The 537,027-nt window shown below is 42.6% G+C and overlaps 7 protein-coding genes and 1 non-coding gene across 21 annotated transcripts; 3 read left to right on the top strand and 5 right to left on the bottom strand.

The window, feature by feature from the left end:
- Window positions 1-87,438: 87,438 nt before the first annotated feature.
- On the top strand, window positions 87,439-87,523 carry TRNAR-UCU (transfer RNA arginine (anticodon UCU)). The gene is given in 2 exon segments: window positions 87,439-87,475; window positions 87,488-87,523. It is a non-coding gene; the product is annotated as a tRNA-Arg (tRNA).
- A 3,833-nt stretch (window positions 87,524-91,356) lies between these two features.
- On the bottom strand, window positions 91,357-106,063 carry DNTTIP2 (deoxynucleotidyltransferase terminal interacting protein 2). The gene is made up of 7 exons (XM_048862187.2): window positions 105,904-106,063; window positions 101,793-103,594; window positions 99,600-99,735; window positions 98,609-98,704; window positions 97,846-98,010; window positions 96,405-96,514; window positions 91,357-94,633 (listed from the first exon to the last, which is right to left on the bottom strand). Exons 1-7 carry the CDS (start codon window positions 105,964-105,966, stop codon window positions 94,540-94,542), a joined length of 2,466 nt encoding a protein of 821 aa, XP_048718144.1. The 5' UTR covers window positions 105,967-106,063; the 3' UTR covers window positions 91,357-94,539.
- Window positions 106,064-108,109: 2,046 nt separating this feature from the next.
- GCLM (glutamate-cysteine ligase modifier subunit) lies at window positions 108,110-132,987 on the bottom strand. The gene is made up of 7 exons (XM_048862191.2): window positions 132,422-132,987; window positions 126,787-126,852; window positions 124,592-124,676; window positions 121,319-121,375; window positions 118,770-118,972; window positions 116,382-116,496; window positions 108,110-112,029 (listed from the first exon to the last, which is right to left on the bottom strand). Exons 1-7 carry the CDS (start codon window positions 132,545-132,547, stop codon window positions 111,860-111,862), a joined length of 822 nt encoding a protein of 273 aa, XP_048718148.1. The 5' UTR covers window positions 132,548-132,987; the 3' UTR covers window positions 108,110-111,859.
- LOC125641778 (very-long-chain enoyl-CoA reductase) lies at window positions 132,044-181,053 on the top strand. Of its 6 annotated transcripts, none has more exons than XM_075131616.1 (15): window positions 132,044-132,183; window positions 138,368-140,461; window positions 154,351-154,487; window positions 155,898-156,252; window positions 156,809-156,860; window positions 157,249-157,293; window positions 158,849-158,952; window positions 161,148-161,263; window positions 161,381-161,486; window positions 176,255-176,327; window positions 176,420-176,463; window positions 177,872-177,929; window positions 178,773-178,861; window positions 179,599-179,644; window positions 179,751-181,053. In XM_075131616.1, the coding sequence occupies exons 5-15, from the start codon at window positions 156,845-156,847 to the stop codon at window positions 179,876-179,878; spliced, it is 825 nt and encodes a 274-aa protein (XP_074987717.1). In that variant the 5' UTR covers window positions 132,044-132,183; window positions 138,368-140,461; window positions 154,351-154,487; window positions 155,898-156,252; window positions 156,809-156,844; the 3' UTR covers window positions 179,879-181,053. The 6 variants fall into 6 exon arrangements, with proteins under 6 accessions (XP_074987717.1, XP_074987715.1, XP_074987718.1 ...); XM_075131614.1 differs by having other exon boundaries at window positions 155,141-156,252; XM_075131617.1 differs by having other exon boundaries at window positions 154,351-155,392; window positions 156,202-156,252.
- Window positions 181,054-181,283: 230 nt separating this feature from the next.
- On the bottom strand, window positions 181,284-297,672 carry ABCA4 (ATP binding cassette subfamily A member 4). Its single transcript, XM_048862192.2, has 50 exons — window positions 297,411-297,672; window positions 285,251-285,345; window positions 279,709-279,802; window positions 276,007-276,148; window positions 273,083-273,222; window positions 270,116-270,243; window positions 264,752-264,949; window positions 261,841-261,930; window positions 261,186-261,426; window positions 259,226-259,365; window positions 257,985-258,101; window positions 256,912-257,109; window positions 247,347-247,552; window positions 245,501-245,677; window positions 242,798-243,020; window positions 240,758-240,979; window positions 237,741-237,945; window positions 235,321-235,419; window positions 230,966-231,190; window positions 227,763-227,940; window positions 226,754-226,885; window positions 225,828-225,967; window positions 224,810-224,947; window positions 223,554-223,747; window positions 222,602-222,692; window positions 222,071-222,276; window positions 221,597-221,645; window positions 220,226-220,470; window positions 219,655-219,779; window positions 217,803-217,901; window positions 216,416-216,605; window positions 215,782-215,876; window positions 213,839-213,871; window positions 208,161-208,266; window positions 207,971-208,045; window positions 206,541-206,710; window positions 205,482-205,659; window positions 202,289-202,404; window positions 195,464-195,611; window positions 194,278-194,401; window positions 193,194-193,323; window positions 192,135-192,255; window positions 190,882-190,944; window positions 190,663-190,769; window positions 188,408-188,549; window positions 187,637-187,771; window positions 184,829-184,932; window positions 184,642-184,734; window positions 183,470-183,719; window positions 181,284-182,481 (listed from the first exon to the last, which is right to left on the bottom strand). The coding sequence occupies exons 2-50, from the start codon at window positions 285,314-285,316 to the stop codon at window positions 182,371-182,373; spliced, it is 6,999 nt and encodes a 2,332-aa protein (XP_048718149.2). The 5' UTR covers window positions 285,317-285,345; window positions 297,411-297,672; the 3' UTR covers window positions 181,284-182,370.
- A 1,180-nt stretch (window positions 297,673-298,852) lies between these two features.
- On the bottom strand, window positions 298,853-432,869 carry ARHGAP29 (Rho GTPase activating protein 29). Of its 6 annotated transcripts, none has more exons than XM_048862178.2 (24): window positions 431,736-432,869; window positions 388,787-389,132; window positions 337,773-337,916; window positions 326,479-326,575; window positions 326,073-326,145; window positions 321,224-321,290; window positions 320,588-320,725; window positions 320,247-320,311; window positions 319,527-319,637; window positions 319,345-319,425; window positions 318,848-319,036; window positions 318,425-318,562; window positions 316,514-316,704; window positions 313,240-313,406; window positions 312,459-312,587; window positions 312,177-312,275; window positions 310,519-310,682; window positions 310,033-310,221; window positions 309,723-309,860; window positions 307,348-307,580; window positions 305,054-305,360; window positions 304,780-304,888; window positions 304,216-304,335; window positions 298,853-302,909 (listed from the first exon to the last, which is right to left on the bottom strand). In XM_048862178.2, exons 2-24 carry the CDS (start codon window positions 389,046-389,048, stop codon window positions 302,002-302,004), a joined length of 4,119 nt encoding a protein of 1,372 aa, XP_048718135.1. In that variant the 5' UTR covers window positions 389,049-389,132; window positions 431,736-432,869; the 3' UTR covers window positions 298,853-302,001. The 6 variants fall into 6 exon arrangements, with proteins under 6 accessions (XP_048718135.1, XP_048718138.1, XP_048718134.1 ...); XM_048862181.2 differs by lacking the exon at window positions 431,736-432,869 and adding an exon at window positions 392,195-392,352 and having other exon boundaries at window positions 312,459-312,584; XM_048862177.2 differs by lacking the exon at window positions 431,736-432,869 and adding an exon at window positions 392,195-392,351.
- An 11-nt stretch (window positions 432,870-432,880) lies between these two features.
- Window positions 432,881-498,000, top strand: ABCD3 (ATP binding cassette subfamily D member 3). Of its 4 annotated transcripts, none has more exons than XM_048862183.2 (23): window positions 432,881-433,064; window positions 459,363-459,399; window positions 466,670-466,768; window positions 468,554-468,642; window positions 471,859-471,928; window positions 472,958-473,055; window positions 473,279-473,402; window positions 476,551-476,607; window positions 480,621-480,763; window positions 481,134-481,203; window positions 485,475-485,544; window positions 485,677-485,774; window positions 485,869-485,960; window positions 486,699-486,790; window positions 486,883-486,955; window positions 487,652-487,715; window positions 490,445-490,522; window positions 490,630-490,695; window positions 490,804-490,893; window positions 491,573-491,692; window positions 493,037-493,141; window positions 494,557-494,613; window positions 496,161-498,000. In XM_048862183.2, exons 1-23 carry the CDS (start codon window positions 432,952-432,954, stop codon window positions 496,236-496,238), a joined length of 1,983 nt encoding a protein of 660 aa, XP_048718140.1. In that variant the 5' UTR covers window positions 432,881-432,951; the 3' UTR covers window positions 496,239-498,000. The 4 variants fall into 4 exon arrangements, with proteins under 4 accessions (XP_048718140.1, XP_048718142.1, XP_048718139.1 ...); XM_048862182.2 differs by lacking the exon at window positions 432,881-433,064 and adding an exon at window positions 433,379-433,476; XM_048862184.2 differs by lacking the exon at window positions 432,881-433,064 and adding an exon at window positions 433,493-433,527.
- Window positions 498,001-526,629: 28,629 nt separating this feature from the next.
- On the bottom strand, window positions 526,630-536,775 carry F3 (coagulation factor III, tissue factor). Its single transcript, XM_048862175.2, has 6 exons — window positions 536,615-536,775; window positions 534,431-534,545; window positions 529,919-530,103; window positions 529,280-529,461; window positions 528,986-529,145; window positions 526,630-527,603 (listed from the first exon to the last, which is right to left on the bottom strand). The coding sequence occupies exons 1-6, from the start codon at window positions 536,700-536,702 to the stop codon at window positions 527,458-527,460; spliced, it is 876 nt and encodes a 291-aa protein (XP_048718132.1). The 5' UTR covers window positions 536,703-536,775; the 3' UTR covers window positions 526,630-527,457.
- Between the last annotated feature and the right edge of the window lie 252 nt (window positions 536,776-537,027).

The raw sequence follows: 537,027 nt of genomic DNA, 5'->3' as shown, positions 1-537,027 counted from the left end.
TTGGCTCCAGCGTTAAGACTAGTTCCTGGCTAGGGGAGAAAACGGATTCCCCACTTGCTGCCTGTGCACTGTCCTCCTCCTCCTCCTCTTCGTCCTCCAATAACTCATCCTCCTCGCTCCATGCAACTCCCCCCTTGCAGGTGTCCACGGACAATGGTGGGGTAGTGGTGGCATCACCTCCCATAATTGCATGCAGCTCACGGTAGAAGCAGCATGTAAGGGGCTGTGACCCAGAGCATCCGTTCGCCGCTCTGGCTTTTTGGTACGCTGGCCTGAGCTCCTTGATTTTTGAATGACACTGCTCTGTGTCCCTGGAATAGCCTTTTTCTGTCATGGCCCAGGAGACTTTAGCGTACATATTTGCGTTTCTTTTTTTGGAACGTAGTTCTGCCATAACAGATTCATCTCCCCAACATGCAATGAGATCCAGTACCTCCCATTCGGACCATGCTGGAGCTTGTCTGCGAATCCGGAACTGCATGGTCTCTTGTGATGGTGGACTCTGCGTGGTCTCCTGTGATGGCGGACTGTGCTGATGGTCACCTGTGATGGTGGACTGTGCTGATGGTGACCAAACAGGAAATGAAATTCAAAAGTTCCCGGGGCTTTTACTGCTTACCTGGCTAGTGCATTGGAGTTGAGAGTGTTGTCCAGAGCGGTCACAAGGGAGCATTCTGGGATAGCTCCCGGAGGGCAATAACGTTGAATTGCGTCCACAGTACCTGTAACCAAGAACTGTGACCTCAATTTTAGCGCTACTCCACTTGCCGAGGTGGAGTACAGAAATCGGATTAAAGAGCCCTTTAAATCAAAAAAACTGGTTTGGTTGTGTGGACGGAATCAGTTTTATTTCGAATTAACTCAGCTAATTCCGGAATAACTGCATACTGTAGACCAGGCCTAAGGTGCCACAAGGACTCCTCATTGTTTTTTCATAGGAAACAGTACGTCAAATACTTCTGGGAGGCAAAATCAGGAAGCACACAAATGGCAGACATGTTTTTGTATTTAACAACAGAGTTTGCAGAAGTGTGGAAGAATCCTCCATCTGTGCACTTAACCAGACCTTTTTAGAGATGAAAAATCACCATTAAGACATGCCTGTGTATCTTCAATAATACCGAACAACTTCTGAGAGTGTCTGCAAGTTAAAATAACTTCTGTCTTGTACTCCATAGAAAACGCCTGAACAACAAGTTTAGTGCTAATCTGAGTTCTTTTAAAATTCAAATTAAGACAGAGTGGAAAAGTACCTTTTACTTTGCAGTGGTGTAATTTTTGCTGAGAAATGCACATTTATTTAAGAGTGGAAAGTAAAGAAAACACTGATGCCTCAGTGTCTGACTTCAGTACAGTTCAGTGCTGAAAAACAAGAGTTTTCAGTGCAAATGATTAGGCACTCTTGCTCCTAGACACAGCACTTCGTCAAAGACAGACACAAAACAAAAACACTTCATAAAAGGCTGGAGACTAGATAACAGCCATTCGTCCCTATTGTGAAAACAAAATAGTCTGCAGTCATGCTTACCTGACAGAACTGATCTGGTTTACAGTGTTCCCAGAGGTTTTTTTTAACATAATGGACCATCTCTGGGGTAAGTCTTTGGGAGACAACACAGTAACTCAAGCGATGAAATTTGGCCCCACTCTGAAATGAATATTTTAGTTACCAACAATTGTCCATTAACTGAAAAGAGAAATTGAGGGGGAAAATAGCACTCCAAATTGTTTATTTTCCAGAACAATGAACTACTGACATTTTCATTAGAACTTAGCTCAGGAAACTCCAGCACTTCATTACCAAACCAGCCAAGTGATACAGCTTGCAGAGTAATAGAATGATATGTCTAGGTGACATAATATATATGCTGTAATTCAGGAATAAAATTCTTGATTCAAATTCATCCCTGCTATGATTCTATTGAAGCCATTGGAGTTACACTGGGATGAATTTAGCCTTACACATGTGAAGCTTTACAGTCCAAAGAGAAATATTGTGTATAAAAAGAACACAGTATATAAAGACTATTTGCAAACTGTTATGTCATTAAGGGCTTCATTGCCTAGCCTTTATTTTTCATATTTTCCTTATCTCCAAGGCCTCTGCTAACGTTAAATGTTTTATTTTTTAAAATTCTCATCCACATTCTTCAGAAAGGTTTTTGTATTTGTTGATCCTTCATTGGCATTGGAGTTACAGATACAAATATTTTCATTTGTTTGGTACAATTCTTGTGAGTTAAGCCTCCTTTCCTTGTTTTATCTGCTCACTTAAGAGTTTGCCATTTAGGTAGAGTGATGGTTATTTTATTGGATTTTTGGCAGATCTATTGAGTTGGTTGAACTGACATAAAATGTCTATAAACCAGTTCAGTGGGTGGCTGAAAAGCTTAGCAGCACCTTTGGTTATACATTTATTTTCTACTGCGAATAATAACCCATTCACCACTACAGTATCTAAGGAAGGCCACAAGATTCCAGTCTTCACAAGTAAATGCAAGTGGGTTCCACTCAAAACATCTCCTAGTCTCATTGCAATAATCAAGTTTTGTAGTTTCCTGTTATATTCACAATATAGATTACAAAAATTAGATACTGAGTCTATATTTTAATGTCTTGTATACTCTGACTTATGAAAGTTAAACTACTCTACTTGACCTCTTCAGAATTATGTAAGTTTTTCTATAATTGATTTAAAAAAAATCCGAAAAAATTATATGGTTGCATGAGCATACAGTTGTTTTTCAACCCTGACACACAGACTATCAGTTCCCAAACACAGAAGACTAGCATAGGTCAACACAGAATATTTATTAATAGTATCCCTACACATGGGTCTATTCCCAACCATGTCTTTTCATCTCATCTGAAATGAGTGAAAGGCAGGAACATTATCAAAGTAAAATGTTGGCTTCTGTGAAGTCTGTGACAGCCTTTGCCCATGATATTTTATAGTTATTGGGCATACCAAATCATAACTAGACCTTGTTATCTACAGTAATATTTCTCGAAAGATCCTCTTCAATGAACCAGGACTAAATAGTACCATCTTACTGAGTTCTCACTCAGAGGAGAACATTTTGAAGAGTTGCCATACTCGAACAGCCGTGAGCAGAACTTTGGTGCTTAATTGGGAAAGGGACTTGTATCATAATAAAACAAAAAGTATTTTAATTCAATCCTAACAGTTCAGAACAGGGTCCCATATAGAAAAGGAGGGAGGAAAGCGCCTTTGTTATCCATTCTTCCTTTAGACCAAACGCTCCCTGCTCACTTCTTCTTTTCTCATAAGAGTGAAATAATTTATGCAGAACACCGCTTCATCTTGACTTTTTGGTTAAAGTCTTTCCAAATGAGGAAAAGGGATACATCAGCCTTTTGGTAATCATACTGTCTGCTAACATTATGATTTGTTCTTAGGATGAAGACTGAGTGCTAGAAAGTGACACTAATATGGAGACCTGTACTGAAAAAACCAAAATGAGAATGGATTAATCATCCCTATCTTCTCCCCCAAGTATCCCACAAGTAGCTAAACCATCAGCCATTCTTGTTACTGTAATCTTGTGGGCCTCATCACAAAGTTGTATGCTAGGCTGGATCAATATATTCATTTCTCTAAGCCCTGTGATTGGAAAGTAACATTAATCCATTTTCCAAACCTCTAGGAAACATGGCAGATTTCTCACCTCTTTTTCTCTCTGCCTCCTGAAGCAGCAGGATATTGGAAAGGATGTGTGTTCGGTGGATTTGGTTCTCAATTCCCATTTTCCTAAGATCAACTTCTGTCAAGTGTAGTAAGTTCTGTAGCAAACCCCAGAGAAAGAGAACATGGTAGAGAGATATTACTCCAATAGTAAATTAAATTCTCCTTGAGCCACATTGGTGGCCTTCTGTTACTGTGGGCTAAATAACAGCAGGTTTAGGAAAATATTTATACATTATGTGAAGTCCCTTTTCAATGATAATTCCTGTCACTGAAGCAGGAAGGATTTCAAATTGTCATTAAAACTAGTTAAGCATTTTAAAGACATCTGGCTAATTATATGATTATAACAACATATGATGTAGCAGCACTTGGGCCAATGTAACTTTACGTAGGTTAAAGAATGTTTTTCTTAAAAAAAGCCAGTGTTGCAATGAACAAAAATGTGCACTTTTCTCAACACACACTGAATGGTGAAGATTCTTCATATTTAGTTTGGGATCCATGCTGATGGAATTTTTAACAATAAGAAAGGGTTTCTCTACATTTTGAGAAATGGAAAATACCCACAAGCTAAGACTCTTAGAAGAAAAACTACTACTTTCATACTTCTTTCACTTACATTAATGAAGGGAGATACAGTTCAAATTTGATTGGGGGGGACATGAAAAATTATGGACTGTAAAGATTTTGGATAATGAAGAGACTACTTAATGTAATTAACAGCCATCAGGGGACATGACCCTGTTTTGAATGACATGGGTTCTGAATAACTGAGGTTGAACAGTTATCTTCTTCCATCTCCCCAGTCTCTGCAAAATCAGAATTAATTTATCAAAATAGGCTGCTGAATAACTCAGGGAATTATTTATGAAGGTCTAGAATGCTTCGATTTTACATCAACATCTTTAAAAGAGAGAGGGGGAAAATCAGTATTTTAGTTTGGAGAAAATCCTTCAGGTCACATATGTTTCCTTTCCCCTTTGCTATTTTGTCTTTTGTCTGTGGAGCATAACAAGGCAATTCTTTGGAATTTGCTCCACTTTAGTGCTGGCAGGCGGGACTCATAACATTTCAATCTTTTGTGGTATCTTTTATGAAGTTGGGTATCTCAACTCTCGGATCATAAAATAAGATTGCATTGTTACAGTTACTTTAATTGCACCATTAAGACCAACAGCAAAGAATTTATTTTTTCAGTAGAGCCACAAACCAGCAAATCTTCATTCTTTTAAATAAAACCATAGTGCCTGAGAGACACTACTGGATTTAGGGCACCCACTTTTACTCTCTGAACCCTCATTTCAGATGCCAGTAATGAGACAGTTCCATAAAGCTGTAGAAGGAAGACCTCACTATTTTTCATTTGGAAGTGTGAAATCAACTGTGAGTATTTCCCAGATGTTGATGCATTAAATGCATGTCAATAGAAGGGGCAGGACTTTCTGATCATGAAACTGTTATGCTTAGTTTCCCCCTCTCACGTTTACCAAAAGGGGAAAATACCAAAGGTGAAGCCACAGAGAAGTGGGAAAGGTTTTAAAACTAGTGCTAATGCTCGCACAGGATCCCTCACCTCCTTCCACCCTCCCCCGCCCCCAAAAAATCGAAACCAAAAAACTCAGCCTGGCCTTCTGCCTGTCCAGCCTTTGCCAAACATAAAAGAATGGCAAAACAGCTCTAGTTCTAGACAACATACACTGGTGGTAATACAGTGTGGGCTTTTACTGGCAGATTTCTGAAGTAGTGTTAGAGAAATTGTTACGACAGCAAAAAATAATGATACACAGATGCCATGATTGTAGAAGGGAGAATAATCTCCTACCTGAAAGTTTTCCTGCTTTATTCGAGACTCCCACACAACACTTTATGTTCCTCTCTAAGAACCAGTTAAAGTACAGGATTGGGAATCAAGAAACCTATGATCTACCCCCAGCTTTGCCACTTGACCCATACTGTAGCTATGGGCACATTACCTCTCTCTGCCTCAGTTTCCTCATTTGTAAAATGAAAATGATGATACCCTCTGCTGTAAAGATAAAAAGCCCCATGTAAATACTATTATTATTAAAAATACTAACTCTAGATTGTAGATAACATAGGTAATAACTAAGCCATCTGACAACTTAAACCCCAGTTCAGCAAGGTAATTAAGCACATGTCTAGGTAAGCACATGAGTATTCACTTCAGTGGAACATAAATCAGGCACTTTGAATCAGTCTATAGTATTTAGCTCAGAAACTGGGGAAAGAGCATAAAGATGGCAATGAAGTGGAACCTCCAGAAACAGTAAAACAGTAAATGGAAAAGTGACTGGTGGTTCTAACTCTCAGAAAAATCCATTGTATTCAGAGTGGTGCACTAAGCCTATTATTAAGTTTTGAGCAGCAGCTGATTTCTCCCCCAGACAGGCTTTCAGGCCTATTAAACTAAAAGAGTAATTTTGCTGTATGTTTCTTTCAATTTGTTGTCTGCCAACTCAGCCCTCCCAGGGTTCTATATTGGGATCTTTTGTGTTACAAAGCTAGCATGAATCACATAGCAACATGTTTCAACTTACTACTGCATTTTACTGACTGCCTGCTTGGGGACCTAGGTTATCATAGAAAATGAGTATTTTTATTAGCCTTCACAGACTCTAAATTATCTTTGAAATCCGATTATCTTTATTCTGCTTGGATTATCAGATTACCCCCAACACTCTAAATACATTGGTAGATAGGCAGCACAGCTGTGACATGAAAACCACTTTTAATTAAAACCCTATTGTCTGTCTCTGTGTAAAATTTGATTGCGGGGAATGACTGGTGAACAACTGTAATTCATTTACAAATGAATCCACGAATGTTTTCAGTTGATGAAAATACTTTTAACAATAATATTTATTCTATTTATTTTTTGACTTTGTGAGATATAATTGAAATATTTAGTGATAAAAATAACAGTTCAAAGCAATGTACAACTGTTGATAAACTTGTACGCTGAGTGCAGTGCAGAATATTAGCGGTAAAGAATTTTTTTTTTTTCTGGGAGGTGCGGACAAGAGGTTACTCATACATGCCAACAATGCAGACAGAAAACACAGCATGGTAGACAGAAGGGTGATTCTGGTTCTGACTTCCATACATAGGTTTATAGGGGTAGGACTTTCTCAGAATTCCTGCAGAGCTTCTAGAGATGTTGCTGAGATCCCCAAAATTATTGATATGAGGGGCCAGAATTCCTTCTGGTATTGCTGATTCAGTACAGTGGGGAAGAGACACAGCAGAGGTTATCTGTAATTTCAAAAGGCTACCTCCCTCCACTCACTACATGAGTGGAAAGATGTCATAGAAAACTTTTTCTGCACATGCAGCAGGGCAGGATCCCTTTCTAGGACTCAAGAGTACTGGGAGAGAGGGCCTGTAAATTTGCCATCCTGCATACCATGATCCCAAGTGGACGTGGTCTGCCAGCTAGATGAGATGGACGTCCAGTCCTCCAGCCAGCTAACATGTATGCTGTAGTCAACAACACCTGCTAACCTGGTACGCACCTGGCTCCTGTTTAGAGCAGCAACAATGTGTTCCCAACAGAATCTTATGTTGGCTAGCATGATTCCTGTAAAGAATGATGCATCTGTTGGTGTTTCTTTTTCTGGCTCAAATTCCTACAGTGAAGGATTTGGACTGAAGTGTTTAAAATGGGGTTAATAGGTGTATAATAATTATAGTACTTTGCACCGCTACACAGCCCTCTGTATTACATACAATTAATTAATCCTCACAACATTGCTATGTTGTAGGTTTTATACACATTTTACAGATGAATAAACTAAGAGAAACTATGGTTACAATTACACTACTAGCGAGGGGTGTGATTCCCCTGTTTGCACACACACTAGTTCTTCCACTCGCTCTCAATCCCCCTGAAACTAGTGGGTACATACTCAACAAGGCTAAGCCATACCTCTGTTGCTGCTTCCCATGCTACACTGCTATTTCTACTTGCAGTAGCTCACTAAGAGCTAGTGCGCGTATGTGTACGCAAGCAGGGGAGTCACAGCCCAGGCCTGTAGCGAAGATGTAGCCTAAACGACTTGTCCGAGGTGACACAGCGAGTCAGTGATAGAGTGAGGAATGGAGTATAGGAGTCGTGGTTCCCAGTCACCTGCTCGAGTCACTCTATACTCTCCTGCTGTTGTTAAACAGAATCAGACATAAGACTGGAATCAAGTGGGCTACTGCATGATGTCTTTCAAATGTTACTGTTCCTATTTGATATTTATCTACTTTCAAATGGTAACAAATAGCTCTAGTGACCGTTACCAAACTAATATTGATAAATGTGGTTATGGGTGAAAGTGGGCAGATACAGTGTATCGGTAAGAAGCCGGTACTGGCCCATACGCAACCTATCTTAAAGCGCTGCTACCTTCCCCCTCCTCCGGACCACTGACAGGAGGGGGCAAAAGGGGCACCTGCCCCGGGGCTGATGATTTAAAGGGGCCCGGAGCTCTTGGCCGCTGCCGCCGCAACTGCAGCAGTGGCCGGAGCCCCAGACTCTTCTAAATCGCCGCCGGAGCCCCAGGCAGCGGGGGCCAGGCAGTGCGGATGGGCTGGCTGGAGGAGGTTGACCCCCAGCCCCACCCCTTCCACCCGAGACCTCGCTCCTTCCAGGGGCTGGAGCTGGCCCCTTTTTGCTGGTAAGAATTTAATATTACTTTCACCCCTGAATGTGGTTCTTCATCAGTATTGAACTGTATTACTAGTCATGTGTTCTGTATAAAAAAATACATTCATTATCACTAAACTATTCATTAAATTCAAAATTAGATATAAGATAATGCAACTTATTGGTTACAATTTGGAAAGCAAAAGTTATCTACTTGTTCTCATTTTAGTAAATGTGTCCATTAAAGCTAAAGTCTCAGATTGTCTTGGCTAATACTGGATAAGTGGCACTAGAAATAATAAACTACTCATCTTATCTTGCACTCTGGCAAAGTGTCTGTATTTCATGATGAGTTTTATTATACAGAATTACAAAAGGTGTGGGGTTTTGCTTTTCTTTTCATGTTTGCAAGAGATAAAGGGAGAGCATCACCCTTCAGTTTCCTGTGCTTGAGGCTCAGTTGGACAAGTAATTACTACTAGGCATATTGCTTACTACTTATTCCATGAGCAATAGTTAATAGAGCTACTCTTGGTAGTAAGTGTTACTCTTGATAGTTAGTGCTTGCAGAATCAGGCCCTAATGTTCACCTCTCCACAGTAATGTTACTTAAATTTAAAATATAGTTTTATCTTTACTTAATTCATTATGAAAAATGAAATCCCTGCTCATTTTGCCTTCCTGTCAACCATACACATTATCAAAAGTTCTGCTTTCACAGTTATATACAATATATTTTAGCAATAATGGGTAGGCACGAAGGATTACACACCAAACATGTTCAGATCTTAGATTTGATCCTGCAGTGAGATCTGTGTGGACCTTAGTGTATTTACATAAAGTTATACATTCTCCTGAATGGTCCTGTCTAGCCCCTAGCAGAAGTACTGAGAAATAGCTTAAGTCTGGAAACATTCAAATGAACAAAGTAATATTTATCAGGAATATTAAAACAGAAAAGTTCTACATTCTTGGACAATAGACAACTGGACTTTTGGCTAAAATAAAATCAGTCAGGGAACTATACTCTGCATTTGGGATCAGACTCAGTAAGTAAAAAAGCTTTTTCCATCACTAACTTCTGGGCTCTTAAAGCTTCTATAAATCCAGTGAATAAGGGTAAAGAAAGTATTACTTGGGCAACACTTACCTACTCCAATTCCCACCAGAGTTCTGCTATTTTAATGAGATTTCTATGTTAGCATAAAGCTTCAAAGTTCTCATTTTCTAACTGATAACCTATCTAGTCTGAAACTAATTGTACCACTTGAGACTTTCATAGGAATTTTCCTGAAAAAAAGAGAGTTTCTTACCTCTACACCATCGTATTGTTTATCAAAGAGCATGCAATATTCTGGGAGACCCAGCTGGGTTAGCCAGTTAGAAATGGCTAGATGCTTCATAATCTGTTACTCTCCTCACCTCACAATGCCTTTGACTCTGCAGAACAAAACAAACAAAAATGTTTAGCTAATGCTAATAATGCTGAGCATCAGTGGAATTCCAACAGAGCACTTAAAATAGCCCCTTTAACAGCAAATGAGCTCCTCTGATTAACGTGTTATCACCATTAATTCCAAAGATATGAAGAATGATCTGGTCATTGTTTTAGAGCTCCTGTTAATGATGTATTAAGGTTGGTTACGTAAAATTAAGATTGAAGGACAGATCCTCAGCTGGTGTAAATTAAAGTGAATGGAACTATGATAATTTATGCCATCTGAAGATCTGCCCACATGTCTACATGTAATTTGTTGTTTCATTTGTAACCTTGATGTTACTGGGTATGTCAAAGGCTCTGTGTTTCTTTTAGCCTTCTCAGAAGGTGAATGACACACAGGCTTACAATATAATCATATAATCAGCAATAAATGCTCAGTCCTTCTATTTATAGAAGATATTCCTCAATACATTTGTCCAGCAACCATGCCTTAGTTCCTCCTTCATGTTGAATAAATTGAGTGATAAAATGTATGAGAGGAAGACAAGAGTGAATGAGACTGTAATGTGTGTGTGAACATGGAGGAAGTGAATGGGACTGTGTGGTTTGTAGGGGACAAAGAATGAATATGATCCTGTGGTGTGTGTTTGTCAAAGATTTACAGACAACCTGGTCACTGAGTTACAGAGTATCCCATAACTAGGAGATAGAAGCTTCTCCTTTGGCTCCATCAGGATGCTGGCAGCTTTGAATTTGAGCCCTCCTTCAATAAGACCTCCCTGAGCACTTTTTTCACCAATTTCTGTCTTTCTGTTGTTGGGACTCTGTTTTGGTCTCCATCTGCAAGATCTGAGAGCCCACTATTGGGCCCACCTACAATTAATTGATGGATTGGTGTATTAATTAATCTCTTAGACTGCAGTGGCCGATAAGGCGAGGGATGGGGGGGAAAACTTGCCCCGGGGCCACATCCGGCCTTTCAGACATTTTAATCCAGCCCTCAAGCTTCCGCTGGGGAGCGGGGTCCAGGGCTTGCCCTGCTTCGCACGTGCTGTGGCTCCACTTGGCTCCCAGAAGCAGGGGCATGTCCCCCCTCTGATTACTATGCATAGGAGCTGCCAGGGGGCTCCGCACGCTGCCCCCATCCCAAGCACTGCCCCCGCAGCTCCCATTGGCCAAGAACCTCATTTCTAGCCCCACCCTAGAGCCCACACCCCCTCTTGCACCCCAACCCCCAATTTTGTGAGCATTAATGGCCTGCCATACAATTTCCATACCCAGATTCATAGATTCATAGATACTAAGGTCAGAAGGGACCATTATGATCATCTAGTCTGACCTCCTGCACAACGTAGGCCACAGAATTTCACCCACCCACTCCTGCGAAAAACCTCTCACCTATGTCTGAGCTATTGAAGTCCTCAAATCATGGTTTAAAGACTTCAAGGAGCAGAGAATCCTCCAGCAAGTGACCCGTGCCCCATGCTACAGAGGAAGGTGAAAAACCTCCAGGGCCTCTTCCAATCTGCCCTAGAGAAAAATTCCTTCCCGACCCCAAATATGGTGATCAGCTAAACCCTGAGCATATGGGCAAGATTCACCAGCCAGATACTACAGAAAAATTCTTTCCTGGGTAACTCAGATCCCACCCCATCTAATATCCCACCACAGGCCATTGGGCCTATTTACCATGAATATTTAATTACCAAAACCATGTTATCCCATCATACCATATGGCCCTTGGGCCAAAAAGTTTGCCCACCCCTGCGATAAGTGTTGGTCTCCTGAGCAGCAACAGCATCAGGAAGATTACCACCAATATTATTAGAATGAGAGACCTGAGGAGCACACAAGAAACAATTGTAATTTATCACAAGTTCCTTCATTAACGAATCCACTCAGCAGATAAACAATCCTACAACAGCAGATAGAGCGTACAAAATGTTTACCCTATGACAGGCATTACTCACATTTCCTGCTTGGAAACCATGGACTGTCAGTCACTATCTTGCTCATCATCATCACCAGCAACAGCTGTCATCCTAGCATCTCCCATGGCACACAGGCCAAGTTATTCCTCTGATGAGTCACACTGATGCCTATTTGGGGCAGAGTGGGAGGGGGTAAGGGTTCCGGCTGGGGGTGTGGGCTCTGGGGTGGGGCCAGGGATGAGGCTTTGGGGTGCAGGAGGGGGCTCCAAGCTGGGGGGTGGAGCTGAAGGGTTCAGAGTGTGGGAAGGGGCTCCAGCCTGGGGAGGGGTATGGGAGGCCATGAGGGCTTTGGTTGGGGGTGAGGGCTCTGGGGTGAGGCTGGGGATAAAGGGTTTGGGTGCAGGAGGAGGCTCTGGGCTGGGGCCAAGGGGTTGGGAGTGTGGGAAGGGGCTCAGGGCTGGGGCAAGGATTTGGGCTGCGGGAGGGGTGTGGGGTGCAGGCTCTGGGCGGTGCTTACTTCAGGTGGCTCCCGGAAACAGCCGGCATGTGCCTCTAGCTCCTAGGTGCAGGGATGGCCAGGGGGTTCTGCATGCTGCCCCCATCTGCAGGTGCTGCCCCCGTAGCTCCCATTGCCTGTAGTTCCTGGCCAATGAAAGCTGCAGAGCTTGTGCTCGGGGCGGTGCTTGCGGGCAGGGGCAGTGCACGGAGCCCTACTGGCTGCCCCTGCACCTAGGAGCTGGAGAGACATGCTGGCCGCTTCCGGGAGCCGCATGGAGCCAGTCACTGAGGCCAACTGGACTTTTAGCCGCCAGCTGACCAGAGCCAACAGGGTCCCCTTTTGACCGGATATTCCAGTCGAAACTGGATGCCTGGCAATCCTAATTACTGTAACTGTTTCATCTTATAACATAGGGTCACTGATCAGTTAGCTACTCATTTCAGCCTCTGTTTAGGCTTGATGCCTTGTTTTGTTAAGTTAAATATCTTACAGGCCTCAGGTCAGTAGGCCCTGTGTTATAACATTAATTAATATTTATATTTCACTTCTATATCACAAATACACCCAATATCTTTTATCCTTGGCTACACTGGCTCACAAATTATGCCACTCCACTTTACCCATTCTGGATGATTGTGGATGGCAGTAGGGAAAGACCATACTTCACCTTCAAAGAAGGAAGTGTAAGAGCATACCTTCTGTGACGTTATTGACTTGAATGGGGACCGTATAAAACATTGTTGCAACCAAGGTCTGGTAGTGGCACCAAATCTTGTATAAAGGGGGTCAAATAAGGTCTCTAAGACAAGGTTATGGTTTGCTGGTTATGATTATGCTATCTGCATGCATGTATCATTTTTGAATTTAAAGTTGTAAGTATTGGCTCTACACTGCCTGTATTCCAAATTTATGCTATGCTTCTGGATGACACCCCAGACAAGTTGGTGTCAGCTCTGCCTAGCCTGCTTGATGGCCCATTAAGGACCATCAGCTATACAACTGACCCACTGAGAGAAGGCAGATATGCCTTGTGACGCAGCAAAGTATGCAGGGACTTGCCCATGTGACTCCAAACTCCATTTTGCTGTAATTTTCCACAGTAAGAACAAAGAGGTGTTCTTACACCTGGAAAAGACTATAAAAGCTGATGCCTCATCTCCATCTTGTCTTCAATCCTGCTTCATACCTCTGGAGGAACTTTGCTACACTGAAGCTTTGAATCAAGGACTGAAAGACCCATCCCAGCTGTGGATGTACTCCGGAGACTTGATTTGAACCTGCAATCTATTCCATCACTGCTACAAGTCTGAACCAAGAACTTTGCCATTACTGTATGTAATGGATTCCATTTAACCAATTCTAGCTCTCATCTATATCTTTTTCCTTTTATGAATAAACCTTTAGATTTTAGATTCTAAAGGATTGGTAACAGCGTGATTTGTGGGTAAGATCTAACATGTATATTGACCTGGGTCTTGGGCTTGGTCCTTTGGGATCAAGAGAACCCTTTTTCTTTTCCTGGGGTATTGATTTTCATAACCATCTGTCCCCATAACGAGTGCACTGGTGGTGATACAGGGAAACTGGAATTGCTAAGAGAATTGCTTGTGTGACTTGTGGTTAGCCAGTGGAGTAAAACCAAAGTCTTCTCTGTTTGGCTGGTTTGGTTTGCCTTGGTGTGCATAGAAACCCCAGCCTTGGGCTGTAACTGCCCTGCTTTAAGCAATTTGTCCTGAATTGGCACTCTCAGTTGGGTCCCACCAGATCAGCATCATTATACCTTCCCCCACCTGGCAAACATGGAGGCATTCTGTCTGTCTCAACTCTCAGCAGGTAGTCTCCACCTATTATCACTGGTGCAGTGCAACTTGCTGTACCATGGCCTCAGACTGTACAAAGACTGTGGTTTTGAATCTTGTCAGAGGAGACCTAGCTGGTAGTTTGCGGGTAGATGGCCAGTCACATAGTGCTGGCTCTCCTTGTTTCCAGCTGCTCCATTGCATTAAAAAACAAATAGAAATAAATTAAATACTCTCCTAATACCACTGCTCCATGTAACAAACTGCTGTATTTGCCACAGAGTTATGGACTTGTGAACAGGAGGACAGACATCCACAAGGCAATTTCTATTAGAAGGCGGAGCACACAATGAATAAATTTGAAAGCCTCTAATCTAAACCTATGACTTGAAGCCTGAAAGTTTCAGGACTTCTCCAAAATATTTGAGCACCAAGACCAGAAGAAGGACATGTTCATGTTCAAACATGCCACTGTCTTTAAGTCTTAAATATATGTGTTATCTTTTCAAATATTTTTCCTTTTTTGTCCACTGTACAAGAAAAAGAATTTTTACCAGCTCTGCATAAAACCCAGTGGAATTATGATTTTTTAGCAAGACAACACTTATTCTAACCTGCCTGCCTACTCTAAATGCGTCACTTCAAATTGCCCACAGGCTGATGTATTATGGTCAGCAAAGAGCCCTAATTGCTTACTGTCAAACAATGTGATCTGTTCAGTGTTGTTATAATTCTTGGAACATTGTAACAGTGCTGAGGTTATACATTTAACTGCAAAGCCAAAACCACTACCTTCTGAAGAAATGCATGACACAATGCAGGCATTGGGTGCCTTAAAATACAAATATGTCTTATTACCGGAAATGTTTAATAGGAATTTAGGCTAGAAAAACTGCCTTTATTAGCCTGCGGAGGGTCTCAAAACAGACAGTATTTTGGAAGTCACTAAAGGCTTGTCTACACTTACCGGAGGATCGACGCTGCAGCTATTGATGCATCGGAAGTCGATTTAGCAGGCCTTGACCCACTAAATCGACCACTGATCCCTCTCCAGTCGACTCCTGTACTCCACCTGATCAAGAAGAGTAAGAGGAATTGATGGGAGAGCGTCTCCCATCAAAGTCGCGTAGTGTGGACCCCAAGGTAAGTAGATCTAAGCTTTGTCAATTTGAGTTACGCTATTCACGTAACTCAAATTGCATAGCTTAGATTGACTTTTCCCTTTAATGTAGACAAGGCCTAAGAATTTACTCTTGATAGTCACTTTGGAATGGAGCCAAAAGGGCTACATTTCAAGGACATGAATATACCGTTATATTGTGAAAGGTCCCCAACTCAGGGGGAGCCTTTGGACTGCAAGATGATCAGTAGGAAAGATACACTGGTTTCTGGGGAAGAAGGGGAATGGTAAAGAGCAGACAGGTGAGCTTATGAGACTGGTAAGTAGAGCTGGCCAGAAAATGGAAATTGCCTTCCCACAAAATTTTGTACATGGAACGATGCTAATCAATGGGACATGGTATTATCAGGGTATAAAATATATAGGAATAACAGAGTAGGTTGTGCTGGTGGGTGAGTGGCACTATATGTGAAAGAAAGCATAGTAAAAATATAGTAAAAATCTTAAATGAATCAAACTGTACCACAGAATCTCTATGGATAGAAAATTCATGCTTGAATAATAAGAATATAGAAGTAGGAATATACTACTGACCCACTGACCAGGATGGTGATGGTATTGTGAAATGCTCAGGGAAATTAGAGAGGCTATAAAAATAGAAAACTCAATAGTGGCAGGTTTCAGCTATACCCATATTAACTGGGTACAGGTCACCTCAGGATAGGATGCAGAGAAAAGTTTCTATACACCATAAATGACTGCTTTGTGGAGCAGCTAGTCCTGGAACCCACAAGGAGAAAGGCAATTCTCGATTTAGTCCTAAGGGGAGCACAGGATCTGATCCAAGAGGTTAGTATAGCTGAATCACTTGGTAATAGTGACCCTAATATAATTAAACTTAATATCCTTGTGAGAGGGAAAGCACCAAAGAAGCCTACCACAGTAGCATTTAACTTCAAAAAGGGGAACGACACAAAAATGAGGAAGATAGTTAAATGGAAATTAAAAGGTACAGTTATAAAATGGAAATGCTTGCAAGGTGCACAGACACTTTTTAAAAACACCACAATAGAGGCTCAAATTAAATGTATACCCCAAATTAAAAAACATAATAAGGGGACCAAAAAATTCCACCATATCTAAACAAGAAAGAAGTGGTGAGAGACAATAGGGCATCCTTTAAAAACTGGAAGATAAATCTCTTCTGAGGAAAATAGAAAGGATCATAAACTCTGGCAAGTCAAGTTAACAGTATAATAAGGCAGGCCAAAAAAGAAAGAATCTGAAGAACAACTAGCCAAAGACTCAAAAAGTAACAACACATTTTTTTTGTACGTACATCAGAAGCAGGAAACCTGCCAAACAATCAGTAGGACCACTGAATGATCAAGGTGCTAACATAGCATTCAAGGAAGGTAAGGCCATTGCAGAGAAGCTAAATGGAGTCTTTGCATCAGTCTTCATGGAAGAGGATGCAAAGGAGGTTCTCACGCTTGAGCCATTGTTTTAGGTGACAAATCTGAGGAACTGTTCCAGATTGAGGTATCAATAGAGGAGGTTTTGGAACAAACTGATTAAAAATTAAACAGTAATAAGTCACAAGGACCAGATGGTATTCACCCAAGTGTTCTGAAGGAACTCAAATATTAAATTGAAGATCTAAGTGTGGTATGTAACCCATCATTTAAATCAGCTTCTGTACCAGATGACTGGAGGCTAGCTAATGTGACACCAATTTTAAAAAAAGGTTCCAGAGGCAATCCCAGCAGTTACAAGCCAGAAAGCCTAGCTTCAGTACCAGGCAAATGCGTATAGTAAAGAACAGAATTATCAGTCACACAGATGAACACAATATGTTGGGGAAGAGTCAACATGGCTTTTGTAAAGGGAAATCATGCGTGACTAATCTATTAGAATTATTTGAGGGGGTCAACAAACATGTGGACAAGGGTGATCCAGTGGATATAGTGTACTTTGACTTTCACAAAGCCTTTGACAAGGTCTCTCACCGAAGGTTCTTAAGCAAAGCAAGCAGTCATGGGATAAGAGGGAAGGTCCTCTGATGGATCAGTAAGTGGTTAAATGGCAGGATACACAGGGTAGGAATAAATGGTCAGTTTTCAGAATGGAGAAAGGTAAACAGTGGTGTCCCCCAAGGATCTGCACTGTTCAACATATTCCTAACACAAGTCCTGTTCAACATATTCATAAATGATCTGGAAAAAGGGGTAAGCAGTGAGGTGGCAAAATTTGCAGATGATTAAATCATTAGTCAAGATAGTTAAGTCAAGTCCAAATAATTACAAAGCATGTAATGTTCAGCAGCAGTCAAAAAAGCTAGCAATGTTAGGAACCATTAGGAAAGGGATAGATAATAAGACAGTAAATATCAAAATGCCACTATATAAATCCACGGTACGCCCACTGCATACAGATGTGGACGCCCCATCTCAAAAAAGATATGTTAGTATTGGAAAAGGTACAGAGAAAAGCAACAAAAATGATTAAGGGTATAGAAAAGCTTCCAGGTGAGGAGAGATTAAAAAGACTGGGACTGTTCATTTTAGAAACGAAATGACTAAGGGTATGTCTACACTACGAAATTAGGTTGATTTTATAGAAGTCGATTTTTAGAAATCGATTTTATACAGTCCATTGTGTATGTCCCCACTAAGCGCATTAAGTCAGCAGAGTGTGTCCTCAATACCATGACTAGCATCGACGGAGCGGTGCACTGTGGGTAGGTATCCCACAGTTCCTGCAGTCTCCGCTACCCATTGGAATTCTGGGTTAAGCTCCCAATGCCTGCTGGGGCAAAAACATTGTCGAGGGTGGTTTTGGGTACATGTTGTCAGTCGCCCCTCCCTTCCTCCCTCTGTCCCTCCGTGAAAGCAACAGCAGACAATCATTTCACGCCTTTTTTCCTGGGTTACCCATGCAGACACCATACCACGGCAAGCATGGAGCCCGCTCAGCTCACCACTGATGTTGTGAGCACTGTAAACACTTCACACATTATCCTGGAGTATGTGCAGAACCGGGCTAAGAGACGCCAGCACAAGGACGATTGTGATGAGGACATGGACACAGACATTCCTGAAAGCACGAGCTGTGGCAATTGGGACATCATGGTGGCAGTGGGGCTGGTTGATACAGTGGAATGCCGATTCTGGACCGGGCAAACAAGCACAGACTGGTGGGGCCGCATAGTGTTGCAGGTATGGGATGATTCACAGTGGCTGCGAAACTTTTGCATGCGTAAAGCCACTTTCCTTGAACTTTGTGAGGTGCTTTCCCCCGCCCTGAAGCACAGGAATACCAAGATGAGAGCTGCCCTGGCAGTTGAGAAGCGAGTGGTGATAGCCCTGTGGAAGCTTGCAACGCCTGACTGCTACTGGTCAGTCGGGAATCAATTTGGAGTGGGCAAGTTTACTGTGGGGGCTGCTGTGATTCGAGTAGCCAGTGCAATCACTGATGTTCTGCTATCAAGGGTAGTGACTCTGGGAAATGCGCAGGTCATACTGGATGGCTTTGCTGCAGTGGGGCTCCCTAACTGTGGTGGGGGAATAGATAGAACACTTATCCCTATCTTGGCACTGGACCACCTCGCCAACCAGTACGTAAACCACAAGGGGTACTTCTCAATGGTGCTGCAAGCACTGGTGGATCACAAGGGACGTTTCACCGACATCAACATGAGATGGCCGGGAAAGGTGCATGACGCTCGCATCTTTAGGAACTCAGGGCTGTTTGAGCAGTTGCAAGAAGGGACTTACTTCCCAGACCAGAAAATTACCATTGGGGATGTTGAAATACCAATAGTTATCCTTGGGGACCCAGCCTACCCTTTAATGCCATGGCTCATGAAGCCATACACAGACAGCCTGGACAGTAGTAAGGAGCAGTTCAACTATAGGTTGAGCAAGTGCAGAATGGTGGTAGAATGTGCCTTTGGACGTTTAAAAACTTGCTGGTGCTGTTTGCTGACTAGGTTAGACCTCAGCGCAACCAACATTCCCATTGTTATTGCTGCTTGCTGTGTGCTCCATAATATCTGTGAGAGTGAGGGGGAGACGTTTATGGCGGGGTGGGAGGTTGAGGCAAATTGCTTGGTGGCCGATTTTGAGCAGTCAGACACCAGGGCACAGCTAGGCATGCTGTGCATCAGAGAGCGTTTGAAAACCAGTTTCATGACTGGCCAGGCTATGGTGTGACAGCTGTGTGTGTTTCTTCTTGCAGCAAACCCACCCCCTTTGTTGATTTTAATTCCCTGTAAGCCAACCACCTTCCCCCCTTTGATCACAGCTGGCAAAGGAAATAAAGTAACTATTGTTTTGAAACCATGCATTCTTTCTTTATTAATTAAAAAAAAAGGGAGATAACTGACAAGGTAGCCCGGGTGGGGTGGGGGAGGAGGGAAGGACAAGGCCACATGGCTTATTGGTAGCCACACAGAAATCAAAAGCAGCTCCAACAGATGCTTCATCATGTCTGTTTGCTCCCACATTAGCCTCAGCATCGCCTCCTGCCTCTGCTCTTCGCGCTCACTTAATGCTTTCCTGGCCTCTGCCACTGAATGCCTCCATGCATTCAGCTGTGCCCTATCAGTGCAGGAGGACTGCATGAGCTCGGAAAACATGTTATCGCGAGTGCATTTTTTTCACCTTCTAATCTGCGATAACCTCAGGGATGGAGATGATAGGGGGAGCATAGAAACATTTGCGCCTGGGGGGAGATAAAAAGGGAGAGTAAAATTTAAGATGATACATTTCTGAGAACAAAAGGGAGACTCTTTCACAGTAAATCAACCAATTCACAGCAGACAGCACATGAGCTTTAGGTCGCATTTTGCCTTTTATATTGAGCGCCTGCCGGTATGGTAACACATCACACACAGCTGGGCAACAGACCTCAGTTTCCAGGCAGCCATGGTAAGCCTTTTGGTACGTGGGGTTGGCTTCTTCTGCCTTCAGAGTGGTCACATTGGAGCATTCTGGGATAGCTCCCAGAGGCCAATACTGTCGAATTGCATCTGTACTACCCCAAATTCAACCCGGCAAGGTCGATTTTAGCGCTACTCCCCTCGCTAGGGAGGAGTATAGAAGTTGATTTTAAGAGCCCTTTAGGTCGATGGAATGGGGTTGGTTGTGTAGATGCATTCATTTTTAAATTGACCTAACAAGGCTAAATTCAACTTAACCCTGTAGTGTAGACCAGGGCTATGGGGGATATGATAGAGGTCTATAAGATCATGAATGGTCTTACAGGTGAATAAGGAAGTGTCGTTTGTTCTTTTACATAACGCAGGAACCAGGTATCACCAAATTAAATGAATAGGCAGCAAGTTTAAAACAAACAAAAGGAAGTACTTCTTCACACAATGCACAGTCAACCTGTGCAACTCATTGCCAAGGGATGTTTTGAAGGCCAAAAGTATAATGCGGTTAAAAAAAAAGAATTAGATAAGTTAATGGAGGATAGGTCCATCAATGGCTATTACCCAAAATGGTCAGGGATGTAACCCCATGCTCCGCCTGTCCCTAGACTCTGACTGCCAGCAGCTGGGAGTGGACAACAGGGGATGGATCACTTGATGATTCCCTTGATGATTCCCTCTGAAGCACCTGGCATTGGCCACTGTTGGAAGACAGGATAATGGGCTAGATAGACCACTGGTCTGACCCAGTATGGTCGTTCTTATGTTTTCATCCCAAATCAGGACGAAAAGTCAAAAACATGAAAGTTGCCAAGAGCCTTCAAAATTGACAAGGGCATCTGCTGAGCTGCCAGCCAGGCAGAGAGGCTGCAGGTGGAGAGCTGACACTCTGTGTCTCTCCTCCTCCCCCTTGCCTCCAAATCTGGCTACTCCAGTCAGGCTGTAGTGCCCCACATTGAAGGCTCTTGTGATTTTTGCTTTCACCCTGCAGACAGAAAGTGAAATGGACAAGAGCCATTTTATGAAAAGGGCATTTTCCACTGGACAATTATTATGAAGGAAAATTCCCGACCAGTCCAACTAGGAAGCTTAAGAGCAGGCACGTTGGATAAGAGGCATTTTTCTGGTTCATACGCTTTTGTATGTTCAGCCACCTGTTGCTTAATCAGGAAATCTGGTTAACTTAATTTACCAGCTTCTCCCTGGAAAATATAGTTTTAAGACTTTGAATGTACATAGTTAAATGTATTTTACATTTCTTTTTGAATATCTCTAATACTATTCTAATATTTGGTAATAAAACATCTACAAAAATTGGTGCAGATTCATTGTACTTTTCATTCTAGAACAAAGAAAAAAAATCAAATACCAAGAGTGAAAGGAATTCCATGATTTACACAGAGCAAAGAACACTTTAAACAATAAAGTGATAAACAAGGGCTATCTAATCTCACGTGGCCAGCTGCATTTGCTCTGCTATTCACTTACACCAAAGAAAAACTAAGGGCATTCTAATATAGGCTAAATAGGACCTGGTGGCTTTATGACAAGACACCAAAATGCATTGTTTTCAATGTTCTGTATTCATGCCTCTGTGGTTATTTATATAAATTACTTCTGCCTATTGTTAAGTCTTCATTGCATTCTGTGCAGGCTTTTCCCCACTGCTTTGATGAGCCCTTGTTTTTCAGCTAACTGTCTTTCTTCCCATCCTCTTTTTGTCTACTATTTTTGTTGAAGGCAACAACATAAATGTCACACAAAACTGTTTTTGTTTTACCAGTTTTGAGTAACCACAGGGGTGCTACCTGGTTCCCAAAGAATGAGAGGTTCCCCTTTCTTTGTACAGGTTCTGGGGCAGGAGGAGCAGGATTACAAAGTGGCTATAAAGGTGAATGCCTGGTGGGAGGCTGGGCTCTGCAACCACCATAATAGGGATGGGGTTGAACCCCAGGCTGGGGGAGATTTCTGGGTTTTTTTCAGTTAAAGATGACGTGTTTTGATTTCTGATTATTATGATGATCCCTTTGGAAACCTTAGTGAGTACACTTGTGTTCCAGCATCTTACAACATCAAAAATACAGAATACAGATAAACATAATGGGTGAGATTCTGGGAGATGCTGGGCATAGGTGCCCACCAGAAAACCTGCCAGAACTGGGAGCATGGGAAGGAAGTTGGAAGCTCCTATTTGAGCTCCACTGTACTTTGCAGATCTTCCATGCCAAGCACTGCAAAATGACTTGTAGACCATGGCCTACTATGGTTTGAAGGCCTCCATTCTATGTTTGTGTGTGTTCCTTTGGGACAGGGACTGCCCCTTCTTGTGTGTCGGGAAAGCATCTGGCACATTATGGGTGCTACAACAAACTAGGGTTTTGACCAGAATGTCTGGTCGAAAAGGGACCGTGGTGACTCTGGTCAGCACTGCTGGCTGGGCCGTTAAAAGTCTGGTTGGCAGCACAGCAGGGCTAAGGGCAGGCTCTTGTCCAGGGAGGCTCTGAGCACCAGCTCCACAACTCCAATTGGCCGGGAACTGCGACCAATGGGAGCTGTGGCAGGGGGGAGGCTGCGTGCGGGCAAGGGCAGCACGCAAAGCCTCCCTGGCCGCCCCTGCACCTAGGAGCCAGAGGACATGTCGCTGCTTCCGGGAGCTGCCTGACATCAGCAGCACCGTCTGGAGCCCACACCCCGAACTCCCTACCTCAGCCCTGAGCCCCCTCCTGCACCCAAACTCCCTTCCAGAGCCCGCACCTGTACCCCCTCCTGCATCCCAACCTCCTGCCCCAGCCAGCAGCCCCCTCCTGCACCTCAAACCCCTCATCCCTGGCCCCATCCCAGAGCCCACACCCCAAGCTGGAGCCCTCATGCCCCCCCACACACCTCAACCCCCTGCCTCAGCCCGAAGCCCCCTCCCGCACCCTGGACTCCTCATTTCTGGCCCCACCCCGGAGCCCATGCTCCCAGCCGCAGTCCTCACCCCCCCGGGATACCAACCCCATGCCCCAGCCCTGAGCCAGCTTCCCACACCCCACACCTCTCATTCCCCAGCCCCGCTGCAGAGCCCACACCCCCAGTCAGCACCCTCAGCCCTTCCCACACCCCTGCCCCACCCCAGTGAAAATGAGTGAGTGAGCTAGGGTGCAGGAGAGCAAGCGATAGAGGGACGGGGGAATAGAATGAGTGGGGGCGGGGCCTCAGAGAAGGGGCAGGGCAGAGGAGAGGTTTTGGGGCGGGGCAGAGCCTCAGGGCAGGGGCAGGGCAGGAGGGGGGGCAAGGGTGTTTGGTTTTCTGCAATGAGAAAGTTGAAATACCACAAATACAATATAAGTAATACCAAATACATCCTTTCATGCAGTCAGCAGCCAACTCCATGACAAACACTACACCCTCAACTCTTCCTGCTTCTGGATCAATTACCTGCATGTGGGGCAGTGTGTTTGGATGCTGCTAACCAGAATACTGGAGCCTCCATCACTCTGGCTTTGGTGTTCATTTCTGGAGGCAATTTTGTTTAATTCCCAAATCTGCCATATTGGGGTCAGGCTATGCCTGTTAGTCACACACCTGTATTGCAGGTAGGTGCAAATTCATGCTATCTCAGGAGAGCATAGGGAATGCAACTGCACCTGAGCTCTGAATGGCAGGCAGGTCCAAGGGAGGAAAGGCTTCTTGAACCCGCACCCTGCCATGCATACCCACGCACAATCACGACCTGATTTGTTAGTTATATTCAGGAGATGGTAATGAAGAGCCAGCATGGCTTGTGGCATGGAAACTCTGTCTAGAGGTGAGAGCACATGACAGGGACTCGTAACACCTATGTGCTGTTGGCTACCCTAAAACTGATTCAGAACATGATTTTGGGCAAGTGACTTAACTCCTGTATGCCTTGGTTTCCCCATTTGCAAAAAGGGGTTGATATTACGCAGTCACAGGCTACGTTTAGTAAAGTATGTATAATGCTTTGAGATCCTTACATGGAAGGCATCGTAATATTTATCACCATCATTTATGTGATTATAGAGCTTTTCACATTGATGGATTAATAGTGATCTTAGCTGTTAGGCCACTGAATAGCTATCCCATGCTATGTGAAATGAGATTATTGTCAAAAAGTAGTCCTGCTAATTAATGACTCTCTCTGTGGCAGTAATGAGGGAGAGGGTGTTTTCAGAAGGGCACACTAATCAGATAGCTCAGTGGTTTGAGCATTGGCCTGCCAAACCCAGGGTTGTGAGTTCAATCCTTGAGGGGGCCATTTAGGGATCTGGGCCAAAAATTGGGGATTGGTCCTGCTTTGAGCAGGGGGTTGGACTAGATGCCCTCCTGATGTCCCTTCCAACCCTGATATTCTATGACAGAGTTGAAGCCAGTTTATCTTTCACTCTGTGTGCGTGTTACATCACTGTCAGGATAATCTCAGAATAAGGAAGCCCTAGAAAAGTAAAGTAGGTGCTGGCACACAGTCAAATAGTTGGAGTGGGTCTGGAGCTAACCACGGAGCGTGGTGTTTTATAGCGTGCAGCTATCATATCCAGTTTGTTTTATTCTGATGTTTTTATAGGGCCCAGATAATCTGTATCCTTTCTTCCATCCTCCGGCCCCCCGCTCCCAAACAGCAGCAAGACATGATGATATACTGCTGTTTATCTACACTCCAATGACAGGGCAATTGATATTTAATATCAGAGTCCTAGTTCAACCATTTTATGAGCAAGTTTAGAGCAAGTTTAAGCCAATGCAGCTCTTGGGAAATGGACAGTTGTGTGCTGCAAAGAAAACTAGGCATCGACATTCAAAATTAGCAGCTGATGTATTAACGACTATAATTTTATGGACTGCCATGCCTCATCTATTACTCTATGGATGAGAACGGGATCAGGTAGGGGGAGGGCATAATATAACAGGACATAAGCACTACATCATAGGTTAAATCCCGGCCCCAGTGAAGTTATTGCTACACTCCCATTGACCTCCACCAAGGCAGTGTTTTATTCCATGTTTCATAACTAGGGGCCTGTATGCCAAGTCATGTTTCCACATTTTCTTGTCCAGATTTAAAGAGTGTTTTCTTTAATTTCATTCAGTGCCCTTTCCACCTCATCAGGATCAATTTCCAGCGGTTACACTCCACTTCCAACTCACCATTTACCACCATCCAGATAAAAGTTTTATGAAAAATATTTTTGATGGACAACCTTATGTCTAAATTCTATTATAATAATTTATACCAGTTGAACTTTGCTTATCTTCCTGGCTTGCTACCTTCAGTGAGACACAGCTCCTCATCTTAATACTGACTGATACCAAAATTATAGGGAGCTTTTGAGAAGGATCAGTCACTTGATTTCTACTGACTTCAATGAAAGCTGCAGGTGCTCAAAATCTCTGGAAAAAAAAAAAAGGCCATGTCTTTATTCGTCCCATAAAGTACTATGCACACCTCTGCTACTGCACACAAGTGTTAAATAAACACTGACTAAGGGGTCCTTTTTTTTTTTAAGCTGATCACAGTGTATCTGTTTATGCTGAGCTAAATGGTTTAGACAGCATTTTCTTGAGTGAGCCATTGTACTTCTTCAGGCTCAGAAAGCATTATAGAAGTGCAGAAAAATTCTGCAAACTGAGTAAACCTAAAGACATAAACCCTTTTCTTCCTACATGCCTCAGTGGAGTAGTTCATTATAAAGTGCTGTGAACAACAGATTCAAAAACCCTTGACAAAAGCTTAGACTATACAGCAGGGAGATTTTTAGATTCATTTCTAAATAAGGATCACTTCCATGCAACAGAGCATTAGGTTACGATAATTGTCACAAATGATAATTGTCATGGAAAAATAGCTGCAATGAATCCAAACGCCTATATTAGCCCATTTAAAATTTCCACCAACAAAAAAATGGTTGTAATTTTAAAAAACTGGCTACGTTTAACCGAGACAATGAAACCCAAAATGGAAAGAAACCTGGAATATTTGTGGGCCAGGAACTACAGTCATTTAGGTAGAAATTTTTCAACAAATGTTTGTCACAATTCAGGGCAACTGCCCTGTATTTCCCCCTCTATGGTCCAGGAAGGGCACCCATTCTTAGTTTCCTGTCACCTCTTTGGGCAGAGACACGCGTCTCTCTCTCTCTCCCACCTGACCTGAGTTTTTCCAAACTGTACAGTTCCCTGTCTACACGGTGTTGTTCCCAGCAAGGAAGAATGGTTATTAGCAGTTTCTGAAATACTACATGGTCAAACCTGTGCATCCAACACAGTTACTTCCTTAATTTTAATATCATACATGGGTGGGGAGGGGTTCATCAAGCAATAGGAGAAGAGAAAATGAAATATAGGAACAAGTTATTATGGATGATGTTTCACTTCTTGATACTGCATCTGATGTTTCATTTCTGGATACACCAGTATTCGTAATCTTCTAACGGCTCCATAATTTTCGTTCACAGACCCTTGATTTTCATTGCCTTTCCATTTAAGCTGAATCCTTGGCATTTAACAAAATGTTTCCTAAGAGTAATGTTATCATGCTATTAGCTAGCAAAAGTGCACTCAATTTATTATAAAACACATGTTTTATATGACGTTTTTCAGTGACAACTTAGATTAAAAAAAGATTGCACTGACAAAGCTACTAACTATAGGACAATTCTTAAAAGTTAAAGACACACTGATTATGTAAGTACTATAAGTGATGTGAATAAAAGTCATAAGAGTGAAGAGAGAATAAGTACTTTTAGCTCATCTATTTTAACATGACTGTGGGCTGGTGTACCAAAAATAAGATCCTATGTTTTCTTCTCAAACTGATGCAAATATGTAAGATCATTAAGCAGCTGATCATTACATAGTCCATATAATAAAAGGTTTCTTCCTACAGGGATACTAGTTAATTACAATTATTTTTAACACCAAATTAACTTTGTTTCTAACATCTCAGAATTCTTAAACCTTCTAGAACCCTGCCCAATTATATGGAGTTAATTGTCTTCAGGACTGGACAGTTTCCTGAGGTTGTATGTAGAGCATGAGGGAGCAGTAGCAGGAGGAGAAAGGGGATTTTTTACCCTGGGAGGTTCAGGACAGGATTTTTGCCTGGAGTGAGTCCAGACTTTCCTCACTTTAGTATTAAGACTAAGGGCATGTCCATACAAGGACACTCGGGAACGTTAAGATGAATTAACTGAATTAATTTGGTCTACACTTTAAAATTAGATCAACTTAGCTAGTTCATGCAGGGCTGTGAAAAAACTTTGCATCCGGTGTGATGTAGTTAGGACAACCTAACCCCCAGTGTAGATGTGGGTAGGTTGATGAAAGAATTCTTCCATTGACTTAATTACCCTGTCTCGGAGAGGTGGTTTAATACTACATCCATTGATGTAGGAAGCAACACACTACAGTCCTAAAGGTGTGAAGTTAAAGTGCATTAAACCCCTGTGTGGATGCTCTCATTTGGAAGTAAAGTGACCTTAGGCCATGTATATGATACAGGTGCTACACAGAAGGGGTTTTTCCATCACTGTAGGTAATCCACCTCCACAAGCGGTGGTTGCTACATCAATGAAAGAATTCTTCTGTCAACCTAGCCACTTGTACACTGGGGGTTAGGTCAGCATAGCTAAAGCGCTCAGGGGTGAGAGTTTTTACACACCCCTGAGTTACATAGCTATGTTGACCTAACTTTTAAGTATAGGCCAGGCTCTAGTTTGATTTAGTTTAAAGATTAAGCTACAGCAAACTAAATTCACTATACTTCTGAATGAGAGCATCCACACAGGCGTTTAATATGCTTTAACTTCACACCATTAGTTAATTCATGTTAACTTTCCTGAGTGTTCCTGTGTTGGCAAACTCTAAGAGAGGTCTAGAAACACCAAAATTTTGGGCATCCTCCTCTAATCAGTCTCTTCCTCTCAGCACTGCACACTTGATCACTTTGGTGTCACCTTCCTGCATACTCCCAAATGTTCTCGATTTGCCTTTCTTTCAACTCCTTCAGACTTGTATCAACCTAGCTATGCATGTGTGTACACTTCAGTGTGTCTCCCACTGATATAAGTGCCATATTTTAGCACAACATCTTGGACACCTTTGAAGAGCCTGAGCCACAGGCCCTCAGTCTGAGCAGTGAGGACAAGAAGGTGAAGAGGAGGAGGATGGGAGACATGAGACTGGGGGGAGGGGGCAGCGAGTTATATACACTCGTGGTGCCCAGGCTCCAGCAATATTCAGGGCCCGGGGGCCTGGCTCCCCCAGCCCCGCCTGCTGCCCCCCCCGCACCTCCCCCGAATGTCCCCCGGACCCCACTTGCTGCCCCAGCTCACCTCCCCCCGGAGCCTGCAGCTCATGCTGACTCTGCTCTGCCAGCTCCCTGCATCAACTGCTGCTGCAGGGTCCTAGTGCCCCCCATTCACTAATGGCAGTGCAGGCTGCCCTTACCCTGCCCTTCCACCCTAGCCCTGAGCCTCTCCAACGCCCCAAACCCCTCAACCCCAGCCCCAGACAGAGCCCTCATCCCCCCGCATCCTAATCCTCTGCCCCAGCCCTGACCCCCTCCCACACCCCAAACCTCTCATCCCCAGCCCTCACCCCTGCACCCCCTCCTATCCCCAAACTCCCTCCCAGAGCCTGCACCCCCTCCCACTTCCAAACTCCCTCCCAGAGCCTGCATCCCTCACCCCCCCACACCCCACCCCTTACCCCAGCCCAGAGCCTACACCCAGCAACCAAACTCCATCCCAGAGCCTGCACCCCTCACCCCCTCCTGCACCCCCACCCATTGCCCCAGCCCAGACCCTACCCCCAAACTCTGTCCCAGAGCCTGCACCCCTCATCCCCTCCTGCACCCCCACCCCCTGCCCCAGCCTGGAGCCTGCACCCAGCACCCAAACTCCATCCCAGAGCCTGCACCCCAGACCTCCTCCTCCAATCCAAACTCCCTCCCAGAGCCTTAGGCTGGTGGGGGGCAGAGTCTGGGGGGGAGGGGTGGGTTCTGGGCACCACCAAAATTTCTACAACCTGCCACCCCTGAGCAAGCCAGGGCCTGTTTGAGACTCCGTGGCAGTCCAATAAGTCCTGGCACTCAAGCACGGGCAAGCCCAATGCAAGGGAAGGAACCTTGGGTAAGTGAGTAATTGTATTTCCCATTACAGTGATGTACTGATGGTGTCCCAAAATTAAACAGGACACAGCTACTGCCTTTTTCATTAATCTACTCATACAACAAAGAGGTAATGTTATCTGCTTTTCATTCCCCTGTAGAGTTAGGCAAAGGGGGCTATGCAGAGCACTTTGTTTATATACACAGGGATGTCCCTTGAATCCTCCTGAGAGATCTCAATGAAACTTCCATGGAGGTACTCTGCAATCCTCTCCTGAAGGTTTTTAGGGACGGCAGCCTTATTTCTTCCTCAATGATAGGACACTTTCCTACCCCAGCCAGTCAGAACTTTGGCAGGCACCATTGCAGCACACAGGCTAGTGGCACAGAGGCCCGGGCAGCTTCAGGACACCAGCAGCAGCTGTGCTCTCTGTGCCTGTTACCCTCAGGAGTGAGATATCAGCTAAAATCACCACAGCCTGTGGGAAGTGATGCCAGTATGCAGTGCCATTGCCCTATACTCAGTTTCATGTAACCGAGAATTTCCCTTATCCCCTAGTGCACCACATAGGCGGCAACTTCTCCTGGCAGCAGTGGGTGCTTGACTCCCCTGGCCCCACCCCCATTCCCACCCCTTCCCCAAAGTCCCCACTCCAACTCTACCCCCTCCCTGCCCCTATTCAACTCCTTCCTCAAATCCCTGCACCAGCCCCGCCTCTTCCCCCGAGCACCCCGCATTCCCGCTCCTCCCCAGTCCCTCCCACAGATTGTTACGCTGCAAAACAGCTGTTCCATGGCGGCAAGCGCTGGGAGGAGAAGCGGGGACGCGGAGCACTCAGGGGAGGCGGCGGAGTGGAGGCAGAGGTGAGCTGGGGCGGGGAGGCACGGTGGGGAGGTTGTCTGCCGGTGGGTGCAGAGCACCCACCAATTTTTCCCTGTGGGTGCTCCAGCCCCGGGGCACACATGGAATCGGCACCTATGGTGCACCATACTCACTATTGCTAGTGCTCTGAGTGGTGCCGTGAGCAAGCACTCTGAAGAAGAAATGTCAATGAGCATTTCTTGCTTAAAACTTTAGGGGAGTTCTGAATATTAACTTTTACTTTCCATTGTGACTATATGGTGAGAAAACCTGGATTTGTGCTGGAAATGGCCCAACCTGATGATCACTTTAGATAAGCTATTACCAGCAGGACAGTGGGGTGGGAGGAGGTATTGTTTCATATTCTCTGTGTATATATAAAGTCTGCTGCAGTTTCCACAGTACGCATCCGATGAAGTGAGCTGTAGCTCACGAAAGCTCATGCTCAAAGAAATTGGTTAGTCTCTAAGGTGCCACAAGTACTCCTTATATTAACAATGGTACTTCGGTGTTTTTTATCTGCAGCTGCTGCTGCTGTTGTGGCCTCCCCCTCACACATGCATAACACCTGACGCAGATAAGAAGGAGAAAGTAGGGGACTAGGGATGACATGTTCAATAAGATCTTGCAAGGCAGAACTGTATCTTGCCGTGAGCCTGGAGAGTGAACACTGCAGACAGCCTGGAGAAGGAAAGAGCAGACAGCAGAAAAGCCTGGGAGTCCCAGAAGGAACTAGAGAGGGAGCTGCACTAGGACATAATGGGGCTTCTCCAGCAGCAAACACAGATGCTGCAGACTCTTGTGGAGCTACAGGTTCAACAATCACTGGCTTGCCTCCCTTTGCAGTCCATGGAGAACTCCATTTTCTCTTTCTCACATTCACCCCCCCCCCCCAATATTCCATGTGGTATTAGGAACCACATCCTTACCCCTACTTACCAGGGGACATTAAGGACAACCACAGCTTCACATAAAATGACCGGTGAAAGCCATGGTTGCTGTATGTATAGAGAAAATTCGTCCATTTTACTTCTTCCCCTTGTTAAATTCTGTTCCATTAATATATACAATTTTAATGTATTTGCTTTTAAATTGCACAGATTTTTCTTTGCACTATTTGTTACTGAATAAAATTCTATTAGTTGGAAAATAATTCATCTTAATTAGTTCACAACAAATGCTTCAGAATGCCTAGCAGTACTGAAAGCACCTACTTACACGTTACCGTACAGTGTGATAAACTCACAGGATCCGTGATAAACAGTGTAATAATCATAAACGTACAGCAAGTACTGCAAAATAGTGTATTAACAGTATTATATTCAGAGATGTATCCCGAGCACCATCCAATTCCCTAACAGGGCCCAGTACAGGAGGGCCAGGTAATGCACAGTACACTACAATGCATTAATGTGCCTCACTGTTAAAGAGCTCTTTCAAATCTACCCTTAGCTGTATAGCTTGGGGTTAAAAACCTCTTCTAGTAGCCCTTATGTCTGGCAGTTCTAACGCAGCAGATGGCCCTCCACCATCTAAAACTTTTCTCCCTTTGCCTCACAGCTATTATGCAGGACACAACAGGCAACCATAGCCACCAGGAAAGTTTTTTTCACTGAGATCCAATCTTATGAGTAAAAAACACCAGCATCCCTTCATTCTATCAAAAGCACCTTCAAGTGTCATTCTGCACCTGCTGAGCCAGTAGTTGAATCTTTCCGTGGTGCTGCTGTTGAGGTAGCCGATGTATGGCTTCATGAGCCAGGGAAGCAAGGAGTAGGCAGGATCCCCCAGGATCACTACTGGCATTTCAACATTGCCAATGGTATTCCGCTTGTAGCTTTCTGAATAGTCCTGTGTTCTGAAAGATTGAAGCATCTTGCACCTTCACTAACCAGCTAACATGGATGTTGGTGAAGCATCCCCAGTGATCTACCAATGCTTGCATAACCATAGAAAAGTAGCTCTTTCTTTCATGTACTCTGTGGCAAGGTTTTCCAGTGCCAAAATAGGGATTTGGATGCCATCTATTGCTCCAGTTTGGGAACCCCATTGCTGCAAATCCATCCACTATGTCCTGCACATTACAGAGAATCACAGTCTTATGTAGCAGAAAAAGATTAATGCCCTGCACACTTGCATAGCAATGGCCTCTGCACTGCGTTTTCCCCACTCCAAAATGATTTGCCACTGACTGGTAGCAATACGATGTCGCAAGTTTTCACCATTTGTTTCTCCACCATCAGTGCAGCTCTCATTTTGGTGTTCCTGTGCTGGAGGGCTCAGGCTAGCTTGGCACACAAATCAAGGACTGTGGCCTTGTGCACCTGAAAGTTCTGCAGCCACTGCAGGTCATCTCATGGCTGCATTTTGATGTGATCCCCCCAATCAGTGCTCATTTTCTTGGGCCCATAAGCGACGTTCCACCATCTATAGTTGGTCCATGAATTCCAACAACTTTAAGTTAGTTCTCACTATGTCCCACAGCAATCTGTCTTCCACAAAATCATCCTATTCCCTGCTGATTCGGTTCTTCTTATGACTCTGCAAATACTGGAGGATCATGTGTCCTGTGCTTGCAGAGGTGTGCAGGCTCCATGCTCCTGTCAGAGATGGTGGACAGTGAAGAGGGCCACACGTGTCCATGAGATATTTTTTAAAAAGGCATGAAAATTATGGGATATAGATGACATTATGGGATAGAGACAGTTGCACACAGGGAAGTTGACTCCTTGCTCCCACTCATTCCTGTGCTACTCATTTTTGTCCCACCATGCATTGCCAAAGCTTCCCAAGAGACAGTGGCGGGTTACACATTGGGATACTGACTCATAGCGCACAGCACTGTGTATTGACACAAGCAGTCCTGGTGAGTGCAAAGAGTGCCAATGCAAGGAGCCAAGTATGCATATGCACAAGAGATAAAGAAACCACAGTGAGTGTATCCTGATGTAACTTGTGTCAACCAAAGTTTGTAATGCAAACATGGTCTAACACAAGGAAAATAGTAGAGCTGGCCAGAGCACAATTGTTTCTCAACACCTTTTGAGGTTTCAGAGTTTGTTTTCATTCTGCATTGGAACAAAAACCAAACCTTTCAAACAGTTTCACACAACAGAACTGTGCCGAAATGTCCACTTTCAGATTGAAAAGATCAGGTTTTTGATTAGTCTCTCTCTCATTGGAGAGCCCACCTTGCACCTCAGGAACCTTACCATCACAAACTTAATTGAAGATGATACATTTCCATAAAACAGCATTTTTGAGGAAAAATATTTTGTTGAAAACATTCTCATCAGCTTGAGACAATAGACGAGCCAGTTTCCCTTTGTGCTTGGATTACAAACTGCAGGGAAATGTTCAAATCCAAACTATTTTCACTGAATTTAAAAAACATTCATAAAACATTTCTAAAACAATTATTCTTTTAAAACCAAAACATGTACTGACAACCTGGAAAAATTATGAGATTGGCTTAAATGTTTTTGTTTTTTTTTAAATTGGGATTCCCTTTTTTAGTCTTCAGTTAAACCATTAGGGTTCACATCTGTGTTACATTTTCAGGCTTCTCTTTATCCATGAGAGCTAACAACTTACTTAAACAAAAATAAACCTGAAATTTTCATGTAATCCCATGATGCTAGTACTTTAGGTAAAATATTAAATATCATGACATACATATCATCATCATTGGAAAGGGCAAAACACATTAAATGTTGGGCTTAATCCCAAATGACATTAAACACATATCAGTTTGTGTTAGTTCAACTTGTTTGCAGCCTATAACATACTGTAAATTTCCTTTCAAATCTTAGTATTAAATTACTTTAACAATACCACAAATCAGTCACACACAAGCAGTCTGCATAAATACATAGTATGGTCACTGGAAGCAATTACATTTTTTCCATTAGCAAGTTACATGGTTGTTTAAAATTCAATGGGCCTGTTTCTCACTTACACTAAAAGTCTTGACTATACGAGAAAGGGTTTGCTGGTATAAGCTATACTTGAAAACCCTCCCAGTGGAAACACAGTTACACCAGAAAAATAGTTCTTTTGCTGGTATAGCTTACACCACTTCCTCAAACAAAATAAGCTATACCAACAAAAGGACTGACAGACAGTATAACCGAATCCATAGTGGGACTTTTGCTGGCATAATTATGTTGATTAAAGGGGTGATTTTTACACATTCCTAACTGACATAACTATGCTGGCAAAACCACTCCGGCAGAATGCAGAGGCCTTAAAGTGGATGTAAATTATATTTATATACACTCACTTTAAGGTCCCTTTACACTGTCAGACCAGTGTAAAGTGGCCTTGATGTAAATGAGAAACTGGTGGTAAACAGAAAAGGAGGACTTGTGGCACCTGAGAAACAAATTTATTTGAGCATAAGCTTTCGTGAGCTACAGCTCACTTCATCGGATGCAGTCAGCTTCCTTCCTTCAGCAGTGTCATCTTTCAGTGTAGGACTATACCTTCTCAGAATCACATCATGAAAACCTTGCCACTAAATCCTCTGCTGGTGTAAACTGGTATAGATCCATTGTATTCAATAGAGCTATGCCAGTTTACTCCAGCAGAGAATGTAGCCCGCTATCTCATCTGAAACTCCCTTTTGTTACCTCTTTCCACTCATATTTCATATCATCTCTATTCCAGGAGTGATTTCCATGTGAATGAATCCCCTGCATTTATCTGAATAGACTACACTGTTTAACCAGTTGCATCTCCAAGGGCTCCTACTGTCACAGACATTACACATGTTCTTCAGTCTGAACTGAGACAAGTGGTTTTTGTTACAATAGCTCAGATCAGCCTGAGCTAGTACCCTAGCCAGTTTACTAATAGGAATATAGAATATCAAATAATTTACTGAGCCAGCCCATCCATACCTTCATTCACATATTCTAATCCTAATTTAATTTACTTCACAGTTCGTTTGTTCACAGCATTGTTCCAAACTGCCATATCAGGTTTCAGTAGTCAACATTCTGACAATGTTTGGAAGGGCTCATCTATGGAGTGAAAACTCTACAGCCTCTGAAAAGAAATAATTTACATAGCTATTGTGAGCAGACTAGCCTCTAAACTGTCCCTGCAAACTGGAATTTTCAGATCAGTCTGATGAATACCAAAACCTATTCACAAACTGCAAAGAAACATTAGCATCAAGGGTAATTCAACTTGCATGCGTTCATCTGGACAATGGTCTATAATGATAAGATCCTACAAACTGCCACTCAGCATTTAAATACATGCTGAATCAGTAACCTCACTTGCAAATTAAAATTAAAGCTATAATTAATTATAAGTGGATGTCTTAACATCTATTCAAACTCCTGTACCAGAAGAATTCAGTCATAGAGATTATGCTTGTTTGATTTTATACATACATTTCTATTTTCCAAATGTATCCACAAAGTAGTATCACAAACACTTAATTACTCCATCATATGCCAGAAAATGTCTGAGATTTGAGCCTATGGGCTGGAAGCCAATACCTCGTACTAGTAGCATACCAGGACATGGCTACACATGCAGATGTAGAGCGCTTTTAATTAAACCAAATTTTAATTAAATTTGGACAGCACAGTAGGGAAAGCGCTGCAGTCTGTCCACAATGACAGCTGCAAGCGCACTGGTGTGGCCGCATTTGCGGCACTTGCTGCGGCATTGGGAGCGGTGCATTATGGGCAGCTATCCCACAAAGCACCTCTTCCCAATCTGGCACTGTGGCTTGTGGGAAGGGGGCATGGGGTGTGGGGCACTCTGGGTCCTGTCTCAACGCCCCGTGATGCATTGGTTCACATCCCAGCACTTCCTGTGCTTCCGTCCCCTTTTGGCGCCATCTTTCAAAATTTTTTGTACTGTGTGCTCTGTCTTCCCTTTCTGTCTGTGGGAATGGGGCCCGAACTGCTGACGAATATGCTGATGAGTCTCGCCAGCACGTCACATTTGGCAGTCGAGTTACTCCTTAAGATCCAAACTGACAGTGAGGACTCTGACGATATCAACTCAGGAGTGAACCTATAATGCGGGAGGCCCTCTCGACACAGGCTCAAGAGACCGTGTTTGCCATGCCAACCGGACTCTGTCAGTTTACCCAGCTGCCCTTAGGTCTCCATGGGGCCCCTGTGATCTCCCAGAGGCTGATGGATCACCTCCTGAAGCCTCACGCTTCCTACACGGCAACATATATTGATGATGTGGTGGTGATATACAGCTGGTGCTGGGAGGACCATCTCAACGAGGTGGCAGTCATGCTACTGGCCCTCGGGCCTAACTGCCAACCCAAAGAAATGTTGGATTAGGTGGCCAGAGACGACCTACCTGGGATACACTCTGGGCCGAGGACAGGTATGCCCCCTCATAGGAAAGGGGCAGGTCCTTCAAGCCTGTCTCCCACCCACCACAAAGTGACAAGTGCACCAGTTCCTGAGGCTAGGTGGTTACTACTGTCAATTCATCCCCCAGTTCGCCTCCATTGCAGCCCCCCTAACCGAGTTCCTAACCAAAAAGACAACCTGCAGCGCATACACTGGACCACTGAGTGAGAGGAGGCCTTCCAGACCCTCAAGACTCGCCTGTGTGAGGAGTCAGAGCTGTACAGCCCCAACTTCACCCGTTGATTCATCATCCAGACAGATACCTTGAATGTGGGACTTGGGGCTGTCCTCTCCCAAGAGATCAATGGGGAAGAAGTCCCCCATCCTGTATTTCAGCCAGAAACGGTTCCCCCATGAGTGGAATTATTCAGTTATTGAAAAGGAAGCCCTTGCAGTTAAGTGGGCTGTGGACACTTTCTGGTATAATCTCCTGGGCAACTCCTTTTTGCTCATGACCAATCATGCTCCCCTGAAACGGCTAAACACAATGAAAGAAACCAAATGCCAGACTGATGCCCTAGTACCTTACCCTCAGCCATATGGTTGGTGCAGGAGAGTGAACACAGGTAAGGACAATGCAAATGCGTACTTTCTAACACACGTGGGGGAAGGTAAGTCAGCCAGACCCAGGGAATAGGAGCTGGCCGTGTGTGTGTGTGTGTGTGTGTGTGTGTGTGTGGAGAACAGGAAGTATCAGAGGCGGGGCCTCCAGCTCAGTTGAGCCAGAGAAGGAGCGAGACGCCTCTGCCTTGCTGCTAGCCCCTGCACCAGGGACCAACCAGTTCCAATCCCTACCTCTGGAGGAGGACCCAGAGAGAGAGAGAGAGAGAGAAGTTGCTAGGACTGCTGTTGGCTGAATACCCCGAGGAGACAGAGGACCTGTGAGCAACAGAGCCCTACAAACAGATAGGGGTAGGAAGTAGCCCAGGGAAACCAGACATTAGTCTGGGTATGTTGCTGAATCCAGAGTCAACATATTTCAGGAGGATCCCCACTGACTCAGTGGCAGGACAACTTGCCCCAGTAGGGTCTGGGTTGGGACCCAGTGCAGTAGGGTGTGCCCAGGTCCTCCTACACCCTGCTGCCACACCCACCTCTGGGATGGCAGCCTACCCCACTTCAGCCAGGCAGCTTGTCTGTATTTGCCATCTCCCCCACACAGCGCTCTGGCCCACCCGCGACCCCTCCATTCAACTCCCCCCTCTGCCACCCAGCGCCTCCTGCAGGCCAGCTGTTCCGTAGCATGTAGGAGGCACGCGGGGGCGTGGGGGAGGGGAGAAGTGGGGACAGGGCAGGAAGAGGTGGGGCTGAGTACCCCTGGGACAAGGAGGAAGCTGATGCCTGTGCCCTAAATCAATATAGAATGATATACATTTTAAAAGGAAAAAAAAAAGACAGCACTGATATACAGAATACAGGTAAAAATAAACCATGAATATTCAAAACAGACCTTGGGGCAGCCACACTCCCCGTATCTCCATTCAGTATGTGGCAGCAGTTGTAGTGTTCTAAGTGGAAGCTGCCATTTTAATTATACTGAGCCAGGGTCCAGTGTGCTGGTACAAAGACTGAAAATTCATAGGACTGAAAGGAGTTAATTATCAAACTGGAAACCAGAGAGTTCTGAGGTTGTTGTATGTTCTATATTTTTTAATGGTTAAACATGATTAATTAACCAAATTTTTAAAATGTAAAATAGCTGTTTTACAATACTGCAACTGAGATTTTAAATGTTTCAAATGGTGAAGCTGATTTCAGTTCTACTTTGTGTAATCAAATTATTGAGATGATATCTGTCTATTCAATTGCTAAGGTTTCCTTTTCATTACATTTAAGACACTTTACTAATTTTTAATAACTTACTCCTTTTGGAAGTTACATAGCAATCAGAATTTCTTGTCTATTACATCAGAGTTTTGTTTAAAATACTGGTAATTTACATTTCTAATATAGCCTTGTTACAACTGTAAAAATAAAAGGTTTGTTTTGTGATTTCAAGCACAGCCCCTAAGGTAAACAAATCTGTTTATTTAAATAAGGAAATAGAAGGAAAATAGACCTGCAAAAACATTTTAAACTGATCAACCACCTAGATTATAACTGCCCTGCTTATGTACTGAATTTCAAAACAGCAAATAGAACACTGGTGACAGTTCATAGAAATGTCAGCACAAGGGTTTAGATGCACATTTCTTGAGTAGAAGTAATTTAGTTTAACTTTTTATAAACCAAATTAATATTACTGGAAAAGTAATCTCCTTCTTTATGAAATGCAGTGGAGTAGACAAACATTTCTGTTGTAAAGATTCTCGCGGCTGTTTGAAAAGCTGGAGAAGGGCAAAATCTTTTTTGTTAAAGATACCTGCCCATCTAGCTATTGCACAGGGTACGCTGTAGCAGAGTAGAATGGAGAACGTCTTGTTTTTACAGAAGAGCGGACACTCTTAGCTATTTATTGCCTTCTGATTAAAACTGGGTGAAAAAACTCATCTTAAAAATTTCAGAAAAAGAATTTGGGGTTGACTAAAACTATTTATGAATTCATGTAGAGTTCAAATAGATTCCAGTGAATCAAAGAAGTCAAAAGGTTTTGGTAATGTTGAAATGAAATATTTTGTTTCAACTTGAAAAACTGTGTTTAGACTTAGACAAAGGCAAAGAGGACTAGATTCACAAAACAGGAGGTGGTGGTGGTGGCGGCTTCCATATAAGCTTTGTCCAATGTTAGTAGGGCACTCATATGGGAGTGTATGGTTCAGTCCCCCCGCCCCAAAGGAACAGAAGGGATTTAAACTTGGGTCTCCCACATTGAAAGGTAGTGTCATAACCATTGGGCTATGGGACCTTCAGGTATAGGAGCTCTCAATATTGCCTCATGAAGCTAGCCGTTCCACTTTTATAAATTAAATAGTCATTGGAGCAGGGATTTTACCTTGGGTCTCTGTGATGTTCCCCGCTGGTATTATCTGGACCAGTGATCTACTAGGTCACTCCAATCCTTGACTCTGGGAGCCAGCCTTACCCTGCTCTGCTGTGAGAACTCCCGCCCACTCCTGGGCTGTTTACACAGCCTTTGGCATGTAAGCTGCTCCCAGCTACTTGCAACCGAATGACACTAGCCAATATCTCTGGTCCCATATGCAACCCTAGGAACCTCTGTCTTGCAGTGTCCAGTTATGCCCACTGGATGCTGCAAGCTTATAGGAGTTTGTCAATTTAACAAAGAAATTGATATATAACAGGCTTGCTATCCCAAGGGGAGTCTCTGACACTTCAAACCAAATGCACTGCTTCAGGTAGAACAAACAGATTAACTACAAAGATAAATTTTAAGTGATTATAAGTCAAAGCATAACAAATCAGATTTGGTCAAATGAAACAAAATGCATTCTAAGCTGATCTTAACACTTTCAATGCCCTTACAAACTTAGATGCTTCTCACCACTGGCTGGCTGGTTGCTCTTCAGCCAGGCTTTCCCCTTTGATCAGCGCTTCAGTTGCTTGGTGTGGTGTCTGTAGATGTAGGTGGGAGAGAGAGCACGCGAGAGCGAGCATGGCAAATGTCTCTCCCTTTTGTCATGTTCTTTCTTCCCCCTTGGCTTTGCCCCCTTCCCCTTCAGGGCCAGGTGAGCATTAGCTCATCACAGTCCCCAAACTGACCAAAGGAAGGGGGGTGATTCACTTGAGAATCTAACAGATCCTTTTGTTGCTGCCTAGGCTAGCGTCCTTTGTTCCTGTGAGGCTGGGCTGGGTTTGACCCATACATGCCCTGATGAGGTGTGAACTGCCTCTCTGCTCTTGGAGAGTTTTTGCCTGGGCTTATTTTAAGCCTGAAGGCACACTTTCAGCCTCATAACTATATACACATGAAATTATAACAACAATGCTGAGTGCATCATGAGCCTTCCGAAGACAGCCAACATGACAAACCTTGCATTGGATATTACACAATCATTTTATAAGGATGAACATGGGGGTGCAGGGTGTTCCCACAGGGTACTGAATGTTCCAGTCTCCCACAAGAGCGCCCATCCAGGCTGTAGAGTCGCTCTCACTCCATTCCCTGGCAAAAGGACTATCCATTGTCATTATGAATGAAAATGGATAGTCATTGGGCCAGAAAGGTAGTGAGAAGGGGCATGCTTGTCTAAAGGGTGATCCATAAACATGCTCACTACACTACATGCCTTTGAGTGACACAGCTGTGCTGGAAGAAGTATGTAGTGTAGAGCTTGTCTTTTTCCTACAACACTTTTCACTGCAGTAGCTAAGCACTACTGTATAAACACTTGTTACCCATAGCCATTGCTGTTATTGCACAGACACATTTTCAGACAGGGAGATAACAGCTGGAAGGACACAATCCCTCCCCACCACATAAATGAGAACAAAATACTCTGCCAGTATCTCCATTACAGATACACTCCAGTCACCCCTGAAATGGTGGCAAATCTATAGAAAACCTAAGAAAAAGTTAAAGCCATAGTTCTGGGAACATTGCTGAACACTAGTTCCTAAAGCTAGTGAGGCTGTTTTCTTCTGTTGAATTTGTGCATTCTTTGCTGCTCAAAACACTGGAAATAATCAGATACAATGTATTACCTCATTTCTCATGAGAAAGTTTCTTCCAGTTCCTTGTTTAAGAACTCCCTTACCAATAACTAGTGGTGTTCCTTTATTAGATTCTGATCTCTGTGTGTCACCAATCATTTCACTCATCATATAATTGATATTTCATACAAAGCATGCTATGTAAGATGCATGAAAAGTCACGATCTGCTGAAACCCATTGTTCTGGCAAAATATGTACATAGTCATCTATATAGTTGCTACTGAAATATGTTGCAAGTTTGAGAGTCTCCACTGACAACAAAGGAGGTGATCCACTCCCAATAGGGCTTTAAACAACCATCGATCAGCAGGAGAGTTGTAATAAAGGAATTTACAATGCTGTAAGAGGGCTGCGCAAGCATCACACAGTGGTGGATTGCTCAACTCTGTAACACAGCAAAGTCCACCAGGATATGTCAGGGCTAGTCTTTTCCAGGCACATGGACTAAGGATATAATATAGGGGTCAATGGCACCATGCTTTTACTTCTCTCCTCCCTCACCTATGCTGGAATCAACAAGAGTGCTGGGATGACAAAGACTTGAACCGAGGAGACTGGTCCTAGGCTTAATGGGAAAGCATCTGTATGAAGAACAATAAGCAACCTGAAACTTCCAGTGGGGTGAGAAAAACGGCTTGACCCAAATACTGCCTAATCTGATAAGGTTTAAGATTTAGACTGTGCACTTACCTTTTATTTTCTTTGGTAACTATCTCTGACCTTTTGTGCCTACCACTTACAATCACTTAAAATCAATCTTTCTGTAGTTAAATCTGTTTTATATTTTACCTAAAACAGTGTTTTGGTTGAAGTGCTTGGGAAATCTCAGCTCAGTTTACAAAGGCTAGTGTGTGTCCTCTCCACATCGAGGAGGGGTGGACTGGGTAATAAACTTACACTGGTCAGGCATTTGACCAGGGCAAGACGGTATATTCCAGGGGTGCAAGGCTAGAGGCTTGGGAGATTTGCAGGTGACTTTCTGTGTGATTCATGAGTGGCTCAGGGAGCATTCACGCAATTAGCTGCATGTGGGGTTCCATATGCTGTTGTGCTAAGTGATAACAGCACTTACAGGAGTTTTCTGCTTGTCACTAGCAGAGCATTGTGAGAGACAGCCCAGGCTAGAGAATTAAAAAGGTCAGAGTAGTTTTTAAACTAAGGCTTGGGGGAAGCCAACAGGTGCAGAGGAGCACATGGTTCAGACAGAGACATCTCTTAAGGGAGGATTTATTAAAGGAGAGTCCTCTATCCTAGTAGAGGATAGAAGTTGATAAAGTACAGATAGGAACTGAAGAGAAACAGTCAAACCAAAAAGAGTCCCATTCAATTACATTGCATGAAGGCAGACTGCTAAAAATATTGACAAAAAATGTTAACTCCTTGTACACAAATGCAACAAATCCAAATATTGAAATGAGTGAACTTCAGTACCTGATATTAAAGGGGGCTATTGATATGATAGGCATTGCAGAAACTTGGTGGAATGACAACGAATGGCACATGGTATAAGGAAGTCACACAAACACATCATGATGGTGGGGGAATGGCACTGTGTGAGAAAAGCAAGCATAGAGAGTCAAATATAGTAAAAATCTTGAATGAATCAAACAGCACGATAGAACCTTTATGGATATTATTGAATAATAGGAGTACAGTAGTAGGAATATACTCCAGACCACCTGACCAGGATAGTTGACAAGGACTGTAAAAAGCTCAGGAGATGAGAGGCTACCAAAAAAAAAACAAACCAAAAACAAAACAAAAAAAACCCCCACCCAATAATAAATGGGTAATTTCAACTATCCCCATATTGCCTGGGCACATGTCAACTCAGGACAGGATGCAGAGATAAATTTCTAGACACAATTAATGACTGCTTCTTGCAGCAGCTAGTCCTGGTACCCACATGGGGAGAGGCAATTCTTGATTTGGTCTTAAGTGGAGTACAGGATCTGGTCCAAGAGATGACTAAAGCTGAACTGCTTAGTAATAGCCATAATGCAGATAAATGTAACATTCTTGTAGGAGAAAATACCAAAGAAACCCAACCCAGTAACATTTAACTTCAAAAAGGAGGAGTACTATACAAACATGAGGAGGCTAGTTACATGGAAATTAAAAGGAACAGTCACAAGAGTGAAATGCCTGCAAGCTGCATGGAAACATTTTTAAAACACCGTAATAGAGGCACAAACTAGATGTATAACCCCCCCCCCACCCAAAAATAAAACAAAAACCCACCATACCCCCCACAACCACAGAAGACCAAAAAAATGACACCATGGCTAAACAGAGTAAAAGAGGAGGTGAAAGACATTTTAAAAATTGGAAGTCAAATCCTACTGAGGAAAATAGAAATGACCTTAAATTCTGGCAAGTGTAAAAGTAGAATTAGGCAGGCAAAAGGGAATTTGAGGAGCAACTAGCAAGAGACAAAAAAAAAAAGCTGTTAGTTTTTGTAAGTACATCAGAAGCAGGAAACCTGCCAATCTGTGGGGCCACTGAATGATCGAGGTGCTGAAGAAGCCTTCCAGGAAGACAAGGCCGTCACGAAGAGGCTAAATAAATTCTTTGCATTGGTCTTTGCTGCAGGGGATGTGAGGGAAATTCCCACACCTGAGCCATTCTTTTTAGGTGACAAATCTGAGGAACTGTTCCAGATTAAGGTGTCAATATAGAAGGATTTGTTACAAATTCATTAAAAATTAAACAGTAATAAGTCACCAGGACCAGATGGTATTTACCCAAGAGTTCTGAAGGAACTCAAATATGAATTTGTAGAACTAGCAACTGTGGTATGTACATATCACTTAAATCAACCTCCGTCCAAGATGACTGGAGGCTAGCTAACGTGACACAAATTTTTAAAAAAGACTCCAGAAGCAATCCTAACAATTGCAGGCCAGTAAGCCTAACTTCAGTACCAAGCAAATTGGTTGAAACTGTAGTAAAGAACAGAATTATCAGGCATATAGATGAATGATATACTGGGGAAGAATCACACAGCTTTTAAAAAACTAAATTTGTTAGTCTTTAAGGTGCCACAAGTACTCCTTTTCTTTTTAAAAGGGAAATCATGCCTCACCAATCTATTTGAATTATTTGAGGGTGTTAACTAACATGTGGACAAGGATGATAAGACTTCCAGAAAGTCTTTGACAAGGTCCCTCACCAAAGGCTCTTCAGCAAAGTAGGAAGTGATGGGATAAGAGAGAAGGTCCTCTCATGCATCAGTAACTGGCTGAAAGATAGGAAGCAAAGGGTAGCAATAAATGGTCAATTTTCACAGGGGAGAGAGGTAAATAGCAGAATGCCCCAAAAGATCTATACTGGAATCAGTGCTGTTCAACATATTGCCCAGTACACCACAAAAGGTCCATACATTATTCTAGAGAAAATGCCGAGGAGGACTGAGCAGTCTTGGAACCTGAAATTGTCTCTTGAATCTAAACAGTCTGGTTGAAGGTCACGGTTATAACACTGCAGTGTTCAGCTGACCTGCAGATTGTATAGTGAAGTGTTGTTACAGGAGCAGCTACTTGTAGGGCCAAATTCTGTTCTCAAACCCATTGAATTCAATAGAATCATACAGGTGTAACGAGCAGAATTTGGCCCATAATTTTCTAGAAATGGATTCAAGACATGAAGTTTTCATCCAGACTAGAACTTCCCTAGAGTTTAACAGGTTTCATATCCAATGTTTAGTTCAGATCCATCTCTAAGAGTTTCAGCTAACTCCTCTAAACTAATTAAAAGATAAAACAGTCATGTTTACTGAATTGCAAAATACACTTCAGTCAGAAACTATAGTTCTGCTAGATTGGTTTTCCTTGATGCTCGAATCAAATGACATTAAGAGATCAGCACTAATCTGACGACACCACTGCAGCAAATAGAGCAATATGCCCCCCCCCCTTTTTTTTGATTGAAAGATAGAAAAGGCTCCACAACTCAAGTATATTTTCCTTCAATTAAAAAAAAAAACCAAAACACAAAAAAAACCAAGAACCACCCCTTTTATAGGACAGAAAAAGGCCAAATATCTAAAGGGTTCTCAGCCTGGCATCTACTTACAATTCTGTGCACACAATCAATGGCAAGTACAAATTTGAACATGTAAATAGTTGCAGACAGCAATGACCGCATTTAGATGTCTAGCCACCAACAAATCAGGTGGTTAGAAGTCTAAATGTTAGAATTTATGCCTGCAGTAGGCAGTTAGCAAAAAAGGTTATGGACACAAGACTAAAGGTCGTTTAAATTCAGCCAATGCTTTTAACAGGTCAGTTTTTCAGCTGTACCTATGCAGAAGTAAGCACATGGGCATCAGGTATAATAGGCCAGGGAAGGCAACGCCTTCCCTGGTTCTGCCCCTGATCCACTGCTGGACAACTGGGCTGCGGTGGCTCCCCCACTTCCCTGAGACCCCCACCGCCTCCTCCACTCCACATCCAACCCCCAAAGGTCCCTGCTGCTCACTGCACTGCTGGGGCCAGCAACTCGGGGTGGGGGGAAGGGGAGAGGCCTTCAGAGGCAGGAAGAGCTGCAGCACTGGTGCTGCCCTGGTGCTTGGGGGGCGCGGCAGCAACTCGGTCTGGTACTTGGGGGGCTAGCTGGGGCATGCAGCTTGAGCTCCTGTGGTCAAGGGCCCCCCCCCGGGCTTTTCCTTTAAGGGAGGGTTTCGGGGGCTCCAGCATGCAGGGCCTTGGGCTGAAGGGGCAGGACCAGTGGGCTAGCCTCCCTAAAGCTGGGGTTCACCCACCGCCCATGAGTGAGCGCAAATGAGAAGAGGAGCACAAATGCACCCTTGTGTGAACACAGCACACGGATCCTGGGGCTGATTTTGTATTAGAACAGTCCCTAGCATAAATTAGGCCATAGAGCTGATCCATACCACGCTGCCAATGGCTCCCAAAAATTGTTTTGGCAGCTGAGGAAGGCTAGAGTTCAGGCATACCTTCTTTCCCCCTCCCCACCCAAACATAGCCCCCCTATGCTGGGGTCAGGAGGGGGTTGTTCTGGAGCCACTGTGATAACTGTAAACCACTGGAGGATTTTCCAGCACAGAAGACTGACACACAAACTAGCTCCAGAGAATACATCAGCTGGAGACCAGCACAAAGCTGCCCTAACAGACCTAAGAACAAGTACCAACTTTTTCTAAATCTTGTGCAATATTTCTTTAATCACATGGGATTCAAGTTATAAATGCACTGCAGTCACAATCTTTCACAGATGTAAATTGACCATCTCTCTCACCAACCGAAGTTGGTCCAATAAGAGATATTACCTCACCCACCTTGTCTCTCTAAAGCCACCTAGGCAGGTCAGCCCAATACTAGCATTCAGCCTTGCTATGCAAGAAACCTAAGAACAATTTCTGTTCCAAATCATTTGATAATGCGGACAACCCATCACTTCCAATTCAGGAGCTTAGTGAACATGCTTTATCAGCTACTGAGTGGGTCTGATGGGTTCCAAAGATAGTCTGTCTCAGTTCTCCTTGTCAGAAAGGTATGGGAGGAGCCTAAAGTCTTTCAGATGAACAAAAAAAAAAAACAACAACAACAAAAGTCAGAGGGCAAGAAAAATCACATCATAGGGTCTTGCCATAACGTGGTAAATGCACTTGAAACTGAATATGGTTAGTAACTTCTTCCCCAATTATGCTCTTTCCAGCCTAAATACAAATAAATTAGAGGACATCCTGGTACACAGAACCAGTAACCACAGGCACGAACCCTTCTAAAACTAAAGGCTGTGCCTCGTCACACAAAAGAGAAGCAAAAACTGGATGCAGGCTGCTATTGTAGCTAACTGTAAAAGTTTAATCTCACATTTAAAGTCATTCATTGGTGGTAGCAGCCCAGTGGATCATGTAAGAATGTGTTACTCTCTTTCTTGAGTCAGGGCTGGTTTGATACCATAGTGATGAGCACTCAACAAGTCAGAATAACCTCAGGTCACGCATTTAGTAGGCAAGTGAAGGTTGAGAGGAACTACGTTATCCTATTTCCCTGCGAGTGATTATACATTTTGCACTCCAGCACCCCCTAGTATCACCTGATGATCATCATTACATTATAGGGAAAGACTCCACTCTCTCAGTGGTAAGATCAGTGCCAGAGCAAAGTCATGGACATGGAAAGGAAGAACAGGATTCTAAAGCATATACTGGTGCCCCCAATTGGAGAGGCAGTTTTTGGTTCAAAAACATTGGAACCAAAACACACATGGGCTGATAGAACACCAAAGAGAGAGCTCTTGCTATCATAATCAAGACGGGGCAGAGTTCATGTTTGAATAACTCTCTTTGCTTTTAAAGAAGGTGATTTTGAAGTTTGCATATTTTAATATAACAAGGTTGTGTTTCTTTTCACAGATACAGATTTGCTAAAACAACTCAGATTTGCAGATTGCATTAAAACAAAACCCAGACACTTTTCTGTATGTCGTCATATTTATACCTCGCCTAGAAAATGATGCCTATGAGCACAACAAAATTTTCTGAGCGCAGAAACAAGTACAGTCATGTGAAATTTACTCTAAAGCTATGCTCCGGTCAAAGTGGGAAAAGTAGACATTATACTGACTGGACATTACAGCTGCTCCTTTTCAAAACCTTTTTACTGTACTCCGACATTATTGGATCAGACATTTACAAGGAACGTGGACAAGTTTACATCTTTCAAATCTTTTACATGTGTCTGTGTCTATCTGAAACTGATAATTTCATCCTTGCCCTTTGTTAGTAAATTTAAATAGAACCAGATACATAAAGAAAGAACGTTTTCTATAGTCTCTCTAATTTCTTCAAAGGCAACTGAAAAGACTTTTTAAAATAAGATGTATTTTTCCTCTTTTCCTAGTGACTCAGATGGCTGCCCTAATTTGTCAGAAAATTCAGAAGACTGCAAAGAACTACCCTTCATAAAACACATGAGAAAGGGCCTTGCTGCATTAGTGGACTTCCAACGTGTACACTACATGCAAGTTTTATGAAAGAGAAAGACAAAGTAAAAATCTCACTATGGTTATAAAAAATTATAAAGGAAGTAGATAACACTGAACGTTATCTAGTTCCTTGTAGATTTTTACAGCACCTTGTCATATTACTTGTTTAGAGTTTGCTGGACTCAGAACTTTAAAAGCCATGCTGACATGCTGCAGAATAATTGCCCTTGCTAGGCAATCTAATCAAGATTTTAAATTTCCTCTGAGCTGTAAAATCTGCACATAGATAAACAATAGCTCAGGAAAAAACTTGCTATGCCTAACAATTTCTTTATTAAAAGATTATCAATTCCACAAATATAAAGCTGTATTGATTAGAGATTATATATATAATAGTTCTTACCATTCAAGGTGGTTGTCATATTCCACTAATATCCTTAAAACTGCAACAGCATCTTGTCAGAAGACACACCTTGAAAAGTCCTTCTGGCCAATCAGAAAAATCAGACCTGGCTAGGAGACAACAGCGGATGAATCACAGTAGTGATAGTCAAGCCTGGGGGGGCGGGGAAGGAGGGGGGGTTGTTTTCTTTTAAATGAAGGAGAAAGCTCTGTGCCATTTCCCAAAGGAATACAGGGAGCTGTTTCTCAGCTTTTTTGGATTCCTTTCTTTCTAGATGAAACTACATCCCAGCTACATTGACTGTAAGCTGTAATAAATGAAATACAATAGTGCATATTTCTCCATTGTGTGTATTTCTAAGACATTTAGAAATTGGGATAAAAAGTTTTAGAATTAAAATGCCTTTGTCGTGATGTAAGCACTTTTACAAAATAATTAGCTCACAACCCCTCTTCCCTCGATCCAGATCCTCAGTGGAACTACACATATTTACACTAGATAGGGACTGGGTCTCCGCATTTTTAAATTTTGTGACATAAGCCAATAAAGCCAAGAGTCTAATACTCATTCTGCCACTTGCCCTAACTATCCCCGTGCCAATGCATGGATGTTCCCTACACCTACAGGACATTCTCTAGCACTTTGGCTAGTCTGATCTTAAGTGCTCTATTAACTTTGTTTTGCATATTTTTTAAAAATTCTGAAGAGATGACTATGAGAATGGTCACAGTAGGTCCTATTATTGTCTGTTGTGAAGATATGTATGTCCATACAATATATATACACACAATTTTTTAAAACAGATATTGACTGATGCCAGTGACTCCATCAAATCCAACAGGGTCTTATGCATTATTAGGTAAAGTCTTACTACTCCAGAAGTATCATTACAATTTATCATGCATCATCATTATTATTTGTATTATAGTAGCACCTAGGAGCCTCTACCAGGATCGATCTCCCATTGCGTTAGGCTCTTTACAAGCACATAGTAAGAGACAGTTCCTGCCCTGAAAAGGTTAGAATCTAATAAATAGAAAAGACAGATGTACAAAAGATGTAAATATAAATTACAGTGGTTTCTTAAGTTTTTCCATACCCCACGTTACAACAGAAAAAAGGTTCAGGAACCCTTCGCATCTAGTCAGAAAGAAAAGGATGGTGGCAGTGACCCACCTGACACCTATTCAGGAGTCTGACCCTCTGGGGTTCACAGTCCTTAGGCTGAGAGCCCAAGATTTCTGTGATTTAATCACAACACAACCTTTAAAGCTTCTGTCAGGCTCCTCAACTTCAGAGTCTTTCCCTATATCTCAGGCTTTTCTAGGACTCTCCTTCAGGTCCCACATGTTTTTCCTCCAGATCTTCCTCTTTCAGATCCCCTCTCCATATTCCCAGACCTTCTAAACATTGCATCTTCCACCTTCCTTTAACAATTACACTAAGCCACATTATCTCAAGGTTTGGATGCTGTGTGCACGGTCTACTTCATGATATTGCCTCTCACCTTGTCAACCTGTGCCTGCATGTTACATTCCGATTGTTGGGTTTCAGAGTAGCAGCTGTGTTAGTCTGTATCTGCAAAAAGAAAAGGAGTATTTGTGGCATCTTAGAGACTAACAAATTTGAGCATAAGCTTTCGTGAGCTACAGCTCACTTCATCAGATGCATGCAGTGGAAAATCCCACTCTCCTGCTGGTAATAGCCCACCTTACCTGATCACTCTTGTTACAGTGTGTATGGTAACACCCATTGTTTCATGTTCTCTGTGTATATAAATCTCCCCACTGTATTTTCCACTGCATGCATCCGATGAAGCGAGCAGTAGCTCATGAAAGCTTATGCTCAAATAAAATTTGTTAGTCTAAGGTGCCACAAGTCCTCCTTTTCTTTTTATTCTGATTGTTGTAAATCCTGTGCACTAGACAACTAGCCTCTAGGCCTGTTGCTGAAACACAAGGGCGGGGGGGAGGGGGAGAAGAGAGAGGGCATAAGCTTCCCTTAGGCTGTACAGTGCTTATCATCCAAAAGATTTTAGATCCCTCACTATTCAGAGCAGCACTCTGCAGAATATATAGGCAACTAGACCATGCAAAGATAAAACAAATACAATCACCCTTAAGGCTTTAACCCCTTCTTTGAATGATGCATACACTAATTTAAGCACTAATTTAATATCTTTTAAAATGGTGGTATGAAGTTTGAGCATCCTGGATAACTATTCAATGATTATAATGTAAAATGTAATAAGTATAACAATTTTATATATACACCATGAACTGTCAAAAAAAAAAAAACACATAAAAAGTGACTAGCTCCTCTCCAAACTGTACCTTTAAAAAGGTTTAATGTTGTGTATTAGAAATCAGATGCAAGTACCAGCCTCATAAGGTACTATCATTGACATATCACTGTTTTTTGGCCCAGAAGTCCTGCACTGTCACGTCACCCACAAAGTCTGATGATCATGTTGTAGGGATTCCTCTGGGAATTTAGGGTCCTGTCCTGCAAAGGAATCCATATAGGCGGACCCTAACATCTGCTTGGAGTCCCAGTGAAGTCAGTGAGCCTCTACTTGGGTGTCAGTGTTCACCCATGTGGAACCCTTTTTGCAGGATGGGGGTTATGACTGTGTTTGCATTGAGTTTTGGTTTTCAACATAAAATTTATTTTTAAATGTGTTCTGCAACCTAGCCATTGAAAATTGGCAAACAGAAGATCAGCAAATATGCAGGCTTGTTTACAATTGCGTTACTCAATTACTCTACCCCAGGGTGAACTATGGTGCACAGTGAAAAAGGGATCTAGTGTCCTGAATTATTCATAAACTTGCAGGTGCCATACCCTCAAAGTTCCAGCTGGTAATGATCTATTGTTTTGCTCCCGTAATAACTGGTACAATACTGATCAATACAGACTACACAAACTAACAAAGTTCTGACACTGCCTCATTATCTCAGAGCCCATGTTCTTTTATGGGAAACTATATGAACATGCAGCAGTTAATTCTGTCCTTAGGACTAATATCCTTTTGGTTGTTTAATCAACACTCAGTATCTGCCAACATTTTGGCAACAAAAGGACATTATTTCACTGTAGTGCTCTAAATCAGCACTGAATATTCGTAAATTCTAGCATCAGAGCTTGCACTGCACATTCATCACAAAGAAAGAAACCTTTGTTTATGCACCATCCACACAGAAGAGCCTTTGATGTACTGTTTTGAGTTTCTTCATATTGTAACTTCTGCAGAATGATGAACTGCAGTAACTTCAGGGACAGGCTCTACATGCCAGGGACTGTGAGGGTGAATATGGCACAACGCATAGGTGGGGAACAGGTGTTAATCATCTTCTTGCTCAGTGCTCTTCATTGATGGCTCTTCCGGAGAAGAATGGGGTTCCTGGGTGGATTAAAGTAGTGCAGAAGCTTTAAAATGTTATGCTGCTCTGAAAAGAGACTTTAAAAATGGCACTGAGATCTGTGTTTACTTTCCCTCAATGACTTCTGAAGGAAATTTGCTGAGTTTACAAGTAAAAATAAACTTCTTCTAATTGCCAGCCTTGAAAACTCAACTTGGGTCTGAAAGTCAAGCTGTATTGCTTCTGGCTCGTGCACCATGTATCTAGCTACCTAGGTGCTTCTATAGCTTCCATCAATGTAGTAGATGAGAGCTTAATGATGTGTCTAGCCTCTGTTTGCCAGAAGCTGGCAATGGGTGACAGGGAATTGATTACTTGATGATTATCTGTTCATTCCCTTTGAAACACCTGGTACTGGCCACTATCGGAAGACAGGATAATGGGCTAGATGGACCTTTGGTCTGACCAGTATGGCCATTCTTATGTTCTAAGATTCTGCAGGGTATTTTACCTAATCTACATCTGTGAAACCCCTTGGTCTTCAAATTCTGTCTTCAGTTAGGTCTGGGGAAGACAGCTTAGGTTCTGATCCTGTAAATGATATAGAACTCAATCAGGATTTGGATTGGGCCAGACAGTACATGGTGGTTTGGCATAGGGGCAGCATTGTGAAGCTGCTATGGTGTTCTACAAAACTTCAGCTTTCATTTTCTTTTAAAGTAAGTTTCTAGCCATTATGATTGTGAAGAAAACCTCAAAAATGTGAGCTGAATGCAGAAGTGTTTTCAGGAGACAGGAAAGTCTGAAACAAGAGCTCTAAGAAGAGTGAACTGCCCCATTTGTTTCAAAGAGGTGTTAGCGGAGATTCCCCAAGATGATCATTTAAATGTTAACACTGTTAACTATTGCATCCCACATGTAAGAAAGAGGAGGAAGAATCAAATCTATGCAACCTCCCATAAGCAATGCCTCATTCTGGTGTCACTAGTGGGCGACATTTGGGTTATACAGTCACTGCAGTGCAAGTGCACCTGTATTCTCCCTCTGTGGTCCACCAAAAGCACCCAGTTTTAGGCTTCTGTCTGCCAGCTATCACCTCTTTGGCAGAGACACATTTTAAGCAGTTAAAACACCAAAGCACGTTAAGTCAGAAATCAAGTCAGAAACGAGGCACCGTGCATGTGAGGTCACGCTATGTGGAGGATGTCATCTGAGAGCAAAATGGCATCCTCCATGTGGCAAAAGTGCCAGTATGTCATTCTGCTGAAAACCAACCCCACTGCAATGCAGCCCTCAGGGAACTGTGGGAAGGCACTGAAGGACTATCAGCACCCAAGTTAAATAACCAGGGTTACAGCCTGTATCCACACTGCAAAGTGAGCAGGTTAAAGCCCAACTTAAAGTAAAGCCAGGGCTCTAACCCACACCTCCAACCAGATAAGCTAGCCCAGGTTCAGAGCACCTCCAAACCTGAGTTAAAAAGGTTTGTGTGTGGGGATGAGAGGAGCAGGAGAATTAAACCAGTGCTTAATTTGTGCCAGGGTTTGCCAGGGCTGAGCCCCAGAACCTCTAGGCTTGCTGTGTCACTTACAGGGGCACTGGAATCGGGTGGGGGGACAGGTCAGGTGGCCATGGCTGTCCCACTTTTTACCAGCTATAAGGTCAAGCAACGGGTAGAGAGGAGCGAGTGGGGGTGGGGGGAAGGGGCAATGCGAGGGCTCAGGCTCAAGGGGCAGTGCCAAGGTTTGGGCATTTGTGGCCCCTCCACTTGTAGGGTACTTCCTCTACTCCTGGTCAGTTCTGAAAGTAAAAAAATTGCTTGAGCTCCAGCATCTAATTGGTTGAGCCCTGGCACCTCTTTCATTACAAATTAAGCACTGAACTAAACCCTTGGTAAGAGCACAAGTTAATTCTGTAGTGAAGACATACCCTCTCCTCAGTGCAATTTTTAGATCTACTTTTGTTGATGAGACTATTCCATAAAATTAATTCTTTAAGACTTATTTATCTACCAGCTGGTTTGCAGGGAACACTTAAGCTATTTAGATTGTTCCTCTGCTGTGTTTCTATATACAAAACATTAGTTATAACTGCAGTTATAACAGAGTCAGGAAAGAAAAATCCTTTACGTATTTATACAAACAGCTGCAAATTTGCATTTTGCTGACGTTCTGGAGCTATGGCAAGAAAAAAAAAAGACACCCCAGAATACTGATTTTAAAAATACCAACACACACAATTCTCACCACATTAGAGAGCTGTACTTTACTAGACATACCTGAACCGTTCAACATTTATGTCACTCAGCCATCTGCTTGCCTGGTCTTTTAGCCTCTCATTTAGATTTTCACTCCTGCTCTCTGATAACAGAAATCCCTGTTGGTTTACTATGTTATTGTCTATACGCTTTTGGCAAAGAGATTATTTTGTCAGATGTGGAATCAAATTCAAAATAATTAATATTACATAATGTGGATGTATTTACACACATGGAAGGAGGACAACTGGATAAACATACAAAACAATACTGGGCATAGTTTACATAGGTTTCAGTTAGAACTGTATGTGAGCCTAGAGTCTATAGGTTTTAACTTGTTACCACTGAAATTAATAGCAAAACTCCCATCCACATCAATGGGAACTTTGCTATTAATTTCAGTGGTAACAAGCCTGGGCCAATTATTTGCAATTGTATATTCAGCTTTTGAGCTAGAAGGTCTGATCCTGCAAAGGCTGAGTGCCATCAGTTCTCACTGAAATCAACACAGAGGTAAGAGCACTCACGATCTTTTAGGGCTGGGCCCTAAACCAAGGTATTTTCTTTCCAGGCAGGATTCCTTAGAGAACGGTGGTTTATATCTGAGAGGGGAAATAAAGGACTTCCTGATAACACAGTTTTGTCCCAGACCCTACAGTGAAGTCACCAGACCCAGGAAGGGATCCAGCATATGAGATTTATACCATAGGGTGCGAGAAAGCTCTGCAGTGTTGCCTGAGTGACAACAAGTAGTGGATGTGGATGGCTGGAAAAATAGAGCTGAGAAGGAAAAACCCTGGGATTAGGAAAAAGATCTGGCTGGGTTTGTGTGTTCTCCTTGGCTCTTTTTAAGGAAATGTACTATTAGTACAGCAAAGGCTATTGTTAAGGGATGTTTGGACATTTCATTCCTCCCAGCTCTCTGACTTGGAGCTGATGGGAACATTTAAAAACTCAGCATTTTCACATTAATATATATAGTGACAGAACAAGCAGACCACCTTACTAATTCTTCTGGGAATTAAAAATATATATCCGCCTTTTCTCCATGACTAGTAGTTTCGTAGCTACTTAATATTCAGGTCATAGCAGTGACCAGGATTTCCAGCTCAGCATCTGGCTGGCAGCCTCCAAGTCAATTCTATTATAGTGAATTTCCCCTCCTCTCCATCAGAGGGGAGCTCATTGCAAACTACTCCCCAATTTGAGGATCAGAGTCACAACCTCCCAATATGCTTATAGTTACCAACTATCCATTTAGTAAGTCATCTCCAGTTGTCCCACACCCAAAACATTCACAAAGATTTTATCCCACCGTTCCTGAAACATGCCTTTAAAACTCTGTGCTCAACACAGAGACAGTCCCTGCACTGAAGAGTTACAGTCTAAGGGTATGTCTACACTACGAAATTAGGTGGAATTTATAGAAGTCGGTTTTTTAGAAATCGGTTTTATATATTTGAGTGTGTGTGTCCCCACAGAAAATGCTCTAAGTGCATTAAGTGAATTAACTCAGTGGAGTGCTTCCACAGTACCGAAGCAAGCGTCGACTTCCGGAGCGTTGCACTGTGGGTAGCTATCCCACAGTTCCTGCAGTCTCCGCTGCCCATTGGAATTCTGGGTTGAGATCCCAATGCCTGATGGGGCTAAAACATTGTCGCAGGTGGTTCTGGGTACATATCGTCAGGCCCCCGTTCCCTCCCTCCCTCCGTGAAAGCAAGGGCAGACAATCGTTTCGCGCCTTTTTTCTTGAGTTACCTGTGCAGACGCCATACCATGGCAAGCATGGAGCCCGCTCAGCTCACTGTCACCGTATGTCTCCTGGGTGCTGGAAGACGTGGTACTGCATTGCTACACAGTAGCAGCAACCCATTGCCTTGTGGCAGCAGACGGTGCAATAGGACTGGTAGCCGTCATCGTCATGTCCGAGGTGCTCCTGGTCGCCTGTGTGAGGTCGATCAGGAGCGCCTGGGCAGACATGGGCGCAGGGACTAAATTTGGAGTGACTTGATCAGGTCATTCTCTTTAGTCCTGCAGTCAGTCCTATTGAACCAACTTATGGTGAGCAGGCAGGTGATATGGATTGCTAGCAGTCCTATTGCATCATCTTCTGCCGGGCAGACAAGAGATGAGGATGGCTAGCAGTCCTATTGTACCATCTTCTGCCGAGCAGCCCTGAGATGTGGATGGCATGCAGTCCTTCTGCACCGTCTGGGGCCAGCCAAAGATGTAAAAGATAGATGGAGTGGATCAAAACAAGAAATAGACCAAATTTGTTTTGTACTCATTTGCTTCCCCCCCTTCCCCGTCTAGGGGACTCATTCCTCTAGGTCACACTGCAGTCACTCACAGAGAAGGTGCAGTGAGGTAAATCTAGCCATGTATCAATCAGAGGCCAGACTAACCTCCTTGTTCCAATAAGAACAATAACTTAGGTGCACCATTTCTTATTGGAACCCTTCGTGAAGTCCTGCCTGAAATAATCCTTGATGTAAAGCCACCCCCTTTGTTGATTTTAGCTCCCTGAAGCCAACCCTGTAAGCTGTGTCGTCAGCGCCCCTCCCTCCGTCAGAGCAACGGCAGACAATCGTTCCGCGCCTTTTTTCTGTGCGGACGCCATACTAAGGCAAGCATGGAGGCCGCTCAGCTCACTTTGGCAATTAGGAGCACATTAAACACCACACGCATTATCCAGCAGTATATGCAGCACCAGAACCTGGCAGAGCGATACCAGGCGAGGAGGCGACGTCAATGCGGTCACGTGAGTGATCAGGACATGGACACAGATTTCTCTGAAAGCATGGGCCCTGCCAATGCATGCATCATGGTGCTAATGGGGCAGGTTCATGCTGTGGAACGCCGATTCTGGGCTCGGGAAACAAGCACAGACTGGTGGGACCGCATAGTGTTGCGGGTCTGGGACGATTCCCAGTGGCTGCGAAACTTTTGCATGCGTAAGGGCACTTTCATGGAACTTTGTGACTTGCTTTCCCCTGCCCTGAAGCACATGAATACCAAGATGAGAGCAGCCCTCACAGTTGAGAAGCGAGTGGCGATAGCCCTGTGGAAGCTTGCAACGCCAGACAGCTACCGGTCAGTCGGGAATCAATTTGGAATGGGCAAATCTACTGTGGGGGCTGCTGTGATGCAAGTAGCCCACGCAATCAAAGATCTGCTGATATCAAGGGTAGTGACCCTGGGAAATGTGCAGGTCATAGTGGATGGCTTTGCTGCAATGGGATTCCCTAACTGTGGTGGGGCCATAGACAGAAACCATATCCCTATCTTGGCACTGGAGCACCAAGCCGGCGAGAACATAAACCGCAAGGGGTACTTTTCAATAGTGCTGCAAACTCTGGTGGATCACAATGGACGTTTCACCAACATCAACGTGGGATGGCCGCGAAAGGTACATGATGCTCACATCTTCAGGAACTCTGGTCTGTTTCAAAAGCTGCAGGAAGGGACTTTATTCCCAGACCATAAAATAACTGTTGGGGATGTTGAAATGCCTATAGTTATCCTTGGGGACCCAGCCCCTTAATGCCGTGGCTCATGAAGCCATACACAGGCAGCCTGGACAGTAGTCAGGAGCTGTTCAACTACAGGCTGAGCAAGTGCAGAATGGTGGTAGAATGTGCATTTGGATGTTTAAAGGCGCGCTGGCGCAGTTTACTGACTCGCTTAGACCTCAGCGAAACCAATATTCCCACTGTTATTACTGCTTGCTGTGTGCTCCACAATATCTGTGAGAGTAAGCGGGAGACGTTTATGGCGGGGTGGGAGGTTGAGGCAAATCGCCTGGCTGCTGGTTACGCACAGCCAGACACCAGGGCGGTTAGAAGAGCACAGGAGGGCGCACTGCGCATCAGAGAAGCTTTGAAAACCAGTTTCATGACTGGCCAGGCTACAGTGTGAAAGTTCTGTTTGTTTCTCCTTGATGAAACCCCCTGCCCCTTGGTTCACTCTACTTCCCTGTAAGCTAACCACTCTCCCCTCCATCACCGCTTGCAGAGGCTTCACATTCATGCATTCTTTATTCATTCATCACACAAATAGGGGGATGACTACCAAGGTAGCCCAGGAGAGGTAGTGGAGGAGGGAAGGAAAATGCCACACAGCACGTTAAGCACAGCACTTTAAAAGTTTACAACTTTAAAATTTATTGAATGCCAGCCTTCTGTTTTTTGGGCAATCCTCTGTGGTGGAGTGGCTGGTTGGCCAGAGGCCCCCCCACCGCGTTCTTGGGCGTCTGGGTGTGGAGGCTATGGAACTTGGGGAGGAGGGCGGTTGGTTACAGAGGGGCTGCAGTGGCAGTCTGTGCTCCAGCTGCCTTTGCTGCAGCTCAACCATACACTGGAGCATACTGGTTTGATCCTCCAGCAGCCTCAGCATTGAATCCTGCCTCCTCTCATCACGCTGCCGCCACATTTGAGCTTCAGCCCTGTCTTCAGCCCACCACTTACTCTCTTCAGCCCGCCACCTCTCCTCCCGGTCATTTTGTGCTTTCCTGCACTCTGACATTGTCTGCCTCCATGCAGTCCTCTGTGCTCTGTCAGTGTGGGAGGACAGCATGAGCTCAGAAAACATTTCATCACGAGTGCGTTTTTTTTCCCTTTCTAATCTTCACTAGCCTCTGGGAATGAGAAGATCCTGTGATCATTGAAACACATGCAGCTGGTGGAGAAAAAAAAAAAAAAGGGACAGCAGTATTTAAAGAGACACATTTTATAAAACAGTGGCTACAGTCTTTCAGGGTAAACCTTGCTGTTAACATTACATACATAGCACATGTGCTTTCGTTACAAGGTCTCATTTTGCCTCCCCCCACCACGTGGCTACCACCTCAACCCTCCCTCCTCCCCGTGACTAACAGCGGGGAACATTTCTGTTCAGCCGCAGGCAAACAGCCCAGCAGGAACGGGCTCCTCTGAGTGTCCCCTGAAGAAAAGCACCCTATTTCAACCAGGTGACCATGAATGATATCTCACTCTCCTGAGGATAACACAGAGAGATAAAGAACGGATGTTGTTTGAACGCCAGCAAACATACACTGCAATGCTTTGTTCTACAATGATTGCCGAGTACGTGTTACTGGCCTGGAGTGGTAAAGTGTCCTACCATGGAGGACGCAATAAGGCTGCCCTCCCCAGAAACCTTTTGCAAAGGCTTTGGGAGTACATCCAGGAGAGCCGTGAATGCCACCGCAAATTAATCCTTTCACATGCTTGCTTTTAAACCATGTATAGTATTTTAAAAGGTACACTCACCGGAGGTCCTTCTCTGCCTGCCGGGTCCAGGATGCAGCCTTGGGTGGGTTCGGGGTGTACTGGCTCCAGGTCCAGGGTGAAAAACAGTTCCTGGCTGTCGGGAAAACCGGTTTCTCCTCTTGCTTGCTGTGAGCTATCATCTTCTTCTTCGTCCCCAAAACCTGCTTCCGTGTTGCCTCCATCTCCATTGAAGGAGTCAAACAACATGGCTGGGGTAGTGGTGGCTGAACCCCCTAAAATGGCATGCAGCTCATCATAGAAGCGGCATGTTTGGGGCTCTGATCTGGAGCGGCCGTTTGCCTCTCTAGTTTTCTGGTAGGCTTGCCTCAGCTCCTTAAGTTTCACGTGGCACTGCTTCAGGTCCCTGTTATGGCCTCTGTCCTTCATGCCCTGGGAGATTTTGACAAAGGTTTTGGCATTTCGAAAACTGGAACGGAGTTCTGATAGCACGGATTCCTCTCCCCATACAGCGATCAGATCCCGTACCTCCCGTTCAGTCCATGCTGGAGCTCTTTTGTGATTCTGGGACTCCATCATGGTCACCTCTGCTGATGAGCTCTGCATGGTCACCTGCAGCTTGCCACGCTGGCCAAACAGGAAATGAGATTCAAAAGTTCATGGTTCTTTTCCTGTCTACCTGGCCAGTGCATCTGAGTTGAGAGTGCTGTCCAGAGTGGTCACAATGGAGCACTCTGGGATAGCTCCCGGAGGCCAATACCATCAAATTGTGTCCACAGTACCCCAAATTCGACCCGGCAAGGCCAATTTAAGCGCTAATCCACTTGTCAGGGGTGGAGTAAGGAAATAGATTTTAAGAGCCCTTTAAGTCGAAATAAAGGGCTTCATCGTGTGGACAGGTTCAGGTTTACATCGATTTAACGCTGCTAAATTTGACCTAAAGTCCTAGTGTAGACCAGGGCTAAGGCTATGTCTACACTGAGCACCTTACAATGGCCTGGCTGTACCACTACAGCCACGCTGTTGTAAGGTGTGCAGCGTAGCAACTCTTTGTTGTCAAGAGAGAGAGGTCTCCTGACAAAATAAAACCACCCCCAACAAGACGCTCTCCTCCCAATGAAGCCCTGTCCACACCATTGCTTTTCATAGTTAAATCTTGTGTCATTCAGGGAGGTGTTTTCCCCTCACACCCCTGAGGGACAAAAGTGCAGTGTGGACATAGCCCTAAAGATAATCTCAGAGAAGGCAGACACACTAGGACACCCAGAGAAACATAGGCACCAACTCACTGGGTGCTCCAGCCCTGGAGCATTCACAGGGAAAAAATGGTGGGTGCTGAGCACCCACCAACAGCCCCCCATCAGAACCCTCCCCATCCCCCCAGCGGGCCCTGACGATCGGCACCTCATTCTCCCTCCCCACGCCTCCCGCCTGCTGCAATCGGCAGTTTTGCGGCATGCAGAATTCTGGGGCGGGGAGGGGGGGCGGAGAAGAGGAGCGAGGACATGGCATGCTTGGTGGAGGGGGAGGGGGTGGAACAGGGCAGAAGAGGTGGGGCAGACGGTGGGGCCTTGGGGGAAGGAATGGCGTGGGGCCTGGGGCAGAGCCAGGGAATCGAGCACCCCCTGGCACATTGGAAAGTCAGCACTTGTGCAGAGGAAGACATTTGATGAGAATTTTTTTCTTACTCTGTCCCCTGTAATGGGTTTACTCTACTCACTGCTGGATGGCACTATCTGCTGGCAGTTCTGGGGATTACCTCATTCAGGCCAAACCCCCTCCAGCAGATATACCCAGTTAGAGAAAGGCTGCAGAGGAGAAACTTACTTTCAGGAATCACAGCTGTCCTCTCCATGATTCCAGGTCACTATTGTGGTTTCCCCGTCCAGCTGGGGCAGGTGGAGGCGGGGGGAAATGTATCAAGGTTCCTGCTCTCTAGCAGTCCTCTGCTTCACTGCCTGATGGTGCCACTCCTGCAGTGGCTGGCAGGGAAACCAGGCATACTATCTACTCCAGGTTCCAGTTCAGGGACCCTCTACACAGAGCCAAGGTCCATTCTCCGAGCTACTTCTATACATCCTGCCCCTCCCCATTCCTCTGGGTTTGCCAGTCTCTTCCTTCCTTCCCTCCCTCCTCCCAGGCAATAACTTTTGGCAACTCATCTTTGCAGCTTCTAAACACTCCTCCCTCTTACCTGGGAGCGACTGCAGACTCCTTCCCTAGCATCCCTTCTGTTGCTAGCCTCCCGGCTTGTGTAGAAGCCCTGCCTGTCCCTCACAGGTGAGCGTCTCTCTAATTAGCTACCTCCAGCCTCAAACTCCCCTGTTTGCAGCCTAATTAGATGGTTGGGCCCACCTGGGCTAATTCTGCTCTTGTGGGGAGCACACCCTATCACAAACCCTCCCCTTCTCAACTGCAAGTATTCTCCTATTCTAAGTCGTCTACCCCATAGCTCCCACACCTGGGCTCTCAAGTCATTGCTTTCTTGTCTTAGATACACAAATGCAAGAACCCTGGGAAACAAGCAGGGAGAACTGGAAGTCCTGGCACAGTCAAGGAATTATGATGTGATTGGAATAACAGAGACTTGGTGGGATAACTCACATGACTGGAGTACTGTCATGGATGGATATAAACTGTTCAGGAAGGACAGGCAGGGCAGAAAAGGTGGGGGAGTTGCATTGTATGTAAGGGAAGAGTCTGACTGCTCAGAGCTCAAGTATGAAACTGCAGAAAAACCTGAGAGTCTCTGGATTAAGTTTAGAAGCATGATTAACAAGGGTGATGTTGTGGTGGGAGTCTGCTATAAACCACCGGACCAGAGGGATGAGGCGGACAGGCTTTCTTCCAGCAACCCACGGAAGTTACTAGATCACAGGCCCTGGTTCTCATGGGAGACTTCAATCACCCTGATATCTGCTGGGAGAGCAATACAGCGGTGCACAGACAATCCAGGAAGTTTTTGGAAAGGGTAGGGGACAATTTCCTAGTGCAAGTGCTGGAGGAACCAACTAGGGGCAGAGCTCTTCTTGACCTGCTGCTCACAAACTGGGAAGAATTAGTAGGGGAAGCAAAAGTGGATGGGAACCTGGGAGGCAGTGACCATGAGATGGTCGAATTCAGGATCCTGACACAGGGAAGAAAGGAGAACAGCAGAATACAGACCCTGGACTTCAGAAAAATAGACTTTGACTCCCTCAGGGAACTGATTGGCAGGATCCCCTGGGAGAACAACATGAGGGGGCAAGGAGTCCAGGAGAGCTGGCTGTATTTTAAAGAATCCTTATTGAGGTTACAGGGACAAACCATCCCAATGTGTAGAAAGAATAGTAAATATAGCAGGCGACCAGCTTGGCTTAACAGTGAAATTCCTGCTGATCTTAAACACAAAAAAGGAGCTTACAAGAAGTGGAAGATTGGACAAATCACCAGGGAAGAGTATAAAAATATTGCTCGGGCATGCAGGAGTAAAATCAGGAAGGCCAAATCCCACCTGGAGTTGCAGCTAGCAAGAGATGTTAAGAGTAACAAGAACGGTTTCTTCAGGTATGTTAGCAACAAGAAGAAAGTCAAAGAAAGTTTGGGCCCCTTACTGAATGAGGGAGGGACCCTAGTGACAGAGGATGTGGAAAAAGCTAATGTACTCAATGCTTTTTTTGCTTCTGTCTTCACGAACAAGGTCAGCTCCCAGACTACTGCACAGGGCAGCACAGTATGGGGAGGAGGTGACCAGCCCTCTGTGGAGAAAGAAGTGGTTTGGGACTATTTAGAAAAGCTGGACGAGCACAAGTCCATGGGGCCGGATGCGCTGCATCCGAGAGTGCTAAAGGAGTTGGCGGATGTGATTGCAGAGCCATTGGCCATTATCTTTGAAAACTCATGGTGATTGGAGGAAGTCCCAGACGACTGGAAAAAGGCTAATGTAGTGCCCATCTTTAAAAAAAGGAAGAAGGAGGATCCTGGGAACTACAGGCCAGTCAGCCTCACCTCAGTCCCTGGAAAAATCATGGAGCAGGTCCTCAAGAAATCAATTCTGAAGCACTTAGCAGAGAGAAAAGTGATCAGGAACCGTCAGCATGGATTCACCAAGGGCAAGTCATGCCTGACTAATCTAATTGCCTTCTATGACGAGATAACTTGCTCTGTGGATGAAGGGAAAGCAGTGGACGTGTTGTTCCTTGACTTTAGCAAAGCTTTTGACACGGTCTCCCAGAGTATTCTTGCCAGCAAGTTAAAGAAGTATGGGCTGGATGAATGGACTATAAGGTGGATGGAAAGTTGGCTAGATTGTCAGGCTCAATGGGTAGTGATCAATGGCTCCATATCTAGTTGGCAGCCAGTATCAAGTGGAGTGCCCCAAGGGTCGGTCCTCGGGCCGGTTTTGTTCAATATCTTTATAAATGATCTGGAGAATGGTGTGGATTGCACCCTCAGCAAGTTTGCAGATGATACTAAACTGGGAGGAGAGGTAGATATGCTGGAGGGTAGGGATAGGATACAGAGGGACCTAGACAAATTGGAGGATTGGGCCAAAAGAAATCTGATGAGGTTCAACAAGGACAAGTGCAGAGTCTTGCACTTAGGACGGAAGAATCCCATGCACCGCTACAGACGAGGGACCGAATGGCTCGGCAGCAGTTCTGTAGAAAAGGACCTAGGGGTTACAGTGGTCGAGAAGCTGGATATGAGTCAGTGTGCCATTGTTGCCAGAAGGCCAATAGCATTTTGAGATGTATAAGTAGGGGCATTGCCAGCAGATCGAGGGACGTGATCATTCCCCTCTATTCGACATTGGTGAGGCCTCATCTGGAGTACTGTGTCCAGTTTTGGGCCCCACACTACAAGAAGGATGTGGAAAAATTTGAAAGAGTCCAGCGGAGGGCAACAAAAATGATTAGGGGACTGGAACACATGAGGAGAGGCTGAGGGAACTGGGATTGTTTAGTCTGCGGAAGAGAAGAATGAGGGGGAGATTTGATAGCTGCTTTCAACTACCTGAAAGGGGGTTCCAAAGAGGATGGATCTAGACTGTTCTCAGTGGTAGCAGATGGCAGAACAAGGAGTAAGGGTCACAAGTTGCAGTGGAGGAGGTTTAGGTTGGATATTAGGAAAAACTTTTTCACTAGGAGGGTGGTGAAACACTGGAATGCGTTACCTAGGGAGGTGGTGGAATCTTCTTCCTTAGAAGTTTTTAAGGTCAGGTTTGATAAAGCCCTGGCTGGGATGATTTAGTTGGGGATTGGTCACAGTCTCTCTCTGCCCCTCACCTCAGGGCTCTTGTCAGACACAGTCTGTGACTGACCCCTTGTATCACAGGTGACCATCTTGCCTGCATTCGCCACTTGGACTCGATGACCTCCTGAGGTCCCTTCCAACCCTGATATTCTATGATCTCTGACCATGAGCTGCAGCCTTTTCCTGCTCCTGCATAGCACCTCTGAGTTTCTCCCAGGGAAGCTCCAGGGCATGTGCAGCCTCCTGCTAGGCCTGCTCTACAGTTAACAACTTCTCTGTCAGCTGATCCATCCAGTCCTCCAGCACCCTGGCTCCCAGGAGCTGAGTCCCCCCCTGTTTTGTGGTTTTTCCTCTGCGTTAGCCCCTCCCAGGGAGGAAAGTAATTAAAACAGGGACTTTCTCCTCCGCCCCAGCCATAGCACCTTCAGGGCTGGGCCTCTGGCCTACTAGTCCTGGAGTGCCTTTCCCATGCCTGGCCCTTACGACAACTTGTTTCTTTCCTGCAGGATTCTGTACAGCTGCTGACTAGTTACCCGCACCATACAGTCTTGTAAATACACTTGGGTTTCCCACAGTCTCTGCTGGTTCTCCAAAATCTGTCCCCACATAGCATGGACCCACCCCTGTTGCATCTCAGCTCTCCTCTGTGGGAGCAGCAACTCTGGCATCCATCCCCTCTCTCCGTTACGGCCTCTTGCAGCAGGGTTCAACCCCCTCACAGTCTCTCTCTGCTCCTCACCTCAGGGCTCTTGTCAGACACAGTCTGTGACTGACCCCTTGTATCACAGGTGACCATCTTGCCTGCATTTGCCAATTGTGACAGCTTTGCTCTTCTCTGTGCCGGATAGCACCACCTGCTGTCAGTTCTGGGGATTAGCTCAATCCGACTGATACCCCTTCCAGGAGTTACACCCTACCAGTTTCTCCTCTGCATTCCCTCTCTTGCTCTCAGGAGGCACAGCTGTTGTCCTCTTCATGATTCAGCCCTCTCACCAGCTCACTATTGTCGTTTCCCCAACTGGGGGAGCATATCAAAGTTCCTGCTCTCCAGCAGTCTCAGGTAGTCTTCTGCTTCACTGCCTCACAGTGCCACTCCTGCAGCAGCTGGCAGGGAAATCCAAGCCCATCCTCTACTCCAGATTCTGGCTCATGGACCCTCTACACAGCTGCCAAGGTCCATTCCCTGCACCTTGCTGCCTTTCTCTGTGTCACTTCCATACCTCCTCTCCTTCCCCACTCTTCTGGGTTTACCAAGCTCTTTCTTCCTTCCCTCCTAGGGAGTAACTTTAGGTAACTTGTCTCTGACTCTGGAATCTTCTGTTGCCAGCCTCCTGGCTTTTGTAGAAGCTCCACTCACAGGTAAACTTCTCTCTAATTAACTGCCTCCAGCCTAAAGCTCCTGTTTGTAGCCTAATTAGCTGATTGGGCCCACCTAGCCTTGCAGGGCTAACGTTAGGAGCACACCCCCTCTTCCATTTACATTCAGGTGGATGAGACATTTGACCAATGAGAGTTAGTGTTTGTGGGCCGCATGGAAGTTAGTCTTTAGGAGTCATTTGAATAAGCAAAGGAATGTGGGCTGGCATATTGGAAATGAGAATGCATTTAATGCATCTTGTGGCATGGTAGAAAGCACAAAGACAGGACTGGCAGCAGGATGCAAAAGGGACACTGAGACTGGTATTGTTGGTAAAGCAAACGAAGCGAGGGGGAATATAATAAGAAACAAGATCATGGATATGGGCTTGAGCAGAGTTGTGCAGGACCCTCATGGGAAGGATAGGAACTTTGAACTAGTTATGATGGGCAAAGGAGAACCAGTGGAGGGATTCAGAGAGGTGAATGATGTGGTCTGATTTGGCAAGAAAGAACATTTTACCAACTGTGTTTTGAATGGATAAGAGCGGAGGCCAAGGGGAGGATGATACATCCAGGAGGCCAGGGCAGAAGAGGGTGAACTAATGAGGTACAGGATGCATGTTTTATCTGTTAAGATAGAAAAGAAGGGTCAGATTTCTGAAATGTTACCATGAAGGAAGCAACAAGAATTGATAAGGGCCTGATGTGAGGGGAGAAGTCTAAGATGACTCCAAGGTGGGAGCTTGAGTGATGAGAAGTATTACCCACAACAGTGGAGAAAGGTGGAGATAGAGAGGGCACAGGAGAAAAATAAGGAGCTCTGTTTTGGCAGCCAATATTTAGCTAACAGCAGGCCATCTAGGATGAAGTATCAGAGAGCTTGATATGCATGGCTGAACAGAGGAAGACAAATAAGATGTGTCATCACCAAATTATCATTTATTACACAGGAGCACCTGAAGGCCCCAGTCAGGATTGTGCTAGGTGCTGTACAAACACAGAGTAAAAGACAGTTCCTGCCCTAAAGATTTGACCACCTAATCAAAGATCAACTGAAACAGAGATGGTAGCTGAAATTGTTTGGCTCACAGAATTTACAAACTCCACCAGTGGTGTCCCTGGGCCATATCTTTTGGTCTGACAAACCTTCTGGGATTCACAGGTATTGCTTCCCGGTACTTGGACCCATCCTCTGACTGTGTCATCCACCCAGTGGCCAAAGGGGATGAGAAACCAGTTGCAGATGGACGTCATTGCTCCTGGCCCAGGGTTCTGAGCAGGGTTAGATGGCACAGTGGTTAAAATGCTGGTGGCCAGCTTATCCTAGTGTTCCCGTTGCTACTGTCAAGATGAGAGAGTGTGACAATGGGAAGTTTGAAGAAGATTATTAGTGTAGACAAGGTTTTGGCTTTAGAAGCTTGCAGACTCTTCAGGTATTGTCTGCAGTTAGTTAATTCCACAGAGACATCACAAAGCTATCAGAAAGACAAATTTTTGTTGTGAATAACTCCTAAATTTATCACCCTACTTTCTAAAAACACTCCAATAAGAATCTGCATTGAAGACACGAACAAAACAATTTTTAATTTCTAGACTAAGACCCAGATTTAGAGCTCTGCTGTAGCCCTTCTAAGGCACAAATAAGGATGGCAGAATCAATCTAAAGAATTCCCCTATGAGATAGGCATTATCACCTCCATTTTACACATAAGGAAACCCAGGTTAAATGAGTTGCCCATGGCAAGTTAGTGACAGAGTCAAGGTTAGAACCCAAGAGTTCCTGGCACCCAGTCCAGTGCTCACTCAGACCACATTGTTCTCCTTGGACTTGGGCATACTAAGAAAATTTGGATGCATAATCCATCACTGACACATTTCCACCAACTGAGAACTATAGGCTCAAACGTTGCCAGTGTAGACACAGCCTATTTAAAGAACAAACCCTTATGACCTAACACGCATTTTCTGAGCACCAAAAAGTCACAGAAGGATAATTTAGTTAAAAGAATAAACTTCCAATATAAAAAAGGTACATTAAAATGATCCAGTGAAAGAAATAGATGGAAAAGAAGAATGCACACACAGTACTGTGCTAGCAGCTAGTTTAAGAAAACAGTGGAACCCTCTTAAATGAAAGTCTGTAAAAGGGACAGACTACTTAAATTAATATTGTTTCTGCAATTAGATCATGCATTCACCATGCATGTATTACACACACTCAGTAAATCAAATTCAGAACTGGGTGAACTGGCAAAGAACACAAAATTCAATCAGGAATAAAGCTTTTCATCCTTTCAGAATGTGCTTAGCAAGCTCTTTCCAAAAGTAGTGACGCTTACCCCTCCCTTCCACCCAGCAAAGTTCTGAACAGTTTATAGGACTCTCTGACCTCTAACAGTCTTTCAGCCAGCAAGAGAAACTCTCCATACAGTACAACTAGTGCAGAACTTTTCAGGTAATCAATCACATACTCATGTGAAGGTGGCATGAGTCTGGCCTCTCTGCCCTTCATCGGAACAGGTTACACTTAGTGCAGGGTAAAAAAGCTTCGCTCAGGAAAGAAAGGTAACACCAACATTTTAAACTTGGATTTGTTACACAGAGAGAGTTCCAAAGACATGCTTGGCAAGAACCAGCAATATCTCCTTTATTAAAGAGAGCACACACTGCCAACTCTGTTCACTCCGAAAATGAGATGTGCTGGGCCAAATTTTGCTCACATTTATGCCAATATAAATTTGAAGTAACTCCAATGACTTCAGTAGAGTTAGTCCAGATTTATACTGATGCAACGGAAAGCAGAATTTATCCTACTGTTCCCCTATTCCCGCACTGAACCAAATGACCTACCTGCACTCATTGCACTACACCACTATCCTTAAACCCGCACTTGTTTAATATATGCAGACCATTCACAGAGCGCACTGATGAAAGGGAACAAAGAGAATAACTGTATTTAAAAGGCTGGAGAAGGTGAGGATTTCCTTGGTCTGCATTCTCTTTTAAGATTATTGTTGGAATCATGTTCTCATCATTTACACTTAATTATGTGCAAAGATTGTATAACAAGAGGCTGGACTGTCTTTCAACACCTTCATAAACCCAGTTTTAAAGAAATATTATGTATTTTTTCAAATTATTTTCCCAAGTTGTTAAAAACAAATTTCTCCTCATGCCATCAGTCCTTTTCCTTCCTTTGCTTTATAAGTAAACCACTCCCTGGTACAGACATCCCAGTCACCCCAGGAGCAGATTACAAAGGATGACACCACATTGCCATTTTTGCAAAAAATGGCAAAGGAACTGAGTAATGGAGTAGATAAAAGCTGACCCAGCAGAACTGCTTCACTCCACATGATTTGGTGAAATTATATACAGGGATAGGGTCACTTGGTGAACTGCAACTGAGCCATGCATTCTTTAACTTCAACTTTCAGTTAGGTTTGGCCTAAGGAACAGACACAGACAGACACATAAAACAAAATAGTGGGCACCAAGTCAATAATAATTATTATACTTCTGCATAGCAACATTCATTCCAGGATCTCAAAGTGCTTTGCAAACAATTAGCCTTCACAACCATGTGAGAGAGACAAGGTGGGAGAGGTAAATAGCTTTTATTGGACCAACTTCTGTTGATGAAAGAGACAAGTTTTTGAGCTCCACAAAGCTACAACAACACTGCAATTCACACCATGTGACATAGAAAAGTATTAATATCTTCATTTTACAGATGAGGAAACTGAGGCACTGAAGAATTAAGTATCATATCAGAGGCAATACAGCATGTCAGTTGCAGAGCTGGACCTAGAACCCAGGAGTTCAGACTTTAATCACTAGACCGCTGTCTCACAGATACACACATTCTTACTCGGAACCACAGAAAAGGCACTAAAATGTCATCTCAATTGAGACACCATAAGCTCTAACAGAACTCTAAGACAGGCCCTGCTTAAGTATTTTACTGTCTGACAGTAACTTCTGCATTTAAACTTGTGTTACCTCTGAAAACATTTGAGTTGGTCATGTCTAGACTTCAAAATGCCAGAGTATTTTCAATTTAGATGAAAGCCAAGGGTTTGGCAGGTCTACCTCCATACAGACAGTCAAATATTTGAAACTTCAACTCCTCCTTGGGTAGATATATGAAGCCGTTCCCCTTCAGGACTGACTCAGAATCTGAAGTGAACCAAAGCATTATGTCCCAGATCTTTGAGGATCTGGATGAGGTAGAAGTAATATTGATAATCTACTTAATTGCAATGGAAATGACAACACCACAATAAGAGACTGAGTAATGTTCTGCAGAATGCCAAAGAAAACAACCTGAAATTGAACAAGAACAAATGTCTAAGCAGGCTGAATGAGATCAGATATCTAGGATACATATTCAGTAATTATGGAGTTTGACCATATCAAAGAAACATGGAGGCAACTGTACAAATAGATTCCAAAAAAGGAGGCTTTACAGAGATTCAAAGGTATGTGAATATATTTAAAAAATTCATCCCTAATTTGCCACAATTAAATTCTCCCCTCAGAATACTGCTTGAGAACAGGACAAAATGGAACTGGGAAGAGTGGCAAAAGGAACATTTTGAAGAATTAAAGTAGTTATCAAAGCACCCTACTGTAATATTATGAGATTAACAAAGAGACTAAGATCTCAGTCAATGCAAACTCAAATGGATTGGGATCACCCAGTGATTTATGCTTCCAAAGCACTGACTATAACACAGTAGAACTACCCACAGACTGAAAAAAAAAAATGGGAAGAGTTTTGGTTATGAGTAGTTACATGAATATGAACAGAAAAAATGTCAAAGCACAAACAGACTGTTGGAAACTATTGGAGACTATTGTGCACAGTATGGGCCACGCTTCAAAAAAACTATCATGAAATTGCAAAAATACTCATCAAATGTGAAATACAGACCCTATAAGGAGCTTATTATAGTGTACATGATTTCAAGAGTGCCTATAAATAGTGAAAGCAAGGTACTGCTGGAAGCAGAGCTCGAAATATATGACTCAAATACTTTCCACATAGGAAACAGAAATTGATAAGATCAGTTAAAAGTCACTGATCCAACGCACAATAGCACATGTAGGATCTGCCTCAGAACTGTGAACCTCAAACGTTTGCCTAGAATGCCGTCTAACTGACACCCTGCCAGAAGACATGGCTCAAACTGGCACCTAGCCCCTTCAAGCTTCCCGTTACCCTAGAGGACAGCGCTCTGAGAGGTTCTACACATGAACATGGACAGATTTGGCACCAATAGGGAGCTGGCTTGATGTAATTGTTTGGCAAATTGTTAGCTCTTCACGTCTCCAAAATGGATTTGTACATGTAATCAGTGACATTCATAACAAAGGGCTTGAATCCTGAGAAGTGCTGAGCATCTCCTGAAATGGGCTAAGTATCCTCAGCTAAACGATGTCAATGGGAACTGAGGCTGTTCAGACTCTTGCATAATCAAGTTCCAAGTTTTCATCTCTCTGTGACTTAGATGTAAACCACATTGGATCGTGGCTCATCTCTGTTCCCAAAGCCTGACAATGACCCTCAATTGTTCAAAATTTCCCTTTGGCTATCAATATCTCAGACACAACTGCAATGCTTGAGGTGCAGGGATGATGATTTAATTAAGTGGATTTAATTTTCATGTTCTTATGTTACCCAGGTTGCTGTAGAGACTTGTTTCTTTGTTCATATGAGAAGTGAAAGGCTAAAATATAATTTGTATTTATTCCAAAAGATGATCATCTAGGCAACAGGTATGTGAGTAAACATGAGTGAACTTTAAATAATGCCATTCCTCCCCAGTTCCCCTGCTGATCATCAGTTATTTCACGTGACAAAATGAGTAAGGGATCACGGTCAGTGCACAGGTGCCAATAATTCTTCATGCTGCGGGGAAAAAAATGTGCAAGAATAGGCACCATATGTGGCCCTGGTCATGGGAATTCATCCCTGCACCTCATTTAACTTGGTGCAGGACCGAAGCAGAGGCAAAATGGTAGCTCTGCCCCTCCCCTATCTTGGAGTTTGCTGTGGGCTGCTTTAGTCCCAGGTATATGTTAGCACAGCCTCTGGGCTGCCATAACACATGCCCCAGAGACAACTACTCTGATAGGCTACTCTGGCAGCTGGGAATATTTGGGTCAGGAACATCCTGGCCATGCAAACTCCCTCCCTGACATGTCCCAACATTCCCCCTTCCTCTCTCTGCCCCCCTGCAGGATTCTGTTGTGGGAGGTGCAAAGCTATCTATATTGTCTCCATGCATGTTGGGGACTTTGCCTATGTCAAGGGGACCCCCCCCCCCCCGAGCGGCTGTTAGGGTGGCTGTATGTGGCCCCTTTATGCAAGCACAGCCAGTGTAAAGCTACCATAATACATCCGTAAATGTGGTTCTCAATGTATTTAGCATTAACACATTTCTGAGAATTTCTACCACAGCTAGATCTGTGAAAATAAAAAGCAGAGTCTGGTACACTTGTGCTGTCCTGATAATCAGCCAAAGCCACATTCACAGATTCTCAGAGGGGAAAACCTGAGCTATAATTAGATTACCAATCCACACACAGTACCAGAAGAGTAGTGTGGACTTTCTTAAAGGCCGTAATCATCCCACAATTATCTCTGTGGCAGTTAACCCATGAGGGCTCTACAAGCTTCCCCCATCTGGCAGCTTTTACTGTTGCTAAACTGGATGCCAACTCCCTGACAGACTAGCTTGTGTGCCTTGCCAGCAAACTCTTTAGGGTTCTGCCAGACCAAACCTTGCCTAGCAGGTAACAATCAGTGAATTCCAGCTCCTGAGTTCCTCAGAACTGTCTCTCTGCAATGCACAACTCCTATCATGGTCTGCCAACAGAGGTTATTACGTTCACTGCTCCCTTAAAAAGACATCTTACTACCTTAACTGGGATTAGCAAACACGCTGTTTTAATTAAAGCACTAAACTGGTTTACAGTAAAAAGTAAGCCAAGTTTATTAAACAAAAAGATGTAGGCTTAAGTGCTATCAGTTATAAGGAATAGAGATAGAAAGGGCTACAGGCAAACAAAAGTGAAAATACACTTCTATGACTAAGTCTGATTTAACAAACTAGAGTCTCCTGTCCAAAGAAATATTTCTAAATAAGTCTCTTTTCCAGCATGGCTGACCAGACTCTCTGGCCAGGACCCTTCACAGAGCTCAGAGTGCTCTGATCCTTTGTCTTCTTGGGTGAAGGATAATTTAGAGGTTCTCTCCCCCTTTTTAAATAGTCCAATAAACCTTCGAAATGTATTCTGACGGGTATCTCCAGATAATGTTGCTTTTCTCTGCTGGGTGTAGAGGCCATGCTGTCTCATGTAGATTTCAGGCTGGTTTCTTCTCCACTGGTGATTTTTACAATGCAAATGATCTCTTCCTGCAACCACCCATACAAATGAATAGCCCGTTGAATCTGGCCACGCCTGGTTTGAGGTGTTGGCCTCTTTTCTTTGTCTAGAGAAAACCTGGTTATCAACTCCCCCTGACAAGCTTGGTTTAAACACATTTTAGTCATATATTTCCAGCATATCTATAAAATCCTTTGTTGGTTTACTCTACTTACATCATGCAAGAATATTAATGATCAGTGAGTTATTAGTTTTCCAATTATATTTATCCAAAAGATGGACTGTAACATGTTATGACAACTGTGTGCTAGCTGGCACTGGGGAGCTGTTAGGGTCACAGGTTCTCTTTCAGGGGTGATTTTAGATGGTTCCTCATGCCCTCCCATTTCCCAGAGACATGTCCCTTGGGAATTGCTCATGGGGCGCATCCTTAGTGCCTCACACACATCCTGGAGGCAGGTTCTACTCAGCTAACTGACAGACAATCAGATGGTCCTTAAAGGGACAGTGTACCTGAACAGCAAACTCCTGGTTGATAGCCTGAAAAAACAGGAGAGATCAATCAGGCTAAGGATTCTTCCAGCCCCCGAGTGGTGAGGCAGGCAGCAGCTCCTCACCAACAGTGAGACAGGTGATTATGTGCAGAACCCTCAAATGTCCCTGCAGAATCAATTGCACAAGGACCCCACTGAAACTGTCCTTTTAGAAACATTCCCTGCCCCCATCTTGTAGGATCAGAGCACTCCACATCCCCTTATATGATCTAGGGAAAGGCTCTAATCTTCTAGCCACAGGTGTGTGCATTTTTCTTGTAAATTGTTGAGAAGTGCCACATGGCAGCTTGTTCCCTTCTCTCTCTCCTCTGCTGCAACCAAGCAAACAGGTCTCTATAGCTCTGCCACTCCACAACTGAGAAAGAGGGGAAGTAGGAATAGGTAGAAGGACTCCTCAGGAAGTGGCAATCTCATTTATATAAGCTGGCTCTGAGGTAGCTGTCTCAGGCCATGTCTACAAGACAAAGTTAAGTCGACTTCATGTAAGTCGCCATCGAGCCTCGATTTAAGCAAGTTGAGCTTGCAAGTCCACACTACGCTCATTGTGTTGGCAGAGTGCATCCTCACTAGCAGAGTTTACATTGACGCACGAAGCACGGCTTTGTGGGTAACTATCCCAGAGTGCACATAGCTGAGTGGAATTTTGGGTTGGGCTTACAATGCCTTATGTGACCAAAACATTGATGCGGGTGGTTATGGCAACATGGCATTACCGTCCCACGATGCACTTACCTCCCTCCCTCCCTGAAATCAACGGCAAACAAACCAAGCCTTTTTCGTAAGCCTGGGTTATCTGCACGGACACCATAGCACCATAAGCATGGACCCCACTCAGCTGTACACTGTTGTCGTGAGCATTACCAACACCTTGTGCCTTATCCTGTAGTATTTACATAGCCGATACAGAAGCCGCTATGCAGAACAATGTGATGCCACGCAAACAGCCCAGCTGGAAGACATAGAGCAGAGAAATTCACAGTTGCTAGCGACAGTCACGCATCACCTTGACATAGTCGAGTGCTGTTTCTGGGCATGGGAAACAAGCACTGATTGGTGGGACTGCATCATTATGCAGCTATGGGATGATAAGCAGTGGCTGCAGAACTTTCGAAGGCATAAGGCCACTTTCCAGGAACTGTGTGAAGAGCTTTCCCCAGCCCTGAAGCACAGCAATACTAAAACAAGAGCTGCTCTGGCAGCGGAGAAGTGAGTGGTGATAGCTCTGTGGGAGGTTGCAATGCCAGACTGCTACCGGTCAGTGGGGCATCAGTTTGGAGTGGGTAAATCTACTATGGGATCTGTTGTGATCCAAGTTTTCAGGGCCATCAACAGACTTCTGCTAAGAAGGGTAGTGACTTTGGGCAATGTGCAGGACATAGTGGATGGTTTTGCCAGGATGGGGTTTCCTAACTGCGGTGGGGCGATAGACGGAATGCATATCCCTATCTTGGCACCAGACCACCTTGCCAAAGAGTACATAAATCAAAAGGGGTACTTTTCAATGGTGTTGCAAGCACTGGTGGATCACAGGGGCCATTTCACTAACATCCACGTGGGATGGTCAGGAAAGGTGCACGACCTCTGCATCTTTAGAAACACAGGTCTGTTTAGAAAGCTGCAAGCGGGGAATTTCTTTCCAGACTGCAAAATAACTTTTGGTGATATTGAAATGTCAATTGTGATCCTGGGAGACCGAGCCTATCCTTTGGTCCCATGGCTCATGAAGCCATACATAGGCAGCCTGGACAGCAATAAGGACCGGTTCAACCATAGGCTGAGCAAGTGCAGAATGTTGGTGGAATGTGCATTTGGATGTTTAAAAGGTCGCTGGTAGAGTTTCCTTACTAGGTTAGACCTCAGTGAAAGCAATATCTCCATTGTTAGTGGTGCCTGCTGTGTGCTCCACAATATCTGTGAAACAAAGGGAGAAAAGTTTCCGCTGGGGGGGGGGGGGGGTTTGAGGTAGATTGGCTACTCAAAATTGGCTGCCAGGCAGACACCAGGGCAATAAGAAGAGCACAGCGAGGGCCTCTGCATCTCCATGAGGCTTTGAAAACCAGTTTCAACAATGAGACAGAGTAAGGTGACACTTAGCTGTGTTGTTCCTTACCAAACTGTCCCCTCCATTGCATTTTCTCCCCTGTAAACTCCACCCCCACCAACCACCCTGTGTTGAATGAATAAAGAGCCTTTTCTCAATCCGTTCAGTTTGATTGTGCACCCAAACACATAGAGACAGCAAAGAAAAGTAAGATATCAGCCCTTTTGCCCCACGTTAACACTGTGGGGGGAGAAACAAGGACAGTTGGGGGAGGAGGATGTAGAACTGGGCGATGATGGCAGCTGGTTCAGCATAGGCTGCAAAGGGACTCTAGCACACAGCGGCCTTTCTTGAACTTCAACATGTCTGATTGCTCCTTCATAATCCACAGCATCTCTTTCTACATGGCATGTTCTTGTTCTCTGCATACTCTCCTGTCCTCCCTCTCCATGTTCTCAGATAGTGTAATCTTCCATGCTCTGAGCTCCGTCTTGTTACTCTCGGAGGCATGCATTAACTCATTGAACATGTTCTCACGAATCTTCTTTTTCCACCTTCTAATCTGGAAAAGTCTCTGTCCCAGTGTGGAGGATGCACTGACGGGCAAGGTTTCAGCTGCAAGGAATGCAAAGCACAAGGGTAGCACCCACAGTACATACATTGTTTCTGGTGCAAGGTTAATTTTTTTTTTTTTAATAAAAAAACCCACCCCTCAATGCACTTCACTGCAAGCCACAAAGTAATGACAACCGCTGGCTATTCCAAGAGTCTGTTTGCTGCTCCAGCCATGGTGAGTAAGGCCATGAGGCATGGGCGAGAGGTCTTGTGCTGCTGCTTTACAACCTCAGCCTGGTCCAGTCCACACAAGAGATCCACTTCCTGGACACTACAGTGCTAATAAACAATGGCCACATAAACACCACCCTATACCGGAAACCTACTGACCACTATTCCTACCTGCATGCCTCCAGCTTTCACCCTGACCACACCACACGATCCATCGTCTACAGCCAAGCTCTGCGATACAACCGCATTTGCTCCAACCCCTCAGACAGAGACAAACACCTACAAGATCTCTGTCAAGCTTTCTTACAACTACAATACCCACCTGCAGAAGTAAAGAAACAGATTGATAGAGCCAGAAGAGTTCCCAGAAGTTACCTACTACAGGACAGGCCTAACAAAGAAAATAACAGAACGCCACTAGCGGTCACCTTCAGCCCCCAACTAAAACCCCTCCAATGCATTATTAAGGATCTACAACCTATCCTAAAGGATGACCCAACACTCTCACAAGTCTTGGGAGACAGGCCAGTCCTTGCCTACAGACAGCCCCGCAACCTGAAGCAAATACTCACCAACAACCACATACCACACAACAGAACCACTGACCCAGGAACTTATCCTTGCAACAAAGCCCGTTGCCAATTGTGCCCACATATCTATTCAGGGGACACCATCACAGGGCCTAATAACATCAGCCACACTATCAGAGGCTCGTTCACCTGCACATCCACCAATGTGATATATGCCATCATGTGCCAGCAATGCCCCTCTGCCATGTACATTGGTCAAACTGGACAGTCTCTACGTAAAAGAATAAATGGACACAAATCAGATGTCAAGAATTATAACATTCATAAACCAGTCGGAGAACACTTCAATCTCTCTGGTCACGCAATCACAGACATGAAGGTCGCTATCTTAAAACAAAAAAACTTCAAATCCAGACTCCAGCGAGAAACTGCTGAATTGGAATTCATTTGCAAATTGGATACTATTAATTTAGGCTTAAATAGAGACTGGGAGTGGCTAAGTCATTATGCAAGGTAGCCTGTTTCCTCTTGTTTTTTCCTACCCCCCCCCCCAGATGTTCTGGTTTAACTTGGATTTAAACTTGGAGAGTGGTCAGTTTAGATGAGCTATTACCAGCAGGAGAGTGAGTTTGTGTGTGTATGGGGGTGGGAGGGATGTGAGAAAACCTGGATTTATGCAGGAAATAGCCCGACTTGATTATGTAAAGAGTTGTCACTTTGGATGGGCTAGCACCAGCAGGAGAGTGAATTTGTGTGGGGGGGTGGAGGGTGAGAAAACCTGGATTTGTGCTGGAAATGGCCCACCTGATGATCACTTTAGATAAGCTATTACCAGCAGGACAGTGGGGTGGGAGGAGGTATTGTTTCATATTCTCTGTGTATATTAAGTCTGCTGCAGTTTCCACGGTATGCATCTGATGAAGTGAGCTGTAGCTCACGAAAGCTCATGCTCAAATAAATTGGTTAGTCTCTAAGGTGCCACAAGTACTCCTTTTCTTTTTGCGAATACAGACTAACACGGCTGTTACTCTGAAACCTGCTTTTGTGAAGACATCCTTGGAATGGAACTTGAGAAAAGCCCCCTTTCTCCTAGCAACCTGGATGGTGCTTGAGGACAGGCACCAGTGTAAAGATCCCCAAATAGTTTGTTTTTTAACAAAAGTGGCACTGGGCTGGGGGGAAGGGAGACAAACAGGAAGCTGCCACCCCACCCCACCTCACCTCTTCCCCGCCCCCCCACCACCCCGATGCTTGCAATACACAATGATCCCTTCCAATCACAACCATGGCACGTTTGGGAAAGCATGGTTGTATGACCCAGATTTCACCAAACAGGGGGGTAGATTATTTGTTGAATTGTTTGTGGTTTAAGGGCTAGCACTGAAAACTTCCCCCGTTTCCCCTAGGTGTTCCTATGCGATCTCTCTCTCCTGAGGGTAACAGAGGGAGCAAGGAAGCAGATGCTGCAAGCGTCTGGATATAGACCTGGTCCTTATGCTGCAATGCTGTGTGCTGCAATGATGCCAGCAGTTAATACTGGAGTGACACAGGAAAGTGTCCTACCATGGTGGATGAAATAAGGCAGCCTTTCCCAGAAACCTTCTGCAAAGGATTGCAGAGTACCTCTGTGAAAGCTTCCTAGAGATCTCTGTGGAGGATTCCCAGGCCATCCCCATGCACATAAACAGTCTTTTTTGGAGAGCACCCTCTGCGTAGCTGGAGTGGCCACCGATACCCACTACACCTTTTTTGTTCAGATTAAACATAAAAAATATTGCATGTAGCCTCTACAGTTTGATTGGAAATGTGTACTCACCAGAAGTGCTTTCCCTGGCATCAGGCTCCACCGCCAACTGGTCCTGTGAAGGGATGGGCTCCAGGGTTAAAAACTGTTCTTGGATGTCAGGGAGTATGGATCCTCCATTTGCCTGCCTCACATTCTCCTCCTCTCCTTCCTTGTCAATGATGTCCTCCTTGTTGTTGCTCGAGGTCGCCCGGGGCTCCTGGGAGGTATCCATGGAATGCTTTGGGGTAGAGGTGAGGTCGCTGCCGAGAATCGCAAGCAGCTCCTCATAAAAGCAGCATGTCTGTGGGGCACAAACAGAATGACTATTCGCCTCCCTTGTCTTCTGGTATGCTTGCCAAAGCTCCTTTATTTTCATGCAGCACTGCTGTGTGTCCCTGGTGTAGCTCTTCTTATATTGACCTAAGTTTGTAGTGTAGACCAGGCCTATAAGACTGCCTCTCTTTCTTCAGCCTCCCATGGTCTCTTGGGCTCAGCAAGTAGGTTTAAGCTAATATTGCCCCAGGAAACACTTGATCACATCAGGAGCAAGGCATTCTCCTTAAATAATGTGCAGCTCTGCAAATTGCTCCATCTGGATAGCCACTATAGCTCAATCTGCCAGCCTTTCACAGGAGATGCAAGACACATCTCTTTATTCAAGCTGTGATTCTGGCAGACCAGGTGCCAGCTCATGCCAAGGTCTTTAGGCCTCACTGAACATGACAAATGAATAGCTGGAAACCAGACTGTCTCACCTGTGCGTAATATTGTTAAGATATGTAATGGACTTATATCAATGTGTATAGTGTTTAGACTTTATGAAATGCTTGTAAATTACTTCATGCATTAATCTAATTTACAACTTACAACCTCCATATCCCATGTTATATGGTAGTTCTTAAGTGTTGGTTCTAGACCTATAAAATGTTTGTTTTGAAACTAAAGCTCACCAAACAGGAAAAACAGTCACCTAATGCAAAATGCTGGATTCCTACAGAAGGTGTTATCTCCTCCTATTAATCAGGAAGGACTACTGAATCGAAATGGACCATTGTGGAACAAAAACTTTGTTGATTGCTTCTCCCACAGTCCTGAAGAGGGTATGTGCCCAAGCCCTCATTCTGTCACAATTTAAATGCTGGGGGAAGGGAATAAAAATGCCTGTTAAAGAGAACTAGTTATCCATTTGCTGCTTGAACTCTGAGGGGTTGAGGATTTCTAAGCATATGCAAGGAGTCCCCAGCTGTTTTGCCTGCATTAGCCCTAAAGGACATACAGAGTCTGATTACTATACAAGTTTCCATTACCTGTTGAAACCTGACTGAAACTCAATTGTGTGTGTATGCTTACCTGCTTTAACCTTGTAATTAACTCATTTCTTTTTCCTAGTTAATAAACCTTTAGTTAGTTTATTACAGGATTGGCTACAAGTGTTGTCTTTAGCATGAAATCTAAGGTGCAAATTGACCTGGGGTCGGTGACTGGCCCTTTGGGACTGGGAGTAGCCTGAATATTTTGTGATCATTGGTGTAAAGTGACCATCTATCATAGAGTCAAGGTTGCCTGTGTGGCAAGATAGATCGGAATGCTGAAGGGGACTGTCTGTGACTCCATGTTAAGGCTGTTATAGTGTCTGAGGACTTTACACTTGTTGCTTGGTTGATGAAATCTAAGTAGAGAACTCACAACCAGTTTGGGGTTTGTGCCCTGCTTCTTAACAGTCTGCCCTGAGGTTGGTATTTTTGCTCATGAGCCACTCCAGACAGTGTGACACAGGCTGATAAGAATGAATGCTGGAATGCACAGGGTAAACAGTCTCCTTGAGGACTGTAATGGGGTGGCCATCTCCAGACTACCCATTCATGGCATGGGGTGATCCTACAGCATCCTTTGCTCAGTCTTCCTCTGTTCGGGGCTCCTCAGTAACTTCACAGAGGCTCTCTCATACCAATTACACCCTTACTTGGGCTGGTTCCAAAATTAAGTCCTCAGAGTCCAAATCAAAAAGCTTTTACATTCATCCTTCCCCACTCTTAATCAAGCTGCTCATAGGCCTTCCTGCTGGAGACTTCCCTACCTTGGCAGGCCATTCCCAATCCTACCTAGGTGGAGTTTTTTCACCCCTGGTGTCTCAGGGTCCCCTGTAGGAGCCTTCTTGTTCTCTGCACTCTACAGGCACCCTCTAATGTTCTATAGCCCGCTCATCCCGGCTCCAAGACCTTCCATTTCTATACCAGATTGTGTCACGTGACCTCCATTTTCCCCAACTGAGGAGGACAGCTGGCTGCATCACAGCTGAGACCCATTGGCCTCTATAGGGCCAGCCACCCTGTGACAATCAATGTTTGGACCCTGAAGGACATGCCCTATATTTTATTGATGGGAATAGTTATAATGTTGTGCTATTCCTGGCTCTGCCATTCATTCCTTGGCCAAGTCACTTTAACCTCCCAGTGCCTCAGTTTCCCCATCTGTCAAATGGGCACAATGACGCCCAGATTAGTACATTGCTTTAAGATCTACAATTATAAATCCTAAGTAATAAATGTTGTAAAGTATACCCAGATATAATTGTAACAGGCACCTTATAAATGTGTGGATTAAAATAATCTAAAAACAATCAAAAATCATAAATATAATGAAGGTGCTTGATCATTGCTAAGGGTACTTCCCATGGAACATCTCACCTACGTTGACTTCAAATCATAGGACAAAATAGTTATCTGCTGTCACTCACAGGATCTAGGAGTTCATCAGTGGCCTACTGCACCTTTATGACAGTTCAAAGGGACTGTAACGACAGTAGATTTGGCACCAGGAAATTCCTCCTGTGGTACAGAGCCAGCATATCAGCACTACAACATGCATTTTCCCAGCCTCCTCGAAGCTAGAGAAGTGTGGGCATGTCCAGAGCATCCTTCCCTCCATAGGAAGCCAGATGCAAGCAAAGGGCAGTCGTGAGACTGCCTGTGACAGAGGCGTGACTCAAAACTGCGGCGCCTCCAGCTGGTTGTCCTGGGAATTAGCTCTGCATTCTCTTCAGGTGGTGTCTCACTCGCCATCACCTCTGCTCCTGGACCCATGTCACCCCAAGGACTGCGGCGTCCTCTTCAGGACACAGCCCTCTGGATGTGTCACACTCGGTTCTGCCCCCTTCCGTGGCAAGCGCAGTCTACTGTTTAGCCACTTCCCCAGTAGTGAGGAGCTGGGGGGAGGGACCCGGGCCCACCCACTACTCCGGGTCCCAGCCCAGGAACACTATATATAGCAGCCACGTACTGCATCCTCTCCGACTCCTCTGTGGATCTCCCTCAGCCACTTCCCCGCCACTCCAGTACCCTCTTTGCCCTAGCCTCAGGGCCTCAGCCTGCAGCACGGTTATGTCCAGGGTGCTTGCTGCCCTCAGCCTGCAAAGCAACCAGCCTACCTCACTCCTCAAGCACCCAGGAGTGACTTCCTCTGCTATGCCCTGCAGCCCTTCTTATATGAGCCTGCCAGGCCATGATTGGCTGCTCCCTTCATACCCTTTCTAATTGGCTGCCTCTGGCACAGCCTCCCCTAGGGCTGCTTTTAACCCCTTTTCTGCTAGTGTGGGGCAGCTGCCCCAACACACTACCCTAACCTGCATCTGCAGTTGAAGCATCCCCGAGCTAGCTCCAGAATAGGGAAGGCACAAAAGTAACATAAACTCACTTTTTTCACCTTCTTAGCGCAAAGCAGAGCTTCAGTACAGGGATGAATCAGACTCACAAGATCTTATTCTGCAAGCTGCATGTATTGCCCATGAGCTACTGTGATAAGACATCTTATTTCCCATGCAGCAGCACCACCTCCTGCCCAACAAACAGAGACTTTGCACTGGAACTGTAGACAGAACAAAGGAAGAAATTAATTTATTAGAATAATTTGGAATATCCCTTTGGGGTTCTTTTGTTTAACTGTTTTATTAACCAGTAACCTTTACTTATTTTACTTAGTGGAGGAAGGGTATGGGGTCAGTTTGTCAGCTGGTAAATTCCATGTAGTGTGTGATACAATCTCCAGCTTCCCAGATCAGCCCAATAACATGCCACACTTAACATCAGCAAATGTCTTAATGTACCAGGAGGATGACACAACAAATCAGGGAGCTATATGCGTCAAGAGATGCATGCCTTTTAAAATGTATATTTTGGGGATCCTCTGAAAGCCTCTATTCCCTATTGTATCCACCCTCAGAGGAGAACTGAATGTGGCTTTAGGACCTAGGTCCATGGAAAGTCCCTTAAGTCTTCTCCACTTATCTTACCTCCTTAATCACATAGCAGAACTTCTTCAGGGACCTCATCAGCAGCCATCTTATCCTCCTATACCAGGATGTAAACAAACTAATCACATAGAAAATCTGAAAAAAAATAGAAGAGGCTGGTATGAATCTCAGAGGCCTTCATATGTACATATTCAGCATCAGACTTCTCACTGTGAACTCAGGTCTGATTTGTCACTGTCTGACAGCTTGTGCAGTCATTTATTCCTATGCTAAGCGGTGTATAATGATATCAAATCAGAATGGAAGCATTTGAAGAGTCTCTTTAAATACATTAGGAGCAAGAGAAAGATGAAGGAAAGCGTAGGTCCTCTACTTAGCAGGAAAGGAGAACTAATAACAGATGCTATCAAGAAGGCTGAGGTATTTAATGCTTATTTTTGTATCAGTCTTCACTAAAGGGGTTAATGGTGAAAAATAATGGTGACCAGATACTCAATACAATTAATAACTACATGGGGAAAGAACACAAACCAAAATAGGGAAAGAATAGGTAAAAGAATATTTAGATAAGTTAGATATATCCAAGTTGGCAGGGCCTGGTGAAAGCCATCCCAGGGTACTTAAGGAACTAGCTGCAATCTTGGAACCATTAGCAATTATCTTGGAGAACTCAAGGAGGACAGGTGAGGCTCCAGAGGACTAGAAAAGGGCAAACATAGTACCTATCATTAAAGAGGGGAACAAAGAGGACAGGGCAAATTATAGACCAGTCAGCCTAACTTTAATACCTGGAAAGATATTGGAACAAATTATTAAACAATCAATTTGTAAGCACCTAGAGCATAATAGGGTTATAAGGAACAGGGTTACTGGCCTAGTGGATGGGGGGAAACATAGATGTGATATATCTTGACACAATCCCACATGACAAAGGTTTCTAACCATCAGAGGAGTGAAGTTCTGGAACAGCCTTCCAAGGGAAGCAGTGGAGGCAAAAGACATATCTGGCTTCAAGACAAAGTTTGATAAGTTTATGGAGAAGATGCTATAATGGGATAGCCTAATTTTGGCAATTAAGTAATCTTCAACTACTAGTGGTAGATATGCCCAATGGTCTGTGATGAGATGTTAGATGGGGTGGGATCTGAGTTACTATAGAGAATTCTTTCCTGGGTGCCTGGCTGGTGAGTCTTGCCCACATGCTCAGGGTTTAGCTGATTGCCATATTGGGGTCGGGAAGGAATTTCCCCCCAGGGCAGATTGGCAGAGGCCTGGGGGTTTTTCGCCTTCCTCTGCAGCGTGGGGCACAGGTCACTTGCTGGAGGATTTTCTGCACCTTGAATTCTTTAAACCACGATTTGAGGACTTCAATAACTCAGACATAGGTGAGAGGTTTATTGCAGGAGTGGGTGGATGAGATTCTGTGGCCTGCATTGTGCAGGAGGTCAGACTAGACGATCATAATGGTCCCTTCTGACCTTAAAGTCTATGATTCTATGATTCATGTAAGTAATCTAGGGAAATGTGGTCTAGATGAAATTACTATAAGGTAGGTGCACAATTGGTTGAAAGGTTTCAGAGTAACAGCCATGTTAGTCTGTATTCGCAAAAAGAAAAGGAGTACTTGTGGCACCTTAGAGACTAACCAATTTATTTGAGCATGAGCTTTCGTGAGCTACAGCTCACTTCATCGGATGCATACCGTGGAAAAAGACCATATTCAAAGAGTAGCTATCAATGGTTTGCTGTTAAACTAAGAGGACATATCTAGTGGGATCTTAGAGCATGATTACAGATCTTGACCAAAAATCCTGACCTTGTTGAAGTTAAAGGAAGTTTTGCCATGGACTTGGTGCTGGAATTTTACTCCCTCTGTCTTTGAGGACTTGATTTAGCAACAGGCACTCACATCATTTGGAGCAATGCCACAGGTATATTAATCACTCAAGAATTCAATTGTAAGCTACACTTGTTTTCATTTACATTTGGGATAATTCAGTCATGTAATCTGTAGAATTTTCACTCTCTAATTTATCCTGCTTTTGATCTCTCCACCCACACATTTTTTACAGAGTTCAAAAATATCTTCTAATTGGAACAATCTCTCTCTCTCTCTCAGTGACTTGACTCACACACTCATCATTCCAACATCAAACCCAAGCGCTAAGCAATTTACAAACAAAAATAAATACATAAATCCTAGAGAGCTAACAATCTAAGGTCCCCGTCCCATGAAGACTTACGCATGTAATTAACTTTCTACAATGTGAGTGCTCCCACTGACGTCTTTGCAGAACTGGGGCCCAAATGGTAATACTGTAAAGATGAAAAACTCATGGTTAACTGTATTATTTCATTTGGGTATCTAAACTACAAATTCACCTATGAATTGTACACACAAATGCCAAAAAAAATGTGTCTCTCATCCCTGCCCACCTCTTTAGTTTACACTGTTTTTTTTTTACATCTTGTTTTTCAGATTGCAAACTCTTTGAGGATGGATCTGTGTCTTTTACTAGATGTCTGTAAACCATCTAGCACAATGGGGTCTTGACCTGGTTGAAGCCTCTAATTATTAATGTAATAAATAAATAAAATAATTAAGATAAACTACACGTGCAATATTGGGTAGTCATATTTTGATATTTTACTTTACATAGAAATATCTTAGAATTTCATTCTGTTGGTACCTTCAGCAGGTCAAAGAAAATCTTATGTAAGAAATTCGTTCCCCTCTGTGAGATATGTTATGAGCCAGATTTTGCACTATATATTTTGCAAAGCCATTTTATGTTCCTTGTAATCATTCTGAATTGATCCATTATCATAACAGAAAACAAGACCAGCTCTGAAGTAATTTGAAGGAACTTGTACAAAAACAGAACAGATAAATCCAAAAGAAAAGGAGCCTTACAGTGTTGCTCTTTTCTGGGTTTCAAGCTTCACAAGCACCACAATTTGTGTATAAAGGGCCAGTGAGTGGGAATTTATCAGTTCTAAGATTGCCAACATGGCCTGGTAATTAATGCAGAAAAGTTCTACCAAAGCCATATTATCTGCGCAACAGATAATCACATTCTGTTTACCTAAATCCCTGCTGCAATTTCAACTGTACAGATAGTCTTCAGTTCCCATCCTAAATGGTTGCGTAGGATTGCTGTGCATTACATAGTCACAGCTGCCCAGCTGCACCCCAGAGGTGGTTGCACTTCAGAAGCATGTGGAGGAAGTATGTCTAATTTATTTCACATTTGTTTTTCTCAGGTTTGATGCCAGGTGCAAAAGTGTTTCTGTGTCTTCCACATAACTTCAGAGAGCTCAAAGGTTTCAGGAACAACGAGGAGTCCGGTGGCAGCAAAGGTTTCAAGCAGACCCAACAAATTTTTTTGTTTTACCATTGCTGCTATGGCTCCAGAAGTAGAGCCTTCAAGTTTATGTTCCTTCATGTTTATGACAAAGCGAAAGCACTGTCAAGAGAAAGCATTATTAATACTCCTATCAACAAACACAGTGATATAAAACATGCTTCATACATCTAAGACTGATTTTATTTATGGACCTTTATTTAGTGCTCATTGCTATAGTACTTGGATAACAGGACCCAATCCAACAAACGCATATGCATACTTTACTTATGTACATACTTGTAAGATCAGTTCCACAGTATGCTCTAAAAATAATTTCTCAATACTAAAGATCATAAATGATTAATAGTTATTTGTAGTGAATAATAAACACAATCATGTTTAAATGCACAAAAATATTAAACAAAGTAAATGGTTAATGATAGACATAACATTATTACCATGATTTGTTAATGTCTGTACAGAACTTTGAATATGTGCTGTGCTATTACCATTGATTTATTTTGTGTAATAAATAAATAAGCATAAACCTAATTATTTGAAATAAAATATAGAGATTTAATATTATATTCATTAGTATTGATTCAAATATAATTAATCAGCAATAAAATATACTTTAAAATTCTTTTCTAACATAACTCTCCTTTTTAAAAGTTTTTTAACTAAATTTGAGAAGCAGCAGTTTAAGAAAGGCCTGGAGGAGTGAGTGGGGTTGTTTGGGGACATGATTCTTTTCAGGACCTAACCTAATTGGGTTAAGTAAAGAAGGGAGGACCACATCTCTCGCTGTCGACCCATTGCCTTCAATACAGCAGGGTGGCGCGCTTTGTCTATAGGTTGTATGGCTGATGTGCGAAGAGTCCAACAGGTGGCTCCGTGGCGCAATGGATAGCGCATTGGACTTCTAGAGGAGGAAGGGATTCAAAGGTTCCGGGTTCGAGTCCCGGCGGAGTCGCAGTTTTTTTTTTTTTTTTTAAATAATTTTAATTTTACTTCGGGAAACTTTCCCCGCCGCGGCACAGACCGACCGGAGCTTCCCGCGGCTACCCACCGTGGGCCTTGCCTTCAGCCCCCAGCGGCCGGCCTCGGAGCCTCCGTGAGCAGGCGCTCGGGGTAGCGGCTGAGGGGAAGCCGCGCTCGGCCTGCCCCGACGAGCGTGCGAGCGGCACCTTTCCCCCGGCTGCGGGAGGCGACAGAGCGCGGCCGGGGCGGGTCGCTCCCCGGCCACGGACCCCAGGGCTCTGCTCCCCGGGCCCCGCTACGGGCTCGGCGCGACATCTGCGGGCCTCTCCCAGCCGCCAGGGGCGTCTTTGAGCTGGGGAGCGAGTCACCCCCACGGGCCCGCCGCCCGCTCCCGCCTCAGACCCGCGGGACTCGCCGCCCGTCACACCGGGCAGCGCCTGCAACGCCCCCCGCCCCGCTCGGGTACGGGGAGCCCCGGCCCGCCCCAAGCCCAGCGAGGGGGAGCCACCCCGCCTCTGCGCGCGTCGCACGAAGGCGGAACCCAGCGCGGAAGCCGGGCGCCGGGGAGCCCGGGCTGCTGCTTTCTCCGAGCCCCTCTGTGGCACAGGAGTCCCCCCTGGGCGCGCTGCACCGGCGAGCCCGCTGGCTGGCCCCGCTTTGGGCCAGGACCCCCCCGCAAGCAGCCCAAAAAACAGGCGGGACAAGGCCCGCAGCGCAAGGCCCGAGGGACTCCGCTCGGGTCACTCGAGCCTCCGAGCGCCGGCGCCCGATACATTCACCTGGCCCTGGGGTGAAAGCGGGGACGTACACGAGCAGGCTCCAGCTCGCAGGCAGCAGCTCCGTCCTAGACCCAGATTAACACCCATGGGTCTCTGCATTAGCATGAAGCCTCCCGGGAAAGCGTTTATCTCGGGTACAGGCCTGTGTTAACTTAACCCCGCACAATTCTGCTCAAGCCCCTGCTCAGGAAAAATGGGTGGGGGTGTTGTGGACAGCTGGGGTGTGTTTATACGAATAAAAGATCTTGGGTTTTTGTGCTGCTAAAGAGATTGTAGGCGAGGGGTAATAGATTTTCATTCCAATTTTATAATACTAGTACCCATGCTCTATGCAGACAGTCCTCGACTTTACAACCTTCGATTTAAGTACAGGCAGTCTTCGGCCTTACAACACAAGGGGTTGCTGAAAACTGCCTTGTCAGTCGAAACGTTGTAACTCCAAACTGCAACATATGCCATTGCGAGACTGAGCATCAGAAAATCAAAACCAATTGTCAAGTTGAATCTGGGTGTCAATTCTGAAGTGACATGGCATGTATTGCAGTTTCGAGTTACAACGTAATTTTCAAGAACCAAGGGTGTTGTAAGGCCAAGGACTGCCTGTACTTATAACATCTTCAGGCCAAAGTGCTTTCAGACCTTTGCTTGTAACAGCTTCTGTTACACAATAAATGGTAAACAGCAGGTACATCTCATCCTAACATGACCAGTAAGTCTGCAGCAAATAAGTGTCTTTCCTTCTCTGTTTTCAGAGATTCCAAGGCCAGAAGGGACGATTGTAACCATCCAGTTTGAAATCCTGCATAACACAAGCCATAGCACTTCCCCAAAATAAGTCCTAGAGCATATATTTTAGAAAAACATCCCAGCTTGATTCTAAAATTGCATTTACGGAGAATCCACCATATTCCAGTGGTTAATTACTAGCACTGTCAAAAATTTATGCCTGAGGTCCAGCCTGTATTTCTTTAGCTTCAACTTCCAGCCAGAGGTTGCGTTACAGCTTTTTTCAAACAGCCCCTGCTCCCAATTCCTTATCCATGAACTCAAATTATCTTTTTATTCTACACTTTTTAAAAGGATCACAGATTTGTGTGTCTAGTTCATAGAAAAAAAAAAACACTGATCATCTTTCCTCCACCAACACCACTAGAAATGCAACCTTTAACTTTAGAGCTCATTTTCCTACTAGGTGAAATGATAAGGACTTGTAAAAATATACTCTCAACTCCTCAAAACAGCACGTAATTTTCAAAAAAACAATCCTGTAGCTGCAATGTCTTTAGTCTGTAGGTACAATCTATCCTGGTGCATGCAAAATATACAAGTTATTGTTCTCTTTAAAGAAACACCCCTTTGCACTGATCATTTGAGAAAGAGAATAATTTTCCAACAAATTTCTTTAAAAGTAGGTCAAATTCATCCTTGAGGGCACCGCAATGAAGTTAGTGTTGAATTTGGTCTGTTATGTTTGTTACTGTTTTCCTCTAAAAAATATACACATTCAAAAATGAGTCAGAAGTGATTAAAAAAGCATTTCAATCATCTTTAAACCCAACAAGAAAGAGGAAACCCTATTTTAACACCACCACTTAAAAAGCAGCAAAAAATTTCAAATCCTGACTTTTAGTCATGTGCATTAATATAGTCTTTTCTGTCTTGCATAATCTCTCCTACAGCTCCATCTCCTGCCAATTGCTTTAATTATAATCACGTCACTTGTCAGATTTAAAAAAAAAAAATCACTAAGGGTGAAGAAGTGGGCCTAACAAACTTACAATAAAACCCATGCAGCTACTAACAAAATGCAATTAAATACTGGCACAGCATAATCGTCCTCTACCACATAAATGTTGTGGTGACAGGCATTTCTTTCAAAGCAGGAGACATTAATCCAGGCACCATATTCATAGCACTGAATTAATTTTGTCTGACACTCTCCTGTGCACCAGCTGACTTATGCAACTTCAAATCTCTTCTCAGACTTCACATTTTGGTTTTGTTTCCACCATTTATCTCAGCTCTGACACTTACCCATTACCAAAAAAAGGGAAACAGTATGAGAGAGTTTATGGAATCTGTTTTCTATGTAAATGCTTCACTTACCCAACAGATGTATTTCCTTCCCATTGTTTACTGTTTCTCCTCCACCTTGTCCCTATCCTTGTACTCACCATGCTCTAGTGCTATCATTTATGGAATTTTATCTTGGGACCTTTTCTTATACTATTACAAATAATTTATACAATAATGTTGTGAATGTACACAGTATTTTACAAAGCTAGATAAGCTACTCCAAAGAGCTTACAACGTAAATGAGTTCAAGAGGGAATAAGTTGGGTTTTTGAATGAGAAGAAAAGAAGGATTACTTGAAGGGAGTGTGGGAATATAAGGATAAGGAAAGCTCTCCAGGGATAGGGAGCAAGTATGATAGAAGGAACCCAGCTGAGGGTGGAGAAAAGAGCAAAAACACCAAGTCTTTTAGGTGACAAGAAGTTTTAACATGATGCAGTAAGAGACAAAACCAATAGAGGAATTCAAGAAGAAAAGTGACATGGTTGGAGAGGGAAAGCAGAACACAACATTAGGTGCAGAATTTTGGATCAACTGAAAAGCAGAAGGATATAAAAAGCAGGGAGGCCAGAGAGCAGGTTATAGTGATCAAAGAATTATGAACAGCATATGGGCAAAGTCTTTTAACAGAGACAGGGTGGATTAAAGAGAAAGTGACAACTTTGTAAAATATTAGCAACAGGGTTCAAAGAGAATCACATAACATGAAGGACAGAGTGGTGTTCCTTATGGAAAGGAAGAGGAATCAGAAGAAAAGACACATTCCGTTTTGGAAAGATCAAGTTGGTGGTCAGAGAGGCAACTCAAAAAAGAGACTGGAGAGTCAGGGAAAGGTCAAGAAAGTAGTTTGAGAAACCAGCTGCATAAAAGTCGCAGCCTCTTAATTTTGTTCACTACAAGGCATTGTAATGGCACCATATTAATAGTACCAAGTTGATCATGGTACCATTGCTGATATAATGAAACTATTCGTAAATAATCAGATTTTATTATTTGTATTACACTACTGGTTGGGAGCCCTCATCATGGACCAGGACCCCATTGTACTAGGCACTGTACAAATAAAAAACAAAAAGGCAGTCCCTGTCCCAGAGAGCTTAAGACAAGAGACAAAAGATGGATATAGACTGGCAAGGAGTACAAGAAAACAAATCTACTCCTAATATTCAGAGAACATGCAACAGTCTAGGGACACCTAGGCCATCAGCAAGTGCATACTGTATATAGAAAACAACCACATCACCTGCTGCACCAAAAATCACAGGTTTCTACCCCTTGAACTAAAGAGGAATCTCTCTTGGCAATAGTAGAGCTTATGTTTTCAGGCCAGCCTATAGAAAGCAGTATGATTACAAACAGAAATATCTGAGCAGGTCACTCCAGTACAGAACAACAAAGAAACCAGTATATTACATACTGTTTACACACACAAAAATTAAGTTTCTCAAAACACAGTTCTTTTATAAATCTATTTTCTATAGGCTTGTTTTATCTGTGTTGCTTATCAGTGATTTGGCCTCCTGATAGGCTTCCATTTGGCACAATATGTAATAGAGCTAATGTATTCTTTAATTAGAACTCAAGAATGCAGCAATGTGCTCATGTTCTAATTCTAAATTTAAACAGTTTTTAACACTTTCTTAGTATCTTACCTTTTATATCAGTCTTGTATAAATAGTGCAGGCATGATATTATGCCTTGATAATAATGTTAGCATAGTCAATAAGTTAGCTTTTAATTTAAGATACCACATCTTCCTCTTATTTTAAAATGTCACAAAAACTCTTTGCACAGAAAATATATTCTAATTAAAATAATTTTAAAAATAGCTACAAAAATTCTGTATAATTTTATACAAGTTCATATGACCATTGTTCATAATACTCTTAAACACTTCAAAACTTTTCTTATTCCAATTTTGTTCTTTCCTGTTTGTCCAATATTGATATTCTTCTGCCTCCACATATCTTACAGAGCACAAGAGAGCACAGTTCTGGTTGTATTTCCTTGTTCTTGCATTATCGTCAATGATGTATGCACAGGTCTGAGATACAAATACAGGAATGACAATAGTAGAACAGAACTACATCTCAGCCAAGATTTACAGGAGTGATGGGTATCTGTATTTGTATGTCCTGAACCTGACACTTTAACTTAGCAGTTTCAAAATGCGAAAACTTGGTCCTAGCCTGTCTCCAATAGTGACTAATGCTGGGTTGCTTTAGAAAAAACATAAATGCAAGAGAGAGACATGGGAAAATTTCTTCCTAACTTCAGTTGGTGATCAGTGTATGGCTTGAGCCATGGGGGTTGGAAGCTCTTCTAAGGCTATCTTGGTTGCTCAGAGCTGAGGACATTTTCAGACACAAATGTCCAGTCTCTTAATTTTTTTACTACACTATTTAAGTCATATTTCCTTTTGTCAGAAGCTATAAAATAGGACCATGAAGGCCATCTCTACACATTTTACTTTTATCATCTTTTCTCAGTTTTTCTTTCCCTTTCCTCTCCTGGACAGTCCACCCCACACAATCCCACTATTGTTGAATGAAGTACCAGTAATTTCCTACCATCAACTTCTGTTCTACCATTACATTTTCTGTGTTATTCTCTATCCTAACATTAGTAATTAATTTGAACTATATTAGCTGCAACAGAAGTACAAAAATATTGTAGGGGTCATTCAAAAGCTTAAACTTTTACTGAAAATACATGTGATTATGCAAGGTGATGGACTGACAGGCTGGGAAACTGAAGTGCATGGCACCTACAGAATCTGCAGGGGCAGTGCAAGCTTTCCACATCTATGTACCAGTTTCCCTCAATCTTGATTTGGAGGGACTATCACTAGGGTTGAAAAGAGTTCTCTCTCCTCATCCATTCAGTTCTTAGCTTCTCAACTAAAACTGCCAACAAGACTGGAAATTACCATAATACCACTTGTGGTAGTCTGTGTATACTAGAAAACTGACTGACCCCAGGGAGTCATTTCACATTAATGGCTAACCAACAGGCAAGTGGTAAAAATACATAACCCTCAACAAAAAAAACCAGTGGATTTAAAAAAAGTTAGATATGTAGAATCTGGAGGATAATCTACACCATGCTATGTTCAGTCTTCAGATGTGGAAAACTCCACCACCAGAGATCAAGCCGAACGAGAATTACTTTTAAAATAGCATGCAAGAGTCATATCCATGCACAAGTCATTTCTCATTAACCGCTGCTAAAGAATAGCCCAGCAACAACTCTTACTGAGGCAATGGATAAGGAACAACTAACTTAATTAAGCAATGTAACAAGAGAAAGATTAAATGTAAGCTCCTTTCAACAGAAACTGCTTCATAAATTATGTAAATAGGGGCTAGACTCTACAGAGACCAAGAAGTAGGCAAAAGTGATGATGCCTTACGTTTGGCACTATACCTTGAAATCTACATTTTTACCCTTTAAGTTAACATTAAATTAGACCAATATAGTATATGAACATCCACTTAAAGATGACAGATTTCAGGTGGCTTTATCAGAGTTAAAACTCATCTCCATTTGTGGACAATTTATTTTTCCTGTATAACACATAATAGAATGTTATTTTTACCAGGTGTAAGTTTACGGTTTTGAAGCATCATTGCTCAGAATCTGAATCGTTGCTCAATGAGATTTTAAAAAGTCACTGATTACTGTAGGTTGAATACATATGTTTTTATAAACTCCGTCAGTAACTATGAGTCTTTAGTGACAAGTGCCTGCAGGTTTTCTAGTTTCTCACAAAACTAAAAAACCGAGGATTGCAGTTTTTAATAAAGGTTTTTCCATTAAAAAAAAAAAAGGTTGTATTTTAATCCCAGCTCTTTCACGTGACCATTTCTATCTACTATTTATTTGTACAGGTTCTCTGGTTTTTCCTTTTTCTATGAAGAATGAATGATGCTGTCTCTTGCATGTCTATACCAGTCCACAGAACAAAATCCCATTGCATTTCTCAAATCTCATTCTCCCCTGTCAAAATACTACTGCAAAAACAGGGCCAGCCCTGCCCTAACTCAGTCAGTACGACATCTTCAATCTTAAACCAATCACCAAAATGTTCTGTAAACAATTTTATAATTAAAAAACAAAACAAAAAAAGTTTCATCTTGTTATTTTCTCCCAGGCTTATTTGTGAAATTTCTTCTTCTTCCGATTCTTCTTGCCTGTTGCAAGAGCTGCCTTTTCAGTCATGATCTCCTGGTACTTCCTTTTATTGTATCTGAACAACAACAAAAAGTCAATTTACTTTTATTAAATATGTCAAATCAGCAAGTAAAAGATGAGTGTAGCCTACAAAAATCTTAGATACAAAATAAATATTTTGCCGGAGTAAGTTTAGTCTTGTGTTTTCTGTTTCAAACTTCTTTAGTTTGATAAGTGTATCACTAGTAAAGGAGAAATGACACTGGTAATGTTGATGCGATAGTCAAATATTTGCAATCCTTTTTGAAATATTGCTGGTAGAATGATACCACCAAACTTAGGGGAAAAGGACTCCTGCATCACACAACATAAATGAAACATTTTAGTCTTTTTACAGGAAAGCTCCCCTGAGCAAAAAAGCAATAATTAAAGTGAAATGCAAATTGTAAAAACACCCAAGCATTTTTGCATTAGCAGCTCTTACCTGGAGCAATGGATTTTTACAACATGCACACAATTAGACTTCTAACATGTTTTATGGCTTGCTAAATGGCCGTGTATCCGTTAACGATGCCCAGGCTCAGCAAGAGCTGTGATGCCAATATTATTAATGTTGTCAGCAGTTTATGTTGAATGTTATGTTAATATCAGAGCACACTGAGAGGCTAACAGTCAGTCTTATTCTACTGCAGATTTGAGAGAAGACTAAGATTAATATTAAACAATACATACGGAGTGAAGACATGTTTAGCTGTTTTCCCAGGGTAGATTCTCCTGTTCCTGCATCAATTAGCAGCGTGAACAATGCCACCATTTTAGTGCTTGCTGAGGCTGCTGCTTGCCAACAGGAAACTTGACAAACAGTTGTAACACCTAAGTGCTTTATTCAGTTACTTTATTAATTACTCACAAACACTAAAATGGTCAGGATTTGTCAGCAATTCATCTTTAAACATTGCTTTTAATAAATATTTTTGAATTAATCAATGCCTATGAAAGAGTATTGGCTAAAGCTAATCATACTGGTAGGAAATAGCTATGGAAGTTTCCATACCCTACGCTGCCAATACATTTAAAATCCTGACCTGCAATCAACTCCCGGTATCACAACCATGTTTCTCTTGCATGTGCGCACACACCAAAAAATGTGTCATTTATATGAAAAGATGAGAAACTGCAGCAGGGTATCATGTTAACAGACCAATATCCAAAATGGTTTAGGTTGCCAATCCACCCCAAGAATTATAGATGATCAAATATTAACTCATTAAATCATTCTTAAAAAAAAGATATTCAGATAAATTTGATCATCACAAAGGTGCCAAACTGGCAACCCTGTAAACTGAAATCCCATCTATATGCATAGTTACAGCCCAGGTAGCAGCAGAGCAGGCTCACTTTCATTTCCCCATCAACATGCCTGAATCCTATTCTGCAAAAGTCACTTCCAGAAAAGAGGAGCTAGGTCAGGCCCAGTTCAATAGGCTCTGTGGTAAGACTGCCACTTGCATGGACTTCTGTCTCAATTATGGAACTAAACCGAGACCACCAATAGTCCATTAGATAACTGACAATTTTTATATAGTGCATACTGCTTCCAATATACTTATCTAATTCAGTAAAGCATGAATTGATCAACTCCTGCTACTCTGATCTCTGGAATGGAAGTGTCTTGTGGTGGCACTAAGCTGGCTCTAATGAATTACTTCTTACATTTAATAAAAAAATTAAAAAAAAAACCCCAAGTTAACTGAAAGGAAAAAATAAGTTACTCTAATCAAAATTGCAATACATTCCTGGATCATACTGCTAATATTACAGTTATAAAGAAGCTTATTTTTAAATACCTCCTAAACTCAGAATCTGCAAGCAGCTCTTCAACAATGGTTCTCTTCCTTTGTTTCTTGGGGATTCGAGCATGGTAAAAGTCTATTGGAGTGTCAACCACAGTTCCAACCTCGGAAAAGAAAATTTAAAATGAGCCTTCCTGCAACATAGTATCAAGGTTTTTGTTTGTTTTTAATGACAAATCCCAGGTGTTTGAAGAGAAAAATGGGAGGAATCATGAAAAGCTGTAACGCAAAGTGCCAAAAGAAACAAGCAGCGTTTTGTATGCATTATCACCATTTTCCTCTCATGTTTAATCCAAAGAATAGCATGTGAAAACAGTGCAGTTGTGAACATAGGAACTGGTACACCATGATAATCACAACCTAGCTCTCGAAATTTATATAGGATTATATTTTTGGTTACCTGAGGGAGGGGCAATTAAATCTTTCACAGGTCTTGTCCTTTATCACTACAAAGTTTTTGCTCAGCAATTACTATTACCTTTTAACCCAGTACAGGATTTAAGGGCCCTACCATGGAAAATGTTGAGCCCACTTCAACTCCCATTGATTCATGGCTGACACTTCTCTGAGTTCTGATCTTTCACAGCAGTTGGTTTGGTCACCATGGGGACAAGGGAGGCCCATGGAGCATGTATTTCCTAGTGTGGTAAAATGTGTATCTTGATCTTAATTAAATAGAATGCATCCAGATACTATCATGACAGGAAACTTACAATAGCATATAACAATGCTCAGCCTTGAAAGCAAGCCACCAATATTTTGAGAAAAATGAGTATTTGTAAATGTGTGCTGAATATGCCAAATAGCTAGAGGCAAAGAAGGACTAAGAACCTAACTAAAAACATAAAAAACAACTCCAGATTTCCTGCAAGTTCCACCAGTTTCCAATTACTGTCATACCACAAAATACATTAAGCTGCAATAGCTACAGTAACAGGAATTTCAGTGGATCAATGGAGCCAGTCCACAGAAGAGAATCTTGACTAATAAGAGGATTAATTATTAATTATTATTATAGACTTGTAAAAAAAAGACTAATATACTGGAGAAGACCTGCAAAATCTGAAAGGTTAGATACAAATTTATTACCATTGTGTGGCGTGAAAACAGATTTTGAAAACAAAGGGATGTATTTCCATCCTGTGAAATCAGTTCCAAGTCAGCAAGCAAAAAAACAATACAGAACACGGGCATATACAGAAGGACATAGATAAGGCTAAATAGTTGGTTGCAACAAAATCCCACTTGTAGACTGTAATCAAGGTCAAAAATTGTAAGTAAATGGAAAATAACATAATTTCATAGTATGTGCATCTAATTGTAAAAGTGAGTTTGGACAAATGGATGTCTAAAAATAACTAGATAGGAAATAAGCATAACTGTTCTGGACTATAAAAGTAGTAACAGGATCTCTTTATTTTTCCTGGTTCCTCACCTGAAAGTATTTGGGCAGACCATCTCTATCATTCTTCTTGTAAAAATGTTTGGGGTCCATGGAAGCCCTCATCTTCAGAGCCTTTAGATCATTTTTCAATTCATTTGTCATTTCTGGAGCTTTCATACCAAACCAGCCATCACCTGTTGTTTTCTCTCGCTCTGCCTATGACACAATATAAAGAACAATAAAACTGCACTGAAGAGCTTTTGTGGTGAAGAGGAAGGACAAAGCAAAGGGTTGCTACGTTTAAAATAAGACTATATTTCAGAGAACTTTACAGTCTGATTTTACAGATCAGCATTAACCAACCTTAGCAACTGGTGCCTCCCAAGGACCTGATCTATGTTTCCCAAACATTGTAAAGAACAAAACAACAAACTATGTAGACGTCACCAGGTAAGCAAAGATATTCTTATAAAAATATAGGGAAAGAAGATGTCAAGGAAGCCCGAGACCTTTTCAAAACATGCCAATTTAATCAACTCTGCAACTGGAACAAGGATTCTCCTCAGGCCAAGCACTGGGATCAGAATTTGCCCTTTCAGTCTTTGTACTACAGTCTCAACATTTCCAGAAGGCTGAATCTCACATTACTGTTCAATGCTGATATGAATTTGTAGTTCATAAATCAATATACTTAAGAGGGTTATGCATATATGTCACCTCTACATTTTCATATAACAGAGATTAAAAGCAGACTAATTCTGGTTTAGTATGCCAGATGTTACCATTCTGCAACAGTCAGAGGCTATCCACTTACCTTGCGCTGTTTCTTTATCTGATGGATTGACTCCCTGAATGGTGGAACACAGTCCTTTTTTTCAAAATCTGGAGTTATTATACTCTTCTGCAAGAGCTAGATGAGATCATTAAGTTACTGTTTAAATCATGCTGCTGATGAGACTGATCTGAATTGTATTACACATTTGGTTACACAAATAAGATAGCAGAGAAATGATAGGGAATCATAAGCAAGCATCATCTCAATAAAATGGTTGCTAAGTGAGACAAGCTTCCCTGCCCTATGATGGAGGAAATGGGAGTTCTTAATACCAAAGAGAGCACAGGGCTGGCCAGCTACAAAGTGCAGAAGGCTGGCGCTGGAAGAAGTGAGCTAGCAGACCCTTCTGGCAGAGTAAATGAGCCCATTGGGGATGGGATTTTCTAAGAAAATAACTTTGCTGGAAAGCAATGCATGCCTGTCATCCCACTGACAGTCAGCCTAAAACCCCATCCCAAACAGCTATGGAGGGGTCAAAGTCCCTTCAACTCAGCAGTTCTCATATTAAGCATTATGAGCAGACCTAATTTTGCTGTGCTGTTTTGCACCAAGTTTTAGTCCCTGCTGAGGGTGTAACTGAATCAGACTCTCTCATTTACAACTGACAGCATCAGAATTATTATCTAGAACTGCAATGATGCAGTGTAGCAGAAACTCAATTAATGAAATATAATCTCTAGATAAATACCTGGCATGTATTTGAGTGGACTGGACTTCCTCCTATTCTGTAGGATAATCCGCAGTATTTACAATGCACTGAGGGCTCTATATAGACTCTTACATGCCATATAAATTTAATTTCTATCATAAAAACAAATTTAAATAAATGCTTTGGCCATGAAGAATTTCTCTTTCCTCCAAACTCTACTAGCAAGGCTTTTCTTTTTAAATAAATGTCACAATTGGATTAATTTTAGCATCTTTGAATCCCAGACATCTGTGTAAAATTATAATCTTAGATTCACGTTACCTCTTCTTTCTTTTCACCCTTTAATTGTTTTATTGCACTTGAGCCAGCTTTTTGTTTTCCTGCATCAAAGCTAATATATAAGCCTCCAAGACTCTTGATATTTAGACCAGGATCTATGCTGCTTGATAGATGTAAACTGAAAGAGAAATGGCTCGTTAATCATTACAGTAATATTAACAATATTTATAGTGATCTTTAATATAGTGATGTAATATTTATAGTGATCTTCCAGCGTACCCTCTGAAGAAAGACAGGATTGAGAGAAAATCCTTCTTCTCTGTACTCCTGGTGCATATCAAATAGCTGTTATAAGGGGGTTTCTAGATTGCAATGCTCCAAAGAAATGAGATTACACAACTAAAAATGGAAGTGGATAGGTATAGCAAATCATACTGTACTTCCACTTGGTATAAAGCATAACATTTATCAATAAAATTTTGTTGGAGAGAACTACAGGGGAATCACTTCCTCAAAGCCTTCCCTGACTTGGTGGGTACATCCCTATCTTGGACATTCCTATCTATGTTATCAAAATATTCCTTTTCAATGTGTTTTGACTTTCAAAATGAAAAATTCAAGGTCACTGCCTATCTTTTATACATTTTGTAATTTGTTAACAAGGAATCCAAACAGAAGAGCAAGAAGCAACAAGAACTAGTAAAAGCAGAAGAACAAGATGGAGGTAGAAACATATTAGATTCTTGAACACTAGTGCCTGTGTGTTTGCTACCATCAGACATACACTGAGATTTCTAATGCCCTTGCCTGTATTCCTAATAATACTTTGTATTATTAGAAACTAAATTTTGAAAATGTAATACACATTGCACCATTTGTCCCATTACTGCATTCTGGCAATTCAATTAACATTCATAAAATATGTTTGATGGTCAATTTGAGAGGCATGTTTTCTGTTGAAAAGCTTTAATGAAAGCTATAAAATGTTGTTAAGAAAACAATGAACTGTGTATGCAATTAACACAACAAACCCAGGCTAGTCAGTTTCAGCCTAGCCTAAATATGCAAAGTTTGGGTTGCAAATGCTGCAGGGGGATGTGTAAACCAAACAAACATTTTCACTTGAATTATAAAATATTTTAAAAAGTGTTTTACTACTGGGTTTTGTGAAATTTTGGGTGCTTAAATAAACAAAACACCCTAAATTTAGTCAAGTGGCTTTAAAAGTCTCATTATATTTATTAATATCGAACTCAGGGACAGTTAAATCTTTCTACTTAGGGTAAGTGTACCTTTGGGAAAGTATTTGTGATCTACAAATGAAAGCATTGTCTATGCAAAGCAGGGTTTTTTAATATGTGGGAACCAAGGAACAGAAAGGTTCAATGGCAAATTAGTTAGGCTTTGATATGGAACCACCTGAGTTCTAGGCTCAGGTCTGGTGCTTAAGAAGCTTTATTTTAAAGCAATTTTTACAAATGCTTGGAATGATAAAAGGCTGTGATCTGTTTGCACGTGTGGCTACCTTAGCAAGATAGCGAACTATTTCATAAAATGAACTGAAATAGGCAGGGTTCACAAATACCCATTATTAGCTTGGACAGTGCCATGCATTCCTGTACTTCCCTTTCATTTAAGTTTTAAAAACCTTTGTCTTTATTTACCTACCTTAAAGAAAAAACAAGGAATGACGTTTGTTTTTTCAACTTCCCAGTTTTGTACACTTTATTTCAAAAACTACTTAAGATGATTAAATGACAGTGTTTTCAGTACTAAGAACACTGCACTCCATCTAAAGAGCTCTGTAATTCATAGCAATGCTGAAACTATGAATTTTTATGAGATTCAGCCAACAAAAATAGATATTGGAGAGGGTGGGGAGAGCCACTCCTGTGGTGAGGAAAGGTACCACTACAGCTGGAAAGAAAGAGCCTCAGGTGGTGATAAAAAGATTTAAAAAAAACAACTGGTATCAGCTGGATTGAGGGAAACACCACTAATGGGTCCTTAAAGGACAGCCACACTGGTGGAACCTCTGCATGTCACAGACCTGTGTCTGGATGTATACATAACAGAAAGACTTGTTGAACTGTGGAGCTATAATTTCACTTTGGAGTTCAAGCAACTCCAGTTTCACACATTGATTATATCACAAGAACTCTCTCATTAGTATACTAACAATATGCCTGTTAGAATTGTATGTGGCTGCTTAAGTTATCTGTAAAAAACACTTACATATTAGGCTTTTTCTTTTTCAATAAATATGCATGTTCATCCTCATCTATGAACTCCTCCTCATCTTCCAGATCTGAAGACTCATCTCTTTCACTTTCTTCACCCTTGCTTTCTGCATCGCTCCTTCTATCTTCACCCTTGCTTTCTGCATCGCTCCTTCTATCTTCATCCTTGCTTTCTGCATCGCTCCTTCTATCTTCCTGTTCTAGGTAATACTTTTTGTTGCCGTCCAAACCAGGTTCTGTGTCAATTACAAACAGTTCTCCATGTGATGAGTCATTTTCTAAAGATTTGTTCAAGGATGACTTCTGATTTCTGGTCTCTTTACAATACAGATTTTCTCCTACATCACTCACTTCTTCCACATCACTGTTTTCCTTTTCATCACTCTCATCATTGCTCAGGAGCAACACAGCAGATTCCTTTTTATCACATGATCTTTTGGTTACATGTGGGGAGGATTTAGTAACTAGTTCTGCTTGACTTTCACCATTGTCTACATTGATAGACATTTTGCAGTCACCATCACTGTCACCACCAACTGGTGATAGGTATATGCCCTTTTGTGGGCTGCTTGTTGTGCTAGTTGGCTTGTCTGCTACCATTAATTCATCTGCATGGGTGAAAGATCTCTGTGTAGCCTCCCCAATATCTGCTTTTTGCTGTTCTGGAATTATTTTGCTTTTACTTGGGGTTGTCTGCCTTTGGGACTTAAAGGACTCATCAAGGCTCTCATGGTCAGATAGAAAAAGGGAAGCACTTTTCAACTGTGATTCTTTTCCAGTTATGTCTCTCTCCTTTTCTAACATTTCCTCTGAGTTATCTACAATTTCAATCTCCTTTATTGTTTCTTTTTTAGGAGATTCTATGGTACATCTTTTTCCTGTTTCTTTAGGACTGCTGGGTGTTGAATCAATTAAAACTTGTTTTGGGTCATCACTTGGGTTTGTATTGGCAGATTCAGTCTGGCATTGGGTCTTGCAGGGGCTGGGTTGTTTATTACTCTGAGTGATGTATCTATTAGATGAAAGAGAGGAAGCTTGCTCTGTATCAGGATCAGATTTTGTGATACGTTCACAGTCAGATATGTCTACTGGTTGGGATTTAATTCTGTCCTCAGTTAACGTCTCATCTTCCAGCCCAACTTCACTAACTTTTTTCTCAGTTTGTCTAATGGTTTCTGCTTGCGCTTTCATTAGCATACTCCTAGTTATTCTTTTGGTAGTTACAGTTGGCTCCACACAAAGACCCGAGCACCATGACTCTGCATCAGAAACCTCTTCAGCTTGGGCTTCAGAAACTGGATCTGGGTGGAGTTTAGCTTTGCATTTCCTGCTTCTCGTAGTTCTTGTAGCACTAGTTGTACAGACGCCAGATACAGTTGAAGAACATGACTCAGCTTCAGACACATCTTCATCTTGAGATTTACTTAATTCACTTAGAAGAGCTGCCTTGCTAGGCCTATTTTTGGCTGGTGAATCTGGTTGATAAGGAATTGTGATTTGTCTTCTCCTTGTTATCCTTATGAATAAAGGTGTCTCAAGTTCGGACACGGCAGAGTAATTTGATTCTGCTTCATCTCCATCAGCCTGTGGCTCAACACATGATTTTGCTGAATTCACATTTTTGTCTCTATTCTTAGTTGTTTGTGCCTCAGAGGGATCACCCAGGTCTGATTTTGTTTCAGCATCTTCCAATCCCTCATCCTGAGATTCATGAATGATTTCTGGCTGAGAGTTTCCTTTAGTTCTTCTCCTGGACATCTTTGCAGAAACAGGAGTACTAACTTCAGCAGATGCCAGCTACAGAAATAAAAAGATTAACAACAAACAAGACATTTCCACAGAAAAATACACTTTTAAAGGAGTCATATGAGTAATTCTGGCCTCAAATTCACAAGCATTTTGACTTTTAAAATAACTGTCTAGAGAAAGTTAATGTGATGACATACATTTTGCATTATGCAATGTTTAGTACCACAACCTGCAGGTGAAGAAGCTCCATTATTCATCACTCATTTGCCCACTTATTCCTTTTGCAAACTAGCATCACTTTGCCCACATTGCTTCCTCCTGGCAGAATCCTACTTCCTGAGATGTGTGCTGTTGGAGGCCTCATAGATATGCTTTTATGTCCAGCAATTCATTTTCCTGTTGTTGTTTTTTCTGCTTTATACCTCCACACAGTCCTTTATTAAATAAGTCACAATTAACTCTGACAGATTTATGTAACTGGACAGCTGAGAATGGCCTGAGGTCCAGCAATCTCCAGCTGCGAGAACAGCCCTATGGACTGTCCTCTAGAACCACAAGGGTGGTATAAATCACTGTTAGGACACCAGATCCCACACCAACTGGAATTCTATCAGACCCAAGAATCAAGCTATCTTCTGTGCAAGAATAAGCAAAACACACCCCAAAAATACATCAACTAAACAAAATGCTCTGAATCTAGTTCAATCTGGGTTTGGCAGGCTGCCATAAGAAGCCGATTCCAAACATGGAATTCCTTAACTCAGACACCCATCCCTAGCTGCTAACTGTTTAAGCCTAGGAACTGATAGCAGGAGCATCAGAGGGGATTGTAATTCCCACAATAAGGTACAGAGTCAGCCTTTCAAAGAGCTTTGACCCAGACCATTCATGGCTATGAAGATTACCAACACCTTGAACTGGGGTATTAATAAATAAAAGTCAGTACAGAGACTTGGGTTCAAATGTTATGTATTCATTGAAGCTTGTTCCAGGGCAGGCAAATGCATTCTGCAATAGCAGGAACCTTCTGGCAGACAGAATATACTATGTTAAGGAGGCTATACTATCTAGAGTAGTCCTAAACCCTCCTAACACAATGGTATCTATGCAACAATGCTTCAGCAGTCTAGCCTTGCAGTGCCAAAGCATGGATAACCATTGCAAAGTCTGTATCGCATCAAAATACTCAAAACTTCCTGGCTAGCACTGGATGATGAAAGGCACCACAAGCGACTGCTGCTATGTAAAAACTGGTAATGAATCTAACAGAATCCCCCACGCTGCGATTCCTATTTGTCAATACACTGCCATTTTATTCTGAACAGCATCTGTCATACAGAGTGTATCCCAAAAGCCCCCCAATCAGTTAAATAGCCAAAGAGCGAGAAAGCCATTATAGAAAAAAAAGATAAAAGAAATGTAGAAGTGTGTCCAATTATTAAATCTCTCTCACGTTTAGCAAAAAGGAAAGGAGTACTTGTGGCACCTGAGAGACTAACAAATTTATCTGAGCATAAGCTGTAGCTCACAAAAGCTTATGCTCAAATAAATTGGTTAGTCTCTAAGGTGCCACAAGTCCTCCTGTTCTTTTTGTGAATACAGACTAACACGGCTGCTACTCTGAAACCTCTCTTGTTTAGGGAGCCTTTCAACTGTTCCCTGCCATAGTTTAGAGCTACAACTAATACACAGGTTTCAGAGTAGCAGCCGTGTTAGTCTGTATTCGCAGAAAGAAAAGGAGTACTTGTGGCACCTTAGAGACTAACCAATTTATTTGAGCATAAGCTTTCGTGAGCTACAGCTCACTTCATTGGCTGCATACTTCACTTTCAAGCTCATGGCGGCAGGCAATCGAACCGCTGGAGAAGGGGACCAGCCCGCCTCAGCAACGCAGGCGAGCAAGGACCCGCCAGCACCGTCACCTGCAGGAGAACCAAGAGCCGGGACGGGGGGCGGGGACTAACAGCCCGGGCGGCTGCCACCCACCGGGACCACCCAGGCCCCGGTCAATCATTTCTAGCAGGCCCATCACCGGGGTATCTGGGCTGGGGTCACCCGCCGGGAGAGCGGAGTCGGCGGCCAGGCCTAGCACCACTACCCGGCCCTGTGGCACAGCTCGCACCTCGCCAGAGGCCCCCGGGGGCTCCAGGCCGCTCACCCGGGGCTGGGCTGCAACCCCCTTGGGCAGAGCAGGCCCCGCGCTGCAGGGCGAGGGGAGCCGCTCAGCAGCCTAGCCCCGTGCCGGGGGCCCCACACGCTGGGCCGAGCCCTGGGCAGCGCACGCGCCCGGCCCGCGGAGCGCGCAGACCAGCCAGGCCCTGGCAGGGGCTTGCGGGCGCCTCCCGCTTCCTTCCTACCTCTGCCGCAGCCGGGGCAGCGGCCTCGAGCCCGCGCCGCGCTGCTCGCCGCGTGGCCACCATCTTCCCCCGCGTGCCGCAGTGTGCGCAGCACCCCGTCCGCCCGCCCTGCCCTTCCGGCCCGGGCCGCCGGGAAAAGAGCTCCGGCGGGGCACAGCCGCCTCCGCGGCCGGGGCCGGCGAGGAGGGGACACCCGGGGCACGGCCCCGCCTCTGCCGACTACTCGGTGTCATGGCGGGTCCGTCTTCACGGAGCCTGAGGCCGTGCGGGGGCCTTAACCCCCACGGGGGGACTCCTGTTGGCACAGAGCGTCTCAGCCTCCTTCAGCACGGTTCTGGCGCCCCCAGCTGCTGGGAAAAGCCCGAGCAGGGGAGCCGCGACCAGCCAGCGCCTGTGGCTCCGGTTTGCACAGCCGCTCGCCGGATTTTTGGAGTCCAACAGGTGGTTCCTGACGGCTGGGGACTAGGCCCCTGCAGGGTCGACTACGGCCGCTCAGCCCAGTCAACAGCTGTCACAGAATCATAGAATATAAGGGTTGGAAGGGACCTCAGGAGGTCATCTAGTCCAACCCCCTGCTCAAAGCAGGACTGATCCCCAACTAAATCATCCCAGCCAGGGCTTTGTCAAGCCTGACCTTAACAACCTCTGAGGATAGGGAGTCCACCACCTCTCTAAGTAATCCATTCCAGTGTCTCATCACCCTCCTCCTGCGCTAGTTTTTTCTAATATCCAACCTAGACCTCCCCCACTACAATTTGAGACTATTGCTCCTTAGTCTGTCATGTGGTACCACTGAAAACAGCCTAGCTCCATCCTCTTTGGAACACCCTTTAAGTAGTTGAAGGCTGCTATCAAATCGCCCCTCACTCTTCTGCAGACTAAACAAGTCCAGTTCCCTCAGCCTCTCCTTGTAAGTCATGTGCCCCAGTCCCCGATCTTTTTCATTGCCCTCCACTAGACTCTCTCCAATTTGTCCACATCCTTTCTGTAGCAGGGGCCTAAAACTGGATACAATAATCCAGATATGGCCTCACCAGTGCCAAATAGAGGGGAATAACCACTTGCCAACAGATCAAGGCAATGCTCCTACTAATGCAGCCCAATATGCTATTAGCCTTCTTGGCAATAAGGGGACACTGCTGACTCATATCTAGCTTCTCATCCACTGTAATCCCCAGGTCCTTTTCTGCAGAACTGCTACTTAGCCAGTTGGTCCCTAGTCTGTCGTGGTGCATGGGATTCTTTCATGGTAAGTGCAGGACTCTGCACTTGTCCTTGTTGAACTTCATCAGATTTTTTTTGGCCCAATTCATATTATCCAAGTGTCCACGTTATAGCAAGAGCATTGACTTGCAGTACATCTGCACAGCCAGCAGAAACCCCCCACAGCGAGCCTCCGATCCTGCAGGTAGTGCCAGGATCTCGCTAGTGTCTCCTCACTGCACTAGAACACCCGGGGGAACTGAGTGGGGTTCTGCATATCTAGGGCAGATGTCCCCTTATGGTGCACGTAGCCTAGGTACAGTAATCTGCACCTTACAGCATCTTCTCCACTCCTCTAAGCCTGGCACAATAGTTAGACTCCCTTGGGGAGCTGGTTATTCCCCTGCCTTTAGCATTAAATTTAGAAATAACCCTACACATAACCTGAGTTCTATTCTGCGCTCACACATCAATACTCTTGGTCTACAGTGCCACTGACAATTTGGCAGACCAGGTAGCACTGCTGGAAGGAGAAGAGGTTAGCAGTGACTAGATAGGAGTTGCAGGAGGGTGTAGCAGTCAGGCAGAAGAAGTGTACAGGACATGAAGAGCTAGCAAATTACTAGTTCAGAAGTATGGGTTAGGCTTGTGGCAAAAAATTTGTCCCATGCGTTCTCAAGCTCATACTTCAGGGGTTCTCAAACTGGGGACCAGGGCCCCCTCAGGGGATTGTGAGGTTATTACATGGGGGGGGGGGTCGAAAGCTGTCAGCCTCTACCCCAAACCGCACATTTCATCCAGCATTTATAATGGTGTTAAATAGATAAAAACTTTTTTTTAATTTATAAGGGGGGTTTGCACTCAGAGGCTTGCTGTGTGAAAGGGGACACCAATACAAAAGTTTGAGAACCACTCCTCTAGTTAGTATTCTAGTATGCTGACTAATATTTATGACAACTTGTTTGGGAAAGGTCTGGCTAGAAACCAATAACCGACCACTAGAGACTCAAAAAACTAATTTTATTTTAACACATTCAATTAATAGGGTGCATTCAGCACTATAAATATTTTGTTAAAACAAATGCTTTGTTTTGTATTTGCTTCATACATTACAGCTCTAGCTAAACATTTTACCAACAAAAGAAAGCCAACAAGGGAGGATTAAATAAAACCATACAGGATTTAAAAAATTACACATTTTGCCTAGTGACCTAAAATGACTAAGTCACACATTTTTGTTGTATTTTCCAGAAGTAAGGCTGAATTAAGATTCTCCCTTTCACAGTCTATTAGTGAAAAAACTTTAAGCTTTGCTAAATTAGGCAGCTAATAATAGGGGAACAGTTAAGTGACCAGTAAAATTTAATCATAAGCAAGTGTTTCTAAGCTTTTGAGGTGCTAGAAATAGATTTTTTTAGCCAAATTCTGCCCTAACTCGGAAAAGAAAAGAAAAAAAGTATTCCAGGCTACATCCCTGGAACATAGTGCACTACCAGATGAAAGAACAAGTTCAAAGTCTCATTCCTAATGTCCTACTCCTAGGGATCAGCAAGTGAGAGGTGATTCATAGAGGAGATGCTGCCTCTGTCACTCAAAATCAATTCCTAGTCAGTTTAAAAAAGAAAAGGTGGTGCTGATGTGCTACAAAGGAAGTTGTCTTGTACTTTGTTAGATTTGAAGAAACAGCATTTCTCCAAATAGATTTGTCAGGATTTACATAATCTGTATTTTAGAAACAAACATTCAATTTATGAAAGGGAATCTTTACTAAGTGCAATACAGGAACTACATAAAATTAATGAAATCTTGCAATTATCTTTGTCATTATTTGATCACAGGGATAAAACCATGCCCACACCAAGCTGTCTAGTTTCAACATTAAAAAGAAAATTGTACATAATTATGTATTTCATTTATCCTAGTCATTTATTTTATTACACTGAAAAGCTTTTGAGAAAACAATTAGAGGAAAATACAGCACAAGAACAACAATTTAACCTTTAAAACAATTAAAGAGGCTACCCCCCAGGATTCAGTACATAATCAATAGATCTAAACTTGCATAAAGTACACTTTCTGCAAGAAATAAGTTACATACAGTTAAAGGGTGCTTGATTCCCCCTTCCCCCAAACAGTTCATGTAGGCCAATGACCATTGCAGTGATACAACCCTAGAACTCCAACTCCCAAAAAGAAATGAATGAGATGGGGGGAAATGGCACTAACATGGTGTCTTGAGTTTGAAGAATTTGGGACTTGCTGTTACTTGTAAGTGGGATCTAGCATTCAGATTGATGAAGGGCATACATGTTCTAAGTACCTCCTACTCCCCACTAGGTCAATAAATCAAGGCATATCTTGAGTGGTCTGATGTTCACCATACATAATATGTCATTTAATGATGGAAAAGCAGAGTCATTCCTGCTTGCCTCCCAGAGATCTCAATGCAAGCAATAATATAGTGAAATTTAGAATTCATACAAAGCATACACAAAAATGTAAATCTCAAAGAAGGATATACTAATAATACAGTAATTGCAATTTTCTAAATTTTCACTTCTTCAAATCTTAACTTTTGTATTCCTCCTCTGGAAAGGAATTCCCCCAATTGTCTCTCCCCCAATTTTAATTGCTATTTTGGTTAAATACAGTAATCATTCATCAGGTAATGACTTGACAAATCACTGCCTGGTTGTAATACTGCTTGTAGAGCTAACAAATTACCATGCCTATTCCAATTCGTACAAAAGTTATTTTTCTCTCCACAAAAGGTAATTATTAATATGGTTGCCAATTAGGAACTAAACTGCTAGTGCAATCTGTGCACTATTTAACTATTCTTAGCTCAATTGTCTGTTTTGTTTTTAGTCTTGCAGATTTAAACATATACATGTCAAGTAAATGTGAATCCTTGTCAGTCAGACTGTGGTACGCTTTGGACGCAAAGGAGAAATAAAATGATCACAAGTAGATGCTATACATCAGTACCAACCAGTAAGGAACACCCTTGGCACATAAGTTTTAAATAAGGTTCATTTTTTAAATTTAATACACAAATGACCCTCCATGACCAAAATTCACTTTCTTCTGTCAAAAGAAAATGTTTCTAAAATTTTGCCTCTACACTATCAGTGCCCATTCTCCTCCTTGCTCACCCCATATTCATCAAGTAATTGAATAAATCTAGAGTATTTCCTAGATATTTTAGTCACATACCTAAATATTTAAGGACTCAAAAGTTTACTACCAAACAACATTTATCAGTGTACTGAGTTTTTGAAAATAACAAAGACTAACTCAATGGAATGGTTTAAAAAGTATATACACAACTATCTGACCGTGCAGAAAACATTGTGATTTTTCTATGACAAAAATACACAAAAAAGTTACTGTAAATTCATTCCTTTAAACTACAAGCTCAAAGTCTACATAAAACTAAGTTAACAATTACCAGACTACAGCTTGACCCTGCTCCCACTGAAATCAATAGCAAAGCACTTATTGACTTCACTGGACTACAGTGAGCTACAGATAGGAATTGCAGTGAAGAGATCTATACCATCTAAATCACACTAGATAACAAAATGTTTTTGCTGTAGACAGACTGTATTTTTAAAATGCAAAGTTCAGTCTGTGGATATGTTTCAGGTCAGAAAAGAAACTAATAGCCTGTCTTAGATCCAGCATTAGTTTCCTTTAGGTTCAGAAGCCACAGTACTGCACACGTGAAGCTGGCAACACAAGGGAACAAGAACACAGGTTGAATGCTTGTTTGATATTCCGTTCTCTGGATGACACCTGAACGTCAGTTAATTCCCCAGGTAACCCAAAATTAACAGACATTATATCCTTTGTACGTGATTATATAATGTACATCCCATCAACATCTGTTCTGATTTTAGTCACATTCTTAAAGTATCTGTGGCTGTTGACCACCTAGTAAATAGATTAGGACAAAACCAGGAACATTTTGGCTACAGTTTAATTTGTTTTTGACCACGTAATTCCAGATCTTGGTTTAAATACACAATACATTTCCCAATGTAAGACAGAATATGGCATCACTCCTGTCCACATGCTGAACACAGTAAGAGCAATGTGGTACAGAAACAAACAGGATGAGCTAATAGAATTTAAAAAAAAAATTCCAAACATAAAGGCCTTTTGTACCATAATGAAAAGAAAACCAGGTTTTCATTCACATGAATTAAGCAGCTTACTTGCTATACCAATTAATCAGATTCCAATTAGAGAATTTTCCTATGGATAAAAAACAAAGAAACCTACTTAAAAATTACTCAACTGCTCAAATATTACATAGCTACCTAATTAGTAGAAATAAGCACTTCAGAAGAAATTCAGAATGTTAAGTTTCTTTCTTGAAAACAAAAATATATACACATTTCTATATAATTACCTTGATGGCAGCCAAAATATACTTAGTGATAATTTTATATTAGTCATAAAGAAAAATATTTTGAATTTCTTTAGATAATCTCAATTAGAAAACAGTTTAATGAACAAACTATTTCATATATTACTAAACTGGTCTCTATGTTAGGAAAGAAATGTGCAGTACTTCACAATGCTGTCGGAGCACTGTGCCTCTGGACAACCCAGGCCTTACTGTCACCACTTTTGGTCTTCATTATAATTTGAGACGGTTTTCACTTCCGTGCAAAGTTTTTATGCAAAAAAGGTGGTATGTTTCCAAAGCACTAAGACAGCAGGCTGTTGTCAAAATAAAAGTGTATTAAGAGACATTTCTTTTTGCTTGCAAGATATAGCCTTTGGATTTGATAATGCCTCTGGTCTGAACAATGACTGAATACCGGAGAATCCACAAGGGAGTCCATTCATGTGCTCGACTGTTCTGGATACTTTCCTGAAGAGCTTCTTGGAAACTTGCCTCACAAAGCAGTTCTAAAATTAGAAACAGATATTTACATTTTAACCAAACAAAAATGAAATAATTCCTTTAATTGTAATTAGTAAGAGGTGATCTTTGTGTTAAAAATTTGTTAATTATCTCAGTAAGCAATGTGACAGCATACTTCATGTGGTCTCACTCACGCTCTCTCTCACACACACACACCCCCCCCTCTCTGAAGTTTCATGAGGCACAAACTCAAAAGTTAAAGAATTTATAGTATAAGAAAGTTTCAGAACATACTTCTCTCCTGCTCTAAGTAATAAACTGAACTGGCTTTACATAAAGTGTTGATTGGAATGACATTAATAATTGAAACTACCAAATAATTGAAGATACCAAAAATAAGATCAAGGGGTAGCTATATATTTTGTAGGGGAGAGTTAAATGACAGTCTCTTGTTTGACATTGATTTTAGTTTAAAAGGTCTAGATTCATATTTAGAAAAATGTAATGTGTTTGACCAAATCCAGCAAGGTACTGAGCATTCTCAGTTCCCACTGAAGTCACAGTTAAGGGGTCTCAACACCTTGCAGACTGGGCCCTTAATAGTTATAAGTCTAAGGAGAAAAATTTATATCCTGCTCTGTAAATCCTTCCATTATTCTATAATTAAGGCACACTGGCCCTTATTAGCCAGCATAAGATTGTAGGGTAGGAAACAAATCCCACAAACCCCACCCTGCCTCCCCTCTCATGATAGTTATTGGTGTGTATTAATGAATTTTCAATTTGTTTTGGTCTGCAGGTTGCAGTTGGAGTTTCAGAGGATACTGTGGTTCCAGCCAACAATTTCCAACTATGGGTTTCATCCCTGCTAAAAGATTGGTGGACCTGGAAATATGTCATGAGCATCCTGCTGCCTTTTGATGTCATATTCAGTTTGTTGGCATAGGCTCTAAGGACTTATGTGATACTGCTTGTTGACAAATCAGCAGGGTTTTACTTGGTTTAGTAATGTGTCATTTATTTCACAGTATCACAATTCTGGGTGCTAGCTCCTGGCAGCAGGGGTGTTAACTCCTTTTCAGTAGGGTAGATACTGGTTTGGTGACCTTGGTTTAAGCAGGCTAAGCCAAGCCCTAGTACTGTGATGCTTGGAATTTGAGCATCGACAAGGGGAAGGCGGGTAACAGAGAGAGCATTGATGGCATTGCCCATTTTCACTGTTCCTAGGCCAGACTGCCTCAAGAACTTACCCTGTTATGGAATTAATAAATTTGCGGCCTCTTGCCCAAAAATTCGAGATATCTGTATTTGTCCTTACTGGTTCCTGCCATTCACAAATTTGCTTAAATGAAAACATATTTCTTTCAGCAGCAGAGGATGCCCAGGAGCTAAAGCATAGACCAAATGTAGCCCAGGCAGCTATAATTTATCAACTCAGTCTCTGAATAAGAAGATGGGAGATTCCTTAAATAGTGGTGGAAACTATACCCTTTCTCCATTATCCTCCACATGTTGAACTTGCTACCGCTGCATTATATCTGACCTGCACGAAAGCCAAAGCTACTTGCAAAAACAGGTTCCCTTGCAAGGCAACAAAAAAAGAGCTGAAGATTTGGATTTTACAGTTTACATAAGCAATCAAACAAATTCAGAAGCAGAAGTATTAATTTTTAACTAGTAAATAGTAAGAATTAACTAACGAATAGCATCTTATGCTGGGCATCACAACATGGGGAATAGATGGCCAGCCCTCTGTGGAGAAAGAGGTGGTTAGGGACTATTTAGAAAAACTGGACGTGCACAAGTCCATGGGGCCGGATGAGTTGCATCCGAGAGTGCTAAAGGAACTGGCGGCTGTGATTGCAGAGCCATTGGCCATTATCTTTGAAAACTCGTGGCGAACGGGGGAAGTCCCGGATGACTGGAAAAAGGCTAATGTACTGCCAATCTTTAAAAAAGGGAAGAAGGAGGATCCTGGGAACTACAGGCCAGTAAGCCTCACTTCAGTCCCCAGAAAAATCATGGAGCAGGTCCTCAAAGAATCAATCCTGAAGCACTTACATGAGAGGAAACTGATCAGGAACAGTCAGCATGGATTCACCAAGGGAAGGTCATGCCTGACTAATCTAATCGCCTTCTATGATGAGATTACTGGTTCTGTGATGAAGGGAAAGCAGTGGATGTATTGTATCTTGACTTTAGCAAAGCTTTTGACATGGTCTCCCACAGTATTCTTGTCAGCAAGTTAAGGAAGTATGGGCTGGATGAATGCACTATAAGGTGGATGGAAAGTTGGCTAGATTTTCGGGCTCAACAGGTAGTGATCAATAGCTCCATGTCTAGTTGGCAGCCGGTGTCAAGTGGAGTGCCCCAGGGGTCGGTCCTGGGGCCGCTTTTGTTCAATATCTTCATAAATGATCTGGAGGATGGTGTGGATTGCACTCTCAGCAAATTTGTGGATGATACTAAACTGGGAGGAGCGGTAGATACGCTGGAGGGCAGGGATAGGATACAGAGGGACCTAGACAAATTGGAGGATTGGGCCAAAAGAAATCTGATGAGGTTCAATAAGGATAAGTGCAGGGTCCTGCACTTAGGACGGAAGAACCCAATGCACAGCTACAGACTAGGGACCGAATGGCTAGGCAGCAGTTCTGCGGAAAAGGACCTAGGGGTGACAGTGGACGAGAAGCTGGATATGAGCCAGCAGTGTGCCCTTGTTGCCAAGAAGGCCAATGGCATTTTGGGATGTATAAGTAGGGGCATAGCGAGCAGATCGAGGGACGTGATCGTCCCCCTCTATTCGACATTGGTGAGGCCTCATCTGGAGTACTGTGTCCAGTTTTGGGCCCCACACTACAAGAAGGATGTGGAGAAATTGGAGAGAGTCCAGCGAAGGGCAACAAAAATGATTAGGGGTCTGGAACACATGAGTTATGAGGAGAGTTTGAGGGAACTGGGATTGTTTAGTCTGCAGAAGAGAAGAATGAGGGGGGATTTGATAGCTGCTTTCAACTACCTGAGAGGTAGTTCCAGAGAGGATGGTTCTACACTATTCTCAGTGGTGGAAGAGGACAGGACAAGGAGTAATGGTCTCAAGTTGCAGTGGGGGAGGTTTAGGTTGGATATTAGGAAAAACTTTTTCACTAGGAGGGTGGTGAAACACTGGAATGCGTTGCCTAGGGAGGTGGTGGAATCTCCTTCCTTAGAAGTTTTTAAGGTCAGGCTTGACAAAGCCCTGGCTGGGATGATTTAATTGGGTATGGGTCCTGCTTTTGAGCAGGGGGTTGGACTAGATGACCTCCTGAGGTCCCTTCCAACCCTGATATTCTATGATTCTATGATATCCATTGCTCAAAATGTACTGACAGTTGTAAATGGCCAGGCAGTTTTCTGAATTCTCCTACAAAGTCTCATTCACTTCCAAATCAAGCTTCATCCAGGTACAGTATATAGTAATTTAGATCATATTTAATAAGACCTTAAAGTTTCATTCTATTGGACACATTTTTCTTAGCAAGACTCACCAGGTGATTAAACACACAAATAAGAATCCTTACTAGAAAAAAATTGATCTCTACTACACTTTTGCCTACAGCCATTTTAGTTAAATTGAGGAAATGAAACAAAATATCTTGTCCAAGTTCTTTTAGTTTACAGTTCCAGCAATGTATTTGTTTAGATGCTAACAGGGTGAAAGAGATTAGTCCAGATTCAAGAAGAACCAAATTAATATTTTAAGAAGATTATTTTATAACAGCATTCTGAGGAGATGGCACATCAGGACGATTTTGGAACCCAGACGAGAAACTGTGATTCTACTATAATGTAGTAATTATGTCACCATGTCATCACAGATATTAAAAAACACTGTCAAACTTTAAATGACATTACAGGTTAAACAGGGCTCTCTCATCCTCTACATTCAAACATACTATTTCAGATTAACCAGCGGTATGTTGCTATAAAAGCTTTTTCATTGCAAGCTTCTGCGTGAAGCTCTTCCCATGTCTTTCATTGTTCTGAAGGGTACAGAATGACACTTGAGAGACTACATGCTTTGCTGGAATTAATAAACCCTAGATTTTAAACATGGTACAGTACACAATACTTTTAGATAAGGCATCCCTTCCCACTGCTTTATTGTTTTCCGATTACAATATCCCAGAAGTCCTGTTGTAGGATTGCTTTTATTTTTTTTCTTATTAAGGCAAGCACATAAGAACTTGATATAGAAAAGAAATGATATAGCGATATACAACTGAATCCAATGCACAGGGCTTTAAAGGTAAAAAAAGTTTGCACTCAAATTAAGATTATACCCAGTCATGTTCAAAATTACTTTATTCAGAAGGTTTTTGTTAATTTTGTCAAGTAAGTTCAACTACAGCCTTACCTTTTGGATCGTTATGAGTCAACAGCTGGATGTCAAATTGTTTTGCAAATGCTGTGAGGTCAGGTGGCATCACACAACAGGAAGCTAAATTTACCTGGTTACTATTTGGTTTCACCTGAAAGAGAGAGATATCCTTCAGATGGAAAGTCACATTAATATGTTACTTCTACTTTAGACATGTATAAGCATCCTTTACTGTTGAATAAAATCTGCTCTGTATCGTTATTTTGAGCATTTTGACTTGAACCTTGTTTTAAACACCAAAAACTGAACAAAGCCCAAGCCTGATCCTGCAAGATGCTGTTGAGCACACAAGTCCTATTGGCTGTAGTGACTGAACTCATCTCCTTGCAACATAAGGCCCAGAATGATGATGGGGGTCTCACTTCAGTAGGCTGTGCATAATGAATAATGTTTGGTTTCTTGTCTATTGTGGTCAAGAATATCAGCAGCCCTTTGTTTCCAGTAAAACAGGATGCTAGTTCTAAAAGAAAAACACTAGACTACAAATAATGCAATACATAATTAATTTTCATTCTTCCTGTGGATATAAATTTGCAGCTATCCACACATCCAATTAGTGGCCTAATCCAAAACCCACTGAAGTGAAAGGGATTTTTCTCCATTGAATTCAATGACTTTGGATCAGGCTCTCACAAATAAAGAGTACACATATTCATGATGTCAGAACATTACTGGCCAGAGTAAGATTCCCCCCTCCTCCACTTTACTTAAGACAGACAGCAAAAACAGTACAAATCAAGACTCTTATCAGGAGCCATAAGGATCCATAGTTATTAATTTATATCACTTTTACAGAGCTTGGAGGATTCTGAACAAACAAACAGTTTACATACACTAATATTAGTATGATTAGAATGTAATCAGCTCAATAACAAGCAGATGGCACAGATAAATGGAGACTTGCATGATTTGAATGTTATGGAAGGGACATTCAGTCTCTGCGAGAAGGTCAGTTACATTGCACAAAGAACAGTTCCCACTGTTTGATCCGTGTGCAGGAGGACACACAATCTGCCTAGCCTTTACAGATAAGCTTGGTATTCTAATGATATCTTCCTGAAAGGAAAGGAATTGTATCCAAATAGAGGTTAAAAAATGTAAAGATTCAGGTAATATTCCTGGGAGAAATCTGTGCCACTGCACACATGCAGAATTCACGTCCCCTGCAGATTTCTTTACTTCCCCACAGAAAAATGCCCGCTGACAGAAAAGCAAAGGGAAGCTGCAGGAGTGGTCACGTGCCCCTCCCTAGCAGCACGGGCACATCATTTCAAGTTCCTAGAGCAGCCGCCAATAAAGGTAAATCACTGCGGGGGGGGGGGGGGGGGGGGGGGAAGGAAGGGGAGGCGGCTGGGGACGCCCTGTCCAGTGGCTCCTACCGTGCTAGCGGCTCAGCTGCCAGTCTCTCCTGGGCTGGGCAGGATGGGACCTTCCTCTTTCCCTGCAAGGCTGAGTCAGACCGACCCCCAGAAACCTCCCCCGGAGCCAGGAAGCTCCACCCACCCTACCCCCGCTTCCTGTCCCCATCACTCCTCAGCCACAGGGTGAGGGGTCACTGTACAGGGAGCTGCTTCCCCATCTGCCCAACCCCCATGCATCCAGACCACCCTATACCCAGACTCTTCTGCCGAGCCTCACCCCTCCACACCACTGAGCCCCCAGTACCTGAACCCCCACCGCACTGTCTCACCCCTGCATCCAGTGCCTCCCCCCCCCATCACCTCCCGCTGCACCCTACCCCCAATTCCTCCAGAACCCCCCCCCCCCCCCGGACCCTCCCTAAGCCCCACCCCTGCACTCACACCATGCTATCTTGGTGTGCGTGGCCTGGAGGGGCAGGGCCCTGGGGTGTTTCCGGGCCAGGCCTGGCTCATGTGCTGTGTTAGGGTCGGGTGCAGCCTCACCGCTGAGTCCATGTTTGGGGGGTGTGGGGGAGGGGTGGAGAGACTGCTGCAGTGTGATCTCCCACCTCCCTGCTCCCCATTGCCATGCTGGAGCCTCCACATTTATTTATTGACCAATAAAATATGCAGAATTTTAAAATACTGGGTGCAGAATTTTTTTTGGTGCAGAATTGCCTCAGGAGTAAGGTGATTTCTTTTTTAAAAATTGGATTAAAATTGAAGAGTTTTAATTAAAAAATAGCACTATTTACACTTCTAATTTGTAATCAATTACAAAAATCTTCAAAACTCAAATCCTTTGCTTTCCAATATATCTTTGACAAACAGATTAGCGTAATCAGTATCTTAATTTTAAAATGAAAGTCATTTTTCTATTGTTTAACTGGATATGTGGCATACCAAGGAAACAATAGTAAAAACCACGCCTCAGAGTTACTATGGTTGAATAGTCTGTCCTTACCTGTGACCACAGGTACAGTTGCTCTAACAGCGTTTTATCTAGATCAGAGGTACCTATGGCAACAATCTTTTTGTGTTGAACTAAGTTCTCAAGTTCTCCCCAGTAAGGCTGTAAATACTCCAAAGAAAGATTAATTCCATCTTCAATAGGAGGTGGAGCAATGATCACAGAATCTAATTGGGTAACCCCAAGGGCAGAACATGCTGTGGAAAAAAAGAAAAGAAAAAAATCAATCTGAGATAAGATGATAAACAATAAGCATGACAAGATATCTTTCAAAAACTCAGCTTTACGCCACTTTCATTTCTGAATCACCATTTGAGAGTTTCAAAGAATCTTTGTACCCAAGGACAGTAGCTAGATAAAGAAATTCAGTTAAGAATCAAATACAGAGCTGAAAACTGAATTTCAGATACAATCTTGTGGTGAAAAACAACTTCTTGAACAGAGTCTGTAGCTCTCTATTCCTTTTTCGATATTAACATCTTTGATTTTACATCAAGATTGGCTGATTTATATCATCCTCATTAATGGTTGCACTCTTGACCTCTTGTTCTAGTCTATAACCTCCCCCTCCACAGTTGCCCAAGCACTGGTAAAGGACCATGAAGAAACACTGAGAAGGGCTATTCACATGCCACTGTGACTCAGGAGTTAATTGAAAACCAATACTGAACAGAATGGATCTGGACTTAACATGATTGTGATTATAAGTAAGATTGTGGCAAAGTTTGGGACATCATAAAGGTTGTAAAGGTTATCCAAGTTATGAGAGGCTTCTGAGATAAACATGAATGAAATTAAATCAACGTAAACTGGTAGGCCACCCACGCATCTCCCTGAATTATGTGTTAAGTGCATATCTGCAAGCCTTATAAATTACATAGTGAAATGAGGCACAAAGGTAAATCTCATTTTCCTTTTGTTGCTAACAAACTCATGGTCATCTGGCATGCTATCAGCATACGTCTACACTATGAGCTATGGGTGTGATTCTCAGCTCATGTAGACATATTTACGCTAGCTCCCATCGAACACATGCTAAAAATAGTAGTGTAGTAGCATGGGCAGCGGCACGGCTAGCCGTGCCGCGTACAAACCTGCTTGAACCCTGGGGTATGTACTCAGCACATATAGCTTGTGACAATCCTCACTGCTGCCCGTGCTTTGCAGTTACACTACTATTTTGACCATGCTAGCTCAAAGAGAGCTAGCACAAGCATATCTACATGAGTTGGGAATCACACCCCTAACTCAGTGTAGGTGTACCCTCAAAGTGACATCTTTCCACCCTCTGCTGACTTGCCCAAATTAAGATAGATTTGGAAGAGGACATGGTCCAACAGGAAAGGTGTAATTTGAATTAGATTCATTATGTACATTATTCTAGTTTGCTTTGTACATTAGCAGAGCAGAATCTGTCAATAGTCGAAATATAAAAAAACTATATTAAAACTGAAAGTGACTTTGAAATCTCATTTACATAAGTGACTGGAAGGGGGCAACTGACAAGAATATTGTAACGGAAGTAGAATCTCTGTTCTTTACTCAATCCATTTCTGATTTGTAATTTTCATCTATACCTGATCTCTAACCCCTTTAATGCTTTTACAAGCGATTCCAGGATTTTCACACACATTTGTCAAATACATTTTAAGAATCAAAAGACAAGAGAACTAGACATTTTCTGACCCTCAGGAATCCTTCAAACCCAATGAACTTTCAAGGTGGTAAAAAGGTCAGTGTTCTTACTTACTTCCTTTAAGAATTTGTGGTACATGCTTAGCTCCTCTTTGGAGGAACAAAACTTCAGACAGATACTGTCAATATAACACCTATTATTAGCATTACATTAGCTTTTAATAAAATAAATATTTTTAATTTGCTGTTGCAGCATTAATGTTACACTGCTGAAACAAGCATCATATAGAATGTGAGACATCAATACTGCAGTTTCTACAGTGTTCAGAAGCAGGCAGAGAACAAATTAAAATTGGAGAACATTTACTGTTTCAAAAATCACCTCAGCATCAGAAAACAGAACTAATTACACACCTTATGCCAAACAGTTTTGGTTTTTTTAATTAATTTGGTAAAAGAAGACTTTACTCCTACAATTAGATCCACAAAGGTGGGCTCTTGTACCTACCAGAACAAGGGGCTGTGCACACTGATCCAGTTGAAGTTTCGGGATCTAAGAGTCTATATTATATTTAATCCATTACTATGAACTGAACCAACATATAAATTAGACCTTAATTTAGTAATTTTGGCCATTTTGAGAGGCTCACCCTTCCACACCACTGAGCCCCCAGTACCTGAACCCCCACCGCACTGAGTCTCACCCCTACATCCAGTGCCCCCCCCCCCCCCAATCACCTTAAGAGTATTACAATTGGTAGAGAAATTGCAGAATAAATCAAGGCAAATGTAAAATTCCCCTCTTCAGCAGAGGAAGACAACCTAAAACCCAAGTATTACAAATTGAAGAATTTTTGTAACAATCAGAAAGTAGAAAGCGTTGCACACAATTTCAGTTTTGCACTTACCCATATCAACTGCATCTCTGATTGAAGAAGAGTTTGATCCTGCGATGAACAGTTTTGCTGCACACCAAAGAAATGTGAGTTAATAACTAAAACCAGCTCCAGCTGTTAGAGAATATACATTAAAACGCACAGAGCAGTTACAATGCTAGTACATAGCTGGAAATGTATCAATCTTACATTTTGGCAAGAACTAATAAAGAGTACTTAGGACACATGTTAGCTTCTTAAGGAATTGAAAGATGTTTAAAAGTGGTGTTCTAAAAGGTGAAACAGAACTGTAGTTAATATGTTTCTGAGATATCTTCAGAAGTCTCCTAAGACAGGAGGTTACCTAATAAGGGTAGTCTCTTGCACAGGTGAAACAGAGACGTAAGTGTTTTGGTACTTTAAGCAACAATGATAATGACAAGTTTGTTTTTAAAACAGTTAACCTCATAGAACCAACAGACCTCCCTCCCCAACTTACTGAGGCTCAAAATTTAACATCTCTATAGTTTGACCTTCCTCCCCTCAAATTCATCGTATTCCACTGGATAGATCATTATAATAGAATTGTGCCTCCAGTGTTATTCATTAATTACAGGATTTATTAGTTATTTTTTGGACAACCCTAATGTTAAAGGAAAAAGGAGGCAAAGGTTCGCAAAAAAGCATTTAAAATCTGCTTGGGGAAGGTGGAGTAATTAAAAGCTGTACAGAGTATCTAAACATGTTAATGCAGGTCTTTTCAGTGAACAGCAGACAAATTCTGACTCATCTTAAATAAAGATATGAAACTTTGTACTGCTGTCATTTGGCTTATCAGGCACCAAAGGGTAACATTTATGGATATTCTGCTTGTAACAACAGCACATGGGTTCTTTCTATAACTATCTGAAGATTTATCCTTGGACTGCCCATGAGGTTATCAATATAAATATTATGTACACTCACACACTTAAAAAAAAAAGAGATACAGACAGAACCTTGGGTCTAGCGAAGCTAGGAACAGAAGCCTTTATGCCACTGTTATGCTCCCCAACAATCCTCAGAGATGCCAGGAGCCACTTTAGCCCCAGTGCATAGAATCATAGAATATCAGGGTTGGAAGGGACCCCAGAAGGTCATCTAGTCCAACCCCCTGCTCAAAGCAGGACCAATTCCCAGTTAAATCATCCCAGCCAGGGCTCTGTCAAGCCTGACCTTAATGTAATGTAGGGAAGCCTCAAAGCTTCCTTAAGAACTAGCTTATTCAGTTTGAGCACCAATTTAACTAAATCCATTTAGAAACTGATTTAAATAAGTCAATGCAACTCACTGGTGTGGGCTCTCAAACTGGTCTAAGAGTGCCTTACGCTGATTTAGCTTAGTGCTTGTCGACACTACAAAAATTAGGTCAGCTTATTAGGTTGGTGTCCACACTACCCTCCTTCTGCCGGTGGTCTGCATCCTTACCAGGAGCACCTGCACCGACTGAAGTGGGGCATTGTAGGACACTGACAGCTGAGTGTGGGGTTCATAGCTGGAGCACCCACCTACCCTGAGGTAACAGCCAGCGCTGTGACCCTGGCAGAGGTGCAATTTCACAGCATGGTGCCTGCCACAAGTGAAATTTACATTATTGCCAATTTCATGGCTGCCTTAGATCAAAGGAGCAGGAACTCAGAGCTGGAGCCCTGAAATTAACAAGAATGTCAATTTCACTGCTGATAGGCCTCCTGCTTTGAAATTGATCAACCAGGCTGGGCTCACAGTTCAATCTGTCAGTCTGAGGTCAGGATCCAGCTGTGAGTCTGGCACTGGGCTAATAGTTGGAGGAGGGGCAGGTACCAGGCTCAATTTCACAACAAGGGAGCCTAGGAGAAGTGAAATTAATATTATTGCCAATTTCAGGGAACCAGCTGTGAGCCTCTCCCCCCTTGCAAAGTAGAGACAATAGCAGCCATGAACCTGACAAGAATGACAGCAATGTGAGTGACGCAGTCTCTACAGGGACACTGCGTCATCCTAACTACATCCACATAAGTGCTACACCTCTTGCAGAGGTGAAGTTATTATGTCAGTGTAGCAGGCCACTTATTACAGCAGAAGCAGCATTCTAGCATAGACACTGACATAATTAGGTAAACATAAGCTGCCTTATGTCGCCCTAACTCTGCAGGGTAGACCAAGCCTCAGTTCGTTAAAAACTAAGAGTATGTCTACATATAAACCTCTTCAGCTCCTCAGTGAAGAGGTAACTACACCACCTAGGTGGGGAAAGGTGGAGGTTTCCCATCAGAGTAGGTACTCCCCAAGAGGCAGAATTCTCCCATTGACCTAGCACTGTCTGCACTGTATCATTCAGAGGTGTGAATTTTTCACACCCCCTGAGTAACACAGTTATACCAACCTAACTTCCTAGCACAGACCAGGCCCAAGAATTTAGTTCAACTGCTGCTCAAGCTACATGTACACCAGCCCCTTGCTGCAACAGACCCAAAGACTGTTCCAGCTGCTAAGGATTGTTGGAGGAGTTCTATCCCACATACTCTATATCAATTTAGTTACATGAATGCTAATCTCACCAGCCTAAGAATGTTTAGCAGGAAGTTGCACCCATTTAGCTAAATGCATTTCTAAACCAATTTTGTTAAATCAGTACAGTTTGCCCAAGTAGACATGGCCTGGCCTGAGACAGAGAAATCAAATGACTTGTCCAAAGTGAATCAAAAAGATGGGAATGGAACTCCAGTATTTTGAATCTCACTGTATATCTACATGGGGATAAAAACCCCTGGAGCATGGCTGCAGCTGGCCTGGGTCACTCACAGGGCTTGAGCTCAGGGGGCTAAACATTGCTGTGCAGATGTTGGGCAGGAGCCCAAGCTTTGGGATCCTCCATCCTCTCAGAGCCCCAGAGCTTGGGCTCCAGTCCAAGCCTGAACCTCTACACAGCAATTTTTCACACCCAGAACCTAAGCTCCACAAGCCCAAGTCAGCGGACCTGGGCCACTCATTGTTTTTTTTATCCTGTGCAGACGTACTCTCAACCATGCTACTCAGTATGTCCTTTTGCAGATTTTTTTTCCTCTCTCCTCTTTTCCTCCTCTTCCCATCCCCAAAACACCCTTCCCTATTTAATTAAATATTAATGAAGAAACTTAAGTCACAAGCCCTGCTCCCACTGAACAGATCCTGCTGTCAAACCCAAGTGAACAAGCCTGCTAGCCAGAGCAAACTATTTAGTTCTTTTAAGTTCCCTAAATGTAAAGTATATTCTGCAAAGCAAGAGTACATTTTTTCATTCCTTACCTGACACTTTCAATTCTTCCCTTTCTTCAGGATTTATCTTCTCCATTGCTTGATCTACAATACATTCCAGGACATCTGGCATTTCCTGCAGAAAATACATAACATTTAGGAGCAGTTTGTCAATATTAGAGAGTTAATAATCCTCTGAAGAATTCATTAACTGTTACAACAAAAGCCTTATACCAGGATCAAAAAAAAAAAAAAAAAAGCATAAAACACTATAAAGGAAGTAACCTAGTCCTTCCACACTTTAGAGGGGCCCAGCCTACTCCAACGCCAGAGCAGAGAAGGAGCGGGTAACAGGTAAGAGAAAGGCCACATCTACAGTACAGGCACTGCTGCAGCACTGCAGGTGTTCTGTTGTAGCACCTTTATGTAGATATTTTCTGTAGCAACTGAATGGATTTTTTCCAGTGATTTTCAACCTGTACGTAGCCCATGGGCCACTTGCGGCCCAATCAGCACACAGCTGCAGCTCATGCAACGTCCTCAGGGCCATACAGGTAGTATTGGACGCGGCCCACAATGGTAAACAGATTGAGAACCACTACTTTTTTCCATTGCTGTAGGTAATCCCTCTCTCTGAATGGTGGTAGCTAAGTTGACAGAAAAATTCTTCCATCAGCACAGCCACATCTGCCCTGGAGGTTAGGTTGCCATTGCTGGGTCAACCCAACTTAAATGTAGACCAAGCCAGAGTTACATGACCAGGTTTGTCTCTGCCCTCAAATACAGAGGTACTTTTGAGGTTCCAAAAAACTTACTGAAACCTAATATATCAACTACATTTGAAAAAAGGAATAGGGGGATTCATTTTTTTCCCTCCAGTTATACTTCATAACTGAAAGTTTCTCCTTCAGCACAGGATGGATAACGTTCTTTTGGAGAATTTGACAAACTGCTCTCTTTCAAAATGGCTGCTATTTCCCATTGTTCTAAATGGGACTGTATCCAAAGCTGCTCTCAGTTGATGGCCATTTTGATAAAACCATCTCTCTCTCATCATTCTCCACGGGACAGAGTTTCACTGCCTCCGGACAGTACAGGCCACTAACATAAGTACAGCTTGTCTCTACTCTCACTGAGAGTGGGAAATGACAGCTATTTTGAGAGAGAAAGGAACTCTTTGCGAGCTTTGATGAACTAGACAGTTCCATGCCCTAGCCTCTGATGAGACTGACACCTTCAGTTATGAAAAATGACAAAAATATAATTAATCACAAATATTTCTTTTCAATGCAATTCATTGCTCCACATCTACTTGAGAATGGGCAGGAGGAAAAGAAAACTAGGAGTGTGTGCACCAGGAAATGTAGGAAGGTGCAAGACGGTATCATTAGCGAGAAAAGAGATTTTATCCCTAGTTCTATCCGAAACTCAGAGTAATCTTTGTTAAAAAACTGCAGGGAACTTTTTTGTAAATAAAAGTGTATCCTAACATGATTCATGGATCAAAACAAAACATGCAATATCATTTTATCTTTTTTATTTCCAAATTTTAGTAGGTGGGCTCTAATATTGAAATGTGACTATACAAAAAGCCACAGGATCTTCAATATCATCAAGTGGTCAGGATCTTAGTTTCATGTGTTATCTGAAAGTTGGCACCTCAAACGAAAAGTGTCACTTCTGAATCATCAGCAACTCATCCTGTATTATTCTAACATTTCACTTAGAGAGAACTCCCTTACAAACAGTGGCCAGGCCCAACTGTTTAGTCTGCATGACCTCACAAAATAGATCTATAACTCAAACTCCACCATGTTTGCATATGCCGCAATTAATTTTCAAGATGAGCTGTACTATCTGAGATTTGTATGTAATGACAAATCTTGTTTGTTAGCCAGGACTTTATGCTGATTAAGTCTTACTTCTGTAAAACAACATAGATTAAACTATCAAAAGCAATATTTGTCTTTCCAGTAACTTATTTAATTTCACAAGTACTGAACCAAGTTCGTAGAATAGAATATCAGGGTTGGAAGGGACCTCAGAAGGTCATCTAGTCCAACCCCCTGCTCAAAGCAGGACCAATCCCCAATTTTTGCCCCAGTTCCCTAAATGGCCCCCTCAAGGATTGAACTCACAACCCTGGGTTTGGCAGGCCAATGCTCAAACCACTGAGCTATGTTGTGACAAAGGGAAAATATTTGATTAGTTAAATTCTATTTGCAAAGAAACGATAGACCCCTCACCTGGTTTAGATCGAGGCTGATCTTTGAGCTCCATTCATTCAGCGTTTTTTGAATGCAGTCACGTAGCTATAAAACAACATTATATTATTAATTCATATTTAAGAGTTATGCTACAATTGCACAGGCAAAACAGGTTTATATGAAAGTTAGAGGAGCTGATTGAGAGAAAAGGGCCAAGGATGCTATCCACAAAGGCACAGAAAAGATTTTTACTTCAAAGTTCTGTTGGTCGCTTGTACAAGTTAGTTTGGTTCTGCTTACATGTGCTAGTCTCACTCCTCTTTTACCAACCAAGAGTTGGTCAGTAGTGGAGGGTACTGCACTTCATAAACTTTTCAGGTCAGTGCTGCCTTAACCTAAGAGCACTTCTGAAATCTCAGTCTTTCAGCAAAGAAAGAGTATCTTCCTCTAAGACAATAAAAATCTTGTCTAAGGTAACAATTTAATCAGACATTAGAAGAGCACTATATTGCAATGCTGGAATCAGAGCATCAAGATCAGTCATAAACCATTCATTAGGTGTCCATTTCCACACTGGAAGTGTTTTTCCTCTCTTCTAGCATTTACTAACTGCATTTTTTTTTTTTAATACTGCCAGTGCTCCCAGATCATCTGTCACCAAAGAGACTAGAATTAGGATCCTACCTTTCAGTAACACTTTCCCTGAGATCACAGATGCAGCATTAAACTGACTAGGATAGTGATCACACAACTACACGGATCATATTATATCAGAGGTGGGCAAACTATGGCCCGCAGGACCCTCCTGCCCAGCCGGCTATCCCCCAGCCCCTCCCCTGCCGTTCCCCCTCCCCCGCAGCTTCAACTCACCGCGCCGCCAGTTCTGTGCTGGGCGGTGGCATGGCTGGCTCCAGCCGGCCGGCACGGCTGCCTGTCCTGGTGTTCTGGGTGGCGCGGTTGTAGCGTCGCCAGCCACCGGTGCTCCAGGCAGCACGGTAAGGGGGCGGGGGGGGTTGGATAGAGGACAGGGGAGTTCGGGGTGGTGGTCAGGGGTATGGATAGGGGTCGGGGCTGTCAGAGGGTAGGGAACAGGGGGGTTGAATGGGGGCGGGGGTCCCAGGGAGCAGTCAGGGGCAGGGATTATGGGGACGGTCAGGAAGAAGGGGGGGGTTAGATGAGACAGGGGTCGCAGGGGGTCCATAAGGGGAGGGGGGGGCGCGGATAGGGGCCTCCCCTAACCAGACTTCCATACAAAATTTGGAAACCAATGTGGCCCTCAGGCCAAAAACTTTGCCTGCCCCTGTATTATATTATTACTACACATTATTTTATACTGCAGGCTTTGCTTTAGTAAACACATTACTAAACAAGAATGTTCTATGAGGCCAGTTATTCTGTGGAGAGCTGGAAAGACAGTACTTGGACATGTACAGTACATAACTGATTTATAAGCCACTGCCCTATTTTTCTTTTTAGGTTATTTTTAAATCTGTATGGATACTCATACATTTACTATCATCCTATGAACAATTTTCTTGCTGTCTCCAAGGACAACTTACTCGAACACAAAGGGCCCAATCTTACCAACAGTTGCAAGCTTGAGTAGCCAGGCTGTAAGAAAACAGGCCCACATTAGATTTGGATGAATGATGATTTTAAATTGAGTTGGGATATTAGCATGAGCAAGAGGCCTAAAGCATGTGACCAAATAGAAAGCCATCATGAGAAAATTGTGGTGTTAAAACTTATAGTGTGTTAACTTATTTAAGGTTTGGGCTGAAGTAACAGAAATAAAACATGGTTGACTGGGTACCAGGTGCAATAAATTGGTTTCATGTATTATAAACTGCTTCATCTGACCTTAGCAAAGGTCCAATAATTGGCAAGGACTTCACTTGTTGGTTGAAGTGTATAAAAAGCAAACTCTTAAAGGGTTGATTGCTAATACCTGCCAGACCAAGCTGAAGCCAACCAATACGGGTCTAAGAACCCCTGGGCTTAGCCTGTTTGTAAGTAATTTCATTAAATACTTGTAAGTGATGTTACTGTTTGCATGTAGCAAATTGCTTATTATTTAGGCTTTTTTAGGCATGTTTAGAGCAATTGTATAAATACCATTTGTCCTTTGGATTTAATAAAGGAATTTATGGTTAAATCACTGTTGTGGTAATACCCTGCGTAAATAATAATTCTGACACAGGCCCCAAACGTATAAGTGGTTATCCACAAATGTAAAAAATTATTATAAGAGACAAGAATATTTGTGAATGTTAGAGTCTAAAGATTGTTTTATAACCATCTGAAATAGTAAAGAAAGGATAAAAATTCTGCACCAGGTAGACTGCACAAAAGTCTCAAAAGACAGGAATTAATGCCTCTGGGTGATTACAAAAGAAGTGAGGCTGCACTGAGACTGTTCGGGCACAACTCAGGGGGTGTGACCCAGGATCCATTTCCTTCAGGGTGAAGAAAACATACTGCTGCAGGTGTATATTATATATTGCTCGTTGACAACTCTTCCATCTTCTCACATCCGCCAAATAAAATTGGGAATAAGAAAAAACATTTTCTTCGAATAATATAGCGTGTTTGTTTACTTTGGCTATCACTTTTGTAAGTGGGTTCTTTACAGTTGGGCTCCTCAGCTCATAACTTGAGGCTCACGTTTTGTAAAAATCTTGGTCAAATTCTTATCTGAATCAAAAAGCACCTTAGAACATTAAAGTAGCATTGTTAAAATTTAACTTAATTTTCCACACTTTATTTATTGGATTTCAATCAACATTAACAGTCACCGAGAACAGTTAATTCTTATAAACAAAAGTTAAAATATTTTCTCTCTCAGGAATTATTGGTAACCTTTATATTAACCACAGGTTATGTAAAATGTTATTTATAAAAGACAAATCTTGGGCTTAAGTTGGCCCAATACCAATGTTAGTTTACAACTTCAATGAACTGGGTCCCCTTTTTTGGTGTCAGTTCAGCTTTACCTGGGCTTGCATGTTAAAACTAACCTGTGATTTCTTGAGTCTTCCCCTTTCAACCAATATTAATTCCTTATTCTCATCAATCATTCTGTGTTCTTATTTCAGTTCCAGAGTTTCAGACCATATGCATTTTTGCAGTACTGGTATACTTCCCACTTAATACTTATCATACTTTTTAAATATTTTGTTGGCTCATGAAAGGCAGACTAGACTGACAGGCCTGAAGACAAAAGTCCATTTATCCACATACAAGGCACAACCGGGCCAGCAGCTATACCAGAGATCAGCAACCTTTGGCATGTGGCCCACCAGGGTAAGCTTTCTGGTAGGCCAGGCCACTTTGTTTACCTGCCGCATCTGCAGGTTCGGCTGATCGCAATTCCCACTGGCTGCAATTCACTAGCGGTGCAGGTCGAGGGATGTGCTGGCTGCTGCGTCCCACAGCCCACATTGGCCTGGAGCAGCAAACCACAGCCAGTGGGAGCTGCAATCAGCCGAACCTGCGGACGCAGCAGGTAAACAAACCAGCCCAGCCCGCCAGGGAGTTTACCCTGGCAGGCCGTGTGCCAAAGGTTGCTGATTCCCAAGCTATTCAAACTCCCCGCCCCCCCCCCCCCCCCCCATAGCCAATTTCTTTTCTGGAGGAATCACTTCTGAAATGAGAAGATAATGAGCATAGAGATCAAACTCAGTTCTTGAGCTTTCTACTGAGACTAAGCATGCCAGCTGTGATGCAGAAACTTATCCACTAGGAATTGGTCTGAGACCTCAGACTCAATACATATAGGCCACTGAACAGCTGTCATTCAGCAACAACTCAATTAGAGACAGTAACTTTAGAAACAAAATGTTTCATAATCTCATTACCCACATTCCGTGCCAGCCAGGCACCCTTTTCAGCATTTACCTATAAGTCTACTCGTATCTCATCTTAATAGTTATGAAAAATAAAACTGTAGCTCAATTAAGTTGCCAATGTTGCTTTCATATAACTATTCTAAAAATCACAATCCTTGTAGTTACTGAACAATTCTCAAATTGCTAGATAGCTGCTACCACTACTATTTCTTGTGATAATGCTCAGATAATTTTCATGTATTTCATTGCATGGATAAGATCTGAAAGCCATAGCAATATGAACACTACCTCTAAAGCGTGGCACTCCCACAGTAATCTAACGGGATTAGTTTAGTGCCAAATACATACTACCAAAGGTAATAGTCATGGAGAGACAGTCTGAAGTGTGTTCAAAATTTTAACAACTGTCATAAGCTTCTAGTCTTCAAAGAGGACAATGACTGTAATATTAAGAGGCGTCTCAAGACTATAACACACATCAAATTTTCCTAAGAGCTATCACCATCATAATACTGTGCACTATTGCATCTTCTTATAATGTGCATGGCACAAATGGCCCTATTTACTTTATAGCCAAAAATATAAAAAATTAAAAACTACTCCCTATGCGAATTCCAGTATTGTTACTTGAACCCCTTTATGCACATTTTAAAACTCATTAGCACCTTTCCAGAGAACCATGTCTCACTATGGCTCTTATTAGAAAAGTGTTAACACCTTTCTTCCTTGAAACAGATATTAGACCTGGGTACTCTTTGATCCATATCAGTAAAGACCAGAGCTGTAATAGGATTCCATACCACAATCACGAGGCACATCACAGGCAAGACCAGAACACAATGTGGTAGCAAATTTTTTTTTATAGAAGATGGACTGTCATGGAGTCACAGAGTCTGGTCTCCCAGCCTGAAACCAATCTCCTGGGAGTGACCCCTTTTGCATGCCAGACCCCAAGGACCCGCACATTTCCACAATAGCAGGCCCATGGCCTCCAAGGCTGAGCCTTCAGCACCAACACTCCCTGCCTTTCTCTGTAGCTCCCTGTAGTAAATCCTGTCAAGCCAAATTCCTGGGGGAGGCTTGTACTATGCCCCTTAGGGTGCAATGCTCTCAGTGAGAATTTGCAGCATTTATGTACCATAACCTTTAATATCCACAATAGACCAAACTCAAAACTAACTCAGGCAGTTACAGGTCCACTGAGGTTCACCCACTTATTCAAGAGTCTTGGGTCCTTGGTTGGTAAAGAGGAACCAAATCCTTCTAGTTTACTCATGTAAGTACTCCTTCCTCAGTCAACAATTAACTCCTAATGAGGTACAGGGTACTAGTATGAGAAAGGTAGCAGAATTTACCCCACTTTAGGAAACATTAGAGCTGTCCAGAGGGCAACAATTCCTTTCTCCAGCGACGGGTTTAGGTTTCAAAACCTTTGGAACATTTTCACTACATGTCTGTTACCAGCTTGTAACCTAAGCACCTGGGATGGGAGACGCCCAGGTTCCAGTCCCTCCTCCAGCCTCTGCATCAAGCAGAGAAGGGACTTGAACCACCCGAGGCTAGAGCCCTGACTCCCAAGCTACAGAAGGTGAGCCATCCCCCCGCTTCCCCAGAAGTGACAGCTCGCAGCAGCTCTGCCCCAGCAGCTCTGCCCCAGCAGCTCTGCCTAACGGAGAGGGGTGACAGCGGCTTCATACCCCAGTCCCCCCCTCTCCGTGCGGGCGAGGGGGGCATTTCACAGACACTTCCCCACCCAACCGATCCGAGCCCGAGCCCGAGCCCGAGCCTGGCCGGGTGCCTTTAGGCCGGCCGGGGCAGCCCCTCACCTCCTCGCTGGGGGTGGACGGGCACTTCTTGCGCAGCCGGCCCCAGTTGAGCAGGTTGCCCGTCTGCAGGTTGAGGGTGGCCGCGTGGTCCAGGAGAATCCTGGCTCTGCCGCTGTCCGTCCCCATGGGAGCCCGCACTCCGCCCGCCGGTCGCCTTCGCTGGGGTCGGCAGGTTCCCGCGGCTCCTAAGGACTCGGAGCCGGCAGCGGCTGCTTGTGAGGGGGCGCCTGGGGGCTCCGGGCGGCGTCGGGAGGAGCCGGCGGCGTGCGTGCGCTGGCGGGAGCGGGCTGCGATTGCCGCTGCCGGCGGCGGTCTGGGCTCCGGGCTCCGGAGGGCGATGACTAAGGGGAAAAAGTGCTTTGTAACCGCGGCTGGTCACATGGCGCAGGGACAATGGAGCGGGGCGGGGAGCTGGTGATACAGCCGCAGGGGAGGGAGTTCGAGCTGCGGCTGGACTGGAGCCGGGAGGCGGAGTCCGGGCGCGAGGGCAGGCTGGGGCGAGCTGCTCAGGCGCGGCCCTGCTGGCACCAAGAGAGCGGGCGAGAGGCAGAACCAGCCCGCCGCGGGTGGGCCTTTGCCGTTAGTGCGCATGTCCAAAACATCCGAGCATGCGCATCCACGCCATGAAGCTTTTGCCCTCGTCTGGGCTCTTGGGCCACTGTCTAGCCGCGTGGGCCGCGCCCTTTGGCTACAGTCAGTGCGAGGGGGCGGAGCGGTTCCGCCCCGTGGTCTTCCCAGCCGCGCGTGCTAAGGGATTGCTGCTGCAAACTAATGTATTTGTTTAATCGTCATGTTTCTGGATAGACATCTCTATCTGGATGGGTAAAAAACAGGGAGACCATGTTATGCCGTGAACGTTGTTAGATAAAAATTAAATATCCAGTAACTGCATTTCACTGCAGGGATGTCTGCAATTTAGCAGTGGATGAAAAGATCCCTGTAGGCAGGGGTCAGATTGGCTCCCAATGAAGTTATTGGGAGTTTTACCCTTGACTTCAAAGTGAGCAGGAGCAAATCGTAAGAGCCCAGTAGACCTGCAAGGTGCTGAACATTGGGAGAACTCTGCACCTTGCAGGCTCAAGCCCTATGGCCCAACCTTACAATGAGGTACAGTGGTCAACCTGCTGTAAGCATTCTGCAGTCTCTGTAAATGAAAGGTGCTATAAAACTGTAAAATATTTTTGTAAAATTCTACCAAAATCAAACAAATCTTCAATATTAAATAGAAAAGGTAATAACAAAATGTTGTTTAAGTACATCAGAAGCAGGAAGCCTGCTAAACAACAAGTGGGGCCCCTGGATGATCGAGATACAAAAGGAGCACTTAAAAACGATAAAGTCATTGCAGAGAAACTAAATGAATTCTTTGCTTCAGTATTCACAGCTGAGGATGTTAGGGAGATTCCCAAACCTGAGCTGTCTTTTGTAGGTTACAAATCTTAGGAATTGTCACAGATTGAAGTATCACTAGAGGAGGTTTTGGAATTAATTGAGAAACTTAACAGTAACAAGTCACTGGGACCAGATGGCATTCACCCAAGAGTTCTGAAAGAACTCAAATGTGAAATTGCGAAACTATTAACTATGGTTTGTAACCTGTCCTTTAAATCAGCTACAGTACCCAATGACTGGAAGATAGCTAATCTAACACCAATATTTAAGAAGGGCTCTAGAGGTGATCTTGGCAATTACAGACCGGTAAGTCTAACATCAGTACCGGGCAAATTAGTTGAAACAATAGTAAAGAATAAAATTGTCAGACGCATAGAAGAAAATAAATTGTTGCGCAAAAGTCAACATGGTTTCTGTAAACGGAGATCATGTCTTACTAATCTATTAGAGATCTTTGAGGTGGTCAACAAACATGTGGACAAGAGGGATCCAGTGAACATAGTGTCCTTAGATTTCCAGAAAGCCTTTGACAAGGTCCCTCACTAAAGGCTCTTAAGTAAATTAAGTTGTCATGGGATAAGAGGGAAGATCCTTTCATGGACTGAGAACTGGTTAAAAGACAGGGAACAAAGGGTAGGAATAAATGGTAAATTTTCAGAATGGAGAGGGGTAACTAGTGGTGTTCCCCAAGGGTCAGTCCTAGGACCAATCCTATTCAACTTATTCATAAATGATCTTGAGAAAGGGGTAAACAGTGAGGTGGCAAAGTTTGCAGATGATACTAAACTGCTCAAGATAGTTAAGACCAAAGCAGACTGTGAAGAACTTCAAAAAGATCTCACAAAACTAAGTGACTGGGCAACAAAATGGCAAATGAAATTTAATGTGGATAAACATAAAGTAATGCACATTGGAAAAAATAACCCCAACTATACATACAATATGATGGGGGCTAATTTAGCTACAACTAATCAGGAGAAAGATCTTGGAGTCATCGTGGAGAGTTCTCTGAAGACATCCATGCAGCGTGCAGCGGCAGTCAAAAAAGCAAACGGGATGTTAGGAATCATTAAAAAAGGGATAGAGAATAAGACAGAGAAATATCTTATTGCCCTGATATAAATCCATGGTACGCCCACATCTTGAATACTGTGTATAGATGTGGTCCCCTCATCTCAAAAAAGATATACTGGCATTAGAAAAGGTTCAGAAAAGGGCAACTAAAATGATTAGGGGTTTGGAATGGGTCCCATATGAGGAGAGATTAAAGAGGCTAGGACTTTTCAGCTTGGAAAAGAGGAGACTTAGGGGGGATATGCTAGAGGTATATAAAATCATGAGTGGTGTGGAGAAAGTGAATAAGGAAAAGTTATTTACTTGTTCCCATAATATAAGAACTAGGGGCCACCAAATGAAATTAATGAGTAGCAGGTTTAAAACAAATAAAAGAAAGTTCTTCTTCACTCAGCGCACAGTCAACCTGTGGAACTCCTTGCCTGAGGAGGTTATGAAGGCTAGGACTATAACAGGGTTTAAAAGAGAACTGGATAAATTCACGGAGGTTAAGTCCATTAATGGCTATTAGCCAGGATAGGTAAGGAATGGTGTCCCTAGCCTCTGTTTGTCAGAGGGTGGAGATGGATGGCAGGAGAGAGATCACTTGATCATTACCTGTTAGGTTCACTCCCTCTGGGGCACCTGACATTGACCACTGTCAGTAGACAGGATACTGGGCTGGATGGACCTTTGGTCTGACCCAGTATGGCCATTCTTATGTTCCTAAATTCAACAGGCCTGCTCCGTTACACTCAGTATAAAAATCCAGAATAACCTTATTGACTTCAGTGGAAGTACTCCAGATTTAAACCCAGAATTGGGTCCAATTGAACTATATATGATCTAAAGTAGAAGAGGATTCTTCTTTTGTTGTCTGCAGCTGGTACCTGGGAAGGAAACCTGCTCCTATAAGACAAACCTCTAGCAAAAATATATTTTAAATAACCAGCTAAATGAATAAACATAAAAGACAAATGTAAAAGAAAATGTCAGCATCTCAGAAACAGAAATGATAAAATCAGTTGTTATAAAAACAGAATTCCTGATCATCACAATCAACACTAATCTGTTTTTCTCATGTGTGGAATAATAAATCCCCCCCTTTATGTGTACACTAGGGAGGGATATAACTCTTTCTGGTACCTGGAATTTGCTTCAGCAAGCTGATATTTATCACTGTCTGTTGGTCTCCAGTAATGTTTTGTAAAAGACTTGGAATGATTCCAATGGGCTGCAGCTAGAATGGAGGAAAACACAGTTAATGTTGTTAGATGGCTAAACACCTCTTACTGGTGCACCAGATCTGGTTACATCAGTACTTGCTTGTTTCCTGGTGGCCTATAGCCATGATTAAATCACATTATCCTTTCAGGCCTATGATGGCCACCAGAAGAGAGCTTAGTTGCTCATTTACAGTCTGAAGAACAGGAAACTAGTAAAGACACATTACAGATTGAACCAAACCCAGTACAGCCAATTGAAACATAAATTACAAATACTTTTTCTGAATCTACATCACACATTGCTATAACTAGGTAACAATATATCATCCCTTACCCCAAGGGCTTTGTGTCCCAGCACTTGAGATCAGAAGGCTCCGGAATCATCAGTCTATAAGCAATTCTAATGTGGGCAGTTTGACTGTTGCTTTTAGATTTTAGAATCAGGCTTTTCTTTCTTTCTTTCTTTCTTTCTTTCTTTCTTTCTTTCTTTCTTTCTTTCTTTCTTTCTTTCGGTAACTATAATTGAAGGGAACCTTGAGCTACAAATTATAGCTTTGCTATCACCAATAGAATTTTAATTGTGTATGTTTAGTAGGAATTTCCTTCTCTGACCTATGTATTGTGTTAAAGTGGAATTGAATTAATTTGCATAATCTCCCCACATTCCAAAACATTGGGCGTGGACTGTTTCTAATCTAGAAGAACAGTTTAAAATATTTTTATATTCTCTAATATTTTTGATTTGACTATTTTTACAAGTTTGAGTTATATTCTTCTATATACACACATACACAGTGAGTGCAGAAGTAACACTTATCAGGGGAAATGTTAACTAATTTTGAAGTGCAATAATAAAATGATATTTTCTTTTGTCCCAATATAAAAATAGAACATTTAGCCCGGCCAAGACAAAGGACCAAATTCACCTCTGGCTCAAGTGGATGCAACTCCATACATTTCAATGGAGTTGCATCTATTTGCGCGGGCAATTAATTTTGTCCCATAGGTTTTCTTAATCCTTTGCCTTTCTGGTAGAAACCGTTCTTTCTCAGATGAGCTATCCTTTGATATTTTTCTTTATAAAGTTTCCATGCTAAATTCTAGGGTTGCATAGGGTTGTAAATCAATGCAGAATACAGCCCACCTGTCTACTCTAGTGGTAAATATTCAATAATGAAAAGTAACATTCTTTTAATGCATTCCAAATTTACAAAAATTGCATTTATTATTAAAATCTCATTACACCTCAGAGCCAGCTTTGTGATTTCATTAACTAATGTCAGTTAGAAATCAAGATTTTTTTTTCTTGGAATAGTCTTTAATTATTCCACTAAAGTCTAAATTGTCTATTATATAACTGTCAGCAGATAACAGAGAAGTCTCTTCATTGGCCTTCCTGAGATTGATAGCAATGATGTGGTTGAGGATTTGGTTTTGTTAAATCCATTCTCCTCTCAGTATGATATGTTTCAGTACCTGCTGTGAAGTACCAACGCTCACAGAAATAGTTCAGAATATTGCAGTTGATAGAATGTTTTTTTAGACCTGAAAAATTAATATCATTTAATGAGTACTGGTGATAAGAAAAAAAACCTGCTTTTTCTACCAAACTGTCTCTGATGATTTCCACAAAGTCTACACCTCCCCTTCTTTGAGAGAGATAGAAGTAGAGGAGGGGAGGTAGGCTGTGGTGGTTACTGATGTCCCAGAAGCTGTAGCTTCAGAGCAGATATGCGTGAAAAAATCCTTTGGCTAGGCAGGGGAACATGCTGTGGAGGACAACCAGAATCTGGTTTTGTATTCTCCCTGCTGAAGCTGCAGAGCCCCAACCCGTGCAGGGGGAGCAGCTGGGCTTCTGCCATCTCTAGATGCAGGAAACAGAGCACCACTCTTTTCCTTCTACCTGCCACAGGGCTTTTCAACTCGGGGTTGCTACCCTCCTCAGCACATAATGGAAAGTAGTGTAAGGAAAATCTCATGGTACAAATATGGGAGCAACCAGGTTTTGCTTTTGGCTGTTACAGCCCTGATCATGCCAACCTAGATGTTTGCAGAAGCCTGAGCATATTCAGACTGATCTGAGTGCTGTTGTGAGTAATAAAAGTGCTGCTCCTTCTCTCCTGACAAACCCATTACTTGTGGGAAATGCCTAGCATGCTTCTGGGCAATGTACAAATAAACCAAATACAGATTAATGCTAAGAAATCAGGCTTTACTAACCATGTGGTTTACTAACCATTATTTTTAGTCTGACTGTGCCCCTTGCCTTTACCAGGAAGAGAAAAGAAGAGAGAAACCCAGGGAGATTTTGGAGAGATGGGATTGAAACAAAGTCAAAGCACTGCCAGACTGCTGGTGTCTGCCATAAACAGTTCCAGCCATGAGCTCTGCATGCTAAGGGATAAAGAAGTTCAGGAGACCTGGCAATTTCTCAAGGAGACAATATTAAAGGCACAACTTCCAACTGTTGCGATGCAAAGGAAAGAGGAAGAATAGTAAAAGGTAATATGGCTCCAACAGAAGCTCTTTAATGACCTGAAAACGAAAACAGAATCCTACAAAAAGTGGGAATGTGGACAAATGGCTAACGAGGAGTACAAAAAATGACACAAGCATGTAAGGACAAAATCAGAAAGACTAAGGCACAAAATGAATTACACCTAGCAAGGGAAATAAGCAGCAAGAAGAAGAAGGATAGCTCAGTAGTTTGAGCATTGGTCTGCTAAACCCAGTGTTGTGAGTTCAATCCTTGAGGGGGTCATTTAGCGATCTGGGGCAAAAATTGTGGATTAGTCCTGCTTTGAGAAGGGGGTTGGACTAGATGACCTCTTGAGGTCCCGTCCAACTCTGATATTCTGTGTGATCAAGAGGTTCTTTAAATACATTAATAGTAAGAGAAAAACAAAGGAAAGTGTAGGTCTCCTTCTTAGCAGGCAAGTAGAACTAAGAACTTTTTAGTAAAGACTGAAGCAAGATAGGCAACACCTCAGCCTTCTTGATGTCATCAGTTAATAGTGATTAGATACTCAACACAATTAATACTAACAAACAGGGGGAAGCTATTCAAGCCAAAATAGGGAAAGAATGTTAAAGAACATTTAGATAAATTAGATATACTGTATTCAAGTTGGCAGGGCAAAGATGAAATTCATCTTAGAGTATTTAAGAAACTAGCTGAAGCAATCTGGGAACCATTATTAGCAATTTAAGAACTTGTGGAGGACAGATGAGGTCCCAGAGGACTGGAGAAGGGCAAACATAGTACCAATCTTTAAAAAGGGGAACAAAGAGGACCTGGAAAATTATAGACCTATCAGCTTAACTTTGATGCCTGGAAAGATACTAGATCAAATTATTAAACAATTTGTAAGCACTTAGAGGACAACAGGATTACAAAGAATAGCCAGCATGGATTTGTCATGAATAAATCATGCCAAACCAACCTAATTTCCTTTTTTGATACGGTTACTGACCTAGTGATGGGGGGAAGTAGTAGATGTGATATAGTAAGGCTTCTGATACACCCTCATGGGATAGTCTCATAATCAAACTAGGGAACTATGGGCTAGATGAAATTACTATAATGTGGATACACAACTGCTTGAAAAAGAGTAATTATCAATGGTTCACTGTAAAACTGGGAGGATGTATCTCATGAGGTCCCACAGGGGTCAGTTGTGGGTCCAGTATTATTCAATATTCACTGAAGATCTAGATTAGATATTAAGGGGAAAATTCTATCTATAAGGACATTTAAGATCTGGAATAGGCTTCCAAGGGAGGTTGTGGGATCCCCATCACTGGAAGTTTTACACCTCTCAAGGATGGTCTAGGTATATTTGGTCCTACCTCAGCACAGGGGGCTGGATTTGATGACTTCTCCAGATCTCTTCCAGCCTTTCCTTTCTATCGTTATATGCTCTGTATTTGCAGTAGGCATGCGGTGCTGTTCAGCCTGCAGCTCGCAAACAGGAGTCCTGGAAGTGCTCCTAAAGCAGCAGAAGCTGCACCCTGGCTTGCCTGTGGCCGGATCTTCCTTCCCCTTGCGGTGGGGATGGTGAGCTCAGCGCAGCCTGGCTGCAGACAGCACATGGGGACGGGGGAGTGAGTGATGCATGGGACAGGGGCTGGCAGCGCTGCGCTGACCCGCGTGTAGCCCTCGCGGTAGGATTTCTGAACCCAAGGGAAGGAAGGGGAGGGCAGTGGACATCTCCTGATTGGCCGGCGCGCCGGGGACCCGAGTTAAAGTGCAGCAGCGCTAGGAAGAGGAGGAGGCGGCGTCGGCTCAGCTCCCTGCTCCGGCAGCCAGAGCCGGGCACAACGCTCGCAATCAGCACCCAGGATGGGCAGCAGAGTCACTTTCTTTGAGGTGGGTGCCTGGCACCGAGGATCACTCCGGGCAGCGGAGCGGGCGCACGGCTGGCAGCGTAGCGAACTTGGGTGGGGTTCTAAAGAACGGGCAGTGACTGAGGCGCGGAGCCCTGCGCTGCTGGGAGCAGCCCGATCCCTGGAGCTGCACAGCAGGGAGGCTGGAGGCTAAAAGTGGCCGAGGGGTTTCTGCTGCATTCCCAGCAGTGAGCAAGGTGGGCTGCTGACTAGGCTCCTCCCTAGTGTCCCCATCACATCTGCAGGGAAGCTAAAGGCTACCAGCAACTCAGTTTACGGGGATTAACAGAAGCAGTTTTAAGTTGCAGGCTTTTGAAAACAGGGGGAATTTTATTTACTTGACTTTCATCAAATGCGAAGCACAAGGCCAAACCATCTGTGGCTTCCCCTAGGCCACATAGACCCATGGTTCAGAGCCTTAAACCAAAATGACACTAGCTCCCCCTCCCCCCAGAATTGTTATGTTTGTGTCATCCACGTATCTCTTCCAAGACGGCTGTTTTTCCAGTTTTCAGAGTAGCAGCCGTGTTAGTCTGTATCCACAAAAAGAACAGGAGTACTTGTGGCACCTTAGCGACTAACAAATTTATCAGAGCATAAGCTTTCATAGGCTACAGCCCACTTCATTGGATGCATAGAATGGAACATATAGTGTATATATATATATATATACACACACACAAGCTTATGCTCTAATACAATTGTTAGTCTCTAATGTGCCACAAGTACTCCTGTTCTTTTGTTTTTCCAGCAGCCCTCTCTTCCTGGGGCTGATCGCTCCAACTTGGCATTTTTGAGTGGCTATGTGAAGTGTTCAGGCTCAGAGGGCCAGTCACTGGAGAGGAAGAGGATCTCTGTATCCTGTTGTGGCTAGTTTCACACGGTTACTTGTGATTTGGGGAGGCCGTGGATCAGTGGCACTCATCTCTTTTTACAGCCCTTCCTAATCCCCCTGTTATGTTCAGTGTGCTCTGGGTATATATATCCTTGTTGTTTGAAAAAACAGAGGGAGATAAATGTCACTGGCACCGTTCATCTCTAGCTTCTTGGAAGACCCTTGTTAAATGTTGTATGTTGCAATACTGTACATACATAGGAGTCTTTTTTGAAACAGCATGAAAGCTTAAAAGCATATGCATGGAAAATCACTGAACCCCAGCACCTGTTCGTGAGTTTCTTTCATCAAAGGAGATGACTTCTTTATTTGTAAAGGCATTTGCACATTACAGTCATTTGCATACAGTGTCTGCTATGCTTTGGGACATTGCATAAACTATATATAATAATGGTCACTGATTAATAGAGCTGTATTTTCTGGTTCTAAAGGACAGGTGGGAAAAGTTGTTTGAAATGTTCTTGGCCATTTGTAAATGTCATTGGCTATAGATTTTAATGACGTACTTGATTCTTGCCTTAATGTGTATCAAATAAAAAAGTAATTAAGAAAGATTTTAATACATTCAACCTTTTCTGAGTGCATACTAAACACAGCATCACAAAAAGGCCTATCTTACCTTCTGGCATAACTTAAAGAATCTAAATTTAATCAACTACGTTAAGCTCTAATGGAGGGAATGTGTCTATATCTGCTAATTGAAAGTTCTGAAGGCTGGTTCATGTCAAAGCAGAGGGGGTGGAATTTCAAAATAATACTAATTAGCAGCTATCCTTCTAGATAACTGTTTCATTTTTGCAGTCTCTCATTTCAGATTCTCCACCATGAGACTCTCCCATATTAACCTAAAAGTAAATGCAAAAGCCTCTTTAATTAAAAAAAAAAAACCTGTAAAATGCAAAATCATCAATAAAATATCTGCATTTAAAAATTAACGATAGGTTTCAGAGTAGCAGCAGTGTTAGTCTGTATCTGCAAAAAGAAAAGGAGTACTTGTAGCACCTTAGAGACTAACAAATTTATTTGAGCATAAGCTCACGAAAGCTTATGCTCAAATAAATTTGTTAGTCTCTAAGGTGCCACAAGTACTCCTTTTTCTTTTAAAAATTAACAGGGTTTTAAACCCATCTGCAAAACAGCTCCTCCTCCATTTACTCGTCAAATCCTAAGGTCCATGATTCTGTCTTTTACCAAAACTTAGAAAACACTTCCGATATCTCTAGCACCTAAACAGGATGAGCTAGATTATCTCTGATCCTTACATGGGTGAACAAGATAGAGAAGATGCACAGAGCCTTCCTCCTATGGCCCTATCTATCTTGCCCTAAGGAATTTTAAGAAGAAATTCCCATTGGTATTACCAATATTTCTGCTGCATCAATGTTAGTTTCATTAGCCCTAGCATAGACAAGCACCTGGCAACTTCTTGTACTTTTAGCACAGTGTCAGTTATACCTCAGTAGCCCAGACTATAGGGCCAGACACAACTGCAAATTCTGCTAGTTCTCCCTGAGGAACAATCCACTCTATGCTTCACACTTGCCAGTAGAGTAGAGCTGAGCTGGCTGGCTGGCCATGAAGGAGTTGAAGACCATCTTCTTAAGGGGAGGTGCATTCCCTAGGAGATTTGAGAGGCATTAGACCAGATCATCAAGTCTGTCTGAGGTGCACTTCATGCCGGATTCAAGATGTGTGGGTGATGGCACAACAAAGATGGCTTTGCATTCCTCGGGTCTGAGGGCAGCAGCATACGTTGGGCTGCTCTAACTTACTGACAATAGCCCCACAGGGGCTGTTATCCTGTTGAGGCTCATCAGAGTGCAAAGTGCTTCTGCCACAGGCCCTGTATCTTATGTCATCTTACCAAAGAGGACAGTGTAGGTCTGGAATAGCTGGCTTTATGCAAAAGGAATCCTCCATTTACCTGTGTGACAGGGAGCAGTGCAAAAGGACATATTGGAGGCCGAGGACCTGGCCCAATGTAGTTCCCTCAGGCAAAATGCTCCCCAGAGCCCTTTCTGGGTCGGTGCAGTTCTGCATTAGGCTGTGCCTAAAACATTGTCTGGCTCACTAGCAGTTTTGCTGCTAAATGTTAGTGATGTCCGCAATCTTTTCAGAGGAAGTAAGGAATCCTGAACTTAAGTCTAATTAGGTCAGAAAAGAAAGGGAAAAAAATCTAAGTATTTTAAGAGCTCCATTCTGAATCCACTGATATCAGTGGGAGTTTTGCCAATGACTTTAGTGGGCAGAGAGCCTGGCAAATATGTTCTCACCATGTTTGGGGATCATAAATAGTCTGTTTTTGTTTTAAGAAGATTTGTCATTCACGTATAAGCTGACTCTGTAGGTCAAGAGCAGCCATTCTTTTTTCTATTGGCCAACACTACTGCCAGGAAGCTCAACAATTTTTTTGTTCCTTAGACTGGTAGAGATACAGTAAACAACCATTAGGGTCATTTTTGTTGATCACTTACGTTCCCTTCTCACCTATCTTTTGTCGAGAGGCTTTCTATGCAATAATTCCCAGTTTCAACCAGGGCTCACAATGAGGCAGGGAAAGTCATGCAGTGGCATTCTTATAAGCTCTGCCCCACGTGAGTTGCCAAAATGAGATGCTACTGTAGCTTATGCGGATGTATAAGATGATGATTGTTCTGTGAGCTCCACGGGCTACCTCAAGCTTAGTTCCCCTCAAGTGCTGCTTGAATGTGCCCACTGGCTCTGCTAGGCAACTTGGATTTGATTCCTTCTTGAGTGGTGAAAAAAATAGAAGTAGTGAGATTCTTCCAAATGCCACCCTCTCGTGGCACCAAAATGACACAGTAAATTGTGTAGCTCCATGATCTTCCCTCTCTTTTCTTACGTGAGGAATGAAATAGATAACAATGTTGGCATTTAAATCATCACTAGGCATCTGAGCTAATGCCTAAATGAGCTGAACGGGGCAGAGCTCAATAGCTCAGAGCTATCAGGTCTCTCTGCAGACTCAAGTAGATGTCTGGTCTTGGTTCACCTTTTTGAGATTTTCTTCACAACCGTAACAGCTAGATCCTTTTAAAAAAAAAAAAACAACAAAAAACGAAAGCTGAGATTCTGGAGAACTAGATAACAGCTTTAAAGAGGGGCAGGCATGCCACACGACCACCACATACTGGCTCAGTCTGAGCACTACTGGTAGCAGTGAGAAAGGCTGGAGCGAATAACTGCCCATACAGTTCACCCCACTAATTTGATTACACATATGTGGATAAAATCAAAATATTTTAGTATTTACAATTATAATGCTTCTTTGCATAAATTCAAAATGGAGTTATACGTATAGAGAAAAGTATCTAAGTTGTAGGCCAGTATTGTTTTATTATACACTCTGAAACCCTTATTATACTTTGCAATTCTGAAGCATCTTCCACTTGAGAATCACTAAGCACTTTACAAACATTAAAATCACACTCTGAATATTTTTACCTACTATTGTTATTGGCTAAGTTTAGGATTATTGTTACTGAAAGATTTTTTTTTCCATCTTATTTCATGCATTTAACTGACTTGGGACACAGTCAGTTTCACTTCATTTTTTTGGGTATAGTTACAAGGGGACTATACGTTGCCCATGTGCATGTGCGTTAAGGGTCCCGTGGGCGTAGCACCTTTGCCCTTTAACCCCAAGCAGAGAATTTAAAGTGAGGTCCCTGTTCACTAGGAATATAAATAATATTTCTACAATTAATGTAAGGGGGAATTAATTCCTGCACTGTAGCTGTAACACACCCCACACCTGAGGAAATACTCCTAGTGTGTGGAGTCCTCTCTGGCGCGCACACACACAGCCATCATCGCTAGCTGCATATCACCCTCCAGTGGTCAAGGCTTGCTGGGAGAAGGGAGGTTGTGGCCAAGATGTCCCTTTGTCCTGGCTAGCACCAGCTATTGAAATGGTTCACATGGGCCATTGCAGTTGTGGTGGAAATTTGGGCAGCCTTCAGAGCTACTCTAACCTGTGCTGTAGTAGAGTGGCTCCTAGCAGTGCTAGGACAGGGGAGACGCACTGCCTTTCCCTTCATTCTCTGGCTGGACTCAGCACTGGTGTAGGTGTGAAACAGGCCAAAGGGAGGATCCATTCTAGCCTGAATAAATTAATGTAACTCCATAGCTGTTCTGAGACTCATGAGATTACCGGATACAGAAATGTAACCAAGAAGAGAAGTTTAATACTTATCCTAGTAGTGACTATTACAGAGAGGGGAAACTGGTCAGTTCATGAGAGACTTAGGGCTCCTCTCAGTTTCAAACAACTTATGGAGTATTTTGTAAAACATTAGTGGATCAGAAGTAGGCAATTCCAACTATTATTCCAATTATTTATCAAGTTGGACTTTAGTCAGGATTATACTGACAACGCAAATCTAACTGTACCACACATTGAAGAAGCACTTCACAAGAGCATCTCTCTGTACAGAAAATCAAAAACAGTCAAATGAATATGAAAAGCACTGCATGTTCTTTCATCAAATGGCAAAGATTTATTATGCTATGGAAAGTATAGGCACATAAGCTCAGAAATACATCATGCCAGAGAAGTGCATCTATATTTTTTTACTGTAAATGAACAAAGTGAACACTTTTATATTCTGAATAATTTATATTTTTTCCATAGCCTCTGATGTTAGTGTGTTCAGATTTGCTGAGTTCTTTAGAAATTCTTACATAGTCATTGTTGGTTATTTGGTAGAGACATGGCAATTTAAGAAGTGACAGCTTTGCTGAGCTGTGTGGCTTTTAGAACAAATTACATCCTTCAGTTGCTCTACATAGAGATCAGAAGTGTTTTTAAAACAATACCTAATGAAGAGGTTCTTATAAAAAGAGTGCCACTTTGAGAAATAGGCTTCGCATGACATTGCAAAGCACAGCCCACCATGTTACTTGAAGCAGGGCCCCAATTCTGCAGTGAGCTCCATTGCAAGATAGAGGCCTAAGGGTGGGATCCACAAAGGAACTTAGGCATTGCAACACTGCCTAGAAAATCACAGAAACAACACTGCGATCCAGAAAGCCTGAGTTAGGTGCCTAAGGCTCCCTATACAATGAATGGGGAGAGATAGGCACCTTAGGTGGAGATCCACAAAACCCACATGCTAGGTGGGAAGCCGCCTAAATTAGCTTATAGGAGATGCCAACAACAGGGGTGTGTGTAAGCCCTGGCCCTCTATTGGAAATAGGCACCTGAGTCTGGGCTGCATGGAGGCACCTAGCTTTGCTTGTGATCCATGAACTGAGGGAAGATAGCCGCACCCAAGCTAGGTACTTGGCTGCCTAGTTGCATGCAAGACCCAAAACAAAACATCCAGAGAGGGAAAGAGGTAGGGTTGCCAGGTGTCCGGTTTTCAGCCGGAATGCCTGGTTGAAAAGGGACCTGGTGGCTCCAGTCAGCGCTGCTGACTGGGCTGTTAAAAGTCTGTCAGTGGCACAGTGGGGGCCCCGGGCTAAGGCAGGCCCCCTGCCTGTCCTGGCTCTGCACGGCTCCCAGAAGCGGCCTCCAGGGCCCTGCAGCCCTTAGGCGCATGGACAGCCAGGGAGGCTCCGCACACTGCTCCCAGCCCCAGCACTGGCTCCACAGCTTCCATTGGCTAGGAACTATGACCAATGGGAGCTGCGGGGGCAGCACAGCGGGTACGAGGGCAGTGCGCAGAGCCTCCCTGGCCACCCATGTGCCTGGGGGCCGCAGGGACCTGGCGGCTGCTTCTGGGAGCCACCTGAGGTAAGCGCCGCCTGGAGCCTGCACCCTGAACCCCTTTGCAAGCTCTTGCCCCAGCCCTGAGCCACCTCCTGCACCCAAACTCCCTACCAGAGCTCACACCCCCTCCAACACCCCAAACCCCCTCCCACACACCAACCCCCTGCCCCAGCCTGGAGTCCCCTCCCGGACCCAAACTCCTTCCCGGAGCCTGCACCCTGGACCGCACCCCCCCAACACCCTGCCCCAGCCCTGATCCCTCTCCTGCACCCCAAACCTCTCATCCCTGGCCACACCCCGGAGCCCTCTTCCAAACCCCTCATTTACTGATTTCCTCTACTCTCTTTCAATTATAGTAATCTTAGATATTTCTTGTAAATATAGTAGAAAAATGTTCAGCATTCAGTTAACATGTCCCTTTAAGATTCTTAAATTAAATAATCAATAAACAAATTACACTTAATATACCTGTGTTTGGAGTAGAATTATCTGGGGCCTTATCTTGCAAACCTTTACTCATCCTTACATGAAATAATAATCCCATTGATATCAACAGAATTACTTGCATAAGGACTATTTATGTGAGTAAGGGTTTGCAGGATTGGGCCCTTGGTTTTCTGAGCCAGATGTGTTTGTAAATCATCAGTTAGGCAGATTTAGTCATTAGTTCTTGATGAATTCATTGCATTTAGGGAATGTCTTAAGTGAAAGATTTTTCAAACTGAAAATGACTGGATAAAACAGAGATATGGTGTCTCTCTCCAGTGATGCCAAATTATTTAAGTGCCAGGACAGTTTTCCCCATCTCTTCTTGAGGAGGTTTTTTTTGTCTGTTTTCATGGGCCAAGGAGAAGCACACTTAAAGTTTACTGGTGGTGGGGAGGCTGGTTTGTTTAGTTTTTTAAAAAGGAGCTGGACGGTCATTTTCAAAGGTACAAAAAGGTAGCTAGGTGTCCAACTCCCCTTAAAAGTCAATAAGAATTGAGTGCTTAGCTCCCATTTGTGTTCTTGAAAACCTTCACCCTTGATCCACCTATCTCCCTGAAATCCTCTCTTGTATATTCTTCAAGTGTTTTGTCTAATCTAGTCAGGTGATTCCTTATGTTACCCCTGTGGTTATATTAAATAACCAGCATGTTGCTCAGTCCCTTCATTTGCAGATAAAGATGGCTTGAGGATCATGTGCAATTCAGATACAGAAGTGTGTGGTATGATCCTGAGCACCTGCTGTTCCAGATGACTTCAGTAGTAGTTATAGGTGCTTGACACCTCTCAGGATCAGGCCTGGTGTGAGGATCCCTGTTTCTGGGAGGTTTGCAGACATTGCAGGACTTACAGATTTGGGCTCTGACCTCACAGTGTTTGAAATCATGCTGGAACTTACTGTTGTTGCTAACAACATGGTTCTAGCATGATTTCCCTAACTGGTTTGGATAGGGAGCTGTTCTTGAGAACAAATGTTAGCAAAACTTCATCTTGGCTAGGGGTGGATTGAGTTGCGTCTACTACAGAAACAACAAGTGGCACCTTATAGACTAACAGATTTATTTGGGCATAAGCTTTCGTGGGTAAAAAAAACACTTCTTCAGATGGTTTTTTACCCACGAAAGCTTATGCCCAAATAAATCTGTTAGTCTTCCACCGGACTCATTGTTTTGGTATAGGCTAGCTACCCCCTGATACTAGTTTACTCCAGGTGTCCCTTCAGTTTCTGCCGAACTGAAGCTGTCATTTTAACAGCCCTTCAGGCTGTGAAGATAACCCTTTTAATGAGAGCTGGTGTGGTGCTGCCTGCCTAGAGCATTGCTGGAATATTGCAGGTCCTATTACAAAGGTTTCCCTTGCTCTACTGATCTCGACACTGCATGACTCAGAATAAGAATGTTGAGTTTAAATGCCTGGGGCAGGGTTGCTTGGACTGCAAAGAAAATTATGATTCTCTTCTTTTAAGACGGTTCCTTTGTGCATGACAAAGGTAAGGAAGCTGTGCATAAGATATTTGAATGATCTGGGAACACTTAAAGGGACACAACCAATCTAAACCACATGCTGCTGACTGAAAATGTTGTGTTTTTTTTTTTTTATTGTTACAAGCAACACTTAAGATTGCTATTGCTGAAACAGCTGACAGGAAAAAAAAGTTTCCCCTAGTTTCTTTACATTGTGCATTTGACAACACTTTGTGTATAGTCAGTTTCACTGCTTCCCCTTTAACACAGTTAGTCAAGCCATTACCCTGTTTGTGAGAGTCTTGGGAGAGAATCATTTTAAAAACAGGAAAATGTGATTGTAAAGAAACACCACCTGGCAGGAAGCCTCAGTGTTTGAAACTGACTGAATTTCAAGTTCAGCATTCCTTCAAGAAAACAAACATATTTGTTTGTCTATTACTATTATAAATATATGTTTTCAGACATAAAAGTTTCAAAGACTTTTTGGTAGGTAGGAGTTTTGCATGTTGAGCCCTAGGTGACTCCTCTGCACTGAAGTCTAAGCCCAGAAGCAAGAAAATTCTGAGGGGCTCTTTTCCCTTGTATTATATCCATTGTTGCCTTTGTCCCATAAACTTTGCTAAGTAAATGATCTGTGCCTGTCAAAGCTGCTTCAAGCACCTGTCCACATTGCCTCATAAGACCCCTGGGCTAATCCTGCTCCTTAGCAACAGAAAATCACAAAGAACAAGAATCCTAGAGGTTTCAAAGTCCTCTACTGCCATCTTCAGCCCCAAAGATTTTAGACATTATCTTTGCACTGCAGTTGGGAACAGGCCTCCCAGCTAGGGTTGCCAACTTTCGGATTGCAGAAAACTGAACACCCTTGTTCTGCCCCTTCCTGAGGCCACGCCCCTTCCCCATCCCTTCTCCAAGGCTCCACCGCCTCTTCCACTGTTGCTCACTCTCCCCGGCTCTCGCTCATTTTCACTGGGCTGGGTAGGGGTGTGGAAGAGGATGAGGGCTCCAGGGTGGGCCCAGAAATGAGGGGTTTGGTGTGTGGGAGGGGGCTCTAGGCTGGGGCAGTGGGATAGGGAGTGGGTACAGACTCTGGGCTGGGGGTTCAGGCTCTGAAGTGGGGCCAGAAATGAGGGGTTTGGGGCGAGCTCTGGGCTTGGGCATGGGGTTGGCGGACAGGGGGGTGAAGGCTCCAGCTGGGGGTGCAGGCTCTGGTGTGGGGCCGGGGCTGAGGGTTTCAAAGTGCAGGAGGGGGTGCGAGTTCTGGGAGGGAGTTTGGGTGTGAGAGGGGGTTCAGGGCACTGGCTCCAGGCCGCACTTACCTCTCAGAAGTGTCCAGCATTTCCCTCCGGCTCCTCTGAAGAGGCGCGGCTTGTTGCGCTGCCCCCATCTGGAGGCACTGACCCCACAGCTCCCACTGGCCATGGTTCCTGGCCAATGGGAGCTGTGGAGCTGGTGCTTGGGTTGGGAACAGTGCAGAGCCCCTATGGCCGCACCTCTGCCTAGGAGCTGGAGGAAAATGCTGGCCACTTCTAGGAGCCATGCAGAGCCAGGACAGGCAGGGAGCCTGCCTTAGCCCCGCTGACCAGAGCTGCCAGGATCTCTTTTCGACTGGGCATTCTGGTCAAAAACCGGACGCCCGGCAACCCTACTTCCAGCCTGCCCAGGTATACAGGCATGTGCTAGTGGGGCTCGAGCTAAAAATAGCAATATCTAACTACCTTGTCAGTAGGTAAGAACAAAGTTCTCAGATCTGACGCCATTAGGAAAAAAAGAAAAGGTGTTTCCCATAAATCAGCTACTTCACATGCATCCTACAACATACAGAGGCTAGATATATTCTGACATACACACATAGGTCCGACCTGAAGATCAGCTCTGTTAGCTTGAAAGCTTGTCTCTTTCACCAACAGAAGTTGATCCCATAGAAGATATTACTTTACCCACCTTATCTCATCCACACACACAATGCTCGACAGAAAGGGGGGTAATGGGCACTCTGACAGACATTTAACTATAACATTGCAAATCACAGTACTAATACATATAATTACCTTTTGATTTCCGAGAGGTAACTGCTGCCTCTTTGGGGACACATTTATTCCCTCAGGGCCAAGTCCTGGTTCTGTTAAAGTCAAGGACAAAATGGCTGTTGACTTGAGTGGGAATAGCATTTGGCCTTCTGGGTATGAGATAATTCTATTTCATACACCTTCTCTGCAGGTCTGGCCTCAAGAAAAATGGCACCCTGGATGAACTTGTATTTTGGTGCCCCTGGCCCTCAGTGGGCTCCCAGGCTCCCCACCACCCCTTGCACCTCTAACACCAGCATCCCCCTCCTGGACCCATGAGGGGAAATGGAGCTGGATGAATAGAGGAGATGGCATTGCTGCCTACTTTCCCCCTTTGAACGTTGCTGCTCTGTGCACCCTTGGGGTTGGGGGAGTGAAGTCAGAGCTCCCCTCCTCCAGGTCACTTTGCTCTCCCCTTACGCAGCCCAGATGGGGAGAGAGCAGCAACTCCTGGTGCTCGCCTCACAGCACAGACTAGGTGGGGAAAGTGACCTGGATGCATGGAGTGCTTGGTGGTGTTCCTTGATCCTCCCACACCACAGCCCCTTGGGGGGGCATGGAGGAATGTGGGGGGGGGGAGGAGCAGTGTCTGTGTGTCACCACTCCCACCCATGTTCCTCCCCCAGGAGGAAGCAGGTAGAAATCTGGATTTCCCCTCCACCCCCGACCAGCTGGGAGCAGTTTCTGACTCTACACTGGCAGTGCACACCTCTGGACAGCTCACCCCTTCACCATGGTGCCCCTGGGCAGTCGCCCAGGTGGCCCACCCCTAAGGCCGACCCTACTTCTCTGCCTGAATGTTGTTGGGTATGTACAGAATGTGATCACCACATGTCAAAACCCTCATTCAGTGTTTATTCTGTCGTGTGTATGTTATGGAATATGAAACAATATTGAAAATACTGGAGATATCCTTAGTATTGAATAAAAGCAGGCTTACCCTACTCTCATACGCAGACATGCCAATGTGATCAGTGGAGACAGTGAAGTCCAGTGCATGCTGGAACTTTTCAGCATGACTGGGAAGTAGGTACCACAGGGCTACTTTGCCAGTGCAAGTAAATACCCACTGAGTCAGCATTAGCTTTTGTGGCGCCCCTCTTCACTTTCTGAAAGCCCCATGAGGGCTATTTTTAAGGAGGCAGAATAGCTGCACTGGAATTGTGCTGTCAAGGCATTAGTGAGGGCTAGGATCCACTGTGGAGACATAAGGCCTCTGGTACATATCGAGGTATTTTTGTGTCTTGTGGGCTAAACTCCTTCCCATTTCCACAAGGGAGCAAATCCTTCTACCCCACTCCACCCTTCTCAGTGAGAACTACATCTTGGAGTTTGGAGTCTCCTCCTACGCTGGACATTCATTCTCAGACAGAAACTTGTGGCCTTAAGTCAAAGAAGACTTATCTGTACAAATACATGACAAAAGGATCACCAAGGTATTATGGGCTCCGGACCTTTCCTATATTGTCCTGTTAAACACTGACAGTTTGATTCATTCCCAGTGACGTCAAGGAATGAAATCTTGGTCCCACTGAAGTCAACAGTAGTTATGCATCGACTTCAGTGGGGTGATTTCCTGCAATATGACTACTCACAGAGTAAGTTATTACTCTGCATGAGGAAGGTGGCAGAAGTTGGCCCTGATGTTGCAATCTGTTTTTTCCATTATGTACTTTAGGAATGAGTGATAGAAGCAGAATAGACTAAAAGATCTTGGTTTTCCTCTCTCACAGACTGCTGCAAGACAAACTCTACTGACTTCAGTGGAGTTGTTCCTGATTCACATCAGTCTGAAATCAGAATCAGGTCCCGAGTGCAGCTTCACCTGCTTTTCTCACAAATAGCTTAGTATGACCGAGAAATCTCAAGGGAAGGGGGATATACTTACCTCAACTGAAATAAAGGAACTGTTTAGAGAGAGAAATTTGATAACTGAGGATAAAAAAAATTAAGTGATTGAACCTAAGAACAAATCATGTCATGGCCCTAGCTAAATCTAAGGAGCCTCACCTATGTAAGCAGTTTAATAAACAGGCAGGATTAATTTATTTTGTGTTGCTCTTATTCAGGGATAATTTTTCCTAGACTATAAAATAAGCTTTTTTTAAAAAACAAAACGAAAACCAACTGAGTGATTTTAAAAAATCAATACCGTATTTGCTTGTGTTAGTACCCAGCAGGATAAACTGAAATTTGGTGAGGCTATTCCAAATAAAAATGTCAACAAGTATAATTTCTAGGATGTGATGGCATGATCATTGTGTCTTTGAGTATTTTCAGAATGCTTATCACATCATTTTTGAAGATCAGTTGATACAGTTGAGAGCTGTATTAAATGCCCAAGTATGTCAAAAACAAAATATAAAGTCTCTAATTAAAGGGACACAATGATTAAAAACTGTATATCCCAAAAAATGAATGTACATACCTGTTTTATTAACAAAACTCAGCTTGGACAGTGAAACCGAGCAGTTTCCTTTTTGTTGGTAGTTTCAGTTTCTGTTCCCCATGCACAAACACAATGCTGCAAAGTTTGGGATGCAGACACGGCAGGGAGTATTTACAGTCAACCCAATAACTTATTTCATTGAAAGAAATATATACCTTTCCCACAAATATTCCCATTAGTTATAGCTTCTGTATAGAATGTAACTTTGGAGCCTCAAGTGACTGGAAAATAGCCCTTAGAAATATTGTTTAAAGGTTCTCTCTCTAATACTGCAGAGCAAGCCCCTGTAAAAAACATTAGTCATTCTTAATTACAGTCTTGGGAGGGATTTAAAGCCTGGTCTATATTTCAAACTTATACTGAAGGAACCGGTTCTTCAGATTTTGGCAGCTCATTGTGCACAGGTAGAAAAAGAGGATTGTTTAGGGCAAGTGAAGAGAGCAGGCATATACAAAACATTAAATAAGCTATCTCATCACTTCAAAACACTCCTATTATAAAGGTATTGACTATGTTTAGTTAGTATCATATTGAGGGTCTGATATTAATCTCCTCTCTTGGTTAGTTAATACCAAACAATTAAAATTAGATGTTTATTTTAAAACCCTCCAATACTAAGTAATGACAAAGTTCCAGTCATTTGATATGAGAGAGGAGTTCCATTACAAAGTGGGTCAATGAGAACAAACTGAGAAGGCTGCTCTAATGAGACGGGGCTTTGAAATCCCTGGAGACTGCTCCTCTTTTATTTTATTTTTTTCCTAAACTTGCAGTCTTTTCCAAACACTCTGCTCCTGGTGTTGGGACCTGTTTGGCCCAGCTGCCACTCACTGAAACCCCTGTGCCAGGTTGCAATCCCTGGAGCAGGGAGCCAAGCCCAGCCTCGCGGGACGGGAGTCACTGCTGCAAGGTGAGTGTGGGGCAGATTCACCTTCCAACTACCCCCAGGGCACCAGGTTTGCCTAGCCCAGGGATGGGTTAGTACGGCCCTGGACATGGCAACCCATCTAGCACCTTCTCACAACCCACTGGTGAGTCGGGGCCCATTATTTGGGAAACACTGTTTAAAGTATTCTCTTTTCCTATCCCCCTTTCCATACACATTCCCTCACATGGGGCTGGTAGACAATGGGGAATAGACATATACTTTTCATGATGGGATCACCTGGATTAATAACTACCCAGAAGCAAGAGTATGCCTGTATAGCATTGTCACAGCTGCCTAGGGGTTCATGGGTTCTACGCTTTATTTTTATGCTTTAGAATTTATCAGAGAATTCTCTATTTTCTATAGAATGTTTTAAACCAAGCCACTGAATTTTACATCATGGATCTAATTTTCTGATAAGTGTTATGGCGTGGTTAAAAATGATGCAGAAAGGACGACATTCTCTGATAAATGATATATGTGGTTTAAACTAACTTTTGTAGAACCCTGGTGGTTTAACATCTGTCAGTTTTATAGCATTTTTCCATCAGGACAAAATGTGCTGAAATTGCATGTGATACAATGAGTAAACTTAACTTCGACGTCTGATCCTACAAATCTTTATTCACTTGAAGGTTCTGCTCACAGGACTATTCACCTGCAATTACTCCATGGAGACTACCATAGAAGTTTGGGCCTTAAGTTATTTTCAGCACTGACATGACACCATTAAAATAAACAGATATTAATGTTGGGTGCGTCACATGTGGAATTTTAAAGATGAATGTTTTACAATAGCATTCAATGAACAGCAAAGAAGTGTCTAAGAAATCAGAGACACTAAGAGGACATCAGCAAGCTAACTTATCAGAGATTAAAGAAGTCAGGTATATGTTTAACATCAGAATTAAACGAAATAAATGGTGATATTTAAATTCTTTGATGTTGCCCAGGTAAGCAATAGTACATCTGTATTTGTACCTGAAGAGATATATTACAGCGCAAGATCTTTGTTGGTTTCTGTTAGACATGTTAGCTTATTTTAGTTAAACAATTCCAAGTGTACATAAGTAAATAAGTTCTATAATAATAGGTATGTTTCTTTTGACCAAAAGTGTAGTTTTACTCTGAAAGTGACTCTGTGGCATTGGGGAATTGTATGTTTATTATTGCTCAGTGACTTATAGGTCAATGTGCTCTATTTACAAGTAAAAATTATGACTTTTCTGTCTGTGCCAAGCTGTGTCTGACTTTTGCAACAGTAAAAGATTTGGCAGGACAAATTCTTCCCTCAGTTACACCTGTGAAACTTGATGGAAATCTAGCTTGCTATCCCATAGCTATGTTGTCTCTATTTTACTAACAAGTGTTTTGTTTGTTTTTTTTTAAAAGGCAAAATCCTATTTTGGTCAACACAGTAAGCACTTGTGGCTCTGACTACACACAGGGAGAAGATCTGTTTGGTAGGAAGTGCTCTTGCTCCAGAGTACAACTGCACTTAGAGATTTAAAGACCTGCAGTTGGTCCTGATCAAAGCTGCCTCTTGGTTATATCAGAAATAGTTATATTAGCACAGTCAGACGATTGGAAGAAGGTGGTACTTCATCCTTAGCAATGATCATATTTCTAAAGAATGCCCCAAGAGCTGCGAGATTAATCAGTCAGCAAACAGAGTTGTCATTTTGTTCTCTATCAGGTGGAAATCCTTGATTGGAAGACAAAGCAACAGCTGTGCTTTCTGGATAAGGTAAATGATAATATTGTTAAAATGGCAGGTGAAAGTTTTTAATTTTCTGTAAGTAAATGGAGTGCTTGTGAAAGGAGATGGAAAACCCTTCCTCCTCCACTGGAGACAACAGCCTAGGCAGCGGCAGAGCAAACTTGCCCACGTCGCCTTACAAAATCCCTCAACCCCCTTCTGGAAGGACCAGAGCGCAGGGAGCACTTCCAACTTCATTCATATTCAACCTCTCAGCTGAGGGGGTCTACAAGGGTGCCAGTTTAGTACCAGTTGTGAAGTGACCCTAGAGAGATTTCACATAAGCCGCAAAACTATCGTCATGTTGTAATAACTTTGGTCATTATTAACGTGGATGGATTTGCAACATGAGCTAGAGATTAAATGCTCCCTTTTCCTATTACGAGTGGCTTGAGCTGTCCATACTAGAAATAGAATTTTTTGGCCATGTTTCGGAAAGTTAAAGGAATGCTGTCAACTTGAAAAATCACATTTCCACCTGCACATTTTTTTGTACCTACTGATCATCTTCCAATACAAATGAACAGTATTTTTTGTTGCCTAGGTGGAACCATGTGCCACGATTAGTGATATCAGATTGATGTTCCATAAATCATGTAAGTATAATATTTTCAAAGAAACATACTAACGGTACAAATCACATCCGAATATCCAGTACATAAATATTTAAGATAAAATTATATAGTTTGATGGAGCATGTGACACACACACACACACACACTAATGCAAATAATCAGCAACTGAACACTAATGTAGCTGACATTTAAAATAATTTTTCATTAGCTGTCATCTCCTAATTCATGCAGATCTGTGCTTTGATCTGTAACTTGTTGTTGTTTTTTTTAATAACAAACAATAAAACAAGAAGTCATAAAAATCTCCAACCAAAAACTTCTTCTCTCATTCAGTTGCAGTCATTACAACAGTGGATAATCCAAAAGCAAATACTGTGGATAATTTTATGTTTTCTAATTTGTCTTGCAGATCCCAAGTGGTATCCAGCAAGGCAGTCAATAAGACTTGATCCCAGTAAGTACCAGTTGAGCCTAGAGTAATAAGGCTATGAACATAGTGCTTGCATAGAGGGGTGCCACATCTTGCCCTCTCTGCTGGTATTATCTGCTATAAGTGGGAGTTTTGCTGAACTAGTTAACATTATGAAGGACTTTACAAAAAGGAGCCCACACAAGCTGAATTCTTTGAACATTTATTGCTCAGAGTCCCACAGATGGGTCTGGTGGCAGTACCCACTGTTTAGTTAACTTGGGAATTTGCACATTGTTTTAATTTGTTTTCAACTGTTGAGCACTTGTCCTTCAATGGAAGCAGCATATAATCTATATATTACCTGCACCTAACTGCAATGAGATGGACCCCAAAGTGGTGCTCGTCTGTGAAAAGTCTGAAGGGTTATGTGCTAGTGTTGTTAATTCACATTAATTTCGTTTTATCGCAGGTGGACATTACAGTTTTCTCATGTGATAAGATAATGCAAAATGAATTAATGGGAATATAGGATCTACAGACTTAGCTGGTGCCAAATGGCTGATTCAGTTAATTTAGTCACAGGTATTTCTGGTAGAAAACTCTTGTCGCATGGCATTGGTGCACAAGGGAAAGCATAACTGGAGAAAAAATGTTAATTCTCCATAGTTATTCAAATACAATGTAGCACCTTTTCCCCCCTGCTACTAAGCATACAGTTGTTTACACAATCCCTTTAAATGATTATGCTAGTAAAGATTAACGCACTGTGTTGGGATCAGTCCCTGGGAAAATACGTGCTTGAGCGGCTTTGTTTCCTTCCTTTCCTTACGTTATCAGGCCCCATCCAGTGGCTTATGCTGGGAAAGCGGTCACTGGGAAACAACTGGAACTATCGGGATTCCCCTAAATGCAGGCACTTGCCACCAGCCCAAAGCAGGCATGTGTCTCATAGGTCAAACGTCCGAAATGTAAAGATGTCAGTTAAACAAAAGAGCTTGAAAAAGAGTTGAATATAAATTGCATTCTACTATGCAGAGAGGGGGAGATCCTGGTCTGCTCCATACCTCCTGCCTAGGACCAAAACCCTGTGGAACAACCACATATCCATTGGACTGAAGTGGAAGGCCACAAAGAGATTACATAGGGGCACTCTTCAACCTCTTGCATGGATGAGGAATGAGAAGGGGACTGGTTAGTGGGTCCATGATCTATGTAAATTCTCTCTCCCTACAGAGAGAGCAGTTACACACCCCCAGTAGTGTCTACCCGTTTTCTGTAATGGAATATGCTACTGCAAAGCAGGGGATGAGGATTCAATTGATGGTGTGTTGGTTTCAGTGGTCTTCCGTGGGTGCATAGCAAATTCACTCCTATATTTTTTCCTATTGTTTTGTATGCAAATATAAGGAAACAGAAGCACACTGCATTTGTTTTATCAAATGGCACCCTCTTACCTAAGACTCTGGTAGAAGCATGTGTCAGGCCAAAGAATCCCACAGATTGGTCTAAACAGACTAAAGGGTTTCTTTAGGGTTAATATGGTACCAGAGTTTACTTTAATTTCACTGTGATGTGTATAACTACTTCTTCTTCTCAGAAGGAAAATCCTTGAGAGATGAGGAAATCCTGCAGCATCTCCCAGTTGGCACAACCGCTACACTATATTTTAAAGATTTAGGGCCACAAATAGGATGGACTATGGTGAGCTATGCTGCAAGCCTGAGACATTTTAATTAATGCTTCTCCTTAATTAATTCTTGCATCACTTTCTCTCTGCATTTATTTAGAATGTCCATGCGCTGCCTGGTCTGACAGCAGATGTAGACAGTGGAGCTTCATATTCAGTGACTCTAATCTTAAGAAGCATTTAACTAGAGAACCCAAAAAAAGTACATCATGAAATCCTGACAATGCACCCTATGGAAAAGCAGCAGTGATCACCTTGCAACATGGTAGCCTGGCACCCAGGAACTAAGTGACTATGTAACTTCTGTTCCTTGGGCTGTCCGAGATCAGGCTCATCCTGTTGTCCTGGCAATCAATCCTGCAAAGACATATGAGTGACTTTACTCATGTCAGTCAATTTCATTGACTTCAATGGGTCTACTCATGAGAGTAAAGTTACTCACATGCATGTTTACAGTTCAGGTCCTGGGACACTAATGACAGCTGGTCATTTCAGTGGCAGCATGAATTCAGTTTCATTTTGGTGAATAGTTTTGGCTGAATAAACACTGAAAACAAACATTTTGAAACTCGAAGTTTGCTTTGAAACTATCAAAAGGAACCATTTCAACACTGTGTTTTGAATCAACATTTCATTTAGAAACCAAGTGTCGCTTCAAATAGACCTTCACACTCTTTCATTTGACCCAAACAATTTTTTTTTCTTTTTAGTTTTTCATTTCGTCAAGAAAGAACATCACAAAAAATCATTTCTGGTTTGAAACTACCCGAACATTTTTTCAGTTCAGCCACCAAACTGAAAAATCAGTTATTCATTCAGCTTAACATTAACAGAAATTGAAAACATCAAACGTTTTCTGCCCTCCTAATTCAGAGAAAAGTTCCATTGTGGCAGCATTAGGCTGTAGCATTAACTAGGTGGTAAAATAAATGGTGGCTCTGAAATGAGGTGGAAAACTGTCCCTGCACAAAGCCTTCTGTGATTCCACAACACACATATTGTCCTTTAGTTTTAATTTAAATGTCACAGCATGAAGGTAAAGTTAGACAGCAATTTGAAAACATATTTTTAGTTAACATAATTAATATAATCTTATTAATGACAAATAGCAAAGACAAAAGTAATAAACCCCCCCTATAATTTTAAATAATCACTTTTCATTGAGTATAAATCTTCAGATTATCACACTGGAGCCTATGTTAGAAAAAGATGACTACAAAGTAATCCTAAATGCAGTAAGATGATCAGAACAAATAATTACAATATGAGGTTATCAGATCAAGATGCTTTCATATCGATGTACAGTGAAATACCACAGCATATCAAAACATGATAATGTAAATTAAAGCATAGACCCTACCACATGATTGTCCTGTGAAACATCTAGACCCTCCCTCACCCTGCCCTCATTCATCTTATTCAGACATAACCTAAGACAAACTTTAGCTTTAGCAAGTTTAAAGAAAAAATGTCTTCCCATCTACAGTCAATTTAACTTTTGCCAGGAAGACTGCTGATGCAATTACATCATATAATATCACCAATACCTCAACAAATTTTCTGGACATATGAGTAGCTCTAACTATATCAGAAAAAAGTGGTGATTTTTTGTTACATAAGTTCAATACATTTCCCTTATTTCTCCATAATTCAGACATGAACCTACTTTAATTAGTTATGGAAGCAAAAGTAATTATAAAAATTGAGGTCAAGTTAAAGTGATGCTCGTATGAAGTATTTCTATTTTAAACAAAATTGACTCATTAGAAACTAGTTTCTTGCCCCCCACCTTTTTTTTGGAGAAATTCTTTACCAGCATTCTTTTTAACCTACAGTCAAAAAGTAGTTTTATAGGATACCAAGATGAAAAATAAAGGCTAACATTATATAAATATAATTTGCATGCACATTTATCACAACTGTATGTGCTCCCATGTTAATTGCAAATAACTTGTCACCTGTGCATGTAAATACTTAAGTTGGATGCCATTACTGCAAATGCAAGTGCACATTATATGTATGCATTTCTAACAATCTCAGTCTATAATTCCAAATGTTGTCATGCCAAAAAAACCCACAAAAACACACCTCCATTCTGGATTGGTGGAGGAATTTACTAATCACAAAACGAAAACAAAGCACTGCCACTGATCCGCTCTGTCTAATTATTCTCTCTCTCTCTCTCTCTCTCTCTTTTTTTTTGGGGCAGGTATTTTTGACAGAATATGCAGGTCCATTGTTCATCTATTTTCTGTTTTATTTCCGCATGCCTTTTGTCTATGGGCTGGATGACAAGATTACATCAAGCCCACATCCAGTGGTTAAGTAAGTTCTGTTATGAGCCTCAAGCAATATTTTTGTAAGCATCCTATTTTTATTCCAAATTTCTTGCCACACTTGTTTCTGTAGCATTCTTAAATGCTTTTGTCTTGCTATTTCTAGCTTGGCATGTATCTGCCATTCTTTCCACTACATCAAAAGGTTGATTGAAACAATATTTGTTCATCGGTTCTCCCATGGGACTATGCCACTGAGGAATATTATTAAGGTAAATTGTGACAAAAATCTACCCACAGCCCTCCAGTAAATACAATCTGGCCACTCTCTGCACTGCTTCATTAGCACAGTGTTTTGGTGTGGCTTTTGTGGTAATGCACAACAGCTCTGATTATGTAAAGCTGTAATTCTTTTACAAGATCTCACAATAACCTTCCCATTGTAACCTACATGCCACCCTGCCATTATAATTGCTGTCACAGTTTTCCCATTGCTCTTTCAAGATTTAATACCTTCAGTATTCATTCCCTTTTTCGCCCGCTAGGCGCTAGCTCTCTTGGGTGTGAGGATTTCAGAAGCAGTGTTATATTTTAAGGGGGCACAGTCTAGTAGTACGTAGCTAGAGGTTTTCAAAATATTTTTAATCTGTTTTTTGTAATAGTATCATAGAATCACGTCTCTCCTTGACAGTTATAAATTTGGCTTTGCTTCTTGTGTAGCATAAAGCACCATGGCTGTTCTACATTTCCTTCCTGTCCTGAGCACACCTTAGCAACAACTCTGTTCTGGGAGCAGGGGCTCACCTGTGCTCCCTCCGTTGGCTGCCTGTCTGCCTGCATAGTGGTATGAGAGACTGCATGGATATACAGTAACTACAGACTTTTTTTAAAAAAAGAGGCAGCAGAATACTATATTTTAAAATAATATTATATAGAATCTGGAAGATAGCAGATTATGTCGTATCCTAATAGCCCGGTTTTACGATATTTAATATTTTGTGTTTAGACTATTCCTTTAAAATACATCTGCATTTTAAGGGATTGGTAGTCTGACCTGGGAACAAGAAGACTCTAGTTTCATATTTACACCCTACCAATAGTCCTATCTTTGTTATTACCTTACTGATCATCTGACTCCCTGCAGCTGATTAGCATTAGCTTTGTGCTTCCTAAATAGGAAAAGGGTCCTAAATATTCGGCTAGTAGCATGAGCTGGGCACTGGTAGTCACAGTGAATTTTTTTTGCACAGATTTATTTTCATTGCTTTCCTAAGCAGAGATGTGTACAGGTTTCTATCAGGCTAGCAGCTCACTTAGAAATGTCTACTCTGGACAAGTGGTAGCTATTTTACATTAACAACATTAGATGCGTGAAAGCAGGACAATTGTACCTTTAAAGTGAATTCATACAGTGCATTAAATCATCACTTGTCACTGGTGTCTGACACCCCTATTGCACCACTCCAGTCCAAACAAAGTACAGCTGCTAAAATCCTTATCTTTGCCAGTCATTCTGACCAGGGCTTTTGAATCACTTCCCCTTCTCCACCACATCAAGTTCACAATACTTGTCTTCATCCTCAATTTCATACATAACCATGTGTCTCCCTACTTATCTGCACTTGGGCCTGATTCACCTCGCACTTGCTCTGGTGTAATTCTGTTGATTTTAATGGAGTTATTTGTGATGAAAAAATTAATATCGGGTTGTCCCTTAATGAATTTTTTCAAATTTATCAGCACACCAAAAAATTTTTATAAAAATTTTCTGGTCAAATTGAACATTTTCATTTGAGGGTGTTTTTTTTTAAATTAAAATAAAATTTAAATTTCAGAATGAAAAGTCATTTTTAATTGAAAGATTTTGAAAATGTCAAAATCCAACATTTCTAACTTTTTAAAATATATTTAAAAAATATATTTTTGAGTGAAACAATTCAGAAAGTTCAACATGAATTTGCAGTAAGTCTTGGTCAGCCCAAATCTGCATTTCTTGGTGAAAAACATTTCACCGGAACAGTTTTACCAACTCTAATCCCATTATCTTTACCAGCCTCAACATACTTGGTTTTTTTTTTCTCTCACAGCCATATGTGCTTCTTCCATGCCACCACATGTGTGTGGAACATTCTTCCTGGGTTGTAAAGACAGTTCCCCATTTAAATTGGGGGGAAAGGGATCAAGTTGATGTAAGGTCCAGTGGCCCAGACCCTTAAAGGAATTTAGGTATATAACTTCCTTTGAGGATCTGCCTTATTACTTTCACTTTGTGGGAGGAGAAAGGAGTGGGTGTACAGATTTTCAAGGACATTTAATTATATAGGAAATTTGGGCACCAAGAAACCATTTGTGAGATAGCAGGAGCAAAGAAATGTCGGACTCCCTCCCCCCCCCCATTCAAAATGGAGCAATTTTAAACACCTTAGAACTTCCAAACAACTCCGTGTAACTTTCACTAAAATTCCATCACTCCCCTATCATGATGTGTGTGATTTTATATTAGGCCTACTTTTTTTTTATTATTATTCCTAATTAAGAGACAAATTGTTACACTCCATTCTAAAAGGAAAGCCCAGCTCAGCCTTAACTTTGGAGCCATAAATATGGTTTAATAATATATATGTACATATCTTTTTACCTAGTCTGACTACACATTTTTCTCCAGCACTCAAATATAGGTGGTAGAAAAGGCCTCCTATTTTAGATACATCATTGTTCGTATAGGGGCTGTTGCTTGTTTGTCCTCTAGGATAAGTCAATTATCTTAATTTAACGAGAGACAATCAAGTTCCTTGTGAGCATGACTTAAAGGGGATGGGATTGGACATTTCTGAGAGGGAGAAGGGTTTCCATCCATCATATTGGCTGGGAGACCCTTCACCTTTGTTTCACATACATGGCAGTAGGGTCATTTGGGCTCTTTTATTGCTTCATTGTGCTCTCCAGGACCTGGAGGATATGAGCAATTTTTAAGAAAAGATACAGACGTAATTAAAATGGAAACAGACATGTCCTGCCCATGAAGGTTCTACTCATTCCTAGTAGGAATCAAGTAAAAACATTACACGGTATAAACAAAGCTCCTTTTGCTAGCACTCCATATACTCTTGAAAGGTTGTGTTACTTTGTTAGGCCCTGCTAAGCAGTGTCATCTGCTGGGAGTCTGTGTATGAAGAACGAGTTGTATACTGCCAGTTTTGATATGACTGATACTGCTTTCAGCAGTGGCAAATCCCACTTACTTTAGGAGTCTTTCCTTAAAACTGAACTATGTTTTTGTAGTAATTTGTGTACTTTGGTTGTTCACATTAATTACAGCATTTATTGTTGGGATCAGATTCCCAATGTTTAGATGATGCTTTAGAACAGGGTTTCTCAACCTTTTTCTTTCTGAGGCCCCCCCAACATGCTATAAAAACTCCATGGCCCACCCATGCCACAACAACTGATTTTCTGCATATAAAAGCCAGGGCCGGTTTTAGGGGGTGGCAAGCAGGGCAGTTGCCTGGGGCTTCAGCTTCAGTCCCAGCTGGCAGGGCTCAGGGCTTCAGCTTTCTATCCTGGGCCCCAGTGAGTCTCATGCTGGCCCTGCTTGGCAACCCCCATGAAACCTGCTCACAGTCTCCCAGGGGGCCCTGGGCCCCTGGTTGGGAACCACTGCTTTAGAAGGATTTTTTTTCCTGCACTAAAAGCCATAGGCATATACAACTCAGCTCATGGCAAGTCCCAAATTTATGGGAGAGTTTCCTTGTAAGATTCCATTTTAATGGCAGAGACTTTCCCCATAAGTCTGTACCATGCCTGGTGTGTTTTGGGTGATACTGTAATACAGTAATGAACAGCGAGGAAGGATGGTCTTGGGGTTCGGGTGCTGGACTAGTACACAAATATCTGAGTCTGGTTCTGCTGCAGGTTTTCTGAATAACTTTGGGAAAGTCACTTAACCTCTGCACCTGAGTTCCATTATCTGTAACAGAAATAATCATGCTTTCTTTGGCCCACCATTTGTCTGTCTGGCCTGTAAACCTGCAGTAGGGACTGTCTCTTTATGTGTTTGTACAGTGCCTTGCACAATGGGGCTTCACCCTTGACTGAGGCCTCTGGGCTCTACTGTAATATAAACAATTCTAGGAAAAATTATACTGACATTCATCACAAAGCTGTGAAGGCAACCACCACCCTTGGAGCATGTGAGAGTTTACTACCTCTCAAACCATCAGCTAAAAGAACCACGTTGTCAGATATACTACAGTCAGCAAGTCTGGTTTGCAGATGTTAAGATTCTGATTTCAGATACACAACCAGTGGTGAGCTGGAGCAGGTTCACACCGGTTCATGGGAACCGGTTGTTAAATTTAGAAGCCTTTTTAGAACCGGTTGTCCCTTGTGGGACAAGTGGTTCTAAAAGGGCTTCTAAATTTAACAACCGACCAAAGGTGGCGCCTTAGGCGCCGACTCTGTGGGTGGTCCGGGGCTGGAACACCCATGGGGAAAATTTGGTGGAAGCAGAGCCCCCACCAGCAGCTCCCCACTCTGTGCCCGGCCCCAGCTCCCCTCTGCCCCTGAACACACCGGCCCACTCTGCTTCTCCGCCCCGCCCCGCCCCCCAAGCTTCCCGCAAATCAGCTGTCAGCCTGGGAGGGCTGAGAAGCAGGCAGCGGCTTCGCACTCAGGCCCAAGGAGGTGAAGGCGGAGCGGAAGTGAGCTGGGGATGGGGGGCACGAGGAGGGCCGCCCACACTGCAGCAGGTAATCGGGGGGGGGGGAGGGGAACCGCTCCCCGCCCCAGCTCGCCTCCGCCTCCCTGGGCCAGAGCACGAAGCCACCACCTGCTTCTCAGCCCTCACCAGCTTCCTGTGCAAACAGCTGATTCATGGGAAGCCGGCAGGGGGGCCAGAGAAGCAGGGTGGGGCGGGGTGTTCAGGGGAGGAGGCGGAGCGGAGGTGAGGTGAGGTGAGCTGGGGCCAGAAGCAGGGCAGGGAGCTGCCAGTGGGTGCTCTGCACCCACAAAATTTTCCCCATGGGGGCTCCAGCCCCGGAGCACCCACGGAGTTGGTGCCTAAGGCACTACCTTTCAGTGGGGAGAGCAGCCGCTCCCCCCTGCTCCCCCCCAGCTATGCTACCCCGCCCCGAGGGACCTGCCAGATGCTTTCCGGGAGCCACCCCAGGTAAGCACCGCCGGGACTCCCCACCTTGCCCCCCCAGCAGGTCCCTCTGGCTCTTGGGGGGGGATGGGATGGACACCCACTACGGTGGCCCACGAGACACTCCTGCCCGGTTCTGGGGGCAGTCAGGGGACAGGGTTGGATGGGGCAAGGGTCCGGGGGGGGGCACGACCTCCTCGTGGGGTGAGGAGGGAACCAGTTGTTAAGATTTTGGCAACTCATCACTGTACACAACCTCTTTGGGCATTACTGCCAAAAATGCTGTTTCACCATATAGCTGTAGATAATGGCTATCTTGTTTCTCTCTATATATATTTAATAAGCAGAACCCAAGTAACATAACTCTCCTCTATATGAAAATAACTCTTTCTGAAAGACCTGGACTTTCAGCTGGTCATGGATTTGCCTTCCATTGATATCTTGGCAGCCAGAGAAAATCTCATGTAAAGTGTAGGAGTTACCATTCTCATTCTTTTTAAAGAGAGACTTATAGGGTATGTCTACACTACGGAATAAGGTCGAATTTATAGAAGTCGGTTTTTTAGAAATCGGTTTTATAAATTCGAGTGTGTGTGTCCCCACAGAAAATGCTCTAAGTGCATTAAGTGCATTAACTCGGCGGAGCGCTTCCACAGTACCGAGGCAAGCGTCGACTTCCGGAGCGTTGCACTGTGGGTAGCTATCCCACAGTTCCCGCAGTCTCCGCTGCCCATTGGAATTCTGGGTTGAGATCCCAATGCCTGATGGGGCTAAAACATTGTCGCGGGTGGTTCTGGGTACATATCGTCAGCCCCCCGTTCCCTCCCTCCCCCCGTGAAAGCAAGGGCAGACAATCATTTCGCGCCTTTTTTCCTGAGTTACCTGTGCAGATGCCATACCATGGCAAGCATGGAGCCCGCTCAAGTAACCGTCACCCTATGTCTCCTGGGTGCTGGCAGACGCGGTACGGCATTGCTACACAGTAGCAGCAACCCCTTGCCTTGTGGCAGCAGACGGTACAGTACGACTGGTAGCCGTCATCGTCATGTCTGAGGTGCTCCTGGTCGCCTCTGTGAGGTCGATCAGGAGCGCCTGGGCAGACATGGGCACAGGGACTAAATTTGGAGTGACTTGACCAGGTCATTCTCTTTAGTCCTGCAGTCAGTCCTATTGAACCGTCTTATGGTGAGCGGGCAGGCGATACGGACTGCTAGCAGTCGTACTGTACCATCTTCTGCCGAGCAGCCATGAGATGTGGATGGCATGCAGTCCTTCTGCACCGTCTGCTGCCAGCCAAAGATGTAAAAGATAGATGGAGTGGGTCAAAACAAGAAATAGACCAGATTTGTTTTGTACTCATTTGCCTCCTCCCCTGTCTAGGGGACTCATTCCTCTAGGTCACACTGCAGTCACTCACAGAGAAGGTGCAGCGAGGTAAATCTAGCCATGTATCAATCAGAGGCCAGGCTAACCTCCTTGTTCCAATAACAACGATAACTTAGGTGCACCATTTCTTATTGGAACCCTCCGTGCAGTCCTGCCTGAAATACTCCTTGATGTACAGGCACCCCCTTTGTTGATTTTAGCTCCCTGAAGCCAACCCTGTAAGCTGTGTCGTCAGTCGCCCCTCCCTCCGTCAGAGCAACGGCAGACAATCGTTCCGCGCCTTTTTTCTGTGCGGACGCCATACCAAGGCAAGCATGGAGCCCGCTCAGCTCACTTTGGCAATTAGGAGCACATTAACCACCACACGCATTATTCAGCAGTATATGCAGCACCAGAACATGGCAACGCGATACCGGGCGAGGAGGCGACATCAGCGCGGTCCCGTGAGTGATCAGGACATGGACACAGATTTCTCTGAAAGCATGGGCCCTGACAATGCATGCATCATGGTGCTAATGGGGCAGGTTCATGCTGTGGAACGCCGATTCTGGGCTCGGGAAACAAGCACAGACTGGTGGGACCGCATAGTGTTGCAGGTCTGGGACGATTCCCAGTGGCTACGAAACTTTCGCATGCGTAAGGGCACTTTCATGGAACTTTGTGACTTGCTTTCCCCTGCCCTGAAGCGCATGAATACCAAGATGAGAGCAGCCCTCACAGTTGAGAAGCGAGTGGCGATAGCCCTGTGGAAGCTTGCAACGCCAGACAGCTACCGGTCAGTTGGGAATCAATTTGGAGTGGGCAAATCTACTGTGGGGGCTGCTGTGATGCAAGTAGCCCACGCAATCAAAGATCTGCTGATATCAAGGGTAGTGACCCTGGGAAATGTGCAGGTCATAGTGGATGGCTTTGCTGCAATGGGATTCCCTAACTGTGGTGGGGCTATAGATGGAACCCATATCCCTATCTTGGCACCGGAGCACCAAGCCGCCGAGTACATAAACCGCAAGGGGTACTTTTCGATAGTGCTGCAAGCTCTGGTGGATCACAAGGGACGTTTCACCAACATCAACGTGGGATGGCCGGGAAAGGTGCATGATGCTCGCATCTTCAGGAACTCTGGTCTGTTTCAAAAGCTGCAGGAAGGGACTTTATTCCCAGACCAGAAAATAACTGTTGGGGATGTTGAAATGCCTATATGTATCCTTGGGGACCCAGCCTACCCCTTAATGCCATGGCTCATGAAGCCATACACAGGCAGCCTGGACAGTGGTCAGGAGCTGTTCAACTACAGGCTGAGCAAGTGCAGAATGGTGGTAGAATGTGCATTTGGACGTTTAAAGGCGCGCTGGCGCAGTTTACTGACTCGCTTAGACCTCAGCGAAACCAATATTCCCACTGTTATTACTGCTTGCTGTGTGCTCCACAATATCTGTGAGAGTAAGGGGGAGACGTTTATGGCAGGGTGGGAGGTTGAGGCAAATCGCCTGGCTGCTGGTTACGCGCAGCCAGACACCAGGGCGGTTAGAAGAGCACAGGAGGGCGCGGTACGCATCAGAGAAGCTTTGAAAAACAGTTTCATGACTGGCCAGGCTACGGTGTGAAAGTTCTGTTTGTTTCTCCTTGATGAACCCCCCCACCCCTTGGTTCACTCTACTTCCCTGTAAGCTAACCACCCTCCCCTCCTCCCTTTAATCATTGCTTGCAGAGCCAATAAAGTCATTGCTGCTTCACAGTCATGCATTCGTTATTCATTCATCACACAAATAGGGGGATGACTACCAAGGTATCCCAGGAGGGGTGGTGGAGGAGGGAAGGAAAATGCCACACAGCACTTTAAGCACAGCACTTTAAAAGTTTACAACTTTAAAATTTATTGAATGACAGCCTTCTTTTTTTTGGGCAATCCTCTGTGGTGGAGTGGCTGGTTGGCCGGAGGCCCCCCCACCGCGTTCTTGGGCGTCTGGGTGTGGAGGCTATGGAACTTGGGGAGGAGGGCGGTTGGTTACAGAGGGGCTGCAGTGGCAGTCTGTGCTCCAGCTGCCTTTGCTGCAGCTCAACCATACACTGGAGCATACTGGTTTGGTCCTGCAGCAGCCTCAGCATTGAATCCTGCCTCCTCTCATCACGCTGCCGCCACCTTTGAGCTTCAGCCCTGTCTTCAGCCCGCCACTTACTCTCTTCAGCCCGCCACTTACTCTCTTCAGCCCGCCACCTCTCCTCCCGGTCATTTTGTGCTTTCCTGCACTCTGACATTATTTGCCTCCACGCATTCGTCTGTGCTCTGTCAGTGTGGGAGGACAGCATGAGCTCGGAGAACATTTCATCGCGAGTGCGTTTTTTTTTCTTTCTAAGCTTCACTAGCCTCTGGGAAGGAGAAGATCCTGTGATCATTGAAACACATGCAGCTGGTGGAGAAAAAAAAAGGGACAGCGGTATTTAAAAAGACACATTTTATAAAACAGTCGCTACACTCTTTCAGGGTAAACCTTGCTGTTAACATTACATACATAGCACATGTGCTTTCGTTACAAGGTCGCATTTTGCCTCCTCCCACCGCGTGAACGGATTTTGGTTGAATGCCAGCAAACATACACTGCAATGCTTTGTTCTACAGTGATTCCCCAGTACGTGTTGCTGGCCTGGAGTGGTAAAGTGTCCTACCATGAAGGACGAAATAAGGCTGCCCTCCCCAGAAACCTTTTGCAAAGGCAGAACCGCAAATGCCAGGGCAAAGTAATCCTTTCACATGCTTGCTTTTAAACCATGTATAGCATTTTAAAAGGTACACTCACCAGAGGTCCCTTCTCCGCCTGCTGAGTCCAGGAGGCAGCCTTGGGTGGGTTCGGGGGGTACTGGCTCCAGGTCTAGGGTGAGAAATAGTTCCTGGCTGTCGGGAAAACCGGTTTCTCCGCTTGCTTGCTGTGAGCTATCTACAACCTCCTCCTCATCATCTTCTTCGTCCCCAAAACCTACTTCTGTATTGCCTCCATCTCCATTGAAGGAGTCAAACAACACGGCTGGGGTAGTGGTGGCTGAACCCCCTAAAATGGCATGCAGCTCATCATAGAAGCGGCATGTTTGGGGCTCTGACCCGGAGCGGCTGTTCGCCTCTCTGGTTTTCTGGTAGGCTTGCCTCAGCTCCTTCAGTTTCACGCGGCACTGCTTCGGGTCCCTGTTATGGCCTCTGTCCTTCATGCCCTGGGAGATTTTCAGAAAGGTTTTGGCATTTCGAAAACTGGAACGGAGTTCTGATAGCACGGATTCCTCTCCCCAAACAGCGATCAGATCCCGTACCTCCCGTTCAGTCCATGCTGGAGCTCTTTTGCGATTCTGGGACTCCATCATGGTCACCTGTGCTGATGAGCTCTGCATGGTCACCTGCAGCTTGCCACGCTGGCCAAACAGGAAATGAGATTCAAAAGTTCGCGGTTCTTTTCCTGTCTACCTGGCCAGTGCATCTGAGTTGAGAGCGCTCTCCAGAGCGGTCAGAATGGAGCACTCTGGGATAGCTCCCGGAGGCCAATACCATCGAATTGTGTCCACAGTACCCCAAATTCGAGCCGGCAACGTCGATTTAAGCGCTAATCCACTTGTCAGGGGTGGAGGAAGGAAATCGATTTTAAGAGCCCTTTAAGTCGAAATAAAGGGCTTCATTGTGTGGACGGGTGCAGGTTTAAATCGATTTAACGCTGCTAAATTCGACCTAAAGTCCTAGTGTAGACCAGGGCTTAGACTATGCAGATTTGCTGCATTTGAAACCCATAACAATCTGGTTACTTTGGAATCATGACTCAGCCGAGCTGTGTTTTCCATTAACTGACTGACTGCCCCATAGCGAGAGCACCTTGATTCTTGTGCTCTTCCTTTCTTCTCTGGCCCCAGTCTCCTGCCCTTTTTCACAAAGTCTTATCTCCACCACAACCACCCGCTGTGTCTACTCACTCAGTCCCTGTGGAGGATTCTCTCTCTTCTTAAACTCAGGACGGCCTCTCCTATAGATCTTCCTCCACACATCAGCCTCTGCTTTTTCTTTGCAGCTTGGGTTCAGTTTTGCTGATAACTTCTCAACCAGCAGCTCAGAGCAGTTTCCTGGCAGGGTCTCTCGAATGCCGCCACCACCACCACAACATAGGAGTTTACCTTTGGTTCTAGCAAGTCTAACTGAGAACATCTTGGAATGGTAGTAGGTAAAAATGTGAGCCACAGTTTCTTAGAGGAGGTTTTGGCTACTGCAAATAATTGGAAAATCTATATTTTGGATATAAAAAGAGCTATAAGTCTTACCACCCATCCCCCTCCACCTCACTGCTGCTTAGATTAAGGGTATGTCTACACTACGGAATAAGGTCGAATTTATAGAAGTCGGTTTTTTAGAAATCGGTTTTATATATTCGAGTGTGTGTGTCCCCACAGAAAATGCTCTAAGTGCATTAACTCGGCGGAGCGCTTCCACAGTACCGAGGCTAGAGTCGACTTCCGGAGCGTTGCACTGTGGGTGGCTATCCCACAGTTCCCGCAGTCTCCGCTGCCCATTGGAATTCTGGGTTGAGATCCCAATGCCTGATGGGGCTAAAACATTGTCGCGGGTGGTTCTGGGTACATATCGTCAGGCCCCCGTTCCCTCCCTCCCTCCGTGAAAGCAAGGGCAGACAATCATTTCGCGCCTTTTTTCCTGAGTTACCTGTGCAGACGCCATACCACGGCAAGCATGGAGCCCGCTCAGGTAACCGTCACCCTATGTCTCCTGGGTGCTGGCAGACGCGGTACGGCATTGCTACACAGTAGCAGCAACCCCTTGCCTTGTGGCAGCAGACGGTACAGTACGACTGGTAGCCGTCATCGTCATGTCCGAGGTGCTCCTGGCCACGTCGGCTGGGAGCGCCTGGGCAGACATGGGCGCAGGGACTAAATTTGGAGTGACTTGACCAGGTCATTCTCTTTAGTCCTGCAGTCAGTCCTATTGAACCGTCTTATGGTGAGCGGGCAGGCGATACGGACTGCTAGCAGTCATACTGTACCATCTTCTGCCGAGCAGCCATGAGATGTGGATGGCATGCAGTCCTTCTGCACCGTCTGCTGCCAGCCAAAGATGTAAAAGATAGATGGAGTGGATCAAAACAAGAAATAGACCAGATTTATTTTGTACTCATTTGCTTCCCCCCTTCCCCTGTCTAGGGGACTCATTCTTCTAGGTCACACTGCAGTCACTCACAGAGAAGGTGCAGCGAGGTAAATCTAGCCATGTATCAATCAGAGGCCAGGCTAACCTTCTTGTTCCAATAAGGACAATAACTTAGGTGCACCATTTCTTATTGGAACCCTCCGTGAAGTCCTGCCTGAAATACTCCTTGATGTAAAGCCACCCCCTTTGTTGATTTTAGCTCCCTGAAGCCAACCCTGTAAGCCGTGTCCTCAGTCGCCCCTCCCGGCGTCAGAGCAACGGCAAACAATCGGGCATCTGAGAGTGCTGTCCAGAGTGGTCATAATGGAGCACTCTGGGATAGCTCCCGGAGGCCAATACCATCGAATTGTGTCCACAGTACCCCAAATTCGAGCCGGCAACGTCGATTTAAGCGCTAATCCACTTGTCAGGGGTGGAGTAAGGAAATCGATTTTAAGAGCCCTTTAAGTCGAAATAAAGGGCTTCATTGTGTGGACGGGTGCAGGTTTAAATCGATTTAACGCTGCTAAATTCGACCTAAAGTCCTAGTGTAGACCAGGGCTTAATTTGCATCAATTCTGGACTGAATGGCTAGATTTTCAGAATGGTGGCATAATTCCTTAAATCTGGAACTCTTAAGGTTAAATTGTATAAAATAACAACAGTTAATGCCAAGGGGAAAATATCATTCATTACCATTCAGAATCAGGCTTCATGTTGCATGAGGGTAGAATTTTGCATTTTTAAAATGTTCATTTTTCATGTTTTTATTGATTTTAATTTTTTATTGCTGTTCTATACGATTAAAAACATTAAACATACAGTCTATTTGGGAAGTCATTTTTTAAGCCATTGTGCTAATTAGTGAAAACACTTTGGGGTTTTTAGTTGACTCAGCAGATTGTATGTACATACCCCTGTTGACTTAAGTGGAAAGTGTAACAGGCCAATAGTAAAACTCATTGGTGTTTGATTTTGTGAAATCTCTAGAAATAAACAAAACTAGGAACCAGATTCTCCTGTGGTATAACTCCATCAGCTTCAGTGGTCTTATGCCAGTGGAGAATTTGGCCCCTGGATTTTGAATATCCTAAAACATATTTCCTTTTGATTTAAATCATTATTTTCCTGGTGTCAAAATTTAAAACCATGATTTTCTAATTAAATAAAGCTAGAGCTATGTGGATGGAGCCAGGACTGCATATATACAGACATCATTGCTGGCAGTGGGGATTGAATTTGGAAATTTCAGAGAACAGCACAATCTCTTGCCACTTTAGCTAAAAGGAATAACTCTAGCTGTTATATAGTGACAGGTTCCTCCTATCCTTGATGGAGCCAGTCACTTCAGGAAGACAGTAACATGCACTAACCCACTATATCACATATGCAATCAAAGACTCTAATTTGAAAGTAATACCTTCCATGCCTCTAGGACAACTCTGGGAAGAAAAAAAATGTCAGCCAAGCTCACGCTTTATCTGTAATTTATTGACCTTCAGTAAAATGTTGGTGCCTATATTCTGAACTATGAATGCTCAATTTAGAATAGAACATGGACGTTCACCTTTGAGTTCTACTATTGTAAATTTGGAACTTAGTTCCAAATTTAGTTACTACATTTTTATAAAAGATAAACAGAATTGTTTACATGGCTTCAGCTTGGCTGTGTTCCCATATGTTTTATATTGTATCATTTGTAAATATTTTTATTATGGTAACTCCCAAAAGCCCCTATGAGGATTAGGACCCCATTGTCCTGGACTTGGTACAAACACAGAAAAGATACAAGCCCTGCCCAGAGGGGCTTACAGTCTAAAGACACAAACTGCTAAAGGTTAGGAAATGGGAATACAATTATGTATGTATTATAGTCTACTTTTATGATTGGGTTTAGACGAAGGATGTAGAGCCAAGATGGTCTTAACAACCGCAACTCTGAATTTTAAAATAAACTTGGGAGTAAGGCTGCAGTGGTCAAAGCCAGAAAAGAGGAGCTTGTGGTAGTCAAGACGTGAAGCGATGAGGGCGTGGATGAGTTTTGGCTGTGGACAGGGAGCAAAGGCTGGATTTAGGAGTGTGTAAGAAAAAGTGGAAGGATTTAGAAATGTCCTGAATATGTGCATCCTGCGAGAGAGTCGAGTCAGAGGTGACACCCAGGTTATAGGGGAAGAGAGAGGGAAGGAAGATGATGAGCTCAGTTTTGGCCATGTTGAGTTTAAGGTGATGATTGGACAAAAATGTCAGAAAGACAGGCTGAGATACTAGATTTAGTGAAGGGGGAGGGTGCATCCATAGAGAGGTAGATTTATGAGTCATCAGCCTCAAGATGGTAGTTAACACCTTCCTTGCAGAGGAGAGCACCAAGAGCTAGAATATAGAAGTAGCAGAGGAGAGGGCCAAGGATAGACGTCCTTGGAAGGGGAAGAGGAGCTTGGCAAAGAAGACACTGAAAGAGCAATCCGAGAGGTAGGAGGAGAAGACCATGAAAGAACAGAGCCATGGAAACTAACACAGGACAAAATTTCAAGTAGGGAGAAGCTGACATTGCAAAAGCTTCCAAGAAGCCAAGGATGATGATGCTAGAGTGTAGGCCCTGAAATTTGGCCAGTAACAGATCATTAGAGAATCTAGTGAGAACAGTTTCAGTGGAGCATAGAAGGTGGTAGCTGGATTGGAGAAGGTCAAGAACAGAATTAAAAGCAAGAAATTCAGCAAGTGGCTGCAGACACCACATTCAGTGCATTTGGAGATGAAGGGGAGGAGAGAGATTGGGCTATAGTTTGAGGAAGACATAAGGTAGGTGTTTAAGATAGGGAGGATTAAAGCATGCTTGTATGGGAAGGGAAAGGAAGAGGCTGGGAGGGAAGTTGGTCATAGTTCACCATTTAAAACCCATGATGTTTCTATATGTGGCAAAACAAGTCCTGTCTCCCCTAGCACTTGGTCTTTATGGCTCCTCGTCTCTGATCTGTGCGCAGTGAAACAGAATGGCTTCCCAGATAAAACGCTCCTTTAGCTTCAACTCTTTGGGCCACATTTTCAAACGCAATTTCTAGACCAAACAGTCTGTACGCTCTCTTTGCACTGAAGGGCAAAAAAATCTCACTCCAAGAGCAATACTTCCTGCTTATTTACTGTTGTCTTTTCCTGTTCTTTCCCTTCCACTCCACCAAACTTGGTATGTTGTCATTTTTGTTGCATTATCTGCAACTTGCAATTTGCCCCCAAGTGATCATTATCACTATTTCTTTTGGTAATCACTAGTCTAGATAATGCTACTGTTTTCCCTTCACACACAGGACAGTTGATACCTTTATTATAAAAAAAAATTACTTATTTTTCAGAACTGCTTCTATTACTGGGGATTTGCAGCTTGGCTTGCTTATTACATCAATCATCCTCTTTATACACCTCCTTGTAAGTAGCAAAATGGCCCTCAGAATAATTTGAACCTTTACCTGGGTATATTTGAGTGCTAATTATCCACTTTTAAACATTTTGTTTTCTAGCCTATGGACAAAAACAGATAAATTTTGCTGTGATCATGTTTCTGGTAGGACTTTTGCTTTTTTTATAAATTATTATTAAAGACTCTCCTTTATGATTTATTAGTCTCGGGGTGGGGTGGGGTGGGGAGACTGTCAAAGATTTATTACTGGAAAGCTCAGGACATAGAACTAAGACTGATCAGCTTAAGATAGAGACAAAGCTGTCCATTTTGACCAGAACCTGGACTTCAGGGAAAGTTTTGGCTGAGTAAGAATTTCAAAATTGGTCCGTTTAATCTGCAGAAATTAGGTAAGAATTTGTGTGTGGAGATGCACACTCAGCCACATTCATCACAGTGATCCTGGTATTACCAGAGTTTATCAAGGGTTGAGAATATCAAGTAGGTCATAAGTAGCCGACAGCTGGCCTACTACAGAATTATGAAAGTGTTAATATTCAGGGCAAGGGTTTCATCTTGCTGGCTTTCCATATATTCTGACAGAATTCCTCTGGAAATAGAATCCTGAAAGTGTCCTTTCACTTACCTCTCCAGGACTATTTTATTTCCTTGTTATACTAACATTGCTTCTCGTAGGAAGTATCCATTCTCTCTAGTGCAGATGTAACCTGTCTCTGCATTGAGAAGAAAAAGAATTACTATAGTGTCAATGATTGGAGGATCTCATAGCACTTTTCAAATGTGAAATTTTATTAGAGTTAGATAATGGTGGATAATTTGTGCCACATAGGTTAAAGTGACTTTCCCAAGGTCAGACAGCACAAGTGCAAAGCTGGGAATAAAACTCAGGAGCCCTGATTACCAGTTCTCTGTTCTACTCTGGCCATAATCATATATACAGACCATTTCAATCTATTTTCCACCTAACTAGTGGTGGAAAGCATTGCCTAAAAGCAGGTGGGAAAATTGGTTAATGGAACTTTGTGAATCACATCAAGTCCTTGCCATAAGGAGTAGAAGTCGTTATGGACCAGCATATCAGTATTTATGCAGCTGCACAAATATGCCTTGGGATTTTTGAGAAATCCAAACTGCCCAATTAATTTTTTTTAAACAAATCAGCTCAGTCAAAAGGTAAAGAAAACACACGCTGGAATCCACTTTATTCAGGGGTTATTGTGTTAGGGTTTGGCTGGGAAAATAGCTGGAGTGCATTGTACCTTCTTGGGACTTGGTCAACACTTGCTAGTTGGCAATCTGACAGGTGCAAAGCAGAGTGTAATATGGACTCTTGTGTATGGAAAGATGAATAGAACAGATGTCTCCTTACCATCAGTCCAAAATCTTGTTTTGAGCTTAATTAAGATCTAAACACACTTTTAATCCTGTGTTATTTAGGCTGTTTTTCAATGGGGGTTGGGGCCCTTTAAAAATATTTATCTAGGAACTGGCACTGGGAAGAGGAATAAGTGGAAGGAAAGCATTTTCCTTTATTGTATGCTGCTTCTTGCAGATATGTGAAGCTGGAAATTTCTCTATCCACGTTGCACTCAGTGACCTGAGAAGAGATGGTAAAAGTTTGTTCCCTACCTTTGTGCAGTTAAGTTAGCTCTTCTGCAGTGACCTACACTGATGATTGGCCTGATCCTGCAAGGTGCAGAGAGCCTCCTGTGAGGGGCTAATCACCCTCAGCTGGCCTCAGTGGGAGTTGAGGGTACTCAGCACCTCATAGGATTGGACCCTAAAGGAAGTTTGGGTATGTAACAAAAGCACTTAGGGCCAGATTTGTGCCATTAGTGCATGAGCCTGTGTAAGCTGCACTGGTGGTTCAAAGTGGGATGTGGGCATGATATTTGGGTTGGCTAGTTCTTCAGGGGATGCTAGCAGGAGCTGTTCTGTGGAGAGTGCAGGGTCCACTAATATGCCTGGCTTCTGCCCAGGGCACAAGCTGTGTGTGTGCTTGGAAGTTAAGGGCAGTGGCTCCCTTGTGCTTTGCCCCCTCTTTGTGGAAGGGCTGCGTAGACTTTGGCTCATAATATTTGCTAACTGCATCCACAATTTTGATATAATGTAATCTGTAGAAATACCGTTCATTTCTGAGGTCTAGGAAATGGTGCAGACACTTCCTATGGGAATGACTTAGTGCTGGCCAGTCAGCATTGCCAATGATCTTTCCCAAGGATGCTTCTAGGGATGGTACTGCCAAATACTGTGTGCAATCTTTAATGATCCTATAGCACTTCCCCACAGGCACCCTAAGCCTTCCTCTGGGCTCAGTGGAGTCCTTATTTTCCCAAGTCTATCTTGCCCATCTCTTCAGTAGGCAGATTTGGATTGTCTTTATAGCAAACTACATGGTACATAGGAGTGTCAGTATTCTGTGGTTTATCTTTTGTGGTTCTTTTAATCTGTAGGATCCAAGATCCGTAAGATCCCTTATCCAACAAAGAATCCTTTCACATGGCTGTTTTTCTTTGTATCCTGTCCTAACTATACATATGAGGTATGTATTTTCCTCAGTAAACCACACTAAGATTTAAGTTTTTTAGGTTACATCTCAATTTATACTATATTATTAAAATAAACATATAAGAAACTTAAAATCAAAAATATGCAAGCCCACTTCATATTGCCAAACTCTAAGTTCAATCTTTCAAAGAGTTAACCCATGACAGACATCCTAAAGTACCTTTTATGTGAAATTTACTTCTGTGCAGAAAGACTGCATGAAGCCAATGCATGCTGCAGTCTCTCAAAATTAAGATCTAAATAGGATGTGAGTGGTGCAGAGACCTTGTACAGGTCCTGGGCACAGTGGTGAGTGTCAGGCTCTGTGTCTTCAATGCACGCAGCCCCACTGAAGTAGGATTTATACAAAATCTTGATTTCAGGGAGTTTCATTGGTGTAAATGAGAACGTTTGCCTCCAGAGCTGCAGAATGTCACATTTTAAGCACTAATTTAGGAACAAACACAAAATAGGTGGAGACAAGGGAGAGAGGAAACTTAAGTCCAAAACAACACACACACACACACAGAATAACCATGATGAAAAATGGGGAGCTTTTGTCTGGAATTAACAGGATGCTACTGACTTTGTGAAAAATAATTGGTACCAGAAATAGCTTTCGGTAACCATGGATGTATTGTTTACTTACATTAGGGAGGGATGTTTTGATAATAGAGGTATAAATGTGAATGCTATCATCAGAAATATTTTTAATTTCCTTGGCCATAACAGGTGGGGGCATGGATCAGCTTCACCATCATGACTCAGTGCGTCCCGGGTGAGTAAGGTTTTCTTTCTCCCAACTAGATGATTTGTTCTCAGGACAAGAGAATGCTGTTTCACTAGCATTGATGTCATTTCTTTTTTTATATATCTTTTTGTAGTGGGATTGTTCACATTTCTTTGCTTCATTCAGATGACAGTTTGGGCAAAGGATAAACACTACACCTACGTACGAGAATTCAAGGATTATCCAAGTCTTAGGATGCCAATTATTCCTTTCTTTCTGTGAGAAGAAAGAACTGCTTGAATACCTGAGGGGAACTACAGGAGGACAAAGCTGATGGGCTCTTTTTATTGAGAGGCCTGCTGGCAAATGAGAGAATTCATTTAGATAACTAAACCAGGGTGGTTCTGCTGCATGGTATCTCCATTGCTGTGGGAAATTCTATACAATTGGAAGCTACATCTCCCGAATATTCTAAATTTTCAGAAAGTCATATTGGTTGCCATGACTTTATTGCGTCATTGGCAGCCAAGGGCCTTTAAGGTTCGCTATTGGCCTAGATCCTTTCAATGACTGACAGTTGTAGCTTCCTGTACTGGCCTGGTTGGTTTTGTGGATCACAACGAAGCCTTGCCACCAGTAAGCTCCAACTTGTGGAACAGCATTCCACAGAAATGCTGATTGACTACGTTGGAAAGGAGACCCACCATCGATTTCTGGAGTCATCATCAGGTCAGCTGATCCAGAGGTAGATGTGTGTGCTGCCTTCCCTTGCTGGAGAGAAAGTGCTATGGGGACAGTTGCTTCATGGGGAAATGAAGTTACAAAGGAGGGAAATAGGAGTACTCGGAATAAAGAGGTGAACAATAGCTCAGATGCCCGAGTTAGCCCGACCACACACTTTGACAAGTCAAAACCTTAAATCACAAGTCATTATGAATAGAACATCCCCTGTTAGGAAAACTCCTTTATCAATAAATTGCTCACCAGCTAGTAGACTGGATTTTGAAGATGTAGTATCTTCAGTAGCTGTGATATTTGGCCTGTTTTCATAAAACAAGTCATTACGATACCAAAAAGAACTTTTACCTAGAGGTTTTATGTTAGTGTTCTCTGAAGAGTTTTTAATGTACTTTGTAAACAAATGCACTGGCCTACAGTCCTCAAAATGATAGTTCTGTCCCTGTTTGTAAAGCAGGGAGAAGGAATCGGTTACATAGTGAACTTTCTATATTTTGTTTTCCACAAGGTGTTCAGTTTAACTTGGAAGGTTTTCTATAAATCTATTCAAGAAACTACTGCAAATCCTGTCGTAATGATTTTTTTAACTACCTATTTTAGAATGTATCTACAAAGAGAACAGTGTTTTTTCATGATGATTTATTTACCTAGAAATGACTTATAGAAAGATTTTTGCAACGATTTGTAAAGATAAAATATGCAATAAATTCAAGCCTACATTTTGAACTCTGTCAATAATTATGGCAACAAAAGATGAAGTATTATAGATGGTTGCAGAAGTTTCATAGTTTATATATAAAGCAAAATGGTCTTGTATCAAATAAAAAGTTACATCCACTGGATAAAAAACAAACCAACAAAATCCCTGGAGTTCATTATTACACAGCAAATTCTACCACTGGATGAATGGCTTAGAAGCATGTAATGATTAGTGCTGTGAGTAATCAAAGCAATAAATCATTATGAATGATTTTTCATTCTGCTATTCTATGGTAGTTTGACTGGGAAACAGAAAGAGAGCTAGAGGCAAAACTAGTGTCAGGAGTGAACTTCAAAATGTTTGATGGTTCAGTCATATAATCCTCCAAAAATGCTGGGGTCCTGTCTGCCACAATTGCCTCACTTCTCATTGACTTCAAAGGGGACTGCATGTAGGCTGAAATTCCCCTGTCTACAGATGGCCAGCAGAAGGCCTGGGCAATGCTTACATCCCAGCTTGAGCCCTGAGGGCTCTGCACAGAGGGAAAATTTAACTTCATCTGGCGACAGGATCAGGCCCTGGATGTCAGCCTAGACCACCAAGAGATTGCCTACTTCCTACTTTGGGCCAGATCAGAAATACTGAATATTGCACACAGACTTTAAAAAAAACCAAAACCAAAAAAATTTTTGGTAGTTTCACCTCCGTTCCTGCAACCAGGAAATGAAGGGCTGTGTATTTACTTTCATTATCAAAAGTCACCAAGCTTTTTCAAATATAAAAGGGTTCTGCTTGGGTGAGAGGTTTGGGTGGATTCTCCGGTGCTCTAATGGCATTGCTTGACATTACAATGAGGCAACCTCTAAGCAGGAGTCTTATGTCGTGGCCCAACACAGTCCTTGGCATTTTAAGAAGGTGGGTGCCCATTTCTGGTAGCAATTTAATTTGGAAGGTTTTTTTAAAAAGAAACTACCACCATCTTAAAGGTCCAGCATAGAAAAACTGTCTTTAATGCTTTCTTATGTCAGTAAGGAAGAAAGAGTTGTCTCTCTTTGCAGCATATAATGATCCTGTGTGACAGGAGGATTCTATTATAAACCAAGCATCTTCCGTTCCTTTGACCCTTTCAGTGTGTACCTCCTGTCTCTCTCCAGCCAAGGCAGAAGAAGTTTTTTGTTGCTAGTTAGTTGTGAACACAGTACTTGGAAAGGTACAAAGCTTTATTTGAAAACTGCCCTGAGCAGTTTCTTCACTCTCCATACAGCTGTGATATGGCACATCTGTGAGCTAACAAGCTCTCAGTGTTAGCAGCTGCAGGGGAGTTCTATGCAGCTGCCTATTGAGGAAAAGCTGGGGACACCTTCACCTCCCGACTGGCTCCAGCAGCACGAGGGTGTAAAGGAATTTCTTCATCCTCCATCTGTTGCTTAGCAAAGTTCACAAATACCTACAAGAGGAGAATAGATCAATATAACCAGCCTCTCCAGAGGCCAGGCAGTTGAACTACTATTGCCACTTGCATCACATCAGATTCTCTGTAGGCAAGAAGTGTGAAGCAGAACCCAGAGGTATGTGTAGAAATGAAAACTGCCCATCAGCGGAGTTCACACATTTTTCTTTATCCTGTGCTGAATACATGTACAAATCCACTTTTTATGTCAGCTGAGGTAGGGGGCAAGGCTCATAGAACATGCACCACACTGGTGGGCAAGGGAGAAGATGTAGTATCCTAGAGGCACTGTGCGGAGGTCACAAGCAGTCATAGGTGTGTGGGGAGTATATCCGCTAGCAGCCCCCATGACAGCTGCATAACAGGTGTCATCTGCACAGACCCATGGCCGCCAGCTGGGTGTGATGCCCTCTAATGACAGCGTGTGCTGCCAACAGACTGCCCCGTGTTGCTGCTTTTAGTGTGGAAATGCTCCTGTATGGAAATCAGTGGCTTCTGAGGAGGAGGGATAGGTACACAATTAGTTGATTGGGTACTGCAGGGCCTCTGGACACAAGGCAGTCAAAATCTCATTAAAACTAAATCGAAGAAAACGAATTGGCTATTTCAAATTCAACAAATCTCATTCTGAATAGCAGAATCTGGTCTGATCTGCTCACTACCACTCCTGTTTCTGTACTGAGAATCCAAGGGGGATCCTAACGGAACATGTCATGTGCACTCCTGCCCCTGGGATCAGTTGTCACTGTAGCTTTACAGGGCATCAGGGTATGCACAGGTCTGATCCTGCACTTTTACCTGAGGGCACTGAGCGTTTTGTCTGAGTTAGGGGTATAAGGTAAAGCCCTTCAAAAGTTGGTTTAACAGACAGTCAAGACAGATCTAGACCCTAACTTATTCTGGGTTTTTCCAGATCCCTATTCCAGATTCCTCTCCCTTGCCAGCCAGATCTTCTCATGGGTGACTTTACTGCTTTCTTACTCACCTGATCCAAAGTCGTTTGAGAGACTGAATATTCTTCAATGTTCAGGTTTTCTTTGTTGGAGAGAAGTAACCGAAAGATCCTGGCCAGTGAGGAGGAGCAAATCTGGTACTGCAGCATGTTACAGTGTTTCTCTCTTTGTAAACTGCCTGGGAAGTTGACTTGTATGAAATGCTCAGCTGGGCTTGGATCTGGACACAGCCCTGGTTTAGGTGCTTTAATTTTCATGGTGACAATATATCCGTCTCCAAATCTGAGAAACACACATGGGTTTGGTTGTTTTATGAAGACATGGTTTTACTATTCAATTGGGGGAAATCAGCTCTCAGCAGTTAGCTATACACTCAGAAATGCAGAGGCAACGTGTGGGGGTGGAGGCCACGCAGGGTCATGTGCCCCCCCTCCCCCCAGATTTCTGCCAGGATGGGAGTTGGGCTGAGTGGGACATGCCTGGGAAAGGCATCGGCATCCTACTGAGCTGCGCTTGGAGGCACCCGGAGCAGAGAAGAGAGACATGGCTGGCAGCACAGCTCCACCAGAGGCAATACAGGGAAGCCCTCTGAATCCTGTTCCTTCCTCACCTCTGTTACCTGGTCAGCAGCCGGTGTCCTGAGCCTGCTCTGGCCCACACCGCACCCACAGCAGGGAGGCAATGGGAGAAGTAAGTGGGGGGAAAGCAATGCTGGTTTGGAGTGGGTGTGGGAGGCACAGGGAGAGTGGGAAAGGGCCTAGATGCGACGTACAGGGCAGTCACATGCCTCCCCCCTCCCACCCTGGACCTTTAGATTGTGTCTGCCCACCAGGAAGAGTTACAGGTCATCTCTGCAGAAACATGTGAAATGGAATCCTAGAACGATCTCTATTGAACTGCTCTGGGAAGCTGAAGAATCCACGTGTATTCTGAAGAATTGGTCTGTAATGTACTCGGGTGATTTGAGGGTCAAGGGGCCTAACTTAATAGTCTTACATATTAAAGAGTTGCACTCAAAGTGGGCAGTGTGTTATTTTTAATGAACACAGGTCTAGCGCCTATTTTACGTAACACCTGGATGGCTGCATAATCAGATTATTTGAAACTTGTACTCTGCATGAAGTACAGGCTGTGGTGTATCTTGAGTGTCCCCATAGTCACCAGACAATTCTTTAACAACTCGGGATACAAACATTCAACTTACTTGTATTTTAAATGTTGAATAGTGCCCAGGCATTTGAAGGTCCCCTTCACCATTATGGCTAGACGAGTGCAGAGAGCTTCACATTCTTCCATGCTGATAAAACAGAGAACACAGGTTCAGGATTAGAGAAGGATTTCCGCCCTTCTTTGACTCCAGTGCCACTGGTAGGAAGCAAGGTTTGCATTACCTGTGTGAGGTTAGAACTACGGCTCGCCCTTCTCGGATCACACTGACAATAGAGTTCCATAAAAAGCGTCGGGACTGAGGATCCATCCCTGTCGTGGGTTCATCCTGAAGGGACAATATTAATTAGAGTCAAAGATTTTGATAAAACATGTCCAAGGTGTTAGTTTGAGATTCCTTAAAATTGAATTTGTTTTGTCTTTTTAATAGTAAAATGCAGATAGGAATACAGTGTGCCCAGTGTGGGACATAGCTATCGGGAAGGCCATTGCACCCAGCAGGGCATGTTACAGTGGACAGTGCATACCATGACACCAATGGTTCAAAATCAGCCAGTGTAGAGTCTTATCTCTTGATCTCTGAAGCATTTGTAATACTTCCACCACCAAAGCAACTTTAAGTGCCAGTACAACGGTAAGCAGAACAGAGCTTATTCAGAAGCCAGGCTGCAGAGTGTGTAAAGCTCAGTGAGACAGGGTGCTGGGCAAACGGCTACTGATTCAGCCCTCTGCCATGCCAGCTTCCATTTAGGGGAATAAATTAGAACTGGCTGGGGATAACTTGGCCCTAACTGGGGAAGCAAAGACAGCTCCTGCCTAATTAGCCTGGGGCTGTATAAAAGCCTCAGGGGAAGGAAGCCAAAGGGGGAGCAGAAAGGAAGGGAAAAGGCAGGGAGTGGAAACAGGGAGGTAGTGCGTCCCTCCCTCCCACAGTGAAGGGTCAACTGTACATGGTGAAACTGTGATGGGAACTAGCCTGTGAATAAACTGCACCTATGGTTACTAACCCCAGGGTTTCAGAGTGACTTTGTGGACCTAGCAGAAATAGGAGCTGAGGTGGCCCCATCACGCTCTGTTGCATGTAGAGGCTTCTCCTGGATTCCTTGCCAGCGCAAGTGTCTGGCAGCCCGGAGATGGAGGAGATCATGCAATGGCTGGTCAAGCAGCAGGAGGAGCTGCAGAAGGCAATGCAGAGTTTTCAGCAAGTCCACCAGCTGGAGAGACAGGCCTTGCTCACTTGGCAAGCAGAACAGCAGAAGAGCCTGCAGGAGTTCATTAAGGAGCAGGCCGGCATCCAGCAGCAGCTCCTGCAGCAAGTGGTGAGTCCCACAGGAGGGGATGGCCTTCGGGCACCAGACATAGGACTGTGTAAAATGGGCCTGACAGATGACCCCGATGCCTTCCTATGCACATTTGAGCAGGTAGCCAAAGGGGATGAATTGGACAGGGCAACCTGGCCCTGCGACTGGCTCCTCAGCAAGCCAGCGAAGCCCAAGTGGCTGGCATGGCCCTACATGAAGAACAGGCCAGGAATTATGAAGTGGTAAAGGCAGCCATCCTACATCGGGTGGGGCTATCCGTGAAGAAGTATAACCAGAAGTTCCAGTCAGCGAGGTGGACATGAGGGTTACAGCCCTGGGCATTCGCCCAAAAGTTAATGGACTAGGCCACCCACTGGCTGAGGCCGGATGCCCAGACAGTGGGGGAAATCATGGACGCACGGTGCTGGGGCTGGGCCAGCGTTCTGCTCGGCCTGGTCCAGTGCCTGGCACTCGGAGGGGCTGGCAGCTCGGCTTGGGGTGGGCAGCAGCAGTTCGGCCTGCACTCGGGGTGGGAGGTGCTCGGGCCAGCACTGGGGCCGGGCCAGCAGCTTGGCCCAATATGGCTGGAGCTCCTCTGGTCACGGGGGGCCTGCAGGGCTCCTCCTTTTAAGGGGCGGTTGGGGCTCTGGCATGTGGGGGCGGGGCCTTGGGAGGAAGGGGCGGGGCCAGCCTCCCCAAAGCGAGGGTTCACCCGTTGCCCATGACTACCATGTAACTAGAGAGCACTCAATGCTCCCTTTTATCATGCAAACTGAAGTGTTACTATATGATTTAATAGCATACATATTGACAGTAATTGCATATGAGTTAAACCGTTACTGCCAACACAAACAACTGGAAACTTGTGTTACTCTGTAACAGGGCTCCTGGCTCTTGCTTCTGTCCCAGTCTACCAACTACACTGAGTCACTTGTGCTGGTCCAACACCTTGTGCAGTTTATTTACAAATGGATTCCCACCACCTTCATAACATATACAGCTCCTGTATCAAGCAAGGGAGAGCAATCTCTCCCTTCCCTACCTGCCTGCTTCCTCCCTTTCCACTTCCTTCCTGTGCCTATTTGTGGGCTCTGCCTAATGGCTTAATTAGCCTGTCTGCCCTGCCCCACCCACAAATTAGGCACGCTCTACTTAATCAGCTCCAATCTGCTTTGCTTGATTGGAGCTGCTGGGAACACAGTGCTGACTCAACCTTTCTTGCCTGGCACTCTGTCACATACTCTAACATTATAATTTAAGGAATAATTGAAATATTATTTACATGTTTTATTCCCAAAACGCTGTTGATGGAAGAGACTAGCTATACTCCACCTGCACTTTTCTTTTGCTAGGTACATCTGATGGCACTGTCAGTCAGGTATGGCCCATACACAGCCAGGTATGTTCTTCTGACTGTAATGGTTGTTCTCTGGTTCATTCTCCATTAAAAAGCAGAGGTGGCTCTGAGACACAAAACGGATTTGAATTTTCCCTAAATTCAGTGATGTTTGGATCCTAGATTTTAACTCAAGCCCATCTCTGTTGAAAAGTTTTCCTATGGCAGTCATGTAGGGCCCTATCCTATGAGGTGTTGAGCATCCCTGCCTCCCAGTGAAATCAAACTAGTGAGAATGCCATTGGCTTGAGGGTACTCAGCACCTCTCTGGATCAGCCCCTTATTGCTCACACACAGAATGCATTATCACAGAGCTACTTTACTGTGACACTTACTAGCAGGACAAGAGGAGGGCAGCCTATCAGGGCAATGGCAGTGGAGAGTTTGCGCTTGTTACCACCACTGTATGTGCCTGCCAGCTGGTCTGCATACATCTGGAGACCCAGCTTCTGAATCCCCCAGTCAGCAACCTGTGGGAGAGAGAAGTCATTCTTCTTTCACACAGCAGATAGTGAACCGCATGCACAGCTGGGGTGATAGCTGCACACTTGCCACTGCTAGGCAGCGCCACAGCAAAACCTCATCTTTTAGCACATGTATTTCAGAACTGGAATTAGGGTGAGTCCATCAGTGAGCACAAGTGTTTGTGATGATGGGTGAAATTTTGTTTCTCTACAACATTCTAATTTTTTCCTTTAGAATATGCTTTTCATTCTCATTCTCATTCTCTCTCTCTCTCACACACACACACACACACACACACACACTCCTCTCTAAGACAAGAACAAAATAAACATGTAATTTGGAGAAAGCACCAGTCCAGCTTTAAGCCCCAGTAGCCACATTTTTAGCAAGCCTTAGTCAGGTTTCTGTTTTTAATCCCTCACTTTTGCAGGTGCAGTTCATGCCTCCAGGATGACTAGGTACCTGGATTTCTGGTGCAATCATGAACTTAGCTGTCCAAATGACTTGAACCGCACCCAGAATTTCAAGGCACGGAAAGTTAAGCCAAATTTAAAATTATTGTCCTGGATCTTAGAGGGGCCCAATCAAACATCTAAAATATTTATCGTAACCAAGAAAGCTGATGAAGAGACTGTTCGTACCTCCTCGATTTCCTCTGCAGGAACCCCTCGCAGGCGTGCATAGAGATGGAGGTGTTCCCGGCCTGTGAGGAGGTCATCAATAGCATCAAATTGTGGACAGTAGCCCATGTTTTGATGGACATTAGAGATGTGGGTCAATATACTGGAGAAAGAAAGGAAAAGCAAAGTCTGTTGACTGAAGAAATGCTAATAGCTAGGTCTGGGATAGAGAATGAGACGTCCTTTCTACTGTGGGCAACATCTCCCTCATTAGTAAAATCAGCCTAGAAATGAATTTCACAGTGTAAGACTTTGCTAAATTTTCAGCTGCAGAGCAGGTGCTCTACTGTATGATGGCTGGAGTGTGGTGAATAAGGTCTACTCATTCCTTCTAAACGTGCAAAGCCATTTCCCCTTCCCTTGTTATTTCTGCTGCAGTTAAATCATAGTGTGTAAATTGACTTAAAGACAAGTAAAGTTAGCTCCTATTCAAGCAGCCATTCAGCAAACTGTATTTTGTTAATGGTGTTTATTTCTAGATAACAAATCAGGCAGTTTAATCTTAGAGTGCATCCTCTGGCGTACATAGGTAGGAAACAGTGTTGACATTGCTTCTGGGTTGGGAGGAAATGGAGGGAGAAGTGAAATAAAACAGATAATTTCTTGTGGCCTAAGTTACTGTCGGCCTCTGCTGTTTGAGAGTTACAGTCTGCAACGCAGTATGGGCCGAAGCATTAAACAACAAACATTCTTAAAGAGCTACGGCATTCCACATGGAAAGAAAGATCTCTATAGCACAATGAAACATTCAAAATGCCAGATCATGAAATATCCAATCACAGTGTCACCCTAATGCAATTGAAGCATCCATTCACAGCGTCACCCTAATGCAATTTAAGCAACAGCTAGAGATCGCCAGAGATGGGCCCCAAGTCCCAAACCCCAGGTCTAAAGAGCCCTAGACATTAGAGGGTGCTGATCCTTCTCTGGATCTGAATACCCCCTGTCAAGTTTCCTTCCCCACTCTGAACTCTAGGGTACAGATGTCGGGACCTGCATGAAAAACCCCCTAAACTTATTTTTACCAGCTTAGGTTAAAACTTCCCCAAGGTACAAACTATTTTACCTTTTTCCCTTGGACTTTATTGCTGCCACCACCAAGCATCTAACAAATATATAACAGGGAAAGAGCCTGCTTGGAAACGTCTTTCCCCCAAAAAATATCCCCCCAAGCCCTACACCCCCTTTCCTGGGGAAGGCTTGATAAAAATCCTCACCAATTTGCATAGGTGAACACAGACCCAAACCCTTGGATCTTAAGAACAGTGAAAAAACAATCAGGTTCTTAAAAGAAGAATTTTAATTGAAGAAAAAGTAAAAGAATCACCTCTGTAAAATCAGGATGGTAAATACCTTACAGGGTAATCAGATTCAAAACACAGAGAATCCCTCTAGGCAAAACCTTAAGTTACAAAAAGACACACAAACTGGAATATACATTCTATTCAGCACAACTTATTTTATCAGCCATTTAAACAAAACAGAATCTAACGCATATCTAACTAGATTGCTTATTAGCCCTTTCTGACCTGCATTCCTGCTCTGGTCCTGGCAAAAGTAACACACAGATAGAGAGAACCCTTTGTTTTTCCCCCACTCCAGCTTTGAAAGTATCTTGTCTCCTCATTGGTCATTTTGGTCAGATGCCAGCGAGGTTATCCTAGCTTCTTAACCCTTTACAGGTGAAAGGGTTTTTCCTCTGGCCAGGAGGGATTTTAAAGGTGTTTACCCTTCCCTTTATATTTATGACACCCCCATACCTGAGGGAGCTCAATAACTGGTTGATTTTTGTTGTTGAGTCTCATCTCTAGCAATTACATTAATTAGTTGCAAATCTTCTAACACAAAATCAATCACACAACAAAAAACATTCAGCTAATCCCTGTATCCATTTTTATTCATTTTTCAGTCTAAACTTCCCTAGGATCTTGCAAGCAGCTGTCTCCACAGAACAGAGCAAAAGAAATTAGGAACTTCTCAAATAAGGCGGCTTCATTTCGCTGGATTCTTAATTGATTTGATTCAGGGTGAAGCCCTCTATTTATCCACAGGACAGGTACAGCAAGGGCAATGGCAGTACAAACTTCTCCCCACCCTCTGTATCTGCTGAGACTGTCAACACAGGTTGCCAGTGAGTGCCAGCCGTAGCAATGGCTTCTGTGATGTGAACACATCCATTGGTGATTGGGCTCTTGTGGTGTTTTTAAAGAGCTTACCTGCTGCCAGCCACTACAGCATCACCAGATGTCACGTCAGTATCCCCAGTCAGCATTTTGAAGGTTGTCGTCTTGCCAGCTCCATTCACTCCCAGGAGACCAAAGCACTTTAAATTATAAAATTAACCACATTCTTAAGTATTTCCCCTTGAAAACCAATGGGATCATAAAATATGAATTGATCTACGAAGTGTGATCTAGAGCTATTGAATGACTCACCTCTCCTGGACGAACGCCAACACAGAGTCTGTCTACGGCGGGCCTGTGTCTACCTGCATAAATCTAGAATGAGAGAAGAAATAAAAATTCCTATTACAAGACATCTATAGCAGAGGGAATCCTCTGAACTTCACAGTTTACTAATGTTGGAGTTAGGTGACTGCAAATGCTTGACAGGAATAAAATATAATCTTAGAGCAATTAAAAAAAATGTGCAAACATTCCACTGAGTCAAACATTTGCCCTATTTAGGAGCCATTTTACCCATTATCATCCTAATCTAACCTGCCAGTTCAGATCTAGGCATTATGGAGGTAGCTCCCAGAATCTTCACTGTAACAAAATGTCTCTGATGTACCAAACAAGATAGAACAATAAAGGAAATTAAGACTGTGAGGAGTGATGTAGTACTTCCATTCATAGGGCTACAGCAATGGGTATGTCGTCTTAATGTCTGCACCTCGGGCTGGGGCAAGAGGCTGAGAACATCATGCAGATGTTTTCAATCTTTGGAGAGAAGATTAGCTAGCACCACACAGTGGGTCTGTCTACACTGCCGTCAGGATGTGTGATCGCAACACATGTAGACATACCTGAGTTAGCTTTAATCTAGCTAGCTTGCATACCGATTACAGTGAAGCCGCGGCAACATGGACTTCAGCACAGGCTAGCTGCCTGAATAATTACCCAGGGTCCCAGGTGGGCTTGTACAGTCCAAACTGAAGCCCATGCTGCCATGGCTTCACTGCTCCAGGACCTGAGCTAGCTAGATTAAAGCTAATTTGTGTATGTCCACACACATGCTGCAACCACATATCCCGACTGCAATGTACACATACCCTGTGAGAGTCTCCTAGTCTTATATTGTGAAACCAGCTAAATGAGAGAGAAGTGGAGATTGGGATTCACAAATGGAAACCGAACAGCCCATAATGAAGGGCTAGGTGGAGAATCACGGTCTATGGGAGATGGTAGATCTTGGATAGGGTTAGGTTGGGTGTGAGTAGGGAAGCTTGTCCTGTCCATACTGGATTTTTCTATATCAAAATCTATGACTTTGGTTTGATTTCTTTGATCAGAGAGCAGTAGGCAAGTAAAGGTGGAAAACCTTGCTTTTAAAATGTTATTGGTTTTGAAAACTATATTGTCCACTTGTTCAAGTGCATTCTGGAACAATATTCTGTCAGTAGACTGCATCCCAGATAAGTTTCCAACTAAAGCGAACATACATTTTAAAATTCTCAAAACATTACCTTGGTCAGTTCTTGTAATGTTAAGATATCTGTTTTGTTTCCTCCATTCATAATTCTTTGTCTTTCCTCTGAAACATCCTCATCTTCATCACTAATAGGCACCCTAGCAGGCTCAGAAAACCTAAAGAAATGCAACAGATTCGTTGAAAAAAATGTGAATAGCATAGGGCACAATACAATTACAATAGCAGAGCCTGAAATCATAGTTAGATGATTGCCAGGCAATGTGACTCGATGAAGACAGAAGACCTTAGTTTTATAATATGACATTAACTGGAGCACTCTTGGATTTGAGTAGACTTCTCCATCTTAAACCCCAAGTACTGTGAACACATGGGTGGATCAAAGGGGTTTGTAATGGGACATCGATCTGTTCACTCCTCCATCAGTAATCTGAATCTGACACAACGCAGTGCTCAGTCAAAGCCTTAGATATACAGAGCTGATGGTCTCAGTCTACTTCTTAATGGAAAACTGTCCATGTGAAACTATATCCTTGGAACCCTTGCTGGCAATCACATCTGCGAATGAATTACACTCTCACGCCTGGAGGAAGCTCCCTGGTGGGAGTGAGGCAGTTTTAAGAAGCAGTGTGGGAAGCTGCTGCCCATGCTGTTACTGTGCTGTGCATAAACAGAGGGCTGCAGTCCATGGGACTTCCTGGCCAGCACCTCTCATCAGCATTTAAGTCACTTGGAAGCTTTAAAAGTTCACTTTGGGGACTAAATACCACAGTTTACCTAATACAATAAGTTAACCCTGAAACTCTAATTCAGAAAAACATTTCTGTTTTAAGAGAGCAAATAAGCATCTACTTAAATCCCATGGAAGTAATGAAGTTAATGGGACTTAAGTACATTCTTAAGTGCTTCCCTGAATCAGGGCCCTAGTGGCTGAGGATGATGCCAAAGTAAACAAGGTGAATCTTGTAAAGCTACCACAAATGGGAGACTTCCAGGAGAGAAAAGGCATCACAGTGGATAACTAAGACACAAAGCTTTTGTTAAGCTTGTATGAAAGTTTTTTGTTATCTCTGAGTCCAAGGGTTTTTGGACATACCATCTTGTGGGGATCTGATGATGCTGCATAAGGAGATTCAGAGCAAAGTATACAATGCCTTCAACTGCCATGGCAACCAGGTTCTTTCCAACAAAATCCCACTGGAATGGATTCAAGACATGCTTCTCACCTTTGGAGTGAAATCACGAGAAAGCAAGGTGAAATATAGCCCAAACACAGCACTGCTCCTCAGAACAAAACTCATTAGTGTAATGACTTCAGATGCAAATCTGTAATTTATGTGATTACCAGGCAATGTCTGCAATTTTCCCAGGTGCCCTAATAAAGACTCTTATTGAAAACTCAAAACCAAATTCTAAAGGCACTCATATGTGGGAGCAAAAATGAATGCTGTCTCCATAGATGTGAGGCCAGTGGCAGATCATATCTAGACATTTTCATGGGGTATTCTGGTGGCAATTTTCCTTTCTGAGTAAAAATTAATAAACTTTGTGTTGATCTATCACTGCCTTTCCAGCAAGAAGTTCTCTTTTATCAAAGGCAGCTACAGCACCACATGGGGGGCATTTAAAGAAATGCAGCCATTTTTAAAATTAGTACGAAGGCTATCAAAATAGCAGACAGCAATTAACATTGCAGACATATATCCCAGGTATGATTGTCTAGGGGATCAGGTAGCTCAGAGCAAGGAAAGCAGGGACTTCACTTATTAGTTTCAATGCCAGTCTTCAAAGCCCTGCAGTCTGGTAGAGGATGTTAGTGTTTCTGTCTTCTCAAACCCACCCACCATGAAAGGGCAAAAAATGAAGGCAGATCAGAATCTAAGTACAGTAGAAATGGTTTCACTTAGGACACAGACTACTGGTATGGGCCATACCCCACGCAGCATTTAAAGTTGTATTGGTGTATTGCAACTCCTTTAAAAGGGTTGAACTTTTGTTCTGACCATTCATGACACACATACAGACATGAAAAAGTTGGAAATTTGAGAAACAGCCACCAGTCCTTATATATCTTAGGTATGGACATGGACATGGACATGACAGGTATGACATGGACATGGACATGGACATGATCAGCATTGGTTTCAAAACGTTCCTTGAAGTTACTAGCTATTACTTACCAAACCTGGCATAGACATCTGTCACTGCTTGGTTCATGGCTAGGTCAATGAGTCCACGGCCCAGGCAGAAATGTGGGAAGATCATCAGCATATTTTTCAGTGTATTATTGAATTTCTGCAAAGACTAACATATGGAAATAACATATGGAGTGAAACTCAGGCATCTTAGAGCATTTTATTTAAGAAAAAAGTGAAATGAATACTCAGTTCTCTGTCATATCAGTGAAATTAGGTCTTCTCTGTTCTGAAGACAGAGATAATGTTAGAGTATCTATCAGTCTATACACCAAAGACTTGCAAAATAGAACATAGGGATATAGTTTGTAGTAGGACAACTCTAGCAAATGAAGCAAATTAACAGGGAGTTTTATGTGGAAAAAAATGCCAGTGAGAAAAGAAATGTTTTCTTCACCTTCTTCACACTGAAATATTATTGTATGTACTGTAGGCAATCTGTCATTCTGTCCCCATCCATTATAAACTGGGACAGGGACTCTTGAACAGAAAGATTCTTGCTTGCCGGTTATGATGTCTTTAATGCCAGGAGTATAACTCTAAAAGGACAAGCATAATCTGGGAAAGACTCGGTCTCAGAAGTAACATAACATTGGCCTGTTGCACCTCAGGCTGAGCAGCACTGGCTTGTATTGTCATGTTATCACAGCAAGAAGTTGTGAAGGAGCACACACACGATTTTTGAAAATACAAAGGAGAATGGATAGATAACAGTGCCAGAGGGCCTGATAACGCTGGCACATGAAATCATGAAGCTAGGTGAGCCAAAACCATCATCTTTTCCAGGCCAAGCAAAAACGCTGTATCATCACATGTACCACTCTGAGGAAGAAGCTGGCTCCTGGCAGTGGCTCAAGATGGATTTTTTCTCCTTGATCAAAAGCACTTCACTGTCATTCCTTTCTGTGTGTGTGGCTGGTAGCTCAGCAAGTCAATTGTGCCTACCCCCACTTCATTTGGTTCCTTTGGCTTCACTCAGAGCTCTCCACCCTCCAAGTCCACATACAGCCAGTAGCGTCTTCCCTACTCACTCCCAGAAAGGTCAGCGGAGGGCGAAAACACAATTACTACAGATGGTGACCCGCCACATACTAGGCTGGGACACCTTACATGCAGTATGCTGTCTTGGCACAGCTCTTTAAATCAAGGTCTCCATGAAAACATTGCTTACTGGGTTATTTTCGAACAACTCCAGGATAAATGTAATGGCACTGCTGTTGATACCAATGAAGAGATTAAGACAAGACAATGCAACATAGGCAGTGCTAGGAACACTGAACAGGTAGGACGCTGGGTACATCATGGGAATTACTGCCCACCTGTGTGAAAGACAGAAACACAACGTATCAGCTTCTGAGTATTCCCTTTAGTTTGTCAATCAGAGACATATGCTGAGCCCTCCTCTCCTTGTCCCATACATGGCGAAATCTCAGAACTAATCAGAGATTTCATTCGGACTCCAAGCTTTGGTTACCACACAATGGCTTTTTTTCCCCCATCTGCCTAGTTCTGTTCGCTGCTCAAATGTGAAGCAACAGCATCAGGTGAAATTGATGAGATTTTAGCAAACTAACACCTGTATGGCAATCATCACCACACAGCAGGTGACTACCCTGACATCTCTGGACAAGCCATGAGTGCCACAGCTGAACTCTGTATCTATGAGAGAGGCAGGTAAAGGTTAGATGTAGTAAATGAGCTATGTGGTTTTGCCAAATACCACTATTTCAACCCCTGGAACTGGCCAGAAAAATCAGACACAATTACTTACTAGAGGTTATTAACACTTCATCAGTCAAGGATTTTAGTAATTATAAGGGCAGCAACTGCACATAAGTGAAGGAACTGCACATGATTAATTTTCTATTATAAAAAATATCATGGGTGAAATTTTGAGGTCATAAAAGTGAGACACTAACACGATACTGGTTTGAGCAGAGCATAGCAGAGGTTGATACTTTACAAACTTATGTTCTCTTAGCTCTACCAATGCATCTCACACTTGATCTGCAACCCAGCTTGGGGTTCCCTATGCCACTACTTATGACACAGAGACCCCTTGGCAAAGTGTCCCCTGTTCTTTGCAAACAGCTCTCGCCTCAGACCTGACAGACTCACTACACCTAACACATGTCTTACAGGATATTTATCCATAAAGAGCAACATGTAGGGTATCTACAGAAAGCTTATAACTTGTCAAGACTCAATCATTGTGAGATGTTCCTACAGGTAATATTTAAGGAACAATGTATTTATACTGAAAAAAGAAAAGGAGTACTTGTGGCACCTTAGAGACTAACCAATTTATTTGAGCATGAGCTTTCGTGAGCTACAGCTCACTTCATCAGATGCATACCGTGGAAACTGCAGCAGACTTTATATACACACAGAGAATATGAAACAATACCTCCTCCCACCCCACTGTCCTGCTGGTAATAGCTTATCTAAAGTGATCAACAGGTGGGCCATTTCCAGCACAAATCCAGGTTTTCTCACCCTCCACCCCCCCACACAAATTCACTCTCCTGCTGGTGCTAGCCCATCCAAAGTGACAACTCTTTACATAATCAAGTCGGGCTATTTCCTGCATAGATCCAGGTTTTCTCACATCCCCCCCCACCCCCATACACACACAAACTCACTCTCCTGCTGGTAATAGCTCATCTAAACTGACCACTCTCCAAGTTTAAATCCAAGTTAAACCAGAACATCTGGGGGGGGGGGGGGTAGGAAAAAACAAGAGGAAACAGGCTACCTTGCATAATGACTTAGCCACTCCCAGTCTCTATTTAAGCCTAAATTAATAGTATCCAATTTGCAAATGAATTCCAATTCAGCAGTTTCTCGCTGGAGTCTGGATTTGAAGTTTTTTTGTTTTAAGATAGCGACCTTCATGTCTGTGATTGTGTGACCAGAGAGATTGAAGTGTTCTCCGACTGGTTTATGAATGTTATAATTCTTGACATCTGATTTGTGTCCATTTATTCTTTTACGTAGAGACTGTCTAGTTTGACCAATGTACATGGCAGAGGGGCATTGCTGGCACATGATGGCATATATCACATTGGTGGATGTGCAGGTGAACGAGCCTCTGATAGTGTGGCTGATGTTATTAGGCCCTGAGATGGTGTCCCCTGAATAGATATGTGGGCACAATTGGCAACGGGCTTTGTTGCAAGGATAAGTTCCTGGGTTAGTGGTTCTGTTGTGTGGTATGTGGTTGTTGGTGAGTATTTGCTTCAGGTTGCGGGGCTGTCTGTAGGCAAGGACTGGCCTGTCTCCCAAGACTTGTGAGAGTGTTGGGTCATCCTTTAGGATAGGTTGTAGATCCTTAATAATGCGTTGGAGGGGTTTTAGTTGGGGGCTGAAGGTGACCGCTAGTGGCGTTCTGTTATTTTCTTTGTTAGGCCTGTCCTGTAGTAGGTAACTTCTGGGAACTCTTCTGGCTCTATCAATCTGTTTCTTTACTTCTGCAGGTGGGTATTGTAGTTGTAAGAAAGCTTGACAGAGATCTTGTAGGTGTTTGTCTCTGTCTGAGGGGTTGGAGCAAATGCGGTTGTATCGCAGAGCTTGGCTGTAGATGATGGATCGTGTGGTGTGGTCAGGGTGAAAGCTGGAGGCATGCAGGTAGGAATAGCGGTCAGTAGGTTTCCGGTATAGGGTGGTGTTTATGTGGCCATTGTTTATTAGCACTGTAGTGTCCAGGAAGTGGATCTCTTGTGTGGACTGGACCAGGCTGAGGTTGGTGGTGGGATGGAAATTATTGAAATCATGGTGGAATTCCTCAAGGGCTTCTTTTCCATGGGTCCAGATGATGAAGATGTCATCAATATAGCGCAAGTAGAGTAGGGGCTTTAGGGGACGAGAGCTGAGGAAGCGTTGTTCTAAATCAGCCATAAAAATGTTGGCATACTGTGGGGCCATGCGGGTACCCATAGCAGTGCCGCTGATCTGAAGGTATACATTGTCCCCAAATGTGAAATAGTTATGGGTAAGGACAAAGTCACAAAGTTCAGCCACCAGGTTAGCCGTGACATTATCGGGGATAGTGTTCTTGACGGCTTGTAGTCCATCTTTGTGTGGAATGTTGGTGTAGAGGGCTTCTACATCCATAGTAGCCAGGATGGTGTTATCAGGAAGATCACCGATGGATTGAAGTTTCCTCAGGAAGTCAGTGGTGTCTCGAAGGTAGCTGGGAGTGCTGGTAGCGTAGGGCCTGAGGAGAGAGTCTACATAGCCAGACAATCCTGCTGTCAGGGTGCCAATGCCTGAGATGATGGGGCGCCCAGGATTTCCAGGTTTATGGATCTTGGGTAGTAGATAGAATATCCCAGGTCGGGGTTCCAGGGGTGTGTCTGTGCGGATTTGATCTTGTGCTTTTTCAGGAAGTTTCTTGAGCAAATGCTGTAGTTGCTTTTGGTAACTCTCAGTGGGATCATAGGGTAATGGCTTGTAGAAACTCGTGTTGGAGAGCTGCCGAGCAGCCTCTTGTTCATATTCCGACCTATTCATGATGACAACAGCACCTCCTTTGTCAGCCTTTTTGATTATGATGTCAGAGTTGTTTCTGAGGCTGTGGATGGCATTGACTAACACGGCTGTTCCTCTGAAACCTGTCTTTATACTGAAAGTTTGCTTTATGGAATTGGAGAAGAAATTAGTCAGCAGCAGGTAATGTGTCTCAATGAGGACCCCTTTAACCAAAAAGGAGTTGTCACCCTCCCTAGTCAGTCAGCAAGGTAATGCAAGGTTCTATTGTCTATCCTTGCCACATCACAGAACAGTCAATGGAAAACCATCAGAGACAATGACATACAATCAAAACCACTTAAAGGTAGAAAAGAAACTTTGCAACTAGGTCAGGGTTCGCCCTGCCTGTGAACAGAAACAAAGGACTTCACTAAAGCACAGTGTGGGGAAAGACACTCTGGATCCATTCACTGAGGAAACCTTTAAAGGGCAGGGGGCTTTCATGAATATTTGGATCCTGATTATTGAGAAACCAGCCAGCTCTGCAAAGTACTGAACTTTGGGGGAAATCTACTTTATTATATTGGATAGGTAACTATTGATAAATGTAGATTCAGCTTCCTGTTTTATATTGTAAACACTTGTTTCCCCCCACTCTCTTGTTTCTAGTTCAATCTTTATTTTTCTTAAACAAACCTACTTTTGTTCTATTATAAGTGCTCACAAGTGCTGTATGGTTTACAGGAGTGGTGGTTTAAGGACAAAATGGCAAATTGGGGTACACTGCACTTTTGGGTGCAGAGAATCTGGAATTTCTGGGAGTAGCCAATGTCAGGGGCTGGAGACCACTGCAGAATGATTCAAAGGGATTTGGGGATTGGGGTGCACCTACTGTTAACCTGCCTGGCAAAGGAAGGGCTGGCATAAGCCCAGGGGAGAGTGCTTGAGTGGCAGAAGGGCTGACAGTGTTAGGGAGAAGACACCCACTACCACACAAAAGACTCCATCTTGTTAGAGGTGAGGGTAAGAAGATGACTAAGGGCAGGTCTACACTTAAACTGCTGCATTGGTGCAGCTCCACCAATGCAGATGCGCCACTGTAGCACACGTGAAGATGCTCTATGCCGAGGAGAACTTCTCCCATGGGCGTCGTTAATCCCCCTCCCCAAGAGGCAATAGCTATGTTGATGGGAGAAGCTCTCCTGTTGACATATCGCTGTCTGTACAGGGGGATAGGTTGGTATAACTGCATTGCTCAGGGAGTGTGGATTTTTCACACCCCTGAGTGACAGAGTTATACTGATATAGATCTGTAGAGTAGACCTGGCCTCAGAGTCCTGAGTACCCAAAGAACTGTCACACTATATCAGGTTTCAGAGTAACAGCCGTGTTAGTCTGTATTCGCAAAAAGAAAAGGAGTACTTGTGGCACCTTAGAGACTAACCAATTTATTTGAGCATGAGCTTTCGTGAGTGAGCTGTAGCTCTCGAAAGCTCATGCTCAAATAAATTGGTTAGTCTCTAAGGTGCCACAAGTACTCCTTTTCTTTTTACCATATCAGGTGTTGATTCAGCAGCAGAACAACAGTTTGCTTCTTTAACATACTGATAATGTTGGGCAGCAAACAGTCTGACAAGGAGAAGCTGCAGTGACAACAGTGCTGAATTGCTCCAAACTGTGTCATACATTCCTGGTATGTACAAACTGGGGGCTAAGTAGATGACACAATTTCACAAGTTTCACAATTTGCTGCTAAAAGAAAATCACAAGATGATGCAGTGGGGATCGTGCACTAGCTCTTGCCTCTGAAGACATATTTAAAACCTGGCTATGGTCACAAGTGGAAGTTGAAAATGACTCACATGGGATGCTTTTTGGCAAACATTTCTTCATTTTTACAGATGCTTTTAAAACAACAGAAACACACTCCTTTTAATATAGTACATTCTTATGCCTGTAAAATTCCTCTGCCTATTCTGATTAAATGCTTTTAGGTGTCTTTAACTAGTGACCACACTTCTTAGTGATTGCACTATTGTAACTTTGAAAAAGCATGGGGAAGTGACTAGAAATAAAACAGTATCCATCATTTATTTAACGTTTTTCATCTTCAAGTACTTTGCAGACACTAAATGATGCTCAGCAGTTGTATAATGCCTTCCATCCAAAGTGCCTGACAAACCTCAGCACATTAAAGGTGACCGCTAAAGAAAAAGCAAAATTGGATTTCTGCCCATTCTAGGCTTCTTTGTGGTGTATGAAGGGGGCCTGGAAGGCCCCTGTGTTTAAAGATAAAAAGCTGCTTGTTGTTTTACATTAGTAATTCAGATCTTGTCTGATCTATTTTATGTAGCGGACACTGTGGACAGCTGCAGAACTAGTAGGGCTGTGAGATTAAAAGTGAACCCTGACTAACTGAGAGGGGAAGTGAATTTTATTCAGTCTTGTAAAAACTCTTTTTGCAAACACTTATTTAACTGAATTGCTTAAACAGCTGGAAGAAATGGCCTATTTGTTAAAGACTGAATACATTCCACCCCTTCAGATAGAGGCTGAAAAAGTTCACAGTAGATATTTAAGATTGCCAACGAGTACCTCAGCTAAACCTCAGAAAACAAGATCTGATATTTCTGGAATTTCTAGGGGTAGAAAACAAACAAAATATATGGGTTAAAAAAAACATTTAGACCTTCTTTATCTGTCAGAAAGCAGCAGAACAGCACACAAGTCCAATTTCACCTTTAAGACTCTCAATACCTCTGTGAGGTATGTAAACATTAGTAAACCCATTTTGCTGCATGTGGCAGAGCTGGGGATCAGAATCCTTGTGTCAGTTACAATTGTAGGCTGTGTCTCTTTAGTACCTTGCTCTTATACAGCACTTTTCATCAGTAGATCTCAAAGCACTTTACAAAGGAGGGTCAGTATACTTATGCATTTTACAGATAGACAAACCAAGGCACAGAGAGATGAAATGTTCATCAAATTCACCCGAGTGAACAGAGCAACTATACCTGGATTTCTTGAGTACCAGTTCAGTACTCTACCCACTAAGCTATACTGCCTCCTTTGTCTTTATCTGTGGTTGCACAGTGTCTAGCATAATGGAGCCTCAATTCGGATGGGGACCTTTGTGCCCTACCATAATAATGGCTATTACTAATAATTAGCCATAAAAAGTTCCATCCCTCCAAATCCTGTCCAGCCCAATTAGCTAGTTAATTCTCAAAACATCCCTGTGAGATAGTAAATAAATATCATGTCCTGACTTTGCAGATGGGAAGACTGTGGTAGAGGGCTTAAGTGTCTTACTCATGGCCATATAGTAAATTATTGTTGGGGCTGGGATTAGAACCAACAAGTTCCTCGTTCCCAGTGTTCTGTTGTGCCCACTAGATTATACCTCTTTAAAACTAGACATCACTCACTACCAAGCTTAGCAACCTGAAATTTGTTTCTAACATGAAAATAAAGGTCACTGCCTGCTTACTAGACTCTACATGAATAAATTGCCTGGAAGACTTACCCATAGAGAAGCAGCAATGCAATAAGTACAGGGAGATTGCTTGGAGACGTGTAGGCTCTCTTTTCAAATCCAATGAATATACCCACAACCATACCAGCACTCACTGTGTAATTCACCTGTCACAGCAAAGGAAGAAGTGTGATGTGTGAGCCCTGTAGAGCTGCAAATATTCCCAGGCCTATTGATCTGCTCCAAAATGGTTTTAAATTGAGGGGCATTGGAAATAAAGGGGTAGATTGTGCCTTTAGCTGGCAGGCAGCCCATCAGAAGGGGCAGTTTGTAAGTGATCTGCATAGAGGCACCATGCCTCAGAGAGGCACAATTCCTCCTCCCCAATTGTCCAAAGTATTGGCGTGTGGGGAAGAGAAATAATTTGCAACAGCTCTTTCTGTGGGCATGTCTACGCTACAAAATCAACTTGACTTAAGTTAAGTCGACCTACAGCCACTGTAGTAATTAAAAGGAGTACTTGTGGCACCTTAGAGACTAACAAATTTATTTGAGTATAAGCTTTCGTGAGCTTGAGCTGTAGCTCACGAAAGCCTATGCTCAAATAAATGTGTTAGTCTCTAAGGTGCCACAAGTACTCCTTTTCTTTTTGCGAATACAGACAAACACGACTGCTACTCTGAAACCTGCAGTAATTAAATTGGCTCTTTGTGTCCACTCTATGCTCCTTCCGTCGGCAGAGCATGCCTATACTGACTGAAGTGGGGTATTGTGGGGAGCTGACAGCCGGAGCCCCACTGGTCGATGTAGTTAGGTCAACGCAGTGTCTGTGTAGACACTGTGTTGTTTACATTGTCTGTTGCTGCCTTTGACAGCCAGGCGGAGGGGCTCTGGCTGTAACCCCCAGGGTAGCGAGGCTCCTCTGTAGGGTAGACCAGGCCTGAGAGACCCTCACTCCCACTCCTGCGCCCTTGTGTCTTTGTTTGAACAGGGACACAATGTAACCCAATGCAAAGTACAAGAATTGCTCAGGATTCCCTAACAATCCCTTGCTTGGTTCCCCTATCTTCCTACATAGCAGGTTCCTAGGATGCTAAATTTGTCCAGGGTGGTGGTGATGTCATGCCATTTGGGGAACAACAGAAATCTAACTGCACTTCATAGATTTATATTTCCAGCCTGGGCTAGCAGGATGAGGACTGTAAACTCTAATTTATGTAACAGATATATATATGTAAGGTGTTGGGGCAATAGAAACACAGATATATTAGATTAAAAGAACAGTTCTTGTTGGCTTCACTCCACTAAATTGAACTGCTGCTATATACCGATAGGAGGATAAAGTGACAGCAAGCTCAGCCATCCCCCTGCCCAGTATTTATGTTTATTACTTTAGTAATACTATATGACCAGAATGATCAAAGGTTCATAAGGCACAGGGAAAGGCATTTTTATAGCATAAGAAGCATTAGCTAATATGTCTAGAACAAGTGCTACGACAAAACTCCTCGCAATGATTTTAAAAGTTGATGGAAGGCTAGCATGACTGTCTGTTTCAGTACGGTGTACAAAATCCAGACTATCTACTTTCTTCCCCTCATATACTAAATTACTGCCCTCTATATCCTTCCTGTGAGGTCCCAGCTGAACCCCTGATGATCCCTTCAAGTGCTCATGTTTTACGCACCCTGTGGACCCAACCCTAATGTACTCTCTTCTTTTTAAATGAGAAGGGCTGGAACTGGGCTCCTTCTGGAGTCCGCTATTGTCATAAATATAAAGGGAAGGGTAACCACCTTTCTATATACAGAACTATAAAATCCCTCCTGGCCAGAGGCAAAACCCTTTCACCTGTAAAGGGTTAAGAAGCTAGGATAACCTCGCTGGCACCTGACCAAAATGACCAATGAGGAGACAAGTTACTTTCAAAGCTGGAGGGCAGGGGCGGGGAACAAAGGATCTGTCTGTCTGTGTGGGATGCTTTTGCCGGGAACAGATCAGGAATGCTCTTCAGAACTTTTGTTAAATTAGTAAGTAATCTAGCTAGATATGCATTAGATTTCCTTTTGTTTAAATGGCTGGTAAAATAGCTGTGCTGAATGGAATGTATATTCCTGTTTTTGTGTCTTTTTGTAACTTAAGGTTTGTCCTAGAGAGATTCTCTATGTTTTGAATCTGATTACCCTGTAAGGTATTTACCATCCTGATTTTACAGAGGTGATTCTTTTACTTTTTCTTCAATTAAAATTCTTCTTTTAAGAGCCTGATTGCTTTTTCATTGTTCTTAAGATCCAAGAGTTTGGGTCTGTGTTCACCTATGCAAATTGGTGAGGATTTTTATCAAGCCTTCCTCAGGAAAGGGGGAGTAGGGCTTGGGGGGATATTTTGGAGGGGAAGACGTCTCCAAGTGGGCTCTTTCCCTGTTCTTTGTTTAACACGCTTGGTGGTGGCAGCATAGGGTTCAAGGACAAGGCAAAGTTTGTACCTTGAGGAAGTTTTTAACCTAAGTTGGTAAGAATAAACTTAGGGGGTCTTTCATGCAGGTCCCCACATCTGTACCCTAGAGTTCAGAGTGGGGAAGGAACCTAGACATGGTGGCAGCGGTGGTGTACTCTCTTCTTTTTAAATGAGAAAGGCTGGAACAGGGCTCCTTCTGGAGTCCGCTATCACTTTGCCTTAAGCCTGATTCACACTGAAAAATTGGATCCACCTAGCTGTGGCACTTGGGGCTGTAAAAAATTTCTCACCCAGACTGCTGTAGTTAAATTGCGTCCTGGTGTAGACTCGGCTAGACTGATGGAAGAATCCTAGCTCCCACCTCTTGGAGAAGTGGATTAACTGCATCAATGGAAAATACTCTTCCATCAATGCTGGAAGCATCTACACTACGGTACTGTAGCTGTGCTGTAGAAGTGCAGACATGGCCTAAGTCAGTCAGAGAAGTTCTTCCCTCCTGGCCTGGGAAGTGAAAGCCAAGCTCTCAGCACAGCTCTAAACTAGCCCCAGCGACGGCGTTATTCTATATTGCAACAATACAAAATAATAGTATGTACAGAAAGATACAATTGTATGCACTGGAAATCCATGAGGTTAGGCGCTTAGTACAAGCTACCCAGGTAATGGTTTAAGAAATGAATAGTTTGCTGGGCTTGGGATCTACCTCACGAAACAGGTCTACAGGTTCCAAGCTAAACCAAACCCAGGAATAGCTCCAGACAAAGAGCTCCAACTAGCAGTTACTCACGATGTCCCAAATGAAATTGGTTAGCCAGTAAACAGCAGGGCTAACACCACTGACAAACTGGAGGTGCTTGGCCTTTGTCACCCGTTCTTGGATCAGATACAAAACAAAACTGGCCGGGATGAAGGACATGGCAAAAATCACACAGATGGCAACAACAACATCCACCGAAGTGGTCAGCCTGCAACAAAGCAGAGGAGGGAGGGACCGTATGAGCAAGAGTGAAAGTAATTCATAATGCCACTAGAGAGCTCTGAGCCAGCACAAGCAGCTACAACCCATACTAGCTAACACCAGCAGGAAATCCTTGAAAACTACAGGCAGTTTTAATGTCCAGCTATCACAAGGGTATTTTGGAAGTCAAGGTTTATTCAAACGTTGGGAATTTGTTAGTATATTTTGTGGCATTAAGTTCAGGGTTGTAACTAACAAGTACACACATACAGATCGATCTGCTCCCTGCACACCCACATGACACTCGCTCCCCTCAAGGCAGCCCTGCTGTTACAACCATACTGTCACTCAGGTGCAGCCAGACAGAGACATTCAGCAATGGGGATTAATAAAAGACCCAACACAAGGACCATGCACAGCTGTGAAAATGCCATGGTATGAGAGCTCCTTGGGCCAGGGAACATGTTTGACTGTGTGTCTTGTACAGCACCAAGTACCTGTGGGCACCTAAGAGCCAAATTATGATGCCTTTACTCTGGCTTTTCTGATACATGGCACAGGCGTGCCTACACCCATAGTTATGTTACCAATGGAGATAGCCTGAAGGTAGGATGGGAGAGCCTCTCTGCAAGGAACAGTAATGAGCTTGTCTCACAGGCAAAGAACACAGAAGAGATTTTTTACCTAACTTCTGACTATGATAAAATTGAAGGAAAGGGTCCCCATGCAAATGGCACATAAAAACATATGCCATGAATTAAACTATACCACTCAAGCTTCAACTTGGTGGTTGAGCTCTCAGGGATGAAGCGGGGGGTGGGAATAGGCTGAATGGAGAGGAAGAGAAATAAATGTGTGAAAGAATCCAGGGAAACTACTGCAGCTTACACAGTGACTTCTGAGAGCTGCTCCTTGGTGAGGTTCAGAGGATGATTTATTGCAGTGATCCCATATTCCTCAGGAGCTTGGCCTTGTCGCAGATTGGCTCTCAGGACTGCATTGTTGGCTACATTGAGAAAGCTTACCATGGCGTGCCAGCCTTTATTGTTAAACCACACCTATAAGAACCAGAAAGCAGAAGTGTTTTAAGCAGCCTGCGCTACTAACACAGAGCAGCAGGAGGCCACATGGCTGCCTTTTGTTTACTTCTCAGATGGAAAATGTCAACAGGAATGTGCATAGCTCTGAGGGTTTGTTAGATATCTGAAGTGACCCAGCAGGGGGAGCCCACACGTTGTATTTTAGTAAGATCATTCCAAAACACTGGTTTTAAAAAAGCTTTCCAACAATGGGGCAATGGATTTTACAAAGTCAGCTTTTTAATACCTGAAAGATATTCTTCGAAAGTGTATAGAATGGCAACAGGATAACAAAACAAAATAGAAAACTACTACATTAAACATAACTTTGCATGTATCAAGTGTGTCCAGTAAAATTACTTATAAGAAACAGACATTACAGAGTCAAGGTGGGTAAGGTAATATATTTTATTGGACCAACTTCTGCTGGTGAGAGAGACAAGCTTTTGAGCTTTCACAGAGCTCTTCTTCAGATCTGGGAAACTTACTCAGAGCAGTGACACACTGGAACAATTTTTATAGTGGGGGTGCTGAACCCTGTATATGATGGAAACCTCTTAAAACCAGGGGGTGCTGCCGCACCCCTGACTCAGGGCATGTCTACACTTACAGCGGCGCAGCGCGCTCTATGCTGATGGGAGAGAGCTCTCCTGTCAGCATAAAAAACCCACCTCCATGAGCGGCGGAAGCTATGTTGGCAGGAGAAGCTCTCCTGCTACATAGCATTGTGCACACTACTGCTTATGCTGGCGTAACTTGTGTCTCTCAGGGGGGTGGAATAGTCATAACCTGAGAGAGTCACAACTTAATACAAGGTGGATCAGGTTGTTTAGCACATTTAGCACGTTTAGATTGTTTAGCATGTATTTCAAGGAACCATTCAAGGTGAAGTGGTCCCTGGAAATATGTATTAACTACTTGTGCTAATATGTATTAACTACTGTTCCACTTTGTAGTTAGCTGTGCCACTCTGAATAAATAGGTTTCCCAGACCTGAAGAAGAGCTGTGTATAAGCTTGAAAGCTTGTCTCTCTTAGCAACAGAAGTTGGTCCAATAAAAAATATTACCTCACCCACCTTGTCTCTCTAATATCCTAGGACCAACACAGCTACAACACTGCATACAAGAAACGTGCATAACATTTAAACTCTCTTTTTAGCTACGGACAATAATGTTCTTACAGAGTGGAATCTGGCTCCAAAACAGCAGTGTGTTTCCAGACTATCCTCCCCACATACCTTAATGTTGTCTTCAGTTTCCATGTATTTAAGGAAATTAGACATTTCTTTAGCAACAGACATCGCGGCTTGACCCTAAAAGTCAAGAAAACAAAGTCTAAAATCAGCCAGCAGAATGAGATTTTGGTTCTACACATTTGCAACATTTGCTTGCTGTATTTTAATAAACAGACAAAATATTCCTGCTTACCCCTGTTATATTCATCATTTGGCCAAGATCTCTCAAAAAATCAACAATTTGATCTCCAGTGACATGAAGGACTGGGAGTTTTCCTCCAATGGAAATTCCTCCATACCTAGCAGAAGAGCATACTTATATTATAGATCCAAATCTCTCTAGTCAACAGAAATAATAAAAGCTGCTTTAGTAAATGTTTGCTTTAGATACATAATTTATGTGTAAAAGCCTCCATTCACTAACAAACCACATAGCTCTTAGAGATTTTGCAAGTATGTCTACACTGTCAGAGTTATATCACTGGCAGTTACATTGCTGTTCAGAGAGGGAAGGGAAGGGAAGGGAAGGGAAGGGAAACCTCTGTTGTGTGTTCACACTGTCAGCTGCCTACGCAATAGTGTGTTCACACTTGCGTTGTTTGCATCGGTACTCGGAGAGGTACACTCTGGGCAGCTATCCAAAACAGCATCTCTTCCTCTTCTGCCACTAAGAGTTGTGCGAAGGCAGAGGGGGTCTCAGGGCATCCTGGGTCCTGTCCCAATGCCCCATGATGCATTGCTTTGCATCCCAGCTATTCCTGTGCTTCCGTCGACATTTGGCACCATCTTTCAATGGTTTGTGTACTGCATGCTCTGCCTCTTCGGTCTGCAGGAATGGATCCTGCACTGTTGACCAATATGCTGCTCACTCTGACTAACACGTCAGGAGTGGCAGTGGAGTTATTCCTTAAACTACAAAGGCAAGAGGAGTGCGACACTGATCTCGCCATGCGTAGTAGCTATGACATGAAATTGCTTGTGGCATTCACGATGGTGTTGACTACAGTGGAACCCAGCTTTTGGGCTCAGGAAACAAGCACCAAGTGGTGGGATCACATCGTGATGCATGTCTGGGATGATGAGCAGTGTCTGCAGAACTTTCGGATGAGGAAAGCCACATTCATGGGGTTGCGTGATGAACTCGCCCCAGCCCTGCAGCGCAAGGACACGAGAACGAGAGCTGCCCTGTCGTTGGAGAAGCGTGTGGCAATTGCACTGTGGAAGCTGGCAACTCCAGACTGCTACCGATCGGTCACTAACCAGTTCGGAGTGGAAAAGTCGACCATTGGGCTCATGTAGACGGAAGTGTACAGGGCCATTAATCACATCCTGCTCTGAAAGACCATGACTCTGGGCAATGTGCATGACATTGTGAATGGCTTTGCACAAATGGGCTCCCTAACTGTGGAGGGGAAATAGATGGCACACATATTCCAATTCTGGCACCAGACCACCTAGCCACCCAGCACATTAATCGCAAGGGGTATTTCTCAATGGTTCTCCAGGCGCTTGTAGATCAACGTGGGTGTTTCACAGACATTAACGCAGGCTGGTCCAGAAAGGTGCATGACTCACGCATCTTTCAGAACACTGGCCTGTTCAGCAAGCTGCAAGCAGGGAATCAAAGGAGCAGCTGCCCCGGGGCTGGCGATTTAAAAGGGCCTGGGGCTCCGGCTGCCACTGCTGCTACTGTGGCAGCGGCCGGACCCCTGGGCCCTTTAAATTGCCGCTGGAGCCCTGGGTGGTGCGGGCCAGGCAGCGCAGATGGGCTGGCTGGGGGATGTTGACCCCCAGCCCTGCCCCTTCTGCTTGAGGCCCCGCCCTTTCCGGGGGCATGGTGCGGGGGGAGAGAGCCGACCCCTGTACCAGTAAGAGTTCAATTTTACTTTTACCACAGCTGGATTGCTGAGGCTCAGTGCTTGGAGGCTGAATTTGAACAGCCAAAGACCGGGGCTATTAGAGGGGGGCAGCAAGGGGGCCATAAGGATCAGGGATGCCTTGAGGCAGTAATTTGAAGCTGAAAGCCACTAATACTTGTTGCTATGCTCGGGAATGCAGTGCTTGTAATGCTAGGAGGTGATTGTGATTGGTGCAGACGCTGCACTGTGAAGGTTTAAGAAAATTGCCTGTTGCTTTGCAGGGCCGTTTGCTTCCAATTAATGGAATAAGATGGCTTTCAAACCAAAACAATTCTTTTATTAAAAAACAACCACCATAGGAGAGAGACAAACAAAAAAACACATCAGCACTGTGGGGGATGTGGGGAGGGAGGGTCAGCCGCAGGACGGTTAAAGATTTGTGTATGTCCAGGTATCATATGCAACTTTGTCCTTTGGAATACAGTGCAGCGGGTACTGTACTTCAGCAGGGCTAAACTGCGGAGGGACCGGTGTTGAGCGCAGGGGGTACTGGGAGGCTGCAGGGCTGGACTGTGATGGGGGAGGAGTGGAATGCAGCGGGTAGAGACTGGAGCCAGGAGGTTGATAAGTGCGTTGACGGTGTCGGGGGGAGGGGCGCATGGGAAAGAGTTTTGCGACAGCGGCTGCAGGGGAGGGCGGGCACGGAGCTGCTCGGTTTGCAGTGCTAGTAGTGCCTGGAGCGTGTCCACTTGATGCTCCATAACATTTAAGAGCCGCTCGGTGGCTTCATTCTGGCGCGCTGCGTTCTCCTTTCAGTCCCTCTTCTTGCTGCTCCTTCAGTTTTTGTTTTTCGGCCGTGGAGTGCATCATGACATCATGCAGAAAGTCCTCTTTAGTTCTTCATGGCCACCTTCTAATTCCGTGCAGCCGTTCAGCCCGTGATAACAGAGAGGGAGGCTGGGCTCCCAAGGTCATCTCTGTGAAGCCAAAATGCAACGTTTTACAGAAGCAGTATTATTTGCCACACAGAGACCACTAACTCAGTCATTTAATGACAGGTTTCAGAGTAGCAGCCGTGTTAGTCTGTATTTGCAAAAAGAAAAGGAGGACTTGTGGCACCTTAGAGACTAACCAATTTATTTGAGCATAAGCTTTCGTGAGCTACAGCTCACTTCATCGGATGCATTCAGTGGAAAATACAGTGGGGAGATTTATATACACAGAGAACATGAAACAATGGGTGTTACCATACACACTGTAACCAGAGTGATCACTTAATGTGAGCTATTACCAACAGCAGAGCGGGGGACACCTTTTGTAGTGATAATCAAGGTGAGCCATTTCCAGTAGTTGACAAAAACATCTGACAACTGCTGGAAATGGCCCACCTTGATTATCACTACAAAAGGTCCCCCCCCACCCCGTCCCGCTCTCCTGCTGGTAATAGCTCACATTAAGTGATCACTCTGGTTACAGTGTGTATGGTAACACCCATTGTTTCATGTTCTCTGTGTATATAAATCTCCCCACTGTATTTTCCACTGAATGCATCCGATGAAGTGAGCTGTAGCTCACGAAAGCTTATGCTCAAATAAATTGGTCAGTCTCTAAGGTGCCACAAGTCCTCCTTTTCTTTCAGTGATTTAAAACATTCACATACCTATCACTAACCGGCTGACCCCAGGCAAGCACACATGAGCCACAAGACCCCCAAAATGGTGAGTAACTGCAGGGGCAGGGGAAATGAGTGTTCCAGGACTGTACTGTACACTGGGCATACGGCTCTTGGGGAGAGCCAGCACTGTGGGGGAGGGGAGGGCTTATAATCATTCCTGTCCCCACATTTTCCACAGGTTGTGTTCATTATGGAAGATATCTTGGTGCTGAGGGTGAGCAGGGAATCAAGAAAGGGTCTACTCCAAGACTGTGGCTTCTGCCCTGGCCCTTATGTGGCTTGCCTGTGCGCCCCAATGATCCCCGCAGCCCCAGTGATGGTAGAGTGGCACGGGAAAGTTACCCTTAATGGGACAAGAAACAAAGAAGCTCTGCCAAAGAACTTGCGGCAGTGGATTGCCCAGTATCTCCCTGAGAGTTTCATGGAGATCTCGGAGGCAGATTTCCGTGAAGTGAGGGAGTCAATTAACACCCTGTTCCACTGCTCAGACTAGGCATGTGGTGGTACGCGCATCATACAGACACAAACCTACTTTCTGCAACCCTCCTTCCCCCAACGATTCACTTCAGCAATTGCCAAAATCAAGGACACTTACCAGGGGCCTCCTCTCCTGTTTGTGCTTTGCTGTGACTGGCTAGCCTCCTCTGCAGTAGAAAAGAGCTCCTGGCTGCATGCATGTCAGACCTCCTCTACCTCTGGGTCCCCCTCCCCTTCCACATCCTTGTCCAAGATTTCCTCCTCCTGGCTCGGGCCACTCTCAACTGGCATGCGTGCCACCAAAGTATCCACAGTGGTCTTCGCAGTGGATGTGGGGTCGCTGCCGAGTATCGCATCCAACTCTTTGTAGAACCTGCAGCTCATGGGCACAGCACCGTAGCAGCGGTTTGCCTTCCACGCCTTGTGGTAGGTGTTCTGCAGCTCCTTCACTTTGACCCTGCACTGCAGTGTGTCCTGGTCATGGCCCCTTTCTGTCATGCATCGTGAAATCTGTCCATAGTTATCATAATTTCTATGGCTGGAGCGCAGCTGGGACTGGACGTCCTCCTCTCCCCAAATGCTGACGAAGTCCAGCAGCTCGGCATTGCTCCAAGTGGGGGATCGCCTGGTGCGTGGAGCAGGCATGGTGACCTGGAGAGATGCGCTGAGACCACTGCACGCATCACCGAGCAAACAGGAAGGGGACTTTCAAAATTCCGAAGGAATTTAAGGGGTGGGGCTCACGGATGGTCACCTGAGGGCAGGGCAGTAGAGTTCAAACGGATGACCAGAGAGGCGAGAACAGGCATCGTGGGACACCTCCCGGAGGCCAATCGCAGCGCTGTAATCAACCAGGGTGTCTGCACTGGCACTGCGGTGCTGCAGCCCTGGCGCAGGAAGCCGTACGCCTCTCGTCGGGGTGGTTTTTTTACAGCGCTGCAACTGCGCAGTTTCTGTGCACGAAGTGGCTTGGCAGCATGTGCCCCTCAGGAGTTACAGCGCAGAAAGCTGCTTCACTGCGCAGAAACTTGCCAGTGTAGATAAAACCAGATTGATTTTAAAGTGATGGGATTATTCTGACAAACACGGTTAAAAAAGGATAGTGATTTGTACCTTGTGAAATCTATAGATCAAAACAATTTAGAAACTTGACCATTTCAATTCTGGCTCCCCCCTTTTCTTAGACATAATAACCCAACTGCATGGATACCTGAAGCACCTGATTACCTATTTCAGAGTAACAGCCGTGTTAGTCTGTATTCGCAAAAAGAAAAGGAGTACTTGTGGCACCTTAGAGACTAACCAATTTATTTGAGCATGAGCTTTCGATGAAGTGAGCTGTAGCTCACGAAAGCTCATGCTCAAATAAATTGGTTAGTCTCTAAGGTGCCACAAGTACTCCTTTTCTGATTACCTATTGTTTTCTTAACACCTCATTAACTTAGTGCAAGGGAGCATCTCAAGCATTCATGAGGTGTTAATGAGAGAAACAATAGGTGGATAGGATGAGAAAAAGTCAGAGCAGGGAAATGGCATGGGAACACACTGAGTCAGAGACATGAGGTTGCACCTGGCCTGGGAGAAAATGAAGCTGGTGCTGGTTTCCTTGTGTGCGTAGGGCCTTCACAGCTGCTGGGGGCAGCTCCAGTTGAATACAATAATGCTGCTGTCAATTCCCCAATGACCTCCATCCTTAACTCATGCAGCATACTAGTTTCTGTAGCCACCCCTTTGTCTACCCTATGCTATCTGCCACAATTCACCTCTCCCATTCGGGGAAACATTTTTAGGTTCCAAAGTTAAACAGAAAAATCACTGCTTTGTTTATTTACCACTGTAGTTGATAAATCAGTTTCCTACCTTTGCTCATTGACCCAGTATTTACTCTTCAAACTGCAACAGAAAAGGAGATTATGAAGCGTTTCAGATCAAACTAAGGGTATGTCTACACAGCATTTTGAAGGAGAGAGAGTGAGCCTCCCAGCCTGGCTAACTGACTCAGGCTAGGAGGGCTTGCTCTCATGCTCTAAAAACAGCTGTACAGACAGCACCTTGAAGCTGCAGCTGGGGCTGGAGCCCAGGCTCTGAAGCCTAGGGAGAGGGACAGGCTTCAGAGTCCAAGGTCCAGCTCCTGGTGCATCTTCAAAGCTCTGTCTATTCAGCTATTCTTAGAGCACTTAGCAGAAGCTCCATTAGCCCCAGTCTGTTGACCAGTGCCGGGAGGCTTGTTCCAAAATGTTGCATACACATACCCTAAATGGCTTGCTCTGGCTCAGATGAACATTAAACATGTACTTAAGTGCTCTGCTGAACTGAGGCCTCTATGGGCATACTGAGTGTTGATGACACTGAGATGGGGATTTATCATCAGGAGTCCATAAACTTTCTGGAGTGGGCTTTTTGCTTTTTTATTGCTGCCAAGGTTCATACCAGGATAAGGGCCAGAAGAGGGAAGAATGGAGACTGAAGGCATCTCCAGATTAAGCAGAGGTGAGCAAACGATTTGTAAGGTCACACACAGCGGTGCTGTTCTGGCTCTATCTTGAATCAACATCGAAATGGTTTATACCAACACATCACAAGAGTTCATGGTGTCTCCTAAGGAGGGCAGGTGCTAGTGAGAAAACAACACCTTAGGATAGTTAATCTCAAGGACATTTCAAGCAGTGCGGGGAGTATTGGAAAGATAGCACAGACTGAACTCTGATCTTGGGGTATGTCTGTGCTGTAATAAAAGACTTGTGGCGTGACCGCAGCTGGGGCTCAAGCTCATGGGGCTGAGTCTGTGGCACTATAAAACTGCAGTGTAGATATTTGGGCTGGGGCTGGAGACCCTGGTCCCAGCCCGAGCCTGAACAGCTAAACTGCAGTTTTTAGCCTCAGAGCCTGAGCCCCATGAGCCCAACTCAGCTGACCCAGGCTCTGACACTCGGTGCCGCAGGTTTTTTACTGCAGTGTAGACATGTCCTTGGAGTCAGGTACTCTTGGGTTATGTCTACACTGCAATGTAAGCCCAGAGTTAGTAGAACTCAAGTTAGCAGACCCCGGGTTTGTTAACCTAGGGCTTAAGCACCCACACTCATTCATATCCCCAGGTTAGGAACTGTTGAACTCTGGGTCTCCAGCGTCTATACTGCATTATGTGGGTCCACGTCCAACCACCCATATCCCAAGTCTTCCTAGTGCCCTCCCAAAATGTGACCACTCTACCCCTTTGTTTGTGATGCAGTGTGGGAAAACTTCACTGTCCAGAGGACAAAAAAGGTCAGTGGATGTCAAGAGCGCAAGCCCAGTGGGGCTGAGTCCACACTGCAAAGCAATAGGGCTTGAATCCCTGGATCCCAGCTTGGCACAGGCTTGGACCCTCCTGGGATCTGGGTTAATACAATTTGTGTGTAGATGGAAAGGAGTGGGGGGCGGGGTTAGATTTGAGCTTGAGTTTGAAAGGCTTACACTGCAGAGTACATGTACCCTTGAAGTCTAATCCCAGATCTGCCTCTACGGGCTTGTCCACACATAAAAGTTGTACTGCTCTGGCCATACAGGTATAGTTAAAACAGTACAAGCTGCTTAGGGTAGATGCAGTTATAGTGGTATAAAAGTGCTTATATTGGTACAGTTTAATCCCACCCAGGAAGGATAGTAATCCTTATCTACCTCCCAGGCTGGTGAGGGTTAATGGCTGTACACTGTGAGCGAATAAAGTGCTATGTCATATTACTGCTACTGAGGATATCACAAATGTGTATTCTATGCGGAATGTGACAAGCAAATAGAAACCTCTCAGCGAGAATGACCCCTACCTTTCTCTGATCAGACTGGGATAAGTTTTCACCAGGAAATCAGAAATGTTTCTGTGGGTGAGATCTTGAAGAATTTCTGTGCTGCGCTGCACTCTCTGGGAGGCAAAGAAAATTCAACCAGTTAGAGCAAACCAACCAGTTACAGTCCCTAAGCCCATCAAGTGGATGTTTGTCTGGAAAAACCACACCGTTGGTTTTAGTTCACGGGATCTCACCTGAAAGTAACTTTTATCTAGCTTTGATATGTGTGGATTCCCAACACCGCTGAAACCAAAAAGTTCCACCTGGGTTTGAGTCAACTCTGCTTCACTGGGGTTTGAGGGGAAATCATGTGAAAGTTCCACAGAAGTCTGCAAGGCTTGAAACAAGCCATCCTGGATTCACTCTGAAACTTTACCTGCTTGCTAACTCTACCCAGTCATCCAGAATCCAGGCTCAGAGCAGGGGAAAATGTATTTCCCATCTCTTCCATACCTAACGCAGTGCTGTTTACTAAATGATTCACACACACATATTTTGCTGGATAAGCACCTTCTTCCCTACAAAAACAGGCAGTGTAGTTTATTTATCACATAATCTCATCGCCCAACTGACTGGGGTGGCTTTAGAGGTGTATGTGGCCGTTGCACGGTACCTGTGCGGGAGGAAGGCCTCCAGCTCCCGCCGGGCATTCCGGGAGCATAGCGAGCTTCTTGCGAGTGCTGCAGCTGCAGGAGGGAGAAGGGTCATCAGGGCTCCATTTGTGGGTCAGAAACAGGTTGGTTACGTTCGGAGGAATAGGTGGTATGCTCCAGGCAGTTGACATATTACTGCATGGGTAGTCCCTGTACAGAGGAACACAGTATCTCTTAACAGCGCCGTCATATAGCTCACCAGAGATCATAAACACATGAAAAAATGCCACTGTAGTTGAGATGTTTGTTCCTTTTGCACTCCTCCCCTGCAGTGTGTCATTACCAATGAGAAGAGTATCTCCCAGTCAGAGAACCTTAGAGTGCTTGATAAACACCTGTGACTCAAATGCCACACCTGTGAGGTTATTGTCCCCATTTTGCGGATGGGGAACTGAGGAACAGTGAGGTTAAGTGATTTGCCCATTGACACACATTAAATCGGTGGCAGAGCCAAGACTTTAACCATTTTCTCCTAGCTCTCTATTCTAAGACCATCCTTCCTCCCTTGTTCTCTCATCACACTGTACCTCCCATCCATCCTCAATGCTTCGAGCTTCATCTTGTTCTCACTTAGGTCATACCTACACTACACGGACCCTGGTGGTTTAACCACGGCCCTGTAGCTAGGCAACCTACAGCAGCGGAACGGGGAGGAACACCAACTCCCCAAGTGATGGTAGTTAGGTCAACAGACACATTCTTCTGTCAGCCAAGCTGCATCTCCACCAGAGGATAGGTAAGCACAGCTACAGTATGCAGGGGCATGAATTTTTCAGATCCCCTTAACACAGCTGTTATATTGACCTAAGTTTTAAGTCGTGCTACACTATATAGAGGAAAGGAGATGAAACAGGAACCACCAATGGGCTGGCAACATCCAAAGAGGAGAAAGGAATCAGGCAGTGGGCAGCAGGAGAAAGGACAGTGAAGGGGTGCAGGCAACAAGGACACACATGCAGGGGCATAGGGGGAAGAAAAGAAAGGGTGGGAGAGGGAGAAGAATTTAAGAGTCAAGGCACATAGTGTGACTGACATTTTTTTCAGAGCAAACAGTTAAAAATTCACAGTTACTTCCCTAATAGTTACTTTTCCACTTAAGTAATTGCTGTAGCCGCCTTTGCTGTCTTTTATCTATAAATATATAAAAGTGTGACTTGTTCTTAGTCTGATTGCATTATTTTCTCACTATTTGTTGTCATCTCCAAACATCATTACCAGGACTAAACATGGAGCATGTGTTTCAGTGAAAAGCTAGCCCACATCACTCTCAGTGTGGTATCCACACACCACTGGTTATATCTTACAAGGGACAATTTCTTCTTCAAGAGAGAATATCCAATGACTTACCGAAGAGGCTCTTCCTTCATGCAACGATTTCCAAATCCTGGCTTATTCAGGAAGGCATCAGTGAGGGAAACCATCTGCTCACTGCCAGGCTGCTCATTGCTAAGGAGATTGCACAAGATTTACTGTATAAAAACCTGTCAGACTGCAGAAGTAGAATACACAAAACCAGCTGGTGACAGCATCACACAGCTAGACACCAGTGGCGGGTTAAAGATTTTGCCGCCCAAGGCCGTGAAATAATTGCTGCCCCCCCCACTCCCCTGAGCGCACGGCCAGGTCCTGCTTCTCCCCGCTCCCTGCCAGTGTTTGTGCGCAAAACAGCTTTGCCAAGGAGGGAGAAGAGGGGGGAACGCGGTGCGCTCAGGAGAGGAGGTGGGGCCGGGGCGGGGATTTGGAGCAAGGAGGTGGCGGGGAATGGGTGGAGTTGGAGCGGAGGCGGAGGGCGCGAACCTCTGGCTGCTATTATAAATTTGCTGCCCCTGCAAATTTGTCGGCCTAGGCGTTAATATGCTGCTGGTAGACACATAGCTTCTTCTAGGCAGACTCCTCTTAGATGCTGATAATCTAGTCTCTTCAATAGGATATGGTACACAAACCTTAGAAAGATTCCAAGAGGGCTTAAAGGTCAAAGAAATGGCCATTTTTTTCCTGAGACCAAACCACCAATTTTAACATACACTTAATACAAATACACACTCCCCTTTGTAAGCTTGGGATCATCGCACTCACGAGTGAACGCTGATCTTCATCTCAGACCCACCCAGAATAAACTGTCATACTGGAACTCAAACACAGAGAAATCATAGGACAAGTATCACATCCCCTCTTTTTAATAGGATGAGGCCAAAGAAAGAATTCTAACCATGTCAACGAAGTATCTAACAACATTAGCGTGCTGCCGGTGCCAGGTGCTATATACCAGTGATTTTCAAACTGTGCTCCACACACCACTAGGGGATCAGTTAAGCTACTTTGTACAAATGCTTCACAATCATTACAGCCTTCAAGTACTGATGCTTTCTGATGGTTATAGTCCAGCCTAGGACTCTTACGGTTAAAAGAAACATTTTTCACCTGATAAACTAAAAACAAATGTGTTTCTCTGCACCCTGCATGATGCATACTTTATATCTTTGCCAAATGTTTCTTTGGTGTAAATTCAATTGTGATCATATTTGTGGACAGCACAAAGGGTAGTAAATACACGGGAAGTCACAGGCAAACTGCCAAGTGACCTAGAGGTTTGGCAGCTAATGAACAGAATTTGAGTACTGACAAATGTAAAATCTTATGCCCAGGAAATGGAAAGCAGCAGCTACCAAAATGGGAGGGACACAGCCAAGCAGCAGCAGCACCCCTCACATCAAAGCAAGTTTACTTTCATCTTCTCTTTAGCATTGTCCAAATAGTACATATAACTAAGTATAACAACCCCCACCATACGTCATCTGCAGGTTTTGAAGCTGCAACCCTCAGCACCAAAGCACAGATCTACCACTGGAGCTAAAGGAACAAGTCCATAACTTGTTGGAAGTTGTTGGCTTTAGTACTCTAATTGGACCAGGTACTAGAGGGGAACAGGACACTTTAAACACAAACTCTAGATTTGGCACATGGAGGTTGGGAGATAGGCCATTCACAATATGAAAACGTTTGAGAACCATTCTTTTGCAGTAAGACAATAGACACAATGGGCTGGATTCTCCACTCATGCTAATTTCATGTTAATGAACTATTCTGGGATAAGTCAGAGGGGAATAAGGCCCAAGAAACAGCAGATATAACCCAGCAGTCCTAAATGCTAAGGAGGAAAGGGGATGGGAGATCTAGTTTAAAAAACGATTCCTCTCACCTGAAGAAAGTAATCTGGTATCCATAGATCCAAGGATGTAGTATTAAGCTGGGATATTCTCCAAATGGAGGGATAATAACTGTAAGTATTAGAGCTAACAACACAAAAGTAGCTGGGAGAACAATCTGCAGGGAACAGGAAAAACATCACAATGTGCAATAACATTTGCGTACAGCTCAGAACACACATACACAAAGGAGGGACAGCAAGAGCACATGGATCAGGCCTACTTCTGTTCTCAGACACCACCATTTCATTCCCAGCACTACCAGCAGCCAGAGCTGCCATAGTGCTGGTTTTTACCAACATGGACTATATCAGGGACAGTCTCAATCAAAGCAAAACATTTTGGAGGAGGCAAATTGCAGAGAGAGAGAGTCTATAGTGTGTGTACATGTGCTTGAGTGTCAGATGCAGAACATCTGGGATATTAATTGGAACAGCCTTCACAAGGACATTGGCACCTGTCATCATCACCACCCTTGCTTTTGATGGAGGTATCCCTGTGGCCACTAGTGCTGAGGACTCTTTAGGCAAGACTCAGTGACAGTGATGAAGGAACGAGTGGTACCTGAGCAAGGAAGTCCTTATGGCTACGGGTAGCACGGTGGAACCGTTTGATGAGCAGTGCTTTGATTTGCTGACGGACAAGCTGAGAACCTTTATTCTGCCGGGACCCTTTGCCTTCACTCCCATCCCCTGTTCGGCCTGCAGGTGTTCGAGAGGCTCCATTGGTCTCCAAAGGGGGTTGTTCAGCCTTCTCTTTTTGCTCAATGCAGGTTTTTCTGAGAGTGAAGCCATTTTCTTGAGCACCTCCTAAGTTTTGGGAATTGAAGTGATCATGTGCATTACTCCCTAGGAGGAGGGGCTGAGAGGCTATTTCAACCTTGTTCATCATTGCTGGGTAAGCTCCTTTAGAAGTTTAGCCCGGTGGAAGCAGATATTCCCAAACCTATATATTCCTGTCAGCTACATTGTTTTGCATTACAACCATTGCAATGCTGCTCCATCGACTGGTACCAGGCAGGCTGGTTACTGCAGCCTTAGTCCTCTATTCCATTCCCTTTTTTCAACACTATGGATGAGTTAATCAAGTCTCTGGTGAACATACTGATAGACAGCAGAGTGCTGGATGCCAAAACCACTTATACTTTAGAGACTTGAGAATGGATTTTGTGGTTAAGGATCTGATCCAGCAAAAATGGAAATCTGACTTCTATTGACTTCTCGGATAATGGATCAAACCCAAAATCAGCATCACTTGCTGATCAGCTATATAATTAACAGAAAGACATATGGGACTGGAAGCTATTACTCTCGTTCTTAATAGGCTATCAGAATGCAGAATGTCCAAGAAAAGAGCATCAGACACTGAATATCATGGATATCCCCTCTATTTGACATTGGTGAGGCCTCATCTGGAGTACTGTGTCCAGTTTTGGGCCCCACACTTCAAGAAGGATGTGGATAAATTGGAGAGAGTCCAGCGAAGGGCAACAAAAATGATTAGGGGTCTGGAACACATGAGTTATGAGGAGAGGCTGAGGGAGCTGGGATTGTTTAGCCTGCAGAAGAGAAGAATGAGGGGGGATTTGATAGCTGCTTTCAACTACCTGAAAGGGGGTTCCAAAGAGGATGGCTCTAGACTGTTCTCAATGGTAGCAGATGACAGAACGAGGAGTAATGGTCTCAAGTTGCAGTGGGGGAGGTTTAGATTGGATATTAGGAAAAACTTTTTCACTAAGAGGGTGGTGAAACACTGGAATGCGTTACCTAGGGAGGTGGTAGAATCTCCTTCCTTAGAGGTTTTTAAGGTCAGGCTTGACAAAGCCCTGGCTGGGATGATTTAACTGGGATTTGGTCCTGCTTCGAGCAGGGGGTTGGACTAGATGACCTTCTGGGGTCCCTTCCAACCCTTATATTCTATGATTCTATGATCTACCTGCATTCTGTGATCCAGGGTCAGCATCTGCTGTGACCTTCAGGAAAACCTGCCAAAGACATGCACACCTCTTGGTTAGTAAGACCTTTGGAGTCATCCTGCTTGTGAGATGCTAGACATCATCCTCTAAAATGACATTTGCAAATAACTCTGGGTACTGCTGCTAACTACAGAATCAAAGATCCGCTAGCATTTGCTTGGGAAGCAAAAAGGTGTGGGGAAGCAGAGAAACAGAGATAAAAAGCGAGGAACATTTGAGGCTAACAAGTCATGGTCCATTTATAAACAGATCTGATGGGCATCCAGGTTTGAATTATTTCTGAATTCCCATCTCTAAAGATCTGCTGTGTTACAATGGACATTACTTGGTTTTTCTAGGTTTTGAGGGGATTACTATGGCGCCATGTTTTGGAACTTGAGATCTCCCAAAAGGATTTCTGGAAGGACTGACAAATATTTCAAAGCATCCATTACCTCTTCAAGCGGAGTGTCCGATATCCCAAAACTGCTGAGTCCCAAGTCAGCTAGGGTTTCTTCCAATTCTCTGAAGAGACTGGCGTAAGCTCGCTGTTTAAAGTCTTTACTGGGCAAAAGGTAGATGAGTTCCTGACCAATACTTTCAATTAACTTTGCTTCTGGAACATGATGATGAATAAGTTCTGTAAGCTCATTCACATCCCCTGTAAAGAGTCAGAACAGTGTTCAGAAAATGAGTTTGAAACTATTAGTCTACAGTCAAGGAAGACCCAAGCTTCCACTTTACAGTCTGAGCCCAAGATCTTAGAAGATGTCTCAGACAAGCGGTTTGTCACAGAAAGGTAAGCAAAACCACCAAGAAGCCTTAGCGATTTCCAGGTGACAGTAAAATACACGCATTTGAGACAATGCTGACAAAGGGAATCTCAAAAGCAGGGTTCTCTAAGATTTAAGTGGCAGTACACTAGGAGAAACAGCCATGTTTCAGAAGAATAGGTCTTGGACAAGATGAATGATCCCAATTCTTACCATCCAGTTCTCGCTCGGGACCTTCCGCTGTATCTTTAGGTGCACACCTGGAACAGGAACATGAGCACTGAGATCCACAGCTAGGGGAGTGCTAGTACAGATAAGTAAGAAAGAGGATGTTAAGTGCTTCAGATGCATATAATGCATGCAAGCTAGTGTGTAAGAGTGTTATCTTCAGGGATTGTTTCATCAGCTTTTACACAGCTTCAGGGCAGTAAGAAATTTGTCTTAGCTGAAACATCTTGAACATATCACACTCAGACTTGCAGTCTGAGGACTAGCATAAAAGACATACAAAAATTAAATTTCACACAAGCATTGCATCACACCACCATGCATGTGGTAACCACATGGAATTCTAAATTACGTGCATTTACTTGGGGAAGTTGAATGAACAATGGCCATACATACAGACACTATGATGTAGTGGGGTTTACAAACTGGGACCTACAGGATGAAAAACAATCCAGATCCCTCTTATCTGAGTTGCTGGAGAACTGCTTTTGCCAGGACTAAGTGGCAGGCAGCCATAGTTCCTGAGTTACCTGCTCTAGGGAGACATGATCACATCTAGTGTATTGCAGAAGGACTCATGCTTGGACAAGTGAGACTCCACAGGGAGATGTTCAATGTAAGTGGGGCGGGGAGAGATTTTCATATAGGCATCAGCCTCCAGAACTGGCTGCCCAATTGCCATTTGTGCCTTTGAAAAGCCCTCTGCCCTAAGGCATATACATTCATAAAACTGGAAAAGCTCTGTTAAGAGGTGAATATTTAAATCCCTAAATAGTCCTCTAATTTCATGTTTTCATTGCCTTATTCCCTAGGATACACCATTTACTGTACAGTCACCTTTGTCCACAGCAACAAACAGCAGCTACTCAGGTTCTGATCTGTTGCAGTGAATGAATATTTGAAGACTGCTTGTGCAACGAGGGAGAAGAGAACTTACTGAACCCCATTCTCCTCCCCCTTGGGTGTTTTTCATCTTGCGAACCAAGGTGAGATAGAAGCCAGATCCAAAGCAGTTCTTTAGGAAGACAGGAGAGCCTGAGCAGAACAATTTTCCTTGGGAAATGATGGCCACCCGGTCTCCAAGGATGTCTGCCTCATCCATGTGATGCGTAGAGAGGATGATGGTTCTGCCTAGGAGAAGGAATACAGAGATGCTCTGCAAGGTATTGTTCCTTCAGTACAATCAGGGCTGTATGTGGATTACAGGGATTAATATAGAACTTCTGAAAGACATTCCCAGGAATAAGAGCCAAAGATTTCATCACGAGTTGATCCTATAGGGTTGGGCCTTATTCATGGCAAATAGTGGCGATGCAGGCAAGATGGCAAGTGCGCAAATTAAAAACAAAGAGCTGCAGAAGTGACAGATGCTCCCACATGAGCAGGCAAACTCCCAGTGAGGCCCATGAGCATGCGACACTCATAACAGCACCGCCAGCTGCATCCCAGGATGACTTTGCAGAACATATGTTACATAACTGAACATGTCTCGATAGTTTAACACATATTAGCTTGAGCATCCATAAAAGGAGAAGCTGACAAGGAACTAGGGGCTGGCTAACCCAGGGTGGGAAGAAGCTCACACTGAATGGAGCTAGTCACAGAGTAAAGTACTACTCACAATGAATAAGAGTGACAGAATTGGGCCCATTGATGAGAAATCTCTCCAGCACTCATCCTCAGAAATGAACAGCTTCATTTTTTTTTTTAAAACAGGAGTGAGGCATTTGATAGGTTCAGAAAGAAGCTGAAGCTCTTCCTTACTGTAGCAGTTGTAAGTGCAAGCAGCAGGATACCTAAACTTTTCCAAACCTGTTCGGCTCTGGGCCCAGCTCTGTCTCACTTACTCTCACTGAGTCGTGCCTCACACTGTTAAGGAGTCCCACTGAAATAAATTAGATCATTTGCCTAGTATGACTCTACTCTGTGTGACTTAGATTAGCAGAACTGGGCCCTCTGAGCACAGTTTAGTCTGCTCTCTCCTTGTAACATTAAGTTGCTATATCATATCTCTAGCTTTTCTGACCTCCACCGTAAACCCCCAGGTCATGAGACAAGTGGCTTACGTGAATTTACCACTCGTGTAACCTGTTTGTGCATGTTCATACCCTTTACTTTAATGAAAGCTTATGCAACAGACATGCTTATTTGTGAAAGGGCTTAAAAAGTGATTTAGTCTCTGGAGCGTGTTACCTGAGCGATACTTCAGTAGAAGATCCCAGATAGACCTCCTGGAATATGGATCTACTCCAGAGGTGGGCTCATCCAAGACGACCACCTTTGCTTCACCAACAAAGGCAATGGCAACAGATAGCTTTCTCTGCATGCCACCTAAAGAGTGCAAGGACACAACTGTGGGAGTGAGAAGGAAGAGCAGCACACATTGCAGCATGTGATGATAGATGGCTGATTGTGTCTGCTGGAGAGAGACCAGGTAAAATAAGAACCACTCTCACTCCTGAACCTTGGCCCAGAACTTGAACAAATACACACATTTTTGCTGTAGTTCCAAAAATTTAGCTTAATTTTTTCATTACTTTTCATTTTCATGCAGTGTCTGCATTTTCTGGTTCTAGCTTGGAGCCAAAGCAGGAAGTTCTAGAGATGGTCTAAGAAAGTTTGTTTTCATGATATTGTCGGCCCACATTTGCAGAACCTAGAGATCAGTGAAGTATAAGAACTCCTGAGTACTTATCTAACCCAACCTGCAACTCTGGACATTTATAGGTGTATCCATCACTACACCCACATGCTGCCTCTCCTTGACACTGTACTACATACAGTTTTACCTTTTAAATGACATGAACAGCCCTTATAAAAATATTACATTATTCTAGGGTATTCACCCAGGACACTGAAGCAGCAGTATGGGAAGGTGTTGCATTTTGGACTATTATCACAGAATAGTGGTGGAGGTTGCGTTATGTTGTTAAGAGAACACATATTTTTGTATTTAAATATATATTTTTATTCAGCATCATTAAAGTAAGTTTTATACATCACAGGTACACTCACAGCTGATGCCTTATGGACAAATTCTGCCACCCACACTGCTTGAGCAAGCCCATTGAAATTCATGGGGCTCCAATTCACTACTCAAGAGGTAAGGGACTACTTAGTGTGAATCATTGGCAGAATTTGTCCCCATGGAACTAAAATGGTAATAGAACAAAAACGGTGCAGAAGATTTTGAGAACAAATCCTTGGGCACCTGACAAGTTTTGAGCCTCTTCATTTCTTTTATGGGGGAGACCTATATCTTCCAGCATCATCTCCATCTCCAACACAGCTTCCTCTCGAGACCTCCCTTTCAGCTGGGCATAAAACAAGATGTGCTCTGCTACAGTGAGGCTGAGAAATCAGACAGGAAGACATGGAGACAGTTTAAATGAAGAACCAGGTTGCATGATCCAACATCAGTCAGTTCATTATAGCATTACCCCCTTTGAGGAGAGGAACCAGTTTGTCCCTTACATGCGCCAACATTGGCTGGCCTGCAACTCCTCAGGATCACCCTGACCTTCCTTGCACTTGCTGCTTCTCTGCCTACCCACCTACCATCTTTCCAAAATGGCACCCCCAACCATCAGCACAGCCTACTGCCAGGATTTTGAGGAACTGGGCCCTGGATTATTGTGTGCTTTGATTCTCATGTTAAGTCCCTCCCAAGCCCTACCACAATGCAGTACCTATGTCAGGAACACTTATTTCCCCTGAGTAATAACTTTGGGCCCAGCCAGTGCAAGTAGGGGATTCCCAGATGACCCATGCCTGCCAATAGTGGGGAGAGAGGGGGGAATAAAATGTGGGCAGCCAGCTTCAGCAGTGTTACTGAGCGTGCTCAGTCCATGTGAGCATTATCAGTACAAACCAAGCAACAAATCTGGGGGGAGAGGGGGGCACATGACCTGCATGCCCTCCACCCCCCATGTGTCTCCTCTTGGGGATTGTAGAAAGGGTAAAATAGTATCTGTCCTTCAGAAATACTGACAGGAGAAGAAGGAAGGAGGATTCTGTCTGAGTTACATGTACTGCCAGAAGAGCACAGAGAAACAACATGGGCTTCGGGGACATCCCAAACATCCAGACAGGGTGGAAGGGGCTCAGTTCTTGAGTATGGCATCAGATGGCACTTACTGATTAAACAAGATGTTGTACTGAGGACACATGCCTAAACTCTGCCGAATCGAGTCCATATGCATCTGGATGTCCTTGCCACCAACCAGGACAGTTCCAGATGTGGGTGGGAACAAGCCTGTTAGGATTGATCTGGTCAAACAACACAAGAAAAAAAAGCAAATGGACAGTCCTTAGGTTTCACATATGCAGAGACACTTCTTTCATGGGCCACTAGGTGGCACATGACGACTTCTTATTCCGGTGGTTGCTGAAACACAATCCCACTGGGAAGCATGGACACATCTAAATCTAGTCCTAATAAAATACACAAGTGAGACCCTGGGAATGCGTACAGTAACTCTGCTAGTGTGTGGTTCTGGGTTTGGTATCAATTGTCTATATGGTCCTCACCTAGGCTAGAAAACTGACTCCAAACTTGGTTTGCACAAGAGTTTGATCTGGTCCTTGTTGGCTGGCGGAACGGTGTTTAAGTCAAGTTAACCTGAACTTGTACTTTTCAAACCAGTTCTCCAGGCAAGTTTCCCCAGCCCTGACTATACATGACCTAGAATGAGTCTCCCTGTGGCAGAGATCCAGAATAATGGTTCGAAGCCTTGAATGCCGTCATGTAACAGTGCTGCCCGTGGGTTATACAAGGGCTACCCTGCCCTCCTGACCTGCACTCTGCTTTGCTGTAGATTGAAAGGAGTTGGAGACTGTATGGTAGATCACTAATGTGTGGATTTGGTATTACCTGCTGGGTACAAACAGAAAACACATGTAACCCCAGGCTTTTTAGGGCCGTTTTAAATTGGATTGTCGTGTATTTCATGCTCTCCCTTTTCTATAGTCAGCATGTCCCTACATGGGGACAACCTGTCCTTACGTGCTAGTTGCAGAGGTGGTAGCTAGGGAAGAGAGAAGCTAGGAGAATGGAAAGATCAGCCTGCTGCTCTACAGAACTCAGGGTCAGAGCAGCAGGGCAATGCCCTGGATTTGCACAGCCAGAGCTTCTTCAAACACTTACATGGTGGTTGTCTTTCCAGCTCCATTGTGGCCGAGGAAGGCTGTGATTTGGCCCTCATAGAAAGTAACATTCATGCCATCCACTGCTGGCTTGGGCCTGCCTGCAAAAATCTTCACCAGGTTCTGCGCACACACACCCGGGATCAGGTCTGGAGGCTCAGGTTCAAAAAAGGTGTTTACTTGAAAGGAATCAAGAATGAAAAGGGAGTTAGAGCCACACTCTGGCCACAGCTCTCAGCACATCATTGCTTACAGCAGCACAATCACAGTGTAAACTACAGCACAAAGTCCCAGGTCCCAGTTGTCCCCTCATACCAGTTTTGAACTGGGGTAGATTTATTGACATCCATAGAGTTATTCCTTATTTACCTGGGTATATGAGAGGATTTGTGGAGACACAACTCACTCAGGCAGATGAAGGTGACTGTGTTTTGTGTTTGTTCATATGTGACAGAAAGACATTGTTTAGGTTTCATTGTCTGTCTGTGTGCTGGGAGATTAAACCAGCCTGGAGATGGAGCTATATTTCCAGCTAAGCCAGTCAAGTCATCAGCCCAGATGTCCCTTTTCTTTTATTTTTCTAGGCTGTTAAATTTTTTTTATTAAAGTTAATGTTTAAAATCAAATTTACACAAGTTAAGAGGGAAGGTACTGTACATCTGGGGTCGGACTTGTGTTATGGGGGATTGCAAGTATCGGTTACAATTTATCCACTGACGCTTTAAAAACTCCCACACCCCAATCTGGATCTATGCTGGTTGTGATATGTAGATACCTCGTGAACCTTTAATAAAGCTTCCTTTTAATCCTAGTGGGGTGAAATTCACACTGGGCAGAGGGCCAGCCCAAGATCTAGGTACCACTTAAGATGAGCTCTGCACAGGGGTGAATTTCCTCTAGGGATCACAAAAGCATAATTTTAAACTTCACCATGAAGTTCTAGGCAAAGCAAAGACCATCTGAAGGAAATTAAACATGAAGACAAATGATAGGAGTTGAGAATATTTATGCTACAGACCCTGTGCACTTCTATTTACATAACGCATTTAAGGATTTGCAGGGAGGGTTATTCTGCAATTGTGATTTACTTCACTTTTCAGCCCCCAGAAGGGCTGTACTGAGGTGCAGTCCAGGCTGCCTGGGTGTGGCCAATCCTGTTGGTGAGCCCCGTCTCCATCAGCAACTCCCATGGGTCTACCATTCTAAACAAAGCTAGCAGAGAAGCACCAAGTGGCAGGGTGGGTCTATTGGGCACCGCAGAGCAGCTACAATCACAGGACTGGACTGTGCAGCTTTGTAATACAAGACACAGCAGACCATTTCTTTGGGTCTTGCACCACGAGGGAGTCGAGGGCTCTCAGTACTTCACTGGATTGAGTCCAAACACCCTGGAGTACCTGGTGCGTGTTTGAATGCTAAGACAGGAGCACGCACACACAGATTCCAGCAGCCTGACTCTTCTTGATCTGCAGGGAACATTGGTCAAGTTCCCACCACAAGTCTTACATTTGACATGAGTTCGTTTCTCGTTTGCCTGTAAAACTCCTGGACTCAGGCTAATGCATGTGTTGTGAGGGTCTATCCCCAAACTCTGCACCTTTTTTGTGGCCATCCTGATGCCTCTGCTCTGCTGGCTTTCCCGTGGGGCTAAGGACTGGTCATTCTCCTGACTCTACAGGTGGATGTTGATAACATTGTGTTGTTTGTTGGGAATGTAGATGAGGGCTTAGTGCAAACTGCCTGAAGTTCACCAGCTAAGGCAGATTTATCTCATGCCAGTCATTAGACTGTGCCCTGCTGTCTTGAACTGGATTGGCTTATTGCTAGTTCATCTATCCTTTGCACCACTGTCCAACTCCAGTTACACCCACTCATGCCAGCTCTGAATCCCACTGAGAGTGCCCCTGCCCCTCCTACTGGTAAGTAGAACTTTGAATTGAACTTTGCGATTGTTTTATTGTGTACTGTTCACACACACCAGTTACTATGTAGCTGGCTGGAGACCTCATGCCAAAAATGGGGAATGCAGGCTGTTCCCTTTAGTGACAGGCAAAGCCCCTGCTACTGCAGTTTCAGAGCTGCTGGAACTTGGGAGCTGATGAGCAGAGCAAAGCAAAGATAAAGAGGTACTAGAAGCAGATTTGCTAAAATGACCTTTGCCCCTTGCCCGGCTTGTTCCTTTTGAAGCACTGTCCTGTTTCCATTCACTCTGAATGCAGGTCATCAATACCTACATGAGGATGAGCTCTCATGACCCCAGTTTTACCTCTAGCTTTTCAAGAGAGTCTGAGAGCTGAGCCCTTAGCTGTCTGTGGTGGTGGAATCTGCTGTGCAATCACCAGCTTGCTGCCATGGATCCCTCTGGGGACCACATGCAGAAAGCTCATCTGTCTCCCCACAGAAGGTGGCACTGGCCCTTGAATACCAACCAGGTCTTATTCAGGAATGTTTAGATGGGAGCTAATGTCAGCATCACACCGTAGAGACAGAACAATTCACATATATCCCTTTGGAACCAGCCATTCCCCTACATACATAGGGCCTGCTGCAGGATGGGTTTTGGGAGAATTTTTTGCCTTTATCTTGGCTCATCTCTCTCAAGTCTTGGTATTAAAGTCATGGCCACAATTTAACCCGAGCAAGCCAGCATGTGTGTCCCTCAGGTGTCACTTAGCAAGGGTACTAACATGCTGTAAGAACAGACAGTATGGGTTTCCACTGGAAGAGACCCAGCTGTAGAGCCTTTATGGTAGAACACTCTCCTCCAGAGGTAGCCATAGCAGCCCAAAGGGTAAGTGGCTGTGGACCACAAGGAGCAACAGTGCAGTGGCTGGGTGTTTCAACACATCTCCTGAGAAAGTTCTTGAGGCAGAGCACCTGTGGAGTCCCTGGCAGAAATTAAAGCTGCACCCCAGTGGAGGGCTGCCAGCAGCAGTACCATTGCCCGCTCTCCTGGGACAGCACTGACTTGGTGGCAGATCGGAGCTAACAAGCACAGGATAGGCTATACAACCCATCACTGCTGGTTTGTGGGCAGCTGTGCTTTCTCAGAAATAAGGGCTCAGGTCTATGCTCCAACATGGAGTGCTTCTCTTGTTTCTCACATGTACACAATTCTGGTCTTCTGCGAAGTACCTGGGGATTAAAACGTTTCTCACAAAGTGTCATGGTTACTCAGGTTGCTCTCTCTCTCTCTCTCCTTACTAGTCATTTCATCTTTGTCCTTTGCCTCTGCCTTAGGCTTCCCCTGCTTGGCGCGCTCTTTTTTTCTTTTGTGTTTACATTTGGATTCTTTACCATCCTTCTCCCTCTGGTTGTCACTCTGTTCTTCCACCTTTTCAGGCTCATCTGCTTCCTCCCTCATGATTGCAGTCTTTTCCTCTCCTGGGGCCTTCCAGGCTGGACTGCCTTCTTTCCTGGGACTTTTTTCTACATTAACCAAAAGTTAATTTAAAGATTACCATCATCTCTGGAGATGTATTGGGAGAAGTGAGATAGTAATAAATTACAACAGTACTTAGCTCTTAGCATTATTCATCATCAAAGACTTTCAGTGACATTAGGAACATAGCAATTGCACTCTGACCTATCAGACTAATGATCCACCTAGCCTAATATCCTCTCTTCCAAGTACTCAAGACCAGGTACTACAGAGGCAAGACTGACATCTTTTCAATTCCATGGCGGAAGTTTCTTCCTAATCCCAGGTGCTTAGTGGGCTAGTTTATGTCCTAAAGCATAAGGTCTGATATGCACTGACTGTGTTGGTAACTGCAGACTATATTCTTCAGAAACCCCTCCCTGTTAGATCCCTATTTTGCAGGTGGGGATCCGGAGGTTAAGTGATGTAACCAAGGGCAGAGTGAAAGAGTTAGCATGCAGTTCCCAATCATGTGCTTCGATCATATCTCTAGGAAGGAAAGCAGTTACATGAATTTATGTGGAGGGGGGACAAGGGAAGCAAGAACAGTGTGTCCTCTGATGGGTTTTCCCCCCCACAACGTAGCTAGAAGGAGAGGTTCACTGTTTTGCAATACATTGAAATGATCTGGAACTATCAGTCTATACCTAAATTTTCATTATATCAGAGTTTAGTTTTGCCCAATCCTGTTCCGATTAAAGGCAATGGAAAAACTCTAACGGAGTTGAGTGGTACACAATTAGACCCCATAAGCAGGTTTCACAGTAGCTGGAGGCGCACCTCCCAGCCCAGGTAAACAGTCTTGTGCTAACTCTGCACACTAAAAATAGCAGTGTGGATGTTGTGGCATGGGTGGTGGCTTGGACTAGCCACCGAGTACAAGCCCGCCTGACCCATTGGGTCTGAGCTCAGATGGCTAGCCCAGACTGCTGCCATGCTGCAATGTCCACACTGCTATTTTTAGGGTGCTGGCCTGAGCGCAGCTATCTCAGGCCTGTCTGCCCATGCTGGGAGGCACGCTCCTGGCTGCAGTAGAGACATACCCTAAGCAACTTAATTGCCATGGGAATACACGGGTACAACTACTTAGTTTTAAAATGTATCAGGTTGATTTAGCATTTTAGGGCTTGTCTACACTTAAAACACTGCAGCACTTCATTGAAGATGCTACCACACCATGGGTGGGCTTCTACTGTTGGTGTAGGTAGGTCATGTCCCTGAGAAGTGGAAGCTAGGTTGATGGGAGAATTCTCCCACTGGCGCTGTCTACACTGGGGTTAGGTCGGTTTAACTGCATCACTCAGCAGTGTGGATTTTTCCTTATTTCCTATTGTAAACCAGGCCTCTGGCTATGTCTACACTTGGAGCTAGAGGTGTGATTCTTAGCTCAAATAGACATATTCACACCAGCTCTCATCAAGCTAGTGAGCAAAAAATAGTGTAGCTGCAGTAGCGACTTAGCTGCTCTGAGCACAACGCTACCCGGACCCTGTGGGTGCATATTTTGGGCAGCTCGACCATGCTGCCGCTCGCCACTGACCGTGTTACTCCAGTGACACTGCTATTTTTAGTATGCTAGCTCGATAAGCACTAGTGTGAGTATGTCTGCTCAAGCTAGAAATCACACCCCTAGCTCTAAGTGTAGACATAGCCTTATTTGCTCTTGGATTTCCTAGCGTTTTCCTCCCCCCCCCCCCCATGTTTTTCCCAGTGCATGACAGTTTCTCTAAAGGAAGAAAGATATAATTGTTCATTATAATTGTTGCCCTTGTGACCCAGATGTGGCAGGGCTGTGGGAGAAGCTAATTTAATAAGCTGAAGAACTAAAGGACCCTAGTCCTTCAAATAGATGAACTATTATGTGCTTCCCATGGAGCGATTCCTCAGAGATCTAAGATCTTTTCAGTTTTACCTTCTCTAGAAAAGAGGAGGGGGTGAGTTATGACAGACTGAATTCTTGTGATCCAGTAAGGGCCTGTCCTAAGGTTACCTGAGATAATATCCTTTCCCTCTAGCCAAGAGCAGCACTAGGTTCTCCAGATTACTACATGTAATTCATCATCCATAATTATGACGTGTCAATTTTTTCAAAATAATTTTGATCCTGGAAAATGAACTGCTGCTTGGGGCAAATGCTCAGATTTCATTTAGGCAGTAACACTTCACTTGAACAATTTGAAAAGTGCTATAAAGAAACCTATACCAGAAGACTTTAGAGTTTAAAGGCTCCCTGTCTACCCCTCTCCTAGGCACACCTGGCAGAAAATACAGCACTTATGGGGCATTACGAACACTCAAAGTAAAAATATTTTTCTATTAGTATTGAGGGGCATCCCAAAGGTATGTGCTAAATGCTAAAACCCTCTAAGTGACTCTATGCTATAAGTGTGGAGTTTTCAAAGGAGCCAAAGGGAAATGCATGGCCCACCTCCTATTTGTGCCTTTGAAAATCTCCCTCCACACCTATATACAATGTAGTTCGCTCCCCTGCACCCAGTGCCTCTTTGGCTGATGGGTGCAACGAAGCAGAGACAGAGAATGGACTCTAGCATCTTGGGTCGAAGGCGCAGGGGCCTGCTGGGAGCAGGACTTCAGGAAGACACCATGTCTGGGAGACTGTGGTCCAAAGCCATTTTTGCTGGCTATAAGCATGGCCTCCAAAACCAGAGGGAGCACACTGCCCTTCAGAAAATTGATGGAGTTTATGCCCATGATGAGACTGTATCCACCTAAGATCTAAATTTGTACTAAAAATAAAATTCAGAAATTGTTAAAAAAAAATATCCAGGCCAACCTCTGTAATTCTGAATTCCCCTCACAGTGAGGCTAGTGGGAAAGCTGTTTATTCAGTTCAGAACATACCACAATGTAAATCCCCTTTAAGGAGATCAATGTTGCTGTTTCTTTCTTCTCAACCCCAACATGTGGGCAGACTGGGAGGGGAATTTCAGAATGTTTGCAGAGGAGATTAGACCCTTCTGGTCTAGAAGCAACTTCTTGTGCCCAGACCCCTTGCAAACAGTCCATCAGAGCTGACAAGGGGTCATATTGTGATGAGTAGACTGACCATGCAAAAAGAGGCAAAGAATGATTCCTTCGTCTCTCTGCCTGTTACAGTAGAACCTCAGAGTTACGAACACCTTGGGAATGGAGGTTGTTCGTAACTCTGAAATGTTCGTAACTCTGAACAAAAGGTTATGGTTGTTCTTTCAAAAGTTTACAACTGAACATTGACTTAATACAGCTTTGAAACTTTACTATGCAGATGAAAAATGCTGCTTTTAACCATTTTCATTTTAATGAAATAAGCACAGAAGCAGTTTCCTTACCTTGTCAAATCTTTTTTTAAACTTTCCCTTTATTTTTTTAGTAGTTTACATTTAACACAGAATTGTACTGTACAGTATTTGTGATTTTTTTTTTTTTGGGTCTCTTCTGCCTGATTGTGCACTTCCAGTTCCAAATGAGGTGTGTGGTTCACTGGTCAGTTCATAACTCTGGTATTCATAACTCTGAGGCTCTACTGTATTTCTATGAAAATACAATGAGCCAGATGCCGTTCTTAATTCACTAGCATCAATTAGGAGTGCTTAGATAGGCATTCTCAAAATAGGCTATATATACATACATGTGTGCACATACACACAAAAGGGGCACAATTCTGATCTCACTCTAGTGTAAATCAGGAGTAGCTCCTTTGAAGTTAATAGTTACACTGATGACAAAGTAAATGGGAGAGACTCAGGTCCAGAGTGAGAGGTGTAACCCCAGTGTAAACATAGTGTAATTAAAATCAGTATCATATCCATTGTGACTCAAGTCACCAATATTCTAGGTTGGGTAATAACAGCTCATCAAATATCCTCATATGCATGAATTAGAGAGATGTGGCTCTGATGTTCCCAGCTAACTTATGCATGCTTTAAAAGCCCTCGGATGGAACAATGACTCATCCTCTAATAACTCTCTAATAATAGTGGGCCACTCAGAGTTCAAAGCCACCTGCTAAGATTCCCACTGTACGTCTGTCTCTAATCTTTTCAGTGGCTCACATAATGAATGTACAATGTATTCACCTCTAAATGGATCAGTGGGTTTTGAAGTTATTTCCGAGCACCAGAGTTTTCAAATAACTCACCATCGGCAGTTGCTGTTTTCTCAGCTTTTGGGTAGCCAGACCCAAACCAGTAAGACTCCTGCAGAGGGAAATACCAAGGCCGTGGTATCCCATACTCCCCTAAAACACAAACAGACCCAGTCCATACAGAGAGTCCACATTCTTCTATGGGCTGGAACTCAGGTATGCAACTTTCATAATGTAAATATCAATACTTGGAGTTTCATTAGCAATCCTGTTCCAACATATTAGAAGATCTAACAAAGCACAGCTACCCACTATGCTTCCAACAGAATAACCCCAGTTTCCAAATATTTTGGGAAAGGGAGGGGAAATAAACACATTATGTGTGATCGGAGCTAACTTTAGTTTTCTAAAGCATAATCTGGTTTAATTAAGGAATTCAGCTACCCCCTGCCTGGGGCTAGTTTGAACCCTTAAGACCAGGCACTAGCTGCCAAGAAATGTCCAATTCCAGCAGGTAGGCTCCTGACCCCAAGCAATGATTTCTTTTTGAAGTCCCCTTCAAAATTCTAGAGACTGAATGGGTGAAAAGCTCATCATGTTTACAAAGATCGCACTGGGCCTGAATGCACAACAGGCATCAAAATGAAATTAAGAGGCAGCTCAGGCCAAAATTTCAACATGCAGCTTTCCAGGAAAAACAACTAAAAAATGTGGTGTGATGGCAATTTACACCCGCTAAGAATCTGGTCCTCTATGTTTAAAGTCTTATTCTTTGTGAGCCTGCCTACATAGTGTCTTCTGCCACTTACTCAAAATCAGCAGTAAGATTTGCAATAAACACTGCTGTGTAGTCTATTTCTGTGTGATAGTTACTAGAATGCCTGCTCATTTACACTTCATTTCTCTGGATTGGCTTTCTAACAAGGAAAGCTCTAAACAAGGACTGGATGACTCCCCCAGCTGTTTGGGTAATTTCCAGAGAAACTTTTTGCAAACAAGCAGTTTATTCCGTCACTGCTTCAAACCTGATACAAGAACTTTGCAATGATTGTATGTATATGATTTCCACTTAATCATATACATACAATATGCATCCGATGAAGTGAGCTGTAGCTCACGAAAGCTTATGCTCAAATAAATTGGTTAGTCTCTAAGGTGCCACAAGTCCTCCTTTTCTTTCCACTTAAAATACTACCCCCTAGGTTCTTAGAATTGACTTACTGTGCTCACATTAACTCACTCGACTCTCTGTCTGCTCACAGAAGCAGCCTTGGCTTGTTATGGGTTTCGTTAAACCTCCTTGAAGCTGGTGGATGTACAGACACCTTTCATTCAGGATAAGTGTAAAAAACAATTGAGCTCCTTTATGGAACCAGATAGCTGAAGTGAGCTGTAGCTCACGAAAGCTTATGCTCAAATAAATTGGTTAGTCTCTAAGGTGCCACAAGCACTCCTTTTCTTTTTGCGAATACAGACTAACACGGCTGTTACTCTGAAACCAGATATAGGACTGTACGTTCTTTGTAATTAAACAGGACCACATGATCAATTTCTCCTCCTAATAGAATAACCCTCCACACTCTGAAGTTTGGCTAACCATTGCCACCTGCTTCAACAACAGGCAGTGGAGCTATGGTATGTGTGCTAGAGCAGCAAATCCATTCAAAGGCAACCCCATCGCTTCTACAGCTTTTAATGTAGTATTTCAATCATGTTTAACATGAGGCTAAACAACTTTTTTTAAGCTACAAGGAAATGCTCTTGCCCATGAAACACTCACTTCTTAATTTGTACCATGTTGCTAACATCACACCCAGGATTCTCTATAAAAGCCTTAAAAAACCCCTTAGGGAATGTTCCTGACCATCTAGTCAGTGAGAAGAACCGTTTGTCTCATGCTCCACAGGAATTATAACCACACCAGAAGAAACAGCTAACATAAAGGAGCCACAGCACAGTAGTGAGTCAGGCGCTTGTAGTTAGTATTTTGTGCTTCAAAGTGCATTGTCAGGGCTTAAACATTTTCACTACAGCACGTCAAAATTTTTCAAATGAAAAAGAATTTTGATGAAAAATGGCATTTTACAAGCATAAAAATTTTGCAAAAAGATTGTTTTATTAAATGTTCCCTTTTTTGACCAAAAACACCACAAAAATCTGTTTTCCTTTCTCCCCACCCTTTTCACTTGCAAAATGGAAAAAGGGGTGAAAAGGAAAAAGTGAGAAAAAGGAAATGCAAAAAAACAAAAATGGTTCCAGACTAGATTAGACTTGTGGTTCATCTGATCCGATATTCTGTGTCAGACAGGGACCAGCACCAGCTACATCAGAGGAAAATGCAAGAAGACAGGCAGATGTGGGGTAATCTTCCCCTCCCCCCATTAAAGTCCTATTCTACTCCCTAATAGTTAGAGATTAATTTAGGACAGTGTTATTTACAACCACTACCACATATGAATGGGAGATTGACATACCTGGAAAAACATTTTCAAGGTACCACGTGAGCATTCCATAGAGCAAAGCATCAAAAAGCATCATCTCAATGGAGAAGAAAAAACTGTATTCATCTCCCTCCAGAGGACTAGTCCTGATATTGTTCCACTGTAGCCCAACACCTTGCTCTTCATAGCGTGACAAGTATTCTGTACCAAATCCAAAAGCCACTGGAGAAAGCAAGCTCTGGAATAAAGGTGAAATAACAGGGATTCAGGCAAGGGGAAAGCCCACATCAATAAAAAAATACTTTTTGAGTTGAAATATGAAACTTGGTTGTGCACACGAATGATCAAGATTAGCAGAAGGAAAGGGTTTTATTTTAAACACAATCTAAGGTACAGTAGGACTGGAAAGTCAAGTATTCGGAAAAGAACACTGGGACATCTTTAATCTCAGGACTGGTGGCAGCTCTATGAAGGACTTAGACACAATGATCCAAATTTAACCCTGGCGTAAACAGGTTCAGCTCCAATTGACTTCAGTGGAGCAGCATCTGCTCACATGAGGGTGTAACTCATTTGTTATCTCTCCATATGGAGACTAATGGAGATGACTTTGGCAGTTTGAGCTCATTCAAAAAGTGTCGTCAGCCTCAGCAGAATGAAACATTTGTATGAAATAAAATGTAGGATGGTGGCTCAGGTCTCCTCTTCTTTACCAGGTGTACTGTACTCTCACATTGACAAGAGAGATACATGAGGGCACAAGAAATACCCAGGCAAAGGAATTCTACGGTGTGCATGGAGTGACAGTGTTTGTGCAGCAGAAGGGAAAATTCACAGAAGACCCAGCCTCAGCAAAACCACAACCCCCGCCCTTTTGGGGTTTCCAGTTGATTTACACAGGTCTTGTTCAACCAAACCAGCATAATCTCTGGCCACCATTTTCCATGATGCACTGCAACAGCTCAGCGAGAGGGGACACTATGCTGCAACACAGCAGATGTAGCCTGGCACAGCCCATACAGAATGGAGGCCTGCGCCACTGTGATTGGATCTCTGAATCAAAATTTTCAGTTTTTAGGTGAAATTTTCCCAGTTTTTGATTTTTTACAAAACGTTGACATTTTCCATGGGAAAATCTCACACGCACACACACCAATCCAACCAGCTCTATTTCAGTCTGTGAAGCTCTAAACAAGCAACATAAACCCAAACACAACACAAAACACAGGGAAACTCTTGTTTTGCCAGTGCTTCCCATCCTGGTTTCCGTCAGCAAGGGCCCGATTCCCTTCTTTTACACCAGTGTAATTCCATCGACTTCAGCACCCTAAAATTCTGTTAATGCTCCAGAGTTAAGGGCATTGAGCTTCTCACAGGATCAGGTCCTTGATCCAGTTTTATTGCCTTCATCTACAGAACCTGAAATGCTCTATCCCAGGGGTGGGAAAACTATTTGGCCCAAGGGCCACATCTGGGTATGGAAATTGTATGGCGGGCCATGAACGCTCACGAAATTGGGGGTTGGGGTGCAGGAGGGGGTGAGGGCTCTGGCTGGGAGTGCGGGCGGGGACTCCAGGCTGGGGCAGGGGGTTGGAGTGCTGGGAGGGGTGGCGGGGGGGGGAGTTGAGGGCTCCAGCTGGGTGTATGGTCTCTGGGGTGGGGCTGGGGATGAGAGGCTGGGGGTGCAGGAGGGTGCTCCAGGCTGGGACCAATGGGCTTGAAGGGATGGAGGGGGATCAGGGCTGGGGCAGGGGGTTGGAGCATGGGAGGGGGTCAGTGGCGCAGGCTCCAGGCGGCGCTTACCTCAAGCAGCTCTTAGAAGTAGTGGCATGTCCCCCCTCCAGCTCCTATGCGGAGGCCCAGCCAGGCAGCTCGGCGCACTGCCCAGTCCGCAGGCACCGCTCCTGCAGCTCCCATTGGCCATGGCTCCTGGCAAATGGGAACTGCGGGGGTGGTGCTTGGGGCGGGGGCAGCATGCGGAGCCCCCTGGCTGCCCCTACGCATAGGAGCCACGGGGGGACATGCTGCTGCTTTCGGGAGCCGTGGGGCAAGCCCCCGCTTGGAGCACCGGAGCGGGGCAAACCCCGGACCCCGCTCCCTGGCGGGAGCTTGAGAACCAGATCAAAACATCTGAAGGGCCGGATGTGGCTCCCAGGCTGTAGTTTGCCCACCCCTATTCTGTCCTGTGCAGTTAGAGAGCCTGATCTACAGCAGAGTTAGAGTACCAGTCAAACCACTATGCCAACAATTGTAATACAGATGGGACCACAATGTATTCTGCAAATCAAAGGAGTTTGCCTTTGAGGTTCTGGATTTGGCCCATATCTAGTTTAAAGGGGACATTTTCTAGTCAATTTGAGCCCCAAATTTTATTTATATAAACACACGCACTTTTTAAAGGTTGGCAAATGCTCACAGGAATACAAATGTTTGAATGAAAACAGCTTTCAGTGAATTTAAAAGTCAGTTAAAAATCACGTTACAATAGCTCTGTCGTACTTGTGTTAAAATACAGTTGGCACATTTAAATCTAAAATCATTTTAAAATGATAATTTGCATCTTCACCACTTCCTGTGTTTACTTACATTTTGCACCTATTTGTTTCTAGCTGGTTGCACTTGCTGGCTCTCCTGCTACAGCACACTGCAGCGAGGTACAGGTTGCAAACACTGCAGGGGCATGTCTACATCAAAAAGACTAGTTTTACTGAACTTTTTAAAAAAAGCCATGTAAACCATTCTAGTGACTACGGTTTGTCAGAGGCTTATTCCCCTAGATATCTAACTTCTCAGCCTAAATTACTTGATAGTGTCCCTCTGAGTCAGGAGTAACTCCACTGAAGTCAGTTGAGTTTCCCCAGTGCAAAACCAGCATAAGGAGGGAGGACGGTGGCTCAGGTCTCTTCCTCTTTACCAGGTACTCTCAGTTACTCGCACGCTGACTAGAGAGACAGAGACAGGGGCACAAGAAAGTCAAGACAAAGGAATTATACAGCCAGAGAGAGCCTGAGGTCATAGATTTTCAAAGAGGGAGGCAAAAGGCGCCTTACTGCCATAATCTTCAGGTTAATAGTCATGCGGTCCTGCCACGCAAAGCAGACGACGTGGGGCAGGTAGAGGGTGAAGTAGAGGACTCCGCTGCAGGCGGCTGCCAAGTTAGCTTTGGAGAAGAAGGTACTGAGCAAGAAACACTGCATTATGGTGGCTGTGGTGAACGTCAGCAGAAACAGGAGGAGGATGAGAGGATTGCTGTAGTGAAGCACCTTGCCACACTGTAACCAAAGGAAACCAAATGAGTTTAGGTACACTGCTGTCTCACAAGCTGGCAGCAGAGTTCAGAACTACCGTTGGTACCAGAGTTACAATGGTTAATCAATTTAAACTACCCACTCTACCTAATCTATTTAACCTCTCTCTCCAGGCATTTTTACAATTAAAAAAAAATCACAGCTAAAGTAAGTCAGTGGTCTAATTTCATCCCTGCTCGCTGGCTCTGAGGTACCTGGCATTGTTGCCAGTCTCACTGGTTTTCCAGCTCAGAGTTCTATTTGATGGCTCTCTGTTGTCTTTGTTACAGACAAAAATCTGATGTTCTCCCTCTGCATTGAAGGAAAGTTCCCTGCAGACATTACAACCCTACAAATCCAAGTGAGACATGTCTGCATGGAAACCAATTCTGTTAAAATAAAATTGTCTGAACTATCAGAACAAATTCCCATTCTTCTCCCCGGGACCCCACACCGGAGAGAGGTTATGGGGAAAGTTGGCTGACACACATTTAAAAAGAAAAGCTTGTAGGCAGATTATAAAGCACTATATTCTGCACTTGAATTACATTCACATTCCCAGAGCCTGTGAGGGCTGAAGAGGATGACTAAGATCTCCCAGAATCCTTTCTGTAGAAAGTAACCCACTGGATGAACTTGTGTTGACCTTTCTTCCTTAATGCTTTTGAATCTTTAATGTCCCCTCTTACTGAAGAGTGTGGTCTCAGCTGACTGTCAGCTTACTCCTAGAGGGAGAAGGGCTGTTTTGTTCCTTAAGAGCTGATCTCCACACAATTTTTGTACCAGTATAACTAGGCCAGTTAAAGGTGTGATATTTTTACCAATAGAGTTATACTGGTGCAGCTCCATGCGTGGATGCAGTTGTACTGGGATAGCTAGTCCGGGTCCCCCATGGGTAGTGGAACAATTATTTTGGTATAAATACATTTATAGTGGTATAACAACCTCCACCCTAAGAAGCTTGTACCACTTTAACTATACCAGTACCCTGTGTGTGTAGACAAGCCCTAAGAGTGCAAATACACTGGGAGAGCTTATGAGGACAGGATTGATTAGAGAGAGCAGACTGAATTCTGACTCCGTATTTGTAACAATTCAGTGCAGTGGGGAAAATGTCAGGTAACTCTTCCCTGCCAGAGCAGCACCCATTAAGGAACCAATCACTCTAGCTCAGTTAAAGAACAGTTAGTCTATCATCTAGAAAAGGGTTGGGTGGCTTTGGAAATTGGGTCCAATTCTAACATAAGCCACTTTGAAAAAGCAGCAATTCTGAGACTAAGGAGCCAGGAGAGTTCTTGCCAGGGAGTGAGGGATACATTAGGCTTGAGTCAGTCCCTGGTGCCTCTCTCCCCCATTTGTGATAGTGTCTTAGTTTCAAAGCAGGCAAGCACAGCCTATGATAAATGACTCAGACAGTGAATGAAAAGATTAGAATTCCTCAGATTGAGATCTTCTACGTTTGAAGCAGTGATACTTATTGAAAGACTTGCCCTGTATACTGGAAATGCAACAAATGGAACATGACCTGTCAGTGTAATCAGGCCTGACGCATCCTCGTGCAGACAGTCTTACAATAAGTCTCATTAGTGAATTTATCTCGCTCTGTCTCTGCCAAGTGCTGATGCAGCCTGGAGGACTGCTTACAAAAATGATCATTCTACGTGCTAAAATCAGAGTAGACCACCAGTGGTTCTGGTCTCCTTATGTATAGCTATTGTTTCTTGATGGACAGCTAATATTAACAGTGCAAACATGAACTGCAGGTTTGGGGCTTTCTAAAGTCACTCCCAAGTTAATCCTTACCGTAATTAGTGCTGTTAGGAGAGACACACTCACAGACATCATGATGAAACTGTCTAGGAACCAGGTGTACCAGATAACCCCATTAGTAACTCCCCGGTTCTTCATGGCTTCTTTCAGTCTCATTTCCTTCTCCAGCACAATGCTCTTCACTGTCATGGAGACTGAATAGATCCAAGCCAGCACCATGAAGATAGGGAAGGAGCGATTCAGGGTGATCATGAAGCTACCCATGCAGGGAGAGAGGAGTGAGTGAAATGCAGGCAAAGCAGGCAAGGATTGGGATGAAAAGGAAGAAAGAAAGGGAAAAGGAAAAAGAGGTATAAAGAATTCTTTGACTTTATTACGGCTGAGCATTTCAAAGGAACCTAAGGTTAGGCTTCTCTGAAAATGCCAGTCTAAGACTGTAGTAACCGCTCTCAAAGAACTTTACAAACAATGAATTAAACTTTGCAGCCCCATCCCCAGGGGCTAGGTGTTATTGACATTTTACACATGGGGAAACCGAGGCACACAGCAGTTATGAGACTTGACCAAGGCCACTGAGTCTGTGGCAGGGTATAGATCTCACTCCACACCTCACTTTCTGAACACTATGCCATGTTGTAATTATTATAACTTGCAAAGAACGTTTTGAGACAGATGCTAATGGTAAGAAATCAGTCTCCTATGTAAAAAGAAAAGGAGTACTTGTGGCACCTTAGAGACTAACCAATTTATCTGAGCATGAGCTTTCATGAGCTACAGCTCACTTCATCGGATGCATGTCTCCCATGTGTTATATCTTTGAAATGTTTCCCCAAGTTTAAGTAGCAAATAAATCAATCAATATTAACTATTAAAAGCAGCCAGATGCTATGTTGCTATGCTGTATGCAAAACATCATTCATGGAAGGTCTTGAGCCTGTCACAGATGGTCAGTGCTAGCCGTTAGCTAACAAAATCTGCACTACTGTGTCAGACAGCTGGAGCGCTCCCTCTCTCTATTAACACTGGATCAATTTTAGGTCACAACCTGGAACCTTTTATGCATGGCTGCCATAGTTTTGTCCCCAATCCCTACAACAGATATGAGCAGTAAAAAGTAGCCATGGAGAACACATTTAGGATGACCATGAGCTACAATAAAACACGTTTCCTGCTGGCATCTCTTTACATGTGTTGTGAGGCGAGAGTAGCATTATGGGAGATATTGGACTCTCATTTTGCACCACTTTTGTAATGGTGACATTTGAATGAAACTGACCAAAAAGTCAGAGGACGTCCACCCCCCACCCCCACTTCTTTCTGTATGGGGTAGAAGCATGGGACTGTAAAAATCAAAGGAAGAGACATTCTTCAGGAGTAGTCAGACTGATCTGAGTACTAGCGGGCCCTCTAGTGTGTTAGCAGGGCAGTGCCAGTCAGCAAAACAGGCAGGGAAACATCACTTTCCCACCGAAAACTTCCAGAGAGCAACCTGGCCTGCTGAACCAAAAGAAAATGCTTTGTGGAGGCAGGCTGGGCAGGGCCTCTTGCTTTTGCCTCTTGTGGGAGCTCTGGTCCCCGGATTGGCAAGCAGGGTCCCAGTGTCAACCCAAAAGCAGCATACCTCTTCCAAAAGCGTCTAGCCATTTTATTTAACTAGGTTCTTTGAAGGGGCCACAACTAAACACAGTCTCTCTCTGTGGTTTTCTGTGGTCAACCCTCAGCCATATGTGACTGTTGTAGGCCTCAGGCTATGTCTACACTTAAACCGCTACAGCAGCCCAGCTACAGAGCTTTAGCTGCACTGCAGTAGTGCTTCAGTGTAGACACTCCCTACAGTAACAGAAGGGGTTCTTCTGCCACCGTAGGTAACCCACCTCCCCAAGAGGGGGCAATGGAAGAATTCTTCTGTCACCTTAGCGCTGTCCACACAAGGGTCAACCTAACAACATCTCTCGGGGTGGGGATTTGTCATAACCTTGCAAGACGTAGGAATGCCAATGTAGCTTGTCAGTGTATACCAGCCCTCACCAACCTTTGCCTGGTTTGGGTTTCTGCAGCTGCAATAATCTCTCTTGGTGAAAAAAAAAAAAAACCCAGGGCCCATTAGCACCTTTCTGTCAGAAGAACAGGTATTGAGAAGTGGGGAATGATAACACAAATGATATACCCCCTTGCAATCTGCAATTAGCTGCGGTGTTAGTAAGGGAGACAGCAGCACTATTCATGCCTGGGGATTCCTGGACATAGGACTGTGCCTGATTCAGAGCCACAGTGTTATGGGGAAATGCTCTCTACGTGGGCCCATTTTAATCATCAAAAAAAGTTCATTTCTTTTTAATTGAAATCTTCTTTTCCCCCTCCAGATCTCACAGGCTCAGCTATGAACTGTGCAACTTTTTATGTGCCTCGAGTTTCGAGGCATTCTCCTGCTGCTATTAAAGTCAATGGGGTTTTCTTGCTGATTTCAGTGGGAGCAGAATCAGACTCTTCAGTCTCCTTTTTTAAAGTTCCAAAGTACTGGACTTTTTCTGCTTCTCCAATTTCCTTATCTGTGTTAACCAAGGAAGCACATCCCTGGCTCCTTGGGGTATTTCACGAATGCCATAGTCCTGGGATTTCTTTCTGGCTTTTAAACAAGATCAAAGGCAAAAGTAGTCAAGCCTCCTGAAAATCCACTGCATCATCCAGCCCCCCGATTAGTTATCAGAAATAGGATCACTAGCTGCTCTTACTCACATATCGTCTACAAAGCAGGGATAGGGCATTTGCTGCAGGTAGATTCCTGATGGCACTTCAGCGTTAGTCTGGGTCTTTATAATCCCATGCTCAATCATGTCTTGCAGATACGCAAACCCTCCCCAGATATAACGTAAATCATCCACTGGGTCAGCTCTTGGACCAGGATCCCAGTACCTGAGAAGAAAAAAACACATGGAAATCACTGAGGCAGGCAGGCACTTTAAAAGAGAACACTTAGCCGAGAACTTCCTGGCGGCTTCACCCAGTGCTGTTCCTTCCAAGTTACGGCTGTCAGGCTCCGCTACTTGAGAAGGGGTCAGACGTTCATGAGTCAGAAAAATTAGCTATTGTTTTGTTTTTGAAGTTCTATATACTGTTATGTAAAACAGTAATTTTGGCCAAAAATGCATAAAGGGGGTTCAAAATAAAACAGCGATTATATATTGCAATGTGCCAAATTTGTTCAAAATGTTTCTGGTATTTATGGATTTTGTTTTGTTTTGTTTTAAAAGTATTATGGCTTCATCTAGATGGACTCACTCTCAGCTCCCAGTAGCCTCTGTAAAATCTCAGCTTTTTATTTTAAAAGTTTTTTTCTGGATGTTGAAAGCTTTGAATGGATTTGCTCCACTATGTTTGTCTGACCTTTCAGCTTCTATCCTAAAGATCCAAATCAGATGACTATTTCATTTGTCCGGAATTTAAGCTTGTGACCAGGCCTGGTCAAAAACTGTCCATCTATGCTGTTTTTTGAGTGGAAAATTGGATTTCCAACTAAATTACATCTTTCACAAAACATATCTGCTTTCTGCAGAAACATTTTGCTTTTTTTTTGACAAAATATTTCAGCTGAAGTCTTTTGGTTTTCAGCTGAAATCTTGCAGTGAAAACTCAAAAATTTCTGTGGAAAAATCCAATGAAAGCAAACTTTTTTTTGTTTGTCAAAAATTTCTGCCGGGGGACGGGGGGAGGGAGAACCTTCAAACCGTTTCCCCTTGCGACACCAGAAGTCACAGTTTTCAGTAGCTGTTACACACCTCTAATGTGAATAGCCCTTTCTTTAACCATTATAGTATTTTCAACCACAAGTGCTCAAAAATCATGCGTCAGGCCTCAAATGCTCCTGAGATTGGCTTGCCAAGTGGCATTGGAGCATTTAGAGATCATGTTTTCAAGTTCTTCTCTGCAGTCATGATGTCTAGAAGCTTGCTGTTATTTAAACTGAAAGCTGAAACTCTCAGGTAAATATGGGATTCCAGCATTGGTAGCTTTGGGAAAACTGCAAATATCATGTGACTTGCCATAAAATCATACACGCTGGGAACACTGCTTAGAAACTCCCAGCCCATATGGAAGTAGTCTCAGAAAACATGCGTGCTAATACTTTAAGAAGAAAATCCAAGGTGGCAGAGGACCCTTGTACAGCAGCAGCAGCAGCAGCAGCAGCATATTCTGCTGCATAGGGGGAGAAGACTGGATGTGCATGTCAAGTTTGGCAACATGCAGGGGGCAGATAAGTAGAACTCCCTGTCCACTCCCCACATGCGGAGGTCCCCTAAAGACCCTGTGCAGGCTACTCCAGCCATCAGAGTCCTCCCTTCTACCCTTCCCCCCACTCTCCCAGCCCCTGACGCAGTTGCTCAGTGCCAAGCACTAGGGTCTGGATATGACTTCTGCTTTGCATTACGCATGTGAAACACCACTGAATTCAATCAGCTCTCCCATTTGTATTTGAATGCAGACTCTGATCCACCCTCTGGCTCCCAGAATGTTGGAGAGGGTTCCCATGTTTTGTGTTACTGGTTCAATGGCAGGCGCAGCTGAGGAAAGCAGAAATCATCACCTGTCTTTGATTTTATTTGTTTTCTCCACTGCATCTATATCCATCCGGATCTTGTAGTTCACATGTGGTGGCAGCTTGCTGGCCTCGGAGTGTATGTCAGGGAAGACTACTCCAGCCCAGAATTTGTTTTCCTCCAACATATTAAGAGCTTGATGAGTCAATTGGGTTTCATCAGCAAGACCTTCAAATTTATCCAGGGTCAAGCACTGCAGATAATCACAAAGGTGACAGCCTTATGGGACTACAGTGGCAGGGGTTATACACTGAAAACACACAACACTGGTTCGCAATGGGGCAGGAAAGTAGGTTAGTTAACTTTGGCGGTAGATGTCACTTTTCAGCTTTAATACTTGTATTGAAATTGTGCTCAAAAACTGATTTTTCCTCCCTGAAGACTCCTCACTTGGTCCAATTCTTATGGCAAATTCAATACACACAAAAGTTAAAGACAACTGAAAAAATGCAGCAACCACCTTACAACTAATTCAATAAACCGAAGAGGGAGGAACTGACTGAAGTAATCATGAAACACATTTTTGGAGACAGCTCATAAAAGCAAGTGTCTTCCCAGCAAGATAAAGAGAAGAGAACACTAAAGCTGCAAGCAACCCTCATCTCTATAAACAAACACAGACAGAGGGAATATTCTGAACCTAATGCCTGGAAAATAAGGATCACATCCACCAGGAGGGCAAACAAAAGTACCAGCTAAAAACGGTGGGGGGGGGGAGGGGAGATATTATTCACTACCTTAGCCCTTTGCAGGACTACAGTATCTAGTGAAAACAAAAGCTCATATCTGATGGTAAGATCATAGCAAAACAAAGTTAAATAGTTGCTTTAAAATGGAGCAAACACTCGAAAAATATTTGTGGGGAAATCACAGCAAACCATTAGATAAACACTGATGAGGAGCTGGTATCAGTTTAGAGGGATAGAGGAACTAGAATTGTTATTCTCTTTAGTGTTTTGGGTGTCTTAGTAGCCACACACTGAGTTTCTGAAAAGCTGTATTTCTGCCATGGTAGTTCTCCTGCAAAAAGCCAATGGCTAATATAACTGGCATGGGCTGTTGAGTCAGGCTGCTTTTGTTGACAGTAGCAGCAAGGTTTGTCCATCTTTGATTTTCATGGAGCATATTTGCAAGTACTGTGAGTACATGAGTGAATTTTTCAAATAAGAGTTTAAACCAATTGTGCTCACAATTTTTTTTCGCATGAAAAACCCTGTATTTGTACAAATTGTGAGGAGACGTCAAACAAAAACCAAATATGCTGGTTTGCATGTGCAAGTCCAGATATTTTATGCACACTAAAAATGAAGGGGCAGATTGTGACAGTATGCCCTCAGCTGGGGTAGTGTGAAGCAGCCATACCCCAGGGCAAGTACCAGGAGGCACCTGAGGATACAGTGATTCTCAGAGCCCCCTGGTGATCAGGGAGAGCTTGGCTGCTGATCTGCCCCTTTGGAGAGTGCATGTATGCTCCATTCTGCAGACCTGGATTATGGTGGGGAACAGGGCCGTGGCTCCATCTCCTCCTTTTTGGCGTAACTTACCCTCCATAGCAGTATTAGCAGGGACTCTGTACTCAAGAGTGCAGGGATTGCAGTTCTTCTGGCCCCCACATGGGGGGCACAGAGTGGGAGGATTCCTTACATGGCCTTCCCCACCTTCTTTATACATCTGCACAATCTAGCCTTTGGGCACAATTTTGGGACTTGGGTTGAAGCCCCTTTGAAAATATAGTCCTTGAAGTGAAGAGATCACCGAATAAAATGCATGTGTCAGCCAACAGGCCCCGCTCATATGTCCCTCCTAGCCTGCTGATAGCACTAGCCTAGCGACAGCAGGACTTGAAGCATTACCTCATGGCATGGAACAATGACAAACTGTGACCCTCTGGACAAATGTGAAAAAGCCCTCCGGGAACACATGAGGAGTTCCTACAACAGTCATTGATAATCTGAGTGTGTCACTTCAATGGGAAGCTAATAATTATTTTTTTTGGGGGGGCACATCAGAGCATTATTACTGCCTTTTCCTCAGCTGCAACTGAGAACACACGGCCTCCAGCACAAGGGTTTTAAACTGAGACATCCCCATTCACTGCCTGCTTCTATCTGAGACAATACCACAAACCTGCCAGTTTGGTCAATATGGAGAGCTGTGCTGTTTGAGATCCGGTCCTACAACCTATTCAATGGAAACACAAACACCATTCCCAGAACAGTTGAGAGAATACTCTGCCACAAGAATCTCCATGATCTGCTACACCTGTGCACCCTATCCCATAGGAGGGGTTGATCAGGCCCAAGGATGAAAGTCTCCAAATCCCACTAACCAACCCAGAGTCCCCCAGTCAGAACACTTTCCACTCTATTCAAAATAATTCCATTATTTTAATTCCCCCCCAGAAATTATTTGATCATCAGATAACCATAACTTCAGACGTTTGTGACACTGCAGATATCAAGATATACTAGAGGCTTCTCAGTAAAGCAACCCAGGATATCTCATGGCTCTAAACAGCAGCAAGATATTTAGGAAAAACTTAGATTAAATCAAGTGACAGAATGAGATGATCAAAAAGCATTTGTTCTTGTGTCCACACTGGTACTGAGCTTAAATAATTCCTCTCCCTCCCTGGTATTTATCCCTCTGATATATTTATAGAAAGCAATCATATCTCCCCTCAGCCGTCTTTTGGTTAGGATAAACAAGCCAAGCTCCTTGAGTCTCCTTTCATAAGGCAGGTTTTCCATTCCTCGGATCGTCCTAGTAGCCCTTCTCTGTACCTGTTCCGGTTTGAATTCATCCTTCTTAAACAGGGGAGACCAGAACTGCACACAGTATTCCAGATGAGGTCTCACCAGTGCCTTGTATAACGGTACTAACACTTCCTTATCTGTACTGGAAATAACTCGCCTGATGCATCCCAAGACCGCATTAGCTTTTTTCATGGTCATATCACATTGGCGGCTCAGTCATCCTGTGGTCAACCAATACTCCAAGGTCCTTCTCCTCCTCCGTTACTTCTAATTGATGCGTCCCCAGCTTATAACTAAAATTCTTGTTATTAATCCCTAAATGCATGACCTTACACTTCTCACTATTAAATTTCATCCTATTACTATTACTCCAGTTTACAAGGTCAACCAGATGCTCCTGTAGGATCATAGAACCATAGAATATCAGGGTTGGAAGGGACCTCAGGAGGTCATCTAGTCCAACCCCCTGCTCAAAGCAGGACCAATCCCCAACTAAATCATCCCAGCCAGGGCTTTGTCAAGCCTGACCTTAAAAACTTCTAAGGAAGGAGATTCCACCACCTCCCTAGATAATGCATTCCAGTGTTTCACCACCCTCCTAGTGAAAAAGTTTTTCCTAATATCCAACCTAAACCTCCCCCACTGCAACTTGAGACCATTACTCCTTGTTCTGTCATCAGCTACCACTGAGAACAGTCTAGATCCATCCTCTTTGGAACCCCCTTTCAGGTAGCTGAAAGCAGCTATCAAATCCCCACCTCATTCTTCTCTTCCACAGACTAAACAATCCCAGTTCCTTCAGCCTCTCCTCATAAGTCATGTGTTCCAGTCCCCTAATCATTTTTGTTGCCCTCTGCTGGACTCTTTCCAATTTTTCCACATCCTTCTTGTAGTGTGGGGCCCAAAACTGGACACAGTACTCCAGATGAGGCCTCACCAATGTCGAATAGAGGGGAACGATCACGTCCCTCGATCTGCTGGCAATGCCCCTATATATACATCCCAAAATGCCATTGGCCTTCTTGGCAACAAGGGCACACTGTTGACTCATATCCAGCTTCTCGTCCACTGTAACCCCATGTCCTTTTCTGCAGAACTGCTGCCAAGCCATTCGGTCCCTAGTCTGTAGATATCCTGGTCCTTCTCTGAATTGGCAATACCTCACAGCTTCGTGTCACCTGCAAACTTTATTAGCACACTCCCACTTTTTGTGCAGAGGTCAGTAATAAAAAGATTAAATAAGATTGGTCCCAAAACCGATCCCTGAGGAACTCCACTGGTAACCTCCCTCCAGCCTTTCAATATGATCCGCTGTAGTCTCCCCTTTAACCAATTCCTTATCCACCTTTCAATTTTCATATTGATCCCCATCTTTTCCAATTTAACTAATAATTCCCCATGTGGCACCGTATCAAATGCCTTACTGAAATCTAGGTAAATTAGATCCACTGCATTTCCTTTGTCTAAAAAATCTGTTACTTTCTCAAAGGAGGAGATCAGGTTGGTTTGGCACGATCTACCTTTTGTAAAACCATGTTGTATTTTGTCCCATTTACCATTGACCTCAATGTCCTTAACTACTTTCTCCTTCAAAATTTTTTCCAGGACCTTGCATACTACAGATGTCAAACTAACAGGCCTGTAGTTACCCAGATCACGTTTTTTTCCTTTCTTAAAAATAGCAACTATGTTAGCAATTCTCCAGTCATATGGTACAACCCCTGAATTTACGGATTTCATTAAAAATTCTTCTAATGGGCTTGCAATTTCATGTGCCAATTCCTTTAATATTCTTGGATGAAGATTACCTGGACCCCCTGATTTAGTCCCATTAAGCTGTTCGAGTTTTGCTTCTACCTCGGATATGCGAGTATCTACCTCCATATCTTCATTCCCATTTGTCATGCTACCATTATCCCTAAGATCCTCATTAGCCTCATTAAAGACTGAGGCAAAGTATTTGTTTAGATATTGGACCATGCCTAGATTATCCTTAACCTCCACTCCATCCTCAGTGTTTAGCAGTCCCAAGTTTGTATTTTGAGCCTCAACTCCAAAATCAGTGAGACTCTAGCACAGAGGGTAGCTGTATTTAGCCTCTAAACTGACTGGGAAGAAATGTATTCAGTTACTTCACAGAATGCCAAGAGGCTAACTTGTTTGATTTTATCTTTTTGATCATCTCTTGCAGGTCAATAACCAACAATTACTCTACATCAAAGTGCTCATAGAGACAACTTGTTATTTAACTGGCAGACATCTTTGAAATGTAAAGACTCCTTTGTTTAACTTTTCCATCTTGTGAATTACATTTTGCTTTTTTTTTTTTTTTTAAATCTGAAAAATGCTTGTAACAGAATTAAGGTTCTTGCATTACTACAGCTGATAATATTCTGAAAGACTATTTTACATTTAGGGGTTATGTGTGGTAATATTTTTTTAATTGACAGTAAAACAACAAAAGAGGCACTTAAACCACCAGTGTTATTACTTTGTAGCTTTGCACTCGGATAGCATCTTTTATACAAGTATCACCAAGTGCTTTAGAAACATTAACTAACATATAGTGCTTTACAAACTTTTAATAAGCCACACAACTTCTCTGGTAGGTATTATTCCAGGTGGGGAAACTGAGACACAGAAATGGCCTGATTTTCAGATGGGAATAGAATCTAGGTTGGGTTGCCCAGCCCAGATTGGAATAAATATTTCTCTCTGAGTGTCATGATATTTTAGCCCATTGAAAAGAGATTAAGTGGAAGCCAGAAGTCCTGACTCCCATACCTTTGCTCTAACCATTAGACCATGCTACCTCTAACATTAATTATATCGAAAAGAAACAGTAACGGATGGAGAGAATAATTTGTGTGTTTGTGTCACTATGGTAGAATAAGTTCATTTTCTGTTTGGCCCTTTTTATTTAATCTTATCTCCAAATACCACAGGCTCTATGTAAATAGCAAACTTAAAAGACACTAGAATACAAAAGTACATGATTGCAAGGCACAGCTACTGCCTTGGCTATGAAAGTTCTAGTGCAGACCCCACAGAAAGCAGAGTATTGCAGGTCAGCATGCATGATAAGTTACTCTGCTAACACAGTGCAAAGAGCAGAAGTAAAGTTAATATGGTCATATGCAAAAGTCATTGTTTTTGCTGATACAGACTAATATGGCTACCACTCTGAAATATGCAAAAGCTTCTCTCTCCCTCTGTTGTGATAGCTATAGATAGGACTAAGCTGATTAGGCCTTCACTTCCTGACTTCTTCAATAGAAGAGATAGTTTTTCTTTGTGGTTAAAGCACAGGACTGGGACTCAGGAGACCTGGGTCCTATTCCTTGCTCTGCTACAGACTTTCTGTGTGACCTCAGGCAAGTCATACTCACTTAGCCTCTCTGTGCTTCAACTTTCTTAACTGCTAGTTGTGTTGTGAGATGTAATTAACATCTGTAAGGCACTTACAGATTCTCAGGGGGAAGGTAATATAAACAGAAGTATGATTACCATGAGCAATGGCTTCAGATTGTCAGCCCTATTCTGCCCCAGGGTTGAGCCCATCATATTTATCTGTGCTCAAAAATTTACAAATCAGAGTCTGTATTTTATTTCTTTTTCTCCCTTCCTCATTAAGACCCCACCTCACCATACCCATACCCATCTCTAGTTTAATTCCAGCTAGCCTTATTTACCCCTTTTGCCTGCACCCAGGAAGCTAGAGGCCCATCAAGGCCATTCCTAGAAACGCTGGGGAAGTAATTGACACACCCTTCAGCCTAGCCCCCATGACTGAAAATAACACCTTTGCATGATTTGTTAACTTAGTTAATGGGATTCTGAACCTATCATTAAGCTTAGATTGCCCCAGTCAAAGTACTCCTTTTCTTTTTTCTGAATATAATGCTTCTCAAAGGACCTGTCTGAGAATGTGTCATGTTACCTTTAGCTCTGGAAGTGAAAAGAACAGATATGCGCTATTACACAGCCATTGGCGTGTCACTGAGAAAGGGAATGTAAAGACACTATTAGCTCTTTGTTTACCTAGCAAAATTGCACCGAACTTGCTCTTTGGTGCCTATGAGTGGCCTCAGTATAGTCCTAGAGAATGGAAGCTCTAGGACAAAGAAATGGTACACAGCCATATTTTCAGAAGTGGCCACTCATTTTGGGTCCCTTTGTTGCAGGGCATCTGGACTGAAACACTTTGGGTACCCCAAAATGGAAATCATTTTAGAAAATCTGTCCATCAGTCTCTTCGCTAGTTCAGGTGTGATAGTTTGTCATCATACCATACCAAAGGTGCAGGGGTGCTTTTATAATCTGAATTACAAAATAGCATGGAGAGATCCCTTACATGAGAAAGTATTATAATCCACAATGGTGCTGCTGCTGTGTTTGGACTGATTCCTGTAGAATACAGTGTTATATTTTTTTAAAGCGATAATTAAATCTGATTGGGAAGAAGCAGAGCAGGACAGTTGCATTCTCTTAGCATGACCATCTGAATTGGATTCCTTCTGGCTACTCCCCATTATGCACAGGATCATATATAAACCTCTAACTAGAACCTTCAGATTTAGGTACTATTATCTGGGGAATATCTGTAACATTCTGTTGTATTAGCAATCTTTAAATATAATTATAATTCTGGTTTTATTTTAAAGCTTTCTGCTCTGAATCCCCATTACACAGAAGTTCCATAGAATTTAATAGAAAACGATGATTCTAATAGAATCTTTGAACCATCTTATATATTTTAGAGAATTACACAATACCATGGATGGTCAAAAACCAATAGAAAGAAGATCATTCTCTGTTAAATTCTAAACATATTAGAGCAATTTCTCTAGAACCCCATTGGTTGATTCCCTATTAGATGCTAAAGGATTTTTCCAGAAATGAAGTGGTTCTGGGTCCATGATAGGCAACCATCTGAATGGCTTTTTAAATGTTTTTCTCTCGAGTGTGTGATGTAACTGCACCACACATAGAACAAGGTGAAGAAGAAGAGGTAGGCTTCATAGCGACAGGGCGCCTGGACAGTCTTTAGAACATAAGCTCCTCTGGGTAGTCTGTAAACTCCTGGGATGTTTGGAAAGCAGCTCGCACTTTATGGTTGCTCCCATGTATAAATAATACTAGTAATGAGAAGGAGGACAGAGTGGTTTGGTTATTTATATAGACAGTAGGGAGGGAAAGTTGATTTTGGTATTTGTCCTAAGAAAAAGGCAAAATAATGAAATAACCCATATGTTATATTAAACAAAAGAGGCAGGAGTTAAAGAAAAATGAAGCAAAGTGAGGTTTTAAAAAATAAACAAAAAGAGAGGAATAAAAATAAGAATTAAACTGGTAAAAACCAAATGACTATGAGTTAATTAAGAGAAAGGCAAAGAGCCCAGGGTTAAAAATAACAACAGGGAAGAGAATTTACAATGAATTATCACCTTGTGTTTTCATGCTCTCCCTGCACTCCCTGCCCCTCCCAGATACATCCATGGTTTGTATGTTATCTCATTAGGTGATAAGCTCTTTGGGGCAGGCACCTGTCTGTTTTCATCTCTCTAACTGCCTAATGCATTTTTTTTGGGGGGTAGGGGAGGAGAGGAGCTGTAGAAAGGGCTCTAATGCTTCACACTTCTGATATCATTGTGGCCACAAGTGATGCTAAAAAAGCTATTAACTTTTGTTTTTTATCTAAAGAAAAAGCATCAGTATTGTGCAGTGATGAATTTCCCAGAGCTAGTATTTCTTCCTAAATAAGAAGTAAAAGGAAAAGAGTCACTGAAATTGTGGTTTGTCTTAATGCAAAAATCATTTTGAGAATGAAACTGTTATACCTGCTAGATCTTTTAGACTCTACATAAACAGTAGCTTCTAGGGAAGGGAGTCCAGTGGTCTTTTTCCTGAGTTCCATTCTCTGCTTTTTTACCAACTCCCCATCTGACCTTGGACAATTCACATGAGGCTTGATCCAATGCCCATTAAAGTCAGTGGAAACATTGACTTTCAGTGAGATTTGGATCCAGTGGTTAAACTCAGGGTGGGATTTTCAAAAGCATTCAGAACCCTGCTCCCTCTGAAGCCAATGGTCGGCGTTCTGAAATTCCCACTGTGTGTGTGTCACTTGCCGCTTCTGTAAAATGGCAATGACGACATTTTTCTGTCTCCTGTGTATGTTTCCAGACTCAACTAATACTTTTAATAAAGCCTGTGGGGATCATCAGATGAAAGTTTCCCTATCAGAGTAAGGCATTTATTCTTTGGTTTCAGAGTAACAGCCGTGTTAGTCTGTATTCGCAAAAAGAAAAGGAGTACTTGTGGCACCTTAGAGACTAACCAATTTATTTGAGCATGAGCTTTCGTGAGGTCATGAAAGCTCATGCTCAAATAAATTGGTTAGTCGCTAAGGTGCCACAAGTACTCCTTTTCTTTTTGCATTTATTCTTCTGTCACTTTATTATTTTAAAACAAGTAAGGTGAAATAACTGAAATACCTTTCAGAGGAACAGCCGTGTTAGTCTGTATTCGCAAAAAGAAAAGGAGTTCTTGTGGCACCTTAGAGACTAACCAATTTATTTGAGCATGAGCTTTCGTGAGCTACAGCTCATGCTCAAATAAATTGGTTAGTCTCTAAGGTGCCACAAGAACTCCTTTTCTTTTTGAAATACCTTGTGATTTAAATCTCTCTGTCTTAGCACCCATAGCATTTAAGCACTGATGATGATGCTCTGATATAGTCTCTCTCTAAGGATTTCCAGTGGTGCCCACCACCTAATAAAAGTTCCAACCTTACCTCCAAATACTGATTAAACAAACGCAAAGCTTGGTCTGTGACATTGAAGATATTCCGCCAATCAAAGTCTGCCACACCCTCTTCGCGGTTTTCTGGACATCCATTATGGAGGAAGTTGATCACATCTTCAGCAGTTAAATCTTCAGCAACCAGCTGTCGATTCAAGAAGTGTCTCACTGTGGGGTTCTTCAGAGTGTTCTGGGAAGCACATCAGTTCTGATTTACTACATCACTCTTTACGTGCTTTCGAATGAGCCCACTCTAGCTGGAAAGGTTTACATGCCATCCTATTGAGTCCCCAATTAATGGGAAAGGGTAGGCCACGGAGTTATGTCTGTAAAAAGGCATCTAAGAGGGAGAGTTACAAGCAACAGATCTTTGTTTGATCCTTAATTCTATTCCTCTTTACAAGGCTTGGAATACGTCTGAAACATCAGTTCCACATGCAGAGAAAACAGCTCTCAAACAAACATAGCATTTCTCAATATGAATTGCTCTTTATATCTAAGCTATATGAGTTACTTAACCGTTTGCTCTGGACTTTAGGAGACCCAGCATATTGATCCTTTTGCCGATGTAAACAGTAACTTTTGCAGAATCCTTCCTTGCAGGCCCCTATATAGGGGACTTTGCCAGAAGGGAGAGGACATGGCTACCGAGTTGCTATCCTCAGCTGCCAGAATGGACCTTGGGGCTAGGGGCAGCTGGGTGCAACTTGGAGCAGCCCTGAGACTGCTCTAAGTTGTGCAAGGGATCAAACCACCCCTGGCTGACCCAAGGATCAGGTGGGTATAAAAGAAGCATAATACCACTTTTTCTCTTTCATTTCCTGCACCAAGCAGAGCTTAGCTAGACCTGGGGATCAGATCCAGTGTCTTCATAATGCATATCAGACAAGTCTGCAAAACAAACCCAGTGACCACAGACCCATACGTTCTTAGGAATCATAACATTGCTTCATGCAAAGGTTGTTCTTCCATCCAAACTTTCCAGGTTAACTCTCCTATCCCCTATGAAATAAGGAAGCTGAAGGGCTGCTCTAATCACAGTTCCCCAGCCAGGGCACAACATACTCGGATCATATTCATTTGCAGGCTGCTTTGAAAGAAGTGCCACAGCTGAGGTCCCACTTCTTCCCAGGCTTTGGTCAACAGTCTGAGGCGCTCAAGTTCTTCAAATGTGGAGTTTGCCTGAGGCATTAACAACCAGAAAGGAATATCAATATGTTAGAGAGATAACCCAAACACATACAGACCACTCAGGGTCAGATGCATGCAATGATGCTGACCCTAATGATTTGTAGCAATCCAAAGCTTACTAATCTAATTTAATTTAATTACAATAACTCAATAAACACGATAGAAGAGACATTGTGGCAATGGAGTGTGACAGAAAGAGTGCGCCTCACAAAGGGCATTCCTTGAATTCTGTTGGGCTCATCCAAGACACCCATAGCACATTTCTTCTGTGTGTTTAACAGAAGCAAGCGTGACTAGATAGATAAATCTATTTATATAACCCTCTTCCCTCAATTGCAATAATAGCTGCACACTTCATAAACATTTATTTTTTCTTAACATCCTGTGGAGGACAGAAATATTACTACCCAGTTTTACCAATGGAATCACAGAGAAGCTTGCCACAGCTTGCAGCATAGCTGAGATTTAAATACCAATCTCTTGAATTCCAGTCCAGTGTCTGAACCACAAGACCATCCTTCCTTTCCATTTGCCCCTGGAACAGCCAGCCTGCCCCCTTCCCCACACCCCATATAATATTCTGCTCTCTTCTCTGCCGTTTCTAATCAGTGTTAAAAAATGGGTCCAACACATTTCTTTTTCTGAGAAGAAAGATGAAACTTTGTTCATCACCACTGAAAAAGACTTCTCAGGCCAAAGAATCTTCACAGAACTATGGGTAATTTCCCATTATCCTGTCTCACTTACAACTGGTTTTCCTTTGCCATCAAGATAGAATAGTTTCAGGCTTGCAAAGAGGGAGTGGGCCAAATTCTGATCTGGTATACACTAATATAATCCTACTGATGCCTAATTCCACTAGTGTGAGAGGAGACGCAGGCCCTCTCTTCCAATTACCCTTAAGTATAATCTTAACCTTGATGTCATTGGTTTGAAATCTCTGACTTTCAGGTCTCAGCAAATGTCACAATTTCTTCCTTCCTATGATTCATTCTAGACATCAAAGCAAAAAGAACTCTGTGAAGAAAAGGTCACGAGGGCAAAATGGTTGGGTTATTCATTGGGGGGGATAGCTGGTTAAAAATACTAGTTGTGTATATATCAGAATTTCTTACATTCTTCAGTATTTGCCTTACAGCAGGAGAATCAGGAGCAAAGAGGATTTTTCCCATCAGCAGGGGCTTCACAGCACTCCATGCTATTTTGGTTAAAGGGTTTGATTCCATGCTCTGGATCAATGCATTACAAAAGGGTGCTACAGGAAAAAATTAGGACAGATGTTATGTAACCATACCCACGCTCTATTGTTTATAACATCCTTCAGGCTTCAGTCTGCCCAAATCACAAATGCAAACCTCTTTGACTCTGGGGTCTGAACAGGCTACTTTGTGCTGTACCTAAATAGATACACAGTAGCTGAAAAGCAACACAACAGTGTGGGATCTCAAATACATCTTTACCCAGGGGAAACAAATGGCAAAGTTTGCTGAGTAGATTTTAGGGCTGCAAAACAAAGACAGGTTTCAGAGTAGCAGCCGTGTTAGTCTGTATTCGCAAAAAGAAAAGGAGTACTTGTGGCACCTTAGAGACTAACCAATTTATTTGAGCATAAGCTTTTGTGAGCTACAGCTCACTTCATCGGATGCATCTAAGGTGCCACTAGTACTCCTTTTCTTAAAACAAAGACACGAAGCAGTTTTAAAGCTGAGACACAATGAATTTCAATATTTGCTAGTTTTCATTCATAGGACATTTCGAATGGCAGGAAACTAGAGAACCCATCTGTATCCCCTCTCTCTTTTCTTAACATCTATAGTTTTTTCTCCAGTGATCTACCTTCTTGTATGGTTGTTGATATTGTATGTAGTTATTTCTATGCCTGCCCATGGTGGTTTAATCCACACAGGAGGTGTGTCCAAACTGAAAGCCCTGGGACTGAACATCCTGAACTCTGAAAAAGTTTGCAACTGGATCCTAAGATATAACTCAGTATTAAACTCTCTGTGTAAAGAATTTCCATTTTATTCTTGCATTTAGCACAGTCATTTAGCTGGATAGCATTTCTTTCATCTGTTCCCTAACCGAGGAAGCAGAGTACTGGGCATGTGTCGACAGATCTATAATCCTTGGTGGCTACACATTCATAGAGAGAAAGGGGAGTTAAATGGCAGCAGGGTTTAGGATAAAATACAGGAAGCATCCTACAGCAGCAGAGCTCAGACCCTAGGGTATAACTGAGCCAATAACAATATCTATCGCTACGTGTTCCATGTTCTATGGGACAAAAAGATACCCAGCACCAGTTATGATACAGCTGTTAAGGCACAGCAGAAATAGAAAGGGCTCATATACAAGCAATGAAAAATGTTTAGGGGCATGGAAAGACTTCCGTATAAGGAAAGACTGTAAAGATTGGGAAAATTTAGACAGGAGGCAAACAGGAGGGGGCCTAATGGATATAAAATAATGAATTGTAGAGATGGTAAAAAAACAGATGTCTCTATTTACCCTCTCTCATAATACAAAAGCAAGGGGACAGTCAATGCAACTGACAGGCAACAAATTTAAAACTGATACATGGAAATACTTTTTATATGATACATAACCTGTGGAACTCATTGCCACAATATATGATTAAGGCCAGGAGTTTACTTATCTGCATAACAAGGATATCCACAGTACACTACACAGGATTTTTTTTTTTTTTTTAAAAGAAGATATGTGCTTGCAGTCATAAATCAACCATTAACTGATGGACTTAAGAAAATTCCCTTTTGGGCAGGTTATTCCAGAATTGTTCACCAGGAGGTCCTGCCTACTGTCAGAAACAGATACTGGACCCAGTACACCAATAATCTGGATTTAATATGGCATTTCTTACATTCCTATATTGTAAATGAAAGTGTGCTTCGGTCAGATTTATCATCATAGGATTTCCTGTCTCCAGTTCCCAAATGTGAAGGGTAACCATCCAGGCACTAATTGTTCAAATCAACTGCTTAAAAACACCACTCTGTAGTGCTATAGCCAACCCCAAAGACTTAAGTGTATGCAGGAGTTGATGGGAAAACTTACTGGTTGTATTGTCATAAAAATAAATGGATTCCTTCTTGGTGGAGTCAACCCCTAGGAAGGCTTTGTAGTTATTATCTTCATACCAGTTGAAGGAGAATATTCTGGAACCACTTCCCTCTGGATAGCCACAGAGAAGATTAGACAAGGCGCTGATCAGGTGGCTGAAGGATTCTGGCCCTCCACCTTGTACAAACGGTTGCAGAACCAACAAAAGGTCCTGAATGCTTGGCCTCCTGGCTAGCTGTAGCAAAACAAGACTTCTTTATTAACAGCAACCCTCCACAAGAAAACCAGAATGGGTAGGACTTGATTGTGCCCAGCCCTCCTGGAGGTGAGCAGTGGGACCTGAAGGTGCCTTCTCCTTTTTTATTCCACACTAGCAACAAGACAGTTTTGGTGCTTGTGCTCTTCTGCCTTACTGAAAAATGCTGTCATGTTTCATAGCCATTGAAGTTTACACCCATATTTATGGTGGGGAAAGAGACTAAGGATGTATTTTCCACAGATCATCACTCCTTGACCATTCCACTGATGTAGCCTGGATTCTTTCAGATAAATCAGATGTTTGTGAGACAAACTGATGGATCAAACAAGGGCAGAGGAGCGCTGTGCACTGCCAAAAATGGGTGATTCAGTTCATTATCAGATTTCTTACCTCTCGCACGGCTTGAGACACATTAGACAGCACTCTCCCCCAGGATTTCAGGTCAACACCTTGCGCCTTACTGTCTAGAACAGTGGGAAGCTGTGATTAAATTAAAAATAGAGAAGAAATGAGTCCAGTGTCAACCGGACAATGGTGTCTACTACCCAGTTACACTACGGGGAACGGAAAGCTCTGTTTAAAGGGCAGTCGATTCTCCTTTAGCTCAAGTGGTAGGAGTCTGTTTTTGAACAGAAGGTTCAAAGTTCTGTCCCAGCTATTGACTAAATAAATTGTAGCCCTCCGGGATTTTACACAGTTGGGATGTGGGGGGGGAAGGAGTCTGAGTAAAGTAACTAACTGCTCTAACTCTCAATGGGATGAAATGGCCATGGGGCACTGAAAACACAGCTGGAGATTTATGTGGTGCATGGTAGTCCTGGCTTCATCCCTTTCCTCTGCTATACCAGCAACAAATATGGGGAATGGCTTAAAAGCCCTTGTGTCAGGTGCTTTGCATTGGGGTTATTCTCCTGGACCCATAAAAATGGGTTTTTAGGCCAGATTATGCCAGTGGTGTGGCTCAAAGCCCCATCCTGCAGTGGAGTATCTCATTTGCTCTTCTTCCACAGGCTGCTATTTTCTTTAGGATTACAACAAAATATAAAGCTGGTCTTTTAAATTAACTATTACATTTTATAATCAGGCTGTCTCTTAAAAAGGTTCCTTTGGAACTGCATGTCTATACTGCTTTCCGACCCTATGCTCTTTCTTCCTTTCAGATGGCAGTAGTTAAGAAAGCAGAAGAAGCTCCACTCTGCAGATAACTAACAGGAAATCACAAAAGTAGCAGTTTCATGGAAAGCACATGCTTGTACCTTAACATGTCAGTTACATTGAATGGAGGAGCTTGCTAAAAAAAACTGCCTCAAATTATGTTTTCACTTTCCCCTGATGCCTCCAAGAGCCTAAAAATGGATACAACTCTGAAAGGCCAGAGAGCAGCCTTTTCTTCTTTGAAAGATTTTGCAACACTGAACAGAAATCAGTGTACACAACAAAAAGCTAGCAAAGTTCCTCCTAAGCAAACAGAAAAGACCCCAGGATAAATACCCTACATGGAAACAGCTTTCATTAGCCAGAGGAGAAAGGAAGAGAAATTGTCACCTCCTCCTCCATAATACACAGAGCATTGCATGTGTGTGCTAATTACTGTTTTTAAATATTTCTAGCATGATGCATCTGATACGATTCATATATCACAGAAAGCCTTCTAAATAGATGTGCTCTGGAATAACTGAATGATTCACTAGGAGGAAAATTCTTCCCCACTGACATCCTCCTACATTACCACAGCATGGGGCTGAGACAGGACTGGTGGGGAGCGGGGCATGTGCAGGCAGTGAGCTTCTTCCACCCCAAATATTATAGAGCACAGTTCTATAGCAGCTTACTGAACCCCAATGTACTAGGAGTTGCAGCACAGAGTGGGATGGAAATTTGTCCAAACGTTTTCAGTTTCACTGGGAGAGAAGGTGACATCATTAGAAAATGGAGCCCTTCAGAATGGAAGGGATTCTTTGAGCCAATACAGGCCCCAATTCTGGAAACCTTACTCCCAATGGGCTGGCTGACTCTGCACTGCCTTGCACTCTGCAGTCATTTACTTCTGTGCAAAGTGAGTGTGAAAATGCAAAGCGGCAGTGCTTTGAAGTGTGAGTGTGGTCACCCGCGAGCACTGGGAGAGAGCTCTCCCAGGGCTCCTGGTAATCCACCCCCATGAGGAGATTGGCTCCCAGCTCTCGAAGCCTGTTTACACTAGCACTTTAAAGTGCTCTGACTTGCTGCGCTCAGGGGGGTGATTTTTCACACCCCTGTGCCAGCAAGTTAGAGCACAATAAAATGTAAGTATAGCCAAGCCGTTAGATATGTGGTGGTTATGTTGTACAAGTGTAACCACATGGCCATATAATACAGAGTGGCCTAAGGCAGTGAAGACAAACAGAGCCAGTGTCAAACTCACAGATATTCTTAATCCAAGTGGTTCCATGTTAATCCACTTGATACTGCATTGAGCAAGACTGATTACACATGAAGCAGATGAAGAAACACTTGATCAGGGTGGATTTTTGTATTTCAGTGAGCAACTGATTCTGCATTGAGTAAAATTGTAATTCCCCCCTGAGCTGTGTTAAGATAATTAAATAACTTTATCTTTGTGTTTATACTTCATATAACTCGAGCATCTGAAATGGAGAAAACACGACAACTACCCAACCAGCTGCAATAACAGCAATGCTCTGGAAAGAGGCTTACTTTCCTCACTGCAGCGAAACAAGCCCAGATAGCAAAGGAAGGGATCTTATTACTCTGCATCCATTTTACTATCAGAACTGTGATTTGCTTTCATTGCCACCAACAAGCCACAGGGTTGTGTAGACACATGCATGTGTGTGTTAATACATACACACCCCTCAATTTTAAATCTGTTCACAGATTTAAACAATAAACGTGTAAGTGGAATCAATTCCAGGGCAGCGAAGAAGGGCTTTGACTTGAAGAGGGACTTTTACACTTGAGAAAACTCAGATATATTAGACAGATTTATTATTTAATGTTTATATTGCTGGCGAGCAGGGAGACCTCAACCCAAAAGTAGAGATTTAGTCATGGGTATTTTTGGTAAAAGTCGTGGACAGGTCACAGGCTGTGAATTTTTATTTATTGCCCGTGACCTGTCCATGACTTTTACCAAAATTACCTGTGACTAAATCTTAGCCTTACTTATAACCAGTAACCTAATTATCTGCCCTAGCAAAAATGTAGATGTCTGCTTAGAACATGGGTGCTATAATGCAAAGAAAATCCTTGAAGTAGAATACCAGAAACAACACACGCCAGGCAGATTTGTGTTAGTACTCACCAGCTGGAAAAGCTTAAAGAAATCAATATTTGCGTACAAGGAGTCTTCTATTTGTTGCAGGTTCTCCTGGGAAAGGGCACACATTGCATTGTACACAGCATGCATACCCCTTTGGCTGCTGAAGATAATGAAGCGGTTGAGTAGGGTCTGGCTACAGGCGATGTCCTTCAGAGTCAAGTCAGGGACTCCATAGGCAAACTGCAGCCAAAAGCAATTCACTTTTATCATTGTGGAACCTTCAGGCTTTTCAATAAGAACTAGAGACAATACTAATGCCTTGGTGGTTACAATTAGACCCTACCAATGCCTTCATGGACTGTAGGGTGACACCGCCTTCTGAAGCCACAGCCCTCGAGTGACCGCCAGTTGATGTCATGTGTAATCACCTCCCCTAGGCAAGGCTTTTCTCCCCTCACTGGGGAATCCAAGTTGTTTTCAGAGACAGAAGTATTCTTGTCTCCCCCCACCACCTCAAGAAGGGCCTGTGTCATATCCAGTCATCCTGCTGGCTAAGGAGGAATGAATGTGGCTCCCACGTGTATGTCAGTGTTGCCCCGGAACCTGCCAAACATGCCATGTGACTCTACCTTTTGTATGGGTCAAGCATGCTTCTAACCCTGGCTGACCAGAGAGCAAAGGGCCAACCCTATTCTGATTCTCAAACTTCCAATGACAACGAAGGTCTGGTCTACACACATATTTTGTACCACTGTAATTATTTCAGTTAGGGGTGACTTTTTACCAAAATAGTTATAGTGGTACAAGTCCTAGTGTGGCTGCAGTTATACTGGTTCCTTAAGCAGATATAGGTTATTGTGTGCATACAAGGAGGGTTGTGCTACTTTAACTGTGCCAGTATATTAAAGCATCACAACTTGTGTGTGTAAACAAGGCTGTAGGGAATGTGTCATATGACACAATTAAAACAACATTCACATATGAAATACAGCACACAACTGAAATTAATATTTTAAATGACTGCTTATATTTTGAGCGTGTGTGCAATTCAAGTTATTAGACAATGCGATACCCATAGCCAGGCCTGGCATCGCAAAGGATCTAAGGAGACATTCCCCCCCACCCTGATCTTCAAGGGCCCCCAAATTATTGTCAGAAAGGCCAAAATATGTGCAGTATGTACAATCCTCATCCATGATATAAATTATAAATCACACAAAATCCTGATACAGTAGCCAAATTTTACTTTTTTAAACTCTTAAAATCCAAGATTTTCCCCTGGGGCCTAACTAGTTCCTAGACACCTTGAAAGTTGTTTGTTTTTTTAAATAGGAATATCCAGAGGCCCCCCCCCAAATACCCAATTCCCTTCCCACTGCCCCAAATGGGACCCTAGAACCGGCCCTGCCCATCGCACTATGGGAAGGGTAGGCTCTCGCCCTCTAAGGGAACTGTGCTGGGATAGGCACACTCGGCAATGGCCCTGCTTCAGGCTAATCTGCAGCAGTGATAATCTCATCATTAGATGATCAATCTTCAAAAGTTAAATATGACCGATCAATGGAGTGTGGCCTGTGACTGTGCCATGTGATGTCCCCTAGGGGTGATCTGCTGTTGCAAAGTTACTTTATACTGATGCCTAAACTCATTAACACTATGTGAGCCAGATATTCTAAGGGCTCATGCCTATATTATTAGCACAACTCTGATAGTAAGGGAGAGGATAGAAAGCAACAGAAGACATGTCAGTACTGACTGGACTTTTAAGTTTGGTTTGTGTTTTTCAGGCAAAATCCAAAGAGGGATGGGTGAGAACAAGTTAAAAGTTGGATTGTTCCAGTTTGACTGAATTAACCCACTGTGGTGAAGGCATTTGCTCAAAGCTTGGGAAGCACAGACAGCATTTTTGAATGTGGACGCAAGAGCTATATCTACACTACATTGAAAACCCGGGTTTGTGGGACCTGTGCTTGTGGAGATAGTGTTTCCAAGTCCATATTTAAGCGTCCACACTGCATTGAAAACTTGGGTGTACAATTGCTGGACCTGGGTCTCACAACCAAGCTAACGCATTATACTGCACTACTACTGACTTGGGTCTGTGGCTTGAGCTATGTCCACACTACAAGATGACAGGGCTTGGACAGAAGTCACAGTGGGACTCCCCGCCACTCCAGTCAATCCTGTTCTGAGTAATTGGCGACCCGAGTCAGAAGATTTGCGTGTGTACGGTAGCAGGGGTTTGGGCTCAAACCTGAGTCTAAGCCCCAGTTTAGAAGGCAGTGTAGATGTATTCAAAGTGTTTCACAAGCGTTCCAGATGCCTGGCTTGGGGTTGGCCATACCTAAGTTCCAGGCTCAAAGTGAGCTGCACTGATGGCTAGCAAGAATGCTTTGTTTGGATTTGTAAAGCAAGTGAGGAAACCATGACGTGGATGTTACTGATAGGGATTCATCGCAGAACTGCAAGAGGTTATTTTATTTACACAATGTAGCTGCCCTGTGAGACTGCCCAGGAACAGAAGAGGTTAGAAGCACACCCAATCTCCACCCTTTTAAGTTGTTCTACAATGTGGGCTCTAGCCAACCTTTTCTAAGCTGCTTATCTTTTTCTGTGCTGCAACCCAAAAGCAACTCTTTAGAGGAAAACTCTACTAATTTTATCAGTGTGTCACTGTTTAGCCAGAACACGCAAGCTGAAGTACAAACTATTTTTCAACTAGCAGGCTTTTTGATCAGTTTTTGCTTTCATTTCAGTGTGTCATTTCCTGCACACCCAGCATGGTAGGAGGTTGGAGCTAGAGCAGCAGCTAGCTGTTTGCCAAGGAGCGAGACTCTTGTTAACAAGTTTCTTTGAGGTTGGGGGAAAGAGAGGGAGAGATTGCGTTTAACTATGTAAATGTGTAAAAGATCCAGATCTGGAATAGCAGAAGATCCTTGAGAGGACATATGGTCTTGTGATTAAGCCTCTGTAGCAAGACTCAGAAGATCTTTATTCTAGTCCTGGCTCTACCCCCTTCTCCAGCAGGGGCAAGTTACATGGGCTGCAGTTTTCAAAGGGGCCTATGGGAGTGAGGCATGCAATTCCCACTGAAAGTCACTCCCACAGGCCCTTTGAAAATTACAGCCTTAGGCCAGGTCTACACTAGAGACCTATATCCGTATAACTAAGTCGCTCAGGGGTGTGAAAAATCCACGCCTCTGAGCAACATAATTATACCAGCCTAACACCCCATGTAGGCAGGGCTACATCAATGGGAGAGCTTCTCCTGTCAATGTAGCTACCACCTCTTGGAGAGGTGGATTAACTACACTGATGGAAGAAGTTCTCCCATCGGCGTAGGAGCGTCTTCTCTTACATGATACAGCGGTGCAGCTGCGCAGAAGCAGCATTTTAAGTATAGACCTGCCCTTAATCTCCCTGTGTCTCAGCTCACGATGGGTGAAGCGTGGCTAATACATGCTCTACCTCATAGGGTGAAATTAACCTTTGTAAGATGAGCTGCTGCTACAGTGACTAGTGCCAAAAGCCTAGAAATAAACTGTACCCATGGAAATCTACAATGGCTGTCAACAGAGCTTGTTGAAATTCAGAACGTTTTCTGCAAAACATTTTGGTTTCTTCAAACTGGCATTTTCCAATTAAAAAGTATTTGGTTGGAAAATTCCTGACCAGTGCTCATGGTCAACAATAGGTCTCCTTTGGCTCTTCCTCAGCTGGTGTTAAAAATGGTTCGGATTCTGATGTAGAAAGAGCCAAACTTTTCACAACACCATTACAGAAAGCATGACAGATATCCACGTTACAGGAAGTCAGGATCATGCTTTCTGCAGCTGTGTTGAAAATATTTTGGCCCTGTATATAGCCAAACTGTTTTCAATACTAGATAAGGAAAGGCACCTGGGAACCCACTACTAACAACCAGTCAACAATGGGTCATTTCCTTAGGATAGCAGACCTAGGAGGGGGATGAGGAGTGAAAGAAAATGTGAAGTGAGCCCCAACAGGGTCCTTTTCTGTATTTTTACTTCAGAAGCACTAGAGAGACCTAGCTTTTCAGCTCCTCAGCTGGTGTAAATTGACAAAGTGGCATTGAGGTCAGCTGAGATATGCCACTTTACACCAGCTATGGATCTGGGTGGGGGGTGGGGGGGCTCACTGGGTGAGGGAGCTTCCCGTAGCTCTAGTCAGTCCTGTAGTGGATGAGTAATCTGGCAACCAGTCACACCAGCTAGAACCTGTAAAGTCTGAGAAGAAGTGAATGCAAGTTCATTAATCCCCTCTCCTGCTGGCCACAAGCAGGCCCACACATTTCCAGCATTTGTGCTTTATGTGACAATGAAAAAGAAGAATTGTGTCATTCAGCCTGAATTATTTCCCCCTCCCCCCCACCACACACAGCATGGAGAGCAGTAATCCCAGGGGTCTGATTCAGCAACGTTCATTCATCAGCACAGCATTCCTCTCAGAGCTCCCCAGCCACTGGCACACAGAAGGCCAAAGACAGCCTGGACTTAGTCACATACAATCCTCTGAGTAGCTACCTCAGGAATGATCTGACTTGCAATTTTCACTGTGAATTTTCTGAGTAGATCTATTATTCATTAAGGATCCAGGACAGCTGGTCTGCTTTTCACTGCTCCCATCTTTCTCCATGAGACAGTGCCATAAAGCCCCTGTGTGATCCAGCTGACATCGGGGAAGTGAAGTTAAACGTTTCTACCCACAGAGTTCTCTCTTGCTGCTCACCACATTGTTGAGTTAAAATGGGGCACAGCTGCATGATGTTCCTGAGCCAAGTCTTTGATCACAGGGCCAGATTCATTGCTAGGCAGTGTAGCTACCAGATATGAACTCAGCTGCTTTGGAGTAATGCAGGCAGCAAACCATAGTGCCTTGGTTCAGTCCATCCCCCAGGTATTTTTTAAGGCCAAAATAAGTCTGGATTCTGGAAAAACTAACGAAGGGGGAAGAGGCGCTATCACCCACCTGGTGCCTCCAGCTGGGCAGCTTTTTATTCCTGAATGTACAAAGATTCCACTCCACACAGATAACTGCCTTGCAATAGCAGGTGGCTGCTGTTATACTAAAAGGCCTTGTCTACACTGGGTAGGGTACAGGTAGCTACATGCCACAGTGAAAGGCAGGCTGCACCCACACTGTTGTGTAGCTACATGTGTGGTAGTGAAAGGCTCCAGGACACTACACTACTAAAAACAGCAGTATAGACAGGGGAGACACTGCTTAGGCATGTAGAGAGCCATGTAGGGAATACATGCTAGGGTTCTGGCATGCCTTTACTCTTCTCAACTAAGCAGTGCCTCATCATCTACACTGCTGGGAGCGTTTGCAGTGTATGTACTCTACCTGCTGCTGTAAGTGTAGACATAGCCTATATCAACCCACCTGTTCAGGGCGCACTTGAGAATTAATCAGCTGGAAAACCACTGAGTCTGAGAGGCCAGCATCATTCAGCAGAAAGGACGTCAGAGACTCCTCTTCTTTCAAGAAGTCTCGGATTCTTAACCCTCTTCCTGAATGCAGGGGGAAGCAATGTAAAGAGCACTGAGAAGATGGACAAGGTGAATTAAAGAATGCCCTGCTTAGACCCATGGAAACTGTGTGCTTTGGCCAAGGTTTTCAATAGTTACTAGTGACTTTGAGGTCCACCACGAGACACCTGAATAGCGCTTTGTTTTCAGAAAATATTGAGCACCCACCATCTGAAAATCAGATCTCCTAAACAGTGCTTGAATTATGGGGGAAAAAGTAGGGGGCCCTTAATGAACATACGTATTTAAAAACACACACACATGCCAACCTGACATCTCCTTCGTCCCCCGCACTTTGAATGAGACAAAAGTGAGGTAGCCCCTAAAAGCAGTAAGAGGGCCTTCCCCATAGTTGAGCACGGCTTTTAAAAGCTCCTCAAGGTAAGCAACTGAAAACAGAGGCACCCAAAATCACTGGTCACATTTGGAAATCTTGGCGTTTTCTTTTGAAGTCATGTTTTGTTTTATATATTCAGTTACTATGATGTTGTGACGTCCCAGTCTCCCCCTCCCCCTTCTGCTGGGTGTTGTACAAACAACCTTTGACAATCGGTGTCATTTACACTCACTTCGCATTCACTGTCAACAGCAACATGTGCAAACAGCCTAATTTTATATTTTGTAAGAATGGCCCTTTTAAAACTTTTCACAGGCAAAACTTCATTACTCTTTTCAAGGGGCATGTCTCAAGGAACAGCATTAAAGCTTTATAGTCCCCACTATTAAACAAATCCTACTCAAGAAACAATACACACAGACACAAACACACAAGAAAGGCCACAAAATTCCATTCCTTCCATCTTTATGATAATATATATAATTGACAGTAATGGGTCCAAAACACCTTAACTCCTGATAAGGTTACTAATGAGCCAAACCCTGAAAACTCTTGCTGATGTCAACAGGAATTTTGCATGAAAACTGTCCAAGTAAAAGCTCAGTAAGGATCTCAGAATTTGGCCCATAAGTTCTGCACCATTACTGTTGAATGTTCTAGTGTATCTCATAGATAGTGCAGATAGTGCCACCCATACTTAAGGTTGCTGCATACCTCCCATTATAAGATCCTGTTTTCAGTTGCTTTTAACTTCACCAGACTAGTGTTTGGGATGAAATTTTCCATGCTAGATGTCTGCCTCACACTAAATTGTTTTGGAAAATTTCAGCAAAAACAGTTCAGCTGTTTCTCAGAATGAAGCTAGGGGAAAATGTTTTTTTTGCCCATATTAAAAACAATTCTTATAATTGTTTGAGAAACTCTAGTCCTCCATGCTTTGCAGCAGGCTCTTGAAATTTGGCTGGGGAGCTTGAGGAAGAAGGGAGGTTGCACTGGTGTCAGGATGTATCATCTTTTGCCATCCCTGGGAAAATCTGCTAAATTTGGCCAAGTTCTGAGCTTCTGAATATCTCAGTTCACACTCAGTAGAGACTTGTTAGGGTTTGGCAGGTAAATACGCCAAAGATTCCATCAGCACTGAACACGCACAGGAGTCTAGGGGCTGAGCAAGACCTTCCCTGTAATTGCTCCTGCAGGAAACCTAGGGTTGCTGTGGCACCAAGGACAGGAACTGAGAGCAGGGAGACTGTATCCTGTGCTTTCTGTGCTCCCCACTGTTCGTGCCTCACCAGTGTGGAGGAGGGATCAGGCTCAAAGGCATGCAGAAAAGTTAGGAGCTGGGACCAGGGAAATGGCAAAGGGAGAGACTGGGTGGGATGGGGACTGTGATGGGGTGGCTGAGTCTTGAAACTGGTTCAAAGAGCCAGGGGACTGATACAAACAACCTTAATTGTGGCATTTCCTAATTTTTGTATGCTTGGCTTTTCCCCCTTAATGTTCTCTTAACACAGTTTATATATGTAACTTACACACACACACAGAGCTAGTAATTCCTTCCATGCAGAGGAAAGAGTAGTGCTTCTCATCCTGTTTCTTTATCCCCCTGCATGAGTTTTGTTGGCTGCTTTATGAACAAGCAGAATACAACTTTTATTTTAAAATAAATCAGGCTATTGACTTTTTTTTTTTAAACTGGGATTCTGAAGCAGCACTAATATTGGGCTACACAGGATGCCTGGCAGCTGGAACACACTTGTTTATTTTCTGACTTAAATAGAGTTGACGTGCCCTGTAAAGGAACACCAAATGCAGAACTGGGATTGCAAAGAAAGTTGAAAAGCTTGAAAAACCTGGAGTGCAGCCCTGGAACTCTGAACTTCAAAGCTCTGGCATTTTGTGCTTTCCCTCACTCCCACAGAGCTGATTGTTTGGAATCAGTTTTTGCAGCTCGCTTCCAAAATGCAGCTCAGAATATATTTGTGTTCTTAAAAAGCCTACATTTTGGGGTATTTTGAGGTGCCCCAAGCTATTCACAATGAGTTAGTCCCCTCAAGGCATCCATACGGTATATGCACACACCATCCTAGAACACCTGCATCAGATGAGTTTATTGGAGTCACTGTATATATTCTTATTAACAAATATTTGCTGAGTCACAATATTAGATTTTAGCACGCACGTGCGCATACACACACACACACACACAAACAAACACACTTCTGAGGTGAAGGACTTGTAGCTAGAATAGGTCACTGCCACACTCCGGGGCAATCCATTTTTGTCCCACTAATTTTGGGAGTGTCCTTTTAGAATTTAAATCAATAATTTGTAAGGCCATTCAAATACAGAATGTTTAAATGTATGTTTATCAACAGGCAGGTGTGAATTGTATGGTCACTCCTGACATTATCTGCAGAGGCGAGGATTATCCAGCTCTTGGGCGGGAATGTACTACAGTCTAAAGAATATAATGAAACAAATTGCCTGCAATTCTTTCAGGATTAGTCCTCATTGTTTCCATAAACTGGATCATAATGCGTAATTCCTCCCAGATTCTGCCCAAGTCATGGATTTCAGATGCTTGGAGTAGAAGCTCTTGAGCATCTTGATACACTCTTGCTAAGCTGAAAGAAGAATCAATGAGTCATTAGAAAAGACTAATGACACAGGGCAGGTAAGACAAACCTTACATGTCATGGGAAACACGGAAACAAAGAGCATGAGGCTCTTCACACACAGGTTAATCTGGTCATACTGTTCACTAGACATATGGAGCAATGTTTGGATCTGGATTAGAATCCAAACTTCCCCAAAGTTTGAGCATGTTAAAACTTGGGATTTTGGTTAAACCCTTTGGAATGGCTTTAACGTTGTCAGGCTATAGACATGTCAACCTCTATGGATTCATTACAGCAGCATCAATCTAACGACTAGTACAGAGAAACTATTTTAGCTATTGTAACAGAGTCAAAGTTTGCACTAACCAGCAGCAACCTACAAGCCCAATTTGAAAATGAAAATTACTTTGAGCCTAATTTGGTCATGCTTGCTAATGTTGAGTAGTATTTTACTCAGGGTGCAGCCTTCCCACCCCATAGTTTAAGGTACAGTAGTACAATACAAGTAAGGGTGGAAGAATCAGGCTCTGTATTTGTGGAACAGGTACCAATAAATTCTAATAAGTAGCAGTGAGAAACAGAGCACATCTAGGTATTGAGCTGTCACGGATGACCACACCCTATGCAGTGGGCATGAGATAGAACCTGGACATACATCGGTGCTGATACACTGCATTTTTTTAAGAATGCTATATTTTTCCATACAAAGACTGATACTTTCAACCTAAATAACTTATTTTAGATGATAGGAAATAGCAAAACAAGAAGGAAGTCAAGTCAAATCTCTCAGAGAGCACAGTATGTTTGCCTCTTCTGATGTGTTGAATCTGATTTGCCTCACAAAGCAGCAGCAGGAAAAAAGAGACTACCTAGAAAAGTAAAGATAGCTTTAGATAAGCTATTACCAGCAGGAAAGTGAGGTGGGGGGAGAGAAAACCTTTTGTAGTGATAAACACCCATTTTTTCATGGTCTGTGTGTATAAAAACATCTTCTGTATTTTCCACAGTATGCATCTGATGAAGTGCATGTGGGGGGGAGGGATAGCTCAGTGGTTTGAGCACTGGCCTGCTAAACCCAGGGTTGTGAGTTCAATCCTTGAGGGGGCCATTTAGGGATTTGGGGCAAAAATTGGGAATTGGTCCTGCTTTGAGCAGGGGGTTGGACTAGATGACCTCCTGAGGTCCCTTCCAACCCTGATATTCTATGATTCTATGATTCTATAAGTGAGCTGCAGCTCACGAAAGCTTATGCTCAAATAAATTGGTTAGTCTCTAAGGTGCCACAAGTACTCCTTTTCTTTTTGCAAATACAGACTAACACAGCTGTTACTCTGAAACCTAGAAAAGTAAAGGTGCATTATTCAGAAAACAAATACACTAGCTCATAGGCCACTCAGTTTGATTTAACATTTTAAATGTTCACAGATAAACAAAAAAAGAAAGTGGAATGAAAAGGGAAAACCAAAGTGGGCCAGTTTCAGATGGCTGCACCTTTGACGGCCTTGATGTTGTTAGCTCATGGATGTTTCCGCTTTGGAGTCTCTAAAGCAATGTTACTCAGATTGAGGCTCATGAACTGCAAGTGACTCTTTAATGTGTCTTTCTGTAGCTCTTTGCAGCACATGATATTAAAACATTGTGATTTAATTATTAACCAATCAGGATGCTTTTCCTATATTAACAACCAAATGTAATGGATAAAATAATAATACTTGGTTAGTCATTTTGCTGTAAACTAAACTAAATATTTCCCATCATACTGTTTAAATATGAATATATAGTACTACAGTAAATGGAACAATGAATTTCACACTAATGTGGCTCTTTTAGGCAATGTTGATTGCTAATTTGGCTCTTGAACCTCAGAGGTCTGAGTATCACTTCTCAAAAGATAAAACCACCCCCTGACAAGTGGGCATGTGGCCATTACTTTCTGCATGTTTTAACAGATTTTGCAATTGTCCTCATTTTACTCTAGATGTCCTTGCCCTGCTAAACTCTGTGACTTGCATGAGTCAGCTATAATACACAACACACAGAAGCACTTGCAAAGATCATTCTGACCAAAAGATCAGAATTTTGCCCATCTCCCCATGAGTGAATTTAGTGTTTGAGAATTGACAGACTGAGGGAAGTCTTTTATATGTTACCAAGACAGGTACAGCATGGGCGGAGTCCATGCAAGCTTTCCCACATTGCCGGTTTGCCCCAGTCCTGATTTAGAGGAAGTATCTCAAATGGTGGGAAAAGACAATTCAGGTTCTATACTCTTAAATCCTGGGCCTTTGTTCTTAGAGTTCTACTATAATTGGCAACTGAAGTGGTGGTTTTTGTGATGTGGACATCTGTTCACTGGCAATTGGAGGGACACCACCAAACTCAATTCACACAGGCCATAGAACTGCCATCAGATGCAACCTTTTGGTCTTTATTGACCAGGGCTAGATCTAGATCTACATGCTACAGTTACCTCCATCTTGAACCATCCAGTCTTCCTGGATGCTCAACTTTCTGCCAAGGGCTGGATTTTAATTCACACTGCAGAATAATTCTATAAAATACCCTTTATCATGAATCCACCCCATTGATAGGGGATGGGGATTACAGCCAATCTGAGGGTGGACTTTGTGTCTGAAGTTATTCCATGACTGCTCACCAAGATCTGTCACATCTGTGATATGCATTAGAGACAGGCTGCTAGGCATTTCTCTAGGACCTCAGTATACTAATGCAGCCCCAACCTAGCACACACATCTCTTCCCTGAATGCAGTAGGTTCATCCTTGCTTACATGGAATTGTTGTAGTTAGACACGATGCCAGGAGATTCTCCACGGGTGGGGCTGCGGAAACAAGGATTGTTCATATTACAGAAGATGCCCTGTAACCATGGCAGTGTTCCTGCAGAGGGCATAGCCTTATTTGGAAAATGGCCTGTGTATATGAAACAGAGAAGAGAAGACAAAATATTAATTGTTGGGTTTCATTCCTAAGGCAGCTTGAATGAACACTGGAGCTTCACACGTTTTCTTGTTGCAAGAGGAATATTATGGTTACTTTGTTAGCCAGGAAAGTTTTTTTCAGGTTTTTGTCTTTGTCAAATAAAAAGACATATGTTCTGTGTATTATTTTCAAAACCACTCAGAATTGGTCTAACTCTGCTCCCTCTGAAGTCAGTGGTAGAACTCCCATTGATTTCAAAGGGAGCAGAGTTAGGCCAATGCTGACCATTTTGAAAATCCCACCCTCCACATTTACTAAAATGATTATGTTAAGGACCATGTCATATTAATATTCACAAATGTGAGAGTTAGAGGGGAGTAATTCCAGGCCTTCCAACCAAATAATTAATTTAATAGAATCATAGAAGATTAGGGGTGGAAGAGACCTCAGGAGGTCATCTAGTCTAACCCCCTGCTCAAAGCCAGACCAACCCCAACTAAATCATCCCAGCCAGGGCTTTCTGAAGCCCTAGGTAACCTATTCCAGTGCTTCATCACCCTCCTAGTGAAATAGTTTTTCCTAATATCCAACCTAGACCTCCCCCACTGCAACTTGAGACCATTGCTTCTTGTTCTTTCATCTGCCACCACTGAGAACAGCCTAGCTCCATCCTCATTCGCCTTCCTCTGTAGCATGGGGCACGGGTCACTTGCTGGAGGATTCTCTGCTCCTTGAAGTCTTTAAACCACAATTTGAGGACTTCAATAACTCAGACATAGATGAGAGGTTTTTTGCAGGGTGGGTGGGTGAGATTCTGTGGCCTGCATTGTGCAGGAGGTCGGACTAGATGATCATAATGGTCCCTTCTGACTTTAGTATCTATGAATCTTCGGAACCCCCCTTCAGGTAGTTGAAGGGTGCTATCAAATCCCCCCCTCATTCTTCTGTTCTGCAGACTAAATAAGCTCAGTTCCCTCAGCCTCTCCTCATAAGTCATGTGCCCCAGCCCCCTAATCATTTTAATTGCCCTCCGCTGGATTGTCTCCAGTTTGTCCACATCCTTTCTGTAATGGGGGGGCCCCAAAACTGGATGCAATGCTACAGATGTGGCCTCCCCAGTGCCCTTGATCTGCTGGCAATGCTCCTATTAATGAAGCCCAATATGCCATTAGCCTTTTTGGCAACAAGGGCACACTGTTGACTCATATCCAGCTTCTCGTCCACTGTAACCCCCAGGTCCTTTCCTGAAGAACTGCTGCTTAAGCCAGTCGGTGCCCAGTTTGTAGCAGTGCATTAAATTCTTCCGTCCTAAGTGCAGGACTCTGCACTTGTCCTTGTTGAACCTCATCAGATTTCTTTTAGCTTAATCCTCCAATTTGTCTAGGTCACTCTTGACCCTATCCCTACCTTCCAGTGTATCTACCTCTCTCCCCATCTTAGTGTCATCCGCGAACTTGCTGAGGGTGAAATCCATCCCATCATCCAGATCATTAATGAAGATGTTGAACAAAACCGGCCCCAGGACTGACCCCTGTGGCACTCCATGTGATACCAGCTGCCAGCTAGACATCAAGCCGTTGATTACTATCCATTGAGCCCAATGATCTAGCCATCTTTCTATCCACCTTATAGTCCATTCATCCAATCCATACTTTTTTAACTTGCTGGCAAGAATACCGTGGGAGACTGTATCAAAAGCTTTGATAAAGTCAAGATATATCACATCCACCGCCTTCCCCATATCCATGGAGACAGTTATCTCATCATAGAAGGCAATCAGGTTGGTCAGACATGACTTGCCCTTGGTGAATCCATCTTGACTCTTCCTGATCACTTTCCTCTCCTTCAAGTGCTTCAAAATGGATTCTTTGAGAACCTGCTGCAGGATTTTTCCAAGGAATGAGGTGAAGCTGACCAGTCTGTAGTTCCCCGGATTTTCTTTTCTTCCCTTTTTAAAAGATGGGCACTATATTTGCCTTTTTCCAATTGTCCAGATGTCCCTGATCACCATGAGTTTTCAAAGATAATGGCCAATTTCTCTGCAATCACATCAGCCAACTCCCTCAGCACCCTCGGATGCATTAGATCCAGCCCCATGGACTTGTGTGCATGTCTAGCTTTTTCTAAATAGTCCTTAACCTGTTCTTTCACCACTGAGGGCTGCTCACCTCCTACCCATACTGTGCTGCCCAGTGCAACAGTCTGAGAGCTGACCATATCTGTGAAGACCGAGACAAAAAAAACATTGAGTACTTCAGCTTTTTTCACATCGTCTGTCACTAGGTTGCCTCCCCCATTCAGTAAGGGTCTCACACTTTCCCTGACCACCTTCTTGTTGTTAACATACGTGTAGACTCCCTTCTTGTCACCCTTCACATCCCTTGCTAACTGCAACTCTAATTGTGCTCTAAATCTGCCCGATTACACCCCTGCACCTTCGAGCAATATTTTTATACTCCTCCCTAGTCATCTGTCCAAGTTTCAACTTCTTGTAAGCTTCCTTTTTGTGTTTAAGCTCACTGAAGATTTCACTGTTAAGCCAAGCTGGTTGCCTGCCATATTTGCTATTCTTTCTGCACGTCGGGATGGTTTGTTCCTGCGCCCTCAATAAGGCTTCTTTAAAATACGGCCAGCTCTCCTGGTTGCCATTCCCCCTCATATTAGCCTCCCAGGGGATCCTGCCCATCAGTTCCCTGAGGGAGTCAAAGTCTGCTTTTCTGAAGTCCAGGGTCTGTATTCTGCTGCTCTCCTTTCTTCCTTGCGTCAGGATCCTGAACTCGACCATCTCATGGTCACTGCTGCCCAGGTTGCCACCCACTTCTACTTCCCCTACCAATTCTTCCCTGTTTGTGAGCAGCAGATCAAGAGAGGCATGGCTCCTCGTTGATTCCTCCAGCACTTGCACCAGGAAGTTGTCCCCAACACTCTCCAAAAACTTCCTGGATTGTCTGGGCACTGCTATATGTCTCCCCCCTCCCAGCCGATGTCAGGGTGATTGAAATCCCCCATGAGAACCAGGGCCTGTGATCTGGAAACTTCTGGGAAATTTCTTGGGAGGATTTCCAACAACAGGCCTAATTCTGGCCAGATCTATAACCTTCCAACACCACCGATATCCCAGAGGGTAAGTCAGACCAGCGTTTAGACCAATATGTGCGTAGAGCCAAGCAATTACATTTGGAAATGAGAAGAGGGTTTATTGGCAGAGCAAGGTGCCATCAATGGCAGAGAACTAAGCAGCACTCAGAATCCTCAGAACAGACAACTCCCAGTATCTACTATTAGGATAGTATTGGTACGGCTGCTGCCTTTATAAGCAGGGAAATGGCCCATAAATTAACATAGGATTTTTTGTTGTGTTACTTTAATTCAGGGACATTATATGTCCCCAAATTACTAAAACTATAAACTACTTAGGGCAGGGCCATCTTTTTATGTGTACAACACTTAGCACAACTGGGCCTTGAGTCCTGATTGGGGCCTTTAGGCATTAATAATTTTTATTGCAATAATTATTATTATTATTTTAGTTTTATAACATATATTCTTACATTCATGTTGGCGATAGACTGGATTAGCCTTCCTCAGCCAGACAAGGACAAGAAATAAAGACAAAGGCCATGCAAGCTCCACCAGAAAACGAAGCTGGGGAGAAAAAAGTGTATACAAAATAAATGTGACATAATAAATCCAGTAATTTACCAAATAAACAGAGCCCCACTGAACATCACCATGAACCCAGTGCTCCTCTCCCTCCCCTGGAAGAATGTTTAAAAACCAAGGGCGATTAAAGAGCTAAGGTGAAAAAAAAGAGGAGGCAGCAGGTGCTAAACAGCTAAGAATAGAGGACTAAAATAATAGCAAAAAATAATAATTCTAGACTGTTGTTGAGAAGAGCAGCTAGTGAGACAGTGATGCAGGACTGCCGGGCTGGGTGGGGGAGGCTGGAGAAGAAGAAGAAGAATAGTAACCATGCACTGAGCTTCTCATGAAATGGGATTAACAGCCTCTGTGGCCCACAGGAAATTATAGGGATGAAAAAGGACAAGGTTCATGTAGCACACCTGAAACCAATGCCTTCTGCTGAGTTAGCAGTTGTACCCCCACAAAATATATTTTCCCTTCAGATGCTTGTCTGGCTAGTTAAAACTATTCATTTTTTCCCTTTTGATATCTTTCTTTGATAGCTATAGCATATAGCAACTACCACACATTCCACACTTTGCTGGTCCTTTACTAGTATTGTTTGGTGCTGTATGCGCTGGTAGAGCTTGCTGTGTTTTTCTGTTCCTACCCACCTTGCGTTACATTTTTCTGTAACAGCTACAACAGATTCTTCCGAAATCCTGAATAGTTAGTTTGCACATAGGAAATTCTCCCCCGGGGCACCAGATATGTACAGCAATCTGCAGAATGCATCATGTGCCCTGGGCCTTCTTCAGGCTAAATGGTGACAGGGGATCTAGCAGAAAGAAATTCCACAGTATAATTAAAAACAGGGTTTTGGAGCTGCCCTGTCTTTTCCACTGTAACTTTGTCTATTAGCTTTAATTAAGCTCAGCCTAGGTTTATGGCCAAAGGGTGGAGAAATTTTTGCCAAGCAAGCATTTCCTATTTTACACATTTAATCTTGAGTTAAAAAAATGCAGTTTAGTGCTTCTAAAAGCCAGACAGGAGTTTGGGTTGGGGGGGTGGGGGAGGCGGGAGCACTGCTAGACCAAGGGATTGGGAAACCTGACACTGTGCAGATCCTCCTGTTTTCCCACCTCTCTGGCCTGGAGTAAGGAATAGCTGTGCAGTTGGGATGACGCCTCTCTGTATGGTGACCAGACAGCAAATGTGAAAAATCGGGACGGGGGTGGGGAATAGGAGCCTATATAAGAAAAAGACCCCAAAATCGAGACTGTCCCTATAAAATCAGGACAATCTGGTCATCCTAACCTCTCTGTCCCCCCCAGCTTTCACCTCCCCAGCAGCTAATCTGGCCACAAAGCCTGGATTTTCCCTAAAAATTAACATCCACTTGAGTTCATTTGTTAGGATGGCTGGACAGGCCCTACCACCAGTGATTTTAGTGGAAGAAAAATCAAACAGGCTCCTAGGGTATGTCTTCACTGCAGAGTTCTCCAGGGTTCTTACCTGGGTGTTGTTGCCTCTAATCACCTCCTGTCCACATACAAAAATCTCAGTCTCAACCCAAGATAGCTGGCTCCTCTCACGCGCTAGGCTAAAACCGTGTGCTGCTTTCACTCAACTTGGTAACCCAGCTAAAAGGTCACTTGAGTGCTGACAATACTCTAATGCCTTCCCACAGTTCCCTGTGTGTGCTCAGAAGGAAAGACAAGTTCTCCCACAGCTCACTGGGAAAGAATCTGAGTGGCTCAGCTCACTGCACCATACAGAGCCATGGGCTAAATGCCCTCAGAAGTTCTAGCACCTCGCACAGGGGAGCGCACTGCCGCTTAGTACAGCGTTTGCCATGCGCTAGGCCCACACTCGGAAAGGGGCACAGTGCCCAGACCATGGCCCCACCCCCCTACTCTGTTTGTGCTCCACCCTGAGGCCCCACCCACTGCTCACTCCTCTTTGCCCCAACTCCCTCGCTCGCTTCTCTCCGCCCCGTAGCCCCTCTCCCGCACCCACAGCTGGCTCCTCTTTTCCCCCCATGCCTGCCGGCCGCTCGCTTCTCTCTGCTCCCTGACCCCTCCTCTCCTTCCCCCTGCACATCCACCACTATCTCTGCCCCTACCCTCCACCCGCCTGCCCCCTCACTCCTCTCCACCCTCTGGCCCCTCCCCCACACAGGCCCCTTGCTCCTCTCCATCCCCTGGCCCCCCTCGCCTCTACCCCCCATCTCCCACTCCTCTCCACCCCATGGCCCCGCCCATCCTCCATTCCCCCCCCCCGCTGCTCACCCTGAAGGCATAGTCCTTCCACTTTTAAAAGAGGGGGCCATGGCCTCCTGACCCCCCCCATTCGGGCATCCCTGTTGCCAGGTGTCCGGTTTTCAATCCGGAAGTTCAATCAAAAAGAAGACCTGGCAGTGTTGGGTCAGCACTGCTGACTGGACACCAGAAGTCCGGTTGCAGGAGTATCCGCAATCAGCCTCCCCGCCAGGAGGGTGGGAAGAGCAGCTGCTTCTGCCTGGAGGAACTGCTGCTCTGCTGGAGAGAACTGGCTCCCCTGGCTCTGGCAGAGAGAGGTAGGTGCTGGCTCCGCGCCACCCTGGGAGGGATCCTATCTGTCCCCCCTGCCCCACTGTGCTTGTCCCCCGGCTCCTGCCTCACTCCAGGGACTGATCTGGGCAGCCCCGTACTAGCACAGCCCTGCCGCTGCCTCTGACTCCCAACCCACAGCCCCTGGTATTCCAACCCTGGGATCCCCCTTCCAGCCCGGCTAGTGGCCCTCACTCCCAAGCCATAGCCCCCTGCCAGCCCATCCCTGGGCTCCCCCACAGAAATTAAGGAATAACGATAGATGAAGGCAAAAAAACCCCACCCTCTTCAGCGCAGTGAGAAGCGCATTAGACAAGACTTTTTAATTTTTGTTACTGAAAGTTGTGCATTTTATCCTCTGTGCAGCTATTGAAATCTCAAGGATTTTAATTCTAATCCTGCTCCGGTATATATACAATATATAGCCTTGTTTTACAATTTTACTATTATGTAGAGTTTACTACCATGTCCAGAAGTCTTTGATTTTTAGATGCCAAAGAAATTAAACACAACTCTTATTTATCAGATTAATTACATTTATCTTTTAATAATAGTTTTAAGGTCTGGCTTTAGAAAGTGCCATGTACTGAGTGGACAAAAATGGTATTGTATATTATGAAGGACCAAATAGCTTATAATAGGCTCATTTATGGGGAAAAGTTTCATGCATGTTTATTCCTGCATTTCTTGTAAGTGGATAGTTGGTCCAGGTGATCAAGGCCGGCGAGTTATATATGGACAGCAATGGGAGAGGGGACAAGCAGATTTAACATGGAGACCAGCAGATTGATGGAGTCCTGCAGTCCTTAAGCACACAGGTAGTCTAGTCTCCATTGACTTCAAGGTCTGAAGGAGCTATTGTAGAGGGCACAATGGCTGCTGTATTTCCTGCAATTGCTGCCATTTCCAGTGCCGCCTTCGTTATTAATTTTTTTAAAACCACAAAGTATTTGGGGTTAGCATGAATGTGAAAGATACTCTGTGAAACCTGACTTCATATCAGTAAGTCTCAGTTGAGTTTGCAAAATTGCACGCAACATGAAAGGTGGCCTAAAGCAGATTCAACTAAGATCCGGTGGCAGATGACTGGCTATTTCTATTATAGGGCTCAAAGACAAAGGCACACTAAGAATCAGGTCTGTATAGGGAATCATTTCAACCCATCCCACGATTCTGTGATAGCCGCAGGAATGTCTCACTTACCATAGTTCATGTCTCGTGTTTAAGCCATATTGTCTTTAGTTAGGGTTACCATACGTCCAGGTTTTCCTGGACATGACCCTTTTTTTTCATCCTCTGTCCTCTGACCGGGTACATTTTTGAAATAATAGGAAATGTCTGCTCCTGACATTGCAGCTCAGAAAGAGCAGTCTCCATGCCCTGATTGGTCCCTCCCCTGCATTCTGCCTGCCCCGGCCCCAGCCAGCCTGCCAGGTAAGCAGAGCCACCAAGCGCCTCTATGCTGGACCACCTGCCCTCCTGCGGGGCCTCAGAACCCAGCCAGGAGGGATGACAGGGCCTGGCCCTGGCTCCCTGCCCTAAGGAGGGGGAGAGGCCCTCAGGGAGGCTCTGACTGAGAGCTGGCACTGCATCTTGGGCCTGTGCCCGCCATCCAGCTACCATGACAGGGAGCACAACACTACCACCCACCTTGAGTGAGAGGCACAGGTGCCCCCTCCAGCATCCACCAGGTACTTCCTACAGCACCCCCCAAATATCCCCTCCCAGTACACATACCCCAGTCCAGCACTCCTCCCCCACAAAATACCCCCTCAAGCAGCCCCCAAATAGCCCTTCTAAGGGGACACAACCCACCTGCACCCCCCCAAATATTCCCTCCAGCACCGTACCTCCAGCTCCCCTTTCCCCTCTCCTGATAGTGACTTTTATTTGGGAACTTGAAATTTGGTAACCCTATCTTTAGTTAGAAATATAAGGCCTGATCCTGTGAACTCCCTCAGCTTCTTTTGACTTGAAGCCAGTGGAAACGGCGAGCTTCCATCACCTCAGAGAACCAGGCTGTAAGCGCTTGTCTACGCTGGCAATTTACAGCGCTGCAACTGTCTCGCTCAGGGGTGTAAAAAAGCATCCCCCTTAGCGCAGCAAGTTTCAGCACTATAAAGCTCCAGTGTAGACAGTGACCCAGCGCTGGTAGCTACGCCCCTCGTGGAGGTGGGTTTTTTAGAGCGCTGGGAGAGCTCTCTCCCAGAGCTGTGCCATGACCACACAAGCCATGTTAAAGCGCTGCCATGGCAGCGCTTTAGCGTTGCCAGTGTAGACTAGCCCTAAGATAATTTGGTTTAAAGAAATAAAAAATGAACAATAGTAAATAAGGCATTTACGTAATATGTATTAGTTGCTCTGTCCTAGAGAAAGTATTACGTGAAAGGATTTAAACTGTTTCTCCAATTCTTGCTTACCTTGTTACTGTTGTCATTCAACCATGTAATAAAAAAAATTGAGCTTTTTTCTGTGCAGTTGGATTCACATCTAAATATAAGTGCACATGAGTGGCAACATTAAGATTTGTAGCCAGACTTGCCCTAAGTTGTGGGGTACACAAGTCATTTTTGTTGGTGCCTATCTTTACAGCCAAGCACCAAAACCTCAGTACCCAGAACTATCTTCACTGTATGCCATGCTGTTTGTCAGATACTCAGTACAATGACCTCTGTTCTAAATTTACTCTGTAAAGTGCATCTTGCAAACAAATGGACGAAGCCTACAGACAGGCCTACAGACAGCACAGCCGATTTCACTCTGTGGTACGCACGTGTTTAGCAGGCTGATAAATGCACCAGTCATTTGACTATCTGCACTGTATTATTCTCAGCATGTTCTAAAGCAGAAACCCGAAGACTAAGGTTTTATCTTTTACCTTTTGCCTTTTCCTGAGTGTCCAGTTCTTCCACAGCAGAAGTCTGACCTGTCTAAGGAAGCTCATTGTTCTTCTGCATCAACAGCGCCACAAACCTGTAGTATAAAATGCATCCATCTTTATCTCTTACACTTGGGCTCAGATAATACCTGAAACAAAATTCTCAGCAGAATAGCTGCCTTTAACTTCTGTTCTTTTTACATCTCTCTTTCCCTTTACTTGCCGTGCTTTTCAGTTATACCTTATAAATGTTGAGCTACAGAATATGGTGTTTTCCCCTCGTTGGGAGCATGGTTGTCATGACTCATTTTTCTGGGTCAATAAACAAGAGGACATATTTTTCAAAGACCTCTTTTTACTCATTTCAACTATTACCCTGGCATTGAAGGAAACATTTGATTTTCTACCTGTAACTGTTTCCTTTTTTATTTTTAGTAGAATCAAAGATGACAATGACTCATAGGTTAATCTAATCTCTCCGATACCTGGATTTTCAGAAGTTTTAGAATAAAACCAATATTAGTTACTTGACACTTCAAGGAAAACATTTAAGGTGAGTTTCTCATCCCCTGAGAAAGTGCTTAAACCTCAACCAAAGATAAAAAAAGGCCAGCCTTGGACAGAAGACGTGGTACTAATTATGAAAAAACCTGCTAGAAATCACCTCTTTCTTTTCATTTTGAGCATGGAAGAGATTAGGGCAGGAAATTTAAGACCAAATTTAGGTCACACTGACTGTGCTGCATATCAGCTGTCAGATAAAAAGAGAAAAACTCCACAGCAGGAGTTTTCATGCAAAATTACCAGCACTGACGCCTGGAGGGTTCTCATTCTTTGTAGGTTAACAGTCGCATACACTGTTCATCATCATCCCATCAGCTCTAATTGCTCATATTACAGACACAGCACAAAAGGAAGTCAGATTGGCTATAGAAAACTATTGCAACACAAGAGAGCAAATGGATTATGTATTATGCTTTGAAAGGATGCACCTCTGCCTGTTACACCATTGGGTGGAGGCAACTGGGTGGGGGCCACAAGGAAAAATATTTTTCCCCCCAATTCAAAACTTTGTGTTTCAAAATGTAGTTCTATTTTAAAAACAAGACAAAAAACAAACAAAAAGGGATCAAAACACTTTAAAATAAAACAAAAAGTTTAGTTTTGGGTTGAATGAAATATTTAGTTTCGCCCAAAACAAGTATTGTTTTTTTTTCAGTTTAGCCACCTAACCAAAAAAAATCAATTATTCACACAAATGGTTGTTGAATGCTGTAATGATGCTACAACTGAAGAAACAAAGCTTCTTAATGCGTGTTGGTAGACTGAAGACCCAGAACAGGCATCACAGTCTCAGTGAACGGGAGGTCCAGTATTCGGGGGTGAGGGTGGTGGTGATGGGGAGTGTTTCCTTTTATGCTGCTGGTGGAGTTTGAGGCCAATCCCAACGCACTACTGGTGCTGGGAAGGAACATTAATTGGGACTCTGGAAAGGGAAGAAAGCCTGACAGAGTTACAGAAATAACAAAATATTGAATGCAGGGGAACAAGAAAACTTCTTCATAAAGATGGCTAAATCTTGTTCACCCGTGTTCAGCTGAAAAGCAGCCAGCTACCCACCAGCTAAGCAGAATTTTACAGACAAGAGAGTGTGGACACACAGATATTCATTTCTGTAGAGCTGAGACTCTGGTATAAGGAGGACAATCCTGGTGTATTTTCAAATACTACAGTGTGCACTCAGATTATGTAATGGGCTAATTTACTACCGAATGGTCATTTTTCCTCCTCTTCATTCCAATTTGGAAACAGGCACCTTCAGTTCTTCTGGAGACACACGTATCCTTCGGGAGCATCTCTGAACAATCAGTTGTCGAAAGGGACATGGTGACGGGGGAGATAAAGTTGAGCATCAGCAAGTTGATAATGACAATTTGGCAACAGCACTAGTGACTGCAGATTCTGTGTGTAAACAGGCTAACTAGCAATACAATAGTGTTCTCAGAAAGAGGGTCCTAGATCTTCATTGATGACAGCTCCAGCAGTAACAGGCTTGAAATTGCCAATACATCATTTTGATCAAAAATGCATATACTGAGCAAATATATAGAGGAAGAACAACTGTACGTGGAAGCTGTTAGTGTGGGCAGGGTCTATGATTCAACTGGAATCTTCAGTGAGGTCCCGTCTAGAGCTGCAGACTAATCAAAGCACTCTCTTTATTAAAGATGAAGGAGAAATGTGCTGGGCACAAAGGCCAAGTTCTGATATGTTGCATGTACATACTGCATATAGGCAGCTGCCAAGAAACCCACTGTGACCCGGGGTGCCTGGGGCAGACCTAACGGAAAATGCCAAGGTCAGGGCAGGCTGCAAAAGGGAGAGCAGATACTCCCAAAACTGGTGGTCAACACTGAAGTTAAACTCCCCAACCAGTCACAAACTGTGCTTCTGATCCCTCACACTGGTTATCAAGAAACTTTAAAATAAATAAATATATCACATCCCCCTTATTGCATTCCAGTTCTCTGGCTCCCAATCAGCATCTAGACCCAGTACAGTGAGAAGTTATTTAAAAAACTCTGCTTACATATACAAAATGTTCTTCTGAACCCCAAAGGGCCAGCCACATTGCCAGGTCAATATTAGGTTGAATCTTACCCCAAATACCACACTGCCAGCCAAACCTTTAGTGTCTAAAACTAAAGGCTTATTATAAAGAAAAAAGAAAGAACAAGGAGAGAGCTGTTAAATGATAAAGCACTCAGATACATACAGAGATTCAAAGTCCATGTATCAGGTTCTTAGCAATATTGGTGAGTTTGCTGGCATGAAAATCCTGGAACACATCCACAGCTTGGATGGTCATTCAGTCCTTTGTTCAGAGCTTCAGTTTGCAGAAAAGTTACTCCAGAGGTAAGAGCAAGAATGAAGACACAATGGAAATGAAGTAGCTGCCCTTTATATTCCTTTTGCCCTGTGATTTGTTGTATTTCCTGTGCCCCAAACAAAAGCTTCACAGCATCTGGCATGGAAAAGCCTTAGGGTTCTGTTAGGGTTGCCAACTTTCTAATTGCACAAAACCGAACACCTTTGTCCCACCCTTTTCCCCACCCCTTCTCTGAGGCTCTGCCCCTGCTCACTCCATCCCTTCTCCCTCTGTTGCTTGCTCTACCCCACCCTCACTCGCTCATTTTCACCAGCCTGTGGCGGGAGTTGGGGTGCAGGAGGTGGTGAGCACATCAGCTGGGGATGAGGGGTTTGGGATGAAGGAGGGGGCTCCGGGCTGAGGCAGGGAGTTGGGTTGTGGGAGGTGGTATGGACTCTGGCCTGGGAATGAGAGGTTTGGGGTGCAGGAGGGGGCTCCAGGCTGGGACCGCGGGGTTTGGAGTGTGGGAGGGGGCTCCAGGCTGAGGCAGGGGGTTGTGGTGTGAGAGGGGGTACAGACACTGGGCTGAGAATGAGGAGTTGGGAGTGCTGGAGGCGGTTCCAGGCTAGGGCCAAGGTGTCCAGAGTGTGGAAGGGGGTTCCGGGCTAAGGCAGGGGGTTGTGGTGTGGGAGGGGGTATGGGCTCTGGGCTGGGAGTGCGGGCTCCAGGGTAGGGCCAGAAATGAGGGGTTCAGGGTGGGGGAGGGGTGAGGGCTCCAGCTGGGGGTGTGGGCTCTGGGGTGGAGCCAGGGATGGAGGGAGTTTGGGTGTGGGAAGGGGCTCAGGGCTGGGGAGGGGGTTGGGGTGCAGGCTCTGGGAGGGAGTTTGGGTGCAGGAGGGGGCTTGGAGGGAGTTTGGGTGCAGCAGGGGTGCAGGCTCTGGGAGGGAATTTGGGTGTGGAAGGGGGCTCCAGGCTTGGGTGCAGGAGTTTTGGGGTGCAGGCTCTGGGTGGTGTTTACCTCAGGGGGCTCCCCAAGAGCTGCAACATGTCCCTCGACTCCTAGGCGGAGGCACAGCCAGGCGTCTCTGCACACTGCCTCTGCTCGTGTGTGCTGCCCCCGCCCCGCTCCAATTTTCCGCAGTTCCCAGCCAATGGGAGCTGTGGAGCTGGCGCTTGGGGCAGGATGGTGGCAGAGCATAGAGACCCCATGGCCATCCCTCCGCCTAAGACCCGAGGGACATGCTGCCACTTCTGGGGAGCCGCGCGGAGCCAGGTAGAGAGCCTGCCAGCCCCGTGCCAACTGGACTTTTACAGCCCAGTCAGCAGTGCTGACCGGAGCCACTAGGGTCTCTTTTCAGCCGGGCATTCCAGTTGAAAACTGGATACCTGGAAACCGTAGGTTCTGTCCATAGGCATGCTCCTGCATGCCTTGCTGACTCATTAGGTGTAGTCCCTGACTTTTTCTATGAGTTCATTGTACAACTGATGACCCTTGATGGGCCATCCAACAGGCTAGGCCATGCTGATGCCAGTTTATCTGCGGGTGTCACCCAGAAACACAGCACAAGTTTTGAAATGCAGATATAACATACATATCTATAACTTACAATACAAATGTGATACAAACATAAACAAGATCATCATACTTGGCAAATCATAACATTTTCACTGATGCCTTGACATATCTGGCACAATTCATTGCAATTTTATAATATTGGTATTAATATTAATATAAAATGTCTCACAATTCCATACAGCGTCACACCCACACCCAGCAGAGGCAGCTCAGTAGGGTGGGAATTAGACATGCGTTATCTAGCTCCCCCAGCCACATGGGAAAGCTTCTCCACAGGCCTTCTGCAACAACTGTGGACAGGAATTCAAGACGGTGTTTATGCCTATACATACCACCTGGCAATGGCCCCTTCGCAGTCTCCCACACATAGTAGTCCTCTTCCTGGCTCCATTAGCTGGACTGGCACATAGGACAATTACATTCATCCTGGGAGATCTAGGTATTTTTGCCACTGTGTTCTGAATCTCATTGAGATTTCCAGCAGCAAGAATAATTCTGGGGAATAGAAGGGTCAGTAATGGAGTTATCCAGACCCTGCTTAGAAATTTAATTTGCTAGTTAGACTTGCTGACGGTGGGGAGGGACTCATTAACAAGGGACAAGCTAATGATCACGTGGAAATTCCCAAAGGAATCCCTTATTAAGACAGCAACAAACCACTGAATTATTCATTCGACAGTGTTAAGAATCTGCTAATGCTGTAAAATTAAAAGAAGAATTTAAAGGGACCTTTCCTCTTTGCCTAAAACAAACTATTAAAGTTCCCTTTATGACATTAATACTTGAAGTAATTTTGGCACAGAAAACAAAAGAGGGAAGATCACAATCAGCTATTAAGTCACATTTCAACAATGGCTCCAGTTTTTCTGAAGATGAAGGAGAGTATATTTTTGCATCCAAAAGCAGCATCATTAGTGAAGGCTTTACCAAAGGAAAGAACCTCGATTTCCTATTTTAAAAAAAATGAATCGTTTTAAAGATCTGGGTGCTAGATTGCCTTGAATTTGGCCTATTTAGAGTATTATAATTACACAGGCTGAGATTAAGACTCCTGCATAGGAAAAAATCTTAGTGATATAAGGACTAGGTGGAGAAATGAGATGAGACACAGACCTAGATTCTGCAGCCGGACAACTTTAGTTTAGAATAACCCAGGGTATCCCCTTAGTATTCCTTCCTCCTGCATGGAGGTTTGGCAAGACCTACAGAAAGAAGAGAATTGTAAGTTTTCAGATACAGGCCCTATTAGGTCAAATAGAGCAAAACACTATAATAAAATCATGGATAAAGAAGTCAGGGTCAGAAGTATGCAAACTTCTCATGAGATTAGTTTTGCTCTGTCTTCAGTTTTAAAGGCAGAATGCCAGCCAGAAAGATCAGTGTAGACTTGAAATCGTTGTATTAATGAGCAATCTGAATAGTCAGCTTCCAATAGCTGGTACTAGAAGAAATACAATTCTCCAGCATGTTAAAGCTTGAATTGTTGAACTTTTTTTTTTGTATGGGGGGAACAAATTACAAATGGGTAATTCAGTTTTTTATAAAAAGGTAGTGCAAATTCGCATCTATTACTATTTAGAATGGTACTTAGCTCCCTCCTGATCCTCACGCACACACAGGATGTGAGCTAGGTACATTGCATGTGTTCATTTGTGCTTTGTTAATTTTGCTTTTACAGGAAGTGATCTCCCTTCCAGGAGGCTGGGCAAAAGGGCCAAGAAAAATAAAATACTTCTATCACAAGAGGATTAGCGAAGCGTGGGAAGTCTCTTCCAAGGTTCCTGCTTATAGGAAAATTAAAAAACCCTATTCTTGCTCAGTTTTCTTCGCTGGGCTATTACAGAGTAGAAGAATTATTTTTACATCCTAGAAAGAAAACCCTGTCCCTTATTGGCTGAAGACAGTCATATGATGAGTCATGACATTTCTATATTTCATCTGAGATCTGCAGTACTATGTCTAGAAAAGAGTTAAGGATGTTGTGTATAAGAAATAGTGCATCTCAACTGGCTCCCCTGAGCAGTAAGCAATGGCTTATCTCATCCTGGAACCAGGTAGTAAAGCCACTTTTTCAGTGGTTAGTAAGGGATCCCTTATAAAACATTACACTATCAATGACTCCACATTATCAAGGGCTAACCAGTATTTATCTAAGCAATACAGAAACAACTGTAAGTTTAAAGAATATCTACAGCATGCTCAACTCTGCTTTAGGAATGTGAACAACAGAATATCCATTGCAGATTTCTTCCCCTCCATTTGCTTAGCAACAGTTTACTTGTTCACTAGTTCTAAGAAATTCCTCCCCCCCCCCGCCCCCCAAATTGTTCTTGTACATGATCACCACCCTTTAGAACTTTAAACAGCAAACTGCCTGAAGTGCCAGAAATTCCCCTCTAGATGCATGTTTGACAAGACAGATGCGGGGAAAGAAAGGATCTTTTGCCACTGTGTAAAAATCTAATCAGTCCATACAGCTTTCACCACTTTTTCTGAGCTCTAGCTGTCTGATAAAGTGGTGTAAGTCTCATCTTTTTCTACTACAACCTAATTGTCTTGTGGGAATTTTGTAGGCTCTGTAGATAAATCAGATCCTCCTAATGTTTAGGCCTAGTAACTTGGAGATTCAATTGTCCATAAAGGACATTAAATATAAATTGACATATTGGATGGATGTGTACTCTCAAAACTCAGTTCTGTTGCCATATTACCCTTCCTAAAGATTCCAGACAGGTTCACTTTATACCTCAGTTTTGTTTCCATTGTGCCCCCACGTTTCTCAGGTCTGACATTCAATGCTTTCCAGAAATACCTGTAAGATAAGGGTCAGTTTGTCCTCTCTGTCAGCCTTTCAATTTCCTCACGGATCATCACTCTCTACCTTTATCTCTTCCTGTCCCTACCTCTAGAGGCCACACAATATGGCTGGAGAGCCAGTCTCTCTCTGGAGGCTGATGAAGTCCACTCTCCATCCTACTCTTCCCTCTAGATTTTAAAGTTACTAACAACGTAATCCAGCAACAAGCTCACTGAAGAATACAGTATATCAAGCTGACAGGAAGCTGACTGCAGTGCTGTTGTGGCCACGTCGGTCCCAGGATACTAGAGAGACAAGGTGGGTGAAGTAATATCTTTTATTGAATCAACTTCTGTTGGTGAAAGAGAGAAGCATTCGAGTGAACATCATAGGCGCTGACTTCCCCACTTTCCCTTCGGTGCTTGATCCCCCTCTGCCCCCGGTCCCACCCCCGCTCCACCCTTTCCATGCAGCCCCACTCCTGCTCCACCCCCATTCCAACCCCTTCCCCAAAGTCCCCGCCCCAGCTCTACCCCTATTCCAACTTCTTCCCCAAATCCCTGCCCCAGCCCTGCCTCTTCCCCACCTCCTCCCCCACCCCCAGCATGCTGCCAAACAGCTGTTTGGCGGCGGGCAGGGGAAGCGCTGGGAGATAGGCGGAGGAGCAGGGACACAGCACGCTCGTGGTGGGGGAGAGAGGGAGTGGGGAGTTTGGCTGCCAGTGGGTGCAGAGCACCCACAAATTTTTCCCCATATGTGCTCCAGCCCCACAGCACCCACGGAGTCGGCACCTATGGCTAACAGAGCTCTAAGGAAGTGGACTGTTATCTATGTTCTGACTCAGAGCTCCACAGAAGTGCATTCAAGTAGCTCAGTGGTAAGTTGCGTTCTACTCTATTTAGTTTATTAAATAAAAGCTACATAGTGGGCCTAGATGGCTCATCCCAAGTCTCAAGAACAACTCAGTCCCGACTAGTCTCTGCCCAGGGGTCTAGAGCCAAAAGCAGTGCTCCACAAAACGAACAAGTACCGCATAGCTCCAGATCGCCACGAGTTGGGACGCACAAGCATTGCGGCAGCAGCTGCTCATGTCAGCCTCTGGCTCGCCACAGCCACTGCCACAATCTACTCCACTGCCTCAGCCTTGTGCCTGCTGTTCAAACACTCCAGGTGAAGCATTTCTTGCTGAGTAAGGACCGAGAGCAGAGTGCTCCTCCAGAAAGGAGAAAAGGACTTAGAAATGGGGAGTCTGGCCTTTTAACTGGGCTCCCAAGGCTTTTCACAATCTTGCACAAGCTGTTGCATCATGGAGTTTTGCCAGGAACCATGGCACTGTCTAACTGCAACAGTGTGTGGATGCAGGGCAAAACCACAACCCAACAGCATGGCTACCGTTGCTGACACACTGGACCCTCAGTGCTTACACTGGTGCTATCCTAGCAGCTCAGTGCCATAGTGTAGGTGTAGCTCAATAGTGCCTACATCTGCTCTATTTCAGAAATGACAAGTCATTGATATCTGACAGCCATTCAGGGACTTCTGCCATCAGTTTGATGGTCCTGGTTCAGCTTCAGTTGGATAGATGTTCAGATTACAACTGGGTACTCTTGCTGTACTCAGCAAAGAGATGAGGGGTGGAACAAGGCCTGGAGACAGAGGTCCAGTCAGGCCAGGGTGAGATACATCGGTGATACAGAGTGGGGGAGCTTGCATGGCTTCTGCCTTGTGCTACATCTGTTCTGTGGATAAGCAGAGGACTTAGTCTCCAAGGCCATCAGCAATCCACTACTTCACACATTCAAAACAAACAAACATTAAACTTTGTAACCGAAAGTCAGTTCTGAGAAAGGAGGCACTGGTTGCTACTGCATGCCTGCACAGAGAGCTGTATCTGAATAACGGATTAAATTAAACTGTAATCACCCTAATTAGATAATACCATCACATTGGAAGGTGGGGTGAATTTGCTTTCCAGTTCCCTTGCCTAGGCTGTGCCTGTGACCTACTTCTGCTCTGTATGAAGGTTGGGATTTGTGAGAACAAACATGAAATGTTTTTGTGGAGCATTTCAATACACACCGGGATTAGCAAACTCAAACTGATAGCACCTATAGTTTGAATACAGGTTCTTAGCTAGCCCCACTACAGTCAGCATCTTGTCACTAAGGATTTCCAAAACATCCTTAATTGTTGCTAGTAAATAAGATATTCCGCTTAAAGTAAATATCAGACTATAATAATAAGTGCATATAACGTAAATGCATATTTGAAGATAGACCTTGTGCTATTCTTATCAGGGATGACGTAAAGCTCTCTCTGAATTGTGTGTATATACATGTTCACACAATACATGCATGAGTTTCAGGTGGCCTCGTGACTTATAAATTACAAAGCCACAATTGAGTTATGCTGGTCATCCTGAGTCCCAGTTAAACCTTTACACCATCCCACCCTATCACGTATTCCGGACATGCTGCAATTTTAACAGAGAAGCTATTTTTAAAATGGCAGCATATTACTGGGATATTTTTATTCCTTCAGTTTGCACAAGGAAATTTCCGTAAGTGTCATGAGTCCAATCAATTTAGGAGAGAGCCCTCCAGCAAATCTAGGGAAGACAAGAGTTCACATCCCTGCTGTTTTTAAGATAAGCACAAGCAGGAAAAAAAAATAGAAAAAATAAAGTGTGTGTGGCACAATCTCATGCTAGTACTGTAGTTAATACACCCCTCTGTGTGGTAGTGGAACAAAGGCGGCCAGTGTTCTACACCGTCTGAGAGACAAAGCCACTTTTTTTTTTAGCTTCCATACAATTAGTTACTATATGTCTTGTCTTGCAGGCATAGGAGGTCAGGACCCCTGCCCCCTTCTAGCCCCATATGGACATTTTAATACATGCTTGCACATTTTGCTGAGCTAAGCTGTATACATACAAAGCTATGTACGCATGCCAATTCCCTATATACACATGCTCACTGGGGCTCGGGCTTCCAAAGGAGTTTAAGGGAGTTAGGCGCCCCAGCAACTCCTTTTAAATTCCTTTGAGAATCCGAGCCAGTCTGGGGGTTTTGCAGCACAGGTAAGATGAGCACACAGAAATTTGTCCTTTTTTGCCCCTACATCAAACCAAGCACATCTTAAATTAAGATTATATGGGAGATGTGAAGGTTAAGGGTAGAGAACTGATAGACAAAGGCTATTTTCACATTCACAAAAAAAGACCTCTAACAACTTAATAACAAGCCTACCTAGGAGCCATTTTCCTTGTGTCGTGGCTGGGCAGATGCCTCAGTGCAGCATGACCCTACATCATCCAGAAGGAACCTCCCTTCTTCTGAAGCAATTCATTTCAGACGTGCAAGTACGAGCAGAAAAATCTTTTGAGTTTTAAAAATATCCTTGAATACTAGGAATGTGTTCTCTTCTAACCCTGGGGAGCTGGCCTATAGATACTATTTGTTCATCTCTGTAAAACAAAGGGCATCAAAGCAGTATGGGCTTCAACTCAGATCTGTCCTGATGTTCTGATCAATTTTCAGAAAGAGCAAATTATAATCCATTCCTCTCCCTTGAGTCACAGCAGGTCCGTAAGGTACCGTCCAACACTATAGATAAACATTTAAAAATCAAAATGTCTACATATCATAGATCACTGCCCCAAAGGGCATTTAAATGGACAACACACAGATGGAGGATGGGATGCAACACAAAGCAAGTGATGGAGCGGTGATGTATCTTGTTGGTTTCATAAGTTCCTTGAATTTTGTATCATTCATTTCATCTTTTTCAATTTTGGAGGGATTTATGTATTTTGTGACCACTTCCCTTGGGGTAGGGCTGGGGTGTTTTTTTTAGGCCTTGAAGAAGCACGTACAGAGAGACTTAAAGGAGAAGGAGGTGGAGTTGTGGCGGGCTGGATCAGAGAGGGTATTACAAGGATTTGAAGCCAAGTGGAAGTAAACATGGAGAAGAGAGAGAGAGAAGGAAATGAAGGGAGAGGGAGGAAGGGGAAGGGGGAGCAGAGAAGGAAATGAGAGCTATATTGTGCACATTGTTTCTGATATAACAATGTGAAGAGATCATTGATACGAAATCAGTAAAGAGAAGGAGGAAAGGGCCAAGGAAACCGCCTTCTAATGACAGAAATCTAAGAATCAAAGAGCAATCAGAGTACTACTGAATCCACTGCACATCACAACAAGGACAAACTTAGCACCACAAACTGATTCCTCCTGCAGCGTGTACCCGGAGAGTTGGGCAATATAGAGGATCCGTATATGGACGGGGCACATACTTGTAGAACAAGTCCAAAGCATACTTGATGCACACATAGTGAATCTGTTCTTTGCTTATGGCCAAAGCCTGATTTTACACAAGAATACTCTCATTCAGGCCAATTGTGTTTTGTGTGAGGAAAGCAAGCAGGATTTGCCCACGCTATTTAACACTGTTGACCTTTGATGCCTTTGAATGGCGAGGGCTGTTCCTCTCTCTTTTAGAGTCGCAAACATTAAGATTTTTCCAGATTCCTTTGTATCACTGTCATAGAAATGGATTCCCAAAGCAACATTTGCACCTAGAAATCAACCTTTGTAAAGTAACAAGTTGCCCTCTACAGCCTCCTCCTGGGAGTTGTACTGATACCACCCACTTTGATTTTGTTGTTTTCATTTTTGTGTAAATAGCAGCATATCATTAATAGACAACACTCAAAAAGCTTTTGCAATTGAACCCTAAATTGGTTTGCTCCAGTTTCCCTACCACACTCGGAACGCTTTACAGAGCATGTGAAATCAGCATTCAAATGGACTCAATTAGGCCTTTGCCAGAGTACAGAAACTAAAGAATTCATGGATTTGCAAGAAAAAGCAAGGATTTAACTAGTAACAATAAAAGCCTGGAAAAGTCACCAACTTACCTCACATACGAAGAGGCATGGAGAGCATTGCCCTGCTAGAGGACATTAAAAGGTTTCTGAAGGGATGTTCAGCATGGCTGGAAAGGAATGCATCTCTTAGGAGCAGTTAGCACTTGCAAAATAACACAGCTCAGTTGTAAGGAGATTGTTTTAATCCCCAGCTTGATGTGGAATAACTCAGTCTGAGAGTGTAAGCGCCGTTACATGAAAAACATATGATGTACACTGTGCACATACTATGGAGCCAGCACAAGAAAGTTGATCCTTCCTTGAGAATTGTCTTGTGACCTGAACAAATGCTACATTTGAAACAAGGGCTTCAGGACTACAGCTCCAGTAGCATTAGGGACCCCTGCAAAACAAAGCATTGTCATGACTAATTAGGTCAGGAAGTTATGGAAATCAGCACTCTACCAAAGCTCCAGCAGGACTGGGTAAGTGTAGTATAACTAGAGAGAACGTAATTACCATGCAAATCAGGCACATGGAAAACAGCTTGCCAAAGGACTTGCCCACAGGATATCAACACTTTGACTCCAAGCACTATTGCACTTGGCAAGCTTATGGTAATATCACAAAGGCAATTCAGTCATTATAAGCTCTTAATTGCATTAAATATTGTCTAAATGTGAGTTCCCTATACTATGAGATTTGCATTAAAACCTAAAGAAATTATCTATAAAATTAGCATCTCCAGTTAAAAACAAAGCCAAAATCTTCTCTTCAAGGTTTGTAAGAGGTAATGTGGTCTAGGGCAGGGTCTCAATCTATTCAGGGTGGTGACCCCTTATTTGAAGTCAATATTTGTCATAATTCCCCACCCCATTATATTTATAGAAAAAGTAAAATGTATCAGTGCTAACAACGATCAGCCTAAAGAACTAATGGGTGTGTGTGTGTCCTGAGAAGCTGACAGAGAATACTGGAGCTCGAAGGGTGAGGGTGTGCAGAAAGTGAGAATTTGTTTGCACCTCATAATCCCTTTTTTTGGTGTGACCCCTTTTGGGGTCATGACCGACTCAAGAAACACTGGTCTAGGGGCCTGGGAGTCAGGAGAACTGGGCTCTATTTTTGACTCTGTCACAAGCTTGCTGCATGACCTTGGGGAGGTCACTTTACCTCTGTGCATCTATTTCCCCGCCCACCCTCTGTCTTGCCTGTTTAGATGAGAAGCTTGTTAGGGCAGGGACTTTCTAGCACAACTGAGCTCCCATCTCAGTTGGGCTTCCTAAACACTACTATTATGCAAACAGCAGGTAATATAGTAATGGCAGATGATATTTTTTTAACCAGATGAAACCTAGCATACAAGATCTTTTTTTAATTACACAAAAGGGGGGAAAAGATTTTCACGTAACTTTAAAAAAAAAGGTGAACCAGTTTGTTTGTTGTCTTTTCATAAATACAGGGATTAAAATGTGAACAGAAATTAGTCTCAATACTTTAAAACCAAATTTAAATGACAATTTTATTTTTAAAAAGCAATGAATTTACACTAATAACTGTAAATAATGCAGTTTTATATTACAACTTTGTGCTAGCATAGTCTTGCAAAATGGTCACAAAAATCTTTCCCACAAGATTGAGCAGTCATACCGACAAACTCACCCTGCATTCCTTACACTAGCTGCCGAGAAAGTGGCAGATTTCATTAAAAAGCCATTTCTTGGCAAGAAGGTACCCGAGTTTAGATCTTCATAAGTCTCCTGCTGTTGATTAGCTGGACTCTGACATTGGCTTCCTTTTGGGAGGATCTACCATCGCATGGGGGTTAGCAGGTGATTGAACCTTTGTTGTAGTAGCTTCTAAAGGGTATAACTTACTCCCACGGGATATGTGCTGCAGGGTTACCAGGAGCATGAGTCAGTGCAGAATTTGGGCGGACTCTTCACTTTCTGGCAATATGGAGGATATAGAGAAATAGTTCTCCATATTTTGTCAGGAAGAAATAGAACTAACGCACTTAGAGTGGAAACTACCTAGCATTCATCAGTTATGCTGTGGGAGCCCAATACATTTCTCAAACACCATGCTTTTTTTTTTTTTTTTTTTTTGGCGGGGTGGGGGTGGGGGGGGGAAACTAGACAGCCCTGTATTGTTGCTAACTAGAGGAGGGAACAGGAATGGCTTTCCCTTGTTTATTGCTGGACACAGCTACAGTTCAGGATTTAGTACATTAGTGAGCACACAACTTACATGAATCTGTTCTCTTGTACACAGAGTCAACCACATCCTCACATACCGAAAGACCCTAATCTCTCCCCATTTGAAACACCATCTGAAGCAGCTTGGCCAATAGAGTAAGTGGAACACAGATCAAGGGATCACTCTTTCAGGAGGAGACTGGCCTCGCCCAGTCAGTTTTTCAATAAATCTAAGAGGTTCACCATTTTCAGCTATCTGCTGTGCATCTATCAGTGAAATTGTACGCCTTTCCTGCACTATCAGTTCTATACTCTCCCCTACTCCAAAATCCATCTGTCCCCAGGCCCTGTTCCAATCTCTCCTCGTCTCTAGGACTCCCCCTTTCACATCTCATGGAAGTTCCTCTGAGTTGCTTCCCCATTAGTCAACTTTTCCTAATAGCAGCAGTGGGCCTAGCAAGCACAGGGCCCTTTTGCATGGCTGACAGAGTGAATCTACAATGGTGGTGGGCTGGTTGATTAGTTAGAGAATAAGTCTCCTTAGGTTTTTGAGGCTGGGGGAATGGGGGGAGAAAATGGTGTTTTCCTCACACCCATGAATTCCTAATGGGTTGATTGGGGAGTTCTCACAGAAGCTACTGTGCAGTATAGTGGGCTCCCCCATGGTACAGCAACTGCCTGAGTGAGCAGCAGCCAGGCTAGTCTCAGAGAGGGCTGAAGTCATTTTAGACAAGGAGAGCGGGCATTAATTTTTAAGCCATCTTGTCCCTCCACATAGACTCCTAAGCACAACTCTAACAGCACACTGTATAGAGCTGGCCTGAGGAGTTTTTTTTGGGGTGGGCGGGGGGGAGATGATTGTTTGGCACACCCCTCCACCCCAAAGTCATGACTCATTTTATGTGAGATGTGGGTGTGGATATTTAGGACCCCCACCAAGCTTCCTGCTGCAGAAATGAATGTCAGCTGCTTATTCCTTCCGGCCCTCCTGACCAGTGTTTTATCAGCACTATCCTCTCATTAGCTTTATGCCATGTCCACCACTTTGCCCATAGTCTTTTCAAGAATACCTACTATTTTTGCCCACTGATCAAGCTTATTTCTTCTTCTCTTGAAGTGGAACCTGTTCTCACATCTCAAGAAGAAACCTTCAATCTCTCCTAACTTGCCATTTTTGACCTGCCTACCGCTGCCAGACAGGTTCTCACACAAATTGCTCTACTGCCTTTTAAGCCACTTGCTCAAATGAAAGAAATAATTCTGGACATCTCAGAACTGCCCAGAGGCAGAACTGTTTTGCAAATGCACAAGTCATACTTCCATGGGAAACTGGAAGTTCAGCTTTGTGAATCTAACATTTCTGTTCCATAAACTAAGTTCAGAGTATAGCCACTGACTGCAGTGTCAGGGTTTACGTTTGTTTTGTTTTCAGGAAGGGAAGTTTGATGAGACCTTTAGTTTCTTAAAGCAGGAACAAAAATGACCCCTTTTTCAAACTGAAACATGAAAGTATTTCAGTACAGATGTATTAATACTAAACCCTAGCAAAGACCAAGAGTCTGTATTTTAATAATTTAGAAGAAAGCAAGATATTACAGAAACCATGGAGTCAGCAAAATGTTAACAAGTTAATATATTTTTTAAGCAAATATAGCAGTGTACATATAAAACATTTAATACAAAGTGAAAAACCATTAGATGCACCTACTAATGCTGATTTATAATTTTATTTTTTTTTGGTTATTTTCACCTATTTCAACATATCTCAAAACTATACTCTTCATTTCAGATACATTAGGCAAGAAGTGAAATTGATCTACAGCAAGGGAAATCACTGGCTATTTTGTAACTGGGAATGACAGCACCACTGCAACAGGTAGTCACCCGAAAGTCATCTGAACTAGCTAGGTGGTGTGTATTTTTGATCCACTCACTAAGTTATACTACCTCTAACTGGATATGAAGTCATTTCTGGTTTTCACTACTACAGCTCAGTAAGTGCATCTTTCTGTACAAATAACATTAAAGTGACAACATTGAAAACTGGCAACAAATGAACATATTGGCATAAAATATACATATATAATACACAATTAAAGGCCATGTTGGCCAGTATGTAATCTATTTAGGAGCAAAGCTTTAATTGCAAAGACTGGAAAACTGAACAGAAGCTTTTACAGAGCAAAGCACAAGCTTTGGTTTATGCTATAAATAATTCATTTCACCCAGGAAATTGAAGCTCAGTGTCTTACCAAGTGCACCTTCTATTAGCTCCATCTACATTGGGAATACATTTAAATAGACCTTTATGAAAATTTACTGAATTAAAAAAACTCAACTTCATTTTTCCTTCACAGTTTCCTCCCCCACTTTTAAAATGCTGTGTTGTGTGTATATATATTCCTAATATGGCACAAAAGTGGGATCCTCAAGAAATATTTGCTGCCCTATACAAAATGAGCTTCCCTGTGTTCTAATTCTTGCACACGTTTTGGTCTTAGTCTCTTATAGGTGGGCTTCAGGTCTACGGGATGAAGGTCCTCGGAGCTCATTTTTTGTTGATTTGCATGCTGTCCAGGAGCACCTGATACAAGTGCAGAGTTCCTTATCAGTTTCACAGTGTTATCTTGGGCAAGAACAGAGCAAGCACTGGCTGCTGCACAAGCATTAGGAACAGAACCCTCCTCGTTTTGCTTAGCTTTGTTATTAGAAGGAGGTTTATAAAAAGTTCCTGGTGGTGGCTGCAAAGTTCTTGGTGGTCTGAAAGCACCAAGAGGATTAGAATCTGGACCATTCCCTTCTGTTGTCATCCTCGCAGATCTGACAGGTACAGTGTATGGCTTATTGGGAAGTATGGCATTCACGGAATTGTTACCAACAACGTAGGATGAAGATAAGGCACATGCACTCCCACTCTCATGTGCTCGGTTCTCCTGGGGTATATTGGTCATAATCATTGCTGTCCTTGGAGTTATATCATATTGTTTATACTGCTTGTCCCAAGTTTTCCTCAGAGTCTGTGTGTCGTAACAAGAAAGTCTGCAACAGGCATTAACAGAAGGAAGTGCCTTAGTCTCTGAAACCTCTTCAATGGTAGGACTCCTGCCAAGCTTTTCTGGACTTAAAACTCCTACATTTCCTGAGTTTCTCTCATTCAAAACACACGGAGGAAGCATTCGATCTACAGGTAAACTCACAGGACGAATAACTGGCTTTGTCCTTGGAGACCGTAACTGAACTTTGGTTATTTGGCGACTAGGTTTTATAGGTAGCAAATTATTGACTTTACAGCCATCTTCAGCTAGAGAGAGAGACAGTTCATTGTCTTTGTCTGAAACTGGCATCACAGTATTGCCTAGAGGGAACACAAATGAGTTTTACTTTGTCATTTTCACTCGATAACACTTCACAGATTCAGTGTAACTTTGACCATTTGGGCTTATTAATATACCCAACTGCATGATAGCTGAAGAAAAGGAAATAAGTTTGTTTAGAGTTTTGTAACCTCAAAATTGAGGCAACAAGACACTATAGAAGCCATTAGTGCCGCTAAGGAGTTAGACTGCAATTCCACAAGCGTTTTTTAAACCAATCCCAACACACTGAGTTACCAAGCCCCTCTCCACCAAAACAACAGTTGAAATAGCATTTCCTAGAAGTTGTATGTTTCCCCTTCTCCAGTCCATTGGACTCAAAGTACAAGAATTTGATGGAATCAAGTATGAAGTGTTATGGAAACTATACATACATTTTAAAAAGAGACTGAGGTGGTTGAGCAGTTCCAAGTACTCACCAACTTAACCCCCCTCCCCCATAAAGAAAGCAATAAACCCTAAAAATACACATTTTAATCCAATTTATACTTTATGCCCTATTCAGAAGAACAAGGGATTTTGCCTCATCATGCTGGATAACACTAACTAATCCTGCTGGACCACTGTTTCATTGCATTATTTATTAACTAATAAGCCTATTTCTTTTGAAGGTACCAAATACAAATCCAGTACAGATAAAACAAATACTGGACTACTGCATCTGATCTAAGTCATGAAGACAGTCCTGGTAAAGTGTGTCTTTTTCATAATGTAAGCCACAAAAGGCAATGGATGCTGCAGGGAAAAAATTCCACAGCAAGGAGTTGCGAAGTTTTTGACAAGAGTGAGCTTTGAGCACCCCACACTTCTCTACTCATTTTTGGGACAGTCTTCCTAGACGGGGCCATACAAGCTTGTATAATACACACATGGAATCTGGAGAGGTGATGGACTGTTCCAGGCCTGGGCTTTAATCAGCCAAATTTATGGTGGGGCACTTAGTTTTGCCCTGCGTTAAACTCTTATCCCAGGAAGTGGGGCTGCAGACAGCCTAACCTAGATTTAGGCAGATGTTGAAAGAGGTATTGCCCAAGGAGACATTTAGCTTCTCTAGACAACAACTGTAAGTATATTTTCCGCTGGAGTGCCATCCTCTCCTCCACTGTTCCCAAATTTTAATTTAGTTATTTGCTACTATAAAAAGGGCTGTGTGTTGCCAGCACTAGGCAAATAGTTATTATACCTATGTACAAATGTATTATTGTTTTTGCACAAAAACTATTTAGCACAAGGCAGACCTGCAAAAAATGTTCTTTGAAAAATGGTTATGTAATTAAAGCAGCTAACCTAGCTCTTTTGGAGTAGGAATATTAATATCCAGAACTGTGGTAGCTGGGGTTTCTGATGGAGAACTCCTCTGGCCAAAGTCATCCTGTTTAGTTCCAGAGAGTGGCAGTGAGGTACGTTCTAGGGAAGAATAGAAAGGCAGCTGTCAAACGCATCTTTGCGGCTGGGTCCCATAACCTGTGCTGAAATCACCTATATAAATACAACAATCCAAAGACTGTACAACAGCCTATTAAAATTTAGCCTAACATACTGAAGAGGAGTTGCTTTTTTTTTTTTTTTTTAATAAAACACACACACACTAGGTATATGAAATTTGGCTCCATGAATACAAGCTTCTTCAGGGCCACCACAAGCATTTAGCCCTTCCTTCCTCTAACAAACATGAAGGGTACATCAGAACAGCGAATGCTAAGTAGCTTTGGGAGTTTGGCAGACTCTTCCCTTGTTTGCACTTAATTCACCTTCACAGAGTAAAAAGATGCATTTCATCCTAATGTATTTATGATTGGTATTTGTTCACATAGCAATATACTGCCTTAAGATTCATGAAGAGCCACTAACCCATCACAGATGCATCTGATCTCTCTCTTTTGTTCTTGCTGTCATCTAGTTGCTCAAATGATGAAGCCATTTCTGAAGCTTTACTCTCACTTGGAATTAGCAGGATGCCCTGTCAATAGAAATCAGATCAGAAGTGAATGCAGATTGAAGAACAATATATCTCAGACTAAAATATTAAAAGATTTCAGAGCGAGGTATGCAACATTCCAAAATGTAGTCCAATCCCACACCCCTTCAACATGGTATCAATTCTAGTTTCACGACAGTTACTCACTTCCTTTACAGCAATAAATGACTTCCTTTGCTGCTGTGGCGCTCTCTCTTCTGTAGACAAAGCAGTTTTAAATGGAGCAGCATTTTCTTCAGACTGAACTGCAGTTGAGAGTGGCTGCAGTGAAACATCAAAGATCTTTTCATAGTAAGTTACAAGCAGCTCTACCACCCGAGCTTGATATGGATAGTCCACAAGCGAAGAGAGAGAAACCGCGGCGTCTGTCTGACGTGGTCTGATTAGAGTTGGGCCAAATATTATGCCAAGATTGCTAGCTGACATTTTATTTTCATCAGATTGTTCAGTCACTCTGTATAAAAGCAAATGTGTCAGGTTATAAAGGGTTTTTACTTCTTCGGCAATAATACTAGAGATATTCTATTTTTCCAATAACTATGCTGAAAAGAACTACAAAGCCTACACATGGGCTGGCTGCTCTTACCTACAACCAGGAAGGCAGTATTCTGCATGAAAGGTCTTTTCCAATTCAGCTTATGAAAAGTACATTAGAAGTGACTTGTGCCAGCCACCATTAATCAGGATGTGGGAGGAGACATCCAACACATATTATACTTTTTATAAGATTTGTTTTAGCTTTGCAGTTCACCTTTAAAATATCAATCAGTATCATTCTGGGCACACAGTACTGTGCACTCCTATTGATGAATAAATACAATGTGATTCTTAAACTTAAAGGTGGACTTAAGTGTACATGTAACTTCTTAAAAATGTTTCCAAGGCCAAACTTTCAGCAGTGGGTGCCTAAATAAGTTTGATCTGATTCTCAAGGGTACTGAGCACCCTTGGCTCCTATTTATTTCAGTGATATTTGTGGGTACTCAGCAGCTCTGATAAATCAGGCAATAAGTCTGACTTTCCCTTGGTTATCGTGAAGCTGTGGCCAGAGAGCTCCTACACAAAACTGTTATCTAATAGCATGCACCAGTTTAACAACCAGCCCTATCATGTAACCTAACTATATGATATCAGCCTTACCATAGGAGCCTTGAGCTGATGCTGAGGATGGGAAAGCAAAGTTGGAAAATGGTTGTTAAAAATGTACAAGGTAGTTCTGCAAAGTTCTGCGTTTTTTTAAAAAATATGCATAAAAAAAAGATCCTGATTCACCCACTGTATCCAAGCCATGTTCTCAGGTAGCGAAGTGGTAGCTGCAGGGAGCCAGTTGTAGCTCCATGATTCAGAGCCACCTGACCCCTGTGCCCATAGAGAATTGGTGTAGTGGAGCTCTGCTCCGCCATTCCCCCTCCTCAGAATGTATTATATGCTGGGGTGGGAGAGACAATGGAGTCCCCTCCAACTGCTATATACAGGCAAAGAGTTTCCCTGCACAGAGAGAATTCTCCACTGACCATCTCCAGCTGCTCTAAGGCTTACAGGATTGCAAAGTGGCTCCTAGTCATTTAAAATTATATACATTTTGCAACTCTACATCACCACTTGATGTTAACCTGACCCTCCTTTCCTCTCCCCCATACTCCCCACAGTTCACCTCCATGCTCTAGTTACATTCTGTGGTAGCTAGGACCTTACAGAACAGTGTAGAATGACAGAACAGGAGGTGGTTGGCCATAGCTCCAGGGAACCAAAAAATGAAGATGCGCAGGTTTAGTGTTCCCGATATGTTGAATGCCCAAACAGCAGTATTGGTAAGGAAGCAGCTTTCAGCACATCAGGTTAGGAAAAGAAAAAACCCACTGTTGGCTGACAACAGGGATGGGACAACCAAATGCTGGTCTCAATAAACAAAATATAAATTTATGTCTTGCCTGCTGGTCAAGACACCAACCTGCCTTTGAAGGGCCAGTCAGTCATTACATTCAGGCGCATCCAAATGCAGACCTGCCTCTTTCCAGAGGAAGATTAGCAATTCAGAAGAAATGGAAGATTTATCTTTTGTTTTTTGCCGGCCACTTTGCCAAAATTTCTTCTCTGGCAACAGCACGTGGCTACATACATAAACCCTCTGTTTGAGGTGCAGCATGGGGTACAATTGCTATTCAGGAGAAAAAAAAATCAGGAGGCCAGTTCTCATTTGCAGGCAACACACCCAGAAAGTCTACATTCAGGTCAGAGCACTAGTTTATCCTTAAGGAACACAAACTAATCTTGAAAATAAATGGAGCTATATGCACAAATGAAACCCTGTAATTTTCAGGACAGATATCCAAAACTGTGGGCACATTACCTTAAAAAAAAGGTTTCTTAGCCTGCAGTACATAACACTGCTTATTTTTCAAAACAACATTTGCAGGTTACCTTTAAGGTCTGTCTCTCACCTATGAAGATGTCCTACAAGGTATTGAAGAGTGTTATAGTTTGGTGTAGGCAGCTGTTTGAGGAGATCTTTCATTTTAATGATTATTCTGTTCAGTTCAATACAAACTGACTGTCTTTTCTTTGATCTGGGGCTAGTCTGTTTCACGACCAGTTCCTCATTAACATTCTGACTCTCTTTCGCAAGTCCAATGAATTCGTTGTAAAGCCGAAACAAAATCAAAGGTTCTGGGAGCTAAGGGAATAAGAATACGTTAGAAATATATTCATGTCTACATTTTACCTTGTCTATTTCCTTCCTGTCTACTACCAACTGCTGTCTAGTCTAGAGCCTTTCCTTTCCTGGAAGGGTTATTTAATTATTGCTCTTAGAATTCTCCCACAATTTAGCAAATAGAGGCCTGGATTAAAAAACAAAACATTCCTATCAAAATACCATGGCGTGCTAGTAAACAACAGCCTCAAATAATTAATATTCATGGTAAAGAGGCACATATTACATCAACAGTGACTGTTATGGAGTAGCATATTATTGTAACATTGCACATGTGTGCAGACACACACTAAGACACTGAAGTAGTACAATATCTTATATTATACCACATATTGCTGCTAAATTTGGACCATAATTGTTACAAAAACAATTTTAACATAGCTTTCTAGCATTTCTATTCTTTTTGTTCTTTTTAAAATTCCAATGAAAATGTTCTCCAATTAAATATTCCCTTGCTTTGCGTTGCAGTAGTTCATGAGAATCTGAAGAGAGTCTCAAAAGGACAACAGCATAAAAAAGATTAAGTGACTTGGACTATTTTCATTGCCCATGCTCAGACACAAAATCGCAAAATTAAACAGATCTTTTAAAAATCAGTTTTAATAATCAGCAGTGTTAATAACAGGATGTAACTCAGGGTCTCTAAACAATGTTATAGCACTTTCTTTGAACTCTCACTAACATGGGGGGTACTGGAAGTCTCCAGTACCATCAGTACCTTTAAGAATGTACTGCTCTTCCTTTGGACACCTACCCTCCTTTAAAATTTGGACAGGCTTCCTCTCACAATTTTATCACTGAATCTAAAAATTAACACTGATACCATGGCCATCTCCTGAATAAACACTGTAACTGTGTGCTAGTTTATTGGTAGGATACACCATTTGCCAAGGACCAAGTTGAGAACGCAAACCAGTTTTACCTGTGACACCAAACAGATTTGAAGCAAAGTCTCCAGATATGAAAGGCTGGAACATTAACCCATTATTTCAACTGGCTTCACAAAATACAGCACTTCTGGGGGATTACTGTACTTCTTGGGTGGCTAAAGTCACTCTGCCTCACAATACACCTCAGGCATGTAATAATCCCCCAGAAATCCATAGCCAGTCAGATTTTACAGCCTAAATTGTACTGAAATTAAACTTTAACACCACAAAGAATGCGCTTCAAGGTAAAAATGTTTTCCTAGAACTTGAAAGTGTTCAAATTACAGGTTTCTAGCGTGTGTGTGTGTGTGTTTTCAGCACATAAGAATCATTCGTAACAGCCAGGCCTAGCTAGAACTATACTGAAAGGATTAGACACATGGGAAGTAACAAGACAGCAGGTAGTCATGTTACTTATTTTCAGATTTTCCTTTGAAGTGATTCAAGTTAAAGTTCAGTCTTCGTATAGTGCCACAAGAAATCCTAATTTTAATGAACAGAGATTTTAACTATCTGTTAAAGTAGCAGTAAAAGGCTACGGTGGCATTTTGAAAAGCACCTAAGAAACTTAATGAGCACAAATCCCATTGGAAGCCATTGGGACGTGTGTTCCTAAGTCACTTAGGCACTTTTAAAGCTTTCAGATTGAATTTTCAAAACATCTTTCTTCCCCAAAGAAAATGGTCTAATCCTGCTGTATTGACCATTTTATGGAACATGACACTCGTTTATAGGAGTTTAATCCAAACTTTTTGGTTAGACCTTTAATAAATCCGGCTGCCACTTAAAGGGCTGGATTGTCCTTTCACATGAACTTTCATAAATGTCAAAAAGGTACATCATGCCCTCAAATTAATTTTAAAAACTAAACCTCACTAGAAAGTGGCTACTGGAAAAAAAATCTTCCACAAATGGCATCAATACTTATGTATACTTCCTTGAGTGGAAAAGCACAATATAGTATCAATTCTAATGATAGTTTCATTAATTTCATTGCCTAGCACCATGAAATCCAATTTGCAGAGTGAAAATACAGGATATTCTATTCAACAATTTTCTTCAACAATTACAGGGCTACTGAAGGAAGCATTTTTCTCCACTCATGGAAGAAGAGGTTTGCTATAACAATAGCTTTGCTTTGCTGTCTGAACTCTAGAGTGGTCAGAGTACATACCTGGCGAAGGTATAATTTAAGGACGTTACTGATGTCATGTGCATAGAGCTCTGACAGTTCCACCAAGTCCTTTCCATTTTCAAAAGCTTGACAAAGCTTTTCAACTCTTGATTTGGCTCCATTCACACGATAGATACCCTGAAATGGGGAAAAATCAATCAAAAAACAAAACAAAGAAAAATTGTTCTTTTTGCGCTAACCGCAACTGTGAAACACAGATTTGAATTTGACAGTACAGTATTATCAGTTTAAACTATTTTTAGACAAGATTGTTAATATTTAATCTTTATAATGTTGAGTTAAGCTGTACCTTTACAGTCAAGGCTCTGCTTTCAATTTCAGAGGTACATTTTTTGATGATGAAAGGGACGCCGTCAGGGACACTTTTAGCAGCTTGAGCAAATTCCACCCCAAACAAATGAAGTCTTCCATGCAGTTTTTTGTGCCCACACTGAATAGCTAAAGTCTCTAAACATTTCTTGTGGCAAGTGAGTGAGCACTACAAGAAATAAGGGACATAAGAAAAATAATGTCATATATCTCAACATAATTGGACAGCACTAATCTTTCATATTTAGAGTTTGTTATCCCATATGTTGTCTAGAGGGCAAGTTTACAGTTCTGTAGGGCCTTGCTCTTTGGCTACATGTTAAGGCTAAAAGGTCACAACATTGTCTGAGAATTTGTAGCTTATTGCTACCAAAAGAATACGAGTGTTAAACTTCCCATTCATCTTCACATGAATGCCAACAATCAGCGGCTGTACAATATACTGCAGTGTTTTCCGACCTCTTACCTCCTCACATTCTGCCCCATGGAATACCACTAGGCTGTCACATTCTCTGCATTTAGATGGAGCCCTCAACTTTCGCAGCTTGTGTGTTAGAGCTGCCTTGGACAGAAGAGTGTTTCTAAAAGGTCCTGGTGAACTGGCAATTTCAGACGTTAAATCATTTAAACCTTGAAACAGAATTTTGCTGTTACGATAGTTTCCAAAAATAACTGGTCAAACATACATTTTGAGGATACAGCATAAGTTAAATTACTCCATAACCAGTAATCACCTTTGAGGAAATATCTATTACACCAAACCTGAGAAAGCAATAGTACATTATATAGCCTGCATAATACATAGAAATTAATAGCTGAATAATCAGCCCTAATATAAACTTTAATCCATCATACACGTGACCCTCGCTAGAACGTGGGATTTGGGATCCATGTGCGGTACTGTGTTAACACAGGAACCGCGTTAAAATGAAATGCAATTAAAGTAATTAAATTTGGGATCCATGGCCGCGACCGTGTTATATGCGAATTCGTGCAATATAGACGTGCATTCTAGTGAGGGTCCGGTGTATTAGTAAATGGTCTCATATAGAGTTCAATTTTGTGCCCATGATCAACTATGGATTTAAATGATGGCATTTAGATTTCTAACAGATTACCCCTATCATTCAGGCAGCTAGCTGTGCAAGTTCCATCATATGTGCCCAAATAATTGTACATACAAAATCGGAAGCTGCCTTTACAGAATTTGGCCTATAATGGTTAAAATACTCTAGAAATCCTTTGACTAATGCTTCTTCACTGCCATAAATTTATTCAAATTTTATATGCAGACACAAAAGAGAATATCAAAATACACAGACCTCTAAATAATTCTATTCCACTCCTATGACCCCAGAGGTAGTATTTTAGAGTTCTAGAAAATTTGTGCCATCACTGGTAATTCTTGTGATTTGTTATTTACTGTAACTAAGTTTTTATTCAAATTAATGTTGACAAACCTCAAACACAAAATCTTACTCATAATTTTGTGTTTTCAGGTTTTATGAAATATAAGAAAACAGTCTAGAAGCTCAAGTGGTATTTGGTTTTGTTTCTCCAATGCTGTCATTGTCAAAAAACTCCTCATGTCAATCTAACAGTATGTTTTTCACATTTAAGCTGGGGGATCAAACATGATGCTAAGCCAACTGGACTTAAAAAGAATAAAACCTCAGTTAACATCCTAAACATTTGGATCTTGCAGATAACTTTCTCTCCTTTTCTGGGTATTGTACCTGGCAATATAGAGAAGACCCAAATACTTGAGATCCAGCAGTGTAGCTCTTGCTGTGAGCACTAATGCTGAAAACCCCTTGGCATCAGATGCGGAGATAACATGAGCTAAGGGTGATCAATGAAGCACCATCATTAGAAGTGTTGAAATGAAGATAGTACATTAATCTAAATATAGAGAGGACAATACTGCACTACTCCATAGAAATTAACTAGATGACCAAGGTGGTCCTTTTTGGCTGTGAGCATGTCAATTTTGTGAGCATGTCAACTGTAGATGGATTCAGTTTGATTTTACACAGAGCAGCTAAAAATACAATCACCCTTAAGACCAACAAAAGCCTTCCACTAACTCACTAGAATGTAGGGTTCAGAAACATAGCACATTACCACAGTCTGAAGGAGAAGGTGGTTCCCTTTCATCAAGATCATCTGCAGATGACATAGTGCCAGTAGACGGTGTTCGGGGAAGCCTTCTCTTGAAATCCGCTATGGAAGAGAAGACATATTTTCAGACTCTTGAAAATACAACCTGCCCAACTGCGTATTCTCAATATGGGCTCAATCTAACTTCCACTAAAGTGAATCGGAATTCTTACATTGACAAAGAGTCTCTGGGTTAGGTTCAAGGAGAGGATTTCAAATCCAAGTATAATTGGGAATGAGCTGTACCTGGACTAGCAGATGGAGAATCCATGGATCGTGATTCACTGCTTCCTCCTGCACTTTCAGAGTCACTGCACATTCCTCCACTTTGGTTGCCAACTGACCACGATCTGAATGGCGGGGGTCCTCGCACTGCTTTAAAAAACAAAACACTAAGACCTAAACACAGCCTGCTGTGAATGCTCTTACCTGAGGGGATCTTCAAGCAGGGTTGTAGAAAAAGAGGAATATTACTGCAAGCTAAGCCAAGTTACATAAAAAATCTCCACTGAAAATAAAGTTGTTGCATGTATTCTTGAAAAAGTTTTACAGTATGTATAAAAACAAGTTTTAGAAACTTGCCATTAGTCATGTTTTAGTGACCAGCTGAAACCAAAGAGGTATTCTTTAAGCGTTAGATTAAAAAGCATCTTAAAAATTGCTTGTTTTACTATTATTGAAACAAACATTTTAATACATAAATTTATTATAAGGATGTGCATTTCACTGGTTTTGGCAATGACACTAGATTGCTCAGCTAGTCAGTTTTACAACCGATTTATATGCACTAGCACACATGCCGTGTTTAGGATGCAAACAAAGCTTTATTTAAAATACAGCTTTTTTTGGCTAAATGCTATATTGTGGGCCTAAGTTACTTACCAAAGCTCTTCTAAAAAAATGTTGGTACCTATTACCTATCATATGGTACATCCAATTACTGGCAATTGGACACATCATAGTCACACCTGCTTAAGATGACCTTTCTATTTAGAAATGGAAGCCTAATGAAATAGGGAAAGCCTACCTTGGATATCTGTGCTGCTGGAAGACCTCTTCTCCCCAGGTTTTTGGGAACAACAGTAAGATGGGCTTCCAATATCTTCTAAAGACTGGGTGGGAAAGTCTCCTGAACACTGGGATAAGTTTCCATGTGATGCATGGGCACTGTTGGTTAGTTGTTTGCTAAAAGCCCTTTAAACAAAAAAAAACCACTCATTGGAAAGGGGCCTGAATACAGTATTCAATTAAAAACTCCCAAGGCATTAAAATGCTTAATATTTTTACCGTTCACATCAATGGCAATCTCAGTGTATCATGGCAAATATTTAGGGCCAACTATTGCTTGTCAATTACATCAGGGGAGTCGCACCTATGTAACAGAGCAGAATTTGGCTCTTGGTATTCACGTACCAGTAGTACTTCTCATACAATCAATCTTTGAAATGTCTCCATGAGGTGATTATTACCCCAACTTTACAGATCGTGAAGTTACAGCAAAAGTTAACATATTTGTCCAAGACTAGAGGAATTCAGTGGAGGATCTGAGATTAGACCTCAGCAGTTCCTGCCTCCTAGTCCTGTACTCCCCTTTAAGGCTTTGTCTACACTGGCAAGTGAACGACAAAAGTTTTGTCATTCAGAGGTGTTACACCCCCCTGAAAGACAAAAGTTTTGTGAAGGAAAAGTGCCAGTGTGAACATCATTTTGTTGGCAGGAGCGCTCCCCGCACTCATTGGGGGTGAAAGATTTTTGTCACTGGGAGAGCTGTTTCTTGCCAACAAACAGTGGTTACACTGCGTGCCTTTTAGCTTTGAGCAGGGGGCTGGACTAGATGACCTCCTGAGGCCCCCTCCAACCCTGATATTCTATGATTCTATAACTTTAATAAGGATCAGAACAGTTAGACTATTTACTATATTTTTAGGAGTACATAAGAGACTTCACAGTGCTGCAGAAAAATTCTAGTCTGTGGAAAGTCTGCTCTCAAGATGCAAGGAAAGAAAGCAGTTAATCTAATTAGTCTAAAACACTGAAGCACCCTAAGGACAAAATGGCTTACTGGCCAGCTGTAGCCTTAGGAAAGCCTGCGCTTAATCAGCTCTCCTCTACCCAGGAGAAGGGAATTGTTTTGAAGCCTTCTTTACAAGAGAGCAGTTACAATAGAGTGTTTTGGTAAATACAATTCTGAAGAATAATTAAAAGTGACCATTTCAAGTGCACGAGGAATCACAAAGCCATGTGGAAAAAAGAGTAGCATGGTGTGGAAAAAAAGAATCAGCTGTGAAACACACAAACGCTAGGAGGTAAATATGCAGTGGTTTTGGAATGCCATTCCTACTGACTTTTTGGGTAGTTGCATAGCTAAAGCCCCTTAACTCTGAAAATTCACGAGTATGGGTCTAAATTAATGGAAGGCAGGACATTTACAGACAAGTGCTAAGAATCTCAGCCTTAACTTTGAATTTCCTGGCGTTGGCTGGTGCAAGTCGGACTCAAGCATTACCTTTCTGTATTTAGTTTCCCTTTTGAAACAGGATGACAACACTTTCATGTAGAACTGTGAAAACAGAGTTTGGAATGGCTATTTTTGCTCTTAAATTGTGAAGTGCCACAATGACAATTTTACACTGAGTTTAAAAGACTGAAAGGCATTTAGCCTATTGACGTGCTCAGTTGAGATGCTGTTTTGCAGTCTTTCCAGTAAAGCATGATACATAACCAGAATTTGAGGTGAAACAGTAAAAGTTCCCATAGTACCCAGAAAATGGTACTCGTGTGGGGTAAGTGTTCTAATACAGTTGTGATTAAGGCAGCCATCCCAAACTCATGCCAATAAAAGCTTTATGTCATTATTAACAATTCGTTATTACGGTAACATCTAGGCTACACCAGATCAGGGCACTATTATGCTAGAGGCTGGACAAACACACAGTACATTCCATTTATTAGTGATGCCGATATTAACTTAAATTTAATAGCAACATTTTGTCAGGAACCAATCCCATCTCATTGACTTTAACTGTTAATGGGATTTGGATATTGGCAACAAGCATGTCACTTCCTAACAACTTTGGGGGGGAAGGGGAGGGGCGGGGGCTCGGAGGAAAAGAAAGGCCACAGCCACAGGCAGGTTTGTGGGGCTGCAGGGAAGGAAGTCCTGGGGCTGAATAGAACCTTCCCTTGCATTCTCTAGGCTGCGTCCTGCCCTGACACCAGTGGCTTGAGCCCAGCACGTCCCAGAACTTTTTCCCCTGGCTGCAGCAAACATGCCTGCAATTGGGGACCCACCGGCCACACAGGAGATAATAGACTGGGGCACCTGCATTCCTCCCCAATGGGGGAACCCCTGCCAGAGTCCTGGCACTGTGGGCTCAGATGGGAGACTGCAGGCAGGGCAGCAGCAGAGAGTAGGACTGCAGCCGGATGTCAGGGCACTGAGGGCCAGTGAAGGTGCACAGTACCTCTTCCTGCACTCTCTAAGCTGCGTCCTGCCCTGGGGGCCCAGGTTCTGCACATCCCAGTACTTCCTTGGCTGCAACCCTGCAGGCAGGATTGCAGGGCTGCAGCCATGGAAAGTAGTCCTGGGGCATTCCAAGCACTGGCCACAGGCAGATCTGCAGGACAGCAGCCACAGAAGGCACGTCCCACTGCTTCCTTCCCTGGCTGTACCCCTGCAAACCTGCCTACTGCTTAATAGCTATTTCCAGATAATGGCAACTTTTTGCTGGGAACCGAGAGGTTGCTAATAAGCAGAATCTACTGTACCCCAGAAATACTCCATGCAACAAAATGCTTGAAAACCTAAGACAATAGACAACCATGAGGATGTGGGTGGCAGCAAAAGCTGCACAACCCATGTACTTCTGATACCTTCTCTCACTTCCACCTTCCAAGGTTGCTTCACTAAACTCACGTTCACTCCTGTTACAGCATGTCTTACAAACGACACAAACAGTTCAAGATCAAGATCTTTCATATTACCAAATAGCTACACCTAGACATTAGCAAGTTGATTCTAGTGATTGAATCAAAACAATTTATTTATGTTCTCTCTAGTCCTAGTATAAATAAAGGGGAAAATACAACACTCGGCTGGAGATTTTAGTTATAGCATTGACGTACTAATTTAACGTAGTTACTGGATAATTCAGACGGGTGTAAGTCACAACTCATGGTAAAATGGCAAGTTCTATTATACTCTTGAATGAATTTTGTTTCACTGCTGGGTGCATCCTTCTGTAAACATTTTCCTCACATTTAATTTCAAGTAAACAAGTGTCATTAATATTAGCTCTCACCCATCGATTTGGGAACTCTGAATTTCAAAAGAACCTGATTCAATGGGAATGTCTTCTTTCGGCAAGCTTTTCACAAACTCCGAATACTGCTGTCCTGGGTCATAGAGCTTGGCGTTCTCACAGAGCGTCTGACAGTTAACTGGAAGAGATACAACCTGTGCATGCTGCATTTGGAACAGGTTAACTGTTGCCTGTTATGAAATAAAGATTAAAATAAAGTTTGGGGCATTTAAAAACATTTACGAGACAGTTTATATGTAATCCGCCCCTAAGTTAACTTTTATTAGGGGAAAAAAAATTATTAACCCACTTTATCGAGGACTCAAACAAGCTTGCCAACTCTATCATTATAAATATTTTCTAATACTGGACTAGTCAGAGAAAACCCATGCTCTGGGTGTCCCTACACCCCTGACTGCCAGAAGCTGGGACTGGACAACAGGTGAGGATCATTTGATAATTTCCCTATTCATTCCTTCTGAAGTATCTGGCACTTGTCACTGTCGAAAGACAGGGTACTGGGATAGACAGACTGTTCTTCTGACCCAGTATGGTCATTCTTACGTTCCCCAGGTTTCCAAGCACTAGTTGTACCCTCTTTATCCTCAATGTCCCAATCCGCTTTCCCTGTACATCTATCCCACCTCCAGCTGCTGAACACAGCACCAGTGTCTCTCCATTTGGATTGGTGTGACCAGCAGAGCTTTCTGTTCCTCCCATCAACAAGACAATAGCCTCTATCAGAGTGAAAGATTGGGAGTTCCAAACCCACGTTGGCCTATATCCTATATTTTAAGGTAACAGATGACAAGATTTTCCCCAGGATGCAGACTAATTTAAAAGGATATTGGCTGAGGAGGTCTGCAGAGGGATCAAAGAAGGAATCCTCTCCTCACAGGCCAGGAAATAGGAGCAGAGTCACTCCTCATGTCTGCTACTGCAGCCTCAGGGTTACGGTAATCACTGCTGCACTTCCACCCTCCTCCAGAGAGGATGGATTCTTGCTTTGTAGATTCATATACCCGTGGCTCCACCACCATTGCTGCTTTGCACTAGCAAGGAGGGAACCCCATACAGCTGAGTTTCACAATGTGAACAGATCTGGGTCCCATGGGTAAGTATATAAATACTATGTAGCAAAGCTGTTGTCCTCATTGGGAACTGACATATCTCCTCCTCCTCCTCTGTATTTTGTCTTTTCTAACAAAGTTTAAAGTAGCGAGTTAGTCTGCATAGTAGATTAGTCATCTAAAAGACCAAAGGAATGGGGTTTAGCTTCTCTCCCTCCTTCATCTGTCCTCAAACTAGTACCTGACTGATTATATTAACATGACAGCTTCTAGCCTTATGGAAGCAGCATTTCTAAATACAACCTCCTTTTTGCTTATGCAGGCCTATTGAATTTCATATATTGTAGCCAATCAAAACTGAATTAATGGCAGCTTCAAGCACATCAGTGTTAAAATGGGTTCAGAAATGTACTTGTGTTAAGGTACTAGCTTTCATTTTGTACTCTTGAACATGGAAATGTCTTTTCTAACCCTCAAACGAAAACATAATTGGAACAAAAGCTGTACTCATGAGTAACAGGCACAAAGTAAACCCAGGGCAAAGGCGCTCTACAATGATCAGTGGTGTTCATACAGAAGTTTACAAAAATCCTATCTACATTTAAAATTCTTGCAAGGCAGTAGTTTATGGGACCTTTCTATTATTTTCAATGGGATGCCACTACCACGGAAAAACACATTATTTTTAAGTAGTCAGCACTGTAAGCTGTTATTCTTTTACTCTGTTACCCCTTAGGTAAGTGTATCAACACCCTACTCCCATGAACAGCTATTTAAAGGTTATTTTCTAAAGCCTGACTTTCTTTGAGTTTAAAAGTAGTTTTTTAAAGGGTCTCCTTACAGCTTTAAGGGTAAGATCACACTGAAAAACAAGTTCCCGAAGCTGTGTTAAGGTATCACTTTTGAAGCTTTCCAGATCATTTCGCTTTTCTTCAACTTCTGCCATGCTGGCTTTGTAGTGTTCACAGGCCTCTTCAGCCTAAAATTAAAAATAAAATAAAATAAAATAAATACTGCAAAATATAGGCAACTGGTGGACCACAGAGCTTTGGTGCCAGAAATAAGCTAAGAAAAATAAAAATGGATCAGCAAGCTTGTAACTGAGGGTTCCTATTAAAAAAATTAATATCTAAAAAAGCATGGATTACGGTAAATTACAAGCAAAACATGGGCTTACTTCCCTCTCATTGTCCAAGCACAGGCAAAACCCAAGAACACTGTCATTGCAAAAAACACTTTTGGAATAAGCAAATAGAGCTCTTACTTTCTGAAGAGCCTCCTCTTCTAGCTTTCGCTTTTTCTCCAACTGTTTGCTGACATCTTTCACAAGACTGCTGCTTGAACTCAGATGTTCTTCCTCAGCACGACTGGTGGAGGATTTTGCCTTCTCATACTCCTCTTGACGCTGCAGGTACAGTAGCTTTGCTTTTCTTAGCGTAGCTTCTAGTTCTTGCTATACAATATACAGTGCAAAAGAAAAGAAAATCTCTTTGCATCAAACAATGTAATTATGCAACTGGAAAAGAGGCTGCTACGTAAATGCCTCCATTTTACAGTGCTGACTACAAGCAACATTTGAGGAGCCTACACCCTACAGCATAACCCTATGGGTTATGAACTGCAGCCAGTGAAAGCTGTGGGTGGCTTAATATTGGTTTAGCTATCTAACTTTAGGCACTCAAGTTTGTAAGTTCTGGCCTGTATATTGAACAACTTTTGAAAATGTTGGATACTCAGTGTTCAGTACACAGAAATACCAACCATTTTCTTCTGTTCTCGCTGCCAAAGTTCCTTGATCTCTTTCCTTTGTTTATCCAACTCATTTTTTCTTCCTACGAGAGGCTAGATCAGAAAAAATTTATAAGCTATAATAATGAAGTCATATTTTGTTAGAAACTATGCTGCTACGCATTGTAACAGTTACACGAGAAATAAAATTTTACCTGCACAAATTTGTTAGTCTGGAGAGCAGCTGCTGTTTTTTGCCAAAGCTGACTATTCTCAATATCATTCTGAAACGCGTTTATGAATATGGATTGGAATGGCATGTAATCCTAGGATTAAAACACAAAAGAAACTAGTAACATTGCAGGGTAGAAGAGGAGGATGTAGTCATTCCAGATCCTCTTAGAATTGAACTAGATCCTCAGGTTTTTGCATGTGTGAAATCCAGAATGAAAGCTGTAACATGAAGGTTATTGTTATAATTTTTCTCTAACAATTTCACTTCCATTAAGAGAATACTTAAAAAGAGAAGGTTCCTACAAGTCTAAATTTTGTGGTTATTAAGCACACCGAAAAGCACCACACAAAACAGAAGCATGATGCAAGGTAGCTTTTGTAAGGAATGTAAGGAACTTTTACTGAAGTTAATTACATAAAGACCGCTCTATACTTCCAATAGATATGTTTGGTCATCAACATTTCCACACAGAGTCAAATCAGATTCAGAAGGGTTGAGCTGATAATTTGCCACATAATCTCCTGTGTATTCACTTATACAAAAATTAACTCTTCAGTGCCCAGAACTGGGACTTCCAAGAGCAAGGAATTTATTTTAATTTTGAAGTTGGATACCAGCCTAAATATCCCATTTGGTATTTATTTAATTTTTTAAAACTTAAGAGAAGTTTTTAAAAAAATGGAATTAACGGAACACTCACCTGGGGTCCAACAATAGCTTTAACCGTTTCAGCCATTTTTGCTAAGTTTTTAGCACATTCCACTTCTGTGGGGGGAAAAATTGGATTTCACACAATAAAAGTTAATAGTATCAGCAACATGAAACTTTGTTTGCATTCTTATTTTAACAAAAAAGGGCAGACACACCATCTTCATTTTGTTACAATCTTTCAATCGCAGGAAATGGGTAACAGTTCTATTCACTTCAGTGAAACAGCTCCTAATTTAGAAATCAGATTATTGACAGCCCACAGCACAAGCCTGACACCAGATTTAATTCCACCATGACAAAGCTGATTACATGCCAGAAAGAGCCACTCACCCAGGCTAAGTTTTCTTTCAATCCATGCGACTACATCCTTGGCATATTTTGACCAAGCTTTAGCATAAGACAGGGCCGACTCAATTCCACTGTCATTTCTTAGGAGCATGCTATCGACCTCTTCAGCCCGAAGATGTCCTGAAAATAAAATGTCAAATGCAAAGAAGTGAATTTTAGCCATGACCACACACTGACAGCGAAGCCAGTATAAGCCAACTGTGAACACTAAAGCAGCTCTGATCTAGAGTAGTTTTTTAATGCTAGTTGACTCTAAATAGGACTGACAGGGGTTTTAGAACAAATTAAAGGGTCACAGTATTTTATCTTGTCTAGCTGTATGGTCAGTATAACTTTCTTTAAAAAAAAAAAAAAGGATAACCAAGAACACACTAGTCTCAATTACACACAAATGTGGCTCAGTACTAATCCATTTTTTCCAAAAAGTTAATAAGCACAAATATGGATTCTCTCTCAAAATTTAGATTCCTGAATTAATTTTTAGTCTTAATCTTAATATGCCTGATTAAAAAACCCCTGAAGTATCGAGTTTATTTAGAGAATAGTTCACAGATATGAACATATGCAAGACAGAATGTACAAATAAAGAAAGATGCTCATTCATGTAAAAACATCTACCTGTATCTTGAACATCTTCCCGTTCATGTAGTGATCCCACAGACTCCACAGAAAGGTTTTCAAAAGACTTGCAGGTAATAAAATAAAGTGTGTTAGAGCAGAATAGTCAAACCAAGGACCGAAAGCATACTAACAAAACAAGAGGAGCTACCTGCCTTTAATGTTTCATAATTTATCACTGACACAGCAAGAAACAGAGCTGGGCTGCTAACTATTCATGCTTAAGAACTTTTAAGCTCCTGAAACAGTTTAAATGCTAGGGAATTTTTACTTGTCTTTTAAACATTTTTGAGCAGTAGTCTTCTCATTGTTTAACAAAGCAGTTGACATTTACTGAATCCGCACATCCTACCCTACGGGCAGACACACACCTTTCAGCAAATCAGTGGAGTTCTGGACAAGAATCAGGAAAGGGACAGAACTATGATAAACTTTTCCCCCACCTGCTCACCAGTATTCATTATGTACATTAAGGCTAAGCATATAGACTTCCCAAAGAAGCGTTATGAAAAATCAAAAGAACCAGATAGAATTTCTGTTTCCAATTAATATCCTTAATGCTCATCATCATCAGAAAGGTTTCTGCTCTATCTAAGAAGTTCTTTTTACTCCGCCCAGGAAATTTCCTCCAATACTTCATTTACCCCTGTCTATGTTAGTTTTGTAAATGACTAAATTAATCCAAACAAATTCAGGCAGCAGTTTCATGGAGAGTATAATATAGAATACAGAAGACACAAATGTAACTGCAACTTACTCTGAGTGTTTAAGAGAACAGATTTGAATAAAACCAACTGTGGTGGATTTGACACTGGACACAGACTTAAGGTTAAACATATTATAAAAGAGGTTCTCAACCTTTTTCTTTCTGAGGTCCCCCCAACATGCTATAAAAACTCCATGGCCCACCTGTGTCACAACTGTTTTTCTGTATATAAAAGCCAGGGCTAGCATGAGTGGGTAGCAAGCAGGGCAACTGCCTGGGGCCCCATGCCACGGGGCCCCCACGAAGCTACTTTGCTCAGGGGTTGGCTTCAGCCCTGGGTAGTGGGGCTCAGGACCCCAGGCTTCAGCCCCATGCAGTGCAGCTTCGGCTTTCTGCCCTGGGTCCCAGTGAGTCTAATGCTGGTCCTGCTTGGTGGACCCCCTGAAACCTGCTCACAGCCTTCCAGGGGCCCCCAGACCCCTGGTTGACAACCACTGTATTATAAGATACCAATAGTAATATCACCATCAAGCTTTTTATATGGCACTTTTATCTCAGCGCAACTGACCATGGTAAAGTCTACTAACAAATCACTGCTCATTCATCCAGCCTCTTCCAACCCATAATATGTAAGATGTATATCTGACTTCAATCATCGAGAGGGAATTAGAAATTACATAGGCAATCTTCTAACGGTTACTGTAGACTAGAGAGCCCCCAGTCCCATAACAGAGTGAAGTCACTACATACCCTTCTACTTAAGTAGGGCTTTTTGTAGAGGGGCAGGAAGAAAGATATTCTCAGTGCAATAGGAGAAATCTATCCAAAGCTTCCAACCAAGAAGGTCTTGCAAGCAAAAAGGCAAAGGAATGCAGAATTTGGATCAAGTCAAAGACACGTAATGATCCACTGCCACTCAGGATCTCTATACATTTCTCTGATTTCCTTCAGACTTTGGACTGGCAGGGTCTTCAAGTAGCTTATAAGTGGCACACAGCCTCTGGAGATGGATGAAGGCACAAATGTAAAAAGTTTGCCTTGCATCAGTGAAGGGACACCTTTATGAAATAGAAGTTGTGATTACATTTTCATCTGGAATGGACCTCTAGGCACCAGATCATTCTGGTCCAGACCCTCAGCTATTCCACTCCAAGTGCCAAAGTTCTTTCACCATATTCCTAGTACATCTAGTGATGGAGCCTTGCCAACTGCCGTAGGTAGACTCATTTCTCAACTAACCTCTGTCAGGTAGACTGTCCTCTCTTCCCACTTCTGCCCTCCCCACTCAATAAAGAACTTCTCTTCTAAGCTCAAGGGAGATCCTTTTGCTCATTTCAACTATTCTGAGGAATTTTTCCTTATCCTTTGTTACTCATTCACTTGTTAAGAGTAGTAAAGGTAGTAGACTTGCCTCTTAGTTCCTCTGCCAAATCATACGGTTTTTCAATCCTATTTTCTGTTTAAAAACCTATGTTTTGCTCCCCTGTTTTGCCTCAATTTGCATGGAACTGCCTGTCTCTATATGGAAAACAACAAAAATCACTCTACACAAAGTGTATATTGGTGTATTTGGCAGCAAAGTTTTCTACTCTAATCTTTTTCAGCTACAGGTGTTATTTTTAGTCACATCAGATAAAGTTTCAGACAAGAGGGATTTGATTGATATGTCCATGTTAGTTTAACCATCTGTGAGAAATAATTCCTATGTTTCTTCCCAACTCTGTTCTTTATATTAAGGACTGCGGCAAAGTATGTTATTTTTAAATATGCACGCATACAATGACCTGGATCACATGCACTTGTACACACAACCATAATTTAGGGTGCATGTCCAACAAATCAAGCTTCTCCAGCTGCTCCATCCAATCATCCTCTCTCCCATAAGGAAAGAAAAGGATTAAAAAAAAGGGGGGCCTTGAAATAGTGGTGAAACCTGGTGACCATTATGAACGGATATGATAAATTAGAGTCCCATAGTCATCTTGGTGCAGTTTCACTTCCTCCCTGGTTTTCTTCTTGCCCTGACATTTAGAAGTGTGCCGTCTTTGGCTCTCTTAACCAATTTCTGCATTTTTGTCTCTATAGGACTCATTTTATTCCCACAGATTTACTCTTATCCTGCAACTTCCAAATTCCTTAAAAAGTCCCCTTTTTCCTCTTACAAGACCTTTAATAAAAACGTTCAAGTAATTTCCACATTTTTCATCCACTGGTCTCATTACAGAATCCATTACTGCTATGATCTGACCCGCTGACGAAGCAAATGATTTCAATGAGGCTTGTATAATTAAGGGTTTGTGGGATTGAACTCTTTGCTCTACACTTTATGTTATTCTTCAGTAGTCTCCCTTTTTTTAAGATTCTGCCCAAGGCAAACTTCTTAGCAGGTCCCTTAGTCTCTACAACTTTATCTATTAAGATACACAAAATTAAATAAGAGCTACACAAATTATGGGTACTTGGTCTAAGACTCCCGATCACCTCTAGGTTTAAGACATTCTCCCCTTTATCTTTTTCAATCATCATAAAAATTAACCCATTCTAGAAACTAAGCTAAACTTTAAGCATAACGTGAGTAACTGAAGAAACACAAGCACTTCTAGAATTTAATTTGCAACAAGAGTTTGAAAATAAGTTTATCTATCAAATATGTTTACTTGTTTAGACAATTTTTCTTCCTGATTTTTCTAACTTTTCAAATGGAGATTAAAATCAACCACAGCCTGTTTCAGTTCTGGTAACTTCCTGGTTCAGGTTTTGGTAGCACTAGTTTTGTTAACAGTTTTGCAGACAGGAATACACTAACTTACACTACCTCGGACTGTCCATTCAGCTTCCAAGCAGAAACCACTGAAAGTTCTTCATGGATTTCCTAAGATTCCAAGGGGGCTTGTTTGCCAGTTAGTTTTAAGGCAGGTGAAATCTGCTTTCTAAATTATTTCCAAATTTCTTCATCAGTTCCATTATTGTTTGGTTTTGACTGTCTTTTCATCCCAACTTCATATTTTCTCATTCTCCTAATCATTTAGCTACATGACATTCATGATTTACTCTTTAGGATGCTCTCTGCACTTCCAAAGAAACCATGGTTAAGCACATTTGTCGAGGCCAAAGTATGTTATATAAGTACTTTCCTTGCCTGCATGGACAGAAAAATAACACACATCTAAGTCCCTGATTAAACACTAGCAACATTTTTGAAAAATTTTCCCCACTGTTGCAGCTGAACAAGTGTTAACTTTGGGAGCCCCTTTATGTAGATGGCCCACTGGCTGCCTTATCTAACTCTGTTGGGAACAAGTCTATACTGCATAATGCTGAAAACTGTTACAGTTGCTGGAAGCCTGTCTACATAAAGGCTTCTGAAATTAAACAAGCTCCACTTTCCCGAGTGTAGACAAGGCCATGGAGAACAGTGTATTAGCCTTGCTATAACCATAGATCTCTAAAAGTTAAACGCCTCCCCCCCCCCCTTTTTTTTTTTTTACAGTACAGACAAGAAAACTTAACATAACAAGACTTGACTATAACAATGCTACAGAACTATATTTTAAAGATGTTTTCTAGTAGCATAGACCGCGCCTAAAATAATGCACTTACATTTCAGCTTTCGTTCTTGATACTCTAACAGTTTGGATCATCATACGCACTGATTCTTAACTATATTTTCTTGTATACAATATACACCGGGCATGGCTTACCAAGTTTTTATTTTTTTCCAGCCTGGACAGCACTGATAATATACTACATTTTATATATTTATTCATGGATCATTAAACTTGCGCTCTGTTTCTAGGCCCAAAATGCTTACTTTTAACAACCAGAACCAACTTTTAAAAAAACACACACTTTACTGGAATCAAACAATGTAATTGTTCTGTTGGATAAACTTATTTTAAACGTGAAATAATCTAAACAAGACTGGCAAAAGTGAAACATCACTGGTATTAAGAACATGAAAATATTTTATACAAGGAAGCCTTAATGACACTATAAAATGGCATTTACATTTTAGCTGGTTTAATCATTCAGAAAATCATAAACAAATTAATCCAGAAACAAGGATATTCAAAATAAGATGGAGACTGAAAATTTCCTTTACAAACATTATTCCACACTCCCAAAAGAATGTGTTCAGCCTACCCGACTTCTACGAGATACAGGAAGTCCCAGTGACGAACCATTGTCTACATCTCCCATAAGGAAGTCTGAAACACTGCCATGAAAACAGAAAAAAACTGTTTCATTTGTTTGTTACTTCTGAGCAGAATTTCTACAAGTCACTCCAAACAGAAAGTTAGGTGCATATTAAAGAATCCATCTTTTTTTAAAAGCTCTGCAAAACAGTATGCTCAAAAATAATCTATTTTAGCATAGTCAAACTATCAAGTTTTTAAACTATCTACAAGAGCAACAAAATCCCAAGACTGCTCAAGGTGTAGTTTACTTAAGTTCAAACTGTATCCAGAAGACAAATGAATATTTACTATTCATCTGTATTCATTCTGTTCAGCATTATTCCTTTTAAATTCCAACCTATACCACTTACACGTTTCCAAAGGTGAACGCCAGTGTGTCAATAGATGAAAATATTTCACTGAAGAGTTCTCTCTTGTTTTCTTCATTCACTTCTTTAAAGTTCACGGCTTCGGAAACAAACAGAATCCAAAGAAGAAAGAAATTGTTCATGTTTGCAAAGCATATAGAAAGATTCACACAACAATCTTGTAAAAATCATCTATAGAGAAAGGTAACCCTATACTTCATGAGAGTATATTTCTAGAATTGTTTATCAAACATTATTTAGGAGCAAACTAATAAATGTAATTCAGGTTCAGGGCAAACAGACAAGCACAATAACACAAAAAACTTCCAAACTGGGAATAAGGTTACCACCTTTCAATTCCCTACATTTCCCTATTCACAGTTAAGGTCTGTGTGGAAGCTCCTTGGGGGAGGGGGAGGAGAGAGGAAGCGGGAGCAAAGGAGGAAGGATGGCCACTCACAGGAATGATTCAGTCACCTACAAGGCAGTGGGAACACACATAAATGATTTAAATATTGATATAGGCAACTGCCTATCTTCCAGGCTGCTCAAGTAAGTCCAAACACAGTTTACCAAAACAAAAGGGCTCCATACAAATATATTCCTATTTCATATCTGAAAACAGAAATCCTATATCTAGATGAGATGTCCAGGGAAATACCATACGTTGTTTCCTTGGCAGAAACCTTCATTCACTATTAGCCCTGTAATCTGGTGACCCAGCTTAGTAACAGTTGTTCTGTTCCACTGCGCAAGTTGGAGGCAGTGGAGAGTAGAGAGAAAAATCTCTCTACCACCATCACATGTGATTTCAAAATAGGAAAAGGGTAGGGTCGCTCGTCACACTATCTTAGTGTTTAACACTGTAGTATTAGAGCAACTGAGCCTGACTAGGGCCTCAAGGTGCTCCTGTAACACAAACAATAATGAGAAGGGAAAAATGATTTATTTTGGTAGCTTGTGTCAATACCCTGGGGGTAGGAGTGAACTTCTTACAGGCGTAATCAAAAGCAAGCGGTGGCAGATAGGCGAGGGGGAAAAGCAGGATTTTTTCTATCCTACTCCCAAATTAAACCCCCAGCAAGGATGCAAAGAGAAGTTTTCTTTCTGTTTCTCTCCAAAATACTCTCCCCTGAACTCGGGGTGGACCTCGGGTAGACAATTTTAGTGATTTGCCCAAGCCAATGGAATTTAGATTAATATCAATTCCTGAAGGCTTAATTGGGCAATGTGAAATTCTGGTTTACCCAGATGCCATAAAGTTTACACACACACCGCCCCCCCACCTTTTGCAACGTTCATGACCATATTAACCCAACAAATAATTCAACCTATTTGTATTTGTAGCGCTTCAAACATACAAAAATTTAAATATGGAAATAAACTAGCTGTATGTATTTCTAGAATCAGTAACTCCAACATTAAGTGAAAATTTAATTCATTGTACAGAAATTTCTTAATAAGCTTATGCTTTTTAAGGCTTCAGCCTAAACTACATTAAGGCTTCCTGCCAGATGCTTAAACCCTAATGGGTCACCAAAACAAAGAACATACAGTAAGTAAATCAGGTATTCTCAGACTTCCTTTGTGAAAGGAAATGTTTTCACTAGTGAATTAACACAAATTCATTCCTCCCTCCTTGCATGTACTCAGCATGCCAACTGATTTGCCAAAAACATTTTTAAAAGTGGTTTTCGAAGAAGCTAGCCTGACATTAAGCAGTCCTGTGCTGTATAACAATTCTTTGGCATATGAAGAACATACTGTAATGAAATGGCAACAATAGTTTAATAGTAGTCACATGACAAAAATACCAGCAGTTACTACTGTAGTCATTGTTCCCTGTTAAGATCAAGATTTCTCTCTCCCTTTCCATGTTATATTGTGTGATTAACATGAAAAACAACACCTCTGGTACTTCTGAAGAAAAAGAAATACACGGTATAAAGTTCTACAGAGCAAACATATTAGATTACAAGTTATGAGTGGATTTGTAAAAATCAACAGAAGAAAACATTTTGAAAACCCTCAACTTTGCAGAAATAATAAAAGTCTATAAATAAAGTCTTCCAAACTTAATCATTAAGCAACAACATTTAACTAAAGGATTTATGAATTACCATCCATCCATGATTGGAAAAAAAACATTAAAATGCAAGCACAAAATCCTGCCTATTTGAAAAATCATAAAATATATCAACTTATCAAACACAAAGGACTTACCATGAAAATATTTAATAAATCCTCAACCAAAATATCTTCAGAGAAGCAGTGCTTCTCTCACTGTATTAGTGAAACATTTAACATACAACCTCACCCTAAAAAAAGGCTGTCTGCACTAAGAATCAACTTTTCTGTTCCAGGAAAACTCATGCTCGTCTTGTTAGGCCTTCATTTTCAGTGATGGAAAAAACTTTCCCTTTTAGAATCCATCACATTAAGTGGGGTAACAAAAATTATACGACAAAAGAAGTTTCAGGACTCCCACCTCTCATCTAATAAGATTGCCAAAAAATCCTACCAATAAAGTTGGATATAGAAGCTTTCTTCATGTCTCTTACTAGTGCATTGCTGATGTACTTAACATCAACTTTAAACATGCACACTCTTTCCCCAGGACATCCTGACTGCACACAATAGCTACTGACAACAATGGACTGTAGTAATATTTCCCTGTCTGGAAATGGCATCTATCTATAGTGGTGCAAGTTTCAAAGTGAGCATGCAACTTAATAGCATTTGCAAAGGAAAATGTTAATTTTTTTAAGTCACACTATAAAGATAACATACCTGCCATCTAGTGCCTGAAAGGCAATACGTGTAATATATTAAAGGTGAACTGTATTCTTAAAGGAACAAGAGGGATATGTACTGACAGTCAGCTTGACTAACAATCAGGACATTTTAAAACAGATTTCAGATTTTATATCTTCAAAGCCAAAGAAACCAGAAGCTTAATCCAAATAAAATGCCTAACACAAAACAGACTGTTTGGAACACTATGATTATGAATATTTTTAGAAATAAGAATTCCAGAGATATTCCTGGAGATAGTTACCCATGCTTCTCTAAAGCCAAGAGAGACTTTGAATCTGCTCTTTAGACTGAGGAGATAGTCAAACTATGGTCTCCACTTAAAAGTTTTGTGAGTATAGCTATGTCAGTTAGGTTGTGATTTTTTGCCGATAAGGATCTTGCCATCCATAGCTATTAATGCAGACACAGTTATACCAGCAACAGTCCTTTTGCCAGTCTGTGTCCACACTAGGAGGGTTTCCTGGTATAGCTATACTGACAAACCTTATGTGTGATATTCTTCTCTGCAAAGGCTAATTCTACCATACTCAATTGAACAGCCCTAACAACGCTACTACTCCTTTTTCTCAACAAGATGCCTACAGTTCTAGCCTCCCTCTGTTGCCAAATGATTCAGTTACTTATCTATACAACAAGTTCGCACAATTTTGTTTTATCTTCTTAACTGGATGACTCAGGGGGCACACTGGCTTTTATATTCCAAGGTCTTTAAATAATAGCATTCTAAAAGTAAAATATTTGTTTTCCAATTACTTGAAGCCTTGTAGCTGTAGTTCTTCTGTTCAATGAACTTTCAGTTTAATCTCTGCTCTGAATGTAGGACTTTATTGACAAAACAAACATCAAAATGCCATGAATTCCAAATACTAGCTTATAGTCACCATTCCTTTCATAGGTAGTAAAATGATAGAGTTTGTGTCCATAATTGATTCTTGGCTACAATTTATGCTTGCCTAAAACCCCCATTCTGCAAATTCATACTTTCTTGAAGTCAGTGAAAAAAAATGCAATCAAGTCATACATTAAAGCAGAAGAGATGCAACAACACTCTGCACTCTACCTTTGGCTACACTTGAAGACCACTCAGAAGCTATAGCTCAGGGGTGGGCAAACTTTTTGGCCTGAGGGCCACATCTGGGTATGGAAATTGTATGGTGCGCCATGAATGCTCACAAAATTGGGGGTTGGGGTGCAGGACAGGGTGAGGGCTCTGGCTGGGGGTGCAGACTCTGGGGTGGAGCTGGGGATGAGGGTGCAGGAGAGTGCTCCAGGCTAGGACCAAAGGGTTCGGAGGGCAGGAGGGGGATCAGGGCTGGGGCAAGGGGTTGGGATACAGGAGGAGGTCGGGGTGCAGGATCTGGGCAGCGCTTACCTCAAGCAGCTCCCGGAAGCAGCAGCATGTCCCCACTCTGGCTCCTATGTAGAGGTGCGACCAGGCAGCCATCCCTGCCACTCCCATTGGCCGGGAACCCATTGGCGGGGGCGGCACTTGGGGCGGGGGAAGCATGCGGAGCCCCCCCGAGCTGCCCCTATGAATAGGAGCTGGAGTGGGGACATACCGCTGCTTCCAGGAACCACGACACACGCGGAGCGGGGCAAGCCCGTGACCCTTCTTCCTGGCAGGAGCTCAAGGGCCAGATTAAAACATCTGAAGGGCCTGATGTGGCCCCCGGGCTGTAGTTTGTCCACCCCTGCTAAAGCTATTAGCGCATGTACAATGTGGTTGCTGGTCTGCTTCATGGTAATAGCCATAAGGAGCCTTTTAGACCTAATCTTCTGGCACCAGCTTCCTATTTACTTCTGAGCAGGAGTGGCAATTGTATGCGATTTTCAAGCCAACAGTTTGTAGATTCAGCGCTATGACTGGGCATTTTCTAAGAGTGCCCTCAACACTGGAATTTGCTTCCTACCTGATCTAAAAAGAGGACTTGTCTGCACCTGCCTTAGTTAATTAGGGAACACTAGGATTAATTGTGACCAGCTGACAATTGTATAGGTTTACGAGAGACATATCATGCTTATGTCATCATGATGGCATTTCCCAGCGTAGCTGTTTCCCACTGCCAGTTTGTTACTTTTAGCAGCTGATGGAAAACAACTTTTTTCCTAAGCTTTTGATTTAGGATGGATGCGTGAGTATTGGCTTATTTGAGCTCTCTTTACTTTGTTTCTTAATACACCACATACTCACTGCATGCTGTACATCTGCCTTTAGAGGCATCACTAAGTGCATTTTAGGAATATAAAATTTTTCATAAATGTTTAAGGACAAATGTGTATGGAACATTGTTGCAATATCATTTGCTAGAGATCATTAGGGCAAAAGCACATTGTAGCTATTGGAAGGTCTAATCTTATATTGCAGTTAATCGTGGCAGTTTTTATCTTGGTATATTGACTGACACAGGAAAAACCACTTAACTAAAAGTAAACTGAACTTCCATATTCATATATTGAATTCGTTGAGATGCTGACATATTTCTATTAACAACACGATTTAACTGAGACAAAGCGTCCTGTTTAAAAAGAGCAGAAGTTGCTGCTAGAGCTTATTCTTTTGTTATTAATCTTAAATTATTCAATTGTGAACAATTCCCTAACACCATTTTAGGGCTGATTTTGTCTTTCGAATTCTACTAATAATCCCCCAGCCCCTAACACCTTGCTGTATCTCTCTGCCATGTGTATTAGCAAACATACATTGGCTGTGCAACAGCTGCAATCCATGCCGTTCTAGACATCAGCTACAAATGAAACTCTCACCAGAACTTTGCAATAAGAGGTCTTTTTTTTTTTTAAAAGCTGGTATGAAGAACGAAGGCTCAAATTCACTGATGGCATAAGAAAGCACATCTCCACAGCAGTCAGTGCAGTGAATTTGGCTCCAAATTTATAACTTGTTTGCATCAGACTAACTAGGAGCAGAGAGAGAGGACATGTTTGTAAGTTGTCCAATTATCTCAACAGGGGAGGCAAATTGGAAATATTTGACCAGTTCTATGCATTGCATTGTTCGATCAGAAGCTTAAATTCAGGATTGCTTATGTACTTTTAAATTGTATCCCAAGTGGGAAAATTCTTCATAAAAAGGGCTTCGGCACTGAAGGCACTTCCCAGGTGCCTGGTCCTCTGCAGTCTGTTTGGGAAAATGGCTCAAGAGTGAAAATGGCTCAACAAGTGAAAGGATCCACTCCTACAGTTGCAGTGTCAATGGCCTGCCCTACTCTGCTTTTCTGACCATGTCTGTATCAGCTTCTTTTGACATTGTTTTAGAACTCTCATCCTCAACTTCCCAAACTAGTTTAGATTAGAGCATCCATGGAGTTGGAGTCTGGTGGTGACACACAGCAAGGAATTAAGAAGTTGGGATCTGGGAGAGGAGAGTCAGTCTACTTCATGACCACTGAAAAGCTGCGCAAAGACTCCTGTGGTTGAGAGCTCAGATTAAGATAGGTGCCTACTTCCTATAAAATCACCTTCTGCTTCAACAGCTGGCACAAAGCACATGCTGCACACAAAGCATACACGCTGTAAACATGCCTGTCACAAAACAGCTGGCTCCTGAGGGGGCCAGGCTCCAAGTCTACCTGTGATAGGCTCTGCTAAGGAGAACAAGCCAACCCAGATCCACCTGCAAGTAGTTAATTGCTTATTTGGCTGGGCAGCAATTAATTAGCTAAGGAACACCCATGCGGATTAATGAAGGGTTATGAGGCTTCAGACAGAGTTCCAAAAGACAGGAAGGAAACTCCAGCTGAGAAGGAATTCTCAGGGAAGCTATTTAGGGAGCTCACCAGTAAAGGGGACCGAGGAAAGGTACTCCTAAACCAGAGAGATTCTGAAAGGGGAGCACACTAAGAGAGCCAAGTCCCTAAGGAGAAGGACTTTACTAAACAGCAGCAGGTTGTCCGGATCACAGAGGAACTACATGCCACCTTGCAGAAGAACTGCAGTGATTTGAGCTCTGAGAAGGAATCCTTCCCCAGGTGATGGTAAGAGTCCCTCTAGGGAGGGAAGGAGGCTGGGTTGAGAGCACCTTAATGATAAGGAGCCTGGATGAGGGAGATGAGTGGATTTAGATGGGACAAAGAGATTAAGATTAACTCTGCCTCCCACTAAGGATGCTGGGGTGAAGGCTTGCCTGCATGTCTGATTGGCCTTTGGATAGATAAATTAGACTGAAGGGGTACACTTCACTACATACATGTCTCATTGGAGAAACTGAGGCAGTGACTACTGTAGTTCTGCACTTGGCCTCTGGGGAGGGCATGAGGAGTGATGTGCCAGCTGCCCCAGGATAAGTACCCACCTTAATACCACTCTTGTGGAAGATTCCTACATAATTTAAAAGTAAGTGATGCAGGTGGTTTTGAGCCATTCCACAGAGCATAACATCTATGCTAGAGAGTATTGCAGCGTGATTCCTAACCAATAGAAAGCAAATAATAAAGAAAGATAATATATGGGTTTAAAGTACTTTCTGTAAAAGTCTATAACTTTCATGCTTTTAACTTCTAGCAAATTTTTGCATAGGATGGATTCTTTCCCCTTCACAACAGAGTTGCAGAAAGTGGGTCCTGGAACACTGGTGGGAAAGGCAGTCTCAGGAAGGTCCCTCAGCCCTCCAGCAATCTGGCAAAGTGGCTCAAAAGAGCTGAGCACGACAAAGGGACTTTGCATTCAGCAAATATTATACTTTAGGTGAAGTGAGATCATTTTTATACAAGTGCAAATTCTTCAGGGAGGGGGACAGGGAGGAATAAAATTGCAGGCACTATTTGAAAGAGCACCGTTCACATAACAACTCATATTTAAATCCCCAGGCACATGAGGAGAACAGTGAATGACTAAGACTAACATTAAAACATTTTTCACTGAAGTCTTTTGATAGCCAGCAAGTGACGAATACAGTATTTTATTAAAAGGAAGATGGAAATTTACAGTAGTTAGGAAGAAAGTAGCTACACATTAGAATTTAATCAGGTCACCAAATCATATCCCCTCAAAATGTGCAAAAGGTTCTATTAAATTTTAAATCCCCCCAAAGAATCAGAACCTTGGGTTTCTAATCTCTTCTGAAACAGCTCTTGAAGCAGTGTGAGGCATTCAAACTAGAAACATGTTAGAACTTTGGTTCCTTTCCAGCTCAAGGGAAAGACTGTTACTTACTGTAACAGCAAAATCACTGTCCACCACACACATTTTCCCTGTGTAAAGGTCTCTCATTCCATGAGGCAAGACTCTACTTAGCACTTGTCTTAACATACAATGCACTGGTGCAGCTGTGCCGCAGTGGCATTTTAGTAAAGATGCTATGATGCCAATGGGAGAGCTTTTCCTGTCAGCATAGTTAATCCACCTCCCTGAGAGGTGATAGCAGTGTTGACAGGAGAAGCTCTCCCATCGACATAGCACTGTCTACATAGGGGTTAGATCAGTATAACCACATCGCTCATGGGTGTGGATTTTTCACACCCTTGAATGACACAGTTATACTGATGTAAGCTCACAGTATAGACCTGACCTTAAATTCTCTAAATGAGCTATGGCTGCATGCCAATTCTTCATGTGTACATAAAAAGCTATAGCCATGCTATTGGACCTAGCTGGGCTCACTTGCTGAAAAAAGACTGGATGATGCAACTGCACTGTTTTACAATGCCCTTTTTATTTAAAGCATGTTGATAGTAATATTTTCATATACTCATTACTAAGGTGCTGGTTTGTCATGGGGCTAAAAACATCATGGATACTGTAATTTTTCTGTTTGACCATGACTTTTCTGTGATTTTAATAAAGCAGAGTTTCTCAAATGGTGGGAAACAGGAAGGTTGAAGGTAGGTCACCAGCCCAGTGATAAGGGGAAGCCCCACTGGGGTGGGAGGGATGGAAAGAAAGTCAACAACCCTGCACTCAGCTTGCAGAGGTTAGGCATGACAGTTCGGTCTGACCAAGTTGGAATTAGGGTTGTGGTGCGAGGGTGGAGGATGCTGCTGCAGGTGGTCAGTGCCCTCCTCAGTGGGGTGAGGAGGCGGTGAGATTTATATATATATTGTATTTAAAGGGGTATAGCTGTTTTCATACATCTGACTTTAGAGACCATTTCCCCCTAAAACATGACTTTTACCCAAAAAAAATATAGCATTACACAATATACAATTATGTTTCACAAAAACATTGTGTAGTCGCTCTATTACTCTCAAATGCTGATAAAACTGCCCATCTAGTTTCAAACTTTGCAAAAACCAAACGAACTAACAACATATGTTCTGGTTAATTAGCACTAAACTGAACACTAGCTATCAAGGCTATTTCTGGTGTGAGTGAACAAATTACATGGACTAAGTCTGGGCTTTAAAGATGACCTACAAAGAAAGTCAAATGGAGTTTGTACTCATGCTATGATTACCAAAAAAAAAAAAGTTTTGAGCCAGGGGATGAGACGAGTGTTTTTAAAGTTTACTCTTCTGCTTGTTTTTTTTTTTTATATTAGAAATTCAGGTCATTTGCTCTGACAGTGCTGACAGCAAGTACAGAACCAGTGGAGTTATGACTTCACAGGAACCTCCATTTCCGGGAGAGCCCTACAGGAAACTCTGCTTGCACCATGAAGAGACAGAAGACTGGGGTTCTATGTCTGCAGTACTTCTAAAGCACAAGCAGGAGGAGCTACTTGGCAAGAAGAAAATAACCATAAGAAGTATTACCTCCATGTAGGAGAATGATACAGATAAACCGAACAGTATTCTTAACTGACATAGCAGCAATATCTATGCCAGAGGGGAGGGGAAGAAATAATATGTTGGACATCGCTACAAAAGATAAGTAGAGAACAAGAGAAAATACCTAGAGCAAGGAAAAAGTTATATAAAGAAACACAAGATGTCAGCACAGAGAATCCCTGACGTGGCTCTTGACAGAGGAAGAAAAGCAGGAGGGATTTTTACCCACACCTCAGAGCATTCTCCATGTCATGTAGGCAGGGCCTAGTGACAGCAGCCCTAGCTAGCTCCACAGTAACTTCCTGGGCGACAGGATAATCCTAGGACTACACAGAAAGTTGTATCCAAGCATACCTCCCAAGATTTCTAGTGGCTAAAGTGGAACAAGTCTTGCCCTCAGTGGGTGGCAAGCCAGGCGGGTGGGGAGAGAAAAAGTTGCAGAGCAAGCCTGCCCACAGCCATCTGTGAGGGACACAAGCCACTACTACTCATAGCAGTGACTCCTGTCCCTCATGGATGGCTGGGCTCAGCTTCCCACTCTAGGCATCACTCCCTGGACCCTGGTGCATGGAGTCATAGTGCTGCTAACTCAAATTTGGACTGGCCATCCCCCATCAGGGGGCCAGCTCAAATCTGAGTGGCACTGCTACCCCGCTTGCCAGAGCCAGGTCTCAATGTCCAGAATGGGGAGCCGAGGCCAGCCAGCCCGCCCTTCAAATGGGACAGGAGCTTTCGTGGGCAGTCCTGCAAAACCTGGAACTGCTGGAAGGTTATTATAGAATCATAGAAGGTTAGAGTTGGAAGGGACCTCAGGAGATCATCTAGTCCAACCTCCTGCTTGAAGCAGGACCAATCCCCAATTTTTGCCCCAGATCCCTAAATGGCCCCCTCAAGGATTGAACTCACAATCCTGGGTTTAGCAGGCCAATGCTCAAACCAGAGCTATCCCTCCCCCCTGTCAAAGGTTAAGAGTAGAAAGCACTGCCAGTGCAGAGAGAGCTAGAATGATTATGCGGGTCACCCTGGTGATGTCTCTTCCTGTCTGGGCTGGGTCTGAAGCCAGCTGGAGAACTGCAGCAGCAAGTGCCCAGAGCAGCATGTGCCAACATCTACAGCTCTGATATTCTGTTCTTTATGGACAACTTTAGCACATTCATTTTGTCCTCCAATTTTGGGACTACAAAAACAAGGCCTATCGAGCATTACAGATTTGTATTACTGATCTGGAAGTTTATTCAATCAGGACATGATTTCATATCTTCTCTACACATTTATATTATGAACCAATTGAAAGCTGATAATATTAAAGAGGCATTCGCTGGAAGATCAAAGTAAGCCTATTCAGGAGGGTAAATCTCATGTAATGACAAATATACTAGTGTTAATCTTAATTACATACATGTACAGTTAAACAAAGACTGATATAAAGAGACAGCTTTCAAAGCACTAGGTATTATTACAGTTTGCTTCCTGTAGTACTGTAATTCAATTTTTCCTTTATTAAAAATGGAAGAGCAAGCTTATTTAATAATACAGCTGACTTAGGGGAGTGGTGGGGGAAGAGACAGACTTTAAAATGTACTGGACTACTCAGAAGTTTAAAGTAATTTGTATAAGGCTATTTTCCTTTTGCATATCTGCAATCTAGATCATAAAGTTTTATTTGTTCCAAAGCTAATACACTGAAATAACAGACCCTGGTGTTATAAATTACTAGTTCCCCATTTTTCCTGAATTTGAGAGGTGATATTTCCTTACCTTTCACCTTTGCAATGACTGTTCCTGCAGCACTAAGAATGTCAACTGAATTGAGAGTCTGATGTTTACTTATCACTGCCTTTAGGACACGAAGCAGCTCCCCTAAACGTTCATGAACAACATGATGCAGACAGTCTTCATTTTCTGAAAGAGATTTTTAAAAATTGGGTCAAAGCAATTAGAAAACTATCCTTCACTTCTGTAAGTCCAGTCTCACAATGACACACATTCAAGACTTTTGGGTTGTGTTCCCTACTGTGGTTAAGATTGCACTGAAATCTCAACTTCACTAATAAGTTCTAAGCTAACAAAAGTTACTTTGTGTGTCAGTATTTGCCAGTAGTTTTTTTGCTTCATTGTTATCTACAAGATTAGAAAATTCATTTCCCCAAAAGAATTCTAACCAAATCACTAGAAGGCTAGGGATGCTATGATGGAGGTCCTCATACCTAAGAAAATAAACAGGCCTAAACCATGTCCCTGTTGTTCCCTTACCACGGTATTAGGGAATTGATTTCATCCACCTCTATTTTGAAGGAATTCAGGATAAAGTCTGAATAATGCCTAATGAAACAATAATCGTTTTTTAAAATATCTTGGAAATATGGCATCAACCAAAAGCATAATAGCAAGTTTAGTGCGAGAGAGCACATTAAGATTAGCTAGCTTTTAGCCTAAGTGTCAACCAAAAGGTTTTCAGCATCCTATGATGCTTAGTCCAGAAAAACTAGAACAAATTAACAAGCAGGGATATGAAATGGCATACATGCCTTTTCACAGCATAGTTCTCTTGGTATGCAGTTTTTCTTTAGGTATTTTTGTATGCATGGTACAGGCTGAACCACAGACTCTTCCGTTCCATTACGGAAATGGCTTTGGTGCACAGAGTTTAAGTTTCACATGCACTAGAGTGCTGCTTTGTAAGCTGTGGTAAAAAGCTGTCAGATTCATGAAAGACTAGCTTATAAAAGAAAGAATAAAAAGAGGATCTAATACAAGCTGATTCACTTCCCTGTAGAGCAAAAAGGGATGACTGTTACTGTGACGTTTGTGATCGTTTGTGCATAACAAAATCTAATACCTGGAAGCTGAAGCTAGACAAATTCAGACTAGAAATAAGGTGAACATTTAAAAAACCATTGGAGCAAATGGAGCATCTTTCTAAAAATAAAGATATGTTCTAGCTTGAATCAAACCCATAACTTCTGGTGAAGAACTGCTTGGCGAAATTCTTTGGCCTGCATTACGCAGGAGGTAAGACTAGATAATCACAGGAGTCCCTTCAGGCCTCAGTCTACGGGCTTGTCTTCACTACCAGGATAAGTTGACCTAAGTTCTGCTCCTCCAGCTATGTGAGTAACTTAGCTTAGGTCGACTTACCCTGGTGTCTTCACTGCGCTCTGTGAATGGGAGATGCACTCCGGTAGACCTCCCTTACTCTTCGATGGCAGAGCACTCTGCCATCGATTTAGTGCATCTTCACTAGACCTGCTAAACTGACCCCCTGGCTGAATTGATTGCATCGCTGTTGATCTCCCCATAGTAAAGACCAGCCCTATGAAAGCTTCACTCCCACTCTAACTACTTAACAGTAACTACTATTTGAGGTTGGGGGCAGTTATAGAAAAGGAGCATCAGGAAAAAAATAGATGGCAGTGGAATACTGACCTATATTGAAACTAAAATTGGATCACAGCAGTATCCAAACAATCCCAAGAGAGTACTGTACTTTAATATGCAACTCATTCTAAAGCAATTTGGAGCCTGAAGAATTAGAGAGTCTATAAAACCACCTTCCACTTATGCATTAAAAGCAACATCTGTAAAAACAGAATATTTCTCAAGCCAAAAATTACATAGACAGTTAAAGTACAACTGGTGCCAAACTCAAGTTTCAAATACATATTAAGTCTACACTTTACTATGTTGGAGTATGAACACATTTTCTACTTAAGTCTCTCTAAAAAGGAGACATTTGGCTAGGTCTAAATTAGGCTCATCTAACAACATAAGTAAAAAAAGCCGTGTTCAGTGGCTCAAACTGCTATCTGTTTGCATTATGATACTGCACTATTTTACAAAAATATTTGAAACACATTTATTATTTCCAGTGGCAGGAAAAGACAAAAAGGTCTGTGATGAAAGTAATGCTGACAGAAAAATGCCATCATGAACTACGGGTGAACTGCAGTCAGCAATTTTAATTTATCCAGGACAGGAAGTCTCTTGTGTTCTTGTCCATTTGGGGAAAATATATAGTACTGGGGAAAGAAACAGAAGTGTAATATGCCAGGTTAATAATAGAATTTCTATTACCAATCTGCTCTATCTAGTTCAATTATCACCTTAGACAAGAAAAAATACGGTTTACAATGAAAAGACAATACCCAGGACAATGTAAACCAAACAAGTTTCTAGGCTGACCCAATCTCACTCCACTTTCAAGAAGTCACATGATCATATTTGCTTTCAATTTGCCTTCCTCCTCCTCTCCCACACCATACAATTTACCTTATCTATATGAAGACAAATGAGAATTTCGTCCATCAATGAATATTGCATCAAGTTCAAGCCCTTTGTCCTTATTGTTCTGGGCTGCGATACCTAAAAGAACACCTAGGTTTCTAGAATGACTGAGATCGACTACTCTGAACGTCTCCACAATCGAACTATTGCAGAGGTTAGGCTGGTTTGTGTAAGAGACAAGAGTTTTCTTGGAGACCTCCTGCAACAAACATTGGCCCTCTTGATCTCCTAAATGAAAAGATTGGGCTGTGAATCCGGGACTGCTTCCTTCACTATCACTCCCCATAGTGAAAGTTTTGTTTTTTAAAGTTGTATCAGCAACACAAAACCAGACATTTTCCAAAGCATGCAAGAGGCCTGGATTGGGAGAAGTCGTGTGTGTGTGTGTGGGGGGGGGGGGGGGGATCCAACCCCAAAACCCAACTAGAGAGATGTGGGGGGTTCTCTTGTGTTTCGGGTTTTTGTGTTCTCACAAAGCTAAGAAAGTGGCTTTTCAGACATTAAAGAGTTCAGTAGCTTGCCTATGACAGATAAACTTTGGTTTGAATTCAACACCTGCCTTTCTCTAGTAGAAAACAAGACCATTCCAAAATTAAAATACAACCACCAGAAATGTCATTTTTGGACGAGGTGTGGAGAAGGGGAATGGGGGTGGGGAATCAGAATAAATGTATTAATCACAAATCAGGCTATAATGTGATCAATATTGCCAGTCAGTCTTTTCTCCGAAGTTTTCAGCAAGTCTTTAGTTCAGAAGGCAATATAAGCTAAATGGCTGAAAAGCATAAGAATATAACTAAAACTTAGTCAGCACATAGTTTAGCCTTCAATTCCAAAGATACCAGGAATTAGAGCCTCCCATTGCTTTATGGCTACTCATTCATCTTCATCAGTGTCAGAATACCACAAGTTACCCTATTTTCTAATTTTGGACACATTTCTCAAAGGCAAGCTTTTGTTTAATAAAGATTAGCAAGCAATAATGGCCTTGCAACTATGGATTCTACTCATCCAAAACAAAATAAAGTTCTATAATCAAGCCTGTCAGCTTCAACACAACTTCCTGCCAAGTCAGTTTCAATTACATTACATACAGTTGGGAAAAGCACTGTGGTATCAGAGGGTCAGGTATTGCTTAATTTCCCGTGGCTTTTCACCAGGCCCAAACGTTTTATGAAAAGTTGTATGTTCCAAGAAGTGTTTTTGAAAACAGGTTACACAAGTGGTAAAATGCAGAGATTAAAATTAAGATTACATTATGCTTTGTTTAACAGCAAAGAAAAAGATATGTTGGCTGCTTCATTTCCTACATTGTTCTTTAAATCTATGCATGAGATCAAATATTAGAAATCAACTTAACAGTTTCTGTTTATGGATTTTCTGCAGCGCTCTTTTGCAATATCACTTCAGACTAGCATCCATGTGGACTATTATGGAAAGCACACACTAAATTATAAGATAGGTAGTAACTTCCCAACTATTCAGACACAAAGCTTTTAATGAAGATTTCAGTTTAATATGAAGTTATACATGATGGATTCAAAGTTACCACAAGGCCTATTACCTCTTCTCACTGGTGTACCCCAAATGTTAACAGAGGAAATATATCTAGGCAATCTTCTAAAATAGGGTTTTTTTTAGATAAAAGCTCATTTCATGAGGGCTAGCAACAGATCTCTTTGATTTATCAGAAATTTCCATTCCAGAATCACAGATAGTAGAGGCTGGTTCCCCCTAGACACCAATATCAAGTAAATGCTGTTTCCATTAAATTCTTCAGAAGGATTAAAACATGTTATCAGCAATTACACCATATAGATCACATGACTGAAGATCAGCATCAAAACAAAACAGATCCATTTAAAGACAACTTTATTCTAAAGTCTCATTCATGCCAACTCAGTCAACTCCCATACTGTTTAGTAGGAAACAAATCAGCATTCTGATCTGCACTGGATCCAGATTCTGAGACTCCCCAGTGAGCATCGCCAACTAAGCAAAATGATCGTACAACAATGAACCGCGCTGAAACTGTCTAAGCCAGGCATCTGCAGGTTTTGGAAGATGTCCAAGGTTAGCCCATCCTCATTTTTGTATTCTCCCTCACCAGCCACACTGACTGACAAGACTCCATTGCATTACTGTCTAATCTGCCAGAGGGTCATGATCAGTTGAAGTCAAACATTGAAAATATTTCTTAATGTTCTTTAACATTGCTATAGATCAGAAAAATATATGGCCAAATCAAAAAGTTACCATTGCTCTTTAGTTAAGTCCTAGGAGATATTCTTATCAGACAAGCAATCATAGCAACTCCGACTGGTATGTCTAAGGATAGTCATATTTGATATCACGGGGCAGAAGACACTTTAAGATGCATGGATGGATAGATGCATAAAGGTGAAATAGTGTGTGTTGATTCCTAATGCACAAGTATCTTTCTGTACACCATACAACAACTAAGGGAATATCTACACTTGAAAGTTAATTCAGGTTCAAGTGAGGCATGAATTTAAAGTGCAATAAGTATTCCTGTCCATGTGTAGACAAACCTTAACCAAATCAATAACATGCATTTAGCTCCCTAAACAGGAACCAGAAATCATGCACAGAGGAAAACCACCAGAAATTAACAGAAGAGAAAAAATGTTAACACTGCCACAAGTTTAACTCTGAATTTTGTTGTTTAAGGCAATCTGTGATGTCTACTGTCAGTGTGGCATTTCAAAGGAGATCCTCAATTATTAATACCCGAGATATTTCAGGATTTTGAAACTTCTGATCCTACATAAGCCTATTTTTCAATTTTAAAAATGTAGTTATTGCTTTACTATCACCATAAGATATTTCTCAGCCAAGGCCAACATAATATTGCTACTACCCAACAAAAAGTCCAGTCAGCTGAAAGATTGTGACACAGGAGGTGTTATTCTGCTGTTAGTATACTAGCACACAGGTTATAGCTTGCTACCGTTAAGGTTTCACAACAATTGCCATTATAAGCTTGTGGTCTCAGCCAATCAAGTTTCTACTTCTGTCTCGCGGACAACAGTTTCCCCAGGAACTTCCCATTCTGCAACCCAAACCATCCCTACGTGCATCTGAAGAAGTGGATATTCACTCACGAAAGCTTATGCTCCAATATGCCTGTTAGTCTATAAGGTGCCACAGAAAGAAAAGGAGTACTTGTGGCACCTTAGAGACTAACCAATTTATTTGAGCATGAGCTTTCGTGAGCTACAGCTCACTTCATCAGATGCATACCGTGGAAACCGCAGCAGACTTTATATATACACAGAGAATATGAAACAATACCTCCTCCCACCCCACTGTCCTGCTGGTAATAGCTTATCTAAAGTGATCATCAGGTTGGCCATTTCCAGCACAAATCCAGGTTTTCTCACCCTCCACCCCCCCACACAAATTCACTCTCCTGCTGGTGCTAGCCCATCCAAAGTGACAACTCTTTACATAATCAAGTCGGGCTATTTCCTGCATAAATCCAGGTTTTCTCACATCCCTCCCACCCCCATACACACACAAACTCACTCAAACTAAGCATTTGTACAGAGAAGCCCTTTATAGATTGTGTAGGCTGAGCTTGTGTAGGCTGAGCTTATTGCACACACCAGGGGCTCCTTGCATTTCTCCTCCCTTGTTCCCTGTGCATCTCCCATTGCACTTTATTTCAGGGACTCCCTGCAACTTCCCCTACTTCATCCCCAATTCTTCCACAGAAGCCAAGGACTCTAAACCCCTCCCCCACATGCCAGGATCTCATATTACCTCCCTCTCCATTTGAGGGGCTGTGTGCACATCCCCACTGCGTCCTTCTCCCCATCACCATTGTTCTTTCTATCTGGGAGATAAGTCATTCAGAGTGTCAACATGTTAAATTATTGGGAGGATGGAACATATGAGATATGGAACTATGGCTGAAAAGCATTACTGGGTGACATCAGCCACTTCTTTGATCTTCAAAACAACTGCAGAACCAATAGCTGTTGTTCTGCTAAACAGACGGCAGGGCTCCCTGTGTCTCCCATTTTCCCCTTTCGGTTTTCCAATTTCCCGCCAAATCAATAGGGTTCTGTCCATTGATGCCTACAGCACTCCCTGAAATTCTGGAACTGATCAGGTGCAGCATGAAAGGGTTACTCAACTTGTGCAGTAATTGTGGTTCTTCGAAGTGTGTCCCCCTATCAGTGCTCCACTGTAGGTGTATCCGTGTCCCCGCACCTCAATCGGAGATTTTGGGTAGCAGTGTCTGTTTGGCCTACACATGCACTCACTCCGTCTCATGCTCTGCCTCGTGGCTATCTAGAGCTGCATGGGTAAACTGCCCTCAATTCCTTCTCTACTGCAGAGCTCATTGGTAAAAACTCCAAAGTAAAGGAGAGGGTGGTTAGTAGAGCACCCATGCCGGGACACATCCCGAAGAGCCACAGTTACTGAACAAGGTGAATAAACCTCTCTTCCTTGTTTGGGAATGTTTTTGATGAAAACTATGGAAGTGGAAACATCTTGTGGAATGAATTTGAACTCCAGATGGAAGAGCCCCTATTTCTCTGATCCTTTGAGCAAAGTGATGGCTACTAAGAATACTGTTTTCATAGATAGATGTGTAAGCAACCATGGGTCCATGAGTTCAAGAGGAGGCCTTGTGAGGCACTTGAGGAGAAAGTTAAGATCCCATGTTGATGCAGGATGTCTGATTTGTGGGAAGAGGTTATCCATACCCTTGAGGAATCTTTTCATAGTAGGATGAGCAAATATGGAGTAGCTGTCTATCTTACGATGGAAGGCTGTTATGGCTGTGAGATGCACCTGTACTGAATTTAGAGATCATCCTGATATGATGGGTAACATGTTTTGAGTAACACCAGAATTGGAATTTTTTCCATTTTTGAATATACATGTGACAAGTCATTATTTTTCTGCTATATAAAATAGCACCTCTTTCACATATGCTGAACAAGACACTCTATACTTTCGAACGATCAAGGAGCCAGGCCTTGAGTGGAAGAACCTGAAAGTTGGGGTGATGGATCTGTCCAGCATCCTGAGAAAGGAGGTGAGGAAGGGGCTAAAGAGTGATTGGCAGGCAGATCACTAACAGAGTAAAGTATGGGAACTATGTTTGCCTTGGCCTGTGGGAACTCTGAGAATAACCATTGCTCTCTCTTATCTTGAGCATGACCTTCAACATTATAGGAACTGAAGGAAAGGCATAAAGGAGATCTGTGTTACAGTAAAAGAGAAAGGTGTCTCCAAGAGAATGACGATCCAATCTGGCTCTGGAGCAGAACAGAGCATTTCCTGGTTTTGGCTATGGCAAATAAGTCTATTTCTGGGAGTCCCCAATGGGGAAATATGCTGTGGAGAATAGCATGGTCTACTTTCCATTCTGTGTTCCAGAGAAAAATTCCTGCTGTGGTGTTCTGTATGCCTGAAAGGTAGGCTGCTGCTATATTGAATGCACCAAATTTCACAGTTTCATTGACTTGGCACAAAGAGAAGACGATTCTAGTCCTCTTCCTAGAGATTTATTTAAAACATACATGCTATGTTGTCTATCATAATATTTGTGTTTGCCTTTGATTAGTGATAGGAAATGTGAACAGGCATTCCTTACCACTCTGAGCTCTACCAGGTTGCTATGCAGTGGGAATTTGAAGGGAGACAATTTGCCTTGAACCATATTCATAGATTCATAGATATTTAGGTCAGAAGGGACCATTATGATCATCTAGTCTGACCTCCTGCACAACGCAGGCCACAGAATTTCACCCACCACTCCTACAAAAAAACCTCACACCTATATCTGTGCTACTGAAATCCTCAAATCGTAGTTTAAAGGCTTCAAGGAGCAGAGAATCCTCCAGCAAGTGACCCGTGCCCCATGCTACAGAGGAAGGCGAAAAACATCCAGGGCCTCTTCCAATCTGCCCTGGAGGAAAATTCCTTCCCGACCCCAAATACGGCGATCAGCTAAACCCTGAGCATATGGGCCAGATTCATCAGCCAGATACTGCAGAAAATTCTTTCCTCGGTAACTCGGATCTCACCCCATCTACTAGCCCATCACAGGCCATTGGGCCTATTTACCATAAATATTTAATTACCAAAACCATGTTATCCCATCATACCATCTCCTCCATAAACTTATCGAGTTTAATCTTAAAGCCAGATAGATCTTTTGCCTCCACTGCTTCCCTTGGAAGGCTATTCCAAAACTTCACTCCTCTGATGGTTAAAAACCTTCGTCTAATTTCTAGTCTAAATTTCCTAGTGGCCAGTTTATATCCATTTGTTCTTGTGTCCACATTGGTACTGAGCTTAAATAATTCCTCTCCCTCTCTGGTATTTATCCCTCTGATATATTTATAGAAAGCAATCATATGGTTGTCTTGATTAACAGCCCACCAGAGATGCATCTGTTGTCAGTATGAAAGTTGGAGGTGACTGAGTGAAGGGAACCACTGCACAGACATTCTGTGGATCCTTCCAGTATTTGAGAGAATTTTTGACTGTCAAGGACATCAACAGCAGTTTGCTCCATCTGTCCGTATTTGGTGCGTAAACCGTTTTGAGACATGCTCGAAGGCAATGCATGTTGAGTCTTGTATGACTTATTACAAAGGTGCTTGCAGCCATATGTCCCAGTAGCTGAAGGCAATTTCTGGCTGAGGTCTGGGGGCTGGCCTGGATTGTGTAGATTACGTTAGTTAAGGTGTTGAACCTGAGTAAGGGGAGGAAGACATTGGCCTTTACTGCATCTAAATAGGCACCTATGAATTCTAGATGTACTGGCAGTAGTCAATTCATTTAGTTGCAGTCCCAGCTGCATGAATACAGCAACAGTTTTTTTGCATGGCTGACAGGGCGTCAAAGGATAGTGACTTGAGTAGACAGTCATCTAGATATGGAAATATAATTCCTAGTTTGCAAGATGAGCTGCTACCACAAAAGGATCTTCAAGAACACTCTGGGTGCAGATGATAGGCCAGATGGAAGTACCTTGTATTGAAAATGGTGAATCTTAGAAAACTCCTGTGGAATGGTTGGATCACGATAGGAAAATAAGCATTTTGTAGGTCAAGGGCTGAGAACAAGCCTTCGTGGTCCAGTGATGGAATTACTGGGGCTAACAACCAACTTGAATCCTTGTGTCTTTACGTATCTGTTGAGTGATCTCAGATTCAGAATGGGTCTCCATTTGCTGTTCTTTTTCAATATCAGGAAGTATTTGGAATAGAAACCCTTCCCTCTGTGTTGATTGGGAACTGCTTCTATAGCACCCAGCTTTAGGAGATGCTTGATCTCCTGATGTAACAGGTGTTCGGGAGAAGGGTCACTGAGAAGAGGTATGGGGAGGGAAAGAAAAGTGGATTGAATAAGCATTGGAGAGGATTTCTAGTGCCCACTTGTCTGTTATATGTTTCCAGTTTTGTCAAAAAAGAACAAGGTGGTTTCTGAAAGGATGTAGATGATCCAAGTTTTGCAGCAAGCAGTTGTGGGAGCGGGTAGCTCAGGGCCTCGACCAATGCATTAAAATTGGTGTTTTGGTGTTGAGGGTTGTGAAGTTGAGGTTTGGGGCTCTATCAGTCTTCATTTTTGTATTAGTTGCCTTTTCCACTGGGATTCATAGTGTCTCTGGGATGGGGGAATTGAGCAGATTGGGATCTTTGTGATTTCTGAGATTTGCTGTATCTCCTTTTCTGTGCAAGTGTATAAATCCCCAGAGAACACAACGTGACTTGAGTCTTTTAGTGTATGGAAGGATTTGTCTGTTTTTTCCACAAACAGTTTGGATCCTTCGACTGGAAGATCCTCCACAGTAGTTTGGATTTCTCTTGGGAGACCAGAAACGTGAAGCCATAGAATCATAGAATATCAGAGTTGGAAGGGACCTCAGGAGGTCATCTAGTCCAACCCCTGCTCAAAGCAGGACCAATCCCCAATTTTTGCCCCACATCCCTAAATGGCTCCCTCAAGGATTGAACTCACAACCCTGGGTTTAGCAGGCCAATGCTCAAACCACTGAGCTATCCCCCACCTCAAAGAAGCTCTCCTCATTACTACTGCTGTTGATATGGAACAGGCAGCTCTGTTAGCAGTATCTAACAAAGTCTACAATGATGTCCTCACATGAAGCTGACCCTCAGTGATAGTGGCTTAGTACTTCTTTCTCTGATCATTTGGGAGATGTTCAATAAAGGCATTGAGCTTTGAGTAACTGACATGATTATATTTCGCCCTAAGAGCTCCATAATTAGCAATCCTAAATTGTAGGGTTGCCGACAAGTAAGATCTCCTGCCAAATAGTCCAGTCGTTTCCAATCCTTGTTGTTCGGTGTTGATTTAGCGTTGTCTGTCTGCCCCATTTATTTACAGTATCTACAACAAAGGAATTTGGGGATGGATGGGAAAATAAAAAAAGTCCACATCCTTAAAGAGGACATAATATTTTTTATCTGCCCTTTTGTGTGTGGGCTGTATTGTGGCTGGTGCTTGCCAGATGTTTTTTGCTGGGTGTTGAAGGGCCTTGTTGATAGGAAGTGCAGGATGTCAAGCAGCTTGTGTTGTGACTCCTTCATTTCTTCAAGGGGGACATGAAGTGAGTCCACTAGTCTCTTGGTAAGGTCCTGGAATTGTCGGAAGTCATCTGCAATGGTTGGTGGAGGAGACAGAACGGCTTAGTCAGGAGAGGTTGAGGAGATGTTTGTTGCTCGAGTAATTGCCTTGTCCAGTCTTGCTTCCTGTTCCTCAACAGTCTTCTCTTGATGATCAGGGGATTTAGAAAGGGAAGCTGAGGGAGATAGTCTTCCTGTATCCTGGTGAGAGACTCCTGAGGTCCAAGAGAACTGGTGTCTGTAGGCTGCCTATCGGTCCCAGTACAGTCGCTGGGGTGGTGCAAAGGGCACAGGTGGTGTTACCTAAGCATGTCCATACCAAGAGGGTGGGCCTTGTCTCTCATGGCAGTACTGTGTCTCTGTGACTGTTTCTAGGTGACTAGTCCCTTGACATTGCCCTGGGGAGCTCTCCACTGAGACTGAATATATGTCATTGTCATCCTCCTCTTCTTCGTTGCTCGATAGAGGTAGAGCAGTTAAGGATGAGGATGGTGATTGTCTTGGTACCATGGGGAATTTAGGGAACCAAGATGTTGTTGGAACTGAGTAATGGGGTTTCTGGCATTTCTGAGACCAACAGGTCTTTGGAGAAATGGAATTCCTAAAGTACCAAGGTACATCCTCATCAAGTTAGTCAATCTACAATGGAACTAACAAGGTTTATTATTTGCACATCTAGGGTTTCTGGAAGTGATGTGCCATTAGAAGCAAGGAGTAAAGTTGTTTTCTGAAATACTATGGGTGCAATTTGACAAAATGTTACCACCAGTAGCAACTCTACAGCATTACCTGTATTTCCTATTCCAACTGAAAGGACCACCATTTGACTTATTTGTGTTCCTGTCTCACACCCACATGCCCATATGGCTCCCACTGCAGAAAGGCAGGAATCTACTATATTCAGCACATGGGGTTTTGACTAACTGTGGAAGTGGATTGCAGATTTGAAGGAGCTATAATATAGGAAATTAACAAAAAGATGCTTACTTTTTATATCTTAAATATTTAAGTATCCTTTGGATCACAGTGCTAGATACCTTATAATAACCAACTAGTATGAGAGTAAACATTTTTAGGCACAAAGAAGGGAATGTACTATTATGACAAAAGAAAGTCAGACTATTTTGTAGTTGCAACATTAAAGGCATTTTGTTTTGTTTTGAATTTACACTGTAACAACTCTGCCCAGTGACACTTAAAGGCAACCGAGCTATAAGATCCTGAAATGTTCCAAGTACACTCACCTCTACATTATGGGCAGTGCTGATGCAGAGAGTTCAAAAATCATGAGCTCTGACAAATTAGTGCTGAGTTATTTTTAATTTGCTTTCTGGTTTTTGAGCCTTTCATATGCATGTTTTCAAGTTTTTCTCTGCAACTATGAAGACTAGACCCTTTTTACCATTTAGTACCATAATAGTACCATTACCTACTATTTACTTGTTAAGATGATTTCACAAGTACACTGCTACAAATTTAAACTGTACGATTTGTAGTTTTACAAATTCATATGATCCAGCACTGGACATTATTTTAACATCATACAATACGTATAGACCAGCAGGCATTCATCAAGCCTTACACCGTGATTTGTGGATTGCAGAAGACCCTACACACCCCAATCAGGGATAGACGTCTGTGGTAGTCATAACACACAACAAAAAAATGGTTCCTGGCCTGAAGAGCTTGCAATCCAAGCATACGATAAGATCACAAGTGGATATAACAAGACAGAATAGTAAAATTAGCTGTAGTCTCTATTGCATTCTTTGTACCATTTTCAGCTATTTTCTTTCATTCTGAATGCTTCGATACTTTAGGTCCACACATTTCTCTCTGATATTTACATTTTTTTCATCTTTAAATTATGATTCTACAGATCAACACAATATATTAATCTATCATCTTATGTTTACCTTTGTATGGTAATTACTGAACATTTGAATAAGTTCATTCAAAAGAAGCTTAGCTTCTTACTACAGTGTAACATTCCAAGGATCAATCTGTTGGTTATTGGTTTAAACTTACTTCTAAATTAAAAATGAATACTAAAGAAGGAATCATACCTATTTTCATAGGGGGGGAAAAAACAACCAAGAGTACTATGCACGCTTTGTCCAAAACAGGATGAACTTTTCAAGCTGCCTTAATTCAAAGCCACTGATAGTACATTGATGTGGCTTGTAACCGATAAAGTGACTATAAGACTCCTTTAAGGATGATCTATGCCGATTTTGATTTAACAAATGGCCTTTCCACTATCACTGATCAGCTCTGTAAAGCCATATCTTTGTACACAACATGCAGCCATTTTTTGTTTTCAACTCTTCGTATTCAGAAAACCTTCAGCATACTGAGAAGCTGTCTGCTTTTATGGATTTGAAAGAATAAATTGCCTTAAACAGATTTCGTACCTAGAATTCAACTTGCAAGCTTACAAGTACAGAAAAGCCACAAATATCAAGCTGGCCAATGCCTCATTTTTGTTAATTAGTATCATGGCAACCATGAATTCAGCCTGCTTGTTGTCAGGGAATCATATTTTTAAAAAGGCACCACAATAAGTTCATATATTTTTGTTTCAATAATGTGTATGCTATAATTCATAGCAAAGTTCTATCATACTAAATTGTAGCAAAGGTAGTAAATTCAAGCCAGTGAAGCATTATATGGAAAGTAAATGGGAATCAAGTATGACACAGATCTGTTATCTAATACACCAAAACAAAAACATGATTCTCTTTGATGAGATCTGATGAGTAGGGAGAGGAAAAACCAGAAGAAATCAAAACAACTACAGAACCTAGATTTGAAAGCAGTTTGCAACATGATGCATCAGTCTCAGGAGTTTACCTTGAGAAGGACAACAAAGATTTAATTCAGTGGGGTCTACAGAAAACATTTGAAAATTATTCTTAAAAAAAAAAAAAGACAAATTAAATTTGTTCCTAAGTTAGGTAATATACAGAAGCTACCAATGTTTACGTACAGTTATGGCACAATAATTTGGTACCATAAATACATTTCCTAATAGGAAAAAGACAGTTTCATATTTTGGAAATTAGCGATTAAATATTGAGTTGTAAAGTATCTAAGATTTTGTCTTTAAATTTTTTAGGGAAGTACATACCTTGCCCTGCTGGCACTCAGAAAGACTTCTGCAGCAAACTACTTCAATACTTTGTCAGCCCCATACTTCAAATCATTATGCCAAAAAGGCATTTCAGACCTGTGCCCAGAAGTATTACAGTTCCAGGTAAAATTTCTAGTCCAAAGAGGTTTTGATAAGCCTCTGAACTTTTGGATGCATATCCAACCCAAACCTTTCATGTTTGCCTCTCACTAACTGGTACTGGGCTAGAATGACTTTCATATATAGACTGTGAGCTAGATTTTCCAGGTTGCAGTGGTTACATGGAAGTTCTGCTAATCTGTTTCTCCAAAAAGTTATTGTTTTTCTTCTTGGTAATCTTTCCAATCTATTGTAGAGGAATGAGAATTTATACACTTAGTTGCTCATCCTGATCACTAGAAGAGGATAATCAATGGGACAGGAGCAAAAAAAAGTTTAAAAATATTGGGATCCAACTGTGACTTGCTGCCCTAATGTGGCACACCTCTTCCCTTTTCCCTCCACAATTGTGATACAGTACATTTTATATTGTAACAGAGGGGTAGTCGTGTTAGTCTGTAGCCACAAAAACAACGAGGAGTCTGGTGGCACCTTAAGGGTATGTCTACGCTACGAAATTATGTCGAATTTATAGAAGTCGATTTTTTAGAAAGCAAGTGTCCCCCCACTAAGCGCATTAAGTTGGCAGAGTGCATCCACAGCACTGAAGCTAGTGTCAACTTTCGGAGTGTTGCACCGTGGGTAGCTATCCCACAGTTCCCGCAGTCTCCGCCGCCCACTGGAATTCTGGGTTGAGCTCCCAATGCCTGATGAGACAAAAACATTGTCGTGGGCGGTTTTGGGTACATGTCGTCAGTTGCCCTGACCTCCGTGAAAGCAATGGCAGACAATCTTTTTGCGCCTTTTTTCCGTGCAGGCGCCATACTGCTTTCAGCAGATGGTGCAATAGGGCTGCAAACCGTCGTCATCGAATGACCGCTTCCGCTGCCACTCTGCTCTCCTGATGGTCTCGCAGGTCCTCTATATGACCATCATCATCCGCCACTTCCGCTGCAACTCTGCTCGACTGCTCTTGTCTCGCCATACCACAGCAAGCATGCAGCCTGCTCCGCTGTTGTGTCCTGGCAGCGGACGGTGCAGCAGGTCTGTAAAACTCGTCATCCAACCACTGCTTCCCCTGCAACTGTGCTCTCCTGCAGATGCATTACCACGGCAAGCATGGAGCCCGCTCAGATCACCACAGCAGTTATGAGCATTGTAAACACCTCGCGCATTGTCATGCAGTATGTGCAGAACCAAAACCGGCAAAAGCAGGCGAGGAGGCGATGGCAGCGTGGTGACGAGAATGATGAGGACATGGACACAGACTTCTCTCAAAGCATGGACCCTGGCAATTTGGCCATCCTGGTGGCAGTGGGGCAGACAGATGCCGTGGAACGCAGATTCTGGGCCCGGGAAACAAGCACAGACTGGTGGGACCGCATAGTATTGCGGGTCTGGGATGATTCCCAGTGGCTGCGAAACTTTCACAAGCATAAGGGCACTTTCATGGAACTTTGTGACTTGCTTTCCCCTACCCTGAAGCGCAATAATACCAAGATGAGAGCAGCCCTCACAGTTTACAAGCGAGAGGCGATAGCCCTCTAGAAGCTTGCAACACCAGACAGCTACCGGTAAGTCTGGAATGCTGTGATCCAAGTAGCCAATGCAATCACTGAGCTGCTGCTATCAAACGTAGTGACTCTGGGGAAATGTGCAGTCATAGTGGATGGCTTTGCTGCAATGGGATTTCCTAACTGTGGTGGGGTGATAGACGGAACCCATATCCCTATCTTGGCACCGGAGCACCAAGGCAGCGAGTATATAAACTGAAAGGGGTACTTTTCAATGGTGCTGCAAGCAATGGTGGATCACAAGGGACGTTTCACCAACATCAACGTGGGATGGCCAGGAAAGGTACATGGCGCTCGCATTCAGGACCTCTGGTATGTATGAACAGCTGCAGCAAGGGATTTACTTTCCAGACCAGAAAATAACTGTTGGGGATGTTGAAATGCCCATAGTTATCCTTGGGGACCCAGCCTATCCCTTAATGCCATGGCTCATGAAGCCATACACAGGCACCCTGGACAGTAGGCAGGAGCTATTCAACTATAGGCTGAGCAAGTGCAGAATGGTGGTAGAATGTTCATTTAGACGTTTAAAAGCGCGCTGTCGCAGTTTACTGACTCGCTTAGACCTCAGCGAAACCAATATTCCCATTGTTATTACTGCTTCCTGTGTGCTCCACAAGATCTGAGAGAGTAAGGGGGAGACATTTATGTAAGGGTGGGAGGTTGAGGCAAATCGCCTGGCCACTGATTACGCACAGCCAGACACCAGGGCAATTAGAAGAGCACAGCAGGGCACGCTGCATATCAGAGAAGCTTTGAAAACCAGTTTCATGGCTGACCAGGCTATGGTGTGATAGTTCTGTTTGTTTCTCCTTGATGAAAACCTGCCCCCTTGGTTCACTCTACTTTCCTGTAAGCCAACCGCCCTCCCCTCCCCCCTCGATCACTGCTTTCAGAGGCAATAAAGTCATTGTTGTTTCAAATTCATGCATTCTTTATTAATTCGTCACACAAATAGGGGGATAACTGCCAAGGTAGCCCGGGAGGGGTGGGGGAGGAGGAGAGGAGGGAAGGACAAGGCCACACTGCACTTCAAAAACTTATTGAATGCAAGCCTTCTGTTGCTTGGGCAGTCCTCTGGGACAGAGTTGTTGGGTGCCTGAAGCCCCCTCCCCCGGCACGCGCTTGGGCGTCTGAGTGAGGAGGCTACGGAACTTGGGGAGGAGGGTGGTTGATTACACAGGGGCTGCAGTGACACTCTGTGCCTTTTCTGCACCTAAACCATATGCCAGAGCATATCAGTTTGATCCTCCAGTAGCCTCAGCATTGCATCCAGCCTCCTTTCATCATGCTGCCCCCACCTCTCCTGTTGCTCCAGCCATCTATCCTCGCATTCATTTTGTGCTTTCCTGGACTGTGACATTGTCTGCCTCCACGCATTCTGCTGGGCTCTTTCAGTGCAGGAGGACTGAATGAGCTCAGAGAACATTTAATTGCGAGTGCGTTTTTTTCGCCTTCTTATCTGCGCTAGCCTCTGGGACAGAGATGCTAGTGGCAGCATTGAAACATTTGCAGCTGTGGGAGTAAAACTGAAAGAGACACGTTGGTCATTTAAAAGGATGGGCTGATGTTTTTGGGTTAACGTGCAGCACAAACCCAACTAACCTCCCACCCCACCCAATTCTCTGTGATGATGGCTTCACCACTCCCCCCACCGCGTGGCTAACAGCAGGGAATATTTCTTTTCAGCCACAGGCAAACAGCCCAGCAGGAACAGCCACCTCTGAATGTCCCCTGAATAAAGTTCCCCTATTTCAACCAGGTGACCATGAATGATATCACTCTCTTGAGCATAACAGAGAGATAAAGAATGGATGTTGCTTGAATGCCAGCAAACACCGGGAGCACACGCTTGCCATGCTTTCTTATGCAATGATTCCAGACTACATGCTACTGGCCTGGCGTGGTAAAGTGTCCTACCATGGAGGACTCAATAAGGCTGCCCTCCTCAGAAACCTTTTGTAAAGGCTTTGGGAGTACCTTTAGGAGAGCTTCATTGAGATGTCCCTGGAGGATTTCTGCTCCATCCCCAGACACATTAATAGACTTTTCCAGTAGCTGTACTGGCTATGAATGCATCCCAAGTCTTCAGGGCAAATTAATCATTAAACATGCTTGCTTTTAAACCGTCTATTATATTTACAAAGGTACACTCACCACAGGTGCCTTTTCTGCTTTCAAGGTCCGGGAGCCCGGGTTGGGAGGGTATTGGCTCCAGGGTGATCAACAGTTCCTGGCTGTTGGGGAGAACAGTTTCTCCGCTTGCCTGCTGTGCACTATTCTCCTCCTCCTCATCTTCCTTGTCCCCAAAATCCTCATCCCTGTTGCATGAGACTCCCTTGCAGGAGTCCACGTACAGGTGTGGGGTAGTTGTAGGGGCACCCCCTAGAATTGCATGCAGCTCATCATAGAAGCGGCATGTCTGGGGCTCTGACCCCGAGAGGACGTTTGCCTCTTTGGTAGGCTTGCCTGAGCTCCTTAAGTTTCACATGACACTGCTGCCAGTCCCTGTTATAGTCTCTGTCCTTCATGCCCTTGGAGATTTTTTCAAATATGTTGGCATTTCGTCTTTTGGAACGGAGTTCTGATAGCACCGATTCGTCTCCCCATACAGCGATCAGATCTCGTACCTCCAATTTGATCCATGCTGGAGCTCTTTTGCGATTCTGGGACTCCATGGTCATCTCTGCTGATGATATCTGCACAGTCACCTGTGCTGATCAGCTTGCCACGCTGGCCAAGCAGGAAATGAAATTCAAAAGTTTGCGGGGCTTTTCCTGTCTACCTGGCCAGTGCACTTGAGTTGAGAGTTCTGTCCAGAGCGGTCGCAATGGAGATATCTCCCAAAGACCAATACCGTCAAATTGCGTCCACGTTACCCCAAATTCAACTCAGCGATGTAGATTTCAGCGCTATTCCCCTTGTCGGGGAGGAGTACAGAAATCGATTTTAAGAGCCCATTAAGTCGACAAAAATGGCTTTGTTGTTTGGATGGCTGCAGGGTTAAATCGATCTAACGCTGCTAAATTCGACCTAAACTTGTAGTGTAGACCAGGGCTAAGACCAAGACTTATTTGGGCATAAGCTTTCGTGGGTTAAAAAAAACACTTCTTCAGATGTAACTGTTAGTCTTTAAGGTGCCATCAGACTCCTCATTGCTTTTATAAAATGTACTGGAATCCACAGAGTACTAATATAATTACACTTTAATTTAAAGCATAAATAAGAATCTGATGAAGAAAGTAAAGAGGAATATCAATCCAAACTGATAGATCTGAGCAGCAGACTATTACAGATCTAACCATAAGATTTTCATTAACAGTATGACATTATATATTTTATTTCCCAAAAACGATTAGATGTTTTATCTGATGAACCAGATATTTTCCATTCTGGAATTGGAAGCACAATTTAGGAAAATAAATATTTGCAACGAAGTGTCAGATCTCCATTTGAGTGATTACAGCCTGATCCTTCTGAATATTCAGCTTTTGCAGGAAGACTCTAGACAATCTCTCATTTGTATGCTTAGGACACAACAGCTAAATTAATGTATCCTTTTTTAAAAGAAAACAAAGTTGTCAAATCAAAATGTCTATTACTTACTTCTCAGAAGAGATACCAACACATACCAAATGTAGTTTTTGTTCTAAAAAAAAAGCAGTGACAGGTATGTCTTCAAAAATGCACATAAATTTGTACATGAAACTGTCAAAAATCCTACATTTGCGCCTTCCTTTAAAGTAGTTAAATATTTTCAGCAAGTTGACTTGTCAACTGACATCAGCAAGCCAGTTGTTGCTTTGCATCCATTTCACATTTAAATTCATAGATTAACTCTCCTTGTAAGGGGAAAAGCGCCTTTGGAAAAAGCCTACCACAAAGTAGCTTTTCATCAGTCTATTTCAATATGCCCTATGCCACATTCCTTCAACTTTTGTATTTTATTAGCCTTGAGATTCCAGTCTCAAGAAACCTAGTTGTGTTCAGCCATGCAGTTTAATCTTGAGAATATATTAAATTTTTAAAACCAGATTTAAAGCCTATATTTTGTTTTTAAAAGAGAAGTAAATATAGTACAGATAATTATTGGAATCTCTTTGTTTACCTGCTTCAGACAAGGAAGACTGAACACAATGCTTGGCCTTATTAACCAAAAACTTGCTAATCCTCCAGTGTCTTCCAGTAGTTTGACCACATACATTTCAGGGAATAAAGTTAAATGAATACATTGCTTTGGAGCCTTTACTTTTGGCACATTTTAATCATTACAGAAACACTTAGACTGTATTAATATTGATGTTAAAATTGTAAGTGGTTTTGTGGATCTAAGATTACATTTCCATAACAATTATATTAGCAATGAAATCAAAGTTCTCATAATCCTTTTAGAAAGTCAGAAATTAATTAAAAATAGATTTAAAAATATTTAAAATTGTTATACATTATTGGGAACATTATGCTGTAATCATTTCAATGCCTGAGGTGCACATGAGATTTCACAGAAATGTTGAGAGATAGTCCCTTGTTTGAACAGTTTACAATCCAACATATTCTCAGAATATCATATCTTTTTCTAACTATTTTAAGTAAATAGCTACCTCACATGTTGGTCCAAGTTCTAAAAAAAAGTCATATTGTTACTTCTATATCATAAAGTATGAAAAACAATTCAAGAAGGAAAACATTTCAGAAAGACTATCCTCAGAAAGTTGATATTACTATCCCATGATCAGGAAAAACCCATTCTTGATGATAAAAAAACAAAACAAAACCTTAAACTGGACATTCAAAATTAACCTTTGCTAACCCATATCAAGAGAGATTAGAAAAATCACTTAACCTTTCACTCATTTTACGTTTTAGCATCCTGATCTATCATTTGTTCTGCACAGCCAATCCCTCCTCTTTTGGCCTAAGCAACTGATTGAATGAAGAAGCTATTACTTACTGACAGCCCACCTACTCAAAGGCCACACAAAACCAGGATTATGAGATTATAGAATGTTAGCAAAGAGCATTAAAAAACAACAACAAAAGAACATAAAGGAAAACTTGCTACTTTCTAAACTTTATTATTAGTGTTTTATATACTGCGTGGTAAAGTTAATTTTTCTTTTGATAAAAAAATTTGAGCAAAATCAACTTGAACTTTAAGTAGGATTCAAATCAATATAGTAATCATCATGGGGTATTAACTGGAGAAAGAAGTGCTAAATCAAGATAAGTCTCTGTTTCATTTTACATAGCTCACTCATGGGAGCAACAGAGGAAAGTACTAAGATATACAGAAGTGTGTGAAAATTTTATTGTGGGTAGAATGTCCCAACTAGCATTAGACACAAAAACCAGGGCATGTGACTAGTTCAGCTGCTGTGATGCAATGTGACTGGAAACAGACATACAACATAACTTTTGAAATAGAGAGAGGACTGAGACACTCAAGGCCAGTCCTTGGGCTATTGCATAAAGAGCACTCAATTGCACAAGGTGCTGAAGAATACGTAAGTAGACATGACCCCGGCCATGAACATCTTACAATTAAAAATGACACAGAATATACGGCAGGAAGAGACCAAATCTGTACATACATATACTTTTTGGCTCTGTATTTGTACAAGACTGTCCCCAACTGCCACAAAAGCCTTTAGCCTAGCTATTAAACACTGACCAAAACCAAAGAACAATTGGGGCTGTCCAAAAGCTACAGAATGGGAAAAGGTCATGGCCAGACTGGGGGAAGTATTTTTGAATAAGCTACATATAAAATACCTCTCCCCCATTCCTAATATAAGGCATATGTAGATTAAAGTTAAATTTCCATCATCAGTCAGGGCTGATGTCATTAAGCACTTTAGCCTCATCTGATCTGACAATTTTTTTTAATTATTAAAATCTACCTCTTTATTCCAGACCTGCCTTTCCATCCAAATTAAAATTTTGGCCTCAATTACATCTCCATGTGGATATCTAATCAGCAGCTCAATCTCAACATGACTAAAACAGAGCTCTTAATCTTTCCTCGATCCCATCTCCTTTTTCAGTTATTTTGGACAACAGCACCATCCTGCCTGTCATTCAGGCCCACAACCTGAGAGTCATCTTCAACTTAGATCTCTCTCTCATTTCTAGACTACGTCTAAACTTTGCAGATTCTTTCTGCACAACACCTAAAATACATCATTTTCTACCCATCCACATAGCAAAAATTCATCCAGGCTCTCATCTTTCATCTCGATTACTAGAGTATCATTACAGTACTCTGGCCTTGACATATACAGTCTTGCCCTCTCATATCCATTCAGAATGCTGCTGCAACCATCATTCTCCTAGCCCAGCGGTTCTCAAACTGTAGGCCGGGACCCCAAAGTGGGTCGCAACCCTGTTTTAATGGGGTTGCCAAGGCTGGCGTTAGACTTGTTGGGCCCAAGTCCCACTGCCCAAGCTTGAAGCCGAAGCCAGAGGGCTTCAGCCCTGGTGGCAAGGCTCAGGTTCCAGGCCTCCCACCTGGGGCTGAAGCGCTAGGGCTTCAGCTTTGTACCCCCTCCCCTCTGCCCAGAGCAGCGGGGCTCAGGCTTTGGTTCCCCCCTCCTGGGGTCATGTAGTAATTTTCGTTGTCAGAAGGGGGTTGCGGTGCAATGAAGTTTGAGAACCCCCATCCTAACCTATTGCTTTGACCAGGTCACCCCTTTCTTTGATACGATAGAGAAGGGGGAGCCAGTGGAGAGATTCAGACATAAGCTACTTGTCTCCACTTCCAAGGCCCACGTGACCCTACCTTCATCTTGCATTCACTACTGACATGTTGATTCATGCCTCCCATCGACCAGTGATGTCAGCCTCCACAGCCCACTTGTTAAATTTTTGAGCATGCCCCTTTCTACTTTCTCCCACAGGTTCAAAGGCCAGAAGGAACCACTGTGATCACCTAGTCTGACCTCCTGTATAACAGGCCAGAGAACTGCCCCAAAATAATTCTTAGAGCATATCTTTTAGGAAAACTTACAATCTTGATTTTAAAATTGCCAGTGATGGAGAATCTACCATGACCCTTAGTAAACTGTAATCACCCTCGTTGTTAAAAAAAATGTATGCCTTATTTCCAGCCTGAATTTGTCTAGCTTCAAATTTCAGCTGTTGGATCTTGTTACACCTTTGTCTGCTAATTTGAAGGGCACATTATCAAATATTTGTTCCCTGTGTAGGTACTTATAGACTGTAATCAAGTCACTCCTTAACCTTTTTATTAAGCTAAATGGACTGAGTACATTGAGGAGAACAGGAGTACCTGTGGCACCTCAGAGACTAACAAATTTATTAGAGCATAAGCTTTCGTGGGCTACAGCCCACTTCATCGGATGCACTGAATGGGACATATAGTAAGAAGCTATATATATACACACATACAGAGAAGATGGAATTTGCCATACAAACTGTAAGAGACTAATTAACTAAGATGAGCTATTATCAGCAGGAGAAAAAAAAACTTTTGGAGTGATAATCAAGATGGCCCATTTAGACAGTTGACAAGAAGGTGTGAGGATACTTAACTTAGGGAAACAGATTCAATATAAATTTGTTAGTCTCTAAGGTGCCACAAGTACTCCTGTTCTTTTTGTGGATACAGACTAACATGGCTGCTACTCTGAAACCTGAGTACCTTGAATCTATCACTATAAAGACATGTTTTCTAATCCTTTAATCATTCTTGTGGCTCTTCTCGGAACCCTCTCCAATTCATCAACCATCTCCTTGAATCGTGGACACAGCTGGACATAGGACTCTAGCAGTGATCTGACCAATACCAAATACAGAGGTAAATAACCTCTCTACTCCTAGTCAAGATCCCTGTTTATCCATCCAAGGATTGTGGTAGCCCTGGCCACAGTGTCACACTGGAAGCTCATGTTCAGCTGGTTATCCACCATGAATGCCCAAATCTTTTTAGAGTCCTTACTTAGAATCCACCATCCTACAAGTATGGCCTACATTCTTTTGTTCCTAGATGTATACATTTACATCGTATTACATGCTTGTGCCCAGCTTACCAAGCGATCCTGATCACTCTATATCACTGAGCTGTCCTCTTCATTATTTATCACTCCTCCAATTTTTATGTCATCTGCTAACTCGATCAGTGATGATTTTGTTTTCTTCCGGGTCATCAATAAAAATGTTAAATCGCGTAGGGCCAAGGATCTTGCAGGACCCCACTAGAAACACAACTGTTCCATAATCATTCCCCATTTACAATTACATTTTGAGATTTATCAGATAAGCAACTTTTAATCCATTTAAGGTCCGCCATGTTAATTTTATATTGTTCTAGTTTTTTAATCAGAGTAGCGTGCAATACATAAAATTTCTTCCAGAAGTTTAAATATATTACATCAACACTATTACCTTCATCAACCAATCTTGTAATCTCATTAAAAAAAAATCAAGGTAGTTTGACAAGATCTATTTATTATACCCATGTTGATTAGCATTAATTATATTACTCTCCTTTTAATTCTGCCTCTCACACTTGAGAGAAGTTCCCTGTAATTATCCCCCTACAGACTCCTCCTTTAAACTCTCTTTTGCGTGATGCTGACAAAACACTGACAACAGTCAGGCCACGGGTGTGCTGAGACCTCTGCCTATCATGTAACCAATATTGTCTCACTGTTTCCTTATACTCCCCCGCATCCTTGTCTGTAGCCATCTGTTGTCTGTCTTATAATTAAGGAAAAGATTTGGTCATGGATTTCGTGACTATCAGATCTCTGTGACTTCTTCGGCTTTAGCCCCCCACGGTGGGGCACGGGCTTGGTCTTCAGCCCCCCATGACCACACCCTGATTCTGTACATTTATACTATGACTGCTCTGTGAATTTTGCACAATTTTACTGTGACAAAAATCATATCCATAGTTATAATGGACCGTAAGCTCTCTGGAGCAAGGAATGTCTTTTTGCATCCTGTTAGTGCCGCACCTGGTACAATGGAGTCCTGGCCCATGATTAGGAACCCTAAGCACTACAGTAACACATTACTAATAATGATTTGACAATATTATTAAACTGTTCAGGAATACAAGAAATTGATTCCCTACAATGCTCGGTTCATATCACTATCTCCAATGTAAAGAAAGGATTTGTGTGAACATTTAGCACTTCCAGTAAAGTACCCCTTCAAAAATGTCCTTTATCTGTAGCTACTTCAGGAAACAAAATTAGAAAAGCTTTTCATAAAAGCATTGGTTCATGAGTTCAGCTGAGAACATAGGGAAATTGAAATATAAAGGGTTGTGGCCGAAAAGTAAAATTTGGACTGTATACCAACACACACCACCACCACAGAGGAACTCCAGACCAATGAAGCATCCAAGTTGGGAACCATGGCTATAAGTGCCTTTTAAGGTACACCTTTTGGAGATCACATACTGTAACACACAAGAATCACAGCTGAGAGTTCTATAGAATGCAGGACTTAAAACAAAAAAGAGATGAATAACTGACACTTCTATTTAGACCCTTCCCTACCAGAAAGCATAATTCCTGTTCGGTGGCCATCCGCAATGCAAAAATTCATTTTGTAACCGACAGAGAAAGCCAATCAGAATAATTTAGCATCATTCTCTCTATTCCGATCTCTGTTGGCAACTTCATTTCAGTCAATCCTTCCATAACTGCTAACTGACCGATTCAAGAAACATTAATGCCCACTCTGTAGAAGATCCCCCCTACTGGCCCTCAGTAGTGGGGGTGGGGGGGGGAGGGAAGGGAAGGGGCAAACCATCTTCACATATTACAGTAATACCAAACAAGTGGAACAAGATGCCTAGAACACAGTTTGTAACAGGTGTTACATATAATTCATCCCTCTGTGCACTAGAAGTCAAACCTCTGTCACATCCAGGAGAGGTGGTGGCAACACACTCACAGCTGGAAGGATTCATTATCAAAAGAACAATTTCAAAGAGTAGGAGTACCTCAACACTTCCATCAGAACTGTAACTACAACCGTAACACACTAAAGCCTACTTAAACTACTTTAAATCGGTTTCTCAATGTTTTCACACTGTGCATAGTTATCTGTGTATTTAAAAATTGTCTCCAGGCTCTCAAAAATAGACTAGAATCCTTAAAATAAGAATACATTTTCCAGGCTCTTTGCAGCCATTATTTATTATTTATTTTATTGATTTTAGTCACTGGGGAGGAAGCAGTTTAAGCATGGCTTGTGAACCTACAGATAATGCTACTTGGCTGTAAAAAGAAACAAGTACAAGAAGAATACTGTACCCGCCCTAGAAATACAGATAAAATAGACGCTGGGAGAGTAATACCAAACTATCCTGAAATGCAAGATATCTGGCTATAAATTCTTTAAACTAACTGCATGTAACTCTTGCTATATAGCGAGTTCAACTTGACTTGTGTGTACGACTCCCAATTCAGTCTGGTAGAATACTATTTAAAAGCCAGGGCATGCAAACAAGATGACTAAAATAGTATATATCGAACTTAAAATAATCTATTTGCAACTTGAGCTACATAATAACACTGTTACTTGCCCACAGTCTTTTTGGTAGCTGAAACAAAGTTTCCCCTTCCTAAGGGTCTGCCTTTAGACACTGTGGTCATAATGGTGACTTGTTCTATCTGTGGTAACAACCAATGGCTCCTCCAAATTGGAGCCTTAGATCCAACAATAGCTTGATAGGAAGCACTGTATAAATTGCCTCAGAACCTTTGCCTGGCCATCTGGCAACTCCATGGAAGGACAAAAGGGAAAACAGCTGCCTGTGAGGCAGAGGGACATCACTTAAGGTCCTCTATAATGTTCTGCAGGTCCGAAACAGCCGAGATGTACCCTGCATCCATCCTCCCTGTGTTTGAGTCTAATCAACTCAGCCTAGCACTGCTGTATGCCAGATAAAGATACCTGAGTAACAAAGACTGGAGTCAAAAGACGTTCTTGAGAAGCCGAGCGAAGAGAGGTCTCCAAGGGAACGCCACAGCACTGAACTTCACAAAACACAGATTTCCGTATTTTTCAGTCAGCCACCTTCTGAAAGTAGTCATATGATACTTCCCCATTTTTTCATGGTTTATGTTTTTAATGCAAAATACTAAATTCAAAAGTAATCTCAGTTTAAAGAACTGCTTCCATGTAACCCTTGCATAGTTTTAACAAAACAGATGAAGGAAAAAGCCTTCTAAGGGCATTATCAATTACTTTAGTAAACAAAATACCGAATTCAAGTATGTGTCCTAAATTCATACCCTTCAGATACAAAAAAGGCAGAATTTAAAATGATTAATTGGCATGTACACTGAGGCAAGAAGAGCTATATGCATTAGCACAATCACTGCATTGCCTTAAATATCATAGCAACTTCAACACCTTAGATTCAGATTCTGAACAATGAGCACACACAACTTATCTACAGTAGTCCTATTACGTCTGAGCAAAATCCAGTGTCTGCTTTAATAGCTGAGAAAGTGTTAGGTTCTTTTACTTGTCTAGTTTGATCAGAATTACTAAATATCAAGTTAAGAATCCTTTTCAATTTGCAATTTTAGCTTTACCCACCCCATCAATTCTGAGATAAGAGGCACTCATATTAAGCATTTATGGGAAGCAAATCAATTGCAAAACAAATCATGCGCTCATATTTCTTCAAATGTGGGAAGCAGAACTTCTCTTTATTCTCTGATTTGAAGTTCCTGAATCAGCAAAATATACAGTAAATTAATGTGTCCATTCTTCAGAAGGGGTGCAGAAGTAGTTGAAAATCTGAAGCAATTCCTTTGTTCCTTGCACATTCCTCAAACCCCAGTTCCCATTTAGAACATTAATGCTAAATGACCTAAGGAACAATGTTTCTTGCATTTGGGTGAAATGAAAATGTTAGACAATGAAGTTTGAGTGTGCATCTTATCTGTTCATTTGATGCCATAGAAGTTGTCATTTTAAAGTATGCTTATAATCAAAATGCTTATGTGAACAAGGAACCTTCTACATCAACGTATCTGGTCTTAAGAGTCAACTGAGTCATGATCAAGTTACTTTATTGGGGGTATGGGGGGGAGGAAGACAATCAAGCTTTTTATTGTTTCCTATTTTCATTGTTTCCACATGCACAACATTGATATTTATTTCAGTTTATGACTTCACTTTTAGAAATAAGAAAAGGAGTACTTGTGGCACCTTCGAGACCTACCAATTTATTTGAGCATAAGCTTTCGTGAGCTACAGCTCACTTCATCGGATGCATACTGTGAGCTGTAGCTCACAAAAGCTTATGCTCAAATAAATTGGTTAGTCTCTAAGGTGCCACAAGTACTCCTTTTCTTTTTGCGGATACAGACTAACACGGCTGTTACTCTGAAACTTTTAGAAATGATGCTATAAAATGCAAGAATACATTCATTCTAATTAAATTATTAAATATAGAGATTAACAGCATTCAGTTGCTATAGATGAACTATTGTTAATATAATGGCAGAAGAGCCACATTTCTAAAACTAGGAAACATGGAGACCTTTTCCACTTCTGAACACAGAAACAAATTCTCACAACAAAGGTGGCAACTTCAAAAGTACTTTGCATTGGCCTAACTGCTCCCACTGAAGTTAGTGGGAGTTTTATCATTGACTTAACTGGGTAGAGAGTTGAGCAATGCTGAGTGTTTCTGAAACCCCCAGTCTTAAGGTTTTCACTAAACCACACTATTACACACATCAACATCCAGGACTGGATTAACTGTAGGTCCTGGTCTTCACTACATGGTTAGGTTGATGCAAGGCAGCTTACATCGAACTAGCTGTGCATCAACCTGACTTCTGCAAATTTAAGAACAAGCTATCGAAATGTAATAAAAACCATGTATGAAAAGATTCCAGAGGACGCATTACAGTGTATTGATTTCAGCACAAAACAACACTAAAATAATTCATGGACAAGTTTTCAAAAGCATGGTCATCTTAGGCATGTACATGCTTCAATATCATGCTTGTGACATTTGCACAGGTATATGCATGTATACCCAAAGCTAGGATCACACAGAAGTGTGTGTACTTGAACGTTTGGCCCTCATTTTGTCTATAAAATTTAACATGTTGAAGTGTGTCATTTAAGATCTTTAAATAATTTTTTAAAGATAAGGCTACTGAATTTAAGTGATATGCAAAGACAAAGGATTGCATTCTTCTGCACTTCTGAATGATCTATAAGAAGGCCTGAACAGTTTGCTTTTGTCCACAAATCTCCTTCTGCTCCTTTTTATTTTATAAATATCATAATTATCAAATCTAGCATTCCTAGAAGGATCCAAGAGCTGGAGGGAGTGTTCTCAAGCCTCAACTCATTGAGGTGGGGATGCTTGAATATTTAACAAATCGTTTCCCCCAACTGTTTGTCAGCCTTTTTCAATTAAAAAAAAATTAAAGCAAAAACAAAAAAAACCCCAATTTGACTAAAAATCCTTGCCCACCCAGCTGGTCAGGTTTCAACTGTTTAACCTCCTTTGGTGTTGGTCCCACTAGCTGTTCAGTCCTCTAGCAACTACAGGAAAGAAAAGATCTACTATTTTTAACAGAATAGAGAAGAACTTTAATAAGTAATATTTAAAGTCTTCTCTGTACACCATGAAGATGCAAAATATAAATAAAAATACCCCGCCCATCATTTTCCCCATTTTTGCAGATCATCTTTAAGTGCAACAAGAGTAATATAACCTCTCTAAGAGTGCATACTGGTATTTTCTTGATGAAAATATTCTAAGTAGGGCTGTCGATTAATCGCAGTTAACTCACATGATTAACAAAAAAATTAATTGCGATTAATTGCACTGTTAAACAATAGACTACCAACTGAAATGTATTCAATATTTTGGATGTTTTTCTACATTTTTATATATATTGTATTCTGTGTTATAATTGAAATCAACCTGTATATTATTCTTGATTACAAATACTTGCACTGTGAAAGAAAAAAATAATATTTTTCAATTTACCTCATACAAGTACTGTAGTGCAATCTCTGTGTCGTGAAAGTGCAACTTACACATGTAGATTTTTTTGGCTACATAACTGCACTCAAACACAAAACAATGTAAAACTTCAGAGCCTACAAGTCCACTCAGTCCTACTTCTTGTTCAGCCAATCGCTAAGACAAACAAGTTTGTTTACATTGACAGGAGATAATGCTGCCCTCTTCTTATTTACAATGTCAACAGAAAGTGAGAACAGACATTTGCCTGGCACTTTTGTAGCTGGCATTGCAAGATATTTACGTGCCAGATATGCTAAACATTCATATGTCCCTTTGTGCTTTGGCCACCATTCCAGATGAAATGCTTATGACGCTCGTTAAAAGAAAAATGTGTTAATTAAATTTGTGACTGAACTCCTTGGGGGAGAATTTTATGTCCCCTGCTCTGTTTTACCCGCATTCTGCCATATATTTCATGTTATAGCAGTCTTGGATGATGACCCGGCACATGTTCATTTTAAGTACACTTTCACAGCAGATTTGACAAAACATAAAGAAAGAACCAATGAGAGATTTCAAAAGATAGCGAAAGCACTTGACCCAAGGTTTAAGAATCTGAAGTGCCTTCCAAATCTGAGAGGGATGAGGTATGGAGCATGCTTTCAAAAGTCTTTAAAGAGCAACACTCCAATGAGGAAACTACCGAACCTGAACCACCAAAAAAGAAAATCAACCTTCTGCTGGTGGCATCTGACTCAGATAATGAAAATGAACATTCGTCGGTCCACACTGCTTTGGATTGTTATCTATCAGAACCCGTCATCAGCATGGACGTATGTCTGCTGGAATGGTGTTTGAAGCATGAAGGAACATATGAATCTTTAGCACATCTGCCAGGTAAATATCTTGCAACGCCAGCTACATGAGAACACCTGTTCTCATTTTCAGGTGACACTGTAACAAGAAGCAGGCAGCATTATCTCCTGCAAATGTAAACAAACTTGTTTGTCTGCGTGATTGGCTGAACAACAAGTAAGACTGAGTGGACTTGCAACCTCTAAAGTTTTACATTGTTTTGTTTTTGAATGTAGTTATTTTCTGTACATAATTCTACATTTGTAAGTTCAACTTTCATGATAAAGAGATTGCACTACAGTATTTGTATTAGGTGAATTGAAAAATACTATTTATTTTTGTTTGTTTTTTTTACAGTGCAATGCTTGTAAGCAAAAATATAAAGTGAGCACTGTACACTTTGTAGTTTGTGTTGTAATTGAAATATATTTGAAAAAGTCAAAAACATCAAAAATATTTAAATAAATGGTGTTCTATTGTTTAAGTGCGATTAATTGCACAATTAATTTTTTTAATCGCTTGACAGCCTTAGTTTTAAGTTGTTCTTAAAGACAGATATGTAAATTATTTTAAGGCAACAAAACTGAACTTTCCCATAAAAGTTTATTTTACATTTTGAACATCCACATGTGCTCAAGACACACACCCCTACTGACTGTTGATCTTAGACTCTATAGCAACAAGTGAACATTTGGTCTGAAGGAATGCAGACTATGTGGCTGGGTGAGGGGAAATAGTATCAACCACAAACCAGTTTGCTAATCAAAGGGTCCATTTGGTTGTTATTTAACCTTAAAACAAACAACAAACTAGTTGAAAGAGTAGTATTTGATATCCATAATTAACAATCTGCATTAGACATTCTGCAGCCAACTGTACAGACCCAAAAAAACAACTTCGTTGGAAGTGAACTTCACAATTTCTTTTGTTTTCTGAGTAACAGACACAGCAGTATAATTTTTCCATACATGTGATATTTTACAGTTAAGATAAGGAGCTCTGCAATGAGCTAGCAATATTAATATGGCAATTATTTCCTGCCTAGTTAAAGTTTTGGTCGCAAGATTATTGTTTTAAATACACTTATTCTTGAAACTCCATCCCCATCTTCACCTATTTTTGACAGTTCCATACCACTTTCTCTTTGACAGCCATTTAGAAATCTATATATATGTCACACAACATACCTTAAGGTGAAGTTAAAAATGCAGGCACATCAGTGGTTTGACGGTATATTACCTTTCAAGAACGTTATTGTTGATAAAAATCCAAAAGTTAAAAATCCAGAAAACAAAGTTAGCAAGTTCTATGCCTGTGTGTTTTTTTTAAAGTGGTCTTAAGGCCTGCTGCCCAACAGATGAGCAAGGAACTCTGCTCCTCTCTAGCAGATCTTAGGAGCCTGATGAGTGTGGGAATATCTATTTGGTCTGATGGCTACGAAGACTCCTATTAGCCACCTTGTAAAGGAGAGTTCTGATGGTGCAGATCTGAAATCTACAGAAAGAACCCTACTCTCACGAATCTCTATAAGGTTCTAAAGTCTGAATACCCAAGAGTCTGCAATAAATGGGAAAATATGACAAGCAGGATGCTTGGGAGTCAGAACTACAGGTACTTTGCCGGGAAGGGATGGCAGACCACCAAGAGGGATATTAAAGTCTTAACTCACATTCACCACCCCAGGTTTAAGTTAACATGAGTTCAACTATTAGGTACAGTATTGGTGCTGCAGACCCCAGAATCACTGCAGGCCAGGTGGTCACTCATACATAAGGCTACGTTTTAGTCACGGGTATTATTAATAAAAGTCATGGACAGGTCATGGGCAGTAAACAAAAATTTACAGCCCATGACCAGTCCATGACTTTTACTAAAAATACCCCTGACTAAAACTGGGGTGGGGTGGGTGGGTACTGCAGGTGCTTGGGAGGGGGACACAACCCAGGGAAGTGCTGCGGGTGCAGGTGGGCGCAGCCCAGCGAAGCAGCGCGGGTGCTGGGGAGAGGGTGGGTGCTGAAGAGGGGGGTTGGTGGGACTGGATCAGGCTCCTTACCCAGCTCCTGGGCAGCAGCAGCCCTAGCTCCCTAGAGCTCCACGTGCTGCCTACGCTCCGCTCCAGCCCAGGCCCCGGTTCTGCAGTTCACATTGGTTGGGAACCATGGCCAATGGGAGCTGCAAGGGTAGTGCCTGGCTGCCAGCAGAGGCTGCATGTGGAGCTGAGGGTGTGGAGCCCCCCCCCCACAGGTAAGCAGCGGCCCCAACTCCCAGCCCTCCCACACCTAAACTCCTGCTGATGGGGAGAATGTGTGTGGTGGGGGAGGGGTGGGGAAGGGAGGGGGAGATAGAGAGAGAGGCATGAGACTGCCCCAGCAGCAGGCAGTGCGACTGACCTGGGGACTGCCCGAGCTGCTCAGGCGGCTCCTGGGCCAGCCACACAGGGCTGCTGCAGACGTCACAGAATCTGTGACTTCCGTGACAAACACAGAGCCTTACTCATACACAAATACAGGCAAATGCATTTAAACATACGGTTAGTCCGTTATGGATTAAGTTTGGGCAGCAGTTATGGAATATAAAAAGGCATCTGAGGCACCATGTTTCAAACCCAAATTAGTTTTTGGTATAGCTATAAAACCATCAGAGAAATGAAACAAACTAATGATCCTAGAAGTGATAACACTAATAAATATTGCTGTAGTTCAAGAGCATCTCTACACTGCAATCCAAGACCCATGACATGGCTGCGGTTGGCCCAAGTCAGCTAACTTGGACTCATAGGGCTTGGGCTGTGGGGCTATAGAATTACAGTGTAGAAATTTGGGCTTGGGCTAGAGACGGGGTTTTAAGTCCCAGCAAGGAGGGAGGGCCTCAGAGACAGGCTTCAGCTGAGCCTGACTGCCTACACTGCAATTTTTTGTCCCACAGCCCAAGCCCCATGAGCAACTGTCATCTGACTTGGGCTCTGAGACTCAATGCCACGGGTTTTTCATTGCAAAGTAGACATACCCCAAGTTGCCAGAGTCCTGATATTCTGCAGTTATTGTAAGAGGATTCAACCATTTAATGGTAGATGTTAGTTTATTTTTCCCCTTTGTCCAGTGTTGTCCACCATGGCAGAATCAACATGCCATTCTTTACCTCAATTGTTATGACCTTTCCCCAAGATACATGAAGGTTTCTTAATGAGCAAATGAACTGCTTAGGTATATGACAACATTATTTTATGCTCCTGTGACCACCGTTAAAGATAGATGCTCTCTAATAAAGTAATGATTTACTTTCTGTACTTCCGTAAGTTTCTTTAAGAATTTAATATAAGATATGATCAAAGAGGAGGTCAACAATGGCAGTCTTAAAACAGTCTGAGAGGCAAGAAATGTAGCTTATCTTGCCTCTCGTGAATTGATATGCTGCCTCCATAATTGCTGCTGGGAAAATTCAACACTTGGGGGAAAAAAAAAATATCAAAAAAAAAAAAAAAAATCAAGAGCTTGGCTCAGAGCAGCTATCCAAGTTACCTGCCACTCTCACGCATTCAGATCCTCAGTTGCGATTCAAGGGACTCTCAGATGTCTTCAGACCAATCCTCTTATTGGGAAAGCAGTAACTTTCACTGACATGCCAGAACTATTCAATTCGAAAGGCACTGACCAGAACAACAGATCTGAAGATGTTTACTAAAGGAATACAAACTATTCTTGATATTGTAACAAGTGATCATTGTATTTTCTCTTTAATTATCCCCTGCATACTACAGCTAATGGTTGCTGTCAGATTCCTGCACTGATTCAAGATAGGCAGGCTTTCCAGTCAGCAAGGCTCTAGGAAGCAAAATGTGGAAATTTATGTTTTGGTCTAAGAAAAAAATGTCCGTAAAGAAACAAAGTGGAATGCAACAATGATACTACAATATTTTAAATTTGCTTAAGACACTGATCACAACAGGACCATCAAGGCCAAGAACTAAAGGGGATGCAGGAAGCAGGGGATCTTTCATCTTTGACTCCAAGGCTTCATCTACACTAGATTAAGAGTGGGAAGAGTTTTAGAGTTGGTAGCACTAATAAAAAGTTTTCAGACCTTAAAGGGGCCCAATTTTTCAAAAGAGCTGGACATCCTCACTCCGAAAATCAGGACTCAGATATCTGAAATTAGGCAGCTCTCAAAATGAGGCACTCAATCACTAGTCATTTTAAAAGTCCTGGTCCCAGTGTAACTAGGATGCAGGATTTCTAACCAGTGTCATCCAGCTGTACAGATGCTGGATCAATGGAAAGTCCTAACGCACATGCTCCTTCATGGAAGTCATCTTCCCAGTTCCCAAACACAAACAGGAAAGTAGATGCTCTCCCTCTTATATTATTTCTTTTCCTGCCCTGCAAAACCCATCTTGTCTTCCACTTGTTTGGGGGCAGAGGCATCCATAGGCATTGTTCCCTCATGGTTGATCCAGCAACTCCCATAACATGGCACCTATTCTGCTCTGTCTGACTGAACAGGAAAGAGCCATAATTGGTGCTTTAATCTCTCTGGCAAGGCTGCTTTCTCTGCTCTGCCCTTGGCTGGCTGTATGACAGCAAGCCAAGACATCTTATAGAGTGCACAAGAGTTGTGATCTGCACATATGTAAGACACTTGATTTTACATCAGTCATAAAATATGCCAACCTTGACCAAGGCAACTCCGCAACTACCCCAAATTAACACCCTCACTTTTCACCGGGACATAAAATACATGAGCAGAAGAGGTACCTTCCTATATTTCCCCTGCACTGAGAGGAAAATAGCCCCTGTGCAGTGCCATACTTTTCCTAACAAAGTATTTATTCTGTTACATATAAAAGAGGAAAGCCTGCTACTCATTCTGATCTGAAATGTAACAACACACTTCTTTCCAGAGCTATGGACTCAAGTATTCCAGTATCTACTTCAATGGTAGCTAGTATCTGAGACCAGGGCGTTATCAGACACTTAGGCCTGGTCTACACTACGAGTTAAGGTCGAATTTAGCAGTGTTTTCTCGATTTAACCCTGTACCCGTCTATACAATGAAGCCCTTTTTTCAAAGTAAAGGGCTCTTAAAATCGATTTCTTTACTCCACCCCCGATGAGGGGATTAGCGCTGAAATCAGCCTTGCCGGGTCAAATTTGGGGTACTGTGGACGCAATTCGACGGTATTGGCCTCCGAGAACTATCCCAGAGCGCTCAGTTGTGACCGCTCTGGATAGTGCTCTCAACTCAGATGCACTAGCCAGGTATACAGGAAAAGGCCTGCGAACTTTTGAATCTCATTTCCTGTTTGGCCAGCGTGGCGAGCTCACCTGCACAGGTCACCATGCAGAGCTCATCATCACAGGAGACCATGCAGCCCCAGAATCACTGAAGAGCTCCAGCATGGACCAAATGGGAGGTACAGGATCGGATTGCTGTATGGGGAGATGAATCCGCGCTGGCAGAACTCCGTTCGAAAAGACGAAATGCCAAAATATTTGAAAAAAATCTCCAATGGCATGAAGGACAGAGGCTATAACTGGGATCCGCAGCAGCACCGCGTGAAAATTAAGGAGCTCAGGCAAGCCTACCAAAAAACCAGAGAGGCAAATGGCCGCTCTCGTTTAGAGCCCCAGACATGCCGCTTCTATGATGAGCTGCATGCCATTCTAGGGGGTGCAGCCACCACTACCCCAATCCTGTACTTTGACTCTGTCCAAGGAGTGGGAGGCAACACGGAACTGGGTTTTGGGGGCGAGGAAGATGATGATGATGAGGAGGTTATAGATAGGTCACAGCAAGGAAGTGGAGAAACCAGTTTCCCCAACAGCCAGGATCTGTTTCTCACCCTGGACCTGGACCCAGTACCCCCCGAACCCACCCAAGGTGGGCTCCCGGATCCTGAAGGTGGAGAAGGGACCTCTGGTGAGTGTGCCTTTTTAAATAGTATATATGGTTTAAAAGCAAGCGCGTTTAATGATTAATTTGCCCTGACATTCGCAGCCAGTACAGCTACTGGAAAAGTCTGTTAACGTGTCTGGGGATGGAGCAGAAATCCTCCAGAGACATCTCCATAAAGCTCTCCTGGATGTACTCCCAAAGCCTTTGCAAAAGGTTTCTGGGGAGGGCAGCCATATTTCGTCCTCCATGGTAGGACACTTTACCATGCCAGGCCAGTAGCACGTAGTCAGGCCAGTAGCATGTAGTCGGGAATCATTGCAGAACAAAGCATGGCAGCGTATTGTCCCGGTGTTTGCTGGCATTCAAACAACATCTGTTCTTTATCTCTCTGTGTTACCCTCAGGAGAGTGATATCACTCATGGTCATCTGGTTGAAATAGGGTGGTTTTAGTAACTGGACATTCAGAGGTGCCCGTTCCTGCTGGGCTGTTTGCCTGTGGCTGAACAGAAATCTTCTCCACTGTTAGCCACGCGGTGGGGGGAGGGGTGAAGCCATTATCCCAGAGAATTGGGGGGGGGGCGGGGGGGTTAGTTGAGTTTCTACTGCATGTGAACCTGGAAACTGCACCCCCTTCTTTTAAACTGCCAACCCATTTTTAATGGCCAACCCAACAGCTACTTCGTATGGGAAATGAGGGCGCTATAGTTTGAAAATATTCCCACATGTTATGAAGGTTAAAGAAGCCAAAAAACTGTGGCTTACCATGGCTGCCTGCAAGCCGAATTCTGCTGCCCGGCCCTGTGCGAGTGATCTCTCACACCAAACTGGCATACCCTCAATAAGGCAAAATGCAACCTTGTAATGAAAGCACATGTGCTATGTAATGTTAACAGCAAGGTTTACCGTGAAAGAGTGTACCCATTGTTCTATAAAATGTGTCTTTTTAACTACCACTCTCCCCTTTTTTTTTCCCTCCACCAGCTGCATATGTTTCTCCTTCCCAGAGGTTGGCAGAGATTAGAAGGCTAAAAAAACCACACTTGTGATGAAATGTTCTCTGACCTCATGCTGTCTTCCCACACTGACAGAGCACAGCAAAATACGTGGAGGCAGACAATCTCAGAGTGCAGGAAAACGCAATATGACTGCAAGGAGAGATGGCGGGCTGAAGATGGTAGGTGGCGTCAGCTTGCTGAAAGAGGGCAAGAGTCAATGCTCAGGCTGCTAGAGGATCAAACTCATATGCTCCAGCGTATGGCTGAGCTGCAGGAAAGGCAGCAGGAGCACAGACTACCGCTACAGCCCCTGTGTAACCAACCGCCCTCCTCCCAAGTTCCATAGTTTCCTAGCCCAGAAGCCCAAGAACGCGGTGGGGGGGCCTCTGGCCACACAGCCACTCCACCCCAGAGGATTGCCCAAGCAACAGAAGGCTGGCATTCAATAAGTTTTGAAGTGCTGTGTGGCCTTGTCCTTCCCTCCTCCACCACCCCTCCCAGTGCTTCCCTGCTCCATCACCCCTCCCGGGCTACCTTGGCAGTTATAAGTAATGCATAAATATGAAGCAACAATGACCTTATTGCCTCTGCAAGCGGTGATCGAAGTGGGGAGGGGAGGGTGCTTAGCTTACAGGAAAGTAGAGTGAACCGGCGGGGGGGTTGTTCCATCAAGGAGAAACAAACAGAACTGTCACACCGTAGCCTGGCCATTCCTGAAACTGGTTTTCAAAGCTTCTCTGATGCGCAGCACGCCCTCCTGTACTCTTCTAACTGCCCTGGTGTCTGGCTGCGCATAATCAGCAGCCACACGATTTGCCTCAACCTCCCACCCCACCATAAACATCCCCCCCTTACTCTCACAGATAATGTGGAACGCACAGCAAGCAGCAATAACAATGGGAATATTGGTTTCGCTGAGGTCTAAATGACTCAGTAAACTGCGCCAGTGTGCTTTTAAACACCCAAATGCACATTCTACCACCATTCTGCACTTGCTCAGCCTATAGTTGAACAGCTCCTGCCTATGGTCCAGGGTGCCTGTGTATGGCTTCATGAGCCATGGCATTAAGGGGTAGGCTGGGTCCCCAAGGATAACTATAGGCATTTCAACATCCCCAACACTTATTTTCTGGTCTGGAAAGTAAGTCCCTTGATGCAGCTGTTCATACAGACTAGAGTTCCTGAATGCGAGCGTCATGTACCTTTCCCGGCCATCCCATGTTGACGTTGGTGAAACATCCCTTCTGATCCACCAGTGCTTGCAGCACCACGGAAAAGTACCCCTTTCGGTTTATATACTCGCTGCCTTGGTGCTCCGGTGCCAAGATAGGGATATGGGTTCCGTCTATTGCCTCATCACAGTTAGGGAATCCCATTGCAGCAAAGCCATCCACTATGACCTGCACATTTCCCCAGAGTCACTACGTTTGATAGCAGCAGCTCAGTGATTGCGTTGGCTACTTGGATCACAGCAGACCCCACAGTAGATTTGCCCATGCCAAAATTGATTCCCGACTTACTGGTAGCTGTCTGGTGTTGCAAGATTCCAGAGGGCTATTGCCACTCACTTCTCAACTGTGAAAGCTGCTCTCATCTTGGTATTCTTGCGCTTCAGGGCAGGGGAAAGCAAGTCACAAAGTTCCATGAAAGTGCCCTTATGCTTGTGAAAGTTTCGCAGCCACTGGGAATCATCCCAGACCTGCAACAGTCTGTGCTTGTTTCCCGGGCCCAGAATCGGCATTCCCCTCCATGAACCTGCCCAATTGACACCATGATGTGCACACTGCAGGGGCCCGTACTTTATGAGATGTCTATGTCCATGTCCTCATCACCCTTGTCACCGCGCTGCAGTCTCCTCCTTCTCGCCTGGTTTCGCTTTTCTTGCAGATAATGGTTCTGCATATCCTGCTGGATAATGTGCGCAGTGTTTAGAGTACTCATAATTGCTGTGGTGATCTGAGTGGACTCCATGTTCCCAGTGCTATGGCGTCTGTGCTGAAAAAAGGTGCAAAACGATTTTCTGCCGTTGCTCTGCCGGAGGGAGGGGCGACTGACAACATGGCTTACAAGATTGGCTTACAGGGAATTAAAATCAACAAAGGGGCTGGCTTTGCATCAAGGAGAAACAGAATGGCCCCCTCAAGGGCAGAACTCAAAACTCTGGGTTTAGCAGGCCGTTGATTTCACGGAGGGAGGGAGGGAGAGAAGGGGGAGAAAATGAATACAAAACAAATCTGGTCTATTTCTTGTTTTGATCCACTTCTTCTATCTTTATACATCTTATTCATCTGCAGACGGTGCAGTATGACTGCTGGCCATCGTCATCTCCTCGCTGCTCATTAGAAGACGGTGCAGTACGACTGCTGGCAGGACTGAATCACCATGAGACGAAACTTAAAAGGGAAATGTCCTGGCTGACTCACTCCCATGTTTGCCCAGGCGCCCTGACCGACCTCACAGAGGTTGGCTAAAAGAGCACCCTGGAGTACAGCGACGATGGCTACCAGTCACTGTCTGCTGCCAAAAGGCAATGAGCTGCTGCTGTGTAGCAATGCAGTACTGCGTCTGCCAGCACCCAGGAGACATACGGTGATGGTAAGTTAAGCAGGCTCCATGCTTGCCGTGGTATGGCATCTGCACGGGTAACCCAGGAAAAAAGATGTGGAATGACTGTCTGCCATTGCGTTCACGGAGGGGAGGTAAGGGGGGGGGCTGATGATATGTACCCAGAACCACCCAGGACAATGTTTTTGCCCCATCAGGCATTGGGATTTCTACCCAGAATTCAAATGGTCAGCGGAGACTGCAGAAACTGTGGGATAGCTACCCACAGTGCAATGCTCTGGAAATCGACAGTTGCCTCAGTACTGTGGACGCACTCCGCCGACTAAATGAACTTAGAGCATTCGTGTGGGGACACACACAATTGACTGTATAAAAAAGCTTTCTACAAAACCGACTTCTATAAATTCGACCTAATTTTGTCGTGTAGATCAGCTCTTAGAAGCCATACTGCAGATTTTGATCTTTAGAGACATTTGATATTTAAGGGTGACAATTCTGTTTTGTAGTTATACAAGAAAGCAGAATTCCAAGATACTACATTTCCATTTTAGAGCATAACTACATACATTACTTAAAGTGACTGGAGACAGGAAGAAGCTATGATGAATCCAGAAAAAAAGAAACCATTGTTCATTAAAAGAACCTAGAACCATTCATACAGCATATAAAACTATACTCTGAAGTTCACTTGTTACTCTTCGAGGTAAGAGTTGTTATTCTACACTCGAAAGTACATTCAGATATATTAGAATTAAAATCTAAGCACATAGTATAGCTAATTCAGCATTTTAATACCCAGACGCAAATTTTACCCTTGTAATTACTCAATGTACCATCAGGATACTGACTAAAGATGCAAAACAGTGAATTTCAGCAGGTATAGTCACGAAAGAGCAGTGCACTACACATTTCTAAGCAGTTGAAAAGGCAGAAATGTAAATCCATCAACTACTACATCAAAGCCAAAGAGCAAAAAAAGCACTTCTTCCTTCTCTAATTTGATACAATTAAGGATCGCTATTGTAACAAAGCAAAACATGGTTCTAGTAGAGTTTCCTGAACATTCTATATAAGCCAAGTTAATGGAACTGGACTCACACTAGGAACAGCTATAAGCACTCCCACCTGGTCTACTGAAGTCAAACTGATGGGGATCAATCTAAATGAGATAATTCAGAATGATGTCACCAACATAGTGCATGGTGGGGCATATCACAACAAAACAAAATCATAGTAGCACCAATCTGCATAAGTGTTTTTTTTTATTTTAAAAAATAGCATACTGTATGAATTTGCAAAGTTAAATATTTTGGAATTATTTTGGTCAATATTAAACTTTGCAAGTTCTGTCCCATGCTTTTGGTTCCAAAAGGTGAGAACATTCACTTTAGTGGCTATACATTTTTCCTTTACAGAATGAACAAGGTGGCTTTTTTTTTTATCTCCTGGAGAAATTGGATAATGTAGGGCAATCACTTCTTTTCAGGAGCAATGCTGTGCCTCTAAGGAATCCTATTCTGTCCTCCCACTTGCTCAGCATGTGAGAAGCAAATGGGCTAGTTGCATGGGTTACATGAGACGCCTTCAATAGGTGAAAACCACCAAATTTGGTTCCCAATAGTACAGCTCATCACCTTTCTCAGAGTCTATTTGAGACTGAGGCATGGATGAGAGCAAACTGGTTGAAACTCAGTCCAGACAAGAGGTGATGTTGGAGGGTTGAGAAAAGCAACTGGATGGTATAGTAAAGATTATACTTGTTCCTCTGGACCAAAGGGGTGTGTCTGTAATTTGGGTGTTCGGGTTAGATCCCCTGATACCTGCTTTCAGAAGTAGCCAGAATAGTCTTTTTTCATTTAAGCTCATTGATTAGGAGCAGGGTGGATAAAAATCAATGATTTTTTTTTTAATACAATGCTTTTTGAGGGCGGGGGGTGGGAAGGTGGGAGAGAACCACTATCTAAAGATACATTATAGCTCCAAAACATGTCATCATGGAATAGTGATTATAAATTCTAATTCTACAGTATAAGAATATATTCATGTAATGTTTAAGAAAAGTTTTGTAAATGAGTTCCAATAGTCCATGGATTAGGGACCCAATTTTATGGGGTTCCAGGGGCTTCTGTATAGATTATTTAGGTTAATCTTTCTATCTACCCAATGGGACTCAGTGCTCAGTCTAGAAGATACCATCAGAGATGCTTAGTTTTGCAGTTCTCAAACGGTGGATTTGTGTCTCCAGAGATAACATGCTTGTTAACAGCAAAAATGTTTTTAAATAAAAATAAATAATATAATATATAGATTTGAGAAACAACAGACCTCAACCCTACTGTCCCTCTGCAAATTCGTGTACACAGAGTCAATCCCTTACCTCTCTCTAAAAGTGCAAAGTTTCAAAAAGTTCAATGAATAGAAGACAGTTGGGGGCAGAATAGATCTGGACAAGAAGAAGTCTGGAGATAAATGGGAAAGGGGAGGGACAGGCAGTAGAAACAAAAGTGAAACTGTTTGAGCAGCATATTCCAGAAGTCTTGAGGTCTGAGTGTAGCCTTCATTGATTTGAGATCTACCATACCATTCTCTCATTAGAAGGGAAAACCTATAATGGCAGCAGGACATAAGAGAGACCCAGTTTGGGAGTATTTTAATGAAGTTCCTCTACCTGTGGGTAAGACAGGCATGTGTGCAAAATGCAAACAGTGCAACAAAGAAATGCAAGGCCTGGTTACCTGAATAAAACAACATTATGAGAGGCGTTCCTTCTCAGGAGGAAGCTGCGTTGAAGATGATGAAAGGAACATGTCTGAACATGCAGGATCTTCAGGTTGATAACAACCAACAAGAATGTGTTTTTATGTAGAAATTCATGATTAAATTGAGTCTTCCTGACTAGTGATTTAAATTATGATTTAAATAAATTTGATTTAAATCAAATCCACTCTGATTAGGAGATTGCAGTCTTCTCTCCCAGATGCAGACCTCACTACTATGACTCATAACTAGGTTTGACAGAATTTAATTTTGACAATTAACTTTTATTTTAAAGAAATTTCTTCTATTTTTAACCACTTTAATTTTTACAGTTGCATGAAATGAAAGGGGGGTTTGGACAGTGCTGAGAGCAAGGCTGCAGAGAATTCCCAGAACCAACAGCGGGGCTACAGGGGGCTCATTTTATGGCTGAAGGGCCCAAAACACCCAGCCACAAGGAGCAGGGGAGACTGCGGTCCTGGCCAGTCAGGAGTCTAAGGAGGATGAGTTCCCTGGCTACAGGGGAGGCCACCTGCTGCTGAATGACTCCTGCCCAGGTACGGCGCCTGGACTCCCAGATGGTGAGAGGGTGAAAGAGAGCGCACACAGCTGCAGAGGGCTCCCTGTGCTGCTGCAGTACTGATGACACCCGATCCCTGCAGGCACAATTGCAGGGGGAAGGCTGCACTTGTGCAGGACTGCTACCCATACATTTTTTTCGTCAATTTCAGTGTCTCAGCTGAAAGACACTTACCAACTTCGATTTCAATCAAATTCTGCCAAGCCTACTCAGAACATTGTCAAGCCAAGATCAGATTACTGCAATGTCCTCTGCTTGTGGCTACATATTAAACACATACTGAATCTGATACAGAGTGCAGCAGCCTAACTGTTAAAAGACATCTCTCACTTGTGAACCTACAATACTTGTGCTATGTGAATTGGTCATCTGCAGGTTACTAGGTGTAGCTCAGTGCATTGGGCTCCACCTCCATCCCCACACTACACAAAAAGCACAACAGGGAGATTTTCAAAGTCAAAGGACAATCAGGCATCCAATTCTCATTGATCTTTAATAGGTACCTGACTGCCCTATGCCTTTGAAAGTCTCCCCCTAGGGGTCCCAGAAGCCGCCTACTCAAGAGATCGCCACCCTCTCCAGGCATTACTGCTGCAAGTTACAGTCTGAGGAGGCAGCTTTAGGACACACTTCAGGGCTGACCACCATACAGGTGCTTTTGAGAGAGGGATGTGACTTACGTGTGGGTCATTTTTACACTTGCTAAATGGCCTAGTGAGTTATTTTTTGTATTTAAAAAAAAGTGTTTTGCTGTGCTTTTAAACTCTTATTAAAACTGTCTGGAGTTTAGGCTTGCCACCTGTTTTGGTATGTTTTAAATGTAAATAAAGAAACCTGAAATTTGAGGCACCACTCAAGTAAGAATATAGCATCTCCACTGCTTGATGCACCTCTAAGTAACCAGATCTGGTCCCAGTAAAGATGCGTAGAAAAGGGTTACTTATATTTTTTTAATCACTAGAGGAAAGGGATTCCTCTAGGTCACTAACAGACTTTAGAGTGTCCCAGGAATTCAAAATGTAGTGTGATAATTTCAAATTAGATTCACAGCAACTACTGAATAGCTCATGTGTCCATTTTCATTCCATTGTGTAAGAAGAGTGTTGATGTCTTTATACTGGGCTGGCCCATTATTTTGATTCCTCAATGCAGGAGAAGTATCTTTAACCTCACAAGACCCTAATGCAACTGACAGTGACCGTAAGGGATGACGGAATCTATTACTTCAAGACACCTGGGAAATGTAGGTCAAATCTGGAGAGTCTGCTGTTTCTGACAATACCCAACAAGGATAAGGATTACTCAAGTGCAGAACTTAGACCAGGGGTCTCAAACTCAATTTACCTTAGGGCCAGTGCCAGTCCTCAAATCCTCCCAGTGGGCCAATAATGTCACTCATGCCGCCCAGAACTCGGCCCCCAAAACTCCACCACCCACCTGCCAAAGGCTCTGGGAGGGAGTTTGGGTGGGGGAGGAGGTCTGGGGTAGGGGATTGGGATGCAGGCTCTGGGAGGGAGTTTGGGCGCAGAAGGGGTGAGAGGTAGGGCTCTGGGAGGGAGTTTGGGTGGGGGAGGGGGCCTGGGGTACAGGGTCTGGGATGAAGTTTGGGTGCTGGGTGCAGGCTCTGGGCTGGGTCAAGGGTGGGGGTGCAGGCTGTGTGGGAGGAGGGTGGAAGGGTGCAGGCTCTGGGAGGGAGTTTGGGGATGGGAGGGGGTGTGTGGCAAGGGGGTGCAGACTCTGGGAGGGGGTCAGGGGGTGCGGCGTGGCGCTTACCTGGGGCTCTAAGGTGGGGCTGGCCAGGGGACCTCCTTGCACTGTGCCCCCAGGCACTGCCCCTGCAGCTTCCCATTGGCTGCAGGGGCACTTGGGGTGGGGGCAGTGCGTGGAGGCACAGTTGTGCCCCGCCCTGGGGCCGCAGGGAGGGGCCAGCAGACACGTGGAGCAAGCAGGCAGACGCCGCTCAGCTACGCTGCACTGCTGGAGCCCCGGGCCATTTTAAATCGCCCCAGGGTGGGGAGAGCACCTGGGGGCAGCGAGCGCCCGGGGGCTGCAGGTGCGGCCAAGGGAGAGACCTGGCCCCAAAACTGCTGGAGCCCTGCGGGCCACATTGAGACCCCCGACTTAGACCAAGACTTTCCCCTTTAGCCTCACTGATTTATTATCTGGCCAGAGAAACAGAGAAAATTGATCTTTTAACAACTTATGGACAATGACAGATCTTGGAGTTGGGTAAAGTCCCTCTCAGGGAGAGCCTGCTTCAGCTGATCCTCCCATCTCAGGAGCACAACACTCACTTTGAACTTAATACCTGGAGTCAAAAAGAAGGGGTATTCAGAGAGAGGGATAGACACCAGTTAGTCTGCATATTTTTTTTTTTTTGCCTTATAAAGTTTGACGATTATGTGCCACAAGAGCTATTCAAAACCCTCTTCTGATGAATTTAGAGTGAAGGCTCCATTTTTGATCCACTCAAACAAGCTGCCATTTTCAGTTTCTCCACAGAGGTAAACTATTTCTCTAGCTTGGTGCCTTGGGGCTTAAAAAATGGACCAGGTATCTGCTAACTGGAAGACTAAACCTACTCAATAGAGGCAGACACAGAAACAAGAATGGGACTAGTCCCACCAGTGAGGTCCCTGGGCACCATGCTGATGAGCATCTCAGCCCCCCAGAACCAAAGCTTCCGAAAAGGAAAGAGGCCTGAGCTTACTTCCCCAACCTGGAGCCTCCTGACTGTTGTAATTTTTCTTGACAAGTATCCCCTACTCTATGGCTACTAGGCTGCTATGAAGGGTGGAAAAGAAGTCCAAAATTACTCTACTCTTTCCCTCAACTACCATTTTTTGGTTCTTCTTATTCCGTGAACAACTCCAGAGGCTAGCTAGCAGTGCTACTGCTCGCAAAGCAACATGAAACTGACATGATTCAAAAGTTTCAAAGCCTCCCAAACAGCCATGCACTGATCAAAGTCTGGTTAACATTGCCTTGGTGTATCACACCTGATACAGCTATGAACCAGAGCGAAAGTACAAAAGCTGTCAGCATGATCAGAAAAATGGCACTGGATAGTTTACACTCTGTTCATGAGAGAACCTACCAAGCGCTATCCATAAGCACTAGAAACAATTTTGCAAGAGATAAAACTTCCCACTCCTACCAGCGGAGTGGATTTCGCAAACTCTATTTAAGTCTCACTTTATCTAACAACAACAATTGCTAGTTAGGACAAAGTTCTGACTAAAGCTTATTAAAAACCATGAAGAACAGTCCTGCAGAGATTGGCCAATGACTTTACCTTAGGTTAAAAGCAGCACTCTCCCTGAAGTCCAAGCAGCAAAAATACATCTTTTAGGAAAGTCTGTATCAAGATTCATTTAATCAGTGCAAGTGGAAATGCCACTGCAGTGGACATAAAAAGTGAGAAGACCCAAACACATAGCATTCTCCCCTCTGGAAATTTCTGCAGTTCAGTATTCATGTAATTATTTATTGACCACCAGTATGTTTGCTGCTTTACAAAGCATTAGATAAAGTCCACATTCAAAAGGAGTTTATAATCAGACACAAATACATTCTTCAATGCAAGGTAACTTACCTGAATAGTTTACCCAGGAGTACACCACTAACTCAGAAGAACCAGAAAAATGATAAAACTGAACCATGGAAAAAACTGCCAAACACTTCCAACAGGGAAAATAAATGCTAATCCAGTTGGAAATTTAGGACCTATTGAAATCAATGAGACTTTGGATATTGACTTCAATGCGAGAAGGGTCAGCCCCTGAAGATTAGCTGAAGCAATCCGTGCCAGATCAGGGTACTGGGTAAGTGGAGCCTCTGCGTTATATAACCTTCCTCCTTAGGCCAAAGCCTGCAATATTAGCACTAACAATAACAGCTGCAAAAGAAGTTGCCGATCTGCATTGAAAAGGCAAAATGTTTATGGAGTCAAGACATCACACTTAATAGAATCAGGTAACGTTTGTCAGATAAATGAAGACTTGTAGGTAAAACACAGCAATGTTGAAGTGGCAGAGGCCAATGAATGGTTGCTTGTTGTCAACTTAACATACCTATGTATGCTACTGAACACAAATTTTTGTTTGGCAAAATTAACATTTTGCCCAGGCCTGCCCTTCCAAGAGAATTCTGGTACTTCTTAGCTTATAACTTATTTTAACTTTTCAATGCAAAATTGAGAGATCCATCGGCAGCAACAGGGGAAATAGCATAAAGTACCTACATCCAGTGTCTTTTGACTTCCAGTATGAGATCATCAGCCTTTCCATGCACAACATGAGGTTGTTCTATGACAGAGAAATAGTTGACAGTACTACAGAAAACTTCAGCAAGTAGACTTTGGGTTCTCTGAAAAACTGAAGTTTTCCAAAGGATAAAAGTCTGCAAAAATAAAGCAGCTCTTCTCATCCTCTCCAGGAAGACTGGTAGAGAACTGGAGGAGGCTCCCTAGGAACTGGGGCTCCATAGTACAATACTGTGGTTGAGTGCAGTACATAAATTTAGACAAATGGCTTCAGAGAGCCTGGACACAGCAAAGAAGAGCATGTAGGATGGTACACACTGACCAAGGTTTGCCAGCTGTCTGCTGGAAGCCCTTAACCCAAGCAGGAGGAGAGACATTGACTTTGGTTGCCCGCTTTTAAGTCACATTATGAGGTCACCTGAGGAAATAGAAAAAGCAGCAGTTGAGAGCTGCATCTCCAACTGTGCGGTTATGTGCTATAAATGCAACTGCCTGTCCTCAAGGGAACAATGTTTTGGTGAATCTAGGCACAGACAACCACATTTTTAGAAGGTATTTAGGCACCTTAGGCACTTTTGAAAATCTCAGCAGGCACCTATATACCTTCAAAAGTCTGGCCCAGTGATCTTAATTAATCTCTGAAGACAGCATCATTTTGAAGAAAGTTACACCAACACCTCCAACAGATTGCTTTACAACTGTTTGAAGGTGAACACAATTGGAAAATTATAAATTAATTGCAGCTTTACTGCTAGTTGGAAAGATATGATTTAACATACTAATCATGAAGTCCTGTATCCTGACTCTGGCAGTACTAATACCAGACAATGCAAAGGAAAGTTTCAAATGTATATATATAAAAAAATGCACCAAGTCACTGAAGTAATGATATCCAAAGAAGTCAGGAGAAATTCCTTCCTGGCCCCTCCAGTTGATTGTTTTACACTCAAACTTGAAATTAGTTGGATAATTTCAGAAGGTGGTAAATCATAAAATATTATTAGTGCCAAGAGTTATCCATTCTTTTATATGTAAATAGTTTGTTGTCTCAGTGACCTCCTGTGTCAGAGATTTCTACACGTAAGTTACATGTTGTGTGAAGTTGCTTTTCCTTGTTTACACTGAAATTTGCCAGCTGCTAACTTCAGCCTAAATGCAGAGCCAATTTATTGGTCAGCAGTACAAAGAAGAACACCTCAGTTTGAAAGAAAGTTTGCCTTTGCATTATTCATTTTCTGAGATTCTTATATTTACTGTTATACACGTTCTTAGTCTGTGTTGATATATTTTAGACAAAGTGTCAAGTAACAGCACCCAATAGCTACAGAAAAATTTTAAAGAGCCATCCTTTTTAAAGATTGTTAATTTCATAAAATGACAGAAGTGAAAACAGTTTAATAAAGTCAGTGTGTGATCCAGACTAAAAGGAGATTGCATAACCTACCTTCCACACTATATCTTGGGGCCTTTGAGTTTATTTATTAAAACTGCCTCTGTGGCTGCTAGAATACACTTGTGTTCTTGCAGTTGTTTCCTGCGAACTGTCCATTCAGATATTAAGAGGTGCCAGACAGACATGTTTGACCACATCAACCCGTGTGTCTAGCTACAGTGAACCATACTGACGCTTAAGTCAGTATTAGGCTTCAAAGTTACCTGTACATTTAAGACTTGTTCACCACTTTTATGGCGCAACTCTTTCACTCTAACGGCTTTCTGGTGCAACTCTTTCACTCTAACGGCAGACTCAAAACAGTATATTGTTTACAATATGGTGGCTATAGTCACATCCTGAATCTCTTTTTTTCCTGTCTAAATAAAACAGATTCTGGAGGCCACCTCGACATAGGTGGGAATACCTCAAATGACAGTAGAGTAGCATTTTCCATTCCGGCTTACGTTTATTATCTTTGTTTGTGACCAAAGGCAGTTATTAGGGTGATCCTAAGTCCTCTAACCCAGAAATCCTCAGAATATTTATGTGAGAATTGTAACACTGACCCAAAATCTAAAAAGAGTAAGGTAGAGGACGCCCCACACCACAGATACAAATATAACCAAAGATCAGATTTAAGAAATCATAAGCCACATTAGTAACAGCAATAAGATTTTTTTTCAAGTGGTTTCTCACTGAGAAGCTGCAGGTATTAGACCATATCCACAAACTAGCTCTAGCTATTGTACAGACTACTGTGTCTACTAAAAGTGTTTAACGTGCTACAGGCTTCATGAAAATCAGGACTTCAATGGATTTTTCCTTTCCTAAAAGTAGATAATTAAGTCAACTTGCTCATTACAAGTCTAGAATTGCAACTAAGAGAAAAGGGGACAATTGGATGGTAGTGGTGGAAGGAGGAAAAGGAGTTGCAACTATCTACAGGTAAAAATGGGTGGTGGGAAAAACTGCTATTAGCAGTCAATGGATCCCATACCAGACTAGTTTGGACATAGCTCTTATAGTATTAAGAAGAGGACCCCTCTTCAGAAAAGCTTTCCTGCTGTTGACCAAGAAAAACTGATAGCATTTCCCTTTCAGGAAAAGGAAAAAAAAGTGATGTGTTCCAAGGGGACAGACTAAGAAAGCAAGTTTGTAGTTTTCACCTGCTAGCAGAAGATGGTAAACAAATACCTTGGCCTGGAAAAAGCGAGTGTTACAGAAAAGTTAAACTCCATTAAAATTAGACCTTTTAAAGCTACATTCAAATTATTAACACATGAGCCTATTAAACAGTAACAATTGTAATAGCATGGAAAACTGGATCTTGGCCAAAATATCAACAGTATTCTTTGTAATTACAAAAACATCAGTCAGTTGTTTAAAGGACTGATTTAAAGTTTAACTATTTTTCCAGTGTCAGTTCAGCTAGTCTGATGGGAACCAGACTTTCCCCTCCTCCCTTTTACTCAAGTCTTACCAACTGTATCAGCTCTATATGTTATGTCTCATTAGGAAACAGAATGCACTGTGTTTGCTGAGGAAACGTAGCACCCAAAGTAACATCCACCACTTCCTGTAATCATGCAAGTATTTGGCAGAAAGAAAAAAACACAAGTAAAAACCACAGTAATGCTTGCTTCTGTTCCTACTGAGTACAGCTATGTGTGTGAATTTCAAATCAGCTAAGAAATAGGATAAAGCAGTTGACGCACCTTCTGAAAGAATGGCTTCTTTCAAATACAGTAGCACATCTGCAAATTTTCTGACATCATTCACCAACTGCATGATGTATTCTGGATCCACAATAGGACTGTCATAGCAATCAGAGTTGGAGCTAATACTGCTCAGAGAGTTGCTCTTGGTGCTGCGCCCCATTCCCCAGTTTCCTGAATTGGCGATGGTGAAGAAATTGGATGTAGACAGTCGGGCTAATCCCAAACCACGCTTGTTACTTCCACCGTTCTGTCGCAACATCCCAGCTGATGCAGTACTTATAAAATTCTTGCAGCTAACATTCAGTGTCACTTAATGTCCATTTGAAAGGCCAAAGACGAAGTCCTTAAAATTAAGGGGGGGGGGGGAGAGAAAGAGGGTGATATTTAATGGAAGAACAACATTTAAAAGGTAAAACTTACATATTTTCATGCATTGTCAGTATTTTCAATGTTAAGTTGTTGGATATTGAAACATTTAATAAAATAGTTTTAAAATCCTTTGATTATAAGAAGTTATAAAGCAAATAACTAATGCTAGCATTACCTGAAGACCAGGTGGAGGTGGTGCATGAAGGTAGTCTATAAGCTTTGTCCTGGAACTACACAAACTAATTTCTAAATTTACTCCAAAGAACTGTTCTCTTCCCTGAACACATGTTCATGAATCCCTAATTGTAATAAACTCTATAATGCATACACTGAGGCCGGGTCTACACTATAAAATTTTACCATGGCTGAACAGTTGCCAACAACCATGAAAAATTGGCATAATACTAAACAAAAACACATGGACCACTAGGCCATGTTCAATACCATTTCAGTTAATAAAATTGTTGGTTACACATGGTAAAATTTCATATTGGCCTACCAGAGTTCGATGGAAAAAGGAAAACAGTCTGAAAAAGACTAAAATTTAATTGCAACATGGGATTTTAAGCCAACTGCCATTTTTTTGTTTTTAATAACAGTAACTCACATTAAAAACACAAAGGAAGGCAAAGAAGCTACTGAGATTCCAAAAATGTAACTTCTTTAGTGTGTCAGATATTGAGATTCAATCTGTAAAACCTACAGGAGTTAATTTCAGGGAGTTCTATTTTATTTTAGTTTTAGCACAGCACTTTTTAGCAAGTTCACTCCCAAAGAAAGTTTATACTTTGGAATGAATAAATTGATACAACTAAGGAGCCATCTGTATTCATTTAATTTAAGAAAACCAAAGTCATTCCTACTTCATTGTGCCAAGTGAAGTAATTCACTTCAAAGCATAAGCCTCCAGGAAGCAAAATCAGGTATGGCTCCATTTTGATAAATGACTATCCGCTCAACACTAAAAGAAGAGAATTTATGTTTACAACGTATGTTTAGCTCAGAGGAAAAAATTGTAAACTGCATTATAAAGACTTTGAATTGCAGAGATTACAATACACTTGTTCGCACCTCAGTGAAGCTGCTAGTTTAACTATTTCTATTATAAACATGAGAAAACAAGAATTTATTATAACACAATCGTAGGTATTTACTGCAGGTTGAAAGCGTTATTGCATACATTTTTAACAGACAATCTAAAGAAGCCAGTAACTCCTCTGTTTTGAATACTCCCACTATATGTTCTGACAGGTAGTATTCTCATGCATTTCCATTACTTTTTTCCATTTTGTTTTAAAACTACCAGGAATAATAAAGATGAGGAAATTACATAAAAAAAATTATGCTACAGCATTTTGGTCAGATGCTTAAAAAGAAAGAAAATTTAGAGTTTAACTAACCCAGTTTAACTGCCTTGATAATATTTGCTGTTTTGAAGTAGTACGTATAATACTATAACAAAATATATAAACAATGCTGAAAATAAAGTAAGTAATTCCAACATACCTACATTAATAGAAAGCTGCTAAAGTGTGTGGAGGAGGTGATTACAGGTGAAGTTTACATTAAACAAACATACCGTTGAGCAAAACATTTGTGCAACCTTTCTCAGTTCCCATTCCCTACCCAGAAAGCTACTTTGCAATCCTGTCTTTCACATAACCAGTCCCCCTTGATATGACGATGCTTTTACATTTCCCTCTTTTGAAAATGTTTTTCTCTCCTCTACTATTGTGTGACTAACTCACACAAAAAGGGAAAGATAGCAATGACTATTCAGGGGTCACAGTAAGACATATATAAACACTTTAAAATACACAAAAATTGAAAGATACAAATGAAAGAGATTATAGAAAAAAGTAATATTAGGAATTACATATTTATCCCCTTCAGTCAAATTTTTGCTGTAGATACGCTCTTCTATTTTTTCCCTCACTTGTACTGGTCATAAGACAGAGGGAGGAGGAAAAAAAAGAGTGTTCCTCACAGAACACAGGTATTTCGTTACTAGAAAAAGTTTTTTTTAGGCTAGAGTCTCTTGAAGGAAGTCCAAAACAACTGTTATAAATATCTCCCGACTTCGGATAAGAGCAAGTAGTTCCCATCACAACCGCGCCCCCCCTTTGCACACAAAAAAAACCCAATACACACACACCCCAGACCAACGATTTCAGAAATCTGCTCTCTCAGCACAATTTTCTCTCGCAGGCGATAAAGTTCCTTTGGAGCGAAAATCTACAAATCTGTTTTTTAAAGGGACAGTAAACATCCCTCAACCCGGATTGTTTATAAAACGCAGCCAGAGCACACAGGAGTGCTGCCGTGCAGCTCCAACTGGGCCCGATTACAGCGAGGGTTTGCCTCCCACACGGAATGTCTCGCATTCCTAGCAGGACTCTGTACGGCAGGCAGGGGCCCCCTCGACCAGCCGATGCAGCCCGCTGCCAACTCGCACGTCCTCGCTCTCCTGGCCAGGATTTACATACAATGGAGAGGAGCCGCTCTCGCCGCAAACACACCGCAGGGGACGGGGGAGGCTGAGCGGAAATGGGCGCAGGTAGCAGCCCGCCGGGGGGGGGGGTGTCTCCCCGGGGGCCGAGCCGAGGGGGACGGGGCACTTCATGGGGCAGAAGACTTAGGGGACGCTCCTAGCCGCCCCTCGGTCCCCTTCGCTGGCCGCAGACACGGAGGACGCCCCGAACAGAGGGGCCCCCAGGCGCTGAGCCCAGAGCGGATGGGGACGCAGGGGGAGACGGGCCCGCCCCGCCGCGGGCGCACGTCGCCTGGCAAGGACTGGGGGCGGATCGCGGTAAGCCCCCACTCTTGCGGCGACAGCCGAGTCCCGAAGCCCCTCAGAGCCGCCTGCCGGACCCCACTCCCCGGACCCAAGCCGCGCCCCCAGCTCCCCCGAGCCCGCCCCTCGCGGCGCCTGGCATGGCCCCTGCAACCCCATGTGGGCGCCCAACGCTCCGGACCGACAGCAGCCGCCCGGGCCGGACACCGGGGGCGAGACGCGCTCCCGGGCGGGGTCCTTACCGGGCTGAGCGGGACGCCGTGAGATGGCAGCAGAAGCGAGTCCCCGAGCGCAGGCAGCAGTCGGGCCGCGACGGGCCCCTGCGCATCCCTCCGCGCTGCCCATTGAACTCGCACCCTCCGGCCAGCGCCGCAGCCGCCCGGCCCCCGACCGCTCCCAGCCCCGCCCCCTCGCGCCCGCCCCCTCCCATTGGGCAGCTCCGCATCAGAGGCGGGGCAATGGAGCAACAGGTTGGGAGCGGGACGGGGAGCGAGGACGCGACGCTGAGCTGGCGGGACTCAGCGCCGCCCGTGGGGGGCGGGCCCGCCCTGCCGAGAGCACCGCTAAGAGGGGAGCAGGCAGGGGGCGGCGTGGCGTGTGCCTCCGCGCGCCAGGCACTACGCCGGCCGCCGCTACGCCGCGGCGTTCAGCCCGTAGCCCCATGCAATGGGCCAGACGGCAGCGGGCGTGGCGTGGTGCGGGGCGGCGGCGGCGGCGGTAAACTCGGGAATCCGGTGGCGAGAAGCTCGGGTGTGAGGGGGCTGGACTAGGGCCGCTGCTACTTGCGTGCAGTGTCAGAACTGAGGGGGCATGTTCATCCCCAGGTGAGGTCGCCGCCCCCACCCACCTCACAGCAATACTAGACGGTCGTAAGAATCCGTTGGCCTCTTTCCAGCCACAAGTTTGCAAACCCAGCCACAATAATAATAATTACTGAAAAAGCCACGTTGTGCAGCAAGCCCCTCATCAGGCTTCTCCATTCCCAAGCCAGGATCACCGTCATCTCTGCTGTCACCTCTGAAGCCTGACTCTCCGAAGAGAGGATGCTGGCATTGTTTCAGTGCTGTCCCACCACTCCTACTCATTCCTGATCTCCATTGGGGTGATGGAGACATTGTTTTCTTCCTTCTCTCTCTCTGACCATCACAGTACAGATGCCTTGGTGCTGTCCTCAGTATTTCAGGTGGCATTGATGGGTAAATCCCAAGAGTATGGTTTAGTTCCTCATAAAATAATCAGATTTTCCTGACTGCCTTGGGCCTTGCTTGGGGCTCTAGCCCTTTTAATTTTTTTCCCTGGTACTGATTAATGGACTAAATGATGCTGTATTCAGCATCCACTTGGACATTTGGTCATCGGCCCACCAACAGTTCAGCCGCAACTGGATTTTCTTGTTGCCCCTGTTGGTCATCGCTGCCAAAATGTCTGCCTCATACCACCAAGCATAACTGGAAAACAACACTGCCAAATCACCAGGAGAAAAAAAAAAAGCTTCACCACGTGATCGTAAGGAGATGTCTTCTGAGACGCTGATGAAGAATTGTCTTGCTACATCAATGGAGAAGAGGTCAATGCTATGGCGTGTACAACACTATTTGTTTGGAAAAGGGGCTTCCACAAAACTTTACCCTAGGCCTATAAAATTCAGAAACTAGACCAGACAGACCTCCTAAGAATTAATTGGTGCACTGTTGGATAACAATGGGAGGAGTATTAGTACTATGCAGGGTACTAAATTAGCATTTGTTATTTATGCTGGTTCTGCATTAGTGTATACTGGGATGGAGGAGGACTACAAGGTGGTTAGCCTTGCTTGAAGCAAGTCTACTCAAAATGTTGGTGTGTGTGCCTGGGCATTGTTGGAATCATGAAGACATGGTATATTACAGTCATATTAGGAAGCTCAAATAGTGGTTAACATACCAAATTTCTCCAAAAAAAGAAAAGGAGTACTTGTGGCACCTTAGAGTCTAACAAATTTATTTGAGCATAAACTTTCATGAGCTACAGCTCACTTCATCGGATGTAGCTCACTCCTTTTCTTTTTGCGGATACAGACTAACACAGCTGCTACTCTGAAACCTCAAATTTCTCCAGTGTATACAAGGCTTCAGACAAGAACTTATTTTAATGTAGCAAACTACTATATACAAATATAAGTTAAATAAACATTTATGTTGCAAAGTCAAGCACTCAGAAGTTAGGAAATGTGAGAATTAAAGCGGTCTGTGCCAGGTTTACTTGTGAAGAGTTTAAGTGATTTGCCCAGCATCACCAGGGAATTCTGTGGCAGAGGCAAGGATAGACTCCAGTCTTCCAGGGAAATATTCAACTTCCTAAACCACAAGAACATCGCTTCTGTTCCTGTAATTCCCTGTCTCATTCACTACACATCTTCCAACATCTGCAGCATATTATGTCAGTGTCCTAAAAACAACAACTTCCTTGACTACACATCCCTGATTCATCACCAGAGCATAGTCCTTCCTGTGCTCTGAATGAGGCAGGGGCATTTTGGAAAAATATTACGTGATCATGTAGTTAGAGACTGTATCATAATGCATATGCAAAAGATAGCCAAATTAATATTGCATGGACAACTTTAACTCTAGCATTCCCTAATTTCTGAGTACTTGATTTTTCAATCTTAATTTTCTTTTAATGTTTCCTCATGTGGCATAATATTGAAACCCATATGGTAAATCAGCGAGTTTGTAACCTTTAAATAAACTGCACAGACCTCTATCACTGGAGCTAAAGGAATAACGGATAGCAAATATAAATTGTCATCCTCTATCTGGTCCAGTGATTAGAGGGGAAAGACACACATTTTGCTAGTAGTGACAGCTATTTGCTGACAACAGAGGAATGTTTGGACTTAGGAATTTTGGGTTAAATTCCAGGGTCTGGAGGGGAGTGTGCCCTAGTGAGCACACTAGATCACTCCCCATTTTACCCCCACACAAGCTCGCTCTTCCAGTCTCAGTCCTAATCTCCTGGCCTAACCAGTCCAAGTCTCCACCTCCCAAAGCTCCTCATCCCAGTTCCAGTCTCCTTTTCCAGGCTCTGAGTTCAAGGGCCAACATTCCCCCCACCAGGGTAGTCAATTATTTTTGCCAAAGTCCAAATTTTTTGGTCAAGGTCCAGACTCCAGATAAAATATATATATATATATAAAAACTCCAACAATAATGATAATAATAAGTAAATAAAAAGATGTTGGGGTCCTTCCAAAAGCATCTGGCAGTCTGGATCTGGCCCATGGTCTACCTGTGGACTACCCCTGCCCCACACCATGGTGCCCAGTCCCAGTCTCTCTCCCTGTGCTCCTCATTCCTGTCTTTCCCCCTTGGGGCTCTATGTTGCAGTCTCCTTGCCCAGCCAGTCTCAGTCTTCCCTTGCCAGCTCCTCATTCAATCTGTCTTTACCTCCATTCCCACAGACTAGTGCCCAGTCCCTCACCTCACCTGAACCCTGGTCTCCGTTTCCTCCTCTGGCTCCCAATCCAAGTCTCCTTGTCCAGCAGTCCCAATATCTCTCCCCAGCTCCAAGAACCAGTCTTCCCCCCCAGGCGACTGGACCCAATCTACTCCATCCATCCTCCCCCCATCCTCCCTCAAGTCCCAGCTCCTCATCCTGTATTTCAGTCAGTCTGCTTCTGACTCCTCCATGCTGCCAGGGCACCAGCAGGGGGAGCACTAAAAGCACAGGAGAGATCGTCTTCCTCCTCTCAGTTCCTGTGCCAAGTACCACAGTGGCCACTGGCTGCTGAAAGGAGCAATTGAAGGGAAAGTCCTGTTTCGCCATTGCAGTCGTAGGCTGGAGCATGTTCAATATAGGTGGAATCTTCAGAGATATTAAGTTGCCAGACTTTAACAAGTCTCTACTGAGCATGTACAAAATGATTTTTTTCAGAACCTTATAACTAAGCCAAATTTAGGCAAATTGTCATGGAGATGACAACAAAGCTAGCCCTGCACCCCTGCCAAATTTCAAGTCCCTGTTCCAAAGCATGGGGATGCTAGTACTCAACAAAATTGTTGTAAGAATTTTGTTTAATTTGGGCAAAACAACATATTCTACCCTAATCTTATTCTCAGAAATGGTTGAACTATTTTAATTGAAATTAAAAACAAAAAACAGCCTGAGGCAGACACCCAGCATGGAAAATTCAAGCCCAAACAACAGAAGTTTGGCAAAGTTATAAGCAACTGGAGGGAAAAAAGGGGTCTTGTAATGGGAAGTGTCAGGCAAACTTAACTATAGGAGGCATTACCAGCTCCAGCCGTAATAATGGAGCCTAGAAAAATTAGAAGAGTGACATTCATAGATTTGTGCAGAATCAAATTGTTTTGGTTAGAAAAACCCACTCCAAATATGATGATCCTGTGGCTGTAACGCGCACTGTTGAACTCTGTGGACTGTGGTCCGACACTCCTGGAGCAACAAACCAAATTATGACATTACTTATCTCTCTAATTAGCAGTCCATCAGCATACGACAAATAACAAAGTCTTTGAAATCACTTAATAACAATAGTTTTACTAGGTTAAATTTCAGCACTATTAATCAACATTTTGTTTCTTTCCTTTCCTGTAACCATTTGCCTAACTATATGTTAATGTTAATTTATAAATCCACTAAATGGTTACAAGCTATCCAAGTCTGCTGATACTAAATTTAGAGAAAAAGCAAACAAAGAAGAACAATGCAATGAGGTTCAAAAGGATTTGGATAATTCAGGGGATTGATCCAGCAGATGCCAAAATCATGGAAGGGTAAACAACCGTAAAGTAATTTAGTGGAAGAGCAAGAAACCAAGTTAGGGAATATGTGCTAAATGCTACAATGATCCATCATAAAATAAGGAAAAGGACTTGAGGAATTATGGATAAGTCATTGAAACCATCAGTTTAGTGCACAGCGGTAGAAAAAAAAAGGGCTAACAAGGAATTCCACCTTTATTCACCAACAGATAGGACCCAAAAAATTTGAGACTGTTACTCTCTAAGGCCAGGTCTTTGGATGGTTGTGGGGGAGATGCCACAGTGAGGGGCAAAATATATATTTATTATCATATTTAGCCATGATAGGCTACATAGAACTAGTGGCCCTGAAAATCATGAATTGTCCCTCAAAGGTGATGCAAGGCTAGAGGTATTTTGTGAGAAATGCAACTGGACATAGAATGACCCAGTCTGCAATCAACCTCAGATAAAAGGATTGCAGTGTATGTGGCCAGTGCTGTGTTTCCAAAATTTTAACAAGTCATTTCTCAAAAATGTTACCCTTCAGTTGGTGATCAGCTGCAAAGCCGGTGGATGGTCAGGAATAGGAGGAAGGATTGTGTGAAGCAGGCAAATCCCAGAACCTCCTTCAGTTGCCAGAAGTTCCACTGACTAGTATAACTCACTCAATTCCTGTCTTTCAGCTGCCACAGCCCTTCAGAATCCTCCTAGAAGTACCATTCCCTGCTTTAGTTATTGCCCTCAACATTAAAACAAAGTGCCATTTGGACACTGTGCTGATCAGCTTTTGTTACCCTTATGCCAGATAAAACAGTTATGAAGCAAAAATTCCACTCTAGGTTAGCAACGAAACTGATATTTCACAACAATGATGAACATGGATATGGTGGCAGCTACAAAATATGCCTTTTTAAGTGTGAAAAAAGATCCATCATATCTTTTTACAATAATTGAAGAGGGGTCTCTATAGAGAGATGGCTTGTGGCAAAGCTTAAAAAAATTAATAAATTGAAGAAAGAACATATGGTGCTTTTAGTGTTAGGGGAGATCAGGTGATGAAACAGGACTCTTAGCTTTTGTGCCAATCTCAGAAATGTTGTTTGGCATCCAAAAGCAGTTTTATTGCCAGAGCTCCCAATTATGCTGGGGACTGCACTACTATATCAGTAACAACTGCTTTTGGATGCCAGCAAAGGCATGCAAAGATGGCTTTTGGATGCACAGATTTTGAGCAATGTAACTATTCTGGTTAGGGGTGTGATATTTTTATCAAAATAATTACAGTATACTAGTACAACCCCTGAATGCAATTACTTCCTTGTAAAGGTTCTTTATTATTCCCCTCTAGTGCGGGAATAAACTGTTGGTATAATGCATCCTTACTAGGAGGTTTGTAGTGTTTTAACTGTACCAGTATAGTTAAAGCAGTATGTCATAAATAGAGAAGGGTAGCGTAAAATCCCTCCTTGGCAGCTATACTGAATCGCCTTACCTGTAAAGGGTTAAGTAGTTCAAATAACCTAATTGGCACCTGACCAGAAGAACCAATGAGGAAAGAAGATATTTTCAAATTTGTGGGGGGAAGGTTTTGTTTGTGCTCTCTCTTTGTTGTTCCCTCTCCGGACGGAGGGAGAAGCCAAGCAGGTACAACATCTCCTGAAAATATAATCCATCTAAATTCACAGAAATTGTATGTAGGGCAAGGAAATGCATTAGATTATCTTTTGTTTTAGCGTGTGAATTTTCCTATGCTAGAGAGGTAGTTTTATTCCTGTTTTTGTAACTGTGAAGCTGAGCCAGAGGGGAATCCTCTGTGTTTTAAATCTTTTTATTACCCTGTAAAGTTACCTCCCATCCTGATTTTGCAGGTGTGATTCTTTTACTTTTTCTTTATAATAAAGTTCTTCTTTTAAGAACCTGATTGATTGTCAGTGTCCTGAAGACAAAGGGTCTGGTCTGTACCCTCATTGCTTAGGCAATTGGTTGGTATATTATTCTCAAGCCTCCCCAGGAAAGGGGGTGAAGCGGCTTGGGGGGGATATTTTGGGGGGATAGGGATGCCAAGTGACCCTTCCCTGAATTTTTGTGTAAATCACTTGGTGGTGGCAGCAATACCGTCCAAGGACAAGGAAAGGAATTTGTGCCTTGGGGAAGTTTTAAACTAAGCTGGTAGAATATAAGCTTAGGGGGTCTTTCATGAGGGTCCCCACATCTGTACCCCAGAGTTCAGAGTGGGGGGAGGAACCCTGACACAGTACAATTTCTGTGTTTAGGTAAAGCTTTAGTTTTGACTCTATTACAACTGAAAAACTAGTTTAAATTGGGCCCCTGATTTAAGTTGATGTACCCTCTGGAAGACCTCAGCGTACCCTCCGGGGTACGTGTACCACTGGTTGAAAACCACTGTAATAGAGCCATACTACAAATAGTATTATGTAATCCCACTCACATATAACCCAATCCTACCATCCCTTACTCACTCAAGTAGCCTTTGTCAGAGGGTGGCTGACCCCTGTAAATGAAGTAGTCCATCACCCCTGTGCCAGAACAGATGCTCCCAGTTTGGTCAATTGGGAAGGTGGGGTAGCACCCAGAAGCTATAAAAGTCCAGGAAGTGATGCACAGGGTTAGAGAAGATTGAGTTAGTCAGGGGAGGATGAGAGTGGTTAGGGCCTGGAAACTATACAGTTCCTAGGAGAAGGCAGGAGGAAAATAGTAAGATGGCTTCCTGGCTGGTGTCTCCAAGCCAGACAAGCAGTGTCGGAGGACCGAAAGCCAGTGACCAGCAGATGGAGTTCTTGTCTCTAAGCTGGAGAGTTGGGGATGAGGGCTGAATGCAGGAGAGCAGTGGAGGAGTTTACTTGCCAACATCTACTGTTCTGGAGAGCTGAACCTAGAGGAACTGTGACTCCAAGGGGAGTGAAGGATGTTTCCCTAGTAAAGATGATCTCTCAGCAGAGAGACTGGGGGGCTTCCTGCTGGGAAGAGTAGGATGGAAGGTCTGGGGGGGCTATTCGAGTATAAGGACAGGAGGGGATTGCACTGGAGAGCTAGGACATGAGGATGTGCTCGAGAGCTGTAGTGGAAAATCAGGATATGGTGAGAGATGCCAGAGATAAACATTGCATGTAGTGTTTAGACCATGGCAGTAGAACTTCTGTTATGATTTATACATGCATGGAACTCTTAATAAATTAAGCCCACAAGGGCTACCCTTAAACACGGTGGACTATTTTTTGGGACTCTGGAGGAGGAACCCTGTGCTAGGTGTGCCTGTCATACTGTGGCCTGCTGATAGAAGGTGCTCCAGTTGGGGTTGCCCAATGACTTTATCTCACAAAAGTAATTGCAGTGCCAGGATTGCAAGATCAGACTCATAAGACTTTCAATATCAGCTCAAACCAGGTATCTGTGATGTCCTTCATTATTCAAGAGGTAGTGGCCAACATGTGACACTCAGGAGAAAGTTGGGGGTTGGAGGAGTGAACAGGTAACTCACCTCAGCAGTTGTGCAAGGATGTACATTGTGGGAAAAGGCAAATCCTCCCTTAAACCCTGCACTAGTTCTTACTTCTAACAGCTAATCATCCTTTTTTGTTGGTGGCTCTTTAATGTGGTTTGACTAGGATATTGGGTAGAGCAGTTCTTCTGAATTGCAGACAAATACATCAGTGTATTGGCATGCAGGAAAGATGTGTGTTCTATCTCAAGCCAAGTTTTTATATTTTAGCAGGTGCAGAATCAGGATTATTATGTCCATTATTTCTAGTGCAATGGCAGCCAGAGATCCTAGTAAGGATCTAGATCTTATTGTAGAAGGTCCTATACAAAACATAGGAAGGTAAGTATCCTCTCATAAATGGTTTGTCATCAATGAAGAGTTAACTCAGGCTCTTACTCAAGAGTGCTTTCAATCTGGACTAGCTGGGGGTATGAATCAGAGCAACGGTTCCATTTTCAATCAGGTTGGTAACCCATCTACTTTGCAGTGAGGATGCAGTCTAAATTACTTGAGTGCTGATGGTCCTCCAGTGTCTTCCCACAATTCTGTCTATGCATCCAGAAGGACAGGTAAGTTTTAGAGACAATCCTCTATGCCAATGTGGGCAGCCACAAACCATGACACACATTGCTGAGGACTGCAAAATAACTCAACATCCTGGAGATCTTCATGCCTTGAACATAATTGATAAGAATGCTATGGCTTGGCTTGACCAGACTGCATACGCCAAATAATAAATAAATAAGTTCTTCCACAATTCATTGGGAAAAAAACATACAGAAAACCATTGCATGTGCCCCAAGAAGTCCTAGGTACACACACAAGACAGCACACTAGTGAGGATGCAGTAACTCAGGTATGACAGTGTAGTGTGATAGCTCACACTGGGCTAAATTAACTTTCATGCTCAGACTCAGGTACCAATCATCTGGGCTAACTCTTTAGTGACAACATACACAAACAGCTTGTAATCTAAGACCATGATCCTGCAAAGACATTACAGAAGCCTAACTGCATGCTGAAAGTAGTTCCAGACCTCAGCTGGATTATTCACTGTGCAGAAAGTTAAGCATGGGTGTAAATCTTTGCATGATAAAGACAAGCAAGATGTGAAGTGTTGGGGAGAAGGATAATCAAATATGTAAAAAGGGATGCTGAAATCCCTGCCAAGAAAATATTTTATTGGTAGCTCTATAGAAGACAGAGCTGGTGTTTCACCAAGGAAGTAGAATTGTATTTTCAGCTGTTTGGACACGATTGTAACAGCATCATCCCTGTCATCTCATGACTACTGTTGAGTCAGATAAACAGATAGTGGTATTACTATTTTCAGAGAGTATTCATTGTGGGATTGCTCCTTAGAAGAATTTTAAATGGTAAAAGCAGCACCTCTGAAAAAATCACAAAGTTGCTACTCCAAAAGCAATGCTGTCTTGGCTCTCTCTTGTTTTGTTTCGGTTAGTTTGAATTGCGATGATGAATTTGACTAGTCTGAGGACAGTAGATGCAATGCTGATGTCAGATTAGAATAACATGGGAATAGAATCTGGTGGCCTCAGTTTTAAATGAGATCTTTGTTGCTTAATACTATTATTTAATATTTTGTTATACAACTTGAGCCAGCTCCTTTATACCTTACTGAAGTAAAACTGTCATAGATTTTAGATGGATTTCTGCCTGAACAAGTACAAGATCTGGACCATTATTATTAACTAATGTACGGAAATCAAAGATTATTTAATAGAACAGGAGTGAGTAAATAAAATTCATACTTGAAAACATGACTGGGAGCATAAGAAGGAGTCAGAAGAATAGGGGAGGATAGCAAGATAGTGGAACTAATCCATTTTTGGTTAGTTTGCTTGAATTAATAAATCCAATTTGATTCCAATGGGCCTGATCCAAAGTCAATTGAAGTGAATAGGAAAACTTGATGTAGTTTCAAGAAATGTACATGGCATAAAAATATACTGAGTATGAATCTATTCTTTTTTGAATAGTGCAGTAATTAAAACAGATTTTTGAATGGATTTTATGTTTAAATGGACAAAAATTGTATTTGTATGCCTCTCACTAGTAAAGTTGAAAATTAACTCCCCTCAGTTCTTGATTGATATAAATTGATAGGAATGAGATATCAGTTCTACAGCATTCTTAAAATAGCAAAAAAATAGTTGTATTCAATAAAAAAACCCACACAAACAAAAAACCAATTGTTTGCTAAATAGTGTTAACATTTTGTCACTTGTACACCAGCATCACAGTAAACAGTGCGGTTTAAAAGTGAAAAGAATAGTTTACAAACTCAAGCCTACAAACTCATGTTAAGGTGTGTTTTTTTAAACACAGTAGTAGTAATATAACAGTGGTTAGAGGCCCGAGTCAAGGATCAGAGCCCTAAATGCCCCTTAACTTGCCCAAGCCCAACTGTGGGATGCAATGTGTGATGAAGACCCAAAGTGAGGGGCACAAAAGTGTATTTATGCAGGAAACTTAAAATCCTGTGAATTAATTCCTGTGGTATAATGAACTATTGTTTAACCTCAACCTTTATAATTCTTTATTTTTTATGTAAGTTCAACAGTTAAAGTGAGGACACAATTTATGTAGAAGGTAGGTAACTTTTGGATTGAAATTGATGACATGCTTCAGAATGAGGGAACTGAGAGCCATAGGGTCCCGATTGTGCTAAGTGCCGTATAAATATTTAGTTAGACATGTCCTTTCCCCAGCTTACAACATTAGGTCCCTATCCTGCAAGATGGTCTCTGGATAGATCCCTGTACCTTTTCTGAGCAGGTGTCAGGCCTTAGTTAATGAGAAGGTGCAACAGTTGGATGCAATGATCAGTCAGGTTGAGAAGAGGGTAATGAGTAATATGACCTTGTTTATGGAGTAGTAAAGTGCTTTCCAGAACAGTTTTAAAAACTTTCATGTAGCACACTATAGCGTGTTCAAAATTAACTTAGCTTTGTGCCAAGGTAGACATGGCTTCATTCACAAATCTTAACAAATCTTTGTTTAATTTCATTTGGGATTTAAAAGTTATAATAAAAACAAATTATCTAAAATACAATTCCCTTAATAGAGTTTAAAACTTGCAATGGCTGGGAGGTAAGACTTCACTATTTGCCACTGGGGAAAAAAAATGATTTCTAAGGACCTCTGACAGGTTAGCAAAGTAAAGCATTTAAAGAGTTTGTGGGAGGTGGTTGTGCTACATCAAATAATTGTCCTGCTTCACAGCCACACAAAACAATACAACAGTCAGTTAGTTTAGGGTTTAAAGGGAATTTTATGGTCTATTGTCACATACACTAGAAAAGGGTTAAATTGTTCAGATTACCCTTCTCCCAGGTGGAACATAAAACCACACCTTTTCTCCTGGGGTGGAAAATAAATATTTCCCTTGTCTTCACTGTGATAACAAGCCCCAACAAGGAAAATCAGGACACATTCCTTCCTTGCTTTATAAGCAGTCATTTGATTGCTCCCAGCACATTCCAGATCTGCTAGGAAACCTTAATTGTCTTCACCTGGGGGCCCTTGCCGGAATTCCTGTCCACTACTACATCCTGATGGAATGGAAAATTCTTCTCTTTCTCCCAATCCCTCACTGCCAAGTCCTGAACTGGGTTATACACCCCGCTCCACAGTCAAGTGTAATTCCATAGCTTCACTTATTATGTAAATATGTGTGAGCTCTGTAGGTGCAAATGGCTCTCTAGAAGTACATGTTTATAGGTGTGGTAAAATATTTTGAGTACAATTTATCATCATAGATTTAGAACTGATAAAAGATAAATAAGGGAATTTTGACCATAATGGGGAGAGGTGATAGGTGAGGTTATTTAGTTGTTGATTTTATAATTAATCGTAGTTATTTCATACAGAGTTGTCTGAGGACAGAAACAACTAAAGGCTATTTTTGCTTGTGGTTTTGCAGAAGTACAATAGAGCATGACAATGCACCATTTGGTGCACACTATTATTGCAGAGAGTAAGCCAAATCTCTCAAAGCCCTCTCCACAATCCAGACACCAGTTAATCCTTCTCATAGGATGGATCTATAAAAGACCAAATTCAGTTCTCTGAAGGTGTGAGTTGTCTTAATGGCAAAAAAAATCACACAGAATAATTTGGGGGAAGTCATGAGATCTAAATCACAGTGGGATGTAAATAACTCTGGAATCAGTAATGTACAAGAAAGTTTATACTCATTTCTAAACAAAACTAGAAAAAGGGGATAACTAGCAGACTCCAGTATACACACCTAATCAAAGTAGCAGATCAGGTAGTAGTCCATGATGAGTCTTGAAATTCTCCAAGAACTCAAAGCCTGCCAAGGACAAGGAAGAAACCTCTGGGGCTGATCTTGATCTCATGCTGGTTTTACACCATATATGATTTTACTCCTGATTTACACCATTGTAAGTCAGATCAGAAGTAGGCTCACTATTTTTGAGATTCTCTAAATTTGGAACAACTGCATTTTTAGAAGCTCTTGTCTGTTTTTCCTTTCCAGATTTAGTTATATAACTGTTTGTGATGGCATCAAAGTGGTATTAATTATTTGAATGAGCAGTTGTATTGAGCATATAGCATGGTCTTAATATATTGCTTCATGGAACACAACTTTCAGAGACCAGATGTGTGCCTGAAATGCACAGCTAGAGAATAGGGTAAAAAAAAAAAAATCTCTTTTGCACACTAACATAACTGACCAGTACCTGAGGGAAAATGAGAGGTTCATTGAGATCAGCAATAAGAATATGCCACAAATAGATGAGCAGAGCCCAAGACAGATGCACAGACAGTCTTGTAAAACTGTCATGAGAATGAACCAGTCCAGGCACAAAATCTACTCACTCTTACAATGATGATGAACCATCAAAAGTTATTCACCCCATACAAGCAGAATTTTGCAAGGGCATGGCATGGGTACTCTGGCAGAATGGCATACAGGTGCCAGCAGGTTTGCAGCACTATCTGACCTTTACTAGAACAGGCATGTTATGGAAGATGCAGGAGTTGGAACTCTGTGACTGAGCTTGGAGCTCTACCCCATGCAGGACAATCAACAGGAAATAGGATTAGAAATAAGAAGGTGGCAGTAGCTCTGAATTCCTTACAGAGCCTGGTAGACTTCATATTATGCTGTTGCATTCCACAGTCTGGAATGGTATGTTACTCTCCATTGTACTTCTTGGATGATCAGAATGGAATCAAATTGTCAGCAATGGAAGCGGACCGTCCAGTGGTCATGATTTATAGTAGAATTAACCAAATAAACAGGTAGGACTAAGGTCCCAGTGCACAATTGCAGGAAGTACAGATAGGAATTTTTCAGAAAAAAAAATCTATCATTACTATACCAGTGCAGCTCCACCACTGGCGTTTTAACTATTATATAATCTAACTCTGCACAGATCAGATTTAGGAAACATTGTTATGAGGAATAAAGACTTTGGAATAGCTTTGAAAACAACTGCCTCCACCTAGAAAAGCTTTCTGGCATTTTGTGTAGGTACCTAGAAGTTCTCCAGGACAAATCCTGGAGATACCTGTTGCCAGCATAAGCTTCAGCATAAACCATACCAATGAATAACAGTGTCAGCTCTTTATTCAGGCATCCAGTTACATAAGAGAGTAGATGTTGACAAAGCTTTTGACAGATATTGCAAGCCCAATATCTTTGGGACCATATATATTAATGTTATGAATGTTTATATATCATTGTGGACTGATGTATCAGAATTTGCAAGATTGCAAACATGTGGATTAGCAGTGAATGGAGGGAACTGATAATATTAATGTATCCACATTTTCTTGCTGACTGGAAGTCTGATTTTGGTTCAGAGCCTCAGTCAACAAATTGGGGCGACATTATAATTCTAGGAGCCTTATGTGACAGTAAGTGGATAAAATACTTCTGAACGAGGAAGGGCATCTTGCCTGGCTAGGACATCTGGAATGGGTTCTTTATCCTGAGTTTGTCTGAAACAGCACACTCTGCAGTGATTTCTCCAAAGTGCAGATAGCTGACAGCAATGCAGCTAGCCCTGCTCAATTGATTGCACTAACTCTATCCCACAATGCAATGCCTTCTGGCTTCCAGTGAATGTTCTGTACTAGGGTCACGTAGTGTACTGTGTCCTTTCCCTAAGCAATCTATGGGTCAATTCTGCCTTATATAAAAGTGTGTTTCTACCAGTTGATAGGACTTGATCCAATGCCAATTAGAGTTAATGGAAGGCATGGCCTTGAGCCAGTTTTTGCTTCTTTATGGTGGATATTAGAGGTGTTTTTTCTGGGTTTTTTTTACACTAGAAACTCAGATGTTATTCATCCTCACTTTCCTGAGAGATCATAGATGACTGAAAACACCATGGGATCATGACATCGGCAAAACCATGCAGGTCCTTTTAAAAGCAGCAAAACGATGCACTCACAACAGTGAGAAAATTAAAACATTGACTCAAAATACTCGTGCTCTCTTGGGAAATGTAGCCTTTGGGTCTCAGTCTAGTTCTGAACCTCACCACTCAGACCCATTTTGAAGATGAAAGAGGGTCAAAACTGATTGTCATCTTTAACTTAGTGAGTGGCAGAAGGGGGGAACTAAAACAATGACGCTTTAAATGCATAAAATGGAACTGAATGACCAGAGAAGCTTCTGACAACTAAGGAGCAGCAAAAACAAACAAGTTTATTTTGCTTGTGCTCATAAAAAACAAGATGGTCAAAATGGAATTAAATGTGATGGGGGGGGGGGGAATGACAGTGAGAAATTAAGGACATTAGCAATTCCACCTGAGCAAATCTTGATAGTCTTTTCAAAGACAGATCAAACTGTGAATGGAATGGGTTACACCCTATAATCCTGAAAGAGATGGCTGAGAAGATTACTGGTGTATAATGGATACTTCTGATGGCTCTTTGGAGAGGGGGGAGGAACTCTTTGAGCAAGACAAAGTACATGTTCTATTCACTCAGAAAGAAATTACAGTAGGAAGAACCAGGAAATTAAAGACTAGTAAAACTGGCCCTGGTGGGACAGATTCTAGGAGCATTAGTAAGGGATAAAATCAGATAATATTTGGAGCAGTATGAACCCAATAAATTTTCTAACTTTGATTCATAATAGGTAAATCTGATCTGACTTGGTGATAATTTTTTTCAAATAGATAATGTGGATCAGATAAGATTGAATGATCTACTTGAATTTCAAAAAGATGTACTGGTCAGTATCTATTTATTTTTAATTTTTATATTGCGGCCCCTCGCTATAGAATCTGAGCTCCATCCATGTAAAATCCATAGTAATAGTAAAATCCCTAGTGAATTTCATGGAATCTCTTGCACTTCTCCCTTTTCAGAGTCAAAACACTGCTTGGGATAGGTTTTTTTGTTTGTTAGTTTTGCTTGTTTTTTTAGGAGGTGGCAGTGGAGGGGTTTAGGAATAAAAGGAGTAGTCAAATAGTGAACATTACTCATGGTGAAAAAGCAACATTTCCTAAAGTTGGTCAGACTCGGGATCACCTAATCTTTTGAAGACTGTTCCATAGCTGGATGCCCTTGATCGAGAGTGCTCTGTCCTTAGCTCTCGCCTGCTTCATCCTGAGTTTAGTGATCTCTGCATTGTCTCAGAGGAGTGCAGTTGTCACAGCAGTTCACAGTTCAAAATTTGGCCTTCAGTGTAGCTGGCATTTGATCCATTTTTTGCTTTGAAAATGTGCACAAAGGCCTGAAACTGCCACTGGAAGCTGACTGGGTGCCAGTGGAGGGACTTGAACTCACACCTGATGTACTTAGGGTGGCCTGAACCACGGAAAAGGTGTGCAGCTGCATTTTATATTAGCTGGAATCTGTGCATCATCTTCACATTCAGTTTTCAATACAATGAGTTACAGTAATCTAGCAAGGAGGTAACAAATGCATGGATTACTGTGGATAGGTCCTCTTCTGGAATGAAAGTATGAAGTTTCTTAGCAAGCCGTAGTGAAAGAAAACTTTTTTTGGAAAATGACGGTACCTGGTCATCCAAGCTTAGTGAGGAGTCAAACAAGATCCCAAAGCTTGGCACCACTTTGACAAATTAGGACTTTATGCCTTCAGTAGAATGCCCTTGGGCATTTATTGGAAGCATTTTCCCGGCTTCATTTTGGTCTTGCCTGGGTTTTGCTTGAGCCAGCTACTTTTCACCCAAGGGCTAATTTTTTGTAGGCATTCTAACATTTTGCAAAGGAAGCACTGCACACCTCAAGAAAGGTTGCAGTTTTGGTCAACCAATGTGACCCTCCAATACTAATTTACTTTATCATTCCTTCTTCATAAAATCCTTCCTCATTTATTTGTTCATTCTCAATATTTTATATATTATATGCACTCCTCATCTCTCTCTCTCTCTCAGCATGACATTGTTGAAGAGCAGCACTGTACCAGATTAAATTAAAGAAACAATCATGTGTTGGCTGGTAACCATTTTGTTCGCCAAGTTTCCACTGCATGGAGGAGTTTAGTTTGAAAGAACAGTTATTACTACCTTTGCCTTTTCTGCACATAAATAAATTCAACATGGTTTTAAAGAAAACAGTTTGTAATACACTTTAAAGCTAGCTAATTGCTCTGTAACAAAAATGAAAAGTATTTGTGTATAGTATGCAGACGTTTAAAGAAACATGGAAGGGTAAATTTAATATAGTTTTTTTATTCTTTACTTGTATTATAACACTTTATTATAATGAGAAGAACTTTAGAAATGTAGGGTTTGGTACTACAAATCTTAACTCAAGCATGTAGTCCATAAGGATTACATGATTGAGGCTGGGTTTGTGGGCTGGGGCTCGGTTTACTTGTAACTGGTTATTGCTTGTAACTGGTTATTGCTGGGCTTACATTTTGGACTTCTTGTAGTGAAAATAGATTAGTACATTTCTTTTTAGTTCTCATCAGCTTCAAAAGAGTTTAAAAATCAAACAAAATACTGGTTCCATTTGTTTTACTTAGTAACAGTACCATAGGTTTTGTAAAGCTTTTTTTTAACCCCCCCCAATCTAAATTTTCTATCTAAGCTATCTGACAATGTCTCTTTAAGTAGATGTGGTCCAATTTCTGAGGGCTGCATAAATGATTAATATAGTTGTCACTGTTTATAAGTTTGATTATACTATTTTCTTTTCACTTCCTGCAGCTATAAACAGAGTAGATAAATCTTTTAGAAAAAGTCTTAGTTTATGCAATTAACATGTTTTATGTTTTTGTTAATAATGTTATATTTTTATGTACGTTTTAGAAAATAAAATTGTAATTTTTTTTGAAGTCAGGAAAGCAAATTAAAAGCTGCATGGTAGTTCACAATGTCAGGAGCTCAACAACCGGGAAGCCTATAAAAGCATGCCCTCAACTAATGGGTTTAATACTGGTGTTGATCACTTCCTTTACCATTAGCTTTTTCAAATAACTATTCTCAGATTCCCTTTGAAAGGTTTACAAAACTAAATTGCTGGCACCATCCTGTGGCACACTCAGGAACTACATGAATTTTGGAAACAATCCTGCTGCTGCTTTAACTGACTATGGCCTTTCCCCAATGAATGTCTAGAATCCCGTAGTCATGGGATTTGTGTCTTGCACTCAGCCTCGCTGCCCTTCCTTGTGACCAAAGGTCACACCAACTACTCATCAGAAGAGGAAGCTCATTTACTGGCTGCTGGCTGAGAGGAAGCTTTCTCTCGTACCATAAGTGGTAGCCTGTGACCCTCTTCCCCCTGTTACAGTGTTAAACTTGACCTGGGGATTGTCCCAAAAACAAAGGCACCCATGACTATGGTTTTCCAGATGCAAAAAAACATTGCTTATTTTTTCGTCTAGACAGGTTCTAATGTGGTTGGTAAAATCTGATATTTTTCTTAAAGGCTTATGGTATACTTTAGATAGTCTACAGATGACGTGACTTGTTAAATCCTGATCATACAACCAATATTACTCAACTGAAATTCTGTCTTTGACTTCTTTGGCTGCAGTATCAAATTGTTATTTTCTACACTTTACATATCAACCCTAGGTTTCTTTTCAAAATGATATTTATTTTCATAATATGATACTATGAGGTTACAAAATTTAATTTAAGTGTTTGTCCTAAAGTAATTTATGCAGTTACTTTAACATTTATAGAGCCCCATCTTAAACATATTCAACTTGATTGTAAAGTGATACACCTGCCACTTTCCAGGTTAATACTACAATAATTTACAATATGACAGTGCTTTGCTATTTAAATCTTTTCATATGAGATGCACATATTGTATGATGTTGCAGCAGATATCATGTTATGCACACTCACTTGGTGTCTTTTACAGCCCCAGCTGATTATAATACTGTAATTCTTTGAGTCCCGGTTTCCCCATTTGTCAAACAGAGATAAATTAGCTAAATTCACAAAGAGGACTTAGGCATTGCAACGCTAAGCATTGGACTGCTACCCATCTCTGGCTCACCTCTCCCCTTCACTATCTTTGTGGCACCTTTTCTTTCTCTCTCCAGCCTCCCAGCATTCCCTCTTCCTATTTTTTTTTTAATTCTCTCCCTCTTCCCTCTGAGATCTTAATTACTTCTTTCTTTCCCTTCCACACCCCAGGTAAGATTAATTTGTCTCCTTCTCCACTCCCAGATCCCACTTCACCCAAAGGTCTGGAATCCTTCCTCCCCCCAGGTTTTGGCTCCCCAACAATGGGGCAGCTGGGGTCATTGTTCTGGTTTCTATTGCTAGACTGTCTGACAATCATCCTCTCCTTGGCCAGCTGTGGCTCAGGTTTCTCTCTGCCTTTGCTGCTTCCTCTGTGAAGTCTGAACATGGAGAATTGAGGAGAGCCTGGGGAGGAGCAGAGACAGATTGTAACTGGGGGAGAGAAGACTCCTTAGTAATCAGAACAGCTGCCTCAAGCTGCTAGGATGGGACAGCAGGACAGGTACCTCTGCTGAGCTTCCATCCTGGAGGTCATGTGATTTCAGGGCTGGGTGAAGTAATCTCTGTACAAACTGCAATGCACTTTAGGACCCTTTAGGTTGAAAGGTACTTGTAATGGGATGCCTTTAGAGTCTTTCTGCTAACTCACCCTGGAAGCCACACCAGGAAAATCCTCTTATTTCCAACCCAGGATTGTAAAAAGATTCATAATCTCTATGAACTAGGGTTAGGACCAGAGAGTTCTTGCAGAAAGAAATATGACCAAGCTCAGGAAAAAGTTTAGGATTAGGTTTATGTTTCTTGTTTAATGACAAAGGCAAACTCCAGGAAGGCTTGACCCACAGCCATTGTGTGATTATTGTAGTAGGAACAGGGTGGGGATACTACCTGCTTATTATATTATTTATTTTATGTGCTCTGCACCCATCTGAACAGTGAAGAGGTTAAACCAGGGGTGGGCAAACTTTTTGGCCCAAGGGCCACATCTGGGTATAGAAATTGTATGGCAGGCCATGAATGCTCATGAAATTGGGGTTGGGATGCAGGAGGAGGTGAGAGCTCTGGCTGGGGGTGCAGGCTCTGGGGTGGGGCCAGAAATGAGGAGTTCAGGGTGTTGGAGAGGGCTCCAGGCTGGGGTGAGGTGCGGAGTGGTGGTGAGGACTCCATCTGGGGGTGCGGGCTCTGGAGTGGGGCTGGGGTTGAGGTGTTTGGGGTGCAGGAGTGTGCTCAGGGCTGGGACCAAGGGGTTCAGAGGGGGATCAGGGCTGGGGTAGGGAATTGGGATGGTGGGGCGGTGGCTCAGGGGTGCAGGTTCTGGGCGGCGCTTACCTCAAGCGGCTCCCGAAAGCAGTGGCATGTCTCCCCCCTGGTGGCTTTGCTGCACGCTGCCCCGTCCACAGCACTCCTGCACTCCCATTGGCTATGGTTTCCAGCCAATGGGAGCTGCAGGGGCAGCGCTAGGGGCAGTGTGTGGAGCCCCCTGGCTTCCCCTACATGTAGGAACCAGAGGGGAGACATGCTGCTGCTTCCGGGAGCTGCACAGAGCAGCCCCCGCCGCTCCTTCCGGTGGCAGCGTGGAGCAGCCTCCAACCCTGCTCCCCGGCTGGAGTGCCGGAGTGGGACAAGCCCCAGACTCCGCTCCCCAGCGGGAGCTGGAGGGCTGAATTAAAACGACTGGTGGTCTGGATCTGGCCCTTGGGCCATAGTTTGCCCACCCCTGGGTTAAACTCACTAGGGTGAAGGAGGAAATCCTTCCCTACACTATAAATTTTGATTTAGCTGTTGGGCATGAAGGAATGAGCCTTCAAGGGATAGCAATCAGAAGGGTGGGGCTTTGGGGGTGTTTGTGGGAAGGAGCTGAATGTCTTTCCACACTGATTACAGAAGACACATCACCATATGCTATGAACCTGAAATCTAGTATTTTTTCCCGCTAGAAAGGAGTATGCTGAGCAGATATTTTCCTCTAGTGAAAGAAAGATTGATGTATTTATTTTTCCTGTATGAGAGAGAGCAAGAGGTGTGTGTGTGTGTGTGAGAGAGAGAGAGACCCTGCCAAGAAGGAAAGGAAAAGTTGTTTGACACTGAGAAGTAAATCTGTCTGCTTTGACAGCCTGAGCATGGAAACTCTTTTGCTTTTTTCCTGGCCCATCTAGAATAAAATTAGGGTCACTAAGTAGGGTTAACTGTTATTTATAACAACTACTAATAAACTCTTTATAAGGGAGAACTACCACTTTCTTGTGTATTTGGGCCCTTAACAGTATAGCTCAGAGGAACTGTAGAATTCTATTTCTTGAAATATTACTGCTTCTCTTTTCATTTCCTCTTTGAATTTTTAACAAATATTACTTGGTATAAATAAAAAAAACTAAGAACATATAAAATAGGGGCCCATTTAAAACTCTGGTAGCCTATTTCTGTAACTTTGACCTCTTTTGCTCTGCCTTTTTCCTGGATTGCCTTCAGTTTTGCTTATGTTCTGTTCACTCTTTCACATAATGAAATCTCTTTCTACCATCTCCAACAACCTCTTCCAGCCTTAATTGTTTGGCTGCCCTTCATATTGTTAATCATAACCTTGTCTTTTGGCTTCTGTGGTCTTGTTCTTTCATGTTTCTCTGACCACTCCTTCAGCATCTCCGCCGCAATTACTGCTCTCTGGCACTATCCCTCAGGATTTTTTCCTTTGTCCCCTTCTTTTCTTGTTCTATGTTATACTCCTGGGGATCTCCTCCATCCATTTGCGTGATACTGAAGTCTCGATCCCTATGTTACATAAATCTAGGTGTGCCCTTGCAGTGTCACATGTCACCAAATCTGGCTGGTTTTCCTCTTTCTATGACATTGCCTGTGCAATCTTAATTTGGTCCTCTTATGTGTATGCATTATGATTACATGATCACATACTTTTTTTTACCAAAGGACTCCTGCTTCATTCAGTGAATGGGTAGTCATTAATATTTATTTTTATCCTCCACATTCAGTGTGTGATTCCAGGCCTTAAAATATTAATTTCCTTCTGGGTATTTCTGTGGTGTGCACATCATAATGTTTGTGAAGCACTCATATTAAAGAATTTATCTTCACAATACCCCTTTCAGATTCAATGGTATTATTGTCCATGTTTTACAGCTGGGGAACTGAGACAGAGAGATTAAGGTCAAAATTGTCTAAAGTGTCCACAGATTTTGGGTGCCCAAATTGAGACTCCTACAGCCTGATTTTTTAAAGTTCTTAACATTTTTATAGCACTTCATATGTTCAAAACAAAGCTTCAGTCAACTAAAGTTGAAGTTGCAAGAGCTCTAAACATTTATGTAAATCAGGTCATATGCATCTCATGTTGGGCATCTAGAAAATGAGGCATACGCAATTATGAGCCAACTATGAATATTTTAGTTTAATTGACTCACCTTAAGTGGCAGAGGAGGGATAGAATCCAAATCTCCAGGATGGCATTCAGCTTCCTTAAACATGAGACCCTCCTTTCTCTCCCACTGCAGTTCCCTGCCTAAGTCAACACACACCTTTCAGCTTCTATGAAAGCAGCAGGGATGCTATTTAGGGAGAGGGGGGAGGCACCTGTCCCCCCTGAGTTTTGTACCACAGCGGAACAGGGTGTCATTTCAGATTTTGGTTGGGGTACATCCCCCCTCCCTAAATGGCACCCCTGAGGGCCAGCTCTGTGACACAGCATGTCAGGCTCACACTGCCAGACCCTGTACCCTTTCTCTGGGGAGTGACACCAGCAAGGGCTGAACTTTGCAGTGTGGGAGATGATCACCATGCTGCAGATGTCCGACAACGTCTGGTGGGAAGGCCAGAAGGAGAATGGGCTGCGCGGCTCATCCAGGGCAAGCTGCATGATTAGGGGAGAAGGGGCGCAGGAGGGGAATGCAGGGGTTAGGGGAGAAGGGGAGCAGGAAGAGAGAGGAGGGGTTAGGGGAGAAGGGGACACATGAGCATCAGCATAGGTACTAGGAGGGCAAGGGGTTTACAAGTGGGGTTATGTGATGGAGCATACATGAAATGTGCTAGGTGCTGTATGGATCTGTCATAAGGGACTGTGTGGTCGATTAGCCCAGGATGGGGCTGTTGCCTTCCCCAGACCCGCTGTCTGGCCATGCTCCACTGGCTGTGCTCATGCTCCCTAACCTGTGTGTAGGGCTGAGCCCTGGCAGAGCCATGTTGCCAGCCTGGGGCCTGGCCCTTCCCAGCGCTGGGGGAGAGAGGGCACCTGAGGTTAAGGATCTCATTAAAGTTGCTAATCACCAGTTGTACCTGACTAGAGGGTGTTTAAACAGTTTAAATAGACTCATCCCCGGCCAGGGTTTCTCTGTTGACAAAGCCAGGGTGCTGAGCTGCGCAGCTGTGGCTCTTGGGAGGCCTGGCTGAACATCTCACTGACACACACCCACGGGGCACTGCTCAGGCCACTCACAGAGTCATTGTAGTCCTGGGGCCTTTGCTGCACACAGGGCTGACCTCTGTCCCTTGGTGTTGACAAACCTTTGACCCTGACAGAACTGCCTGGCAGTGGCAAGGAGGAAAGGCCTCCTAGAGCCCCACATGGCAGCAAGTGCCCCCTGGCACTCAGCTTCATGGAACTGGGGAGTCCCAGGCTGGGATTCCAGCTGAGGGGGCTCGGGAGACTCAAGTTTTTCACAGATACTGCTGAAATGATGGTCCATGTCACTCACACATGGATTTCAAATTACAGTGGCCAGCTTTTATTTGACCTTTTGTTCTGTTTGTAACAACCTTTTCACTGCACTGAACAGCTCACTGGGCACTGGGATGGCAAAGGAGTAACTCAGGGAGGTACTGCTCTGTTGTAACAGTTCCATAGCCATTTGGAACTGCCACATGCCACTGTGCTGCACACAACAGCCTTGGAGAGCTTCACAGCTGCAGCTGAGGCAGAACCCCCATCACTTGCACCAAAGCACCAGGGCCCTGATGCCTGAGCTAATGGACAATCTCTGCTATCTGTTAGCAGTAGGGCCCATGACAGCTATGGGAACCACGAGAGGTACATGGTGCACGTACACACCAGCTGTTCATTACACACTTGCCTAGATAGACAAAGCTTGCCCTCAGAACCAGCTGTTCAGAACTTACTTCTGACATCAGCATAAGAAATCTCTGTGCACCAAGCGCTTCCACTCTGTAATCTCCACTGTCTTTGCTCGGGCTTGTCTGAGATAGGATCTTGGGCCCTGTCATTCTCAAATCCAGAATTCTTCCCAAAGAGCAACAGGCCACTCAGTGGCTGTAGCACCCCCGCCTCATATGGGTCTTTATCCTGACCATGGGGATTGAAATGGACTCCTCCCATTCCCAAAGCACAGGTTCCTCCCCACCACCGAGTTGAATGAGGGTCTTAATGGTTTAATGGCAGGACACAGCTGACCAGTTCTAACTCAACCTCAAGGCTTGGGATTGGAAATATATTGTTGTATTATCTCCTGATTGTTCTAAACTTACATATAAACTTAAAATATGGCTTTAATTGGAGTGTGTGTGTGTGTATATATATATATATATATATATATATATATATAATTTCTTTATATAGGAATTAGATACAGTGCTCCTGTAATCTAATCAAAGTTATTATCTGCAAAAAAACCCTAGAGTTTTCAGGTGCCTAAGTAGCCCCTGGAATAACGGTTAAAGTTGTACCCCTCCCGCTAAAATCTGAAATGGCACCTTTGCAGGGGTCCTACAAACGCCAGCCTCATTCACTACACAACCCTGATTTGTTCACAGAGCACTGTCCATCCTGTGTACTAAGTGAGGCAGGACTCTTGTGGAAAAATTAGTAGGTGATTGTAAAATTAATTATTATCATAATGTATATACATAAAGGGATCAAATTAAGATTGCACAGCAAACCTTTATTCTGGCATTTCCTAACTTTTGAGTGTTTCATTTTTCAATCTTAATAGTCTTTTAACTTTTTTTTGTAATTTCCTACACTTTAAAAAAAGCAAATTTAAAAATAGAAATTCCATCTTGTGGCATCATATTGACACTCACAGAGTTCATAATTAGGATTGGAACATTTAGAGCCATCACACAGACTTCTGCCACTTGAGTTAATGGAGTAACTGACGGCAGTTATAAGTTGTCAGCCTGTATGTGGACCAGCACTAGAGGGAGATAAGACATACACTTTGCTGTAGGTTTCACAGATAGTCACTTAGAGCAGTGGAATGGTGAGACTCAGGATTGTTGGGTTCCATTCCAAGCTCTGGAGGAGAGTGTATTCTAGTGGGCACAGACTCTTCTGTTTATTGCCCCCAAACTTGACTCCTTCTGTCCCATCTCCTCCAACCTGTCCCAGTCCATTTTTTTTCTATCTCTGGCTCCTTGTTCCTTTCCCATTCTCCTTCCCTACCCAGTCTCAACTCCTTAGGCTTCTCTTTCCAGTCCCACTGTCTTTGTCCAGCCAGTCCCAGTCTTCCCCTCTGGGTTCACTGTAGTTAAGGTTCTGTTGTAAATTTCATTTCAATTTCTGTTTTATATTTTAATTATTAAATCTAGTCTCTAAATATGACACATTAACTCTTAAAAGGACAAGTGAATTTTCTATTTTTTTTTTCAGTAAAAGATCTTACTTCAGTGATAGAAACATTTAAATGCCCCTTAAAATTCCCCGACCCCTTTTTCTGGGTTCTCTAGCTAAACAACATTTTTCTTTGTGGCAAAAATAACAGTGGGCTACCTCAGAGGTTCATACAGAGTCTAATGTTGTTTTATATACACGGTTTCTCAATGGATAAACACCCATAAAGCACCTCAATACAAAATAAATAAATAAATACATGAAAAAAATTAAAAATCAGTGTTCCCCTCTTCTAGAGCTATTTATTTATGTAGGCAGTATCTCTGCTCCCTGACTTTTATCTGAAGGCTTATCTACATAGAGCAGGGGTGGGCAAACTACGGCCCACGGGCTGCATCCTGTCTGCCAGCCATTTTAATCCGGCCCTTGAGCTCCCTCTAGGGAGCGAGGTCTGGGGCTTGCCCCACTCCAGCACTCCAGGCGGGGAGAAGGGTCGGAGGTTGCTCTGAGTAGCTCTCAGAAGCAGCAGCGTGGCCCCTCTCTGGCTCCTATGCATAGGGGAAGCCAGGGGACTCTGCTCTGCATGCCGCCCCCGCCCCAAGCGCCACCCCCGCACCTCCCATTGGCCAGGAACCGTGGCCAATGGGAGCTGCAGGATGGCACCTGAGGATGGGGCAGCGCACAGCAGAGCTGCCTGGCCATGCCTCCACGTAGGAGCCGGAGAGGGGACATGCCACTGCTTCCGGGAGCCACTTGAGGTAAGTGCTGCCCCAAGCCGGCACCCCTGAGCCACCCCCCTGCACCCCAACCCACTGCCCCAGCCCTGATCCTCCTCCCGCCCTCCAAACCCCTTGGTCCCAGCCCGGAGCACGCTCCTACACCTCAAACCCCTCATCCCCAGCCCCACCCCAGAGTCTGCACCCTTCCTCTCCCTGCCCCAGCCTGGAGCCCCCTCTCCTCATTTCTGGCCCGACCCCAGAGCCTGCACCCCCCAGCCAGAGCCCTCCCCCCCCTCGTGCACTCCAATCCCAATTTTGTGAGCATTCATAGCCCACCATACAATTTCTATACCCGGATGTGACCCTCAGGCCAAAAAGTTTGCCCACCCCTGACATAGAGCAATAATGTAGACCATGCGGATGTGATTTCTAAAGCATACTAATGTGTTGTGCATTAATTAGTCTGCGTAGACCCTGCTGCTGAGCACTAAAGAACCCCTAGTGTTCTTTAATGTAGCCCTGTTTGAAAAAGTACTACGTATACATACAAAGAGAAACCCCAAATCCCCTGATTTTTTAGCATCTACATAAAACTCAAAAACTGCAGAAAATAAACCCTGAAAAATAAAAATAAACCCTGAAAAACAGAAGCCCTATTTATATATTTAATGATAATATATGTAATGATCTGGAAATGGAGGTGAGCAATGAGGTAGTGAATTATTTAGTTTAGTCAAGACCAGAGAGGGCTGTGAGGCAGTTCAGAGATCTAACCAAGCTAGGTGACTGGGTAGTACAATGGCAAATTAAGTTAAATGTTGATAAATACAAAGTAACGCATTTTGAAGGGGGAAAACATAAAGTACTCTTACACACCACATAAGGTTCTAAATTAACTGTATTAACTCAGGAAAGGGACCTGGGCATCATTGTGGACAGTTCAATGAAGACCTCTCCTCAATGTGCAGCTGCCATCAAAAAAGCGAACAAGATGTTAAATTCCATAAGGTATGGGATTGAGAATAATAAGAGAAAGTATTACAATATTTGTATATAAATCAATGGATATCTGGAATACTGATTGCCCCATCTCAGAAATGGATATTGCAGAATTTAAAGGGGGTTAGAGAAGAGACATAACTATTACGGGCATGGAATAACTCCCATATGAAGAGAGATTGGAAAAACTGGGATTGTTTACCTTAGAAAGGAGACGTATAAGAAGGGACATGATAAAAGTATATGAAATAATGAACTTTATAGAGAAAGTGGATCAGGGATATCTCTGTCTCATAAGTATGGATGTGATTTTGTCATGGTAAAATTATGCATAATTCATGGTACTGTCATGGCAAAAAAATAATGCATGACACAGTCATGGTAAAAAAAAATTATTTTCATACTTTGGTCATGGTAAGGGCATAGACCATGCTGAGGTGCATTAAAGGTTTGTTAGTTTGCTTTGATCTAGTCCTCTTTGGATTAGATGAAAGTGTACTAATGAACTGTTAATGTGCAGCACCAGGGTGCACCAATGTACCACCTGCTCACCAACATCCTGAGAGCCTAGGACTACGAGGTCCAGATCCCTGGTCGTGGGAGCCCTGGGCGCGTGAGACCCCCACAATGAACCGGTGCTGAGAGTGTGCAGAGTCGGTTGGTGCTACGCCCGGCTTATGAGACAGCTCAGGGTGTCCGACACCATCAGGTGGTCCAGTGACATCTACACAGAGCACATCACAGGACACCGTCAGTACTAGGATGAGTAAATGAGACCTCCGGTCAGGGATATCACCCACTTTCTTCCCTGACGAACCAAGGGACACACCCCATCCATGTACCTATTTGCTACACCAATACTGACTTGGACTCTAAATTCATTCTATGGGTGACTTATTCACTGACACTTTAAAAACTACCGCACCCCAATCTGGGTCTATGCTGGTTATGTACTATGTATGTATCTTGTGAACCTTGTAACCGATACTTGTAATCTCTCATAACTCAAGCCTGACCCCAGATGTACAGTACCTTCCTTCTTAACTTGTGTAAACTTGATTTTAAACATGAACTGCTAATGTGCAGCACCAAGGTATACATGAAAATTTCATTAGTTCACTTTGGACTTGATCAAGGCAAACTATTAAACTGTTAATATCTGGCAGCAGGGTTCATATAAATCAGGGTTGGCCAACCTGTGGCTCTGGAGCCACATGCGGCTCTTCAGAGGTTAATATGCAGCTCCTTTCATATTACTATGAAAGCTACAGGCACCAACTTTCCAATGTGCTACCGGATGCTCACTGCTCAACCCCTGGCTCTGCCCCAAGCCCCAGCCTCAGACCCATTCCACTACTTCCCCCAAAGCCCCCGCCCCTTCCCCTGAGTCTGCTGCACCCTTGCTCCTCCTCCCTGCCCCCTCACCCCGAGCCTCCGGCACACCACAAAACAGCTGATTGCGGTGGACAGGAGGCGCAGGGATGGAGGGTTAGGTGCTGATCGGCAGTGCTGCTGGTGGGTGGGAGACACTGGAGGCAAGGGGTGGGAGCTGATGGGGGGGCTGCTGATGTGTTACCGTGGCTCTTTGGCAATGCACATTGGTAAATTCTGGCTCCTTCTCAGGCTCAGGTTGGCCACCCCTGATATAAATGGCAACATTCATGGTCACAGAAGCTGGGAAGGGGCTCCTGAGGGAGAGAGACTAGCTAGCATGCAACAGCCTGCATGAGGAAGGACACTCTGCCCTGAATGGGCCAGATGGTTCCTCAAGGACTCACAAGGGAAGGGTGAGATAGCAAGTGTGGGATATTGCCATTTCAGATGTTTATTATTTTGTATGAGCTGTGCTCTCCTGTGCCTTATATAATTAAGTATAAAAGAGCATAAAAGTGTTGGACTGTGTTTAACTACTTCACAACTGTTGTGTGTTCTTGAAAGAGTTAAACTGTAACCCAGAAGCTTCACAACTGTTGGGCAATAACACAGCGCTGGAACCGTCTTGTGCCCCCAGCTTCCATCTCCACTCCCCACATCATACCTGCTCCCTGCCCCTTCCTCCCCACTTGGCCCTGGCCCTGCATGCTCTGGTCTACACTTGCCCCTCGGCATAGGTGTCTTGTGGATTGGGGGATCAGAGTAGGGGAGGTTTTAAGATGTGGGTTTATTGGGGAATAGGGCTTGAGGAAATGATGAGCAGGGGCAGGGTGGGGATGTGGGGCTTCGGGGAGTGCAGATATTCTAGGGGGGTGTTTATTTGGTGTGTTGCAACAGGGAGTTGGTTTATTTGGGGAGATGGGGATTGGTGTGGTAGTGAGGGGGATGGGCGGGTGGCTAAGGCAGGACGAAGTTTTATGGGGCTTGGGGTTATTTGGGGGATGTGAGTGAGTTGTGGTGTTTATTTGGGGATGGGGTAGCAGGGTCTGTATGGGTTTAAGCAGGGGCTAGGAGGTTCAGTGTGGACTGTGAGAGGAGATCAAGGGGAGGTGGGTGAGCTGTGCGGGGTGGGGTGGAGGCTATGGTGGAAGCAGTGGAATGGGACTGTTAGCGCAGGGAGCTGTGTGGTGTGGTGACTGCACCTCGGGCTCCCTCCTCCACAGCCTCTTCCCTGTCTCCTCTCCTCCCTGTATCTTGCTCCCTCCCTTGCTGGCTCCAGCTCTACCCTCAGGCCCCAGGGGAGGATGGATTCACCGCCAGTGCACCAGGGACAGAGCTGGCTCGTTGGGTGCTGGCAGCAGCATGCCAGAGCCTCACATCATCAGGAAAGGTGGGAATGGGGCAGAGTTGGAGGAGGAGGGAGAGGATTGGGGAAGGAAGGACAGACTTGCCACCGGGCTCTGAGGACTCCCTCTCCTCATCCTGCTGCTGGACAGCCCGGTGGCTCAGAGCCAAACTGGCCCTCATGCTACCAGTGGCAGGGTTTCACCTGCTGAGCGTCAACCAAGCAACAGACACAAGCCAGGCAGCACAGATACCAAGGAGCAGCAACAGAAAGCGCAGCTGGTGGGTACTCATTGCTGCTGCTGAATGATATCTGAATGGGATTCTGGCATCGTGGGCAGGAGGCATTCTGGCATGTTCCGGCTTGACTACACCACTGCTGTTGGGTGGAGTTGTGGGAGAGGGCTGTGTGTAAGTAACTAGGGTATCTTGGGGGGTCAGCACTGGTTCTGGAGGCCTGAGGTGGGCTGAGAAGCCCCATTTCAGAGAAGGAGTGGCAGACTGAGTCATTGCCCAATAAATGTGCCAGAGGCCAAGGGAGGAACCACTGCTGAAGCCTGCTAAGGCTCTAGAAGTTTACCACTCCCCAGGGCACAGACAACACCCTTCAGCTTTCTCTGGGGGTGCTCCATCCCCGCTCGGCCCTGCCCCGACTCTGCTTCTTCCCCCAAAGCTCCACCATTGCCCTGCCTCTTCCTGCCCCCACTCCGCCCCCTGCCCTGAGGTTCCACCCCATCCGCCTCTTTCCGCCCCCGCTCTGCTCCCTCCCCTGAGCACACTCCACCCTTGCTCCACCTCTTCCTGCGCCCGCTCCTCCCCCACCCTTCCAGGGCCTCTGGACCAGTGATCTGTTAGGTCACTCCAATCCCTGACTCTGGGAGCCAGCTTTACCCTGCTCTACTGTGAGAACCCCCACTCCCGGGTTGTTCATGCACAGCCTCGAGCATGTAAGCTGCTCCCAGCTACCGCTGCTTGGATCGTGCAACCAAATTACACTAGCCAATATCTCCAGTCCCAGACACAACCCTAGGAACCGCCGACTTGCAGTGTCCATTTATGCTTACTGGACGCTGCAAGCTTATAAGAGTTCGTCAATTTAACAAAGAAATTGATATGTACCAGGCTTGTTATCCCAAGGGGAGTCTCTGACAAGCTTCAGATCAATCTCACTGCTTCAGGTAGAATAAGCAAACAAATTTATTAACTACAAAAGAAGCATGTGGCTTCCCCCTGCTGCAGAAGAATCAAGGAGACTCTCCCATTCTCTCAGCAGTTCCTGAGACCTTACCCTTTCCCTTGGGGGTCCCAGCATAAAACTTCCTCCTGCTGCAGGCAAATACTTTAACCTGAGCTACATGGAAAAAATCATTACAAGAAGCAAGTCGACTAGGAGGTGTTCTATTACCCCCACAGTCAAAACACTTTCTAAACTTTCCCACACCACATGGATTTTACCTAGTGATACGAGGAATCTGCTTTTGCCCACCCCCACAATCTCTGCCATTTGGCCAGATAGCATACTGGCCTTTGGGACCACATTCTGCTTAACCAGAGAGATCTGGGCCCCTGTATCCCTCTGCCCCAAGCACTCCCTGCCATTAATTTGGACAGCCTTAACATGCTCCATATCTCGTTCTGCAGAGGCTAATCTCACAAAACCAATATGACAGGTTTCAATTGCTTGGGGCGTTTCTGTGTTGAGGACAGCAGAACTAACGTGAGCTATTGGTTGCCTGCTTCCTACTAGCACTGGGCATTTATCCCTCTTCTGATCAGTGGAATTACACTGATAGCACCTTCTGGGCTCTTCTGCTTTTACAGGAGATTTGGGATGAGGGTTAGAGGAATGTTTTTAGGTAAGAATGTTTAGGCTCCCAACCCCTTCTCTCTTCCCAGGGGCAAAATGGGATCGTCCCTTCCCACCAGTTTTGAACCCCTCTTTCTACTGCCTGCCCTCAATAGACACCTGAGTCTGTTCAAAGGCATCAGCTAAAAAAGCCATCTCACCCACAGACTTTACATCTTTATCCCATAGACACTGCTTTACTTCGGCCTTACATATGCTTAGGAAATGCTCTTGAGCAACAAGATCAAGCATTCCTTCAAAACTTGCCACCTCTTTACCCCTCACCCATTTTCCCAACAAATCTTTCATTTTGTTTACACTCGAAGGAGTGGGTGAAACTGGGTGAGAAGAGGCAGGGCAGGGGTGGAGCCTTGGGGGAAGGGGTGGAATGGGGGCAGGGCCTGGGGCACAGCTGGGGGTCAAGCAACCCCCAGCACTTTGGAAAGTCAGGGCCTGTGGATCAGAGATTTAAGATTAGCTTTCTACTCCTTCTTCCATGTACGTTGAAAGGTCAGAACTGACCTGAGATTTCAATGGTACACCATAACAGCCCTTTTTTCTCTCTGATCCTGTTCACCTATGGTTCTGCATGTGAGCACCAAAGTAAAATTGACAAGATCTTGACAAGATAACACTAAATTCCTTATTAATAAAATAGGCTTAACCTATTGATTATCTTGCAAACTATGTGTGACCCATACGTAACTCTATAGTTGGGATACACAGGAAAAGATTGAGGGCTTGGCTACACTTGCAAGTTAGACGCATTAAATCAGCCCCAGACGCCCTAACTCCTGAGGTGTCCACACTGGCAAGGCACTTAGAATGCCTGGACTCCGTGGCTGGAGCGCCCCTGGTAATCCACCTCCACGAGAAGCATAGAGCTTGCTGCGCTCTGGCTGAAATGCCAAGATGTCAGTGTAGACGAGGTGTTCACAAAAAATGTGAATTAAAAATCTTTTAGTCATTTTGGTGCAAGTTAGTTTGTGTGACACTTTTACTGGAGGGGTGGCGGGTTAAAGGGGATTTTGTCAAAGTTAGCTTTAGTTAGTTGAGGGGATAGGTTAAAAACCCCTGTAGTGTGGGCACAACTATATCTGTATAAAAGTGCATTATACTACTATAATTATTCCTGTACAGGAATGGGAATAACAATACCAGTATAAAGCCATGTCTACACTAGAAAGGGTTTGCCAGCATAGCTATATCAGCAAACCCTCCTGGTGTAGGCCTAGTTTGCCAGCAAAAAAGTGCTTTTGCTAGTATAGCTAGTACTGTTTTGGCAAGCAAAATAAACTAGATTGTCCAAACAGCTTTCATGCTGCTATAATTGCATCTACACTAGGGTTTTGCTGGTTGGCACCTGCGGATGGGGCAGCGTGCAGCAGAGACGCCTGGTCGCGCCTCCGCGTAGGAGCCGGAGAAGAACATTCCGCTGCTTCTGGGAGCTGCTTGAGGTAAGTGCCGCCCGGAGCCTGCACCCCTGAGCCACCCCCTGTCCCCCAACCCCCTTCCCCAGTCCTGATCCCCCTCCTGCCCTCCAAACCCCTCGGTCCCAGCCCAGAGTGCCCTCCTACTCCTCAAACCCTTCATACCCAGCCTGGAGCCCCCTCTCTCACTCTGAACTCATTTCTAGCCCCATCCCAGAGCCCACAACCCCAGCCAGAGCTGTAACCTCCCTGCACTGCAACCCCATTTTCGTGAGCATTCATGGCCTGCCATACAATTTCTATACCCAGATGTGGCCCTTGGGCCAAAAAATTTGCCCACCCCTGCCTTAGTCTCTGGCTAGTCCCCATTCTATGTTAATCTTCACTATTTTGCCTTCAGGGTGGTGCTTTGCTTACCTGTTGTCAGTCTTCTCCTGTTCCTGACTCTTGGCTAGCCTGCTACTTCTGACTGGCTGTATCAGGGAAGGTAGAGAATGCCAGATTGCCATTCCTATTCCCTACAGCCACTCTTAACTGACACACAAACTACAAAATATTCCTCTTTAAGGACATTTCAAACCCACAGTGGCTAGGAGTTTTCTAAACTACCAATAAATTAGCTGAACTTTTCCCAAGTCTGATTCCTTTCTTAGTTATTACAATAGTAACTGGTCATATAGGTACATGCTTCCTTGAAATCCTCAGCCCAGAACCCATCCTGAATAGCTGGGCTGAGAACTCTGTTCCACCTGTTTAACAGGAAAACCTCTATCCATCCTGTCTCTCTCACCCCCCAACCCCAACCCTGAGTTCTGGGCATGTTATCATTTTCATCCCCCACCAACATAGTATAGGCATTTTTGGAGTGAGGCGCAAGAGAAAGTGGTAGGAAGAGGTATAGGCAATCAAATGGCTTCATTAGTGCCCCAAATTTTTTTCAGTTGGCCCTGCCTCCTGCACTCTTTGCATCTTCAGTGTGTCTGCATATGCCTTTTTCTGCATTGTCAGGCAGTGCACATATTTTTGTTACATTTGTGATGATCTAGTCCCTGGAATCTCATGTTCCTGTATAAAAGTAGAGTCAGCATACAGAAAGACAAAGCATGCATTTTCTGGAGTCAGGACTACTTTATCTACTTTTTTTTCTCTGCCACTGACTCACTATATACTTTGGACAAGTTGATAATTTCTCTGTGCTTCAGTTTCCCCATATGTTAAGTGAAATCTCACAACAATGTTTTGAGGAATAATGCATTAATATTTTAAGGGCATGAGATCCTCAGAAGAATAATGCTAGAGGTATTATTGTTGCCCCTCTTATTATTCAGGGCCATGCGGATGTTCCAGTTGGTAGTAGAAATTGATGCAGTCTGATATTTTCTTTGATGTAATCTTGTTTACGAGGAATGTACAAAGTCCTGCTTTTCCAAATGCAAGAACTACCAAGAACAAAAGGAGCAATTTCTTAGATTACAACCCTAAGCCTCTTCAGCCAGCAGACACAGAAGCTCTCTCTCTCTCGCTTTTTCCAGGATCCCAGTGTGTTCACCAACTACTGCTGGGCTTTCTTGGTTTTTTTTCCCTCTGCCCCTCTCTCTGTTCTCAATTTCTGTATGTTCCATCTTCCCTCACATGCAAACATACACCCCAACCTGGTGACACTAGCCAGTGGAACCACCTGCCCACGCAGTGCTAGACCTAGTGTACACTTAAAATTTTGATTGACCTACCTATGTCAGTCAGGGGTGTGAAAAAATTCACACCCCTGAGCACAACAGTTAAGCAGACCTACACCCTGCAATACATGCAGCTAAAATTCTTCCATCATCCTAGCTACCACCACTCAAGGAGGTGAATTACCCACATCGATGGAAAAACCCCTTCTGTCCATATAGGCAGCATTTACACTATGGCGCTGAAGCAGCATAGCTGTAGTCCCACAGCTGTAACACTCATAGTTTAGACATAACCCTAGTTCCTAGGCAGATTCTATTAGGGTTTGGTTTAGGAGTGGCCCCATAAGTGTTTCTTTCAACTACCTTAAGCAAAGGGTGTGTTCACACATCAGTCTGAACAAGGTTGTAATTTAACCCATAACACATTTTCACCCAGCTCATAACAATACCTCTCCCTGGAGTGTTTTCCCCAGGAATTGAAATTAGGGGGGGTGTGTCTGAATTTATGGGGGGGGGAGGGAGGAACATGGTCAGGACCTATGAGGGGTGAGACCGTGAGGATGAAGGTGGGCTGTATGGCACCATAGTAAAAACTGAAAAATATTTCATGACCATTTTATTAGATTTAACTCATGTTTCAAAATCATCACACAAATTAAAGTTGGCTACTCAAGTCTTCTATGAAGTGCTACATCCACATCCTTCTTGGATTTTTGTTATAATTTTGCGCAACCTTGTTAATGAACTTCTTGAATGCAATGCGTTCATCTTTGGTGGCTTCTCGTGTGTCCGGTACTTCCATTCTTTCAATTGATATGCTCACTAGTTCATTAACATGATCAGGTAGAAGATGACTTCTTTCAGAACACAAAATTCTGTTCCATGATGAAAAAGAATGCTCAATTGTAGCTTTTGTGACTGTAGCATGAGATGAATTCCTACTTCTTTCATCCCAGAAAACATAGCATAAAGATTGGGTCAAGCCACTAGTCGTGATAAAAAAGAAGTTGAAGTCAAATCTTCATTCATTCGTTATATGATATTCCATTCTGTGTTCAAATTCTCTATTCTGTCCTGAGCACATGGCAGTCCCATTGCTGGTAGTGCCTCACTCCACTCAACTGGAGGTGTTTTATAGGACAGGGATCTGTAAAAGCTACGCAGAGGTTCAGTAGAATCTAGAAGTTGCTGTCGTACATTTGTAAGAGACAAGTCTGTGTACTTTTTTAGTTGTCTTAACAAACATTTCTTGTCCTTTTCACGTAAGGATTCAGTATAAATGCCTTCATTAGTCAACTTCTGGACTGAAGTCTTTGCTTCTTGCAGTACTTTTTCAATGGATAGCTCTCTGATTGATCCAAATGTACCTTCTATTGCTGGACAGAGCTCTACTAGTGTTGTAGCAGGTGCCTGCATGGCATTGTTTAATGACCCAAGTGGTTTCAATAGTAGACTTACAAGAGAGCCAATGGCAATAGACTTCTCTGAATGTAGTAGCAAAAGTAATCCACCAGCCTCACTACTTAGATCCATCCCATTTTGGTAGATACTTTTCAAAGCCAGTAACAATGGCTGGAGTAATTTTAAGACAACAGCCAAGGATCTCTCATGAGAAAGCCAGTGGGTTTTCCCAGGTTGGACTAATTTGAACTTCAGTCCCAGTGTATCTTCTATATTTTCCAATATATTCAGTCTTTTTGGACTCTTGCTGAAAAAAGAACATAACGAAGACATTAATTTTATAGCTTTTTTAATGTCTTTTGAAGAGTCTGCAGCTTGTACTTGTACTAGTTGGAGTAGATGGCCTCTGCAGTGTGTATAGGAGAGATTAGGGTTACACTTTTCTCTGAGCAAAGCTTGTACTCCACCATGTCTTCCAGAGAAGTTTGCAGCTCCATCAAATGCACAAGCAGCCATCTGTTTGGGGTCCAACTGACAAGCATTTAATTCTTCTAAAATGTGGGTTGTCACAGATGCAGCCAATGTGTCTTCTATAACTTGAACATATAGAAATGCATCTACTGGCCTACCACTGACATCAAGATAATGTACACAATGACATCTGTGCATTCATCAGCCATGTACGCAAATTTTTTGAATGTGGTGAGAGAGTTCTTCACTTTTTCAGCTGTTGAGTCTTTCACTGTTGCACCACATCCTTCTAGCCAGTCAGTTGAATTTCTTGTAGAAAGATAGTGAGCATTTGCTGGTCTTGTTTGGAACCAGTGTTCAACTTCAGGATGAACAAGTGACAATGCACTTAACATTGGCCTCCAGTTTGTAGTGTGTGGTATCTCTTGCTTAAATAGAAAGTATGATGCTACAGCCATGTTTGTTCGCATGAACTGTGTTGTGTCTCCATCATTCTTAACAGCCTCATTAACAGTCACCGGTGTTGTCCTTGGTCAGTGGAGACTCAAAGTTCAGAGGTGCTTTCACATGAGTTCACCTCCCCGGTTGGGGGCAAGAAGGCACCTTACTTGTTCCTCCAGCTGCTCACTGTTCGCTCTGGCCACTGTTTGTTGTGCCACTGTTCACTCCATCGCTTTGTTGCCAATGGCTCTGCGTCATCACCTTCTGCTGCCACCTGCCACTGTGACCTCTGTGAGTTGGCCTCTGGAGGTTCCATCCAGCTCTCAAGGATTTCAGCTGAGCTCTCAGTGGGGGAACCTTGCTGCTAGTACAGACTGGGCCATCTCTTCCACAGAAACACTGTCTCACAACAGGTCTAAGCACTTAGACCTGATTATCAGTGATTTCAGCTGCAGTGGTCACTTAAGAAAACAAAAGACTATTTATGGAGCCTAATCAGCTCTGTCTTTAAACAGCAGAGAGGGTGAAATAGTACTTGTGACTCAGGCAGACCATCAAGCAAAACACCTGTCCCTACCCTCTCTCTTGATGCCCTCAGTGAGCAGAGGCTACATACAGTTCTACTGCCCTTTACTCATGCAATAAAAATAACATTTCATTACCCCCCCCCCCCCCGCATTCAAGTGATTTGTAACCCAACCCCAGCCAAAATCTATCACTTGGGCAACACAGCTCTGTTTGCTGGATACCTAGGTAGATTAGGTGTAAATGTAAATACAATCTGGTCCTGAAGCCTTTCCCCCCAGCCCCTAGCTCATCACTAGCTGTCAGGGAGAGCTCATTTAGACTTTGCTTACAAATAATAATTTGAAATTGTTAGGTTGGCCAACATCACTGAAATGAATGCACTGACATTGTCCTAAAAAACAACAGCTGTATAAGGAAGCTAGCCTATGTTCATACTTTTCAAATCTATTATACTTTTTCAGATACATGTATTTTATCATATACTTTATATACTTTTAAAGTGTGTATTAATGTTTCAATTTCAATTAAAATGTCCAAACAATCACTAAATTGGCAATACTGCATGTAACTATTTCACAAAACTGGGGGGGGGGGGGAATTTGGGGGGTGTACACCCCCCAAGGAGGGTGTAGGGAAATCCCTGTCTCCCCCACCCCTACTGCCCGCCTCAGCTTCACCCTTCATCCTGATGAGGCCTAAAATGGTGATGTGCCAAATTCACATTCCCTTTTTCCTACACTCAGGCTATGTCTACACTTGCAGATGTAGAGCGCTGGGAGTTAAACCAGCCCTTGGAGACTGCAGCAGGGAAAGCACTGCCGTGTGTTTACACTGTCAGCTGCAAGCGCAGTGGCGTGGCCACATTAGCAACTCTTGCAATGCCACAGAGAGCAGTGCATTGCGGTAGCTATCCCAGTGTGCAAGTGGCTGCAGCGTGCTTTTCAAATGGGGGTGGGGTGGGGGTGGAGCGTGACAGGGAGTGTGTTGTGTGTATGTGGGGGGAGAGACAGTGTGTTTTGGGGGGCAGAGAGCATGTCAGCATGCTGTCTTGTAAGTTCAGACAGCAGCAGGGGGAAACCCCATCAGCACCCCCCCCACACACAAACATGTCTGCCTTGGCAGCAGCAGCATTCCACAGTAATGCTTTGCTTTGTGTACCGGAGCAGATAAACATGCCGACTGTCAGAAATGGAGCTTTGAAAGGGGATATCTGCATGCCTGCAGCTGAGTTCAAAACAATGACCAGACAATTCACATCTTTTGTTATTCCATGGCAAGGCTGTATGTAGCTCTGCTTTTAAACTTGTGCAACTTTGCATGTAGACAAGCTCTTTACATGCAAACAAGGCCAAAGAGAGGTTGACATTGGAAGATTAAAATAGGAACTGGAGTCAGAACTAGAAAATACGTTTCAGAACGAAACGTATTTCTTTGAGCTAACTTTTCCACTGCTTAAAAAAAAAATTCCCCACAATCAGTGGATAGAGACAAGAAGAAAAAATCTTTTAAAATAAGGTGGTCAAACATCACAGTGGTGAACGCAGTTTAAATATCACAAGTTCTAAGGGCAAAAAGAGAAAGAAGCTAGACAAGCAATCTGGAAGCTACAAAAGCAGATATTGTCTCAGATTACACACACTTGTTTTTGTACCTAAGGCACCACAGTCCCTCCCTGCTGCCTGGAAATACAGAGGCATGTTTCAAAGAGTACAGTTCCCAGCTAGGTGCCAATTTTTCAGCAGTTATTTAGGTGTCTAAATAGAAGTTGGCCTGTCATGTTCTGGGGTGCAATCTAGAACAATGAGGCGTATCACCACCTGCCCTGCAACGTTAGGTGCCTCATAGTGCATTGCTTTTGTAGCACTCAAACTGGGCCACTCATAAACAGCATGCAGGTCACACCCTGAGTATCTGGGTATAGCTACAGCCCTGGTCCAGCAATGCAGACTCCAGTGTCAGCAACATACCAGCCACATTCTGGCTTCCAGCAGCCTTGGTTACTACCTGTAGGATGACCTCCACACACGCCCAGTGCCATTTTCCCAAAAGCATGTGCTCTGCACTGTTCAGCCCTCTCCTAGACTGTTCAGCTATTAGCAGTCTGTTGCTCCCATAACACTGAATTAGTTTTGATTAAAAACTAAAACAAGTTTGTTTAACTACAAAAAGAGATTTTTCAGTGAGTACAAGAATAAGGTATTAAAATCAGAAATGGTTGCAAGAGAAATAAAGTTAAAACACTTTCTATTAGCTAAAACTTACCAAACTAGACTTGGTTCAAGGTAAAATCCTTATTACACGTTCCCAGCAACATTACTAACCAAATTCTCAGATCAGGAACTCCCCCAAAGTCAAACAGCTAGGCTGATTCCTTTGTCTTCTTAGGTGAAAGGGAGCAAGAGAAAGAGACACAGGGGTGTTTTTGCCCCTCCCTTTTGTAGTTCAGTCACCCTTTGAAAAGCATTTTCCTGAGGGTTTCTCCTAGATAAAGTTCCATCCCACTGAGATGGCACAGAGTCTCATGGTGAAAGAGGTTCCGTGCTGTTGCTTGCTAGAATGCAGATCCATCTGTTCCTGCCCTCCTTCTTTGCTAAAGAATGGCCACTTGACAGGTGATTGTCAATCAACTTTGATGATACCTGGCGAGAGGCCTTAGCTTGTCCTTTGTCTTTGACTTGTCTGGGAAACACGTCAGTCATAATTTCAGTTTATGTTCATATAATGTAGCTGCACATATGTCACCATGATAATATTGACCAGCGAGCTATTCATTTTCAAATGATACCTCACAAGGCATAGTTTGTACAAAGATTATTGCAATAGTGTGCAGGGTGTGAATGCAGGGGTGAAAATCTGGCCCATCTGTGCTGTTCCAGGCTCTTGCAACTACTGTGTCTTTATGAATGCGTCCACTGAACTCAGTTTCTCAGAGATAAGGTGCAGAAGCAGAGGCTAAGGGAAGAGCAGGGATTGGGTGAGGTGCAGAAGCAGAGGTGAAGGGACTTGCCCAGCAAGATGGCACTGGAAACCCCTCACTCGCACACTCTATTGCCGAATCTATTGCAAACAGCCGCACCCCAGCCGCAGGTGATGGGTCTCTCTGGGCTAGAGGGGAGCCGCCAAGGCCAGGAAAGCACTTCGTGGTCCCCTGTGTCTGCAAAGGGGAATGAGTCGTGGGGCACTCAGCCTAGGGCACAGGGGCCGAGCTGCCCCACGGCAGACCCCCCCCCCGCGGGGCCAGGCCGACCGCATAACGGCAGCTCGGGACGCGCGCCGAGCACAGCCTGGGCCCAACCCACACCGCCTTTCCCTCGGAGCCTGCCTGAGTGACAGGAGGGGCTGAGCCCGCAGCACTGGAGCCGGCCTGAGGGGGCGGGGCCTCTGCCCTGCCCCCCCCACCCCGCTCCCGGCATTCCCTGCGTCAGCCTCCTTGCCTGGGCTCGGTGCGGGTCAGTCCCCCAGCCGCTGCGCTAGCTCTATGGCCGCCTACAGCAAGTACCTGACCGCGCGCCACTCCGTCGTGGCCGGCGCGGCCGCCTGCCTCCTGCTCTGCCTGCTCAACAAGCGCCGGAGAGCGGCCACCAGGCACGGGTAAGGGGCGGCCCAGGCTGGCAACGCCGCCCCCGGAGTGGGGGGAGGGGAGAGAGGGGGTTGGGCTGGCGGGGGGGGGGTGGAGAAGTGGGGGGAAGGGTAGTTGTGGCTTTTATGGAGACGAGAAGGGGGCGCAGGAGAGGCAGATGGGGTGGTTGAGGGACTGAGAAGGGGAGAAGTAAATGATGTTTGCGGGATGAGAGAGAGAAGAAGGGCAGAAGTAAGATGCGGAGAGCCCTGCTAGTCTCCCACCACCCCTAGGCCTGGCCAGGAGAATGCTGGGGTTTATTTGTCTTCAATGCCAGAGCGTGATCTCCTCCCCCCTGTGCATGACATGTTCTGCCAAGAAACCCCCTTCTGTTCGGCAGACAAAGCTGTCTTTCTCCCTCACCATTCACTCTCCCTCAGTCTGGTAAGTGCGGCTGGAGAGAGAATTCACAGACATACAACTTTGAGAGTTAAGGTAAATTATATCCATCCTTAACAAATAATGGGCCCTGTTGCACAGAACGGTGATTGGGCTGTGAATAATGTACCTCTGTTCTATGCTGTATGTTAGAATAGTGAAGTATGTTCCATCAATAAGAAATTCAGGGAGAGGGAGATCAGATTCTGTATAGGGTTACCAAGTTTGGTTGGACGAATTCCTGGAGGTTTCATCACATGACTTTATCTTTAATTCCTGTAGACTCCAGGACAATCCTGGAGGCTTGGCAACCCTAGTTCTGTAGCATATGAGGTTGAAATTTTGGTATATTTGTTTTCATATGTCATTGTGTTAACTAATCTGTGTAATTGAAGAGTGAGTTGTGTTATGAAGTTTTTCCTGTTGGGGAAATGTAGGAGAAGGTGCGTGATATGTTAGGAATGCATTTTAAATTCAACCTGCCCTTTGCTGTCACTCTTGCTGGACTGAGTAATTGAACATGTATTACAGGCATATGGCATACTTAACACCTACACAGTACTTAACTTCAAAGTGTTGAATAAACATAAACAAATCAGGATGGTGGATCTAGAAGATGAAATGGTTTGTAGCAAGATATACTGTAGTAGGAGTAAATAGCAGATTTAAGTAAGAATTTAGCAATGATTGAGCAATAACTCAATTTTATTTTGATACGTGTCTTTCATAAAAGCTTCACAATATTAAAAAATTAATTGATACATTATATATTAAGAGCTACCAATAGGGCAGGTTCTGAAAGCTGCTTCATGATGGTGTGTTGCACAATGACAGAAACAGTAAGAAAGGACTCCAACTATTGTAGGAAGTTGTCAGTTTATCAGAATGACAGTAAAAATGGTATTTCTCAGGCTATTTTTTTAATTCAGCAAAATATGCCAAAGCAATTTGAGGTGAAGAGCCAAACCTGTGTTTCAAAATTAAAGGGTTTGGGGTCTTATAGGATTTTTGTAGTTATTTCTTTTGTTTGCTTGGACAAGTTAGGCATAATATTGCTGAGCTGATTTTGTTTGAGGACCTGGAAGTGGTGAGATTGGAGAGGCATTCAGGTACTACAGTCCTAGGTTTTCATACTGTACCTATCTAAATATATTATACTTCTGCTGCAAGTGGTAAGAAGAAGCTCTGTGTCAAAAAGATTTATTTTCATAGGTGTCAGTGAACATGTAGAAGTGGGAGTTTAACCTTAATTTAAGAGACTTGCATTTGGAGTGTGTCATTTTGTGTGATGCCTTGGGTTTTGCCAGGTGTAACCCTAAAAATACTGTTCCTAATGATCAGTTATATACTTTAGAGAGGAGCCCAAATGCTGTTATTACAAGATGAATTAGAATGGTGTGGAGAGTGTACACATATCTGGGGAGAAGAGATTACTTCCAACTAATTAAACAGGCGATTTGAATTAAAACTGCCTGACCTAATTTGGCCTTCTTTCTGTGTCCAGACTGCCAAAGATATTTTCAAGGCCCTTACAAATGTATCTTGATTGCTGTAATTTCATTCTCCTCACCTTTGACTGATACAACCTTGCCATCCTCAAATCTAATCCAAATGCTTCTGCTAAAATAATTTTCATTGCTTGTCACTTTGGTCATGTCATCTTCTCCTCAGTGTTCCTCCACTGGCTTCCTCTTCTCCAGTGCATCCAATATATATATGTCTCCTGTCAGTACTTTTGAGGCTCTCTACAACTTAGTTAGACCCTATCTAGTAGTTCTAGTATGTTTTTGTGCCATCATCTCCAGTCTTTATCACATATCCAGCCTGTCATAAATATAAAGGGAAGGGTAACCACTTTTCTGTATACACTGCTATAAAATCTCTCCTGGCCAGAGGCAAAACCCTTTCACCTGTAAAGGGTTAAGAAGCTACAGTAACCTAGCTGGCACCTGACCCAAAATGACCAATGAGAGGACAAGATACTGTCAAATCTGGAGGGGAGGGGACAAAGGGTTGGTCTGTCTGTGTGATGCTTTTGTCGGGAACAGATCAGGAATGCAGCCTTACAACTCCTGTTAAGTTAGTAAGTAATCTAGCTAGAAATGCGTTGGATTTCCTTTTGTTTAATGGCTGATAAAATAAGCTGTGCTGGATGGAATGTATATTTGTTTTTGTATCTTTTTGTAACTTAAGGTTTTGCCTAGCGGGATTCTCTATGTTTTGAATCTGATTACCCTGTAAGGTATTTACCATCCTGATTTTACAGAGGTGATTCTTTTACCTTTTCTTTAATTAAAATTCTTCTTTTAAGGACCTGATTGATTTTTTTCATTGCTCTTAAGATCCAAGAGTTTGGGTCTGTGTTCACCTGTAGAAATTGGTGAGGATTCTTATCAAGCCTTGCCCAGGAAAGGGGGTGTAGGGCTCGGGGGGGGATATTTGGGGGAAGACGTCTCCAAGTGGGCTCTTTCCTTGTTCTTGGTTTAAAACGCTTGGTGGTGGCAGCATATGGTTCAAGGACAAGGCAAAGTTTGTACCTTGGGGAAGTTTTTAACCTAAGTTGGTAAGAACAGGCTTAGGGGGTTTTTCATGCAGGTCCCCACATCTGTACCCTAGAGTTCAGAGTGGGGAAGGAACCTTGACCTGGTGGCAGAGCAGTGGGATCATTTTGAACCAGAGACCATTTTGAACCAGAAGCACTGCAGGATTTTAAAAGGTTTTGTAAAAGGTGATTGCAGCTGTAGATTCTGTCTCTCTGCCTGCGGGACAGAGCAGCAGGCATAACAAAAGGATTTTTCTGTAGGCTGAGAACAGCTATCAAGAAAAAAAAAGGGGGGGGGGATATCAGGTTACAGCACAGCAAAATTGTACAAGCCAGTTTTTTCTTGTTTTGTTTTCTTTCTAATTCTCGGGTGTAAAGTTAGTTAAGAACAGAGAGGTTAGGATGAGAGACTGCACTGTTCAACAGAAGTTGGAATTAGCCAGATTTGAGGTTGAGGAAAAACAAAAGGAACATGAAAGGCTGGTAGAACTCAGACAGATGGAAATGGAGGCAAAAGAAAAATAAATGGCAGCCAAAGAAAGGTCACAGCGTGGAGGGACACTGGACCACAAGTGTCGGCTATCCGTGCTTCCTTGGTGGACCCCAGTTTAATCAACCCAGAGATCCAAGTGACCATTCAACCCTTCAAGTCCAACTCTTTCAATTTGCCTACAGCCAAGTTGCCTGTCCAGTACAGGGCTGGTCAGGAATGTGGACTTTTGCAGTCTATGATGATTATCCCATCCCCATGCTGTTGGGGGAAGACTTGGCCAATCATGTGAAGGTAGCCAAGAGGGTGGGAATGGTCCCCCACAGCCAGGCTAAGCAAGCTGTCACACCTAGCTCTGTTCCGGAAACTTCTACCAGGACCCGGTCAGAGGCGATGGAACCGGACCCCATGCCAAAGTCTGCAACAGCAGTAGTAGAGCCAGTCTCAGAACCGGAAACAGCGGAACAACCAGAACCATTGTCAGCACTGAATCCAGTACTTGCAACCCCAACACCAGAGGGAACCACTGAACCTGCACCGGCAGCAGCAGATAACCCTACACGAGAGGCTCAGCTGGAGCCTGAACCCCAACATAGTGCACCAGCGGAGAGCGGTTCGCAGTCAACGGAAACAGCCCCATCACCTGCATCGCTTCCAGAGGGACCAAGCCTAGGTCCACAATCCAATGAGGAACTGATGTCTCCAGCATCAAGGGAACAGTTCCAGACTGAACAGAAAGCTGATGAAAGCTTCCAGAGAGCTTGGATGCCGGCACGGAGCAACTCACCGCCTCTCAGCTCTTCTAATCGATCCAAGTTTGTTGTAGAAAGAGGACTTTTATACAAGGAAACTCTTTCTGGTGGACACCAGGGAAGACTGGCATCCTCAGAGACAGTTGGTAGTTCCAACTAAGTACTGAATAAAGCTATTTAAGCTTAGCCCATGATCATCCTAGTGGCCATGCTGGGGTTAACAGAACCAAAGACCATTTGGGAAAGTCGTTCCACTGGGAGGGAATGGGCAAGGATGTTTCTACCTATGTCCGGTCTTGTGAGGTGTGCCAAAGAGTGGGAAAACCCCAAGACCAGGTCAAAGCCCCTCTCCAGCCACTCCCCATCATTGAGGTTCCATTTTGGCAAGTAGCTGTAGATATTCTGGGTCCTTTTCCGAAAAAGAGACCCAGAGAAAAGCAGTATATACTGACTTTCATGGATTTTGCCACCCGATGGCCGGAAGCAGTAGCCTAAGCAACACCAGAGCTAAAAGTGTGTGCCAGGCACTAGCAGACATTTTTGCCAGGGTAGGTTGGCCCTCCGACATCCTTACAGATGCAGGAACTAATTTTCTGGCAGGAACTATGGAAAGCCTTTGGAAAGCTAATGGGGTGAATCACTTGGTTTCCATCCCTTACCATCATCAAACAAATGGTGGAGAAGTTTAATGGAACTCTGGGGGCCATGATATGTAAATTCATAAATGAGCACTCCAGTGATTGGAACCTAGTGTTGCAGCAGTTGCTCTTTGCCTGCAGAGCTGTACCTCATCCCAGTTTTCACCATTTGAACTTGTATATGGCAGCACGGTTAAGGGGCCATTGCAGTTGGTGAAGCAGCAATGGGAGGGGTTTACACCTTCTCCGGGAACTAACATTCTGGACTTTGTAACCAACCTACAAATCATCCTCTGAATCTCTTTAGCCCTTGCTAAAGAAAACCTAAAAGATGCTCAAAAAGAGCAAAAAGCCTGGTTTGATAAACATGCCAGAGAGAGTTCCTTCAAAGTAGGAGACAGGTCATGGTCTTAAAGGCGCTCCAGGCCCATAAAATGGAAGCATCGTGGGAAGGGTCATTCACGGTCCAGGAGCGCCTGGGAGCTGTTAATTATCTCATAGCATTCCCCACCTCCAACCGAAAGCCTAAGGTGTACCATATTAATTCTCTAAAGCCCTTTTATTCCAGAGAATAAAAGGTTTGTCAGTTTACAGCCCAGGGAAGAGACGACGTTGAGTGGCCTGAAGGTGTCTACTACGAAGGGAAAAGCGATGGTGGTGTGGAAGAAGTGAACCTCTCCATGACCCTTGGGCGTATGCAGCGACAGCAGATCAAGGAGCTGTGCACTAGCTACGCGCCAACGTTCTCAGCCACCCCAGGACTGACTGAACGGGCATACCACTCCATTGACACAGGTAATGCTCACCCAATTAGGGTCCAACCTTACCGGGTGTCTCCTCAAGCTAAAACTGCTATAGAACGGGAGATCCAGGATATGTTACAGATGGGTGTAATCCGCCCCTCTGAAAGTGCATGGGCATCTCCGGTGGTTCTAGTTCCCAAACCAGATGGGGAAATACGTTTTTGCGTGGACTACCGTAAGCTAAATGCTGTAACTCGCCCAGACAACTATCCAATGCCACGCACAGTTGAACTATTGGAGAAACTGGGACGGGCCCAGTTCATCTCTACCTTGGACTTAACCAAGGGGTACTGGCAGGTACTGCTAGATGAATCCGCCAAGGAAAGGTCAGCCTTCACCACACGTCGGGCTGTATGAATTTGATGTGCTCCTTTTCGGGCTGTGGAATGCACCCGCCACCTTCCAAAGACTTGTAGATGGTCTCCTAGCGGGATTAGGAGAATGTGCAGTCGCCTGCCTTGACGATGTGACCATATTTTTGGATTCCTGGGCAGAACACCTGGAATGTCTACAAAAAGTCTTTGAGCGCATAAGGGAGGCAGGACTAACTGTTAAGGCTAAGAAGTTTCATATAGGCCTAAACAGAGTGACTTACTTGGACCCCAGGTGGGTCAAGGAACTATCAACCTCCTACAGGCCAAAGTGGATGCTATTCAAAAGGGGCCTGCCCCAAAGTCAAAGAAACAGATCCAATCCTTCTTAGGCTTGGCCGGTTATTACAGGTGATTTGTACCGCAATACAGCCAAATCGCCGCCCCACTGACAGACCTAACCAAAAAGAAACGGCCAAATGCAGTTCAGTGGACTGAAGAGTTTCAGAAGGCCTTTAACCAGCTTAAAGCGACACTCATGTCTAACCCTGTACTAAGGGCCCCAGATTTTGACAAACCGGTCCTAGTAACCACAGATGCGTCCGAGCGTGGGGTGGGAGCAGTCTTAATGCAGGAAGGACCAAATCAAGAGTTCCATCCTGTTGTGTTTCTCAGCAAGAAGCTGTCTGAGAGGGAAAGCCACTGGTCAATCAGTGAAAAGGAATGTTACACCATTGTCTACGCTCTGGAAAAGCTACGCCAATACGTTTGGGGATGGCGCTTCTACCTGCAAACCGACCATGCTGTGCTACAGTGGCTTCATACCGTCAAGGGAAATAACAAAAAACTTCGTCGGTGGAGTTTAGCTCTCCAAGATTTTGATTTTGACATACAACACATCTCAGGAGCTTCTAACAAAGTGGCTGGTGCACTCTCCCATAAAAGTTTCCCAGAATCAACTAACTATAATCTCTAACTATACTACTAACTACTAAATATTGTTAGTCTTTATACAGTTAGTAGTATATTTAGGGATGCCTGTGTCTTATTAACTCTGTTTTCCCCTAGAGCTCCAGGAAGAAATCACATCCAGTGTTTCATCCTATCTGTGATTGGGGGGGCGTGTCATAAATATAAGGGAAGGGTAACCACCTTTCTGTATACAGTGCTATAAAATCTCTCCTGGCCAGAGGCAAAACCCTTTCACCTGTAAAGGGTTAAGAAGCTAAGGTAACCTAGCTGGCACCTGACCCAAAATAACCAATGAGAGGACAAGATACTTTCAAATCTGGATTGGGGGGGGAACAAAGGGTTGGTCTGTCTGTGTTATGCTTTTGTCAGGAACAGATCAGGAATGCAGCCTTAGGACTCCTGTTAAGTTAGTAAGTAATCTAGCTAGAAATGCGTTAGATTTCCTTTTGTTTAATGGTTGGTAAAATAAGCTGTGCTGGATGGAGTGTATATTCCTGTTTTTGTGTCTTTTTGTAACTTAAGGTTTTGCCTAGCAGGATTCTCTGTTTTGAATCTGATTACCCTGTAAGGTATTTACCATCCTGATTTTACAGAGGTGATTCTTTTACCTTTTTCTTTAATTAAAATTCTTCTTTTAAGAACCTGATTGTTTTTTTCATTGCTCTTAAGATCCAAGGGTTTGGGTCTATGTTCACCTGTAGAAATTGGTGAGGATTCTTATCAAGCCTTGCCCAGGAAAGGGGCTGTAGGGCTCGGGGGGATATTTTGGGGGGGAAGACATCTCCAAGTGGGCTCTTTTCTTGTTCTTTGTTTAAAATGCTTGGTGGTGGCAACATACGGTTCAAGGACAAGGCAAAGTTTGTACCTTGGGGAAGTTTTTAACCTAAGATGGTAAGAATAGGCTTAGGGGGTCTTTAATGGAGGTCCCCACATCTGTACCCTAGAGTTCAGAGTGGGGAAGGAACCTTGACACAGCCAATTATCCCACAAGTATATATGCTTATTTTCCATGATGGCCTTTTTACCTGATATAATCTTCCACCAAAAATCCATTCATCCACTTCCCTGTCCTCCAGACTTTTTCATAAGACTTACTTCAGCCATGTAGCTTTCACAATGTTACCAGTCAAAAGCTAGGCAAATGATGAGTTACACTGTATGCATCATTAGGCTACATGAAAGCACACTCTTATTACTGTTGCCTTGCCCTGCTTGCAGTCTGTCAGTTTCATTCACCTATTGCATCTTGTCATTAATTTAGATTGTAAATGACTTGGGGCAGGGATCATTTTACCAGATTTTTTTTGTATGGCCTCTGAGTTATTAAACTATAAATAATAATCAACAGTAAGCTCTTGTGCAAATCTCAAAAAATTATTTCGAAGTGTGTTGCACCATTTAAATCCTGTGGGGCTATTACACAAGGTGTATGTGTTTTTGGGGGTGGGGGGACAGAGTGGATGTGCTGGGGGCTTCTTGCTGGTCCTGAACAGATCTCTCTAGAAGGGGTAACGGACTAGAACTATGGATCTAGTAGCTGGGTAACTGAGTAAGGGGTGTGGAAGAGTTGTTGCCTCTATTCCACCCTGTAAATTGGTCTTTTTTGTGGGTGGAATTCTTTCCTCTATGTAGCTTCTCTGTCAGTGCTGATAATATTGCTTGAGTGCAGGGAAAAGTGAATTTCACCTTTAAAAATTTCTGGACTTTGAAATCCTTTTGTTTGAGGAGTATCATGAAGGATGATGTAGGTATTGTAAGCCCTAATTTAGGAATCAAATCATATAAAATAAAGGTTAGAAAATCATTTTCTTAAGTAAATCAAGGAGTTGCTTGTTCGGAGAGCCAGAACACATGTGTCTTGCACAAAGTGTCATAGTACCTATCCTAATTTTGCTTTATGCAAGGCAGTTGCAAAAATGTTTCTTCTCTGTCAACTTTCACCTGCTTGTTTGATGCCTTTGGGATTAAGGGCAAGGTAAAGTATGACTCAAGTCCTGTAGTAACATAAAAGTTCCTTAAGTAGTGTAATAATCATATATTGCGTATCTTAGTAGGGGAAAGGTCAATTACTACCTTCCAGTTGAATGTGTCTCAACATTTTGTTTAGAAGATCCACAAAACTAATGAATGATGTTATAAAACTTAAAAGTGTAGTATCATTTAGGAGCATTTGTTCTTTTGCATTGTGATGCATTCTCCTAACCAAACTGTGCAGAAGTTATTAAAAAGAAGTGGTACAAAACATTGTTTTACTGGAACTACTCTGTTAGTATTCTATATTAAAACCTCTGACTGAAATATCCGTATAGTGGAATGTTTCACAATAAATTGCCCTGTTTTTCAATCAGTATTATCCTCTCAGACATGATTTTTGTTTATCCGGAGTGGACTAGACTTGCTTAGTTTACTTCCAGAGCTGCATAAAAATATAAGTGAAGTTGTGGCTTCTGTTAGAATTTTAAATTTAGACACATGTGATACATAGAAACTAGTCCTATTTGAGAGATTACATCATGCTGAAATGTGTTTTTTTCCCCCAAGTACATCAATTAAGATTTGTTGATGTGAACAAAAATTATTCCAATAATTGTGGTCAGTGTCTGACAGCTGAAAATCGTTGCTTCTGTTAAAGGGGCTGACTTAAAATCTGTTTTAGCTTTTAAAAGCATGGGGTTCTATTCTCCACTGGCAGCCATTGAAATAAATTAAAAAGAAAGATTGGACAACCAAGAATGAAATCCTGCCTCAGTCCTTGCCCCATATCACCAGAGCTCAATAAGCAAGTTTAATCTTTTAGTACTTTGTCACAAAAGTCTGAATTTTGAAATGGCTATTAGTGTAATCAAGTAAATAATTGATACTGAAATAACAATTGTGTGAACCATAAAGTACATGAAAATATTGATAGATATATATATAACCAGTGGAGATAACTCTCAATCCATATACCTACCATATACCTAGTATACTTAGTACATACTAACTTTATTGTGTCTAGGCAGAGATCTGTTTTGGTATGGTGTAATTATAATATCTGATTGCATACAAACACATCCTGGGTGAAATTCTGCCCCCTGGAAGTCAATGGGAAAACTTACATTGACTTCAATAGGGCAGGAAGTTCCAGCATATATTTTGTCATTCATAGCACATCTCTTGGGATGTGTCCAACCAAAAAGAAGATGGAGTGATACAATTTTGCAAGATCTAAGAGCTCTCTCTATGTGAATTACCATCAGTGGGAAAAATATGCCCTTGACAGAGTGACCAAGGACCTTCAGGTAGAGACAGGGAATAAGTAAGCTGGTCATAAGCAACCTTCTTGTGGTTTCACTTTATTCTTCCGCTTGTGGTTAGAAGTAGTTACTGGGCCCAAACACCATGTGATTTGTAATGTAACAAAAAATGTAAAATATTTTTGATTTGGTAGTGGTCCCTGGTCAAAACATTCTAATGGGTAACTGTTAACTTTTAATTCTCTTTCTAGACATATTTCAGATTAATTCAAGGTGGTACTGGAAGAGTAGAATTCTTTGGTGTTTAAAGACCTGTGAATTCCAATGTAATATAATTATTGTATCCTTAAATAATTTGCCATACAAGAAGCAATTCATCTTTGAATATTTTACTTTTTGAGATTAAAACACTGGGCTAAGTGCTATTTTTGGATGCACTGGTGTCACCCTCCTTTTAAGTCAGTCACATCTGGGGGTAGAACTGATCGTGACACTCTAGTTAAGGTTGCCTCACATTTTCCATTATAAGACTGTTGTGAGTTGCTTTTATCTTTGTAAAATGTAAATTGGGCTGAAATTTTTCAAGTTTGGTGTCTGCTTCAAAATGAATTTTTGTGGAAAGTTTCAGCTAAAATGGTTCAACTGCTTCTGGGAATGAGGTTGGGGAAAATACATAAGGAAAACAATGTTAAAAATGTTGACAGTTATTGAGACACTCTAGAGCCTTCATGTTTTGGAACAGAAATGTAACATTTGATAGGGCGTTGCCTATTGTCAGGGATATACCTTTCGCTGTTCCCACGAAATCTGGCCAAATTTGGCCACCTTACAACTCCGTATGCAAATCAAATTATCACTAGAGTTTTGGAGGCCAGCAGCTAAATTTTCCAAAGATTCCCTCTGTACTGACCATACTCCATCTCCCCACAGCTCCTACATGCCAACAGGGCTAAGCTTACTACATCCCAGAGTTACAAGAGCCGAGCAGGACTTTTCCTACATTTGCTCCTCCTGGGTGTTCAGTGGCACTGTAGCACCAGCAATGAGAACTGAAATCAAGGAGACTCCATCCTGGTGCTCGGGTAGTGTGGAAAAGGAAAAAGGTGCCTACATGGAATGCAAAGGGGGGAGGCACAGAAGCTGCCTGGAAGCAATATGAGAAGAAGGGGACATGGACTGGAGCATGGAAAGGAATAGGATAGGAGCAGAGGGGTAGAATAGGGATAGGCTGCTAGAGTATAGGGGCAGAATGTTTTATAACAGCGCTCGGCAACCTTTGCCACGCGGCCCGCCAGGGTAAGCCCCCTGGTGGGCCGGGCCGGCTTGTTTGCCTGCTGGGTCCTGAGGTTCAGCCGATCGCAGCCACCACTGGCCGCAATTCACTGCTCCAGGCCAATGGGGGCTGCGGGAAGCGACAGCCAGCGCATCCCTAGGCCCGCGCCAATTCCCAGAGCCCCCATTGGCCTGGGGCAGCGAACTGTGGCCAGTGGGAGCTGCGATCGGCCAAACCTGCAGATGCTGTAGGTAAACAAACTGGCACGGCCTGCCAGGGCGCTTACCCTGGTGGGTCGCATGCAAAGGTTGCCTATCCCTGTTCTATAACCATTGAGCACACTCCCTTCAAAAACCTGGAATTGACCCAGGATTTCTGAGCCTAACATTCCTTTGTTATCTCTAGCAAATAGCCGTGAAATTTACTGGCAAAACTTGACTTTTCCTCTAGATGGCTCAACCACTACAAGGAGAACAATTTACTAGTGCTATGGGTTTTTTAGCTCAAGTGGCAAAGGTCTGTTCTGTAGACCTGAAGGTCCCGACCCTGCTGACGACGCATAAGGTCGGGGATAAGCATGGTTCCATGATGGAATTTCTGTTTTTTCTGTTTGCTTCCCTAAAGGTTTAGGGAAATTAAAATCCAAAAAAGGCATTAAGAAAATGTTATGGTTGAAAAGTGAAACACTCAGAAGTTAAGAAAATACCAAAATTAAGGTTCCCTATACAGTAGTATGTGATCATGTAATTAAAGACTATATCCTAATGCATAAAACATCAGGAGACCAAATTAAGATTGTACAGGCTACCTTAGTTTAGTCATTTCCTATTTTTTGAGTGTTCGACTTTGCAACTGTGACATTCTTTTAACATTTTTTAAAAATGTAATAGCTACTAATTTGATTGTTTCTAAAGTTATTTAAGAAATATAGTGCTTGGAAACTAATTGAATTGTAAACTCAGCAGAGCAGCTATGTAGCTTCTGTGAACTGCCTACTATTTCCGGGTGCTATATAATAAAAATAAATAGATTGGTCTCCTTTAGATCCCAGTGTTCTTACATCACTGTAAAAGCTTCCTTACAAATCAATATGGACTTTGCTCATATTACAAATACATCATATGATCACTTTCAAACACCTGCTGTAGTTCAGGTGAAAAGCAATATATACTCTACTGTTGACCTAAAACACACTTGGAGCCAGGTCCTCTTAGTTGAAAGGTAATGTATTATCTGATTACAATACTTATGCTCTCTGATTACCCTGTGATCAGCATACCACATAGAAAAAGAAGCCTGGAAAAGCAAAAAAATGTTCAGAGCTTGATTACTCTAGAAATAAAATCTCTTTAAAGAAACTTGATATTGATTCTAATGTTTCAGGTAATGAGAATTGTTCCTCTTTTTGTGTGCGTGTAGTAAAACTTGGTTGAGTAAAAATACAGCAAAAGAAATATATTTTACTTATTGAGTGCTGATGGTTGATTGGCTTTGTACAAATGTAGATAATACAGTACTTAGTACAAAGCCCCAGAATTGTGTGCTACTTTTGGTTTCTAGCTTACATATAAAATACATAATTGTCTCCAGTGAATGCTCTTTGGAAATAAGTGCTACTGATGTTACTTTTTAATAGTAAAATATGGGTATAGTTTAAAAGAAAATGCAATACCTATTGATTAGCAGTGTTAGAGAGTTAAACAATTAGTTTAAACTTTGTGCTTGTCTACATGGGGGTTTAATCCACACTAACTTCAGTTGGTCTGATCTGGAAATATCTGCATAAACGTAACACAACTCCTTGGAGCGCTCTAACTCTGCATTTATTGTGAACTTTGGAATTCTCATTCAATGAGTGCTAATGCAAATTGAGCACTTGATGCAAACTGAGCTAGTGCAATCTATTGTTTATGTGCACGAATTGCTGCCGCATGCTACTTTGATAATCATCCAGCAGCTATCCACACTGCATTGAAGATATGGATGACTGAACTGTGTGTTTATCTGTGAGTCCTCCACTGCTCTGGGGCCAAGCTGTCCAGATGGCCCCTCCCCTGTTTAAAAGCTCAGTCCCAGGATTGGCTTATTTGCTCAATATTCCTCTAGCACCCTTTACAACATGCCTTGAGCAGTTGCTTAGAGCTGCTCTGAGACCCTAGATTTCATCGCCATCTGGGGAGAAGCAACGGTGCAGGAAGCTCTTGGGCCCAGCCACCATAATAAAGATGGGTTCATGGACATTGCTAGTCAGTTGTTCAAGAAGAGTCACAACCAGGATGCCTTCCAGTGCCAGATAAAGAGCAAACAGCTCATGAGAACTTACATTAAAACCAGAGATGGTAGGAAACTGTCTGGCCGTGGATATATAGCCTGTCCATTTTTTGAGGAGGTGGACAGGTTTTTTCATAGTTAGACCACTACTGAACCCAAGGAAGTTGTGGACTCTGCCCTCCTCTTCTCTCTCTCTGCCCCCCTTCCCCCTCCCGATTATTACATTTCCTGTGACTGCTCCCTGATTTTTTTATTTAAAAATGCCGCCCTCCTTGCACTATCTAAAGGCACTGACCTCCCGCAGCGGTACCCTCCTCTTCTGGCACTGCAGCCCTAATCCTTGCCCTGTGCAGAGCAGAGGGGGCAGGGGGCTGGAGAGCAAGTCTGGTTTGCACTCACCCCACAGCAGTGGCTCCTATGTCCCACGGACTAGGCCTGCTGCCCTGCACTCACCCTGCAACAGCAGCTCCAGGTCTTGAGACCTGGCATGCGGGGTTTTAACACTGGTCATGTTTGCCCATGTTCCCCCTGTCATGACGGAGGGTCAGCTGGGTCTAACTTGAGTGGCATGTGAGCTGGATCACAACACGCAGACAGGGGAGCTGGATCTAGCTCTGTGAGACAGGAGCCACAGGAACTGCTGCTGCAGGGTCGGTCACAGACACAAAAAAAGACACAGGCAAACAGACAAATCACTCTGACTTTTTTCCTGCCATGACAAGTGTCATAAATATAAAGGGAAGGGTAAACCCCTCTAAAATCCCTCCTGGCCAGAGAAAAAAATCCTCTCACCTGTAAAGGGTTAAGAAGCTAAAGGTAACCTCGCTGGCACCTGACCAAAATGACCAATGAGGAGACAAGATACTTTCAAAAGCTGGGAGGAGGGAGAGAAACAAAGGGTCTGTGTGTCTGTCTATATTCTGTCATTGCCGGGGATAGACCAGGAATGGAGTCTTAGAACTTTTAGTAAGTAATCTAGCTAGGTACGTGTTAGATTATGATTTCTTTAAATGGCTGAGAAAAGAACTGTGCTGAATAGAATAACTATTTCTGTCTGTGTATCTTTTTTTGTAACTTAAGGTTTTGCCTAGAGGGGTTCTCTATGTTTTGAATCTGATTACCCTGTAAGGTATCTACCATCCTGATTTTACAGGGGGGATTTCTTTATTTCTATTTACTTCTATTTTTATTAAAAGTCTTCTTGTAAGAAAACTGAATGCTTTTTCATTGTTCTCAGATCCAAGGGTTTGGGTCTGTGGTCACCTATGCAAATTGGTGAGGCTTTTTATCCAACATTTCCCAGGAAAGGGGGGGTGTGTGCAAGTGTTGGGAGGATTGTTCATTGTTCTTAAGATCCAAGGGTCTGGGTCTGTAGTCACCTAGGCAAATTGGTGAGGCTTTTTACCAAACCTTGTCCAGGAAGTGGGGTGCAAGGTTTTGGGAAGTATTTTGGGGGGAAAGACGTGTCCAAACAGCTCTTCCCCAGTAACCAGTATTAGTTTGGTGGTGGTAGTGGCCAATCCAAGGACAAAGGGTGGAATATTTTGTACCTTGGGGAAGTTTTGACCTAAGCTGGTAAAGATAAGCTTAGGAGGTTTTTCATGCAGGTCCCCACATCTGTACCCTAGAGTTCAGAGTGGGGGAGGAACCTTGACACATCCTGTTTGCTTTTTTGACTGCTGCTGCACGCTGCATGAATGTCTTCAGAGTTCTCTGAAGACGTCCACGCAGTGTGCAGCGGCAGTCAAAAAGATGACTCCAAGATCTTTCTCCTGATTAGTTGTAGTTAAATTAGCCCCCATCATATTGTATGTATAGTTGGGGTTATTTTTTCCAATGTGCATTACTTTGCATTTATTAACATTAAATTTCATTTCCCATTTTGTTGCCCATTCACTTAGTTTTGTGAGATCTTTTTGAAGTTCTTCAGTCTGCTTTGGTCTTAACTATCTTGAGCAGTTTAGTATCATCTGCAAACTTTGCCACCTCACTGTTTACCCCTTTCTCCAGATTGGTTATGAATAAAGTGAATACGATTAGTCCTAGGACTGACCCTTGGGGAACACCACTAATTACCTCTCTCCATTCTGAAAATTTACCATTTATTCCTGCCCTTTGTTCCCTGTCTTTTAAACAGTTCTCAATCCATGAAAGGAGCTTCCTTCTTTTCCCATGACAATTTAATTTATGTAAGAGCCTTTAGTGAGGGACCTTGTCAAAGGCGTTCTGGAAATCTAAGTACACTATGTCCACTGGATCCCCCTTGTCCACGTTTGTTGACCCCCCCGCCCCTCCCAAAGAACTCTAATAGATTAGTAAGACATGATCTCCCTTTACAGAAACCATGTTGACTTTTGTGCAACAATTTATGTTCTTCTATGTGTCTGACAATTTTATTCTTTACTATTGTTTCAACTAATTTGTCCGGTATGGACATTAGACTTACCAGTCTGTAATTGCCAGGATCACCTCTGGAGCCCTTCTTAAATATTGCCGTTACATTAGCTATCTTCCAGTCATTGGGTACAGTACCTGATTTAAAGAACAGGTTACAAACCATAGTTAATAGTTCTGCAATTTCACATTTGAGTTCTTTCAGAACTTTTGGGTGAATGCCATCAGGTCCCAGTGACTTGTTACTGTTAAGTTTCTCAATGAATTCCAAGACTTCCTCTAGGACACTTCAATCTGTGACAATTCCTCAGATTTGTCACCTACAAAAGATGGCTCAGATTTGGGAATCTCCCTAACATCCTCAGCTGTGAAGACTGAAGCAAAGAATTCATTTAGTTTCTCTGCAATGACTTTATCGTCGTTAAGTGCTCCTTTTATATCTTGATTGTCCAGTGGCCCCACTGGTTGTTTAGCAAGCTACCTGCTTCTGATGTACTTTAAAAACATTTTGTTATTACCTTCTGAGTTTTTGACTAGCTGTTCTTCAAACTCCTTTTTGGCTTTTCTTATTACATTTTTACATTTAATTTGGCAGTGTTTATGCTCCTTTCTATTTACCTCACTAGGATTTGACTTCCACTTGTTTTTTTTTCCATACTCCCCCTGCTATGGCATCTGCAATGGCTAGACCTCCAGGACAGGGCTTTTATCAGTGGCTGAGTAGCTGGCTAACCTGAGGGTGAAGAAACGGAGAACACAGGATGACATGTTTGGCAATCTCATTGCAGACTTCCTTCCCCCCCCCCCCCCCCCCCCCCGTTCTCCCAAATGAAAGCAATGGAGAGTTGGAGATTGTTTTTGCGGTCAGAGAGGGAAAAAGAAGAGCAGCTATCCAGAGAGAGTTGCACTGGCCAAAGACACTGTAATTAAAGAGGGACAAGCAGAGGCAACTCCTGGAGGCAGTATGGAAGCAGAATGCTCTGCTGGAGTGCATACTGTCTGTTGGCCCACTGTCAATCTAGTGCTCTCAATCAGGACCCAGACAAAATCTGCACAAAATGGTTCCAGCTCAGGGCAGCGAGGACAACTACATGTGGGAGCCCAACTCTTTGAATCATCAAATACCCCTGTTAACTTTGGGCCCCAACACGCAACATAAGTACAACCCTACTGGGTCATAGAATATTATGGTTGGAGGAGACCTCAGGAGGTCATCTCGTCCAATCCCCTCCTCAAAGCAGGACCAATCCCCAACTAAATCATCCCAGCCAGGGCTTTGTCAAGCTGGGCCTTAAAAACCTCTAAGGGTGGAGATGCCGCCACCTCCCATGGTAACCCATTCCAAAGGTCCATCTAGCCCAGTGTCCTGTCTTTCGACAGTGGCCAATGCCAAGTGCCCCAGAGGGAATGAACCGAACAGTGATAAAGTGATCCATCCGCTGTCACCCGTTCACAACTTCTGGCAAACAAAGGCTAGGAACACCATCTCTGCCCATCCTGGCTAATGACAACACCAGAAGGGAGAAGAATGAGAAGAGGCAGAGGCAAGAAGTATAGTTGCCTATGAAATGGAGACATTTCCCCCCCCCCCCCAACACTGTTTAACTTTAAGACATTTGTTTATTGTTCTAATCAGGTTTATTTTTGATTGTTTAATAAAAACTGTTAGAAATTCATTTACAAAGAATCTGCAGTGCATGGTGCAACAGAGCAATTTTCTGCAATATGCTTAAAAGACAATATTGTGTTAAGTTTATGTATTATTGTGGGCTAGGATTGTATGTAACCTCTTTAGAAGGGAGATGTGATAGATGTAAGACCTAGGAGTTCAGAATACTATATTGAAAATGTGCCAAACAAGTTAGGACCTTTGGGCCAATAAGTGTTAAGAGGATTTTACTGGGGAATCTCTAGGCAGAGGTTAATGCAAATTACCCAGTTCTGGTTATGCAAAAACCTAGTCTTTTGAAGATGTGCCCTTAGAAAAGGATGAGTGTCTGCTGATTACCTGTTACAGAGGGCCAAGGTCAACAGCCCAAGCTATATAAAGAAATGGCTGATCTGCCCAGCCCAGGTCCTAGTTCTAGATTTAAGAGAGATGAACTTGTAACCACAGGGAAACCCCACTTGTGGGTTTTGAAGGACTAAAAACCTACCAGAGCCATAGGTTGGAGTTGAAGTGACCTCTGGTAAGCTTTTTAGCATGTGTGTAGGTTGTTTTAATATTGTTTAACGTATCGTATGCAGTATATACTAAAACAAGATAATGTTTTTATATGTTTAATGCTTTTACCTTGAGAATAAATGTGCTTGCTTAGAAGGATCTGTGTTTAACCTATAACTGTGGGTATAGTTGGTCATAGTCTTTGGAGAAAAAGCCAAGCTCAGGCACTGGCCTGTTTAGGCAGACTGGCTTGCTAGGGATATCACAGTGTAAATCAGGCAACTGTGAAGCATTAAAATTTCCAGTCAAAAGAGAGTGAAACATAGGTTTCCACACAGGAGAAGGCTGGGAGTTGGAAGTCTAAAGCAGGTGCCCTTAGTGGACTACAGAGGGGGAATACAGGTGCAGTTGCCCTGAAACTGAGACACTTGGTGTTGTCAGACGTCACCAGTGTGGTGCTCTGCTCTATTCAATGTTGATAACAGTCGGCTGCATGCATGTGTTCCCTCTGTGTGCTGCCCCAGCTCTGCAGATCACTGGCCCAGCAGACCCCGAGAGAACGCCCAACTCCGATAAGGTACGAAGGCACTCAGCCAGGTTTATTGTCAAACAAAGCACAGTAATAGTTTCCAGCAGACTTTACAGGACATACTGCCAATATGTGCCCCCTGACAATGGACGCAGCTCAGTCAGTGGCGGGACACTCCACTGCCCCCAGGCTGTACAGAGACACTGCCTCAGGGATGCATTCTTATAACAAACAAGTTACATATCATTCCTGACGTATTGAGGTGCAACCTCTCTACGTAGCGAGGTACCGCCTCTCACCTTGTACATGTTGGTTTGAACAAAACAACTCTATCCATCATATTACCCTTTTGCCCCTGTCTTTAGGATGGGTCAGCCTGTTACTTGTTATGTGTGTGGAATGTGCAAGTATTGGAATGTTCTGGTATCTCTAGTGTCCAGTACCTTTTAGGTATGTATATTTTTGCAACATCAGCCATTTCCTTGCCAACTTCTGTGAGCAGGGCCTGCCTCTAGCTCACAGCTTAACTTTGCTTTATGTTAGCAAAGTCTTGACCATTCATTTAGTTCAGGCCTTAGGCCTCATACCGGGCCTCTGATACAAGGGTTTATGTTTCAGGACTGTATCTTCCCACATTTGGTGTACACACAGAATTACTCCTGGGGGAATTTTGCACCACTGTGCAATACAGAAATGAAAGTTGTTTGCACCCCCACTCCGCCCCGAAATGGGATGCAGAGATGTTGGCTGCCACTAGGGTCTGCTTGACCCGGCAGAGCCCAGCTCACAAACAGAAGATAAGGCCAGGGGTGGGGGAGGGAACTGGAGTGTTCCTAGTAGCTGCAGTTCCCAGCACGCACTAAAGGAAGGAGGTGGTGGAACTGCGCAAGAAACTCTGTGCAAGCCCGGTACCCAGCATCAGACTGTTTCTCCCTCTGGATCCTTGGGCTCTGTGGGGTAGAGGGTTTGAATGTCTGGGCTGGGGGCCGGGGGCCACAGTTGGCCTCTGGGGAGTAGGGGATGTGAATGTCTGGTCTGGCAGGGGGACGGCTGGGCTCTGGGTGGGAGGGGATGAGAGTGTCTGGCCCCCCGGCTGGGCTCTGATAGTGAGGGGGCAGAGAAACAGGGATGGGGCTGTCATATGGGTTTCTTTAACTCTCTACTCCTGGGGGAATTTTTTCCTGTATCTGTATTGTTACAGACATTTGCTGACAGGTATTTTTGAATAAATTACCAAAATAATTGAAACTGGTGTGTTATATAGAGTTATTTTGACAAATATAATTTGCAGAATTTTGTAGAATTTTAAAACGTGCACAGAATTTTTAATTATTTGGTGCAGAATTCCCCCAGCAGTAAAAAATGTAATTTTTGCATACAAAATTACAAAGTCACAGACACAAGCTAAAAGGAGTGCCACAGTGTGCTACTTCTACCACCCATAAAGGAAACTGCAATTCTTCCAATCCATTTCTCCTCTTCTTCCCCTCCCCATGGTTAACAGCTGGATGTACAGCTGTACACTTTCAAGCCTGATACTCAAAGTAAACTGTGGGACCATACCTAAGTTTTATGTGTATTCCAATGCAGAAACAAAGGCAAGTTCCAAAACACACTTACAAATTCAGGAAGTGGCTTTTCCTCCTGTAAATATTTCAGAACCAGTGTTTGCACAATACAGTACTTAAGTGTTTGATCTACTTGCATAGTTTGGAAGTGAACATGTTTTTTCAGGGACACTGGAAACCTTTCACCACTCATTTCAGAGCATTGCGAGTTGGTTTCTCATTGAAAAGGAAATCAATTTCATGGAGTCAGGTTACTTTCTAAATGTAAGTTATTTATTTATGCTGTATACACCAGTCCTTGAACAGAGGTCGTCACAAACAGCGTGAAGGCAATCCCCTTTCAGAAATCTCACTCCAAAAACTGATGCTTGGTTTGAAGGAAGCAACTGAAATATTGAGAATAGAGCAAACACTCTTGCTGATTGCAACAGGCCTCCAAAATAACGCTCATTACAAAATTAGCAACAATACATTTTTTGCCAGTCTGTACGCTGTTCGCGTTTAAGAAAAATAACTTGTAAGACTAATAGCACCATCTGGTGACTCCTGCCATAATACTATATCCCTCTTCTTTGGCCCACAATCAATAACAATTACTCTACACACCACCACTGTGCCTCTCCCTGTGAACACTTCTTATTAATAGCAACATATTATAGTAGTTCACAAATCCAATATGTCAAACAGTCCTTAAATGATTAAAATTTTAAAGGACAAACATCACCCAAATCAAACCACATAAACTAGGAAATACAGTATCATCATACAGAGGGCAGAGTTAAAGTTGTCTAGATGGCTGCAACACCCAGTATTACAATAACTGTTGACTTTTTTTGTGGTAAATACTGTCTGGGTGTGTCCATTTGGGAAGTGTCCATTGTCTGGGTGTATCCATTTCCATACTTCCTGATTTTTGTGGTTTTGAAGTGGGTGTTATTTGCCCTTAGCAACTGTAACTGTACTTTTGTTTGATGCTTTTGTCTGTTACCAACATTTATTTAATTATAGACATTTCTATGGCACTCATCACCAAAATACCTGAACATCTCACATCCAAATTATGTCAAGAAGATAGAGCTCTTCTTCCTTATCCATTTGACATTTCTCTACAGAGCAGAGTGAGGGTGAATTCCTTTTGTGTAGGTATAACTATTACATAATTGTTTAGGAAAGTCTTTTTTTCATATATGTATGTTGCACCTTGCTTTGCAAATGGTGAGATTGTGGCTTGACTTGTGTGCAAGTTTGTTCCATAATTATAGACTCTTCATTCAGAACACCCTTCTCTCTGCCACTGCAAGAAGACATACTGTTAATTCCGCTTATTAGCAACTCCTCTGTTGCCAGCAAAAAGTTGCTATTATCCGGCAGTTACTAATAAATGGAAGGCCGGTTTGCAAGGCACCAGCCAGGGAAGGAAGTGCTGGGATGTGCCTTCCTTGGCTGCAGTCCTGCAAACCTGCTTGTGGCAGAGAACAGCATGGTGTGGGTCTGCACGCTAGATGTAGAGGCTTTCTACAGGAGTGGGAGTGTGGGACATTTGGAAGGGCTGCGCCATACTTCCTCTGCACTCTCCAGGAATCAGAAGTCTAGGTACAGTCCCCCAGCAGGATGCAGCCCAGACTGTGCAGAGAGAGGTGCCACACAGCTCCAGCTTCTGGGCTGCAGCCCATTATCTCCTGTGTAGTCCCTATGTGTGCAGGCTGGTTTCCAGGGCTGCAGCCCCTGAAGGAAGTGCTGGAATGGGTTGAGCACTGGCTTCAGGCAAGTTTGTAGGGTGATGTCCAGGGAAGGTGCATCCCAACGCTTCATTTCCAGGTTGCAGCTCTGCAAACCTGCATGCCTGGCACTTCCCAGTGCTTCCTTCTCTGGCTGCAGCCTTGCAAACCTGCTGCAGGTGGGGCGTTTGTTCCAAAAATGTTAATAAGCAATATGCCATTGCCGATATCCAAATCCCATTGACGTTAAAGTCAATGGGACAGGATTCATAGAATCATAGAACTGGAAGGGACTTCGAGAGGTCATCTAGTCCAGTCCCCTGCACTCAAGGCAGGACTAAGTATTATCTAGACCATCCCTGACGGGTGTTTGTCCAACCTGCTCTTAAAAATACCCAGTGATGGAGATTACACCGCCTCCCTAGGCAATTTATTCCTGTGTTTAACCACTCTGACAGTTAGGAAGTTTTTCCTAATGTCCAGCCTAAACTGCCCTTGCTGCAATTTAGGGCCATTACTTCTTGTCCTATCCTCAGAGGTTAACATCAATTTTTCTCCCTCCTCCTTGTAACAGTCTTTTAAGTACTTGAAAACTGTTATCATGTCCCATCTGTCTTCTCTCCTCCAGACTAAGCAAACCCAATTTTTTTCAATCTTCCCTCATAGGTCATGTTTTCCAGACCTTTAATCATTTTGGTTGCTCTTTTCTGGACTCTCTCCAATTTATCCACATCTTTCCTGAAATGTGGTGCCCAGAACTGTACTCCAATACTCCACAGTACTCCAACTGATGCCTGATCAGCACGGAGTAGAGTGGAAGAATTACTCCAGAACCCATCCCTGCGGGACCCCACTTGTTATGCCCTTCCAGCATGACTGTGAACCACTGATAACTACTCTCTGGGAACAATTTTCTACCAGTTATGCACCCACCTTATAGTAGCTCCATCTTGGTTGCATTTCCCTAGTTTGTTTATGAGAAGGTCATGTGAGACAGTATCAAAAGCCTTACTGTAGTCAAGATGTATCACATCTACTGCTTCCCCCCATTCACAAGGCTAGTTACCCTGTCAAAGAAAGCTATCAGGTTGGTTTGACATGATTTGTTCTTGACATATCCATGCTGACTGTTATTTATCACCTTATTATCTTCTAGGTGTTTGCAAATTGATTGCTTAATTATTTGCTCCATTATCTTTCCGGGCAAAGAGTTGGATGGGAGGGGGTGACACCCAGGGAGCTTGTGGTGGGGAATGGAGGAATGCAAGAAGCCACTGGTGTGCAATTCGCTTGGCCTACAAATGCTACAACATGTTCATGTTCTTCTGTCAGGACACTTTTTACATCACCATCACGATTTTACTCCTATCCAAATCTTTTGGGAATTTTCTGCTCCCTGCCTGATTTCTCTGTTACAACGCTTCCAGCCTCAGCTACATTCTTGGTTGCTGAGGGCAGCTGAACTAATATTCTGCCCTCTGGGTACCTCTTAGATGGCCCTTACACCTGAACAGTCATTTTTATTTACACTGGATAACACACAGTGCTTGGTTTCAGAGTAGCAGCTGGGTGAGTCTGTATCCACAAAAAGAAAAGGAGTACCTGTGGCACCTTAGAGACTAACAAATTTATTTGAGCATACGCTTTCGTGAGCTACAGCATCCACGGAATGCATCCGATGAAGTGAGCTGTAGCTCACGAAAGCTTATGCTCAAATAAATTTGTTAGTCTCTAAGGTGCCACAAGTACACAGTGCTTGATTTACGTAAGCAACTAAGTGTGTGACCCTCTTTGTATGTAAGAGAGAGGCCTGGAATAGTGGAGAATCTTTTTCTAAACCCGAATGTATTTGGTCACAATATAATGCAGTATTGCTCACAGCCACCAATCTTGCTATCTGATTTTGAGGGTATTCTTTGGCCTTTGAATCCACTGAACATGTAACCAGAGTTCCTACAGAAAGCTTTACAATAAGATAATAGAATCTGGATTAGTGCCAGTGTGTACCAAGCTGAAGAAATGAGGCTCTTAAGGAGGGGAAAACAAAGAAACCAAACAAACCCTACAGCAATCAGCCTTTAGAAGTAAGTTTGTAACAAACATTCTGTGACACAGCTTTTTATCAACCGAATACCCTTATAGCTAAGACATACAACTTTTACTATTTAAAATGACAATGGATTCACTTGTTAGTTTCTGACAGTTGTTAGTTCTTTGTGTTATGTAATGGAATTTACATTTCTCTGGTTTTTTTCATTGTAGGGATTGATTATAAAACAAGCATTTCCTTGTCACTGCTGTGAAGTTCATGGCATGTGTGACTTGTGAAACACTGAGCCTCAAATTACCATTGCTTCATCTCTCCTAATTGTGCTGTTGTGTCACTGGACCTGTGTACTGGTATAGTTACACCAGCAAAGCCTTCCTTGCTCTCCCTGCTCCGCTTTGCAGGTCTCCTCTTCCATCTTTCCCTTTTCCTCCCCTTCCTCCTACCTCCTCCCCTTTTATGTAGTTCAGTTCTCTTCTTTCTTCTGGTTGGGCCATGACACACATGGATCCTTCCAGCAGGGATTTGTTAAAACGTACACTTAGTGCTGGACCCTTTTTCAGTGCAGTCAGAACAGAGCTTTCAGGTGCAAGTGTTGGAGGATGCTACTGTTGCCGTGGCAGGATGGTTGGACACATTATAGGTACTTTAGTAGCCACCCAGCACAGACATTGGTGCTGCTTCTGGTGCCTGCCTCTTTTTGCCTGCTACTTCTGATACCCCATCTTGGGTTTCTGAGGTGACATCTGCAACTGCATGCTGTTACAGCCTCAGGGCCTCTGCTAAAAACTTATTTTGGAACTAATCCGTTTGTTGAGATAACTTAATTTGGGTATGCTCTAAACTTTGAGCATATTTAAATTTATTCTGTGTACGTTCTGAATGTTTACCATCTTTCTTCCCTTCCAGTGATTCAGTGTTCTCATATGCCCAAGTATTCTGTTCTAGAAATATTGGAAAGGAAGTGACTTTGTACTTTGAACTCCTAATTAATGACAATTGTTAGTAAATGAGTTTTTCTTTAACTGTTTCGAGAAATACAGGAGGGAAAAAAGTTCTTTCAGAAATCTGGTTTCAAGAAGTCTAATTTCTTCTGTAAAAGGTTTATCTAAAATAATAATCTCTATTATAATATTGTTTGTAGTTACATGTCAAATGCCATACAAAACATACTGGTTCAGCCCCTGTATATAGGGTGAAACATCAAAGCTAAAATGACTGGATTTTTAACTTGTACCTGGGCACAGATCTCTCCATTTTAGTCAGTGGAGCAACTGCAGATCTGCTTGGAGAGTCTTCATTTGTTAAATGAAAATCCCAGCAATGTATAATATAGAAAACAACATATAGCATAAAGTCCCAGGATTAAGTATTTTACTATCACTGAGAGTGAAAAAACGTTGTAATGTTTCTGTTAAATACATAGTTTTTGAAAAAAAGAGTGGCCTTATGGCTAAGGCAGTGGTTTAGAACTAAGAAAATAGGAGTTCAGTTCCCAGCTCTGTCAGACACTTGCTGTGTGTAAGCCATTTAATCTTTCTGTGCCTCAATTCCCTCTCTATAAAATGGGGGAAGATAATGCTTTCCATCCCTTATGGGTATTCAGAACATGACATCCATTTATTTGTGTAGGGTACTCAAATACAATAGTGATGGGAGTGCCTGGTAAAATGCCCAGATTTATATACTGGTAAATATACTTGGTAAATACTTTTAAGATTTACAGGTATGAATATGCAAAACTAATGGCAATGTGCTTAGAATCTTTGAAATCTGGACTAATAATTTCAGCAAATCAGTCCATGGTTTTTGGTAATTATGTGCAAGAAATTAATCAGACTTGTCGAACATAAGCAAAAACATAATCCTCTTAATCTTTTTAAAGATTATAGTGTCAGGTGAGACTTCTGATGGCTTGTTTAGTTCTACTGTACTCCTAAATGTAAACAAAATGACAAGAAATTCTGAACTAGATTTGGTACAGGTGCATAAAGTGCACTTGCAATTCTCAGATTACATAAAATACTTTGCTGTATAGTGTATGTACTGTACCATATAGATGCCATGTCTTTCCTGAAAATCCCCTTGCTCTTTTAAAACTTTCTAAAGAGGCCAAGATATTGCAAAATTAAGTACCAAAAAATGTTAGAAAAAAGCTAAGTAAAATCCTTTTTTCCTCCACAGTAAGAAAAATGAAAAACCAACATTGCAGAACAATGAGGTAATTATTTCTTATTTTTTATTTTAAATAATACCAATAAAATATGGTTTATATTTAATTAATCTTCTTCTTCCCAAAATTGAACTTCTTGTATTCTTTCCAAATCTGAGCTATCGTAGTTGTAGCTAAGAGGATGCATAGATTTGTGGTGGTTGGTTTCTTGATTTTGAGTACTGGATTGTGGGGTCTTTTTTTTTAAAGAAGGTACTGAAGCTTCCTTTTGTAAGGGAAAAACACAAAGCATTTTATAAATTTAAGTTTCAAAAGGTACCCATTTTATTTATATCAGGCTTCAATGTCTTCAAATTCTTTAAAGGTTACTTTCCAAAGGAAAAAAAAAATAGCCTTGTGCCTTTTTGCTTTGTCATGGTGTATAATCAAGGCCTGACGGGGTTTGTTTTGTTTTGTTTGTTTGTTTGTCTGTCTGTCTTTCATTAAATGTTCAGGTCTTATGTGCCTGGGACAACTCCATGATCACTAAAGAAGTAGTAGAAGGAGTTTTTTAGCCACTCTAGAATTTTAACATCTATTAAACTTTTATGCTTTATTAACATTTGGCGGAAGGACATCTTACAGATTCAGCATGCCTATCACTTAATAATATGCCAAGGTAGTCTGTTCTAGAACTAGACTAGAAATATTGCATGGAATAACTAAATGAATTGTAAATCAGTCAACCTACAGCAGTGCAAAGCCTTAATGTAAAAGCACATAAACTGTTTTAAATCCTGTTTAAATAAATTTACCTTAAGTTGCTAGATCAGTTTAATTGTATTTTTACAACTTTTTCAACTGTAGATCAGCCCTGATATGTAAAGAAAGTACACGAGTAAAACTGGAATACCAGATTTGGCATTCTTGGTTGTTTTGTTTTGTTTTTTTTAAAAGTGTTTTTTTTTTTAAGGGCGGGTGGACCCTTGTCAGGCTGTTAATGCAGTATTAAGCAGCAGAAGCGCACAAAAAAAAAAAAAAGCGTACATTTTAGATAGTCTTTAACAAATATAAGGTCTGTATATTTGGGACCTTTATCTGTAGAGGCTGAGAGACATGAATTGTTTAGTTCCAAGATCATCTTGTACCCTAAGACAAGATAATTTTTAAAACCTTTCTATATCATTGTTTTTTCACTGTGTAACAGATAATTTAGCTATAGCAAAGGAATGGCTAGAAAGATTCCGGGCCCAGTCTTGCTGAATTGACTACAATGGGAGCAGGGTCCAGCCTCTTTGTTACTATGAATAAATGTTATGACACGAGAAAATGCCTTTGCTCTTGATAGCTAGGGACAGATCTTAGTCTTGTGTACATTAGTGTAAATCTAGTGCAATACCATTGGCTTTGATGAAGTTACTGCAATATCACATCACAGTAACCAAGAGAAGAATCAGGACCATTTTGTGGGATAGAAGCAGATTGTAAAATGCTGACCTTTTTGTATCAAAGTACTTTACAAACATTAAATTAACCAGTGTTACAAGTTTGGCCACGTCTTGTAACAATCACTGCCTATAAACACTGGCATTAGTTGATTGGAATAGTTCATTTGATGTTTAAAATGATCATCACTAATATTTTTTTCCTAATTTTCAGTGTTGAAATTAGTGTAGAATCTGACATTATAATCCTTTTTAAAAAACAAAAGCCTTTTGAAAGTTCAACATTTTCAGGTTTCTTTTTTTAAATAAAATGCACCTTTTTAAGCCAAAATTTGTATGTTTGATTTTTAAAGTACAATATGAAATAAGATGAGTTTTCAAGAGTTGCTAAAAAGTAAATGTCAGTACTAGGCACTTTATGCTGCATAACCAAGGCCTGAAATGTTTTTTCTGCTTGTTTTTAATATTAGAAATTCATTTCCTTTCTAGTCCGGAAAGACTCTCTGTGACTGGAGACCTAGAGAAACTGATATTTTAAGAACAAAGCAAGTGAAAGTTAGGGCAGGGAAGTGATATTTTAGTCACTGTTTGGCTTTTTTATTAACAATGTATTTAATTTCAGTGACTAACACTTTAGTGAGAATGTATGTCTTCAAGATTTTATTCCACCCCTTCAATTAGTATGAGAGCTCATGATAAACATGATCTAGCACATCGTCCACCAAAACCAGAGAAGATGCGGCTTGACATTTATGATACTTCTAAACTGAAAAGTAAGCACACAAAATAAATAAAACAAAAAATAAAAAACAACTTTGGTGAAAAAAGAGCACAAGCCCAATTTTTAAAGAAATACTTTTCAGGGCACCTCTATTTTTTTAATGCGCTGTAATCAGTGTTCCCTTTAATTTTTCTCACCTAGGTGCGGAATGAATTTTGTTACGTGCACCAATATGGAGGTGATGTATTGGTGCACGTAACAAAATTCACGTGGTGGGGGTGGGGTCCAGGGGTTTGGAGTGTGGGAAGGGAGCTCAGGGTTGGGTGCAGGGGATAAGGGCTCTGGCTGAGGGTGTGGGCTCTGGGGTGGGGCCAGGAATGAGGGGCTTGTGTAGGAGGATGGTCCGGGGCTACGGCAGGGAGAGAGGACTCTCTCAGCTCTCTCTCACCGCAGCAGCACCTGGGCCGGGGGCAGGAGAGGCGCCTTTCCCCGCTGTGGCAGTGCTGGGGCTGCAGGATAGGCGCCCCTTCCTCGGCCACAGCAGGTTGGAGGCCAGGCTAGGTTGGGGCCAGGGGAGGGCTGCTGCTCCCCCGTCCGGTCCCTGGGCAGGTTCCCTGAGTGCCTGCATGGCGCTAAATAGACTGGGAACTTAGGTTGTAATAGTTTCCAGAACAATTAAGCAGCATTGCACAAAAAGCAATTTTTTCATATAATTTCTGCAACATAGTCCTAGGCCGGTGTACCCTAGAGAAATTTATCATGCTAAAAAGTGTTTATTGGTTTTGGCCTGTTTGTAATGTGTTCTGCGTCCACAAGTAAATGTTCTCAAACAGTTTAATAAATGTGCTAAATACCATTTGGACTGTACTTGCTTACAGCAGGGCTGAATACAATGCGTGAACCATTGTCAGTGATAGTATGGACACAGGCTACCTGAAGTTAAAGTAACCCTCTTAATACTTCAGTGCACAGCTATTTTTTTGAAATCTCCAGAATGTCCTGTTTCTGGAAACTGTGTTGGGAACTGTGGGATGGGTATCCAGAACAGGTTGCAAGTGGAACAGTTTAGATCCATGCTAGTGTGGATGTGATGCAAACCTGCAAGAGCTGTTATAGACACAACAAACTGTATGCCATGAGTTCAGTTATAAACTGTTGAATTCTAGAGAGCAGAGAAGGCTTGAGAGTTTGGTCAAGCCAGTGGTCCAGTGTTCATTGCTAGAATTTCTTGTGGCCTGATCTGTTGTCTGTCCACTGCCTTTGTAAGCCATGATCCTGCAAACATTTGAGTGCATGTTTAAATTTATGCACCACAGTACCCCCATTGACTTCAGTGGGATATCTTGCATATAAGAGTGTGCAGAATCGGGGCCTTACTGTTCCTATATTTGCTTGATTTTTAGATAGATTTGCTGCTAATTTAAATTTACCAAAGGTAATTGAAGCAGATATTTATGAAGTCGTTGGGAGGTGAACTATCTCCACTTCAACAGGTTAATCATTAATATTTGGAGGATTTTCTTGCCATGTTGTATTAGGAGGAGAACATCACCAGACAGACATTTAAATTGATTTATTTAACTAAAACAACATTATGTATTCTGGATTTTTTTCTTCAAAAGCAAACATATAATATTTTAACAAAACAAACATGAATTTTTTGAATTTAGTTAAACATTCAAGTTTTTTAAAATCAGGTTTGGTTTTGTTAAAATTGTTTTTAACTAAAATAGTTAAATGAAATTTTTCAAAAAAACAAAAATTAAACTACGTCAGCCAGGTCAACATGAGAAACATAAAATATTGGCTTCTGCAGCTAACTTAGTTGTCTTCACCTTCATTTTCCTGTTTGTTCATAATCTGGAAAAGAAAAACAAGCTTTCCTGCATTTTCAGGTCCCAAACGCTTTCTCAATTTGGAATGAATTAGTCCAAAAGCAAATATTCTTTCTACACAGGCAGAAGAAACTACTGCTGTTAAAAGTGAGATTATCACTTCAACAGTCTCTGAATCCAAGTGCTTAAATGACTTCCACTGGTGTGACTTTCTTTAAAACATCATCAGCAAACATATATTTCTTGTATGGTTCCCCCTTAGCTCTGAAGTTTACTATAGTTGCCATTGTGGAGGGATGATTGCTGGATGTCCATGTCATAGCCAACTCCTCTTCTTCAGCAGTTAAGGTTTGATCATGGTACCGAGTACTGACAATATTTGCAAGAAAACTATCTGAAGATAGTGCTTGTCCCATTCGTTTTTTTTAATGCTTGTAATTTAACTCTGTCATTGCATATTTCTCTTTTTAAGATCTCACTCAGTTCTTTCCAAATTTCAACAGCATCAGCAATAAAACAGCTATTTCCCTGCATTTTGTTCAACGCTACAGAAATAGGCTTCAGCATGTGAGGGAACTTTGGCCATCTATTTTTTCACAATTTTGTTCATGAACTGTCATCTGAGTAGGCCAGTTCTTGATACAGTGCTCAGAACAGTCCACTACTAAGTTCCGTTGCATGTCTTGTGGGAGAGTTAGCTTGGTTCCTCCCACTTTTTTCAGAGCAGCTGCTGCAAAGTGATTGTTACGGAAGTATTTTGCAATTTCAACAATAGCCTTTACTTCTGGAACACTGAAGTCTTTGGTTAGGAGGTGCATCAAATGAGCACTGCAACCGTATGTTATTAGCTTGGGACTCTCTTCTAAATAATTTCTTCTCATCTTGGATACATTTGCAGTATTGTCTGTGACCAAGCTGTGTACTAGACATTTGAATTTTTTTCACAGTTTGTTATAGCTTTTACTGCTACTTCTTGTAAGTATTCTGCTGTGTGTTCATTTTCTGATGTATCAATTGTTTCTGTAAAGAAGACATTCCCTTCTTCTGTTGTCACACAAGCACATACAACAGGATCAGTGTGGACATTGCTCCACTCATCAAGACTCAGGTTAACAGTTTTACCCTCTAGACCTTTTGCACACTGCTCAATTTCTCTTTCATACACTTTATCCAGCAATTTGCCTGCGACATCTGTTCTGTTGGGTGGACTGTATCCTCGTCTTAATGACTGTACCATATTAATGAAGTGTGGGTTCTCAGTCATCCGGAAAGGAGAGTTTGCTGCATAAACAAACAGGGCAATTTTTTCACCAGTTACCTATTTTTCCTGCCTTTGTAGGTTTTTCATTCTAGTGAGAGAATGATATGGTAGATCTCAAATCAATGAAGGCTACACTCAGAAAGACCTCAAGATTTCTAGAATGTGCTGCTCAAACAGTTACACTTTTGTTTCCGCTGCCTGTCCCTTCCTTCTCACATTTATCTCCAGACTTCTTGTTCAGATCTGTTCTGCCCCCAACAGTCTTCTATTCATTGAACTTTTTGAAACTTTGCACTGTTAGAGAGAGGTAAGGGATTGACTGTGTACACAAATTTTCAGAGGGACGAAAGGGTTGAGGTCTGTTATTTCTCACCTCTATAATTTATTTATTTTAAAACATTTTTGCTGTTAACAACATGTTATCTCTGGAGACACAAATCCACAGTTTGAGAACTGCAAAACTAAGCATGGTATCTTATGGTATCTTCAAGACTGAGCACTGAGTTTCATTGGGTAGATAAAAAGATTAACCTAAATAATCTATACAGATGCCCCTGGAATCCCATAAAATTGGGTCCCTAATCCATGAACTATTGGAACTCATTTACAAAACTTTTCTTAAACATTACATGAATATATTCTCATACTATAGAATTAGAATTTATAATCCCTATTCTATAAGGAGATATTTTTGAGCTATAACGTATCTTAATTAAAACTATCCTTAGACAGGTTTTTTCCTCAAAGGATTTTATCAAAAAAATCTGGTTTAAATTAAAAAAATGCGATTTTTTTTTACTTTTTAAAAAAAATCATTGATTTTTATCCACCCTGGACAAACCTAATTTTTACTCAGTTCTGATGAGTCTTAAAATGAGCCTTTTGTCAGTATCTCTTGGTCTATATCATCTGTTTTAAGGTAACTTAAAATATAGGTAAACTGATCTGATGCTAACGGAGCCCAGTGTGGAAGATTACCGTAGATACTCAATCATAAGCCGGTTCATATATAAGCCGACACCTCCCCCCTCCCCCAAGATGGATAAGTAAAAATGGAAAATTTTTATGACCCATTCATAAGACGACCCTATAATTCCGGGGTCGGCAAACTTTTTGGCTCCCAGGCCATCAGGATATGCCGTTGGTGGGCCGAGATGGTTTGTTTACCTCGAGCATCTGTAGGCACAGAGGTAAACCTAAGTAAACAAAGTATCCTAGCACGCCAGCTGCTTACCCTGACGGGCCAGGACAGCAACTGGTGGGGAAATTTTTTGGGGGGGAGAAGCTGGGGGTCAGGGGAGTAACCCCTGTGATAACCCCCCACATGACCCCACCCCTAGCCCAGGACCCCCCCACTCTCCCCATCCCATCCCTTCCCACCTTATCTGGGGAGGGCCAGGAGAGGATGTGTCTGGCCTGGCTGGAGCTGCTCCAGCAGGCTGGGCAGCGCTGCTGCAGCCTGCTCCGGTGGGCCAGACCGGGCAGTGCGGCTGCAGCATGTTCCCTGTGGGCTGGGCGGCACGGCTGCAGCCTGCTCTGGTGGGCGGGGCCGAGTGGCACGGCTGCAGCCTGCCAACCCCGGAGCTGAAGCTGCTTTTGGAGGCTGGGGGGAAAGCAGAGTGGCCAGAAGCGGCGAGACTCTGGCCCCACCTCTTCCCTTCTGGCTCTGCTGGCTGTGCTGCCTATCGTTGCTCCCTTTGTTGGGTGGAGGGGCTGTGTCCCACCTCTCCCTCTCTATACCCGTTCATAAGCCAACCCCCTTCTCTGATGCTTCCCTTTTTTACTAAAAAAATTTGGCTTATGAGCGAGTATATACTGGTCTGCATTGCTTGTATCTATCTAGTTTAGTTTTTTATAACTCTTAATGTAACTAAGTATTGAACTACAGTTTTATAAATCATGGCATGTAATTAAGGTGTGTTGTAACATACTTTAATTACAGAGAAATGTCAAGTTACCGCACAAGGCAACTTGTTCCTAATGTGGATACGACCTTTTCCCTATCTGCTTGTTGTAACAATTTAACTGAACACAAAAGACCTAAATTTTCTTGTCTCATGTTGTCCATGCTATGCAGAAAGAAGGGAAAAAAGAGCGAGCAGTCGTGGACAGAGTGTTCGTTGCAAGAATATGTCGAATCCTGAAAATAATGGTCCCTAGAACATTTTGTAAAGAGGTAAGCATTGCCATCCAGTTACAAATAAAAATGATCAAACTTCTTAGTCATGTAGCTTTTTTTTGTAATCATAGCTCTGAAAACATAAATACATTGTTCTCTTACTTGTACTAGACTAGAAAAATAGCATGTCACTAGTGGCACATTAAAAAACATTATTTTTGGTTAAATTTTAGAAATTGAAGTTCACAAGTAGATAATTTTGAAATTAAATAGTTATCTAGTCTGACTGTTATAACATAGGCCATGGAACTTTGCTTAGTAATTCCTGAATTGAGCCCAGTAACTTGTGGTTGAGCTGTAGAGTATCTTTTAGAAGGACAGCTAGTGCTGATTTACTATATATGATGGAGAATTGATTACCTTTCTTGGCAATTTCTTCCAGAGGTTAATAACCATCACTGTGAATCGTGATTTAGCTTTTGGGGGCCAAGTTCCGCCTACTAGAGAGCCATTTTGGCCAAAATCAATGAAGGTCTTCCTAGGAAAACTGCTCAGACTGCAGTTTTTTGCAAGATAAAATTCTTTGCTGTATGCACCAACCGGGGGTCTCCATATACCAAACTTGTATATTCTGTAAGCATCTGAAGATATTTTTGGAATGGAAGAATCAGTTGAACTCTGAACGAAAGTTCTGATGTACAGGCATTAGAGGCTCATTACAGATTGCATTGTTTGGCTTTCTAGGCTGAAAAGTTGCCCCTAAATGCTTAAATTTGGTACATAAGCTTGTTCCTTGACATGTCTATGCTTTCTCTCCATTTGTTAGAATACTTGTGTCATGTGTGGTGTACAGTTTTCAGTGGGTTATATGTAAGGCTCTGTGGATTCCGTCACCTACATGACTTCTGCAGCAGCCCAGTGTGGCTGTTCTAGGAGCCCCCTGCGCAGCTCGGACAGCCCATGGGCCAGTGGCTGCTGCTGGGGCAGTCTCGGGCCCCCAGCAGTAGGAGTTTGGGTGTGGGGGGGCTCAGGGCTGGGGATTGGAGTGCAGGTCAGTGCTTACCTGGGGGGGGAATCCCTGGAACGGTGACAGGAACTCCCCTCCCTCAGCTCCTAGCTCCGCCCGCAGGCACTGCCCCTGCAGCTCCCATTGGCCATGGCTTCCAGCGAATGGGAGCTGCAGAACTCGGGCTTGGGGCACAACGGAGGCAGCAAGTGGAGCTAGGAGCTGGGGTTGCCGTTTTTCCCAGGATCTGGGTAGGAAACCTTCAGCACCTGCGGCGCCACCCTGGGTTGCACCCCCCCCGAGCACCTGCAGCCCTTCCCCGGGCCGCGTCCCCCTCCTCAGCATCCACAACGCCCCCCGGGCCGCGTCCCCCTCTCCAGCACCTGTGCCTCCCCCAAGCACCCATGTTGCCCCCCCTCCCCCATACTCAGGCCTCCCCTGAGCCACCCTTCCCCCCAGTTTTAGTCAGGGGTATACAGTAAAAGTCACGGACAGGTCACGGACCATGAATTTTGGTTAACTGTCCATGACTTTTACTAAAAATACCTGTGACTAAAACATAGCTGTAGGTATATGTAATAAACCATAGCAGCTTTTAGAATGCAGAAAAGTAACCTCTTCTACAAAAGAGATCTTCCTGATAACAAGTGTAGTAATGGACTTTTGTTGTAGAAAACATTACATATTAGAATCTGTCCTATAAAGTAAGCAAAGTGTTTCCCTTAAAAAGGAGTGGAAGATTTCTACTTTCCTGATAATTTTCCATTAGGTAAACTTTTAATTTTTGTGTTGTCATTACTAAACATTAATTATTTGCTTTGCTTGTTTTGTATTAGACAGGTTATTTGGTACTTATTGCTGTTATGCTGATAGTGCGCACATATTGTGATATTTGGATGATTCAAAATGGAACAGTCATTGAAAGGTACCTGTAAATTATTTAAGTAGCTGCTTCTAAATATTGTCTTGTTTCTCATGTGAAATGATATTGTGATGATAGTGGAAGATAGGTTCTGTGATAGATATGAAATGTCTAAGCCAAATAACATGAAATGACATGATATATGAACATCTGCAACACTGATTAAATGGTGATATTTTAAAAAGAAAAACATAAAACTACAAATGTAGGACTGGAAGGGACCTTGAGAGGTCATCTAGTCCAGCCCCCCTGTGCTGAGGCAGGGCAAGGACACCTAGACAGGTGTTTGTCTAATCTTTCCTTCAGAGCCTCCAGCTAGGGTGATTCCAATCTGTCTTGGAAGCCTAGTCCAGTGCTTAGGTATCATTACAGTTAGAAAATTTTTCCTAATATTTAACCTAAGGCCATGTTTCCGCTACCACTTATGTCGGCAAAATTTATGTTGCTCAGGGGTGTGACATAGCTACCACCGCTCATTTAGGTGGGTTTATGATGTCGACTGGAGTGCTCTCTCCCGTTGGCATAGAGCGGCTATATGAGGGGGCCTTTTAGGGAGCTGGAGCAAAAATTGGGGATCGGTCCTGCTTTGAGCAGAGGGTTGGACTAGATGACCTCCTGAGGTCCCTTCCAACCCTGATAGTCTGTCTGATAGTCTGAGCAATCTTACACTGGCGCAGCTGCATCGGTACAGCTGCACCGCTGTAAATTCGCTAGTGTAGACATGTAGTGTAGGCCTAAACCTCCCTTGTTGCAAATTAAGCTGAATACTTCTTGTCCTACCTTCAGTCGATGTGGAGAATAATTGATCACCATCCTCTTTATAACAGCTCTTAACATATTTGAAGACTGGTAGGTCCCCCCCCCCGGTCGTCTTTTCTCAAGTAAACATGTCCCCTTTTTTTTAACCTTTCCTCATAAGTCAGGTTTTTCTAAACCTCTTATCATTTTTATTGCTCTCCTCTGGACACTCTCACTTTCCTTAAGGATGGTACCCAGAGTTGGACTCAGTACTCCAATTGAGGCCTCACCAGCACTGAATAGAATGGGACAATTACTTGATGTGTCTTACATACAACTCTGTTAATACATCCCAGAGTATTAGCCTTTTCTGAAACTGCATCACATTGTTCTCACTCATTCAACTTGTGATCCACTGCAGCCCCGAGATCCTTTTTCAGCAGTACTATCGCCTAGCCTGTTATTCCTAATTTTGTAGTTGTGCTTTTTATTTTTTTTCTTCCTCGGTGTAATACTTCACACTTGTCTTTATTGAATTTCATCTTGTTGGTTTCAGACCAGTTCTCCAATTTGTCAAAGTCGTTTTAATTTCTAATCCAGTCTAGTCTTCTAAAGTTCTAGGAACCCCTCCCTGCTTTTGCCACTAATTTTGTAAGCATACTCTCCACTCAGTTATCCAAGAAATTGATAAAAATATTGAATAGTATTAGACGCAGCACAGACCGTGTTGGACTCCCACTGTATATGCCTCCCCCCCCCCCCCTTTAACTTGTGGGGTGGAAAGAGGATTTGATTTTTTTTTAAAATCTGAGTTACATGATTCTAAAGTGGGATGCATTTTTTTAAATTGAAGTTAGCTCTTTCATACTGTAGATATTATCAGTCATTCTTTCTTGTTTCGTGGATATTGGTGTCTCTGAGGGCACTATCAGCTCATGAGATAGAAATGAATTGTCCCTACAGAGAGCAATCCAGAATGCACGACTGTTGCAGTGTTCCCTATAGTAGATGGAAAAGTCAATTTTCCCATTGCAGTTGTGCAGTAATGTATTTTACGGTGCTTTTGACCTGTGTAATTATGCAGTCATTAAAGCAACATTATTTTCTATGTTCTCCACGACCACTGAAGGCAGGACAAGAAGTAATGGGCTTAACATGCAGCAAGGAAGATTTAGGTTAGATATTAGGAAAAACTTTCTAACTATAAGCATAGTTAAGCTCTGAAATAGGCTTCCAAGGGAGTCATGGAATCCCCATCATTGGCGGTTCTAAAGAAAAGGTTGAACACACACCTGTCAGAGATGGTCTAGGTTTACTTGGTCCTGCCTCATTGCAGGAGGCTAGACTTGAGAACTTCTTGTGGTCCCTTCCAGCCTTACGTTTCTATGGTTCTATAATCAGAAATATATATATATATATATATATATATATATATATATATATATATATAGTTGTTGAATTATGTACAATTTTATTTTTCTTGCAGTGCAATCGTAAGTAAGAAATTCTTTTTACATTTATAGCTTCAATCCCACTTGGTAAATAGTTGTTGAAAATAGTAGCATGCACATGCTCTACTGATGCTAAATATTTCATAACTGATGCAGTACTGATGCAATTTGCTTTTCATCTCAAAGAAGTTTTTGCCATAATAGATTTATTTTGAACAATTTCAGCTAATTTTTAAAAAAAACTCCATTGCTCCTATGTTTTCATATTTGTTTTTGCTTCAAAATATGTGTTTACTGTGGTATTTAAATTAAATGGTGGTGTTGATTCTTCCTTCTTGCCTGCCATCTCTCTAAAAATAAAAATCTATACTTAGTCTTTCTCAACAAACAGAGGAAGAAAAATAAATCTTGATTCTAAATGTAGGCTAACTGCTTGCCTAAAAATAAATTTACAATTCCTCACCCACCCATTTTAATGGATTGACAGATGGTCCTACTCAGTCTCTTTACACCATGTTCTGATATGGTTGCAAGTACTCGTTCTCTTTTCCTGTCCATTTGTTTTCTCACATCTCATCTTCTCTGTTGTGTTTTTCTTTGTTTCTCTTCTGTGTATTCTCCCCCCCTCCTTTCTTATTCCTCTTTTTCTTTTACATATTTTGCTAACTTTTTCCACTTTGCACCTTCCTTTCTCCTCCTCCCCCCCCCCCCCCCGAAGGCTGTATGCTGCCGGGGTGAGTAGTGTCCATTTGTTACCCAAGGTTACTAAGTGCCATGGGAGCAGGGAAGAGTATATGTGAGCTCCTCCTGTAGCCTCTAATGTTAGTGAGCCACCTTCCACTTTACCTGACGTTGTTGTTGATACAACATTTGGTACTGCAGTTTTCCACAGTGATCCTTTCTTATACCCTGTTACCTCTGCCCTCCTGAACTATTCAGGATCACCCATCTGCCCTCCCTGGTGGGTGGGTGTGTGTGTGTAGTACTTGCTTTCTCTCACAACTAATATGTAGCATGTGGTGGTTTGCAGTGCTATCATTGGTCGCAGCAGAAAAGATTTCAAGAGGTACTTGTTCAACTTCATCGCTGCCATGCCTGCTGTAAGTGCTTTTTTTTTTTTTTTTTGTTAAAAGCGATTTAAAATATAAATTCAGAAATCATGAAGAGATTCCAAATGAATTTCTCAGAACTTTTAAAAGTAAACTGTTTTTAGAATGGGTGGTTTGATTTCACTTTCTGGTTGTAAGAAGTAGGGAAATATTTGAGTGCAGGTTTCTCTATTGGCTGCCTATTGATTCAGCAGAATTGTCTTGCCCTTAATTAATCTTTTAGACTGCTAGGTTTGTCTGTTGGAATTGATGAGTAATTTAAAATCCCTGTTGCCAATTGATGACAATAAGTTGTCAAGGTTTGTGATCAGGTAACTACTGGTACTTAAATAATTTAGTTTTTGTTTTTCAAGCAGATTCAAAATAAAGGTAAGATTTTTCACATTAACCATCTTTCAAAACACATAATGTTTTTAACATTCAGGGTTTTTTTTAAGTGACTTACAGCCTGTTCATATCTCCTAGGAATGCTAAAACAAATTGTTCTGGAAATAAACCCAGCACATTAAGGGGAATGATTCTCCCTAATTAAAGAAAAATGCAACCAAATTTTAAAATAGGCCAGAAAACAAGCTGATACAATTTTAAAGGTAGGGTGTGGGGCTGAGATGGTAAATACATTCTAAAACTGCTTATGAGAGTTAAATGTTTGGTTGTAACAATAAGACCAGTTTTAACTTTTATCAGTACTATAGTATGTATTGTTAGTACTCATTTGATGATCCAAAGCTTTTTAAAATTGAAATAGAAATATAGGCCATGATACCTGCAAATAATTATGCACTTGCTTGACTTTAAGTACGTGAATGGTGTCATTGGCTTAAATGAGACTACTTTGGTGTTTAGACATTTGCAAGATCTGGGTCTTACTTAATTTAAATCAATTTGTGTACAAAGTCTGACTAGGTAAAATTGTGTTTTGAACTTTTACCAATGTAAGCAAGCAATTTGCATGATATATTTAATCCAACTGTTTTTGGTTTGTTTGTCTTAACTTGTATTACTATTATTTATTCCTAGATCTCCCTGGTAAATAACTTTTTGAAGTATGGGCTAAATGAACTTAAGCTTTGCTTCCGAGTAAGACTCACAAAATACCTCTATGAGGAATATTTACAGTAAGTCATAACTTTTTTAATGCTTAAAATATTAAAAGTGCGGTGTAATGTATCAACTGTAAAATAAATCCAAGTAAATATCAAATAAGAGATGGGATAGTTTGTGGAGTTTATAAATGTTCTGAAGTGGCTTTCAGCTACTCATTTAATACTACTTGAATCATTGATTCATTTTAGGTAAAACATAGCAAGTTTCTCAATCATTGTTTTGTTGATGTTTTAGGGCTTATACGTATTACAAAATGGGAAATCTGGACAACAGAATAGCTAATCCAGATCAACTGCTCACACAGGATGTGGAAAAATTCTGTAACAGTGTAGTGGACCTGTACTCAAATCTTAGTAAGGTGAGTTCCTTTAATAAAACTTTAATCTTTTATTAATAGTTGTCATTTGGAATCATTAAACACTGTGCAAACATTTACAAGTGTCAAGGAATACAAATAGCATTGAATAAATGTATGGGTGATAAATCTTGTCAGTTTAGGAAGATCACTTTCATTTATGAATTATTGTATAGGATTGAGTCCACTTTATATCTAGTGAGTTCATTTCAGTCAGAGTTATGTGAGGGAAATATTTTTCCTTACACAATGGTCTTTTTCCTTATTTGTGATTTTTTTTTTTTCCCCCTTCCATGCTCCTTCCACAAACAGTAATTTTTTCCTTTTGGTTTTCTTTTAATATTCACCATTTTGAGAAGGTTGTGAGAGCACAGTCTTTTGTCAATTATTTAGTTTTCAAGGGAAAGAAAATTCTCATTCTTATTTGTCTTTTCTCTTTGATTTTAATATGTGAGTGGTTTGTGTTTCAGTGGTGGGGAAGGGTGAAATGAATAAAGAAATGCCCTCTTTACTTAATGGTTTCAGGTGTGTTTCCTAACTTTGGAGCAGGGAAGCAAAAGTGCCTATCCTGAAGGCAGTTTTGTAATTTAGTGGAGGAGTTTTTTTTTTATCGAAGTGTTCAGAAGTTGGCTCTATGTACAGAAATAATTGGGTGGGTAAGTGAGCAGAGCTAGCAGGTTTAAAAATACTTATTAGGATGACTTTCTGTCTTTGAAATTACTCCTGCATGAAAGTTTGGTTGGACAATGCTAGATTTGTTGTGAATATAAACCTAATGCTTCACAATTTTATAATAGTGGTATCTAGTCGGGCATGTTTCATTGAGACCTGGTTGGATGAAGCAAGAGACTTTCACAAAATTGAAGATCAACAGAAAAATGTCTTTGAAACAGATATTTATCTTTAAAGGAACCAGTTTAATTTTATAGAAGAATATTCCCTTGCAGTATTTCAGTCCAAATATTAGAAAATGACTATAGATTAAAATGAAATATTCTTGTATATGGAATAGGTCATACAATAGGTCAGTGGTCTCCAACCTTTTTATACCCAAGATCACTTTTTGAATTTAAGGGTAATCCAGGATCTACCCAGTCCCTTCCCCGAAGCCGCCTGCCCCTAACACCCACCCCCGTCACTCACTCTCCCCTACCCTCACTCACTTTCACTGAGCTGGGGCAAGGGGTTGGGGTTCAGGAAGTGGTGTGGACTCTGGGTTGGGGCTGAGGGGTTCACAGTGTGGGAGGGGGCTCCGGGCTGAGCCTGGGGCAGGGGGTTGGGGTGCAAGCTCTGGGAGGAAGTTAGGGTGGAGGAGGGGGCTCTGGGCTTTAGCAGAGTGTTGGGGTGCAGGAGGGGATGCGGGGTGCTGGCTCTGAGAGGGTGGTTAGGGCTGGGGTTGGGGTGCAGGAGGGGGTTTGGGGTGTCAGCTCTGAGGGGGGGGAAGGGCTGCAGAGCCGCGCTGGCCACTTCCGGGAGTGGCGTGGGGCCGGAGCAGGCAGGGATTCTGCCACTGTGGCAGCCCCGTTGCACTGTCGGAGATCATGTTCGACTGGGAGAGTCTCTAGGATCGACCGGTTGGTGACCACTGCAGTCGGTGTTCATTGCGCTCTATTTTTTTATAGTCAAATACAAACACAGCCTTTGTCCTATGACATTTACCAAACTGAGTAAGATATGCAAAGTAAACAAAAGATGTTGAAAAGATTTTGAAAACTGTTTCATGAGTGGTACTGGTAACAAAACTAAAACTATTAGATATGTTTTCTTTTGTAAGAAAGAAGGAGAGTCACATAATTGATATATCTCTTCTTAAGATGTAGTTACCATGAGGTATGTTTCTATGGTTCCTGCTTTTAAGATATTGGTGTTTATCGCATAATGTGTACTCCTCTGTTTCTTTAAGTAGACACAGGTGGATAAGAGCATTCTGAGGGATACACAAATTACTGTAACCCTGTATGAGCAATTTTACATTGAATATGTATACAATCTCTGATGTAATATACGGCACTTTGAAAACATGCACTGGAATTAGAAATGCTTTTCCTGGTATGATCCATCAGACTTGTGAGATTAGAAAAACTCTATAGCTTTCATTTAGGTGTTAAAGATGAATATTAATAAAATAAATTAGAACATCATTATGAGAAAACAGTGACTTTTCCCACATAGTGTTCTAACGTACATTGGAAATCTGTTGGAAGTTACATTTTTTAAGTTCTTGTTTTCACAACTCAATACCTGTGATCCATTAAAAAACAAACAAAAAAGCCACCCATCAGTTAGATCAACTTATAGTATTTATAATGTTTTAAATTGCCATAAGTTAGTAAAAAAAAATTTTTTAACATATTTTGATCAACAAATAACCCCTTTCAGTTTGGCTTCTATCTCCCATAACAACTGTCTGACCACCATTAGGACACACCTCACAAGGGTGAAATTCTTCCGTCTGGTATATTACTGTGCCAGGGAGACCATTTTATGCTTGTGCAAGCAGCCAGCCAGGATGAATTCAGAGAGCACAAATGTGTTAGGCGATACACCTAGCTAGTATGTTGTGGATGTGAACTTCCTCTCCAAAAGGGAGGGCTTTCAGATTAAGGGCCAGTCTAGTATGTAGTAACTAGCATTCAAAATTGCAGTTGAGTTGCTGCAACTCAGAGAAGTGATAAACTGCATCAGGAGTGTCATGACAATCTGGTGTCATCCTGCCCTTTAAAGTTGAATGTCCCTTGTGCCATATGCATGGCCAGCTGTATGCTGTCACTCCTCATTCCAGACCATCCCCACTCTGCATGATTGTTTCTAGAAAGGCTAGGATTTAGCCCTTTGTTGTTCAGTTTAACAAGCTTAAACCAAATTGGGAGGTATAATTTTTTAATGTACTCTGCAGGGTGTGTGACAATTAGTATTAAGCACACATGATGCCATTTTCAATTGCTGAGCAAAATATGTAGCCTAAATTATCAGGCTGTCTGGAATGTTGCTTTTTGTTTCAGCTTTTTGTTTAATTATGGAATCTAAACTTTTACAATTTTATGTTAACTGAAGTATGTACCCGATTAATATGCTACAAAATCTGATTATTTGACTCTTTATATCCATGTTTTCTTCTGTGTCTTCTAATACTAACTTTTTTCTGTTGCAGCCATTTTTGGATATAGTTTTGTATATCTTCAAGCTGACAAATGCCATAGGAGCTCAGGTAAATCTATTTTAAAAAAAAGTTTACGATGCTTGAAATAAATCTTTCAGTGTCTTAGCTATTATATCCATTTGGAGATCGATGAAAATCATACTCAGCTACTTTTAAATATACTGTATTCTTTCAGAAAATGGACATCTGTTTTCATACTAGTTATGAAGTGCCATAAAAGCTCACTATTTTGAAGGAAACAAAATAAAAAAACTGATATCTGAGAATTTGGAGGCTTTCAAGAGAACAGATGACTTCTAGAAAGACCTGCAGGTTCTTCGTTTCCTTTCATCAGTTGTGCAGTACCTTTTCTAGCTGGATTATGTCTTGTACCACAGTTGTTTACACTCTACAAAAACATATTTCCTATCTCTATAAAACCTACAACATCAAAGGGGAGCTGTTTGTTGTACAGGATTTGGGACAGAAGACAGAAATGTGAGAAGCAACATCTTAGACTTAATATAAAATTTAAGAGTCAGTTCAAGCTCTTTTTAAATTATTTGCTTTATCTTCTCAGGTGGGAAAAAAAAATCCTCATACAGGCGTTTTGTGTCTAATTCTTGCTTCATTACTATTTGCTAGTCTTACCTCTGTTCATGAGTTGTAGAAAGATAAAAGAAGTTATACTTTACAGTGGGAGCCTAATTTTCTTTCAAGGAGTACTCCTTCAGCACACATCACACTTTCTTTTCCCCTGGATAAATGTTGCTTACTGATTTCCCATAATTTCACATTGAAGACTGCACCAGAGAATTCATAGTAGGGTCTATGTCTGTGCCTCAAGAGGGAGGAATGTATGGGGTTGTCTTAGAAACTACAGGTGACCTGCATAATTATTAAACTTCAGAATTGTAGAACATGTGATAGTCTCAAGTTTCTAGTAGGAGAGTTTCTTCTCAGTTACATCTGAGATAGCACATATATTTCTCTGTATTTAGAAGAACAAATGGTATCATCTTGGATTCCACTATGCAACTGCTTTCAATGTTGCCTTGTTAACAGGGAATGCTGTGTACTGTACTTTTGCTATATGAAGGAAATGAAAGTTTTTTTTCTTTGTTTAGGGTAACTGTTTTAGTGGTGCTAAAGTTGTAGTAAACCTATGTGACGATGCTGCCCGTGGGAACCAGCTGAGGTCACTCAATTAGGGTGAACTGCAAACAAAACGGGGCAGACAAACCCCAAAAGCTGGTGGATATTTCAATACTTAGATATACCAAGCCAGCACAAAACAGCTTCTATAGTACCTCACTGGTTACTCAGAAGTCCAAACAACGCAGTTCCCTTAAAGTACCCAGCCTCAAGCCTCCATCCGGACACATAGTCAGATATGATGATGATTACTGAAAATCTTATCTCATCATACAAAAGAAAAGGTTCTTCCAATCCCAAAGGATCAGCCACCACACCCAGGTCCAGTTACACCTCTACCCCAATATAACGCAGTCCTCGGGAGCCAAAAAAATCTTACCACGTTATCAGTGAAACCGCGTTATATCGAACTTGCTTTGGCCTCAAGCATTTCCGTTATTAATAGTCACTTCCCACCCCCTGACTGACCCCTCAGAACCCCCAACCAATGCAACTCCCCTCCCCCCCACCCCCGGCTCCCTGTCCCCTGACTGCCCCGACCCCTATCCAACGCCCCCAGAACCTCCAAAACATCCAACCGCCCTTGCTCCCTGTCCCCTAACCCCCCCCCCGACCCTCTGCCCCTTATCCAACCCCTCGGCCCTGGCCTGGCACCCTTAACATGCCGTTCAGACACGCTGATGCGCTGATCCGCCAGAGTGCACAGCCCCGGCCCCCAGAGCGCTGTATTACTGCGTTATATCCGAATTCGTGTTATATCGGGTCACGTTATATCAGGGTAGTGGTTTATAACTTAGATCTTACCCAAAATACGCTATTATAGCCAATTCTTATTAACTAAGCTAAAATTTATTAAGAAAAGAGAGTGTTTGTTAAAAGATCAATATACATACAGACTTTAATTCAGTTCTTGAGGTTCAGATACATAGCAGAGATGAGCTTGTAGTTGCCAAAAGTCCTTTTAGAAATAGTCCATAGGTTATAGTCCAATGTCCATATTCAGGGCGACTCCAGTCAGTGACTGGGGATCTCAATCTTTATGGCTTAAGGTTTCCCCCTCCTGAAACCCAAAGCAGATCTGAGATGAAGAATGATCGGGTCCCAGGGTTTTTATACATTTCCAGCAGCCTTTTGGCCTGAACAACAGGCTTAACTTTCCTTCTTCTAAACATCATGGCATTTAGCACAGGGTAACTTATCCATTAAACAGTTCAGCTACAGGTTACCACAACCTTCAAAGAGACATATAGACTATAATACTATTTCACTCCAGTGTCTTCATAAATGTTAAAAAACCAAAGCTATAGCAATAGACAAGACTTGTTTGCTTACATCACAAGACCTGAACAAACATCTACCCTTCTATCTCTAACAATGCAGACTTACATTTCAAAGCTCTAATCATTTACATATCTTCTTAACCTCCTTTAAAGTTTGGCTATGGTTCAGGTCAATCTGTGAGTTAATTAACTCTTTCTGGCCCTGTCACCTTTTAATGAGATATTAAATTACACTCATCATGTCATAACCTAAAATTAAAAATCTGTTAAATTAGTAAAATTAGTAAATTAGTAAAATTAGTAAGTATTTTCCAATCTCACAAACTTTGTACATTAACAAAAATGTTCAGTTTCCAGCAGCAAGTAACCAGTGTGTGCATTGTTAGGTTTGGAAGAAGGGTAAGCAAGCTAGTTAAGCGGCAAATCTTTTGACTAATCATGGCAAACCTGTGCCAGCGTTAACATAAAATTTATTTTCAAATAAACCAAATAAATTCTTGCTGTTTTCAGATGGTTACATAATTTAGTAAGTCTATGTTAATGCAGTATTAACTATAAAGTAACTACAAGAAAAGCGATTTGATTTTAAAATAAAAAAAAAAAAACTTCCATGAATGTGGTATGGCACGCTGAAAGTTTAACATGTTACATAAGCACCTTTTAAAATGTCCAGGTTCTAGCTTTGAATTGAAATCAGACTTTAATCCTTCTTCATTGTGATGGCATGACTTATACTATTTTTTCAAAGATTTTGAAGTTGTAAAATTATTTCTTAAAGAAATGCTTATCCGTTTTGGCTGAGTGAAGCAAGGTCCAACACTTGATGGCATTCATCTGCAATGCCATAACTTTGGAATGCTGTGTCCGATCAATTACAAAATTCCACGGAATGTTATAGAAATCTATGGCACGAATTGGAATTGGTGCAAATTGGAATACTATTCCTTGATTTTCAGGAATATCAGGGCCCCCAGACTAATCTCTCTGCCACCCGCGGCTGCTGCCTACATACATCAGAGCAGCAGCAGCTTAATTTGCTGTGTGGGAACAGTGTATGAAGTCTGGATTGCACCAGAAATAAGAGACTTTTAAAGGGAAGGATTATAGGGTGGGAATCAGAGACCTGAGGATGGGTGGGGGAATAACTGTGTGTATGGCCGGGGGTGGGGGGAGGGAGCGGGGAGATAGAATGGGGATCCAGTGTGGATGGGGCAAGAGTGTGAGGGTAGGGAGGACGTAGCAGGGACTGGAGGGATAGAGAGGGGGAGGAAGCAGGGACTCAAAGAGGACTGGGGTACTGGTGGTAGTAGGGGAAGCAGGCACCTGGAGGGCACTGGACTTGGTGATCATAGGGGGAAGTGCTCCCCCTAACACACACACGGGGGTGGGGGGCATAGAAGCAGGGATCTGGAGAGGGGGAAGAAATGAGCACCAGGAATGTGAGAGACAGTGGTATAGTGGGTAGGGGGACAGGAGTTCCTAAAATAGAGGGGCCGGTGGCACACAGGGAGCTTGGTGGCAGGAGGAATAGAGGGATGCAAGGAGCCTCTGGTGGGTCCAGTGTGCTTGACCTACAGAAGTTACAAGTGTGCAGCTCCTTAGTTCTAGAGTTTTTATAGTCCTGTCTTTTTCTTTTAATATTCACAGGGTCCAGCTACCATGATGGCCTACTTGATAGTTTCAGGCTTTTTCCTTACACGTCTAAGGAGACCCATTGGCAGGATGACGATTGCTGAACAAAAATATGAAGGAGAGTACAGATTTGTCAATTCACGGCTCATTACAAACAGGTATGGATTTATTTGTTGAATAAATGAAATCTTTGTAGTATTGCAAGGTACTTACTCAAGTAAATTCTAAAAACGTACTGAATTAATTTTGAGGAAAATGTTTATATTTCTATGTGGACTAATTATTTAATAACTCCTATATCCATTATTTACTCATTTTAAAAGGCAAACTGTAGTTGAGATACTATAAAGCTCTGTCCTACAGTTGTCTTGTGGTAATATTGTAAACTCATCTTTGGTGAGAAGGTAATTAAAATAATGTCTTTTATTAGAGCTTCATTTTTATAGCTAACTTTTTCAGGCTGGTCGCTTTGCAAGGATTGTCTATATTAAAAATTAAATGAATTGTCTTTTTTTTTTTTTTTTTTAGTGAAGAAATTGCTTTTTATAATGGGAATTTAAGGGAAAAACAGACGATTCATAAAACCTTTCATAAACTGGTAAGAGAGCATAAAATACTTGATTATAGCTTAAATGCTAAATTTTCACTTAACCAAATTCTAAGGAATATTGTTATGGTGGTTCATAATGCTGAATTTGTGCTAGTCTTTTTGTTTTTGCCTCAATCCTTCCTTCAGCTGAAAACTGTATTGTGAGGGGGAGAAATCTTACTGCAAACAGTCTGGCACATATGCACCAAATTAATCGTAGCTTCTTAAAGTACGTCTACACAAGGATAAAAGACCAGCACAGCCACTGCTGGCATGGGTCAGCTGACTCGGGTTGTGGGGCTAAATATTGCTGTGTAGATATTCAGGCTTGGACTGGAGCCTGAGTTCTGGCACCCTGCAAGGGTGGAGGGTCCTAGAGCTCAGGCTTCTGCCCAAGCTTGACTGTGCACACAGTGATTTTTCAACCCCAGAGCCCATGCCCTGCGAGCCCAAGTCATACGACGCAGGCCAGCAGTTGGTTTTTAATTCCTGTGTAGATATACCCTTAGAAATTTAACTCTAAATTTCCTGGATTTCTAATGAGTTTTTTGTTAAACTCTGAACTTCTTAAAAAGTGAAAGTGTTGCTCATTCTTCAAGTTCGAAGATAACCAGTACATCACTGATTGATTTCGTTTCTGTGAACACGAGTGATTGATCAGGCCAATTTGAGCTTTGAACAGTTTGTGATGCACTGAACAAGAGATGCTGCTATGGGTTACTTGATTAACAGCGGACATGCTGCTGGTGTGAGATTTACGCTGCTGGTGCTTCTGCTCTATCTCAGTAGTTCTCTGCTTACAGACTGTAGCTCCAGTGTGGATGACACTTTGCCAGGTAGAACAATCATTAGCAAGATTTTCCCATAACTCTGGATCAGTGTTGAAACACCTCAAAGGATAACTAGACTCCCTGTCTTTAAAAAGTTTCTTCTGGTCTCCCTGAGAGCGCTTTCTCTCCTTTAGCTCACCATAAAAGATCATCTTTGGCAGTCTCTCATCTGACATTCTGGTGACTTGGCCTGCCCATCTTATCTGTGACTTCATCAACAGAGTATGGATGCTTGGAATGTCTGCTCACAGGAGAACCTCAGTGTCTGGAACCTTGTCTTGCCATCTTATCCTCATTAGTTTTCTCAGACAACCCACGTGAAAGTGATTCAGCTTCATAGCATGGCATCTGTACACCGTCCAGGTTTCTCATGCATACATCAAAGTTGGCAACACAATGGCTTTGTAGACCTTCAGTTTTGTTTGTTGACACATGCCTCTGCGCTCCCACACATTTGTATGTAGTCTGCCAAAGGCAAATTGCTTTGGCAATTCTGGTGTTGGTTTCATCATTGATGTGAACTGCACGTGACTGTGTACTGCTGAGATAGGTGAACTTGTCCACTGTCTGGAGGATTTGACCATTCACTGTGATAATAGGCTCTATGTAATGCTTTTGTGGTGCAGGCTGGTACATCACTTCTCTCGTCTTGATATTTATTGTGAGACCAAAATTGCCACAAGCTGAAGAGAAATAGTCGATGCCCTGCTGCATGTCGGACTCAGATTTGGCATTCAGGGAACAATCATCAGCAAACAGGAGGGTTACAAACAGTCATTTCCTGTACCTTGGTCTTTGCCTGTAGTCTCCTCAGATTGATGGTATCTGATGCCAATCCTGGTGTGTCAGTCACGAAAGGCATCTGTAAGCATGGCAGAAAATATCATACTAAAGAGAGTTGGGGCAAGCACACAGCCCTGGTTCACTCGATTGGTGACTGGGAATGGTTCAGATGACTCACCGTCGACAGTCCATAATGGAAGTGAGCATGCCATTATGGAATTGCTGAACCATTGTGATGAATTTCTCTGGGCAACTGAATTTTGCCATGATCTTCCAAAGGCCATCCCGACTGACCGTATCAAATGCTTTTGTCAGATCAGTGAAAGTCATATACAGGTTGGAGTTCTGTTCCAGGCATTTCTCCTGAAGTTGATGAGCTGCAGACACCTTGTCTGTGGTCCTCTGACCTTTCCTGAAGCTACATTGACTCTCAGGCAGGAGCCCTTGGTTCAATGTGTTGCACAAAAATTCTGGCGAGAATTTTGCCAGCTATGGACAACAAGGAGGTGCCCTGATAGTTGCTGCAAGATTGTCTGTTGTCTTTCCACTTGTACAAGTGGATGATGGATACAGCCTTGTACTCCTGAGATATAGTTCTTTGAGACCATGTTGACTGGAAACCTTCAGTCAATTTCAGAGTCACGTGCAAGTCTCTGCTAATATAGCAGACTTCTGCTAGTATAGCATCTGCACCAGGTACTTTACCAGTTGATAGCAGGTCGCTTTCGCAGTTTCAGATCAGCGTTGGGGGATCAGCAAGAGAGGTTGATATCAGTCGGGGGCTACCAGTCAATTGCCTCCTCACTAATAGGTGATTGTTGATTGAGGATATTGTTAAAATGTTCTGCCCACCTTTCCAGTAGCTTTTCTTTCACAATAAGCAGTGTGTCACCATTGGCACTCAGTATTGGAGATGTTCCTGATGACCTAGGCCCATAGATTGTCCTCAGAGTATCATAGAAGTTCTTCATATCATTTGAGTCTGCATAGGACTAAATCTCATCTGCCTTGTTGCTCAGCCATGAGTTTTACATTTCTCTAAGTTTGCAATGGACAATCCTTTTGATGTTTTTAATCCGTGTGTAGAGATACCCTTAGAAATTTAACTCTAAATTTCTTGGATTTCTAATGTTTTATTAAACTCTAAACTTCTTGAAAGGTAGTGTACATTGAAACCACTGATATGTGCCAGCACTTTAGTGGAGTTTGGTGTGTGTGTAATTTACTACATAAATTAGTTTTAGCACACAGTATGTAAACTTGCAAGACTGCTACTGTCCAAGTGAGTGATGATCTTACTAGTGAGGCAAGGTGCGTGAGGTAATATTTTTTAATTAGACCAACTTCTGTTGGTAAGAGACAAACTTTGAAGCAACACAGAGCTTTTCGGGTCCTGTAAAAGATACTATCCCACCTACCTTGTCTCTCTAATATCCTGGGACCAACGTAGTTACAACTACACTGCAGTCTCACTAGTGTCATACAGAAGATGGCAGGTTTTGGAGCAGTCTTGAGGAATGTGCTATTTGGACCCTAATGAAAAGATGACATGTGCTAACTAACCTGTGTAGTAGCCCCTGTTAGTTAATTGAGTGGCTGCAATTCCAGTTTTGAGAGAGAACATGCATCTCATATTCCATAAAGAATGATAGGTGGTGTATTCAGCAAAGGAGTAGGATCAAGTGGGAAATATGAGGGAAGAACTGAAAGCTGTGGACTTTAATTGGCCATACAGAAATGCATGAGGGGTCCACACGCTGGCAAAAGAACATAATTTAATTTTTTCTCTAAAATTCTTGAATAGGCCCTCATCTCCCATCTTGATTACTGTGACACGCACACCCCCTTTGGACCTTTTTGACACCCATCTTACCTCACTTGGGCCCATTTAAAAACTGCCACTACGACTCTTTCTGGCCTGTCGTTCTGACTGTGGGAACAACCCCCAGTCTTTGAATCCATTCACTAATTTTGTTTCCCATAAGACCAAAATTCAGACTATACGTCCTCCTCACCTTGAAGGTTCTTCAACTCTTGTTCCATTACCTATCCACTTTTGTTTCTTGCTGTCTGTCATCTTTGTTCTGCCAGTGACTTGAGATTTTAATATCTCTGTCTACTTCTCCTATAAACATCTCCACACTTTTTTCCATTCTTCCTTGTAAGTGGTACATCCTCCTTGAATTAATCTGTGAAACTATTAGTCTTTTCATCAAATGCCTCCACCAGACCCACTTCTGTTGTGACACCTCCAAAAAAGGTGAACCAGTTATAGCTAGATGTTTTAGCAGTTAGGATTAGCTGATTTTATTTAATATTTTTTCATTTCCTGATTATTTGAAACTATAGCTAATCTATCTAACAGTGATCTTTATTTCACAACCCGGGTTCTTTCTTTGCATCACTTGCAAACTTTCCTCTTATTTACTGTTCAGTTGTTTGTGTGTTCTTTCAGATTACATTGTAAGCACTTGCGGGGTAGGGACTCTATCTGGATTTGCTCAGTGCCTAACACAATTAGGTCACAATCTTTATTGGGGCCTCTTTGATTTACTGCAAAATAAATTATTTTTTTAGAATTAAATTTGCTTCTCTATTGTAATTGCAGGGCGCATGGCAAATATTTGTGTATGCTACATTTTTTCATATGTATTGTTTTTTTTCCAGGTGGAACATTTGCATAATTTCATCTTGTTTCGGTTTTCTATGGGATTCATAGATACTATCATTGCCAAATGTAAGTGTTTTCCCAATGCCAGTGGACTGTTTTTTATTGTACAAGTGGTGTTACAAATATTTTAATATGTGTTCATTTTATGTTCTGATTTAACTTTTCTTGCTAGAAAACATTTACTTTTAAATATTGCAGACCTAGCTACTGTGGTTGGTTACCTGGTCGTTAGTCGTCCGTTTCTGAACCTAGCTCATCCTCGCCATCAAAAGAGTACCCATTCAGAACTCTTGGAGGTAAGTAATGCAGAATAGAAATAAGTAAAATATAGTAATTGCTTGAATTTTGTTAGTTCACATAAGTAAACATAGTTGTATTTTGCTATTTAAGGATTACTACCAAAGCGGAAGAATGTTGTTGAGAATGTCTCAAGCTCTGGGCAGAATAGTCCTGGCAGGCCGTGAAATGACCAGATTGGCTGGGTAAGATTGATAACTGGTGTTCACAGCTGCTTAAAACTATTTTATTTTAGATATATGTAGTTCCTGTACTCCATAGCTGTTATTTATAAATGGATTGTAGTTTAAAACAAAACAAACGTGCACTCATTTTGCACAGTGCAGCAAAAATATAGACATTAATAAACATCTTACTGTGAGAATATTAGGGAAAATTAATGTTTTCAAGTACATTGGTAATTTCTGAGCCTATTAGTGGTTGCAGATGTTTTGAATGTGAGATCAGCAGTGATGGGCAGTATGTAAGTAAACCATTTTCCATCTTAATGTAATGTTGTTGGGAGAATATTTTAATATGAAAGTTTTACCTTCAAGCTTAACTTTCTAAAGTGTTAAATATTTCACCATTTTAAGGGCCATCTTGGTAAACTGCAGAGGTTAGAAGATTTCTTTATTGGAATTAGGAAGCTTTTAATGCAGTTCTAGAGCAAAATTGATTATATTCCAGAGTTTTGCAGTATCTGGTGCTTGAGGTAATGAGCCCAAGACATACAACAAAAAATAAACACGTATGTTTTGAAACAGGTTGCATTCAGAAAGTACTGTATCCCAATCACACTGCAAAAATGTGATTACAGTTCTTCCTTATTATGATTTTAATTTTGACAGTGTAGGGTACTTATTAGAAGTTTATTTTTGTGCGTAACAATAAAATCCTTAAAATGTTTCTGAAGATTAATTCTTAATGCATCCTTATTTTAGCTTCACAGCTCGAATTACAGAATTAATGCAAGTACTGAAGGACTTGAACAGGGGCAGATATCAGCGGACTATGATATCACAACAAGAGAAAGGTAATTATGACAGAAGTTTAATGCACAGTACTCACACCTTGGCAGACATAAATCTAGTCTCTAATACTTGTTTATCTTTTTTAAAATTTAAGATGGAGATAGAACCCAAACTATTCCCTTGATACCTGGGGCTGGAGAAATTATCAACACTGATAATCTTATCAAGTATGTATAGAAAGTGTAATGTATAGAAAATATAAACCTGCTTTTTAGTCTTGCCTTATATCACTATTTTTAATACAGTTCATTACATATAACAATATTTTATATCCACTTCCTTCTGTACAATGTCTACAGAATTTTTCTCACAATCCTCACTGCATAAGGCATTCTACAACCTTAGTATTCTCTACTGGTTCTCCAGAATCAATCTCCCTTCTGACCTGTCCTGCTGTCCCCTAGAACATGACTACCCAGATCATTATACTTCCTATCAGTTAAACTACATCTCTTACTAGAATTTCTGCATTGGCTTTCCAACGTTCTCCATATACATTTCAAGCCACTTCATCTTTGAGGCACTTGACAGCTATGGCTTGCCTATATAGTTGTCCCTGACTTTTTTTACAACCCTTTTAGCGCCTTTTAGAACCCTTTTAGACTTTTACAATCTTTTTAGCCAAGTCTTGCTATAAATGCCAGGAAGAAGCTTTCAGTTAATGTTTGTCAAGATACCTCCTACTCTTCTTTAAATTAAAAAAAAAAAAAAAAAATCCAAGAAGCAGTCCAGCTCTGGCTACATGCAACTCTGTACCTTCATAGCACCTGCTTGTGTTCTAGTATCCTGTTCTTCCACAGAGTTGACCAGTTGGTAAAGAACTATACGTCATAGTAGTAGTAATGTGTCAATTTTACCCATAGGTTTGATCATGTTCCATTAGCAACTCCTAATGGAGACATTTTGATTCGAGACCTTAATTTTGAGGTAAGTTCTAAGATATAAATCTTCATGTAACACTTCAAAAATGAAGGTGACTATTTCCCACAAACTTATTCTGTTATGAACAAAGAAAACAATCAAGAATAAGAACAAAAGATGTGTGTAGGATACGGATACTGTCAGTGTGGTCATCATATTTTGTTAATTAACTCTGTTAATAAGATATTGGGCTATTAAAATGGATTTTTTCAAAATTGTATTCCCTTTTCACAGTTAATGCTTTCTTTATTTGTATACCACTTTTTAACATTTTTTGCTTGGCATTGGCACTGAAACTTAAAAACTGTTTCACTTTGGGCTCTCTAGCACTAGCATGATGTTGTGGTACTACACACTCACAAAACTTGTCTGGAAGTGTCTGTGTGTATTTCAACTTTTATAGTTTTAGAAAACCAGCAATTTTACCTATCTTTGGGAATTTATATGGGACTTGTTCAAATACCAGTGCTACACCACTGTATCTGACACAAAACGTACAAAAATGATGAATACATAGTTAATTTTTTGAGAAAATCTACATGAGTAGAAAGGAGTAAATGTTTGTAAATCTATTTGTAAATAGAAATGTTTTCATTATATTTAAAAGCGTCCTCCTCTTTTCTACCCAAACACACATTTTGGGTCTAAACTAGTTGAAAACATTCCACTTATGTAAATATGAGTAGAAATTACTGATCTTTTCCTTATCCTAGCATTCCTGCATCAACAAATATATTGCAGAAGTTTACACACAATAGCATGAATAATTTAACCTAAGACGTAAAGAAATGAGAAAACAAGTTATGGAGTGGTAGAGGGAGAACGAATATGAAAAGAAAGTGTTACTGGATATTAGTCTGCCTAATTGAAGTGTTCTTTATGATAAAAACCTGTTTATGCCAACAGTTGAAATAACAGAGTGTAAGTTATATGGTGTAAGATGGATTGTGTCAGCTCAGATGTACCACAGTTTGCCGTTTTCCTCGTGCTGTTTTTATACAGCATGTCCAATAGGTGGCACTGGAAGGTTTTTCCTGTGTTCGATTGTAACGATCGATTTATAGTAAAAAATTAATCATTCTAGAAAACAAAATTGCAATGCCATAGGTGTGCAATTAGTTAAGTAGAATAGTCAGTACCCAGTTTCATCTGATGCTTTGTTCCAGTTATGACATAAAGCAGGAAAAGTAAAATCCCATTATAACAATTATACTAATTTTATATTCTATTCCTGAAGACCTGATTATATTCTTTTGCTTTCTAGAATGTCGTTATGGCATCTTGTAATTTTGAAACATCTTTAACTAAAAAGTTTGAATAAAAATAAGGCATTTTAATCCTATAAGTTCCTTTTAAATTGCCCATCAACATCGTAGGTAAATTCAAGGCCCGCCCCCCCGCCCAAAAAAAAAAAATAAAGTTTGAGTTACGGTTAAAAATAAGAATCTGTAACTTCAATGGATATGCCTTAAAAAAATCATAAAGCTAGGAAATTGAATTTCACGTTGTATTTTTACAGGGTATCCTTAACTTTGCCTGTGGGATCTAGTGTTTTAAGTTCTTAAAATTGTTAAATCTTGGCATACTTGCTCGAGGGGTACATTTGATGTTTAAATTAAGGATGCTTGTTAGATTGGTAGATAATGCTTGATAAACAAGATGATTACGTATTTATGCTTAATCTCACAAGTGTCATAACAGGCTTGACCATTTAAATTTTAAACTTCAGTGATTTGCCCTGAATCTTGACATTATTATATAGCGCCTACCTTTATTATGTGTGCTAAAGGCAGTCAAGGCAATATGATCCCAGCCCTGAAAGGCTAGTCTTCCAAGCAGGCAACCTGCAGACAAAAGTAGGGAAGGGATTTAACAAAAGCAAGATGATACTTTCCTTTTCTCCCTCCTCCTTCACTGTCTTGCCAATTTACTCCTTCCAATCAAACACAAAACTTTTCAGCAATGTTTTCTGCTCACCACTCTTCCTCCAGTGTGGCTTTCTCACTCAACTCCCCCATACCAGACCAAACTGCATGCAGTCCCCCGACCCCTCCATCGTAGCACATGAAGAGGCTTACTCCAGTTTTGAGGTCTTATGAAGTCATGGTCTGGATTTTATAGGGCTGTGCAGGGATTATAATCTTCACATGGTGACCCATACAGGTTTAACAAATAGTCTAATTATATACCATTTTTGCACTATTAACTAGAGGTTGTCAGAACAGAAAAGACAAATTCATAAAAAAAATTTTCATTTCCATTTTATATCAGTGTTTTAATCAATTTTCAAACCCGCTCTGCTTTTAATTCAGGAAATTCTCATCAAGTAGTCACTTACTAGCGCTCATTGAAGCCAATCAAATAAAAGAAACTTCAAGTTTCTAAACTAAGCTTCTTGTAGGTCGATTAGTATCCACCTTCAAAAAATCAGAAAACTTTCCAATAATTAAAACCTGATTTTTTAACACAAGTATTTCCAAAATGATTTTTATTCAGTTTGCTTTTTAAAAAAAACTATGCAATAATTTTACTGTATCGTCAGATCATATGTGGAAAACTTCAGATAGACTGATTTAGTTTAGGCTACATTTTAATATTGGTGGATGTGTGTCAAAATTGGACTTACTGTGCAAAGGATGGCTTCCAGTCTAATTATGGGGATACTGGCATCTCTACATTAGTACAGATTTTCAAATTTATTTTCCTATTGTTTAATGTGTTGACATGTATTTTAGGTTCAGTCTGGTGCAAATGTTCTGATTTGTGGGCCAAACGGATGTGGGAAGAGTTCACTTTTCCGTGTTCTTGGTGAGGTAAAGAAATACTAAAATGAAATTTATCATTTTAAAAAACACACAACCCCCCACCCTAATTTTTTAAGAGAAATTTTCTTTCTATGACTTTTGTTTTCTTGTTGCAGTTGTGGCCTCTGTTTGGTGGATGTCTAACCAAGCCTGAGAGAGGAAAGCTTTTCTACGTTCCTCAGGTAAAGCAAAGTACCATAGTAATTGATAGTTGTATTTTTTGTTACCTCTTTATTTGATGACTGTTACACAGGTCTGTAATGCTGTAATAATTTGTAATTTAATCCCAGAGACCATATATGACGCTAGGAACTCTCAGAGACCAAGTAATATATCCAGATACTGTAGAAGACCAGAGGAAGAAGGGGATATCTGACCAGGTAAAAGAGACATTCTCCTCAATAACCATTATTTGCAGCCATTACTTTTCCTGATGCTTTGTAGTGTGGGATTATTTATACTTTAAATTTGTTAAATGATAGAGAAACCCAAGTCTGTTACCTGGGGACTCCTTCTGCAGTTTTTTTCAGAGGGTTTTTTCCCCCCCATGTAGATCCAAACAGGAAATGTTGATGGAACCATGGCTTCCCTACAGCTCTTTGCTTTGGGAGACTTCATAGCATTTTGGTTTTTCTCTTAATTCACCTTTTCCATTTTTGAACCTGATTGGCTGTAAGATACAAAGGTTCACCAAATCAAAGGTCATCAGATGTGGCTTTAAACATGCCACATTAATGGGCTGCTACTTTCGCCATTTATCACATAACCTCTAGTATTACCTGCCAGCAGATGTCAAGGATGTCATGTGTCTGTTAATGACAGTTTCACTGTTCATTTAAACTTGTTCTGAAGTATCATTCATTTTTTAAGTTATTGGTATAGCAAGTAAGAACATTAGATTTGTTTACATTTTGAAATGTTATTTTTGGTACCAATATCTTGGGTGATAGAGTGATTTTAATATTTTATAATAGTATAGTATACTATACTAATCTGAGAAATTATTGCAACATGAAGTATGTTTAGGTGTATCTGTAAACATTATTGTTTTGCTAAAAGGTGCTGAAGGAGTACTTGGATAATGTTCAGTTGGGTCAAATCCTGGAACGTGAAAGTGGCTGGGATAGTGTTCAGGACTGGATGGATGTGCTCAGCGGAGGAGAAAAACAGAGGATGGCAGTGCGTGTCTATCTTATACTTACTTGGAAAATACTGTAAATTAGTATAACTAATCTGAAACGTAGATGATATCTAGTCAGTAAATTTTTCTATTGCTTTATTCTTTAAAGAAATAATGTAAGGTTTTTATAATATTAGTGCTCATGAAAATAACTTAAATTACTACAGGTGGGCATTATTATTTTCACATTGTAATGTAGATTTCTGAATGCTTTCTTATCAGATCACCATATTCTTTTCTATTATGTAAGCTCGCCTGCTGGTAATAGCTCACCTTACCTGATCACTCTCGTTACAGTGTGTATGGTAACACCCATTGTTTCATGTTCTCTGTGTGTATAAATCTCCCCACTGTATTTTCCACGGAATACATCCGATGAAGTGAGCTGTAGCTCACGAAAGCTTATGGCTCAAATAAATTTGTTAGTTTCTAAGGTGCCACAAGTCCTCCTTTTCTTTTTGCGGATACAGACTAACACGGCTGCTATTCTGAAACCTGTAAAATATTTCTTACCCTTGGAAAGTATACAAAGAATACTATAAAGTGTTCAAATTTTAAGTGAGGTTCAGTAAACGATGGTTAAAAAAAATTCTTTCCCCTTTTAATTTTCAGTCAATAATTTCTGGTTAAAACTTCTAAGACTACAGTATTAGTTGTGATTGTTGAGAACACTTGACTTTCTACTAACAGTATTGATCATTATATATGTAAATATTTTGGCATTCATCCTTTTTCCTCTAGCAAAAACCAAGCCAGAATGATGGTATGGCAGTACATACACAACATTTCTGGGTTAATAAGTAACCAGATAATTGTGGAAAGCTGCTTATGTGTTACACATACACCTAAGATTATATTCTATGACAAACTATTACCATTTTTTAAATTAAGTATTCATATTGACTGTGAGCTGCCTGTCTGCTAGAAGACAAACTGACAAGACAGCAAAGGAAATTTTCATTGCACACTGGCTGTAACTCGCTGTGCTTCAGTATTACTCAAGTCTCTGATTATTGCATGGTAATGTACATATTACTGTATCTGCTGAACACTTAGGAGTAATGGGATGAAATCAGACTAAAATGTCTTTAAATAGCTTCATAGTTTTCATTTATGCCTTTTGCGAGAGAGAGGTAATGGTAGCACAAAAACTGAAGTTTTTGAGCAATTGTGTAAATATTTCAAACCATTTGTTAAAATGTTTGTTATATTTCCAATAGATTACAATAGTTTCATCTCTTAAATGCTCATTTAGACAATAGGTTATGCTATTATAAAGATGAAGAAACTTGCATTGTGCTTGTGCTCTCTATTCACAAATGGTGTATTGTTTTGCATTCCAGATGGCAAGGTTATTTTATCATAAACCTCAGTTTGCAATTCTCGATGAATGTACAAGTGCTGTTAGCGTTGATGTAGAAGGCTACATTTACAGTCATTGCCGGAAGGTAAGTTTGTTTTGTTTCTGTTTTTTTTAGATAAAGAAAGAAGGCTGAGATGCATGTAAATTGTTCTTTGTGAATGTAATTTCTAATTTGGAAAATGTTAACTTGACGGATTGGTAAAACTGGACTGCAGCAACAATATTAGACACGATAATATTAAATTTCCAAAAACTTGATTAAAATGTGAAGTGGAATCTAGATAACACCCAAAACAATCTTATACTTTTCTTATGGAAAATAGCCTTCTCAGCAAGGCCAACAAAACAAAAGGACTTGTAAGTGAACCTATTTTGGAGATAGGAGCCAGCAACACTAGGGAAACTTTCAAAAAGTAAATGAAAAGAAAGTATTTAAAAAAGCATGAAGTTTTAACTTCTTTCCTATTCCCCATCCTCCCCGAGAATTCTCAAAAAAAAAAAAAATTCTACCCTCATATGGGATGTGGTCGGAGAAATATCAAGGGGGTTGATTTCTTTTTGGGGAAGGGGAGAAGGGTTTGAAAATAGAGCTTATAATGGGAAACTCGCTTTAAATTTAACTATGGAGCAGTGATGTCCTTGGAAAGGAAACAAACTCCTGCAGGAATTGAAACCTTTATCCAGATCTCTCCGTGGGAGCAGGAGCAGGCCCTAAGATCCTTTTATAGTAGTAATTTTGATGCTGGATGGGCTCTGTGCAAAAGAGCAGTAGTTATTTCATTGTTTAAGTACATTTACCATTTGGCTGCCAGGTTGTACTGCTTTCTATTTTGAGGATTTACTGTTGCAAAGTGGCTGATAATGCATCCCTCTGGAAAATCAAACCCCTTGTCAGCTGACTCTTACAGAAGGTTAAAATTATCACTTTCATTTCTACTTGTTTTAACCATTTACAGCTTAACCATTCAATACAGTTGCAACTGTTGCTTACAGGTTATTTTAAAGGTGAATTTTTCATTGCGTTTAAGAAGCACTTCAAGTTCTTAAATCATTAACATCATACACTTTAGTTTGCAATCAAATACATTAAAAACAAAATATTTGGAAATAATTTCCTCCTTTACTTACCTGCTAGGGCTCAAGTTCAGGAATTTGTTTTTTCTGCAAGAGCCTATGACATTGCTAACATCTAAGCACAGGGAGTGAATTTTTTAGTCTGATATTTTCAGCTCCTGCAGGAAAAACAGAACATTTAAATAAATCAGTACGTTTAAAAAACCAAACCTAAAACCTCTTTTGTTTTTCCTCTAAAATGTGCAATATTGAGGCTACACACACATAGTATAAATGATTTAAGGCCTTAAAGCTTTTCTATTTATTAGTATGAGCTTTTAGTTTCATCTTTTAAAATGTTACCAAGTGTGAGGGATCGAGGAAATTAGTTGAGTTTGTCTTATGGGTGAAGTTTTACTTAATGTTTGTATTCTCTTCTTGCTATAGGTTGGCATCACACTCTTCACTGTCTCTCACAGAAAGTCCCTCTGGAAACACCACGATGTATGTCATTTTTATTTTTGTTGATGATTATGTATTTAGCCTTTTTGTGGGTATTAAATGGACTTTGAGTTCAGGTGCATTCAAATGTCTTGCCTTCCAAACGGACACACTCCTCTCAAAAAATAGTAGCATAGATGATATTTTCATAGTCCAGCAGCAGTATCTGAAGGATTCACAAAAAGCTGTTATGAAAATCTAAGAAATTTACAGTCCTACATTTCTGTTCTGAAGGTTTATCCATATAAATATTCAAAGTTAGTGTTTCTTCGTCTATGGACACTGATTAAAAGAGCCTGTAGCTAAACAATCCTGTAAAACTTTTCTGGCGAAGGTGCCAATGCACATGTTTATAAAGGGCCTTTGTGCCATGCAAGATGTATTTTTAATTGTGGGGCTAATCCTTGTTTACTCTATAACTAAGTAAATTATTGGCTGGAATTTAAATTTTGTGTATGTGCGCTGAGGTACAATGAAGAGAACACTGCTATAAGTACAAAAAATAAATCTGATACAGTTGAAATACACATGGCTTTTATAATCCTATAAAATAGTTTTAGCAAACGTTTTCCCTTCCAGTTACAATAAGATATGATTACCCCCTAGAGGGGGTGTGTAGGTGGGGAAGCATAAAATCTGTGGATATTTTGTTCAGATAGGGATTGGGGAATTCAGTGTTCATGCAGATATTGGGTAAAGGAATGTTAAACATTTTAAACATGTAAAACTGTGATACATGTATTCCTTTTGTCCCCTAAATTCTTTTTCATAATTTCATCTGTTATAGTCCTGAAGTGGACAAAATAAGGATTGTAATTAATAATTGAAGAAATCATTTTACTCTTAGAAAATATATAAAATTTGAAGCTCTGTGGGGATACTCCTTTGCTAATTTCCATCCCCCAGCACCAGCCAAATCTTTAACAAGGGCCTGATTTTCAAAAAGCACATGCTTAGTTTGTGTATACAAAAATGTACATGAGGGAAGTCAATTGTCTAAGTCCACATTTCTTGGTCAAGGTATAGACTCCAGAGAAAATAATAAAAAAAACCCCATAATAATAATAAGTAAATAAAAATATTTTGGGGTCCATTCAAAAGTGTCTGGTGGTCCAGGTTTGGCCCATGGTCCGCCTATTAACTACCCCAATGTATACCATTTCACACCTAATTTATGCACACATTTCTGCAATTCAGGTATTGGTGTAAGTGACTCACTGTGTACAAATACCAGATTTGTACACATAATTATAATTATGCATGCAAATTAGACATCTGTCACAACAAACCAAATCCCAGTGATGAGCAGTATGACCAACTAGCAGAAGATGGAGACAGAACATATCCAAAAAATCATACAATGTTATTCCTCAAAGGCAATTGAATTGGGTAAGCATTGCAATAGGAGATCATCCTCTGACCAGTTGATTTAGGGTTTTAGTTTTTGTTCTTTAACAATTATTTGCTTATACAATTTATTATGATAAACAAAGCTAATATAAAAATATTTTTTGTCTTTTGGTTGATGATGTACATTTTTCATTCCACAGTTTTACCTGCACATGGATGGTAGAGGAAATTATGAGTTCAAGAAGATAACTGAAGATACAGTTGAATTTGGATCTTAAAATCCATAAAGTTGCAACTACTACAGAGACTGATAATTACAGAGAACATGTAGAAAGGAAAAGTACATAGCAAGATAAAACTACTTGGCTTGTTTTTAAACAAATTTAACTAGGTATAGGATAATCCAAAGCAAGCTATTAAGCATTTATTATTATGTAGGATATTGCTAATTGTGTATATGTTGGTTTAATTATTAATATGTACTAAGAATGTCCTTATTCTTGTGGTTTAAAACCTGCCTAAATTAAATTGGGCTTAAATCAATATAACCTGATTCATCTTGGGATGTAAACCATTTGAAGTCAGCTGATTTGACTTTTATGGACCTTCCTGTCCTTCAGTGAAGAACTCTGTTAAAATTAGGGTTACTGCCTCTCCTGTTTCTGGCAACAATTCTGGATTTTCACTGTCTAGTCTATGCATACTTTTGAATTATCCCACATGATGCAGGATGTCCTCCCCTTCATAGCTATATCCTGCTATCCTGTACAGTGCCAGACCTGGGTAGAGGCCAAGCTTTGTGATGGGTGTTGTATGTGCACTGTTCCTGGTGCAGGGTGGACTGAATCCAAGAGGGCAGGAGCCTAATTCCCTCTGCTGTTAAAGAGATTAGGCCTTATCCACTGTGGATCTCTAGGCCTTTTCAGCCTGTCTGTCTACAGCTCTCCTGTGCTTCTCACTGTCTCCCATTCTTCCCCCATTCGACAAAAGCAGTGCTGCACTGTGTTCGCCTCCTCCCGCAGAAAAGGCAGTGGAAGCAAATGGGGAGAGTTGAGAAGAAATTGAGATGGAAGGGAACTGACAGAAAAAAAATAATAGTAGTGAAAATGGTATTCTGTATTTCAGGGGTCAGGGTCCTTGACTATTTTTCATTTGGGGTTGTGTAGACACACATGACAGCTCTGGGAAGTTGAGGAGTATGATTTTAGTTCCCACAGCAATGGTGGAGGAGGGAGAATGATTAAAAGACCAATCTGCCTATTGAAGTCTTAGGAGTTTTGCCACTGACATTAATGGGACCAAGAATTGGGCCCAAAATGTATCCTTCTAAAGCACTTACCATCCCTCCATGAAAGCAGTAGCAGACTTTCAATTGTCTCAGTAGCAGACTTTCAGTTGTCCTCTTTGCTCCCATTCCTGGAAGTGTGGTGATGGTGGTCTTCCCTCAGAGTCCTTCTTTGTCCCGCTTGTTAAAATAGGATGTACCCTGTCCAGCTGCTGTATAGGTTTGGGTTTTAAGAGGGAGCGATGATGGTAGCCTCTGTTTTGCTTTCCACCTTTTTATGTGATGTCTGGGGTCCCACATCTCAAAATTCATCAAAATTTGACTCCATTTCCTGAGGGGTTTTTAGGCAATTTTTATGTAAATTAGTAAATCGTATGACAGTGGTCCATGGACCACTAGTCCATGGAGTGCTGGTTCTTTCATTCCAACTGCCAAATTTTATTAAAAGACAGCTAAAAATACAGTAAATACTTTCTTAATATTACTTTTCCATGTAAACAATTACTGTAGTTGCCACATGATTTTAAGTGATCACAAATGCAGAAAGAGATGGTTTGTGTGATCAGGAATGGGAGGCTGGTGGTCCATAGGCCTATGTACAGTTATAGTCCACACTGTGAAAACATTTAAAAATCCCTGCCATACACTGATGTTCTGGTGGCTCTGTAGTGTTGCACACATGATGTAACATAGGAGTGCACTACATGAAGACATGCACTAAATACACAATAAATGTGATCTCTGTACATCTTTTATCAAGGTTTTCTTTTTTTCTTTTTATATAATCAATATACACTTGGGTGTATATCTTCCTCTTAGTGACTAATTCAGCTCTTTGAATACTGAATATCATCTTTCGTATTAAGATTACTTATTATTTCCCCCTTTTATCTTGAAACTTGAAAACTTGAGGTTATTACACTTCTTGCCCATACCACTCACAATATTAAAATACTTTTACATAGCAGAAGAAATGCCAATGACCTCATGTCTTAGTACAGGTATCCACTGACATAAGCAATAAATTCAACAAGTTAAATAGCATCAATAAAACTCCAAAAGGCATGTGTTTGAAGCTTAACTGCATCCATGGATCACCTGACACTGAAATAAACTCTTTTATTCCACAAGATGGCAAAGTTAGCTTTTTTTTTACCAGTTTTTAATTCAAATTCTTAAACACTGATATCAGACTAATTTATAGTGAAGCAAGTGGTGCTGCTATAGGTGAGATTATAGTGTTGTCATGATAGCCCTATATTTTCAGCATTTACCATAATGGCTGTTTTGTGAAAGTTGTCACCCAATTGCAACTTTTTTTTAAAAAAAGAAATGTTTTAGTAGCTTTTTAAAGAGACACAGCAAAGAATATTTCTCTAAATTGAAATATCTGTTTTTATTCTTTTGACTGGAGAGAAGTTTTCAGTAATGTAAAGTAGTGGATTTGGGATTTTTTTAATGTATTATTGTATTTTTGACACTAACAAGCAGAAACCACTCAAAGTGCATTTATATATCCTCTTCTGCAGCAAGTCCAAGGGTGCTTTACAATTCAAAATTGATTAGAAACAGCACTGAGCATAAACTTTTTCAATTTTGCCTTAAAAACTAAAACAGATCCAGCTTCATAAACAAGGAGAAATGGGCCGGCTCCTGTAGTGTACTGAAGTCAGTTTGAGAATCAAGGGTCATCTCCTCATTTAATTCCTAAAAGCTATAATTTATATTATGGATATATTAAAGAATAACCTGGTGAGCAACTAGGAACACATAGTAAAAACAATTTGGAAAGATCTTCTAGACCACCATTGTTTAAAGGATTACATAACAGTACCTTAAAATATAAACTTTTATTGTCAATGAAGAAATTTTTAATCCAGTGAGAATGATTGAATCTTAGTTCACTTATAAAATGGAGCTGTGGTATATATTGGTTGTAGTCTTTTTTTTTAATTGCTCAAGCTGGAAGTTTGAAAATAATGAATTATAATCATAGTGAGAATGAAAGTATTGATGAAAGCATCTCCATATCCTCAACTATGGAGTCTCAAGCTGGTGACATTTCAAAATAGCACTAGTGGTAGTCAGAGATGGTTGCATTTCCATGGTGTTGGGAGATATTCCTGTATGTGTACATATTGTAGTTTGTAAAGCTCTCTGAGAAGAAAGACACTATATAAATGTAAGACATTTAAGTGCCTCTGGATTAATAAATCTGAAGAGAAAATTGCATTAGGCTTTTTATATTTGTTGATGGTGTAATTAGCAATAGTCTTGTGTAACAATACAGGAAAGGTAGATGTTTGACAAACCTAGAACCAATTAATGAGATTTTTGAATTCTTTGGGGTCAACTTTATAAAATTCTATTACATCAGAGTAAGAATTTCATACAGTCAGTCAGTCAAATGGTAATCAGTGTAAGTTAATGGAAAGAAGAGCTAAATGCTATAGGTCTGGGTGAGGTAATATCTTTTATTGGACCAATGTTTGTTGGTGAGAGAGATACAAGCATTCAAGCTTACACAGAGCTCTTATGCAGGTCTGCCTAAGCTCAAAACTTGCCTCATTGACAGAAGTTGGTCCAATAAAAGATATTACCTCACCCACCTTGTCTTTCTAATATCTGGGACCAGAACAACACTTCATACAACATAGGTATGGGTGTCACAGCAAATAATTCTGGCATGAAAAGGATAAACTCCTTTTCATTTTTGCCAGGCTGTATCTGAAAAAAGGGGAAAGACCTAATTTAAAAAAATCAGAGACTGAGTGTTTGAGCCTTTGACTATATATCCAGAAAAGAAAATGTTTACATTTGGAAAAATAGCTAAGGAGTATGAGTAGTAAACTCCACTTAAACTGAACTGAGCTGTGCAGACCAAAGCTCTATAGTTTAGCTCTAGTACTTAAGCTGTAGAGAAAATAATTTTTACAGTCCTGTTTGGCTACCCTATCCTCTTGCTTCCTCAGTCTTCCTTCCCAGGGTAAAATTCTCCAGTATCTGAACATTTAGAGTATAGTTGTATGAAGGATGAACCAAGCTTTGCTCCATGAATTAATTCTAAAGCATCTTGTGATGTAGTTTACTTTTCATTCATTTTAATCCGATATACCTATTCCTCATTCTCTTGATTGGGATCTAGATCTTGAGTATAATCATAAGATTATAAAAAATGTGTTGTTTAGCCTTCTCAAAGGATATAGCCCTCTGTTAAAAAATTCCTTAACTGAGAATACCATTTCACCAATGTGGGATACGTATGTAGATTGGGGTGCGGGGAATACAAGATCAGGGCCTCGATTTGTTTTTGTTTGTTTTTAACTGACTCTGCGTGGGTATCAAGGTCTTAATATGTGCAGCTTTTACTACAGTACTTGTTTATAAATTTCAGTTGTTGAGTAAATCAAGTCACTGCCAGACACAAAATCTAATTAAAACCAGTATGTGAGACACACTGCTCACATAAAAGACTAATAGTTTAATGGCATTGTTGTCAGACTCCCCTATAATGGTGTTGTGTTGATGGTCTTAGTGAAAACATACAGTACTGGGGGAAACGCTGGAATTGGATCCTGCTGCACATATCAGAGAGAAGTGAAGTTGTAAGTTTTATTCCAAATTGCAGGATTGAGTTCGTATTTGACAAGATGTTACGGAACTTTAGTGCAAAGCAGTTGAAATCTTGATTCCCAGAGACAACCCTTAGAGATCACCAGTTAACCAGAGCTAACATTCAGGACCTGAAAACTGATCTATATGGTTGGACTCTTACACCCCTGCATTGTCCTCTTGAAATCAATGAAGCTTTGCATAGGCACAGAAGTCCATGTGCATGCATCTCACTGCAGGATCAGAACCTAAGACAGTAAGAGGTGATTTGTTTTTCATTATTTTTGTTGCAATAGCACCTAGAAGCTTTAGTCATGGACCATTACGTGGCTTCAGTGTAAAACGTGATCTATTTGTAAAGAGCTACCCAAGATAGGCAGTCACCCAGTGCTGAGTCCCCGTAGCAGAGGACCGTATGAATTGCAATGCCTGGATAATAGGATTTGATTTTTTTTAAAGTAAACGCTAATATTTGTGAAATGTGCCACAAAGGCACCACTAGAAATTGAGCTTTTTTGTTGAAAAAGCATGAACAAGCAGCAGCAGTGCAAGCTTTTCCAAACTACTTTCCACTGTGCCTCAGTTGTGGTCTGATGTGATCACTCCTAGGAATTGGGCATTTGTGTCCATTCTTTGGCACCTCTCATCATATTTTTACCAGGGATTCCAGCTGGTGTTGACAGTAGTTTAGCTTGTAATGTAGATGGTGCAAGATGATAGTCATCACTATTACATAAAGTATAGTTGAGACTTTGTTGAATATAGCTCAAAGCATGTTTTGTCTTATGGCAATGGTAGAAGGGACAAATCCATTTTATGCTAGCAGTAGAACCATTTTCAACAGCAGCGGATTGAAGGCCGGAGGACCAGTTGCTGAAAAACGTTGTCAGCACTGGATCAATTTCCTAGTGTAGACACAGCCTAAAACAACCAGCTCACTTCATACGTGCCTTTAGCCAACTATCAGATAGCAAAAATTATTTCCTGGGTCAAATTTGAACGAATAACTTATAAGTGGGAGATGTAATTTCTCTTTACTAATCTTGTGAGCAAATCCATTCCCTCAGTAAGACAAAGTTAACAGGCTATGTCTATGCAAAGGAAATTCACATTGATTCCTGCTGGGAATTTCACCAGTATAGATGCGGCCATGGTGGTAGCTTTAATCTTTTTATGTGAGTAATAGATTTTGTGCAGCTCAATATGGATTCTGATGCTAAATACCTTAAAATTTTTTGCTTTTGTAAAATTGTCTGATTTATTTAACACATGAAGTAATTTTCCCTTACAGTCTTCCTCCAGTTGACCTCATGGCACGAGACCTAGTTTCACAACATCAAGTTCATTTTCAAGAATCAAGTTTAAGGTCTCAACTTTATCTTCAAGATACTCCAGCAGCCTGGGATGAGCATATCTAAAAGACCACCTAAAGCTCCAGGATTAAGAGCATGGTCCACAACTCTGCTCCTCAGGCACAGTGGAACTTTCTACCACAACGTTTAAAGCTTGTCTGTGCAAGAGTCAGTGCTAACTCAACAACTATTCTGAAACTCTGGAATGAACTCCAATAGGAACTGAGGAAACCTTCACCATTTTCTGCCCTTGTGTGCCAAAGGAACCCTCCCTCCTTCCTGCCCTCCCCCCCCCCAAGAAACCCCCACCCCCCAAAAACAAACCACTCCTTACACAATTCTTCCTTAGGGAGAGGAGAGCATGAACTGAATGTAACAGTTGTTACTCTTGTTGCTTAATGCATTACTGCCAGGTGCTCAGATATTACGTTCCCCTCCTTACAGTAAGAAAAGTATTCTATATATAGGATTTTAAAGATAAGTGTCAAATTCCCATAGGTACCACTTGAAGATAGTTTGTAGTATGAGGAAAATGGCAACGTAGTATTACACTATTAAATATAAGTTCAGCGCTACATAATAGGATGAAGTAGGGTGGTGAGAGAAGGAATAATGGTATCACACTCGTGTCTTCCTGTTTCTGTAACTCCATTCAGGAGGGACTTTTGGGCAGAAGTATAAGCCACCATTTGATAGTCCTTTCCATGAAATGGCAATTAGTAACTCTTTAGAAGACTGTTTCCAGTCAAAACCATAGGGAATTTTCATTTCTACACAGTGTTTATGTCCAGAAAGAGGGAATAATAGCCTCAAACTCTGAGGATGGGGGGGAGGGGACAGATAAATTCAGTGATTCCTGGTTGAAATGCTGACTCTCTGCAGGGGGTGAATAAGAGCTATACACCACTTGAATCATGCTTTGAGGCCTCTGGTGGTGTATAGATGGTGTGCTGGCCCTCCTTTTAAATTGCACCACCTTTGAATGGCTTCTGCCTGAGAGCTGGAGCTGCTTCCCCAGAGCCACCCCAGATAAGAAGAGTAAGTGAGACTCACTCTCTTCCCTTATGCCTCTGGCCTGAACAAGCTGCATCTTTAGTGTTCCCAGTGCAGCATACAGAAATGAAGCAGGGATCCACAGATTATAAAACAATGGCCTATCATACCAGCTGCTGCTGCTTTTATCTTATAAACTCTTCAGAAGTTATCATTCTAACAGAGCAAAAGGTTTTGGGTAGTCTTTTCTTAAAGCCCTGGTTCTGTACCTACTGAAGGTATAAGGCTTTGCTACTGCTCCCATTGAAGTTAATGGAAGTTTTTCCAGTGACATAATTAGGAGTGTGTCCTAAGAATGTGCTGTCAAAATCGTCAATAAATCAGAGTTTTAAGTTGTCTGTCTAAACATCACTTCCTCTCTCCAGTAATCAGGCTTGACTGCCATAGTGTTTGTGATGTCATAATCCTATCAGACCTTCTTGGGGTGGGGAGGATAGACCTCAATTTCTAGCATGAAAAACAAGCAGAAGAAAAAAGTATGGCTTCGTTTTAAAATAAAAGATAAAAACCCAGTCAACTTTTTCAGGCCTTTAAACATAATAAAGAAACCAAGAAAAAAAAAGGGGGGGACACACAAGGGGAGGGGACTTTTTTTTTTCCCCTCAAGGTCACTATTAAATGACTAAGGCTAAGATTTTGTCTTGGATATTTTTAGTAAAAGTCAGGGACAGGTCACAGGCAATAATGAAAAATTCATGGAAGCCGGTGACCTGCCCCTGACTTTTACTAAAAATATCCAAGACAAAATATCGGACCCTGGGCAGCTGTGAGGGCTGGGAACTCCAGGGCCCCCTACCACCCATGGGGGCTTGGAGCTCCAGGGTCCCCCTGTGCTGTCAGCTCTGAGCTGTGGGACTTCCTCCTGCCACCAGCTGTGGCTCTGAGCTGTGAGGGTTCCTCCTGCTGCCAACAGCGTAGCCTCCAGGAGTTGCGGGTGTCCCCCCTGTGGTGGTAGGGAGTTGTGGGGGTCCCCATGCTGCCTGGAGGGAGCTCTGGGGTTCTCCTCTGTCTCCCGTGGTGATGGGGAGCTGTGGAGTGGGGGGTGGTCCTGCTGCCTTGCACAGTGGGGGTACTACACAGTTCCCTGCCTCTGCAAGCAGAGGGGGGCCCTGCAGCTCCCCGCGCTGGCTGAGTCACTGAGCTCTTTGGAAGTCATGGATTCTGTGACCTCTGTGACTAAATCCCAGCCTTATAAATGACCAATTTAAAACATCTCAAAGCTGTCCAGTATAATTTTATTCAGTCTTTCATTAAAACTACACAGTACTAGGCAGCTATTTCTGCAGGTCCCTTGTGTGGTCACTAAAACAGGTTTCCCTCCCTTTGCGAGTTCACCACTGCCAGCTGTGACTTTGTCCCATAGACACTGAGTTTCCAGACCTTTCTATAGCTCTAGAAGGAAAGGAAATGTGTCAGTTTACACAGTAAACACCTCTGATTGGCTAACATTCCCCACCACCCGGGGAAAGGCAGCTACTGAGAGTGTTTCATGGGCTGGGGGGGCAGTTCCCTCCTGTGAAGGGAGCAGGAGTGCTCCTGGCTCCAGCTAGGGCAGGGGTGGGCAAACTTTTTGGCCCGAGTGCCACATTGGGGTGCGAAACTGTATGGAGAGCTGGGTAGGGAAGGCTGTGCCCCCCAAACAACCTGGCCCCCACCCCCAATTTTCCCTCTCCTACTTCCCGCCCCCTGACTGTCCCCCTCAGAACCTCTGACCCATCCAACCCCCCCTGCTCCTTGTCCCCTGGCTGCCCCTTCCTGGGAAACCCCTGCCCCAAATGCCCCCCCCCCCGGGATCCCACCCCCTATCCAACCCCCCCTGCTCCTTGTCCCCTGACTGCCCTGACCTATCCACACACGCCAACCCCTGACAGGCCCCCTAGGACTCCCACGCCCTATCCACCCCCCCGGTTCCCTGACCGCCCCAGAACCTCCGCCCCATCCAACCGCTCCCTGTCCCCTGACTGCTCCCCGGGACCCCCTACTCAAATCCCCCCCCCACACTGCCCCCTTACCATGCTGCTCAGAGCATCAGGATCTCTCTGCCCGCATGGCTGCATGGGAGGGGGAACAGCGGGGGAGAGGCCAGGGGCAACCCTCCCTGGCCAGGAGCTCAGGGGCGGAGCAGGACAGTCCCACAGACTGGATGTGGCCTGTGCGTGGTAGTTTGCCCACCTCTGTGCTAGGGGGACTGCCCGGCCCCCTGTGCTGGTTTGTGGCAGCGTGGGGGAGAAGAAACTCTCTCCCTCGGCCTTGGGTGAGTGACTCCCAGCTACCACCTCCATCCCTCCTCAGCCAGTACCAGGAGGGGAGCAGAGGAGCACTGTGCTGCTAGCACTGTGCTCCTAGCACAGTGTGGAGCAACAGCGTGTGAAGAGGTGTGTTTGCCAGGCCTAGTTGCTGGAGTGTGTGAGGGGGCAGCCAATTAACTAATGAGGGAGTCTCTGTGTGCGTGGGGGGGGAGAGGGGGAAGCAGATTAATTCAGTTGCGGGAGTCTGTAGGGGAAAGAGCAGATCAATTGAGGAGGCCTCTTTTGTGTGTGGGGGGGTGGAAATGGCAGATTAATTTGAGGGGAGTAGCAGATAGCTTGGGGTGGGGCCTTTGTGTGGGGGTGGATACAGCAATTGATGGGGGTAGTGTCTGGAGTCAGGTGACTGGAGGTGTCTAGCTCCTCTCCCTTGATGTGTGTGGGGGGATCCCAGTAGGGAGAGCACACAACAGCTCCCCTGTCACTGGGCTGGGAGCCCACGCAATGTCTCTCTAAGACCTTATCTAAACTGGGCTTTTGCCCGATTCTAACCACTGGTGTAGCTTTACCAGTGCAATCCTCAATGTAGGCAGCCAAAGGCATTAATTGGATCCACTGGGTTTATCCCGGCTTTGAAAGCCTGAGGGTAAACTCCACTGGTGCAAAGAGCAACTTTGCCCATCGATGCTAGGTGTTGTGCTGGAACAGTTTCTTTAAAGGCTGTAATTGGGGCAAATCCCCCGTCAAGACAAAGTCTCATTTCATTTCTACAAATTTCTGCATGTTTATGGAAATTATTTGTTATTTTGCTGGAAGATGTTGGCAGATACTTTTAGTATATGTTCGGAATACAAAAAGAATTATGGTAAAATTAGATGGGGAATTTTCCAAACTCCACTATTAATTTCTATTCCTCATTTTAATTTTTCCTTCCCTCTAATTTCTAATAATGGATGAGTTATTGTTTCAGCCCCTACTTGTATCTTCCTCTGTTCCAGCACACTCAGTGCCTACTACTGACATTTTACTACTCTAGTAACGTCTGGTGTCTTACTCTTCTATTACCATATCTTACGTTTGACTTCTTATTTGATCTCATTTGATATTTTCTCTTTGTACCAAAAGTTCTTCGAGTGATTGCTCATGTGCATGTCACAATAGGTGTGTGTGCTCGCCACGTGCACTGGTGCCTAAGTTTTTCCATAGGGGAGTGCCCCTAGTGACCCCTGGAGTGACGCCACCATGGCGTGGTATAAGGGGTGCTGTGTGCTCCCCCCACCCTCAGTTCCTTCTTGTTGCCAGTGAAGGTGCTTCGGAACTGCTGTGCTCCAGCTTTCTGCTGTAGCTTTCCCTGTTGGGACTGTCATTTAGTTCATAGATAGTTAGTACCTGTAGTGTAAAAAAAAAAAAAAAAAAAAAAGTTAGAGTAGAGAAGTGCGCCAGGGTCAGAGCATGCCCCATGGGCAAGGGACCCCTCAATAGCCCAGCCCTGAAGGCAGGGGGACCGTGGAGCTCCCATGCACCGCAGGGGTGGGGGGACCTGGGAGCCCCAGCAGCAGTGGGTGCTGAACCCACCTACCCCTTTTGTCAGGGATATTTTTAGTGAAAGTCAGGGACAGGTCACAGGTTATTGCCCATGCCCTGTCCCTGACTTTTACTAAAAATATTCCTGACAAAAAACTAGCCTTAATACTAAGTATTTTTTTCAGTTGTGTAATATTATTCATGAGCTGTAGATGGCACCATAACCAAAATATCTTTACCTATTGTTCGCTTGGGTCTGCACATTTTGTGTCACTTACTATTCATCCTTTTGCTGAATGATTGCCATTTGTTTTCCAAACCTAGCTGTAAAACTACCTTCTCAGAATGCCTTTTTCCATCATAAATATATTATTTTCAGTAATTTATTTAATAAAGGAATTGCACCTAAACCTGTACAAAGGATCAGTGACTAAATCTTTCCTAATCTTTGTCCACAGAAGAAGAACTGAAAAGGTGCAGTGCCAAAAATTTGAGATGCTCCTTATTAGGGTGAAACTAACAGATGACCAATACATAAATTTTTTTATGCCAGATCCCATATTCCTTGCGCACCCAGCTTCAGTGGCAGTTTTTGTGTGTCCAGTGAATTGAAGACCTGTGTGAAGAAAAGAGAAGCAAAAGACTGGATAAATGTAGATCTTTAATTCTAATAGTGTGTATCATCTTCTGTTAGTAATTTAGACAATGTCTTTCACAGTCCAGTGTAATGTACATCTTTCTTGACAATCTCACTGTTGCTTCTCAGTAGCTTTCCAGTTTGCTTCCCACTTGTGCTAATTGTTTCCATTGTCTGAAACTACTTGTATTTCTCTGATGCATCCCCCTTTCTTCTGAAATATCAGAATAAGTTTCTCATACAACTGTGTTATCTGGCGACCAAAGATGGCGGTGGATGCACTAGAAATACCAGGATGGGTAGATAGACAGCTATGTGAAATAAAAGCCTGGGTTATAGTAAAAACAAACCAATTTCTTGAGGCTCTTCGCCATCAGTATGCTTGAGGTTATATTTTCAATTTTTTTTTAAAATAGATTGTTTTATTTTTCCAATAACATTTCTTCATGAGACATGCCAAATCTTGCTCACTGAGAGGCAAATGCATTTGTTTGGGAGCTGAGTAACTTTCAATAATCTTCCCCCCTATAACAAAGAAATTTGCAATGTATTTCATTGAGAGATTTAAAATCTCTGTGATCAGTTTTTCAAATCTGGTTCATTCAGGGTGGTTCCCTCAAGGTCTCTTCATGGAGAGCTCTCATTGAAATGAGTCTCTAATCACCCAGGAGCCTCTGTGGTGGGTCATATGATCCCTCCTGCTCATGGGATCACACCTGGTTTTGAAGACACATGAACTCCTGCTCTGTAAGATAAAGTGACAGCATGCTGGAAAATATATGAATGTGGTTGGCTATTACTCCACATGTTGTTGCTAGTGAGAATTTAATTAACAATTTTAAAGGTAACTTTCAATGAATAATTCAACTTAATCTACTGTTGTACAGCCTTTCCTTATTTATTAGATTATTTTAAATGAATAAATGGCCATCTGCCACTTGTTTCTTTTTCTACTGATTGTACAAAGGGACAGATTCCCACCCATCCTCTTCCAAAGTCAACTCCATCACATTAAACTTTAGCTAGAAGTTTAAAATTCTGACACACCTTGTAGTGTCCTACAATTCCTGTTGACTCTCTCATATTCTCTCTTCCGCACACACACAGGAACCAGTTGCAGATACTGAGACAGAATTAAGATAGGCTAGAAACAATATTATGTTTACATTACATTTTATTTCTTCCTGTTAGTTCAATAAATTATTGGATAAGCTGTCCCAGTCATCTTTGAAATGCTGCAACATCCTCTGGCTTGAAGTAGGAGTAAAGCCAGATAAAACACCCATAAAAGCCACAGACACAGGGGGTCATGATTCAAAGGAGACTTGAATTTTTTACTTCAACTTTCAACTGAAATCATATTTCCAAACATCTGCTGACGTTTCTGTGGGTACAGCCTCCTCATAAAGAGAGGACTTGGTGCCAGTATTTCAGTGAGAAATAGTGCAGTATGAGGATGCTCATGCAGTTGGTATTTTGACGAAATGTAAGGGGGCACTCAGGCATTCCCCTTGGGGAAGGAAAGGTCATTTCCATGGAAAATATCTTTCAAAGACCAGACTTGGGAACTTGCTATGGTTTCAGGCTACGACCTCTGAAACTTTTTTTGCTGGGGCTATATTTCTCCACCTGCTGAAAGAGAAACCCTAAAAGTTTGTGAAATTCTCAGAAGATAACTAATATAGTGCTTGTCATTGAGAACAATCCCCATATACTTTATATTCTGAAATACACCCACCTCTGGAGTGGAATTCAGCAGTCACACTGCACCAATAACACTACTCAGCAATTTTTTAGAGAAATGAGATCTTCCCCAGTTGAACTTAAATGGGAATGTAAAATAGAATAAGTCCTGCCCTGCCCTGCAGGCATAGAAGACTTACAATGTAGAAGAACCTCTCTGTTTTCACTGTATAGAGTGGAAGGCTATGGAGAAAAAATGGGGGGACAGGGAGTGCATATCTGCCGCACATAAAACAGAAGTGCTGTGGGTCATCAACTCTTCACACCAAGGCCGAGCAGAGTCTTGGGAGTGGGAAAATGGGCCACAGAGAGACTAGCTACAGTATGATGATCCACTGATGTAAAATCTCTGCAAGAGAAGGAGGGATGTGGCAGCCACAGCTAGGGTTACAACATGTGGTGTTTCATGTCCTAAGGACAGCATTCTACCTCTCCTGACCAACAGCGTTGCACTTTACAAGGTCTGTTTGCTCAGGAATTGTACAGGTGGCTAGGATTTGGGCCCATATAATTACCCAACTAGAAATTTTCCAAAGGGATTGCCCAGGGTCTTTAATAGATAGGAGTTTTACAACTTGGTCAAAAGCTAGAAATGTCTTCTCAAATGTTTAACATGATGCAGACATCTGTACTGAGAAGGAGATAAATAAGCATTATTGCACACCCTTGACTCTATTTTGAATGCTAATTTCATTTGATATAGTTTCCATATCTGATACAAACTTCTTATGCAGATGAATATGATTATGTTTGAGTGGATCACAAAACTAAGGTAGTGGTTTGTGCCGAAATACCATGGTGATTGGTGCATCTTCTAAGAATTAGTTGACCACACTTTTATATTTAATGAACATCTATAAATGCAGGTTTCAGAGTAGCAGTCGTGTTAATCTGTATTCACAAAAAGAAAAGGAGTACTTGTGGCACCTTAGAGACTAACCAATTTATTTGAGCATAAGCTTTCGTGAGCTACAGCTCACTTCATCTGATGCATAAAAGTGGAAAATGCAGTGGGGATGTTTTTATATACACAGACCATGAAAAAATGCGTGTTTATCACTTCAAAAGGTTTTCTCCCCCAACCCCACTCTCCTGCTGGTAATAACTTATCTAAAGTGATCACTCTCCTTACAATGTGTATGATAATCAAGGTGGGCCATTTCCAGCACAAATCCAGGGTTTAACAAGAACATCTGCGGAAGGGGGAGAGGGGCGGGGGAAGAGGGTAGGAGAAAACAAGGGGAAATAGGTTACCTTGCATAATGACTTAGCCACTCCCAGTCTCTATTCAAGCCTAAGTTAATTATATCCAATTTGCAAATGAATTCCAATTCAGCAGTCTCTCGCTGGACTCTGGTTTTGAAGTTTTTCTGTTGTAATATCGCAACTTTCATGTCTGTAATCGCGTGACCAGAGAGATTGAAGTGTTCTCCGACTGGTTTATGAATGTTACAATTCTTGACATCTGATTTGTGTCCATTTATTCTTTTATGTAGAGACTGTCCAGTTTGACCAATGTACACGGCAGAGGGGCATTGCTGGCACATGATGGGATATATCACATAGGTAGATGTGCAGGTGAACAAGTCTCTGATAGTGTGGCTGATGTTATTAGGCCTTGTGATGGTGTCCCCTGAATAGATATGTGGGCACAGTAGGCAGCAGGCTTTGTTGCAAGGATAGGTTCCTGGGTTAGTGGTTCTGTTGTGTGGTATGTAGTTGCTGGTGAGTATTTGCTTCAGGTTGGGGGGCTGTCTGTAGGCAAGGACTGGCCTGTCTCCCAAGATTTGTGAGAGTGATGGGTCATCCTTCAGGATAGGTTGTAGATCCTTGATGATGCGTTAGAGAGGTTTTAGTTGGGGGCTGAAGGTGATGGCTAGTGGCATTCTGTTATTTTCTTTGTTGGGCCTGGCCTGTAGTAGGTGACTTCTGGGTTCCTCAGACGTTCTTGTTAAACCCTGGATTTGTGCTGGAAATGGCCCACCTTGATTTTCATACACATTGTAAGGAGAGTGATCACTTTAGATAAGCTATTACCAGCAGGAGAGTGGGGTGTTGGGAGAAAACCTTTTGAAGTGATAAACACGCATTTTTTCATGGTCTGTGTGTATAAAAACATCCCCACTGCATTTTCCACTTTTATGTATCAGATGAAGTGAGCTGTAGCTCATGAAAGCTTATGCTCAAATAAATTGGTTAGTCTCTAAGGTGCCACAAGTACTCCTTTTCTTTTTATCTATAAATGTCTTATACAGGATTAATAAATGATTAATAGATGTCTTAAGTGTTTAATCAAGTGTAATAAATTATTATAGACTCCGGCAGTCAGTAGTTTGCTTATAAACAGGGTGGATTTGATTTAAATCAAATTTAAATCATAATTTAAATCACTAGTCAGGAAGACTCGATTTAATCATGGATTTCTACATAAAAGTGCATTCTTGTTGGTTGTTATAACCTTAATATATATTCTTCACAACTCAGAGATAGATGTAGGTTTCATTTTTAGAAGGTACACACTATACATTTTTAAAGTGATTTATTTTGAAAACTTTTCAATTAGTTTTACAGCTATATAAGAAAATGAATGATTATTTGGTTATTTCATTTACCACAGGTAATTGAAGCAGATATTTATGAAGTCATTGGGAGGTGAACTATCTCAAATGCAACACATTAATCATTAATATTTGGAGGATTTTCTTGCCATGCTGTATTAGGAGGAGAACATCACCAGACAGACATTTAAATTCTTTTATTTAACTAAAACAACATTATGTATTCTGGATTTTTTTTCTTCAACAGCAAACATAATATTTTAGCAAAACAAGCATATGAATTTTTGAATTTAGTTAAACATTAAAGTTTTTTAAAATCAGGTTTGTTTTTGTTAAAATTGTTTTTAACTAAAATAGTTAAATGAAAATTTAAAAAAAAAATTAAATCAACTACGTCAGCCAGGTCAACATGAGAAACTTCAAATATTGGCTTCTGCAGCTAACTCAGTCGTCTTCACCTTCATTTTCCTGTTTGTTCATAATCTGGAAAAGAAAAACAAGCTTTCCTGCTTTTTCAGGTCCCAAATGCTTTCTCAATTTGGAATGAATTAGTTCAAAGGAAGAAAATATTCTTTCTACACTGGCAGAAGAAGCTACTGCTGTTAAGAGTGAGATTATCACTTCAACAGTCTCTGAATCCAAGTGCTTAAGTGACTTCCACCAGTTCACTGGTGTGACTTTCTTTAAAACATCATCAGCAAACATATATTTCTTGAATGGTTCCCTCTTAGCTCTGAAGTTTACTATAGTTGGCATTGTGGAAGGATGATTGCTGGATGTCCATGTCATAGCCAACTCCTCTTCTTCAGCAGTTAAGGTTTGACCCTGGTACCGAATACTGAGAATATTTGCAAGAAAATGAGCTGGAGATAGTGCTTGTCCCATTCGTTTTTTTAATGCTTGTAATTTAACTCTGTCATTGCATATTTCTCTTTTTAAGATCTCACTCAGTTCCTTCCAAATTTCAACAGCACCAGCAACAAAACAGCTATTTCCCTGCATTTTGTTCAAGGCTACAGAAATAGGCTTCAGGGTACTCAGCATGTGTTCAACATTTCTCTTAAGCCCAATTTTGTCATGATTTTGTTCACGAACTGTCATCAGAGTAAGCCAGTTCTTGATAAAGTGCTCAAAACAGTCCACTACTGAGTTCCATCGCATGTCTTGTAGGAGAGTTAGCTTGGTTCCTCCCACTTTTTTCAGAGCAGCTATTGCAAAGTGGTTGTTACGGAAGTGTCAGGGTTCCTTCCCCACTGTGAACTCTAGGGTACAGATGTGGGGACCTGCATGAAAGACCCCCTAAGATTATTCTTACTAGCTTAGGTTAAAAACTTCCCCAAGGTACAAACTTTGCCTTGTCCTTGAACCGTATGCTGCTGCCACCAAGCATTTTAAACAAAGAACAGGGAAAGAGACCACTTGGAGAAGTCTTTCCCCAAAATATGCCCCCAAGTCCTACACCCCTTTTCCTGGGGAAGGCTTGATAAGAATCCTCACTAATTTGTACAGGTGAACACAGACCCAAACCCTTCGATCTTAAGAACAATGAAAAATCAATCAGGTTCTTAAAAGAAGAATTTTAATTAAAGAAAAGGTAAAAGAATCACCTCTGTAAAATCAGGATGGAAAATACTTTACAGGGTAATCAGATTCAAAACACAGAGGATCCCCCTCTGGGCAAAACCTTAAAGTTACAGAAAACAGGAATAAACCTCCCTCTTAACACAGGGAAAATTCACATAAAACAAAAGAAACTAATCCGCCTTGCCTGGCTTACCTATACTGGTTGCAATATTGGAGACTTGGATTAGGATGGGTTGGAGAAGATGGATTTCTGTCTGGCCTCTCTCAGTCCCAAGAGAGAACAAACACGTAAACAAAGAGCACAAACAAAAGCCTTTCTCCCCCCTCCCCCCCCCCCCCCCGCACCCCACCAGATTTGAAAGTATCTTGTTCCCTTATTGGTCCTTTGGGTCAGGTGCCAGCCAGGTTAGCTGAGCTTCTTAACCCTTTACAGGTAACAGGATGTTGCCTCTGGCCAGGAGGGATTTTATAGCACTGTATACAGAAAGGTGGTTACCCTTCCCTTTATATTTATGACTGGAAGTATTTTGCAATTTCAACAACTTTAGCCTTTATTTCTGGAACACTGAAGGCTTTGGCTAGGAGGTGCATCAAATGAGCACTGCAACTGTATGTTATTAGCTTGGGACTCTCTTCTAAATAATTTCTTCTCATCTTGGATACATTTGCAGTATTGTCTGTGACCAAGCTGCATACTAGACATTTGAATTTTTTTTCACAGTTTGTTATAGCTTTTACTGCTACTTCTTGTAAGTATTCTGCTGTGTGTGCATTTCCTGACTTATCAATTGTTTCTTTAAAGAAGACATTCCCTTCTTCTGTTGTCACACAAGCACATACAATAGGATTATTGTGGACATTGCTCCACCCATCAAGACTCAGGTTAACAATTTTACCCTCTAGACCTTTTGCACACTGCTCAATTTCTCTTTCATACACTTTATCCAGCAATTTGCCTGCGACATCTACTCTGTTGAGTGGACTGTATCCTTGTCTTAATGACTGTACCATGTTAATGCAGTGTGGGTTCTCAATCATGTGGAAAGGAGAGTTTGTTGCAAAAACAAACAGGCAATTTTTTCATCAATCACCTCTTTTTGTAATCTGCTGGTTCTCATCACAAATTTATCTATGGTTGTTTCTGGATGATGGAGATTTTTTTTTCTTTTTGCTACAGGTGATATACTGTGGCTATGTGAAATACATGATGTGACTGAAACACTATCATTGGCAGATAACTCTGAAACTATAGAAAATGATGGTGATGTTGAAGGCGGATAGTCTTGAGAATCCTCTATGTTAAGGATGGATTCTCCGAAACAAAATAAGTCAATGCAGTTATTTAATTATTATTACCATACTGCCCATTTAGTATTACTCATTGCATTCACTGACACTCAGTACTACTTTAAAGGTGAAATTGTAAAAGGAAAATCTGCCTATTTCAGCTATTTACTTTTTATCACAACTGCATCTAAAATGATAGTACCATAGGGTAACAACTATATTTTTTGCTCAAACATGAGAATTCAAGAATAGTCCAGAAGGAAGACAGACAGTCCTTTAGGAAAAGTATGAAATAAAAAAAGTTTACCAACCTGAAGATCCTGCATGTTCAGACATATTCCTTTCATCAGCTTCAAAGCAGCTTTGTCCTAAGAAGGAACGCCTCTCATGATGTTGTTTCATTAGGGCAAACAGGCCTTGCATTTCTTTGTTGCACTGTTTGCATTTTGCACAAATGCCTGTCTTACCCACAGGTAGAGGAACTTCATTAAAATATTACCAAACTGGTTATCTTTTACAGCCTGCTGCTATTATAGGTTTTCCCTTCTAATGAGAGAATGGTATGGTAGATCTCAAATCAATGAAGGCTACACTCAGAAAGACCTCAAGACTTCTAGAATGTGCTGCTCATACAGTTTCATTTTTGTTTCTACTGCCTGTCCTCCCTTCTCACATTTATGTCCAGACTTCTTGTCCAGATCTATTCTGCCCCCAACAATCTTCTATTCATTGAACTTTTTGAAACTTTGCACTTTTAGAAAGAGGTAAGGGATTGACTCTGTGAACACAAATTTTCAGAGGGACAATAAGGTTGAGGTCTGTTATTTCTCACCTCTATATATTTATTTATTTGTTTGTTTGTTTAAAAACATTTTTGCTGTTAACAACATGTTATCTCTGGAGACACAAATCCACAGTTTGAGAACTGTAAAACTAAGCATCTCTGATGGTATCTTCTAAACTGAGCACTGAGTCCCATTGGATAGATAGAAAGATTAACCTAAATAATCTATACAGAAGCCCCTGGAACTCCATAAAATTGGGTCCCTAATCCATGAATAATTGGAACTCATTTACAAAACTTTTCCTAAATATTACATGAATATATTCTCATACTATAGAATTAGAATTTATAATCCCTATTCCATGATGAGCTATCTTTAAGCTATAATGTATCTTAATTAAAACTATCTTTAGATAGGTTTTTTTCCTCAAAAAGCATTTTATCAAAAAAATCTGATTTTTAAATTTTTTTTTAAATCATTGATTTTTATCCACCGTGCTTATAAATAATATATAAATCAGATGGTTGTAACACCATCTACTGATGTGCTGACAAATACCTATACCACATATTACTCATGTCTGTAGCATGCTCATAACATCTATTAATGATTTTGTAACTCTTTTTATAAACTATTTGTAAATGTGTATTTAACTTTTCCTCATCTCCAAAGAGAATTAAAGCCCCACCTTTTAGTGTGGATAGATTTTAAGATTTCTAAGTGGCAACATTGTGCTTTGTCTATCCCATCATTCATAAAACTAAAGCACTTACAAGTGTGGGAATGACTAGTTTTGGAAATTTAATGACCTCCGCCTAGTTGAGGTTAAGCAGGCAGAGAGATACTTTCTTTAGAAAAAAAAGTTATTCCTCTACAAAAATTTAAATATATTGATCTGTTTAAAAAAAGATTTAAATGTATCAAACTTAAGGCTAATAAATGGGCAAGTAGAATATTTTAAGTGGTAAATGAATAAGTGATAAATGAAGTGCAGGATATTTTTTGGAGATTGAGGACTAGATTGCAGGATCTTATGTCCTCTGGCTGCATCTTATGAGGTTATAGATTGTGTAATGGTTGATATAACTTCCATTAGTATGTTCAGAAGAATTCTAGGGAATTCTGTCTACTATGGTCTATTACATTGATTGAATCATCTTTCAAAATTCCATTAATCTTAGCATTATAGGAAGAAGTTCTCGCAAACATATTGAAGTGTGATTCTTGCTTATTGTAGTAGTCCGTGGGAGTTTTGCTGTCAAAATTTATTGGAAGCAGGATCAGGGCCATATAACTTTTTTTTTTCCAAAATAGTCAGATTTTGGGGGTTTGCAATGTAATGGAGAATAATCTATGCCCTTTGTTTCAACTTACAGTGAAACTGGCCCAAGAAATATTAGGCAATTTCTCGTAGTAGGAGACTCGTCCAAATGTAAAAAGTAAATTCTGCTGCATCTGTATTAGAAGACCATCATCAGGTAGCAACCAATTTTTGTTACTCTGGACAAGTCTCACTGTATATGCATTCCAGAAAATGTTCTTTCATTAATACATTTTTATTCTATTGCTTTCCTAATCTATCATGTTCAGCTTGATTTTAGACTACTATGGTATTAGTTTTCTTTACTGCCTCTACAGTCCAAGCAATGTTTTCAAATTTCATGAATTTCATTTGTCTTAGTGAGATCTTACATTTTTGTTTGAGTCATAATTATGGATCATTTTAACACTGAAAGAAAATGACTTAAGGATTGCTCATTTGGTACGTTTGTTTGGTAAGGTACCAAATGGTGCTTACAGTGTCCAGAAAGATTAACTGAATAGCTATTTCATGGTGTAAGTTTTGTGCAGAGCATTGTTGAGTAACACACCGATGGTACTGTATTAGTTCAACAAAGCTGTCTCTGAATCACAGCCCCACTTCAGTATTCTTAATACCATATTGGGATAGGAGAGGCAGAGTTCTTAGGCCAAATTCATCCCTGCAATAATACCATCAAAGTCAGATGAGGGGTCTTGGGATATGGTTGAACCTTTAGATCTATGATCTCCAACCTTTTTATGCCCAAGATCACTTTTTGAATCTAAGGGCAACTCAGGATCTACCCTTTCCCGAGGCCCCGCCCCTTCCTCAAAGCCCTGCTCTGCTCACTCCATCCCCCCCCCCCATTGCTCACTCTCCTCCACCCTCACTCATTTTCACCGGGTTGGATAGCAGGTTGGGGTTCAGGCTCTGGGCTGGGGCCAAGGCATTTGCAGTGTGGGAGGGGGCTCTGGGCTGAGCCTGTGGGTTGGGGTGCAGGAGGGAGTGAGGGGTGGAAGCTCTAGGTGGGAGTTTGCATGCAGAAGGGGCTCCAAGCTGGGGCAGAGTGTTGGGGTGCTGGCTCTGGGAGGGGGCTCAGGGCTGGGGTGCAGGAGGAAGTTTCAGGTGCTGGCTCTGGGAGGGGGCTAAGGGTGGGCCTTGGGGTGCAGGAGCGGGTATGGAGTGCTGGCTCTGGGAGGGAGTCAGGGCTGGGGTAGGGGGTTGGGGTTGTGGAAGGGGTACGGGGTGCTGGCTCTGGGAGGGAGCTCCAGGCTGAGGCAGAGTGTTGGGGTAGAGGAGGGGGTTTGGAGTTCTGGCTTTGAGAGGGAGGTCAGGGCTGGGGGTTAGGGTGCAGGAGGGGGTTTGAGGTGCTGACTCCGGGAGGCGGCTCAGGGTGGGGTTTGGGATGCAGGAGGGAGTATGGGGTGCTGAGTCTTGGAGGGGGCTCAGGGTGGGGTTTGGGGTGCAGGAGGGGGTATGGGGTCCTGGCTCCAGGACAGGGATCAGGGCTGGGGGTTGGGGTGTGGCCTCCCTCCAGGCAGCACTTACCTCCGGCGGCTCCTGGTCGGCGGCGGGCGTAGCAAGGCTAAGGCAGGCTCCCTGCCTACCCCAGCCCGACACTGCTCCTGGAAGGGGCCAACACGCCGCTGAGGCCCCTGAGGGGGGCAGGGGGCACGTGGCCAATGGGAGCTGCAGGGGTGGTGCTTGCAGGCAGAAACAGTGTGCAGAGGGAGACCCCTGCACCCCCCCACCCCAGGGCCATGTTCCCTTAGCGGCAGCCTCGCTGCACCGCCGGAGATTGTGATCGATCGGGAGATCCTCTAGCATCGACCAGTCAATCATGATCGACCAGTTGGTGACCACTGCTTTAGATTGAATGGTTTATAACAAGCAGGCCGCAAAAATTATTTGACTAATTATAAGTTTTATATGCTACATGGCAATGAAACAAATATTAGTATACAAACTGCTGCATAGAGTATGACAGGTTTCAGAGTAACAGCCGTGTTAGTCTGTATTCGCAAAAAGAAAAGGAGTACTTGTGGCACCTTAGAGACTAACCAATTTATTTGAGCATGAGCTTTCGTGAGCTACAGCTCATGCTCAAATAAATTGGTTAGTCTCTAAGGTGCCACAAGTACTCCTTTTCTTTTTGCATAGAGTATGGAAGCCTCAACCCTTCTAATGCCTTTTTTAAAATATGGTAAATTACTGCAGGAACACAGTAAAAAGTATTGACACAGAAAGTGGCTGTTACAGCCTGAGAAAACTACCTGTGAGAATGGCTAATGTGGGACATTTGTGGAAGCAACCAAACAAAATATGATGTATGAGAAACTGAAAACCAAAAAAATGGAAGATGGGCTAAATTATTTTGGGAAGTAGTGGTTAAATTAATGACTTGATGTGCAGAGCACCTCTGAAAACCTAAGGCATGATCTTTTATATTGATACAGGGCCTTGCTGGAAAACCAGGCCACCTGTGCAAAATGTTTATTTTCTGCATGTGATAGGGAGTTAAAGGCTACAATGCAAATTCGCAGCTTGACATTTATATTCAAAAGAAAAAGTACTAGAGTTTTAACATAAATAAGGCCAAATACGTAGCAAAATTCAAAGAGGGATTTCATATATAAAAATGAAAGTACCCAGAATTATAATAGTTCGCTAAATAAAAAGTTTTGGAGTGGATATAAAGCTGCATGCTTCATGGTTTAACCCAGTCTCTAACTATTGGGCATTAGGGTGAGACCTTAAAGGGGACAGATTACCACCCATCTGCTTCCTGTGAGGTTTGTTGCACATTTCTCTGAAGCAACTAGTGCTGGTCACTGTTGGACACAGGATACTGAGCTAGAAGGACTAAAAGTCTGATCCAGTCTGGCAATTCCTATGTTCACAATGTAATACATATTAACATCATACAAATATTATATAATATCCTACCGTAATGGTCCATGTGATACAATAGTGAGATGTACAACAGAGAGAAGCAGTCCCTTCCTGGTGATTTCTTGATCCCTAGTATCTCCCAAGTGCAAGGTTGTCCCCTTCGAGGATTTTTTTTTTCTCCACCAGAGGCTGTTCTGGGACTGGCACACTAAAATGTGGCAGAGCCCAAGGAGCTGTAGCTCTTAAGAGTATGTCTACACAGCTGTCGCGAGCGAGTCTCACAGTCTGGCCCCACAGATTTGTGCTGGTGGGGCTCATGCTAGCTCACTCAAAGTAACAGTATCAGGGGGTAGCCGTGTTAGTCTGTATCCACAAAAACAAGGAGTCCGGTGGTACTTTAAAGACCAACATATGTATTTGAACATAAGCTTTCGTGGGTAAAACCCCCACTTCTTCAGATGCATGGAGTGAAAATTACAGATGCAGGCATTATTATATTGACACATGAAGAGAAGTGAGTTACCTCACAAGTGGAGAACCAGTGTTGACAGGGCCAATTCAATTAGGGTGGATGTGGTCCACTCCCAATAACTGATGAGGAGGTGTCAATTCCAGGAGAGGGAAAGTTGCTTTTGTAATGAGCCAGCCACTCCCAGTCCCTATTCAAACCCAAATTAATGGTGTTAAATTTGCAAATGAATTTTAGTTCTGCTGTTTCTCTTTGAAGTCTGTTTCTGAAGTTTTTTTGTTCAAGTATGGCTACTTTTAAATCTGTTAGAGAATGTCCAGGAAGATTGAAGTGTTCTCCTACTGGCTTTTGTATGTTACCATTCCTGATGTCCGATTTGTGTCCATTTATTCTTTTATGTAGGGACTGTCTGGGATTGGCCAATGTACATGGCAGAGGGGCATTGCTGGCACATGATGGCATATATAACATTAGTAGACGTGCAAGTGAATGAGTCTCTGATGGTGTGCCTGATGTGGTTGCGTCCTCTGATCTTGTCGCTAGAGTAGATATGGGGACAGAGTAGTCAACGAGGTTTGCTTCAGGGATTGGTACCTGGGTTAGTGTTTCTGTGGTATGGTGTGTAGTTGCTGGTGAGTATTTGCTTCAGATTGGGGGGCTGTCTGTAAGCGAGGATTGGACTGCCTCCCAAGATCTGGGAGAGTGAGGGATCGTTTTCCAGGATAGGTTGTAGATGGTTGATAATGTGCTGGAGAGGGTTTAGCTGGGGGCTGTACGTGATTATTATTATTGCCTGTGGTGTTCTGTTATTTTCCTTGTTGGGCCTGTCCTGTAGTAGGTGTCTCGCTCTGTCAATCTGTTTCCTCACTTCCCCAGGTGGGTATTGTAAGAGAAACAGCAGAACTAAAATTCATTTGCAAATTTAACACTATTAATTTGGGCTTGAATAGGGACTGGGAGTGGCTGGCTCATTATAAAAGCAGCTTTGCCTCTCCTGGAATTGACACCTGTCAACACTGGTTCTCCACTTGTGAGGTAACTCCCTTCTCTTCATGTGTCAGTATATTTATATCTGCATCTGTAATTTTCCATGCATCTGAAGAAGTGGGGTTTTTACCCACGAAAGCTTATGCTCAAATAAATTTGTTAGTCTTTAAGGTGCCACCAGACTCCTTGTTTCAAAGTAACAGTGTAGATGTTATGGCTTGGACTGGAGCTCAGGCTCTGAAGCCTAGGGAAGCAGTCAATGCAACAGCTACACAGCTGTTTTTAGCGCACTAGCCCAAGATATGCTAGCATTAGTCTATTGCTTTCAGCAGTTGTGTAGACATACCCACAGTGGCCACTTGCACAGAGCTGCATCTTTCTCTCTTCCAGCTAGAAAGTACCTGTTATGCCCCACACATCCTTTAGTTTTCTCTCCTGTTGCTGAGGAGATGGCACATTATCACAGTTCAAAACATTATTGCTTATATTGCTACTACTGTGTGATTAAGGTCAAACACTCTAGCATATTTTTAGAAGGGTAGTATGGTAACTGTAGAAGAGGTGAACATAAACAGGAAGTACAAAGGACTGAAGTTGGAACTTTTGTTGATGAAGCAAGACAAATGCTGTGAACTCTGATCTGGGGGAAAAAAAAAAAAAGCAAGTGAACTTTCCATGCACTGCAGACTTTGTAGCAAAGAATGTGACAGTACTTAGGGATGTTGGAGGATCTCAACCACTTTTTGAAACTTCAGAATCCATTCTCCATGAGTTAAAACAGGAAGGACAGCGCTCCATTTGCTTTATGTGAAGCATCCTTACAATACACCAAAGAGAGAGAAAAGTCCAATATGTTAATGGTAATATTGTGGCAAGATTTTCTGGCATTAGGAACAATTACTGTATTTTACAAGCATGCAGAAGATCAAAAGAATTTGTTTGCAAACAGAATTTAATATGCTTTTTTCCAGGCATCAGCCCCATCTTGCAGGCAAAGGGTAGATAACCATACTACCCATCCAAGGAACGTTAATGTAGCCTTGTTTCCGGTCATACTTAAAGTTAGATCCTGAGATAAAATGTGCATACTGAGACTCAGAATGCTCAAACAAATTAGAAAAGCAGATTATGCAGACTAGTTGGAAGACTCGGACTGGGAATGAGCTCCTATACCAATCACTCAGTCCTGGGATTAACATGATATAAATTGCTCATGGAGTGCAAAGTGAGTGTGTGTGTGTGAGAAATGCTACTGTTCCTATTGGATTACACCAAGAGCAAAACAGTGAAGAATTAGGCCCTTTGTATGTAATATTATCTATGGCTATGTTACCGAAGTGGCTGACTAAAGCAGCCTCACAAGGAGGGGAGCTGGCTGTATTTTTGATGTTATGCGGAAACAAATGAACTGAGAATAAAATGGAAGGGCAAGAAACCAAATCCACTGCCATTTTTGTTGCAACAGAAGTGTCTGTGATGTGATCTGAACAGTGAATAAAGCATGCAGGACACCACCACATTGAATTAAAAGCTATTCAGTTAAATTAATTATATATTTTGTTAATATGTTTTAAAAAGCTCTCATAGGCTTTATCTGATATTGCTTAATTACAGTACGCTGTATTGAAGTAAGTTAAATCCTGCTAGAATCATTGTGAAATTAGTTCTGGCACTATGATTTACTTTTGGAGGAATGAATGAAATAAACAACTTTTATGCAATCTCAATGGAAAATATTAATTTTTCCACCCAGATGAAGAAGGGTTTTAATTTAATTGATCTGTTGGTGAAATAATTTTGTGCAAAAGTGAGCACAGATTCTCTTCATAAAATGACTAATGTTCAAGTAAATTTGTGGTTTAAATATTTCACTGTGTAATATGATTGAGTATTTTAAAAAATACAAGCAGAAAATTTACATCGCCAAGGGTAAATAAGAACTGGAAAAGCAAGTCCTCCTGGGTTTAGATTGGTGACTTCAGCTCTAGTTAACAACTCATTAGAAATAATCATCATATTAAAATTCTGTAGTGTGTGCTAAAGAAGGGTCTTAAAAAAAATCAGAGCACCAAAATAAACCCTATTGAAAATGTGATTATTAAGGTTTAGTCTAAGGAAAATTAGGGTTAGTTTGCCATTATTTGTGTATGTTTAATTTTGGCAGCCAGGAGAAGCTATGGAGAGCTGGAAAATGCTGATAATATCTTAATTGTGCTGATCCAAGGGCTGATTAAATGAAAATGTGGTATGATTATATTGAAAGAGGATGGGGACTTTTCATTGGCTTCCAGCCAAGCAGGAGGAGGAGCTGTGAAGGGCTCACATCTCTGCCTAACCTAGCCATGACATATTTCAGTTAGAGGAGCACTGGGGATGCAGAGAGTGTCCCATTGAGAGACACTGAATTGCACTCTGTGGACTGAAGGGAGAATTTCTGGCAATTTCAAAATGGAGCTCGACTAGGGAGAAGCGGGGGTCCTCATTAGGCTTGAAGATGCCCCGCCCCCACCAGTGATGTGGAGAGAAATGCATAGCATCCTGCTCTGTACAAGGCTTTTTCTTTTATTATATTTTGGCCTTTTGTACAGTTTCACATTCCATATAAGTGCACACAATAAATCACAAATAAGGAAAGGATATGATTCCTTTCTGCACAGCTGTCTGCTATTCATTAAGAAGGTGAGTATGCTGAACTAGTTATAAGGAGTAGGCAGATGTGAACAGGCAAATGTTGATTCATCTAATTATGGGAAATAAAATTCAGTGAGTTCAACACCTTTTTCTGGATCTGCTCCATCATACCTCACTTTCTCACACACACACCCTCTTCTAGTGAATTCAATGAGGCACCCAGGCATGAGAGACTACTTGCATGTACATAACTACCCACACTGATTAAACTGAAGACTATGTTCCAAATTCTAATTTCTGATACTGTACACCCAGACAAGCCCCTTGAAAGCCGTGGAGTTGTGCAGGAACAAGTGAGAGCACGCTGAGGCACTCTGCCTATTTTAATCCGCTATAAATTTTCTTTGGTACAATTGTAATAGTCTCCTGTGTTTCAAGGTGCTGGAATTGTGCAGTATTTACTACCAGTATAAACAATAATGAGCATTACAAAAATGCAGGCATGTAATCTCTTTCACAGTTTGTCACTTATGCAATGCCATAAGCTCTTTGTCCAGAATTGTCATATGAGTAGTGATCCAAGTTAAGCTCATAATCACATTTCATTTCATGCCTCTCAGCAGCATACTTTCCCACTACAAAGAGCTGAGTTTGCTATACTAGAAGTAAAATTTGTATTTTGCTTGGTTATTGTTGTACCTAGCTTATGTCTTTACAGGGTCTTGCTTTAATGAAGACTGCTATGGATAGTAACACAAAAGTCTGTATGTTTTCAATAATCACATTAATATATGCTGCATGTAGTCTTTTAGTCTAGGACTTGCCTGGCAGAACTCCATCCTTCATTAACTAGTACCAGGGAGAACAATGTGTGACGCAGAAAAGGAAATACTATAAAGTTTCAGTAGACTTTAGTGTGATATGTTACACTGATTATATTTAGAACTTAATTCAAGTACATGTTGTCATTAAGGTAGTATGCAAGTTTGTTTCTCTGTTGTATAGAAATATTGAATTCCTCTTTCTTAAATGATCACACATAATGCTAGAACATAATATTGAGAGGATTTAAAACCAAAAGTTATTTTAATAAACCTGAGACATTAGTGGGCATCATAATAAAGACCTTGTTGCATTACTAATTGCCTAAGGAAATATATACAGAAGAGAGGGAGACCAGTGATATCTGAAGGAGAGTAAGCAAAATGGATGTGTCCCTATCCTTCCTGCAGGATTCTCTAGGTAATTTTTCTGATTAAAAATGGTGCAATGTTAGGGCTGGCTAGAGGTGTGCCAGGTGTGTGGTAACACAGGCCTTTGTGGTTCAGGGACTCCTACTCTTTTTACATTCCCTGCCCAACACATCAGTGATCTCCCTTGTCTTCTAGTCCTCCCTGCACACCTTGAAGATGCATTTAGGGATCTGATATTCTCCACCCTCCTCCACTGATGATTGCCTCAGGCTTTGTCTACACCACTGGTGTGCAAACTGGCGGGTCACTTTGGGGGGGGGGGGGCGGTATGAAGAACCTTTGGCCTTTTGCCCTTTTAAAAAACAAACATACAAATAAAAGCACAGGCTGGCTTATTTTCAACAATTTGGTAAGTTTCATAACTACAATAGGCCTACTATGCCTTTAAAATTAATTTTGATTCTCATTAATTTTAAGGCATCTAAGGCAAGGCAATAAACCAGCAACATATATAATAGAGTTCAGAGCCCAGGACCTCTCAAGTGAGTCAGATGCTCTAACACTAAACTGAATGAATAGTCTCATCTCTGTTTCTCCCCTCCACCTTCCTGCTGTGACCTTCAAGTCAATCTAATTAGCAGTGCACAGAGAGTATGATGCCATAAAAAGTGTCAAGAAAAGAATTTGGATCAACTCACTGTGTTTGGCAGGTATTCCTAGGAGGATGAAATTGTGGAAGATACGCTGTTCTGCAAACCACTTGAGCGGTGAATGCTGATTATATATGCCCCCTAGTTTGCGCACCACTGGGATAGAGTACAGGAGTCAGAGCTAGGAAAACTGCGTTTTATTCCTGGCTCCACTAGGTTGCTGTTATGGACATCTGTTATGCTCCACTGGGCTGTTAGCCCAGTTATGAAACATCTCAGGGACTCAGCTACCTAATCTGTAGAACAGACATACAGCTATTTACAGTACTTTACCTTCTCTTATAGCAAATCCTGTATAATGCAATAGAGAGATTATACTAATAGAATTCTATATAAATTGCTCTGAATGTTTATAGAATGTAATGGAATGGGACATGCCTACTATAGATTGGTATAAAAATTCTTCAAGATGGTATTCATTCCCTAATAAATTCAATAGGACTGTTCCTTAGAGCAGTTAAAATGCTTTGAGATTAGTGCTCTGCAGCTGTCAAACATAACTACAGTATATATTTTTAAAATCTCTAGAGATGATACAGCAAGCCAGGCTACACTAGTAACATATGAAGTGGGATTACTCAGGAATTAGTACAAAAGTAAGAGCAACCTAGGACACTTCATGACTTTGTCTAGTTCAAGAGTTGTGTCTTCTTACATGGTGTTTTCCCCCCTCTACGGGGTAGCTAACTGGGTGTTCTGTTTTACAAAGCAATAATCTGGGGCCCAAGTTTCTAAAAGAGGCCAAGCTCTGCTCCACATATTTCTTAGATAAAGTTAAACATGTATTTCTAGAATAAACATTGCTCTGCAATAATGAGTCTTGTTTTTCCATTCACCTTTATTTCAGTAAGAAATTATATTAAATAAGTTAACACAATATATACAAATATCACCAATATAAAAATTCCCATTTATAAAAATCATAAATATATTAGAAACTGTAGTAGTATGAGGTACCTCTAAATCACATCACCCAAGTAGTTCATTTATATAGACATCCCATTATAAAAATAAAATAGTGATCTCTCAAGTGTTTAATCATCAGTATAAAATATAAGTGCTAAATTCTTCTTCCTATTGAGTATGTGCAGGAAATTAGTTACCTATTGATTCAAATGACTTGCAAAGTACTCAGTTTAGCACCTGGAGTTGCCTAAAGTATATTTTACAGTTTAGACAGGCAATTCTGTCTCTATATTGATTGTTAGAAGTTTGGATCTGTTGTATTATGGTTTTGAATGTTAGTTTTTGATATGGTACTCTCACTTCCTCACAAGTGAAGTTGTTAGGATGTCATATAGACACAGTCATTTAGTCTTGATAACTTATATCAACTGATATACAGAATAACCAATTTAAAATTGACTTCTCCATGAAGTGCAGAAGGAATAGTAGTATTTTCATATTTGTGAGCTAACATTTCATCAGTTTAACATTGTTAAAATTAAAACAATAGTAGTGTTTTTTGCTTTAAAATATAAAAAAACCAAAATGTTTCACAGAAACGGGAAGTGTTCCTTTACACTTAAGTAAAGGCTAATAATATTTAGAGACAGCAGTTTTTTCCCTTCAAGTACCATAAGCTTTTCTGTCTGGGAATGCAGCAGCATTTGAAATAGTAACAAAAGGCACTTCTTGTGTTTTTCCTAAATATCATTAAGTGGCATGGTTTCTTTTTCCTTTGCAGCTTTTGTTTTCTTGCATTTATACAGGGTCACAGACAAGCCAATGATTATAATAAGGATTACAATGGCTGCAGCTGCTATGATAATAAACACTTCGGTTCCATACTCTGGTTGGGGAGGAGAAAAAGCAAACAAAGAATTAATAGCTCATCAGTGCATACAGATTTTCTATATAGTAGTAATTTGCTTTACCTTAACGTCATGACTAACATGGGTCCCAGTCCTACAAAAACATTGAATACCTCCCAGGAGGTGCAAAGACCATTCAGGTCCCCTTGAAGCCAGTCCCTTCCTATGAGGGACTCTGCACCTCAAAGGATCAGGCCCTCAGTTATAGCCATAAATGTCATGCTTGTGCAAAAGTTTTGTATACTAACAGAAACTTATTCTAGGGTTTTAAACTAACAAAAACAGTTTGGACAAAGTTTACTGAACTCAAATATTTTATGATATCACATTGAAAATTCTATATTGAGGGAATGTTTTAATTTTTGGATGGTGGAGAGAGGACAATGAGGTTTTGGGAGAAAAGGTTTCTGCTTATTAATATAAAATGCACAGATTCTTTCCCAATAGGGAAAGAAGAGGGAGCATAAGGTAGAGCTGAGAGCACTGATTTAAAACCTGGTATGTTTTCAGTAAATTATTTGTCTTGATACCAATGAAGGATAATGCTTTAAACAAAAAAAAACCCCACAACAACAACAAATCAGCCCTACACACATACACAAACCCAAAAACAGTCCCCACAAAGCAACGACTATCAAAGGGCACAATGGATAAGTCTCCTTCCCAGCACCATTCCCTCACTGACCTCTTCATTGTTTGATAAAGAGCTTATATATTTGCCTGGTTGGACACATTTTTAATGTACACAATTTGGGGAAAACAGTTAGGATTATGGGCACTACAATTTGAAGGACAGTAAACCTTAAAGGATCACCTGCACTTGAGAAAATGGACTAGAGCACAGGAAAAAAGCAGGAGTTGCCTCATTCAAATATATGCACAGCTCCTACTGACCGTTAAGTCTTACATAGTTTGCTGGCACGCATATCTAAAGGCTTCATCATGCAAGCACTCACTACTGGGTCACTAGTTGGGAAAAATTTCATTATATGTAAACTAGTATTTATCAAAGGGAAGAAAAGGGAAACAAGAAAAATATAGGCCCATTGATGAGGCAATTTGAAATCTCAGTGAAAAGTCATCAATGCAGGCCCTGCAAAGAGGAAAAACATTTTTTTTAAGTGAACGGGTAATTGTGGATGGTGGACAAAGGTGGAATGTTCAAAAGCACTCAGTGTTGGCCTAACTCTGCTCCCACTGTAGTCAATGGCAATTTTGTGATATGGTAGAAATCTCAGTGATGATTACCTCATGGGAGATTTCTTCTCATGGGTTTTCTATATGAGAGGGAAATTTTTTTGTTGGAATGCAAGAGATAGCAAGAAAAATAGTCTATTTACTTGTTTCACCAGATACTTACCATCCAAAACATTTCTCTCATGGCTGGTACAATTCATCTTGCTCTCTTGACTTTTGCGGTTCTCTCTGCGAGAGAGAATAATTGCCTGTACATAAAAGCAGTAGTTCTTCCCTTTGTCAATGCTTATTTCAAATTGATTACTTTTTGTTGTTGCCTCTTTCTATGTATAAAGGGGAAAAAAAAGACACTTTCAAGACATTCTTTATAAAAGTTTTAGCTCTTAATAGCATAGAAGTTTTGTAACTATAAAACATACAAAATTAGAGGTATAGGAAGTTGAAAATAAGGGCTTACCTTTCCTGTACTTTGATCTTTCCAATAATAGAGTGTATATTCCAGGTCATTTTTAAAAATCTCTCTGATACTTTTAAAGCTTTTATTGGTAAATCTGTATGGTGTAAGTGGATCTTCAACCAACACTTTCAGCTTGGAGTCAGTTAGTTCATAAGTTTGAATCTCTGGTCTCCCAATTGTAGCTAATGCACACACAAAAACATTTTTAGAATTAATTCAAGGCATAGGAAAAACTTTATTGGCAAAATATCCTTTTCACACAACATTCTCCACTACCACCTCAAAACAAAACAAAACACCCCCCCCCCCCCACACACACACACAATCTCTCTACTTTACCAGGTTTAAACACATGTAACACAGTGACTGGCACAGTCAATGCATATTAATAAAATTTCAACCCAGTGCATGGGGCTCACACGAAGCTCTAGACACCACTTAAATCCTGTATTAACAGTGAAGTGGTGCATGAGGTTATGAAGTCCCCCGCAGTGGGAAAGATTTCAGCTACTGCTAAAAGGTGGTCAAACACCACAAGAGCAAGAACCTAAACAGAAAAAAACTAGGCTCAATTCAAGCCCTATTGAATTAATGGGGGTGATGTGATGTAACAGACTATTACTAGGCAATCCTACTTACTCTGATTGTAAGGTGTGAATTTTGGGGCGATTGCGTAGGACGGCTCCTCAAACTTTTCTGTCCCTGAAAGCATTTCAGACACTATGTGTGCAGTATAGGTGTCTTTTACCTTCTCCAGTTTGTCAGTAACGTCACACTCTGTTTCTTTTGTGTGGACGCACACTTTTTCCCAGTTTGAGTTGATTCTGAAAGGAACCAAGAATGAAGTATTGATATAACACTTTCTGAATATAGTTTCATTCACATGCATACATTCATGCATAAGGTATACAATGCCTGGGATAAAATGGTTTTCAGTAATCGTCAAAGTCCAGAATTTTTACAATGTCTTCTGACTACATCATGCTTGTACCTGTAAACCAGTCTGTGAAGATGAGTGGAAAAATCCATACTATGCAAACATGCTTGATTCACGGTTTAAAAAGCTGAACCACGCAACTAAAATTTAACTCACAGTGAAGCAATATATAATTAAGGAAAGATGTTTTCTTCATGGTATGCACTGATTTGATAACATATTTTCATAAAAAGAAAAGTAGTACTTGTGGCACCTTAGAGACTAACCAATTTATTTGAGCATGAGCATTCGTGAGCTACAGCTCACTTCATCATGAACACTTATGCTCAAATAAATTGGTTAGTCTCTAAGGTGCCACAAGTACTACTTTTCTTTGAGAATACAGACTAACACGGCTGCTACTCTGAAACCATATATTTTCATGTCTGTAAATTTAACAGGAAATTGTCACTCTGAATAATTTTGACACTGGTCATTCCCTCCCTCCCCCATCTATATAGAAAGAGGTAAAATGTTCACAAATGCCTCAGTGACTAAAGACAATGGGACTTAGGCTCTTAAGTTACTTAGAGCCTTTGAAAATGTTACTCAAAAGCAATAATACATTTCCAGATATGTCCTAAAGTACCTCTAACTATCTTGAATGCACTTCTGCGAATGTGGAGGAGGGGGATCAGATATGGACACTATACATAGTTATAAAAAAGAGACAATTAACTAATCTAGTGAATGTTGTCACTTGTTTGCTAGATACAGTATTCTGCATATGGGTATGGGCATAATTAAAACCATGTAATAACATAATCAGTACTAGTCATACAGGAACAAAAACTTCAGTTCAGATACATTAAGTAATCAACTGCAAAAAAAATGACAAACTTCTCTGGGTGTCTAAATGGCAAAGAGGGGTGCAATTCATGTATTTTTCATAAATTAAAACAAGCAGATTTTTTAAAGATTTGCAATCAGGGAAAAAAAGTGTGTTTGTCCCTTTTTTCTTCCTAATATAAAAAGGAAGCAAAAAAATTAATTAAAAGCAGAAATATTAAATCTGGCCTCCTTTGTTTTTGCTGGAGAATCAAAGTGATAAGTGTGAGGGCTCTCATGTAGTTCAGCTGAAATGGCAGGAGTGTTGAGTGTATGTTAACAAAGGGATTTTCATCCACATGTTTTTCAGAATTTTTAATTAAATAGGAGTTTGCTCAGATTTCAGTTTCTTGTGATGTCATAATTCTATTAGTTTCAAAGTGGTTTACAGAGTCCTCCAGGAAAGACAGGGAGGATAATACCTGATCTTCATAAAGGGGAAGAAAAAAAAAACAAAAACAAAAAACAAAACCACAAACAACCCATCTTTGCAGGGGGTGTTTTAAATCCACAATAAGGAAGCAAAAAAGACAAACTTTTAAAGTTTGTGTATCTTTAAAGGGGACATGCCAGCCACCTCCTGTCCTCTGCCCACAGAAAACAAAAACAAAAAATCCACCTCTCCTGTGCACAGTAACCTTTTAAAAATGCCCACAAACGAAGTCCTAGTTGAAACAGAATGCCCTACAATTATTCTTAGCACAGGCACTGTGTTTTTGAAATCTTTGGACCCTTAATTGATGTATATAATTTGTAAAAAAAATTAAGGCTCCAAGGTTTAAAAATAAACCAAAACAGTGCTTGTGCTAAGAATAGTTATGTCCATATTAGCACAGCTTGGAGATCTACAATACTTATTTACAAATCTCATTGTACACGTCTTCAGTTTAAAAACTAACTATATAGGCCACACCCACCTGACGTATATTCCTTGCAAGTAACAAAGGTTACTTAAACTTACATTGTTTAGTAGTTCTCTCAAAGTTTCTATCTTTTTGGAAGTTTAAATCAGCTAAAAAGCTTTCTTGTGAATCATTAATTGAAACTAATTGTATTTCAGACACTTCTGCCTGTGAAACTACATGCAAGAAAATATGAGACACACATTCTTGAATTAGGACCAAATCCTGCCTACCTTACTTGCACAAACAGTCAGATTCAGTTCAGTTATATTACATACTAAGAGAATTTGGCCCTACACGAGAGCCAAATAAAAGTAAAAGGACTAGATTTAGGCACCTAAAGATGAAAAATAATATCTAGTGGAATTTTTTAAAGTGCTTAATGCTTAACTCCATAATATCTGGATCTTACACAGCAAGTCAGGTGAGCAGACTGCTGTACTCACATGGGGTACCATTGAGATAGATGGGGCTCAGTGTGGGTGCAACACTAAACGTGCCTGGATCACAGTGCAGGATTGGGGCCTATGTCCATTTGTGTCTGTAGGCTTGGGCCCTTGGTTGCATTATACCAGTGATTGTCAACCTTTCATTTGTGGTCACTTAATGAATTTCAAACTGAAGCGTGAACCCCTTTGGAAATCTTAAGACAGTCTGCGGACCCCCAGGTTCCATGGACCACAGGTTGAAAACCACTGAATTATGCCAAAAGAAAAGGAGTACTTGTGGCACCTTAGAGACTAACCAATTTATTTGAGCATGAGCTGTAGCTCACGAAAGCTTATGCTCAAATAAATTGGTTAGTCTCTAAGGTGCCACAAGTACTCCTTTTCTTTTTGCGAATGCAGACTAACACGGCTGCTACTCTGAAACCTGAATTATGCCATTCTGCTTAAACATTTGCTTTTATATTAATTTTTAAAAGGCTGTGTAAGGAACATGACAAAGTACATTTAACCCTACCCCCTGTGCACAGAGAAAAAATTCACAAGTGTTATTGGGTATTTCACCCATTACTCATGAAATTTAGCCTCCAGTTGTAGACACTGGAACATGCCAGAAACTATTACAGTACAATGTTTTCCAAAAGTGTGCAGACGGTTTATAATGCAGTTTCTCTTTGAGGCATGTTCAGTCATTGTTTTTATGTTAATTCATAGACTGTATGCACAGTGAACATTTCATATTCGTCAGAGTTTTGTAATAAAAAATAAAATTATGCACTTAATATGGGCTTGGATTTTATTAGCCCAGTGTTTTGAAAAAGTCTAACATTAATTTTATAAGCCATGAATTAGAGTAAGTCTAGGAAGTTAGATGAAGAGGTCATTTTTTAAGAAAAAGAAAAGGAGTACTTGTGGCACCTTAGAGGCTAACATTTATTTGAGCATAAGCTTTCGTGAACTACAGCTCACTTCATGGGATGCATTCAGTGGAAAATATAGTGGGGGGATCTATATACACAGAGAACATGAAACAATGGGTGTTACCATACGCACTGTACCCAGAGTGATCACTTAAGGTGAGCTATTACCAGCAAGGGGAGGGGGGTGGGGGAGGGGGGGTTTGCTGGAAATGGCCCACCTTGATTATCACTACAAAAGATTCCCCCCAACTCCTGCTGGTAATAGCTCACCTTAAGTGATCACTCTGGTTACAGTGTGTATGGTAACACCCATTGTTTCATGTTCTCTATGTATATAAATCTCCCCACTATATTTTCCACTGAATGCATCCGATGAAGTGAGCTACTGAAGTGAGCTGTAGCTCACGAAAGCTTATGCTCAAATAAATTGGTTAGTCTCTAAGGTGCCACAAGTCCTCCTTTTCTTTTTGCGAATACAGACTAACACAACTGCTACTCTGAAACCTGTCATTTTTTAAGTTTACCCAACTAGACTAAGTAATACTGATCCACTTAACTAATGCATTAATCATTAAATTAGAATAAAATTAGTCATATCTATGATATCTCTGCAAATTCTCTCAACATTAAAAAGAGGGAATTGTTTTGACAGATAAAAACTCTGGTGGTTTGTTTTAAATGTAGATCAAATTCTACACCGTCTTCGTGAAGGGGATTGTAAACTGGTGCAAAATATTTTGGGCCAAGTTTTCCAGTACCGGGTGGCCTAAACTGAAACTGCAGAGCCAGGATCTAGATCCATACATTTTATTTCTAGAACAAGCCTGGAATCAGGTACACCTGCACTTGGAAGCAACCAAAACTCAAAATAGAGATCATAACTTTCCTAAAAGTTCTCATATTTGGACTCTGCATTACATTCACAGATTCAAGATATTCAAACATTCTACCATGACTACACTTTTTTCTGCCTCAATCACAAATGTCTTTTTAAAATTGATATTCACTACCATCTAGTGAGCACAGAGAGAAGGGCAGGGGTACACCAGGCACTCATACCTACAATTAGATTTACTCACCCAGATATTTCTACTGTATAGACATAGTTGGTTGGCTCGGGTTGCCACTGTAGTATTGTTTTGAAATTGATTGATGACCAAGTTATATTAACTGCTGTTGACAGTTCTGAATTACCTTTAGGAGACAAAAAAAAAGAAAGTTGTGATGAGTCACACTGTGTAGTGCTCTAGATTTATTATATTCCCTATTTAGCAGAAGTGAGGTTTCTATAAGAAAGTATCTGTGATTATAGTAAAATTCTGTTTGAGAGAAAAAATTCACAGAAATCACACTCGTTTTACTTCTGCCATGGGAAATTCCTTTTAATGCTGAATGTTGGAAGAAAGTTCCTCCAGTTCCTCTCCTTCCCCTCGGTGACCTGAATCTTTTGTAATTCAGCATAGTTGTTTCCCCTGGCCACCAAATCAAATGCGCAGAAAGACCATTTGATTCATCTAGGAACAGTTCAGAATTGTTCTTGCTTCTAGTGTTTCCTTCTGCTGTTTAAACCAACACAAGCATTTTATAATGAGTTTGCAAAGACTTGAAGGAAATGTGAGATTTTGCATCGTATTTGACATTCATATATACCATGTGCAGTACAGGTAAAATTCATCTGTAGTTATAGTTACTGTGGAATCCAATAACAGTTTCCTGATTTTTATTCAGGTGAATTCTCAGCCATAGTAATTGCATATATTTGCATTTTTCTTCTTTTAAAAAGCACACAGACAAGCAAATTGCATACCAAAATAAATGCACAATTTCATTCTATAAAAGTGTCTAATCAGTTAAATAGTTATGCTTATGTAAACATTTTTATAGTGTTCTGTGCATAAAGAAAAATCAGTTAAGAAAAATAAGTGCATGTATATTGTATTATTGTTTACTCTAGTATTAAGTTCTTAATTTTCAACCATTTCCAATCACAAAATTAATGAAGTCTAAATTCACCTTAAAGAACTAGAAGTATGTAAAAAACATACAACACTAGCCAAACCACGGGAGTAGTGCATTAAAGTGTCATACATTCCACACAACCACAATCAAATAGAAGTAATTGTTTTAGAATTTTTTTTATAATCTGTTTGCTCATATGAATATTACCTAATTGATATGTTTTTTTTAACATATAGCCAAAAATTAGAGCTGTCCAAACTGGCGATATTGAAAAGGAAGTAAATAATTCTAAGAAAAATTACAGGTTTCAGAGCAGTAGCCGTGTTAGTCTGTATTTGCAAAAAGAAAAGAAGTACTTGTGGCACCTTAGAGACTAACCAATTTATTTGAGCATAAGCTTTCCTGAGCTACAGATCACTTCATCGGATGTATCCGATGAAGTGAGCTGTAGCTCAAAAGCTTATGCTCAACTAAATTTGTTAGTCTCCTTTTCTTCTTTTTAAGTAAAATGTTGGTCGGTAAGCACATAATTATTAATAAGTTTAAGTGCCTTCACCTTACCGCATTTAAAATACGTTAACATAAAAGATCACTCTCTAACGTACCCATGAACACCTGTAAAGCTGAATCTTAACTTTGAAAAGCCAACTTTGTATTAAAAAGGGAGACAAAAAATACGGGGCATTCCTGGAAAGGGGAATGGGCAAACCCTACTGCGCTCATGGGCTCCGCTGGCAGATTTCAGCAGAGCCCTGTTGATTTCACTGGTGCTTCCTGGAGGCACGGGGTCCACTTGCAGCATCCGGCCCCAAGTAGGTAACTCCCACCAAACACCCCTGCCATCCCCACCACAGGAGGTAAGACAACTTAGATCTCGGGGAATTCCGACACAACGAAGTAACTCTTGCCCTTTTAGCTACAGGAAAGTTGTATGGGGTTTCTGGCCACCGAGCAAACCACCAAACCAGCCACGGCATCTTGCGCCACACGGGACGCTCCCCCGGGGAGGGTTCCTGGGTTGTTTTATCCTCGAAATCCCTCATGCAACTTCACTTCTCCGTCGGCCTCCCCAGGCTCCACGCCGGACACTGTCCCCCAGTCTTTACAACACCCCCGGAGGAAGCAGCACTTCCCCCACGTATCTCTGCGTGCGCCCCTGGTCCTCCGCGGCGGAACAAGCCGCAGAGAGGCAGCTCCATCCAGGGACATGGGACCCGTGCCAGCCTAGCAGGCAGCCCCGACCAGGTGAGGCGCGAAGGCACCTGGTGGCGCTGGGCAAGCAGCCCGGGGGAAGTGGCACTCACCTGAGCAGGGGCCCAGCTGGGAGAGCAGCGCGCCCAGGAGCAGCGCCCGGCCACGGGCTGCTGCTAAGGCAGCCAAAGCGCTCGCCATCCTCGGCAGCGGGGAAAGTAGCGGGGATCCGGCCCGGGCGGGGCGAGGCGAGGCGAGGCAGGTACCTGTAACGTGGCGGCGGCGGCGGCGGCGGCGGCTGCTGCTGCTGCTGCTGTCTGAGCGAAGTCTGCCAAGGAGGCGGGGTTGACCCTATTTATAGCCCTGCACCGCCCCCGCCGAGTACCGGGGTCTGGGCCGGGCGGCGCGCGGAGCAGACGGGGCGGGCTGGGGGGATGAGTCAGTGGCGGTGATTCAGCTGCTGTGCCCGCCGCACGGAGGTGCGGAGTTCAGAGCCGCTCCCCTCGGCCAGGTGCCGGGCGCCAAG

Source organism: Caretta caretta, chromosome 8 (genome assembly GCF_965140235.1).
Source record: "Caretta caretta isolate rCarCar2 chromosome 8, rCarCar1.hap1, whole genome shotgun sequence".
In the NCBI taxonomy this organism is placed as follows: Eukaryota; Metazoa; Chordata; order Testudines; family Cheloniidae; genus Caretta; species Caretta caretta.
The sequence above is the reverse complement of the archived record's forward strand: the minus strand, read 5'-3'. Positions and strand labels throughout refer to the sequence as shown.

What these genes read in the sequence shown, in the direction of transcription:
- DNTTIP2 (XM_048862187.2), bottom strand. Translation starts at nt 105,966, where the DNA reads ATGGTGGCCACGCGGCGAGCAGCGCGGCGCGGGCTCGAGGCCGCTGCC. An exon ending in AAAAAGAAAAAGCCTAATAT is followed by an intron (nt 99,736 to 101,792) that starts GTAAGTGTTTTT and finishes TTTCTCTTTCAG; the next exon opens with TTTACATCTATCAAGCAGCA. An exon ending in GTCTGCCCAAATACTTTCAG is followed by an intron (nt 96,515 to 97,845) that starts GTGAGGAACCAG and finishes TTCTTTTCCGAG; the next exon opens with GTTGGAACTGTGGTTGACAC.
- GCLM (XM_048862191.2), bottom strand. Translation starts at nt 132,547, where the DNA reads ATGGGGACGGACAGCGGCAGAGCCAGGATTCTCCTGGACCACGCGGCC. An exon ending in TCAGCCTCGATCTAAACCAG is followed by an intron (nt 124,677 to 126,786) that starts GTGAGGGGTCTA and finishes TATTTTCTGCAG; the next exon opens with GAAATGCCAGATGTCCTGGA. An exon ending in GGAAGAATTGAAAGTGTCAG is followed by an intron (nt 121,376 to 124,591) that starts GTAAGGAATGAA and finishes TTTGGTGTGCAG; the next exon opens with CAAAACTGTTCATCGCAGGA.
- LOC125641778 (XM_048862188.2), top strand. Translation starts at nt 140,435, where the DNA reads ATGGGCAGCAGAGTCACTTTCTTTGAG. An exon ending in CACAAATAGGATGGACTATG is followed by an intron (nt 158,953 to 161,147) that starts GTGAGCTATGCT and finishes TTTTTGGGGCAG; the next exon opens with GTATTTTTGACAGAATATGC. An exon ending in TCCTCTTTATACACCTCCTT is followed by an intron (nt 176,328 to 176,419) that starts GTAAGTAGCAAA and finishes TTTGTTTTCTAG; the next exon opens with CCTATGGACAAAAACAGATA.
- ABCA4 (XM_048862192.2), bottom strand. Translation starts at nt 285,316, where the DNA reads ATGAGCTTCCTTAGACAGGTCAGACTTCTGCTGTGGAAGAACTGGACA. An exon ending in TCTAACTACAACAATTCCAT is followed by an intron (nt 273,223 to 276,006) that starts GTAAGCAAGGAT and finishes TTCTTCTTTCAG; the next exon opens with CTTAGCAAGAGTGTATCAAG. An exon ending in GCTGTAGTGGCTGGCAGCAG is followed by an intron (nt 188,550 to 190,662) that starts GTAAGCTCTTTA and finishes TTCTTTCTCCAG; the next exon opens with TATATTGACCCACATCTCTA.
- ARHGAP29 (XM_048862178.2), bottom strand. Translation starts at nt 389,048, where the DNA reads ATGTTGCGACAGAACGGTGGAAGTAACAAGCGTGGTTTGGGATTAGCC. An exon ending in GGAAGATGTTCAAGATACAG is followed by an intron (nt 320,726 to 321,223) that starts GTAGATGTTTTT and finishes TTTTATTTTCAG; the next exon opens with GACATCTTCGGGCTGAAGAG. An exon ending in GTGATCTTACCCTTAAAGCT is followed by an intron (nt 316,705 to 318,424) that starts GTAAGGAGACCC and finishes ATTTCATAACAG; the next exon opens with GCAACAGTTAACCTGTTCCA.
- ABCD3 (XM_048862183.2), top strand. Translation starts at nt 432,952, where the DNA reads ATGGCCGCCTACAGCAAGTACCTGACCGCGCGCCACTCCGTCGTGGCC. An exon ending in CAACATTGCAGAACAATGAG is followed by an intron (nt 459,400 to 466,669) that starts GTAATTATTTCT and finishes CATGCTATGCAG; the next exon opens with AAAGAAGGGAAAAAAGAGCG. An exon ending in CAAATGCCATAGGAGCTCAG is followed by an intron (nt 476,608 to 480,620) that starts GTAAATCTATTT and finishes TAATATTCACAG; the next exon opens with GGTCCAGCTACCATGATGGC.
- F3 (XM_048862175.2), bottom strand. Translation starts at nt 536,702, where the DNA reads ATGGCGAGCGCTTTGGCTGCCTTAGCAGCAGCCCGTGGCCGGGCGCTG. An exon ending in AAGATCAAAGTACAGGAAAG is followed by an intron (nt 529,146 to 529,279) that starts GTAAGCCCTTAT and finishes CTTTATACATAG; the next exon opens with AAAGAGGCAACAACAAAAAG. An exon ending in TGAGAGAAATGTTTTGGATG is followed by an intron (nt 527,604 to 528,985) that starts GTAAGTATCTGG and finishes CTCCCCAACCAG; the next exon opens with AGTATGGAACCGAAGTGTTT.